We start from the raw sequence: 445000 nt of genomic DNA, 5'->3' as shown, positions 1-445000 counted from the left end.
TCGCGTCTCGTCCGTAATACTCCCATCTGTAAATTCTAGCAATAAGTCGTGTCCGCGTCCGTATCATCTGGTCGCGTTTCGTCCGTTATACGATACTATGTATTGATAGACTGAATCACGGGTCAACCCCTGAAAGGTGGCCCGAATAAACTATACTTTTACCAGAACAACCGCGTGTTATTGCAAATCTGAGTCTTCCCTCTTCCCGAATCCTGGCACCGACGAGCCAATCCGTGGCGTCGGGAAAGGTGCTTTGTTACAGAAATAAGGTGTTGCCGCATAGCGCGCGCACACACACACACACACATATTCAATGTTACTTTTTTTTTCCTATGTCTTTCGCTTTCGCTTTGAAAGATTGCAGGAGAATTTTTTATTTATATATAATTATATATACATTTATAATTATATATGATTATATATAATTATATATAATCATATACAGGGTGACCCATTTTAACTTAGGCAGCCAAATAACTCGAAAAATAAGCACACTACAAAAAAATGTTTACAATCAAAATTTCGTCATTTCGAGGGGGACGTACAATGACGTTAACATCAGCCCCCTCACCTCTTCTCCTGGGCGGTGAGGGGGGGCAAGTTTGAAATCTTAAATGGGAACCTCTATTTTTTATTGCATATTCAAAATCTTTGGCTAAAAACACATACAATTTGTCTGAAACATTTTTCTCGATTCATGATAGATGGCGCTGTAATCGACAAAATTCAATTTCTTCGATTTCTCTTACTGAGAACCCATGCTTACGATTCTGCAATACATTAACAATAAAAATACCACGTTTTTATTGTTAATACTCGAAATTAGTCTTAAAACAAACTTCTCATTATTTTATATTACTCATTAATTACTTCTCAAGAAACTGCTTTTAGCGTAACCTGCCCTTTAGGCAACTTGAATGGTCCAAAGTACCGCACAAGAAACGCCCAATTACCTGCGGCGAGTGCACACTCAGTGCGCACTCCATTTAGTGCCAAAGTCACAAGTGTTTATGTATTTTTTTAACATTTGTACTCTGATAAAATTCTGGTAAAATGGCAAATTATACGCCTACAGAAGTAGTCGATATTCTTATAACCTTTGGTGAATGTGGTAGAAATTACAGACTTACTGCCCGTACTTATGCGGAGCGATTCCCAAATCGCCGCCATCCTACTGATCAACAAATTATAAACATTGAAAGGAGATCTCGTAATAATCCACTTCATCGCGAAAGGCGAAGGAATAGACTTCATAATAATAATGACCCTAGATTGCTTGCAGTTTTGGCTATGGTTCATTAAAATCCCCATATTAGTACCCGTCAAATAGAACGAGAACTGGGAATCCCTCAAACTACGGCACATAGATTGTTACGATCAGTCAATTACCATCCGTATCATATTACTCTGGTATAGGAATTAAGTGAGGCCGACTACGTACTCAGAGTACAATTTTGTAGATGGGCTCTTGAGATGTTAGATCAGAATCCAGATTTTTTTAGTAATATTTGTTTCAGTGATGAAGCAACATTCATCAGCAATGGTAGTCTCAATAGGCATAATTGCCACTATTGGTCACCAGAAAATCCACATTGGTATCGTGAGGTGCTTAATCAACATCGTTGGAGTTTGTATGTATGGGTAGGCATTTGCAATGGCCAAGTCATTGGACCTCATTTTTTTGAACGTCCAATTAATAGTCCAATGTATTTAGACTTCCTCGAAAATGATTTGCCAGCATACCTAGAGAATGTTCCCCTTGCAGTTAGACTAAATTTATGGTATCAACAAGATGGTGCTCCTGCTCATTATACTCGTCTTGTACGGATATTTTTGAATCAAAGGTTCCCAAATCGGTGGATAGGGCGGGGTGGACCAGTTCTGTGGCCTCTGAGATCACCGGATTTGAACCCCTTTGATTTCTTTTTATGGGGATACGTTAAAGATGCAGTGTATAGTGAAGCTCCAACGACAAGATTGAATATGATGGAAAGAATAAGAAGAGCTTGTGAAGCTATAACTCCTTTAATGCTAGAAAATGTACAACGTAACTTTCGCTATCGATTACTGTTATCTTTAGAAAATAATGGTGCACACTTTGAGCATCTCCTTCATGCGGAGAGAGCTGATAACAATGCAATCTTGCCTTCACTGGCTGGGTCACTACTTGACCTTGCTTTAACTGGTTGTGTCACCACTCGGCCTTGCCTTTACTGGCTGGGTCACTACTTGACCTTGCCTTAACTGGTTGGGTTACCACTCGACCTTGTCTTCACTGGCTGGGTCACTACTCGACCTTGCCTTAACTGGTTGGGTCACCACTCGACCTTGCCTTCACTGGCTGGGTCACTACTTGACCTTGCCTTAACTGGTTGTGTCACCACTCGACCTTGCCTTTACTGGCTGGGTCACTACTTGACCTTGCCTTAACTGGTTGAGTTACCACTCGACCTTGCCTTCACTGGCTGGGTTACCACACGTTCAAGCACCCCGAATTGTGAGAGGCGAGGGGACTCATGTTAATCAAGCACCCCGAAGGGAATAGAAAACTGCTACGTCCACGTTGTTGTTCCTGGATTACGCTAAAAGCAGTTTCTTGAGAAGTAATTAATGAGTAATAAAAAATAATGAAAAGTTTGTTTTAAGACTAATTTCGAGTATTAACAATGAAAACGTGGTATTTTTATTGTTAATGTATTGCAGAATCGTAAGCATGGGTTCTCAGTAAGAGAAATCGAAGAAATTGAATTTTGTCGATTACAGCGCCATCTATCATGAATCGAAAAAAATGTTTTAGACAAATTGTATGTGTTTTTAGCCAAAGATTCCGAATATGCAATAAAAAATAGAGATTTCCATTTAAGATTTCAAACTTGCCCCCTCTCACCGCCCAGGGGAAGAGGTAAGGGGGGTGGTGTTAACGTCATTGTACGTCCCCCTCGAAATGACGAAATTTTGATTCTAAACATTTTTTTGTAGTGTGCTTATTTTTCGAGTTATTTGGCTGCCTAAGTTAAAATGGGTCACCCTGTATAATTATAAATGTATATAATAAAAAAAAACATGTCTGATATACTATACAAAAAAAAAGTTTTTCTCGGTTTTGAACCCTAGTTCGCACGGTGGTAATCCCACGCTCTAAATTGACGCCACGAGATTCATGTTATCAATATAGATTTTTATGAGTTATTTGAATTAAAAAGAAATAATTTTTAGAAAAAATATTATTCATCCACTTATTTCAAAAAGATAAGATACAAAATAAAACTACTTTTATCTTTTGGAAATAAGTGGATGGTTTATATATTTTTTTATGTAAAGAAACGTAAAACAATTTGTAGTATTATTGGTGCTATATACGATTTATAATATCAATATGGGGTTTTATGAGCTATTTGAATTAAAAAAAATTTTTTAGAAAAAATATTATTCATCCACTTATTTCAAAAAGATAAAAGTAGTATTATTTTGTATTCTTTTTGAAATAAATGAACGAATTTTTTCTAAAAAATATTTCTTTTTAATTCAAATATAAAAATCCATATTGATATCATAAAACGTATATAGCGCCAATAATACTATAAATTATTTTACGTTTCGTCACATAGAACAAATAAATAAACCATCCACTTATTTCAAAAAGATAAAAGTAGTTTTGTTTTTTATTTTATCTTTTTGAAATAAGTGGATGAATAATATTTTTACTAAAACATTTCTCTTTAATTCAAATATCTCATGAAAATCCATATTGATAGAGTCCTGTGGCGCCAATTTAGAGCGTGGGATTATCATCGTGCGAACTAGGGTTCAAGTCCGCGTAGGACATACTGCCTTTTTCGCATGATGCGATGGCCGTCGTTGCCAGCGGATATAATTTTATCTTCATATATATATATATAATTTTTTGCACAATTATAAATATAGATTTTCAAATGTGCCTACACTGCCCGTAGCATTAGAATGATATCCACGTACAAAAAAGCCCAAAATTTTATTTTTGCAATCTATTTTATGAATGAAATAATTATTTATCAAACTAATAAGAATAATTTTTTTAAATTGATCAATATATTGGTTCAATTTATCGCGTCATCAAAGGGGAAAGAAAAGAAAATCTCCGATTATGTTTATTTTTTATCAATCAGATATTCGATCAAATGATAAATTGTCGATACTATCTTCGATTGAATTTGCTCGATTCCGAAGTCAAAGTTCACAACTTGAATTTTTATCAACATTTATAATGTAAAATTGTAAAATATAACTAATTTTCTTATCGTGCAAAGTCAATCAAAGATTAGATTGACAATTACAAAACAAAAACATATGATTTTTCGAATATTTTTAATTATAATTGACAAATAAACGTAATCGGAGATTTTCCTTCTTTCCTCTTCGATGACGATAAATTAAACCAATACACAGATCAATTTAAAAATATTCTTATTACATATTCTTGTTATAATTTTATTAGTTTCATGAATAAATTATTTTATTCAAAAAAATTGCAAAATTATAAGTCCTGGGCCTTGTTCAGAGATTATCAACCTGGTGCTGTCTACAATGCTGAATATATATATATATATATATCCTAAAAAAATCATAAAAATGGAAAGGTTAGGCCATGTTCAAAAGAAGGTACTCAAAAATTTAAACCTTTAAAAATTTAAACGATCTAATAATAAATTATCACAAAAAGTAACTGATATGTTATTCAAGGTGCCAGTTCAAAGTGAACATACGTAAAGTGTATATTATCTAAATTTAGTAATAATATATTACCATGAAAAGTAACTGTGATATTTTATTCAAGGTGCCAGTTCAAAGTGTGAACATACGTAAAGTGTATATTATCTAAATTTAGTAATAATATATTACCATGAAAAGTAACTGTGATATTTTATTCAAGGTGCAAGTTCACATTGAACATACATACATATAAGTAAAACTGATTACAATTTGATTCTAGAAAATAAGTGCAATATGTTATTCTTAGTGCACAAAATATAATAGTCGTTTATATAGCAATGTTTCATTTGACTTACAATTTTCTTCAGAAACACAGAAGAAAAAGGTATTTGTATATAGTTTTGTATATTCACTTCGTTGTGTGTAGAGCTTTTAAAAATACGTTGAATCCTTATTCTAATCTAATCTTCTTCTAATGTAATACTTTTCGTACTTTAAATGTTGTAGTAATTTTTCTGTAAGAGCTTCGACATTATTTCTAAATGGACATCAAAAAACATCATAGTTTTTTGAGAGCAGGCCGCCATGTTATTTTTCTGAGTCATTAACAAATTGGTACTCTGGAATTACGAGCAATTATTTTTCATTGTACGGGCTAGTATGAATTTCAAATCAAATCTCTATAAACGACTATTATATTTTGTGCACTAAGAATAACATATCGCACTTATTTTCTAGAATCAAATTGTAATCAGTTTTACTTATATGTATGTATGTTCAATGTGAACTTGCACCTTGAATAAAATATCACAGTTACTTTTCATGGTAATATATTATTACTAAATTTAGATAATATACACTTTACGTATGTTCACACTTTGAACTGGCACCTTGAATAACATATCAGTTACTTTTCATGGTAATATATTATTACTAAATTTAGATAATATACACTTTACGTATGTTCACTTTGAACTGGCACCTTGAATAACATATCAGTTACTTTTTGTGATAATTTATTATTAGATCGTTTAAATTTTTAAAGGTTTAAATTTTTGAGTACCTTCTTTTGAACATGGCCTAACCTTTCCATTTTTATGATTTTTTTAGGATATCAGTTACTTTTTAAAGTACAAATATATAGAGCAGCTTTCTAGTAATTCAAGTATCACAAATATATGTATTTTCGATTCTTATCACATAACTTTGTATAAGTAACAATTTATGCAATACAGTTCAAAATAATTGAAATATATATGGTATATATGTACATATATAAAATATATAATTATATTATATATTTGTGTATGTTGAGTCGTGGTCACTACACGTGTATGTTGAGAGCTGACACAAAATCGGAATGGTATTACTCTAATGATATGGAAGTGTTCAAGAAAAAATGGCCCAAAGGAGCACAAGGGGCATACATATTGTTCTTAGAACAGATTAAATAATGGCGCTGTATAAAGGCTGCCGTAAACGCTACATTAAAACATCAACTGTTCTAGCGCTGTATAAAAGTTGCCGTAAGCGCCAAAATAAAATATCGGCTGCTTTGGCGCTTTATAAAAGCTGCTGTAAGCGCTGCATTAAAACGAGTGCAATAAGTTTCTAATTTGACCTAGGCTTCATGACATTTCAAAAAGTATCATCAAGAAAAAAATTATCAGACAGAAATATGTATGTCGTGTTAAAATCGGAGAGGCGAAGAAAAATATATGGTTGCGTTCTCACGAGACTGGGCGATGGAGGGGCCCATTCTTTATTTTCAATATTCATACAAGAATATAAATTCATTCTGTTGCAATTGAAATAAATGTGCAATGTATCGTTAAAAGTTATTACAATTATACAAACATTTACATATATGATTAAATAAAATATATATGTATACTATAATATAATTATATATTTTATATATGTACATATATACCATATATTTCAATTATTTTGGACTGTATTGCATAAATTGTTACTTATACAAAGTTATGTGATAAGAATCGAAAATACATATATTTGTGATACTTGAATTACTAGAAAGCTGCTCTATATATCTGTACTTTAAAAAGTAAGTGATATCCTAAAAAAATCATAAAAATGAAAAAGTCAGGCCATGTTCAAAAGAAGGTACTTAAAAATTTAAACGATCTAATAATAAATTATCACAAAAAGTAACTGATATGTTATTCAAGGTGCCAGTTCAAAGTGAACATACGTAAAGTGTATATTATCTAAATTTAGTAATAATATATTACCATGAAAAGTAACTGTGATATTTTATTCAAGGTGCAAGTTCACATTGAATATACATACATATAAGTAAAACTGATTACAATTTGATTCTAGAAAATAAGTGCAATATGTTATTCTTAGTGCACAAAATATAATAGTCGTTTATAGAGATTTGATTTGAAATTCATACTAGCCCGTACAATGAAAAATAATTGCTCGTAATTCCAGAGTACCAATTTGTTAATGACTCAGAAAAATAACATGGCGGCCTGCTCTCAAAAAACTTTCGATGGGTAGAATAAATAATTGAAATAAGAGTTGTGAAAATTGTATAAATTAAAAACCATGTATCCCCTATTCCCCCTAAAGAAATAAATGCGAGAGAAAAATATAGATCCGAAAGTCGCAGAATCGGGAATCGAACCCGAGACCTTTCGCTTGCCGGGCGACTGCTCTTCCAACTGAGCTATTCAGATCCTTTCGATTCTATATTTTTCTCTGTTATATATATTAATGTTGGTAAACAAACGCCTTTAAGCCAGCGTGTATAAATTAAGAGTTTAACTAGGCTCTGTAATTCTAACTGTGTTAATTCTAACGAAAAAATTTAGTTTCGTTTAGGATAACGCACTGTCATCCGCGATTAGGCTCTTATTGCCTGTCTTATATATGTTAAATTTATACTTTTTTTAAAATTGATTTTTCTAGACTGAAGAACATTGATGTCAGAATCCGTTACTAAACCTATTCGTATTCTAGAAAGTATATCACGATATGTATTGTCGCATCTTTGTTGCATATTAATCAAAAGTTCGTCGTACTCGAACAATCTCCACAAATCACATCCACCCATGGTCAATTTTACTAAAGGGGTTAAGTGAAACATTATTATTTCGTCAAACTACCAGGGTCAAACTACAGTTATTATGGACAAAAAAGATTATATTGACAAAATGAATGTTTCACTAAGTGATCAATGTACATATACTAAACTGAAAAAAGATCCGCTCAAGAAAGTTTCGGGTAGAATCAATTCTTTAATCAAATCATGGCGAGATAACAAATTGATTGATGAAATGACATATAAACGTCTTAATACCACAAATGGGAACCTTCCTCGATGTTACGGTCTACCGAAAATTCACAAAGTTAACGCGCCTTTACGTATAATTGTTTCGTCACTTGGGAGCCCGGTGTACAGTATAGCGCGTTTTTTACATGATATATTGGAACGATCAATTACGAAACCTATCTCACATATAAAAGACGGTTGGACGTTCGCGAATAAAATCAAGAATTTGAGTATTGAAGATAATGAAATGTTAATTTCTCTTGACGTCACTTCTTTATTCACAAACATTCCTAAGGAATTAGTTTTAAAAGCTATTGAAAAACGTTGGAAGGATATTTCATGTAACACAAATTTTAGTTTGACACAATTTTTATATGGAATAGACGCTGTATTAGAATCTACTAGTTTTCGTTTCAACGATCAATTTTATGAACAGATACATGGTACGCCAATGGGATCCCCCCTTTCACCTATTTTAGCAGACTTAGTTATGGCTGATCTTGAGATAGAATGTTTAAGCTCTTTACAATTTGACATTTCAGTTTATTATAGGTACGTTGATGATATTTTTGCAATAGTACCACGCAATAAAATTGATAACATTTTGACTACGTTTAATAAATACCATCACCGTTTGCAATTTACACATGAAACAGAGATAAATAACAAGATTAACTTTCTGGATACATTGGTTTTTAGAAACAATGGTAAACTATTGACTAGTTGGTACCAGAAACCCACCTTCTCTGGTAGATATTTAAACTACCATTCTAACCATCCGTTTAAATATAAAGTTAACACGATTAATAACTTAGTCGACCACGCTATTTTGTTATCGGATAAACGATTTCATAATGAGAACTTACAGATGGTTAAAAAAATCTTGTTGAATAATTGTTTCCCTAGGACGGTCATTGAGCGATATATGTATAAAAGAACATGTTTTTTAGAAAATTCTCATAACGTAGTTGACAAAAATAATGTATTTGATATTTCGTCTTGTATTTTAATGCCGTATGTTAAGAACCTAAGTGAGACTATTGAGAGATCTATTAAGAAAACAGGCTTAAGTGTTATTTATACGATTCCAAAAAAACTTGATACGTTTATTAAACCCCGAAAAGACAAATTACCTAAAGCCGATATGACCGAGATAGTTTATAAAGTTGACTGCAAGGATTGTGACGCCACATACATCGGACAAACTAAAAGACACCTTAATACTCGGATTAAAGAACATATGAATAATATAAAAATGCATGTCAGCAATCAAAATGTTATAAGCAAACATAGAAATGATTTTTCGCATGACTTTAAATGGACAAACTTAAATATTTTACATCGAGAAACAAACACTAGGAAAAGAGAGATTGCTGAAATGTTTTTTATAAAAAAATTTAATAACACGATCAACCTACAGAAAGACACAGAGAATTTGAATCCGATCTATGATAGAATAATCAAAGCTGTTTAATTTAGTTCGTCTTTACCATCCATACTGAACGTTTACGTGACACAGTATTTATATTGAAATATGTAAAATGAAAAAAATTAATTATATATTGCACTAAAGAATTTGTAAGGTACGTTTAGATTGTTATTATAATCTTGGTTTGCGCTTTACTTTCTTAAAAATCAAAATTCTTGTATGTACATCTATTGTATTTTTTATTGTTAATTTTAGACTTGATAAGGACCTAAACCTAAGGTCGAAACGTTGTCTTTTCTTGTACATGGCATCAAACTAATAATAATAAGAATTAATTTAAGCCAGTTGGGTCGTCTCACTTTTATTTTTAATTATTATTTATATTATTATTTATACTTATATATATATATTTATTTATATTTATATTGTTTATGATATGAGTACCAACGTACTTTATGAGTACTATTTTTATAATTATACGAAACGTGTATTATGAGAACTTAATTTTTTAATTTTATACAGGGTGTCCCCTAATTTGCGGATCATCTCGTGTGCATATAGAACGTGTTAAATTGAATAAAAAAGTCCTTTATCATTTTTGTGATTTTTGTAATAATTAATGAGAAATAAATTAAAAAACATCGGCCAATCTGTGCTAAAAAAAGCGCGCGGCGCGAAAAGGCCTCCCATTTGTTACTTGATACTAGACGCGCGACAAGACAGTAAAAGGAGCATTGTGCAAATGACATAGATTATAGATTAAAATCTCTTTTTTTGTTTTTAACTTATTTCTTATTTTTTCCTTATCTTCATTTTTTTACTTTATTAGTTTAACCACATAATTTTATTATAAGTATTATAGAAAATTAAAAACGTTGTAGTAAAAAATAATTGAAGAAATTACGATTTTTCTTAATTTTTTAATATAGTAAAAAATGTACAATATAGTAAAAAGATTTACAATATAGTAAAAAGATTAGAATTGATATATAAATGTTTTAAAAGATATTTACCACACATTTGGCAAGAATTATCCAGTATTTACATTAACATTTTATTTTTTAATAATATAAATTCATTTATAAATATGAAAAATAATTCCGGAGAAAGATGTGATAATTAAATATACAATTTATTTTATAATTAATATTGTTGCCATAAATATTATTCACAATTTCATAAATTTCTCAAGTTATGAAAAAGATTAAAATTTCAAGCTCTTAGGTGTAAATTAGATAATATATTATTTTAATATCGATCTATTGCTAAAAAGAAATGGCATGTACAATATTTTATACTAAAACAATGTTAAATAATGATTTGTATCTTTTGAATCATTAATTTCTCGAGTCAAAATAATACTATTCCATAAATCACTGTCAAGTTTAAATTATTTAAATTATTTCTGATGTATAAATGTATCAAAAATAATCATATTAATATCATTTTCTATGTAACATTTTTTACGTGCATTAAATTAGACGAAACGGACTATTATTTTATTATATGTCAATTATAGCAAATTAAATGGGATGGTGCTCGCAATATACAAAACATAAAAAGAAAGAAGTCCTCGTAATGCTCGTTTCCTATAATTATATGTATAAATGATACTCATAATATACAAAAATCGATAAAGAAATTGTTATGACCTGTCTACATAATATACGTTGAGTATAAAATATTATAAGGACCGTCCTCATAATGACGTTTCGTCTACATAATGTACAATTGTTCACTGAAAGCGTTCTTACAATATACGGTTCACATATATATATAATGAAAGGGTAAAATATGTGGTTTATGGTGCCATGAGTATTCGTCTACCTTCTCTCCGCAGCGCGGTATATCGCAGTGTACCTAACCTTTATGTAGAAAATAAGGTTATACAGTATATATGATATAAAAAGTAAGATCTCTTGTATAAAATGGTTAAAAAAAAGTTTGCTATTATTTTATTAGATAATGATCAATATAAAGTTTGCAAAAAAAGTGATCTTAAGAAGAAAAAGCAGAAAAAGCATGATAAATGTTCATTTATCAAAAAATCTAATAAGGAGACTGTGAAACTTATTGCTGTTCATTGTGAGTTAAACAACATTAGATTACCTTAAATAACATAATACGATTTTTATTTAAAGAATTTTATGTTATAATTCAGTGTGTTTATTTACATTTACAGCTAATTACCAAATTTTAAATGAATTACCGCATAACCTGATGACTAATCTTCCGCAAGTAAAAATCAAAAATCTTAAAAGAGACAAGTTTACTTCTATGAAAGGAATTGATAATTCTAATCTTAGTATGCAATCTTCTGTTTTAACTGATGCATCAGAAACGCAACTTGATTCATCAACTTGTATTACAAGTTTTATTGACGTGTCAGTTGCATCAGAAGGTAAGTGTACAATTAAAATTTTGAATTACCTTAAATAACATAAATCAGTGTTTATATTTATAGAATTTTATATTATAATACAGTGTGTTTTATTTACATGTGCAGGTGATAATCACATTTCAAATGAACTAGTACATAACCTGAAGACTAATCTTCCGCAAGTAAAAATCAAAAATCTTAAAAGAGACAAGTTTACTTCTATGAAAGGAATTGATAATTCTAATCTTAGTATGCAATCTTCTGTTTTAACTGACGTATCAGAAACGCAACTTGATTCATCAGCTTGTATTACAAGTTCTATTGACGTGTCAGTTGTATCAGAAAGTAAGTGTACAATTAAAATTTTGAATTACCTAAATAACATAAATCAATGTTTATTTAAAGAATTTTGTTATAATACAGTATGTATATTTACATTTGTAAGTGATTAGCAAATTTCAAATGCATTGAGACAAATCCTGGAACCTATTGTTTCGCAAGTAAAAATCAAAGATCTTAAAAAAGATACGTTTACTTCATTGAAAAAAATTGATAATTCTAATCTTAGTATGCAATCTTCTGTTTTAACTGACGTATCAGAAACGCAACTTGATTCATCAACTTGTATCACAAGGTCTATTAACGTGTCAATTGTATCAAAAAGTAAGTGTACAGTTAAAATTTTGAGTTATCTTAAATAACATAAATCAATGTTTATTTATGGTAAAGAATTTTATGTTAGAATATAGTATATTTATTTACATTTGCAAGTGATTATCAAATTTCAAATGAATTAACACAAAACACCTGGAACCTAATATTCCACAAATAAAAATCAAAGATTTTAAAAAAGACAAGTTTACTTCATTGAAAGAAATTGATAATTCTAATCTTAGTATGCAATCTTCTGTTTTAACTGATGTATCAGAAACGCAACTTATTTATCAACTAGTATTACAAGTTCTATTGACGTGTCAATTGCATCAGAAGGTAAGTGTACAGTTAAAATTTTGAATTACCTTAACTAGCATAAATCAATGTTTATTTAAAGAATCTTATGTTATAATACAGTATGTTTATGGTATTTACATTTGCAAGTGATTATCAAATTTTAAATAAATTGATACAAAACCTGGAATCTAATGTTCCGCAAGTAAAAATCAAAGATCTTAAAAAAGATACGTTTACTTTATTGAAAGAAATTAATAATTCTAATCTTAGTATGCAATCTTCTGTTTTAACTGACGTATCAGAAACGCAACTTGTTTCATGAGCTTGTATTACAAGTTCTATTAACGTACCAGTTGCATCAGAAAGTAAGTGTACAAGTAAAATTTTGAATTAACTCTATAAACTAAAAATTAATTTTACAATATTGATAATTATTAACAAGAAATATTTTTAAATGTTAAGCAAATTGTAATAACATTTCTATTCTGTACATGTTTATATTATACAATATATATATTAATTAGATCACAATTGTGGTAAAAATATTTATAAACAATAAATAATATTAAAAACTTATATCTTAAATAATAGCTATACACATTACTACAATTTAAATATGAACTTATTTATTATCATTTTCTAAAAAAGAATTCTTAAAAGAAATTAATTGAAATAGTTATATTATCGTAATATTATTATTATGTATATTTTAATTATTTTTTATATACAAATTTTAGTAGAAAAAGAAGACAAGATGATGAAAGATGTATTAAAAGATAAGGAAAAGTTAGATAAATCTCAGACATCTTTGGAAAGCTATAAAATTGTTAAGAGCTCGTCTACAAAATGCATATTAAGTGCACATAATAATGTTCGAACAGCATCGTACAAGAATAGCGACGAATCTTTGATAATAAATTTGAACACAAATTTACTAGATAAAGGTACATTATTAATCAAATAATATATTATAATTTTCTTTATACTATTTACAACTTAAAAACATTGAATTAATAATAATACGGTTTCAAGATCACTCTAGAAGGTTTATAATTCGTGACAAAATTCCAGATAGAATTTTATTGATAATTTTATGTGGCATATGTAACACAAAAAACATTAGAAATATCAGAATATATACATATACCAAATAATATCAGATATATATTTAATACGTGCGCTTTTCGATTTAAAAAGTTTTTCTGTTACATGAAATTATAAATAGATTTCTATCTTGAATTTTTATCTGTAATTACATATGTCAATTATTCTAACTTAAATGCCAAATGTATTTTTATTGTAGAAAATATATATGATGATACTATAGGTAATATTATAGATAGAAATCCTATTGCAGAAAATGTATTTGATATAGTTCCAAATAATGGACCTAAAATTATTAGTAATGTTCCTTTTTCTACATCTATATTAATATTACCAGCTAAGAAAAAAGAAGAAACTTCTTTGAATGAAGGGTAAATAAAGTTTTGTATCTTTTACACAACACACAAACACTTATAATAATCAAAGTATATTACACAATTTTTTCATAAAAGAGAAACGTAAAAATGCGAGATATCATTTCTTATAATTTTTTATGCTGAATACGACGTCGGCTTCAAAAATGTTCTATCATGCCCCCCCCCACACATACACACAATTTTAAAAAATTAAAATTGTAAACAGAACTATTAAGACGCACTTTATCATTAATTTTTTTATAACTATAATATATAGTGTTAGAAAAATTTTTTTAAGTTATTAAATTAATCTTAAAAATCCTATTATATATATATAACATAGTAATGTACGCAAAAATTTCTTTTGAAAGTTAGAAGTCTTAATAATAAACTATATTTAAAAAAGAAAACATTTTTTTATGTCAGTTTTAATATAATAAAGTACATCAAAAACCCCTTTTATATAATCTTGACTTTAAATTTTTTCAAAATTGTGATGACGATTTTTGAAACCGGCATAGTATTTAGCATAAAAAACTAGAAAAATAATATTTTGCATTTCTGTATTTAAAAAAGCTATTCCTTATAAAACTATTATTAATAATATATATTTTGTTTAAATAATAGTGAACTGTTAACGAAAAGTGAAATATCAGCTATAAATGAGTCATTGGAGTCACTAAATAATGAATTGAATTAGAGTTGGAATGAAAATGAATTAGTAGTACATCAATGCAAAGATATTGAGGATAAACAATTGGAAGAATCAACTTTTGGATTAGATCGGTAAGTCAGTCATTTATTGAGAACGCGCTAATATCTTATATGTGATTAATAATTTTCTTTAATAAACTTTTTAGGAACAACAATGAAGAGATGATGAATGATACATTACATAATTTAGTAGAAAAAACTAATTTCAATGACTCTAAACAACTACATGATGAAAATTTCATGGTTAATTCTCCAATAAAGCGTAAATAATTTTTTTATTTAAATTTAGTATTATTTAGACAAGTAAACTTCAATTAACATTAATAACGTTAGTTTAACTTTAATTGTTTTAGATTCTCAAGGTAACAGTGATTCTTCTAATTCAGACAGTGAATATGCTCCATCTAAACATTCATCTGAAGAAGATAATGAACAAATCTTAAATACATCTGCAAATAAAAATTTAAGAAAAAGTAATTCTTCCAATAATTCCGTTAATTCAAGATTTAATGTTTCATTAACAACCAATATTTACGGCAAATCATCGCGCAATGATGAAGAAATGTATATTGAATCAGCTCAACCAAAAGGATCTAAACGTATTTTTAGAAAACATTTCTGCTTATTTTGCAAAACATGGCAATCAAAAATTAGTCGGCACTTAGAAAGAAAACATAAAGACGAAAAGCGAGTGAAAGCTTTCAGCATCTTACCAAAACAATGTAACAAAAGAAAAAATTTGATTAACATGTTGCGAAAGGAAGGAGATTTTTATTATAACGTTAGCAATGACGTAAATAGTGGTGAATTGATAATTTGCAGAAGACCTGCTAAAAAATCTAAAAACAAGTGCACGAGATTACACTGCTTGCCCAAAATGTAAAGGATTCTTCAATAAACTGAATTTAAGGCACCATACAGCACATTGTATTGATCAAAAACGTAAAGGTACTAAAGTTTGTCACGTGCTTAGTCGGACAAATCATGGGTAGATACGCAAGCCAAGCTAACAATGTTTTACGCCAAATAGTAATGCCACGATGTCGTGACGATACAATAACGCGTCTTATTCGTTATGACCAATTAATAATGGAACATGGAAATAAACTTTGTCTAAAATATCCATCTCCACACCATCATGATATGATACGACAGCGATTGAGACAACTTGGTCGCTTCCTTTTAGAAATTAAACAGCATTGCCAAGATATAAATGATTTATCATCAGTCTATCATCCAAAATATTATAGAATATGTATCGACGTTATAAATGTTCTTGCTGGTTTTGATTCTTCCACAAAAACTTACAAAATTCCGTCATTAGCAACCTCATTGGGCACATTATTAAAAACTGCAGGAAAAATGTTAATTTCTTTAACAATATTCGAAGACAACGTTGTAAAACAAAAACAAGTAGAAAATTTTTTAACGTTGTTAAATAATGAATATGGTCCAGCAGTGAATAAGGTTGCTTTAGAAACACAACAGCAAATAAAAAGAAAAAAGAAAGTTATTCTTCCTTCTATTGACGACATTAAGAAATTGGATAATTTTTTGAAAATGCAACGTACTACAGCTTTCAATAATCTAAAACAAATGTTTTTATTCCAAGATTGTGTGTGTGTGTGTGTGTGGCTTAAGCTTTCTGAGAGTACATTAATATCAATACAGCTATTTAATAGACGAAGAGCAGGAGAAATGGAAAGGACCTTAATTGAAGATTATAAGAATTATCAAAAAATTGATCCAAAAATGAATATAGATGATTTTAATGCACTTTCATTAGAATGCCAAAAAATAGCGATGGAATATGTGCGGTTTACAATCCGTGGAAAGCTGAGCCGTACTGTATCTGTTTTATTGGATTCTGAATTACAAAAATGTGTAGAACTAATTCTTCAATATAGAAATAAAGCCGGTGTTAGTTCATCAAATCCTTATGTTTTTGGTATTCCTAATATGGATCGTCGTAAACATGCATACTTGAAAGCATGTGATCTAATGCGCAGATTTTCAATTGAATGTGAAGCTAATCAGCCTGAAACTTTACGAGGTACTACTCTGCGTAAACATGTAGCAACTTTAGGAGTCAACTTAAACTTAACAAATATTGAAATTACGGATCTTGCCAATTTTATGGGACATGAAGAAAAAATTCATCGTGAACATTATAGAATGCCAGTAGTTCATCGAGAAATTTTACGAATGTCCAAATTATTAGAATCTGCAAGTGGCAAAAATGAAAATGAAAATAATCTCAATGATAAGAAAGAAAATAATAAAGATATAAATATTTTCGAAAATGATATGATTCCAAGTACTTCAAATTGTGGTAAGTAGTTTATATATATGCGCTTATATATTATAATATAATATAAATAAAGCTATGCTTATTGTGAACTTGACGCGAGACACTACCGTGTCTCTTGATTTTTAATTCTTAAACAAATTAATTATAATCTAAAATATTACATAGTTATTTACAAATTTATGTTCAAAAAGGTTTAACTTGTAATAATTAAAATAATCGAACTATTAATAAATTTTATTTGTCAACAAATTATAAATATAAAATATTAAAATATGAGTTATCTTCATGAATTTTTATCTGTTTTACATTATAACATTTCTATACATTTCTATACATTATACATTTTTATAAAATGACCAAAATAAGAAATTTAGAAAAAAGTATAATAGTTTGCCTTTTAAAAATTATAATATGTACAAATATAATTTTAATAATAGAAAAATTTACATAATACAGACTTATATGTTATTATTTTTTAATGTTATTAATTTTAATTAATATATAATAAAATTTTAGATTTGAATAATTCCTATTCAAGCGACAGTAATACTGATACAGAAAAATGTATCTCTAAGAAAAAGAAGCGTTCTAGTAAGTTTTATAAAAAAATACAGTGTAAGATGTTGTGTGCCTCGGGAGAGACACCAGGGGGTCGCGCCAAATTGGGATGGGAATCCGGGGCGTCAGGACTTGTTCGGGTGTTTGAAGAAAATGCACTGCACTTTTCTTATTAAAAATCTTTATTCAAATTCAATTACTTGGCCTTTATTTATTTCACCAATACTACACTGAAGCTTTACCGGGTGTGCGGCACTGATTTTCTATCACTCCGCGTATCGCGCACAACTGCGAGTCGATGCTAAGTGTGCGCGCGGTTAGCGAGATCGTGTTTAGAGCGATTGTTTGTGTCTGCGACTGAGCGAGTTGGCGCGTCTCTACTCTCTTTTTATAATGTTGTTTTTTGGAGTTTTCCCGATCGGAAGGGGTGCCTGGCAACAGGTTTCCCCGGTCGAGAATCTAGGTGCAAGCGAAGCAGATTCAAAGTCCTTCTGCTTTGCTTGCACGTTGACCAATTTCTGTTCCGCGTATATCTCGCATTGTATGCGTTTTTAACGCGGTCATTATCTGTCGTAATTTTGATTCCGCGTATACCTCGCATCGTATGCGTTTTTTAACGCGGTCAGTGTCTGTCGTAATTGCGGATGTAATACGAGTACTCATTTCTTAATACTAGTTACCTTTTAATAGTTATATCTATTGTATATCTTTGGGGGATATAACAAAGAATTGATATTATAATATATACAAGGTGTCCCATTTTAACTTACACAGTCAAATATTTCCAATACGGTGCGTTAAATCGAAAAATGTATCCCGCATGAATTCAATGGCTTAAAAAAAGGTATAAGATGGTGGCAATAATTTGACCTTGAATTGTCATTTGTAAATCACGTAAAGATCACAATTTTTGAATTATTAACCTCCATTTTTTATTGCATATTCTTGTAGCTTGTCTCGAGAACTTTCCAAAACATTATAATAGAATATCTTTTTATGGAGTACTCTTTGAGCTATAAAGGTTTGAAGCTCACAATTTTTTGACATAAAATGTAAAATATCTTGTAAAATATTCAGTTTTCGGTAATCATACCTTAATACTTTTTTTGCACAGAATAATGAGAGCAATCAATTGGTGTAAAAAAAACACATAGTTGCTCATAAAAAAAGTATGCAGCTGCATGTTGAATATTATATATTTTTTTAAAACAATTATTTGTTTTCTTTATACCAATTGATTGATCTTATTATACTGTGCAAAAAAGTATTAAGGTATGATTACCGAAAACTGAATATTTTACAAGATATTTTACATTTTATGTCAAAAAATTGTAAGCTTCAAACCTTTATAACTCAAAGAGTACTCCATAAAAAGATATTTTATTATAGTGTTTTGGAAAGCTCTCGAGACAAGCTACAAGAATATGCTATAAAAAATGGGGGTTAATAATTCAAAAATTGACGGTGACCTTTACGTGATCTACAAATGACAATTCAAGGTCAAATTACTGCCACCCTCTTATAGCTTTTTTCAAGCCATTTAATTCATGTGTAACACATTTTTCGATTTAACGCATCGTATTGGAGATATTTGACTGTGTAAGTTAAAATGGAACACCCTGTATATTTTTTTCTGCTTTTTATTTCATTTATCATTTTCTATTTTCTACTTACAATTAGCATCACCATATGGGAAATGTAAAAGAGTACGTTGGAATGAAACCGAAAAGAAGATTGTATTGGATGCCTTCGGAAAGTCATATTTCGAAAAAGTTACCTACGTTACACGAAATTCAAGAATTAATTAAGAAGAATCCAATCGCTTTAAAACACAGAACTGCTGTTACAATAAAAGCGTGGCTAATGAATCAGAGGCAGAAGCAAAGAGCTTTAAAATCGTAATTGTTTTTCTTTATTTTTAACTATGTTTGATTTATTCGATGTTTGGCATATACTATGCACTAAAAGAATTAAACAAAATATTTAAAATATTCTTACATTATGAAATATATTTTGTAATATATATATTAATAATGTATGTGTTAAGAGTTTTAACAAGGCTCTGTAATATAAATATAAATTTAAAGATATAAGACAAGGCAGTAAGAGCCAACTCGCGGATGACAGTGCGTTATCCTAACAAAACTAAATTTTTCGTTAGGATTAAGTATCTGTGCACAAGGCACCAAATTTTACTTGGTCACGGCCAAGATTTAAAATATGAAATAATCTCATATTTGAGATTTAATTTCAATAACCCTTTCACCCCCCTACGGAAATAAGTAAATGCAAGAGAAAAATATAGATCCGAAAGTCGCTGAATCGGGAATCGAACCCGAGACCTTTCGCTTGCCGGGCGACTGCTCTTCCAACTGAGCTATTCAGATCCTTTAGATTCTATACTTTTCTCTGCTATATGTAATAATGTTGATAAACAAACGCGTTTAAGCCCGCGTGTATAAACTAAGAGTTTTAACAAGGCTCTGTAATATAAATATAAATTTATTTCATATTTTAAATCTTGGCCGTGACCAAGTAAAATTTGGTGCCTTGTGCACAGATACTTAATCCTAACGAAAAATTTAGTTTCGTTAGGATAACGCACTGTCATCCGCGAGTTGGCTCTTACTGCCTGTCTTATATCTTTAAATGTATGTGTTATTATAACGTAAGAACATTTAAAATATTTTGTTTTTAATTCTTAAAAATTTAATATATTTTATAACCTAACATTATATACATATATGTAAGAACAATTTTAATTATATTTCAATTATATCTTTCTAATTTTTATTTTAAAAAATTACATATTTGTTCTACAGTTAGTTTTATAATTTTTTTAAAATACTTAAAAAGTAACATGTATACAAATATTAATGTAGATTTGTATTGTATTTTACTAATTTTTTCCTTGTCAATTATAATTGATCAACATTATTAAATAGTAATCATAAATAACAATCACATATTTTGTTGTACTCCAATAAAAATTTAGTAAGTTTGTAAAATATAAACAAACAATCGCTTTATATTAATTTTATATCTATAAATATAAGCAAATACAAAGAAAATATGTTATATCTTAAGAATGTTATGTTATGTTTTATATAAAGAATATAATTATGTTACTACTTAGTACATTTTTCAAATTGATTGTCAAAACAAATATAATAAAATACGTTAAGTACATCGAAATCTATTATATATTATCCTCATTACGTGCACCTTATATTTCTTATGCCATTTTTATCTATTTCAAACGCCATATTGTATCTTGCGATATCAATAATATATTGCAAATTGCAAGTAATGACAAAAACATTTAATCATTTATCTAACACATATTTAAATATATTATACATATATATTTAAATATATCATATATATAATATAATATTTATTATAAAATTAAATTAAAAAATAATTTAAAACTATTGAAAAAAAAACAAATAAAAGATTAATTATAATATATATATTAAAAAATACCATAAATTATACACTTAAATATAAATATTTATTACTAAATAATTTTAATAATGGAATTTTTCTGTTTATACATATTAGCACTTTACAATTACAAGCAAGAAAAATTTAATTTTTTAATTTAAAGAGGCTTAAAAAATCGTTGCTATAATTGTTAGAAGAATAGTTAAGGAAAACATTATTACGAATATTATTATAAAAATGTTATGTAATTCATACTTAAAATATATTATCAATTGTATCAAATCGTTTATGCATTTATTTTATTTCAGATTTTGCATTAAATATGAAATTTTATATTACTGTAGAATAATCTGGTATTTATTAGCCTGAGGATTACATTATACATTCAAATATTGTATATACTTATATGTAAGATGTAAGATGCTAAAGTATTCATATAATTATTTCTAAATATTTTTTTCCTCGAGCAATCAGCAAAAATTAGTTTCTTGCAATAAATTTCAATAAATGTCAAAATTTCGATGCGTGATAGGGATTTTTTATTTATAAAAAATATCTCTTTAGACATTTTATAAAAGATTCGAGCATTTATAATATTTAAAAACAAGAAATGCACGAAACATTTTTTTTAAAAAGTATTTTTGATTTCTGATTTCAACTAAGTCACCATGCACATCACGCACTTGATATTACAATACTTTATAAATACGTCTGAAATAGTTACAAATTAATAAATAAACATTACATTGCATTTTTCTCAATTTTGTCGATTGTTTATATCGTCATTCTTGCATTTTATATTTTTCTCACATTTTTACTATTTTGAACACATTTATTTGTATCATTTGTAAATCCATACAATCCCTATCACGCATATCAATTATAAATATCAAATATAGAAATATTACATATTTACTACTTTAGAGATATTAACATGTCTGCTATTACACAATACACAAATCTGCTATTTTTTCTTATTACATATATAATTATATACATAATCTGTCACAAAAGTAATTAGACTAAATATATGGCGCATAATATGACAGCATTAAAACATTTTAACTACGTGAAATGTATACTATAATCCTTTCTCTACGACTACAAGTTTCGATTGGCTCGGTTGCATTCATGCATCATTATAATATTTTTTGTAAGCATATACGCTCGCTGCATGACGCCGCCTCTCGATCAAATAATGTTTTTGTTACTAAGCGACTTAAACAAATAAGTCATTCGACATGCCCACCAAGTCCGGCCTACTGCTTTCCACCCGCTCATTCGCTTAGATATTTTAATTAATAATTCAATAATTATTACGAATTTAGCAAAATGGTATAATACTTTTCTATTCAGTTTAACGTGCTCTACCTGCTCACGACGGTTGATGCGACTATTACCGGACACCCTGTATATTAATATTAGTACACTCCGTCATCGTATTTGTGATCGTTATGGAGTGATAAAATATTGAACAAAGATAAAAGACAGAAGTTAAAAAAGCGTTTGATAATCATGTTTTAATACGTGCTAAGGTTTTTCGTCGGCAACAAATGCTTTCGGAAGACTGCAAAACTTGAAACTGAACCGTGCTTTGATAAAACCTAAGCATGTAATAAATCATGATCACCAAATGTTTTTTTACTTTTTATAACAATTCACGGCGCTTTTATAATTTAACACAAAACTTAATTGCATAACTTTATTAAATATTTTATCGTTTTATAACGAAAACGGTGACGAGGTCTACTAATGTCTACACATTTATAAAAAATATGACACTTGAACCGAACGAATCAAATTTACTTAGTATGCTTTTAGAGGAAGAATTGTAATATACATTCTGCATAATTAAAATTTTTCAATGCTGCCACATTACGCGTTACATATTTAATCTTGTTATTTTTGCGACAGACTATGTGTATACATGTAAAACGTATATTGTGAGAACACTTTCATTGAACAATTGTACATTATGTAGACCAAACATCATTATAAAGACGGTCCTCATAATATTTTATACGCAACGTATATATAATATTATGTAGGCCGATTCTCACAATTTCTTTACCAACTTTTGTATATTATGAGTACCACGTATATAATAATTACGAAACGTACATTACGAGGACTTCTTACTTTTTATGTCTTGTATATTGCGAAAACCATCTAATTTAATTTACTATAATTTACATATGATAAAATGATAGTCCATTTTGTGTAATTTAATGCACATAGAAAAATATTACATAGAAAATAATTTTAACATGATTATTTATGATACATTTCTACATCAGAAATAATTTAAACTTGAAACAGCGATTTATGGGACAGTACCATTTTGACTCAAGAAATTATTGATTCAAAAGATAGAAATTATTTAACATCGTTTTAGTATAAAATACATGCCATTTCTTTTTAGTACAATAGGTTGATATTAAAATAATACATTACTTAATTTACACATAAGAACTTGAAATCTTAATTTGCAAAATAGTATCTTTTTCATAACTTGAGAAAAACTGATTTCCCTTTCCTCACTCTCTGCCAGAGTTGCATTCTGAACTTATTCTACGAGCTCAATAAAACATCCGCCTGTCGGCAAGCAGATAGGCAACTCGACATACTGCTGTGTATGTCGCAGAAACACCCTGTATAATGGATGAGTACCAACGTACTTTATGAGTACTATTTTTATAATTATACGAAACGTGTATTATGAGAACTTAATTTTTTAATTTTATACAGGGTGTCCCCTAATTTGCGGATCATCTCGTGTGCATATAGAACGTGTTAAATTGAATAAAAAAGTCCTTTATCATTTTGTGATTTTTGTAATAATTAATAAGAAATAAATTAAAAAACATCGGCCAATCTGTGCCAATATAAGCGCGCGGCGCGAAAAGGCCTCCCATTTCTTACTTGATACTAGACGCGCTACGAGACAGTAGAAGGAGCATTTTGCAAATGACATAGATTATAGATTAAAATCTCTTTTTTTCTTTGTTTTTAACTTATTTCTTATTTTTTCCTTATCTTAATTTTTTTAAGTCACTTCAGGGGGGTAAAGGGAACGTAGGAATTAAAATCTCAAACCAAGAGATTATTCCTAACAAGTCTTAGCATTGGCTAAGCAAATTTCGTGCCTTGTGCACATTTAAAAAGACTAAAAAATTAAATTTTCGCGGTTTTCACGTACGGACATCCGCGTTAGGCTCTCACAGCGAACATTATCTCTATGTTATTTTAATTTTTTTACTTTATTAGTTTAGCCACATCATTTTGTTATAAGTATTATAGAAAATTAAAAACATTGTAGTAAAAAATAATTGAAGAAATTACGATTTTTCTTAATTTTTTAATATAGTAAAAAGATTTACAATATAGTAAAAGATTAGAATTGATATATAAATGTTTTAAAAGATATTTACCACACATTTGGCAAGAATTATCCAGTATTTACATTAACATTTTATTTTTTAATAATATAAATTCATTTATAAATATGAAAAATAATTCTGGAGAAAAATTTGATAATTAAATATACAATTTATTTTATAATTAATATTGTTGCCATAAATATTATTCACTATTTCATAAATTTCTCAAGTGATGAAAAAGATACTATTCTACAAATTAAAATTTCAAGCTCTTAGGCGTAAATTATTATAGATAATATATTATTTTAATATCGATCTATTGCTAAAAAGAAATGGCATGTATTTTATACTAAAACAATGTTAAATAATGATTTGTATCTTTTGAATCATTAATTTCCCGAGTCAAAATGGTATTATTCCATAAATCACTGTTTCAAGTTTAAATTATTTAAATTATTTCTGATGTATAAATGTATCAAAAATAATCATATTAATATCATTTTCTATGTAATATTTTTTACGTGCATTAAATTACACGAAACGGACTATTATTTTATCGTATGTAACTTATAGCAAATTAAATTGGATGGTGCTCACAGTATTTTACATATATATTTAAAATCATAAAATACATTTAAATATCACATAATATATATGTATATTTATTATATAATTAAATTAAATAATAATTAAAACTATAAGAAACAAATAAAAGATTACGCAGGCCGACAAATTTTAAACCCATAGATCAGACTAAGTGACTTCGAAGGTTTTTCGTGTGCTGAACATTGTTCGTTTTTTCCTAGCACGTCAGGATTTTGCAAAAAGGCCATTTTGAGGCATATTTGACGTTATGTCACGTGTAGAAAAAAATTTTTTGCTCATTGTTTATGGTATCTTATAGATCAAATATTTCCCTTCAATTTCCGTTTTTGTGCGTCCCGAAACGATTTTTCTTAGCCAATATATCGCAAATTAAAGTTGAGATAAGTTGAATATTAATAAAAGCAGTAATATGTAGGATATTAATATAGAAACATAATAAAAAGAAAACTTGCAATATTATTGTAAGTTTACTAAATAAATGAATTTTACTGTGTCCCCTCGAGGTTTACAGGCTCATCTATTTTATTTTTCTCCACTTTCCTAATCCATTGGACCCACTGTGAAAGTAGAAACTTGTACCAGTGGAAAATTAAAGTTGCAAATCTATATGGAGTCGTATAATGAACCAGTAAAAAATAAAAAAATTTTAGTTAAAAAAACTGGGCGCGCTGCTAAATAATATTCTAACGATATTAAAATTAAATTGTTACTTTTAAACTCATTGCAGTTAAAATATGTTTTGTATTTAAATTAATTAATGTTACTTTAAGGTGCATTGTAATTTTGAAACTTAGCAGCGCGCCCAGTTTTTTTAACTAAAATTTTTTTATTTTTTACTGGTTTATTATACGACTCTATATAGATTTGCAACTTTAATTTTCCACTGGTACAAGTTTCTACTTTTACTTGGCGCAATTTTTTTTTTGATATCATTACTTTTATAGTACGATTCTACATAAGTACAATTCTACATGGGTTTGCAATGGTTAATTTTTCATAGGATTCTACATGGGTTTGCAATAAGTAATTTTTGTTACTGGCGTGCCCTTTACTGGACGCCTTTTTTTACCTTTTTTTAAAGGTGAGTTTTTATATATTATTACATTATGAAAAAACTACTTTTTTTCTTTGTTTTAAACTCATTATTTTATTTTTTACCTTATTTAACTTTATTATTTTATTAACAACATAATTTTATTATAAGTTTTACAGAAAATTGAAAACATTTGTAGTAAAAATAATTTAAGAAATGATTTTTCTTCTAAATAAAATAATTTTTCACAATATAGTAAAGAGATTATAATTGATATCTAGAAATTCTAAAAATGTTTATCACACATTTAACAAGAACTACGCAATATTTACATTAACATTTCATTCTTTAGTGATATAAATTTATTTATAAATATGAAAAAAATTCTATAAAAATATGATAATTAAATATACAATTTATTTTATAATTAATATTGTGTTACGTCCTGCGGTCTTCACGATTCTTTTCTTTCGAAGAACGCAAAGCGATATCTTGAACATCAAAGGCGGATAGAGAACGACCCGAAAAGCAAAGTAAACGTAATAAATCGTGAAATCTACGAATCTCTTTCCTTTCGGAGAGTGTAAAATGATATTCAAAATATCGCAGACCCGCAGATAAGGCACGATGTGACAGGCGAGGGAAAACAATTTTTGGTGCCTATTCCTTTCCTTTCAATAGAACCCTTGAGAATCAATAAAACTTTCCGAGAACCTAAACAATCCTCGCCTGACAGATCACCGGACGCGATATCTGCTTGAGTCACAACTAGAGGAGCAATAAAATATCAACCTCCCTCTATAAGAACAAATTCTCCATTGGTCGAAACCCTGGACTCTAAACAAAGCCCGAACCAATCATATTAATTTTCAAAATCAAAGGACGCCTCCAAAGCGTCATTGAAAATTTCCTTATTCGTCGGGAATATTAACAACTAATGGAGAAGGAGGAGCAAGGAGGTTTATATACGAGTAACACCGTGCGAGCGACACACAGGCTTTTTCTCTCGATTCTTATTCATTCTCATTCAGTCAGTCTCATCCCGTTCGCAAACTTCAACTAGTTTTATTTAAGTGTTCAACCGAAAGAATTGTTAATTCTGTTAGTATTAATTTCGCAAAACGAAATCCCAGCCGTCGTCAACCACCGAGCCACCTCCTGCTGACCAAGGTTCTTCTGGATAAGTAGTAAGTCTACCTAACACATTCACACCGATACTTCGTACAATTTCCGGGAGTTTAATCAAATCATAAAAACTAGAGTCTTTGGGTTCGCCGTTGGATTCGGTAACCCAATTATTTACCTCACACCCTTTGATCCTTCTCCTACCTTTCTCCCAGAAATCACTCCGGATTCTCCGCAACAGCGGACGACTTCGTGATTTCTATCCTGTTCTTCCGAAATCACTCCGGATTCTCCGCAACAGCGGACGACTTCGTGATTTCTATCCGCTTCTTCCGAAATCACTCCGGATTCTCCGCAACAGCGGACGACTTCGTGATTTCTACCCTCTATTCCAGAAATCACTCCGGATTCTCCGCAACAGCGGACGACTTCGTGATCTCTACCCTCTATTCCAGAAATCACTCCGGATTCTCCGCAACAGCGGACGACTTCGTGATTTCTATCCTTCCTGTTCTTCCGAAATCACTCAGGATTCTCCGCAACAGCGGACGACTTCGTGATTTCTCCCGCTAGTAAATTAGGAAATAAAAGGGAAACCGAATATAAAAATATACACATTGTATATGTATGTACGTACGTATATACATATATATATATATATATATATATATATATATATAGCTCCCGCGATTTGTAACAGAACCCTTTCTTTTTTTTAATACAATTTAAACCACCCGATCTCGTAGTGGACGGACCTCAAAACCGAATATCGCGGACCGCGTTCAGGTCGTCGAGGAATCGGCGGAATCGGCGGCTGAAACAAAGAGCGGGTCGGGGTGTAGAAGACCCTACTATTATTATCAATAATATTAATTCGTTCGACACCCACACACCTCACACGTCTCCCATTCCCACATCCTCGGAACTTCCCCAAATTCCTTCCCCTTCCTCCCCTAAGCTCCCCGATTTTCCTAGATCTCCATCCCCTGCTTGCTCCTTCGACAATCATCTTCGAGGAATCCCCTGTCTCTTCCCCGTCATCCTCCGAAGACTCGGAACCTACCGAAGAGATCGAAACGATCGATCTCACCGAGGAAGAGCCCAGGTTAACTTTAGACCAACTCCGAGCCTGGTTAATTGATCAGATCCCCAGGGTACGTGAGGTACCTGAGGATGGATTTACGATCGGTCCCGACCTCGTGGATCTAGAGGCTCTGGCGCAATTCTTAACAACTGCACATCCCGACGAATTCGTATATTGGTATCTTTTCGAGTCGGAATATCCTCTGCTCGTCCCCGTCCAACTCCTATTTAAAAAACTTTATCCCCCCTCTACTGTCCAACTCGAAGAAATCCAATGACCTTTCACACATACCTATACACGCCTACTCTTAATATTAACCTTATTGCTAAATTGTAATGTCCAATCGGGGTATTAATATTAAAATAAATATATATATATATATATTCTCACACACCCTGCCCTGTCCGTTATAATCCCGATTGATGACCTCCGCACTTATGTAACACCCGCGAGATATACACACACACTCACATCGAACATATAAGGTTTTCGTGTAGTTTAAGTATTAGACATGTAAATACCTTTTCTTCTTTTCTAATTTCATTAAAAATAATTATATTAAACTAGATTTTTGGGATGAATCTGGACTTAATTATTTAAACAAAAAAAAAGCAACCACTCTCATTCCTTTCCATCCTGGAAGTCGCACAGGGTCCCATCCCACGCAAAAGAGATTTAATTCTCTTGCTGAAAAGGGACCACCGAGCGAACTGCCCTTTAAATAGAGTAAGAGTCACCCTTGCGGTCGCTGACCTATTGCGGGGCCCTTCGTACGTTCGCTCGGGTCGAACAGACGCACCGTCTAGTGTCGTTCGACATCAGTATAGTCACGTTCTTCCTTCGACTCTTCCTTCTTATTGAGTCGGGACGTAACAATTGTTACCATAAATATTCAATTCAATTTTAGCCATTTCTCAAATAAGAAGATATTATTTCTTAAATTGAAATTTCGTATTCTTAGGCGTAAATTGAATAATATATTATTTTAATATCAGCCTATTGCATTAAAGAAATGGAATGTATTTTATACTAAAACGATATTAAATAATGATTTGTATCTTTTGAATCAATAAGTTCTCGAGTTAAAATGATACTATCCCATAAATCGCTGTTTCAAATTTACAATATTTTAATTATTTCTAATATAGAAATGTGTCAAATAATCGTGTTAAAATCATTTTCTATATAATACAATATTTTTCTACATGCACTAAACGAACTATCAAACTTTATCATATGCAAATTATAACAAATTAAATTGGATGATCCTCGCAATATACAAAATACAAAAATTAAGATGTCCTCGTAATGGACGTTTCGTATAATTATAAAAATAGTACTCATAATATACAATAGTCCGTAAAGAAATTATGAGAACCGGTCTACACTACATAATATACGTTGCATATAAAATATTATGAGGACCGTCCTTATAATGACGTTTGGTTTACATAATGTACAATTGTTCAATGAAGTGTTCTCACAATATACGTTTTATATATATATATATATATATATATATATATATATATGTATGTGTTTGAGATGCAAAATAATTCTTATCGCCAGTTAAATTATTTCGGCAGTAAAATGTAATTAGGATTTTCATATATTATACGTTTCAGTCGAGACAAGGTTCGATCTCGAAAATAGGTATGTTAAATTCTAGAATCTTCGATCGGCAATAATAAGTCACATTTGTTTGTAATGGAATAAAAAGAGTCGTGTGTCGGATCGGAACTTTTAAGATTCTCTTAAGTATCTTACAAGTAGTTTCGAATTTGTTTCGAAATTTCTATAATTATTTCGAAAAATGAACAGTATTTTCAAGTAAACTAGAATCCGTAAAGGATCATCTTCAGCGGATTGAACTATGAAATGTTTATGGTAATTAAAAATAAGGAATTTAAAAGAAATTAGCGCCTGACTATTATTAGTCCTTTTTATGAGTTGGTATTTGAAGCTTATTGATTAATTAAATGAATTATTAATACAGCATTAATAGCCAGATGCGAATAATACTACGTCAGATTTTAGGAAAAAGTATGTTTCCTTTAAACTAATTATTTGCGCACTAAACATAAATTTTTTTGATACAATACTAGAAAATGAAATAAAAACAAGATTTTTATTGAACTCTTTTCGTTACTCATAAATCGATGTTATATATAAATACTTTCTACGAAATTAATCCTATCTTGAAATTGACACACACTATCATCTACGTCAAATTCTTACTTGGCTATTAAAATTTATACATATGATTCACATTAAGAGTTTTATTAAAGACTCAGTTGTTAGTAATTTATAAAAAAAGTAAGTGGCAGTGATATGCCATTAATTACAATGTTAATAAATTGAGAATATTTTAATAAAATTAAATTTTTCTTATTAGATTGGTAAGTATATATAATGTATTATTTATCTTTAACTAATTACAAATAGAATATTACATACATTACAAATAGAATATTACACTCCTTTTACACATATATGCAACGCATGTTATTTCGTGTTTGTTTATTTCTGTATTAAAATCTATTTTTTTTGATATTTTAATGAGTTATAACTCATTAAAATATCAAAAAACGATATTTAAATGCAGAGAATAGTTAAAGAATTTAAAGATTAATTAACTGAATGTTGCTTCAAAATGTTATAATCAATTATAGTATACTATATTGTGAAGATAATCAATATTTACACAATTAATATTTTGTACGCTTTAGGTAATTTTTTTTAACAAAATTAATTATAACATCTTGAAGCAACATTCAGTAAAAATTAATTTTATATTAACTCAATTATTGTTTAATTATTAATATCACTTTTAAGAAACGCGTATGCACAGCGCACGCTACTCGATGCAAACGACTACGACAAACGTTTTACTTTTTAATAATGTAAAATATATTTGATTTAATATAAAAATTTTAATAATTAATTGTCTTATGAAATAAATTTTTGTTAATACCTAATAATAATTCCATGAATTAAAATTATATCGCGACATAATAATAATTCCAATATTTTATTTATGACAACTCATTGCAGCTCATGTTCAAATGTTGGCAATATAAAAATAAAAAAAACATTGCAGTATTAAGCATTATCAAAATGAGATGTGTTCGGATAACGAAATGACACAAAAGAATCAGAGTTTAAAGAAAAAAAAGCAACATTCAGTTAAAATTAATTTTTACTGAATGTTGCTTCACGATGTTATAAATGCACCGGCGTTATACTCGCATGGCACCGATGTGAGGATGGACATCTAATCTCCAGAGGCTTTTATGATTATAATTGTGTATTGCGGTTAAATCATAATGTATTGCATAGTTTGAATAGAGGACACATAAATTACGTGATTCTTGGCGAACATAATGAAATGTGTTACGTGCATATATATAATATAATATACTATATTGTGAAGATATTTAATTAATATTTTGTACGCTTCATGTAATTCTTTTTAACAAAATTTATTATAACATCTTGAAGCAACATTCAGTAAATTAAACTTTAAATTCTTTAACTATCCTCTTCATTTAAATATCGTTTTCTTACAGCAGCATCATCCGGAAACAATTAGCCAACATTTCATTTGGTTTGTAATGCGTGTTTTTAAATTTACAAAAATAGCGACCTATTTCATCATTAGCGATCCATCTCGGCTTGGTTAAAACTATGTAATCTGAAATAAAATACATTTAAAAATAAATATGAGATAATTAACAATATAATAAAATAATATAATTGTCATAAAATAAATATAATGATAACTAAAATAAATAAAAGCAATAAAAAATATAATATTATAAAATGTATAGAAAACAGATTATAAATTAAACAAAATTAAAAGAACTTACAATTTAAAAAAAATAATATTGTGTAAAAACAAGACCTGCAAATTAATAAATACAATTTTAAATAAGATCTATCTATTCATACCTTCTTGCACGTAACACATTTTATTATGTTCGCCAAGAACCACGTAAATTATAAGATTATCCATTGCAAACCCATGTAGAATCCTATCCTATTGCAAACCCATGTAGAATCCTATGAAAAATTAATCATTGCAAACCCATGTAGAATCCTAGGCAAAATTAACCATTGCAAACCCATGTAGAATCGTACCCATTGCAAACCTATGTAGAATCCTATGAAAAATTAACCATTGCAAACTCATGTAGAATCCTATGAAAAATTAACCATTGCAAACCCATGTAGAATTGTATTAAAAATTATCCATTGCAAACTTATGTAGAATCCTACATTGCAAACCCATGTACAATAGAATTGTATGAAAAATTATCGATTATAAACCCATGTACAATCGTAACAAAAGTAATGAAATAAAAAAAAAATTGCGCCAAGTGAAAGTAGAAACTTGTACCAGTGGAAAATTAAAGTTGCAGACATATATAGAGTCGTATAATGAATCAGTAAAAATTTAAATTTGCAAATGTAGAATCGTACCATAAAAAAACTTATCTTTTAAAAAAAAAGATAAACAAGATGCCAAGTCCATGCGCCATGTGAAAAAGAATTAAAAAAATTTTAGTTAAAAAAACTGGGCGCGCTGCTAAGTTTCAAAATTACAATGCACCTTAAAGTAACATTAATTAATTTAAACACAACACATATTTTAACTGTAATGAGATTAAAAGAAACAATTTAATTTTAATATTGTTAGAATATTATTTAGCAGCGCTCCCAGTTTTTTTAACTAAAATTTTTTTATTTCTTTTTCACATGGCGCATGGACTTGGCATCTTGTTTATCTTTTTTTTTAAAAGATAAGTTTTTTTATGGTACGATTCTACATTTGCAAATTTAAATTTTTACTGATTCATTATACGACTCTATATATGTCTGCAACTTTAATTTTCCACTGGTACAAGTTTCTACTTTCACTTGGCGCAATTTTTTTTTTATTTCATTACTTTTGTTACGATTGTACATGGGTTTATAATCGATCATTTTTCATACAATTCTATTGTACATGGGTTTGCAATGTAGGATTCTACATAAGTTTGCAATGGATAATTTTTAATACAATTCTACATGGGTTTGCAATGGTTAATTTTTCATAGGATTCTACATGAGTTTGCAATGATTAATTTTTCATAGGATTCTACATAGGTTTGCAATGGGTACGATTCTACATGGGTTTGCAATGGTTAATTTTGCCTAGGATTCTACATGGGTTTGCAATGATTAATTTTTCATAGGATTCTACATGGGTTTGCAATAGGATAGGATTCTACATGGGTTTGCAATGGATAATTTTTGTTAATGGCGTGCCCTTAACTGGTCGCCTTTTTTTACCTTTTTTTAAAGGTGAGTTTTTAGAGATTATATCATTCATTTTTGTATATTTTTATGACCGGAATAGAACAATTATTAAACATGTTTATCTAAACTTCTTTGCTTAAAATGATGTGTACAATCATATCCTAGAATCCTGATCATTCCTCCTAAAGCACCCTATTTATATAAATTTACCCATATGTGTGTGTGTGTGTGTGTGTGTACTAATGTCGAGCATTTTTTATACATTTTCTATTAAATTTAGATAAAAGTTGCAGGATTTCGAAAAAGAAAAAGTTGACACAGACTTTTTCCTAAACGGCGATTTTCAAGGTTATTTAAAGGTCACTTATATTTTCAAAATAGAATTACCTTAATTTTTCTCATATAAATCGATTCCTCGCAATATTTACTATAAAAAGTTGTAAAGGTATAATTTTTACATAATCTTACATAAACTTCGAAATATTACAAATATTTTATTTTATGAAATATTTCAGTTTATGTAAAATTATGTTAACTATCTTTTAAATTATTCACTTTTAGCCATCTTACCCTTACAACCTTTTATAGTGAATATTGCAACAAATTGGTTTATATATATAATATATATATAACATCAGTTATTATTAATTGATGTTTACATTTATTTTTAGACTTACTAGAGCTCAAATGCTCCACATTTTTTGCAAAAACTGTTTATTCTACAGATTTCAAATATGCTTTTAAATGATGATTGAATATTTCCTTTTTTTAATTATTTTTATTATTATTTTTCAATCTCAATCAACTTTTATAACTTTATGCCAGCACGATACAAATACATGTGTCTTTATTTTTTTTATTATTTTCATTATTATTTTTCAATCTCAATCAACTTCTATAACCTTATGCCAGCAGGATACAAATACATGTATGTCTTTATTATTGTATCAACTCTTGTCTTTTCCATGTAACCATGTCTTCATAGTTTGAATTATCCCTTCATCTTCTCAATCTTTCGCAGAGATTTAATTAATTAAATACACTTCACACGAAATAATGTTTGCTAGAAGATATACAGCAAACGATAACTGTAAAAACATGATTACGTGGAAAGAACAAGAGTTGGTACAGTAAAGGCAAGTAAGTAAGTACATGTAATGTATCGTATTGGCATAACGCTATATCCGCGGAGCAGATAATGTGGCTGTAGAGGTAGTCTGCAGTGCAGCTAATGTGGACGTAGATGTTGATTGAGATAATTGTCTAATATAAAATAGAATTTCAAAATTTAGTTTAAAAAGCTGTTGCATATATAAATAAAGTTTATTTTTTCTAAATTTGGAATATGTTTAATTAATTAATTTTTTAAGTCTATGTTTAATAAATTTTTTAAGTCTGTATTCAATAATTTTATTCATTTGATAAATACATGTATGTCTTTATTTTGATATGTTTAATATAATTAGAAATTCATTATTAATTAGATATGTAAACTATAAATTCATATATAATATTTGAAAATATATGTGAATATTTAAATTTTTATCTTCTCCTTCCTCTCCTTCAATCTCTTTAATATCAATATGTGTATGTGTGTACACGCGCGCACATTTGTACGTATTTATTTAATTATTGGATAGTTGAGAGTACTTAATTGATAAAAAATTATGACAATAATAATCCTTGTTTTTTTTTCTTATTATTTACTCAGATTTTTTTGTCTATCTTATAAGATAAACACTTTAGAGATTGAATATTTCAAGTAAACTAATTGTAAGTAAATTTCACATTAATGCATATAGATGTTTAATCATGAATGTACTAAATAAGTACACAAGACGAACAGTGAGTGAGTGAGTGAGAATGAGAGAGTGTGTGTGTGTGCGTGTGTGTGTGAGAAAGAGAGAGAGAGAGAGTTAGCCAACATAACCCCGCACGCTGCCGATCATGAATGTACTAAATAAGTACACAAGACGAACAGTGAGTGAGTGAGTGAGAATGAGAGAGTGTGTGTGTGTGTGCGTGTGTGTGTGAGAAAGAGAGAGAGAGAGAGAGAGAGAGAGAGAGAGAGAGAGTTAGCCAACATAACCCCGCACGCTGCCGATATGGCGGAGCGCCACTATCGCCATCTGTTGTAAAACGTGCGAGATGGACAAAATTACCACTACATGCATCTTGCATGTGTTGTGTACGTGTGATATATGTGTGCGCATGTGTTGTATACGTGTGAATACGTGTAGCACGATACTACTATGTATGCGTGGTCGATGATGATAATGATGATGATAATGATGATGATAATGATGATAATGATGACGGGGACGTTTCTTAATAGAAATTTTTCATATTTCGACTTTGCATTTATATATCTCTGCTTACAAATCACGTAGAGCAGAAATAAAGACACTTTTATTATATAATTCGAACTCAATCTATCGATTAAGTCTAGTATAAACTCGATTGCTTCAGCCATTATTGAGGATTCGAAATATTATAAAGACTCAAATGTCCGACTCGCGTTAAGATACACGGTGTCTCCGCTACGCCCTTAACTGGTCGCGAGACACTACCGTGTCTCTTGATTACTCAATAATAATTTGTAAAAAATAATAATAATATCACGAAGAAAGTATTAGCACTGTATATATTAATTATTTTATTGACTTACTAACTAATTCCCCAGTTTCTTGTTCCATTTTAAGCTATACTGTAGCAAAACTGTGGCGAACTTGCTTTGTCTGTTTGTGCTTCAATATCATATGTAGCCACAGCTTTTATATATTTATATTATGTCGCGCACGCGTCCTGAAAAGTCTAATCGTTTTTAGCTCTTTAGAATTATTACATATACACACGAATACAAATACATTCCTTTGTGGAAATAAAAACACATAATCGAAATATTAAAACATATCTTTCAATTCAATGTCAAAAATTTGTACTTTATTTATAATTTTATCAGTATTCGTTATCTCATACATCGTGGTACAATTATAAATATCCAAAGAAGTAAATATATATGGTGAATATCAAATAAGAAAGAAATCAAAATTTATTGGTTCTGAATAATGTTGTAGCTTAGAAAAAAAAAATATAGATCAATTTAATAAAACTGATGTAACATATTATCGAAAATATGAAGTATAATTCGAAAATCTACAGCAATATTATAATAAAATTAAAATAAATTGAGATAATCACATATTTAAAAATAGTGAAAATATTTGCAACATTTTCACGAATTTTACGATAACACATTTAATATTTATAAAAATGTTGTAAGTCACATATATAATATTTATTCTATAATATATTTAATGTTAAATTTTGACAGAGAATTATTTTTTGGCGTTCAAATGTTTTTTTCAAATAATTTAATAGAAATAATTCAATGATTAACGTTTATGATAACATTTGAAAAAAGTAATTCAATGATTTGCAATTTTGATAAAAGTTTTATACATAAATGTATACGCGTATATACGTACATGTTCACATAAATATGTGTATTATACACATATTAGTATTTATATACATATGTATACATATATTTCCAAAGTTCTAACATAAATTAATCATAGAATATATCAAGCACATATAATGCGAATTAACTGAAATCGACAAAAAATTTACTTTAAACTTTAAAAACTTTATACATAAATGTATACGCGTATATACGTATTATAAATACATATATCATATAAATATATGCATTAGTATTTACATACATATGTATACATATATTTGATTGTGTTATTTCATCGGTTTAACATAAATTAATCATAGAATATATCGAGCTGATATAATGCAAAGTACCTGAAATCGACAAATAAATTGACTTAAAAATTATAAACTAAAATAGTAAGTACATATTCCACTAACTACAAATCTGTTATCAATCGCCATTTCAAAAAATATATCCGATTTGTGTACTTCTAAATTTAAAAGAAGCTAAAAAGAGTATCATTTAACAATTTTTTTAGTAAAACAGCGTAGAAGATCATTGCAAAATTTTAAGCAATTATTAATTATTTACATATATATATATAAATGTTCTGCAATGTATGGTCTGTAAAAGGCGCTTTATAAAAATCAACTCGTATCTTAATCACCAGTTGTAAATTTGCGAGCATTTTCATATATCTAAATTGAATTTAAATTAAATATCAATTTTTTATTATTTAATATATTGTATTGTTGATTAACAAATAAAATAAGAAAAAAGTATAAGTTTTACAATATAAAGTCTACATTTTTAAATAAAAAAATGTTCTTACAAAAATTTAATAAGAAAAACCTAAATATTTCCAAATAATACGCTGTTAAGTTTTTCCAATAAAAAATTCTCGAACATCATATTTTTTAAATATTCAAAACTGGCAATTAAAAATGATGAATAAATTACAAATGTTGAAATTAATTAATGAATTATAACAATTAACATCGTTTGTAATTAAATAAATGTAAATGCAGAGTATAATGTCTTCAAATATTTTCGACACTTATTTTGCATGTCTATAAAAAAAGTTTTCACGATATCTAAGAAATTTAATTATAAACTCGAGATACGATAAAAATAAATATACGTATAACAAGAATCGAAAAAATAATAGTTTCGTAAATGTATTCTTACATATCTAATGTTTACTAACATATGTACACAGTCAAACTTTACTAAGTGTAACAAACTTCTGAAACAGTATGTTGATTATATTTTCAGCAATTAAAAAAACGAAAAATTCGAAATTGTAGTTGTTATTCGTGAAATTTAATAGAAATATTTAATATTTAACAACTTGGAAAAAATTATATTTTGCAATAATTTTAATATGTCTAAAATGATAGTATTTATTCAAATATACTTTCAGTCGTCAACAAAGTAAAAGTTATATCTTAATAATAATAAAAATATTTTTAAGTCAGCTCTTTAATTTTTAAACCACAATATTCCTCTCGACTAAAGAGCCAAACGCGATGTTATTGCGACAGATCGATTATATCAATAAGATTATATCTTAATGTTGAACTTATTTTTATCTATATTGCGTAACTATTTGCTAAAATACATTTTTCATACCGATAGACTTCGAAAATTATAATGTACGCAACTATATTTGAATCTAATTAATCGCGAAACTTGCTATATACAAGAATCACTATACATCAAAATATACTAAATTACCATAGAATAATATTTTTAAAATATATAATAATAACATGAAAAAAATATTACCATATTTGTGTATATCTTTATTACCTGTTCGTTAAATCGGATTAAATTATAATTAAACTCACCAATTTTCTTCCTTAGATTTTTCTGCTCCATTTTAGGCTATACAGTAACAAAACCTTGTCAAACTTGCTTCGGTTGCTTGTGTCTCGATATCATGTAAACGCTGCTTTTATATATTTATATTATTTGACGCACGCGTAAATTATCATTAAATTTATGCGCGAAAAATCAAATCGATTTTAACAAACCGAAATTATAACAAAATACACTCATTCTTAGATAGGTATACACACAAACGGACATTAAAACATATCATTTAATATTAATGCCAAATTTTGCAATTTATTTAAAATTATAGTATATAAACATTCGTTATCTCACACGTCGTGATACAAATATCCAAATAAATAAATAGCATCTATAGACATATATATATATATATATATACATATATGTATATATATGGTGTATGTCAAATAAGAAAGAAGTCGAAATTTATTGGTCCTGAATAATGTTGTAGCTTAGAAATAAGAAAAGAATATAGATCAATTTAATATAACAGATGTAACATATTATCGAAAATATGAAGTATAAATCCAACATCTACAACAATATTATAATAAAAGTAAGATAAATTAAAAATATCACATGTTTAAAATTGATAAAGCAAATTTCGTAAGCTACATATTTGATATACATATATTCTATAATATAATTAATTAAATTTTGACAGAGAATTATTTTTTGGCGTTCAAATGTTGCTTTCACGAAATTTAAAAAAAATAATTCAATAATTAACATTTATGGTAAAGGTAAAAAAAAGTAATTCAATGATTTGCATTTCTATTAAAATTTTATACATAAATGTATACGCGTATATACGTATATATTCACATAAATATATGTATTAATATTTATATACATACGTATACATATATTTGAATGTGTTATTTTATCGGTTTCCAAAATTTTAACATAAATTAATCTTAGAATATATCAGGTAGATATAATGCGAATTAACAAAAATTGACATAAAATTTATTTTAAACTTTAAAAACCTTATACTGAAATGTATAATGTTTATACATATATCATATAAATATATGCATTAGTATTTACATACATATGTATACATATATTTGATTGTGTTATTTTATCGGTTTAACATAAATTAATCATAAAATATATCGAGCTGATATAATGCAAAGTATCTGAAATCGACAAATAAATTCACTTAAAAATTATAAACAAAAATATGTACATTTTCCATCAACTACATATCTGTTACCAATCACCATTTCAAAAAATATATCCGATTTGTGTACTTCTAAATTTAAGAGAAGCTAAAAAAGATATTATTTGACAATTTTTTTAGTAAAACAGCATAACGGATCATTGCAAGATTTTAAGCAATTATTAATTATTTACATATATATATAAATGTTCTGCAATGAATGGTCTGTAAAGAGCGCTTTATAAAAATCAACTCGTATCTTAATCACCAGTTGTAAATTTGCGAGCATTTTCATATATATTAATTGGTTTTAAATTAAAATATCTATTTTTTTATTATTTATTATATTGTATTGCTGATTAACAAATAAAATAAAAAAAAAGTATAAATTTAACAATATAGTGCAAATTTAGACAAAATAATAATAAATTTTTAGTATTTAATTTCAGACAAATTTAGATGTATATGAAATTACTTGTCAATTTGCAATTTCCACGGCAAAAAGATTCCTCATAAGCGATCTTCACAGTCTACATTTTTAAATAAATAAAATGTATATACGAAAATTTAATAACAATTGCCTAAATATTTCCAAATAATACGCTGTAAAGTTTTTCCAATAGAAAATTCTCGAAAATCATATTTTTTAACGCTTCAAAACTGGCTTCCCTTAAATTTGTTATCATAATTATGAAGACTTTCCAATAAACTCCTAGAATGAGCAGTTCGTTTGATAAGATTTGTATCTGTCAACCCAATTCAAGAAACGGGCTTGTCAACTTTATTAAAGACGCCGATATAGAGAATATCTGCGTTCATTTTATCGTAAATTAACCAAAGAAATGGATAATTAATATTCACGTCGATTATAATGTCGTTCGAACAAGGTTCCTGTCCGCTGATCACGGTTACTGCAGCCGCCTTGACGTCCTCCTGCGTGACCTTGACACGAGCACGGTGCACGGCATTGCCGAAGTGCACGCTTTGATCGTCTTCCACGAAGATGTGGTCCAAAGGAATTGCGTCGGGCGTCAATAATTGCTCAACGCCTAATTCCCGCAACAGTGCACGCATATCCAGATACTTTTCAATTTCGAAGGTCGGCGGAATAACGATAGACAGTGGTTTATCTCTTTCTGCACAAGACAGTAATTTCTGAAGTATATCCATTCCCTCGCTTGTTGACAATCTTTCAATCAAGCTAGAAAGGCCAGTGCTCATATCTGTTTTAACCGTGTTGTTTGTGCTTGTTGAAGAAGGTATCAACATATACAGCGACGTATAATGTTCCTTGATGATTAACTCCTTTACGTCCACCTGCAATTCATCACTGGAAACTAAAAAGAACATCCATATATTATTTTACATTTTAAAGAATTAGAAATTATTTGCGTAAACATATATCATGCCTTAGTTATAAAGAAGTGTAAAAAAAATAAATGGCAATATAATGCGATAAATAAATTAATTTATTCTTAACATATTTAAACACTTATTAACAATATTTATACTTAAAATCAATGCATAATTTTTATTTGGGCCTTTTATAAAGAAATAAGTAATAAGATGATGAATTATACTTTGTTTAAGATTAATTTTCATAATTTACTAAATTTTCTAAAATTTACCGACATGTAAAAAGCTATGTAAGATATTGCAAAAAATATATATACTCACATGTTTTAAAATTTAAATAAGAAGAAGTCGATTGAGAGACGATTAGATTTCGACCATGGAAATAAAATGCGTTTGCCAAAAAAATATCCATACCTTCTGTTTTTACTTTCAAGTTCACCAATTTACGAAAGAAACTCTTTAGCAGCAATTGCAAAGATTCATTGAGCTCTCTATTTGTATCCTGAATATTATTATTGCTTTTAAATCCGAATCCAGCATTGTACAGTCGTCTCATTGTTTTAAAGTCTTTACAAAGTTTTTTGTTTAAAAATATACATTGATTTTGAATTACATAATGATAAGGCATATAAGAGGTAGCATCCTAGAACATTAAAGAAATTGTTTAGGAGACCCGTATTTATTCTTAAATATAAAATTTGTATCACTTTCTTAAAATGTTTGTTTCACATGTTTATTTAAATAAACTAAATCCTTATATCATATTTTAAAATTGCATCAATTCACTTCATTCAAATTAGTCTACATAGAAAAGAGTCACAATTTAATATTTCGACATTTTTATTATAATATTTTTGACTAATATTATTATTGAAATGGGCGTCAAAACTATTTACCTTATAGCGTGCAGGCCGGTTTGCGGGGTATTTATCAAAATTAATAATTTTTAGCAACTCAAACTTCGAAACATTCGGTAAATAAAGAATATCTCTTAAACGCTGTTCCATTTCACCACTTGAAATCATATAAGCAGAGTAAAGTCCGTGATATATCTTATATGGACTAAAAACAAAATTTTCCTTTGGCTTGATCGACGCATATTTATGCAGACTTGTCACCGCAAACTTGAACATCGCGTCTGATATTACAGAATCTGACGAATAAAAAAAAATATAAAGAAAGACCAAAAGAAATTTATAGATGGGATATGTTAGAATTAACAATGATGATCAAATTACAAATGTTGTAATTAATAAATAAGTTATAACAATTTACAAAATTTGTAATTAAATAAATGAAAATACAGAGTACGTAACGTCTTCAAATCTTTTCGTCACTTTTTTGCATGTCTATAAACAGAAATTTTTAACATCTAAAAAATTTAACATTAAATTCGTAATACGATAAAATAAAAAGTATGCGTACATAGAATGATAATCGAAAAAGAGTTAGTTTTGAGGGGTAAATGTATTCTTACATATTTTATGTTTACTAATATGTCCATAATTAAACTATACAAATTATATTAATTAACAAACTCGTTGAAAAGTTTGTTGATTATATTTCCAGAAATTAAAATATACACAAAATTCGAAATTGGTCAATAATTATAATTATTGACATTTATAAACATCAGACATTTATTCAAATATAAATTTAATCATCTGCGTAGTGAAAAAGTTGTACCTTAATATTGAATTTATTACGTGTATATTGTGTAATTTTGAAACCATTCGCTAAAATACGTTATTAATACCGAGGTATTTAGAAATTTGTAATGTTCGCGATTCTACTCAAATAAAAAAAATCGCGAGATTTGCTATATGTATATATGTTATCATTATCATATCAAGGGCACTTTGTGAAAATCAACTCGTATCGTAATCTCCGGAGTTATAAATTTGCGAGCATTCTCATATCTTTAAATCCCGTTTTAAATTCACAAACTAATTTTTTAATTACTTATGACATTGTATTGCCGATTATTTAAAAAATTTAAAAAAAGTATAAAATTGCCCATATGGTGCAGCTTAGAACAAAGTAATAATAAATTTTTATTATTTTAATTTCAGACAAAATTTGGATATACCATATATGAAATTACTCGTCAATTTGCAATTTTGACGGGAAAAAATTTCTCAAAAGCGATCTTCACAGTCCACATGTTTAAATAAAATAAATGTATTTACGAAAATTTAATAACAATCGCCTAAGAATTTCCATATAATATTCGCTGTAAAGTTTTTCCAACAAAAAATTCTCCAAAATCAATATACTCACCTATATCAAATTCAAGATCCAAAAAAGTCAGACTTGATGCATCAGTCAATCCACTTGTTGATTGAGAGACGATTTGATTTTGACCTTTGAAATTATGTATTTTTGAAAGCTTCGAAACTGGCTTCCCTTAAATTTGTTATCATAAATATAAAGACTTTTAAATAAACTCTTAGAACGAGCAAATCATTTGATGGATTTAATTTGTACCTGTCAATTTCGTTTGAGAAACGTGCTTGTCGAATTCATTAAAAACGCCGAAATAAAGAATATCTGCGTACATTTTGTCGTAAATAAACCAAAGAAATGGATACTTGATATGCATGTCGGTTATAATATCGTTCGAACTGGGTTCCTGTCCGCTGATCACGGTTACTGCAGCCGCCTCGACGTCCTCTTGCGTGACCTTGACACGAGCACGGTGCACGGCATTGCCGAAGTGCGCGCTTTGATCGTCTTCCACGAAGATGTGGTCTAAAGGAATCGCGTCGGGCGTCAATAATTGCTCGACGCCTAGTTCCCGCAACAGAACTTGCATATCTAAATTTTTTTCAATTTCAAAGGTCGGCCAAGTAGCGGAAGGTAGTGATCCACGTGTTTCTACACAAAACAGCAATTTCCGAAGTATACGCATTCCTTCGCTGGTTGACAATCTTGTAATCAAGCTGGAAAGGCTAGTGCTGCTCGTATCAGTTTTAACCCTCTCGTTTGTGGTTGATGAAAAAGGTGTCAATATATACAGCGAAGCGAAATGTTCTTTGATGATTAACTATTTTACGTTTATCTGTAATTCATCACTGGAAACTAAAAGAAACATCCATATATTATTTTACATTTTCAAGAATTAGAAATTAATTACGTAAACATATATTATGACTTAATTATGAAAAAATTAAAATAAAATAAATGGCAATAAAGCGCGATAAATTAATTAATTTTATAGTATATTCAAACACTTATGAACAATTTTTATTCGAGTACTTAATATTAATACATAATTATTAATTGCGCTTTTTCATTGATATTCGTATACCAACAATATATCTTATTTGATATATTACGCTGCAACAAATTCGTCATAATGGCTGCCGAGCACCCAACATTATAAATGTATATTCTCGTCATATTTTAAAAACTTATATAATCATTAGAAAAGCCCTTTCTAATGTTTAAAAAAACTTCTGTTTGTGATGGTGGAAAAATGGTGACTCTTTTTTAACATATAATATTGTTTTGTCATCATTTTATTGATGAAATAAATGAAGCAGTGTTTTTTACGTAATAAATTAAATAGACGAATTATGATTGGATTAAATTTAATTTAATTTAAAAAATTTAATTAAAATTTGTGTAAGATTGTGTGAAAAATATATATGCTTACACGTTTTAAAACTTAGATCAGAAGACGTATTCGATAGTAATCGGGCGAAATCGAGACTTATCTCATTACTTGTCGGTTGTGGGTTTAATCGATATTGACCGTGGAAATTATGTACGTTCATCAAAATAATGTCCACACTTTTTCTTTTTATTTTCAATTTCAACGGTTTATGATTGTAATCCTTTGTCAGTTTTTTTAAAATTATATTGATTTCTCTATTAATATCTTGGATATCATTGCTCTCATTAGATGTGAATCCACGATTGTACAGTTTTCTTATTTCTTCGATGTTTTTACGAAGTAATGTGTTTAAAAAAATACATTTATTGTCAATCGCGTACAGTTGAGACTGATTAGAGGCAGCATCCTAGAACATTAAGAGAAATTTTTAAAAAATTTCTATGCATTCTTTACAAAAAAATTTATATCATTTCTTTAAAATGTTTGTTTCGCACGTTCATTCACATAAGAATTAAATTTTCATATATTTTAAAATCGCATCAAGTTACTTTGTTTAAATTAATTTACATAAAAAATAGTGAAAATTAAAATTTCGATAAGCAAGGTCTTTATATTAAAAAATCGTCTATTTTAAGAATGCACAATGATATATGTGTTTTACCAAAGATTCAAAACCGTATTTCGTTTGGACGTTTTTCTATTATAGCTTTTACTGCTCAATATATTTTTTGGAGTTGCCAAGTTTATATTTAATTCCTATCATTACATGTTATGTAATACAACGCAGACTTAAAATTAATTTTTTTTATTAATATATCCATTATTTAATATTATTAAAAGAGCGTCAAAACTATTTACCTCATCTTGTGCGGGCTGTTTTGTAGAGTATTTATGATGTATTGCAGAGTATTTATCAAATTTAATGATTCTCATCAACTCATACTTCGAGACATTCGGTAAATAAAGAATGTTCTTTAAACGCTGTTCAATATCACCACTGGAGATAAGGTAAGCCGAGAAAAGTTCCTGATATATGCTGTACGGACTAAAAACAAAATCTTCCTGTGACTTGATTGTCGCATATTTATGCAGACTTGTCAGGGCGAACTGGAAAATCGCATCCGATATAGCAGAATCTGGCAAATAGATATGAAGAAAAACCAAGAGAAATTAACGAAAGGGATATGTTAAAAATAAAAATTCTGAATAATTTACAAATGTTAAAATTCATATATATGTTATAGAAATTTACGAAATGTGTAACTAAATAAATGAAAATACAGAGCATACAAGGTCTTCAAATTTTTTGACACTTACTTTTCATGTTTATAAGTAGAAATTTTTAACATTTAAATAATTTAATTCTTAATATGAAGGACGAGAAAATAAAAAGTATATGTACATATAATGATAATCGAAAAAAGAAATAGTTTGGTGGAGTAAATGTATTTTTACATATCTAATGTTTACTAACATGTCCATAGCCAAATTTTGCAAAATATATAACAATCTTTTTGAAGAGTATGTTGATTATATTTTCATTAATTAAAATATACACACAATTCAAAATAGGTTAGTAATTAATGATATATATATATATATATATATCTAAGTATTTAACATTTGATAAAAAATAAATTAGATTATTTGCGAAGTAAATATTGTATCTTAATAATTAACCTATTATACGTATATTGTGAAACTGCGAAACTATTTGCTAAAGTTTAATATTAATACCGACAGATTTCGAAATATATAATGTGCGCAATTCTACTTGTTTCAAAAAATCGCGAAATTTGCAATATAATAATAATCATTGCATCGAAATATAAATTTAAATTACTCAATAATAATTTTTTAAAAACAACTATATTATCACGAAATAAATGTATTAGCACTGTATATATTAATAATTTGTTTGTGAAAACGGAAATCAAAATTGTTTTATATTATAAAAGATATTTATTCTTACTAATAAGAGTTTTCTCAACTTTCTGCTCCATTTTAGGCTATACTGTGAGAAAATCCTGGCGAACTTGCTTTGACTTTTGTCTCAATATCATGTAGCCGCAGATTATATATATGGTATATATGGTATATGTATTTATATTATGTCGCGCACGCGTAAATTGTCTTTGGATGTATTTAAGAAATCTAATCGTTTTTGACTATTCAAAATCATTACATGTACATACGAATACAAATAACACACTCACCTGTGGAAATAAATACACATAACTAAAATATTAAACGCAAAAAAACGCACGTGCTTAGTTAGGTTTATTTTTATAACTTTTTATAATTTCTTTGTCGTCTGTATTTATATAAAATATTAAATCATATTACTTGATATAATGTCAAAAATGTAAATTATTTATAATTTTATTAGTATTTGATAGGTGTTTGATACACGCTGCAATTATATTAGACGTATCGAACATTAGATCTCGATATAACTATTATCGATTGTACTATCGATATGGATGTAACGTCCATTTTTGTTCTTCCTTCCTTTGTGTCTTTTCTATTATTACGCATAGCCGTAAGCATTCATTAAAGTACAACATATATGTATTAAGTCATTGCGTTATTCATATACACCTATCCTTTGAGTTATATAGATAAAGGTAAAAGGTGTATTTTCTGCTAACAAGGTTATGGGCCCAGGACGGGTAAATAAGTAAATAATCACATTAGTCGAGAGAAAAGTAAAAATAATCAAACTCTTAGTGGAAGGTTCTCGATCGAGGCAAATAAAACACACATTCAGAATGTCCTCGTTATCACAGATTGTTGATCGCATTGACAAATTAAATGGTGCAAATTATCGGTCATGGAAATTTAACATGAAGATGACCCTGGTACAAAGAGAGTTGTGGCAGCATGTAACCGGCGAAGCCGCCTTGCCGGACGGCCACACGCAAGAAGATGGAGAACGTTTCCGGAATAAAGAAAATAAAGCTTTGGCGACAATTGCTCTCGGTGTCGAACCTGAACATCAAATACATATCCTGGACTGTAACAAGGCATCTGATGCATGGGAGGCATTACAAAGAATTTTTGAACCGAAATCTCGTGCAAGGATTCTACAACTAAAGAAGCAGATGTTGTCTATAAAACTGGAATCGACCGAGACGATGAATTCATATTTGGCAAGACTGAAGACATGTAGTGACAGTCTCAAAGAGGTAGGATATGAATTTAGAGATGATGATTTAGCATACGCTATGTTATCAGGTCTTCCGGATACATATGATGGAATAGTAATGGCGCTTGCAAATTTGGATGACGAAAAATTTAAATCGACCGAAATCAAAGAAATACTTATGAACGAATATGAACGTCGAGCACTGAAGGAAGGAGGACAGCCTGAGGAACCATCAAAAGAGGCATACCATCAAACAACTAGCAAGGAAACTAGTAAAGAAGAAAAAAGAAGGTGCTTTAGATGTAATAAAATAGGGCATTTAGCAAATAGTTGTAATGCAAAATTGTTTAATGCGAAAGGAACTAAAAAGCGTTACGGATCAAATACACATAAAAATAGTAATGTGTTATTATTAGAGTTAAATAATACTCAGCTAGATGATGCATGGTTGATAGATAGTGGAGCAACCCACCACGTATGTAAACATAGAGAATGGTTCGATAAATATAAAACAATAGCTAACAAAATAATTTATTCAGCAGACAGTAAAAATAGTGATACTCTGAAAGCTGTAGGTGTAGGTAATATAAAAATACGAACCTTTGTTGGTAATAAAAAATTCGATTTAACGCTACTAAATGTATATCACGTTCCAAATGTAAGACGTAACTTATTGTCAGTTTCTCAAATAGAAAAAAGATACAAAAGACTATTGATAGATAACGGAAAACTTAAGATTCAAGATAAAGAAAATAATATGATAGTGGGGGAAGCTCTATGCGAAAATGGTTTATATATTGTCAAAGCAAAAGTCATGAATGATATAAATAATGTGACTAAAAGCGAAGCGCATGTTACGTATACTAATAAGTTAACAGATTCTGTTAAGTGGCATCAAAGATTTTGTCATGTGAACATGAAAACTATTCATGAGCTATCAAAAGGAAATTTGGTTAGAGGTCTAGACAACGTAAATATAAATATAAACGATGCGCATTGTAGTAGTTGTAGCATTGCAAAATCAACAAAAGCACCTTGTAAAGAAGTAAGTCATAGACAAACAAAAAATGTATTAGAGCTCATTCATTCAGACTTATGTGGCCCTATGCCAATAAAATCAATTGGTGGAGCAAAATATTTTTTAACATTCACTGATGATTATTCCAGAAAAGCGACAGTATATTGCTTACAAACTAAGGATGAAGTAGTTGAATATATTCGTAAATATGTAGCTAGGGTAGAAAGAGAAACGGATAGAAAAATAAAAAGATTTAGAAGTGATAATGGATTAGAATATTGTAATAAGATTCTTGAACAAATGTTTGATGAAATGGGTATAAAACATGAACGAACAAATGTATATACACCACAAATGAATGGTGTTGCTGAACGATTCAATAGAACGTTATTAGATTTAGTACGAGCGATGCTTATAAATGCTGCATTACCTGAAAGATTTTGGGCCGAGGCCGTGGTAACCGCGTGTTATATTAAAAACAGAGTCATACATTCATTTGTTAATGATATTCCCGAAAGGATTTGGACAGGGAATAAACCAAGCGTGAAACACTTAAAAGTATATGGTTGCTTAGCCTATGCACATATAAATAAACAAGGTAGAAACAAGCTTAGTTCTAGAGGAAAAGAATGTATACTAATTGGCTATTCTAATCAAACAAAAGGATATAGACTGTGGGATCCAATTAAATGTGACGTAATACAAACAAAACATATAGAGTTCATTGAAAACGTTTGTGGGTATGAGCATATTTATAGTAAAAAGACATTGGAAACTCCGTTTACTAACACCGATAATGTAAATACTGTAGATGAAGATAAAGAATCAGTAACTAGTGAAACACAGGAAGAAAACGCGAATAAAAATACAGAATTTGTTAATTCGCATGAAACAATATCCGAAACAAAACGTAAAGTAGGTAGACCGAAGAAGGTAATTAAAAATCCTTGGGGTCGTGCAGGGAAACCTAAAAACGTAGAATTCAATTTAACAGAAATAATTGAACCGATAACATATGAAGAGGCGGAAATGTCACCACAATCGGAAGAATGGAAGTTAGCAATGGATGAAGAGTTAACAAGTTTGAATAATAGAAATACTTGGGAAATATTAAATAAACCTGAAAATGTTAATTGTATTGGAAGCAAATGGGTTTATAAAGTTAAAACAGATTCAACAGGAAAAATAGCAAGATATAAAGCTAGAGTAGTTGCACAGGGTTTTTCGCAAAAGAAAGACATTGATTATTCAGAATCATATGCACCCGTCGCAAATATTTCATTAATTAAATTATTAATATCTATGTCAGTATTACATGATTGGAAAATACATCATTTAGATGTGAAATGTGCATATCTCTACGGAAATCTTAAGGAAGAAATTTATATGAAATTGCCACCAGGACATAAAGACTATGAAATGAAAGTAGCAAAACTTTTAAGACCAATATACGGTTTGAAACAAGTAGGGCATAACTGGAATAATGCAATTAATGAATTCTTAATAAAACACGGATTTAAAAGATTGCAAGCAAGCAATTGCGTTTACGTTTATGATAATAATCTTATTCTTACATTGTACGTAGATGATATTATATTATTTGCTCCATCAATTGACAAAGTAAATGAAATTAAATCATTACTTGCGTCTAAATACGAAATAAGAGACTTAGGTAGAGCATCATACTTATTAGGTATAACTATTGAATACGAAGAAAATAAAATAAGACTATCGCAAGCGTTATATATAAACAAATTGTTAAGCGATTATGGAATGAATGATAGTAAAACATGTAAAACACCGATTGAACCAGGGATAAAATTATCGAAATGTGACGGTCCACAGAGCGATATTGAAAGGAGCGAAATGAATAATATCCCATATAAACAATTAATTGGTTCATTAATGTATGTAGCGTTAACAACACGGCCAGATATATTATATGCAGTAACGAAATTATCACAATTTAGTTCTAACCCAGGAAGAACACATTGGTTACAAGCTAAAAGAGTATTAAGATACTTGGCTGCGACAAAAGACATTGGCCTAATGTATACTTCTGGTACAAATGAAATAGAAATTTTTAGTGACGCAGACTGGGCATCAGATATAGATGATAGACACTCTTATAGTGGTATGGTAGTATTTTTATACGGAAATCCAATAATATGGAAATCGAACAAACAAAAGTCAATTTCAACATCTACTATGGAAGCTGAATACGTTGCGTTAGAAATAGCTGTAAAAGAAGTTATATGGTTGGATATGATGTTCAATGAATTATCACAGACAATTGATTTAGACATACCATGTAAGCCATATGTCATTAGATGTGATAATAAATCGGCAATTGACTTTACAAGAAATAGAATAGAGAGATCACGCACGAAACATATCGATATTGCTTATCATATTACTAGAGAAATGCATGAAAACGGTTTAATTGAATTAAAATATATCTCATCTAATGATAACGTGGCAGACATCTTCACAAAGCCATTACCTCATACTGTAATAAATAAACATATTGAGAAGTTGGGATTACAACTAATTGCAGAGTGATCATAGTGGGGGATTTGATAGGTGTTTGATACACACTGCAATTATATTAGACGTATCGAACATTAGATCTCGATATAACTATTATCGATTGTACTATCGATATGGATGTAACGTCCATTTTTTGTTCTTCCTTCCTTTGTGTCTTTTCTATTATTACGCATAGCCGTAAGCATTCATTAAAGTACAACATATATGTATTAAGTCATTGCGTTATTCATATACACCTATCCTTTGAGTTATATAGATAAAGGTAAAAGGTGTATTTTCTGCTAACAGTATTTGTTATCTCTTACGTCCTAATACAATTATAAATATATAAAAAAATATATAGCACCTATATATACATATATAGTATATGTTAAATAAGAAAAAAGTCAAAAATTTATTGAATCTGAATAATGTTGAAGCCCAGAAAAAAAGGATATAGATACAATTTAATATAACAGTTGCAACATATTATCGATGATATAAAGTATAATTCTAACATTTACAGCAACGTTATATAATGAAATTAAAATAATAAGTTAAGAGTATCACATATTTAAAAATAATGAAAATACTATTAACATTTTCTCTTATTATATGATAGCACATTTAATATTTCTGCAATTTTGTATAACACATATTTAAGATATATTCTATAATGTATATTTAATTCCATTGTTGCTTTCACAAAATTTGAAAGAAATACATCAATGATTAACATTTATGATAAAATTTGAAAGAACTAATTCAATGATTTGTATTCCTGATAAAAATTTTATACATAAATGTATACGTGTATCTACGTATATATTCACATAAATATATGTATTAATATTTATATACAAATGTATACATATATTTGATTGTGTTATTATATCGGTTTCCAAAGTTCTAACATAAATTAATCATAGACTATATCAAGCAGATATAATGCGAATTAACTGAAATCGACAAAAAATTTACTTTAAACTTTTAAAACTTTATACATAAATGTATACGCGTATATACATAAATACATATATCATATAAATATATGCATTAGTATTTACATACATATGTATACATATATTTGATTGTGTTATTTCATCGATTTAACATAAATTAATCATAAAATATATCGAGCTGATATAATGCAAAGTACCTGAAATCGACAAATAAATTGTCTTAAAAATTATAAACTAAAATATGTACATTTTCCATCAACTATCTGTTACCAATCACCATTTCAAAAAATATATCCGATTTGTGTACTTCTAAATTTAAGAGAAGCTGAAAAAGATATTATTTGACAATTTTTTTAGTAAAACAGCATAGCGGATCATTGCAAAATTTTAAGCAATTATTAATTATTTACATATATATATAAATGTTCTGCAATGAATGGTCTGTAAAGGGCGCTTTATAAAAATCAACTCGAACCTAATCACCAGTTGTAAATTTGCGAGCATTTTCATATATCTTAATTGGTTTTAAATTAAAATATCTATTTTTTATTATTTATTATATTGTATTGCTGATTAACAAATAAAATAAGAAAAAAGTATAAATTTAACAATATGGTGCAGATTTAGACTGAAATAATAATAAATTTTTAGTATTTAATTTCAGACAAATTTAAATGTATATGAAATTACTTGTCAATTTGCAATTCCCACGGCAAAAAGATTCCTCATAAGCGATCTTCACAGTCTACATTTTTAAATAAATAAAATGTATATACAAAAATTTAATAACAATTGCCTAAATATTTCCAAATAATACGCTGTAAAGTTTTTCCAATAGAAAATTCTTGAAAATCATATTTTTTAAAGCTTCAAAACTGGCTTCCCTTAAATTTGTTATCATAATTATGAAGACTTTCCAATAAACTCCTAAAATGAGCAGTTCGTTTGATAGGATTTGTATCTGTCAACCCAATTCAAGAAACGGGCTTGCCAACTTCATTAAAGACGCCGATATAAAGAATATCTGCGTTCATTTTATCGTAAATTAACCAAAGAAATGGACAATTGGTATCCACGTCGATTATAATGTCGTTCGAACAAGGTTCCTGTCCGCTGATCACGGTTACTGCAGCCGCCTTGACGTCCTCCTGCGTGACCTTGACACGAGCACGGTGCACGGCATTGCCGAAGTGCGCGCTTTGATAGTCTGCCATGAAGATGTGGTCCAAAGGAATCGCGTCGGACGTCAATAATTGCTCGACGCCTAGTTCCCGCAACAGTGCACGCATATCCAGATACTTTTCAATTTCGAAGGTCGGCGGAATAACGATAGACAGTGGTTTATCTCTTTCTGCATAAGACAGTAATTTCCGAAGTATATCCATACCCTCGCTTGTTGACAATCTTTCAATCAAGCTAGAAAGGCCAGTGCTCATATCTGTTTTGACCGTGTTGTTTATGCTTGTTAAAGAAGGTATCAACATATACAGCGACGTATAATGTTCCTTGATGATTAACTCCTTTACGTCCACCTGCAATTCATCACTGGAAACTAAAAAGAACATCCATATGTTATTTTACATTTTAAAGAATTAGAAATTATTTGAGTAAACATATATCATGCCTTAGTTATAAAGAAGTGTAAATAAAATAAGTGGCAATATAATGCGATAAATAAATTAATTTATTCTTAACATATTTAAACACTTATTAACAATATTTATACTTAAAATTAATGCATAATTTTTAATTGGGCCTTTTATCAAAAAATAAGTATTAAAATAATGAATTATGCTTTGTTTATGATTAATTTTCATAATTTACTAAATTTTCTAAAATTTACCAACATGTAAAAAGCTATGTAAGATAGTGCAAAAAATATATATGCTTACATGTTTTAAAATTCAGATAAGAAGAAGTCGATTGAGAGACGGTTAGATTTCGACCATGGAAATGAAATACGTTTGCCAAAAAAATATCCATATCTTTTGTTTTTACTTTTAAGTTCACCAATTTACGAAAAAAACCCTTTAGCAGCAATTGCAGAGATTTATTGAGCTCTCCATTTGCATCCTGAATATTATTATTGCTTGTAAATCCGAATCCAGCATTGTACAGTCGTCTCATTGTTTCAAAGTCTTTACAAAGTTTTTTGTTTAAAAATATACATTGATTTTGAATTACATAATGATAAGGCATATAAGAGGTAGCATCCTAGAACATTAAAGAAATTGTTTAGGAGACCCGTATTTATTCTTAAATATAAAATTTGTATCACTTTCTTAAAATGTTTGTTTCACATGTTTATTTAAATAAACTAAATCCTTATATCATATTTTAAAATTGCATCAATTCACTTCATTCAAATTAGTCTACATAGAAAAGAGTCACAATTTAATATTTCGACATTTTTATTATAATATTTTTGACTAATATTATTATTGAAATGGGCGTCAAAACTATTTACCTTATAGCGAGCAGGCCGGTTTGCGGGGTATTTATCAAAATTAATAATTTTTAGCAACTCAAACTTCGAAACATTCGGTAAATAAAGAATATCTCTTAAACGCTGTTCCATTTCACCACTTGAAATCATATAAGCAGAGTAAAGTCCGTGATATATATTATATGGACTAAAAACAAAATCTTCCTTTGGCTTGATCGACGCATATTTATGCAGACTTGTCACCGCAAACTTGAACATCGCGTCTGATATTACAGAATCTGACAAATAAAAAAGAATATAAAGAAAGACCAAAAGAAATTGATAGATGGGATATGTTAGAATTAACAATGATGATTAAATTACAAATGTTGTAATTAATAAATAAGTTATAACAATTTACAAAATTTGTAATTAAATAAATGAAAATACAGAGTACGTAACGTCTTCAAATCTTTTCGTCACTTTTTTGCATGTCTATAAACAGAAATTTTTAACATTAAATTCGTAGTACGATAAAATAAAATGTATGCGTACATAGAATGATAATCGAAAAAGAGTTAGTTTCGAGGGGTAAATGTATTCTTACATATTTTATGTTTACTAATATGTCCATAATTAAACTATACAAATTATATTAATTAACAAACTCGTTGAAAAGTTTGTTGATTATATTTCCAGAAATTAAAATATACACAAAATTCGAAATTGGTCAATAATTATAATTATTGACATTTATAAACATCAGACATTTATTCAAATATAAATTTAATCATCTGCGTAGTGAAAAAGTTGTACCTTAATATTGAACTTATTACGTGTATATTGTGTAATTTTGAAACCATTCGCTAAAATACGTTATTAATACCGAGGTATTTAGAAATTTGTAATGTTCGCGATTCTACTCAAATAAAAAAAATCGCGAGATTTGCTATATGTATATATGTTATCATTATCATATCAAGGGCACTTTGTGAAAATCAACTCGTATCGTAATCTCCGGAGTTATAAATTTGCGAGCATTCTCATATCTTTAAATCCCGTTTTAAATTCACAAACTGATTTTCTAATTACTTATGACATTGTATTGCCGATTATCTAATAAAATAAAAAAAAAATATAAAATTGCCAATATGGTGCAACTTAGAACAAAATAATAATAAATTTTTATTATTTTAATTTCAGACAAAATTTGGATGTATATGAAATTATTCGTCAAATTGCAACTTCGACGGGAAAAAATTACTCAAAAGCGATCTTCACAGTCCACATTTTTAAATAAAAAAAAATGTATTTACAAAAATTTAATAACAATCGCTTAAGAATTTTCATATAATTCGCTGTAAAGTTTTCCAACAAAAAATTCTCCAAAATCAATATACTCACGTATATCAAATTTCAGATCAGAAGGAGTCAGACTTGGTGCATCAGTCAATGCACTTGTTGATTGAGAGACGATTCGATTTCGATCTTTGAAATTATGTATTTTCGAAAGCTTCGAAACTGACTTCCCTTAAAATTGTTATCATAAATATGAAAACTTTTAAATAAACTCTTAGAACGAGCAAATCATTTGATGGATTTAATTTGTACCTGTCAATTTCGTTTGAGAAACGTGCTTGTCGACTTCATTAAAAACGCCGATATAAAGAATATCTGCGTACATTTTGTCGTAAATAAACCAAAGAAATGGATACTTGATATCTATGTCGGTTATAATATCGTTCGAACATGGTTCCTGTCCGCTGATCACGGTTACTGCAAAAGCCTCGACGTCCTCTTGCGTGACCTTGACACGAGCACGGTGCACGGCATTGCCGAAGTGCGCGCTTCGATCGTTTTCCGCGACGGTGTTGTCCAAAGGAATCGCGTCGGGCGTCAATAATTGTTCGATGCCTAGTTCTCGCAACAGAACACGCATATCCAGATACTTTTCGATTTCGAAGGTTAGCCATGTACATAGAACTAGTGGTTTAACTTTTTTTACACGAGACAATGAGTTACGAAGTATATCCATTCCCTCCCTAGTTGACAATCTTTCAATCAACTTGAAAAGATTAGTGCTGCACATATCCGTTTCAACTTTCTTGTTTCTGCTTGAAGGTACCAACATATACAGCGACGTAAATTCTTCCTTAATGATTAACTCTTTTACAGTCACCTGTAATTGGGTACTATAAACTAAAAAAAATATTCTTATATTACTTTACATTCCCTGGAATTCAAAATATTTGCGTAAACAGATATTATGACTTAATTCTAAAGAAAAAAAAATAAATATATTGCAGTAAAATGCGATAAAAATCCTTATTTTGTTGTTAACACATTCAAACACTTATAAACAATGTTTATATTAATACTTAATATTAATACATAATTTCTAATTCCGTTTTTTATCAAGAAATAAGTACCAACAGTATGTCTCCTCTGATACATTATACACTGCAACAAATTCGTCATAATAGCTGTCGAGCATCGAACATTATATATCTATATCTCTCGTTATATTTAAATTCTTTATAAATACAAATTTTCTTTCGTTTCTGTCAGTGGAAAAATACCGACTTATTTTTAACATTTAATATAGCTTTAGTCATCCGTTCGTCGACAATAAGAGATAAAACGGTGTATTTTATCAAATATATTAAATCGACAAATTATATATTGTTTAAAATTTATTTTAATAATTTATTAAAGTTACTAAAATTTATCAATCTATAAAAAGGTATGTGAGATTGCGTGAAATATGTATATATATATATATATATGTATATATACTCACATGTTTTAATCTTCAGATAAGAAGAAGTCGATAAACTTGATGCATCAGTCGATCCACTTGTTGATTGAGAAACGATTTGCTTTCGACCTTTATAATTATGTGTGCTTGCCAAAAAAATATCCATTTCTTCTGTTTGTACTTTCAAGTTCACCGGTTTGCGAAAATGATCCTTTATCAGAGATTGCAGAATTTCATTGAGCTCTCTATTTGTATCCTGGATATTATTGCTAATTATAGATTTTAATCCAATATTGTACAGTTTTTCTTTTGTTTTGATGTCTCCACAAAGTTTTTTGTTTAAAAATATACATTGATTTTGAATTACGTAATGGTAAGGCATATAAAAGGTAGAATTCTAGAACATTAATGGAAATGTTTAAAAAATCTCTATTCATTCTTATATATAGAATTTATATCATTTTCTTAAAATGTTTGTTTCACATGTTTATTTACATAAACTGAATCTTCATATCATTATTTAAAATTGCATCAATTTACTTCATTCAAATTAGTCTACATAAAAAAGAGTCACAATTTAATATTTCGACATTTTTATTATAATATTTTTGACTAATATTATTATTGAAATGGGCGTCAAAACTATTTACCTTATAGCGAGCAGGCCGGTTTGCGGGGTATTTATCAAAATTAATAATTTTCAGCAACTCATACTTCGAAACATTCGGTAAATAAAGAATATCTCTTAAACGCTGTTCCATTTCACCACTTGAAATCATATAAGCAGAGTAAAGTCCGTGATATATATTATATGGACTAAAAACAAAATCTTCCTTTGGCTTGATCGACGCATATTTATGCAGACTTGTCACCGCGAACTTGAACATTGCGTCTGATATTACAGAATCTGGCAAATAAAAAAGAATATAAAGAAAGACCTAAAGAAATTGATAGATGGGATATGTTAGAATTAACAATGATGATTAAATTACAAATGTTGTAATTAATAAATAAGTTATAACAATTTACAAAATTTGTAATTAAATAAATGAAAATACAGAGTACGTAACGTCTTCAAATCTTTTCGTCACTTTTTTGCATGTCTATAAACAGAAATTTTTAACATTAAATTCGTAGTACGATAAAATAAAATGTATGCGTACATAGAATGATAATCGAAAAAAAGTTAGTTTCGAGGGGTAAATGTATTCTTACATATTTTATGTTTACTAATATGTCTATAATCAAACTATACAAATTATATTAATTAACAAATTTGTTGAAATGTATGTTGATTATATTTCCATAAATTAAAATGTACACAAAATTCGAAATTGGTCAATAATTATAATTATTGACATTTATACACATCCGACATTTTTTTAAATATAAATTTAATTATCTGCATAGTGAAATAGGTGTACCTTAATATTGAACTTATTACGTGTATAATGTTTAATTTTGTAACCATTCGCTAAAATACGTTATTAAAACTGACGTATTTAGAAATGTGTAATGTTCGCGATTATACCCAAATAAAAATAATCCCGAGATTTGCTATATGTATAATTGTTATCATTATCATATCAGGAGCATTATATGAAAATCAACTCGTATCGTAATCGCCGGAGTTATAAATTTGCGAGCATTCTCATATCTTTAAATCCCGTTTTAAATTCACAAACTGATTTTCTAATTACTTATGACATTGTATTGCCGATTATCTAATAAAATAAGAAAAAAGTATAAAATTGCCAATATGGTGCAACTTAGAACAAAATAATAATAAATTTTTATTATTTTAATTTCAGACAAAATTTGGATGTATATGAAATTATTCGTCAAATTGCAACTTCGACGAGAAAAAATTACTCAAATGCGATCTTCACAGTCCACATTTTTAAATAAAAAAAAATGTATTTACAAAAATTTAATAACAATCGCTTAAGAATTTCCATATAATTCGCTGTAAAGTTTTCCAACAAAAAATTCTCCAAAATCAATATACTCACGTATATCAAATTTCAGATCAGAAGGAGTCAGACTTGGTGCATCAGTCAATGCACTTGTTGATTGAGAGACGATTTGATTTCGATTTTTGAAATTATGTATTTTCGAAAGCTTCGAAACTGGTTTCCCTTAAAATTGTTATCATAAATATGAAAACTTTTAAATAAACTCTTAGAACGAGCAAATCATTTCATAGATTCAATTTGTACCTGTCAATTTTGTTTGAGAAACGTGCTTGTCGACTTTATTAAAAACGCCGATATAAAGAATATCTGCGTACATTTTGTCGTAAATAAACCAAAGAAATGGATACTTGATATCCATGTCGGTTATAATATCATTCGAACATGGTTCCTGTCCGCTAATCACGGTTACTGCAGCCGCCTCGACGTCCTCCTGCGTGACCTTGACACGAGCACGGTGCACGGCATTGCCGAAGTGCGCGCTTCGATCGTTTTCCGCGACGGTGTTGTCCAAAGGAATTGCATCGGGCGTCAATAATTGTTCGATGCCTAGTTCTCGCAACAGAACACGCATATCCAGATACTTTTCGATTTCGAAGGTTAGCCGTGTATAGAGAGCTAGTGGTTTAACTTTTTTTGCACGAGACAATATGTTACGAAGTATATCCATTCCCTCGCTAGTTGACAATCTGTCAATCAACCTGAAAAGATTAATGCTGCGCATATCCGTTTCAACTTTCTTGTTTTTGCTTGAAGGTATCAACATATACAGCGACGTGAAATGTTCCTTAATGATTAACTCTTTTACAGTCACCTGTAATTGGGTACTATAAACTAAAAAAAATATTCTTATATTACTTTTCATTTCTTGGAATTCAAAATATTCGCGTAAACAGATATTATGACTTATTTCTAAACAAGAAAAAATAAATATATGACAGTAAAATGCGATAAAAATATATCATTATTTTGTTGTTAACACATTCAGATACTTATGAACAATTTTTATACTAATACTTAATATTAATACATAATTTCTAATTCCGCCTTTTATCAAGAAATAAGCATCAACAGTATGTCTTATCTGATACATTATACACTGCAACAAATTCGTCATAATAGCTGCCGAGCATCGAGCATTATATATGTTACTATATGTATATCTCTCGTTATATTTTAAAAATTTTATAAATACAAAGGTTTTTTGTTTCTATCAGTGGAAAAATGCCGACTCATTTTTAACATTTAATATAGCTTTAGTCTTCCGTTCGTCGACAATAAAAGATAAAACGAATGTACTTTACCAAATAAATTAAGTCGACGGATTATGCTTTAAAATTTATTTTAATAATTTATTAAAGTTACTAAAATTTACCAATTTATAAAAAGGTATGTAAGATTGTGTGAAAAAGAAAATATATACATATATATATATATATATATATATATATATACTCACATATATCAAGTTTTAGATCAGAAGGAGTCAGACTTGGTGCATCAGTCAATCCACTTGTTGATTGAGAGACGATATGATTTCGACCTTTGAAATTATGTATGTTTGCTACAAAAGTATTCATTTTTTCTGTTTTTACTTTTAAGTTCATTGGTTTGCGAAAGTAATGTTTTATCAGAGATTGCAGAATTTCATTGAACTCTTTATTTGTATGCTGGATATTATTGCTGATTATAGATTCAAATCCATTTACTAGTGGAATCTAAAAAAGAAACATTTTTATTTTACATTACCAAGAATTCTAAATTTTCGCGTAAACATATATTATGATTTAATTCTAAGCAAGTAAAAGTAAATATATGGCAGTAAAATGCGATAAAAATCATCATTTTGTTTTTAACACATTCAAATACTTATGAACAGTTTTTATCCTAATACTTAATATTAATACATAATTTCTAATTCCGCCTTTTATCAAGAAATAAGTACCAACAGTATGTTTTATTTGATACATTATATATGCAACAAATTCGTCATAATAGCTACCGAGCATCGAGCACATTGTAAGAAAAAGGTAGGACTCTAGAACATTTAAGGAAATGTTTAAAGGATCCTTATTTATTCTTAAATGTAGAATTTATATGACTTTTTACAAATGTTTGTTTCACATGTTTAATCATATAAAATGTATTTTTATATCATATTTTAAAATTGCATCAATTTACTTCATTTAAATTACTCTAAATAAAAAAATCACAATTTTATATTTCGATAAGCAATGTTTTTGGATTGTATTAAAAAATTATTTATTAAAAGTTTGCTCAAAATATATATATGTATATATATATATAAGATTTACCAAATATTCGAAATCTCATTTTGTTTACACAAATATATTTTTCTGTATTATGGCTTTTACCGCTTAATATACATATTTTTCAGAGCTGCAAATTTATATTTATTGATACATATCTTTAGGTGTTATTTTCTTACAATACAGATTTGAAATTTGACATTTTTATTATTATATTAATGACTAATATTATTAAAAAGGGCGTCAAAACTATTTACCTCATAGCGTCCAGACTGATTCGCTGGGTTCTTAAAATTAATGATTTTGATCGTATCATATTTATTAAAATTAATGATATCCATTAACTCATACTTTGAGAGATCCGCCGGTAAATAAAGAATTTTTTTTAAACGTTGTTCTATTTCACCACTGGATATCAGATAAGTAGAGTAAAGTCCCTGGTATATGCTATATGGACTAAAAACAATATCTTCTTTCGGGTTGATCGTCGCATATTTATGCAGACTTGTCACCGCGAACTTGAACATCGCGTCTGATATTACAGAATCTGGCAAATAAAAAAGAATATAAAGAAAGACCAAGAGAAATTGATAGATGGGATATGTTAGAATTAACAATGATGATTAAATTACAAATGTTGAAATTAATAAATAAGTTATAACAATTTACAAAATTTGTAATTAAATAAATGAAAATACAGAGTACGTAACGTCTTCAAATCTTTTCGTCACTTTTTTGCATGTCTATAAACAGAAATTTTTAACATCTAAAAAATTTAACACTAAATTTGAAATACGATAAAATAAAAAGTATGCGTACATAGAATGATAATCGAAAAAGAAATAGTTTCTAGGAGTAAATGTATTCTTACATGTCTAATGTTTACTAACATATGTACACAGTCAAACTTTGCTAAATATGTAACAAACTTCTTGAACAGTATGTTGATTATATTTTCAGCTATTAGAATAAACGTAAAATTCGCAATCGGTCATTTATTCGTGAAATTTAATAGAAAAATTTAATATTTAACAATTTGGAAGAAATTATATTTTGCAATAATTTCATATGTCTAAAATAATAGCATTTATTCAAATATACTTTAGTCGTCTACGAAGTGAAAGTTGTAACGTAATGTTGAACTTATTTTGTTTAGATCTACATTGCGTAACTATTCGCTAAAATACATTTTTAATACCGATAGATTTCGAAAAATATAATGTACGCAATTATATTTGAATCTAAACAATCGCGAAACTTGCTATATATAATAATCACACTATACATCGAAATATACTAAATTACCAAAGAATAATATTTTTAAAAAATATAATAATAACATGAAAAAAATATTACCTCTGTATATCTTTATTACCTCTTTGTTAAATCGGATTAAATTATAATTAAACTCACCAATTTTCTTCTTTGCGTTTTTCTGCTCCATTTTAGGCTACACAGTAACAAAACCTTAGCAAACTTGCTTCGTCTTCTTGTGTCTCGATATCATGTAAACGCTGCTTTTATATATTTATATTATTTGGCGCACGCGTAAATTGTCATTAAATTTATGCGCGAAATCAAATCGATTTTGACTATCCAGAATTATAACATGTGCACACGAATACAAACACACTCACTCGCAGATAGATATACACATAAACGAACATTAATATATATTATTTAATATTAATGCCAAATTTGGTAATTTATTTAAAATTATAGTATATAAGTATTCGTTATCTCATATATTGTCATATAATTTTGAATATCTAAAGATATATATATAGTGTGTATCAAATAAAAATCAAAAATATATATTGATTCTGAATAATGTTGGAGCTTAGAAAAGAGAAGAATATATGTAGAAACAATATAATATGACAAATGTAACATATGTTATCGAAGATATAAAGTATAATTCTAGCATCTACAGTAATATTACAATAAAATTAAAATAAGTTGAGAATATCACCTATTTAACTTTCTTCTCCTACTATATCTAGATCTAAAGATATATATATATATATATATAGATGCCAGAATTATACTTTATATCTTCGATAACATGTTACATCTGTATTATATTGTTTTTATATTTTTCTTTTTTCTAAGCTCTAACATTGTTCAGATTGAAGAGATCATTTCAATTGTATTCCCGACATTATTGCTGCTTAATGATTCGATTCCTGTGTTGAAGACTTTGTTCATCGGTTCAAGGTTTACAGAAAAGTTACGGTTTACGATGGTACATTTATTTAGAGTCTCGTAATTTTCAGTAGAAAACATGGCATTTTTCAAAATTGTTTGGTTAATGTTTTTTTTTGTAATATATATTTTTATATCATATTTTAAAATTGCACCAAGTTACATCGTTTGAATTAATCTATGTAAAATAGTCAAAATTAGATATTTTGATAAACAAAGTTTTAAGATTTTATTAAAAAATCGTTTATTAAAAAAGAGTGCTCAATGATATTGAAGGTGTATCAAAGTTGTGAAAGAATATTTCGCTTATAAAAACATATATGGTTTTCTTATTGTTATCTCTACGACTACTTAATATATTATACTATTTTCACATTTGAAACGTTTATATTACATACGTACATTTACATATCATTTTATATAATATAGCATAAAAAAATATTTTTATGCTATAGAGTCTCCTTTCATTATTATTTCCACTGTTTAATATAAAAATGCAATAAAACTACTTACGTCATTTTCTTTTAAATCTATCTTTCTTGAGACATATTTATTAAAATTAATATTATATTTATTAAGTCATTCTTCGAAATGTTTGATAAATAAAGGTAAATTAGTAGATACTAATTATCATTTTGATTGTATTATTTTCATGACTTAAAATAAATTGTTAACACCAAACTAACTGGCTCGTTAAGTTGGTTTATTATTTTATAACTTATTTTAATTTTACACGAGCCGATTTTTAATTCTTATTATATATATTATGTATTGATCTTTGTCAATCTAATCGATGAGACAAATTGCTACGTATAACTTTGGAAAGCTATTTATATGAGATTTATGAATTTCATATGCTATCGTCCCGCAAATGTCGTCAGTTCTCGTCTGTCCTCTGAAGAGGTATCATCACAAATATACGATATACTTTTAGTTCGAGTGATTCGGCTCGTGATTCTACAAACAGGTAAATCAATGTAAGTTGAATAAAAAAATTCAGATATTTCTATTAGATAGAATTATGTAATAATAATTAAGATTTTTCGTTGTCTCAAATTTCGCAATATCTAAAAGATATTTTATTAAATGTTAAATTAAACATTTAAATAAATCCACTTATGTTTCTCAATTATTATCTTAATTTTTTTTATATTGCAGATAATTTAAAAAAATTTAGATGTAAATTATAATATAGTTTTAATTTTTTATGATATTATTATATAATAAATTAAAAATTAACGACAGATTCAGCCTTGTTTGATACATTTTTTCGCGAATTGATATTTATAATCAATATTTTCTGATTTGTTAAATTAAATATAACATATTCTAATATGACATACATTCTCGAAACAAATATATTAAAATAAATCTAAATATAAAACATTTAGATTTACGTTTTAAATATAATTGTATAAAAATTAATGAAAACCTTGCTATATTAGAGTTCTCAATTTGTAAAAAAATATTTTATTTAATATTTAAGTAAATATTAAAATATTTTTCTTTTTTCTTTTGATATTATATCTTTTTTGTTTATTGCATATAACATGAGAACATTTAAATGTAAATTGTAATATTTCTTGATTTTTTAAATTATAATACGGCATAAAAAGAGAAACGTAAATTAAAGACAGATTAAGCTTTGTTTAATACATTCTTTCTCGAATACATGCTTAAAAGCAATATTTTCTCATATGTTAAATTAAATATGTAATACAAATTAAAAAAATATAAATGCAATAAATATCAATTTACTTTCTTAGAAAAATGTTTTACAATGATAAGTACAAATGAAAAATTTGCATTACGTTTCGGTGTGCTGTTGAAACATATATCGACAAAATTTCAAATAAGCATGGTATAAACATGTTTATTATTCAGTTCCTTAAAGTATAAGTACATTACTTACAAATGACATAAATCTAGTGATAATAAAATATTAGTCACAAGCATGATAAATTCCAACGAACCAGTCATTAAAATATATAATTTTATACATATTTTATGCTTAATATTTCAGTATTTTAAAATTCAATATTTATAAAAACTTTATACGCTATATCTCTGAAGTAAACTTAATTTATAAATAATTGTTCCAAAGATGTGATCAATCGTTCGGGAAGCGATTGGATACCCATAAACAAAGGAAAAAATTGATATGTATGTTGTATTAGAATGTAAAGCAAATATTTTAATTTTATAAAAATGGAGTTATATCAAAATTAACGAATTTCCGGACCTACAGCTTTTTCTTGTTTTGTATTCCATTTATCAGTTACATTTGTCAACTTCTTTTATTTAATATAGTTTTAATGTATGTTTTTATTTTCAACATTACTCTTGTGTTTTTAAATTAAATATATGTAATATAATTGATTGTTGTTTTAAAATACAGACTAATATAATCAAGCATTCTATAAAATTGGAATAAAAGAAACATGATCAAAAACCGCTACAGTTTTAAATAATCAGTTTCATAAGAATACAGATGTTGCAATCATCACCATGTTAACCAAATAATGCTTAGCAAAATAGAATATATGTATTTCCTCTTTCTATTTTAATTTTTCAATGTATTAATCTAGAAGTAAATACCCCTGTTTGTAAATCAGGTTATTTTAAGACAAATCCTATATTAATTAGACAAATCCTATATATAATTAGGGTGATCACTTTCGGGGACCAAATTCGGATCAGCAGCGGAATGTCTTGACCTTCAGGTATTTGATAGACAAGGATCTACACAGAAAATGTGTAGCTGGATATTCACTGCATTATTTTCAAAATAAAAATATAGCAGCTGATTCGCATAAGCACGAGTCCAAATGCGGATCAAAATTTCAAATTTCTTTAAATTGATGACATTTTATTTGAAACTTTAAATAATAATTGACGACACTAATTAACAACACAAAGTAATTTAAAATTAGCATTCTGTAAGAATAGAATGCAACATATATTTAAGTAAAAATAAAAATAATTTTTATTAAATTTTTATAATAAACTATAAATGCATAGCTTTTAACAGAACAAGATAAAAATTGTGAAAATTTCAACATTAAATTATAACGTAATTATAACATCTTTCTTAAATAATACAGTGAACAAACGAAATATTCAGAAGCTCTTGCCATCAAATAGGTACAATTGTCACATTTGAAGTCAGCTTGGTATTCAGTCAATTTTTGACGATTACCATAAAATGATTTAAAAATATAAAAAACGAAAAAGTCGTTATTTATTTTGTTGTATATTTATTTATCGAATGATTTACAAATATAGAATGCAATTAAAAATATTTTTATCTCTAATGATAAAAAAATTAAAAATACACACTAAAATTAATTATATTGTTAACAATATAATTTATATTATTAAAATGTAGCATTTGCAATTAAAATAATTTTTAATTTGCAGAAAAACGATATTTATTATGGATAAAACATCGATTTTTAACTATTTGTAGTAAATAGTGAAAAGTAATGGCACTGGCAAATGCTAATTTTAATACCACCCGTATTCTTTTTTTTTATATATATATTAAATAGGATCAGACGATATGAAAATTTGAAAGTTCATCTTTTTGTAACTTTCTGCAAAATTTAAAAATATTTACAGTAAATTGAGAAAGCAAAAGTGAAATTACTAATATACCTTTAAAAGACTGAGTCTGAGTTACCATATTTACTATCATTATTAATGTTAGCTTTCTTTCCTAGCTGAGCAGAAACAAAACAACGTCGATAACTTTAATAATAATAACATTATAGAATAAGGTTGTTAAAGTACGAGAGAGCAACATTTAAACGAATAACTGTGAAATTCGCTAAATAGCGACCTGTCAAATTTGGTACCTGATCAGAAAGTGGTCACCCTACCCTAGCTCTTGATTACATCTATTTATTATTAATATATACAATTAAATCTGTTTGCACGTGTATCAAAAACTTTATTTAGAATATAATTGTAAGAAGCTGAATAAAAGTTATATTATTATCAAAAAGTTTCAATAATAATATCATGAGTAGCAAATATTAATTGAAAGACAATTGAGAAACGTAATTTATCTTTTTTAATTCATTAAAAAATAGACGCCGTGAGAAATATTCTTTTCTGGAAACTGTATGATTAGATAAACACAATTTTCATTTTACGTTTATTTTAAACATATATTGTGTGTAATAAAAAAATATACAATAGTTTATGTAAAAATATTTTCCATTTTTCACTAAAATTGCCAGTATTGCATTTATCACATTATATTTTAATATTTTACATTATATATTTATATATTACATTTTTACATTATATTTTTACATTACATATTATTATTTTACATTATATAATATAAATTGTCCTCTGATTCTGTTTTTTATTCCACTTATTCTTATCAAAAAAATGTTATTGCAGATATCTGAGATGAGACTAACAATAAGCATGATGTTCCTAAAATTGTCAATGTATATTTTATCATACATTGTAATGACAATAGCTTCTCCTAATGATAGCATTGCGATGACTGTGCGGCACAGCGACTTAAAAGATTATATGGACATTCCGACATCGTATCATTATGACTTGAAGATATCACTGATACCGGGTTATGTGTCTCATGGAGAATCCAATATTGTTATTTATCTTTATAGACCAATACGATTCATACGTTTATTTGTATTAGATTGTGTAGAAGTAACAAACGTATATTTAATATCGGACGCCAATAGAAAAATCTATGTACCATTTCTTTCAAATAGTGTTATAAAGGGTAGTGTCATTCTTGATTTTAGCAACTTCTTGCCTGAAGATAACTTGAAACCCGGATTTTATACTCTCTATGTTAAGTTTTCAAACGCTTGCAGTGGCAGACTTTGGCAAACTTGGTACACAGACGAGAAAGAAAATAAAAAGTAAGTACATAGTAAAGTATATTAAAAAATTAACTATTATATATGTATATACAGGATGTCTCATCCTAAACAATTAGCCGATTTGTTTCCAATTGATCGATCTAATTATACCGTGCATTAAAATAAAGATTATCGAAAACCAAATATTTTACAAGATATTTAACATTTTATGTAAAATAAGTTGTTAACTTCAAATTTTGTAACTCAAAAAGTACGTAAGAGAAAAATATTTTATTATAACGTTTTAGAAAGCACTTGAGATAAAATAGAAAAATATAAAACAAAAAATAGTAGGTTCTATTAAAAAATTGAAGATGACCTTCACGTGTCCTTCAAACGACTACTTGAGGTCAAATTATTTCTACTATATCTTACGTCCCCTTTGAAGCCATTTAACTCTTATTTCAACCATTTTTCAATAAAATCATTGGTTTGCGAAATATAACACTGTATAGTATATAGTATATTTATGTACCAATAATTGTTAACAATTTGTCATTAAAATGTTTCAGGTTTATCGCAACACTGTTCCAGTTCACAAGAAGACTACCAATATTCCCATATTTTTACATATCTGAATTGGTCACCCTTAACATCTCAGTAGAACATGAAAAACGATACCTAGTTTTATCGAATAGACCGATAAAAAGTCAATCTGTATCTAATGACACGATGCTTACGCTTTTCGACAAGTTTCCTTATACATATATTAACGAAGTAGCATTAATTCTGATGTCTGATATGACCCCTTCAAATCCCATCACATATGATCTCATTTCTTATTCGAAAATAACGATCAATATGTGGAGCAGGTCAGATTTGGTACCACACATGAAATTTCCGCAATATGTTTTCGAAAATGTAATCAAGTATTTAGATGACAATTGGAATATTATGAGGAGAGGCCCTAAAATAGATTGTATTGTTATTCCGAATTTCAATGGCAATATCAGGCAGACTTGGGGATTGTTACTTTACAAGTAATGCATACATTTAATATTCAATCATAATTACAACTTATCAAAATATATTTTATTTTCAATTTTTTTTAATTTAAAAAATTTAAGACATGCGTTTTATACGATTATTGTTAGAAATTACAAAGAAATTTAATGATATAGAAATTTAGTTTGTCACATCGAAGAAAAAATATGGCAAATCTAAAATATATGCTTATTACATTTTTGAGAAAGAGAGATAAATAAAAATGCACATAAGTGCATAAAGTTAAATAAAATAATTACGTATAATTAACGTATACATTTTTAAGAAATATTAAATTTTTTTTATATTTAGATGCTTTTGATTTAAAAATTCAAAATGGAAGATGCAAAATGTTTTAAGATGCCCATTTAAAATAGGAATGGAAAATAAGCATTTTTTTACATAAGTTTTTAAAATAAAAATTGTATTTTCAAATATTTACCTATATATAAATTCTTATTATATATTATTTATTTCGTACAGTAATTTATATTTAAATGCTTATTTATTTATTAAATTTTAATAAATTTTATAAACTTTCTTATATAAGCTTTCTTTATAAACTTCTTTCTATAAACTCTTCAAACTTTTATAAACTTTATTTAAACTTTCTATATATATTTTTAGTATAAACCAATAATAAAAATTACATAACGATACATGGAATTGCAAAAAATATTTATTGTTTCTTGATTATTGCAGGAACATATTATTATACAATTGAATAATTTGTGCTTTATTGCGAGAAGAATGCATTTAAAAGAAAAATGAGTAATAATCTCCATTTAAATATAAATGTATAATATTTTTGAAGATCTGCATTCTTATATTTCAAATACAAAATACGCATTTTACATTTTATATTGATTCATTTTAATTACATCTATTTCAAAAATTTAAATGCATATTCTTGGTTTTGATACAAGTTAGAAATCCTTATATATAACAAAGAGTATCAACCTGATCTTTTTATAAATATTTTTCAGTGAAACATATATTACCTACAATGAAAAATTATATCCTGCCTATAAAGCTACAGCAATGCGCTTAATAACTCATGAAATAATATATCAATGGTTCAATAATTTCTTCTATCCTTGGTGTAATTACTGGTTGTTAAATGAGGGCTTCATTAAGTTTATCGAAACATATATCATTGATAAGGTTATTATATTATTATTATAAATTTATTATAAATTAGTATTATTATATAGTTCTGTAAAACTAGTTACAAAATATTTTCTGTCGATATTTGTGATAACATGAAAAGATTTGAAGCTTTCTGTTCTCTATTCGTTAAGAATAGAAATTTAGAAATACTAAAAATATTAAATATTTAATTATTTAATTTCTTAAAATATTTTAATAATTTAAAGAAAGACATTATATAGATTAGATAACAGATATATTGAAATTTTATATTATAATTTACAAATACCTTGCAAGTTTGTTTTTTGAATAATTTGAATAACATTTTTATATATCAATAAGTATACTTATACATTACATGTAAATTCACAATTACTATAAAATTACATAATATTATATTATATTATAAAAAATATACAAACTTTCTTTACAAATAACAAATAATTAATTTATCAGTGCATATTGTAATATTGTTAATTCAAGTTTTTTTCTGTTTGTAGGTTTTTCCAAACTCTGGAATGATGAACTTGTTCATAATTCAAGATCAGCATGAATATCGTTATATGGATATATATTTTCCTACTGATATTTATGGAACACTTACAAATAACACATTTCAAATTAATTCACTTTCTCTTGATCAACGTATTATAAGTACGTATGTATGTGACTGAATTATATAATTTGATTATTTAAAAAAATATTACAATCAGTAATTAAATAATATGTATAACTTCCGATGTTCTTAATCTTGACATATGATATATTATTTATTGCATATGTATTTTTTAAAACATATATTTTTTTATTTAATACATTTGTTTAATACATTTTATGTATATATATTTAATTTTTAAGTATATATTTCATTATACATATTTATATATAATTATAAAATTTTAATTACTGTAATAGGACCCATTGTATGGCGCATGATAGAAAGTGTAATACCCAATAATGCGTTTTGGGAAATTATCAACACATATCTAAAGACGGTGTAAGTGACAAACACATTGTAATTTAAGTAAAATACATTATGATTTTAAAAATATTGGGCAAAATGTTGCGTTTCGTCGATTATTTAATTGATCTATTTTTTTTTTTAATTAAATCATTTAAGAAATTTATCCAAGATTCAAATTTTGTTTGTGTACTTATTGTTTATTCTTAATATATTATTCCGATTTGAATAATTCGGGAATATATACTTTTCGTCAAGAAGTTTTGTTGATTGGCTATATTTACTTACTTCAAGTTGAGTTCTACAACATTACAGGGCGATTTACCGTAATTCGAGAGTTCCCGATCATCTGTGCGATATTATGCAAATCATAGATGCATCAGCAATTAAGAATTACAAAATAAACATAAAACAAATGATAAATGTTTGGGCTAAACAGAAGTACTGTCCTGTGCTAAATGCGATACGAGATTACAATGGAGCTTATGTAAATATATCAATAGACAAAAAACAACCATTCAATCAAACAACCTTTTTTATACCCATCACCTATACTATGGAAATGAACATCGATTTCAATACAAAATCGTCAACTATTGATCATTATTTAACAGAATCAAATCCCGAGTTGAAAATACCCATTATAAATGAAACTCAATGGGTAATTATCGATAAACAACAAACTGGTAAATATCATATGTATTCTTATTAGTGTACACATATGTTTTTTAAATTATAATTAAATCCTTATATCCACATATTTCCTATCACTGTGTAAAAAATGTTTGTCGATAAACCAAACTAACAATAAGTTAACATCTCATTAATACACATATTTTTTATTATATATATATAACATCCATGTTATTAAATATTTGAATACTAAAATAATTTTATAAAGATTAAAATTATATTTTACGCATTACATATAATAATATTCTTTTAAATTATTCTTCATATATTACTCTCTCTAATAAATTTTTACAATTTCAAACACTACACGCACGTTGCTTAGTTTTCTAGAGCTTAATTTTTTATTTAAAATAATTACCTAAATATTTTTGTTATTAGTAATATTGATAAGATATTTACATTTTCTACTATAATATATATATATATATATATATATATATATACTTATATTTATTTTTAAAACAGCTTTACATATACTTAAAATGAAGAAAATAAAATATATCTAATATAAAATACTTTTTACTATATTTATTCAAAGAAATGAAACTGATAAAATTTACTTGTAAAATAATAGGATATTATCGCGTCAACTATGATCCGGAAAATTGGCGAAGAATTGCACGTTATTTAAATTCCGAAAACTATATTAATATACATGTTCTCAACCGAGCACAAATTATCGATGACGCGTTTCATTTTGCGGTGGAGAAAAAACTGAATTTTTCTATATTCTGGGATCTTGCGAGCTATTTATCGAGAAGAGAGAAAGATTATATAGCATGGTATCCTATGATCAAAGCTTTTGAATACTTGTCGAACTATTTTGCAATTACAAGTGCGTCTGACATGAATCTTTTTCCAGTATTCAAGGTATTTTACAAATTGTAGCGATAAAAATGTATTAGATATCAGAGATTAATATATACAAACAATTTTGTATTATAATTCTGATTCGTAAAAAAATTGGTATAGTTAAAAAAATGTAATTATATATGTGATAAAGTTTTAATAATATGCGAATCGTTTGATATCAATAATAACGTCTCTAATAAAATCAGTAACTTTTTTATATATTTTATATATTTTTTTAAATTGCTGCAAGCAAACTCAGTATTTCTTTTTACAGATTCTTTAAGAATCTACATGGCATATTTTTTATACTAACAAATACAAACATTGAATTTTTCTACCAGCTTTCAATCACAATAAAATTTTACAAATTTTATTTTAAATGAGTAAATTTTGTTTTTACTTATCTTTTGTTTCTCTTATATACTTTTGATTAAAAAACAAATTTTTACATAATTTAAATTATAATTTATCATATACTAAATTGCGTAAAGTTAAAAATGTAAAATTAAGCAATTTTTAATTTGCTAAAAAAAGAATTAAAGAAACTAATTGAAATATAATTTATTTGTTATAAGCATAAGTTAATTTATTAATAAACTTATTTTAACCATTTGTTGAAAGAAAATACACTTACAATTAGTGAAAAAAAGAATATGTATTTTTTCGGACATATACATACACATACATATATTATATTTGCCTTTTCATAGAATTTAATGATCAAATAAAATTTATTTTTTAAATTGTAGGGAGTATCAGTGAAAATAAAAGAAATGATGGAAGATAAAAAAGAGCACATATATACATCTCTATACGAAAATATATTTCATCAAATAAATGTTAAAGACAAATTTAATAATTATTTAAAACTGGAACTCGCAAAATGGGGATGTCTTATCAATTATGATTTGTGCGTAAAAATAGCCAAAAATAAATTGGAATTGTATGTACAAAAACCTACATTAAATAAGTAAGTTTTCTTTTAATCATAATTATTTCTGTGTATATATTTTCTTATCTCGTGCACATATTTTAGATATATTACGATAAAGAAAATAATGTAAAATCAGATATATAGATATCTTATTATTGCATTTTATATAAAATATGTCATATATGTTTTTCTCGTTTTATTAATATAATTTTTATTTGTATATGGAAAAAAAAAATATAAAAAATAAATAAAAAGCTAAGGAAAAATTTAAGAATAATCGCTAAATAGTTTTTTCAGCATAAAATAAATTTTTAAGAAATAAAAGAAAATTGTTCATAACAATTTATAGTGTCAAAAAGAAAACTTAGATAAAAAAAATAGCTCAAGACTTTTCGATTTAGTTTGTTGTTCTGCAACTAGGCTGTGCATCGTATTTATTTATTTAGTACACTCTGTATATTAGAATTTTTCTTAGATTTTTTAATATATTCAATTAAATAAAATCGACAGGTATGACAATTTTAAAAATTCATAAATAAAAAAATAAAATTTTTTTTTTCAAAAAAATGTAGGCCAAAAAATAATTCTTAGAATTATTATTCTTTTTATTATTTAAATACGTGCGAACAAAGATTATACAATGAAAGAAAACATTTGCGGATATACAATTATTATATCTATATCCCAAGTAGCAAAATGACGTCATTTTAAAGTCATGTTGAATGACGTTATTAGACGTCAGAATGATGTCATTTTCACGTTTAATGACGTCAGTTTGCTACTTGTGACATAATCATATATTTTTCTATTTTCTAATATATGGATCTTCTGGATATTTATTAATATAAAGATACAATAAATATCGATAATAGATATATATCAAAAACTAGAAAATTTCTTTTTCGTTTGTCATAGAATTTTGCCTGAATGGCAAGAATGGACATATTGTAATGGATTAAAGACAGCGAACCGTGATATGTGGACGATTATATACAATATGTCATCTAATATGTACAAGGAAAAATCCGATTATAAAAGATTGATATACCTGAGTTGTTCTGAAAATCCTGACCTTATCTTTAATTTACTTTGGAATATAATACCGGCATTTGAAACGGAAATGTTAAAAGATAATGATCATAAAATGCTTGCACATGAAAATGAGCGTAAAGTTTATACTTTAACTACATATATGTACCTTTCTACTCTTGCGAGACATGCTAAGAACACTCCAGTACTTGAAGCTATATTGAACAATTATGTATATATAAAACACAGGTAACAACTTACATTTTATACAAATATATTGCACATAATCGAAAAGACTTATTATATATACGTTTTAATTAAACAGGGTGTCTCAAAAAGATCGGACTCCTGCTTACAAATCTTGAAGAATATGTTTTATAACAAAAAAAGATTAGACAAAAGTTATAGGGTCTAAAAAAATATTTTTATTGATCTTATCAGTTTGACCTTGGGTGACGTTACCAAGATCAGAATAAGGTCACCTTGAATTTATTAAATGGGACCCTATATTTTTTATTACATATTTTTGTAGCTTACCTCGAGAACTTTTCAAAACACTATAATTAAATTATTTTTATAAGGTACTTTCCGAGTTACAAGTCTTGAAAGTTATATTATCTAACAGCCGACATCATGGTTGTAACATCCTTACATACGAACTCTTTCTTCCATTCGTCTTCATTTTTTAGATTTTTTAGAATTGTAATTATGGCAAGCCTTTTAGAACTATAACTTTCAAGCTTTGTAACTCGGAAAATACCTTACAAAAAATAATTTAATTATAATGTTTTGAAATGCTCTCGAGATAGCTATAAGAATATGTAATAAAAAGTATAGGGCTCTATTTAAAAAATTCAAGGTGTCCCTATTTTAACCTTGATAACGCCACCCAAGGACAAGCTGATAAGATCAATAAATAGATTTTTTTGAACCCTACAATTTTTGTCTGAACCTTTTCTGTAAAACGTATATTTTACAAGATTTTTAAGTAATCCGTTCTTTTTGGAACACCCTGTGTATATATATATATACATATATATATTTTATTTTTGAATAGTCAAATCAGTACAGAGGTGATATTAAATGTGCTTATTAATAATGCGTACTCTAAGGAACAATTATTCGACAAGGTAAATTTTGTACTTATTTTTTTTTATAAAATTATTGCTATAATACTTCATTTTTATTACAATGAGTTACATATCTATATTGTAAATAATACACGCATTTTTCTGTTTCTTTCTGAAATATTTTGTATATCGATATAAATTATGCTTACTACATTTGAAAAACTTATTTTTCATGATAATTAATTACAAAATTTTTGATTGATAGAACAATCAAAATTAAAATATCATTTATTTTAGATAATGAAATTTGTGAATACCAAGATGCCACTCTCAGATTATAAAGATGATATAGAACAGAAGACAATTATTAAACAAAAGATAATAACGCGGTCTGATAAAGTGTTCGTCCAGTCACGCTTTTTTCACAATTTGTTCAAATGAGAATTTAAATGAGAAGTTCAATACGTCTATTTAAACTGACATGGATAATAATAATTCAGCATAAATATTTAAAATAATTTTTTATATATTTATAGTGTTTATTTCTTATTTGTTTATAAAGTATTTGTTACTTACATGAGCATTTATTTTCTATTCCTTGATTATTTTTCATTTCTACGATTTTTTTTAATTATATTGTATTATATTGTATTATATTTTTAATTATATTGTAAATGTATTTAATGATTAAATTAGCTTTTTTATTATGTATATTATTTTGTTTTAATATTTATATAAACATCAATACTTATTATACGTGTTTATATGTGTGTACTATTTTATATTAATGTTTATAATAATTAGTATTTTATTATAAATATCTTTATAACATTTTCGTACATTGTTTTCAATTTTTTGTAAAATAATAAAAGATTTAATAATAATATTGCGGGTTTATATTCCAAAATGCCGAGTGCCAAAAATATACAATTTTATGTTTAATATTGAATTTCTATTTCATGTTATAATTGTTTAATGATTGGAGAAGATAAATAAAATAAAATCAAAATGAATAAAATATTTGCCTGTTAATAACGATTAGGTAATTCTATCTTTAAAAATAAAGGTAATATATAAGAGAATATGAAACACAGTTTTCTTTGAATATATTGTATTATTATTATTGTATATTGAATATATTATATTTTTAATTATTACTGAACATTTATTGTGTGAAAAGTTTGACTACAAATTTTCGCGTTCTTTTATTCTGACGATTCTACATATTTTTGCGGTCGTCCATAATTTAATTATTAAAGTTTCGTAATTTTCCAAAAATAATAATTAAATTATATAATTAAAACAAGATAATTAAAACAAAAAGAAAAAAATTTAGCTAAATGTTATTTTTAACTCTAAGTGTACCTGCTAATCCGTAAAGAAAAAAGAAATAAGGAAAAAATATGTAAAGAAATTGTAAACAAAGTCAAATATAAAAAATCCGAAAAAATGAATAAAATTATAATCCAATAAAGATAAAAGCAAATATGATTTCTACAAAACTTAGTAAATTATTGCTATAAATAGATTTTTTTAAATATCAGAAAAAAGTAAAAAATATATTTTTTCATAGAATTTCTAGAAATATACAATTTTGTGATTGAATTTTTAAGAAAAATTATTTTAAATATAAACACCTTAAAGAATTAATAAATAATTAAATCTCAAAAAATGAGTTGGCTATGACAGCCCGGACGCAGTTAATAAGGCGCATATATATTTGAATAAATAAATTTAATAATAAAATTAATTACATAGAAAGATATTAGTAATTACATATTGCAAACGTTTTAGTCTCTTCCGCTCGAAGGATTTAAATTTTGTTTATATAAAGACAATATTAATATTTCTTTACTTTATTGAATTTTTCACGCACATATTATGCATTCTATATCATCAGAACAGTATTTTTAATTCCACTAACCACACACATTAAAATCAAAATTTAATAAGAAAATAGAAAAGATATGATATGATGTACCTCTCTCTCCATTCATCATCCAATATGTGGCGACAAAGAAAGAAATAATTCTATATAAAAGCCAGATAAACGATATATTTCTGTTTGCATATAACTTCCTGATTAAATTTGTTTAAAATTGTTTTAAATGTAATAGATACAAAATCTCTGACGAAACTCTTTAATTATGTATTGATATTTGCAAATCTAGTCGATGAGACAAATTGTTACGTATAACCTTGGAAAGCAATTTATATGAGATTTATGAATTTCATATGTTATCTTCCCGCGAACGTCGTCAGTTCTCGTCTGTCCTTTGAAGAGGTAACATCACAAGTAAGCGATACACTTTCGGCTAAGGTGATTCAGCTCGTGATATTCTACAAACAGATAAAGTAAGGTAAGTCAAATGAAAAAATTCAGATATTTCTAATAAATATAATAATATAAAAATAAGTAAAGATTTCGCTATCTTAGAGTTCTCCATTTCTAAAAGGTATTTTATTTAATATTAAAGCAAACATTTAAATTTGTCTCTGTATGTTATTCAATTATTATTATCTTCAATTATTATCTTCATTTTTCTTTTGCATATTGCAGATAAGATAAATATATTTAGATGTATATATTATAGAAACATTTTCAATTTTTTTATTATGTTATCCCATAAATTAAAAATTGTAAAGATTTTTCTCGCTTATTTCTCCATATGTAAGTTTCGAAATTAATTTATATGTGGAACTTTGGGATCTCAAATTGAGATACAGTTCCGTTTAATTAATTTTTCGTTTCGTTTCCTTGGCTCTATTGCCCAGCTTAGAAGACAGCATACTTATATTAGTAAAGATTAAGCTTTGTTTGATTCATTTTTTTTTCAATTTGATTTCTATAATAAATATTTTCTAATTTGTTAAATTAAATATGTAATAAAACATACATTCTAGAAGCAGATAGACTAAAGTAAATCCAAATACATAACATTTAGATATATATTTTAAATATAATCATATAAAAATAAATGAAAAACTCACTATATAAGCGTTCTCAATTTGTTAATATTTTATTTAATGTTTAAATAAATGTTAAATGTTTTCCTTTTTTTATTTTATATATTGCATATAACATAAAAACATTTACATATAAATTTTAACATTGTTTGTTTTTTTAAATTTTAATACGTAATAAAAAAAAATAAAATTTAAAGACAGGTTAAGTTTTGTTTTATGTTTTTTTTTTCAAAAATATATATACAGGGTGTCCGGTAACTAACGGACCAATGATTAAGGGCGGATTCTCTGGCCAATTTGGAGACGATTTTTCCTTAGCAAAAATGTTGAGAAGTCAATAATTTTCGAGTTATAAGCGATTGAAAAAAAATGGGTTTTTTGAAAACTAAACGTTTTGGAGTTAAAAGTCTAACATAATTACATTCTTCAGTTAATTTCAGGTAGAGTTTACTATAATGAAATTTTAATTTGAGGCTTAGTTATAAAGATACATGACAAATATTGGAAAGTTGTAAAAAATGATGACCTTTTTCGACATTTTTGCTGAGGAAAAGTTGTTCCCAAATTGACCAAAGAATCCATTTGTAATCGTTGGTCCGTTAGTTACCGGACACCTTGTATATATGCAATATTTTCTCACATATATTAAATTAAATATTAGTTTACATTCTTAGAGAATTAGAAAATTATACAATGATTATTAAAAATGAAAAATTTGCATTACGTTTTGGTTTGCTGATAAGACATATATCGACAAAATTTCAAATAAGCATGATATAAACATGTTTATTATTCATTTCTTTAAAGTATAAGTACATGACTTACAAATGACATAAATCTGGTAATAATAACATATTAGTCGCAAGCATGATAAATTCCAACGAACGAAGCCCAGTCATGAAAATATATAATTGTATACATATTTTATGCTTAATATTTCAGTATTTCAGAATTCAATATTTATAAAAACTTTATATAATATAGCACTGAAGTTAACTTAATTTATAAATAATTGTTCCAAAGTTGTGATCAATCGTTCGGGAAGCGATTAGATATCCAAAAACAAAGGAAAAAGTTGATATGTATGTTATATTAGAATGTAAAGCAAATATTTTAATTTTATAAAAATGGAGTTCAAAAGATATCAAAATAAACGAATTTCCGGACCTATACCATCTTTTTCGTTTTGTATTCCATTTATCAGTTACATTTGTCAGCTACTTTTATTTATCATAGTTTTAATGTATGTTTTATATTTTTAACATTACTCTTGTGTTCTTAAATTAAATATATGTAATATAATTGATTGTTTTTTTTAAATACAGACTAAATCAATCAAGCATTCCATAAAATTGGAATAAAAGAAATTTTATCAAAAACCGCTATATAGTGAATATTTAAAACTTGGTATAGTCACAAGTTTTCAATATTCAGTTTTACAAGAACACGGGTGTTAAAATCATCACCAAGTTAATCAAATAATGTTCAGCAAAATAGAATATATGTATTTCCTCTTTCTATTTTAATTTTTCAATGTATTATTCCCGAAGTAAACACCCGCGTTTGTGAATCAGATTATTTTAAGACAAATATCCTATATTAATTAACACTTAATAACATCTAATTATTATTAATATACACAATTAAATCTGTTTGTACGTGTATCAAAAACTTTTTTTAGAATTAATTGTATTAAGCTGAAGAAAAGTTAATATTATCAAAAAGTTTTCAATAATATTGTGAGTAGCAAATATTAATTGAAAAACAATTAAGAAACGTAATTTATCTTTTTTAATTCATTAAAAAATAGACGTTGATAATATTGTGTAAATTTTGAGAAAGTTTTTTTCTCGAAACTGATGTATGATTAGACACACAGAATTTTTATTTTACGTTTATTTTAAACATATATTGTGCGTAATAAAAAAATATACAATAGTTTACGTAAAAATATTTTCCATTTTTCACTAAATCGCCAGTATTACATTTATTACATTATATTTCAATATTTTACATTATATATTTATACATTACATTTTTTCATTTTATTTTTACATTACATATTATTTTACATTATATAATATAAATTGTTCTCTGATTCTGTTATTCGTTCCACTTATTCTTATCAAGAAAATGTTATTGCAGATATCTGAAACTAAGCACGATGTTCCTAAAATTGTCAATAAATATTTTATTATACATCCTTGTAATTACATTAGCTTATTCTAATAAAAACGCGAGCGTTCTGACATCGTATCATTATGACTTGAAGATATCACTGATGCCAGATTATGTGTCTCATGGAGAAGCCAATATTACTGTTGATATTCATAGCCCAGGATTCATACGTTTACGTACATCAAATTATATAAATGTAACAGAAATATATTTAATATTGGACGACAATAAAATAATCAATGCACTTACTTTTATTACCTCGAAGACTATTCTCGTTTTAAATTTTGCCCGCGACAATTTGCTAAAAAATAACTTGAAACTGGGACTTTATACTCTATATGTTAATTTTTTATACTCAAAAACTGACAAAATTTGGCAAACATGGTATACAGACGAGGAAGAAGATAAAAAGTGAGTACATACTAAAGTATATTAAAAATTAGCTACTATATGCATGTATACAAAGTGTTCCATTTTATACAATTGTCTGTTTTGTTTACACCAATTGATTGGTCTAATTATATCGTGCATTAATATAAAAGATTACCAAAAATCGAATATTTTACAAGATATTTTACATTATATGTAAAAAATTGTTAGCTTCCAATTTTGTAACTCAAAATGTACTAAAGAGAAAAATATTTTATTATAATGTTTTGAAAAGCTGTTGGGTTGAGCTAGAAGAATATACAACAAAAATAGTAGGTTTCTTTTAAAAAATTAAAGATGATCTTCACGTGTCCTTCAAACGATTACCCAATGTCAAATCTTTACTATATCTTACATCCCTTTTGAAACCATTTAACTCTTATTTAAACCATTTTTAATTAAAATCATTGGTTTGCGAGAAATAACACTGTATACTTTAAATGCGATACTCACATTATATAGTATATTTGTGTATCAATAACTGTTAAAAATTTTTCATTCAAATATTTCAGGTTTATCGCAACATTGTTCCAGCCCAGAAAAGGACGACCATTATTCCCAAATTTTAACACATCTGATTTCGTCACCTTTACCATCTCAGTAGAACATGATAGACGATACCAAGTTTTATCGAATATGCCGATAAAAAATCAATTTGTATCTAATAACGTGACGCTTACGCATTTCCACATGTGGCCTTATACATATATTTACGAAGTAGCATTAATTCTGATGTCTAATATGACACCTTCGAATCCCATCACATATAAATCTCATCTCATTCCTTTTTCGAAAATAACGATCAATACGTGGAGCAGATCGCTTTTGGTACCACACATAAAATTTGCGCGACATGTTCTCGAAAATGTAACCATGTATTTAGATGACAATTGGAATATAATGAGAAAAGGCCCTAAAGTGGATTTTGTTGTTATTCCGAATTTCGAGGGCAATATCAGGCAGACTTGGGGATTGCTAATTTACAAGTAATACATACATTTAATATTTAATCATAATTACAACTTATCCAAATATATTTTATTTTCAATTTTTAAAACTAAAAAAAATTTAAGTCATGCGTTTTATATGATTCTTGTTAGAAATTACAAAGAAATTTAATGATATAGAGATTTAGTTTATATATATATATATATATATATATATATACAAGGCACCAAATTTTTACTTGGACACGGCCAAGATATAAAATTGGAATAATCTCTACAAGAGATTTTTAATTCCATGTATCCCCTATTCCCCCTAAAGAAATAAAGTGCGAGAGAAAAATATAGATCCGAAAGTCGCAGAATCGGGAATCGAACCCGAGACCTTTCGCTTGCCGGGCGACTGCTCTTCCAACTGAGCTATTCAGATCCTTTCGATTCTATACTTTTCTCTGTTATATATATTAATGTTGGTAAATAAACGCCTTTAAGCCAGCGTGTATAAATTAAGAGTTTAACTAGGCTCTGTAATATATAAATATAAATTTAACATATATAAGATAGGCAATAAGAGCCAAATCGCGGATGACAGTGCGTTATTCTAAACGAAACTAAATTTTTTCGTTAGAATTAAATACCTGTGCACAAGGCACCAAATTTTTACTTGGACACGGCCAAGATATAAAATTGGAATAATCTCTACAAGAGATTTTTAATTCCATGTATCCCCTATTCCCCCTATATATATAATTATTTGCTTGCTCGTAAGTTGGTCTTTTATTATTTTTATTTATTGCGTTGCATAATACGAGCCTCTTTGCTTTTTGATTATATATAATTAATTTTTTTATTATTATAATATTCTTATTTGCTTGATAGGATAAATTATCTTAAATCGTGAAAATAGTTAAAATTATTTTGCACTTTTATATGAATACATACATATATATATATATACCCATATATATATGTAACATATTTATGTTTAACCAGCAATGTGCAAAATAAATGTCTAAATCCATTTAAAATATAAAACGCAAAATATTTGGATGCTTTTGATTTAAAAATGCAAAATGCAAGATGCAAAATGTTTTAAAATACCTATCTAAAATAGGAAATGAAAAATAAGCATTTTTTTACATGAGTTTTTAAAATAAAAATTGTATTTTCAAATATTTATCTATATATATATATATATAAATCTATATTCTTATTATTTATTTATTTATTTATTTATTTAGTCATAATTTATATTTAAATTCTTATTTTTTTTATTAAATTTTAATAAATTTTATAAACTTCTTTATATAAGCTTTTTTTACAAACTTTCTTCTAAACTCTTCAAACTTTTATGAACTTTATTTAAACACTCTATATATTTTTTTAGTATAAACCAAAAATTATAATTACGTAAAAATACTTGAAATTGCAAAAAATGTTTATTGTTTACATTTACTCTTAATCGACTTCTTTAATAATATTTAATTGTTTCACATACATATTATATATATATCGAATAATTTTTAGTTTTTTGCGAGAAAAATGCATTTGAAGATAAAATGAGTAATAATCTCCATTTATATATATATATATATATATATATATATATATACATATATATAAATGTAAAATATTTTTGAAGACTTGTATTTTTGTATTTCAAATACAAAATACGTATTTTACATTTTATATTGATCCCTTTTTAATTGCATCTATTTCAAAAATTTAAATGCATATCTTTGGTTTTAATGCAAGTTAAAAATGCTTATATATAACAAAGAGTATCAACATAATCTTATAAATAATTTTCAGTGAAACATATATTACCTACAATGAAGAATTATATCCTGCCTATAAAGGTACAGCAATACGCTCAATAGCTCATGAAATAATATATCAATGGTTCAAAAGTTTGGTCCATGCTTGGTATACTCACCGGTTGTTATATGAGGGCTTCATTAAGTTCATCGAAGCATATATCATTGGGAAGGTTATTATATTATTATTATAAATTTATTATAAATTAGTAATTATTATATAGTTCTATAAGCTAGTTATAAAATATTTTCCGTCGATATTTGTGATAACATGAAAAAAATTTGAAGCTTTCTCTTCTCTATTCGTTAGAATAGAAGAATAGAAATTTAGAAATACTAAAAAAATTAAATATTTAATTATTTAATTTCTTACAATACTTTAATAATTTAAAGAGAGACATTATATAGAGCAGATAACAGTTGAAATTTTATATTATAATTTGCAAATACCTTGCAAGTTTCTTTTTTGAATAATTTGATAATACTAGAATTGTTAATGCAAGCTTTTTCTGTTTGTAGGTTTTTCCAAACTCTGGAATGATGAACTTGTTTATAATTCAAGATCAGCATGAATATCGTTATATGGATATATACTTTCCTACTGATATTAATGAAGTATTTACAAATAGCACGTTTCAAATTAATTCACTTTCTATTCGTCAACGTATTATAGGTACGTACGTATGTATGTGACTGAATTAGATAATTTGACTAGTTAAAAAATATCACAATCAGTGATTAAATAATATATACAATTAGTTCCGGTCCTCTTAAATTTAATAAATAATTAAATTTTACAATGAGTTGGCTATAAGAATCTGGGGTTTTCAACCCAGTGAGGAATAAATATCCATTCAATGTAAAATCGAATTGAACATATTTTATAATTTGGAGTGAAACTGAGAGTATTCCACGTCCTGAACGTCATTTTAATGAAATCCGTCTACATAATTGTCAAACCAATTTATGTGCTGATGAAGGCTCTAAGAAAGAATCGAAACGTTCGCGAAATATAAGTATTAACATCTTCTTATGTAAGTTATTTTTAGTAATATCAAACTTATTTACTCAACTCAAGTATAGCTGCGCTTTATTAAGCACGCCCAAGGCTCTACCAGTCAACTCATTATGAGATTTAATTATTTATATTTCAAAAATATTACTTTATATATATTTGTAATCAATGTAAATATAATATTGATAAAATTGATAATCATGAATATCTAAAAAGAGATTAATTTATTATAATTTTCCCGTTTATTTACTCTTACATTCAATTAAGCTGTTAAAAAAATTTAATTAAAGCAAGGTGAGAGACGCACTTTCAATGTTCTTGATCTTGACATATATTATTTATTACATATGTATTTTTTATAATAATACATATATTTTTTTATTTAATATATTTATATATACATTTAATTTTTAAGTATATATTTTATTATACATATTTATATATAATTACACAATTTATATTACTGTAATAGGACCCATTATATGGCGCATGTTAGAAAGTATAATACCCAATAATGCGTTTTGGGAGTGTATGAATTCATTTCTAAAGACGAGGTAAGTGACAAACACATTGTAATATATGTAATATACTTTATCACATTGAAGATATTGGACAGTGTTGCGTTTCGTCGATTATTTAATTGGTCCAGTTTTTTAATCAAATTATTTAAGAAATTTATCCGGGATTTAAATTTTGTTTGTACTTTTTCGTTATTTTTAAAATATTATTTCAAATAATTCGCAAATATATTTTTTTCGTCAAGAAGTTTTATTGATTGACTATATTTACTCACATCAAGTTGAGATGGAATTAATCTTTACAATTTAAGATTTTTATTTAGTTTTAAGAAAATGTCTACTCCCACTGTTTCATCGATAACGCAAAGCTGAATTCGGCCAAATGAATCTTTTTATTGGCTTGAATGTATATTGAAGTATTAAATATAAACATATGTGGGGAGCGCTATAATTTTAGGTAAAACACAAAAAAAGTTAAAAAATTACATTTTTTGTATTGGCATTTTTTTAACTATTTGTTTTTTTTGCATATAATTATATCATTTTTTACATAAATTATATCATTCATAATTTCTTACTATTAGTTCTTTAATTGTGAAAAAGAGTACTTTTTTTAAATTTGTGCAACCAATAAAACGTTTCATGGTCAAATCCAACTTCACATTTTATCGATAAAGCAAAAAAAGTCAGCATCTCCTTCAGATTATGAGGTTTAATAAAAAGAGTAATAAAAAGTGGTATTAATCATTAATTTAAGCTTGTTATATTTGAAAAGTAATTCTTTTTATGTAAACGTGTCGGTTTCATTTTTGGGGCATCTATTGGAAGATTAAAATTTTAAATTCAATTTTTTGTTTGCAATCAATTGTCACTTCACTATTGTCAGCAACAAATGATGTTATTATATCATACTTTTTGGCAGTGACAATAACTCAAAGTTCAAATAAATTTTTTTTATTTATATTAATCTAAAAAGAATATTATTTCAGAGAAGAAAATAATACCTTTAAAATATATTTGTAATTAAAATGATAATTATGATTTTAAATTTTCAGAATATAAATCAATCATATTGTATGTGGTATTTAATTCTACAATTAAATTTTTCAGGACGATTTACCGTAATTCGAAAATGCCTTCTAATCTATTATTATGGAATATTATGCGAACCATAGATGCATCAGCAATTAAAAATGACAAAATAAACGTAAAACAAATGATGGATGTTTGGGTTAATCAGAAGTACTGTCCTGTGTTAAATGCGATACGAGATTACAATGGTGCTTATGTAAATATATCGATAGACGAAAAACAACGTTCCGATCAAACAACCTTTCTTATACCCATCTCCTATACTATGCAAATAAACATCGATTTCAACAGAAAATCGTCAACTATTGATCATTATTTAACGGAATCAAATCCCGAGTTGAAAATACCCATTATAAATGAAACTCAATGGCTAATTATCGATAAACAACAAATTGGTAAATATCATATGTATGCTTATTAGTATACACATGTTTTTTAAATTATAATTAAGTTCTTTAATTAAATTAAATTCTTAAATTATAAATTAAATTCTTAAATTCTTAAATTCTTATAAATTATAATTAAATTCTTTATATCCATATTTTCCATTACATTATATAAAATATATTTGTCGATAAAACAAACTAAGAGTAAGTTAATATTTCATTAATACCCATATCTTTTATTATATACATATATATATATAACATCTATATTATTAAATATTTGAATACTAAAATAATGTTATAAAAATTGAAATTATATTTTACACATTACATATAATATTCTTTTAAAGTATTTTTCACATATTATTATAAAACTAGCTTTTCGGACCGCGCAAAGCGCGGTTCTCATATAACCTTTATAAAACTTAATTTAATATAAAAAATTAGTTCTTTTGTTTTAAATATTTTATTTCGCAAAAATAAGCACCGTCTGACTGTATGTCTGTCTGACCGCGAACTACTTACACATTTATTGACTTATTTTCGTAAAACAGGTACTAAAATTTTTTTTATCTTTTATTATTCCTTTTTTTTAATTTTTTTATTTTGACCTATTTTTGTGAAACTTTGTATTTATATATATAGATATATTGATATTTAATACCGTTTTACATGCTTAAAATTAAAAAAAAATGAAATATACATAATTTGAAATATTTTCTATTATATTTATTCAAATATATAATCAATACATTTTATTTGTTGAATAATAGGATACTATCGCGTCAATTATGATTTGGAGAATTGGCGAAGAATTGCACGTTATTTACATTCTGAAAACTATACTAATATACATGTTCTCAATCGAGCGCAACTTATCGATGACGCGTTTCATTTCATGATGGAGGAAAAACTGGATTTCTCTACATTCTGGTATCTTGCGAGCTATTTACCGAGAAGAGAGAAAGATTATATAGCATGGTACCCTATGATCAAAGCTTTTGAATATTTGTCGAACTTTTTTGCATTTATGAATGTAGATGAGAAGAATATTGAACCAATATTTCAGGTATTTCACAAGTTGTAATGTTTACACGACAAAATTGTAATAAATATCCGAGGTCAATACATATACAAACGGTTTTATATCATAATTCCGATATAAGTTCTTAAAAAGTAAGATAATAAGTAGTTAAAGAAAAATATGCTAATTATAAGAAAAATTTATGTTAATTATATATGACAAATTTTTAATCTTACCTTAATTTTCTTTTTTTTTTAATCGAATGAAACGCATCACTTGCAGTTTCATTATCTTTAGTAATAACAAATTTTTGTTTAATAACAGTAACGGCGTTTCTAATAAAAGCAATAACTTTTTGCACTGTTCTGTAATGTGTGATAACAAATTGAACATTTATTTTTATCGTTACTTTTCGAATCTATACGTGCATATTTTTTATATTAACAAACACAAAATAAACATTGAATTTTTCTACAAATATTTATAGAATTTTACGTATCCTTTTTAACTATATTTTTTGTTTGCATTAAAATATAACAATTTTTATTTTAAATAAGATGTTGGAATAAGATTTTTTTAATTACCAGCAATTTATAAAATGACCCAATTGTTTGAAAAATAATTCATTATGTTACAAATTTAAATGAACTTATTAATTCGGAGCTTATTTTAATCACTTATTGAAAGAAAAAAGTTTTAGTAAAAAGAATATGCAATGTATTTTCTTGGACATACATATTTTATGTTTGACTTTGTATATATTCTAATGATCGAATAGAAAAATATATTTTTTAAATTGTAGAAAGTAATGGTGAAATTAGAAAGGATGTTAGAATACATGATGGAGGATGCATATATATATTTATTTAAATACGAGGATATACACAATCAAATGAAACTCGTCGATGACAATTTTAATAAGTATTTAAAACAGGAGCTCAGAAAATGGGGATGTGTTATCAATAATGAGTTTTGCCTAAAAATGGCCAAAAAAAAATTGGAATTGTATGTAAAAAATTCTACATTAAATAAGTAAGTTTTCTTTTAATCATAATTATTTCTGTGTATATATTTTCTTATCTCGTGCACATATTTTAGATATATTACGATAAAGAAAATAATGTAAAATCAGATATATAGATATCTTATTATTGCATTTTATATAAAATATGTCATATATGTTTTTCTCGTTTTATTAATATAATTTTTATTTGTATATGGAGAAAAAAAATATAAAAAATAAATAAAAAGCTAAGGAAAAATTTAAGAATAATCGCTAAATAGTTTTTTCAGCATAAAATAAATTTTTAAGAAATAAAAGAAAATTGTTCATAACAATTTATAGTGTCAAAAAGAAAACTTAGATAAAAAAAATAGCTCAAGACTTTTCGATTTAGTTTGTTGTTCTGCAACTAGGCTGTGCATCGTATTTATTTATTTAGTACACTCTGTATATTAGAATTTTTCTTAGATTTTTTAATATATTCAATTAAATAAAATCGACAGAATTGACAATTTTAAAAATTCATAAATAAAAAAATGAAATTTTTTTTTCAAAAAAATGTAGGCCAAAAAATAATTCTTAGAATTATTATTCTTTTTATTATTTAAATACGTGCGAACAAAGATTATACAATGAAAGAAAACATTTGCGGATATACAATTATTATATCTACATCCCAAGTAGCAAAATGACGTCATTTTAAAGTCATGTTGAATGACGTTATTAGACGTCAGAATGATGTCATTTTCACGTTTAATGACGTCAATTTGCTACTTGTGACATAATCATATATTTTTCTATTTTCTAATATATGGATCTTCTGGATATTTATTAATATAAAGATACAATAAATATCGATAATAGATATGTCAAAAACTAGAAAATTTCTTTTTCGTTTGTCATAGAATTTTGCCTGAATGGCAAGAATGGACATATTGTAATGGATTAAAGACAGCGAACCGTGATATGTGGATGATTATATACAATATGTCATCTAGTATGTACAAAGAAAAATCCGATTATAAAAGATTGATATACCTGAGTTGTTCTGAAAATCCTGACCTTATCTTTAATTTACTTTGGGATATAATACCGGCATTTGAAACGGAAATGTTAAAAGATAATGACCATAAAATGCTTGCACATGAAAATGAGCGTAAAGTTTATACTTTAACTACATATATGTACCTTTCTACTCTTGCGAGACATGCTAAGAACACTCCAGTACTTGAAGCTATATTGAACAATTATGTATATATAAAACACAGGTAACAACTTACATTTTATACAAATATATTGCACATAATCGAAAAGACTTATTATATATACGTTTTAATTAAACAGGGTGTCTCAAAAAGATCGGACTCCTGCTTACAAATCTTGAAGAATATGTTTTATAACAAAAAAAAGATTAGACAAAAGTTATAGGGTCTAAAAAAATATTTTGATTGATCTTATCAGTTTGACCTTGGGTGACGTTACCAAGGTCAGAATAAGGTCACCTTGAATTTATTAAATGGAACCCTATATTTTTTATTACATATTTTTGTAGCTTACCTCGAGAACTTTTCAAAACACTATAATTAAATTATTTTTATAAGGTACTTTCCGAGTTACAAGTCTTGAAAGTTATACTATCTAACAGCCGACATCATGGTTGTAACATCCTTACATACGAACTCTTTCTTCCATTCGTCTTCATTTTTTAGATTTTTTAGAATTGTAATTATGGCAAGCCTTTTAGAACTATAACTTTCAAGCTTTGTAACTCGGAAAATACCTTACAAAAAATAATTTAATTATAATGTTTTGAAATGCTCTCGAGATAGCTATAAGAATATGTAATAAAAAGTATAGGGCTCTATTTAAAAAATTCAAGGTGTCCCTATTTTAACCTTGATAACGCCACCCAAGGACAAGCTGATAAGATCAATAAATAGATTTTTTTGAACCCTACAATTTTTGTCTGAACCTTTTCTGTAAAACGTATATTTTTCAAGATTTTTAAGTAATCCGTTCTTTTTGGAACACCCTGTGTATATATATATATACATATATATATTTTATTTTTGAATAGTCAAATCAGTACAGAGGTGATATTAAATGTGCTTATTAATAATGCGTACTCTAAGGAACAATTATTCGACAAGGTAAATTTTGTACTTATTTTTTTTTATAAAATTATTGCTATAATACTTCATTTTTATTACAATGAGTTACATATCATATATTGTAAATAATACACGCATTTTTCTGTTTCTTTCTGAAATATTTTGTATATCGATATAAATTATGCTTACTACATTTGAAAAACTTATTTTTCATGATAATTAATTACAAAATTTTTGATTGATAGAACAATCAAAATTAAAATAATATTTATTTTAGATAATGAAATTTGTGAATACCAAGATGCCACTCTCAGATTATAAAGATGATATAAAACAGAAGACAATTATTGAACAAAAGATAATAACGCGGTCTGATAAAGTGTTCGTCCAGTCACGCTTTTTTCACAATTTGTTCAAATGAGAATTTATAAATGAGAAGTTCAATACGTCTATTTAAACTGACATGGATAATAATAATATAGCATAAATATTTAAAATAATTTTTTATATATTTATAGTGTTTATTTCTTATTTATTCATAAAGTACTTGTTACTTACAAGAACATTTAATATCTACTTCTTCATTTTATTTTTCATTTCCTTGATTATTTTTAATTACATTGTATTATATTTTTAATTATATTGTAAATGTATTTAATGATTAAATTAGCTCTTGTATAATGTGTATTATTTTGTCTCAATATTTATGTAAACATTAATTATAAATATGTAATACTTATTATACGCGTATATACTATATATGTATACGAAATATGATATTATTAGTACTATTTTATATTATTGTTTTTAACAATTAATATTTTGTTATTAATATATTTATAATATTATGTATTAATTGATTTTAATTTTTTTTTAATTTTATAACTTATAAAAAATAATGATGGTGCAGAAATAAAAAAATCTAACTTAGGAAAAAATGTTTAATTGAAAAAAAATTTTGATTGTTAAAAAGATAAGATAATTATCTGAATAAAAACAGTTGAAATCGAGAAAAGCGACATACTCACATTTTTTTTACACTTTCGGCTATCAAAAACTGTCGATTTCCTTGATGCATTATATGGACTGATTCTTTTAAATATTGAAACGTAATACGGTCATAAAAATAATATCCATATTTTTTCTGATTAATTTTACCGGACTACGAATGCAATTTTCTGTCTGACTTTTTATTATTTTATTGACACGGTTTATGTTCGTGATAATATAGTCCAAGATGGTGATTTCACACTTGAAAACGATGCTCATCGGTGACGAAGGTTTTGCGGAAATCTTACAATGCTAATAAGCGGACTGAAGACAAAATTCGTCGGCTTGATCTTCCTTATATTTACGCAAACATTTGATCGAAAACTCGAAAACAGCCTCCGACATTTTCTCTGACAAATAAAAAAAGGATGAATTAGAAAAATTCAATGCAAAAGATATTATGGAAATATTATAGAAAAAATAAATGATTACAATTCAGTAATTAATTAAATTAATTATAATTAAAATTAATAAATTAATTACAGCAATACTAACAATATCATCTGTAATAAAAAAGATGTTAAATATAAAATATAGCGTGTTGAAATTTTTTTAACAATTATTTTGCATGTGTATAGATACATGTTTATATCTCTTTAATTTTAAAAACGAAATAAAATCAATATACATATAAAAATATACATATAATGATAATCGAAAAAGTAATAAAGAAATAGATTTGTAAATATATTCTTACATATGTTTACTAACATATCTACAATTTAACTTTCGTTTATACGTATTTTCTTCATATTTTTAACAAGTAAAATAAATGAAAAATGTGAGATCAGTAAATTATTATTGATGAAATTATTTATTTAATATTTAACAATAAAGACATTTATTTATTCTGAAATAATTCTATATATCGAAAATAAAATTCTCAAATTTTTTTAAATATACTATTTGCATAAAATTAAACTGTATATCTTAATTATATCTGATTGTGAAATCGAAAGCAAAATCATTTGATTTTGTAAAAAATCTTTCGACTTACTAAATCAGTCATCAATCTCCTCTAAATCCTCCTGCTCCATTTTTGGCTGTATAGCAAAGCTTTGACGAACTTCCTTGATCTATATTTGTGTCTCGATATTATGTAGTCGCTGCTTTTATTTATTTATATTATGTGACGCACGCGCACGTTATCATTTTTACGCGGAAAATTGAATCGAATATGATTTAATCTCACTATTTTTAAATAGAATTAATATTTATTTGTAATAATATTCTTTAATAAGATTATCGATAACTCTGGATTAATTTTATTTAATAAAACAGTAATATAACGAAATGATCTGTGTTGATAATTGCGAAACAATTCAATCCTAAGTTAAGTATTATTGCGTTGATTATACGTATAGTACAGTTCGTAAAAAACAATATTGATATAAAATAAATTAATAAGTGTGTTTGTATATGTTAAAGGAAAAAAATATACATATATAATAATTAAAACGTATATAATTTTTTTTTCTTCCTCTTATTACATAAATCTCCACAGTGTAATTGATATTTCTACATTTTCTTTGAGTGTTTAAAATACATTTAATGTAGTATATATAATTTCTTCGAGTTCGAGGGAAGGAACATTTGTAGAATAAATGTTTCAGTCAACAAGTGCGAGCTTCGATTTCATCGAAGTTCATTATCTGATCGGGAAATTATATTGATAACACCTTTTATACAGATTTTTGTTTGATTTTACACTCATTTTCACCTACAACATATAATCAAAAAATATCTGGACTAATTCTGCCATTAATAAACTTTATTGGTTATTAATACAAACTTTCTTTGTGTATGTGTGCCATGTAGAGATAATTTATTATTAATATTATATTACTACAAAAAACTGAGTCCCTATTACTTATGTTGATGGAGTTACAGAATCAGTCAGAGTATTCTTTGATCATACTTCGTAATTCTATAATTGTAGGATATTGTAAAATATAAAATCTAAATGCAAGAATAAATTAATGAGATTCACGCAACAGGACTCTTCTCACCTCGAAAATTCGCAGATTCTAAAACCAGCGATTTTTTCAAAATCTCCAAAGTGCGAACGATCTCCTCCGATCGTTAATAAAAATCACTTGGTCACACATGAAACAAAGTCCTCAGCCCATATTTGAGTCAGTCGACTATAAGAAAAAAGATTTGACACAACAATTCTCTGCCGAGTCATCTCTAACTTCGATCTTTCAAGAACCTCTCTATTTAACCCTCTACTATCAATGCATAATTTCTTCATTTTTCAATGTATGGATATCCAGGATATCAACTGCATGGGTTATTGTGCAGAAATAAGAAATCTTAATATATCACTTTTCATTTTTAAGTTGAAGAACACCTTCATATTTTGGTCAGGTTTTTGGTAATTTTAAAATAAAAATAGTATATATATATTACAATACTTTAAACTCGAATAATATTTTTTGACAGAAATCAGCTGATAACTGTCAAAAATATTAATCGAGTTTAAAGATACTATAACATATCACTATGGGACCACAATATGGTCAGGTTTTTGGTAATTTTTAAATAAAAATAGTATATATATTACAATACTTTAAACTGGAATAATATTTTTTGACAGAAATCAGCTGATAACTGTCAAAAATATTAATCGAGTTTAAAGATACTATAACATATCACTATGGGACCATTGTGCAACATTATTCAAAGTGTCCTTGATAATTACCCCCATTACATTTCAAATTAGGCGAGAACAGATTTTGACAGTTGTTTTTGACACCTTTTTGGGCACCCGTCATTCATCCTTAAAAGGATTAAACCGCGGCAGGGGTCAAGGCATGCGCGGGTGAACGAAAAACGCCCGTGAAGAGGACGGTTTGGTCGCGTTTGTCGTAGATCAGGTAAACGAAGGGATGATTGGCGTTAAAGATGGCGGGCTCGGTCGGCCTGCTGGAGCGGAAGGTGAAGATGGCGGTGGCCGCGGCCGCGGTGGTACCCTCCTCGGTAACCTCGACGCGGGCGCGATGGACGGCGTCACCGAGGTGGAGGCTTCCTTCGCCCTCGGCGACGAAGCCGCGCAGATCGGCCGCTCCGGGGGTCAACAGCTCTCCGGCGCCCAGGGCGTGCAGCAGCTGATTCAGCTGCAGCTCCCGCTCGACCTCGAAGCGGGGCAGACTGACCTCGACCTCGCGCGCCGGCATCCCGTCGTCCAGGAGCTGGCGCAACTCCCGGCCGCCCTTTGCGGTCGCCAGCCGCTCCACCAGCTGGCGGATGCCGTCCTGTGGTTCGCTCGAAGATGAATCCTGGAGGAGGGTGCGCGCAGTGGAGAACGGCGGCAGCAGCACGAACATGGACACTTCGTCGCCCTTGTAAGGAAGCTCCAAAACGTACGCGCCTAGCTCTTCCGAGACGACTGAAAGAAAAAAAATTTAGGAAATATTCGGAAAAGAATTTAGATTGAAATATATAGAATATAAAAGTGTCAATTTTGGGGTTGAAAAGTTAATGATTGAGCAATTTAGGGATGTCGCACTTTTTTTAATATAAAGATAAATTTTTATTTTGAACTCAAATTGTTTAAACTCTATCAGTCATCAGCTTATTAGATTTATTTATTTTTTGACAGCAATCAGCTGATAACTGTCAAAAAATATCGATCGAATTTAAAGTATTATAACATACTGTTTACTGCATTATTATATCAACTCTTATAATTTATTATTATTTTTGACAGAAATCAGCTGATAACTATCAAAAATATTATATATATATATATATATATATATATATATATATACAGGTATATATATATAATTGAAGAGTTAAAAAATTATTAATCTTAATAATACAGATAAATTTCTTTATATAAACGGAATTTATATAAATTATTTATTTTGATCGAGTTAATTAAATTCGAAATGTTTATTTATGATATTATACTTGAAGGAAAACAAAGATCTTATAGTCAACCTAATAAAAAATCTAAAAAAATTAATGTTTAAGATTCTCAAATTAAAAAATTAATTATTAATTATAAAGCATTTTCTTACCGTGATTAAAGCTTCCCTTCTGACGCATAAAAGTAGCGTAGGTGTTTTGCGTGCCGGAAGCGTAGAAGATGTCGCGTTTGGAATTCTTGGGATCGAAACGCTGGGCCCAGAGGCCCTTGAAGTAAACTGCGTTCGCCAGAACCAGGTCAGTGTCCTCGGTGATGCTATTGGGCGGCAAGAGATCACGGATGTGACCTTTGGTCATATTGCTGACCCAGTCATTGATGCGAGTCCGCACCTCGGCGGGATTCGCGCGGAAATCGGTCACTTGCAGCTGATCTTCGAAGAAATCGAACATGCACTCGCGCAGCTTCTTGACGTTCGTGATCCAAAATCTGTTGGCCACCCTATATTCGTAATCCGTGGACCCGTTTATCTGTAACAAGAAACGTTTGTTCTTGAGAAAAATTTTTTTTGCCTGAGAAAAATCAAGAACTCCAATTATAAATCACGGCACGCACACTTGAGGTATTTCATAATTAATTAGAAGATGTCTTTAGTTCTCAAGATAATAAGTTAAATCAAAGTCTATTTTAATTTTCGAGAGTTGATAAATTTGTAAAAATGCCTAAAAGTTACTTTCCCTAAAACTGTCAAGTTATTTTACACTTAAAATGTGTATTCATTTATTTAATTATTTATTTATTTTACATTTAAATATCCATCATTAATACTTCATATTAATTTTTCTGTCAATGAGAACCTGAATTATGTTTATTTTATATAAATTTAAAAAAATTAACAAATAAAACATTAAATTAAAAAATTTTAAAGTTATATTTTAATTTATTTAATATAAATAATATTTTTAAAAATTAACTTTTGATTTAACTTTAGTTAAGTTAATCTTAACGTGAGTTAGTTTTTTTGTTCATGCAACTTTTAACGTAACTAATTAATTTTACATACTATTAACTTTAACTTAACTTAGTTTAAAAAAAGTAATTAACTTGCCTAACCCTGATAATTAATACTTCATATTAATCCTTCTCAATCAACAGATACTCAAGGCAATTTTAAATATAAAAATAATATTTTAAAAAATATAATATTAAAAAATATCTCGTATTCAAAAATATAACAAAGAAAAAAATGTTTGATGCCCAGCAATTAAGTACCCATATATGGAGAAAAAAAATGATTAATGACACGATAACAGAAGAGTTGAGCAAAAATCTCATTCAATTGAAGCTCTAACATTTCGCGTGCAATCGAGGCGATCTTAAAATCGTCCAAGGCCTCCTGCGCATATTAAATATCATATTTAGAACCTTGGGAATCCGGAGATGTCGATGTAACGATAAATCTCGCGCGATTCACCTTGACATACCTTCGACGAAGTAAATCACGCGAGTTACGTAATCTGACAGATGACGATAGGAATCGCTCACCTGAGCACGCATCTGATTGAGCGACCTCTCGAAGGCGTAGTAACGCTGCACGTCGATCTTGGACAGCTGATCGGGAATTCGAAGGGCCCGTTTCAGGGCCTCTTCAGTAGTGCCGCGGGCACCGAAATAAGCGAGGCTGAGGGCCTGATGAATACTGTGCGGGCTAAAGAAGACGTTGTCCTTCGACTCGATCAGCGCGGCCCTCTTCAGGCTGTCGAGCGCGAAATCGAAGCGAGCACCTGTCAACGATACCTTGGACGTCGGGTCCATCTGCGCGGGAGCGTCATTCCCCGTTAGACATTGCGCTGAAATCATCCCGATCGCCAGCGACAGCGGCAGTATTGCCTGAAAAATGAGAGAAAAAATATTAAAAAATGACAATTAACAGAATACTGACCATGACTGTTTTACCGACTTTGAGTTCAAGAACTTTTCTTTTTATTGGCTATACAGATTGAAAAATCCTTCTCCACAATTAAAGTATTGATAATAACGGGGAGCGCTGAAATTTCGTATAAAAAAACTAAATAAAAATTTTAAATTTTAAAATTACAATTTTTTATCGGCCTCTTGCATCAGCTCATAACAATATTTATTTAATACAAAAGTTCTGCAGTTTATTTGTGCACAAAATATGGCGCTCCCAATAAAAATGACATGAAAGAATAATACAGAAGTAATAAAAATGAGATTAAAAGCATGTATCAAAAGATTCGTGCTTGAATTAATTATGTATGTATATTTGCGTGCGGAATCGATGTCAAGGCATAAAACAGCAAAAATTAGTTGCCGGACAGCGCTCCCCATTTATTATTATCAATACTTTCATTGTGTAGGATTTTATTTTAATTAGAATATTAAAATATTGTATAATAACAATTAATTATATATAATTGTTATTGTATATATTTATATAATTCTTAATATATTATATAATAAACATTAAATATTACAAAAAAATTTATATAATTTTATTACACATGTATATAAAAATGGCATGTCATTTTGCTACATTTAATACTCATCATAAAAATTCTATTAAATTAAATTAAAAGAAAAAATTATTATTAAACACACACATGTCTAGACATATTTATAATTCGTCGAATTATTATTATTAAACTATCATATAATTAAAAACGCAAAAGTAAGATTATGTTTAAATAAAATATTAATTTGTAATTTATTTTATGTCAAAACATACAAATTTTTTGATAATTAAAATTATATACATAATTGTAATTTAAGAATTAAACTTCAATCTTTATTATATGTACATAATAAAAATTAAAGAATTAAAATTGTGTATAAAAAAATTAAGGAATTAAAATTATGTACATAATAGAAATCTAGGATTAAAATGACAGTAGCATGTAATTATAATTTTTAATTTTCTGTTCATGTCATAGCATAATTTTTATTGACCACTCAATTAAGTTTTGACATAATTTTAACCCATTTTTATTATATTATGACATAATAAAAATATGGTTTCGAACAACTATCTATTTCAATTTGAATCTATTATTTGAATATTTATATATTAAATTAAAAAATTTTAATAATAAATAGCAAACGATACTTTAACAACTTGCAATATATATAACATTAAAAAATGTATTTTAAAATGAATGAAGAAAAATCAGAAATAAAAATATAAATTAAAAATATTGATTTTTCGATTTTTCGCAATTAATTTTTTATTTGACAGCTATGTATTGTCGAGTTTTTGTCTGTTGTTAAAACATTGAAGATGTCCCACGCGAATAAAGACGCTGACATCATTCTCTCGTTCGAGTATTCGCAAACGAGAGAAAAAAACTTTCTCGCTCGGCGGAGAAAGCGGATGAAGAATCACATGTTTCATGCAAAACACGAGACAGCCTGGGAAGAAATGTGGACCGTAGATACATATAATTTTGGTTTGTTTTGATATATTTCAACGCAATTTTTCACGTAGCAAAATAGCCTCTAATTTATGCGAGTTTCTAGATTATATGACCTATAATCATCTTATCGAAAAACTGATCGTGACTAGCTGCATAAAATTTTTTTATTTAAATACATATAATTTGCAAACTGGCAGCTATATATTTTTTTTTTAAACAACTGTGTGCTTTCTTCATTGATTCTTCTTATTATTTTGTGCACAAGAATATCAAAGTAAGATCATTAAAAAATTAATATTTTACCAGATATTTTATAAGAAATATATTCCTAATATATTAATATATTTATACCAGATATTTACTAGATATAATATAATTTAATATATATTTTTTTACTTATTTTATATTATATTATAATTTCATTTATAATTTTTTTATATTATATTTATATTATAATTTAATATAACTTATAATATATTATAATTATAATAAATGTTAGATTGTGTGTCACGCATTAAAGTACAAAATATCTTGTAAACTATTCATTCTTTAATCAACCTACCCTTATGACATTGTATGCCAAAAATATTGTGAGGGATCGATTTATATAAAAAAGAAACTAGGGTGACCTTCGAAAACAATCCTAATTAAAATTCAAGAAATTGTCAAGTTTTCTCCCCTTCAAAAATTTTTAATTTTTGTATGAAATATTTTCTCGTCAGCCAGTTTCAGCAATAATCGATTATATTAATTAAAATTCACATCCTGTACATCTCTATTTTTTTCTTCACACGATTGCGTATTCATTATTCATCTGGCGCACGATATGTATTTCAGGATCTCTATTATGCCACACTGAAAAAATTAATGAATTCGAATAAATATTTCAATATGCCTTATAAATTATTTATTTGAAACTAATATAATTAAAAACAACTAAAATATTTATTTAATATAAGAAATCCATTTCAAAACAGATAAATATTTATTTGTCTCAAATAAATGATTTAACAATAAGGCAGTATTAAAATAAAACATTTATTAATTTATTAATCAATATTTCTTTATTAATTTTTTAATTTATTAATTTATTAATAAATATTTCTTTATTAATTTTTTAATTGATTAATTTATTAATCATCTTTTTTCAGTGCGCAGAAGTGACGCAACCTGAACAGATCTCCTTCGCAACTTCCTTCCTCAGGGCGATCCTGTAATACAGAGAAATTACAGCCGGATCGGAAATCGAGGGCTAGGAACGAGAGAAAGTAGCCTGAGCACCGTATGACATCATAGGGCATCCGGCTTTCTTGATTGAAATTAACGCGTGACGAAGGTGAACGAGTAGGTACAGAATCATCCAGGCACGACACGTCGAAGTTTCCATCTTCGACGGAAAAAGACAATTAATGAGCACAACCGTATGTATGTAGCGTAATTTCTAATGATGTCTACCATCAACGAGGCCAGCGCAAAAAAAAATTTTTTTCTTCCTTAATAAAGAGAATGAAAAATTTAAGATTGAATATTGAGATAAAAATCTACATCACTCGAAATTAAAATTAGAATTGAAACGACATGATGAAATCGAAATTGAAATCAGACAAGATTGAAATTCCAATGACAATTCAAATTCAGATGAAATCTAAATTATGAAATTATAATAAAAGTTAATATAAATTATAAACTCTTTATAAGCTATTGAAATATTTCGCAATTAAATGACACTCATTTTTGTATATTTGTTTGTTTTATTTACAGTTCTTTATATGTGTTTCTCAGCTCATTGCTTATCATTGCAATAAATGATGCCAAGTCACTTTCAGATTTCATAATTTTTTTTTTTCAGAAGCTGTACAATCATATGTGATATTTTTATGAACATAATTATTATCAAAATTATTAAGATTTATAAGTTATTTTTATTATTATTATTATTATCATAATTTTTATAATTTTTATTATTATTATTATTATTATTATATTATTCTTATTATTTTATAATTATAAGTGATACTCTTGTAGACATGTAATAAATTATGATCAATTATCATAATGATTCATATGAATCATATATGTTTATTCAACTTGTAAAATATAACACTTATGTGTATATTTCTTAAATAGCGAGCATAAATTAAAATTAAAATTAAAAATAAGAATATAATAATTAAAATTAAGTTATTTATGTGAATTAAAACTAAAACCTAGTGCAAAAAAATCGAAATTAAAATGAAGAAATAAATATACATTATATATAATATTCTTAATAATATAAAATAAAATAAAAAATTGTGAACTGAATTTTAACAAAAGAACTGTTTGAAAATAAAATTCGAAATTTTGTTTACGATATCGAATGAAATTAATGCGGGAACCGCTAATAAATTCTTCGCACGTGTCCTACATCATCCTTATTTACATGTCGATCACGTGTCGTGTACACAATCCACGACAAGCTGATACTCTCGAAGAGTTAGTCTTTGCCCTGTGTTTTATTCTTGGAAGTGAATGAAGCGACTCTGTTTCCTCTCTTTTTCTCTTTTTTTTTATGAGCGATTAAACAGCACCGAGATAATAATCGTTCGTGACTAAGAACTTATGAATGGGGAATTCCGGGAAAAAATCGTGCGACAGTTGTCCTCTCTCTCTCTCGAACACAAACGTCTCGAAAATTTTGTAAAGTGACTCTGTAAATGTAATTCGTCTGATTAACTCGTTAAAAGCCGCGATAATGGGAGGAATTGCGGTTAACGAGCTGAAACTTGTATTATTAACTCAGGTTGACAGTGAAATTGACGTTTAGCGTTAAACACACATATACATTGACAACATATATTCGCGGACAGATGTGATGATGGATCCCGTCCTCTAATCATATCGTCACGTGTTGTTCATAATAAAATCCGTCGTGTCGCAATAAAAGCAATATGGCATTAATAATGCGTCGTGTGTCTCTCATATATATCGTCATTATTACATAAAAATTCCGATGACATCGCTCCAGATAAAGATAGAGATAGAAATGATCGGCGATGACGATTGTTTAGTTACGAGAATATTTTTTTTCTGTCGGATATATCCTACGATTATATATTGTCACGAAGCTTCATTTACCGGATCTATTTTACGCGAAATATTTGCGACACTTAACAGATTTAACATTTGTTTATATTAAATATAATAAAAAATAAATTAAAGAAAATTATAAATAAAAATGTATTAAAATATATTATAATAAAATAAATTCATTAAAAAATATAAATAATAATATTAATAATAATAATGTATTAATAATATTAATAATAATAAAAATAATATTAATACTATTAATAATAATAATAATAATATTATTAATATTAATAATAGTCATAATTATAACATTAATTTTAATAATTATAATAAAATTTACTTGAATAAATAATTAATATTAATTATTTCTATATACATATATATATATTGAAAAATTACAAGCTTTACAAATAAGTGACTAAAAGAAGTTTTAAGACAGATGAGAGAGATTTATTTATATATTTCTAAATATTTATATATTAATATATACATTTAAATACTTCTAAAAATTTAGAAATGATAAACAAGTATTTTAAAAATTAAAAATCTCTTTTTCAAACATGAGATAAATAAATTCCATAAGTACAGAAATTAATTCACAAAGAGACAAAAACATTCATTCTCCGTCTCTCGATAAGAATTATCGCGGTTGAACTTCTGACAGCAGCCAAGAGGTCATGTCTTGAAGGAAAGCAACCATGCATTGACGTCTTTATAATAAAAGGCAATTTCCACCGAAACGGGAAACGAGAAAAAATCCCGGTCGCAAAAATCGAGATACAAATTTATTGTTAACCGGGACCAATAGTGGAAAAGGCATAAATTAAACGGACGAACGAAAAGAAACGTGAATAAGAGAGACAATGGCACTCACCGTGAGGATCGACATAGTTGGGCACTTTCTCGGAATTCCAGGGAAATCGGGAGTTCGACGGCGACGTTCGATAATAGTCGATCGATTCGATCGCGGCGCGATCCGTTCGGCGATGAAGAAGAGGCAGGACTGAAGGCCGCGAGCGACCACGAAGAGAAGGGAATGCCTGGCCCCACTTCTTCTTTTCCCACTTCGTCACGTTTGGAGAACGTCACGACGTACACAACAAGCATCCAGGATCGGATCGAATCGAGAAGCCAGAAAAGTTCTTTCCAAGTTGAATCTGTTTTTTTTTTAATTTTCATTATTATATCAATCTTATTTTACACAATATCTTACATTTAGATTGAATTTTATCAAAATCAATGTATTTTTTTTAGGATTGTGCCTCCATTTAACAAATTTTTTAATCTTCTGAATTTCTATATATATATAAACTATATATTATATAACTATTATATAACTATATAACTATATGCTATTATACCATATAACTATATAACTATATACTATTATATAACTATATAACTATATATAACTAAATAATATTCTATATATAATAAACTAATCTTATTTTTCAGAATTATTTATTTAAAAAAGGAGCCATTCTAAAAGAGACTCGATTTCGATGGAATTCAATTGAAATGTGAGATATTGAGATAATCGAATTAGTATAGTAACAGAAAGAAATTTAGAGACTTTGAGAAATTTTTTGAAAAAGTATGATCTTCAAAAAAAAATTTAGAAGATTTCAGAAATTTAAAAAAAAAGCACGATCATAAAGAAATTTAGCAGATTTGAGAAATTTTTAGAGAAAGCATGATCCTAAAGGAGGATTAATTTCGAGAGAATTCAATCTAAGTGTAAAATATTGCGTGAAATAAAATTAATATAATAATAAAAAGAAATTTAGAAGATTTAAGAAGTTTTAAAAAATGACATCCTAAAAAAATTTAGAAGATTTAAGAAATTAAAAGAAAACACGACCCTAAAGAAATTCAGAAGATTAAAAAATTTGTTAAATTGAGGCACAATCCTAAAAAAAATACATTGATTTCGATAAAATTCAATCTAAATGTAAGATATTGTGTAAAATAAGATTGATATAATAATAAAAATTAAAAAAAAAATTTACTTGAATTAATTTCAAAAAATATTTTTTTGTTTCTTTCCTCAAGAAATAAAACAAAAGAATGCTTTTAGTATAATAATGAAAATTGTCGTTCTTAATTAAAAAAATTAGTATCAAAAAAGTTAAACTTTAACAAGAAGAAGAATAATTTTGCTCGAAAAGAATTAATTATAGATATCTACGTTAAAATTTCTCTCTAACTGAACTATCAAAATATCTTTTATAGAATTCATAGTTTCGCACGAAAATATTAGTACAATAATTATTATCACAATAATTATACTTTAAAAATAAAGTTTTATATTATAAGATATAATAAAAATTATTTTTTCTTAAAATTTTTCTCAATTTTCATCGTATTTTTAAGCAACGTCTATACAAAAAAAATCTTTGTTTTAGAAAAATATATATTTTTTTTAAATTCTATATAATTTTATATATTACATTTTTAAATTTTAATAAATATACATAATGTACTTTTGATAAATTCTTAAATAATATAAATTTATTATTAATTTATTATTTATATATTAATTAATCATTATTATTAATTTTTATTACATTATATGTATGTACTTAACAAAATATAATTGCTAAGATTTAAAAACCAATTTACATCTTTTGTAAAAATTCTCCTGATTTTTATTTCAGTCGAAACTTCCCTTTTCGATTCGACCCTGAACAAAATTTATGTACATAAACGTTTCTCACGGGGTCCACTCCATTATTTCCTCTCTGGAAATGCCCAGTCGTAATCGTCGACTTTTTATTACCAGAAAATCCCTGTCGTCTGTCAATAATCTTACAATATACGACCATTATATTATTCTTCTATTTTTAAAAGAAGACAATTTTGTCTTAAAAAAATGCATTATAGCCTTACTTTAAATATTCCATTCTAAGAGCATTCTATCTATAAAAATATTCGCGCGAAATCAATCTAATAAATCCCTTATCTCAATTCTAACATCAAGTACACTTCTCGCTCGCATATTTCTCCATCTATTTTAAAAGGATAAATCGAAATTGACAGATCAAGTAGCTCAAGTGTTTCGCGCAATTAATTGTTATGCTTGAGGCTCCTGACCTCTTCGTCGCAGTTACGTTATTAGATTATGATGTCAGAAGAATCGTAAAGTGCTTTTATTGCTGTTTATGCGTAGATAAAAATTACTGCAATAAGAATTCATTATGTAAATTAATATATGAATTAAATATTATATAAATTATTCATATAATTTTATATATTTATAATTATAATTTAAATATGGTTATAATTGTAATTTATATAATTATAATTATAAAAATTTGTAACAGCATATTTTGTCAATTTATATATAAAATTATAATTATTATAAATCAAAATCTTTTTCTATGTGATATGACATAATTAATTGTAATGTGACAATTATATATTTTATAATTATAGTCGTCTTTATTGTAATTAAATTACACGTCTCTCTCCCTCTTTTTCTCTGCAATAATAACGAAACTTTAAAATAATTATTCGAGATTTATAGCTATACCTATCAATCCATACAATGTTAAAAAAAAATAAAAAATCCACGTACGTGATGTTACATTCTAATTGCGTTGAGTAATTAAGCAAGAGCACGATCTCAAAAGTGATATTAATCGAACTTATAATTTATTTGTTCAATTCAGAATTAATAATCCTAATCCAGTCCTAACCCTATCAATCTGTAACTAATATTTCATTATCGCTACAACAAGATTTCCAACAAACTGTAAATGCTTTTTTTAAGAAAAAAATTTCTAACGCAATATAAATTATTTATGAAAAATTAATATTAATGGACAGGACATTGTATATTAATAGAGAAAAATTAGATTTGATTTAATTGAATTAGTTTTTTTTCTATAATAGAAAAAAAGAGAGAGAGAGATATTTGACAAAATATACAATAAACTTTGAAATTAGATTAAATTAAATTCTTACGCAATAATAATTTTTACAAAAATTAAATAAATTTAAAAAATAATTACAGCATCTATAAATACATTATGAATAATTTATTCTAGTAAAAAGAATTAATTTATATTATTAAAGATTGAATTCTTGATTTAACGGAGAGAAAAATGATCAAAAAAAAAAATTATTGGCACTTTATTCAAATTAAATAGTGGACTGCATTAAATTATAAAGAACGCAATTTTATTTATAAATCGAGCATAATGTTCTCTAATTCTATCTCAAGATAAATTTTAAGATAAAATTGCAATCATGCGTGCATCGATTTATCAGGAAATTTTTTTTATAATGTCTTGCGAATAACTTTTTATGATAGAATACTAACAATTCTTCTTCTTCTTTGCGCCTTTATTAATTGAATGCTATTCAATATGTAAAATCTGCATGAAATAATATTTTGACGCGATAATTAATTTTTTGATCACTTTTTCTCTTTACAACAAGAGATTTCTTCGCTTTAATGTGCATAATAATGCAAATTAGCATAATGTCGTATCTATATAAGTATCTTTGTAATCATACGTGTTTACACACACGTACATACACACGTACCTACACACTTTCAGCAGGAAAGCAAATACTGGAAAGTCCCAGTCGAATCATCTACTTGATGGACCGCAGTTTTCACGTTGGAAAAAAATACACTCTAAACAAAGACACGATTTTTTAATGAGAATTTGGTACAACAAAAGTTTACTTAATAAATTTAATACGATAACAATTTTATCAAATTTAATAATTTTATAATTTTATTAATTTAAACAAAATTTAGTAATTTTAAAGAATTAAATAATTTTATTAGTTATTGAACGATGTAAAAAAATTCGATTTTTCCTCTAAAATCTGTCAATTTAATTTAATCGATAAAAAACAATTCAATTAATAAATTTGATACGATAAAAATTAATATAAAATCACTGTAAAATCAAAAAGTATGTTTGTCAATTTATAAACACCTATTAATAGAATTAAATCACAGATTGTTGATATTAGCGAAATCTAAAGCTCGATGAAAATAAATTTTAATTAGAGAACACGCGCACGAATCTCTTTTGTTATCTGATCTGGAGATTACAAACTTGATAAAACGTACAAGTGTCCCGATATGAAACAATAGCTCGATTGTGCAAAAACTATTATCTTCATCGAGAAAATAAATAAAATCGTGAAAATAATCGCAAGTTGCAGGAACATTTTATTCAAGTCAGATTTTTATTCAACATTATATATATATACAAAACCGCAATCACTACTATCTATTCAGATGACAATTTTTTAAAAACAGAGATGCTTGCGATTATTATTTCTCCTTCTTTTATACGAGAAGCTCGTTTATATGCAATCAGATAAATCGCATAAATCACAGTCCATTCGTCTCTCGTTAGAAAGTAATAATACCACTAAATTGACACGTCAAGGCTCTCGTTGTTTTTTCTTCCTCGGATAAAATTGTAATTGAAACTAATTATTCTCCCTTTGAATCTCCCATTCAAAAATACCTATAAAACGACTTAATACTGCATGTATATATGTAAACAATGTGTGCAATAATAAAATATATCTATCTAAAATTCAACAGGAACAACGATGCATCGCGAGAAAAAAGAACCAGCGACTATATGGATGATGAAAATATTTTACAAAAAATCTACCATCGCAAACGCGACTAAAATCATTCAACAAATCAACAACTATCCCAGATAGCAAGCATACGTCAATTTTGACGTCGAGTGACGTCATTAGACAGGGTGTATACTCAAATCTTATAAATAAATTTTATGATTTTCCAGGTGTACTTTTGTTCAAAATTCCAAGTAAAATTAAAGTATTTAAAAAAATTGTTAAATACAATTTTAAAAAAGTATATTTTTGTTATACATAATTTTTTAACATAAATAAAATATTTTTTAATATAACATAATATTATATTTTATATAATAAAATATATTTTAATATTTATATAAACTTAATCAATTTTATATTCTTTAAAGGTATATTTGAAAATAAAATCAAAAGAGCAACTTTTTCAAAAATTTCCCGAGTTTAGAATAAATTCTATGAGTATTTCAGAATTTTTCAAGGTAGAAAAAAATTCCCTGAGAATTCCAGGTTTTTCCAGAGAGTATATACCCTGTTAGACGTCACAATGGCAGTTTTTTTTTTTCATTAAACGTCAAAATGACGTCAGATTGCTACTTGAGACTTGTATAAAAAATACTACATGACTTAAATTACCGATTATAATTGTCGGTGCTAAGGTGCGATTATTCTCAACTACCATTGTGCTCGGACTTGGATGACGTGCTCGCGTCGCTCGCGTTTTGCGTCGCCGATAGAGACTTATCGTCGTCGCCGGTCTGGAAGAGTCGGAAGGCCTCGCCGCTGCGATAATGTTGCACGAGATTTACGACGCCCATCAGCACGTATATCACAGCCAGGACGACAAAGTAGCTCCCATAGACGAAGAACTGGAAGAAACAAGAGGAAAAAATGTTTTTTGCAAAAATGCAGACTCGCATTATTCGAGGAAGCGCGTAACTCTTCTTCTTTCTCACCTGCTGCCGAATATCCAGCGTGAGCTTGTTGACAACTACGAACGTCAGGAGACTCTGCGCCAATAATGCAAAAAAGGTGTTCACTCCAAATATCAGGCCGTAACTGTCCTCGGATATGTCCTTGGCGACCTCGAAGCTGAAAGGAAGCAGCAAAATTCTCATACTTCCTTACTTCCTCGAAGATTTTATTCGGAATAAAAATTTTTCGAAGTGTAAATTTACTTTGCAACGGTAACCATGGTGTGATAGATGACGCCGAATATGATGTAGATGCTGTACAGCAGCCAGATGTTGTAGTTGTAAGAAGCGACTATCAATATGATGCCTTCCAGGAGCGAAAATATGGACAGTGTCATATCCCCTAACAGGCTCCAGTTTAACTTCGCCTTCCCTACGCAAAATACGGTCCCCGCACCTGTGAAAACGAACAAAAAAGTATGTAGAATAAAATTCAGAAAAGAAAAATTTATAAACTTTAATTTAATCGCACCTTCTCATCTTATTTTGATAAAGAGCAAATTCTTTATTTCGACAGAGCAAATTCATAGATAAAAAGTCACTTTACCGATTTATATTATATATACATATATATACATATATACATATATTTATATACATATATAGATAATTATTTTTTTAATTGAATTATTAATTATTGAAAACTGTTTAAAATGATAATTTAAAAATAAAACATCTTTCTCTAATGAAATATTTTATGCAAGTTATTAATGCACAAACATATCTATTTTTATTTAGAACTATATATATTCCTATCTAGCTAGATAAATGTTTATAATTCTGAATTCGTTCTTAATACTTAATTGAAGGAATCTGTCGAATATGTTGATTACTTTAATGCTGTCATTATCAATAGCCTCTATTATACTTATCTCGCGCAGATATCTAGATTGAAAAGACAAAATTAGTCATGTCACTCGAGATAACATTAACGACGATATAATAATAGTAGCGATAATATTCATATTACGCGAATCGCATGACATTTGCTCGCATATTCTACAATTTGCCTTACAATTTAATTCCCTTGTGCAATTTACGCTGGGCTCAATTAACGGGGGGCCAATTAATTGTTCCGAATTACAATTCCTAATTTCTTGATCCTATTTCGAATAATTTAAATAGAATAGACTCTCGGAGTCTGCTCTCTCCCTCACCTATGATCGCGTAGAAAAAATCCACCGCGCCGTTATAAATCATGTCACCCGGCTCCACCGCCGTTTGCCACAACAGTTGTATGTAACTAATGATTTGCAGGTAGCCACAGGTAGCCAGAGCCCACCAGATCGACCACTTGGTCACCCGATAATTCGTATAGGCCTGCAAGAAGTGTTTCCACAGCAAGACATAAGCATTCTTGATCTTACGAAGCAGACGCATTCCCCACACTCTGAAGCAACGACACTTCGTTGACTCGGTCAACTGATAATCGAATGGTCCCTTGCCTGGCTCGTCGTCGGAAATGCTGCTGCGATGGAAGTACATCGACTGCTTCACGGAAGGTAAGAAAAACGCCCATATCGTCGCGCAGACATTGGCTGAAAGTATTTACATCACCATAAGTAATAATAGATAATAATAAATAATAATACAAATTTTAATAACAATAGTAGACGTTATATTCATATAAATCAGACACTCTATATATAATTATCACTACATGTATAAATAGATACTTTATTCGGGGATTGAAGGCGCTTTTTAGAGCAGCGTACCCAAACCTCTCACATCTTTCATTCCACAAAAATACAAAAATAACAAAACTCTTTACAAAATATATACAATCACTACATGTATAAAAATTTATGAAAATTACATTAATTTAATTATTAAATTATCATGATTAAATGTGTTGCAATTGTAGAAACTCTGAATGCTTCTTTTACATGTGTACGTAAAACTTTTCTCTGCACAATTCCCTGCTTATGTTATATATGTACATATGTAGATACCTGAAACAGTGAGATAATTGAGCTGGTGATAGTTCAGTAGATCGAAGGAGGCCGTTAATTGTGCTATGACGCCTGACATGCTGCGACCAAACAGTGCGGCAGCTTTAGTGTGACTTGTCACTTCCTGATAGTGCGTCTTATCTACTTTGGCATATATGTAAGTGTAGTAAGCAACCTCTGTAGAGAAATATAGGCCGTAAAAAAACTCGAGAATCTGAAACACCAGCACAGTTCTGCCGAGGATTATCATAAGGAAGGTGACAGTGCCAGATAGACCGCAGAGTATGATGAAAGGCTTGTATCGAGCAAAGTCTGTGATCAGGAACACGAATATCAAAGTGGCTAAGTAACTGTACGTGGAAACAGGATAAATTTCTTGATTCACCTGAAAGATATATCATTAATATTATTTAATGAATTAAATCAAGTGAATGCTTAATATCGCACTCTGAATATTTCAGAAACTAACTTGTTCAGCTGTGAAATTTTTCCATGGACCAGTCAGATAATCCGTCACGAAGGATTCAGAGGGTCGAAATTCCTTGAAGCACCCGAACATGCAGAGAATACAAGAGATCTTGAGCCAATGCATGTTGCATCTGTAAAGTATTTGTCTTGCGTTGAATAAATCTCAGATTATATAAAATTCAAGGAAGCTCATACATCCCTGCAAAAAAAATAAATTGATCTATTCAATTTATAATCGATATAAAAAATAAATGACACGTTTCCTTTACTTATTAATATATTAATTAACAATAATAATTAATGATAATTAATAATTACATATTTATTCCAAGAAGAGCAAGAGCAAAAAATACATTTAATTGTGGAATACCGCTTAATTGTAAATTAGTTGCCTCTCAATTGTTCCCCGATCACCTAACAGATGCTCAGTTATTGATGACGAAACGTTATTTCTCGTAATCAGATGCTCCGCATATTTTCCGGCGTCCTGCAGAGTTCGGCAACACTCCCAACCTACATCTCCAAGCGCTCTCGTGCGCTTGACTGTTCGACGTCGCGAGTCGCGAGTCGCGCGCATACATCGCGGAGCGCGCGTGCGCCGATGACGTATGCGCGCGCGACCATGTGACGAGGCACGTGACTCACGTGACTGTTTCGACGGGTAGCGCGTCGATGGTCGACATGATTCGAACTTCGTGCTCCTCTGAAGAATAAAATTGCGCGTTGCTCTTAAGAAATATGGAAGAGTTGGAAAGTATGAAAGCTTAAATCTTCTAACGTAGTGGAAAAAAGAAAAACAGAAGCAAAGAAGATTTCTGGTTTGACATTTGGTAGCAACGCTGCAATACTGCGAGTATAAATTTTTCAGTAGTACAAGTCAACATTGATTGTAAGTAATATATACTTCTTTTATTCTTTAGTATATCTCTTTATCAAATGTATCTTTTTAATAATTATACTAATTTTAATAAAAATTATCACCATTTACTTTTAATCAAAATCAATTAAGTGATACGAGTGACGTACTAGAAACCACCAGAATTTCAGTAGCTGATTCTCTCAAAAAGTTTTTATGTGAAAATAAACACATTTCTTCTTCTGACAGACACATCTTACAAGGTTTTTCCCTTTGTAAAAAATTTCTACGGGATAATGAAGATATTTTTGTCACCAAAGCTGATAAGGGTCAGATCACCGTAGTAATGAGTAAAAATGATTATTTGGAGAAAATGGAATCGTTATTGAATGACGAATCCACTTACAAAAACTATTTGATTAACTATTTGATAACGATTTGATTCTACATATAAGTCATTAAATATCACTAATGGTAATTTACCACGTTGTTATGGTCTGCCAAAGGTTCACAAAAAAGAATTTCCTCTACGCATCATTGCATCTTTATCAGGTAGTCCAGTATATAATGTTGCTAAATGTATTCATAATATTTTACGTAGTTCTATTTTGTTACCGAAATCTTACGTTAAGGACGGCTGGACATTTTCCGCAAATTTAAAAGATACAATCATTGACGACAATAATACTTTGATTTCTTTAGATGTGACCCCCCTATACACTAACATTCCAAAAGAATTGGTTTTACGCGCTATTGAGAAACGTTGATAAGTCTCCTTTCATTTCACTACCTTTATGTTAATAGCTTAGGCGATATCGATAGAATTTTTAAAAATATCGGATTTAACGTTGTTCATAATGTTCCTAAAAAAACTCATTTAATTACACTCGGCAAGGATAGACTGCCTACAGATAAAAAAACTGAAGTAGTTTACAAAATTAATTGTAAGGATTGCAACGTGTCATACATCGGACAAACAAAGAGACATCTTTTTACACGTGTAAAGGAACATTTCAGCAACATCAAAATGCATTCGAGTAATTTATCAGTTATCAGTAAACATAAAATTGAATTCGATCACGATTTTGACTGGACTTCGCCTGTTATTTTGCATAGTGAAAAACACGTAAGAAAAAGAGAAATCGCTGAAATGTTTTTTATTAAGAGAAATAATAACGCTATTAATTTACAAAAGGATACTGACAATCTAAGTAATATCTACGACAAAATAATAAAGATCGTTTAGTCTCCAATAACTCGTCTAAGAGTCTTGACGTGTTGTCAAACCGACACTATGTTCGTTCTTGACATCTTAAAATTATAATTTTATTTTTATTTTTACAAATATGTTTCGCTTCTTTTTATCACTTTGTAATATTGTTAGTGAAGTAATTCTGTTTTTTATTGTATTAATCTCTGTCTGTGTATATTTAGATCACTTGATAAGGACTCAAAGAAGGGTCGAAACGTTGTGATTGAATAAATAATATTTGCCAGTACGGTCGAGAGAAGATTCTTAACTTTTTTAAGTGATACGAGTTTGTCATAAATGCGTACGGACATCTTTCAGTAGTACAACTCAATAATTGAATCGTACGAACTTTTCTTTTTTAGTAGTACAAGTCAAGGTTTGATTAGACGTACTTTTTTTTTTTTTTTCAGTGACATATCTCAATAACAGATCAAACAAATAAATCTTTCCTCTCATTATTATTTGCAACAAAATAATATAATATATAATAAATATACAAATAAACAATAAATAATAGGTAATATAATTATATTTTATTTAATTATATTTAATTTTATAATAATATATAATGTATAATTTTATATATATATAAATTATTATATATATTATTTGTTATTTTCGACAGAATAATATATATGTAAAGTATTACTTATTATTTCTGACGGAATAATATACATGAGAAATACATATAATCATAAAAATAGGTAATAATATATAAATCATTTAATTTCAATATAAATTTCCACGATATACTGTTAATCAAACTCAATTAAGTGATACAAGTCAACCATAAATACGTATGGACATCTTTCAGTAGTACGACTCAGGGATCAAATTACACAAACTTTTTTTCGAGTACGATTAATCAGAGGTAGTATCTTTTCTCTTTCTTCGCAGTGATATATCTCAATGACAAATCAAACGGCTCGCCTTTCCTCTTATTATTTTCGACAAAATAATATTGTGATAAATATGCAATAAATAATAATAGATAAATTATTTATATATAATAATATACAAAATTATTATATATATTATTTATTATTTTCGATATAATAATATATTTATTATTACTTATTATATTTTATTATTTCCGACAGAAGAATAAAAATATATAATAATATATAAATTATTTACTAATTTCAACATATAGTACCACCATATACTTTTAATTAAACTCAATTAAGTGATACAAGTCAACCATAAATGCGTACGGAGATATTTCAGTAGTACAACTCAACGATCAGCCCCACTTTCTTTTTTTAGTACAACTAAATATTTAATCAGACGTACTTTTTTTCTTTCTTCAGTAACATATCTCAATGACAGATCAAACGGATCACATCTTATTATTTCCGACAAAATAATATATATAATTAATATAAATAAGTATACATATATAATATATAATATGATTTTTTTTATATTTAATATTAATATATCTATATTACTATATCAATTATATTTTAATATACAAATTATTATATATGTTATTTATTATTTCCGGTAGAATAATATATATAATAAATATAAATCTATTGTATAATAATATATGAATTATTTAATATTAATATATATTAATATATAATTATATTATATTATATATTATTATATTATTATAAATTAAATTTTAATATACAAAAGATTATATATATTCTTTATATATTATTTCCGGCAGAATAATATATAAATTATTATTACTTATTTCCTCTATACTCAATAACATATAAAATAAATATATAAAATATAAAAAATATATAATAACATATAAATCCAAGGCGGGGGTAAAAAAAACGTCCAATTAATTGCACGCAGTGCACATATACATATCCTTCAATAATGATAGCATCGCTATTCTAAGGTGCCCGGCTACGCCCCTCCGCCGGAGGGAGATCGTCGGGAGATCCAACAAGCGGGAGAGGGATGACAGCCCGATGGGGGACGACTTGCGGGCTGAACTTCGCGGACACCTCGTAGATTCCGCTCGTCAAGAGAGGCGCGCGCGCGCGATTTTCGAGTTCCCGCGGACTCCTCGAACTCGATGACTCCGGGAAGTGACAGGAAGGAGCCGTTGTTCCCTTCGCCCTCGAGGATCGACGATTAAGGTAAGCCGCTCGTAATCGAGCTTCAAATCATATACATGCAACAGGGTTGCATCCCTGTGCTCTCTCATTGAAATTGCAACGAGATATATAGTCGCGTGAAACATTTCTATACTTATTTCTCTCTCTCTCTCTCTCTCTCTCTCTCTCTCTCTCTCTCTCTCTCTCTCTCTCTCTCTCTCTCTCTCTCTCTTTTTTTTTCGACTTATTTGGTGATTATTAAAAAAAAATTTATTACTAAGAATTTCGAAAATTATTATTAAAATTTCATAAATTAATATTTGCATATAATATTTTTATTTGTGAGAGACAAACGCGAGATTTTACGATTGTAACTCTTTAGTGAGAAATTTCGATAAATAAATGGCGTTTTTTTTTTTTTTTTTTTTATTGAACTTGTCTTTTTTGCACTGTGATTGAATATCTCGTTTACTTCATCCGAGAATCGCGCGTATCGTGTCGTGACGAAAATAACGAAAAGCGAAAGGAACGAGAAATCTCGATGGATTCGCGTGTCGTGAAAATATACGAGGCGCGGCCGTCGAGAAGAAAGAAAGATCCCATCGCAGAAATGGTGGATGGAGAACACATTATTGAGAGGATTAAAGGATGCTATACCGTGTAATTAATCCCTAATGACCTGGAAAATAATAAATCTATAAAGCTACTTCAAATAACATCACGAGTCTCTCCTCTCGACGAAAGATTGCATAATCTCATTTTCTCCATATATTATTTTTGATATTTATTATTTTATATACACAGTTTTATTGATTATTATTTCATGTATGTCACATTTTTGCTGATATTATCATTGTAATATATCACATAGTATGACGAAGCTAAGCATTTATTTTTCAATTGTATATTTCAATATATTTAATAGATTTCAATATTTTAAAATATATTTTAATATATTAAAATACATTTTAAAATATAATTTAATATATTAAATATTTTGAAATATTGATATATTTCCATATTAAAATATATTTTAATATTTTAATATATTAAAATACATTTTAAAATATATTTTAATATTTTAAATATATTTTAATATTAAAATATATGTTTTAATATATTAAAATATATTTTAACACACGTTTAATTTACTTTAAATATAAAATATAATTTTAATAGTTTATTTTAATATTAAATAAAAACTATATTTAATTACTAAAATATATTTAAAATTCGAAATTTAAATGTCAAATAAAATTTAACCCGTCAAGGTGTAAGAAACGAGTAATGCTTCTCTTTTGTCCTCTTACGATGTCGTTTCCTTTCCGCCAAACCTCGCGTATCGAGGAAGAAGTCGACAATATTGGAGCGATTAAAGGAACACGTAAAAGTGTTGGAGGAAAAAGGAAAACGCGTAGGCGTCCCCGTGGAGGCGTTTTCGTCACGACCCGATACGCCGAAGAGAAAGGAAAAAGACATGACACTTCCCAGACCAGACGCCTCTCTCGCATCTCGTCGATCGTGAAAAGCACGCGGATCTAGTAAAAGCCCGATCTCAAACGAATTTTGATACACGAAACGTATCCGATTTTCTCTCGGCACCTCTATTTCTCTCTCGGTCGCGTTTCTGTTTTTTTTTTTTTTTATTTATTTATTTATTTATTTTTCTTTATTTATTTCTCTCTCGAGAAACGACGTTTCGCTTCGAAAAACGTCGCAGTGGTGCGAGCAATCGTCGCTTCCTCGCAGTCAGTTTTTATTCAAGGTGTCTGTGAACAATGCCGGATGACACTAAGGCACTTGTTGCCTTACTGACGATCACAACGTGAGCGGTCAGTCGTGATCCGCGGATCATCGGGGAGATAATGATTACAGAACAGACCTGGAGCATGATGCTGGACAGCGATGTCACGAGCATCAACGAGTGAGTGATCCTTGGCTTTTTTCTTGTCCGTCCGTCAAGTGTGAAATTTGTTCCATCTGCAAAAAAAAAGAGAGATATTTTTAATTACACATCTCGTTTTTTTCTAGAAATTTATCTATAAAAATAAATCTTTATATCCGACAATTTTATTAGCGTAATTTGAATATAGAATTATTTTTAGCATTAATTTCTCTATAGTAATATTATTCCATTATTAACAAAATATTTTTTATAATTTGCATTATATATATTTATATATATATTAAAATATATATATATATATATATATATATATATATATTGTAAAAATATTTTAAAAGAATTTTTAAAATTATTTTAAATGAAGTTTTTAATATAGTATTATTAGAAATAATAAAATTAAAATAATATTTTAATATTATTCTATTAATACTATTGTATAACAAATTTTATTCAAAATAATTTTTAAAGTTCTTTTAAAATATTTTTAAAAAATTTCTTGATATTATATATTATAGAACATAATTTATTTTTGTTATTTATTAAGGTATATAAAATTATTTTAATTTTGTTTCTAATAATGTTATTATTTATATATAATTTATCAAGATATACAATTATAAATATTTTCTCTCGAAACATTCTATGAATTCCAATTTTTTAATTAAATAACCATAGAATACACTCTTTTCTGAAATAAAATCAGTGTATTATCTTCTGATAACTGATAGTGATAAATATAACTTTGCAAACATTGAAATGTCATTGAGAAGAATCAATTAGTAATTGAATTAGTTATTATCACTGATAAGATATATAAAATATATAATTATATAAGATATATAAAATATATGAATATTTAATAATATTATTAGAAATAAAATTAAAACAATTTTATATACCATAATAAATAACAAAAATAAATTATTTTCTATAATATATAATATGAAGAAATTTTTTGAAAATATTTTAAAAGAATTTTAAAAATTATTCTGAATAAAATTTGTTATAGCATTAATAGAATAATATTAAAATATTATTTTAATTTCATTATTTCTAATAATACTAATAAAAACTTCATTTAAAATAATTTTTTTAATTCTTTTAAAATATTTTTACAATATATATATATATATATATATATATATATATATATTTTTTTTGTTTTCTTTTTCACCAAAGATTAGTCCGCGATCTCTGATGGAATCATACTCTCGACAAATTTCACGCTTCGCGGCATTATATTAATTGTCTGTCTCGTTCGATAATTTAAAAATTCGTATCTTGATGAAAATTCAGGTCGAGCATTTCGCCGAGGAAACAATTATGGATCAAAGCGGTGAAGAAACTGACCTCCGAGAGGCTGGGCCGGGAAGGATTGGCGGCGTGGGAGGACCGGAAGTCCAACGCGGATCCCGAGATCGTCGCCGAGGACAAGAACGACGATGAAGAGCTCGACGAGGAAAACGACGAGGAAGCGGAAGCGGAAGCCGCCGATGGCGCGGAACAGCCTGTGCCCGATGAGGAGGCTCAGACCCAACGCGGTACGAAATTCCCTCGAGTTTCTTCTCGTTCGAAGAGAAGCCCTCATTAGAATTTAAGTTCGATACGTGCTTGAAAATTCGATAGTCGAAACTAATAACCAAGTTTTATTTTCTAATCATTATTTTTTAATAATATAAAATAATATGTAATAATATTTAATAATATATAATAATATATTATTATATTATATAATAATATAATAATATAATCAATATATTTAATATATATATATATATATATTTAATATAGTAATATATAATATAATAATATATTTAATAATATAATTCTATTTTATTTACGAAGTATTTTTTTATTTTATGTAATATATATATTTATTATTATGTGTATAGATTTATACATGTAAAATTATTTTAATTCATTATTTTTAATATTATTATAGTATATATTTTAAATTCTTTTAAAATTTTTGATTAACAAAATATTTTTTGTTTTATATCCTATAAAAATAATGTAAGATTACATATTTTTATATAAAGGGAAAAAATATAAAGAAGAAAAATATATATATAAGAAAAAAATAAAAATGTATGCACATGAGTAGATATACATATAAAATAATTTCAATTAATTATTTTTAATAGTATGTAAAATAGTATACAAAATAATTTTCAAAAAATTCTTTAAAAAGAATTTAAATCTATCTTGTTCCATTTAAAAGTACTGTTTTTTTCGAAATAATCATAAAGTTCTAAACCATACAAAAATAAATTCAAATCTAATATTTGTAAAATACTTAATCCCATCGTTAATTTTGATTTAGTTTGAAGTTAGACGTTAACGTTGCGTTTTAGATGTCTTCAAAAAGGGGATGCTGTACAAGGGAATATTCTTACCCTCGCTGACTAACAGCTTTCACAGCAAGCAGCTGGAGACATCCTATCTTCTCTACTCGAATCGACAGAGGCAGAAGTCCCTGATAACGCTGAACATCGTGGACCTCGGCCTGAAAGTGAGTAAAACAACAGAAAAAAATAATTTCGTACAGAAAAATTATATGAAAAGTAAATGATGCAATTAAATAAAATCGTACATAAATTTTTTAGAGAAAAGTATATTTTAAGATAAGTTATTATTTCTTTGTAAAATGATTTATCTCTAAAAATCTTTAATATTATTATCTCTAAAAATTGATTTGAGATCATTATTATTAAGATAAAAAAATGTTCTGCTTTTTATCGAATTTTCGAGTGAAAAATCAGCCAATTATTAATCGCAACTTTGCGAAATTATAAAATAGATTCGAATTTTATCTTAAATCTCTCTCTTGAAATTAAAAATCTATTTTCCGTGAAACTTTAAATTAAAAATTTATCATCAATAAATCTCAAATCGCTTCTATAGAAAGTATAATTGATAAAAAAATAAGACACGGCAAAAAAAGAAGTTAATAGAAGAGCCTATAAATTTTTATTTAACCTTTCTGTCAATGTATATTTTTTCCATTAATGTATGGAAATTGTCTTTTTAGCTGCTGAACATCCTTTTCTGTTGTATTTTTCGAGTACAAAAGATCTTTGTATTTTGTTTCGAAAACAAATAGTCCAGTAAAGTTAGACTTTGACTTCAAAAAAATTATAATCAAGCTAAATTTTTGTGGAGACCTTTATTTCGATGTTCTAATGAAATCCTGAAAAGTACCCTTAATTTTAGTTAAGGGTTTTTTAATGGGGAATAAAAGGGGGTAAATTTTAGTTTTTTGTCATTATCTCGAAAACTATCAATTTTTCGAGAAAAATAGTTATTAACAAAATTGTAGCTCATAAAATTCCCTACAAGAAAGGTCATTATACTTTTTTTCGTAGAATTAACCGTTTCAAAGAGTTATAGAGTGAATTAAGTCAATAATTATATAACGAACTATAGACATAGCAACTTTACTTAACCGCACGTTTTACTTAAAAACGATTAGTTGTGCGAAAAAAAGTATAATGATCTTTTTGTAGAGAATTTTATGAGCTATAATTTTCATAATAACCATTTTTCTCGAAAAATTGATAGTTTTCGAGATAATGGCAAAAAACTAAAATTTCCCTCTTTTACCCCATATAAAAGAACGCCCTGGCTGAAATTAAGGGTACTTTTCAGGCTGCAATTTAATCGAGACGATCTTTGGTCGCAGATCACGTTAACTGCGATCTGGCTCTGGCAACGGGACCCAAACAATGGCGGTCTCATCGAGGGCCTGTCCTGGGCCGTGTGTTGCATGGCGGCGAATCTGGTGGTGTGCGTGCTCGGCTGGTGGCAATGCTTCTCCAGCAATTATCTGTACTGGGCCTCGATATTCACCTGGTTATTAATAAACTCCCAAGGTGAGGCCCACGCGACTCGTTCCGACCTCCCGATCGATCCCCGTAATTATAAACTCGGCGCGCAATTATAATTACTCCATTTGGAAATATCCTCCCCTTTCGCTCGTCGCTTCTTCTGCGTCCACGAAAATTATCGCGTTTTAAAATCTCTCCCGGAGACGAGGGATTGAAAATATTTGATATTTATATGTAAAGCCAAAGTGAAGCTTCTCGTTTTCCCCGGTCGACGAAATTTGTTTTCGCACACTATTGTGATGGCTCCTCACATACTCGGGGTCGTCAATATTTCATTTCTATCGAGTCCGTCGTTGAATCGAGCGGCGTCTTGCTCTACTGGTCAGCTAAAATCGAGCTCGTTGAAGCGTGGAGCGAAGGCAGAGACCGAAACCGGTAATTTTACTGGGGTTCAGATTTTATATATGCGCGACAATAAGCTCCGAAATATTCCACACCTTTTATATCGACCGGGAGAAAACGAGGACGTCATGATTGACGTCCATGAGGAGGCAAGAGATCCGGCTTTAAGAGTCAGTAAAAATTAAGCATTAACTCTCTTTTTGAATAAATAACACTGAAATTTATTTGCATATTTAATATAAAAAATAAAAATAATAAAATGACAAAAAAATTTTTTAAAAACAAAAAAAATTTAATCATGCCTTCTCTTGGAAAAAAAATTTTTCCCTCTCTAAGAATCAATAAAAAAATTAAGCATTTGCTATCCTTTTGAATAAATAATACTGGAATTTTATTTGCATATTTAATATAAAAAATGAAAATATAAAATGACAAAAAAATTAAAAAGGAACAAAAAATAAGAAATAAAAAATATTTTAATCATGCCTCCCCTTGGAAAACTCTATGGAATAAGTAAAAAAAATTAAGCATTTACTTTTTTTTTAATAAATAGCACTGGAATTGATTTGCATATTTAAAATAAAAAAATGAAAATAATAAACAAAAATAAAAATTTTAATCGTGCCTTCCCTTGGAAAAAATTTTTTTTTTCGCAGGCTTCATAGGTGCCGGTCTGAACTTTACCACCCAGCAACGACTCATGTGGTACATACTCTTCGTGGTGTACGCGCCATACGCGATGCTACCCCTGCCTTTGAGATGGTGCGTCCTCGCCGGCTACGGAACGGCGCTAACACACATGGTGATGGCCGGCATAAGTCTCCTGCGGGACTCCACATATGTAAGGGATTTTTTTTTATCCCTTGGAATTTTTTCACCCCCAAAATCTGCTTCTTCGAAGACATTTTCTTAATCGAATTTTTTTTCAATTAAAAGACAAAATTTTTATTACGAGTAAGATAATGTTTTATATGTTAAATAAATAATGTAATGAAAAAAAATTTTTCTCGATTTTCTTTTCACATATTTATAATCTTCAAACATTAAATCTGTGACTCTCTTACGATTAATTGGAAAATTTTTTTAAAGTAAAAAAATTAAAGTGCAACAATAAAATTACAAATATAATATAAATATATAATATAATATAATATTTAATATATATATATATATATATATATATATATATATTATATATATTTAATATATATACATATTAATTTTATTTAATAACTTAAGCTACATTTTTTGCAATTTTTATATTTGATTTTAGTTCTTTAATTTTGTTTAATTTCGATTATTAATTTACGAAGCCTTTAAATTAGAGTGAACAAAATTTAAAAATTTTTCTCGCAGCTGCGTGACGTCTCGTGCATCGTCCGAATGCTGACGACGAACGTGCTGCTGTACCTGGCCGTGAACTTGGCCGGCATGTACACCAAGTACCTGACGGACCGAGGACAACGACAGGCCTTCCTCGAGACCCATCGTTCGACGGAGACGCGGCAGCGCACGCAGAATGAAAATAATCGGCAGGAGAAGCTGCTGCTTTCAGGTAAAAGAGCAAAAAAAATTTGCATAATTCTGCTTCTTCTCTCATGCTTTATAATATATTTACAATATGTCCTTTTAGATGATTTATTCTAAGGATAAATAATAAATGCTTCCAATCATACAATTAATTAATTAATCTTGTATTTTATGAAGATTTATTGTAGTAGAGATTTGATGAATAATATCTAACACGCTTATTCAGGTACATCAAATCAGTAGAAAAAATATCCATCAAATGAATCTAATAATTAATAGTGAGAAAAACTTTGAAAAAAATTAGAAGCTAGATCTAAACCATCTTCTGTCAATGAATGAGTACCCAGGTACCCGAAACAACTTTAAACGTTCAAAATGTATCGGAACTGTTCTCTGCTCGAAAAAAAATACAAAGAGCCTTTGTTTTCGGAGCCCTTCTAAAATTTAACGGAAAAAAATGTTCGATGCCCAGCAACTGTTATAAAAAAATTGTCACAGTGCAATGCGCCGAAAATACGCAGTTGATGCCTATAAATTGATAAAAGGGTATCCATTGATAAAAAGCTGACGAATTATGCATTGATAAAGAAAAATAAATGAACTTCTTGCTAAAGCAAGATCTTTGGACACGAATTAGTGTTCAAGCTGAACTTAATCTGTCACAAAGCTCATGTAAAACGAACGATTAGAGAGTCCACTATTCAAAGGTCTCTCTTTCTCGAAGAGATGAAGCCTTCAAGGAGGAGACTCGCTCTCGCGGGATCGTAACTAGACTGGAGGTGTATTTATGTACATATATGTATTGTAAAACGACACATAAAAAATCTTCGATGCCAGCAACTGTTCTAAAAAAAATGTTACAGTGCAATGTGTCGAAAATACCAAGTTGATACCCATAAATTGATAAAAGGGTATTCATACATTGATGAAAAGGTGACGAATTATGCATTGATAAAGAAAAATAAATGAACTTGCTAAAGCAAGATCTTTGGACACGAATTAGTGTTCAAGCTGAACTTAATCTATCATAAAGCTCATGTAAAACGAACAATTAGAGAGTCCACGATTCAAAGGTCCCTCTTTCTCGAAGAGATGAAGCCTTCAAGGAGGAGACTCGCTCTCGCGGGATCGTAACTAGACTGGAGGTGTATTTATGTACATATATGTATTGTAAAACGACACATAAAGAATGTTCGATGCCAGCAACTGTTCTAAAAAAAATGTCACAGTGCAATGTGTCGAAAATACCAAGTTGATACCCATAAATTGATAAAAGGGTATTCATACATTGATGAAAAGGTGACGAATTATGCATTGATAAAGAAAAATAAATGAACTTCTTGCTAAAGCAAGATCTTTGGACACGAATTAGTGTTCAAGCTGAACTTAATCTATCATAAAGCTCATGTAAAACGAACAATTAGAGAGTCCACGATTCAAAGGTCCCTCTTTCTCGAAGAGATGAAGCCTTAAGGAGGAGACTAGCTGTCGCGGGATCGTAACTAGACTGAAGGTGTATTTATGTACATATATGTACTGTAAAACGACACATAAAGAATGTTCGATGCCAGCAACTGTTCTAAAAAAAATGTCACAGTGCAATGTGTCGAAAATACCAAGTTGATACCCATAAATTGATAAAAGGGTATCCATACATTGATGGAAAGGTGACGAATTATGCATTGCTAAAGAAAAGCAAATAAATTTCTTGCTAAAGCAAGATCTTTGGACACGAATTAACGTTCAAGCTGGAGTTAATCAATCATGGAGCTCATGTGAAACACGCGATTAGAGAGTTCGCGACTCGAAGATCCCTCTCTCTCTCTCGAGATGAAGCCTTCGAGAAGGAGACTCGCTCTCATCGTGGGATCGTAACTAGGCTGGAGGTATATTTATATGTGTATATTTATTGTAAAACGACACACGCGCGGGACGGGTAACTCGCGTCGCCGCTCGTCCATGCATAATTTGCTCGGCCGAGTGTCAAAAAGGGTCACTAGACACTCTCTCGGCCGATTGCGCCGATTGGACGCACGTTTTTCCGATAGCCTTTTACGTTACGTCGGCGTTGTTCCTCCGCCAAGAGCGAGAGAGAGAGAGAGGAAGATCCCGATATATCGATCCGATGCTGCTCCTCGTAGCCTAGACAAAAATACACGTCGTCGTCGAGTACACATTACACCGGGATTACATAAATACACCAGCAACCTCTGACCCACTATCCCTCTCGCAACGTAACGCTCGCCGTACAATTTGTTTGTGTTTTCCCTGAATTGATATGTATAATGTCGCGAGGCGTTTCTTTTTGTTAGTTATATACAAAGTTATAAGCCCTGGAGATTGAAGAACCCTTTTCAGGAACTTGAAGATAAAGCTTGAGATATGTTAGAAACAGCCAGCTGAACAGCTTCTGTTTCTCACTTTTTTTATGACAGATGAAAATTAGATGAAGAAATATTTAACGAAGAGAGAGAATAAATTATGTGGCAATTTACAATAATAGTGACATTTTCATCGAGAAATCTCGTATATGTCAAAGAATAGGGAACACGTACAATGCACAATTTTTTTATATTTTTATAAAGTGATTATTACCATGTAAAAGTTACATAAAATAATAATATAAGAATGATAAATTATATGTATAAATATCTATTATAATAAAATAATTACTCTCTCTTTCTCTCTGTTAAGTGAAGTTGCATTCAAGGTCAAATTGATTTTTTTTTTTTAATAAAACGTATATTATATTTTTAAATAAAATCTTAATAAACTGCAAGTTTTAAGCAATTTTCTCTTACAACAATCATTTTCAAAACTTAAAATTTATGTGCTTTTTATAGCTTCATACTTTTTTCATTTTAACAATATATGCACATGCAATATAGTTTTATATACATATGTATATACATACATATATGGTATATAAAATTATATTATATATATATATATATATATATATATATATAATACTATAATAAAATAAATATAAAAAATATAACATATATGTACCTCTAATATAAAATATAAATAAATATAATATAATATACAAATAAAATTATATAAGAAATATAAAAAATAATATATAAAAAATACCAATTGTAATATATATAAAAAATTGAAATAATTAATTTTTTATCATTCTTACTCGATTGCAGTGTTACCCGATTTCGTCGCCAAGGAGATGATCCGTGACATCTCTCGCGAAACCGCACGTGGAGGAACGATATCCTTCACTCCGAATCAATTCCACCGGATATACATCCATCGCTATGAGAACGTCAGTATCCTGTTTGCCGATATCAAGGGATTCACAGGTATGATTCAAAGAGAAAAATCTCGCTCGCAGAAAGACTGTCACTTTTCTCATACATACATATATCTTCAATTTCACTAAAGGAAAAAACTAAATAAATGCGAAAAACTTTAGAAAATGATGTTTTGTTGAAAATTAAGAGGGATTTTTCATATAAAAACATATTATACATTTCCCCATATATTTCTTCTCTGAGGAGTTACTCCAAGGAGTTATAAAAATTAATTAGGTTTTTATATTCTTTTCTCAAATTTTGGGCCAGTTAAAAAAATAAAATTTGATGTTTTCCACTAATAAAAAGAATATTAATTCATATTTTTTTTAATTTTTTCGTATCGTTACAAGGGGATGAAACTAACAACCCCTATTCAATTTTTTATTAGAATTTTTCAACGGAATGTGATTATTTAAAAATATGCGCTAGAAAGCTTGATTTCTTTGGAAACTTTTTTATTTCTTTCATTTTTTTCGTAAACTCAATAGTTTTCAAGAAAAAAACACTTAACCTTAATTTTTAAATTTTCCTTTGAAGAAATGTAGCTTCTTACAAAAGAAGTATACATTTTTTTTTATATAAAAAATTTCCTTTAAATTTTGACGAAGAATCATCTTTTAAAATTCTTCGCACTTATTTAAAAACACCCCAAGTAGCGAACTGATTAAACGTCATTAAACGTCAAAATGACGTCATTAAACGAGAAAATGACGTCAAAATGACGTATGCTTGTTAAATGGGACCCTGTATATACGAGTCGAAGACATGAATAATAATTCATTCCGTCTTGATCTCACCCAAGCTCTCGCGAGTCAATGCAGCGCTCAGGAACTGGTCAAGGTGCTGAACGATCTCTTCGCTCGCTTCGACAAGCTGTCGGCGGAAAACCACTGTCTGCGCATAAAGCTCCTCGGTGACTGTTACTACTGCATCTCCGGCCTGCCGATCGCCAGGAGCGATCATGCCCATTGCTGCGTCGAGATGGGCCTGCACATGATAAAGGCCATACGGGACGTGAGATTCACCACCAAGGTACTGGGACATTTTATCTCGCGATTTGGTATACTCTTTTAAAAATGAAACGAAGAAGTCTTTGTACCAAATATTTTAAAGCCAACATTTTTTCGAGAATAAGATCTCTGTATCTACTTATTTAAAAAATATCTGAAATAAAAGAAAAAAATATTTTATATACACTCTTCAAAATAATTGAGGGAAAAAATTGTACAAAAAGGCAGACTTTAAATAGCTGTAACTTCGTTTCAAAAAATGTTCTTATTTTTTTTTTGTTGAAAAAATCACTTTATGTAACTTTTTCAACAAAAGAGAGAAAACGCGAATTTCTTCGTTATTTTCACCTATTTGTAAAAAAATTCATTCAGTTAAAAAAAAATTCAGTCTCCATATCATCTTATAGAGCAAAAATTCAGCTTTAAGAATCAATTCTTAAAATTGCTGTACGATGATTTTTAACGGAGTTATAAATGATCAAAATGAAAATAACATTTTCTCTTCAATTTTCGATAATTTGGTAAGGAAAGATCAAAATTTAAATTTAAAAAAAAGGTGATAAATATAAGGCCAACTTATCGAGCTGAATATTCGAGATGTTCAGTCAACTACCATTTATTACATGTATAAATTATAAAACTACAGTCATTATATTAAAACTAACGCAAATTACAATCATTCTATAAACGTTTCGACCGCACGCGGTCTTCTTCAGTATAATTATTGAAATATAAATTCTTACAATTCACATAATATCGAAATTTAATTATATATATTTCTCAATGATACAATTAACCCTTTGGAAAATACTAATAAAAAATGGTTTGTTAATCTTTCCAACACAGACATTCCGCCTAACGTTTCTAATCTGTTGCAAATGGGTGATAAATTCTGTCTTCCGAATATTAGTAAAAAAACAGCGATACATGAATTCATCAAGGACATAGAGAGTAATAGCAAACGAAATAATATTAATAATCTCACAACGATCAGAAATATCGCGGTTCCAAAATTTGCACAACTTCTGAACACGAAGGATAAAAATGACGTAAGTCAACAAAAATTACTTGGTGCACACAGAGATTTAATAAAATTTTGTAAAGACAATCCGAATGTTCTATTCACACGCGCGGACAAGGGTAATGCTACGGTGGCAATGGAAAGATCTCATTATATTAACAAAATGGAAAACGTTTTAAAAGATGTCAACACTTACACTATTGTTAAAAAAAATCCGTGCAAAAAAATAGAGAACGATTTGAATGATTTGTTGAAGAGATGGCTTAAGGAAGATTATATTTCAAAAAACGAATATTATAAATTACGTTGTAGTGATTCTCTCCTTCCAAAAGCGTATGGATTACCTAAAATCCATAAGGAAAACTATCCAGTTAGAATCATAGTTTCATCGGTTGATACAGCTCTATACTCGCTGGCTTCGTTTTTACAAAACACCTTACGAACTAGCCTACCCAAAGCGAAAAGTCATATTAATAATAGTTTTGATTTGTACAGCATATTGTCTGGTAAAAAGATTGATGAGAATGATAGGATGTTTTCCTTGGATGTGGTGTCTTTGTTTACGAACGTTCCTCTGGATCTTGCGATTGACGGTATTAACGATAGATGGGATTACATTGGAATAAATACTAAAATACCGAAAAACGAATTTTTGGGGGGTATAAAATTCATATTGACTTCTACATATTTTACATTTGATGACATAATTTATAAACAGACGTTTGGGACCCCTATGGGGTCACCGTTATCACCAATTATTGCAGACCTGGTTATGCAAGATCTTGAGGATACAGTTCTCAAAGCGTTGAATTTGGAATGTTTGTTTTATTTTCGTTATGTGGATGACATAATAGTGGCCACCTCTATGACTAATATGACTCAGATTGTGAATAATTTTAACAACTATCATGAAAGACTTAAATTCACGGTCGAACAAGAGGTTAACCATAGCTTGAATTTCTTAGATTTATCACTTAAAATTATTAATAACAAAATATATATAGACTGGTATCAAAAAGAAACCTTCTCAGGAAGGACGTTATCATTTTATTCAAACCACCCATTATGCCACAAAATTGGAATAATATATAACCTTGTAGACAGATGTCTATTGCTATCACATCCACTATTTTTTAATAAAAATTTGGAGTTAATTATTAATATACTCAGAAGCAATGGTTACCCTCTTGATCTGATTTTTAACAAAATTAATCATCGGATAGAACACATCATATCTAAGGGGAGCATTATAGAGAGACAGGCCAACATAGAAAGAACAAAAAGTATAGGAAATGACTCGGTCAATAAAAAATTCTTTGTCATTCCGTATATAGATGGGATCTCAGAAATGATTGTTTCCTCGGTAAAAAATAAAAATTGTATGGTAGGGTATAGATGTCTCAACAAACTGGATAATATTATTAAAGCGCAGAAAGATAAAACTAAACATCCATGCAATTCGAATGTGGTTTATAAGATCAGTTGCAATAATTGTAATGCATCTTATGTAGGCCAAACAAAGAGGCAATTGCAGACGCGAATGAAAGAACATAAAAATAATATTAGATTGGACTCAACGAAACATTCAGTAATTTCTGAACACATAATAAATGAACATCATACTTTTAATTGGGACAATGTTAAGATCATGGACAACGAAAATAATTATTATAAAAGACTCATTTCTGAGATGCTACATATCAAGGAACAAAAAAATGGACTAAATTTAAACAAAGATACTGAGTTACTTAGCGAGTCGTATTTTGATATTTTGGATATATTAGCGAACAAGAAATAATAATAGGACAAATAGGACATTAACGAGTAAAACATAGATATTAGATCATATATAAACACGCACGCTCTCCGATCAAGTAGAGTTTAAAATGAGCTGTCTTTCTGTATTGTTGGTTTGTTATGTGTCATCCTTAATAACTGTTAATAAGTAGCAAAATTGTCAAGAAGAACGATGATAGGTAAGCATACTACCAATTGTAGGGGATACATATTATAATTTGGACATACGTTGATCGGTAATTGTTTATTAATCGCAGCGCCTACGGAACGGGTTAATTTCTCGCATATTAACGATGAAACTATCCGAGATCTGAACAAAATCAGGGATCATATCGAGGCGAACATTGTTGGACAGGACGGATTGAAACACGCGTTAATTGCTCAAAAACTCTTGATTCTGAATAACTATAATTAAATTTCGATATTATGTGAATTGTAAGAATTTATATTTCAATAATTATACTGAAGAAGACCGCGTGCGGTCGAAACGTTTATAGAATGATTGTAATTTGCGTTAGTTTTAATATAATGACTGTAGTTTTATAATTTATACATGTAATAAATGGTAGTTGACTGAACATCTCGAATATTCAGCTCGATAAGTTGGCCTTATATTTATCACTTTGTTTTCAATATACGAGCGACAATTGTATTAATTTATTTTTAAAAAAAAGGATTTTGCAGGGAAAACATCAAACTTTAACATAAAAATATCACAAAAATTTTTCAAATCTTCTTCTATATGCGACACGTCTACAAAGTGAGAAGAAAATTTTCCATTTCGTAATGTTTGTCATTTCTGTATGTAAAAAAATATCAGAATTGAATAAAATGAAAAAAAGCTACGACCTTTTGAAAGTAGAGATTTCAAGCTTCAAAAATCTTTTTTAAAATTTAAATTCTCATTTTTCGAAACAAAGTTACACCTATTTAAAATTTGCCTATTTTTTTGAGAATTTTTTGATCTCTTAATTATTTTGAGGAGTGTATTATTTTACATCTCTAAAAATATTATTTTGAATTTTTTCATTTTTTCCTCGCGTATATTTTCTCTTCAGACGGATCTGAACATGAGGATAGGGATCCACAGCGGATCAGTACTATGTGGGGTCTTGGGTTTGCGAAAGTGGCAGTTCGATGTGTGGTCTTATGATGTCACACTCGCGAATCATCTTGAAAGCGGAGGAATACCGGGGTATGTAAAAAGATTTTTTCATCATATTAAAAAAAACAAAAGTGTAAATGTTCCTTTTTAAAAAATGCATGGAAAGTCGATTATATTGTCTACTACATAACAAAAATTTATAACAGAAATTAAAATGATGTACATAATAGAAATTAGGTGAATTAAAATTACGTACATAATAGAAATTCAGGAATTAAAAATATGTATGTACAAATATATATATAATTTTATCATATAAATAGTTTAATATCATAAAGTTAATTTTATTGAATAGCTAAAATAATTCTTATTTTTCCTCGACTTTAATTTTATTATATTATACCAGCAAGAAATGATGTATTTTTATATAAATTCTTAAATTTAAAATTTTTTATTTCTTTCGAAAGAAAGTGAAATTAAAATTTAACAAAATTCCCTGAAAATACATACACTTCTGCGTTTAAAGACTTCGAGATTAACAAATTCCGTAAATTTGGGATTTCTCGATTTCCAGGAGGGTGCACATTTCCGCCGACACGCTCAAGTGCCTAAACGACGTATACGAGGTGGAACCCGGCTATGGTAGCGAGCGGGACAATTATCTCAAAGACAGAGACGTCGTGACGTACCTCATCAAGCAGGTGGAGCCCCTCAAATCCAGACGAAGACATTCGTCGAGGCCGAAAGTCTTGACGGAGGAAGAGATAGCCGCGAATAAGAACAAGAAAAGCTTCAGGATGAATAATCCTCACGGGAACAGCAACCCGAATTCCATGGACGATGACACGATCGGGGTCGATTGGACGCCTGAAATCCCATTCGAAAATGTAAGTATTAATTTGAATTTTCTTACACTCTTCTGATAGATCCTGCGTTCAATTATATGACATCATCTAAAGAAATTAAATTTTAATTTGAAAAATCTTAATCAAAATAATTTCAATTTATTTTTACATTACTCATTACTTGAATTTATTAAATTGCATTACTGATATTTTTTCAATTTTCCATATATTTTATTAATATAAAAATAAAAATAATGTTTTAAATAATGTGTTATAATATATGTTATAATATATAAACTCGATTAATATTTTTGACAGTTATCAGCTGATTCCTGTCAAAAAATATTAATGAAGCGTTAAGTTGCTAATTAAATTTTTAAATAATAATATGTTATACATAATATATTATACAACTTTGATAGTTATCAAAAATCAGCTGATAACTATCAAAAATATTAATCGAATTTAAAGAACTTTTTGCAATCAGATGATTTCTGTCAAAAAAAAAGTATTGACTGCGAATAAGGTATTATAACATATAATTTACAACATATTACTTTTTAATTTTTTATTTTAACAAATTATTATTTCAAAATATAATTAGCAAATTTTTGTTTTATTAGTATATTTTGACAGAAATCAGCTGATTAAAAAATTCTTTAAACTTGATTAATATTTGTGACAGCTATCAGCTAATTTCTGTCAAAAATATTATTCGAGCTTAAAGTTTATAACATATTATTTACAACATTATTATTTTAATTTCTATAACATATTTTTATTTTAAAATTTAATTTAATTTAACACTTTTAATCAGCGCTGATTTCTGTCAAAAAATATTAATTGAGTTTAAATAAACTATTATTTTTTTAAAAATATCTTTCTTTTTAATATAAATCGCTTGTGTTGTTCTAATTAAAATAGCAAATTAATGAATTTATATATCATATAAAATAAATTCAAGAATTACAATAAATGAAATAAATAAATTTGTGCCTTATAAATCGTTTAATTAGGCTGCATTATAATCTAGTTGCAAACAAATATTGATCAATTTATTATATTAATTAGTAGAAATTGAAGAGAAATTTTGTCATCAATCAAGATTACTATTAATTTCTTTTATTTATTCTGTGCGATTACAGTTGAATACAGCTACATCGATGAGCAATTTGGAGTCCGAATATCTCGAAGAGGAAAACGGTCAACCGGCTAAACCGAGCAATAAGGCAGCTATAACGGCAGCAGAGGAAAAGAAGAATGCTATCGAAACTGCTAGTAATAAACGTATGAGGTTGGCCAACATAAACACGTGGACTTTGCGTTATAACGACGAGAGCATGGAATCCAAGGTAAAAAATCTCTAAATTGTATTAATTATGTTCTAAAAATGTATTTTAGTAAGAAATTTTTTAGCTTAATTTTTTTAAGTCAATCTTTTTTTATCTTAATAAAATATCGATAAAATTTTTTGTGTTTAAAAAGAAAAGAAAAGAATGTTTTAAATTCGATATATAGAAAATCTGCAGTTAATAAGATTGAAGCAAGTATAGGATATTTCATATATGTATATCTATTGTATAATAAAATTATTATAATTAATTTTTATTATTTCTTAATTATTTGTATATTCTCTGCTAATTATTATAATTAATTATGTCGCAGTTTGACCAATTACGAGAGGACATGTTCAAGTCCAACATGATATGCTGCTTCGTTATATGGCTCTTCATCGCTGTCTGCCAAGCTATAATCTTGTCCGAGTAAGTAAAAATTAAACCATAATTAATAATTAGTAATTATATACCTTTGAAGGACACAATAATATTAATGCGACTCTTCACTTCGCTCTCGTCTTTAAGGGAATCCTAAACGTCCTTGAAAAGTCTGTCGTTTTTTTCCTGTTTTATCGACAAAAGGTGATGTTAGAAATAAAATAAACTATAAATCTCTTTATTAGCTATACGGATTGTTTTTTACCTGAATTAGAGCGCTTCGGCCTTTGTTAATATTAATACTTTAATTTGTACAGGAAAAAGATTTATCAAAATCTGTATTTAGTCTCAGATTTATAGTTTATTTAACCTCACATTTTGTCGATAAAACAGGAAAGAAACAACAGACTTCTCAAGGACGTTTATAGGATCCCCTTAAATATTCGAATTTTAATCTTTCGCAAACTCAAGTTTCTCTTCAACGAAAAATAAACTGTTCTAATTAGCCAAAAAATGATTTTGATAAATATAAATCGAGTCAAAAATAATTTTTTCAGCTGTCTGATTCTCCTGATCTCCCTGCTGGTGACCACTGTGATCCTGGTGGCGTCGTCGATTCTGGTGATGGCGGAGGAGTTCAAGGGCATGCCGACGTATCTGCAGCACACCTCGTCCATGCTGGTGCACAACAAGAAGCACCGCACCATCTTCATTTGCGGAGTGATCAGCCTGATGGCGCTGACCTCCATCATCGGCGTTCTGACGTGTTCCATCACGGTGCGTCCGTATCAGGAAGTGATGGTGCTCGAGCGCCAGCAACAGCAGGAGTCACCTCTGACGACGACCTTGACGGTCCCGCTTCCGTCGCCGGAGAGGCTGACCGCGACCACGTCAAGGTCACCGAACCGGGACCACTTCATCCTGACGTTCCTGGAGGCCGCTTTGAGCGACGAGTCGACCGAAGAGAAGAAAATCGTCCCCTCGACGGAGAACAGCACCCTGGAAGGGGGCTCCAGCAATATCGAGCTGAAGCTTACGCGAGTGGTGAACGGCAGGGAGACCGGAAGAAGCAGGAAGGAGTTCTTCCGGTTCTACAGGTCGGTCTTTCAGCGACAATTTTAGCTTTTGGGTACTACAAAATTCTCTTTGTAACGTTGTAATATTTTTTTACAGATACGAGCAGCGCTACGAGAAACCGGAAGCCGGAAGTCGAGTCTACAGACGTGTCGCGCGTAAAATACAGAGGAAGATCCTCTCCGTCGCCGACGACGAGAATCAAACTCACCCCTTGAGGAATAACATCGATGACCTTAACGATCTTGAAGAGACCGCCTGTATCCGGCCAGAATATATGGTTTTTACATGGATTCTTTGCCTGATCGCTCTCGCTTCAGCCTTGAAACTGTATTACCTGGTGAAGACTGCACTAGCCGCGGCGATCGTCCTGGTGTACGCGGTCCTGATCCTTGTCGTCTGCAAGGACATGTTCACCGAAGGAGAAAGACACGTGTAATTCTCAATTCAATATCAATAATGACATAATATAATATGTGTGTTAATATAATATATAAAATATAATAATAATATAGCAATAATATAATAATAATATAATAACATATAATATAATAATATGATAATAATATGTTCAACAAAAAAAAAACATAATCGGAACGAGTCTTTTGTTTCTTAGTTTTTTGCAGGATTGGATAAGTTAATGATTTTTTGAAATTAAATTAAGTTAAAGTTAGTTGCTTATACAATGAATTTAATTAATTTAGTTCAAGTTAAATTAAGATTAAATTAATTGCAGTTAATTCAAAAGTTAATTTTTAAAAACATTTATATTAAATTAAAATTTTGTTTGTTAATTCTCTTGAAATTTATAATAACAATAAATAACAAAGAAATTTTGACTTTTATATAGAAATATTTCTCAAAATTGTGGCGTGATGGAGCAATTTGGAAACCGGATTCAGTATAAAAAAAATATAAAAAACGACTAATCTCGTTCTAATTAATTTTTTTTGTTGAACAGATAATAACAAAACTTGTTAACATATCCTTCATGCTTGGTCGATAATAAATAATCTAATCCCTCTCTTAGATCCGCGATATCTCTACCAGCGCAGATGCTGACCTTCCTGACAGTCTTCCTCGTGATGGTCACCTACCACGGTAGACTGGTGGAAGTGACGTCACGTCTGGACTTCCTTTGGAAGCAACAAGCCGAGAGAGAGCTGAGCGACATGATCGAGTCTCGACACAACAATATGCAACTTCTGAAGAACATCCTGCCGGATCACGTGGCGCATCACTTCCTCACGGCGGATCGTGCGCCGGAAGTAAGACCCGGATCTTGTCTTATTTGACATATATAGAGTGTCTTCTCCAAATATCCGCTTAATAATTGATTCTCTGATCAAAACCGTGTCCACCGTTTGATCAGGAAATCTGTTGAAGGGAGTTTTTGAGACACTCTGTACAGGCAAATAGACTCTGCCAATTAATAACTTTAATTCACATTAATCTAGGAACTCTATTCCCAATCGCGGGACAAAGTTGGCGTGATGTTCGCCAGCGTACCGAACTTTACAGAATTTTACTCGGAGGACGTGAACAAGGGAATGGAGTGCATTCGCCTGCTCAACGAAATCATCGGTGATTTTTTTAGTTTCAAATTTTTTAGTTTAAAATTGGGTCATTTTACAAACTTCAATTAATATATATATATATTTCCATTTTGACAATAATTAATGTATAATTTATTTGACATTTATTTGACAGCTGATTTCGACGAGCTGTTGGATGAGACGCCGTTTCACTGCATCGAGAAGATAAAGACGGTCGGCGCCACTTACATGGCCGCATCAGGATTAAACCCCAGCCAAACTGTAATAATAGCAAATATGAAATAATATAACAATTTAATAATATCAAATATCACAATTCGTTAATTGGAAATATTGTCTTCAATTCTAGAATGCACAAGAAAAATACCTTATTTCTTTGATCTTTCCAAATCAATTCTCTCTTATTGCCACTAGGTAATTTTTAAAATAAATCCTCTGCTTTGTATAAAAATTATTCGACTCAATTTGTATTCATCAAAATAATTTTTCTTTTTTTGCTCAATTTTATTAAAATAGGTGCATTCTAAGATTGGGCCTAATTTATTTTCTGCTGAAGAGAATCTTGACTTTGTGGAAGATTAAAATTCGAATAATTGGGCAGGATAACTGCGGCGACGACATGGAACACCTGTGCAGACTGGTGGACTACGCAGTCGCTATGCGTCACCGTCTCGAGGACGTGAACGTTCACTCGTTCAACAACTTTGACCTGCGAGTGGGCATCAGCTGCGGACCCCTGGTGGGTGGCGTGATCGGGGCCCGTAAACCAGTCTTTGACATATGGGGCAACACCGTCAACGAGGCTTCGAGGATGGACTCCACCGGCGTGATGGGAAAGATACAAGTCCCGCACGACATCGCCAGGGTAACACTTCATTAGGAAAAGGGACTATCCACTAAGCACTAAGTGACAGTAATATAACATCGATGTTATATGACTGTTACTTAGTGTTTGATGGGTAGAGATCAAGTTTAATGTCAAGTGGAGTCTATAATAAAGCTCTATTTTCTAATATCCGAATAATATAAGAAATAATACTACAGGGCAATGATTCTTCAATGATTAACCATCTAAAATAATGATTAGAAATTCGCTTAGATTATTATAGCAATTCTGTTACTTAGTGTTTAGTGAATAGAGATAGGATCCAGTGTAATGTCAAGTGGAGTCTATAATAAAGTTCCATTTTCTAATATCCGAATAATATAAGAAATAATACTACAGAGCAATGATTCTTTAACGATTAATTATCTAAAATGATGATTAGAAGTTAGCCTAGATTATTATAGCACTTCTATTAAATCACCGTATATAATTGTGTGTACACCAGTTTCTGGAGTCGAGGGGTTACCAGACGCAGAAGCGCGGGCTAATCGAGGTGAAGGGGAAAGGCACAATGGAGACGTACTTTGTTTTGGGCAAGGCAACCCTGCAGCAAGAAGGCACTCCCAGACACAGGAGCACCTGTCGCAGCCTCGCCGCCGTCGTCTACGGAGTGGTCCAGGCGCGTCGCAAGCAGATCAGAAAACAAGCGTTACGGAGAACCTAGACCGACGAGATAGACCCGAGAATAGTTCGTGTCGCCAACGTGATCATAGATCGATGCAAGAAATCTCGATCTCGATCCCTCACGATCACTCGCCAAAGGGATCGCAGCTTCGAACACGTGTAACTTCGAAGACGATGATCTCTGAAGATATGAGAGAAGAGACACGATGCACTTTATATATTCTCGAGTCTAGGAAGATATTACTTCCATTTTTAAAGAAGAAAGTTTTGCGCTCTCTTTTACGATTTTTTTATTTGAAGATATTTATTTAAAAGAAAATAATAATTTCTTCAACGAGATAAAATAATGTAAGAGAGAAGCGATTTTTCTTCTTTCGCAGCGATCTAACGATGAGATGAATGACGATGAGTACTTATCTGGATCTGAAGATCCAGCTTCGAGGGAGGGAGTTTTTTGTCCAATTTCATTTCCGTGTCATTTTGCCACAATGATGTTGTTGAATGTATATAGCACACTTACAATAAATAATCCATCTTATATAAACACGAGTTGCGCGCCTTTCTTTTTAATTACAGTTTCAAGTTTCTTGTTTCTTCTACAGTATGATAATATTCTAGCATCGCTATTTTTAAAAAATGAAGAAATAAAAACGAAGAAATAAATGAAGAAATAAAAACGAAGAAATAAAAAATGAAGAAATAAAAACGAAGAAATAAAAAAGAAGAAATAAAAAAGGAAGAAATAAAACGAAGAAATAAAAAGGAAGAAATAAAAACGAAGAAATAAAAAATGAAGAAATAAAAACGAAGAAATAAAAAATGAAGAAATCAATAATAATCACTAATATAATAATGAATAACTGATTCGATCACTAATTTTATGACAGAATTTTATTTTGTAAAGATAAAAGGAATTATTATTGGGATAGGGAGAAAAAAATGCAAAAACCTCGTAAGCTTTCCGTGTAACCTCGTATATTACATTATTACGGTAAACACAATATTTATAATCAATATTTATAATTGTAATAATAATCCATGATAATAATGGCAATAATGATAATTATAATAAGGCTAGCTACAGGGGGGGGGGGGAGAGGTGGCCACGGGACACCTCGCGCGATCACAAAGAGGGGGCCACCGCTCTCTTTCCTTCTCTTCTTTTCGAACGATCCGATCGATCGACTCGAAAACTGTACACGACTTTTACAACATACTCGCGAATAATTATAATCTAATTTTACATATTAATCATTACAATTACGAACCTAGTCAGAAGAACGTCACGACACGTAGGAAGGACCGCGCGCGCCCTCCTTCTTCCTCATATCATATATTATTATCGACAAAATTTCGCATCCTCTGGGGAAGAATTTCGATTCCGAGGAGCATTTCTCAGAACTTTTAATTACATCGTTAATTTTTACTTTTGCTGCGAGAAAAAAATACTTATTATATCTTTTTAACCCCCCATTCTTATTCGAATGATCAATCTCGTCTCTTCAAAGTGTAATATAAAAAATATAATATAAAATGTAATGTACAAAAATATTTTCAGCGATTTAACAATATAATTTAAAAAATTACATTAATTATTAATAATAAAATTATTAATTAACGATCCAATGATTTTCCGTCTAATCTACATATTGTACATTGTAAAATTTTTTAAGTTTCATTTAAAAATCCGCCAAAACTCGTAACAAATGAAAAAAATAATCTTGATCGAAATTTTGTGCATTAATTTAATTAATATAAGATGAGTTAATTTTTTCGTCGAAGGGGAGGATGCTCGGAAAATTTTGCCCTCACGAGATGCTCGATTGCTTATTCTTACGAGGGGGAGAAGGAGGGACTTGTCTCTTTTAAGATACAAAGGCACTGTACACGTAATTAAACATACAATTATTAGAAGAGCGTTAAAAAGGCGGTCCGGATGATGCTTCCTTTTTTTCATCTCTTCGCGCCTCTCTTTCTCTTTCTTTCTCAATCTTTTTTTATTTTTCTCGACAGTAAAACGTGCCCCGTTTGAAAAATATCGCTTCGATCTACAATATCTGTCTGTCTGTTTAAAATACGGCCATATTTAAATTACGGCCCTTAAAATAGGGGAGCGATTTTCTTTTCATTTCTAGCTGCATTGGTCGAGACTAAACTTCTTCTCTCTCTCTCTCTCTCTCTAATTCTCTCTCTCTCTTTCATTATCTAAATTATTATCTAGCTTCATCGTTTAAGGAAAAATAGATGACTATGATCGGATTGGATGCGCGGTAACTATTTATTATTATTATTATACGGGAGGTGAGAATTTTAGAGCTCGTGAGTGGTTGATTGTGAAGGGAGGGAAAATGGAAGAGGGATGGGAAATGATTGGTCAATGCGATCAGAAGTCAAGAAAACGCTCCTGGCTTAAAGGTGGGCTTTCTCTCACGCTTATCACAATTTGGCAGTGAACGTTTTCACTTTGTTGTTGTTGTTCTGTCGTTAAGAAATACACATAGCTTACATAGCGACGCAGTAGTAGTAGTAGTATAGTAGTAATAATTAATAGTAGTACTAATGTGTTTTTTTTCCAGCCATTCCTCTTCAAAATCTATACATTTACGCTTGCTAGTAATATTAATTTTTTAATGGCTCGCTATTTATATATTTATGTATATGTCTAATAAACGCTACGTTCTTTATACAGATTTATCCGTATATATACATGTGGGCGTATATGTGTCTGTGTATGTGTGTATATATACGGCTTGGATTGATGAGAAAAATATTACTTCGCTATATATTATTTTTCACGGATCAAAAATAAATTCTCGTTTGGTCTGCACGGTTTTTTTTTTATCTCGGTACTCTTCTTTTTTTTTTAAGGTGTACAACTTAAATAATTATCGATAGTAGTAATAGTAATAGCACAGTTTATAGTGAAAATATGTTTTTACGCGTTTCTTCTCCGGCCTCGCGAACGATTCAATTAATCCTCCATGGACGAAAATTATTTTCTCTTTCAGACTTTCATCGAATTCCATTAGAATCCACGAAGAATTAATCATCGTCTTTATCGAGAACGATCCAAAACTCGTTTGTACGCGTCCGACTGTCTCTTCTCGCAAATCGTTTGCCGATTTTTATCAGCAAAAGAATCAAACTCGATAAAGAGGCGATTATATTTTTATAAAGAACACGATCGAAGGGGCGCTCTTATTTTTTTCTACCGATCAGATAAGATCAAAGTCGCTTTCCCATTCCTGTCGCGATTCGATCCACCGTATTAATTTACGAAAATATCGAACAAACACACAAACGAGCGATCTCGTTTTTTTTCTTCATCTACGAAGAAGCTCGCAAAACTCTCTATACTCGTGTGAGAGAGAATTCGCCTAATATTCTTATCCTTTACATTAAATATATATATTTATTATTTATTTATATATTTTTATTTATATATTTATAATATGAATATATAATTCATAAATAAAAATATATAAATAAATATATACATATATATATACTTATTTATTCATTTATTTATTATTTATAATATGTATATGTATGTATATAATTTACGAATTAGCGATTAATCGAAGGATGTTGAGTCAGTTCGGAACTTGCGACTGCCGGCGGGATAATATAATAATATAATGCGTAATTATTAATATTAATATATATGGATCACTTTCCTCTCTCTTCCGCCGGCGTCGTGCAAAAGTTGAGATCATATAGCGTGCCTGATCTAAAAAACGTGAATGCGAAGAACAACAAAAAAAAATTATTATTTATCATCCCTCTTCCCTCCCTCGGTGTTTTATCGCGGAGACCCTGTCTTCGTCTCTCGTCGGCTCGTATATATTATATTTTATCTCTCCCCCTTTCTATAGACACACTTTCTTCTCGCGTGTCTTCGATCGTCCTTGGTGTACATTATGTAAATTACACATTACGTACAGATGCCGTAACATTCGCTAGAAGATCATAAAGAAACCTCTCGGACATCTCGAAAATTCCATCAATGATAAAGAGACGACTGTCTAATTTTTTTAAATAATAATAATAAAATAACAATGATAATAATAAAGGACGTTGATATATAAAACGAGGCAAAGTGATATGTCACTTTAGCGAATGTCCAGGCACACATACGGATCTGCCATGGAAAATAAGAAGAGAACGCGGCAGTTATTTTCTCTCGAAACTACTCGCTCGGTGGAACTAGGCGTTTCTAGATATTCAAAAATACATTTCGCTTCAATGAGAGAAGAATAGCTAACTATTTTTTCTTCTCTTTCTTTCTTTCTTCCTGCCATCCCCCCTCCCCGCGTAATTTTCCGGACCAGGGGGGTCGAGGAGGTTGAAGGTTAAAAGCGAATCTCCCTCGCGGTCCATTTGGTCCTCTTCACTACATCTTCTTTTTTTCTTCTTCTTTTCTTCTTCTTCTTCTCATCTATTAAATGCGAAGAAATTATTTTTTATTTTTAGTATATCTTCTTCGATATATCTTCTTCAATATACATCATCTTCTTCGATATAAAAATGTGCGATTACAGTGAAGAGGTCTCTTCACTACATCTTTTTTTCTTCTTTTTTTCTTCTCGCCTATTAAATGCGAAAAAATTATTTTTTATCTTCAGTATATCTTCAGTACATTATCTTCTTCGATATAAAAATGTGCGAGTGCAGTGAAGAGGACCCTGAAACCGTTCCGTGTCCGATTCGACCTTTAATTTCCTCGAATCAAACTCGATTAATATACAAGGTGGCGATCTGGCACGTAGCATCGGCTGCGAACGCCGTGAATCTGAATTGACGAGACTCTGTGAGTGAAAAGGTACGTGTGTTCTCTTAAAAGTTATAACCTGATGAACAGAAGCTCTCTCTCCTTCTTCTCCTCGCGAAAAACTCTCGCATATCATCGCCCTGCGCGCGTATATGTACATATATATTTTTGCCTCTTCTTTCTTTTGGTTTTTATTAAATCTCGATTTAAATCGAGAATTTTTGAGAGACGAAAGTTCTTTTTTTATACTTTGCGGCAAAAGCTAGCTAAAGTAATTTGCGCGAGAATAAATGTGGCAAAATTCAAAAATTTTACAATTTTACTCAACCCTTCTGTCATAATTTTCATCGATGCACAAAATATCCGAGCCGAGCAATTTTTTTACAACAACTGCTGGGCATCGAACAGTCTTTCCCGTTATATTTTAGAATAGTGTCCGAATACAAATGCCCATTCTGTATTTCGTTTCAGGCAAAAAAGGGTTCCGACACGTTTTTAACAATCAAAGTTGCTTCAGGCACCCGGATATTCGTTCATCGACAGAAGAGTCAATTCTAAATCACACACACGAAGCCTCAGACTTCCATTATTTTTCTCTGTCTTGTCAGATCCTATGTTTCTAATTTCTTCATTCATTAATTTCGATCAAACATTTGACAGTCGAGCCTTTTGAAGACTCATGCTTGCGCAAGTGGAGGCTCACACATAAATTTCACGCGACAAGAAATCCAAAACGTCTCTCATCTCGATCGAGAGATGACGTGTAGTTGGCAGTAGAGACATCCCCGCTAATTTTCTTTTTTCTTCTTTTTTCCTCTCGACAATTTTGCATACAAAAATGTACAAATAGTTTGAGCAGTTCCACGTACGGCAGTACTTCATACGCATATTTTCCTAACAACGATCAATTCATTCCTCTCACACACGTATAATACATATAATATATACGGCTAATCTCTCTTTTTTTTCTTTCACATCTCAGCGTCTTCGTAAGTGGCAGTGAATCACGTTACCGCGAAAGTCTTGTGTAAATCAACCGATTGCGAAGAGAACGAAGACTGAAAAGAGGACGATTTTCGCGAAATTAAATTCGTCCGCTGCTTCTTCGATCGCGACGATAATGATTAATTGTACGATGATAAGGAGGGTCTCGAATCCAGTGAAAGAATAACTATCCGAAAGAGAAACGATCGCATGACGTTCTTTTCTTCATTAAAGTTATCCTACAGTCTTCTCCAAGTCGATACCCGAGAGCTATATAAAGAAGGAAATTATTTTTCCCCTCATTCTTCTTCTTTAGAAAAGATAAGCCAACTAGATTTTGTACAAACTGCGCTAATAAGAACCCTTCTCTTTCTTCATGTTGTACACAAATCGCGAGAAAAATGTACATTCGACACGATGAGACGAAGCGTGATCTCAGATGTCAATTTGAGAAAAAACAAATGTTCCTTGGAAGAGACATTTCCAGTCTTCTCAACATTTTTTTCCATACTCGATGATTTTTACTTCGGTCAAACGCTTCGCCCGCCATGTTCGAAGAATTCGTGGACGAGCGTCCAAGAGGAACCTTCGACGAGCCGGTCCCGGTTCTTTTCGCGAAGCTCTCAGGTACACTGACGATGCTTATCGCACGAGAGCTTCTCCTCTCGTTATACAAGAGCGATAACGCCTAGCAACAGTGACCATCCGGGAAAAATTCGCGTTTCCCGGATGGTGGTGATCACTACTGTTGCAGCGTGCTGAGAAAGTCTAGGTATATGTGTTGCATGTAATCTCAGGAGGACTGGCCGATCTGGGTCTGCGACATCTGGGTCTGGGACATCGCCGCGGCGGCGGCGGCCGCCGCGACCGCGACCGCGGCCGCCGACGACGAAGAGGATGACGACGAGGAGGAGGTGGTGGTGACGGAGGCAGCGGTGGTGGCGACCTGCGGCGTGTGCAGAGCGAAGCCGTCGTAGACGTCCATCAGGTCGCGCATCCGATACTCCTCCAGGCAGACGAAGCCCTCCAGCGACGGGGATTGCTTGCGCGCGCAATCCATGCAGTGCACCACGTGACGTTTCTCCTGCTCGCGGATGAATAGGATGTTGAACACCTCGATCTGTAAAATCGAAATAATATATTGAATGAGAGAACGGAGGGCAGAGTTGAAAGGACTGAGTGGGATACTGGTTTTTGATGGAATTGGATCTTTTTTATATGTTGTAACTTGTGTTAGAGAAAATCAGTGAAAAAATCAGTTGATTTTATCAGGATTTTATATAGGTTCAAAAATCCCGTACATTAATCGTATAAAATTAAATCTTGGTACAGGGTGTCCCATAGGAAATTGCTGAAACTAATCAGCTAATATTTTTTAATGCATGCAATTATTGAGAAAATAAAAATTGTGTTGGAAAGAGGAAAGTCTATAGTTTTTCATGGATATAAATAAAATGTTTATATACCAGTTTATTTTCTTGAGAAAAAGTAAGGAAAAAAGTGCTAACAGACAGAATTTTGCACAAATTCAAATGGTGCGCACTTTGAAAATATTTATCATTAGTTTATGGATTATTAGCATTATTTTCATTACTTTTTTTCAATGCAGACTTTCCTGTGTTCAACACAATTTTTGTTTTCTCAATAACTGCATGCATTAAAATATGACAGTTGTCGTAGTTTCAGCAATTTTCTATAAGACACTCTGTATATATTAGATATTAAATCTTGATAAGATCAGGCTGATTTATGTTGTAGCTTATGATCTGCTGAACAAAAAATGTAATAAACTCATAGCTAAATAATACACAATTACTAATTTACAGTTAAACACGAAAAACTCAAGTTCTATATAAAATCCTTGAAATTGAATCCTGGCAAAATCAACCGATTTTCTCACATGCTGAACTTGCCGAACGACAAATGTAATAAACCCATAGGTAAATAAAAGACAGTTACTGATTTACAACTAGTCAAATACGAAAAACTCAGTAACTATCGAATATTTAGCTTTGAACTATTACATATTTTGTTCAGCAAGTCCTAAGTTACAACAATACATGAAAAAAATCAATTCCACTAAAAGCTAAATCCTATCCCAAGTAACACAGTCTGGCTATATTCGCTGCAACAGCAAAAATGTAGCTAGTAAAACGTTCTGCCAGCCTTAATTACATCTATTTGGCTGCAAATGCTATTTTGCTGGATTTTTAACTGTAAAAGCGCTGCGATAGTTAATAAAAGAATCAAAATACAGCCACAGCAATTTTAGCTATATTTATAGCTGTAAAATCATTGTGACAGCGATCTGAAAATCCAAAATGCAGCCACAGCAATTTTAGCTATATTTATAGCTGTAAAGTCGCTGTGACAACGATCCGAAAATCCAAAATGCAGCCACAGCGATTTTAGCTGTATTTATAGCTGTAAAGTCGTTGTGACAGCGATCTGAAAATCCAAAATGCAGCCACAGCAATTTTAGCTGTATTTATAGCTGTATTTATAGCTGTAAAGTCGCTGTGACAACGATCCGAAAATCCAAAATGCAGCCACAGTGATTTTAGCTGTATTTATAGCTGTAAAGTCGTTGTGACAGCGATCTGAAAATCCAAAATGCAGCCACAGCAATTTTAGCTGTATTTATAGCTGTAATCTGGCTATAATTTGTATGTTATAGCAAAGAGTAACATGACTTTCAATTTTATGTTAAATTTAGTATGTATCAGCGATGGTCAGCGGACCCATGCATTCACTTATTGCGAATCTAAACTTATTACTTAAGGATAGTATATAATTCTGTAATCACAGTATTTGTATGAATTTGTGTCCGCATTACTAGTATACTTATATGTAAGTTATAAATTGTAATTATTTGCAATAATTAATTTTTTTTAATCTAAGCTTTTGAAGCAAAGGTTTCGGGTTGTCATAAGTTCAATCCCAGTTAAAGCAAAAAAAAATTTTTTAATATTTTTTTAACCTTTTTACGGAATGTTAAAATTAAAATTTAACTTTTATTGAATATTAATTATCCATTATTTGTATTGCTTGAATATTAATTATCCGTTATTTGTATTGCTTACTCCGATTGCTGTAATGTAGCTATGACAACGTCTTTACATCAAAATAGCTGTGCAACCGTATGACTGTGACAATGTCTTTACAGCAAAATAGCTGTGCAACCATATGACTGTGATGACGTCTTTACAGCAAAATAGCTGTGCAACCATATAGCTGTGACATCATTTTCAAAGCTTAAAAATGTTGTCCCACTTTTGCTGTTACAACTTTCTCAAAACGTCATAATGATGTTGTCGCAGTAGCTGTGGTAGACAAAAATGCTGCAGTTTAAGCTACGACAACGTTATCGCAGACGTTTTAAAGCTTCATGTGTTACTTGGGATGTATCTAATGTATCATTTTCCTCCTATAAAAATGATTCCTGAAGAAGAAAGACACACCTCGCATTGGCCGCAATAGTGCGAGGCCTCGTTCTTGCCGCGTCCGTGGAAGCGCACCTCCACTCCCTTGCTCTTCACAAACTCTAGTATCAAGCAACACTGTCGCATCGTCCGCAGCAGGCAGTTCTTGATGAGCTCGAAGAGCCGCGGATCCGACACCTTGATGTTGCGCGCCAGGTTCCACGAGAGATGCACCATCGGCACAATCGACTTGAATGCTTGCAACTTGTTCCACTCGTAGCGCTCGATCGCGAGCTGGTACTGCCTAGCCGTGAGTGGCCCGACATTCCACGCGATGTTGTTGCACCAGCCAACCGCCTGAACCCAGTGCACACAACCGGCGTTCACCCACACGAGGTCGCCCGGTCGCTGATGGAACCTGTACACCGGGATGTTCTCCTCATACAGGTCGTCCAGGTTCGGCCACCAGCTGCCGTGCAAGTAACTGATGCCGTTGCGCTCGCAGAGCGAGCATATCATGCCCCAGTAAGCATCCGGCACCGCGAACCACTCGCAATCACCTGGTCCGATATTGATGTTGATCGAGCAGAAATTGTTGTTCTCCTGGTGGCCGGGTGTTCTGCTGCCTGGCACCTGGAAACAATTAATCATTCTTCAAGTCCTACTCAAAACAATGTTATAGCTACATTAATCTATATATAAAAAATTTAATATTTAATATTTAATTTAAATTTAATATTTAAGGGGATCCTAAACGTTCTTGAGTTTCAGTCCTGTTTTATCGACAAAATGTGAGGTTTCAACTATAAATATATTTATTGGCTATACGGATTGTTTTTGAAATTAGAGCACTTCGCAATTTGTTAATATTAATACTTTAATTTGTACAGGAAAAAGATTGATGAATCTGTATAGTCTCATATATCTTGGTTACAGAATTATGAATTCTAAGCCTTCATAATTCTGTAACCAAGATATATGAAATACAGATTGATACATATTTTCCTGTATAAATTAAAGTATTAATATTAACAAAGGGCGAAGCGTTCTAATTTCAGGTAATCTGTATAGCCAATAAATAGATTCATATTTTATTTAATCTCCCATATTGTCGATAAAACAGGACTGAAACTCAAGAACGTTTAGAATCCCCTTAATATATTAAAAATTAATCTATGTATATGAAATTTATATATGTATTAATATATGTATTTACATACGTATTAATATACCCCTATTAATTTTGTTTCTAAATAAATAATTCTACCTTCATGTATAACTGCACAGTGTTCATCCCCAAGATCACGTGACCGACATGACTGAGCATGTTGCCGGCTGAGACCACTCTAGCGAAGGCTGGCAGTTTCATGAGCTCGTGTAGCTGCGGCTTCCATTTCCTCTCATCCGACAGATCCACGTTGGTACCAAAGCGCAGCATCTTGGTTCCTGGTCGACCGGTCAGACCGAAGGTGTTCTTCTTCCGTCTGACAGTCTGACCAGTACTGTCCTTCGAGTCCGAGTCCGACAGATTAGACGCGTGTATGCCACCGCCCTGAACCTTCTCCTCCCTCAGGCTCTCCTGGAAACTCGAGGCCTGGTACTGCGCGTACTTGGCGATCGTCGTGTGGCTCCGATGGCTGATACAATTCCAGACCTTCTTGTTGAGCGTGTGGTCCCAATTCTCCTCGCTGGTCTGCTGCATTTGGGTGCGCACCTCGATACCGTGATCCGGGTTCGCCTCGACCAGGGTTTTGGTCGAGAACAGACCCAGGTCTAGCTTGAGCGCGGCCGCGAGGCCGCGTATCACCGCGATCGGGTGCTTCAGACAGAACTCTTGCAGCTGCGGACTGAACGCGTCCTTCTTGTTCTCCAGATAGACGCTGGGTGTCGGTGGCAGCAATTGTTCCTTCGTCAGTCGCTGACTGGGCGGATCCGGAGGCGCCGGCGGCGGCGAACGGTCGCTCAGTATCGAGCAATTCGGCACGCCGTTCAACCCCTGACCCTTGCACGCCTCTATCAGCGTTCTAGCGTCCATCTCAATGCTCAGCTCCTGCTCCGGCTGCGACTCGCATAAGGATTCGAGCTTCAGATTCATCATCGTCGGTTCTGCAGCCTTAGAAATGTTGATATTCGCAGCCTCACTGCTCCTGCTCGTCATCGGCGTCGTCGTCGTCGTCGTCGCGCTGGAGGACAATGACGACGAGGAGGAAGACGTCGTCGTCTCGCTCTTCACCGTCGTCGCCGCCGTCGACTCGCACTTCACCGCCGCTATCGTCGTCGTAGTCGTCGCCGTCGTCGCTGGTGTCGTCGACGCAGCCTCCGATTTCAAGTGGCAAGAAGCCTCCTCCGGCTTCTCCAGCTTGATCACCTCCTTCAGCTTTTCCACGGCGTTCTCCTCGAGATTCGACGGCGAGAACGGACCGGAGCTCAACGTGCCGCTGTCGTTGACGGCGCCACTCGACGGTTCCTCCTTCACGACGGTGTCTAAACCATCAGAGCCGAAGTGCTTGAGAAGATCCTCCGCTAGTGACGTCGCAATGTCTTTCTGCGACAGCAGCGCCTGCAACTCCTGATCCGTCATGTCCAGATTGTCCTTGTTCGCTGCAGCCGCCGTGGAATTCTCCGGGTAACCGCTGCCGGCCGACGAGACCTGCGTGTAACCCTGAGCAGCGTACTGATTCGGCTGCTGCGGATACTGGCCGCCGTACTGGGCGCCGCCAGCCGCGATCTGCTGCTTCTGAGGCGGGTAAGCGGGATCGGAGGCGGATTTGTAAGGCATGCCTGGTGACTGCGTGGTGTTCCCGGTCGCCGCCGTGTTGTAACCGACGTTACTGTCGGAGAAGCCTGTCTGCAGCGCCACCGTACCTCCTTGCTGCAGCTGAAAATGCCGAGCAAAATTAAGAAATGAGCTGACTTCAACGTGCATTTACATCAAAATTGGAAACAAAAATTATTCTCGACAAAAGCTTCTTCTAGGAGTCTAAGAAAATGACGTCATTTTGACGCTTAATGCTGCAGCTGAAAATGCCGATTAAAATTAAGGAATAAGCTGACTTCAACGTGCATTTACATCAAAATTGGAAACAAAAATTATTTTCAACAAAAGCTTCTTCTAGGAGTCTAAGAAAATGACGTCATTTTGACGCTTAATGCTGCAGCTGAAAATGCCGATTAAAATTAAGGAATAAGCTGACTTCAACGTGCATTTACATCAAAATTGGAAACAAAAATTATTCTCGACAAAAGCTTCTTCTAGAAGTCTAAAAAAATGACGTCAATTTAATGCTGCAGCTGAAAATGCCGATCAAAAATAAGGAGTAACCTGACTTCAACGTGCATTTACATCAAAATTGAGAACAAAAATTATTCTCAACAAAAACTTTGAGTCTAAGAAAATGATGTCATTTTGACGTTTAATGCTGCAACTGAAAATGCCGATTAAAATTCAGGAATAAACAGACTTCAACGTGCATTTACAAAATTGAGAACAAAAATTATTCTTGACAAAAAAGCTTTTTCTAGAAGTTTAAGAAAATGACTTCAATTTAATGCTACAGCTAAAAATGCCGATCAAAATTAAGAAATAAGCTGACATCAACATGCATTTACAAAATTGAGAACAAAAATTATTCTCGACGAAAGCTTCTAGGAGTCTAAGAAAATGACGTTATTTTCTTAGACGTTTAATGACGTCAGTTTGCTACCTGGGCGGATTAGCGGCTCGACTAAATGGGATATCCGATATTTACCGGTTGTTGGGGTATCCCGTAGTTCTTGATAACACCCGACGACTGTCCGAGGTTCTGAGGATGACCGCCGTAGGCCGTGGGATGACCGGGCTGCCCTGGCCTTAGGCCCCGCTGCGCCGCCGCTTGCTGCAGCCTTATGTGCTGCTGATGTTGCTGCATCGCGCGATACTGCTGCTGCAGCTGGACGAATAGGGCCTGCTGCTGCGGCGTCAGACTGCCGTGATTTTGCTGCAGAAAGTGCAACATTTGGAGCTGCTGCGACGACATGTAATACGGCGGCGGTCGCTGCTGCGGAGCGGCTGATATCGCCTCGTCCGTCTGTTGAAGAGAGAAGAAAGATTAGACTTTATCTTTTGATACCTGATACATTACCATTTAGCCGTTTATCTTCTGTTTAATATTTATATTATATTTTTATCTTCTTTATATAGGTTTATTCTTCTCTCTTTATATACCTTCATTCTTCATAATTCATACTTAAACTCCTCTTATAAATAATTTTAAGATTTTCTGCACTAAGTTAAAAATTTAGCAATTCAAAAGTTTTATTAATTATGTGTTAATAAGTTTAAAAATTAAAATATAAATTAATAAATTTATTATCGCTGAAGCAAGTAAAGACATCTCGCAGGGAATATTTATCTTCTGTTTTAGCTTCTTCGTTCCTCTCTAACCTTAAATATAAATTAATAAATTTATTAACGCTGAAGCAAGTAAAGACATCTCGCAGGGAATATTTATCTTCTGTTTTAGCTTCTTCGTTCCTCTCTAACCTTAAATCGCTTGGTGTTCTGTACTTGAGCTTGAGGATAAGGAGGCGGAGGACCGGTAGGTGTTGCGCCATATTTATATGAGGGTCCGCCGGGTTGTTGCTGTTGCTGTTGCTGCTGCTGCCGGCTGGTAATTTCTGCACTGATCGGCAGATTCCAAGCATCTTCGATCGACGGCAAATGCCGCTTTCTACAAATAAAGATAACATGATATTATACGATATTTAAAATGTTATTTTTATATTTTAATTATATTTACATTTTACTATAATATTTAACATAATTGGAGATATAAAATATATAGATATATAAATACACAATGTAATATAATATAATATAAAAATAATATAAATACAATATAATATAATGTAAATATATATTAAAATAAATATATAAATATAATTAAATGTAAAATATATAAATATTTTTTTTCGCGCAAAGATAAATTTTTGGAGAATTTCCCTGGTTTTTTCGACTCACTTGGCAGCGACAGAAGGCATTGGTGCTTGACTTAGGTGACTCTGCAGAAAGTTGATGCGCTGTTGGAGGGACGGGTTCATCGGGTTGTTGCCACCGGACTTGACGCCACCCAGGCCCAGAAATGGGCCCGTGCAATTCGCTGCGCTGCTGTTTCCCCTGTAAAACCAGAAGGACAGGTCTTATCTCTGAAGTGACCTAATAACCCAATGCGAATTTTTCGCAATTCGAGGGCGCAAAACGTAAACCTGGCCTTCAACTTGCGCCACGTGCCGTCCTCGATTCTCCAAAAAATGTACGATTATGAGCCATCTAAAAATGCACACATGGTAAAGTGATGCGACGAGTAAATAACGCGATTGAGACGCGATAAGTTTGCCTGAAGAGATAGTGCGTGGAAGAAGAAATAACAATTTGAGGCCACGGCGAAAAACATCCAACGCTTGCATAATTGCTTCAAGTTCTCGATTTTACTTCTATTTAATTTAATTTTTTTTTTTTATTGAAATTATATTTTTGAATTTTATTTTGATATCAATAATTTAAATAAACTGTATTTTTAAATATATTAAATTTTAATTGCATTATTAAATATATATAATACATATAATTAATTTATGATATAATATATTAGACATTTAATAACACAATTTATTTAAATACAATCCAACAATATAATTTCAATGAAGAATACAAAAGACTAAAATTTAAATTTAAAAGTGAAATTTCACATAAAATTAATTTGACTATTATATCTTGTTCTTCGAATTACTTAGTCACTTCTTATTGATTTTTATGAACACTTTATGAATAATCTAAGCAACTTCTCAGCGATGTTTCAACATCCAAAATAAAAATGGCATTAATAATTAAAGCCTTAATAAATGTGCCCTTATTAATTTTGCATCGATTAGCTCCCACACATGTTCATTTGCTGCAATAATGACGTGACTGAAACATTTTGATTTTTCAGGAAAAAAAATGCCCCGCACTAATAACTCAAAAAGAGCTGAATTTTTGAGTTATGCGTATAATCGTTGCAGCAAACGAGCAATATGAAGTACGAGTTTTACCTAGATGCGTTGACGTAACAGGCCAGAGCGTCTTTCGGTTGACTGACACTTTCGTACAATATTCCCAGATTAGTCCAAGCAGCCGAGTGCGTTTTGTCTAATTGCACGGCACATATGTAGGCTTGCAGCGCATCCATAGGCTGATTCTGCTGCTGATACAGAACGCCTATGCTGCACCATGTGTCCGCGTTACCTTCCGATTTTTCGACTGAATTTCTGCCAAAATAATTAATCGCTTTCATACTGCATAAAAGGATAAAATATTAAATTTTTAATATAAATCACAGATAATAAAGGCCTAAAGAGCCATACGCGGATGTTGCTCTATACGTTTCCAAATAAAATCTAAATTCTTAAATTTATGTCAAAGAAATCCTATAAGCAATTAAAAAAAAAATAATAAAAAAATACAATCATATTTAAATTATTTCTACCACAGTATAAAAATTATTATATAATAATAATTATAAATAATAAAATAATTATTATTAAATAAATAATAATTTATTATTTCTTTTCGAATTATTTGACAAAATACCAAATTCTAAAAATCTATCTAGAAAAATACGGGGAAAATTTTTTGAAACAAATATAATAATAATTTAATAATTTGATAATAAATGTAATAATAGTAATTTATAATAACTTAATAATTATTTAATTTATTAAAATTCAAAAAATGCAATTTTTTATACCTCCGAATTTTTTCCGAATAATTCATCGACGTTTCTAATTTATCACAATTGTGTCACCTCACCTGTACGCGATAAACGCATCGTGGACCTTTCCGGAAGCGGCTAGACAGCGACCCAGGAGATAGAGGCTCTGACCACTCTTAGGTTCGGCCTCGATGGACTTTTGAAGACAGTGAATAGCTGCAGTCTGCTTCTGCTGCCTTGTTATGCCCAGCACAGAGCAATCAACCACGTGGTACATCCATCCTGCAAACGAGACAAGAGTTTCATCGTAAACACGCGCGATTTCGCTCGCCTCCTGACACCGCAACGGAGATGTTGCCTCGACGCTGGCCAACGAGCCAATGAGTCTAAACCGAATAGATTTTCACAGGTATAGTCTAGGGACAGCAATCTGTCCCTTTTCTAGGAAGTCGTCTCGCATTACCCGTCTATAAACATAGGCGTAGAAAATATCGTAATTTTCTTCACTTCTTCTCAGTTGCATTATGTTTTGTTTTTTTCTTTTAAGTATCTTCACGTAGCGATATTTAATTATTTACAGACTACATTTGACACACGAGCTATAAATTAAAGTATCTTAGTTCATTTTATTAATTTTTAATTTAAGTGATTTCTTTAAAGAATACGAAGAAGTTTTTTTCACATTTTATTTTACACAAATAATTCATCTTCTATACTGAAAAAAATTTATTGAATTCGAATAAATATTTATTTCAGTACTGTCTTATAAATTATTTATTTAAAAGTAACATTGATTTAATGTGAAAAAATATTTATTAAATATTTATTTGTTCCGAATAAATAATTTATAAGGCAGTATTGAAATAAATATTTATTAATTTAATAATTTTTTTCAGAATAGTATGCCAATTATATGCAGGAAAGTCTCATATATAATATAAAAATATAGTTGTAAAAAAAATAAAATGTTCCTTTAAAGAAGATATTTGAAAATAATCAAAGAAATAAAAATTTCATAAATATAGAATTCAAAAAATTTCCTTATAATTTTTAATACTTTATAATAATTATATTGATATCACATGCATTGTAATATAATATTACAATATTATAACACATTGTGCTATTGTAGTCTTATATATAATTTATATTGTCATTTTTATTATATATATTATGTTATAATAAAGAATAATATTTTATCTTTATATTGCGCACGATATAATGACGTCGATTTATATAGTCATTTCTTTCGCAATGCATTTACTCCAAGGATTAATCGTCGTGGGAAACCGATGCATAGCGGAAAGTTGTTTTTCGCGGCAAATACATAAATATGCGAACACGTGGCGAAACATCACATGGTTAATTAATTCCCTCGATAAGCCAGTGTTAACTGTTGTGCTCCCATTCATTTATTTCATGATTTTTAAATTTATATATTTTATTAATTAAGAAAAGCGTGTTTCTTTCTTCATATCGATTCGATAACAATTATTATAGATTGTTATTCCTCTCTATCAAATTATATTTTAATTTAAATTTCTTTAAACTATTATTATTTATTTCTAAACTTTTTTTACATAATCAATTTTCCTTTTTTTAATGCGCTTGCATTTCAAGCTAGACGGATATTATTTCAGAAATTGTCTCTCGAAATTGTTTTCCGTTTTCCCCTTATTCGCGAAACTAATAATTGTCGATCGCTACTTCGCTCGTTCGTCCACCTTTTAATGTTATTTATTCACCTGGCCTATACCTGTCCCATTCGGGATAAATGCGGTCTTCTATATATGTACATACTCAATTCGCAAATCTATAATACCGGACCTGCTTTCGCATCAGGCTCACCTGGCCCCGAACCTGGACCCATCTCGGGATCTTTTGGATCCCTCTCGTTCGATTTAAAACCCATCTTTTCCGAGAAATTCACTACCAATTCTTCGAATTTCCGAAAATATTGTAATTCCTTTTATCTAAAAAAATTACACCCCGTCTGAATTTTAATCTCCCGCTTTTATAATCCCATATGTAACTCTAGAATGGTAGAAACACCATATATGAAAGTCCACATCAATCGCGATTAAAATTAATCGCGAAATTTATTATTCAACTAAGCTGAAACGCTTCTTCTCCTTCGTCGAAAGTTTCGGGAAAAAAGAGAAGAAAGAGCCATAAACAGATCGTAAAGTAGAAGTCCCAATAGTGTCCAAGAGACAAACATAGTCTCCTAAAAACACAACCCCAAGAAAGTATCGAGACGTGCAACTTTCGTCGAGAAGCAATCTGTTCCAGGGGAACAAAAAGGACGAAAAAAATGTCCAAGAGAGTCGTTATTGTTTGAAAAGGACACGTCAGGACAATTCGAAGAAAGTCCAGGACGCCCAAAGACATAAAAGACTCTCATTAGACTAAAGGATTTCACTTTTTCTTTGCAGGAGTGTGAAGAGGACATTTATTTTAGACGAATACAGGCAAAGGGTTTTTCCAGGTTTCCTGAAGATGGAATATCATCCCCGCGAGCAAAACGGAAGTTCCGAGAAGAAGGAACGACGATTTTCCCTATATCAGCCTCACTCGAATGCGGTCGGTTTAAGGTTCTGCCGGCTGCACTCTGCCAAGTAGTCTGCAGACATGTGTATTGATTTATTCCGGGTTAGGGTGGGCCGGGGATGAGACGGAGAGGCCGATCCAAGAGAAGGGAGGGTGAGTGAATGAACGAGGGACAGAGAGGGAGCGCCGTGAATGGGACGAAGCGAGAGGGAGCGAACTTCGGGGTTGTGGGAAAACTATCCTCGGTCTCCGTTTCTCTCGCACACCTGCCCTATGTCCCTCTGCTTCCCGTTTCTGTTTCAGACTCTGCGTAGACTAGAATCGGCGATCGAGTACGCCGAAGTGTCCCCCTAGAGCTAGTAAGTCGGAACCTTCCGGAGTAATACAAAGTTGCTTTACAGTGACGTCGACGTTCAATTCTATAATAACGCACGCTTTCACTTTTTTAAAAAATGATATTTAATATACAAATATATATATATATATATATATAGGTACATAACATTTTTTAAATATTATATCTGTCATTTATTATACAGGGTGTCCCAAAATTACTGAACACCCTGTACCACGATTTTTCCTCAGTAAAAATGTCGAGGCAGGTTATCAACTTTTTGCATGTTTCCAATTTTTGCCATCATGTATGCAAAATAAACAATAAAATTTTAAAAAATTTTTTAATTAAAATTAACTGAAAAATATGATTTTGTTAATATTTTATTTCCACGAAACATAATTTACAAAAAAAACCTTTTATTTTCGCTTATAACTTGTTATAAATTATTATTAATGCCTCGATATTTTTATTGAAGAAAAATCGTCTCCAAATAACCTTAAAAATCTCCCCATTAACAGGGAATTTTGGGACACCCTATAATAATATATTATATATATATATTCATTTATATTATATTATAATTAATTTAAAATAAAATGTCAAAGTTGTGAAATTTATTTTTATTAATCCCATTTTCATTTATCTAATATCCTAAATTATTTTATAAAAAAAATTACAATAAATTCAATTATGCATAAAATAATTTTCAACGCGTATGGAAAATTTTAAAATATTTTGCCGAATTTACATTCATTTTTAAATAAAATTTACTTGTCGCATCTTAAATATTTAATACACCCTCTTCTCTACCCTCTCTCCTAGCTGAAATACGTCAAATAGACTTTCATATAGAATTTTCCGAAAGTATAATATTCTTGTTTCACATTCCTCTTTCTTTCCATGAGACGTCTTAAATATTTATATATGAAATATTTGCACAATACCCTAGAGTTAGAATGTGTCGGAGCCTTTAAGTATTTCCGAACGCGATAACTCTCGTCTCTCCTTCCGAACACAATATTTCTTTCTCGTCTTTCCTTTTTCCAGCATCTTTTGAATATTTATATAGGGCTCCAACAATATTTCTTAGCGCGAATCAATCTTTTCTTTTCTTTTTGTTTAACAAAGATACCGATTAACCGATAATTTTGAAATTTTATGCAAATATAAAGAGATAAAATTTGAATGTCTTAACAAATGGAATCTCTTCTCGCTTTTTTTTGTGTAAACACTTTGCTTCCGCAAATTGATCGTTTATATCGTGTATCGCAAATTAAACCGAAGAGTTTATCTCCGAGTCATATCTTAAATACATATTTTTAAAAAAAGTCAAGTGATTTATAACAAAGTTAGCTTCATAACACCTGCTCCCTATTCTTCTACAAAAAAATGTATTTAAGATGCAAAAATAAAAGTCTTAATTTAATTTCCTATTTTTGTCAATTAGAATGCTTTTAATTAAAAATTTTATTTTATTAACAATTTTATTTTATTATTATTTTATTATTTATCTCCCTGTCTATCATGTGCATAGATAGAGCAGATTAAAACCAGAAGGAAAGTCCTCTACCGCTTTGCGATCTTTGCAATAATTAATAAGAAATTAATTTTAAAAAATCAACCAATCGCGCGAGTCGACGGTTGCTAGGCGCGCGAAGTTCCAGCATTGCCATTTGCTATTTGTAGAACGCTCCGCCCATCGCTGGCGCGCCTAGCAACTGCACGGAGATTGGCTAATCTATTTTAATTAATTTCTCATTAATTATTCCAAAGATCGCAAAATAGTAAAGGACTTTCCTGCTCGGTTTAACCCGCTCTACACCTGCATACGAGAGATGGACCGATTATTATTATTATAGAATCTAACCTAACCTGTACGTTTGGGGAATTTATATCTTAGAATAAATTCATTTTATATACCTCGTTATTTCTCTATTTGCGTAATAAAATAATCGTTCGGAATGATTAATTAATTAGATGACAGATGCAAACTTACCCAGCTGACGGCAGATGTCGGCCTTGAGATGCAACGGCAGTACTTTTTCCTTCAGCAGAGCCTCGTAGTGCTCCTTGGCCAGCCGGTACTTGCCTTGAACTTCGTACAAGTGAGCAATGTGGAATTTTACTGCAACACAAAGTTCCTCGATCAATTTCCTTCTAGCAATCGAGAAGATAATTTTTATTCGTCGAAAATGACTTTTATCAGATTTAAGGGGGAGAAAAAAAAGAAGAGGTCGAAAAAGAACAATTAGGATTGATTCCAATTAATTTGCTTGATAAGCGTCCAAACCCGATAAGCAAATTCGAAAGACTGGCACACAAACGAAGCGCGACTAGCTATTTAAAAAAGCGCTGCTTCCGGTGGGAATTTATAAATTCCCAGTATTCGAGAAGAGAGAGAGAGAAGAATGACTCCTAGGCCTAGGAATCATCAAATCATTACGCGGAGAGAACCTACAATTCGACGTCATGAATCAGCAGCAGTCATTCTGATTCATCTTCGCGAAAAACTTCCGTATGTTCAGGTTCTACATATGAATATGTGACGTATATACGAGAAAGAGAGGGGAAATCCTGACTTCGACTTCAATGATGACGTTCCAGAGTCAATTTTTCTCGGAACAAAGAAATCGTCATCTATGGCGAATTTTGCCAATCTTGAATTAATATTCGAGACTTGCTAATTATTAATATTCTTTTATTATAATTTATTAAAAGAAAGTTTACATCGCGCATTTAATACCTATTAATTAAACATATCACTCTACAAAATATAAAATTCATTAATTGCTCGTTATATCGCCATTAAAAAATAATCATATAATAACATTTTGATTAATTAACATTGCTTAATTCTTGATGATATTTGAAAGTTATTTTTAATTGAAGAAATAAAAAAATTATCGTATACTTTTACGCCTAAATTAGGCATCCTGTTATAGAAAAAAATCTATTATCAATTAAAATCTTTCTATATCAAAAATTTCATAAAATAATATATTTTTATAATAAATTTCTTCTATTGAACATTTTTTTCCATATATATTCAAGGCAAAAAAAATTTTATTTAAAGATGACTGACAATCTGATGCGATAAAAAACCAGAATAAAATTAAAGAACAAAAAATGATACGAAATTGTTATAAAAAAAAAATCTATTATCAACTAAAAAATAATTTATAAACTAAAATGTTTCTATATCAAAAATCTCATAAAATAATACAATATTTTTATAATAAATTTCTTTATATCAAAAATCTCATAAAATAATATATTTTTATAATAAATTTCTTCATATATAATAAATTTCTTCTATCGAACATTTTTTTCCACGTATATTAAAGCCAAAAAAGAATCTTATTTAAAGATAGCTGACAATCTGATGCGATAAAAAGCCAGATTAAAATGATAAAATTAAAAGACAAAAAGATGATACAAAATTGTCGAATAACTCTGCAATCCGGCTTCAACTATAGTTCGCGATTACGCGAGATCGAGTCATCTCGCTATTGGGAAAAGGCGGTCAAGTTCGCGGAGGAAGGAAAGTGAACGAGCGGTCGTGCGATCGTCGACGGATGTAAATGGAGACCGCGTTTTCCCGGGTGCGCGAGGAAAAGGAGGCCTTATATATACACTTACTCTCGAGCTTGGAGAAGGAGGCAGGTGTGGTGGCGTCGATCAGGGCGAGGGTCAGGTGCTTCAAGGCGGCGTCGAACTCAGCGTGGACCTTCAGCATCAAGCCGAGCCGTAGGTGAACCTCGCAGGCCCGCGGAAATCCCGGTTCCACCCATAGCACCTGCTGGAACGCTTTCACGGCCCTGGAACACGCAACGAAACGAAAGAGTTATTTTCGAGAAAAATATCAGCAAATTTAATTACGGGATATACGAGTGCGCACGTGTATCTCGATAAGCTTTCATTTAATTGCCACGCAGTCGCCTTCAATTAATGTCAGATGGACTGTGTGCACAGTCATTTTATATAAATAAAATTATCTAATACAATTTCTAAATAAAATTATATAATCATCTAAGAGATAAAATTATCTAGATAATTATCTAGATAATTTTATCTAGATAATTATCTAGATAATTTTATCTAGATAATTGTATCTATATAATTTTATCTCTTAGATAATTATATAATTTTATTTAGAAATTGTATTAGGTAACTTTATTTAAGATTTAAATAATTATCTAGATAATTATCTAGATAAAATTTTATATATAGATAATCATCTAAATAAAATTATATAAATCATCTAGATAAAATTTCAATAATAAAAAATTTAAAAAATGAAATTAATAAAATTAAAAACATAATATAATTTTAAAATAACTTAAAGAATATGATAAAATATATTTAATTATTTTCTGCAATGCGGATAATTGAATAATTTGTTTTCCTAGACAGGATACATTATATATTTATTTCCGGCGTTGTTTTGTCGCGATCATCGAGGCAAGATTGCTTCGCGTTAATCCTTGCCATTTCTTGTTTCTCGAAACCTTCCTGGCCGGTGCCGTAACGCACGCAATGTGGCAAAGGTGAACCTGCAGGAAGTGGTTGGTACATAACGTCTGTCACGCGACCACGGGGGCCCCGCGAGCGAAATAAAGAAAAGAGGGAGCCGAGCGATGCGCGCGCGCGCGCTTTGTAACAATTGTTACAAAGCAGTATCGCAAACCGTGCGATCGATACTCGCCGATCGATCGCGCGGATGCACACGGAAAGCCGGAAACGAATAATAACGCGTGCAAGCGAAACTGCGTATATTCCGCAAGCGGACAATGACCATAATAACTCGAAGCCCCTTCTTTGAAAAATCGCATACGATCTATCATTTGAGACTTTTTTTTTTTAATTCTAAAGGGATGCTCTCTCTTCTCAAAAAGACAATTATTAGAGTGCGTTCTGCAATTTTCGAAAGTATATGCTACGGGCTCTTTCTCCGAAAAACTCCCTATATAATATTTCAAACGTAGAAATTTAGAAAAATTCGTAGCTTCAAGCCTAATATGATGTAGAATATAATTTGCGGAATAAATCTAAAAAAATATCTAAACCTAATATCTGAAAATATATATATATATATATATATATATATATATATATATATATCAAAAAATACATGTTCTTGATATCCATATAATTTCTATTAAAAAAAGCAGATTTTTATTCTTATTTATTTTTCAAATTTTAATCCTCATATTTTTATTATTTTTAACATTTAATGAAAACAGATTTATGAGGAACTGAGGAATTTTTTTTCAATTGTATGCTTCATTTTTTTCTCAAAAATCACATGTGAAAATCATTGATTCAACATCGTAAAAATATTCCAAAAATTAAGATCATAATTTTTCTCATAGGGGTTCTTCACGTTCGCCAGTTTATTCAAATGTATTCCTCGTATTTATTTTTACAATTTTTATCACATTTAATAAAAACCAAAAATTATGAGAAATTTTTTTTTAATTACATGTATTTTTTTCTCAAAAATTATTGACTCAACATCGTAAAAATATTCCGAAAATCAGATCCAAAATCTTTCTCGAAGGGGTTGCTCTCGTTCGCCAGTTTATTCGGAGCAACGGGAGATGCTGGACGAGAGCCAATGTCAGTTCGCAGCCTGGCCGAAGGCGAGAGCGCGCAGAGTCGTCGAAGACGTCACTTTCGTTCCCGTTAAACGACGGCCGTGTGACGGTTACATATAGGTCACAGGTTATTACCGGATTTCTCTCCATCCCTTCCGGACACAGATTTCTCATCGCGTACTCTCCCTCCTGCCCCATCCCTTTCTCAAATCTTCGAGTTGCATCTCATTAAGATACTTTGTTCTTGTATCTCACGTCTTTTTATAATTTTATATAATCTTTACGATTTTATTTTTTTATAATTTCATACAATTTTATTTTTCTACAATTTTATACGATTTTATTTTTATAATTTTATACAATTTTATTTTTTTATAATTTTATACAATTTTATTTTTTTATAATTTTATACGCGCGATTTTATACGATATTTATCTTACATAATTTTAGGGAAGAAATCATTATTGTTTAGAAAAAAAATAAATATATTTATATAGTATTATATAAGAATTGAACTATTATTTAATAATATAATAAATTAAAAAATATAATACAATAACTATTTATTATATTTATATGTGTAACATAATATGATGAATAATAAATAATATATTATATACATCAATAAAAAAAACTATATATTATTTATTATATTTTAAATAAACAATTTAATTTTCTATATTATCAAAGGAAATTAAAATTCTCTAGTTCGCATAAAAACACCGGGCAAGTTTTCGTGTGTCGGCGCAAGGAGGAGGGGCGCTGCTAATCTTTTCCATATCGTTCCAATTTTAGTGTATGCGCTCTGTCGCGGCGCGAGTGTGTCGTTCCATATACGTGTGCACACGTATAAACAGCGATCCGCGTGTAAGCGACACACTTTTCGCGGCGCGGGGTTACGGCACACTTTTCCTATCCTAAGCGTGCGGTTATGAAACACGAGCGACGTAACCAGGCAGGCCGCTGCTTACGATTATCTCCGCGGCTCTCTAAGTAAACGCGCGCTTGATAAATGCCGGGAACAGCTGAGAGCCGCCGCCTTTCACCGAATGCAATTCCCTTCGCGTCGATTCCGCGAGAAGCGTAATTTATCCCGGGAACAAAAGAGTATAAACTGGAGAGAGAGAAATTGCTTCTTAAGCCGAAAAATATATCACGCTTGTAATTTATGTACGGATAGGTGATCAATTTCATGTGCATTTTCTTCAATAAAATTATAGAGTCAAAAAAGCCAATGATATTTTTAATATTTCATATAATTATTTTGTTATACATTCATTATTAAATTATAAATATAATTATAATTAAATATAATTGTTTTATTATATATTAATATATTAAATATAATTTTCTTAAATGTTTTATTAAAAATAAAATTAAAAAGGGTATCTTATTTTATAAAAATATAATAAATATATATAATAAAACTAAAAAAAATATATAAAAAATAATAAAATTCTACTTTAGAAAATAATGCGTCTTTAAAAATTTTGCCCAAGAAAAGACCGGTCAAGTCGATTTTCCTTCCCAATGACGTTATTTCTCTCGATCAACATGAAACAAAATGACTGACTTCGTGGAAGATAAATGCACGAGGAAAGGATCGACTTGTTTTTACCGCGAAACTCGTGACGTGTTCGAAGATAAGCGGCGATTTAATGAGAAGAAGTAGTAAAAACAGAGGTAAAAAAAAACGATCATGTTGTTGTCATCAAGAGAGAGAGAGAGAAGAGCGGTAGTAAATTCATTCATAAGAAGGTCCATTCATCGCTTCATTCACTCACTTCGTTTCCTTTCGGGGTTCGTTGTCTTCAACAATGAGTCACTCCCGACGCGTCGAGCAGAAAGAGAAATGTCAGTGACTCGCCCATTTCGCAAGAAACGATGCTATAATCGACTATGTTGTGAAGCATCGAAAGAGAGAATAATACAGTGCGACAAAAATCGCTATCGAATCGTTCACAAGATGATAGAATTTGTCTGACGCTCAAAAATAATTGTATTCTCGAATTATTTATTAAATTTTACATAAATAATAATAATTATTATTATTATTATATAATATTATAGTAATAATATAATTATATATTATAATAATATATTGTATTATTATATATTATTACTGTTATATACAATATTATTATATCATTATTATAGTATATACTATGATATATATATATATATATATATATATTTATTATATACTATAATTATATGGATTATATATTATAAATTCTTCACGAATATTCTTAAATTTTTAAAATAATTAATTATTAATTTCTGGAGCATCTTCTAAAATTAAAAATATATTCCCTATTAAAAATGATAATAAAAATAAATTCCAGTTTATTCACGTTTCTATAAATTAAAAATATCTCATATTAGAGAATCCTCTTCTTAAAATAAAAGTAACTTTTTGGTGCCTGTTTTATAGAACAGAATAAAAATAAGCAAGAAATGTTTAAAATAAAAATATAATTCAATAACTTTTTTCACTCAACAAAAAAAGTGACCGTCTTTTTGATAATTTTTTTTAACATTAAATGCAATTCCGACTTTCAAAATTCTCCATCACTTGCAAATAAAATTATTTAAATAGATTTTATCACACTACAATTTTGCAATTAGAGTTAAATTTGTTAAGATTTTTCTATAATCTTCTCAAAAAAGAATTTGTTGTATGGATTATAATTAATAAAATCAATTTAGGATTTTAAATATGAGGTTTTTATTAGCAAATTAAATCACTAAGGATTCAGCAGATACTTATTCAAGCATACAGATTTTTCAGGTCACTGAATATCAATACGATGTTAAAATTAATAAATTCAAAATGGCCGCATTAATACGGCAGATATAAAAATTTAAAAATGGATTCTAATATGCTTGCAAACGTTTGTTTTATGAATACACTTTAAATTTGTTATTTTTTACAAATTCGTATTTAATAATTCAAAAAAAATTTTTTTTAATTTTAATAAACACGAAATTAAAAGCTATATAATAATTAACATAGCTTAATTAAAATATTATTACGATCAATATTTCAATAATAAAAATAAAATTAAAATAAAAATAAGTTAAAATACAATAAAATTTAATAATAATAAAAATAATAAAAATAAATAAAATAAAATAAAATAATAAATAAAATAAAATGAAATAATAATAAATAAAATTAAATTAAAATTAAATAAAAAATAATAAATACCTACATATATATATTTCAATAAATTAGCCCTCTTCGTTTAGTGGCGCTTTGCTGTACAAACACATATAAAAAAAGTCTCAAGACTAACCCAGATTGCGGTTTCGCGTGGCAAAAGCGCGCCCTACAAATGCACGCGCGAGATTCCGCGGCCGGAACGGAAAGGGGTGTAAATGGAGTCATTAGGGTTGTGACGGGCGCGGATTATCGTTAAGGACAATCTCGGGGACCTTCTCATTATCGCCGCGCAACACTTCCAATTTCCTGCACACGAAGAGAGAACGACGACGCCGGGCGACGCGTCGCGTCTCTTGCGCCGCGTGACGTCAGTCGCGAAGGGTGCATTTTAATGCACCCTTCGCGAGCCGGCCGGCCGGCCGTTTAACACCTCATAAATTAATCGCACGCGAGTATGATCGCGCCGATTTAACGTCTTATCGGCGACTTCCTCCGCGGACGACTAACGAGGTTCATCCCCCTCGAACCCTCTCGAGAGAGAGTTTCCGGATAAGTCTCTCGTTTCGAATAAAATAATTTCTTATAATAATAATATATGTATTTAATCAAATAAAATATTTTTATAATATTTTATAACATTTAGTAATATATTTAATACAATAAAATATTTTTTATAATATTTCGTAATATTTAATAATATATATTTAATAAAAAAAATAAAATATTTTTTATAATATTTTATAATATTTAATAATATATTAAATAAAGTAAAATATTTGTTATAATATTTTGTTTTAGTAAATATATTATTAAAATATTTTTATAAAATCTTATATAAAATGCAATATGTCTTACTCCAATAATTTAATTAGAGGTCATTCTTCTTGTTTCTGTTACAAAATTTAAATTTAATTTATTTTGATTATTATTCATTTAAAGTATCAAAATATTATAGTGGCATGTACATATACATACATATATATTTAAATAAGATTTATTATTTCTGAATATAATTAATATGTAATATATATAATGCGTAATTAATTAACATATTGTGCCATGATATATAAAAATATATCCTTATTCTTTTATTAAACATTTTAATCTTATTAATTATTAAAATCGTTCATATAAAAGGATTACTAAATTGAATTTAATTTAATTTATATTCATCGCTATTTTAATTGAGCTATTATAATATTAGTGAAATATATGTAAGGATTATTGATATAATTATCCAATACAGATAATTTATTATTCCTGAATGTAATTAATATAATATACTACATGTAAAAAAATCTGTGTATTAATTGAAAAATTTTTACACACAGATTTCTTTTTATTCAAAAATATTAATTTGAAAAAATTACGAAATTTACTTAAATATGACAATATTCTTAAAGTAATTGTACGTAATTAAGATATTGTGCCATAATATATAAAAATATTATCATTAAAAATCTTTTTTATTAAAAACATTAATTAAAAAAATTAAATACATATGTATATGTAATTTTTCTATGACAAGAAGAGAAAGAACAAATCTTTTATATTTCCCATCTTTAGGTAAAGTTTCAATAATAATTTCGACATCCCAGAAAGAGGAGTGTCCTCCGAGAGAAATCTTATTAAGCAGATTTATGTAAGATTTTATAAAAATATTTTAATAATATATTTAGTAAAAGAAAATATAAAAAAATATTTTATTAAATATATTATTAAATGTTATAAAATATTATAAAAAATATATTTTATGAAATGCATATATAAAAATCTCAGATAAATTTCTCGCCACGGAGAAAACCCTCCCGAAAGATGTAACCGGTCTTAATGACTTCCTTATTATACCATTTCGCTATCTCGATCGCTAAGCGTGTGCACGCACTTCGGACACGCGTCACGCACGCTGCAACGCGCGTTGCATCGAGGACAAAGCGAGGATTTGGGTTCCTACTTAATATCAATTAATTATGAAGTCATTATGTGTATACAAAGTACCGACTCCACGCGAACGATTTTCAGATTCGCAATATGCGAGCGAAATTAAATATGCATATAATTGAAAGCTTTCAATAGCATTTTCCCCTAAATTACACAAAGCCACAATTTCGCATCGAATGGATTTTTAAAAATTAAAAGTTTTTTCATTAATCATATTAAATAAAAATAATAATCTTAATTACTGTATCGAACTGAAATTACATTCTTATTAAAAGAGAAAAAATTTGCAATATCTATCGTTATTTAAGGATGTTAAAAAAATTTTGTAATTGTAATTAAATATAACTGCGAGTATAATAAATTATTTAATGTAATTAATTTAATATAAAATTTTTATAGATATATAATGTTATTATATATTATATTTAATATTATAACAATATTAGATATAATATTATATATGTATAATATTATGAATTTAGAGGAAACTCGCACAAATTTAAAACTAAAAAACATAAAATTTCATTAACATTAATTTAAACAAAAATAAGAACCTTATTAGGTCGAAATAAAAATCTTCTAAATAAGAAAAAATGTGCAGCATTCGTTATTTAAGGATAAACTAAAGCAGCAATAATTATAAATCATAATTAATTATTAAATTAAATATTATATTATAATTATATAATATATTATGTTATATTATATTATATTATATAATATATCAAATTATATTATATATTATATTATGTTATATTATATATTATATTATATATTATATTATATTTATATTATTATTAAATATAATTCATATTATAAAAATAATATAATAAAAAATTTAATAGACGTTCTCTAGCTACTTCTGTAGCATGTATTACGAATCTAGGAGATACGCAAACACGCTAATACACACACATACACACAAGTGCAAGTCCCTTTCACATCGCGGAACTTTTCTTATGCAAATTCCAACTCGCGTTGCACGCGGCGCGATATACCGCACAATGCAACGGGCTGTCCGTCCGCGTATCCTTACGCAATGCAACTCTAGTACAAGTTTCGAGACGCCCACGCGACCGACCATTGTTATATATGCGGCTAGACGCGGAAGGTCCCTTTTGATTTCTTTCCCGCGGCTAAATTCGTCCCGGCTCCGACACGAATCGGAGTCTCCCGATATTCGCGACTGAATTTATGCCGTCTATTGCGTAATAATTTTCCAAGAAATACAATAATTGTATAAAATATATAGAAAGAATGAAAATTCAGAAATACGTCATTAGGGGAGGCTTCCTCTATTCTCTTGTATATATTTTAAATTTTTTATTATACAATTATTGATAATTAAATAAATAATATTTAATAGTTACGTAATAATAATAATTATATAAATGAATAATATTGAATATTTAAATAAGAAATAAATAATATTAATTATTAATAATTTATTAATTATAATATTCTAAATATTATTAATTATTATTAATAGTAATAATTATTTTTTGGAATATTATTGTTACTGGAATATTGGTAGAGAATATCATCCAGTTTTTCTTATTTCAAAGCTTGCGCTGCTAATAATTTCTTCAACTAGAATTAATTATATTTTTCTTATCAAACTCAGATTTTTAAATTATATTTAATTATAAAAATTTTTTTAATAATATTTAATTATAAAATAATATATAATATATATTTTATAAAAATTTTTTAAATAATATTTAATTATAAAAATTTACGTACTCGATCTGATCCCATATCCCATCTACCTTAAAATCTAACATTTGCCTTTATAATTATATATATAAATATTATATAATATTGCTGACGCCTGTTCTGAGAAAAATACGGATTAAAGAACAGGGAATAACGATGCGTAACATAAGGGTGTATAAATTAATGCTGCGGTGAACGATCCTGGAACATCCTTTTTCCCCGGGTCTTCCTGGACTAACAATAAGCCCCCTCGTCGTGGGATTACGACACCCACGCGGCACAGGAAGGCTGTCGGGAACGACTAACAGAACGACGACCAACAATTTCCTAGTGACCCACATCGCGCTCTCGATGTCGTCTCACTCCTACTCGCTCCCTCTCTCTTTCCTCGCAATTGCATCGTGAACGAGCGAGCGAACGCTAAGACAGTCGCAAAACTATGAATACTAATAATATCTCGAGTCAATCGAAAAATTTATTTATTCCTTTTTTTTTTATTTTCAAAAATGTAAGGATTCTGTGTAAAAAAATTTGTAGTTCTCTGAAATAATTATTAATAATTTAGTATTGTCATTAATAATTATTATTTATTAAATATTATTGTATATTAATTGTTAACAATTATTTCAATTATTAATAATATTAATAATTTCTATGGAATCACAAAAATGAAATATTATATTCTTTAATTATTTTAATTTATTAGAAAAATTATTTTCTTTTTTTTACATTAAATATTTTAACATTAAAATAAATTTAAAAAATTATTTTTTTTTGTAACAAGAGAAAAAGAATTTTTATAATTATTTCATTTTTACAAATTTTTAAATTTTTGGAATGGAACGATAAATTAGCCATTCTATGGGATCACAAAAATGAAATAATATTATATTCTTCAATTATATTTTAATTCATTACAAAAATTCTTTTTTTTAACTTTAAAAAATTTTTTTTTATAAAAAAAAACATTAAAATCAATTTCAAAAAATATTTCTTTTTTTTATAACAAGAAAAAGAATTTTTATAATTATAAAAAATTAGAATATTAAAAATTAAAAAATTAAATAATAAAGAATTTTTATAATTATAAAAAATTCTTTATTTATTAATTTTTTATAAAAAAAAAACCCGATTATATGCCCAGTACTTCCCTATTCCCGGACATTAGCCGTCTGCCTTTGAAGTGCAACGATGTTACCGAAATGCAAAATAAGCGAGCACGTGCATACGCGCACGTTGCCTTGCCTCGCGGATGCACCTGCACCTCGGAGGATCCAGCTGCATAATGAGAAGAGGGTCGCGTATGTCTCTCGGACACTCTCACCGCCGAGTGTTTTCAAGCCACAAGCCAACAGCACGGTTGCGACAATTCGACCTTCGAAGAAACAACGAGAGAGGCTCGCTCGCTCGCTCATTTTGCAATGAATCATCATCGCGCTTTGTTTAATCAACAGTCCACCGAAAGCCTTTGTTACCTTTGTTAACTTTCCAAGTGCTCGCGTCGAAAAAATCTATTCAGACCGATCTGTCAAAAATGGGAAGATGACGACACAAAAGTCTCAAAAATCCAACGCAAATCCCCCTAATAAATAAATAAATAAAATGTAGAATTATAACTAAAAATTATGAGAAGATAATGAAAAAAAAAATTATTATTTAATCTTAATTTTTCTTATAAACAAAATACATCGACAAAAAAATGACAAAAATCCTAAAAAAAAGTTCAACGCAAATTCCCCCCAAAAATAAATAAATTGTAGAATTATAATTGAAAATTATGGAGAGAAGATGACGAAAAGATGATGAAAAATGATAATAATAATAATCCTAATTTTTCCCATAAAAAATGCATCTTGAACCCGAATCTCTGCTGATGGAAGACACCTAAATGATGGATTGGAGCAACGGTATCTAAGGCTGCACGTTGTAAATTGCGACAGAGGACGAGTTTCGCAACAGCGTATTGTCCTCCTGTTGAAAATTACTCTTTCCCTCTCTCTCTCTCTCATTCTTGCGATGCAGCGGGTGCAACGGTACCTCCTACTATTGCACATCTAGAGAAAGAGAGAAGCGAGTCGACTTGAGTCAGTCAGTGTTGTGCTTAGATAATTTTAAAATTAGTTAGATAAAGATGAGATAAAGATACGTAAATTTATCTTAGATACAAGATAAAATAATTTTGTTTTAAATATTATTTTTAAGACCGTTTATGTAAACAGTTATAAAAAAATGTAAATTATTAAAGAAATATATAAAAATATATTCATATTTTTATTTGTAAGTTTCTATCGCTTAACTACTGCTTAAATTTTACTATTTAAATATTTTTATGCGTTACAACTCTAAACCAAATTATCCGAACATTATTTTAGATAATTTAGTAAAAATAACATTTTTTTCATCTAACAATAAGTAAGATGCAGATATAGAATCATATATATTTTTATTATCCATCTAAAGATAACATGATTCCAAAATTTTATCTAGATTACAATATTTTATTAGGATTAAATTGAGTCTTAGGGAGATGCTGCTGTTATTCTATTTTACCGATTTAAAGTTAGATTAGGTTCACTTTTTATTGAATATACAGATTGGAAAATCCTCCACAATGAAAATACTGATAATAATGAATAGGAAGCGCTGTTCAGCAACTAATTTTTACTGTTTTATGCCTCGACATCGATTCCGCACGCAAATATACATACATAATTAATTCAAGTGAACTTTTGAAACAGGCTTTTAATCTCATTTTTATTACGTCTGTATTATTCTTTCATGTCATCTCTATTGAGAGCGCCATATTTTATGCACAAATAAACTGCAGAACTTTTGTATTAAATAAGTATTGTTATGAGCTGATGCAAGAGACCGATAAAAAAACTGTAACTTTATTTTTTTTATACGAAATTACAACGCTCCCCGTTCATTATTACTAATACTTTAATTGTGGAAAAGGATTTTTCAATCTGTATAGTCAATAAAAAAAATCTCTTGAACTCAAAGTCGGTAAAACAGTCGTGGTCAGCATTCCCTTAAGGGAATGTTCTGTTTTACCGACTTTAAGTTAGGTTAGGTTCACTTTTTATTAAATATACAGATTGAAAAATCCTCCACAATGAAAGTACTGATAATAATGAATAGGAAGCGTTGTTCAGCAACTAATTTTTACTGTTTTATGCCTCGACATCGATTCCGCACGCAAATATACATACATAATTAATTCAAGTGAATCTTTTGAAACAGGCTTTTAATCTCATTTTTATTACGTCTGTATTATTCTTTCATGTCATCTCTATTGAGAGCGCCATATTTTATGCACAAATAAACTGCAGAACTTTTGTATTAAATAAGTATTGTTATGAGCTGATGCAAGAGACCGATAAAAAACTGTAACTTTATTTTTTTTATACAAAATTACAGCGCTCCCTGTTCATTATTACTAATACTTTAATTGTGGAAAAGGATTTTTCAATCTGTATAGTCAATAAAAAAAATCTCTTGAACTCAAAGTCGGTAAAACAGTCATGGTCAGCATTCCCTTAAGGGAATGTTCTGTTTTACCGACTTTAAGTTAGGTTAGGTTCACTTTTTATTGAATATACAGATTGAAAAATCCTCCACAATGAAAGTACTGATAATAATGAATAGGAAGCGTTGTTCAGCAACTAATTTTTACTGCTTTATGCCTCGACATCTATTCCGCACGCAAATATACATACATAATTAATTCAAGTAAATCTTTTGATACATGATTATCCATATAATTTTATCTAGATAATTATCTATATAATTTTATTTAGATAACAGCAAACATTGTGGACAAAATGGATGGATGCAAATAAGTTACATCACGAATCACGGTTCACGACCTGAAAAAACTCTATCTCTCTCCCTGCAACTTCAAATAGCGCTGGAAGTGTTGGGGAAAAAATTGGAAGCGCCATCATCGCTTGCGCGCGCGAATACGTAGATAAATGAGGTCCGTATGTACATAGCCTACTTAGACAAGGCTATACGAGAGAGAATTCGCGGCTAGAAGTTTATTATCTCCTTCGACGTGACGCGGAGAGTCGAAGGCCTCTCGCGCGAGCAGGCATTATATTTTATCGTAGATAGGTATATAGATTTATTTCTCAGAATTATTGCACGCCCATTTCCTTTAAAAATTGTAATGAAATGATGAAATAATGTTGGGAGTTTAAAAAAAATTTTTATCAATTCACACCGCGGATATAGATAGCAATTTTATTTCTCGATTTTCAATCCGATGGCAAAAATTTAATTAAATTAACAAAAAAAATTCGATATCTCTCTACATCAATAGAATTTCATAACTATCCACATATTTTACACATAGGTACATTCTTTTATTCAAATAGATACGATATCGATTTTTCTCTTATTTTCGATATTTAAAAAAATACATACAGTGTTAAAAAATTAGACTGACAAATTTTGAAGAGAAATGGAAGACCTCAAAATAAACATTTTTTGTTAATATTATTTTTCTGAAATAGGAGTTTGTGACTTAAACAATAAACACAAACATATAAGTGGAAAAATTAAATTGCATTTTAATCTTTAAAAATGTTTATTTAATTTAATGTTTTAAAAATATTTATTTCGAAGTTTGTCGATCTAAATTTTTGACCCTGTATATGTTCTGGAAATTAATTCTGAAATTTTTTCGGGGCGAAAAAAAGCAATCAAAACTCAAAAAATGATAGCTGCTATTTATACGCTTAAAAAAACATAAAAAAAAACGGCGAGGACGAATGCATCGAATGCAGTGACAGATGCATCTTGTAGCACGCGCGCAGCCTTGCAGGTGTTACCAACCACGTGGTACGACTAAATCTTGCTGGACAAGGTGTTCATCGACAAAGTGACCACTCCTTTCCCATAATCTCCTCTTAATCCGCCTCTTAAACTGACCGAAAAAGCATCATCTCGATCGCCCGATATGGCGCGTTGAAAGAATAAGAAAAAAAGGAAACAAACAGAACTCACGTGCCGCATGCACAATTAAGCAAATCTAATTATGCATCGGATACACTATAAATGCCTCGGTAATCACTACACGATGTTTCCGTTTATGTTTACATAATTTATCCGCTTTGCAACGACATTGCTATTGCGTTGTCGCGCATATATATTTTTATCTATCAATTTTCTAGTAATGTTTCAAACGTGAAAGAATACGTATATATAGTTTAAAAAATGCAGTAATATTAAAAAAAATAATTTTACAATTTTTTATTTGGATTAAATGTGAGTCTTAAACTGCATTAAGTTAAAATAATTTTTTAATATGTCCTTTTTAGGACACATATTAATATATAATATATGTATATATATTTTATTATAATATAGTATATATTACAAATAATAATACTGCGTATATATTTTTTAGTATAATATATTATTTTATTTTTATTATATTATTTTTATCATAACATAATATATTTTTATTATGTTGTCATATATTAATATATATTAAAATATATTATATTAAAATAATATATACTGTATATTAATTATAATATATTGTGTTGTATACTATATAGTATATACTATTGTATACTATAACTGTATATTCATTATAATATATTGTATTGAATACTATGTAGTATATACTATGCACTATACTATACCATATCATACTATATACTATACACTATAAGCTGTAAAATAGAAAGACTAAATTCGTATGCAACGATCCGATATTATACGATGATAAAATTCGCGATCACCCGATAAAAATCAGATTTCGTCGTGGAAGGAACCAAGCAGCGTCGGGGCGGAAAATCGCGCGCTCGCATTTGTATTACATTATACTACATGTGCATACATTATGCACCGTCAAGAAAGATCGGCAGAGACGATAGAATCGCTAAACTGCTTAAACGTCGCGATTCCCCTCAATGTTATCGCGATAGCGAATTTCGGGATGTTATTAAAGAAGTATCAAAGTGTGCGTTGTCTGTCAGATCAATATAAATAATTAAATAAATATTAAATCTCAATATAAACAATTAAACAATAATTTAATAAAAAAGGAAAGAAGAAAAAGAAGTTAAAAATATAATTATACAAAAAATAGTTATTATTAAATATTTTAGTTGTATAATTAATGTTTTAATTCATTGTCACATAATTATCATATTTATGTATAATTATTATTGTACCATTATTTTATCTTTTATTTTATTATCATTATTCTTACTATTATTATTTTGTATAATTATACCTGTATTTATTTTCCTCAAAACACAGAAAATAATTATTTCCCGCAATTTCTTTGATGCTAAATATAATTCCGATTTTCCAAACTGTTTTGCCAGAATTTTGAAAAATATATAATTAAAATTGAAAAAATAAGCTATTTTATTTTTTTATCGTGTATTTTATCATGATATTGTTTTTATCATAGTACAGTGACGTGTTGGAAAAATTGTGTTGCAAAGTATTCAGTTATTTAAAAAGTTATTTGTTTATTTATTCAACAGTGTTATCAAAGTTATGCACATGGAACATTAATTAAGCGAATGCTTCGATTCTTCGAAGAAAAACACTTTATAAACATGCATCAATACGACAGTTCCTCTTTCATACATATATCTGTTTGTTATTGCCTGTACTTGAAGAAATAAAAATACCTATTCCCTCACGTCATTTATTCTAACATGTCACTCAAATACTTTAATAATGTTTGTCAGAATAATCATAAATGTCGCGTCTCTTCACGATAAATAAATAGAAATCGTTAAGATAATTCTAAAACAATTCTGTTTCATAATATTTTATATTATATATTATATTTAATATTATATTAATATATATAATATATATATTCATTAATATATATTAATTATATATATATATATATATTTTAATATATATTAAAATTATATTATATTTTATTAATAATTTTAATTAATATATTATATATAGAATATATATTATAAAATTACATTATATTTATATCATATGTATATGATATACATACATACATACATACATATATATATATAATTAAAAAATACAATAAAATAATTGAACTAAATATAATAAGATATAATTTAAAAAAATTGAAATAATTTTGTTTTTAAAAGCCAAAAAATGTTTTTAACATAAAATCGATAGATCCCGGCTTTGTTTCTACATATACTTTAATCGTGAAAAAATATTTATTATTCTACTCAACCAATAAAAAAAAAGCGTGAAAAATAAAGTAAAACAGGACAGCTTCGAGATCTCCTTAAGAAGTTCTACGACCGATGATGCACCTTGGCAGCAGCCACGTGCATATATACTCTTCCTGTGCAACTGGTGGCGTCTTTCTTCGCCAAGGCTTAAATTGAAGGAAAAGGGCCGTGTAAACAGGTGATCGATACGCGTCTCTTTCGCGTGCGTGCATATATATATATATATATATATGTGTGTGTGTGTGTGTGTGTGTGTGTGTGTGTGCGTGTGTGTGTGCTTGCATGCGTGCGCGACGTCCATTAATGCGATATGTGGGTACATCGATATCTCGTATCGGACGGGGATGTAATGAAGAAAAAATATCGCAGGTATTTTCTTGGCCGATGCGCATAAATATATATGTGCACACCTGGATTAATTTCGCGCACGCCCAGAAATTTATTACTTATATTTATTTATCAAAAAACTATGTACAGAGTAATTCTAAATAAGTGCAAAAAATTTTTAATAATTCTTTGTCAAAAATTAAGAGGAATTTTTTATATATTTCTATATCTTTTCCTGAGAAAATGTCTTCCTTCAGAAAAGAAGTGAAAATTAGGTTTTTATTTTTTTTTCTCTTTAGACAAGTTAATAAATTAATTTGATGAATATTTTCTAATAATAAAAAGAATATTTATTAATTCTTTTATCCTCCCGCATCGTTATATGAGGATGAAACTAACCCTATTTCATTTTTTAAGAAATTGGAAAACAATCATAATCTAAAAATATGTTGGAAACCTTGATTATTTTAGAAACTTTTTTATTTCTCTTATTTTTTTCATAAAATCAATAATTTGCAGGGCAAAAATTAAAATACATTAAATTTTAGAATACAGAAAGCAAGCAAAATAAAATAATAATAAATGTTAGAAAAAAAAGAATAAAATAAAATAAAATAAAATAAAAACTTAATTTTTACCTCCCTCTTTGAAAGAATAAAATTCCTCGAGTATGTAGTTTTTATATGAAAAAAAAACTCCCCTTTAATATTCGACAAAGAATCATCTTCCGAAATTTCTTCCACTTATTTAGAATCGCTATAAATACATCGCCGGCAATTTTCTCTTCTTGCCCTATGTTAATTAACGAAATGAGCGTACAAATACGATCGATAATCGCGTAATGCGATTACAATGCAATATCCACAATCGGGTTTCATTACCGCGTAATGCAATCGCGTGAATCATCGATCATCATCATCATCATTGCGCTTGCGCATGCACGAGTGACGATGCGATAATGACAATTATATTTAAGCGCAAACCCTTCTATGTAATTTTATTCCCTCGCTGTATAAAGAGAAGCGCGAACGGAACTTGTTCCCACGAGAGACTCCGGTGTTATGTCGAGATATATGTATATTACATTTTTTTTAATTATTTCAATTTCTTTCACAATTACATTTTATCATAATTTTTACAATTATATTATTTGTTAAATTATATATGTGTGTGTATAATTATATATGTATGTATATATAATTTAAAAAATTTAATATATATAAGATAAGAACAGAGATAGAAGATAGAAGATAGAATAGATGAGGGGAGGAGACGAAGATAGGGAAGAGAGATGAGAGAGAGAGATAGAGATGAGATAGAGAGGATAGGATAGATAGAGAGAGAGATAGAGATATATATATAGAGATAGAGAGATATATAGAGAGATGAAATAATATATTATATATATATTAAATATTATATATATATGTATATATTATATGTATTATATTAATATAATATATATATTAAATAATATAATGATATATATATATATATATTAAATATAATATAATATATAAAATATATTATATACAATACATATATAAAAAATATATAAATATATGCAGAGCCCATCGTTTCCTTTTACACATACACGAGAACAATAAAGTATCTCGCAGCGTTCAAACTTACTTACAGGGGGAGAGGGGGGAAAGGGGGGAGGAAGAGCGCGTGCCACAAACGCGAGAATGCACCTGTCCACCATCTTGGTCCCACTCTCTCTCTTCTCTCTCTCTGAATATCCCGTATGGCATCTCGTCGTCGGTCTCGACGAGACACCGAGGAGGAGGAGAAAAAGACGCAGGAAGGAAGGAAGGAGGACAGAAGGCGAGAGAGAGAAAAGGAGGAAGAAAGGCAAAGGTGAGAGCGGGACGCAGGAAGCGGCCGAGACAGGATGTGGGCAGCTGTTTACCAGCTGGAGGATGATACACGTCGAAGTTGTTGCGAGGCTTACGAAACCTGTGTATGTGTACGTGTGTGTGTGTGTGTACCTTCGAGGGCCCCTATAAAGAAAGTATGTATCGATATTACATCGTATTGCGATATTCTCACACGTCATTTTGGTTTCCTTCCTTTTTTTTTTTTATCTTAATATTTTGTCAAGAATATCTCCTTTTAATACATTTTAGTCCCCTTTACGCGATAAGCATCAAAAAGAATTTTTATTGTAATTTGCATATATATATATCGCGTGCAGTGTAGCCTTAATTTATATTCCTTACTTCAATTTTTATCTTAAATTGGGCGACAATAATCTTGAAGACACGCTTTCGATGTATATTTAATCCCCTATCTTAAGTACAACAAACTTATAATCTTAATGTCCTTCTATTACAATATATGTTGATTTATTTTATAATATATATTAATATATTTTCATTTCTTTTTATTACTTTTTATTATTTTTTTATTAATATAATTAATATATTTTTATTTCTTCCGTTCAGCTGATAAATATCAAAGTATCAAGAAAGAGAAAAACAGAGAGACTTTTTTACGTCATTTAATTTCTGAAGGGATCTTGATCGCTCAATATTTATTTTTGTTTTCAACTTCAGAACCGATATAATTTTGCCAGGAGAATTTCCACGAAGACCTTTAATCCTCCCTGCATCTTTCCAAGAAAGAAAAAAATTGCATGGGGGAAGGGGGCGGGGGAGGGGGCGAAGAGACAGGTGCGATCGAAAATTCGGTAGTTTTCCACCCTCGACACGCATTTTTCATCTCGGGGTCTCCTTTTTTCCTTCCCCTCAACAATACGTCTGTTATACAAAGGGGGCCCCCCTTCTTTAAATTTAACAACCGTTCGCGATCTTTCCGTCAGGTTCCCTTGAACAGAATAGACCTGTCTAGTTAAGTTTTTGTTAGCTTCCACTTTTTTGCCCCCTCTTTTCTCCGGTCCCCCTGCCCCCCTCGTCGACCCCCCATTCGCGTAGGTGCGATCGGAAATTTGACAGTTTTCCACCCTCGATACGCATTTTCCATCTCGCGATCTCCTTTTTCCCTACCCTCAACAATACGTCTTTTACGCGAAGGGGGGCACGGGGCCCCCCTTCTTTAAAATTGACAGCCATTCACGATCATCCCGTGAGCTTCCCTTGTATAGAGTGGACCTGTCTAGTTAAGTTTTTGTGAGCTTCCACTTTTTTTGCCCCCTCCTTCCTCCGGCCCCCCTGCCCCCCTCGACCCCCCTTTCGCGTAGGTGCGATCGAAAATTTGGCAGTTTTCCACCCTCAATACGCATTTTCCATCTCGCGATCTCCTTTTTCCCTACCCTCAACAATACGTCTTTTACGCGAAGGGGGGCAGGGGGCCCCCCTTCTTTAAAATTGACAGCCATTCACGATCTTCCCGTGAGCTTCCCTTGTATAGAGTGGACCTGTCTAGTTAAGTTTTTGTGAGCTTCCACTTTTTTTGCCCCCTCCTTCCTCCGGCCCCCCTGCCCCCCTCGTCGACCCCCCTTCGTGTAAGTGCAATCAAAAATTTGGCAGTTTTCCACCCTCGATACGCATTTTCCATCTCGAGATCTCCTTTTTCCCTACCCTCAACAATACGTCTTTTACGCGAAGGGGGGCAGGGGGCCCCCCTTCTTTAAAATTAACAGCCATTCACGATCTTCCCGTGAGCTTCCCTTGTATAGAGTGGACCTGTCTAGTTAAGTTTTTGTTAGCTTCCACTTTTTTTGCCCCCTCCTTCCTCCGGCCCCCCTGCCCCCCTCTTCGACCCCCCTTTCGCGTAGGTGCGATCGAAAATTTGGCAATTTTCCACCCTCGACACGCATTTTCCATCTCGAGATCTCCTTTTTCCCTATCCTCAACAATACGTCTGTTATACGCGAAGGGGAGCAGGGGGCCCCCCTTCTTTAAATTGACAGCCATTCACGATCTTCCCGTGAGCTTCCCTTGTATAGAGTGGACCTGTCTAGTTAAGTTTTTGTAGCTTCCACTTTTTTTGCCCCCTCCTTCCTCCGGCCCCCCTGCCCCCCTCGCTGACCCCCCCTTTCGCGTAGGTGCAATCAAAAATTTGGCAGTTTTCCACCCTCGATACGCATTTTCCATCTCGAGATCTCCTTTTTCCCTACCCTCAACAATACGTCTTTTACGCGAAGGGGGGCAGGGGGCCCCCCTTCTTTAAAATTGACAGCCATTCACGATCTTCCCGTGAGCTTCCCTTGTATAGAGTGGACCCTGTCTAGTTAAGTTTTTGTTAGCTTCCACTTTTTTTGCCCCCTCCTTCCTCCGGCCCCCCTGCCCCCCTCGCCGACCCCCCTTTCGCGTAGGTGCGATCCAAAATTTGGCAGTTTTCCACCCTCGACTACGCATTTTCCATCTCGCGATCTCCTTTTTCCCTACCCTCAACAATACGTCTTTTACGCGAAGGGGGGCAGGGGGCCCCCCTTCTTTAAATTTAACAGCCGTTCGCGATCTTCCCGTGAGGTTCCCTTGCACAAAGTGAACCTCTCTAGTTGAGTTTTTGTTGGCTTCCACCTTTTTCGGTTCTTTCCTCCCTCCGGCCCCTCTGCCCCCCTCGTCGCCCCCTCTTCGCGCTCCTTTCTCTCCTCTAACCGATCTCGAAGGCGGATTCGCATGGTCGATCGGATCCCCTTTGTACGTTTGAAAAGATGCCCTGAAGCTGCACCTGGGGTGCAGAAGAAAGAAAGAAACAAAGGGGGGCTGGGTGGAGTCTAAACGTTGCCTGGGATCTTCGAGTCTATCTCGATCTAATATTTATCTTACCACGTAATTTTCTCGAAATCTATTTCTCCTACAATTTATATCAGTCGATTTTAACCAAGACATCCACGATTTTATTTAATCATTTTTTTTCTTAAAATGTGTGATAAATATATATATATATCGAAATATCGAGATCTCGATATATTGTTCTGAGGTGTGAATAAAGCGAAATTCAATTTTCTCAGCTTACTTCTTATATCTAATCTATTTCATTTAATCCTCTATTTGAGTTTCTATAATAAACAGATAAATATTGAAATTTCGATATTACTTTATTTCGAAAAGTTCAAAATTCCAATCATTCTCTAAATCCTCAACAAAGTATATATTTATTTTACTTTATTTTTCCTTTTAATTATTAATATAAAAAAAGTAATTTTAAATATAATCAATATTTCAAAAATATTGTTAAAAATATATAATTAGAATTCTTTAATTTTATATAAATTTCATTATCCTTTCTATTATCAAAGATATCAAATTATAACATCATAAGAAAAAACCTGTACTAGCAAAAATTGCATCAGCATATTATACTTAAAATTTATCTCGCTGCAGAGTTAATTGACATTTTATTTCGCGTTTCATCCTTATTTTTTTCTCTCGCATTATATTTTTTTTCGAGAAATCTCCTGTCTACACCTTTTTCCACCCAATTCTTTTAAACCGCGCAAAAGACATTAATTCACTCGCCAAGCTCTTTTGTCTCGCGCGTGTCTGGACGAAGGGGAGAAAACAGGGGGACGAGGAGGGAATGAAGAGTCTCTCGATTTAATTCGGAAGACGAATCCTGGTCCATTTCCCATCGTCCTTGTCGCGGCCGTTCCTCCCTTCTTCCACCACAAAATAAAATATTCTGGACGAAAAAGGGGGGCACGCACGAAACCTCGCCTATAAAACGCGTCCACGAACAACAAAAGATTTAAAGATGTAGGTGGCCTGTCTCTCCCTGTGTCTCCCTGTAGGGATCCTTATCCTGTTCTACAAGACTATCTCCAAGATCCTTCGTTATTCATAAGGTGAATTTTTTTGCCGTTTAATCTTTTGTCATAAAAGAAATTTTTTTAATATATATATATAATTATAATAAAATGTAAAAGAAACAAACATTATTTTAATTAATTTTTTGCTTGCAATTTAATTTGTCATGAAAGAAATATATAATTATAATAAAATATAAAATTATGATAATTTTTTTTCTTGCAATTTGTCAATGAAAGAAATTTTTTTAAGTATAATAAAATAATAATAATAAAATGTAAAAAAAAATTATTTTCTCTTTGTTAAAATTAATTATGTTGCTTGCAATCTAATTTTTGTCCTAAAAGTAATTTTTTTAAATATATATATATATAATTATAATAAAATATAAGAGAGAATTTGTTAATATTATTTTTTTCTTGCAATTCAGTTTTTTGTCATGAAATAATTTTTTTAACTAAAATTTAATCAGATACTTGACATGTTTATAATTTAAAGATTAATTCAGATAATAAATTTCATTCCAATTAAACATGAATGAAAAAGAATGAATAATAAAATTGGAAAGTGGAATAAAAGCAATCTTCCTGAAAATTCCAACTGCCTCCCCTTCTTCGTTTCAGCAAAATAGCAAACTACTACACCTAGACGTCATTGCGTCGCAGCATCCCTCGGCGAGGGGACGCGCAACCTAACCTAGCCCAACTCTCGCGCGGTAGAAGGGAGAAGTGAGAGTAACCCCCGTCGGTCGGGGTTGCAGAGGGAAGAGAGGGGATGCCCGGGGGATGCACAACTGGCACTGGCAGGGAATCATCGATTTTCGCGCGTCGCGCGCGGACGAATTCCGCGTGTGCAAGTTCGCATTCCTGCTGCATTTTCGCGAGAAACGCGGTCATTTCTCTCTCGTTTCGTGTTTATACTCATTTCGCGATATTTTAACAGAGAGGCCACAAAGAGGCCGCACAATTGTTTTATTTTAAAGCGACAGGCTTTTGACGGCGCGCAGGCGCATTTCGGAATTATCCGCAATTTAGGGAGGGAAGGTTTCGCGACATATATATCTCAATTTTGAAAACCCGTATTAAGGATTTAAGATCAAAAGGAGAAGTGGATTTGAAAAATAGTATATTGTGCATACTACTTTTTTGTCTTGCGACGGCACGGTGCGGGAATAGCCGTGTTTAAAGTGATTGTCCACGGCTGAAGACGTGGGCAAAGCATTGCCAACGGCTTCAGCCGTGGGCAATGACTTTGAACGCGGCTCAGCCGTAGGCAATGGCTTTGAACGCGGCTTATTCACTCACCGTATCGCCGCTAGATGGCGGCGTGGGAAATCGGCCGCTTTCCACACAGAAAACACGCACACAAAGTGCCACTTTGCCTGCACGTGTAATATAAAAATATTTTTTTTGATGATATATTTGACAAGTTGAAATTGACAAACCTGTCGATTTATATACCGAGAGATTGAAAACTCGACGCTCGAAAGATTGATTGAAATTAAAATATCGTCGGGGGATGACCGAGTTTGGAGGGTCGCAAAAACGACGTTTTCCGCGCGACGCGACGCGCCGAAAGACGACGGATATAAACGGGTCAATACTGAGAACGCCATATCGGCTTTAACGCCTGACGACACCGAGGGAGGCGAACAGCCTCCAAGAGGGCGAGGGAGGATGTTCACCCCTTCGTGGTCGCGAGCCGGAAAAAATCGCCACCCTCCCCCGTCAATCGGCGACGGGGAGAAAACTGCGATCGCTGCGAAAAGAACTTCGAACGTAATGGGAAAATTAATATTTAAAGAAAATATTCGATTTATATTTTATTTAGACTAAATATAAAAATTCTGTACTATATATTATATTTTATATATATATATTATATATTATATATATGCATTCTTTATATTTATAAATTAATTATCGAATATTTTCTACTTTTTAATATTCAATTTTCTAATATGTAATATATAATTCTTTTAAATATATCTTATAAATATTTATCTTATATGTTATTCTTAAAATAATTTCGTATATTCTTAAAATATTTCATATATCATTATTTATATAAAATATAATATATATTTATTAATTTCTATAATTTTTTTATTGAATTTATGTAATAATATCGTAATGAATTAAAAAATTGCTTTACATATACAAATTATTGAATTATAAATCAAATTACCATGGAAATATATTAAATGCAAATCAAATTCGAATTTAGAAGAAAAAGAATAAGAAAATTTTTAGATAGACTAGAAAATATAATTCCTATATTTTGAAAATTGAATTTATATAATATAATATTGCAATAAATTGAAAAAATGCTTTAAATACAAATTATTGAATTTAAAGTCAAATTATCGTGGAAATATATGAAATGCAAATCAAATCGAATTTGGATGAAAATTTCGGCCTCTCCCCGTCGAAATGTATTGTCTCGCAGCGGATCGATGCGTGTGTCGAGATTCTTTCAAGGTTGCGAGCCACGACGCGACGGTGCATTATCGTATATCGCATGCGGCGAGTACCGTTGCATCGGCCTGCAGCGGACAGATAGCGAGAAGAGGGGAAAGAGAGTGAGATGGGGCATTGAATGGAATCGCGAATTGACTCCGCGGAGGGAAATTAGACAGAGAGATGGGGAACGAGAGGGGCTTTTTCCGTGCCGCGCCTATCTCCGTCACGATTGTACGACTGTCGTCATCGTCGAAGATATCGACGAGAGAAAGGACACCCCGATAGATAACCGGCCGCCGCTCCTGATAATTGATATAAAACTACATCGTGTTTTCGTGATCGAAACCGAAGCCGTCTGGCGCACGAGACAGCACGCTTGAAAAACATCTCTGGCACAAACTGAAGCTAATTTATTTTTTTCATTATGTAAAAGTTTTACTTTTTTTATATATAATTATTTATTATAATTATATAATTGTATATTATGCTTATATATAATTATATATTATATTATATATTATTATATATAATTATATATATTAGATTATATTTTAATATATATAATTATATATTATATATCTAATATGTAATTATATTATAATTATATATATATATTTATATATAAAATTATATATAATAATATATAATATATAATTATAATTAAACATATAATATATAAATATATTAAATACCAAATATATAACAAATAATGTAAATATATAATATATAATGCAAATATATAATATATAATGCAAATATATTTTAAAATATAAATTTTGATAAATATTTCTATAAAAATTTAAATATAAAATTTAAATAAATATAAATATATATATTATATATAATGTATATATTAGAGTTATATTTTAATATATATAATTATGATATATAATATCTAATAGGTAATTATATATTATAATTATATATATATATATATATATATAAAATTATATATAATAATATAATATATAATTATAATTAAACATATAATATATAAATATATTAAATACAAATATATTTTAAAATATAAATTTTAATAAAATTTATAAAATTAAAATAAAAATTTAAATAAATATAAAATATAAGAGAAGTTGAAATATCTGAATAAACTTGCTTTCTCCAAGAAAAAATCGCTTTCTCGTGTTTAAAGAAATGAAAAAGAAGAAACTGATACTTTTCCTTGTGAATAAAATCGACGGAATATTTCACGTCCGCGTGATCACAGAAACCAAGACTGAATCTCGCAAAGGGGAAAAACACGACATTCAGCGACAAAGGGTGATTCGATAAACGACCTGTTCGTTTCGATCGGAGGGGAGAGTGCAGCGAGCACATTCACAACCCTTCGCACAAGGGAGGATTTCCGAGAATTATACTTCGCGTAAATACTGTGATCGCCTTCACGGAAGTATTATACCTCTTCCTCCTTCCTGTCGGCCTCACGAGAGATCGATTTCAACTGCGTGTACTTCTCGAACGATTATATGCAGCGCACACGTGTACTTATAACCGGTTAAATCAGAATGGTCGAATGCTCTTTGTTTAATAAATAACCCCTAATCGTAATAAAGAAGATCCTGTCGTCTCGAAAAATATGCTATATATATTTTTGTCCTATATCTTGTATATTTATTTCTTTAATATCGCCCAACGCTTAGTTTTTTTATTTTAATTTTTATTTATTTATCATATTTATTAGCATAAAAAGCATAAGTAAATTTTTTAATATATATGTAATATATTAAAATCATATTTTTACAAAAATTTATGCAATACGTAATCTATATATATATATATATATATATATATATATATTACATCAAATTTACTTCTCATATTATTTTATATTATTAAAATATATTGCATTATAAAATTTAAGTTTAATTTTCATAAATTTTTTACATATATATAACATAAAATAATATATAAAATAAATATATTGATATAAAATTAATAATATAAAATAGATATATATAGAAATGAATCATAATTTATGCACGTGCAGTCAATCTTTGTTGCGGTAAGTGAAAATTCATAAATCGGAGTGCATATCTTCCTTGTGTACATACTTCCTTTCAAACTACGCATTTCATTTTTTCTCAGCCCTTTCTCGAGATCGAAATGGTTAACTCACTGCATTCGCGCAAAGCCATTAAGCTCGCACAAACCATCAAACATTAATGGTATTTGCTAATCGTCGTGGTCACCATGGTCGGCACATTAGCCGCTTGCATTACCAATACTATGTCGTACTTGAATAATGACGACGACGACAACGATGCTTTCGACCTTCGAGACGCGCACCTCGTGCGCACAATTACCGAGAAGAACGTAAATATGCTTTTCTTTTCGCGGACGATCCATAGTTGCCGCAGTTGACAACCGAAATAGCCGTATATTGCACGACGCGATTTCAGTTGACATACTTCACTTAACTCTCGAACGACGGAATTAAGTATCTTACAAGTAGGCTCCAATTTGCTTCTAGCTTTCGAACTCTCTATAATTAGTTAAAAAAAAATAGGACACGATAGATTAAACAGTTTGAGTACTCTTTATGAGTACCCTCTTCGAAAAACAAGAATAATACTTCCAAATACAGTCAAATCAGATCAAGTATATCCGTGAATTATGAGTACAAGAGAAATTTTACGAGTACATTTATGAGTACTTGAGAAAAATTTTACGAGTGCATTTGTTGAGTACTCTTTATGAGTACCTCCTTCGAAAAATAAAAGTAATACTTCCCAATACATTTAAATCGGATCAAATATGTTCGTAAATTATGAGTATTTAAGACAAATTTTATGAGTACATTTATGAGTACTGTTATGAGTACTCTTTATGAGTACCCCCTTCGAAAAATAAAAGTAATACTTCCAAATACATTTAAATCGGATCAAGTATGTTTGTGAATTATGAGAACTTGAGAGAAATTTTACGAATACATTTATGAGTACTGTTATGAGTACTCTTTATAAGTATTCAACAGTACTATTTTATATTAATTCGTAAAATTTTTTATAAATAGTTATAAATACTTTCGTAGACTTGCATCTTTTACAAGTAATACTTGAATTTTAAAGAAGTACAAGTAGTACTTGAACTTAAAAGAATCTATTTATAGTACTTGCTAACTATCCACAGACACACATAAATATATATTTTGTATAAGTATTCATAAAAGTACTCGTAAAATTTTTATAAATACTTTCGTAAAGACTCGCATCTTTTACAATACAAGTAATACTCGAACTTTAAAATAAAAGAAAGTATAAATACTTGTAAGTACTTATAAATGTTATTTCGGATTTTATAGATGCTCAATATATTAAATTCGAATATAATAACAGTTTTAAATTCGATTACTTTGTAAATACATGAAATATTATTTCTCACAAGTATTATTTGAATCATAAAAAATAACATTTCATTAAATGATAAATAACAAGTTAATTAAGAGCCAGTGAATAATGCGCAAATTTATGAAATTGTACTTATTTAATTATCATAATTTTCATACAATTTACGCGTTATTTACCGCGTGTAGCTCTTAATTAGCTCGTATTTATCATTTAATTTTGTTATTTAAGAGAACCTTTTCATTTCTTACATTTAAAAAATTTGATTATTAGATTCGACTTGGATTTTTAAATACATACTTGACTTCTATCCTTATTTAACTTTTAAATACACGATTTCCGAAACAAAAAACCCGCAAAGTCTCTCACGAAAGTAACAAAAAATAATTTCGTTAAATTTTAATTAATGTTCGATTTCAATTAAAGAAAAAAATGTTTTCGTAGAAAAAGGCTTAATTAAAAATAATCATAAAGAAGAATGATAAACACCAAGGTGTCAGAAATTCCCCTGTATGACGCATTGCGAAAGACTGAAGAGAATAGATTTTTATAAGCAAAAAACCGTTCTGTAAAGAGCAGTTTGACGTCCATACACGCAATAATCCTTTATTCCTATCCGAACAGATTGTGTGGTCACGGTGGTGCAAGAGTTGTCTTCTCTCTAGCTCATTGTCAGCTGACACATACGAACGATAGTCAGTCAGTCAGTCAGTCAAATCGAGACCCGACAACGTTCATCCGTTATTGGAGCGGCCGCGACGAATGCATTCATGTTGTCATCGGGCTCCACGTGTGTGAATGCAAATACGGCGTTAGGCTAAAGACGAGCAACAAAGCGCACCGGTATGGTTTATCGAACAGGAGAGCGAGAATGCAAAGAACGAAACGGCTGGAACGAAGGCCGGTCTTCCGGCACGTGGAGAAACGATGCACTCTCTTTACCAAGGCTTACGGGCGTCTATTTAAATCTAGAAATTAATTGACACTCCGCTGACGTCGAGTTTAAATTTAGACCCTGAGAAAATAGTAACGCGCGCGAAAAAGAGAGAGAGAGAGAGATTTTTTTATAGGCAATGCAAATATAAATTGCATATATATATATATACATATATATAACGTTTCTCGATTATCGACCAAATCAGAGACGATCTTTCTTTAGCTAAATTATTGATTCTGAATTTATTATTTAATGATTATTAAAAGTAATAATAAGAATATTTAAATTAATATAATTATATTAGCTAAATTATTGATTCTGAATTTATTATTTAATGATTATTAAAAGTAATAATAAGAATATTTAAATTAATATAATTATTAATATTTAATATTTAATAATTAGTAAAAATCTCGAGTAAATTTCTACACTGAAAAAAAATTAAACAAATGTTTTGAAAAAGATTTTCTTATATCAAATAAATATTTTTCACATCAAATCAATGTTATTAGTTTCAAATAAATAATTTACTTAGGCAGTATTGAAATAAATATCAAATTCAATCAATCTTTTTGTCAGTGTATTAATCTAGTTTTCTATCAAAATTATTAATTATTTCTATACACATTAACATCTGTGACTGATATTTATATGAAAAATGTAATGAAAGATTAAAATTACCAAATGTTTCAAATAATAATAATAAATATAATAATTATTATTAATATTCAGATTAATAAAAGCTATAATTTTATCAAAAAATTTTAAAATAATATTACATTCTTTTCGTTTTATACTTTCTTTAACTAATTACTGATTTTCAACAAATAAATAGTGATTTAATTTTAATAATTATACAATTAATATAAACATTCAGATTAATTAGAGCTAAAATTCTGTATAAAAAAATTGAAAATTATTAAATATACAATAATATTAAATCCTATTCTGTATTCTACTTTATACAACAATTTTCTATATCAAAATAATAGAATATAAATTTTTAATTTACAAGAGGAGAAATCGACTCCGATCTGTCAAATTTTCCGAACACCCCGTATAGTTAAATAGCGGACGCTAGCTGGAAGATACACCGAGAACAATAAAGCGCGCGCACGCACGCACGCACGCACGCACGGCGCATACGAAGGTGACGTAAGCGCTGATTACGCGTCGTTGCGATGGCGGGCTCGGCGGCGCGGCGGCTCGTGTTGCATGCGACGTTCGTAGAATGCGGCAATGCACCGAGCACAACATACGCGTGTGTACGTGCGTCGAGTGCGCGCACAAGCGAAGGACGGGGCCTTCAAGAACGTATGTTGAACATATCGCGCTCGTATAAAGCGCGATCGATATATGTATGTATATGTATATACATATATATAATATGTATACAAATATGTGTGCGAGATCATCAGCTGACAAGAGGAACCAGGCGAAGCAGGAAGAGAGTCCACGGCCTTGTTGAAATGTCCTCGCGAGGCAGAGAGAGAGAGAGAGAGAGAAAAGGCTGCATTTGAGGCGAATTTATTTTGCAAGAGCGAAATTTGCACAAGTTGCAAAATCCGGAGAGCAAAAGTGTGTTAGCCGATTGCGCAAAGATTGCATTCTTTTTGTTTCAATCCTCAACAAAGGTTTTTGCATTTAAACGGGACGCTGTTTTAATTTTAATTTTTTTATGGAAAAGTATAATAAAGGAATTTAATAATAGTACTGAAATAAATTTAATATAATTAAAATTAATAATAAATAATTCAATAATAATTAAAATTAATAAAGATTAAATATATTTTTTTATTTTATATGATAGCTAATCGCTAAAGAATTTTTTTACATTATTTAAAGACTTCATGATATGTAGATAATTAAATTGACACGATATATAAAGGCTATTAATTGACATTTTGTAAAATTCAAAAAAACGATAATTATATTTATAAATATGCAACTTCTAGATGAACCCTTTTTTGCAAAATGGTCGTTGAAATGCGCTGCACTTGCACATGAAAAACAAGCAGGACGATGACGCAAAGTCGCGTGCACCGGTTAACAAACTTTTGCAATAGAGATCGAAATCTGTCTCCAACTTTGCTTATTTAGTTTCACGAATATTATCCCCGATAACGACTCAATCGACGGCAATTAATTAGCATCAAAGAAAAATCGAGTCTCCTTCTTTTTTTTCTATAAACACGTAATAAATTTTTCTAGACAGGTTCTTCATCGCCGTTTTATCCACGCCATCGAAAATTCCTCGCCAGTATTATAACGGTTTCGACCCCTGCTTCCGAGAGAGCAGGACGAATCTCTCATTCCGAATTTAGACGCGGCGCTCGTACACAGAAAGAGAGAGAGAGAGAGAGAGAAAGAGAAGACGCGGGGAATATCGATCAGGCGAGTATTATCGAACCAGCCGTCGAGGTTCTACCCGGTGTACCCGAAACGCGGACGCGTCACAGGGCTGAAACATCTGGTATCTCGAAATACTTCTAGGAATGCCGGTCGGCGAGTGAGAAATACTTCCAAGTACATTCAAACTTGGATCAAGTCATAAATACTTTTATAAGTACTTATGAAAAATTTTACGAGTACTTCCATTAGTATTTATAAGAAATTTTATGAGTACTTTATAAATACTTATGAAAAATTTTAGACAAATATTTGTTTAGTACTTATGAGTGCTTATGAGTACTTTTGAGTACTTATGAAAAATTATACGAATACTTTTATTAATATTTATAAGTAATTTTACGAGTACTTTTATAAGAACCTATGAAAAATTTTATATAAATATTTGTTTAGTACTTATGAGTGCTTATGAGTACTTTTGAGTACTTATAAAAAATTATACGAATACTTTTATTAATATTTATAAGTAATTTTACGAGTACTTTTATAAGAACCTATGAAAAATTTTATATAAATATTTGTTTAGTACTTATGAGTGCTTATGAGTACTTTTGAGTACTTATAAAAAATTATACGAATACTTTTATTAATATATATAAGAAATTTTACGAGTACTTTTATAAGAACTTATGAAAAATTTTATAAGAATACTTTTTGAATACTTATGAGTACTTGAAGTGCTTGTGAGAAATTTTATGTTGTATCCCTATGTGTGTGTGCGTGATGTGTGCAAATGTAAATAAATAATAATAGAGATAAAAATAAGTATATCAGAAATAGATTTTTCATACAAATAAATAGATTAGATATGAATAAATGGATAAATAGATAAATAGTATGTCATAATAGAGATAAAGAATAGGATAAAGTACATATATCATGAATAAATTTTTTTATCTTACAGTTCAAGTATTACTTGTTAAAAGAATTCGATTCTTCACGATATAAATTATTTATAAGTACTATTTTGAACACTGCAGGTACTTCATCTAAAATTCAAATATAACTGTTCCAGATTCAATTTTACTTTGCAAAATACAACATATGAAACGTTAAGAAAATGAAAATAAATAGTTGAATTCTATTCGAATTTTTAAGTAATCCTATCTTTATCAGCTTCACTTTAGAAAGAGATCTTTTTTTCAGATTTCTTCGACATAAATGCGATATCTTAATTAGGATTTGAGCTTCTGGTTCTAAACAGGTAAAGCAGTTGATTGTTTCGAATTTGCAAAATTTACGTTAACTTATGTCTTGTCTCGTCATATGGCAGAATTATTATCATATTTTGCAAGTAATGCTTAATTTGATAAAAAACAAATTTTTTTAGGAAATGTATTTTTTCAAATTACAATAAATTTTGTAAAAATATTTAAATTCTTGCTATAACATATTAAAAAATATAATGCTGCAAAAATAATTATAAATTCCAAATTTGGAAAATTGTATTTATAAAATTACAGAGAATCCAATATATCCATAAAATATACAACTATTATTATAACTTATTATTAACTTACTGTCAGAAATATTATATTAACTTATTATCAAAAATTCACATGTTTTCTCGCGTAAGAAAAGATACACTATATAATTTAAAATATAGAAAATTCATCATCTTTCAAATTGAATAAAATGTCAAAGTAAAATGCGAAATAAAATGTCGAAGCAATCGGCCATGTCGCTTTGACCGACCCCGCACTGTTTTCAACCTAATGAGCTACATATTCCCTTTACTCTTTAAAAACTTTACCCTATATAGTCGCCGGGTTAAACTTTAACTAAACAACAGCGAATGAGCCGCAACCGCTCGACTCCGGTCGACCGCATCGACGCGACGACGGACGACCTAAGCAAAGTTAGGTTTCAGTGGACGGCACACAAAGGGAAGAAGGGACAACATATAATGGCGAGAGGGTGGCGGAGAAGAAGAGAGAAGCTGGAGAATGGAGGAAAGAAGAGAGAGACAGGAGAATCCGAGAGTGAGTGCGGGAAGGGCGCCGTTCGAGGGAGGGCTGTTGAACTTTCAGGGTCACTCCCGTGGGCCCCGCAGAAGAGAGAAAGCGAGAGGAAGGAGGCAAAGGAGACGCGAGAGGCGGAGAAGAAAGGGCCCAAAGGGGGGCGGGAGCGCAGACTGGGACTCGACACGAAAATTCACTCCTGAATCTAAATCTAACAATAAGAACGCGAATGCGCGATTCTTTGGGACCTAGAAACGGGCCCCGATCAATCTATTCGTCCTCCGGAAGCCTTGAGGTTTCACTATAAAAATTCACTCCTATACCTAAATCTAAAATCGCGCGTGCGCGATTTAACAAGCCCCAATCGACAAATTCGTCTCTACGAGGCCTTAAGGCCCCGTCGCGAAAATCCACTCCCGAATCTAAGTCTAAAAACGCGCGTGTGCGATCCAATGGACTCTGATAGACCAATTCGTCTCTGCGGGGCCTTAAGGCCCCGTCGCGAAAATCCACTCCCGAATCTAAGTCTAAAAACGCGCGCGTGCGATCCAACGGACCCCGATCGACCAATTCGTCTCTGCGGGGCCTTAAGGCCCCGTCGCGAAAATCCACTCCCGAATCTAAGTCTAAAAACACGCGTGTGCGATCCAACGGACCCCGATAGACCAATTCGTCTCTGCGGGGCCTTAAGGCCCCGTCACGAAAATCCACTCCCAAATCTAAGTTTAAAAACGCGCGTGCGCGATCCAACGGGCCCCGATCAACCGATTCGTCTCTGCGGAGCTTTAAGGCCCCGTCGCAAAAATCCACTTCCGAATCTGTCTAAAAACGCGCGTGCGCGATTCAACGGGCCCCGATCGACCGATTTGTCTCTGCGGAGTCTTAGGGCCCCGCCACAAAAATTCACTCCTGAGTCTAAGCCTAAGAACGCGCGTGCGCGATTCTCCGGGACCTAGCAACGGGTCCCGATCGACCAATTCGTCTCTGTGGGGCCTTAGGGGCCTTAGACGAGAATAGTGTCGGCGTCGCTACGCGTCCTCCTTACCGATGCGTGCCCAGGGCCCTTCACGAAAGCAGTCCCGGCGCGGAGAACCAGTTTTCGGCGAAAAGGGAGAAGAAGGGGGCTAGCAAGGGCCTCGCCGATTCTCTCTTCCAACTCAGGGGCCCCGCGGGGGCTACAAGAGCACGATGAGCGACAGCGAAATAGACAGGGTCGCGTGCGAAAGCGCCGAAGAGATTCACTTTCGGCCGTTCCACTTCTAGATCTGCCACGAATCCTGGCGCTTATGAATACGAGGGGAATAAATTGTGTCCAAATATAAAGAAGAGAATACATGAAAATGTATCCAAGATATCAAAAAATATATATAAAATAAATTGATGAATGACAAATTATGTGGAAAATATTGAAATTCTTCACTGAGATGGTTCCTTAAGTATCATATTTTTATCTAGGATGGGATCAAGTTCAATATGTATTTAAAAATCCAATAATTAGGCTTTATTTTCTAGAATTCGAATGATACTCATGAGAAATATCTTATATATTGTACTTGTCAAGTAATCTTAAATCTAGAACGATTATATATTCAAATTTTTATAATACCTGAAAAATTCAGGTCTTAATTCTATCTCATTCAGAGTTAAGTCTACTTGAATTTTTTTTAATAATCGTACAAAGTTTGAAACTGTGAAAACAAATTCAAACTAATTTATAAGACACTTGATCCTATCGCTGCTTTTATTTCTGTTTTCTACGCTTCCTTTTCGTTTATCCTAATGTAATGTGTTTAAGGAATTACTTCAAGTTCTTGCGAATCTCCTCGAGAAAGACGAAGGTATTTTCACGGCGCTCATCCGAGGAGCAGCCTCACGCGATCAGACAGAATGGCGGGTGCGCAGGAAGTTAACTGTAAGTCGGTGACTAAGTGCGAGGAGGATTCAACGTTACGTGCCGGAAACCGTCGGCGAAAGCGCGTGTAAGTCAACGGGAAAAATCGATAAGATTCAGAGAGAGAATCGAGGTAATATATATCGGCTCCGGGACATCAAAGTAACGCACTTAAAGTAAGAATAAGATCGAACCGGACCTGGTTCTTTTTTATTCGTGTGAGAGTTTGAAAGATTATATGCCGCTTAGCGGTAAACTACGCAGCCTGCTAAGTTCACGGTAAATACAGGATGTCTTCGTATTTTTTAATTGTTTTTCTTTACATCCGGCACAACCCGGAGACGATCATCCTCTTTTTCTGGCAAAAATATTTATTGTTATATATTAATGTAATATTTATTATATATGAACGTATGAGAAAATATTGAAATTAAATCAATTGTAAACTCTATTTCTGCGGAAAAATATGTTCTCTGATTCACAAATGTATATATTACCTTATATAACATTGCAATATTTATTCATTCGATTGTGTATAATACAAATTTGCAGTAAATTAAATATAGATAAATTTAATTCTTTAATTCTTTTTCCAAATATATTACCTATATATATGTTTTCGATATTATGTAATTAATCAATTTAATCAACAGAGTATAAAAATTCGCACTTTTGACATTAAATCGCGCGACCAACTCGAATTCGATATATTAAATACTTTTGAAAGCTAAAGCGTGAATAATGGTGCATAATAATAAAATCTCGTTTTACTTTTTTCATTAAAGCATTTTTAAAAAATGTTCAATTATTGATTATCATTTTATCGTTAAAATCTATATCTTTCAAAGCCCTATTTTCCTATAATTAGTTCATATATTTTTTTTCCTCAGCAAATACTTTTAGAATTTACCTATAAAATAAATTCTATTATTTTCTAAGATATTGTATTTCTACACTGAAATAATTTATTTATTTCAATACTAATAAATCATTACTTGAAACTAATAATATTGATTTGATGTGGAAAATCAAGTCATTTAATATAAGAAAATCCTTTTCAAAGCAGATAAATATTTGTTTCGAATAAATTATTGTATTTATTAGGCGCAAAGTAGCGAAATAAATATTTATTAATTTAACCATTTTTTTCGGTGTAAAATCTATCATTTCTAAGATCCTAAGCTAAAAATGTATTCAAGAATGAAGAATAAAATTGCAATTCGGAGGAAAAATTCTTGAATTGTTTGGTAAATATTGCTCTTTCGGTTTTTTCGATATCTCTCGATTTCGATATTTTTCGATTATTTTTCTCTCTCTCTTTATCTGATATAATTATTATTAATTACATTATTTATTATTTATTAATAGTATGTCTGACACTCCTATAATGGTAAACCATAAAACTGCCACAAGAAACTTTGCGGTGTAACTAAATTGAGGTGCAAAAATTTCGTGACGAAGTAAATAAATAAACGACGAGCTCTCTGCCACAAAACTTTACACAATCACGAGGGAGAATCTTTATCTGTGTCTCGGAGCATGCGACATCGTCGTCGTCGGACGATAAGAAACTCGAACGAGCGAAAAAGACCCCGGACTTCGAAAGAGCGTACGAACTGCGTATACGTATATGTATATGTATACGCGAGAGAGGCCCGTTCGCCCGTGTGAGGGAGGTCAACGACCACGCGCTCCTCTCTAGTACCTGTATCATCCTCGATTTTCTTCCTCGGACGGAACGCATCCTCGCGTCTCTTCCTCCTTCCACTCTTTTTCCTTCCCCCTCCCCCTCTCCCACCCCCTCCCTTCCTTCTCCCTCGCGAAACTTGTCTTACGCGTGAATTACTCCCGCGGGATTCCGCTCGAGCACGCATTTCACTGACAATGAAATGTCTCTCGGAGCATCTTTTTTATTTCGCATTTTTTCTTATTTCTGCTCATTTTTTAAACTTTGCGTGAGAAAAAATTTGTAATCGCAAATTACGCAAATTTATTTTTATTATGGAATTTTTTTATAATAGTTTTTATATCCTCTGTAAAAATTTATGTGAGAATGAAGAATAAAGAAAAACTGCAGTTTAGCAAATTACGTAAAGTTATTTGTGTAATTTTTTTATAATAGTTTTCATATCCTAAGCTAAAAATTTATACGAAAATGAGGAATTAAATAAAGAATAAAACTGCAGTTTGAAGAAAAAATTGCAACTTCCTTCAAAATCGTAAGAGACGCAAAATAAATATTTATCGACGTTAACAACAGTTCAATAGGAAATATATATATTGTTTTAGACACAAGAAAGAGAGTCATTACTTCTAATAATTTTTCTTTTATGCTGAATAGTTTCAAAATTGCTGCACTTTGTCACAATTAAGAAATTTGCAATTAAAGTTCAATAAAATAGTCTATTTTAAAATAGTCTATTTTTGCTAAATATAATTCCGATTTTCAGATTATTTATCAATTTTGAAAAATTTGTGATATATTTTATAATTAAGCATTAAAAATGTGTATGATTAAAAATAATTATTCTCTGTCTTGTGTATTTTTTTGTTAAACTCTGTGTCATTAATATTAATTACTCTGTGTAACTCTCTACGTAATTAACATTATTAATTATATTTTATGCGATTCCGCTTTCATCCAATATTTTCTTATCGTATTAAATTAGACAAAATATGAATTAAATATAATTAATATATTAATATATTAAAAAATTATTTATCGAAATCTAATATATTCTTTACAGATTTTAAGTAGCTCAGCTCTTAAAAAGAATTGCACCAAGAGGTAAAAAAAGAGAAAAAAATGTAAAATATAGAATGTCCGGAGATATATATTAATTCGCGCGTGTCAGCTGATCGTATAATGTAACATGTCTAGCGCAATCCGGGATTTGATCGTGATTAATAACTTGTCATTATGGCCCGACGAGAAATGCAAATATTGTACGAAACGTGTTCGTTCGCCGCGCATTTTTATACCTTCGTGAATCGCGAAAGCGTGGAATAATCGTGAGTGAATTAACGACTTAGAAACGAGTATCTGACAGGAATATTATTTCTCTTTCACGCAATCACACTAAGAATAACGCATTCGAATAATCTCGAACGTATATAAATCTTTAAATGGAAATTTAACTCTCCCCGTTATGTTCCTTTTATTGTTTTTCTTCTTATCAATAAATATAAATATATTTAAAAATTAATTTTAAAAATCATTAAAATTATGTAAAAATTATAATAAGCATCATTTTCAAATTCAGTTGTATTGCCTATCTCTTTTGAAACGGATAACGGAGTAATTAAAAGTTAAATGTTTATATATTTGAAAATAGCCACTTGATGTGCGTAATAAAAGGGATATAAAATAAATTGGTCAAACAAAATTGACAGTAGCGAGAACGTTCGTATGGACGAAAAAAGCAATCGTTTCAAATAAAATTATCACACATTAAATTATCACATAAAGTGACAATAAAAAAATTCGGTTTTACCAAAAATTCAATTTATTCGCTTTATTTTAGGTAACGCATTTATATGCAGTTTTAATTGTATGATTAAAAAATTATATGTTTCATATATTACTTATTATTTCTATCTCCAATTACCTTTTAATAATTTTGTATACAAGATAAAAATTCGTAAAAAATGTAATCTGTAATACACTGAAAAAATTATTAAATTAATAAATATTTATTTCAATATTGCTTTATAAATCATTTATTTAATACAAATAAATATTTATCTGTTTTGAAAAGGGTTTTCTTACATCAAATCAATTATATTAGTTTCAAATAAATGATTTATAATAGGGTATTGAAATAAATATTTATTTGAATTCAAAAAATTTTTTTCAGTGTACTCTATAAAAAATACTAAAATACCAAATACTTTAATTTTAAAAAGTACTAAATTTGAGTATAATTTATGAAAAGACCGCGTTAAAAATCTAACTATGAAAAATACTAAATACTAAAAATTATTAAAAAATACTAAAATACCAAATACTCTAATTTTAAAAACTACTAAATCTGAGTCAAATTTTTGAATAGACCGCGTTGATGCTAACTATAAAAAATACTAAATACTAAAAATTATAAAAAAATACTAAAATACTAAATACAAAGTGTACTAAAATTGAGTACAATTTTTTAATAGACCGCGTTGTGATACTCCAACTATAAAAAATACTAAATACTAAAAATTATTAAAAAATACTAAATACAAAGTGTACTAAAATTGAGTACAATTTTTTAATAGACCGCGTTGATACTAACTATAAAAAATACTAAATACTAAAAATTATAAAAAAATACTAAAATACTAAATACAAAGTGTACTAAAATTGAGTACAATTTTTGAATAGACCGCGTTGATGCTAACTATAAAAAATACTAAATACTAAAAATTATAAAAAAATACTAAAATACTAAATACAAAGTGTACTAAAATTGAGTACAATTTTTTAATAGACCGCGTTGTGATACTCCAACTATAAAAAATACTAAATACTAAAAATTATAAAAAATATCAATTATAAAAAATACAAAAAATTATAAAAAATACTAAAATACCAAATACAAAGAGTACTAAAATTGAGTAAAATTTTGGAGAAATTAGAGAGCTAGGAATCGACATTTGGCAACCTTATTTGGTAAACGCGGCTCTCTGTCGCGGCTCTAAGGAAGTTTCGAGCTCCTGCTCTCCCATTGACAATTTTTACGTTTTTTTTTTCTCCTCTCCGTACGATTTCTCTCGCACGCGCGTGCATACGTCATCGATCTCGGTCGCTCTGCGCCATGCCGAGCTTTGACCGAGAAACAGCCGGGGGCCAGTGATCTTCAACTCGTTCAACAACACTCTGCGAGGTGGCATTGCCTGAATGCCATGGTCAGCGACCGTGAGAGATCGAGAATTTAAATTCTGCGCCGACTCCCACCGTCCTACCCCCTCTATCCTCCCCCGCGGATCCTGCAGTCGCAAACATAATCTTATGCTCGCATGTGGGAAAAAAAAGAAAGAAATTGAACCGCCGAGGTCGGAAGCCGCGCGAGACAAATTTCGAGCGAAGCTATATACTTGGATACGAAATTTGGATCCTTTATTTTTTATAAATAATTCTCCTAAATGATAAACTAAGTTATTTATATAATAAAAATTTAACAAGTTGGTTAGAGGTGATAAAAATACTTTCGATGAGAAGAGAGATATATGTTAATAAAATCTTGTTAAATATTTTACAATAGAGTTACATTACCAACGATATACAAATCCGATTGAATCTTGCCATCTGAATTATTTATATGATTTATTTACTTTCTTTTATCGTTAACTCTCCTACCAGCTCGCGGTATAAATTATAAAAATTGAAAGAACAATAAGTGAAAGATTCGACCTAGTTTCTCGTCATGCGTTAACCAACTCCGACAATTATTGGCATCAATAGTCTTCGACCTTTCGCGCATCGTTATTATAATTATTATTATTATCGATAGTTCACAGTACTTATATGTATATGCGACTTGTTGCATTTACTCGAACCGTGGATAATTAACGACTCTACTAAATATCACTTCAACACCTTCAATTTCCGCCTTTGAGTGGCCCCTTCGAAAAGGCCACTGCTAATAATTTAATTTATCAACCTAGAGACATTTCGAAAAGATCTTTCTCGCATCCAAGATATTTTTATCGTTCCATTCATTTTCTTTTTCAATTTTAGCTGTTGATACACTGAAAAAAAATATTAATAAATATTTATTTTAATATACTGCCTAATAAATCATTTATTTGAAACTAATAATATTAATTTAATATAAAAAATATTTATAAATGATTTTTTCAGGCAGTATTAAAATAAATATTTATTAATAATTTTTTCAGTGACATAAATCATGTTAAGAAAAAGATCCAATGAAGAACAGACTCTCTAACTTTTATCTCTCTTCGCTCGAATTATATACCAATAAACGGTGTCTAATATACAAATGCCAAGTCGCGTTTAGATTTAGCGGGCGCTTTTATTCGCTATTTAGAGCAAGGCCTCATCAAGGCCACGGGAGAGCATAATGGCCGGAAGTGCCGCTTCCACGCGAAAACGTCATGTGCATTGCAGTCACCTCCTCCGCGATCGCGATTACGAGGTTCGCATGATCCGAGGACACTCTTCTTGGTTCGCCACACACCCCTGCAATTTCTTACGCGACACGAAAGCGTAAATCGACTATCCTAGTGTTTTTAGTATTTTTTCTAGCATTTTTAGTAGTATTTTTCTACGCTGAAAAAAAATTTATCCAACTCGTATAAATATTTATTTTAACGCTGCCTTATAAATCATTCGAAACTAATAATATTAATTTAATGTGAAAAAAATATTTATTTGATATAAGAAAATCCTTTTCAAAGCAGATAAATATTTATTTGTTTCGAATAAGTGATTTATAAGGCAGTATTGAAATAAATATTAATTTAGTAATTTTTACAGTGTATCTGCGCGGTCTATTGAAAAATTTTACTCAAATTTAGTACTTTTTAAAATTATTGGAGTATTTGGCGTTTTAGTGTTTTTATTAATAGTTTTTGGCATTTAGTATTTCTATAGTTAAAATATACTTTAAAAATATTAGAAAAAAATACTAAATATATTATAATATTTTCAATATTTTTCTAATATTTTTATAGTATTTTTCCATTATTTTTCTAATATTACACGAATTTTCTAGTATTACACGATAACTCGCTATCGAAATATGTAATCATGAATTACTATGTAATAGATTAAAGTAAAGTTTATCCATAAAAAATTTAACTTAATTCAATAAATTTAATTCACCTAAAGTTTAACGATTTCAAATATTGGAATAACCGGAGCTCTGTGATAATATTTACGGTATCTGATAATAAAAAAAATTATAATCCGCGCAGGCGAACGATTCCGAAAAACAAAATATGCCCCTAAAAGAATGTATAATAAAATTCGATAACGCGCAAAGGTATTTAAACCTTTGAAAATTCGTCTCGTAATTTTTATATCACCAATTTATACAGGTCATTGAAATGTATATCACTGGAATAAAATATCTCGAATTTCTCGAATATCTCAGCGATGCGTCATTTAAAAATAGATGTGTCACTTTCATTTTCGAGTGATATCTCTGGTTTCGGCCGTAAAAATAAAAAAATAAATTCCAAAGAGAACGAGACAGGATGATAACCCGCGATCGTTTCGAGGTCCTCGACGCGTCGAGCGAGCCGAGCGAGCCCTTCCGAGGAGTTGCACCCTGCGCGCATGCCGCTTGCACAGCAAAAGGGTCAAAGGACGACGAGAGCGCGGTGCCGAGGGCGGTACGCGAAAGCGTCGTCCCCGAGGCATCGATCGGGGGACTGGCCAAAAATTCGCGCGCGCGACCCCGCTCCGAATCGGAAAGGGACTCGGGGATGGAGGAGGGAGAGGGTGAGATGGGGGAGACAAAAAGAAAAAGACAAAAGGAGAGAAAAAGAGAAAACGAGACGGTAATAAACAAGGGAGAGAGAGAGAGAGAGAGAGAAAGAGAAGCGCGGCCAACATCACGTCGGTCGTGCGAAGCGCAGCCAACATCACGTCGGTCGTGCGAAGCGCAGCCAACTTCACGTCGGTCGCGCGAAGCGCAGTCAACTTCACGTCGGTCGCGCGAAGACGCGACGCGCAGCCAACTTCACGCGCGAGCACTCGCACTCACCATTTAACGCAGCCAACTTCACGCGCAAGCACTCACCATTTAAATCTCCCAGCAGCGGCGGCGATGACGATTTAAATCTCAACTGGCGCGTCGTCGATAAAAATTGTATACACAAGTTCTCCCACTTCTCCTCCTCCTCGCTTCCGCTGCTGCACTCTTCTTCTTCCTTCTTCCCCCCCGACGCGAGTTCTTCGTTTTCAGCGACGTCCCATGGCACCGACGATATAAACTCTCGTCGGGCCGTTTGTTGGCTCGAGCGCGCGCTTCCGGCAGTGATTACGTAGAACACAATAGAGAGAACACGCGAGGGAGAGAAAGAGGGGCACCGCGAACGAGCACTCGCGCGCAAACGAGTGCGCACTCTCGTCGAACGTCCTGAAGTGCACTCCGGATCTTCTCTCTCTCTATTATCACGATATCGCGAGCGCGCGCGCGCGTTCGCACATATACACTCGGGCGGCAGTGTTGGTAGTTAATACATTAACTATTATGCTAGTGGCAGTGAGATGACGCGTGGTCGTCGTCGTCGTCCTCGCGGGTCGGGGGGAAAAATATGAGGGGAGGAAGAGAAAAAGAGAGAGAGAGAAAGAGAGAGCGAGCGGCGGCGGTTGAACGCACGCGGAGCGCGAGGAGACACCCTCACACGTCGGAGGCTCTCGTGCGACTGACTGGTTGGCTGGCGCGGCGCGTAGGGATTAGGAGACGGCGCGCGGCGGGGTGGGAGAACCGCGAGGCACGAGCACGCATGCGCGACGGCCCTGTTTCGGAGCAGCGCTCCGCGACACTCGTCGCCGAGCCACCGCCCGACGCGCGCGTTCACCCTCTTCGCGATGCGACGCGATGCGATGCGATGCATCGAGCTGCGGCCCGAGCTCGCACGATTTAGATTCCGATACGCAAATTTCGGAAATAAACAATTCATCTCCTAAGAATATTAAGAATAATTGGTAATATTGATAATAGAATATAATTGATAAAATATAGAATAATATATTAATTCAATTTTTTGTTTTTTGCATTGTCTCCTTAAAGAATTATATTACATATAATGTTTTAAAAAATTAAAATATGTAGGATTCTTCCTGATGGTGTAATCAAGAAAATTATTTTGCAGGAAAAAACAAGAAAATGTTAAAGATTTTTTTTTCCATACAAATTTTAAAAATTGTCTATTATTTTAATTATTTATACTTTTTTTGATAACCACACTAAAAATATGCAAAGCACACATGATGTGTCTTCATAAAGATACTTCGTGACATGTGACTTAAAAAAATTTCTTTTGTTCCATACAATCATGAAAGAGTTGAACTGTATAATTATGTAAACAATGGCAACTCTTCTTACGTTGTAAAATGTGAACGTAAACAGACCTCACATTCCACTCTCTGTATATACATAATATTAAAATTGTAATAATCTGATATTATATCTCAATATACATTCTTTTATTTATAATACAAATTTTAACATTATGATTTTCAAATTATCGCAAACCTAAAATCATGGTTAAGAATTTTAACTATTAAATTTTATTATAAGTAAAATTTATTAAAAATAAATTTTATTTATATAAATTATACAAATTTTATTTTATATTTATTAATTATTTTATTTTATTTATGAATATTTTATATAATTATTTTTATTTTTATATTATAAAATAAAATAATTATAATATAAAAATAATTATACAAAATATTCATAAATAAAATAAAATTCTTATTTATAATAAATTTTCTAAAATGTTCTGAAGTAATTTCTGCGTCCTCTCTTACGTAAAAGTCAAAGGCGCAGTTAAATGCCTTCGATTGTTCTTAAGACGATCGAAAAACAAAGAAAAGAAACAAAATCATCGGAACCGCAATTGGAGCTGTCGACGAAATTGCAGTTTCTTTTTTTTTTCTTTTTTGAAAAAATTTCCCATAGACCACGCGTATAGGAAGGTGATATCCATGAAATGGATTACTCGGAATTCGGGCCTATCATTACGAGAGCGTAATCGTCTGATTATACGTCTGACACGCACGAATCATGAATTCTTCTTTCTGCGCATATGTGCGTGTGTGTGTTTTTATGTGTGCAAAATTCCACCCCTGCAGCAAAAAAGCGAAAGCGTCGTCGTTCCGGAATTTTGCGTCGACTCGAGGGATTCGAGAGCGGCTCTTTCTTCGGTTCTCTTTTCGGTTGCCGGAACCTCCGTTACCGAAATACACGCGACGGCAGTTTCCGGTTTCGTTTCTCTTGTTGCGAGGAAAATCGGCGACGAAGAAACTAGTCCGTTCCGCGGTAAAAAAATTAATTTCAAAAAAAAGTTTTTTAATGATAAATCCAGTTGTTTGGGGGAAAAGAAAACATTGTTATTATTACAAAACACGCATGTAAGCAGATTTATGTAACATCGCGCGCTCTACAACCTCTTCAACAAAGCAATGACTTGTGTGCTCGAGGAAAAGGTAAGATACAAAATTTTCTGTACAGTGTATAAAATATTCAAATTATTTGAGTATGTCCTGTTTAGTATATTTTATATGCAATCGTATATAATTTAATTTTAATTCTAATTTTATTTTTAATATTGTATATTATAAATAAAAATTATATAAAAGTTATTGTTATGTATTTGAGATGTATATGGAGAGTTGCGCGCCGCGAGGTAAAGGAGCCTAATCGTGACACCTTTCGGCGTTATCGTTCTAGTTTACCCCCGAATATCGTCTAAAGCCCGGCTTTTAGCCGAGTCATCGTCTCCCGCTGTCGCAGAGACCAGGACAGGCGCGTAGCGAGCGGATGCTCCGTTTATAAGCTCCGGTTACTCCGATTGTGTTCTAACTAATAAATAGTTCTGTGGTTAAAAGTGTTCGAATCATTAACTCCGGTTCTCCTTCTCTCAAATATAATATTCGAATATATAAGAATATAACAGCTGGCGACGAGGATGGGATCCTAGTAGGCGTAGTGAAAATCAGCCACGTGGAATTCGTGGCGAGAGTTTTGCCAGAGCCGAATGGGCGACGGTGTTCGAGAAACTACGCAACAGAGGAAGTGATTTGCCGAGAAGGAGGAAATTAAGAGAAGATGCCGACGACGAGTTCAGGCTCAGGTACGCAAAGCCCGGTATCGGGACAAAATCCACCGGCAAAGGTAGCAATTGCAAACCCTTTGCAAGTCGATGTTTTCGACCCGCAGCGGCAGCCGTTAATTCGTTGGCTGCAGCGACTTGAAGGTGCCTTTCGAGTGTTTCAAATCTCGGAAGGCGCAGAACGTGTTGCTTACTTGCTACATTTCGTAGGCGTAGAACCGTTCGGGATTTTGTGCGACCGACTGGATCCTATCGATCCATATACTCAAACGTATGAGACGTTAATTGGAAAATTAAAAGAATTTTACGCGCCCGAGCCACTAGAGATAGCCGAGATATATATTTATCGGAAGCGTATGCAACGTACAGAGGAGACTGTCCAGGAATACATGGCGGCTCTCCAGAAATTATCGCTTCACTGCAAATTTGGAGAATATCTACCAATGGAACTACGGAATCAATTCGTATTCGGCTTAAGGAATCATCGGATTCAATCGAGGTTGTTGGAGACGGCGAATCTCACGAAGGACTCCGCATTAAAAATCGCATGCGGAATGGAAATGGCGGAGAAGGGCGTTAATAAACTAAAAGAAGAAAATCATCTATCGGAAACGACCGTTGACTACATTGGAGCTGGAGCAAAACAGAAGAAGACAAAGGGCCGTGATGATCGTACTGGAAACAGAGGAAATCAACAACAAGGGTCGAGGAAGGACGCAGCGACTTCGAAGCATTCCAATCTTGGCAAACATCATAAGTATACAAATAATAAGCGTTCGAACTCGAAAGTTAATGATATTGTTTGTTATAGGTGTGGTCAGGCTCATTTGGCGCCAAGCTGTACCCTTCCTCGGAACACTAAATGTAGAGAATGCGGAGGTTTTGGGCACCTCCAAACAGTATGTAAGAAGAAAGGGCAGGCCCACCTGTTAGAAGAGGTGTTCCGTGTGGATGACAGAGAGCATCTCGAGCACAGGGAAAAGTACACAGTTCCGCTTCAAATAGAAAGCAAGAGAGTGACATTCGACGTAGATTGCGGCTCAGCGGTCACATTGGTGAGCGATATATGGCGTAGAGAAACGTTTCCAAATTTAAAATTATATAATACGCGTTTGAAACTGCGCTCTTATTGTAAGAAAAATTTCGTGCCTCTCGGATTTATTAAAGTAAAAGTCAAAGATATAAATGAAAATAAAATATTAAATATGTACGTAGTTAAATACGATCGAGATCCATTGTTGGGCCGGGAGTGGATTAATCAGTTGAAAATGTTAAAGAAAATTAAAGATAGTCTCTTAGAAATAGAAGACGTGCATACTCTCGACGCGTCCGGGCAAGAACGGTTGGCTAATTTATTAGAAAAATATAGAAACGTACTAAGTGACGAATTTGCAAATATTAATAAATTTCAAGCTCATCTAAAATTAAAACCAAATGTAAAGCCTGTATTTATAAAAAATCGTGCGGTACCCTTTAAAATTTTAGAAAAAGTCGAAAAAGAATTAGAAAATATGGTAAAAGCAGGCATCTTGGAAAAAGTCGAGTCTTCGAATTGGGCAACGCCAATCGTACCGGTTTTAAAAAAAAACGGCGGAATTAGAATTTGCGGTGACTACAGTATAACAGTCAATCCGTCTTTAATTATAGATGAGCACCCCTTGCCCACAATGGAAGAATTGTTCGCATCTATGTCGGGAGGCACGATTTTTTCAAAAATAGATTTAAAACAAGCATATTTGCAGTTACCGGTCGCGGAATCTGATAGAGAGATTTTAACATTAAGTACACATAAAGGTCTATATAAATGCAACCGATTAATGTACGGAGTGGCATCTGCACCCGCGATATGGCAAAGGACAATGGAAAATATACTGTGCGGAATACCCGGGGTGGCTATATTTTTAGATGATATTAGAATTGCCGGTAAAGACATAAAACAACACTGCGAGAGATTAGAACTTGTTTTGAAAAGATTATCAGAATATAATATTCGCATTAATGTAGAGAAATGCGCTTTTCTTAAAGATAAAATATCCTATTGCGGATATATAATTAGCAAAAACGGAATTTCAAAAGAACCTAAAAAAATTGAAGCAGTCCAAAAGATGCCAAGGCCAACTAATACGACGCAACTTCGCGCTTTTATTGGATTAGTAAATTACTACGGACGCTTCATCGAACATTTAAGTGATAAAATGTACCCGTTAAATAACCTGCTAAAGAAAAATGTAAAATTTAATTGGTCGAAAGAATGTGAGACGGCTTTCAGAAAAATTAAAGTAGAATTCGGAAGTAAAAAAATTTTAGTGCCTTTTAACCCAAAGTTGCCATTGATACTCGCTGTGGATGCCAGTCCGTACGGAATAGGTGCAGTCCTTTCACACATGTACCCCGATGGTACAGAACGCGTAATTCAATACGCGTCAAACACATTAAATGAAACGCAAAAGAAATACGCGCAGATTGATAAGGAGGCTTTTGCAATTGTTTTCGGGATTAAAAAATTCCATCAATTTTTGTATGGAAATCATTTTACGCTTTTAACGGATAATAAGCCGTTGGCACAAATTTTAAACCCGCAAAAAGGCCTTCCGGCATACAGTGCACTGCGCATGCAGCACTATGCCGTGTTTTTGCAGGCTTTTAATTTTGATATAAAGTATCGTAAATCCATAGATCATTGTAATGCAGATGGGTTCTCACGATTGCCCATACAAGAGAAAAGCGTAGGAAAATTCGACGTAATTGATGTATTGCAAATGGAAAACGTAGAAACATTACCGGTAACTGCAAAAAGTATTAGAGATGAAATAAATAAAGATGCGTTATTATTAAAAATTCGTCAAACCTTGATAAAAGGCAAAAGTTTAGTTCCGCTGGGTTATAATGATGGCGAGTTTGCGTTGCAGGATGGTATCGTGTTTAGAAAAGAGAGAATAGCTATCCCGAAAAGCTTAAGAAGTAAAGTATTAAAAGAATTGCACGCAGGGCATTTTGGAACGGTAAAAATGAAAAAACTTAGTCGAAATTTTTGTTGGTGGCCAAAAATAGACAAAGAAATAGAAGAAATAACTAAAAATTGTAAAGCATGTGCCACGTTTTTAAATAATCCAAGAATCAAAGTTAAACACGCCTGGGAAGCGGCGTCAGAACCTTTTGAGCGCGTACATATAGATTTCGCGGGGCCGTTTATGAGCCACACTTTTCTAGTATTGGTCGACTCGTACACAAAATGGCCTGAAGTTCACATTGTAAAAAACATGTCCGTCCAAAACACGATAGAAAAATGTAGGGAAATATTCGCAAAATTCGGATTGCCACGAGTCCTAGTGTCGGACAACGGGCGAACATTTATTGCAGAAGAATTCGAAAATTTTCTTAGAATAAACGGAATATACCATAAGCGCACAGCACCCTACCATCCTGCTACAAATGGTTTAGCGGAACGTTTCGTACAAACGTTAAAAAAATCACTACGAAAATTAAATATTAGTAATGGCAACATTAAGACCAATCTACAGAAATTTCTATTTCAGTATAGAGTAACACCTCATGCAGAATTAGATAAATCTCCGGCGGAAGCCATGTATAACCGTAAATTAAGAAGCAGATTGGACTTAATGTTCCCGAAAACTAATAAAGAAATTGAAATGGAAAATATAATAGTTGTAAGAAATTTTAAAGAAGGCGAAAGAGTCGCCGTGCGAGAATATTTAAACAAAAACGTAAAATGGCGATTTGGGAGAGTGTTAGCTAAGCTAGGGAAATTACATTACTCAGTTAAATTAGACAACGGAAAAATTTGGAAACGTCACTCAGATCAAATAAGGAAAATAGGAGAAAAAATTAGTGCCCCGATTGATGAGGCGAATAACCTTGGTGAGGCTGACCATTATGGTCCAGTCGAGGTAGCACGGGATGTTCTAACTCCAAGCGATAACGAGCAAGCGAAAACTGTGCACAAAAACTCTGACCCTGCCAGCTCGAGTTGCTACTCCGAAAATCCCAATACAACGGAATCCGAGGAAGGGGAAGCTGCAAGAGCCGACGACACACGCACGCGTAAATCAAAAATAAGTTTGGAACAAAATGTAAACGAAAACAATGAGGGCCGACCTCAACGTTATAGAAAACCGCCTGATAGGTACGGTATATATATTTAACACAAATTTAAAGTGTATACAAGGAAAATTATATATTAGTTTTAAGTAAAATTGTAGCTGCGAAATTATGATAAAATTGTTAAGACACTCAGTTCAATTTCACAGGGGGAAGAGCTGTTATGTATTTGAGATGTATATGGAGAGTTGCGCGCCGCGAGGTAAAGGAGCCTAATCGTGACACCTTTCGGCGTTATCGTTCTAGTTTACCCCCGAATATCGTCTAAAGCCCGGCTTTTAGCCGAGTCATCGTCTCCCGCTGTCGCAGAGACCAGGACAGGCGCGTAGCGAGCGGATGCTCCGTTTATAAGCTCCGGTTACTCCGATTGTGTTCTAACTAATAAATAGTTCTGTGGTTAAAAGTGTTCGAATCATTAACTCCGGTTCTCCTTCTCTCAAATATAATATTCGAATATATAAGAATATAAAAGTTATATATATACATATAACTTTTATATAATTTTTATTTATAATTTTAATTCCAAAATATGTGGCACACTCAAAATGAGGATGACACTTAAACGATAAATCAATAAACGTTAAAATGGAAGTTGTGAAAATAAATTCGACGACGAATGATTTCCACATAAAGTTAATTATACGACATATATAAAAAAAATAAAAATATATACAAGTGTATCTAAATAAGTTCGAAAAATTTTAGGAGGTAATTCTTTGTCGAAAATTAAGGAGGGTTTCTTATATAAATATATACTCTTTTTTAAAAAAGGAAGTAAAAATTAAGTTTTAACTATAAAATTTTTAACTATAAAAAACGCCCTTTAATTTTTGACAAAGAATCATCTAAAATTTTTCGCATTTATTTATAGATACACCCTATATATAATGTATATAAAAAATTATTTCTGCATCACACTACCACGTATTTCGTGAAAAATTACAAATATAGAAAAATATATAGAGTTATAAGTCCTTAATTTTGATAATTTCTTGGTCCAACAATGGTATACATTCCGGATAGCTCTGTTTTATCGATCGAAAAGTAAGGTTAGATTCGACTATAAATCTATTTATTGGCTATTGGATTGTTTATTACCTGAAATTATAAGCTACCGCGGTCTGTTAATATTAATACTTTAATTGTGAAAAAAGGATTCATCAATCTGTATAGCCAATCAAAATATAAGTAAAAAAAAAAAAAGAAAAATATTTCGATCGATAAAACAGAACTACTCCGGCATCCTCTTGAGGGTGGAAATATATGACGCGACCGTCATCCCGCGAACTCGAACTTGCAGGAGAGATCGATTATCGGAGGGGTGCGACGCGATTCATAGCGAGAGCGAGATGAATTAATACGGCGGCTGCGTAAGGACCCGTTATCCGAACCGGTTATCGCGTGAGCGACGAGAATGCGATATACCGCGCGGCGAATAACACCGCGAAGGTTAATTATTTAAAAAAAAGAACGCAAACAATGTTACTTAACATCCTCGCACCAAACTGACGTTAATCCCATCAATCTATAAATAGTACGAATTTTACGCGCGAGCGTTTACGTTTACGCCGAGCGAAACAAAAAAATGCACCTGTCTCGCGTGAGGCGGCTTTGAACGAGCCGATCAACATAACAGAGGACGGCGTTACATGTTGCATCACAAATACACGGCGGGGAAAATTAATAGACGTCGTATATATAGGGTAATGCATTTGTTACGTGCGACCTGTCCTGCGGAAATTAATTCTATTCGCGAAATTTAACGAGGAAAATATTTTTTCATAAATATTTGAATTAATATTAATATTTAAAAATGTTTGCAAATATTTGTATAAATATTTGATATTTAAAGAGAAATATTTTTTATAGAAAGAATCCTGTATTTTTCTATAAAGAAAGTGCATATTATTTAACAAGAATTGTTCTTCTTTATGCAAGAAAAATATTTTAAAAATAATAAATATTCTGTTAATATTAATAATATTTAAAAATTATTACAAACGATTATAAATATTTTTACATACCATATATTCTACACATCATGAGAAATATTTTTTATAGAAAGAATCGTGTATTTTTCTATAAAGAAAAAGAGAGTGCATGTTATTCGACAAAAATTATTTTTCTATGCAAGAAAAATATTTATAATAACAATTATATAAATATTCTATTAATATTAATAATAATTAATAATATTGGAAAATTATAAATGTTTATAAATAAAAATATTTAAAAAGAAATATTTTATAATTAGAAAGAATCTTATATTATCCAAGAAAGAAAATGCATATTATATAACAAGAATTATTCTTCTATACAGCATTCTTTTTTTTTTTTTTATTAAACACGTGACGTTTCATAAAATGAGTACTTGCCTGAAGAATGTTTTAACTTTGGACTCATCCTGTTTAAGTATAAAAAATGTAAAAAATACCACGACAATGCGAGAATACTCTCATAGCGAAATGTCATTCGACGTATCTGACAGATAAACATGTTTTGCGCGTAAGTGCAAATCCTCTCGTATGAAAAAGATATTTTTCGCGCGCCGCGCCGAAAGGAATTAAATCTTTCGAGGATTTAAAAGCACATATATATATATATATCGCGTGCTTAAAAACACCAGACTCTTCGCGCTTTCAAGAAAGAAAAGATGGAAATTCCGTGGAAATTCCGAGGGCTTCGTTACCAAAATACACACAGTGCGCCGGTTGCAATCTCTCTCTCGTTTCCCCCGTTTCTCTTCTTTTTTCTTTCTCTAACCGTCGGCAGCTTCGCGACGGAATTAAATTATTTTTAACTAACACGCTGCCGTTTAATTACGTACGCCAAGAATCACACAGGATGTCTTCTTACCGAATTAATTTCGCCTAAGTGATAAAAAGTGTATCAAAACTTCCGAGAAAACTAAAGCAGCAAGCACGATTGAAAAACTCATTTCCATACAAATTGTGTGAAATATAATTGAAAAACAAAGCAAATTATATATCCTAAAGCCACGATAAGCTTTTTGCATCTTTCGTTACATATTTAATTATTATTTCTATTATATTATATATATATATATATATATATATATATATATAAAATATAATACAAATAATAATACATGTATATATATATATATATATATATATATATATATATATATATATATATATATATACGTACCTATTATAAAATTTTTAAATATAAAGTTCCACGTCTTATATAATAATCATATCATGTACACTCTCTAATTCTTCTCTCTTATTAAATTATTATTAAATAATTTTTCAATTATATTTTCAATTATTAATTTTAAAATTTACTACATTATTATTTATATATAATAATAAATATATAAATATTATATATTTAATTATAAATATATAATAAATATATATTGTATATATATTTTTAAATTAAGGTATAATAAATTATAAATAATTTTAAATATTGTAATATATGTATATATAAAAAATAATATAAAAATATGAAAAGCTATGAGTGAAAATATTCTCTGTCCACTTGAAAATTTTGCCTGAAAATAGTCAAGTTTTGAATCTTTCAATGTTTTGTAAGCCAGTGATATGTAATCGTTGACGGAAGTTAAAGTAACATTTAATGTGCGATAAATACTGAAGATGTCGACGAACGAACTCTTATCCTCGCACTGCCCTTGAAACGTCGCCAATACGAAAGTGCACTCGCTAACTCACTTTTACGCGAGGAAACGCTGTTACTTTCAACGAATCGATCGAAGTCGATCGCGTCACGTGAAAGCGAAAAGTTGTCCGACATTTTTAAGAGATTTTCGCCTTTAAATCTATTATTTATTACCTTAAAAAATTGCGCGTGTCAATTAAAACTTTAAACAGAAAGCTAAAAAAACGTATATAACTTAAACACATCTCGATCTTGGAAAATAAGTGTGTACACTTTAAAGCGAATAATAAACAGAGCGGATTTGAATTTTTAAAAACCCCAGCTTAAGCCAAGTAATTATATCAATGATAATCATGTTCGAGAAACTTGCTTGACCTTAGATAAGTATAGCTTATAGATAAGTATTTTTTGTTCGTTTTCTGGAATGAGTAAGTAATACTTAGACACTATATAGTTTTGCTTTTAAAGTGTTTTGTGCAATAATTTTATTTTTCTTGCACACACCGATTTTAAAATAAAAATTCTCTATATGCAACTAAGTCGCAATTTTTTATTAATTTATTTTTAATGTTTTCCCTAAATTTGCGAAAGTTCACTTCTCAATATCCAATATCTTATATAATATTTATTATGTATGTATATCAAAATATATATATTTAAAAAAATATATATATATATTATGTATAAATAACATAGCAAATTAAAAAATTAATAATTAAAAATATAATTAAAAAATTATTTAATAACGTCGTAAAAAATTTCGCATTCAAAAAAAAAATAGGTTATGTCAAGCCACCACGTGACTTGAAGAACCACTTAAAGAGCAAATCGGATTACGTTACTAATACAAGTTTATGTCGATAACCTAAAAAGAGTTGGGTGCCGTGAGCACACAAACTTGGCCTAGTGGGTTATTCCTACCGATCTTATCACGATGTCCGAGCCACGTGGTCGTGGCACGCACTTCTGCAAGGTGCAGTTGCAGTCTCGTGCCAACAGAGCATACAGGGTGTTTCTTAAACTATGTCAGAAATTTTAAGAGTATATTCCAGGGGTCAAAATAAGAAAAAAAGTTCCTATAAACATGAGTCCAAAAATGCTTTCCCTCTGAATTATAGCCCCTTTAAGGAGATCTTAAACGCCATCTTGTTTTATCCATAAAACATCATTTTTGCAAAAATAAAAAAATTTATTTTTTTTATTTCTAACATAAAATCGGTAGGTTCGCGCTTTGATTATACATGTACTTTATTCGTGGAAAGGCAATTATTATTCTATTCAACCAATAAAAAGAAAAGGGTGCGCAAAAATGATGATCGATAAAGTAAGATGGCGTTTAGGATTCGATTTTTCCCCAAATTTAGGGAACTAACTCGAAGAGAAAACATTTTTGGACCCATGTTTATGGGAACTTTTTCTCTTATTTTGAAATTTCTGACGTAGTTTTAGAAACACCCTGTATATGCACGTACTTTCACGTCATCCGTTAGAAATGATCGCGTGTAAGTCGCGCAGCGGGGCTTCGCGCTCCCGCGGGAAACAATAACACGGCTCTTACCATGTGTTTGTATCTCGATAATAAATTTCGAAATCATAATTAATTAAATACTAGATCCTCACTTCTCCCTCCTACCGTACTTCCTCGCTAATTGCAGTCATTAAATCACTATTAACGAAAACAAATGTCATTCTCGACACAAATGTAACCGGAGATTATTCCAACAATGCATTTGCGACAATTAATTTGATATCATGTAAATTCATTTTTTATCTTCTCCCTCTCTCTCTCTCTCTCTCTTTTTATATAATTATTTGCTACAACTTTTGAGATACATTAATTTCAAAACAATTTTACTTATGTATATATTTAATTATATTATTATTAAGAAAATGCCGGGTTAGTTCTGTTTTATCGATCGAAAAGTGAGGTTAGATCGAATATTTTTATTTTTTAAATTTATATTTTGATTGGCTATACGCAGATTGATCAATCTTTTCCACAATTAAAGTATTAATATTAACAAACCGCGGTAGCTTATAATTTCAGATAATAAACAATCTGTATAGCAAATAAATTTATCTCGAATCTAATCTCACTTTTCGATCGATAACACGAAACTACTCCGACATCCTTTTTTAAAATATTCACCAAAAAATGAATGTAACTAAAACAAGTGTATTAACAACAAATTATATATTTTATTTCATCTCAATGTTTTTTACGAGTTCAATATTTAATTATTTGGAGAATCGTTTGAGGTCTGTTTATTATATCCAGTTCCTCGTAAAACCTGCGTTTTTATTCGCGGACTAAATTTCTTTTTTTTTCTATTTATTTACGCGAATCGAAGAAAGACCAGTTCATCGTTAGAAGTCAGTGACTTCCACATACGTATAACGCTGGCGTTGCGTCGACTAATTTTAACTTCCTCAGCTAAATGCAGAAAAACAGACGAGGTGCACCGAAATAAAAGCAGATCGATCGAACGCCGTTCGGGAACTGCAAACTAAGTTATCACACGGCGAATATTGGAACGTGAGAATTTCTCGTGTGAGATTCTAGCGAGGTTTCCGATTTCTCGAACAAAACTCTCTGATGGTATCATAATAGCGTACGCAAAAAGATTAACGTATCATTAATTCATATCGCTACCACAAACCTGATTAAATTATATATTACAATTTAACAATTATTATTTTTATTTTAATTAATAATATACTCGATAATTGATATTCAATAATATATATAAGCATTTAGAATTGGTTGTATAATTTTGAATATTTTAATTGTGTTGTAAATTAATAAAAAATTATGAATACAAAGTTGTTCCAATAAAAGACGATGCAAGAATTTTTTGCTCATGATCGATATAAAATTCTCATGATTAATGAGAAATATATTATAATTTCATAATTATTATTGTTATTTTAATTAATAATATAAACTCGATAATTGATATTCAATAATATATAAGCATTTAGTTATACGTTGTAAATTAATAAAAATTTATCAAATTTAACACAAAGTTGTTTCAATAAAAAACGATGCAAGAATTTTTCGTTCAATAATCGATAAAAAAATTCTCATATTTAATGAGAGTTAATGTCGATAGATTTTTTTTTCAAAAATGCATCAGATTTTTAAAAGTTTTACAATGTTGTCTAAGCTATGATATTTTAATTAATGATAATTATCAAAAAAATGCATTAACCCCCCTAACATCCTAAATTAAAAAAAAAATTAAAGTATAAATTTGAGAATCTTTACGCGAGGAGAAACTTGATTATAAAATGATCTCACCTTGCAATTCGCGTAATGCAAAGAGGAAGAAGAGGGAGAGAGAACGCAAAGGGAGGAGGAGAGAGAACTCCTTCCTTCCACGGGAAGGAAGGCAGCAGCGAAACATTACAAACTGCGACGCGGAGAGGAAGAACTCGTCGTCGTCGTCGTGGACTCTCCGTATCTCTGTCCCTCTCTCTCTCTCTCCTCTTCGATGTATGGTCGTCGTGGTGTATTGAACTCTGTCCGCAGGGTCGTTCACCTTCGCGCGCGCGCCGCGTCGTCCCCTCCAGCCCCACTTCGGCTTGTGACGTCACGTGACTCGCCGCTGCGCGCGAGATACGAAGCGAGCTGGCGAGCGAACGCGAGGAGGCACGCGATGACGTGGCGCGCGATGATTCGCGCGCGCGGGCCATTGACGTCATCGCAATCATTCGCGGACGGGAGCAGTGAGATACCGCCGACGACGCCGTCGTCGGCGTTCGACGTCACGGGTTACAAATGTCGACAAACCCGCGTTTGTCGAGCTTAGTTGTAAGCGCCCTACGTCATTCGGCATCCCCCGTGAAGTTAGGCGTATTTTCTCGGGATCGAACGCGCGTCATAACTTGCTACGTTCGTGCGGTAAAAAAATTATTTTAATATTTATTTCAATACTCTTCTATGCATCATTTATTGGAAACTAATAATATAGATTTACCGTGAAAAAAATATTTATTTGTTTCAAACAATGTGTATGTAAGCGCTCTACGTCATTCGGCATCCCCCGTGAAGTTAGGCGCATTTCCTGGGATCGAACGCGCGTCATAACTTGCTACGTTCAGGCGGAAAAAAAATTATTTAAATATTTATTTCAATACTCTTCTATGCGTATCATTTATTTGAAACTAATAATATTGATTTTATGTGAAAAAATATTTATTTGTTTCAAGCAAATGTGTATATAAGCGCTCTACGTCATCCTTCGAGAAGTTAGGCGCATTTCCTGGGATCAAACGCCCGTCATAACTTGCTACGTTCAGGCGGAAAAAAAATTATTTAAATATTTATTTCAATACTCTCCTATGCGTCATTTATTTGAAGCTAATAATATTGATTTGCCGTGAAAAAATATTTATTTATTTTAAGCAAATGTAAGCGCTCTACGTCATTTGGCATCCTTGAGAAGTTAGGCGCATTCCCTGGGATCAAACACGTGTCATAACTTGCTATGTTCACGCGATAAAACAACTATTTAATTATTCAAATAAATATTTATTTCAATACTCTTCTATGCGTCATTTATTTGAAACTAATAATATTGATTTGCCGTGAAAAAATATTTATTTGATATAAAAAATCCTTTTTCAAAACAAATGTGTAAATAAAGCTATTTAAATAAATATTTATTTGAATTCAATAGTTTTTTTCAGTGTGCGCTGTTGCGCGTTTAGAAAGTTAAAGAAAATCTATTCTCCTCTTTGAATACAAAGAACTTCAATAAAGAATACAATACACAAATTGTAGTTAATTTAAATTTAAAAAAAAATGAAATTAACTTGAAGTTTTCTTTGTACTTTCAAATTTATTCGAAATTATTATTCTTTGTATTTGAAGAATACAAAGAAAATTTCAAGTTAATTTAAATTTTCTTGCAAGATTTTATTCATCTTTTAACGTCACGTCTATTTTTTTGAAGCGTCCACAGCTGTTAAAGATCACCTCCGAATCCTGATGCGCGAAAAATTCGAAAACTATTTTTATAGATGCGTCATTATATGACAATTAAATGTTGTGTATATTACAAAGTATTTTTTATCTAATATCTAGAAGTTGAAACTAATTTGAAGCTGAGAAAATGAGTAAACGTTCCCTTCCCTCTCTTCAATCTTAACCTCGTTTAAATCTTTATTGCGGCCTATTAAAAGCTGACTTTAAATACAAAAGATATGATTGCGCTTATGAAAAAAAATCGAGATATTAAATTTTGCACGAGAACATCTCTTTTTCTCCTCTCTATCCCTTTTTCTTTTTATTTGCAATGAATTTCATTCTCGACAAAAAATACGGGCGATTTACATAACTGGATCATATTTATGAGAAATATTATTATTATTATAATATTATTATGTATATATGAATCGCATTTTATATTAAATTTCTTCAGTATAATTTTGTGCAAAATCATAAAAAATATTACCAGCAGTAATAATAATATAAAATAAAATATAAAAAAGATCTCTTTACATATAAATAAAACATTAAATACAAAAATTAAATAAAAACTAAATACAAAAATTAAATAAAAAATAAATACAAAAATTAAATAAAAAATGAATATAAAATTAAATACAAAACTAAATACAAACAATTATAAAAATTAAAAATTAAAATACATATAACCGCTATCAATCGGCAGAGAATTATTGCAGAAAATTAAGAAGAAAGAGGGAGATCCTAGACTTTTCGGCAATCGATCGTGAACCTGTCGTGAAGGCGTCACGCAACGACACAGAGGCGGTACTATAAATAATGTTCGGGAATTATTTTTAGACAGTATAGACGTGTCCTAAGAAGAGAGAGGGAAAGAGAAAAGAGCGAAATCCGCTACAAACGCGAACCTAACCCGGGGCTCTCTCTCTCTCTCTCTCTCTCTCTGCGGTCGGGAGGTACGTTTGGCGGGTTTGGTTAACTGTGTCTGGTCGGATAGCTGGTCGCTCGCTTGTTCGTTCGTTCGTTCGCCAACCGAGCCGCCGTCAGAGTTTGTTGACTCTCGGTTTCAGCATGTTGCCTGACCATGACCTCGCCGAACGACGCGCGAAGTAACGAACTCGTCGTCGTCGTCGTCGTCGTCCACCGGGTCGACAATCAAGCCGAATCGTGGCCAAATCGAAGTCTGACTGCAGAGATACGTTTAAGGTGGATTCATTCTCGCGAAAGTGCCCAAAGAGTGTATTTTCGATCGTAGATTTCGAATTAATATATTCTCTTTGACTTATATGAATAAAATGTATTTTTTGTGTTTTTCTTTGAAACTCATTTTTATTTTAATCCTTCTGTCAAAGAAGGTATGCATTCTGAAATAAATATTAAAAAACCTTCCTTAAATATTATAAAACCCCTCTAAGATATAATAAAATATGTTTTATAATATATTTAATATATTTTATTTTATTTTAATTATATTATAGTAAAATTAATTTTAATATTATAATAAATATTAATATAATAAAAAATATAATAAAATATATAATAGAATATAATAAAAAATATAATAAAGTACAATAGAGAAAATATAATAAATAAAACTGTGCAACGCAGTACAAAATATTGATGAAAAAACCAATTATGCATCGACAGAAGGATCAATCTTACTAAAACCGATGTCTACTGGACAAGCAATTTATACTTGAGAAAATGTATGAATATTCCGAAAATATGGAAAACGTCGAGTTTGCACCCTCCATCAACATTGGGGCTAATGAATAAAGAAATCTTGGCGGAATTTCGTGCGTCCCTACGTCGATCAATCGTCGTCATCGTCGTCGTCGTTGGCGGGCTTGCGTGGAAAAAATATCAATCTCAGGAAGCGGATCTGGGCCAGGGAATATCGACCGCGCGATCTGGGTCAGAGCTCGCATGCACCTTGCACCTCGCGCTGCAGGGTGCATCGCACAACAACCCGTTCCCAGTCGTAACCCGACAATGGTGGTTGCGACAGCACGTGCGAAGATATTCGCGAAAAAAATAAATAAACACGGTACAAGGCGAAGACCCCAGATGCTCCGTAAACGAATTAAAATAAATAGTATAGTATAGTAATAAAATTTTATTGTATAGTATAATACAGTAATAAGTATAGTATAATATAGTACAGTATAGTATTGAAATAAATATAGTTCCCAGTCGTAACCCGACAATGGTGGTTGCGACAGCACGTGCGAAGATATTCGCAAAAAAAATAAATAAACACGGTACAAGGCGAAGACCCCAGATGCTCCGCAAACGAATTAAAATAAATAGTATAGTATAGTATTAAAATAAATATTGTATAGTATAATATAGTGATAACTATATCATAGAGTATAATATAGTGATAACTATAGTATAGTATAATATAGTATGGTAATATAGTATAATATAATATAATATAGTATAATATAGTATAGCATTGAAATAAATATAGTTATTCGAATTCAATAAATTTTTTTCAGTGTATGCATATAAACCCTTTACTATATTTTGTTATATTTTTATTATATATATTTTATATTTTGTTATATATTTTATTATATTTTAGGAAGTTTTATAATATTTGAGGAATGCATAATTTTCACTTTTCTATTTTCGATGTTTCTCGACTTGTGACGCGTAAAAGTTATAAGAACCTAAGTATATGACTATTCTTTTATCATTCAACCCTTCTTTCAATGCATAGATACTCGGATTTCGACTATTTTCAACATATTAAACTGCGCGACCATTTTTTTTTTTTATACAACTGCATCGAATATTCTTTCACGTTGTATTTTAGAAGGTTTTTTCGAATACAAAAACTATTTGTGTTTTGTTTCGGGCGGAAAAAAAATTTAAAGTTGCTTTGAACACCCGGATACCATTTATTGATAAAAAAAATTGATGACAAAAAATTCATGGAGGTTCGAAAATTTTTGTTTCCACGTTACAAACTGCTTTTTGTCCGCGATAGAGCCCTGTAAGAATTTCCAGACGTTCGATTTTAAGACTTTTACTCTATAGATATTCTTAAGATATTGAGTTTCAAAACCTTTATCAAACGCGATAAGATGCTTCGAAAGAAAAGATGAGATTTCTTTATCTACAAAGTATACATTGCGCATTGTTTCCCTTTCAATAGAAGAAACATTTTTACGAGAAGATATTTCGTTGAGATGACAAAACACTCGAATATAATAGAAACTAAATGAATACAATAACGTAAATAATAGAGGTCTGGAAAAAAGAACGAAGGTTTTTACTTTAAAAGTTTGACAAAACGTCAAAGATATAAGTCACGCATCTTCGCACAATTCGGCCTTTTTCACGGATTAAAAGACTTTAGCTAACTTTATTTATTGCATCATTTGACCTTCGAGAAGTAGCACAAATTATATTTAATAGTAAAAAAAATCTGCAGAAAAAGTTTCTATATTACGACTTTTTACAATGTTTAATATAATATAATAATTTAATAAAATATATTATTGTCAAAAATATCGAATTAAGTAAATTCAAAGCCTTAATAAAGTTTATAACGCGCCGTGTCAATCATAAATAATACTGCAATTTATAAAATAATACACTACAACGTAGAAAATTAAGATTTAATTGGTCGAAATAAATATTTTGAATCAAAATTTCGTGATAAAATTTACGTTCTACCGAGAATTAAAGCGAATTATTTCTTTATACATATAATTAATAAATATTTAAGATTTTAATATTTATTAATATTTAAATATTATAATTATTATTATCATTATTATTATTATTATAATTCATAGATATATATTTTAATAAATATTTATTTTAATACTGCAGCCTAATAAATCATTTATTTAAAACAAATAAATATTTATTTGTTTCGAAAAGGCTTTTCTTGTATGAAATAAATATTTTTCACGTCAAATCAATATTATTAGTTTGAAAGAAATGATTTGTTTGACAGTATTGAAATAAATACTTATTTAATAAATTTTTTTCAGTGTATAGTGATGGCGTAAAATATCTCTAACACGGGAAGGAAAAAAATTTCGAGACATCCGACGACACTTGCACTTTTTATAACAGCGTGTAAAATTTTTGGACGCTTCGGCAGCGTCGCCGATTAACCAGAAAGGGTCGGTCTCCCTCGGTAATGAATTTTGCTATTATGTGTCGTATACACTAGAGCACTTTTCCTCGGGTCTTTGTCCCCTCTTTCCATCCCGAAAGAGATGCGTATGTCGCGCACACGCGCGCATAAACAACGCGAGCGTAAATAAAATTGCGCTTTGTATTCGTCCGCCCCCTATCAGCCGGACGGAAGGGTTGAAAGAGAACTGAATGCACATTCGTAGGCGATTGGTCGGCCGGACTTCGTTTGAAATGGTAATTAGTCACTGTCCCCCCTCTTTTGTCGAATTATTCTCTCCTATTTTCAGCAACTATAGACGGGCGCGAAAAAGTAACAAGCCATTTCTGAATGATGATTAACATTTTCTATAGGGTGAAGAGTTAGTTAGGGAATATCGCAATTGATTATTCATTTTAATCGTAAGATGACAAGATTAAACAAAATTAATTATTTAAGGAATTTCGCGATGTTAATATACGTCTTGTTGGAATTTTTTAAATTTAATTTTTTTATGAGTTTACGTGTATATAAAATAATTTATTAAATATAATTGGTGTAAATTAATAATTATATAAATTTATAAATATAAAATTAATAATAAATAAATAAATAAAAATAAATCTATATAATTAATATATCTCATTAATATAATTTATGTGTAAATTAATTATTATAAATAAATAAAATTAAACAAATATAAATATAAATCAATCAATCAATGAAAATAAATCTATTAAGTATCAATATGTATATAAATCGATAGAAATAAATCAATCAATTAAATATAAATATAAATCATAGGGAAATATCTGTCTCACGCTGCGCACATGACGCAACCCTTTAGAGCCAGCATCGTTTTTGTTACCCCTTTCTTTGGCCTCCGGGGGCAAAATCGAGACGCAGCATCTCCCTAAAGGTGATTCACAGTATTCACACACTTTGTGCACGCATATGCGCACGTGTTTCTATTCATTCGATTCTGTTCCCGCATATATACGCAATAAAAATATATATATTGTAAATTAAAATATATAAAAAAATACAAATATATACAAACCCCCCGAAATGTACGTCCCTATTTGGCGAGCAAAATCAATGAAAAAAAAAAAAAAAAAAAACTTTCGACTTAAGATTTAAAGGGGATTCGAGCTCTTTTCTCGGTAAATAATTCTACTCCGAAATTTAAAGCGACGCGAGTCCCTGAAGTTTAACGCAGAATAGATTCCCGACGACGGCCAAGAGGTAACTTTACAGAAAGGGGAGAGATTCGCGTCGAGAGAGAGGCAGAAGGGCCGGGACGAGAAGACAGAAGATGAAGGGGAGGAGGGAGATTTTAGCCCCAGGCGTCTCCGTCGTACGGTTCTGGCTTTTGGGCTGCTGGAACGGAACGTCCGCCATCGCGAAACGACGCTGGGTCACGCGCGACTCGAATAGAGATGCGAACAAACGATCGAGTACACGTGTGTTCGACCCTGTGCAGCCGACGACCTAACCCGCTGCTGCTGCTCGATCGCAAAACGCGGTTCTTCTAGCCCTACTATAGCGCGGACGTATCCTAGGAATTTTCTCGCGAGCAAGCGGAACCAGAATTTCAAGGCTCCCTCTCGCCGAGTTTCTCGCCTCGTTTCTCTAATATCGATTTTTTCATATTATATATATATATATATAATTTATATAGTTTTCGAGGTATAAATAAATCATGGATTCAAATAAATTCTATTTTATATATACTATTATATATAGTATTATATATAGTAATCATATAGTAATTTTATGTAGTATCATATATAGTATTATATATAGTAATTATAAATAGTAATTGTATATAGTATCATATATAATATTATATGTAGTAATTATAAATAGTAATTTTATATAGTATCATATATAGTATTATATATAGTAATTTTATATAGTATCATATATAGTATGATATATAATAGTATATAGTAATTATATATAATATATAATTACTATATAATATACTAAACATAATACTATATAAAATTAGTATTTATAATTACTTTATCTAATACTATATAAACTTACTATATATAATATATATATATATATATATATATGATCTCATATACTATAAACGATACTATATATATATATATATATATATATATATATAATACTATACGTATATCATACTACATATAGTACTACCATATGACAGTTTATAAATTAGAAATCGATAAAAATAAGCTTTATTTTAATGTTGTAATTTTGCATAGAGAAGAAAAATCAATATTTTAATCAAATAAATTAATTACCCTCTCTATTATTTCTAAGTCAGGGAAAGAAAAGAACGACGCACACCTGCCTTAACGAAGGACGCCGCGCAAACCCTTGACCCCGAGTCGCGATTATAGCGGAAATGTATACGATGCGGAGTAATGTCCGATATATCATTTGCGCGGATCTTCCGGATAAATCGCGGGCTATTTTTAGCGCCGCGCCAACAATTAGGAGTAGTTTAACGAAGCCGACCCAATTTACAACTTCGCGCGCAGCGAACTGCGTGCGCGCGAGGAATGTGGCGGACAAAAAAAAAGGAGAAATCGCGTATCTTCAAGAACGTTGAATAAAATGAATAAATGTAAAATTACATCATATAAATGCAGAACATTAACGTGTCAAAATACTGTAAAAATTCTGTTACTGAATTTATACATTTATTGTATATATTATATATATTTTATATAAGATTATATATATTATTTATTATTTATTTATTATTTAAGGAAAGGATTTATATATTGTATATTATATTATATATTATTCATATATATATATATATATATATACATGTATATATGTATATATATGAATATATGAATATTTTAATGATGCAAATTGTTCTCAAAATATAAATTCTTATTATATATATATATATATATATATATATATAAAATATTATATATATATATATATATATAATAAAATATATTACAATTTAATATAAATATATTATATATTATATATATAAACATATAAAATATAAATATATATAATATTATTAAAAATTCGCTATATATTTTCCTAACAATCGACGTTATAAAATTTATAAGCAAAATTGATATGATTTATATTGTATTATAGATTATTTTCCCCAATTTTAGAAATTTAGAGCAATCTTCGATTTACCTTTGTAATCAAATATGCTGTGCCATCGAATCGTCGGGGCTTCGATCGTAAACAATCATGTAATATGCATACATATATGGAATGCACGAGATGGCCCTGTTTCCATGATGTATTCCGTCGTGAATCGCAAATATTCGATAAGATCGAATCTCTATTCGGCGAGAATTCGTAAATGAATTTCATCACCGAGATTTGTTTACATGAAGAATCTGCATCCGACGAGAGAGAGAGAGAGAGAGAGAGAGAGAGAGAGAGAGAGAGAGAGAGAGAGAGAAGAGAGAGAGAGCGAGCATTGTTACATATACATATGACAGTTCCTCAAATTCTATTTCTGGTTCCACGAGAGAGAAAGACGTGCATATTTGGCCTATTATCGTCCTCCATGCTTCCTCCCCTCCCTCATAGCGTCATCGCCATAATAGCACTGCCGCTCGGCACGTAGACACTTTGCTTGCGCGAGCGCGACGCGAGCGACATCTAGCGGCGGAAATTAGTAATACCTGCAGCTCCCAGTCGGTAAAGTCGCATACTTGCGTATCGACATCTCGATCGATAAACATGATGGATTTGTTTTATATATTTTTATTTTATAGAGAAAAGATTTATATATAGTATATTTCATAATTAATGATAGATCCATAATTAAAATCCTTGAGAATTTTAAAAATAAAAATTAATTTATGAGCTTATCACACTTCTCTCTTACATATATTATTTATATATGTATATGTATATGAAAATATTGATATTAGGAAATCTAGTATATATTCATTATAATAAATTGATATTAAAATATTGTTTTTATATAATAATATATGTATATAATGTATATAATAATATATATAATATATATGATATAATATATATTATATGATAATATATAATATTATATTATATATTATATATTATATTATAGATCATATATCATATTATATTATATAATATATATATTATAATATATAATATAATATATATTATATGATAATATATATAATAATATAATATATATAATAAGATGTATAAAATATATAATAAATGTAAGATTTTTCTTTGCATAATTACATCATATAATCATGCGATAATAATAAATCATTCAAAAATTATATAGAGATATACAGCAAATATTTATTTAAATTACACGCCTAAGAGAAAATAAATTTCTCTTTTATAAAATAATTTTCTTTATATTTCTTTGTGCAATAAAAAAAAGTGTTATTAACCGATAATAAAAATAATTTGAGCAAATCAAAATTGTCGTGGAATGTCGAATCGCTAATCTCAGATTTTTGCATCTTATCGATGTCGCGTGCGATGCGAAATTAAAAATAAATACAAGATGCACCGAGAGAAACGGCGAACTCCACGTGTGTGTATGCGTGTACATACATATACATATCGCGCAAGGGCCGACGGCCCCTTCTCAAGGCGAGCAACTCTCTCGCGAGAGAGATTACAGCATTTTTCCGTCGACGCCATATTTGCCGTTCATCGGTCGGGCCCTTTAGCCCTTGCTGTCCTAGGACCCAGACTGCAGATGCAACCGCATCTCTATTGCGCTTAGAATTACGCGCGAAAAATAAAACCGAATGTCGCTTTTTTTTTATCGTTTTATTCTCCTCATATTTTCTGTTCTTAATAACAAAACGAGTATACAGAGTTGTTCTGCAATCTTAATTTTAAAAAAATGTCCAAATATAAATACAAAGTCAATTTGTTATCATTGTAAACGTGTCTAAAGGACATAAATGGTTTCTGATATACAATTAAAAAAGGAAAATTTTCTCGCACAAAATAAATGACGAGAACATATTTCCTTCGTTGATTTTGAACCAATTTTATTTGATTAATATTCTATATCTCTAACTTAAAATATTTCTAAATAATAGACTTTAGTACTTTGTATAATATAATTTTAATATTTGGCTATTAATAGAAAGTATTTAATAAGAAAAATATTTAATAAAAATAAATATTAATTTTATCAAAATTAAAATATTAATAAATATTTTTCCATCAAATTAATTTATTAATAATTTAATTTTGTTAAATATCTCTCTCATCAAAATTGAAATTATGAGATTTCTTCATATTCTGTATACTCGTGTACTGATTATTGCTAAACTCCATAACATAATTGTAATCAGAACTAGAATCAAACTTGATTTAACGAGCGACGTTCGTTTTACAACGTTCGCATGCAATTAGCAGAGAAATTTTATTTGCACTCACCACTGGAAGGCATTGAAGTGGAAGTAGACGAGACCCAACCCGTACAAAACAGAAGCGTCCTTCCAGTAGTCGCCTTTTAACGAGTAGAATTTCTGATACGCTGACATTGCTATAACATAAAAATCAAATTTAAATTAAATTTAAATTATACATTTTTTGCTTAATATTAAGATCAATATATAAAAGAGAAATTTTTAACTGAAGGTTCAAAAAGAAACAAATAACATTTTTATTAATAGGAGTTTGATTTCCGAATCAAGAAACTTTCCTGTCTTACTGGATTTTCGTGATTAAATCAAGCTAATGATTTTACATAAACGATTTACGCAACTTAATGTTTTACAATGCCTACATAGAAATACTTTAATGCTTAAAAAGAATGAAAAGATAGTCTCGTACATTCAACAATAATGTCGTTACTTTTCTAACTTTCTAAAACAAATCAAATAATTAACTTAAAAATTAATCTGAATTTTTAACAGATACAGGGTACAATTGACAAAATATCACAAAGCTCCTGTACCCTTGGTGTAATCTTCTAAGAGCAGATGAAAGTGTCCCAGCTTGCAGTATGTTTTAGGATCGATGCTAATCCCTTTATCCTCGTCCTCATTTTCCTTGGAATCATCTGGACTAGCTTTTGTGCTATCCGCTTTCCTGCGTTGCTTCTCCGCCTGAGCCTGAACCAGCATACGTTCCAAGTATTTTATTGCACGAACAACCACAGCCTTCTTTTTTGCCTGCTCCGGAGAGTTCAGTTTCAGGAAACCGAACTGTCGACTGTGCATATGGAAAGGAAGAATTGCGTTATCACATTTTTCAATTGATGTTTCATTACATGTCATATATGAAATTTGTGAAATATAGATTCTGTTCAATGAACTAAGTTAGTCATATATTTAATATCTGTTTAATATAATATAATATAATGTTTAATACAATATAATGATTTAAATTATGTTTTCCAATGATTCTAATGATCTTGCAAAAATCATGTATAGAAATATAAAATTTTTTTTTTTTTTTAAGATTTCGCAAGCAAATCGAGGTGCAAAAAATCTCGTCCTCTTCGCGAAAATTTCGCGGGGAAATGTGGTACAGTCGGAAGCGCGAAAAAGGGTGTCAGTAGGTTGCGCACGCGAGCGCGCTGTCAAACGGCGCGCATTTCTAGGTTATGCCGATGTGTATCGCGACGCGTGTACGTGTGTGCACGTTGAAAACGCGACGAAACGCAAAAAATCCGCCGCGGAAAATTCCCGGCCGGACGAGAATCTCGCAAAGTACGCGAAAAATAGAGAGGAAAAAACAAAAAAGTTATATATATATATACATATATATATGTGTATACGTGTGTATATATATATATATGTATGTATGTATGTATATATATATATATATATACATATATATATATATATATATATGTATACCTGTCCAGCTCCGACAGCGTCTGCAACTCCTGCGGCGTGAGGTTGATGTCGTCGGTGACGTCCTGGGCCATTTTCCGCGCTCGCGTGAAGGGCGACGACGATTCACAGCATTATTTTCGCGGAAAGCCCGGAGAAAATATTCGACACCTCCGTCGCGCGGAGCGATAAATTTTGCGCGCGGCGCCGTCACCTCGTCATCGTCGCGGGGGTGTCAGAGTATCGGCGGAGCCAGCGGGGCAGCAGGCGGCGGCGACGGCGACGACGTCGACGACGACGATGGTAAGAGCGCGAACTGACGCGCAGGCCGCGAACGCACGCACGAATTCTACCGCACACACGACGCACGACGCGAGTCGACCGTCACCGCGAACGTTCAGCGTCCGAATGCGCCCGAGCGCGGCCGAACGCGAAGCGCGAGCGCTCGGGACGCGCATGCGCGCGGGAAAGGGACGACGCGCATGCGCTCTACAACGCCGGCCGTAGTCTTTCAAGGACTTGACCACTGTTAGTTTTATTGTTTTATTTTTAATATATTACATTAATATATTATATATAATATATTATATATTAATATATTATATTAATATATAATATATTACATTATAATATATTAATATATATTAATTATTATATTATATATATATATATCACGAATCAAAATTGTAAACGAATAATTTTTAAGATTATTCATATCGATATATATATATATATACGCTTTTTTCTCCACAAAAAATAATATATTTAAAAAATTAGATTTGCATATAATAATTAAAATTTTTCCTTGAATCCGAATTTTCAATTTTTTAATTAGTATATATATTCACGCTAATTAATGTTCTTTCGCGAACCGGTGAGAAGCGCGTGAACGTTGAACGTGAACAATACAAAAATGCAATAGATGGCAGATGTGTTCTAGATTGTGTTCAAAAATTATTCATCTAAGGTGAAGCAATCGACCAATCAGGACGAAGAGATCCTCGGGTTCCGATTGGTAGATCGAATTTTGCACTTTAACAGATGGAATTTTGAACGCAACCTAAGGTTCTTTTGATTTAACAATGTGGCGCCATTTATGAATCGCTCTTGTGTTATTATTATTGTATATTATTTTATTCTTTTACATTATTTTATATTATTTTCATTTTAATTTTCTGTCGAAAAACTAAAACGTATTTTAACGTTGTTATTATATTAATAATATAATATTAATATATTATATATATAAATATTATATTAATATGTATAATATATTAATATAACATTATAATATATAAATAATATAATATAATAAATACCTAATATTAAATAAATAATATATAATATTTATATAATAAAATATATATAATATATATAATATTATAGTATTTATAATATATTATAATAATATAATATATATTCAGGCTTTCCACAGCAAATAATAATTAAAATAATATTAAGATATAATTAATAATTAAATATATATGTCTTATTAATAATTAAATTATTTATTACTTAATAATTAAATAAAGAACCTTGAGTCAGAATGTTCAAAACAAAAATATTTTTTATATTATATTATTCTTATTTCATCAAAAAAAATTAAAAAATAAAATCAAACATACATATACTAATTACAGTTTACAAGGACAATTTATATTTATACATTTTAGATTAAAATCACGTGAAGGAGGGAGCGAGAAAAGCCAAAAAGTGCAGAAGGTGCAGAAGGCGCACGGAAACGAGCAGCCGTTCTGCTCTCGAAATTATCACAAAAGACTTTACATTCGATCTGACAGCCGCGTCTAGCTGGCTCCGAGAATTTTTTGGTCAAAAAGGTGAGTCTCGTCGAGTCTCGTCTTAACCAGGACATTCATTAAAAATCATATCTAATATCTATAATATCCTTGTTCACACATACATATAAAGGGTGCTCGATAAAAAAAACATGCCGATCAAGAACGTCTTTCGTTCGGGAATGAAAAAACTGAAACGGTACCGATCGTCCTTTGTTTCTTCTCCTTTTCGGTTAACTTTTTCGTCGTAATTTTCTCATCTGTCAAAATTTTCAACATCGACGGTTTTTTCTCTCCTCGCGGAAAATTATAAAAAATTTTTGAAAAATTATTACCAAAAAAGTATTACTGTCGCGAAATGTCGTCATCAATATATTTGCGTTTGCGGCGCAGATTCGTGTTTCGAATAATAACACAATAACGGAACTGTTGTATTTTCATCCCTTTGTATGACAGTTATTGGTGGAATAATTTTTTGCCTCGGGGAATTTTTTCATTTTTTTACTCTATTCACGGATTTGTGGAATTTTGTTTATTAATATCGTATTTAATATTAATTTTTTTTTTATTATAAATGCATTTTATTAAAATCCATTTTTTCGCTGGTTTATGTGTCAAACTTCTTTCAAAATGCATACTACAAATTATTTTTCTGCGCAACATATCATAAAATTATGGAGTAACAAATCGTGTCTTCATACACATCCAGTTTCTCTATTGTAATTATAATTATTTTTCTTTAGCACCAAAATGACTACTCCTGCGGCCAAAAAAAGTAAAGAAGATGCGAACAAGGAAGTCTACAGTATAGATGCTTCAAAGGAAGCAAAATCCATCTTAGAGAAGATTTTGGGGGATGTTAGCAAGTCATCTGCTACTAAACAGATCATCATCGGTAGCACATATGGCTGGTGATGCATATTTTACATAATTATTATACAATTATTTATTCTCGATTGTTCAAAAGTGTTTATTTAAAGGTGCAAGATAATTTTTTAATATTAATAAATATAATTTCTTTTCAATATTTAATTTTAAATATTAATGTTGAATACTAATAAATATTTGATTAATTAGGGTAACTGGATTTATAACGATGAAGGTGGGAAAGGTAGCAGCCTGTGCAGTCGGTGGTGGAATTATTATGCTGCAAATTGCTGCGCATCAGGGTTACATTAAGGTTAATTGGGATAAAATTACAAGAAAGGCTGAAAAAATAACGGATAAAGTGGAAGAAAAGATAACTGGCGAGGGACCAAAATTCATGGATAAGGTAAATCAATTTTCCTGTTGGAGTCTCTTTTTAGAAAAAAAAAATTTATAACTCTTAGGAAAATTGTGTAAAAAACAGCATGATTATTTCAATTGATAGCAATTACCTTAAATGTAATTTTGTTTTTAAACATTGATAAGATTTCTTGCATCAATTTACAAGTTCCAAGAAACACTTTGAATATGTTTTTACAAGTAATGATTTTGCTGTTTTGTAGGTAGGAAAACTGTGGAGGAACAACTCGTTCATTGCAACAAGTTTTCTTGGTGGTTTCATTATTGGTCTGTCTTGGTGAAGTAACAGTAACTTTGAAGTTTTGTGCAAAAATGTAAACAGACATTTAGTATGTTTGCCATTATCTACATTTAATGTGCTTTACAGTATAATGCTATTTACTGTAACAATAATACAAACAATGTCAAGATACCATTAAAACTTGTGAATATTTATATATCATTGCCAATGAAAATCGATAGTAATATCAATTTTGTCAACGAGACAATTATATAATAATATCGATAATATTATTATAATTTTTGTATAGTTGTCAAATAAAAAAAATGTACAAAATAAAATTATGAACTTACATAAGAGTACGCAGATATGTTTAGACTACGTTCCAGAGCTTTTATCCCTTGACTGATGTAGATTATCGCGTTCCAGGTCGAGAGATACGTCGACAAAAAGCTGGACAAGGCCGAGCAGCTGTTGAAGAAGGGAGAGACCCGCACGCGACGCTGGTACCACGCTCTAATCGGCGAAGACGACGTCTTCCAACCAAAGGAGATCCACTTCTTTCTAATTTCCTTCGTGGCGGGGGTCGCGCTTGGTATCGGAACTGCTAACTAGGTAGTAAATTGCTGCACTCTGAATGTAACCAAGAGGAAGATTGATCTTTATGTTGCGCAAAAGGACAGTCGCCACGCCGTCGACGACGACGACGTCGTCGACAAGTACAATAGCACAATCATGAGCGAGGTAAAGAATAAAATTAATGAGCTGAAGAAGTGGGTGGCTCGAACTACGCTTAATAATCCTAGATAGGTAGATTTTAATTTTTTTAGTTTCTTATGTAACGCTAACGATAGGTAAAACTCACTCGTGTAGAATCGCTTTGCAAAAGTTTAATAGAAAATACAATCTCTTCATTGGTGAACAAAATTGAAGTGAATTTTACTTATCGCTACCAATAATTTCTCTTTAAGAGTGGACACATCAAACGAATGGAAGTCACTAATTTTTTTTTCGCGTCTTAGATTGTGAGAAGAACTAATTTATTTAGAATAATACGATGTTGATGTTATTGAAATTTGATAGACACCGCGAATTATTCGTATATTTTATTTCACGAGTTTGTAAAAAAATTGGAATATTTTTTACGAAACGCGAAATTTTACTGTTGCCATTTGCACACAAGACATGCGAATACAAAAGTATAGATTGTGTGCACGTAAATAAAGAATAAAGAGATTTCTTGTTCGTTCAGAATGCAGCAAGAAATTAGTCATCTTAGGAGATATAAACCTATTGCTAGTATAATATTAATATACTACTTGTCATAATATTGTGAAGAGGCTCGCGAGTTACTCTTTTCCTGTTATTTGTACACTTAATTCGTTAATTAATCTATATTTCCATCGCATGATTTATACATATATATACATTATATATACCTTTTCTTATACAAAAATCTTAGTACTTATGTACCATCTCAAATAAAAATTATTTAATGATGTTTGCTGCAAAAACAATATTCAGTCATTCGTTTTACTAGTCATGTTTGTTATAGTAGATGATTTAGAAATAACAGTAACTTAATTCTTCTATATATAAGAATTACTAAATTATTTGTTAATGTGTATTAATAATTTCTGCAAAAAGTATTGTGCTTGATATACTTAAAAGTTTTGCTTTAGCATTATTTAACAGAATTTAGATGAACTTAGAAAGCTTTTTCTACTATTGATCTAATCGATTTAAAAATTAATTTGATATAAAAATTATTTGATATATACATATAGATTAATATATGATAGGATAAAAAGTGTAAATGGAGGAATAAATACATACATATTTTAAAACAATAAATTATATATAATATATATACGTAGCAGTATAAAACATTGTCTCACAAGATGTCGAAATACTGTAAACGTGTATCATACCTCAAAATCTTTTCAGACACTGCATTATTATAGTTCTGAGACGTTTACGGATCTTTTGATCGCCATTGCAGAAAATATGCGTAGAATTGTCTCCAATCTGAATAAGAGTGTCCTCATCTTGCTGCAAACAACACAAATACATAATTTTAATATTTTAGAATTCTCCTTGTTTGAATTTTATTTGTATATCTATAAAATTTTATTTATATATAATCATCTTCATTTATTTTAATTTATATATATATATATATATATAATTTTATTTCTATATTATTAAAATTATTTAAAACTATTAGAATTACATTATTAAAAAGGTTGTCATTTATTGAAAAGTATAAGCCGTACCAGATGAATACTTGTGGAGGTGGGACTGTGTTGCAACTTGGCACCTTGGATGCCCTCCTGATTGAGCTTTTGCAGCAACTCCTGTGGATCCAGATTCCCATACTCGTGTTTCCGTTCCTTCAGCACTTCCTCCTTGACGGGCGCAGGCGTACCTGACGGTATCTTTCTTTTTCCACTCGGTCTATCTTCTATACTCTGGAATTTAACATATTTTCAAAAACTTTGCTAGCCATCCCCATGAAGAATTGCAAATATAACATCACCTATCGTGTTTCTCTTCTCAACATAATTTTGAAAAAATTGATACATATTTTTTTATTTTATGCATATACTGACAAGCACCTTTATGGTGTACACGTTATCCTTGACTTCTAGCTCTCCGGTGACAGAAGCGAGACTCAAGCCCGGTCGCACTTCGCTCGGTACGATGTTGCCAGCTAATTCTGGCTCAATAAATACACGGCCTTTCTTTCGCTTTAACGGCAATTTTATCACCTCTCCGCGTTTAAACGTAATCAAGGGTTTTTCCTTAAATAGATATAGTGCGTATTAGTTTATACATTCCTACACTTTACATACACATAATAAATTATAATATATTTATATTATAATACATTTATAATTTATGTAAATTATAATATAATTTTATAAATTAATATATTTTATAAATTATAATATATTATATATTAATATTTTATAAATTATAATATAATATAAATATATTATAATTTATAAAATATATTAATTTATAAAATATAATTTTATAATTTACATAAATAATAAATGATAAAATATGATTTAAATAACTCTTGTTATCAAGTGGAAAATAATACCAACTCCAACAGACTCGATGACAAGATCCGTTCGATGGGGCGCAGTTAAAGGAGGCTGTGTATAAACTTCTGGAATAACCAAATGCTCCGGTTTCAAGTCTCGTATGAGTTTATTAGCCTGAGTGAAATTGAGGGAGGTGTCGATGGGGCAGTGCACTGCCTTCATAGCCAATGGTTGGAACGGAGCGAGGGCGTCCAAATACGGGAAATCTGGCTCTGAGAAAATTCAATATAAAAAGGATTAATATATATTATAAATATGATACATATTACAATAAATATAAATTAATATATAAATATATTATAATTATTTTAATATTATGATTATAATATAATTATATCATGTGTAAATTATAATATATAATAAATTATATATAAAATAATATAAATATAATAATAATATATATTATAAATAAAATAGCAATATACTATTGAAATAAATATACAAGAGAAATATTTCGAAAGTAACGTAACTCAAATCATAAATTGGAATAAATAGAAAGACATATTTAGAATTGATAATCTACATTATATGCATATCCTGCACATTTTTATTCAGATATAAAATAAGAAAAAAATAGCTACGTTACTTTCTAAACAGCAACATGCACAACTATATCTCTATCAGCATATATATACCAGTGAAAATGACGGTATGTAGGGGATTGTTGCCCCACAATTGCACGAAATGCACGGCATCGCCGAATCGTAGACTGGGATGACCGCAAAAAACAACACAGGGTTGTCGATAGTCATTGCTAAATCCCTCGGCATACGTGGACGTATAATGCTTCAATCGCGCATTCTTCACGAGGAAAGCGTGTGGGAACGGTTCCTCTGGAAGATAAACTTTGTTTTGCTTATTTGTCGACAGCCTAGAAGTAGAGGATAATAGTAAACCGGGTAAAGACTTCATCTAAAGCGTATCAGGAATTTTTTCAACATATTATAAGGAACGTCCTTCATCCGTACCATTCGGCCAGAATGTTCGAATAAGCCAAGGACGTCTCCGCCACCGGAGAAATGAAGAAGAGAGGAACCTGCGTAAAGCCAGACTTGTCCAAATGGGTGCTCAGGCATTCGAATAAATCGTACACGACGCCAGAAGGGTAACAAGGTATAAGAACGCATCCTCCGCCCCTGAGAGTCACAGCTACGAGGAATAAAAAGTCATTTTACATCTGCATCCAGTCCAGAATAATTAAATCGTATCGCTCTTATTTAATTCAACTTACCCACAGTCATACACAATTCTCCAAGCATCGTGTCCGGGTTAGCAGTAGGTGTTTGTGTTAAGCCTGTCAATATTAACATATTGGCATGCTTCAGGGTGGCTTGTTCCATGGGTCTGGGATGAGTGGTCAACGTGGACGAACCGCTGACGAAGGCAACCTTCTCGTGATCGCAGGATATTAACCAGTTGCTGCTGCCTAAGCAGTAGCCTGAGCTGATTGGTGTAACTGTTAGAGCACCATATATATCCTGCAAGTAGATGAAATGTAATTAGAAGATAGTAAGTAAGTCACCTTGTGAACCTTAAAAAGTTCTAATTTTGATGAAATTATATATACATACATAAATTACCATGTAAAATATCAAAAAATGTTTTATACAAAAATTTCATCATAAAAATATAGCTTTATTTAATTGTATATATTAGTAAAATTTTGAAAAATAATCCTCTCCTAAAATTTAAAAACTTTTAAAATTTTATTAGTTTATTATTTATTAATTTTATTTTATTAATTTAAAAATTACTTTTTTAAATTTTATGCTTCTCATATTTTCATATTGCGAGAAGTTATCTTACACAAAGAAATTTCATAAGACAGCAACTCATTGACAATAAGAAACTATTTTATACAAAAGTTTCGCGGTAAAAATATCTCTATTCAATTAATAAAATTTAAATTTAAAAAATTTTTTAATACAGTATATTTTATTATAATTAAATTTTTTTAAATAACTTCTCGCATTGAAAAATATGAGAAGCATATTATTGTACATTTTATAAATCAGATATTTTCTTATTTTTCTAGGAATACACCTGAGAACCATTTATATAAAAAAAATGCATGCATCTCCTATACATCTTAATTTATTATCGCATTTTTTGCAGAACGTACCAGCTTTTGATCGTATCCGACCATCTGGATATTCGATAATGCCGAATTCACAGCCGATGTGGAATAGATGTGCCTCCAAGATTTTGGTTTAATAACATCCGCTAATGGAGGTGGCAACATATGCAACATTTCCTTCCAGTGTTTAGCCATTGTCGCCTTCGGGGTCTGCTCGATAAATTCCACCAGCTCTTCCATGAAAAATCGTCCGATTTGCAACGTCGGCTCGGTGGCATATATTATACCTTTGAATCATTAATCATTCTCATAGATTACATTACAATTTTGTACATATTTTTTTTCACGGCTTAAAATATGTACCTTTGAAACCTGTACCCTCTGTTATGAAGGGCAGCGCAAGCATGCAGGTGTAATTAGATATTAAAATAGCATCAATCTCGGAGAAATCGATAATTTTTTCCAGAGGAGGAGAGAATTCTGGCACTGAGTCCACAAAAATTCTACCGCAACATTCTTTTAGCTCCTTGAAATAGATTAAAATTATATATATTATATATACATCATATAATTATATATAATAGAGAATTTAATTAATATATAATAAATTAATAAATAATAGAATTATATATAATAAATTAAAATGGTTTCCTTTAATCAAATACTAACTCCTTCGACTTGCCAATCTTGCTGATTGTCACGTGGGAACCAGGTCGGCAAGGAATTAAACTTGCTGCTAGGAACCATCGGCAAAGGCATAAAATGCAGAATGGATTGCATATTTAAACCACAATCCAACATCAATGTGATTCCTTTGAAGCTTAGGACCAGACATGGCTTTGTTGGTTCGCTCGATAGGCAATACTAAAAATTAATGTTAAAAATTACATATTAAAATAGATTACTGCGAATAATATCAGATTACTATAATTAAGTATTTGACAGCTATTTCTCCCAATTTTTTCTGCACAATATTTTTTCAGAAAAAATTTTTTTCACATATAAGATTATATTTCAAAATAAATGTAATTATATGATAATTATATGCATTTATGAAACAATTATAAATAAATAATTAATGTTATTTTTAATTGTGTGCTTATTTAAATTTTATTCATTGATTTATGTTCGAATTTTGAGGTTATGATTACAAATTTTGAGGTTATATCCAGAAATTGTCACGAATTTTGAAAATATGCTTAGTATTCTTTCATTCTTCCTTTTTTTAATGAAAATTTAGGTACAAAGTATCGTATTTTATTGCGCAATTAAGTAAAAATTGAGCATATTTACCAGCTTCATCACGAATTATTTTATTTACGGTTCACAAAAAATAACCAACACGTCGATTCTGCAATAAAAAATAAACTAAAACTAATCTTCTTTTAACAACTCTGCCTCTTCAAATTCGTTGATTTTTATACCATTTCTGTGTAACCGGCAACAAACTTTATTCTTCTCTTTCAGATTCTGAATATCAGAAACGAGGAACGAGGAAGAAAAATCAGGAATAGCGATAAGAACCAACCAATCAGAATTCAGAATTTTCGAACAGCTGATCCAAGCAAACATAACCTAAAACTGTCAAAAAATATTTAAAAATTACATATTATTATTGAACAGAGTAAGTAAAAAAAAAAAAAATATATATATATATAATGTATATTATAAATTTTATAATATAAATATATAAAATATAAAAATATGCAATATACAAAAAATAACATAAATAATATATTATAAAAATATATATAATAAATATAATTTAAAAATCCAGTCTGTTGAAATTTAAATTTGTATATATAAATTCTATATCTATTCACAGTTTATTTATGTTAAATAAATATTGAATTAATTATTATATTTATTATTGTATTTATTTTTTATTATTTTATATTATTATTATATTATTTTATATATATTTATTTATTTTTGTTATTATTATTATTATTATTCTATTGAATTATTAAATTAATATTGAATTCCTCGTTTCTACTTTTTATTTCTATAGCCTGAAATAGTGCGTCAATCAATCCAAGGAAGAAGAAGTCTGATATTGCCCAAGAAACTTTGCACTTCTAAATATTATTTAATAAAAAATGCTAGAAGTTATTGTTCTGTTCGATGGATATTCTGAGGAGTTGCCCAACGGAAGGATGGATGCAAATTGCACTTGTACACTAATAAAAAGCACCAAATTAATTATCGTTGATACCATGACAGCTTGGGATCGCGAGAAAATTATAGCAGGTGATAGAACTACAGAATGCATTGAAGTTACCTTTTTATTTAATACTATTTTGTTATCCACTTATATTGTAATTAACTTTTTGTGTAATTTTCATATAAATTCTCAACACCTAAATCAATCTTTTGTGTAATCTTCAGGTATTATATTTTTACAATTTTTTTCTTGTATTACGAATACGCATGATATATGTATAAAATATGTTACATGTATATAGATACATTTCATTTTCAGCTCTTGCAAAGCACGACATCACCCCACAGAATATTGATTATGTTGTATGCACTCACAGCCACCCAGATCATATAGGGAACAACAATTTATTCACAAATGCAACACACATTGTGGGCTTGCTTGTTCAACAGGGCACTATGTTCTATGAGGATCCTCGAATTCCGCGTGGTTGGTTTATTTAAATCTTTTATATAGCGTTATTGAATATTTTATTATTATCACTGAACAAAAGCTTTTTTCTCAAATGATTTTTTTTTAGAAGGCTACGAGCTCTGTCCAGGAGTTAATGTTATAGCTACTCCGGGACATACAGCTGAGGATGTCAGTGTTGTGGTGAATACAATGAAGAATGGTAAAAAGACAGTTATTGCTATTACAGGTATTTATTTTCTGTTTTAGATTAGAATTTCAAAGATTACATGTCAATGTATTCTTTAACGAAACAGATTAATGTATTAATTTTGCCAAAATTGAAAACTTTAAAATTTTATTTTTTTACATATTTATATTATAGTTTTTATTTTTTATAATTATGTATATTTAAATATATTTGTATTATTTTAATTGTGTATAATTTATATAATTTTATTTTATATAAATATTCTTAATTTTACAGGAGACTTGTTTGAGAACATGAATGATATTTTCGTTCCGTCGATCTGGAAATCACTAGGCACGCCGGAACTTGTAAAAACCCAATCTCTTATGCGTTCTCGCATAATAACTCTCGCAGATTCTATAATACCCGGACACGGTCCGATGTTCAATGTTACGAGCACTATGAGGGAGCTCGTCACGGACCAGATATTAAAATGAGATTACATAAATCATAATTGATATCTTGTAAATATTTGGGTACGTCATAATTTGTATGTACAGAGTGTCCCATAGGAAATTGCTGAAACTAATCAGCTGTCATTTTTTAATGCATGCAGTTATTGAGAAAACAAAAATTGTGTTGGAAAGAGGAAAATCTGCAGTTTCTTAATGGATATAAATAGAATATTTGTATACCAGTTTGTTTTATTGATAAAACGTAATGAAAAAAGTGAAGAAATTACATAAAATCACTTAAACACATATCACAAAATCACATAAAGAAAAAATATTTTCAATACTGCTAAATAGCAGCTATTAAAAGGACCATCAGTAACATCAAAAATAACATATTAGAAAAAGTTTTTGTATGAGTTTTCATAGAACAGAATTTTGTACAAATTCAAATGATGCGCTCTTCGAAAATATTTATCATTAGTTTATACATGAGAACTACTTAATTTTTTAGATATTTATTAGCACTTTTTTCAATAAAATAAACTGATATACAAACATTTTATTTATATCCATTAAAAACTGCAGACTTTCCTCTTTTCAACACAATTTTTGTTTTCTCAATAACTGCATGCATTAAAAAATATATAAATATTGCATATATATAGATGTAATATATTTTTACAAATACTTTATTAAACATTGCAAAGTGTCGTACATGGTATCACAACGTTATTATACTCATTGTATGTATACATTGCGATTATTACACGTTACACCGGATTCACAAACATATAGGTTTATACATAGGAGCGATTTACCATCTTACATTGCGATTTTTTTGTTGCCACACATCGATACGCCGAATCAATATATATATGTATAACTTGTCTTGAAACAATCTTTTCCATCGATATTACATTTCGTTTATCTCGAAGAATTTAATCCGCGAATTCGAATACATGCTCTTACTTTAGCAAATACATAGTAAACGTTATTCTCAGACATTCTTCCATTCTAAGGATTCGTTTTCCTAATATATCTACATATATTCTACGTTCGCAAAACAACTCTATCAAATCTTCACAGCCAGCGACTATAAATTAAGAAGTCCTCTCAATCGCATCATCTTCCGCATCCTTATTTAAGAATTATCTTATAACTGGTAGAGAAGAGTTTTCCTTTTGTGGGAGAAGAAATATAACATTTATAGTTTTATCATTCTTTTCTTTTTACCACGATCGAAATTCAAAATATGTCCTCTACGAACGATAAAAATATTTTAAAAGCGAAGAGATATTGTTGCAAATCCTTTTTTCTCGGGTTGTGTAGGTTGAAGTAGATCGGTGACTTGTTTTTTTTTCATCGTACAGACATAGCAAAGAAGGAAGAAATGATTTTTCACTCCGTTACATATCGACATATGACACTGCTCAGCTAAAATTAATTATGTAAACGTTGTAAACAATATAAAGAGCAAGAGAGTGCCCCGCACTCTAATATAGAATAGTAAGCTAAGAATACTTTGTACGAAACGGCAAAGTCAATTCGCCACATGCTCTAAATATATCTAAAAAATTAAGTAGTTCTCTACGAGAAAAATCGTTCATCTTCTTCTTACTCGTCGTATAAATTATAGCAACAGAAACGTAATCTGTAAACAAATCTACATAATCGTTCTTTTCAAGTTTATACACAATTCTTATATATTACCCTCCCTCTCTCTCTAATTCAACTTTCATCGATTCTACCGTTTTCCTTAGATTGTAATATTCGATGCGTATCGACTTTCGCTACATCTTTATCTCATTGCTGTATTAACAATTTTTTCCATATATATGTATATATATAACATTATTATATATTATAATTTATATGTATATATATAAATGTTATTTATATATATATTGTTATAAATAATAATATTAATATGTATAAATATTATATATGATATATATAATGTTATATACATTTCATAATATATATATGTATATAATACATTTTAAAATATATATATAATAATCTTCATCAGTGTGAGAATATTTGAAAAATCACGAAGAAATAATCAACAGGTGTGTGTTATCAAAATTAATCTATCTACAAACTTGATGCGAAAGCAATAAACCCAAAATGAAAATCTTTCCTGATGAAGAATATATTTTTTTTTCATTTCGGCAAATCATATTAAAAATCGCAGGAAGCACGACTAGCTCCAAAAAGTCCCTCAAATCTTAAATATGAGCTGCTTCGACATATACATACATACGTACACTTTCTTTGATCGATACATTCATCAATTGCGATCACTTAAAGAAAGGCTCAAAATCAGCAGCACGTTGTGACATTAGAATATCGATCGATCTTAATATTTTACAATCAATAATGCATCAACGCACTCTTTGTAACAGTTTGGCTCGATGGATATTTTTTCGAAACAACTACAGTTTATTAATTCTAATCTGCGATTTATATATAAATTTATATAATTTATATTTATATATTAATTACCTAGATAGCCACAAATGATGCATTTTGATATCAAAATGATGTCATAATAATTACTGTGGCTATCTGGGTATATATATATATATATATAAAACGCACTCCTTGATACATTTTTTTTTTGGCTAGATGAAGAATTTTTTTGGAAACAACTTTATTAGTTCTAATCTATGATTTTATATATAAATTATATATATATAAATCATATAGCTATATAAATTATATATATAATAAATTACATATAAATGTATATAATTCTTAAATTTATATATAGATATATAATATGAATGATAATTTTATTTAAGAAAAGAATTAAACTGGCTCATAATAATATAATACACAATTCTAAAATCGTCGTGCGGCTGATTTTCGATCGTCGCGGATGCGAGCTAATGAGGTAAAAGCGAAACGAGGCTTGGCTAAGGGGAGATTTTACAAGTGTCTGCCGACCAGACCTGGCAGGGCGACTCGTGTGTGCAGCGGTAGTGGTCCCGGACTAACTTCCCTCGTCATCATCATCACAGTCCCCAACTGTCCCACAAAGCAATTAAACAACACAATCAAGAATCGACTCCAAGAATCATCGCCTCCTCGCGTCATTGTTCGACATCGATTCATCATCATCATCGTCATCATCATCATCATCATCATATCATCATCATCATATCATCATCATCATCATCATCATCATCATCATCATCATCATCATCATCATCATCATTATCATCATCATCATCATCATTATCATTATCATCATATGTGTAACTTTTGTCTATACGTTTTTACATATTCAGAGGAGCCGAGATTATTTATTTACAGAGGAGAAAAAGTCAGGTTGGGCAATTGTTGTCATCAGGTTGTAGAAGCTACTTGACTTCTTGAGGAATTTAATTCGAGACCAACAAAGATGAAACCTCTATCTTCATCTTCCAACTTTCTTTTCTTCTCAATCCGTAGTTTTGATACAAATAAAGTAGATAAATGACGACAATCGACCAACCGAGGAGTCTTCGTTGCCTAAATTATTGTATCACGCCTAAAAGCTAGAAACACATTGCATGTTTGTGTGGCATCGACTCTTCTCTGTCTAAAAAATATAAGTAATGTATTGTATAACAATTATGTATCAGTACGAACATAATAAGTGTGTGTAATATCACCACCAGATACATGTACAGGGTGTCTCATAGGAAATCGCTGAAACTAATCAGCTGTCATTTTTTAATGCATGCAATTATTGAGAAAACAAAAATTGTGTTGGAAAGAAGAAAAACTGCAATTTTTAATGAATATAAATAAAATGTTTGTATACCAGTTTATTTTATTGATAAAAAATAATGAAAAAAGTGCTAATAATCACAAATTAATGATATAAATATTTTCAACAGCGCCAGATTTAATAGCAGCTATTAAAAGAATCGTCAATAATATTAAAAATGACACGTTAGAAAAAGTTTTTACGAGTTTTTGTAAAAAAATAGAATTTTGTATAAATTCAAATGGTGCGCACTTTGAAAATATTTATCATTAGTTTACATATGTGATTACTCTCTAGCACTTTTTTCATTACTTTTTCTCAATAAAATAAACTGATATGCAAACATTTTATTTATATCCATTAAAAACTCCAGAGTTCCCTTCATTCAACACAATTTTTGTTTTCTCAAATAACTACATGTATTAAAAAATGACAGCTGATTAGTTTCAGCAATTTCCTATGGGACACCCTGTATATCTTACTAAAAACGTATACGTAAAGAAAAATTAAGTGTCTAAATAGATCTAAGAGACCTCGGTAGAGGTTGAAACTAACATAACGACTCAGGAAATATCTCTTACGAACTAATACGCTTAATAATTTAATACTTAACATATATATGTAGATTGTGTAGATCGAGCACCGAGAAAAAACAAATACATATATATATGTATATATAATAACGGGGAGGATCGGTATAAAATAATAAATCTTAAAAAGAGAAAACCTCTCTCTCACAACTGCGACCTACGTGCAGAGCCCCTTATACTCGTCTGTGAAAATAAATAATATAAAAGAATGCAACACTAAGGAACAAAATAACGAAACATAAAATTATGTAACATGTATAAAGTAATATACATATATTGTGTTTCATGCAGATATTAGATAAGATATTTAGCCGCGTTATTGCGAGATAAATTATAATGCCACAGATTTTTCTGTCAAGATTGCATGCAAAAAGAAAAGAGAAGCGCTCGAAAGACACAGTGGATAAAGAAAATATCTGAATACATTTTCTTTGTACAAAGAAAACAAAGGTTTAATAAGTATATTTTTCTAAAATCCTAAAAAATTATTATTGGATTTTTAAATGCATATTAAACTTTTATTAATCTATTTTTATTCTATTTCAAACAAATTTGGATATATTCTAAATAAATTTAAGATTTTCTCTTTTTAAGATATTTAATACTATCATTTTACGTGCAAAGGATCTACTCTGTTAAAAATAACTTTTTTTTAATTATTATTTTGTCTAATGCATTTGTCAAACTGCTCACAAAAAATACGAGACTTGTCTCATCCACTGTATCTTCTTACAAATAATTAATAATTAATACATTCGTTATATCCAGAACGTGTGTGAGGAAGGAAAATTAAAATCTAAAATTAAAATTTAAAAATCACAGCAGCAACAGCGCTCCTATAATCCCTCTCACAACGCTTCCCTTTTATTCGATTAATTAATGAACACTCGGAAAATTATGTTTAATGCCCGACCGATTCGTCGAAGCGTCTTCGCGGAAAGTTTGACAAATTTATTTACTGGTATTTGAGAAAAAAAAGAAAAAAAAGATCACATAGGAAAATAAATTCTACGCTCCCAGTTCATTAAAATCGCTCCTAATTAAATATCGGTAATATAATTACCCTGGGGAGGAAATCGCTTGCAATTTTTTTTATACCTAAATCCGCAATTATATCTGGGGAAGAGAATTTGTCTCTATTTTCCGCACAGGAGCGTTTTTTCCCGATTTTTTCCTACAACGTTCGCAACGGGATGAATCCCTCCATTCCGATGATTCTGAGGTCTTCTTCATCGGAATCGAAATCATCATCATCATCATCATCGCCACCACCGTCGTACCTCTCTCTCTAGAAAAACCACGTTAAAAAAAATGTGCGGCTCCGTGTCTGACTGAATTATAAATATTTCGCGCTGAAGAGAAAAAATATCATGAATGCGTGAATAAACATTAAACATAATTTTCGAACCGACTTTACAAGCAAAGAATTATTACCCGTATATGTATTATATATATTACATAATTATTGTAAATTATACAAATCGTCATATATATGTATATACTACATTTTACTTTGTATCGCTATGCGTTTATTATATCCATCGATTAATTTTCTCTCTGCCGTATATATGTAGGCAATTTTTCACTGACTAGAATAATTGAATCTGCTGCACAATCACTAAAATCATCACAACACGTAGGAGAGGATACGCAGTTTCCAGTATTTATATTTCGCGCGCAAGTTTGCTTCGTTATAACTTCACTGTTTGTTAATTTAACTTAGTAACTAAATTGTATGTATGTATGTATATATATATATATATATATATATATATATATATATATATATTTATATTTATAGAGCACAGCAGGGAGAAGTCAGTTTGCATTAACTCTCCGACAGAGGACGGCGTTCATACATAATTTTACATTTTTGTGATGAATTTCATTTTATTCTTATTAAAATAAAAAATATTCCTCTCTTTAAAAAAAAAATAGTTATTAATGGTCAGAAGAAAAAGAAAGATATCTTCAAAATATAAATTATTTGTTTGTATGAAACATTCGTCCCCTGGCGAAGAGTTAAAAAAACAGCGAGGCATCATATACATTCCTCTTATTCATAGGCAAGCGAGTTAAAAATCCATAGTGTATTTACAATTATTATCGAGTTTCCTTTTTTCGAAAAATTGAGGTGTCGAATGCGATAATAGCGTAAAACTTAAAATTTTAATATCAATTCATGACATAATTATATTACCTTTTATATTGTATATTTATATTTAAATATATTTTATATATTTTAAATATATATAAAATATATTTTTGTAAAAATATATGTGCGTAATTATACGTATACAAAAATATATAAATTTTATACATGTATTATATTCAGAAAAATTTATGGATACACACATTATATATCAAGTTATTATTTTTATTTTGTTCTCTGTTGTGTGGGGAATCGTTTATCTTTTAAATTCATTTTTTTAAATATTCTTTCTCAATTTACGCTATTATTGCACCCAAGACTTCGATTGCTTTTCACAGAGAGATTAATTCGGAAAAAATTGGAAACAAGAAAAATTACATTGCCCAATCTCACATGCAAAAGAGACATTCAAGCTGATGTTTTATATATATAAAACATGAATATATATAAAACATGAAAGAACGAAAGAAAGAGAAATACCGATTAATGTCAAATAACGTTTGATAGTGATTACATTTTTTCCTACATATCTATATTGCTTATATTTATATGTAAAAAAAAATTAATCTTCTACATCAGGAACGTAACTCAAGTCTTTATCTCCCTCTCTTTCTATGATTTACAAATGTCAGGAAGAAAATAATCGCCAGATACTTGAATTCGGAATCAGATGGAAAAATTTTCGAATGTAAAGTTAATTTTAATTTATCAAACATTAGAACGTTAGATATATTATTATTTATAATTTTTGTAACATTATATTTTCGTATCTTCAAATTCTAGAAATATTAAGTCTCGTTCCCGACAAGATTTATATACTGTACAGAGAGTATATGTGTGTGATAAATATCATTTATATAATACATAACAAGTAGGCTCTCGTTTACACTTTAACTCTCACATTAACTCAAAAATAGAAATAAAATATATGAATAAATATCGTATATCTATTCACTTTTATAATAAAACAAAAGGCGTATCATACTTAACAAAAACTCTGAATATAACAAATACAAATACATGAGGTATTTAAGTTGACAAATAAGTATTTTCATAATAGCAATTAAGTAGATTGCAATTTTGCGAGTTCGATCAAGCGATCAATACATATGCAAAATATATGTATTATACGAATCTCTCTCTCTCTCTCACGCGCGCTTAAAAAGAATCTAGATACACAGTAGGTGGTGGTGTTAGAGAGGCTTGCTGTTAATTCTACCTTCTGTGTAAATTGAGAATTACATAGGGCTCGTCCGGATTAGTGCTGACGTCTGTGGTGCTGTTGTTAGGCTGATAGCACGGATTTACAGTATAATTCAGACTAGGCTGATGGAAACTCACCGGCTGAACACTGGTCCTGCGTCGCTCCATTTCGCGATCTTCCAGGCAAAAGTCAGAATCCGAATCCGCTTTTCTCGCAACGTCATCCTGCATCATGGAATAATGTTGTATATCTTTCCTCGTTCGGTATTTAAGACTTCTGACGCCTCGTCGATTATGATGAAATTGTGACGTCAGAAGTGACATGCTAAAAATTCCTAGATGTCATTTCGAAATAGCTTTTCATTTAAAAATGGCATTTAAGAATTTTCAGCCTGTGACGTCATAATCTAACATATCAGCGGCGAGGACTCAACAGCCTTGAGATTATTAATAACAATCAGGCAATAATTAGAATCTATTATCGTTCTAGAATTCTATTATTCTGATTTTAGAAGAATTTATATAATTTGATACAAAGTTCTTTTTCTATGTATAACTTGATGTGTCTAAAATAAGAATATCTAGCATATAATTAGTGATGAGATTAAATATCTTAATTATCTTACAAAGTTCGAATTTGTTTGCACAATTTCGAGCTCTGATTATTAAAAAAAATTAATATATAAATAAAAAACTTAGGAGAAATTGTGAAAATAAATAAAGAAATGTGTAAATGAATAGCGAGTCATCATAAATAGATTTTTTAATCTTACAATTAGAGTTCTCCTTATCAATTTTCTATGAAAGAAGTACTGTTTTGACTCTTGCAGATACTCAATCTAAAATTCGGATACAAAATATTTACTTAAACCTTATTGAAAAATTCTCTGATCTTTCAGGTATTTTAATTTTAATTCAGGTGTAAAATAAAAAAATATAAAATATAACTTTCTAAAATAAGTTTCTTTATTATACGCGCTATTCCTAAATTAAAAAAGAAAGAAAAAAATTCCACATGATTGTTAACTTGACCAATTAGCTGATTATTGACCACTTGCAATATAATAAAAAGAAAATTATCAAAAGTACAATTTAAAAACAATTTTTCAGAGAAATTGCCGGATTTTTCAAAATAAAAAAAATTCCTGACAATCCTCGATTTTTTTCAGAACAGTACACACTCTGATAACTGTTTCTCCAGATTCGATTCCTTCGCTAATGCAATATTATTTTTCCCGAATATTTATTCAAGAATCTTGCAAAATGAAGCACTGATTATTGGATTCCATTTGAATTTTTAAGTGCACATTGAATAGGAAATTGCAGAAACTAAATAATCAGCTGTCATTTTTTAATGTATGCAGTTATTGAGAAAACAAAAATTGTGTTGAAAAGAGAAGAGTTTACAGTTTTTAATGGATATAAATAAAATGTTTGTATATCAGTTTATTTTATTGATTAAAAGTAATAAAAAAAACGCTAATAATTACATACGTAATAATATTTTCAAAGTCATCATTGAATTTGTACAAAATTCTGTTCTTTTATGAAAACTCGTAAAAACTTTTCTAACATGTCATTTTTAATGTTACTGACGGTCCTTTTAATAGCTGCTATTAAATCTAGCACTGTTGAAAATATTTATCACTAGTTTATGTGATTTTATGTGATTATTGGCACTTTTTTCATTACTTTTAATCAATAAAATAAACTGATATACAAACATTTTATTTATATCCATTAAGAAACTGCAGATTTTCCTTTCCAACACAATTTTGGTTTTCTCAATAACTGCATGCATTAAAAAATGACAGCTGATTAGTTTCAGCAATTTCCTATGGGGCACCCTGTACAGCACAAATTCTCACGGTTCAAGGACGTTGTATGCACCTGCGTCATCTGCTGCGTGGTCGTGAGGATTCTCGCCAACGGACTACAACAGACCGGCAACGTTTCCAGCAACGTAGGCCTGGAGTGCGTCAGCAGAGGCTTCATATACCTGGTGTCGAAGTCTCCCCAGATCCTAGCGAGCAGCGCTTTCTCGTTAGGCTTCGCGGCGCCGCCGCTGCTGCCTGGTAACGCTCCATCCTGCATAGAATTATACTGTGAAATGTGAACAACGCATCAGTTATCCATCCTGTATGCGACTTGTCAGCCTTAAATGGATACGCGATCTGTACAACCTGGGATTGTATTAGCAAACAGCGAATATATTCGCAAATGTTGAGAGAAAATATTGAATTCGTTCCTCGTTTTTTGAGCGGGATCCTATAGCGATAAGTGTAAACAATATTGATAACAGTAATAATAATATATATTAAGGCTCCTGGATTCTCACAACCATGTTAGATTATAACGTCAGAAACGAAAGCAGCACGTTGAAATTTCTTGGATTTAAAAACATGACATATAAGAATTCTTAGCGTGTTCTCTCGTCTCTGACGTCACAATTCCATTTTCCATCATCAGAGTGTATACTCAAATCTTAAAAATAAATTCCCTGAGGGTTCCATGATTTTTCAGGTACTTTTGTTCCTGGTAAAATTCCAAGTAAAATTAAAGCATTTTAAATAATATTTAAAGACAATTTTGAAATAATTATTTGTCATACATAATTTTTTAACATAAGTAAAGAATTTTTTTAATATAATAATGTAATATAGTATTATATTATAATAAAATATATTTTATAATATATACTTTATATAAAACTAATAAATTTTATATTCTTTAAAACTATATTTTAAAATCAAAGGGGCACCTTTTTTAATTCCCTGTGTTTAAATCAAATTCCATAATAATTCCTGGATTTCTCAAGGTAATAAAATAAAATTCCCTCAGAATTCCAGGTTTTTCCAGGGAATATACACCCTGATTATGGTCTGTGAGGAGCCAGTAGCCTTAATAACATCCTTCTCGACTTATATTTATGTGTGTATGTTGTGTTCCAAGTTGTTACCTTATTCGCATACTTATTTTATGTTTAGTTTATGAAAAACATGCTTCATTTATTTCTCTCATGATTCTGCTGATTCCCACATACTGTGTGAGCATGTCTGTGAGGATACTTGTTAATGAAATGTAAATATCTCCGTGTTCTCCAGCTACTCTTCGACATACAGAATGGATAACAAAAACCATACTGAAAAAAAAACCAGAGGCACGTGCGATCGACGAGCTCAATTAATAAATCAAGCGGCAATATTTTCATATACATTGGAAAGAATTTATCAAATCAATAAGATAAAAAAAATAACTACATTCGCATGCTATGGCAATAAAATACATTTAATTCGATTTAAAAAAAAAATGTTCCTTCTAGCAGCACATGCAATTTGATTTCGTGCTATATAAATTATATACAGTGTCTCATTTTAAAAAATATGCTCTAACATAAAGAAATATCACGTTTTAGAAAACAATGTTTCGAACAAAAATTATTCGGTTTTAAGAGAGAAAGAAGTTGATAGTCTTGAATTTTAAGTAAGATCATTTTTTAAGATTATTTAAAAATCAATATAATTTTTTTACCAAGATTATTCAGAAAATAACGTGTTCCATATTTTTTCTCAGAAACTATTCAACAAGTTGATCGCAATCTTGAAAAATTCAAGACCTTAGTTAAAATTCAAATTTGTGCAAAATATTTTCTCATTGCACAAATATTCGGCTATATTAATTAAAATGAGACATCTTATGCTCATACATTATATATTATATCAATATGTCTCATATGCTTGCATAAATAATGTATCAATCTGTGAGGTGTGAGTGCGTTGTAGGAAATTCGAAATGCAAAAAAATGTGTCAATTTGTCTACACTCTGAATTCGTTGAACAGACGGTTTATATATGTGTGTGTCAATCAATCTTGAATTATATAACGTACCGGCGGACTTCTTTCCCTACGCACGTCCAGCTCACCGTAGCCGACCTCGCCGCCAGACTATCAACATTGATAAATTAAATTGTCTTGTAAAATGCAACGTTCGCTATTAGATAGTGAAGTATATATATATATATATATATATATAAATATATATTCACAAGTCCAGGGTTAATAGAGTGACATAATATGATCATGCTTGGCAATAGTGCACAGGGGACTAGAAGTGATGCAATTTTAGTCACAACAAATTTCCTGATTTTTTTCAATCTGCAGAATTGCAATCTTATTATAAAATTGAACAATTATTTTGCAAAACTCACAAATACTTTAATTTGTCAGAACAGAGATGCTTTCTCTCTTCATATAAAACCATATATATATATATATATATATATATATATATATATAAAATTATAATAAATTATATATGTATATACACATAATATAATTATTATACATATTATAAAAATGAAACTCGCTGAATGATAAATTTTTTTTTGTATCATCAGGAAATCAACTTCACTAATAATTTTGATAATCAATTTTACATTAATAAAATTGTCAAATCTATTCCATATCTTCAATATGATTTTTGTAAAAGAAAAGCAAACCAAGTGTCCAGTGATTTGTATATTTAGATGAAAGCGATGATTGTGAAGGGAAGGGGCCTGTACAATTAACGAAACAATTAAGCTTGCATGCATAAGTGCACCCAAAGCAGACCTTATACTCGTTTAAGCATCATTTATTCATTACACATGCATTTTATTCTCTCGTATTTTTTTCTATATATTATGTTCTTTTTCTATATATTATGTTCACAAATATATTGTCAAAAATATAAAAAAGTATATTATATATATTAATTGATTTATTAATGAATAATTACTTTTATATAAATATATAAATAATTATATTAATTAAATACTTCGAGTATAAGAGTCTCGCTTCATTCATGCATAATCTCACTGCATCAAGATATCTGTTGCAATTCTCGTTGCAGATGATATTCAGAGTCGTGTATATAGTGTCGAGATTATATACAAACATATGAACATATTAATATATTTGTTATTCCATGTCGCGACGTTGAATATATATATATATATATATATATATATGTGTGTGTGTGTGCAGCCTGTATATTGATATATATTGTCTATATGTGAAGATAGTATAATAGCTATCTACTTCTGCATTTTATCTAATACTATTTTATGTAATACTAGTCTTAAGTAGTACATTTATTGCGAATGAAAATCATATCATACTTACACTACGCGTTCCATTGTGAGAGAGTCCTTCTATTTCTTCATCTACTCCAACTCTACAAATGTAAACAGAATTTCAGCTACAGTAGAGATATCATATAATAAATTTTTATCGTTTATGAGTAATTTAAGTATAAATTAAAAAAAAAACAAATAAATTAGATGATAAAATTAAAGAAACAAACAAATTTTTGTTGAACATTCTAATATTTGCAAATTAAATAGCAAATAAAAAATGATAAAATGATTTTTACACTCACGAAAAGTATTATTTACTGAATCTAATAAATTTAAAATTATTGCATCTAATTCTGTTCTACTATATTACTCTATTTTTATATTATTTTAATTTGTAGTGTTACTTTTAGTTTTAATGTTAGTTGCAGTTTCAATTTCAATTTATTTAAGTCTTTTATATAATGTTATATAGTTTTGTATGTGTTTATAAATATATATTACAGAAAATTGTGATTATTTGTAACCGGAAGTTCGTCCTAAACCGAAAGACATTTTAAGGATTATTAATAATAAATAAATAAATATAATATAGTATAAATATAATAATATATAAAAATACATTAATATAAATATAATGCAAATATGTAATAAAAAATAATAAATAGTTAAAATTAATAAAAAATAAAAATAATAAAATATAATATAATATAAAAAATATAAATAAATAAATAATACTCACGGAATATTGAACCAGCTTAAAAATTGTGTGGTTGCACCGCCCTGCAGGATAACAGTCAGGATAACGATCAGACTCGTCGTAGTTAGCATAGCCTGTCTAGCGTCTGACACGGTGTTCCTGATGGCGAGGGCAAAACTCATTGCGCCGCGTAATCCCGCGAAGAACAACATGTGCTGATAATTCAACGATATCTTCGGCTTTCGCGCCAGATTCAGGATAAAGGATAATGGGTACACGTTAGCCGCGCGACCCAGCAACGCGCATAACTGAAGACGAGTTAGGTCAAGGATGTGCTATTTCAAATTTTCTTCAATATTTATATATTTCCTAATATTTATCTTCCAATAACTGAATGATAAATATCAATAAAATTCCAAATTTAACTGAAATGGCCAGAAATGCTGATAGAGCCTGCACGTGAGAAAGGATACAAATCCCGCGAAGATAAAGCCGGGATCAAAGTGGTGCTTCGGGAAGGTGAACATCGAGACGCCGATGTAACTGAATATAAAGTTCTCGGCTAAAAAGTTCAACAGCTCGAACAGTTGTTTTGTGCGCTGACGCGAATCCGCACTCAAGTTGTTGTACGTATAATGAGCCTGGCAGATTCCGCAGAACAGGACAGCGACTACGCCTGAAAATTTCAAAATAACCACATATGTTAAACTGATACAAAAAAATCAGTTCTTATATAATATTTAATATTATATTATTATAATATTATATAACATATAATAAAAATAATTACAAATAATATATAATATAATAAAAAATAATTATATATATATATATATATATAAAATATTAGAACATTAATTAATATATAAAAATTACCTGTAAGATCGGCAGCTTCAGCAATTAAAAACGTACTATAAGACATTAAAACGAATAACGCCGATTCTAGGAGAGGGAAGTCTCGCACCCTGGTGAATTTTGTTAATAAAGCAGTGATGCAGCCCATGGTAGCACCGATAAACAGAGACAGACTGAATATTCCTACAAAGTCTCCAAACGCCTGGAAAAATGCCACCGTCTCGAAGCCGCCTGATCCTGACTGATACCGCTCGGCATAGTTCTGTATCGAGCTGAAACCAAAATTTACATTTTTTTATTACATGTTTGCAATATGTCATACGTTAGCAAATAATCTTATTCAAATCTATTTTTTAAAATAATTATAGAGAATTCTACTTGTAAGATACTTAAGATTCCTGGTTTCTTATGTTAGATTATGACGTCAGAGGCGAGCAAACACGCTAAGAATTCTTAGATGCTATTTCGAAATAGCTTTTCATTTAAAAATGGCATCTAAGAATTTTCGTTGTTCTGACGTCATAATCTAACTTAATCTCGCGTTTGCTCACCCGCTAAGTACAATGGCGACCGCGTCGTTCAACACACTTTCACCGAAGACCAGAGCGTAGAGATTTACGTCCACGTGCAGGTCATTGAAGATGGATATTATCGTGAGGGGATCCGTGGGCGATATCAAAGCACCGAAATACAGGGTGTCGAGAAATGTGAACGACGTGGATAGATGAGGTATCAGTTGCACGAAGGCGTACATCAGAGCTCTGCAAAGAGATAATATTATTTAAGACTTGTAATCGAGAAAAATGACTAATTTATTATGAGCGAATGGTTAAAAGAAGAAAAACACGTAGTTTCTTTTACTCCTAAGTCACGAATGAAAGAAACAGATAAGCTCGATCAAAAGTACGACCTGTACGTATTTTATGATACACAACAGTTTCTATAAATGTGATATCTTTCCCTTGTTGCTAAGCGTCCGCTAACGGCTAAGCTTTTTTCCTAAATGTAAAATAAATATAATGATGGAGAAAAATATAAGATAAAACGCAGAAACGACGCGCTCTCCTCTGAATATTCCACAAATGTGAATTGATACAGTAACGAGAGGCAAAACAACATCAAGGGAAAAGCTTACCCAATAACGAAAGCTGATATAGAGGTCCCTATCAGAGCATACATAAGAATTGCACCCAGATTTCTGAAGAAGTATCTCTGTAAGAATTCATTATAAACAAGAATTATACGGATAAGAAACCAGACGTTGCGTCTCATTGTGGGATGATGACTCATTCCTCTGATAATAAGTACGGAAATATTTTTACCCGCTTCAGACTGTATCCCGCGTGGAAGATGATAGGAGGCAATATGATGTTAAAAAAGATTTCAGGATCAAAAGTTGCCTGCAACAATAAAAAAAATGTTATATAATGTCCAATTAAAAATTACAAATGACCTATACAAATTTATTTCGATAACTTGAAAGCCAATACAGATAAGAAGCTATTTTTAGATAAATAATTTGTTGCCTTTGTTGGGAATGACTCATTTACCTTCAGATCAATTTCGTTATCTTCTTTGTAAATTTCACCGCGAAAGGAGTATGCGAACGTTTTGTTCTTCACGATACCACCGCCCTTGTCTTCAGGGAAACGTAGCCACAGCGAGTCTGGTGGTACTGACTGATTATACCTGCTTGTATTATCCGGGACCACTGGCATGTGCAGAATAGTACTGCTCGTTGTAAAACCATAGCGTATTATGGCTCCTATGATCAAGCCTGTAATCAACAGATTTAAAGATAAAAATAAATAAATTACAAAGCAAAATTAACAAAAATAAAAGTCGTTTAAATTAATCGTCATCAATAATCTAGTATCAATTCTTAAATATTCACATATCTCAAAAATGAAAAATAAAATCTTACGATTTCATAAGTTATGTAATGTTCTTCAATCATTGAATCCAAGTATCCGAGTACCCGTTTTAACCCTTCTGTCAATGAAGAAGTACTCAAGTATGCATTCTTTTGTTTATAATTGTTCTATCAATGAATGGGTATCCAGGTACTTGTTCAATGACAAAAGGGATAAAATAGGTATTCGAATACTTATTTTAACTCTTCTGTCAATGAAGGGTACTCAAATACTCAAGTATCCATTCTTTTATCGATAATTATATAATTGTTCAATGAGTGGACGGACATTCAGATATCCGTTCAATGACAGAAGGGATAAAATAGGTATCTGAATACCTATTTTTTAGTTCTGTCAAAGGTACTCAAAACTCAAGTATCCATTCTTTTGTCTATAATTATATAATTATTCTGTCAATGAGTGGACATTCAGATATCCGTTCAATGACAGAAGGGATAAAATAGGTATCTGAATACCTATTTTTTAGCTCTGTCAAAGGTACTCAAACACTCAAGTATCTATTCTTTTATCTATAATTATATAATTGTTCTATCCATGAGTGGATATTCAGGTATCTGTTAAATGACAAAATATGTATGCAAGTACCCACTCATTGACAGAATAATTACAAACATAAAGACGAATACTTGAGTTTATTGACAAAAGAATTAAAGAAATGTATGACACTTCACGACGTTCGCCTACGTCATTTGCTGGTATCTCTGGCTGTCACTTGGAAGAAACGCAGCAAAAAAGAATCATCGATAGCAGACGACTCACCATAGATGACAGCCAGACCAGTTTCATGGAGGAACCTCAGGCGGCGGTGCTTGAACATCCATATCGTTAATACGGTTAAAATCAATAGGAACGTGTAGAGGAGGAGGTTGAGACTGTCGAGCCGGTGCAACAGCTGCGCCTTGGCGTCGAGCTCGATGTCCGTCGTCGCCCCGTTGCATAGCTTCGTAAGAAAAATACAGAAAACTCCGAGGAGCAGCAGGCGTACACCGCCACTCGCCGCCATCTTCGCTCTTCTGACGTTCCCCCGATGTTGATCGCGCACTTTTACACTAAGTCAGGCTGACCCATCGCGCCTTGGGTAAAAATAAAAACCCCATGCGTTATCTAGGAAAAGATAAATTCCCCTATTAGTGCATTTTTCAATTTTTGCTTTCTTTTTATTTACAGAAAGAAACATCTCTGTTATTTATTTTATTTATAATAATATAAATTAATAATAACATTATAAAATTATATTAATAATATCAATATATAATTATATATATTATTATAATTATATTATTTATAACTGTATTTGCATGTTTTAAATATATATATTTTTTTTAATTATATATAAAACATATTTCAAAAATTAATAAAGATAATTAAAAATATATATATATATATTTTAAATATATTGTAGATAATTATTTAAAAAATGAATTTAAAAAGGGCTTACATGATATCTTTTTTCCTCTATGTATTTCATTGATGAATTTTTATATATTTTACATAAAATATATATAATTTATTGTATATTATTATTTTTATTTCAAAACTACACCTAAAACTACTACACATAAATCTATATAATGTATATAAATTAGATTATTGTGATTTGTACTATCCATTTTAACGATAAATATTCTAAAAACAACAAGAGAACTAGAGAAAGCTAATTTAATAAATTAGTATATCAATGACGTGAGATGTATATATTTGTAAAAGCAAAAATAACTTTGTATTGATAATTGCATATAAAATCAGTTAATATCTATAAATAAAACAAATATATTTTATTTGTTACTTGTGAGATTTGTTTTATTTATTTGTGCAATCTTTTTTGCAAAATTATTTGTGATATAGAAAAATATTAATTATAAAATTATAATAATAAATTAAAAATGTTGCAATACTTTTTTGGAAGACATGCTGTTCATAAAACAGCATTATAAAATAAGTAACTGAAAACTTCAAAATATGAAGTGGTAATACTTTTTTCATCAATGCCACTTAAAATAGAGAAAGAGAGAGAAAGAAATTTATAAAATAATATATTTTATAACCTTCTATAATTATCACGTTGCTGAGAGGAAGATCCTGACGTCATTGTCGAATAAATAAATGGCAAAACGGATGCTAGTGCTAAGCAGAGACCAATTATCGGTCGATACCACACCCAAGCAAAGCCGATCACAAGCAAACTGATGGACATGGAAACTGACATAGTTAGGGACTCGACTGCTATTATACCACAAAGGAAGGTCGAATTTAATATAATGGTCTTTAATATATTTGCTAAGCATGTGGCTGCCACAAATAGGACCAACCAACCAAGTCCTCTGTAAAAGAAAAAAATGTAATTTGATTTATTATTTATAATACACCAGAAAAAAAATATATATATATATAATGCTTTAAAATATGTAATTAAATCGAATCAAATTTTTTATAATAAAAAAAATCATTAATTATAATTAATTTTAAATATTATATCGTAAAAGTTGGTGATACTTTTATTTACTTTTATCAAACCAAAGGCTCACCTAATAGTCCACGTTCGCCAGTAATTGTTCACGTGCTCCAAATGGAACATCTGATCTATTGACATTTTGTGCTTTCGTTGAAGCAAGATCTCTTCACCGTGAGACGTATAATATGGCTTAATAGTGTCTTTCTCTAGCACACCGACGACCGAGTATACATCACCATTCTTTCCTGCATAAGAAAATTGTATTCTGATATCTCCCACCTAAAAACAATAGTTTATTATAATATTACTATATATAATATATATATATTACATATTATACATATTATAATATATATTATAATATATATATGTGTGTGTGTATTACTATAATTTAAATATAAAAAATTTGATGCGAGTTTTTACAATAATATAAATTAAAATCTAGATGTTCGAAAAATGTGGAGAAATATTTTATGAAACGACAATATCTAATTTTGAAAAAGTTGATAAAAATCTTGAATTTTCGTTATTTAATTACATATAGCTTAGTTTCCATGCACTTCTAAAAAAATTTCTAATTAACTACATACTTGTGGATTCCACAAATCTGCACTATGATAATACAATCCGGAGTGCATCTTAATATCCTTCCGCTCTGGCCTCTCATCACTGGTAATCTCCACAAAATCACTAAATTTCTTCTTCAATTCCGTGCTGAGCGCATACGCGCCAATTCTCACTTCGTCCGCGATCTGCACTTGGCTCTTGATCGGAATTTCCTTTGGATTATGATGACCTGTACGAATATAGAAATGATCCGAGTCCACAAGCTTGTCCTTCCACTCTGTTGTGTAGTAGTAATGCTTATTATCCTCCGTTATTCCACCAAAACTAAGTGTCAAAAGATATCCACATTAATATTTAATATTTAATTATTTCAGCATTATATAATATTTGCTACATATGTAATAATCTACTAACAAAACTTTCATTCTTAGACGACATGCTGATCGCTATCCTGCTATTATTCACGCTACCTTTGTTCCTCTTCAATTTCAACCCACTGGTACATCTGAACCCTCCTTTTCAACTTTACGCTGGACATAACAATTCCATAATCTGGCTCAGTTAGTGGTTCAAAGACCGTCAAAGGTCCTGACAGATGTATTAAGCGGCCCTCGTACTCGGGTGACACCACCATTGAATTCGGAAGCACAGCTACATTGCGCAGAGCCTCGTCCAGAGAATGTGCTACCTTTACGGCTCTTCCCTAAGAAAAAAATAACAGTAAATGTTCCATCAAAATGTTTCAAACAAAAGGGTTCAGAGAGGGTCACTGAGCTTGACCTTGATTTGAAAGTTGAAGGTTATTTTAAAGTCAATATATAATGCCTTGTAGTTCAAAAAATACTGAATAAAGAAATACTTTATTATAGTGTTGGAAAGCTCTCAAGATGAGCTACAAGAATATGTAACGAGACAAAAGTTGTAGGATTCAGAAGGGATCATCTGACGATGACCTTGAGCTTGATCTTGGGATCAAATTTGAAGGTCGTTTCAAGGTCAAAATATAATGCCTTGCCAACTTGAAAAATATTGAATGAGAAAATACTTTATTACAGCGTTTTGGAAAGCTCTCGAGATGATCTTGAAGAATGTGTAATGAGAAATAGGAATTTTAATTAAAAAAAAAAAAATTTAATTTAATTCAAAAGTTTCGCAAACCTCGTTCCAGAATAGAAGGCACATCCCGGTGGCGAACATGATGGATCCGATGATGGCCGTCAGCCAGGACTGTCTGAACTGCTCGGAGATCGTCATCGGCATTTGATTCATCCTTTCTTGATCGAGACAGGAATTCCGCTCCGCGTTAACCCTCTGCGGTTGGCCATTTTGCTAGAAATCGGACGCTCCACGAGTCTATCTTGTTCCATTAGTCTCGATTATCGGTAACGGAGGATTTATTATCGTTCTTTGAGAAGAAATGTGTACTTACATTCGCGCGATACATCCTGACACCGGTCCGCGATCCTTGAATTTTATGCCTTCAAGTTTAGGTTAGGTGACCTCAGGTTAGGTTAGGTCGCCTCGGGTTAGGTTAGGTTGCCTAACCTAACTTAAGAAAATACTACTGTTGCCAGAGAGTCATTCTTTAATTCGAATCTTTATAGATTTATTTTAAATATTATCGTGCAATAAAACATAAAATGTCGACGCGATGGTAAGTCATTTAACGTGACAATTAAATGATGAAATAATTATTGATGAGATACGTTTAAGGAGACAAGAATGTTCGATGATTAATCTAACCTAACTTTAAAATTTTTTTTATACTATGTTATAATTCTGTCAATATTACACATCTATTAATTTTATTGTTTAATATAATAGAATATAATTATTTTTAATATAAATTTTATATAAATTATAATAAATTTTACAGAATATAATATATAAATAATAATAAAAATAATAAGATTCACAGAATTATAATTAATAAATATATAATAATAGATATAAGAAGAATAAATAAATATATATAGTATAATAGATTTCTTATATATGATTTCATAGATATGTATAAATTTTTTATGATGATTATTATGTGCTTTAAATTTGGTTCAGGTATCCGCTATACCAAAAAGGCGGTCCGCAATTAAGAGTATTTTTACCAAACTTCTGGATGAAGCTGATTAAGCCTACACACATACAGCCTGCGAATGTAGTGCAATTTCATTGCTCGATGGAAATGACTAAGTATGATGTAAAGAATTACCTGGAGAAAATTTATGGTGTTGACATCATGGAAGTGAGAACGAGAATAGCATTGGGCAGGACAAAGAAGGATCGGCTGCATGGCGCTGTTATTAAAGAAGATGACAGAAAAATAGCCTATATAGTATTGGTTAGTATGCTTTTATACTGTATTAAGTTTTGCGATCATCTGTTTGCATTACTGGAGAGGAATTCTGGTGGCGATCACAATTTGATTTGTTTCTTCCAGCCGAAAGACCAATCCTTTGTGTTTCCCGATCTGTTCAAAGATACAAAGAGTCAAGTTGATGAGAAAACTGTAAACGAATCTAAAAAGGATTTCCAAGATTATATAAAAGATAATAAAGCACCTGGATTGCCTGGTTGGTTTAGAATTTAGTAGATATAATAGATTTAAGGATTTATAATCATAATAAAGTGTATTTATTCATATTCCTGAAACTCTTAATTGTTAAAATCTTTAAGTTAGTGATGAACACAATTTTTCCATTACTTCTTGCTTGTTAATGTTAAAGATTCTTAATTATTTTTAATGTATTATTATTGATATGTTAGGTAATCAAAAGAACAAAGAGACTAAAGCATGCATCAGACGCATTAAAAATTGAGAATTAAAGATTAGAATTTTATTAATTTAATAATGTTGCAACTAATATTTATGGACATAAAATATAAAATTAGAAATTAAAATTTGACTAATCAGAACAAAACAAGCTACAATTATTTTTTTTTCTGATTGATCAAATTTCAGTTTTAATTTCAATTATCGTCTGATACGGGCTTTATTCAAATTAAATTTTAATTTTAAATTTCGCGGGCTTCGATTTAATATTGGATCGACGAATAATCAAATAATTTCAAATTATAAATAATATCGATTTTTAATCCATATTGTTTTTTCAATATTTGATATTTTAGTAATTTTGTCGATTTTTTTAATATATTTATAATATGCCTAAGTTGAGATTTATTGAAATCTGAATTGATTAGCGACCATATCGATCAAACAATGCTTGCAATAATTGAGAATGGCGTTAAACATAACTGCGGAAAGCAAACGGGCTGCAAACTCGAATGCTTGCACCGTTTATAGCAGGTAAAAACTATTATTAATAATTAAATTTAGCTGTGTGTCATTTATAACAAATAAAATAACAGAGTTGGCGGTAAAATTTACCTACGCGCCATTTATGACAGATATATAAAAATGACAGTTTGTAATAAAATTTATTAATAAAATTAGTGTCTTTTATAGCAGGTTAATGACAGTTGATAATTGTAAATGACAATTGATTGTAAAATTTAACTATTCGCCATTTATGACAGGTAAGTGACAGTTTGCAATTTTAGTTTTTGCACCTTTTATAACAATAAGTAAATGACAGCTGGTAATTATGTACAGTTTATAGCAAGTAAATGACACATAGCTGATGATAAAATTTAATAAATTAATCCAATTAATTTAATTATGCTGCTTGAAATGATTATAAAATCGAAAATTTCTCTCACTATATATTTTCTAAGTTCGTTTTCATATACTTACCTTATTCGAACAAATAATATAAAGATTATAAAATGAGAGGAAGTCCGTTATTCTATAATTATAAATTTTTATAATTTTTTCAAGCATAATTAATTTCACTTTTTTTATATTTCTTTTCCTTTTCAACTTTTTTACACTTTTAATCGTCTCAAGCAGCGGTGAAAAAATTTATAACGTTTGTAATTAGAGAAAAAACATTGTCTAGGGTGCCGTTTGCCGGGATGGATCGGACGAAGATCATGTTTTGCACGGACGTGGACAAGTCCGTGATCGTCCACAACTTCGAGAAACGCGGCTGGACGCAAGTCGGCCCGGAGGACGATTGGAATTTTTATTGGTAATTATAATAATAATAACAATCGCGACAACGATTCTACAATAACATTGATTTTTATGCGTTATTTATTTTATTTATTTATTTATTTATTTATTTATTTATTTATTTATTTATTTATTTATTTATTTATTTATTTATTTATTTATTTATTTATTTATTTATTTATTTATTTATTTATTTTATTTATTTATTTATTTTATTTATTAAACGTGATTTCGTTGCAGGGCCGTGACGCAATCCTGCAGGAATATCTTCAGTGTTGAAACTGGATACAGGATGGATGACAACCAGTATATATAAATTTTTTTAATCACACATTTTTTATCCATTACATATAATTCTCTATTATTAGCAATAACATTTAAAAAATTATATAAATTATGTATTAGAAAAAAATCTCAGGAGTTTCTTTTGTCCAATATCTAGTTTTTAAAAATATATGTATATATGTATATTTACTAAAAATATACAGACAATATATGTATATATATATATATATATATATATATTTTTTTTTATATATAGTAAAAATATTTATATTATATTTTAATTATAAAAATAAATAATGTATATATATTTTTATATAAATTAAATATGTATGATAATAATATGTATATTAAAAATTAGGGAAATTATAAATAATGAAGCTACGAAGAACTTTACAATAATCTTCTATAAAATGAATTTAAGGCACTTTGCAAAAGCTCTTGTTGATTATTATTATTGTTCTAGAATGATTAATCACTTCCCGAATCATTACGAGCTGACACGCAAGGATCTCCTGGTGAAGAATATCAAGCGGTACCGAAAGGATTTGGAGCGAGAAGGGAATCCTTTGGCGGAACGCGCAGATGGTCCAGGCAAATATTTGTACCTCGACTTTATACCAGTGACCTTCGTTTTACCTGCAGGTGAAACGACATTCTTCAAAAATTTTTGAAATATTATATTAAATTAAAATATATTTGAAAATTAGATTGTGTCGAAAAAAATTGCAATAGAATTTGATTAAAAAAGAACTCGATAAATCCTTTTATCTTTTTTATTTTTTGTCTTTTTTTAAGTTTGACAATTTAATTTCTAATAATTTAACAAATTATTTGATTCGTCTCTTCACGTTCTAAAAATATTATGTTCATAAAAAAATATTATAATATTTATATTACACAATATTATATTAAAAAATATTATATTTATATGTATTATATTATATATATTATTTATATATATTAAAAAGTATTAAAAATTATATTTATAATATATTAAATATAAAGAATATATTAAAATATTTATATTACAATACTATATTAAAAAATATTATATTTATAATATATTAAAAAGTATATTAAAAAAATATATTTTTGTAGATTATAATATGTTCGTGGAAGAGTATCGCAAATCCCCGCAGAGCACCTGGATCATGAAACCGTGCGGCAAATCGCAAGGCGCCGGAATCTTCCTCATCAACAAGCTGAGCAAACTGAAGAAATGGTCTCGCGAAGCGAAGACCCCGTTCAATCCCAACTTGACGAAGGAGTCGTACGTCATATCTAGGTGATCAGAGTTGCGAGTTGCTTCAATTGTAGAAACCTCGACAAGAGATGAGATTATCCCTTCCCAGGCGATGAGGATGACCAACCAATTTCTGTATCGCGACAGATACATCGACAATCCGTTGCTGATCGGCAGCAAGAAATTCGACCTTCGACTGTACGTCCTCATCACGTCGTTTCGGCCGCTCAAGGCCTACCTCTTCAAGTTGGGGTTCTGCCGCTTCTGCACCGTCAAGTACGACACCAGCGTTCAAGAGCTCGACAACATGTACGTGCATCTGACGAATGTGTCTGTGCAAAAGCACGGTGTATGTCATTTTGAAACTTCTAACATCTCTTAATTATAATACAGGGCAGTGTCCCGTAGGAAATTGCTTAAACTAATCAGCTGTCATTTTTTAATGCCTGCAGTTATTGAGAAAACCAAAATTGTGTTGGAAAGAGGAAAGTCTGCAGTTTTTAATGGATATAAATAAAATGTTTGTATACCAGTTTATTTTACTGAAAAAAGTAATGAAAGAAGTGCTAATAATCACATAAAATCACATAAACTAATGATAAATATTTTCAACATTGCCAGATTTAATAGCAGCTATTAAAAGGACCATCAGTAACATTAAAAATGACATGTTAGAAAAGTTTTTACGAGTTTTCATAAAAGAACAGAATTTTGTACAAATTTAAATGGTACGCACTTTGAAAATATTTATCATTATTTTACATGTATGTGATTATTAGGATTTAAAAAATTTTTTTCAACAAAATAAACTGGTATACAAACATTTTATTTATATCCATTAAAACCGTAGACTTTCCTCTTTTCAACACAATTTTTGTTTTCTCAATAACTGCATGCATTAAAAAAATGACATGTGATTAGTTCCAGCAATTTCCTATGGGACACCCTGTAATTTGCGGAAGTGTATTTTATATGAGTTGATTATCGAATGAAAACATTTCAGGATGAATATAACAGCAAACACGGCGGGAAGCTGAGCGTCCAGAATCTGCGTTTGTACCTGGAGAGCACACGAGGTAAAGCTGTTACGGAGAAGCTGTTCGCCAACATCTCCTGGTGCATCGTGCATTCGCTGAAAGCAGTCGCTCCGGTGATGGCGAACGATCGTCATTGCTTCGAGTGCTACGGATATGACATCATCATCGACAATAAATTGAAACCGTGGTTGATCGAAGTATCTTCATCATTTATATTAAAGAGCCGATCTAATATCCTTATTATTGTTCATCATTTGTATTTTATCAACAAAATCATTTTATTATCATTCATTGATTTTGTAATTTAAACACATTATTTTCTTTAATTATTAATTATTCATTAATTTATAAATTATTTTTAATTGTTTTTTTTATTTTATTTCAATTTTCTTTTTAAAGTTTTATTATTTTTTAAAATTAATTTTAATTATAAAATGATCAGTAATTTACAAATTAATTTTTTTTAAATGATTAATTATTTAATTATAAATTAAAATGATTTATTTGATTTTATTCGATTAATGAATGAATAATGAATAGTGAAATTAATGAATAATTGAGAAAAAATAATATACAATTATAAATTATTTTTGTTTTTTTTATTTTAATTTTATTTTATATTAAAAATTTTATTATGTTTTAAAATTAATCTTAATTATTAAATGATCAGTAATTTACAAATTAATTTTTTTTAAATTATTAATTATTTAATTATAAATTAAAATGATTTATTTCATTTTATCCGATTAACGAATGAATAAATGAATAATGAAATTAAATAGTGAATAATTGAGAAAAAATAATATACAAATTGCTAAATTAATGAATATAATTATACCAAACAAATACTTTTAAGTTTATAATTAATAATTTTGATTTATACCAAGCTTAGATATCATTTATCTTAAATTTTTAAATTGCATTTCCAGCAGAAAATGATTTCGTCACAAACTTAAAAAATTTTAAATATATCTAAATATTTAAATTTGTACTTTCAGGTGAATGCCTCGCCTTCTCTAACATCCACGACAGTGAACGACAGGATCTTGAAATACAAACTCATTGACAATATCGTGTCGGTGGTTCTGCCTCCGGACGGAATGCCTGAGTAAGTTTGTACGACTTCATCCTAACGAAAGAATTCATCGAATAATTAATTGGAAGATTATTAAATGCGATTATTGGATCGATCAGCGTGAAATGGAACAAATCACCTTCCCTGGAGGCTCTGGGAAACTTCGAGCTACTCCTGGACGAAGAATTGGCAGCTCAAGACGAGAGGGAGGGTTCATCAAACAAGTATCGCGGCTCCTCCCTCAGCAAATGGAAATAAATATCATATTATTAATTATTAAATAATTAATGAATATTAAATGAGAGAGAGAATAGATATCCAGGTATACGTTTATTAAAATATTCGAGTACCCAGATTTCCAAAGGATAACTAGAAAAAAATTAATTTTTTAAATTAAGCAACTAAAAATTAAAATTAATTTTAAAAAATAATAAAATTTAAAAAAATAGAATAAAATTGATATAAAATTTTAAAAATAATTAATAATTAGAAAAAATAATTTGTTTACGTTACAAAATCAATGAATAATAATACAATAATTTTGTTGATTAAATCCATACATTGACATATGAAAAGGTGAAAAATCATGCATCGACGAAAGATGAATTTTCGAAGATTGAAAAAAATTCCGGAAATGTTTACATTAACAAACAATTTTATTTGAGCTATGTACAAATATGGTACACAGACGACGCGTTTTTATCAGTTGCGTGAAGATGTAAAAATATTTTAGACAGAGTAAGATTTCTTCAGTCTTTCGCGCGCGTGATAAAACGAGAGATTAAGAATAATCATTTATCAGGACGCTTCCTTTTGTTCTTCCCTTCAAGGCAGTGCGAGGTAAAGGTCCTTGCAGATTTTTTTTGTACAACTACGATTATGTATATCGTACAGGACTTATCGTACGGGTTTATGGCACAGTTTCTCGAAAACGACGATTACGCGCTGATATATACGCTGAAGAAACAAACGATTGCAAAAAGTTTGCTTCAAAATTGAACAACTTTGAAAGTCTTTGAAATTCGAAAGATATCAAATTTTTCATCCTTTATAATTGTCAAGATAAAGAAAAAAAAATATTTATTTAAAAACTGAAAAGCTAAGTTGTGACTTTTCTTCACTAAAATTTGCCCATTTTCCTTTCAAGGAGGAAAAACAATATAAAGGGATGATAAACTTCGGAGCTCTCTTTAGTAATTACAATGATTTTTTTTGCATTCGTTGTTCGTTCATTTGACGTATATCGCATCTTTACGCCAGGAACAGATGTATGTTCGTTTTTTTTTTTTTAACATATACATCATAAATATTGTACATATAAAATGCGTCGGTTATTGCTAAGTTTTCGACTAACATAATAATCTCTCTCTGTTTATGATGTAATTTATAATCTATAAATTTGTATGTGCGTGTACGATTGTCACAGACTCTTTGCAAATTCATTCTCTTTACAAAAAAGAAGCTTGAAGCTTTTTTTACAAAATTCTGCAAAATTTGTGTTTCCAAAAAAGAGCTAAAGCTTTTTTGCGAAATGACTGATTTTACAAAAAGTCTGCAACTTTATACTTATATTAACATCTCGTCCGGTTTCGACAGTAAATATCTTTCACAATATTAACAATGAAGAACGACCAAACAAACGAATGAAATATTCATGTGAAAAATTAACAATATAGTAAAAAAGAATACTGTAAAAAGGCAAGTTTTCTTATCGCAGTTGTATTCTCGAAAGACCTAGAAATATTATATACATATATATTAACTGTAGATTTATGTGTATATATATATATATATATATATAAATTTAGTAATAATAAAAAAAAAAATATATATATATATAAATATTTAGTAATAATAAAATATATATATTATTATTAAATTTATATGTATAAATTCATATATATATATATAAATTTAGTAATAATAAATGTTATTATTATTAAGTTTATATGTATATAAATTTATATATATAAATTTAATAATAATTATTTATATATATATATAATATATGGAGACGCAGCCTTTCGTTAACTTTTGTCGATTAAATTACAAATTATATGCTATTAATGCGATAATAATATAATAAAAATGCAAGATAATTTGATACTACAAAATAATAATTTGATAATACACATGACGTATCTTGATATCACAATTAAAAAACTGAATTACATATAAATGCAGTCAATTCGTAATTAAAAAAAAAAAAAAAAAAAAAAAAAAAAAAAAAAAAAAAAAAAAGGGAGTATTCTCTCTTTGAGTCGATATTTTTCTGATTCACTGCCTTAGATTCATACCTATCTTACGATGATGTACAATTTTTTTTATACAGATGTGAGGCTGTGTAATAAAAATTACGCTTAAAGTATGTATTTACAACGTATCGCGCGAGAAGATCAGTTTTTCCCTCTATACATTGAAAACTATGAAAATGTAAATAGTAGGCACAGATGGTATTATTATTATATAGGTAACTTATATGAATAATATTTCCTCTATATCAGTCTAAAAATCTTGCCTCGTTGCTTTCGAGTTATTGAAACATTATAGACCATTATAATAAATCATGTAATATAAAAATTCTATATTACATGTTTATATAATTTAACATTATATATATATATATATATATATATATATCCTAATTAAGCCATGATTATTTTCCACATCTCAAGTTAACATTCAATCTGCACTGCGACATGTGATTTTATCTCTCTGGAAAACTTTAATATATGCATATATAAATTTTCAGTTAAAAATGACTGAAAAGTTGGAAGGAAGATTCATTGCTAAAATTTTCGGTCTTTCTATAATAAAATACATATTTTTAAAAAATAATAAAATAATAAAAATTTTATCCTACAATAAAAACGGTAAAAAAAAGTCCTGGCAGATGGAAAGAGTTTTTTTCCCTCTCTCCTTCTCTCGCATATTATTGCTATAAGTTTTATTGCATCGAATTCTCGATCCCTGCTTAGGCAATCGCGATTTAATAATAATATCGATCGACGAATACTGAGACGCGAAATAAAAAGAGGGAAATACTAGAAAAATATAAAAGATGAAGACTCCTAGCTCCCCATCAATCACCTTGGTATTGTGATCAAACTATACTTTTCCCTTTATAATCAATAATCAGCTATAAAATGACTGTGATATGAGTATTTTATTGTGATTGACTGTCGAGGAAAAAGAATAGTTTTCGATATACAGAGTGTATACTCAAATCTTAGAAAAAAATTCCCTGAGGATATTCCATGATTTTCCCACAATTTTTTAACATAAAGTATTTTTTTAATATATTATATTATAATAAAATTATATTATAATAAAATATATTTTAATATATACTTTATATAAAACTATATTTAAAAATCAATTTTTAAAAAATTTCGAATTCAAATCAAATTCCATGGTAATTCCAGGATTTTTCAAGGTAGAACAAAATTCCCTGAGAATTCCAGGGAGTATACACCCTGGAGCTACTTTAAACGTGTTAATAAAATCATGGAAATAATCCAAGAATTGTCTCGCCTCTGACGTCACAATCTAACTAATTCATCTGGTCGCGGCGAGGAGCCAGGAGCCTTGCAAAACGCGCTTTCTATTTCCGTCTCTTCTACGTCGAGACCACCTCCTCGTCTCAAGGCACTGGCGACGGCGGCGGCGGCAGCGGGCTAAAATACGTGGACGACCTTGAACTAGGGGACGGCGGACAGCTCATCGCCGCGTCGCTGTGGTAGACGGAGCGCGGAGTAGGCGGCGGCGGAAAGGGCTCGCTCTCGTAGCGGTAGCGCGCCGGGTAGTTGCTGTCCGACTCGTCGCAGACGTCGGTGCTGCACGGAGTCGGCGGCGGCGGCTGATTGATGCTCCTGTAGTGGCGGTAAGGCTTGTAGCGGGACGCGTTGCTGCTCGAACACCGGGTCGAGCTGGCGATCGTCGCCGGACTCGGCGGCGGGTTCAGCGTCTCCTGGGGGTACCCACCCGCGGAGCTGCCCCTGGTGGAGCTCGACGCGCCTGGAACGAGAGTCGTCTTGTTATAGGAAAGAGCTCTCCCGAAGACGCCGGAAGAGGAAGCTGAAGATGCGTTTACCTGTGATGTGGCTGCGGTCGTAACTGGAGCCGAGGCTGCTCCCGTTCAGCATGGACATCCTCACGGCTTCCATCTCTGCTTTCAGGACTCCTACTCCTCCGTCCTTCCTGTTTTTCTGCGAAGCGAAAATCGGCTTCGCCGCTCGGTTGTTGTTCGGCTTCGGCGACAGCGGATCTCCCGCAGAATCGTGCAATATGTCAGGCAAACCTTCATTTCCGATGAACCTGATCATGAAAATAATCATGTATACAATAATTATAAATTTAATTTATAATGCATACTAAATATAAATATACAAGGTATATATACAATATATATACATATATATATAATTAAATTTTTTTGTAATATATAATTTTCTTTATATATATAATCCGAATATTATATATTATATTAAAATATATTTATAGATAATTATAGAATATTTATAGATAATATATATATTATAATATATAATATTATATAATATATAATATTATATAATATATAATATTAATAGGTAATATATATATTATATTAATATATAATATTATAATATATAATATTTATAATATTTATAGATAATACATATACATTATCTATAAAAATATATATATATATATTATATTAATATATAATATTATAATATATAATATTTAAAATATTTATAGATAATATATATATTATATTAAAATATATTTATAGAGAGATTTTCAGATGCAGTCCTAAATCACCTTCTGCGACAGTAGTAGTAGCTGAGGACAATCGCGGCGGCCACGACGACTACCACTAGAATGATAATGACGTAAGTCATCTTGCCGGACTCGCCGAAGATTCTAGACCCGTCCTGACGGTGGGCGCAAGCCGGCGCCAGCTCGTCACTGCCGTCGGCGCAGTCCTCCCAGCCGTCGCATACGGTCGTCCCGGAAATGCAGACCCTGTTTCCGATGCATTGAAACTGTCCGGGCTGACAGCAGTGCGCCTCGTCTGAGCCATCCGAGCATTGCGGCGTCCCGTCGCACACCAAAGATAACTCTGTAGAACACGAAATTTATAAATTTATTTTATTTATTCATTCATTGTTTATTCATTTTCTTTATTTTTTATCTACTTCATTCGTCCATTTATTTCTTATAAATTTATTTTATTTTATTTTCACAAGTTTATATAAATGTATATAAATTATTATTTATTTTATTTATATAAATTTATTTATTTAAAAATATAATTTATATAAATTCATAATTTATATTTTATGAATAATAATTTATATATACATTTTTTATAAAATTTTATTTTATTTCATTTTTTTTTATAAATTATATAAATGTATATAAATTATTATTTATTTTATTTATAAATTTTTTTTTTAATTATTTTATTTGTATAAATTTATAAATAAAATTATTTATATAAATTTTATAATAAATAAAATAAATAATTTATATAAATTATATATATATATATATATATATATATATATATATATATATATGTATATATGTATATTTACCGATGCAGCGATTTTGACATCTGAACTGTTCGGGGGTGCATATAGGACAGCCCAGCTCGTCGCTGCCGTCGAGACAGTCGGTCTGGCCGTCGCACTTCCAGAGCACCGGGATGCAGTCCTTGCCAATGGCCGAGCTGGGCGCGGCGCACGTGAAGTGTCCGTGTCCGCAGGCGGGGGCCGCGCGACATGTACGCCCGTCGTCGGACAAGACCAGGGACTTCGGGCAGGAGCAACGCGACGACACCGAGGCGCCGTCGTCGCCGCCCCCGCCGGTGATGATCGTGGTAGTGGTGCCGATGCAGAAATGCGAGCAGCCGCCGTAGTCGTTGAACGGGCTGCACACGTGCGTCTCCATCAGCGAGTCCTCGGGCCTGCTGACCACGATGATGTCCGTGAGCGCGCGACTCGTCGACATCAGCGCGCTCTGCTTGCCACTCGAGCCAGATGTCTTGTCGGCCCGCTGGACAGTCTGTCATCGTTCATTAGTTAGAAATTGATGGGAACATTGTCTTACAAGCGGATTCAAATTGGTTTGCATGGTCAAAAAATTAATAGTTTAGAAGATATTTTATATATACTTGATTCAATTTAAATATCAATGACCTTCAAATAACCTTCAAACCAAAAAATAAATAATTTAGAAGATATTTTGTCACTTTTATATAATTTACTTAATGAAATTTGCGATGCGTGTTTTTTTACATTTAATTTCAATTTCAATTTTGTATGTATTATCTCTACACGGATGGTTTATTAGATATTTTGTATTTGATTCAATTTAAACAATATAAATGACCTTAAAAAGCGTCCCTTAGAAAAGTCGAGAGCGCCCTCTTCTGTCCCTCTTCAAATCAGACAATTTTCGTAGTACAATGAAAAATGAGTTTTTGGGAGTGATCGATTAAACCGGGACACCTTGTAGATTAAACTTTCATACTAAAAATAATCAAATACGATCGCTCACCTGCAATTCGCGATCATACCAGTAGAGGTAGTCGAAGAGCACAGCCAGATACACCGGCGGATTCTGTTGCGTGGCCACCAGGACTCTGTGATTGGCGCCGTTGAAGTCGGCGCACTCGATCTGATTGACGTGAGCCCAGTAGACGACGTTAGTCGCGGCGTCGACGGTCAGGGCGGTCGGCTGTTCCGTCAGCTCGCTGAAGATCGTGTGGCGCTCCTTGCCGTCCATCTTGCTGCGCATTATCCGCATCTTCTTGCCCACGTCCGTCCAAAAGAGCAGTCGCCGCCGAGAGTGAAGCGCGATGTGCCGCGGTTTCTCACCCTCGCCCTTCACCACGACCCCCAAGGCCGAGCCGTTGTCCAGTCGGGTCACATTGATCGCGTCGTACTGGCTGCACGTCCAGAAGAGCAGCCTGCCGAGCGGATCCAGGGCGAGATCATACGGCAAGCCGCCCCCGGCGATGACGATCCTGCTGTTGTGCTGCGGCTGCGTGCGGTTCTCCAGGGCGCGCCGGATCGACATGGTGCGACCGTCGATCCAGTAGACGTGCTGGGTCACCGGGTCGAACTCGATCGCCCGGGTGTTCTTCAGACCCGGCACCCGCAGCATCACGTCCGCGCAGTCGTCCTGATCGGGCAGGTAACGCGCGATCGCGTTCCGCAGACTGTAGATCATGTACTGTCGAGGCGCCACGCACGTCCGATTGTCCGGAGAGAGCGCGTAATGCGTGGGACAAACGCATTTGTGCGCGACGGAGGCGCCGCCGTTCGGTCCAGGTAGAGCGATGCAAAGATGACTGCAATTGCCGTTCGCAACCGCGCATGGATTCCAGCCGGTCTGCCTGGACTCGTGGAAGACCTTCAGATCCGTCACGGACTCCAGTTTGTCGTGGATTCTGGTTCGATTCGCCCCGGTAAGCTTATCCGCTCGCTCGATCACGTCGGTATTCCAATCTGTCCAGTAGATGTAATCCTGATATTGCGTGATACTGAAGGGATAGCCCATGTTGCTCGAGATAATCACTTCTCTTTTACGTGTCGAGAGATCGTAACAGTCGATCGCAGGCGTCGAGACTTCGGCCCAATACAGTTTGCGCGCGACATGGTCCAGGGTCAGACCATTCGCTCGTCCGATGTTTGAGATAGTCATCTGTCGTTGCGTGCCGTCCAATAAAGCTCTCTCTATGCTGCCGAGATTGCCCCACTCGGCCCAGTACATGTGACTGCAGATTAAAAAAATAATAAATAAGTGTCAAGCTACTAGAACATCTATAGAGATCTATGGAGATCCATAGAGACTTGTAAGTGTCTATAGATCTCTATGTAGAAGAGTTTAGAAACCTATTGGACCTGTAAATCTCTATATATCTCTACAACTCTCCTAGGAAGAAACTATAGAGAGATATAAAGAACTATAAAGAGCTACAGAGATCTTATAAAGATTCATAGAGACTTGTAGATCTCTATAAGTCCCTATGTAGAAGAGTTATAAAGACCTATAGAGACCTATTGGACCTGTAAATCTCTATATATCTCTACAACTCTCCTAGAAGAAAACTATAGAGAGATATAAAGAGTCGTATATTCAGCCGAAAAGTCGATAAAAAATAACACACTATAATGGAGATCGAGGCGAAAAATAAAAATATAATTGAACATTAATTATTTCCGAGCACCGAAATTAATACGAAGAACATGGACATATTAGTATATTTTACATTGCTAACAAGACAACTATAGCTTTAAGATGAAATTTATAGACTGTTATTATATGTAATTGTATTGAATTTAGCGATTGAGAAGTCACAAGTAAGTGACGAAACGTCTTGCACAAATTTTTGTAAATTTTATATTTAAATACAGTATTTTTACATAGTCATCCATATTTGCTCGTGTAAAAGCCTTTTCCTATTGTATTAATAGATATAAAAAACTATAGAGACCCATAAAGATTCATAGAGACTTGTAGATCTCTATATATCTCTACATAGAAGAATTTATAGAGACCTATTAAACCTGTAGGCCTCTATGTATTTCAACTCTCTTAGGAGAAAGCTATAGAGAGCTATAAAGCTCTATCAAGTCGTGTAAAAACATCCAAGAAACAATAGGGATAATATAGACGCAAAACTCACCCTTTCTGAGGATCCAGAGCCAGAGACTTGGGCTCGAAAAGGTTTTGCCACACAAGTACCTTTCTGCTGCCACCTTCCAGTCTGACCATCTCTATCCTACGCATGTTGGTGTCGCTCCAGTAAAGATTGTGCGCGATCCAATCCAACGCGAGACCCTCCGGCGATTCTAAGCCGAGATCGACCACTCTTTCCATACCCGATCCGTTCATAAAGGCACGTGTGATGGCTTTTATTTTCACATCCGTCCAATAAATGCGATTCTCGAGTAAATCGAAGTCCAAGGCGCTACAAAAACAAGTGATTTAACATGCTTTATTTATCATTTTTATTCAAAGTATTCAATTTATGTTTCAGCTGCACCAACCTGGCGTCTTTGACCCCAGTGACGGGTATGACATTATCATTATTGGTATTCTCGATGCTGATACGGCCGAGGTTTTCCCTCCTGGCGAACAGCAGAAAAGCATCCGGAACGACGCACGTACGTTTGTCTTTGGTCAACTCGTAACCGATCTGGCAGGCGCAGACGTACCTGCAAATTTGCAATTTCATATTAAGACTTTCAGAAGATTTAATCATTACACACCTAACATCATTTACATCTTCCGTTTTTTTTTTTTTTGCGTTATTAAATCTTTTTCTCTCGACCAGACGATGATGAAGGATGATCTCGTCAAGATCTTTTTCATACGACCCTATTTCTAACACCTACGTACTTATTGAAAGGTTTGTTGAGACAGAGGTGGCTGCAACCCCCGTTGTCACGAGCGCACGGCGATTTGCTGGTGCTCATTTGACCGAGATGAATAGCCTTGAGCCCCATGACGTTAGGTACCTGGTCAATGATGACCTCTCGGTCGCCGCCGGTGAGCTTATGCGCCCGATCGATGCTGCGTCGCTGCCAATCGGTCCAGTACAGATAATCACCCAGGAGACTCAGACCGAACAGGTGCGGGAGATTCTCGGTGATGATCTCGCGGCGATCGGTACCGTCCATGTTGGACACCTCGATCTTGTCGGTCTTGGCGTCGCACCAGTAGATCTTACGGCGCTCCAGGTCCAGGGCGATGCCGTTCGGCCAGACGATGTCCTTGGTGATAATCGCTACGCGCTCGGTGCCATCCAAGTTACTGCGCTCGATCTTGGGTCGCTTCTCGTTCCAGTCGGTCCAGAACATCAGGCCTTGCTCGGGCGCAACCGCGATCGCCCGCGGCTCAATCAGATCCTCGTTCACCAGGACGCGCCGATTGATGCCGTTCAGGCGCGCCACTTCGATCCGATCTGTCCCGGTATCGGTCCAGTACAGATTCCGGGCGATCCAGTCTATCGCGACGCCATCTGGATTCACCACCTGAGAAATTGGAAGAAGTAATCGTGGAGACGAGAATGTAAGAATGAAAAAAGCTATTTCTAAAAAAAAAAAAAAAGTTTAACGCCACAAATAGCAAACTGACGTCATTTTGACGTCTAATGACATCATCACTCTCAAAATAACGTCATTTTGATGTTTAACGACGTCATTCAACATAAAAATAACGTTAATCGCCGTCTAATGACGTCATTTTGACGTCAAAATGACGTGCATTTGCTATTTGGAGTAGAAGTTGCTATTTTTACTACACACCTCCGCAACAATCACGTCTTCCTGACCAGTCCCGTCCAGATAGGCGCGTCTGATGGCGCAAGCCTGCTCGTCGGTCCAGTACAGCATCTTGTCGACCGGGTCGAAGTCGATCGCGATCGCGTGCTTGATGCCGATGAGCGGCAGGACGAAGTACGTGTAATCGGGTGAATCCAGGGATATTCGGCAGATCTCGTTTCGCTGAACGATCAGCAGCAGCTCGTGCGGTCCTTTGGCGCACGTGAAACGGTCCAGCAACCTGACGCCAGTGGGACAAGCGCAAGTGTAACCCTGCGCTCCCTGGCTCAACAAGCATAGGTGGGAACAATTTCCGTTGTTCACCTTGCAAGGATTTACACTGGGGGGCTGCCTTTTCGGGTCCCAGACTTCAATATCGCCTAAAAGAGAATTAAATAATTATTGAATGTTGTACGAGAGATATATTTATTGTATAAAATCTAATGATTTGTTTTCTCAATATACATTCTGTTCTTAGTAGAATCTTTTCTATTACACTGTTCAACAAAAAAAATTAACCAGAACGAGAATATGAAGAATGAACACAAATCTAGTTTCCAAATTACTTCATTGGATCACAATTTTGAGAAATTTTTAATTAACGTTGCAAGCTATAATATATGACATGCTAGAGAAGTTTTATTGCAATCAAAATTAGGTATATTGTTAGGACTTTCAACCCTCAAAAGAAATTTTTGTAATCAATAAAACATCCATAGTTAAATGGGATGTATTACGAAAGATAGCTGTGATTTCAATTAAATAAATTTCAATTTTGTTTATTTAATCTTATTTTTTTTTAAATCACTAAAACAAATCCAGTGTCAAAATTGTCAACTTCAAAATGATGGACTCAATATGGCAGATTTATATTTAAAAAAAGAGCATTTTTTACTTTTGACATCCCTCATATCGAATACCATTTTAAATTTGACAATTTTAACATTAAATTTGTATTGAATAATCTATAAAAATCCTTAAAAATTATTTAATAAATGGTCAATGACTTAATTGTAAGTCACAGCTAACTTCTACAGCATAGCTCATATTTAACCATCAATCCTTTATATATAATATGTATTATACATTAAATATATATTATAATAATCAAATTCCTTTTGAGGATTAAAAATCCTAACTACTTTATTTTGATTGCAATAAAACTTCTCCATCACGTCACATATAGTTATAATATGAAAAAGTTCATGAAACTAGACCTTTTTTGCATTTTATTTAAAAATTTCTCACAATTGTGACGTAATGGAGCAATCAAATTGATCGCTTTTCCTATCATATCACCTAACATTGTCCAAAAGGAATCTTTTAACATTCTTAAAAAAATCCTTGCTCGGTACTAGGGTGTATACTCGAATCTTAAAAATAAATTCCCTGAGAATTCCATGATTTTCCAGGTACTTTTGTTCAAAATTCCAGGTAAAATTAAAGTATTAAAAATAATATACAGAATACAATTTTGAAATAAGTTTACTGAAATATAAAAGAAAAATATTTCTATATAAAACTTATATATTGTAAAAAAAATCAATAAAATCATGTAAGATTTAATAATATCGCATAAAATATATTTCTTATAAAATAATGTTGTCTTGTGTTTTTAAACTACTAAAAATATCAAAGGGGCAATTTTTTAAAAATTCCCCGAGCTTACACCTAATTTCATGATTAATTCCAGATTTTTCCAGAGAGTATACACCCTGTATATTACAGATAAAAGTACCAGGTATATATTCGCCGTGAAACAACTCGCGCGGATGCGCCTGCGACTGGCGCATGTCGATGGTGTGGATGCACCAGGTCTTCCAGTCAGTCCAATAGAGCCGATCCTCATAAAACGTGATGGCGAACGGATACTCCAGACCCTTGCCAACTATCGTGCGCCTATTCCGCCCGTTGTAATCCATCACGGCGATAAAGCACAGTTTGCCGTCCACCCAGTAGATGAGCTCGCGCTCGTAATCCACCGTCAGACCGTTCGGCCAGTATATGTTCTCGTGGACGATGACCTCGCGCGTGTTAGGATCCCCGTCCATGCTGGCGCGCTCGATTTTCGGCACGTCACCCCAATCGGTCCAGAAGAGGAGACCCCGCATTGGGGCCAAGGCGATCGCCCGCGGCTGATAGATGTCCGTCCAGAAGAGGACCTTCCTGTGGTGATCGTCCAGGCTGATCACCTCCACCAGATTCTTCTCCCGGTCTGTCCAGTACAGCTTGCCTGTGATCCAGTCGCAAGCCAGGCCGTCCGGTGAGATCAAATTGGAGTTCACTATTGTCATCTTCTCGCCTGTGTGCGTGCCGTTGGAGCGGGCGCATTGTATCATCTCCAGACCACTGTCGGACCAGCAGACCAGTTCGCGCTCGTAGTAAAAATCGAGCGCCGCGACGTCCGACAGCTCCTTGATGACGATATTGACCTTGTTGTTGCGGGACACATTGGCCATTCTGAGATCCTTCTGCGTGGCAAACAGAAGAATGGACGAACCTAGAAAAAACAACAATTAGTCCAAGGTGTTTTGAAATATTGTTATAAAGAGAGATACAAGTCGAATAATAAATTGACAGCGCACTAATAATTATAATACAATGGTATGTAACAAGTTTTATTATAAAAGAAACAGGGTTGGGAAAGTTACTTTGTAAAAATAACTAGTTACAGTTACAGTTATTTCATTGAAAAAGTAATTAGTTACAGTTACAAGTTACCGATTTTAAAAAATAACTCGTTACAGTTACAGTTACTCAAAAAGTAACGAGTTGTTACCTTTTAACAATAATTATACATTATTTTAAATATAAGGAGCTTACATTTTATGCACAATTACAGTCAAGTATTTAAAAAAATTCTTTAATGTAATAATTGATTGCTTGCGACTTTGCGATTACTATCAATGTATGAACCCAAGGAGAACAGAAAAGTCAAAATGATGTTAATTTGATGTTAAATTGACATAATTTTGACTTCTCCTTGGGGAATGACCTTTATATACAACAGTAACATGAGTTAGTAAGTTACTAAATAGTAATCGCAAAGTCACAAGCAAATCGACCAATTATTACATTTAAAAATTCTTTTAAATACTTGACTGTGATTGATCGATATTAATTATGTGTTATATTATTTTATGTACAATAAATGTATATGAGAATTGTAGGTAAAAGATTAAATCATATAAAGATCCATATGTAACCGTTATCAGAATTTAATAACAATATAACGGCTACCATACTTGAACAATAAGTAACTCATAAAGTAACTGTTAAAATAGTTACTAGTTATTAAAAAATGTAACTAAGTTACAGTTACAGTTACAGATGAAGAAAAGTAACGAAGTTAAGTTATAGTTACCGAAAAAAAGTAACTGTAACTGTAACTTCGTTACAAATAACTCATTACTTCCCAACCCTGAAAAGAAATATATATAATATGTAGTATTGCATATTATATGTCTGTATAGTATTGTAAAAGCCTGTTATATATATATATAATATATATATAACAAAAAAAATATATATGTAACAAAAAAAGAGAAAACCAAAAATATAAAAAAATGTTTTAAATGCTAAATTTAAAAAAAATTAAATGGTATAAATAATATATTAAATACGTATTAAATATTAAATAGTATAAGAAATATTGTAATTATAATTAGTTGAAATACTGGAATATTAGTATATAAATATTATAACATTAATATATAAAATACTATAAACAGTACATAAAATACTTTAATATTAGTATCTAAAATATCATATATTAATATAAAAAATGCTATAACTACATTAATAATATTATATACTGTAATAATTGTATAAAATACTAGTATGTAAAACAAAAAAAGAAGAAAACTAAAAATATTTAAAAAATGCTGATTTCTAAAAAAAAGTAGGAAAAAAAAAGAGAAAGTGAAGTCTGACGTGCGCAATAAATGATACGTACCATGGCTATTAGAAGATATTATGCCGCAGCACAGAATGTAAACTACAACAAACAAATCGCTCCACCCGACAATGGCACGGCGAGCCATCCTAGACGAGTAATCAGTGTTCACGTAGGTGAATCCGCACGAAGTATTTCGCGATCTCAGGACGTAGCGCGGTCCTCGCCACGTATCATCTCGTCGTCGCGTCAACGAGGACGAAGAATGCAGACGCGTCTCGAGATAACGCTACGTCCACCCTCGACGCGTCCTTTCCAGCCATTCACGTACAACAACGATAAACCAAACAATCGCACGCCATACCGTGTGACGCGCTCCTCCGACCATACAATGTTGCAGTAACATAGAGAGTGAAGCCGATGATCCATATAACAAAGTTCCTAGAAAGTCTCTAATTTATTTTATACTAGAATATAATATATAAATATAATATATATAATATAATTATATATTTATTTTTAGTTTAATATATATTATACTTTATATATTATACATTATATTAAACATTATTAAGAGTTTAACAAATTAAGAATTATACATTATATTATATATTATATATTATATTATATTATATATATTATATTATATATTATATTATATATTATATTATATATTATAGTATGTCACGTCCGGCCATATAAATTTTTTCGATTTCTTAAAGAATAAAATTCTAAATTCATCAAGGGCCGTTCGAAAAGCGCGCCAATGCCGGCCATGACTTCTAACTCCGCCTAAAAACTAAGCGCGGCGCTTCGTAGCGTCTAGGGACCTCCCACCACGGCGAGAATCCCTATCCTAGAGAGTTTCCCCACTCTCGGCCGCCGAAACGAAGGACCTCAGCCTCAGAGCAGTCCCGAATTTCGGCAGTTCATCTCGCGACTCTAAGTAGTACACTTCTTAGTCCTAATTCTAAAATTTATTCTAACTCTAGAAAAGTCTAAATACTACTTTTTATCAATATAAGAATAAACCAGTGTGTTCTGTGTAACAAGTGTTCAATAAATTTCTGATAAATTCCACGAAATCTATTTGTGACAAAAACGCGTTAGTTAGCAACAAGTTCTCAAAGCATTGAATTCGAATCCGGAACAAATTCGAACTGTGCTTAGAGCGGACCACCGCTTATCACAGCTAGAATTCTCTTTACGCGCCGAAATAAGGAATCGATAGTGAGATCCGCCGCACATCGATCTTCCCTATTAACGCAATTGTTCCGAGAATGTCTCCGATTCTAATTCATTATGCCTAAAACGCGACGCGCGAAAAGAAAAACCAACTTCGTAATAAATTAAATCGAATTTATCGTGAATCGGTAACCGAACAATACATTCAATTACTCGGTGTAGAGTACCAGGCCGGCCCTGAGAATACGAAAAACTTTTTAACACCAAAAATAACACAAACATTAATAACAACAACAAGCTCCTGCCGTGGAAATCAGTACCGATAACTTTCCTGCCACGACGCATGCCGTTACTGAACATCCCGGAGGACGATCCTTGCTTTACTCGCTACTTACAAAAACGAGCTGACGCAATCAAGAAAATATTATTAAAGGTAAGTGAAATCCGTGTTAATTTAAGAAATTACGCATCTTAAATAAATTTAGAGGCGCAACCGCCACGTGGAAAGGAACATTCGAGAAAATCTCCTACGCATTTTTTCTTCTTTTTCTTCTTTTAGCGTCCACTACGGAAGTCATAAAAAAGGGTCGGCCATAAAAATGAAAAGGTCGGTCATAAAAATAAACAAGGTCGGTCAAAAGGAAAAGAGGTCGGCTGTAAAAATTAGGATCGACCAGCACGTGCGCTGCAGCCCAGAAACTTCTAATACGAAAACGCAAAAGAATAAAATATTCTAATTTTCTAAAATCTAAAGAAGTAACGGCGCGATTCTTTTTCTTTTACGACATAATAATTATTTAAATAAATAATAACTAACTTAAGGGTTTTCACGTGTCGATGTGCCCACTTCCGCCTAGAGGTATATATTATATATTATATTATATTATAAATTATATATTATATATATTATATTAAATAATTCTATATTATATATTATATTATATTATATATGGTTATATTATTATAATTTTCTTATATATTATATATATATTAATGATATTATATTATACATCATATTAATATATAATATAATATATAATTATAACAATATAATGTATAATATGTAATATATAATATAATATATAATACATAATATATAATATAATTATATTTTATTTCATAAAAATCTGCATTTGCGCTGCGCATGCGCGAAGATTCGCTCGACGTCCTGATTGGCTGTCGCCCAGGGAATTCCTGGGGTCCGAAGCTCGGCGACTTCAGTGCGCTCGCGCGGAGATCCCATTCACGATGACCAGCTGCTAGCTGTCTGCTGTTATCGCGTCTTGCCTATCGACAAGGATGTGTAGTTGCGAGCTTACGTGAGATCGATTCTTCCAGGACGACGTCGAAGGCGAGAGCGAGGGTGCCGCGAGGGCACGCGCGGAACAGCTGATCGGGGAGACTCGGATCCCTTACGTCGCCGTCTTTTCGTGAGTCTCGAGTCTTTGACAGGTCCGTCTTGTCGTCATGGCGGGTTTCGTCCTCCGGGTGAAGACCAAATCGGGTCAGAAGATCGTCAACGGCCTCGCGCCCCAGGACAAAGTGTCCCAGCTGAAGGCGAAGCTGGCCGAGCTCACCGGGATTCCTGTCGCCGCTCTCCACGTTCTCGTTGGATTCCCGCCGAAACCCGTCGACCTGGACGCGCCCGACGTCACCATCGAGCGCGTCGGCATCATCTCCGGGGACACCCTCATCGTCGAGGAGAAACAGGTTTGTGCAACGATTTCGAATCTTCTCGGAGAGAAAAGTAAAACCAGGTGTTATGTAATTCATAATTGCGTTAGATTAATTTTTTTGGTGATCTGTGAAGTTGAATTCATATTTTTTTTGCAAATAAATATTCTTTCAAGTAAAATATGTGTAAAAAAATTTGGCTTGTTATCTGTTTTTTAAAATTGAAAATAGGAAGTTAAACTTGTAAGACTCGCAACCTGGGAATTGTTTATTTTAATTATTTATTTGCAATTATTAATTTTATTTATATTTATATTTTATTAAATTTATATTATATCATATTTATATTATATTTATATTTTAATTTTATTCATAATTATTTTAATCCTATTTTTTACTTAAGCTTTAATGCGTAACAAATTAATTTTGTCATTCTGAGAGATTTTACACATTAATTATTTTACTCGATGTCAAAAGTTAAAAGGATTGTCTTATATAAACATTATGCATTACAGATCGTGTTCAATAGACCCAACGATTATGGCCGTTCACACATTGTTGACCAGGAGAGCTTTGCCAATATTCCTGGTGTTCTTATGAGGAAGGTTGTGCCTGCAGACAACTCTTGTCTTTTCACCAGTGTCGGTTATGTTCTAAATGGTGAGAAAGGTAAAAGATATATTTAGAATGTAAAGCGAGTCATCCGTAAGAAAATATTTGAGTATCTTTTTTCCAGTATGAAGAAATAAATATAATTTGTGTATAATTTTATAAGAAGCAAGTATTAAGTTATTAAGAACTGCATGAATTAAACATACAAATAGCTAAAAATAGTCTAGGAAAAATTATACAAAAATAATTTTGAGATTATGACAGATTTGTGAGAGAAAATATATATTTGCTAATTCATAAAGTTACCAGAAATCATAATAACAGCTGTTTAATGCTTCTTCAGGGAAAGTCGATACCAGTTGCGCCAGTTTCATGAGGGAGATCATAGCAAACGCGGTGGCTGCGGACTCGGATGAATATTCGGAAGCGTTTCTGGGGAGACCCAATGCCGAATATTGCAAGTGGATCCTTAAAACCGATTCTTGGGGCGGCGCCATCGAATTATCGATTCTATCCAAGTTTTACGGCTTGGAGATAGCGGTGATCGACAGCATTAACGCAATCATCAATAGATTCGGCGAGGATCAGCATTATGCTCAGCGGGTTTTCCTCATATTCGACGGCATCCATTACGATCCGCTCTACCTGGAGCCTCTCGACGTAATTATTATCAATAATTGATAAATCTTCTCTTAGATTTTATGAAAATCTAGGATTGAATGATTTTTCTTTCAATAACAATTTATTATTTTCATTTCAATACAATTATTATTGAAATTTATCAGATATTTTTATTTCAATATAATTATTATATATATATATATATATATATATATATATATAAAATTAATATTTTTTTTTTAAATATCATGCAAAAAATCTTTCAATCTCTAAAAAAATGAGTGATTTTAATATATTTTTTTTATTTCAATATAATACTTTTTTCCATATCTTGTAATAAGATCTTTCAATCTTCAGATGAGTGATTTTTCTTTCAATATATTATTTTTTTTATTCCAATATAATACTTTTTTTAATATCTTGTAATAAGATCTTTAAACCTTCAGATGAGCGATTTTTCTTTCAATATATTTATGTTTCAATATAATTATTAAAATTATTATTTAAATTAAATATTCTTCTCAATATATTTTTTTTAATATCTTGTAATAAGATTTTTCAAAATCTTTAGCGATTTTTCTTTCAATATATTAATTTTTTATTTCAATATAATTATTAAAATTAATTAATATTGTTTTTATTTTAATATAATTATATTTCTTTTTTTTCCAAATATTATGTAGAAAACTTTAGAATTAATTCTGAATTGATAGAAATGTTTATACTTTTTTCTCTTCACTAGGGTGGCAGCATCCAAACGATCTTTCCTACCGAAGATGAGAGGATATTACGGGAAGCCGCCCAGCTCGCGAGAGAGGCGAGATCAAGTCGTCAGTTCACGGACGTGCAAAAGTTTCGGCTGATGTGCATCGATTGCAAGATCACCTTGAACGGGCAAGCGGCTGCGCAGCAACACGCCAAGGACACCGGTCACACGAATTTTGGCGAAGTGATGGCGTAGCCTCGCATCGACAGCCCACAACACTATTTTAGGTCACTCTTCGGTGACTATCCTTGACCCTAAACAGTATACAACAATAGTCTCTTCTTCGATTCGGAGATGCCCTCCGGATGTGTTCTGGGTTCATTCATTTATTCACATTATGCATATTTACGCTACTGCAACACCTTATATAATATAAGTACTTATTACTACAGATTCTTTCTACTGCAAAAATCGAATATTTCGTGCGTATCTGGAAAGGATAGGAGGGAGGGAGAGAAAAGGAAAGAGAAGCATGAGTGATATTTTTATAAATTAAAGTGATATGTAAATTATCCAATTATATATGCTAGGAAATAATTCGTTAATTTCTAGTAATTATATATTTTTTAAGTAATTGTATTTACATTTTTTATTGATATATACATATATATTTATATGTATATATCAATATATATATATATATATATATATATATACATATATACATATATACATATATATATACATATATATATATATATATATATATATTTTAAGACTGTTTGTGCTCATAATATATTGTTTGGCTGTAGTGCAATTTTGTATAAATATCTGGGATATTTTATACTGTTTAGGATTAATGAAATGTCGTTTTATAGCTAGATGCGATGGCAGCATGTTTTCTACTTCGAGCAAAGCGCAATTTACGAAATATAGCAACATTATCATTAGAATAAAAATCTTTTGCGGTGCACTCTCTATTGAGGATTGTTAATGTGCATAATATACAAGTTATTGATTTTGACTAAATATCGTTTTAACAATTTTTTAATTCCCAGATCGTTTGTAAGATGCATACATACGAAGATATTGTTTTAAATCTTAATGTCATGTAAATTTCTTCGATTTCTATATTCTTGCAAACGTTCAACCAGTTAACTACATTTACATTTATATATATTGTATATATATTGTAATATCCAGGGTTGGATAAGTTAATGATTTTTTTAAACTAAATTAAGTTAAAATTAGTTGCTTATAAAATTAATTTAGTTACGTAAAGTTTGCATGAACAAAAAATTAACTCAATGAAAGTCAAGATTAAATTAAGTGAAGTTAAATCAAAAGTTAATTTTTAAAAAAATTTTATATTAAATTAGAATTTTGTTAGTCGATTCTTTTAAAATTTATAATAACATATAACGAAGATATTTTGATTTTTATATAGAAATATATTTTTTGGTAATTACACTTATGACGAATGAACATAAAAATTAATAATACTTTAATTTAAAAATAATACGTTTATAACTTATAAAAAAAAACAATAATGGTATTCAGAGATAAAAAAAATTTAATTTAGAAAAAAGTTTATAAGGTCCAAAATAACTAGTTGAAGTTAAAAATTTAAGCTAAGTAAAAAGTTGTTAACTTTATAACTTACTTTTTAAATTTTAACTAATTAACTAGTTATTAACTTTGGTAATATCCAATTCTGTACAAATCCATTATGATACTTGTCTGAATTTTTATATTGATTTATTTATTACTTAATTGTATTTATTTTTATTATTTATTATCTTTTATTATTAGTTTTATTTATTAATTTTATTATTATTTATTTTCATTCGTTCATTTTTATTTTAACAATCAATCAGTTAATTTTTTCATACTCGAATTTGTGAATAATTTTGAATTCAAATTTTCAAAACTCGTACATTTACTAAAAAAATCCCTAACATTTTTCCTAGTGAAAGAAAAATTCTCGCCATAAAAAAAAGCCTCTTACATAGAGTGGCGAACTTTCACGGCGACACCAGCGCCGCCTGGCGGGAGAAATAGGAAACCTGTCAATTCAGACGAGATAACAGTCACTAAAAATCAGTACGTTCGCGACCGTGGTGGCAGCTGGTTGGTCCGTTGATGAATTGAGGCATCCATGCCTACCGCCGCGTAAACACACACACACACACACGTACACGCACTTGGCATCGCGTCGCGGAGAGACGGACACGTCACACGACACGGGCGAGCGAGAGCGTGAATACACACCCTCGGCGTGACGTTTCCACGGCGGGCCGATGTTGTCGCGGAGCCGTGCGAGATGGTAAAATGTTGTCGCTGCCACTGGCCGCCTACCGAGACAGACATCCGTTGACAAACAGGTGAAGATGGAAGATGACGCTGACCTCAGGGAACAGTTGTTTCACAACACCGTGCGGGAGAATATAGTGAGTAATAAACCACGTTCACGAATATACATATATATATATATTTTTTTATGTGTATAATATATATGTCTACCTCGCTCTATTTCATTCTTCCCGTGCTCGTAAAATATTCGCGGAATTTTTTTGCGGTCGCGAACTTCCCTTCAGAAAAATGTCATGTGTTGCAGACGCTTATTTTACGCTCTCGGAGAAATCTTTTTTTCACAGCAAATTTTCCGAAATATATGTGTATAAAAAAATATACATTATTATAAAATAATATTAAAATTATTATTACAAAATATATATATATATATATATATAAATATTGTAAATTATAAAATAATATTTAAAAAATATATTTGAAAACTATATCGTATAAAATATTTTTATTATTATAAAATATATTATTATATATTTATTATTCAAATTATATACAATTCGTTGTGCAAATTACGAATTCGAGGATCAATGTCCGAAGAAATATCAATTAAGTAAAGAGAGAAAGAGGGAGGAAGAAATTTTTTTTTTACGACTCGAACTTTTCGGAGTTCGACTTTTATTCTCGCGATAATAATTATAAATTGTTCAATTACGAAATAATGTATCTTATCGCGTTCCACGAGGAGTTGATAAACGAGTTCATTTTAAGTTTTATTTCGGGAAGTCCGTTATTTGCGACGTGGATTATTGAGGCTGTCTTCTTTGTTTATTTATGCTTCACGACGTTTCGTTTCTGATTTATACGAGAAGTTGAAGCGAGAGAGAGATAATGCGCAAAATTTTTACGCGCGTGTATTTTGAATAAATTTCTCAAATGAATCGAATTGAAAAAAATGTCTCTTGAGAAAAATTTTATTTAAATATAAAAGTATTGTAATAATTTTTAATTTAATATTAAAGATAAAAATGGAGTAAGATAATATGTTTTTTTAAAACGAGAGAGATAAAATTTGTCTTTCTCTCTGTTTCCTCTGCCCTTTTATATCTCTGCGAGATACAAGAGCAAGTTTTGTAAATAATAGGCTGCCAATTTTCGTCTTTAATTAAATTTTACGTCGATCTCGCGAGCAAAGAGTTTTCTAAATTGAGAATTATCTTGCAATTTGCAAATTCTTGTAGAATTTCTAATATTGCTATTATATAGATAATTATATTTATTAAATATTAAAATAACATAGTAAATATAAATATATATCTATTTTATATACATATATTGTACATATATTATTATATATTATTATATTATATATATTATAATATATATCTATATATTATATATACATATAATATATTTGATATCTAATATAGTGCATAATAATAATTTATAATACTATTGTAATAATAATTCATATATCTATAATATATATATATAGTAATATATAATAATATATAGTAATTATATAAGTATATAATATATAAAATATAGTATATATAATATTTACTAGGTATATACTATATTTACTGTAATATTTATTTTATACTATATACTATAAATTTACTATAATACCTATTTTTATTATATAACTATATATTTACTATAAAAATTAAATATACTATATTATATATATATATATATATATATATATATATATTTGCGGCGAAAAAATGCTCTTCCGCAACGATTCGCCACGAATGAATGACGATCCGGGACACTTTGCAAATCATCGAGCAAAATATCCGGCTTTAATTCTTGGACCTTGTTTCGTTCCGGCTCGTGTCGTGTGTAAGATAATGAAATCTAATCAGAAATGCTGCTCCGGGAAGAATTTCAAACATCGCGGACGAACTTGCCTCGCGCAAGTGCATTCACCCAAAGTGAATGTTGCACATGCGTTTCGCAGACGTGGTCGTGAAAACACGTGTGCACGAATCTCAGGTCATTTTTTTCTCCTCGTCGCCGTCTTCGACGTCTTCGTTTTGCGAATTTCTCGCGACGAGGAACCGGTCGAGAGATAGAATATATGAAAGAGAAGAAAAAAGTCTTCTCCGAAGACCGCAAGCTTTAAGTTGATTAACTTTACCTGATGACAAAATTTCAAAAATTTCTATTTTATATATAGATAATTATATATATATATATATATATATATATATATATATATATATATATATATATAATCATATACATACAGTAAATATAAAAAATAATATAAATATAAATAACATTACTATATACATATATTAATTATTTTTTATCATATAATGATTTCTTTATATAATTATTCATATTATACTTATTTATATATTTACTATATATTATATTGTGATTGTATATTATCATTATTATTATCTAATTATTGTTGTTGTTGTTGTTATTATTGTTATTATATAATAATATTAGTATTTTATTATATATTATATTAATATTATATATTACAATAATATTTATATAATAATAATAATATATTCTTTATATAATATATTACATAATAATATATATATATATAGTAAATATAAAAATTATATAGACAAGTTTGTTTACTATATACATTATATGTAGTAGTAAAACTACTATATACATATGTACAATATTATTCTTATTATATATAGTATTAAGATATTATAATCGAGTAAGTGACTTAAAGACCGGTCACTCGAATAATTCCTACAGATAATTTGGAGATAGGAAAAAATATTTGAAGTAAAAGTTTTATGATATCGGAAGGTGACGTTTTCCTTATTGATATCACATAATTTATCCTTCACGAATTTTTATATCTATATCTAAAATTGTTGGAATTATTCGGATGGCTCCTTAAATGATTCATTCTATATTATAATAAATATAGAGATTAAAATATTCTATGAATAATTATGTAGATAATTATATCGATTGGTTTTGCGATGTTCACATCCTGTTTCACAACCTTAACCGATGATCGATTAAGGTGATCCAAAGGCTACCGGAAACCACACCTTGGGGGCGAAGCTACCGTTCTCGATTTAATTTGAATGGAAGAAACATGATATCGAGAAAAAACGACGAATTAAATTGTTGCGATTTTACCAGTTATCTTTTTTTTTATAACGAGTTCAGATGTGCAGTTACGATCGAAATTATAAATGAGAATTTAATACCGACTAATATACTTTTTCTTACCTCGTTTTTCGCGAAACTCTTTGGAAAGTCTCGTGAAAGCTTTGTCCCGCTTTATTTTTCGCGCCTCGATCTGTGTGCCAAATGATATAATCGCTTTGTTTTCGCATTTAATTACTTATTTTAACTACGAGCGAGGAATAATTAATTCTTCGAAGCGAGAAAAGGAGAAAAGGACAATTTAATTATTATATTAAAAATTCAGGGCTGGATATAATAACTATAAGTTAAAAAAGTTAATAACTTTTAACGTAGGTTAGTTAACTTTAAATGTATTTATTTTTAACTTAAACTGATTATTTTTGACCTTAAACTTATTAACTTTTTTCCTCAGTTAAATTTTTTTGTTAAGTTATATAAACGTATTATTTTTAAATTAAAGTATTATTAATTTTTATATTTATTTATTATCAATTGTAATTACCAAAAAATATATTTCTATATAAAAATATTTTTTTGTTATTTGTTATTATAAATTTAAAAAAAAATTAACAAACAAAATTCTAATTTAATATAAATAATGTTTTTAAAAATTAACTTTTGATTGAATTTTTTGTTCATGCAAACTTTTAACTTAATTAAATTAATTTTATAAGCAACTATATAATTTTAACTTAACTTGGTTTTAAAAAAATCATTAACTTACCCAATCCTGTAAAAATTATATACAGAACAGGAAAGACGCGATGAAAAAACACCGTGACGTTCTTGAATAAAATAAAATAAAAAATGTTTATTGCGGGTTAACTGGAAAACCGCAATCTTCAAGAAGAAAATGCAGGCGCACGCGAAAAGATCCCGTTTGATCGGCAATAATGCGAGAAGTGCGAATAGAGAAAAATTCTCGCGGAATCGCAAAACGTAACGCTCGGTAGACTTTTCGATCGGGGTCAATGATCAAAAATGACACGAGCGATAACGGTAATCAACTATATATAAATGTATCTTTTCTTTCATCTTTTCTACCATGCACTTGAAATATCCAATATTTACGAATCAAAAATATCCTTATTTTGCAAATTTAAAAAGATACACATTTTTTCCTATAATATAAAATATAATAGTTTGTTCATTATTTTTAGTTTTTTTATATTGTTATTTTTTAATTACTTTTTTATCTGTGAGAAATCATGAATGAAAAAAATCAGAAATGGAAAATTAATTTCTAATATAATATAAAAAACTATTTAAATCGATTTTTATATAATATAATATAATATTTACATGATTTACTATATTAATAATATATAAAAGTAAGCTAGGTGATAATTATTTCGATCTGCTTTTTGATTGATAATTACAAAAATTAATTTTTTTAATATATATATATAATTTTTATCGAGCTTTTATAGAGCTTTTTTACTATAATATTTTCATTCGCAAATTTAAATATTATAGCAGGAAAGCTCGATAAAAATTATATATATATATCATTTTTATCGAGCTTTTATGGAGCTTTCTTGCTATAATATTTTTATTCGCAAATTTCAGGACTATATTTTTTATTTTTTTATATATTTTATATATATATATGTATATATTATATATTATATATATATATATATATATATATATATATTGTTTATTAGAAATTAAAAATAGATTATATAGACTTCTTTGTAGGTGCATTGTTCTGGCGAAAGCTCACATCTTCATCCCGCTTTCATCCATCCTATTCTCAGCTCTCGGAAAGGAAGCTTCTGCCAAACGCGACGCCGAAAATGTCACGCAGAACTCGTGTTCTATTTGTTCTATTTGTAATTATACGCGCTCCGTTTTATTACATCCGTCCCCGGGCGGATTAATACGTCAATTACAACGTATACATTGTGTTAATATAGCTGACAAAACGCGATATGCACGCTTGCAAAGTGAGAGTAAACCGGATGGATTAGTCGATGAATAAATAAAGGAACGCCAAGTGACTTCGATCCCAGAAAAAAGGGGAGAAAGGCATAAGCACATTAATAAATTACAACAATTGCAATACCACCAAGTTAATAGATCGTAGACAATAGTCATTGTTGAATAATTCGATCCACGTGTTTGCGTGGGAATCGTTTATCGCCTCATTCATCTCTCGTGCCCAAGTACGACCTCGTGTGACAACTTTGCAGATTTTTTTATTTTATCGATTAAATAATTAATATGATAATGAATGTACTATATGTTGGATAAAAAGAACAAAATTTTTAAGTGTAATAATTAATAAGAAATTAATGATATATAATTTTATATATTATATAATAATATATATAAATATATTATACATATATTATATATTTTTAATATAATATATTAATATAAATATATTAATAAAAAATATAATTTATTTATTATTTTTTGATATGTAATATATTAATAAAAAATTATTATGAAAAATATATATTATAGTATATACCTATATATATATATATTTTTTTTTTAAATACATATATAATAATATATATTATTATAATTTATTTTTTACTAATATATTATATTAATTGAGATGTATAATATAATATCTATTTTTATTATATATTAATATAATAATAACAATTAATATTATGTTATTATATTAATATATAAAACAACATATTACATTTTTCGATGTAAAATATGTATAGAGACGAAATCCAGAACAGCAAAAAATATTAGAAAATGTAACAACGTGCAAAAATTAATATAGTTTTTGAATAATAAAGTTTTTTAATGTTTTGGAAAAAAAGAAAAAGTAGATATACCAAAAAGATGAAGATATTAAAATTGAAAGCACTGGCGTTTCTTCTCTTCCTTCTCTTTCGGGGAAAAAAACAATGGACAATTGAGAAATCGATGTTTGTTTGTTCCACTTATTATTGTTATTAATTGTTGCGCTGATTAATCATGTCACGGATTTTATTACCGAACGATATTTAAGGAAATATCAATGACGAAGGAAAAAAAGACACAGACAAAGTTCGCACATATAAGGCTTTATTTATAGATGTGCTTTTGCATTTTTTTCTGCGTTGTAAGCATTCCTCTAATCGGCGTTAATGGTATTCAGTATTATTTACGTAACGTCATTGCAATGGTGTCTCTCAAGAATTTTATCAAGCGCGAGGTATCAATAGCGAACCAAGGATAAAAATTTTTCCGCTTTAATTTATCTTTCCATGTCGTAAAATAATTATTACTGAAAACACTGGATTACAAAATACGTGCATCTGTATAATTTGCAATCAGAAATATATCTTAACATTGAATTGCGCTTAAATAAATTATTTGTTAAAATATAAATTATATATATACGCACATATAAATTATTTTGATGTAATTTGTTTAAATATCATATAATTAAAAATATTTTTGTTATCAAGATATTTAAATAAATTATATTATTAATATTTAAATAATTAAAATATCAATATATATATTTTTTAAATATACGTATATATATATATATATATATATATATTTAAAATTATATATGTATTTTTAAAATATCATATTTTAAATATAATTTTTTATGAAAAAATTTATACTCGCGTTTTTATGTATGTAATTGATATTAAAATTGTATGCATATACATATATTATTTTGCTAATTTATTTATATATAAATATATATATAATTAAAAATATTTTCATGATCAAGATATTTAAATAAATTAATTCATAAATTATAATATAATATTAATATTTAAATAATTTATTAAATTATCAATATATTTTTTTTTAATATATGTGATATTATAGATACAAAATATATTTTTTGAAAACATGATGTTTAAAAAAAAATACATACAGATATTATTTATAAAAATATATATTTAAAAAAATATATATATTTTAAAATATATATTTCAAATATATGTAAATTATTTATGAAAAAGTTTAATCGCATTTTATGTGTGTGACTGATATTAAAATTATCCGGGCACGCATATAGCAATATTAATTAACAATTAATTTCAATGAAGTCTTGCAATTTTAATATTATACACACCAATATATTACATAGTATATATAATAATTGAAATATTGTTAATTTTGCAGATATTTTTACTCCTTTTCCTGCTGCTTTACATCTCGAGTTACGCGCTGATCGCGCGCTTTAGACGCCGGGATCGCGAGGATTATCTGTCGGTGGACGAGGATGAAGCCACCGTGTACAGGATCAGCCTCTGGCTGTGCACGGTCGCCCTGGCGGTCTCCGTCGGCGCGACCCTCCTACTTCCGGTGTCTATCGCCAGCAACGAAGTACTCATTCTCTATCCGAACAGCTACTACGTCAAGTGGCTTAACAGCTCTCTCGTTCAAGGTGAGATAATCCATAAGAGAATCCCTACTGGAAAAGAAAATAAATGGAGTAATTTATATTATATTTGCATAAAATCCAGATCATAGATAACGTTTAAGATAAAAAGTGTAATCAGTCAGAGGAATATCCCATTTTAATGTTTTAATTGTATGGTTTCGAAGAGGATATAAGATGGTACCATTCGACCTTGAATAGTTGCTTGAAGGTCACTTTTAATTTCTTAATGGAACCACCTATTTTTCATTGCATATTCTTGTATCTTATCTCAAGAGTTTTTTAAAACTTAAGATGATGCCAAGTGCTTTTTAAGTTAAAAGGTTCGAAATTAACAATTTTTCGACATAAAATGTGGAATATCTAAAATAAAAAACTTATTTGGGGTGGGACATTAAAATGGGACATCCCGTATAAGAAATGCATATATGTAAGTGTCGTAATAATAAAAAGAACAAGTAACTTTTGTTGTAACAAGATGCATTTATCGTGTCGACAGGTCTATGGAACCACGTGTTTCTGTTCTCGAACCTGTCGCTTTTCGTGTTTCTGCCCTTCGCCTACCTCTTTACGGAGTCGGAGGGTTTCGAGGGCCATAAGAAGGTGAGATAGAATCTCGAAAAATTTGTAATAAGGAGCGCATGTCCTTTTTGAAATAACTTATCCTGATCCATAGGGCGTGATGGCGAGAGTATACGAGACAGTGACGGTCCTCGGTCTTCTGGGCACTCTTGTACTAGGAATGACTTACGTTCTGTCGTCTCTGTTGGATTATCAAAACTCGAGTTTACACACGTTGCTCAGTAAGTGTACACATAATCAATCTGGAATTTAAAAAAAAGATAAGGTTTAAATTAAGGGTATCTCTACGAGGATGTATTCGATTTCTATTAATTATTAGTAGATTTCTATTAATAGAATACTATCTTTACAGATTTATGGAGTTATTATCTACCTTTCCTGTATTCCTGCGTCTCGTTCGTCGGCGTGGTGATGTTATTGTGTAAGTATATTACAAGTTTTCGAAAAACGTCACTGTATCCATTATACGAACAAGTTATCCACCTTTATTTATTCTGCGATTTATTTTGTAAATACAATATATTAATATTAATATTTTGTGACAATTATATATATTAATATATCAAAATATATTATTAATTATATATTAATACATTTTATATATATATATATATATATATATATATATATATATATATATATCCATATATATATATATACATACATAATATGTATGTACATATAATGAAATATATATATATAATGTATGTATTATAAATATATATAATAATAGATATTATAAAATAATATGTATTAAATATATTAATAATTTATAAAATATATATTAATATTTTGTGACAATTCACTTAATTACGTTCTATTTTCAGTATGCACTCCCGTGGGATTTGTACGACTGTTTGGCGTGGTGGGGTCGTTTCTCGTTAAACCCCAGTTTCTGAAGAACTTGGACGAAGAGTTTTTTGCGTACAGATTAGAAGAGGACTGTATTCGCAGAAGGTGAGAGCGCCTACTTTCATAGATTTGCGCGTTACAATGTTCAATAGCAGCGTGCGTAACAGAATGCGTCCGTTCAGATTGCAGCATGTGAAAGCGACGGGGAAGTCGTACGTATCACCGGTGCCCATGTCGTCGTCAGCAAGTTGCAGCTCGTCGATGGAGGAGGAAGACGAGCCGTTACTGAGCATGAGTCCGGGCTTGCTGTGCCTAAGGAATGGTGCTTTGCAGAAAGGTCTTTCTCAACGGCTGGACGACATCCGGAGTCGGAGACAACTGTTGGATCAACAACGGAGGACCTGGTGGGTTCGACGAACGTTGCTTTATCCAGTGGCGATGCTGGCGCTACTCGTTTTATCTACTGCTACGGCTTTACTGGCGGTGCAAAACACATTGGAATTACTGATAGGAATCAAAGCGCTGCCGTTGAGCACAAGGGTTTGTACACGCAGTTTTTTGTCCCTGTGACTCTGTCAATTTTGAGTCTGACTCAAATTTTAAGAGAATCGAGAAATTTATTTTCTGGATCTTCGTAGCGGCTATGTCAGATTGTGACGTCAGAGGCGAGAACTCGAGAGTCTCGAAGCTTCTCATTCTTTTCTATCAATTAATATATAAATAATTAATTCAGATAACGTACATATAATTAATGCATTTCCATTAATTTTTATTATACAATTTCGAAGATTAAACTAATTTCAAGTCTAATTAATTGATTTGTTTTTATTTCGAACAGCAATTTACGCTTGGTATCAGCTCCCTGTCTAAGCTCGGACCCGTCGGCGCGACAATTGAAGTGGCGGTGATCCTTTACCTGGCCGTGACCAGCGCGATCGGCCTATACGCTCTTCCGGGCGTAAGAAGAGTCCAGCCCAGACTCCGTTCCACGCCGCTCACCCACCTCATCGCGAACTGCGCCCTCCTGCTGGTGCTCAGTTCGGCCCTGCCGCTGTTATCGCGAATTCTAGGTAACGGATTCTAGCTTGCAGACGTTCCAATCTACCTTCTACAGGGTGACTTATAGGAAATTGCTGAAACTAATCAGCTGTCATTTTTTTAATGCATGCAGTTATTGAGAAAACAAAAATTGTATTGAAAAGAGGAAAGTCTACAGTTTTTAATGGATATAAATAAAATGTTTGTATACTAGTTTATTTTATTGAGAAAAAGTAATGAAAAAAGTGCTAGTAATCACATATGTAAACTAATGATAAATATTTTCACTATATATATATATATATATATATATATATATTTATAAAAATGACAGCTGATCAGTTTCAGCAATTTCCTACAGGACACCCTGTATCTATCTTCTAATATAGAGCTCGCTTCTTTTATTCGTTTGTCCTCTCCTCAGGAATGACCAACTTCGATCTTCTGGGTGACTTCGGGCGCATTGAGTGGCTGGGAAATTTTAAGCTCGTGCTTCTCTACAACCTGATCTTCGCCACGGCGGCGATCGGCTGCCTGGCTACCAAGTTCACCGCAACTGTGCGCAAAGAAATCTATACTCGTCTGAGGAGTAGCTTGCTAGGTATCTTCAGGAGTAGTGTTTCTACCGACGCGAAGAAAAACTCACCGTCGTCAGGGATGTTTTCTACAAAGGAAGATTAGACTGATTTATTATATTATTATAAATATAATTAATAAGCCACAGTGTGAAAGAAAGAGAGAAAGTGTGTGTGTATGTGTGCATGTGTATGTGTGAGAGAAGAAGGAAAAAGTATATCAGGATCTTGCGAAAGTTCTTGAAAATTAAGCTCATTTGAGCTTTCGAATCACGAGAGAGAGGCTTTTACTTCTCAAATTTGGTTGTACTAATCCTACGATACTCTTGAATTCTTCTTTGACTGTTAGAGACTTCTTAGATACTTGCTAGAATCTAGATTACACCGAGGTTTTCTATATTTCTCGTTATTTCAAGAAAGAAAGTGAGAGAGAGATTCTGAAACTTCTTGTTTCTTTTTAAATTCTTAAAAATTATTTTAATATCATTTATAATTAGTGTCCGATACTTGTGTGAGTGTCTGAAATTGGCTTTGTCGAGGAGCATCTGAGATTACGTTGTACTGAAATCATTCACCGATGAGCTCTACAGTTCTTCTCTTTTAATCCCAGATATCCTCACATTATAGAAAATAACGATGCACCAAAGAGAGCCAACGTAAGCTTATGCGAAAGCCTAAAGAGTTTGTCATTTAGAGCCGAGATTGAGCGAAGGTTCTTGGTTTTGCCTAGTGTGATATTTTGTAATTAAAACGCGCGAGGCCAGTTAAGGACAATGGAGGGTGATCATATCCATAAAGTAGCACTAAATATTTATTTATTAACATTAACATTACGTTTAAGAATATATGTATCTGAATCTCTCCCTCCGTAACAAGAGAGGATTCAGCGTTAAGCACTGCGTGTATATATATATGTATATATACATAATCGAATGAAATTAGTTCATGGTTCAAGGATTGCGAGAAGAGTATACACGATCTAAGATATATATGCATATATATGTTCGTATATGTGTGTGTAATTTATGTGTGTATGTGCGTATGCGTAGAATGAATTCGATGGAATTTATATACCGACAAGAATCTGTCCTGTACAGGAAGAATCTTTACTGATGAACGTTTATTTTTGCCTTTAAACGTCCTCATTTTACAATCACCGGTAGAGCGTCGTAGATAGAAAGAGAATAAATTTTCTATTTAAATAATAAATAATTATATATTTTAATGACTACTCTTTAAAAATAAAAAAGAACCTAAGAAATTATTATTATTAGGTAAATTGAAATATAGAAACTTAGAATTATTTCCAGATATTTTACCTGAGAGAGAAGCACAAAGTAGTTTCTCAGACTGAAAATAATAAATTGCGATAAAAGAAATTTAAGAAACAACTTTTCGTCGATATTTATTTATCAGGGTTAAGAAAGTTATTTTATAAAAGTAACAGTTAACAGTTATCGACTCTGAAAAATAACATATTACAATAACTTAAAAAGTAACGAATCGTTACTTTTTTTTGCAATAACTATTATATTTTAAATATAATAATCTTAGGGGTATTTCAAGCTTTACTAAACTATATATTACATACTTGATTATGCGCTATATTATTCTATAAGCAATAAATTACAACTGTTTTAAATTTAAAAATATATAAAAATATATTTAATATATATCAAATATATTGCTGAATATATTAAATATATTAAATTAATAATTTGTAATAAATTAACTTCTTGTAATACAATAATTAATATTATTTACTTAGAATAAAAATTATGGGATTTAGATTTTTCAGTTAAAAAATTTCATAAAATATTAGAGAGTCGCATAACTTTCCGAAAAATTGTTAATCCTAATTTTTAAACAAACTAACTATTAAATTAGTTTATAGATGCAGAAAAAGTAACGAAATTAAGTTATAGTTGCCAAGTTACAAATACCGAGTTATTTCTCAACCCTGTTATTTACACATTCTATTATAAATATTATTTATATATTACATTATATTATAGATATTTATGATTGAAACTGAATCACAGATGGATTTACATCTAAAAAATCTTAATGTGCGCTAGATAAAATGACTTTATTTTTCTATTATAAACATTGTTGCGACTAAACATGTCTATCATCACAGATTCATAGAAAATCACGCGTCGTTCCCCATCGTATTCTTCAGTCCGAACTTCCTCAATGTGCCGATGATGATATGAGCCGCTATCCCATGTCGCACAATGGTATAATAACCTGGCCTGGAGAGATCCACGACGGTGGAGCCGACTCGACGGCGATCCTGCTGCTTCCTGGAGTCCGGTTGGCTGTGGAAGACGCCGTCGAGGTCAGCCCAGAGCTCGCAGAACTCGTCCGGGTGCAGGCTGCTCGGCTCACTGCTTATATTCGCGCTGGTGAGCGCGAGCGGACCCACGATCTGCGCGACGCTGCGTACGAACTTGTTGTCTGGGACGCGGATCCCGACGGTCTCGAGGCCGGGATTGAAGGTCCCCGGCAGGGCGGACGTGCGCCGCAGGCATATCGTGTAGGGCCCGGGCAGCAGCTGCTCCAGCATGCGAGGCGGCACGTCGTCCAGAACGCCCCAACTGCCTATTTCTTTGACGCTGCTCAGGCAGATGGCCAGGGGCTTCGCCCCATCCCGCCGTTTGATCTCGTACAAGCGCTGCACGGCCTGGGAATCGGCCATTAGGCCGGCCAGACCGTATATAGTGTCCGTAGGCACTGCTATGACCTTCCCCTGCTGCAGCAGCTGCGCTGCCCTCGCGACGCTGCGGTCGCCACCGCAGAACCAGTGCTTCTCCTGGTGTCCTAGCAGCTTCAACTCATTCTTCGCGTGGTTCATGTTTACTTTCGTGGGGCCCATCGAGCTGGGACTCATGATACACCGGATGCCTCCCTCCTGGGATGTTTGCTTCTGCAGAGAAATTTAATTAGTTATTTATTAAAGAATTATTGAAAAATTGTAGGAAGAGCTTGGGTGACATGAAGGAAGTGGAGTTATTTGGGAATTTGGGAAAAGGAGAGAACATTTATATTTTTTTCTCTTTGGTTAAAGAGCTAAATATTGATTGTTATTAGTGATGGGATTAAGTGACCTGCGAATAGATTTGTTTGATTTTTACTACTTCAAGCAAAGATTTTTATTACTTCAAAAAAATTCGAATAACTGCTTTAAATTCGATTTGGCACCTATATAAAATATTATTTCTTATGAATCTTAGAAAGAGTAAAATTTGATTATTGACTTTGTCTGAAATCTTCAAGCACATATTAAACTCAATCCAATCCCTAATTCTTACTACGCTCTTCAGATTAGAATGTTAAAAAAGATTACGGATCTGAAATCAATTCATAATAAATTAAAGGAATAAATCAATATATCTTTAATCTAAAGATAAGATCCGAGATCTTTTTTAACCTTTGTTTTAATTACTATTCCTTCAAAAATTGTGGAAAGGGAAAACATCCACACCAAAAAGCTGATCTTACCAAGATTTAATTTTATATGATTAGTACGAGGTTTTGAATCTATATAAAATCCTAAATAAAATTGAGTGTTGGTAAAATCAATTGATTCTCTCACACATAACTTATGACTTGTCGAACAAACCAAGTAATAGTTATATCGAGGCTAAATAATAGATGGTTACTGATTTACAGTCAGTCGAACATGAAAAATCTAACTAAAAAGCTGATCTTACTAAGATTTAATTTTATATAATTAGTAGGTTTTGAGTCTATATAAAATCTTAAAATTGAATCTTGATAAAATCAACTGATTTTCTCATATGTTGAAACTCATGACTTGTCGAACAAAACACGTAATAGTCATGTCGAGACTAAATAATAGATGGTTACTGATTTACAGTCAGTCGAACATGAAAAATCAGAACTTTGCAATTTATTTAACTAGTTGTAACTCAGTAACTATCCAATATTTAGCTTCAAAGTTATTACATCTATAATTTATATCTAAAAATATTAAAAATTATCATGAAATTATCTACAATAAACCATATTTCTAAAAATTACTTGGTACTCATAAAATTAACGTAGATAATAGATTTTTTACGAACGATTATACATACTTTCCTTCCTTCTTCCTTCGAGATTATTAACACTGGCAAGCTCAAAGCCTGTTTATATTGACCAAAACAGTGGTGTGGTAGCAGATTCCTATGCAGTCTTAGCCTCCCAAAGAGGAAATCAGAACAAAACGGGACAGAAACACATTCAGACTTGCTCACTGAACAATATACGTACGGCTCTTGATTCTTGATGCACACGCGACACGCGATGGGCGCGATGGCTGGACAGAATGCGCGCGAGACTGAGTCGCACATGCGCAACAGTAAAAACAATTAACTAGCAATATATGTGCGCAGAAAATTTGGTGGGCAGAAATAATATCATTTAACTATTTCAACTGATTGATATCCATTCAACTTATTTTGAAAAGTTAAAAGTGAAGTAAAAAAGATATATTAATAATTAATAATTATTCTCATAAAGCATAAAAACTTTAAAGAAAATTTCTTAAATATTGAAAAACTTTCAGAAAATTTTTACGAATGACCAATGACATTTTTTCGCCTGTATAGATATATTATATTTGCCTGTGTATAGATACTCCATTGAAACAATTATATTTACTTCTAAATATTTTTATATATTAATGTTGATTTCTATATACAGCATATATACAGCACAGAATTATCTGTGAATGTGCTATAAACATTGAATAAGTATCCTAATATTCCATGGGTCATTCAGAATATTCTATAGAAGTTCTATGAATATTTCATGGAATTTTGTCAATTCGGAATGTGTATATAATATTCCCGAAATATTCTAATAAATGTAGTACATTTGGAAAATGCGTGGAATGTTTTATAAATATTCTGATAAATGTGGAATATTTAGAATATTCGTAGAACATTCTGCAAATATTTGTAAAATATTTATAGTATGTGCTATAAACATTTTGAAAAATTTTCTAAAATTTACTATGAATATTTTGATAGTATTCTACAAACATTCCGATGAACATGAATATTCAGAATATAAATAGAATATATTTTTAGATATTAATGAAATATTGCTGGAACATTCTATACACATTTTAGAAAAATATAGAAAACCTTCTGATTGTTCTATAAATATTCTTCAAATATTTATAGAACATTCAGAAGGTTTTCTATATTTTTCTAAAATGTGTCTAGAATGTTCCAGCAATATTCCATTAATATCTAAAAAATATTCCATTTATATTCTGAATATTTATGTTCATCGGAATGTTAGTAGAATATTATCAAAATATTCATAGCAAGTTCTAAAAAATTTTTCCAAATATTCATAGCACATACTATAAATATTTTAAAAATATTTGCAGAATGTTCTATGAATATTCTAAATATTCTATATTTATCAGAATATTTATAAAACATTCCACGCATTTTCTAAATATACTACATTTGTTAGAATATTTCAGGAATATTATATACACATTCCGAATTGACAAAATTCCATGAAATATTCATAGAACTTCTATAGAATATTTTGAATGACCCATGGAATATTAGGATATTCATATAATGTTTATAGCACATTCATAGAAAATTCTTTGCTGTATGGGATATAAATTTATATAATTGTTCTTTATATTTTTATATATAATTGTTCTTTTGGAAATTCGAAAGAGATATTTTAATATAAACATATATGCACAGTACATCAATAATAAAATATTTCAATCACGGACCGAGCTAACAATAAGTATTTTAAAAGATTAACTCCTAAAGAAATCGGACTGCCTCACTTTTCGCTTACTAATCACACATTTGAGTTGACAACTTTTTCTTTCTTTGGAACATATGGTTCTAATAATTAATTATATTTGTAACATTGCGAAACATTTTAGACAATATAGACTACAGATTATAACACACGAATTTCCATAAAACATAGCCATAATATATATTATATACATATAAGCTAAAAAACCAATCAGATAGTCGTTTCACAATTAGATTTAATATGCTAAGGAAACGGAGCCACACCATTCCAACACATCTACAGATTCCGTGTACGTAAAAATTTCAACCGATTGAAATTCTTCTTATGCTTAGGTTTTTAGTAATTTTCCGTTTCCTACGCTTATTAAATCCAGAACTATTTGATTGGTTCTTATGTTATGTTTTATGTTTTAAGTTATGTTTCGTTCGCGATCGCAAATTTCTTGCCCGGAATAAAGTCAAGATAATTTATAAGGAGCTTGTTGATTGATTTGTGAATTTTATCGCACGTACTTGGCGCCTTTTTTTACTTTTTAATAAAATACATTTTTTAGATATATATATTTCATATTTTATTTATGTCGTCTTATGCAAATAAATAAATCTAACTGATGTTTGCACAACGATATACATAAAATTACACTAGATTTGTTTAATTACTTAAATACATAAAGCACAATATATGTAATAAGAACCAAAAAATGTTATATATTTTAAATATAGTAGTCGACTTATTATCACAATGTGTCCAAACTGTTATCGAATCACTATGTTTTTCATGGCCTGGAATTCTTGAAGTACACCGAATTTCATATCCTGTACAAGGTTTTAAATTTTCGAAGTGTCCTATTAACTGTGTTGTATTTTGAAATATTTCTTTTTTTGATTGTCCAATGGAATGAGTTTCTGGTCCCTATAAAAAATGTATTCTTTAAAGCTATATATAATGAAAAATATATCCTCTAAAATTACATATAACCACGTATATTTATATATCTTTTTTTTGTCTTTTTAAATGTTTGTAAATATTTATATTTTATATATTTGCATGATAAATTGTAAATTGTATTGAATTAAATTACTATTCTGATAGAAAGTTCATCAAAAATAAAAGCAATGTTATATACCTTAATTTCGAAAGAATAAGAAATTGCTGTCTCTTCATAATAACTGGTGTAATTCAATGTTGTAGGAAGAACTACAATAACTATACTTGTCGTGTTCACAAAAATAATCTCAGGTACGTTTGGTTTTTCTAGGCCTGGAAAATTAATAAATTATGCATTCGTATCTAATAATAATAGATATATAGTATATTTTTGATACACTAAACTATATAAACTACTGTGCTAATATATGCATTTCGCGTAAAAGATTATAATATAGCATCAAAATTAATACATTCTGTCCAAACTTTTATTGAATCACTATGCTTTTCATGGCCTAAAATTCTTGAAGTACAATAAATTTCATAGTCTGTACAAGGTTCTAAATTTTCGAAGTGTCCTATTAACTGTGTTGTATTTTGAAATATTTCTTTTTTTGATTGTCCAACGGAATGAGTTTCTGGTCCCTATAAAAAATGTATTCTTTAAAGCTATATGTAATGAAAAATATATCCTTTAAAATTATATATATTCACGTATATTTATATATCTCCTTTTTTGTCTTTTTAAATGTTTGTAAATATTTATATTTTATATATTTGCATGATAAATTGTAAATTTTATTGAATTAATTTACTATTCTGATAGAAAGTTAATTAAAAATAATAGCAATGTTATTTACCCTAATTTCAAAAGAATAAGAAATTGCTGTCTTCTCATAATAACTGGTGTAATTCAATGTTGTAGGAAGAACTACAATAACTATACTTGTCGTGTTCACAAAAATAATCTCAGGTACGTTTGGTTTTTCTAGGCCTAGAAAATTAATAAATTATACATTTGTATCTAATAATAATAAATATATAGAATATTTCTGATACACTAAATTATATAAACTACTGTGCTAATGTGCATCTTGCGTAAAAAATTATAATATAGCATCAAAATTAATACATTCTGTCCAAACTTTTATTGAATCACTATGCTTTTCATGGCCTAAAATTCTTGAAGTACAATAAATTTCATAGTCTGTACAAGGTTCTAAATTTTCGAAGTGTCCTATTAACTGTGTTGTATTTTGAAATATTTCTTTTTTTGATTGTCCAATGGAATGAGTTTCTGGTCCCTATAAAAAATGTATTCTTTAAAGCTATATGTAATGAAAAATATATCCTTTAAAATTATATATATTCACGTATATTTATATATCTCCTTTTTTGTCTTTTTAAATGTTTGTAAATATTTATATTTTATATATTTGCATGATAAATGGTAAATTTTATTGAATTAAATTACTATTCTGATAGAAAGTTAATTAAAAATAATAGCAATGTTATTTACCCTAATTTCAAAAGAATAAGAAATTGCTGTCTTCTCATAATAACCAGTGTAAATCAATGATGAAAAAAAAATTACAATAACTATACTTGTCGTGTTCACAAACAAAACCTCAGGTACGTTTGGTACTTCTAGGCCTGGAAAATTAATAAATTATACATTCGTATCTAATAATAATAGATATATAGAATATTTCTGATACACTAAACTATATAAACTATACTGTGCTAATGTGCATCGTAAAAGATTATAATATATAGCATCAAAATTAATACAATGTGTCCAAACTGTTATCGAATCACTATGTTTTTCATGGCCTGGGATTTTTGAAGTACACCGAATTTCATATCCTGTACAAGGTTTTAAATTTTCGAAGTGTCCTATTAACTGTGCTGTATTTTGAAATATTTCTTTTTTTGATTGTCCAATGAAATGAGTTTCTGGTTCATCTAGTTCCTATAAAAAATGTATTCTTTAAAGCTATATATAATGAAAAATATATCCTTTAAAATTATATATATCCACGTATATTTATATATCTCCTTTTTTGTCTTTTTAAATGTTTGTAAATATTTATATTTTATATATTTGCATGATAAATTGCAAATTTTATTGAATTAAATTACTATTCTGATAGAAAGTTAATTAAAAATAATAGCAATGTTATTTACTCTAATTTCGAAAGAATAAGAAATTGTTGTCTCCTCATAATAACTAGTGTAATTCCATGTTGTAGGAAGAAATACAATTATACTTGTCGTGTCCACAAAAATTACCTTAGGTACGTTTGGTTTTTCTAGGCCTGAAAAAATTAATAAATTATACATTCGTATCTAATAATAATAGATATATAGAATATTTCTGATACACTAAACTATATAAACTACTGTGCTAATGTGCATCTCGCGTACAAAATTATATAATATAGCATCAAAATTAATACATAACAGTTTATCTCTACTTTTATCTTAAGTAGAACAGAAGATCAAAATAATATCATTTTGACGTCATACTAATCAAATTTGAAATTCAAATTTGGTCAATATATGATGTCAAATTAACATTATTTTGACGTTTCTGTTCTACTTGGGATCTTTAATTAAATTACATTATTACATAAACTTTGTATACATTGATTTTTATCGAAGTATTAATCATATATGTATACATATAATGTTTAATAATGTTATATAAAAATGTCATAAAAATAATTTATATGTGCATGAGCATTTGCTTAAATGAGTTCACAAAGAATTTAATAGCATATTATAATTCACTTACGTCTACGACAAGATACGTCCCAATAACCTAACGGACATGTGCAACCATTATTGTTACAAAATGTAATATTTTCGCAATCAGCATTGATTTGCAAATCATGTTCGCAAGAAATCAAGCATTGCGGTCCAATTTTTCCTCGAGGACAATCTTCAGGTTCTATAAAAAGATAGAAGAATAAAAAGACAGATAATTTTTTTAACAGTTTTTTGGGTGCAAACTTCTAAAAACGACCCACGTCACGCCCGATTTCATGAATTTTTGTACAAATACTCTAAATGATGTCAAATAAATTTATCCTTAAACAGATTTTTACCGATTGACCATTTGAGATCATTTAGAGTATTTCTACAAAAATTCATGACAATCGGACGTAGGTCATTTTCGAAAGTTTATCCGGTTTTTTTTGTAAATACTCAAAAAATAATGTTAAAAATTCTACTTATACGTATAAAATATAAATCATATAATCCCATACGGCACAGAAATATTGCTGCAATGTTGCTGCAATATTTATTTGCAAAATTGCAACATTGCAGCAATGTTGCAAAATGTTGCTGCAACATTGCAGCAATATTGCAGCAACGGTAAAATGTCCGCTTGTAGCAATATTACAATACAATACTGCAGCAATATTACAATGCAATAGTGCAACAATATTGCAATATAATATATGTATATATATATGTATTATAATGCTTTGTATTGACGTAAGATCGCGTTGACTAAACTTGCTGCACTAGTTCAGAAGTTATCTTTTTCCTTCCAACAATGTCGAGCAAAAAAGACAACTTCTGAACTAATGCAGCGAGTTCAGTCAACGCGAACAGACCTATAAGTAGTATTTTTACATTCTAATTAAATCTGAGATATATATATCTCATAGATTGTTAGAATGTGCGTGTTTGTAAATATATATTACATGCAGTATAAAAGAGAATATTTCAGAATTTAATATTTATGTATATATATGAGTTACATAAAATAAAATATACGCAACATTTAAATATTCTTATTATATATTGCAATAAAAAAACCAAATTATATAAAAATTTTATATACGAAATATGTTAATATATAACACGTTATATTTTCATATATAATAATCTGCGTATATAATATACACATATATGTACACGTGCACAACATATGATATATAATAATTTTTTATAAACCTAATAAAAACTAAAAATTTACTTAAATTGCATTAAAGTATCTTAATCATGTAAGAACAAAAAATACATATTATTTTTACTATTTATAAAATTATAACAGTATATTTTCAATATTGCTGCAACATTATTACCACATTATTATAGCAATGTTCTATATTCATATTTCAGCAATGTTGCTGAAATATTGCATTGCAATATTTCAGATTGCAATATTGCTGCAATATTACATTGCAATATGCAAGATTGCAATATTGCTGCAATATTGCTGCAAGGTCCTGTGCCGTATGGGATATTATCCAAAATAATGTCAAATTTCACTTATAAAATATAGTTGAATGATATTCTTTAATAGTTTCATACTTATTGTTAGATTTGACCAAGAAGATAGATAAATTTGTTCATCGTAAAATAATTTTTGACATTCTATAGGCGAATCTTGTACGTTCTTTTTGATGTACGAAAAATCCATTTTTTGATGTAATACAACTGCTTTTAAAGTTCCTAAAAAGTATAATTAAATTACATGTAAAAAAATTAATGTGTTTAAAAATTTTTAGAATTATTTTGTCTACATGCACACACATTAAATTGACTTTATCGATATTTTGGCAATTATAGATATAACAATTTTGTAGATGTAACAAAATTAAAAATTTTTTAATATATACCATTTTGCGGACACTGACGAACATTCGCTATTGCCCATAATGGATTAGAAGTAAATGTACTGAGCTTAGGAATTAATTGCATTGACACATTAACATAATATGCCGTTGTAAGATTTTCCTTTATTTGAACAGATTGCCACATAGGCAAGCCATGTTTCGCAGTTAAACCTTTTATTGTTACATTTTTCAATATTATATCATTTGCAGAATCAAGTAATATTATATTTGCGTCGCATTCTGCGCAAAGGCCAATTAACATTTCTAGACATATTGTTTGATTATATATTGTAAAAATTGGACTCGTTAAAATTGCATCCTTAAGTGTCGTATGCAGAAAGTCATCTATAATATGTTTGTAAATAAAACTTTTGTTTAAAATTGTTCAGTTGTTGCTATATATATATATATATATATATTTAAAATAATTTTATTAATAGAATTATATTTAGAAGTTGTACTTACATATATGAAATCGTATCTTTCCTAGTGATGTACTTTGGGATTTAGCCGAAAAAAATATAGATCCAAAATATATACGATAGTAAAAAGTAGTAGAAAATAAAAAATTCATTGTTTCATTTTGTTTATTAATGTTTTCATATGTCATATCGACGTCATCAGTGTTATAAAAGAATATACTTTGAGTCATAGGATTCCTTATAATTGTAATCGTATGCCAATTAGAATTGTGATTGCTCTATATTAATTGTCAATTCATATTTTGTGTTTAGTTTTGCATCTATTTAGATTTTCTTAAAATAAAATTAGAATAAAAATCAAATGAGAAATATTTTTATCGGCTCTCAATTTTAAGAATAATATATGATATTAATGCGTGTAATTTCAAAATTAATAATAATTTTATTTTAAAAAAATGGTAATAATTTAATCAACCAATTCTGGCAAAAAAAAATTTTATTAAATTTTACAACGTTTTTATTATAAATAAATAAAATTTTATTTTAAATAAAAGTATATTACTCTATAGCCAGTTGCGTGCTTGCATTTAGGATATAAAGTTTGTAATAAGTCCTCGTTCTCGTAAGATTTTCCCTCGCAAGTTTCTATCTTGTAAATTATGTCACGACCAAATTCAGTTATTATAAGCCGATGGCAATAATGCATGGAATCTTCTCCTCTATTACAAAATAATATCTGCATAAATTTATATCTTAAAAACGAGAATACTATTGTAGAAGTATTTAAATCTATAGAATCATATTCATTTCTTTTAATTTCATATTCCTTAAAATCTGAAATTTAAATATATTATTTAAATATGAATATTATTATATGTGATAAATATCGTAATGTATTTTAAATATTGCAATTCTTTTTTAACTTGCGAAGCATCTACCTTCCCATCGTTCATCAAATACCGGACCCATAGGCGTTTCAAGAGAACTTGTGAAACTCCATTTCGGTTTACTCCATGACTTTAAGCACTCTTCATCTTTCCTATTCATTTTGCAATCTATTTCGTTATTAATGTATTTATTCGAATTGTAAATCTCTGAAATAATTGGATAATTAAATTGTCGTAAAATAATTGATTGATAATTTAATTGTACATATAATATTGTTGCTCACGACTCAATTTTGATATTAATCAAAGCAACGTCTCACGCATACTCACACTCGCAACAGAAAGTGATAATATATACATATATTCATATATTTAATTTTCTGCAATAAGCCTGATAAAAATAGTCAATAGAAAACATTGATTAACGAAAAAATAAGCAAATTTTAAAAGGTTGTAAAGTTATGAAAAATGATAATGCGAATTTTAAAAAAAGATTTTAAAGCTTAAAATCTCTACATTACAAAGGTCATAGCTTTTTTCATTTTCTCCCATTCTGATACTTTTTACATATAGAAGCGACAAACATTACGAAATAAAAAATTTCTACTTACTTTGTGGACGTGTCGCATGCAGAAGAAAATTTGAAAAATATATTCGCGTTAAAGCCTAAAGTATTCCTTGTAAAATCGCATTTTTAAATTTAAATTTTAAACTTTTTTATCAAGTTATTCTAAGTTGAAGAGAAAATGTCATTCTCACTTTTGATAGTTCATAATTCCGTAAAAAAACAGCAATTTTAAAAATGGATTCTTAAAGCTGAATCTTTGCTCTTTAGTATGATATATCTATGATCTTTCAAAGTAGATCTTTCGAAAGTATCTATGATCTTTCAAAAGTAGGGATTTCAAGCTTGAAAATCTTTTTTTAAAATTTAAGTTATCATTCTTCGAAACAAAATTACAACTATTTAAAATTTATTTATTTTTGGAACAATTTTTTTATTCTCTAATTATTTAGAAGAGTGTATGTCTGTAAAAATTGTTCTAGCTCAAGTATTTTTTAGAAAATTCTTTCATACATAAAACAATGTTTAAAAATAGATATACACATACAAAATCAAAATTTAAAAATATATTTTAATATATCAAGTTTAAAAATATATACGCAGACTGATTTTGACATTAATAATTGAAGCGTGCAACGTCTCACCAAAACTTTTACTTGCGACGAGAAATGACAACATATATTTTTAATAAAAGAAAATATGTAACCGATATAAGATAGAACAAGAAATATATCGATTGAATCAATCGTAAAGATGCTAGTTGTCTCACTGTTTTGTATTTTCTCGCGTGTTTCTCTGATCACGTGATGCACATACAGTCCAAGACAGTTAATAACACGTATATGTATATAGAAAAAACGAAAACAATATCTTTCGTCTCGAAAGACACATCACAATAGCTACATGACGTGTGTCAACTAAATACATGTCGATTATTATTTGTCCTTTATTAACGATCTTCCGCGAAGAGAAGGTTTAGGAGGTGAAATCCGAGAAAACGTAACAATATAATAAAGTGAAGACTTTATGAATAAATGTTCAATATAAAATTTAATAAGAATGTTCAATATAAAATTTAATAAGAGTTTTATTATATATCCCAGTAAGGAAGAATTGGTCGAATCGACGTCGATTTGACTACCATTTCTCGCTATGGGATATATTTTTATAATAATAAATGAAATCTTGTTAAAACTTCTATATTTTGCTTTATTGTGGAACTGTAAAAATGTTTATTTATATTTTTATAACTTACGTTTGCTGCTTTCTGTAATGGTATTGTAATTTAATGTGTTGATCCACACAAGGGCGCTGCCATCATCCTTCGAGACACATATTAATTTTCTATAATCAGTCGAATTTACCGGTCCACTCAATATGCTTATATTTCCAAAAACATACATAATTTGGTTCACAAACATGAGAAATATTATGTCCAGTATCACTGTTTTCATAATTAATAAATGTGAAATTCGTTTATAATTCCAATGATTATTAGAAATAAAACAAAATAATATAGTAAAATAAATATTCTAATTTGTTATTTATTTCTATCTTATTTTATCTAATTTGTTGTTTATTTTACGCTATTGTATTTGCCTTCCGCCAATAGATATCACAAGAAACATACAGTCCCACGTATTGAATATAAACTGAACAGAAGAACACGAACGAGTAGAATCTGTTCTTTGAAAGAGCGACAGTTGCGCCGTATCACAATGCGCAACTCTCTGTCGACATTTTTAAGGGGATGCCGGAGAAATGTTTTTACAGACCGAATGCGAATATTAATTATTTTGGGATATCTTTTTATTAATTATACAGATCAATAAATCCTTTTCCACGATTAAAGTACTTATAAAGACGGACCGCGCTGGCCATAATTCGAATCCATATATAAATCATATAAAAATGAAAAATTATACAGTTTTGTTATCGGCTTCTTTTGTGTCAGTTCGTAACAATAGTTATTTAATAAAAAAGTTCTGCAGTTTGTCCGTGCACATAAAATATACCTTGCGCAATATGAATAAAATGAAAAAATATTAATGAGCAATTAAAAATGAGATTACAAATTTAATAAAAAAGTTATATTAATAAATTAATAAAAGTTATTTTAATAAATTTTTCAATTTTTCAATTTTCTTATTTAGGTTTTGACCCTCTGTGCCATGTGGGTTGTGTATATATGTACGTGCGCGCGCGTACATGATTTTGAATTTCTAATCGCAAAAGAATCTGTACATATTGATTATGAGCTCAATTATTGAATTATCTAGTTGTTTTATAACAATTTATATATATATATATTTCTCTAAAGAAACCAACTTTTACTAAAGCATTTAATACTGAAATATTAATACTTATTCGTAAAACAATCGCATATTTTCTGCGAACACAAATACGAATAATAAGAATCTTTTATATCAAAACTAAAACTTTTAATTTACATTTTATCGAGTTGAAAATAATTTTAATGGATTGATGAGACTCTTGCAACTGTAATGACACCACATAAAGCATAAATCGGATAATTTTTAATAAAATTGTAATAAAAAATCTGATGACGTATCTAATTAAAAATTATCCGATTTATGCCGTGTTTGGTGTCATTTCAATCGCAAAAGTCTCATTAATACATTTAAATGATTTCCAACTCAAATAACAAAAAAATTTTAATTTTTATATAAAAATATATTTTTTGATAATTACAATAATTGATGACAAATGAACATAAAAATTATAATAATACTTATTTAATTCAAAAATATAATATACCTTTATAATTTATTATAAAATATAACAATAAAAAATTGTGGAGAAAAGAATTAATTTGAACTGAAATATATATATATATATATATATATATATATATATATATATATTATTATTAAAAATGTAGATTTTCCTTTTTCCGACACAATTTTTGTTTTTTCCAATACTTGCATGCATTAAAAAATGACAGCTGATTAGTTTCAGTAATTTTCTACGGAATGCCTTGTATATGTTACAAAACAATATTTTTTTTAATAAAAAAATCAAAATACACACTTTTTAACTTTTTTTAAATATTTTTTAATATTAAATTAATAAGTTATTGCTATATAATAAATTAGTATTAACTGACTACCGGCTTTTTTGACAATCGCAGTTCCGCACTGCGCTCTCTATAATAAATGAGCTAGTGAAATTAACGCGCGTGTAATTATTAATCGACCACCTTGTAAAAATTCAGCACGTGCGACGTATATTAATTTTTACGTGTGTAAACGTTGCTTTAAAAGAATGAAATTAACGTCAGAGGTATCGCGCCGTTATCAAGTAACTTATCCGGAATATTTTGTTAAATGAATTTTTTCACAAGATATTTCCAAAACTAAAGCCTTAATCAAAAATCTGACTTTCTTCTACAGAAACTCTTGATTTATTTATTTGTCCCTTTCTTCCTTCTCCTTCTTGCTTCTTCTTCCCTTTTTCCTCCTTTATTTTAGATTTTACCTTTTTACCAGGGTTGCTTGTATGTACGCGACTGTTTATATACAGGGTGTCCGGAAAGTAATGCGTCGCATTTTTTTAAAAAAGAATTTATTGATCGCATAGGTAAAACAACTTAAAATTGTTCGAAGTATGACCCTTCTGCGTCAATACATTTTTGCCAACGCGATTTCCATGCGTCATAAGATTTCTGGAACTCCTTGACTGGGATGCTGTTCAGGGAGGCCGTCGAAGTAGCTTGTACGTTGTCAACCGACTCGAGCTGTTGTCCTTTGAGCTCCCTTTTCAGCCGAGGAAATAAAAAAAGGCAATCGTCCCCGAAAACTTTCTTAAGCATTTCAAAAGTTTCCAGCGGCGTCTTGTCCAGCTTCACGCAAAACTTTATCGCATAGCGTTGCTCTATCGTTCTCTCCATCACAAGTTCGACGCGACCACTAAGCAGAGGTTCACAGAATAAGCCGTCCTAACCCTCCAAGCGCATGGAAACAATTGAGCGACCTACCGTTGGAAAGCTAAGGGTACCCCCCTTCCTCACCAACCGGGCCCATCGCTCAGCGATGTATAGTCGCGTCACAAAAAAATGCGACGCATTACTTTCCGGAAAAACCCTGTACTCTGTATATTTTTCCGTAATTTGTTTAATTTACATGAGCCGTTGTCATTATTTTAATGTATATCAAAAGAGTTGACCTACATATCAATAACATAACAAAGACTAAGAATGGTTTAAATATAACAATAAATCTGAAAGAAAATTCGACACCTATATAAATTTATATAATTGTTCTTTATATTTTTATATATAATTGTTCTTTTGGAAATTCGAAAGAGATATTTTAATATAAACATATATGCACAGTACATCAATAATAAAATATTTCAATCACGGACCGAGCTAACAATAAGTATTTTAAAAGATTAACTCCTAAAGAAATCGGACTGCCTCACTTTTCGCTTACTAATCACACATTTGAGTTGACAACTTTTTCTTTCTTTGGAACATATGGTTCTAATAATTAATTATATTTGTAACATTGCGAAACATTTTAGACAATATAGACTACAAGTTATAACACACGAATTTTCATAAAACATAGCCATAATATATATTATATACATATAAGCTAAAAAACCAATCAGATAGTCGTTTCACAATTAGATTTAATATGCTAAGGAAACGGAGCCACACCATTCCAACACATCTACAGATTCCGTGTACGTAAAAATTTCAACCGATTGAAATTCTTCTTATGCTTAGGCTTTTAGTAATTTTCCGTTTCTTTCGCTTATTAAATCCAAAACTATTTGATTGGTTCTTATGTTATGTTTTATGTTTTAAGTTATGTTTCGTTCGCGATCGCAAATTTCATGCCCGGAATAAAGTCAAGATAATTTATAAGGAGCTTGTTGATTGATTTGTGAATTTTATCGCACGTACTTGGCGCCTTTTTTTACTTTTTAATAAAATACATTTTTTAGATATATATATTTCATATTTTATTTATGTCGTCTTATGCAAATAAATAAATCTAACTGATGTTTGCACAACGATATACATAAAATTACACTAGATTTGTTTAATTACTTAAATACATAAAGCACAATATATGTAATAAGAACCAAAAAATGTTATATATTTTAAATATAGTAGTCGACTTATTATCACAATGTGTCCAAACTGTTATCGAATCACTATGTTTTTCATGGCCTGGAATTCTTGAAGTACACCGAATTTCATATCCTGTACAAGGTTTTAAATTTTCGAAGTGTCCTATTAACTGTGTTGTATTTTGAAATATTTCTTTTTTTGATTGTCCAATGGAATGAGTTTCTGGTCCCTATAAAAAATGTATTCTTTAAAGCTATATATAATGAAAAATATATCCTCTAAAATTACATATATCCACGTATATTTATATATCTCCTTTTTTGTCTTTTTAAATGTTTGTAAATATTTATATTTTATATATTTGCATGATAAATTGCAAATTTTATTGAATTAAATTACTATTTTGATAGAAAGTTAATTAAAAATAATAGCAATGTTATTTACCCTAATTTCAAAAGAATAAGAAATTGCTGTCTTCTCATAATAACTGGTGTAATTCAATGTTGTAGGAAGAACTACAATAACTATACTTGTCGTGTTCACAAAAATAATCTCAGGTACGTTTGGTTTTTCTAGGCCTGGAAAATTAATAAATTATGCATTCGTATCTAATAATAATAGATATATAGTATATTTTTAATACAATAAACTATATAAACTACTGTGCTAATATATGCATTTCGCGTAAAAGATTATAATATAGCATCAAAATTAATACATTCTGTCCAAACTTTTATTGAATCACTATGCTTTTCATGGCCTAAAATTCTTGAAGTACAATAAATTTCATAGTCTGTACAAGGTTTTAAATTTTCGAACTGTCCTATTAACTGTGTTGTATTTTGAAATATTTCTTTTTTTGATTGTCCAATGGAATGAGTTTCTGGTCCCTATAAAAAATGTATTCTTTAAAGCTATATGTAATGAAAAATATATCCTTTAAAATTATATATATCCACGTATATTTATATATCTCCTTTTTTGTCTTTTTAAATGTTTGTAAATATTTATATTTTATATATTTGCATGATAAATTGTAATATTTATTGAATTAAATTACTATTCTGATAGAAAGTTAATGAAAAATAATAGCAATGTTATTTACCCTAATTTCGAAAGAATAAGAAATTGCTGTCTCCTCATAATAACTGGTGTAATTCAATGTTGTAGGAAGAACTACAATAACTATACTTGTCGTGTTCACAAAAATAATCTCAGGTACGTTTGGTTTTTCTAGGCCTGGAAAATTAATAAATTATACATTCGTATCTAATAATAATAGATATATAGTATATTTTTGATACACTAAACTATATAGACTACTGTGCATCTCGCGTAAAAGATTATAATATTATAGCATCAAAATTAATACATTTTGTCCAAACTGTTATTGAATCACTACGTTTTTCATAGCCTAAAATTCTTGAAGTACACCGAATTTCATATTCTGTACAAGGTTTTAAATTTTCGTAGTGTTCTATTAACTGTGTTGTATTTTGAAATATTTCTTTTTTTGGTTCTCCAAAGAAATGAGTTTCTGGTCCCTATAAAAAATGTATTCTTTAAAGCTATATATAATGAAAAATATATCCTCTCTAAAATTACATATATCCACGTATATTTATATATCTCCTTTTTTGTCTTTTTAAATGTTTGTAAATATTTATATTTTATATATTTGCATGATAAATTGTAAATTTTATTGAATTAATTTACTATTCTGTGATAGAAAGTTAATTAAAAATAAAAGTAATGTTATTTACCCTAAATTCGAATAAATAAGAAATTGCTGTCATCTCATAATAACTAGTGTAATGCCATGTTGTAAGAAGAAATACAACTATACTTGTCATGTTCACAAACAAAACCTCAGGTACGTTTGGTTCTTCCATGCCTAGAAAATTAATAAATTATACATTCGTATCTAATAATAATAGATATATAGAATATTTCTGATACACTAAACTATATAAACTATACTGTGCTAATGTGCATCGTAAAAGATTATAATATATAGCATCAAAATTAATACAATGTGTCCAAACTGTTATCGAATCACTATGTTTTTCATGGCCTGGAATTCTTAAAGTACACCAAATTCCATATCCTGTACAAGGTTTTAAATTTTCGAAGTGTCCTATTAACTGTGTTGTATTTTGAAATATTTCTTTTTTTGATTGTCCAATGGAATGAGTTTCTGGTCCCTATAAAAAATGTATTCTTTAAGCTATATATAATGAAAAATATATTCTCTAAAATTACATATATCCACGTATATTTATATATCTCCTTTTTTGTCTTTTTAAATGTTTGTAAATATTTATATTTTATATATTTGCATGATAAATTGTAAATTTTATTGAATTAATTTACTATTCTGATAGAAAGTTAATTAAAAATAATAGCAATGTTATTTACTCTAATTTCAAAAGAATAAGAAATTGCTGTCTTCTCAAAATAACTGGTGTAATTCAATGTTGTAGGAAGAACTACAATAACTATACTTGTCGTGTTCACAAAAATAATCTCAGGTACGTTTGGTTTTTCGAGGCCTAAAAAATTAATAAATTATACATTCGTATCTAATAATAATAGATATATAAAATATTTCTGATACATTAACAATAAACTATAAAGACTACTGTGCATCTTGCGTAAAAGATTATAATATAGCATCAAAATTAATACATTCTGTCCAAACTGTTTTTGAATCACTACGTTTTTCATAGCCTGAAATTCTTGAAGTACACTGAATTTCATATTGTGTACAAGGTTCTAAATTTTCGAAGCATCCTATTAACTCTGATGTATTTTGAAATATTTCTTTTTTTGATTGTCCAATGAAATGAGTTTCTGGTTCCTATAAAAAATGTATTTTTTAAAGCTATATACAGGGTGTCCCATAATCCGCTAACCACCGCGAATGGGCAGATAGAACGTGTTAAACTGAATAGAAAAGTCCTGTATCATTTTGCGATATTCGCAATAATTATTGAGTTATTAACTAAATAAAATATCTAAACGAATGAGCGGGTAGAAAGCGGTAGGCCGGACTCGGTGTGCATGTCGGATGACTTATTTGTTATATGCCGCTTAGTATCAAAAGTATCATCTTACTTTTCGGCGCCACTACATTGGTCACCGCTCGCTGCATGACACCGCCTCTCGATCAAATAATGCTTTCTACCTGCTTATCCGTTTAGATATTTTAATAAATAACTCTTAATTACGTAATAATTATTGCGAATATCGCAAAATGATACAGAACTTTTCTATTCGGTTTAACACGCTCTATCTGCCCATTCGCGGTGGTTCGCGAATTATGGGACACCCTGTATAATGAAAAATATATCCCTTAAAATTATATTATATATATTTACGTATATTTATATATCTCCTTTTTTGTCTTTTTAAATGTTTGTAAATATTTATATTTTATATATTTGCATGATAAATTGTAAATTTTATTGAATTAAATTACTATTCTGATAGAAAGTTAATTAAAAATAAAAGTAATGTTATTTACCCTAATTTCGAAAGAATAAGAAATTGCTGTCTCATAATAACTAGTGTAAATCCATGATGAAGAAAAAATTACAATAACTATACTTGTCGTGTTCACAAACAAAACCTTAGGTACGATTGGTTCTTCTAGGCCTGGAAAATTAATAAATTATACATTCGTATCTAATAATAATAGATATATAAAATATTTCTGATACACTAAACTATATAAACTATACTGTGCTAATGTGCATCGTAAAAGATTATAATATATAGCATCAAAATTAATACAACGTGTCCAAACTGTTATCGAATCACTATGTTTTTCATGGCCTGGAATTCTTGAAGTACACCAAATTCCATATCCTGTACAAGGTTTTAAATTTTCGAAGTATCCTATTAACTGTATTCTATTTTGAAATATTTCTTTTTTTGATTGTCCAATGGAATGAGTTTCTGGTTCATCTAGTTCCTATAAAAAATGTATTCTTTAAAGCTGTATATAATAAAAAATATATCCTTTAAAATTATATATATCCACGTATATTTATATATCTTCTTTTTTGTCTTTTTAAATGTTTGTAAATATTTATATTTTATATATTTGCATGATAAATTGCAAATTTTATTGAATTAAATTACTATTCTGATAGAAAGTTAATTAAAAATAATAGCAATGTTATTTACTCTAATTTCGAAAGAATAAGAAATTGTTGTCTCCTCATAATAACTAGTGTAATTCCATGTTGTAGGAAGAACTACAATTATACTTGTCCTGCCCACAAAAAAAACGTTAGGTACGTTTGGTTTTTCTAGGCCTGAAAAATTAATAAATTATACATTCGTATCTAATAATAATAGATATATAGAATATTTCTGATACACTAAACTATATAAACTACTGTGCTAATGTGCATCTCGCGTAAAAAATTATATAATATAGCATCAAAATTAATACATAACAGTTTATCTCTACTTTTATCCCAAGTAGAACGGAAGATCAAAATAATATCATTTTTACTCATACTGATCAAATTTGGAATTCAAATTTGGTCAATATGACGTCAAATTGACATTATTTTGACGTTTCTGTTCTACTTGGGATCTTTAATAAAATTACATTATTACATAAACTTTGTATACATTGATTTTCATCGATGTATGAATCATATATGTATACATATAATGTTTAATAATGTTATATAAAAATGTCATAAAAATAATTTATTTAATGTGCATGAGCATTTGCTTAAATGAGTTCACAAAGAATTTAATAGCATATTATAATTCACTTACGTCTACGACAAGATACGTCCCAATAACCTAACGGACATGTGCAACCATTATTGTTACAAAATGTAATATCCTCGCAATCAGCATTGATTTGCAAATCATGTTCGCAAGAAATCAAGCATTGCGGTCCAATTTTTCCTCGAGGACAATCTTCAGGTTCTATAAAAAGATAGAAGAATAAAAAGACAGATAATTTTTCTAACACATTTTTCTAACAGTTTTTTGGGTGCAAACTTCTAAAAACGACCCACGTCACGCCCGATTTTATGAATTTTTGTACAAATACTTTAAATGATGTCAAATAAATTTATCCTTAAACAGATTTTTACCGATTGACCATTTGAGATCATTTAGAGTATTTCTACAAAAATTCATGACAATCGGACGTAGGTCATTTTCGGAAGTTTATCCGGTTTTTTTTGTAAATACTCAAAAAATAATGTTAAAAATTCTACTTATACGTATATATAAAATATAAATCATATAATATTATCCAAAATAATGTCAAATTTCACTTATAAAATATAGTTGAATGATATTCTTTAATAGTTTCATACTTATTGTTAGATTTGACCAAGAAGATAGATAAATTTGTTCATCGTAAAATAATTTTTGACATTCTATAGGCGAATCTTGTACGTTCTTTTTGATGTACGAAAAATCCATTTTTTGATGTAATACAACTGCTTTTAAAGTTCCTAAAAAGTATAATTAAATTACATGTAAAAAAATTAATGTGTTTAAAAATTTTTAGAATTTTTTTGTCTACATGCACACACATTAAATTGACTTTATCGATATTTTGGCAATTATAGATATAACAATTTTGTAGATGTAACAAAATTAAAAATTTTTTAATATATACCATTTTGCGGACACTGACGAACATTCGCTATTGCCCATAATGGATTAGAAGTAAATGTACTGAGCTTAGGAATTAATTGCATTGACACATTAACATAATATGCCGTTGTAAGATTTTCCTTTATTTGAACAGATTGCCACATAGGCAAGCCATGTTTCGCAGCTAAACCTTTTATTGTTACATTTTTCAATATTATATCATTTGCAGAATCAAGTAATATTATATTTGCGTCGCATTCTGCGCAAAGGCCAATTAACATTTCTACACATATTGTTTGATTATATATTGTAAAAGTTGGACTCGTTAAAATTGCATCCTTAAATGTCGTATGCAGAAAGTCATCTAAAATATGTTTGTAAATAAAACTTTTGTTTAAAATTGTTCAGTTGTTGCTCTATTTAAAATAGTTTCATTAATAGAATTATATTTAGAAGTTGTACTTACATATATGAAATCGTATCTTTCCTAGTGATGTACTTCGGGATTTAGTCGTATTAAATATAGATCCAATGAATATACGATAGTAAAAAGTAGTAGAAAATAAAAAATTCATTGTTTCATTTTGTTTATTAATGTTTACATATTTCATATTGATGTCATCAGTGTTATAAAAGGATATACTTTGAGTTATAGGATTCCTTATAATTGTAATCGTATGCCAATTAGAATTGCGTTTGCCCTATATTAATTGTCAATTCATATTTTGTGTTTATTTTTGCATCTATTTAGATTTTCTTAAAATAAAATTAGAATTAAAATCAAATGAGAAATATTTTTATCGGCTCTCAATTTTAAGAATAAAATATGATATTAATGCGTGTAATTTCAAAATTAATAATAATTTTATTTTAAAAAAATGGTAATGATTTAATCGACCAATTCTGGCAAAAAAAATTTTATTAAATTTTACAACGTTTTTATTATAAATAAATAAAATTTTATTTTAAATAAAAGTATATTACTCTATAGCCAGTTGCGTGCTTGCATTTAGGAGATAAAGTTTGTAATAAGTCCTCGTTCTCGTAAGATTCTCCCTCGCAAGTTTCTATGATGTAAATATTGTCAACAAGATATTTATTTATTGTAAGCCGATGACAATAATGCATGGAATCTTCTCCTCTATTACAAAATAATATCTGCATAAATTTATATCTTAAAAACGATAATACTATTGTAGAAGTATTTAAATCTATAGAATCATATTCATTTCTTTTAATTTCATATTCCTTAAAATCTGAAATTTAAATATATTATTTAAATATGAATATTATTATATGTGATAAATATCGTAATGTATTTTAAATATTGCAATTCTTTTTTAACTTGCGAAGCATCTACCTTCCCATCGTTCATCAAATACCGGACCCATAGGCGTTTCAAGAGAACTTGTGAAACTCCATTTCGGTTTACTCCATGACTTTAAGCACTCTTCATTTTTCCTATTCATTTTGCAATCTATTTCGTTATTAATGTATTTATTCGAATTGTAAATCTCTGAAATAATTGGATAATTAAATTGTCGTAAAATAATTGATTAATAATTTAATTGTACATATAATATTGTTGCTCACGACTCAATTTTGATATTAATCAAAGCAACGTCTCACGCATACTCACACTCGCAACAGAAAGTGATAATATATACATATATTCATATATTTAATTTTCTGCAATAAGCCTGATAAAAATAGTCAATAGAAAACATTGATTAACGAAAAAATAAAAATAAATTTTAAAAGGTTGTAAAGTTATGAAAAATGATAATGCGAATTTTAAAAAAAGATTTTAAAGCTTAAAATCTCTACATTACAAAGGTCATAGCTTTTTTCATTTTCTCCCATTCTGATACTTTTTACATATAGAAGCGACAAACATTACGAAATAAAAAATTTTCTACTTACTTTGTGGACGTGTCGCATGTAGAAGAAAATTTGAAAAATATATTCGCGTTAAAGCCTAAAGTTTTCCTTGTAAAATCGCATTTTTAAATTTAAATTTAGATCTTTTTTATCAAGTTATTCTAAGTTGAAGAGAAAATGTCATTCTCACTTTTGATAGTTCATAATTCCGTAAAAAAACAGCAATTTTAAGAATGGATTCTTAAAGCTGAATCTTTTCTCTTTAGTATGATATATCTATGATCTTTTAAAGTAGATCTTTCGAAAGTATCTATGATCTTTCAAAAGTAGGGATTTCAAGCTTGAAAATCTTTTTTTAAAATTTAAGTTATTCTTCGAAAACAAAATTACAACTATTTAAAATTTATTTTTTTTTGGAACAATTTTTTTATTCTCTAATTATTTAGAAGAGTGTATGTCTGTAAAAATTGTTCTAGCTCAAGTATTTTTTAGAAAAATTTTTTATACATAAAATAATGTTTAAAAATAGATATACACATACAAAATCAAAATTTAAAAATATATTTTAATATATAAAAACATATACGCAGACTGATTTTGACATTAATAATTGAAGCGTACAACGTCCCACCAAAACTTTTACTTGCGACGAGAAATGACAACATATATTTTTAATAAAAGAAAATATGTAACCGATATTAGACAGAACAAGAAATATGTCGATTGAATCAATCGTAAAGATGCTACCCAAGTAGAACAGAAAATCAAAATAATATTATTTTGACGTCATATTGATCAAATTTGGAATTCAAATTTGGTCAAGATGACATTATTTTGACTTTTCTGTTCTACTTGGGTAGTTGTCTCGCTATTTTGTATTTTCTCGCGTGTTTCTCTGATCACGTGATGCACATACAGTCCAAAACAGTTTATATAACACGCGTATATGTATATAGAAAAAACAAAAACAATATTTTTTGTCTCGAAAGACACATCACAACAGCTACATGACGTGTGTCAACTAAATACATGTCGATTATTATTTGTCCTTTATTAACGATCTTCCGCGAAGAGAAGGTTTAGGAGGTGAAATCCGAGAAAACGTAACAATATAATAAAGTGAAGACTTTATGAATAAATGTTCAATATAAAATTTAATAAGAATGTTCAATATAAAATTTAATAAGAGTTTTATTATATATCCCAGTAAGGAAGAATTGGTCGAATCGACGTCGATTTGACTACCATTTCTCGCTATGGGATATATTTTTATAATAATAAATGAAATCTTGTTAAAACTTCTATATTTTGCTTTATTGTGGAACTGTAAAAATGTTTATTTATATTTTTATAACTTACGTTTGCTGCTTTCTGTAATGGTATTGTAATTTAATGTGTTGATCCACACAAGGGCGCTGCCATCATCCTTCGAGACACATATTAATTTTCTATAATCAGTCGAATTTACCGGTCCACTCAATATGCTTATATTTCCAAAAACATACATAATTTGGTTCACAAACATGAGAAATATTATGTCCAGTATTACTGTTTTCATAATTAATAAATGTGAAATTCGTTTATAATTCCAATGATTATTAGAAATAAAACAAAATAATATAGTAAAATAAATATTCTAATTTGTTATTTATTTCTATCTTATTTTATCTAATTTGTTGTTTATTTTACGATATTGTATTGCCTTCCGCCAATAGATATCACAAGAACCATACAGTCCCACGTTTTGAATATAAACTGAACAGAAGAACACGAACGAGTAGAATCTGTTCTTTGAAAGAGCGACAGTTGCGCCGTACCACAATGCGCAACTCTCTGCCGACATCTTTAAGGGGATGCCGGAGAAATGTTTTTACTGACCGAATGCGAATATTGATTATTTTGGGATATCTTTTTATTAATTATACAGATCAATAAATCCTTTTCCACGATTAAAGTACTTATAAAGACGGACCGCGCTAGCCATAATTCCATATATAAACCATATAAAAATGAAAAATTACAGTTTTGTTATCGGCTTCTTTTGTGTCAGTTCGTAACAATACTTATTTAATTATAAAAAGTTCTGCAGTTTGTCCGTGCACATAAGATATACCTTGCGCAATATGAATAAAATGAAAAAATATTAATGAGCAATTAAAAAAGAGATTACAAATTTAATAAAAAAGTTATATTAATAAATTAATAAAAGTTATTTTAATAAATTTTTTAATTTAATTTCGAAAATTTTTCAAAGTTTTCGAGTTATAAGCGATTGAAAAAAATGGGTTTTTTGAAAACTAAACGTTTTGGAGTTAAAAGTCTAACGTAATTACATTCTTCAGTTAATTTCAGGTAGAGTTTACTATAATAAAATTTTAATTTGAGGCTTAGTTATAAAGATACATAATGACAAATATTGGAAAGTTGTTAAAAATGATGACTTTTTTCGACATTTTCGCTGAGGAAGAATCGTTCCCAAATTGACCAAAGAATCCATTTGTAATCGTTGGTCCATTAGTTACCGGACACCCTGTATATACTCATATGTCATATGAGGACGCATTTTTCAATGTTTATGCAGCATTTTCAATTTTAAAATTTTGTCATTATGCAGGTAATCTGCTGAAATATATCTATCTGGGTGTCAAAATAAAATTAAAAAATATTTGAATGTATATTATATAGTGTATATTTTTTAATTAATTTATATGCGCGAATATATTTTTCATTCAAAATTTATATGGATAAAATGTGTAAACACACATACCTATGCATCAAATAATGATTTTAAACTTGACTAACAAAAAGGGGATATAAGCATGGACTTGAACCAAATTTGGCTTATTTACCGACATCAAAAGTGGATTGGGCCATGTAGTTCCTGGTGGCGCCTCTCATTCTTCTCTCTGATTTAATTATCTAGTTTAACCGATAGTTCATGGTTGTTTCATGTCATTTGGCGGTATTTTGTGAGATGATAAAGATGTTATTGGACTTTTGTGTACTTCGCTGTAAATTTCATACATTTTTATTTCTTTTTATCTTACAGCTGTCACGTCAGATTCGACGTCTGGAAGCTCCGCCAGAATGTCGAACAAAATGTCGCGAATATCGGAGAAAATCTCCAATGTTTTGAAGCTGGCCAACAGTTCGAGGTTGAGCGACAAAAAGGTATCACTGTGCATTAATAATTTTTGATAGTTAATAATTATTATAATTATTACTTTTTATAATAAACCGATATTTTATTAATTGCATTATTTTTTCCTCGTTTTATCGTAAAAATTTATTTTTCTCAAGATAAAAATAATTATAACCAACAATATGCCGGTTCCAATCTTTTTAAGTCTTCCAAACAGTAATAATTTATATTCATTTAAAATTTTTAAAATGCGAAGGAAATTATTATTTAAGACTTAATTTTTTAACTTTTTGTTATTTTGTGTTCCTACTCGGTTTGTCTTTGTTTGAAAAAGAAAATTACAATAAATTTTATAAAAGAGAATTATAAGAAACAATTTTGTATATTGAGATGCTTGTTTTCTTTCTTTTTTTTTTAAATTTAGTTTTTTCAATTTTTAGAGATGTGTCACCGAATTATTGGATTTGTATCAGAATGATGAAGCTCGCAATGAAATACATGAAAATACAGAGAGGAAAGCTTCAGGGATTGTCAATTGGCCTTATATTTTACTCACAGCTCACAAACTAATTCTTGATGTAAGATGATTTGCACGATAGAAATTTTTGAAACATTTTTCTCTTATTATATATTATTTTATTAATCTTTTAAATGTTTGAATAACAAAAAGGAAGCGGAGAAGCCCAGTAAGGAAACAGCTTCCAAAAGCAAGGAGAGAGAGGCACTCAGTGGTTTAATGATCGATACATTTCGTCGATCTAATGAAAGATCCAATGAGCTTCTACATGGCAACGACATCGTCTCTATGATACTGCAGATATTAGATTCTAAGATTTATGCACACTATCAGGATAAATATCTAGCACTACTGGTCACATATGTATTGCCTAAGAGTGCCAATTATAATAACATTACTGCGGAACAATGGAGAGAATTGTTGATTGTCTGCAGCAAGCTGTACAAAAAGGCGCATCTCAAGAAGCACATTGTGTTGGATGCGCTACAAATGATTGTGGATCGTTCCTTTTTGCACACAAATCTAGTTTTTCACGTGAAGAATTTATTACCTTTCTTGGGTGTGTATTAAAATTTTGTTAAACTAAATTTGAGCAGGTTTTGAAAAAAAACGAGTTATCAGATTTTTTTACTTTGAAAGGACTCATGAAATATTATGGAGATTTTGAAATTGTTTTCCAAAATGTCTTGATAATTTTACTCTTATATTACAAGCAGTTCAATTCCCAGTAAATTAAATTTGATTAGGATTTTTAAATACATATTGAACTTGATTCCATCCCTAATTTTCCGTTTTTCTCTAGAGGATATCTTCCAAAATGTAAAGGCGAGCAACGACGAGCAGTTGACGGAGTCCTTCTACAGACTAAGCAGCAGTGTATGCAACCAGATCGCGACGGAATCGAGAATCGCTCTCTGCAAATTCAGCGAAAGTATATTGATGGACATCCTACGTCTGAACGGCTCCGAGGGAAAGTACAAGCTCTTGTTTACCTTCCTGCAGATGCATCATCCAGATGGTACCGGGTACGAAGAAGGCACATATACCTACAACAGGAGCAAGTGGAGGGATTTGTTGCGCAGTATGTGCCAGCTTGTTCAGGAGAACTGCAAGTTAGATGTGCAGTGGCGCAGTTTTATCGAGTTTGCCAGTGAAGGTGCTTCTTTTTTTTTGAAATCGTTAATCTAGAAATTATAGTTAAAATTTTATAGAATTTTTTAAAAACAGTATCTTGTGTTTAGAAACGTGTTATGTATTTCTTGCAGTCGTGCAGCAGGTAATGAACAATTCGGTTAGTCTCGCTTGCTCTGTTGACGCAAATTCTTCGGACGACATCCACCCTCAACCGGCCAAACGTAGGCGAACGATGAGCAGGATGGAGAACGTCGTTGATATGGTAACAGAGAGCAGTCCCGAGGAGGTGTGGCCCTTGCTGAGAATTCTTGAGGAAACGCTGAGGAAGTATCCACAGTGCTTGAAACCGCAGGATTTCGCGCCCTTGCTGCAACGTTTAACGGAACTCGCTCAGTCTCGAGACGAGCTCATCATGGACTATTTGTACAATCTCGCTCTCGTTCTCATGGAGAACGAAACGTCTAGCGGAAGAGAGGTGCAGGACACTGCGATTCACTGGAGCAAGATCTGGGACATGCTACTCAGGTCTATATAAATCGAAGTACTCAAGTACATAGGATTTTGGCTTTCGCTGGAATTGGCTGCTTTTTTCATATTTTATGTTGTCCCATAGAAAATTACTGAAACTAATCAGCAATTTTTGTTTTTTTAATAATTGCATACATTAAAAAATGACAGCTGATTAGTTTCAGCAATTTCATATGGGATGTCCTGCTTACCGTGACTTCCCAAAAAAGAATAGCCAATTCCACCAAAAGAATTTTCAATTATTTAAATTATTTTTTGCAAAAGACTACCTTCTAAGATTCATTTCACCTGTAAAATTACATTAAAATTAACATTGCAGGTCTCTGGGAGCAAATCAGAATGAAAAGTCGGGTCACTCGTTGATCTGCTGTTTTATAACGCACAATAGGATGCCGAATGCAAACGCCCTCCTCAGGTTGTACCTGACGAAGGCGATTCGCTGGTCGCCGAACAGCGTGCACACCCTGCGACGATTATGCGAACGCGTCTCCCTACCTGAAGATGCTTTCACGTCAGTGTTGGATCCGTCTCCATCGGCAACAACCGCGCCGATCTGCGACCGGACGCGACTCCTGGAGTGGTTGCTGAACGCGTCGTGGGAGAAGCTGGTGACACGATTGTACGACGAGACTATGGAGAACGTCTGCACCCTATCGGTGGATCTCGTGCTGAGTTCTCGTTGCAGGCGGAAGCGCGAGGAATCGAGTGAGACCATCCTTCATCATTATCAGAATATCTGTTCGACGGATCTTTCGCGACTCTGTCGCGCGTCCTTGACCTTCCAGCTAGAGTTTTTGGCCAGGTCGAAGGATGACGAACGGGATCTCAGGCTGGTGGTCACGGACGGGAATCCCGTCTCCTATGTACAGGAGGCGCTGAACTTTCTGAAGCAACGCTTACGCGTCCTTCTTCAGGGTGAAGACTCCAACGATGAAGCGAAAAGAATTATCGACGTGCATGTCGTACTGATGAAGGTAGCGCTCCTAGCGAGATCGCTGTCCAATTTCAAGCAACTGGGGATTATTGCGAAGGAGGATACCGGTGACCCGTTGATCGACGTGATGGAGAAGAACCTGAAGAATAGCTTCGAAGTTCTAGCGAAGACCGACTGGAGCAGGTGCGAAAAACTTGATGGTTTCTTATACTTTTTAATTTTATTTATTTTTATTTTTATATATTTTTTAAAATTTATATTTATTATTTATTTTATTTTTATTTTAATTTTTAATTTTTTATTTTGTTTTTATATTTATATGTTATTTAAAAAAATTTTACTTTTTAAATATTTTAATGTTTTTTATATTTTATTTTTATATTTGATTACATTGTAATTAATCGTGCAAAAAGAATTAATAAGCTATTAACCTTGTTTTTATTGAAATTCTTATTGATGTTTTATGTAAATATTAATTACGTTTAAATCTTTATAGGTGCAATTATTTGTACTTGTCGAGCGTGACCAGGGCGTTGAACGTGCTCTACAGGACGACCTACGACGTGGACATTGCGAGGATAATCGTCTCCGCGTCTACCGTGAATATGTTGAAGAATATATTCGATCTCTTGAATCTCGATGGCAATCGTAACAGCGATCATCACCAGGAACACGACACTTTTCAGGTATATAAAGTTTTGTAGCGAAGAAATCAATCTGTATCTGTTTCTTGAAACACCATCAACTTCATCAGATTTTAATCTCTGACTCTTCTTTTTAAGAGGCGCAACCGATTCAGTTTGGAGGCGTCGAACTCTTCGTCTTCGACGAGTCTCCGGCGCGAGGACAAGATTCGTCTCGAGGTCGTCCAGGCCTTGGCGTCCTTCTGCGCGCTTTCCATCGACGCGAATCGAGGAAAATCGCCGCTACAGACAAAGATGATGCGTAACTTGCTCAACATGCAGCAGGACTTTACGAACTGTGTGGATTTTTGGATATCGCTGACGATCCTGGAATCGCTGGCCGCGCGGGATCGGGACGAGATTCATCAGGAATACACGCAGGCACCGTTGGACTTGCTCCTGGAGATGTGTCAGAAGTAGGGATAGAATCAAGTTTGATGTAATAATACCCAAGTAGCAAAGGGTAGTAAGAATACGTCATTTTGACGTCTAATGACGTCAGTTTGACATTTAATGATGTCAGTTTGCTACTTGGGAAAGATTTAGGTCTAGAAAAAGTCCAAGTAGCAAACTGACGTCATTAAACATCAAAATAACATTATTTTAACATTTAATTATGTCAGTTTGCTACTTGAATACTTAAAATTTGAAGCGAATTTTCTGGGAATTGAATAATATTCGTGAATATATACGTAAATAGAAAAAAAACAAAATTATTTTTTTTAATGAAAAATCTTTGAAAATTTTTTCTTTTTTATTTTGGATATTTATATATTTGTATTTTTATTACTGCAAATTGATTTTTTTTAACTCTGTAGATAGATTTTAATGAGAGATTATTCAGTCAAATGCATAACAAAATTGTTTATTGTGCATCTAATTAAAAATTACCTGAATCTAATTAGAAATTACCTGAATCATGTCGAATTTGATGCAATTTGCAAAAGTCTCATTAATCTATTAAAATTAAAATATATAAATAAATTAAATTACAAATTAATGAGAAAATTAAATGATATCAAATTAGAAAATTTAATTTTATTTTCTAATTTTATTTCCTAATTTGACGTATTAAAATTACTTTTGAAAAAAATTAAAAATTAAAAGCTAGTTTTTTAAATATTATGTTAACAAAAAATATAAAGAAAAATATATTTTAAAAAATAATAAAAAAAATTTTGTCTTCAACTATTTTTAAGTAGTTATTTAAAATATCTATTAAAAAATTGTTTTTTTTACCTCTCTACTCATAAGATTATATTTTATATATTACATTTGCCAAAGTAATCAAACTTGGAACAGATATATTTCAATTTTTTAAATTAAATTAGCAAGAAAATAGAATATTTATAAGTATTGTTTATCATATAAGACACACATATACAAGGTAAAATTTCTCACAAGTACTCATAAAAGATTCGAACCTATCTCGTTCAGGTCTACTTGAAAATACTGATTTTTTTTCAAGTAATCAACCGAATCCACTTGTAAGATATTTAATTCCATCCGTTCCATCAGCCAGACGAATCACAAGAACGAGGAGTCGTCGCGCCGACTGTTGAACCTGCTGCCGTCGTTCTTCGAGTACGCGACCGAATACAAACATTCCCCGAGGACGATCATCGACACCCTGGTGCAGTTCCACAGACTTATGCGCAAGCGGAACTACAGCGTGCACGTGCACGTGGACTACACGAGATGCGTCTGCAACTGCGTGCGGATCGATCCAAGCTTCTCGTGGAACCACGACGGAGCCGACGACGACGTCGCGACATTGCTGGACAGCGTCCTCGACTACATCGGCGACGCGCTCTTCATGCTGCGTTCCCAGGCCGTGCGATGCCTGCAGCAACTCCTGGCCCTCAAGAACGTCGCTCACAAGTGGAAGGAGCGAATATACTTCAAGGTGGAGAAGACTGCCTTCAAGCTTCTCGATGAGACTCAACAGTCCAGTTCCAATCCGCAAAAGTATGGACATCTTCGTATTAACACAATTTAATATAATTTTATATTAATTTTTATGTAATTTTAATTATATAATACAATTTTAATTTAATTATATAGTATAATTTTAATTACACAATATAATTTTTTTTAATGTATATAATATAATTTTAATTATGCAATATAATTTATATAATTTTAATTTAATTATATAATTTTAATTAATTAATTACTGAGCCTTAATCTGATATTTATGCGGAATAGCAACGATCTGGGGGAGAGTCAACGACAGGACGAGAAAGAAACCAGAACGGCCAGCGCGTTAACCGCGCTGGCCTCTGTTGCTTGCGCCAGCGGTGTTCTTCAGGGTCGCGCCTTGTACGCTATGCTGCGACTGACGATAGATAAGGAGGTGGACATGCAGACAGTGCGAAAGGTTCTCTCATCAGCGACGAAATACACGACGACACACGTCTCTCTCGTCGAGGATAACTTGAACTACCTACTGACATCTTGGATCGAAGACGCGCAGTATCCGTTACAGAGGTTTCCATGGATGCTTGCTGGTAAGGACATCGTCCTGCTAAGACTTTTTTCCTCTCTCTCTCAAATATGCTTGATAATAAGTTTGTATTATAATGGCATTGTGATCATTTCTTTGTTCATTACTTATTGATTTTATTATGAAATTGTAGTTGCATTCCTGATTGTACTATAGAAATTTTCAATATCTGTCACATTTGATAATGATACAATTAATCCAAGTAGCGAATTCACGTCATTAAATGTCATAATGACATCAGTTTGACATTTAATGACGTCAGTTTGCTATTTGAGAAAGATTTAGGTCTAGAAAAAGTCCAAGTAACAAACTGATGTCATTAAATGTCAAAATGACATAATTTTGACGTTTAATGGCGTCAGTTTACTTGGACTTGTTACTTGGACTTTTTCTAGACCTAAATTTTTCTCAAGTATACTTGAGAAGACACAATTGTATCATTATTGACGTCATTAAACGTCAAAATGACATAATTTTGATGTTTAATGACGTCAAAATAACGTAAAAATTGATTTCCTAAGTAGAATGTACGTCATTTTGACGTCATTAAGGGCCGATTTTTTCAACTTCTTGATAACTTTTCTCAAGGAGAACAGAAGGTCAAAATGATGTCAATATGACGTCATTTTGACACTATCGTGATTTTTTGTTCTCCTTGGGCCCTAAACGCCCCAAGCAGAGTGTACGTCATTTCGACGTCATTAAACGTGAAAATGTCGTATACTCTGGGAGATGAATTTTATTCAAACTCGATGAGATTGAAGACTTAAATCTATCATCATATTAACAGGCTGCGAGGCCATGGACGAATTCTTCAGAAAAAACGTCAGTCGCATAGTTCCGATCGTCCTGCGCACTTCGGGCCTCGCCGAAGCCATATCCTTCTGCACCGACTGCGCCGGTACAACCTTCGAGGAAGTCTTCGAGGATGTTTTTCCATCTTGCTTCGCGTGGCTGATATCCCGCGTGACGTCTAACGACGCTGACAGAGAGATGATGCGGAAGATGACGAAGAACACGGACAAGTTTGCGCGTACGCGCAATTTCAGCCAGCTGTTTCACTCACGACTTCAGGACGTCCTGATGGAGCTGATACAGAGGCTGCACGACGAGGACGACTTCGAGCGCGTCCTCTCGATCAAGGACGCGCGCTTCCCGGCGACGGATCCGCCGCACTTTTCACGAGCCACCCTGGACCTGTGCTTCGATCAGCTGGAGGCGTCCGGGTTTCTCGCGGCCTCGGGGAAGACGCTGACGCACACGTTGGTCGAATACCAACCGGCGACCCTGCAAAGGACCCTCTTGCGTCTCGCCGGTGCCGTACACTCGTCGCGTTTCCGCGAGGATAAGCTCAAGCGGCTCCATCAGTACGCCTACTTTTTGCTTCCGGCTGACGCGCGACCTGGCGAAGCCAGTCTTCGACGAGATGGCCGCGTTCCTGATCCGAGACCTGTGCTACAGCCTGCTTGCACATGACCAGAGGAAACGACGAGTCGCTCGCCATGGCGTGCTGCAAGTTCCTGGATTTATTCCTGAGAAGAGCTCTGCCCGCAAGGGCTGCAGAGGTGCGAGACAGTCCTCAGGTTCGTCGTGGCGGATCTGATAGGTCTGGCGCGGTCGAACACCAGCAGCGGAGTCGCCAAGGTTGCCGCGGGTACTGCTCGACTTCCTAGTGGTGGAGCAAAGAGAAGTGCTGCGGGCAGCCATCGCGAAGCTCGGCTCGTTCCCGAGCCACGAGGTCTTCCGGGACGCGAGGGAGGCTCGCAATGCCGTCAGGTCGGAGAAGAACAAGATCGCGATATGCCTCGAGGACGAGCTGGAGCTCTTTCTGGACGCCACGAGCGAGGAGAACGCAGAGTGTACTCTGGAGGATCTGGCGAATCTTACGCGGCAGCTGTCGACGAGAAAACGAGAGCTGAGGGAGCTGCACCGGAAATTGGAGAGGCCATATCCCGAAGATGGCGTCAAAATCTTGCCCCGACTGATATTTAAGTAAGACGGTTCGCTCTTCGACTCTATTCTTCCTTCAACTCTAACATCCTCATTTTTCAGACTCGTCAAGCTAACAGAATCGTCCAATCCGCGCGTGTCGATGGAGGCCACCAGGTGTCTCGGAGAACTCGGCCCGACGGATTCCACCGTGATCCTGCGACCGGCGGAGAGTATCGTCCAAGAAGCTAATTGCACGATAGACATCCTGACTTATCGATCGGTAGCGATGTTGACGAATTTCCTGGTGGAGAACGCCGTGGAACTTCGCAAGGTATCTATGTAGCTTTTATATTGGAGTTCCAGAGTTTAGCCTAGGTTGTCATTGTAATTAGATTTGTATAAAACTGTGACGAAAATCAGATGCAAATGTTTTGTCAGTTTTTAATTTTAATTTCAATTTTTTTAAATTTTATTTTGATTTATATTATAATTATTTATAATACATTTAATATTATATATATAATATTTATTACATATTATTTATGTATTATATATTTATTTTATTATTACTTTTATTAATATTTATTTTTAAATATATATAAAAATCTCAGGCAGCAAACATAGTTTGACATCTAATGACGTCATTTGACATTTAATGACATCACTTTGACGTCTAATGACGTCAGTTTGCTACTTGGGAAAGATTTAGGTTTAGAAAAGGCCCAAGTAGCAAACTAACGTCATTAAATGTTAAACTGACGTTATTAAATGTCAAACTGACGTCATTTTAAACGTCAAAATGACGTCAGTTTGCTACTTGAGATAGTATATAATAAATCATATGATATAAAATTAAATAATTATTGTATAATATAATGTAAAATATTTAATATATAGGATATAATAATAATAATGAAGTAATAATATAGAATGTAATATATAATTTTTAATAGCTGAAGCTAACAAATAAACTTTAATTCAAGGTTAGCGCTGACGCCCTTTACGCGGTGCTGTCGACTTCCTTCGGTCGTAAGCTGTCGGACGGCGACTACACTAGAGACTTGTCGAACATTCTGAAGGAGTCCGCGCCTCTGAAGATCGACTACATTCGGCCGTTCGCTCGCGAACGTAACGTGACACAGACGTCCTTTTCCGTGGATGCCGCAAGGTTTCGCACCGTTATGTGTCCGGAGAATCCTCTGTGGACCGTTCAGGAGAACGAGAATTACGCCGAGTGGGTCGTCAAGTTGACCTGCAGCATCGCCGAGTGCTTCGCGGACTCCTACCTGAAGAGCTTCCTGCCTGTTTGCCGGCTCAGCGTCAAATTCTGCGAGCTGATCCTGCCGAGGATCGTCTGCCTCGTCTGCCTCGTCAACCATCGAAGCAGCAACTCCATCGACGCCATGTGCGACTGCGTCGACCAGTTCTTCAGGTACTAGTAGATGTAAGCTGACCTCTATATAACCTTGAAATTGCTCAATCCAATTAATTTGCTCAACAGGACACCACTTCGCGATCAATCACGAGGCGGAAACGACGCCGAGAGGTGGCGGCTGCGACCAGAAGATCGTCCGCTGCATGCTGGACATAGTGAACCACGTCCGGGCGCAGCTGCCAGACGGCGTGACCTTGAGACTCGACTACGTCAACCTGGCCTAGAGCCGCGCACAGATGTTCCGCCTATTACACGGCTCTGCTGTTCGCGCAGCTCGCCTGCCAGACCATCTCCTTGGACTATCCGGACTTTCAGCAGCGACCCCAGGATCGATTACATCTACGAGTGCCAGCCGGCGGTCGGCCGGGTCCTGCAGGACATCATGCTGGACACCTATCAGAATATCAGCGACCCGGACGCCACGAGTGGCGCCGGATCGTCGCATTTGCTCGACCACGACTCCCGGGTGCAATACTACGCCCGTACCAACTGCTGGGACAAGGTCATGCTCGCGCAGGACATCGAGCTGTCGCATAGTAGCAATCCGTCCCTGGTGAACGCCAAGCAGGAGATGGCGAACGCGTTACATCGCTCGGGTCTTCAGTTTCTTCAGTCGCGGTTCCTCAACGACTGTCTGGATGAGAAGTTCAGGTGAAATTGCTCCTAAAAAGTGTATAAAAAATTACTAGAGATTTATCTTGCAAATTTGTAACGAAAAGTATATGTATATGTAATAGTTATGAGAGCGCCTGGAGACTCGGCAACTGGGACTTGCTGGTGAACAACTCGGTCGCCGCTTCTGGCCAAGGGCGACATTCAACCGCAGCAGTCGCGACTGGAGGCCCTGGAAAACGCGTTTCACGCGCACCATTACGACGCGTTGAAGTGCCTCCACGAGAACGATCGACGAGGCACGGATCGGGCGATCGAACGCGCTCGTCTAAGCGTGATCGGCGGGCTGCGAGTGATCAGTCTGGAGAGCAGCCGGACCGTCAACGAGAAACTGTCGCAGCTGCGACTGCTGTGCGAGATCGAGCAGCTGAATTCAGCGGAGGAGAGACACCCAGGAGGTGTTGCGACGCTGGAACGAGCACGAGATCAGCCTGACGGGTCAGTTCGACTACGTGGAGCCGATCCTGTGGCAGCGCATCACCATGTTTCGCATCAGGGAGTCTCTGTGGACGGACACGAGCATGCAAGAGGCCTTCTTCGCCACCTGCTTGGACCTGGCGGAGGTTGCCGTGAGTCAGGGTAACTTCCAAGTGTCCGCCCGAGCACTGGGCACCCTGGCGACGCAGCGAAATCTGTCTACGGACCTGGAGAACCAACGTCTCTATCAGGAGTCGCTCCTGCAGTGGATGATGCACGACCAGGTCATTGCGCGTCGTTTGATGCGCAACCTGATCGAGAAGAGGAATCCAAAGCCGAGCCTGAAGGCCAAAGCTCTGCGAGTCTACGGCGACTGGATGGCCGAGACCAAATCGGAGAATCCGCAGGCGGTGATACAGAAATACTATCTGGAATCCATCGCGACCAGCGAGACTATCGACGAGCAGACGCCCGATGTCATTAGAGATCTGTACGACACACAGGTAAAAAAAATAAGTGTATACAAAATTATTGGTATTACCAATGAAAGAATTGCAATTGGCGGTCAAGGTTATTTGAAGGTCAACTTAAGTTTTTTTTAATAGAGCCACCTTAATTTATTTTACATATATTTATATATTTAAGTGATATATCTTTTGTATGATTTTTGTTAGGTCGCGCTGGCGCGTTTCGCCGATGCTCAATATGAACAGATCAGCATGTACATAAACTCTCCGATCTACGAGTCGCTGAAGGAATACGCTCGCAGCAGCGACCAAATAGACCAGGCGCAGGTGAGGAATCAGGATATCAAGCGTGCGGTGATAATCAGTCAGAAGCAATCGACGAACGATGCGGCCGAGCTGAAGAACATCGAGCAGGAGAGACGGAACTATCTCGCGCAGGCTCTCAAGTATTACCTGAAGACTTTGTGCGGCAGCGAGGAACATAATCTGCTCATCTTCCGCCTGGTGGCGCTCTGGCTGGACAATATGCTAGACAACGAGGTGAACGGAGAGTTGCTGGACGAGCTGGACAACGTGCCGTCCTTTAAGTTCGTACCGCTGGTGCCGCAGCTGGCCGCTCACGTGAGCAACGATCTGAAACAGCGGAGCTTCTCCGCGCGGATCTTCAGGATTCTCGAGCGCTGCGCCCTGGAACATCCGTATCACACTCTGCCCGTGGTGCTGGCGCTGAAGAATCTACACAGCGACGACGAGTACGACGCGGGCTCCACGGTTGCGAAGAAGGAGGAACGTCGCGTGCTGGGCGCCAAGAAGCTTCTCAAGCGATTGGCCGAGTCATCCGTGCGCGATGTCGTCCAGGAGATGGAGAATCTGTCGCGGGCCCTGTTGAGTCTCGCTTATTGGCAACCCAAGGGCAAGTGCTACCATGGAAAATGCTATTCCATACCGCGAGATCAGTTGATATCCAAGGTATATTTCTTTGAGAAAAACCCAAGTAGCAAAATGACGTCATTTTTACATTTAATGACGTCATTTTGACGTTTAATGACGCCAGTTTGCTGTTTCATCGAGTAAGAATTAAAAAATGTATCTTCCAAGACTGTAGTATAGATAAGCAAGCATACGTCATTTTGACGTCATTAGACGTCATAATGATATTATTTTGGCATTTAATGATGTTATTTTGATGTTTAATGACGTCAATTTGCTATTTCATTGAATAAGAATAAAAAATTCATCTCTCAAGACTGTAGTATAGATAAGCAAGCATACGTCATTTTGACGTCATTAGACGTCATAATGATATCATTTTGGCATTTAATGACATCTAATGACGTCATTTTGACGTTTAATGACGTCAGTTTGCTATTTCATCGAATAAAAAATTCATCTCCCACGATTGTAGTATAGAACCTACCCAAGTAGAACAGAAAATCAAAATGATATTATTTTGATTTTCTGTTCTACTTGGGCAAGTAGCAAGTATCACGTCTAATGATATCAAAATGATGTTACTTTGGCATTCAATGACGTTATTTTGACGTTTAATGACGTCAGTTTGCTATTTTATCGATTAAGAATTAAAAAATGTATCTTCCAAGACTGTAGTATAGATAAGCAAGCATACGTCATTTTGACGTCATTAGACGTCATAATGATATTATTTTGGCATTTAATGACATCTAATGACGTCATTTTGACATTTAATGACATCAGTTTGCTACTAGAGAAATTTTCAGCGTCTGTCGATAATGATACAATTAAAGATTTAGAAAAAGCCCAATTATCAAACTATTAATAACGTCATTAAACGTCAAAATGACGTATGCTTGCTACCTGGGAACTCCTCATTCGCCAGAATGACCGATTTTTTAAAGTTCACTCGATCGAAATGATTGTCGTCCCCAGATCAAGAACTTGGACAACGTTCTTCTGCCGACCTTGAACTTGCCTGTGAAACCATCGGGCAATTATAACGACGTGGTTGGGGTGAAGGCGTACCAGGACACTTGCGAGTTCGTCGGCGGCATGACCGCGCCTAAGAAGATCATCTGCGTTGGCACCGATGGCGTCCAGCGCCGGCAGCTGGTCAAGGGTAAGGACGACCTGAGGCAGGACGCGGTGATGCAACAGGTGTTCACGGTGATGAACACCTTGTTGCGTACCTGCAAGGAGACGCAACGGCGGAATCTGCGGATCAGGACCTACAAGGTGGTGCCGCTGACGCAGAGGTCGGGCGTCCTGGAGTGGTGCGACAACACGGTACCCATCACGGCGACCCTGGTAGGCGGTCAGGGAGGCGCGACCGGGATACACAAGAGGTATTACCCGCGAGATCTGACCGCCGAATCGGCCAGGAACAAGATGAAGAACGTCGCGCAAGAGTCGAACGAGGTGAGGAACCTTAATTCAGGATTAAAATTATTTATATATTAATATTTAAAATATTTTAATAAAATATTTCAAAATTATTAATAACTTAAATAATAATAATATATATGACATAATAATTTTACTACTATTATTTATAAATTAATTTTAAATATCATTAATTAATTTTTAATATTTTATTTAAATAAAAAATATTTAAAAATTATTATTAATTCACATAATAATAATATACATATAACTATGATATAATCATTTTCTTATTATTATTATTGTTAATATCTTTAGCTAAATTTTGTGTTTAATTATGAATAAAAATTCTTGAAATTTCTTAAATTTTAATTTTTTTTCGGTGCTGATTTATCCAGACGAAGCTGAAGGTCTTCCTGGAGTGTTGCAAACGCATGCGGCCGGCGTTCCACCACTTCTTCGAGGAGAAGTACCGGTCCCCCGAGGCCTGGGTCGAAAGGACACTCACGTATACGCGCAGCGTCGCCACCACTTCCATGGCGGGCTATATCCTGGGCCTCGGAGACAGACATCTCAGTAATATCCTGATCGACGAGCGAACCGCCGAGGTGGTGCACATCGATTTCGGCGTGGCCTTCGAGCAGGGCAAGGTTCTACCTCTTCCGGAGACCATTCCCTTCAGGTACGGAGGGATCATCTTATATCTTTTATTGGTACCCTGTATAAGTAAAGAAGCAACGATAATGGTTGTTAAAAATATTCATAAGAGATGTTTTGAATTTAGCTAAAAATATTAACAATAATAATAATAATTGTTGTTGTTATTTAAATGATTAATAATTTAAATATTTTATTTCAATATTTAATTAACTCGCGTGAGTGATCTTTTTTTTTTAATTATTCCTCGCTCTGTCGTAGACTGACCAGGGACCTCGAGGTCGCCATGGGCGCTTCCGGCATCGAGGGGACCATGAGACGCAGCTGCGAGGTGACCATGACGATGCTGCGAGATCAAAGGCAAATCATCATCACTCTTCTGCAAGTCCTGTTGTACGATCCGCTCTTCACGTGGGCCATCACGCCGGAGAAGGCGTGCAAAATGCAAAGTGATGTCGTAAGAAGCTACTCGGAGAACAGCGGGCGAGGTAAAGAAAGTTGGACCAAGGAGGAAACAATCATACTGATCATCAAAAATAATCACCGAACTCTGAACCCCTCAACTGAGAGATTTTTTTGCAATTTTTTGCATGTCTTTTATTAATAATAATAATAATATTGTTATTAATTTAAATATTTAAATGATTAATAATTTAGATAATAATAATTATTATTAATAACAAAATTATAATTATTTATAATTATTATTATAATAATTATATTATAAATTATAATTCTTATTATAATAATTATTATTATTATTATTGTTAATATTTTTAGCTAAATTCAAAACCTCTCGCTTATTAATATTTTTAACAACTATTATCGCGTTGCTTTTTAACTTATGCAGAGTGTCTCAGTTTAATTAGTATAATCGAATATAGTTTCCAATTAGCTAATTATTTTTTCCTAAAAATAATTGTTTTCTTTTTACATTCCTCGTGATTTTGTATATAAAAATATTCAAGTACGACTATCTAAAAATGAATACTATATGTAAAATTATGTCACAAGTAAGAAATATCTATTAAATTAATTTTTTGATCATCTACTCTCTTACGATATTTTATATCAAATATTTATATAGAAAAGATATAAAGTTTTTATTTAAAAAAAAAATAAATAAAATGACTTCAAAAAATTATCTTAATTAAAATTCAAGATTATCAATTTCTTTTTCTCGAAATCTTTTAACTTTTGACTTTGTATAAAATATTTACAGTCATAGTATTAATAATATTCGATTATATTAATTAAGATAGGACATCCTGTATAATAAATTTAGATAATCACATAAATTGTTTACTAAACAAAAGGTGTTTTGATTGTTCTAAGAACTAATTACGTATATAATTAATAGCAGAATACATTGCAATGTGTCTTCATTCATTATTAATTTTTATTCGCTTTTCAGCATCTGTGGAAACCAATAAGATCGCCAAGAGAGCTCTGTTGAGAATCGAACAAAAGTTACGAGGAACGGAGGACGGTTTAGTGTCCAGTGTTTCAGGACAGGTCGAGAGACTCCTACAGGAGGCGCGAGACCCTGCAAATTTGTGTCGAGTCTATTGTGGCTGGCAGCCATATTTGTAAATATTAATAAACCTAAGTCTTTCATAAAAGTTTTCTAAGATAAAGATAAGGTTTTTTTATACTTTGTACAACTTAATAATGTAACAAGTTCAAGTTATATTTTTACCCTATTAATATTTATTAAAATATTAAAAGTTAATTGAAGTTTTATTAAGGTTTTTAAACATGTTAATAAGTTTTAATAAGCATTTTTAATTTTCGAACCGAAGATTTCACAATTTGTGTCCTTAAAAAAAAAATAAATAATTCTTATTTTATACTCTGAGAACAAAGTACAAAAGGTGTAACTAACAATTCTGATAATTTCTAATATTTCTAACAATTTGTTTTCTTTATTGATATTTTAATTAAAAAGTTCTTGATATTTTGCTCTCTTTGTATATGTTTTACATTAAATTAATTTTTAAAAAATGTATCTTTGGCAAAAAGATGTATCTTTTATTTTCTGGAAGACTTTTGTAGACTTTTATCATTAGTTATAATTAAAAACATATATTTAAAATATATTTGTTTTTATGAAATTGAAACTCTAGAATTGTATTAAAATAGTTAATAATAATACTTATCATATAAATAATTGTGATAAAATTCCACAAAAATCTCAGTTAATTAAAAAATATTTTTTTCTCGAATTTAGATATTTTTTGTGGAATTTTAAGTAATTGATTTAAAAACATCTTTTTTCTGTAATTGAAATTTATCTGTGGAATTTTATCAATAAGTGGTTATGATTTAAAAAAGATATTTAAAATATCTTTCTAGAATTGTGAAACTTTTTATAGAATTTTATCAATAATTAAACATATAAATTATTGTGAAAAATTCCATCAAAAAATCTCATTAAAAAAATTTTTTTTCGAATTTAGATATTTTTTATGGAATTTTACTAATAGTTATGGTTTAAAAAAATATATCTAAAATGTTCTTCTGGAATTGAAACTCTATAAAATTTTATTAATATACTTAATCATATAAATATATATTATTGTGATAAAGTTCCACAAAAAACCTCACTAAAAAATTCTATTTTTCGAATTTAGATATTTTTTGTGGAATTTTAAAATAGTTGATTTAAAAATAACATAAGGATCTTGAAAATTCATTCCGATATTTTCCACACTATATTAATATTTTCTCAACAAAATTCCAAGCGACGTTATTTTTTAATTACACACAGCGCATCTATTTTTACAAAACATTTTTCAAACAAAATAGAATCATAAATATTTCTCTGAAGTTCCTTAAAACATCTCTGTTCAACAAGAAGCGCATTAATTTCGCAGAGTGACATGTAAAAAAAAAAAAACGGAAGGGGCTGCACGCGAGTGTCGGGACTCGACCCGGATGAGACGGCAAAGTCCATTCGTTTCGCTTCCGAGGAAGAGAACCTCCGTCGCGTTCTATATACCGCGCGCGCGCTGACGTCACCGCGCGCGCATGCGCGCGCGCCCACACGCGTCCGTCATCGATTGCGCATGCGCGCACTCCGAGAGTCCCTCCGTCCCAGGTAGGCCGCGTCGCGATCGCCGCCGCGATTCTCTCGTTCCGCATCTCGCTTCCTCGGCCCGCGCCTCGAGAACGAGTCCGGGTGACGTCACCGGCCGCTCGACGTCGAGCTGTCAAAGAAAAATACAAAACGAGGTAAGCAGGCGGGCGGGTCCTGCCGCATCCTAAATCGAGGGAAAACTGTGCGGATCGAGTGCGCCAGCCACTTATCGGTCGCCATCTTGCTGCCAGCGAGAAAGAGAGAGAGAAAGAAAGAGTGAGAGAGAGAGGGGATCTCTTCATGCGACCGTCCCGTCGTCGCCTGGGCTTCGCTCCAAGAAGGATCCTAACCGGAAACAGCCTCCAGGGGCGGAGGAGGGGGTGAAGGGAAGGGGCTACTAGACTTTGGAGTGTTAAACACACACACACACACACATATACATATATATATATACAAGGTTCTACCTTTCCTCTCCCGCGATGGCGATGGAAACCCCCAGGGAGCGAGAGATCGCCGCCGAGGACAGCATCAAGGTCGTCTGCAGGTTCCGGCCGCTGAACGACTCCGAGGAGAAGGCCGGCTCCAAGTTCATCGTCAAGTTCCCCTCCGGAAGCGACGAGAACTGCATCTCCATCGGGGTACGCGCGTGCATGTGTGCGTGCGTGCGTGCGTGCGAGAGTGACAGCTCTCTGACGTGGACGTCAGCTGTCATTCGGCGAGTGACAGCTGACGTCCCACAGGATTCTCCTCCCACCTCCCGTTCCTCCCTGTTTATTGAATCAAGTACACGGATAGACGTAGTTTTCGTGTATGTATATGGGTGGATGGGTGGATTGTGTATAGGTGAGAATGATGAAATTTTGTGATTCATGGTTCACTCTTAAGGATGTTGCAAATTTAGTCTCTGCGATTTGTATTGGTTTTTCTTTATAACAGAGTTGTTGGGAATTTTTATCTGTTGCGATAGCTGTTCTGATATCAATTTTGTGTAGCGATGCAATTATTTGCGATAACTATAATTTTTTTGTAATAGCTAGAATTATTGAAAATTATTACTTGCAATAACTACAGCTCCGATATCAATTTTGTATAGCAATTTCATTATTTGGAAATTATTTGCGATAATTATAATTGATATAATTTTTTTATAACAAAGCTGGATTATTGAAAATTATTGTTTGCGGTAACAGTTGATGTTATTTGTTTATAATTTATAATAATTCAAATTATTAGAAATTTTTATTTGTAATAACTGCAACAAACGCAGTTTAATGTATATTTGTATATTAAAATACATTGAAGAATATTTCTTCAACGTTGAACGGTAATTTTATTTGGAATTGCATCAATTGTATTTGTCAATGTTTTACTTATTAGAAAATGTTGCATGCAAAAATAGTATTAATGAATCCAAAATATTCGAAATATTATATTAATCCACCACAAACGATATTTCACAATAATTTGAGAGACATTTATAAATGTCATTTAGTACAGAATATCTCTGCAGAATAAATTTGCCAGGAACTTGTGTTACTCTTTTGTCAAATGATAAATATTTTAAAGAAATATCATAAAATATTTAGATGAATAGATCAATGAAGTTTTAGTCTCTTGAATCCAGAACATTATTTTAAAAATTTTGTGAATATTGTTTAAATAATGTATATAATTATACACATAATCTTTCCTTCAAAATGTTTTACGATGTGTTTCTCATTATTGTAATAAATATGGGAAACACTAGCTAATAAATATGAGTAGTTTCGTTACACATTTAATATGAATAACATTTTGATGACAAGAGAGTCTTAAATATCTGATGTTCTCGAAAGGAAGAAATTTCTCAATCCTATTTTATATTTCAGGGCAAAGTATACCTCTTCGATAAAGTATTCAAACCGAATGCTACGCAAGATAAAGTCTACAATGAGGCAGCAAAGTCCATTGTCACGGATGTTTTGGCAGGATATAATGGAACCATTTTCGCATATGGTCAAACATCGTCAGGTGATTAATCCTTCTCAACTATTTGAAACAGTTATTGAGAGAACTACAGGGTGCCCCATAGGAAATTGCTGAAATTAATCAGCTGTTATTTTTTAATGCATACAGTTACTGGGAAAACAAATTGTGTTGGAAAGAGGAAAATTGCAGTTTTTAATAGATATAAATAAAATGTTTGTATACCAGTTTTTTTTATTGAAAAAACAGTAATGAAAAAAGTGCTAATAATCACATGTGTAAACTAATGGTAAATATTTTCAAAGTGCGCACCATTTGAATTTTGTAAAAAATTCTGTTCTTTTACGAAAACTCGTAAAAACTTTTTCTAACGTGTCATTTTTAATGTTATTGATGAGTCTTTTAATAGTTGCTATTAAATCTGGCACTGTTGAAAATATTTATCATTAATTTATGTGATTTTATGTAATTATTAGTACTTTTTTCATTAATTTTTATCAATAAAATAAAACAGTATACAAACATTTTATTTATACCCACTAAAAACTGCAGACTTTTCTCTCCCACACAATTTTTGTTTTCTCAATAACTGCATGTATTAAAAAATGACAGCTGATTAGTTTCAGTAATTTCCTATGGGACACCCTGTAGATAATAAAATATATAATAAAATGTAAATATAAAATAGACAATAAAACACGCGTATATTTTTCACAGGTAAAACGCACACGATGGAAGGAGTCATCGGCGACCCCAATAAGCAGGGTATCATCCCCAGGATCGTCAATGACATCTTCAATCATATTTATGGCATGGAGGAAAACTTGGAATTTCACATTAAAGTATCGTATTTTGAGATCTACATGGACAAGATCAGGGATCTTCTCGATGGTAAGATTTCTATTCATTGATATTTTGGAATATTGTCATAGAATGACATCATTTCGACGTTCGATGACGTCAGTTTGCTACTCGGGCTTTTTATCATCGACCAATCGCAATATTTGCAATTAACACCTCTTCTCTCTGTTTCCAATGCGCAGTATCCAAGGTGAACTTGAGCGTACACGAAGACAAGAACCGGGTGCCGTTCGTGAAAGGTGCGACCGAACGGTTTGTTTCTAGTCCCGAGGAGGTGTTCGAGGTGATAGAAGAGGGCAAATCGAATCGACACATCGCCGTGACCAACATGAACGAGCACAGTTCGCGCTCCCATTCCGTTTTCCTCATCAACGTCAAACAGGAGAATCTGGAGAATCAAAAGAAGCTCTCTGGCAAGTTATATCTGGTCGATCTGGCCGGTTCGGAAAAGGTGAGGGTCGCGATTGATCCATTTCCACGCGTCTGCATTTCCGCCCGTTATTATATCATTGATTTATTGTATTATTTATTGTATTATTAGGTTTCCAAAACCGGTGCCGAAGGAACGGTGCTTGACGAGGCGAAGAACATCAACAAATCCCTATCTGCGCTGGGCAACGTAATCTCCGCCTTGGCTGACGGCAATAAGACTCACATTCCTTACCGCGACTCCAAGCTTACGAGAATCCTGCAGGAATCGTTGGGTGGTAACGCTAGGACCACGATAATCATCTGTTGTTCACCCGCTAGCTTCAACGAATCGGAAACAAAGTCAACCTTAGATTTCGGTAGACTTCTAGTTCTCTTTTCCTATCGTCCCACACCCTGTTCAACCGACCTTGAACCTTATTTCACATTCTTGCAATAGGTAAACGCGCCAAGACAATCAAGAACGTTGTATGCGTGAACGAGGAGTTGACGGCCGAGGAGTGGAAGCGTCGCTACGAGCGCGAGAAAGAGAAGGTGGCCAGATGGAAGGGCAAAGTGGACAAACTGGAGGCGGAACTGTCCCGTTGGCGACAGGGTGAGACCGTCAAACCCGAGGAACAGGTCAGCCTGGTCGAGGCACCAGATGTTACCACCCCAATCAACGTCACCGTCGAAGGTAAACAACGATCAATCGTGCGGTTAATCGTTATAAGAGATTGGACGATTAGTCCATTTTTCATTTTATCTGTACTCATTTTTTATCAATTTTCTCCAGTCAAACTGGACGATAGTCCGATGCCGGCCACTCCTGGCGGCGGCCTCATGATTGGTTCCCTCTCGAACGAGGAGAGGCAGAAGCTCGAGGAGGAACGCGAGAGGCTGTACCAGCAACTGGACGACAAGGACGAAGAGATCAATCAACAGTCGCAGTATGTCGAGAAGCTGAAGGAGCAGATGGATGAACAGGAGGAACTTATCGCCAGCGCGAGGCGAGATTACGAGCAGCTGCAGCAGGAGATGAACCGAATACAGCAGGAGAACGAGAGCGCCAAGGAGGAGGTGAAGGAGGTGCTGCAAGCACTGGAAGAGCTCGCCGTCAATTACGATCAAAAATCGCAAGAGGTATTTTGTGAAGAAGAAGAAGAGAGAGAGAGTGCTTTACTCCGAAGAAGCTCCTGGAATTTTTGTTCGATCGCTATTCAATTCTTCTAGGTCGAGCTGAAGAACAAGGAACAGGAATCCATGACGGAGGAGCTGCTGGCTAAACAAGTAGCTCTAAACAACACCGCATCTGAACTGCAACAATTGCGCGATATGTCGGCCCATCAACGGAAACGCATCGCGGAAATGTTGGCGAACTTCTTGAAAGATTTGGGCGAAATCGGAGTCGCAATCGGCGGCGAATCCAATGAGAACCTAAAAGTAAGGACGTATTGAATCTCTAGATAAAATAGGATCGTTTTATGATACTGGAGACAAGGAGAATTAACCAGAAGAACGAGCCTAGTTTCTTATAGTTTTTTTGGATGCTGAATGTGAATCTAGTTTTCATCACGTCACAATTTTGAGAAATTTTTAATTAAATAAATAACAAAATTAACGACCCAACTGGCATAAAATATCTTTATTGTTACTAAGACATATTATTAAATCAAGACGACGTTTAATTATTGTTTTACCATCTGGTTGAAAGGTTGAGTTGACACATGGTATTATACTTATGTTTGTTATCTGTATTTCTAAATAGTTAAATTTAATTTTTATATCAGACTTGATAAGGACCCAAAACAAGGGTCGAAACGTCGCCTTGATTTAATAATATGTCTTAGTAACAATAAAGATATTTTTATGCCAGTTGGGTCGTTAAGTTTGTTTATTTATTTTATCATTCACTGGCGAGACAAAGATTTACTGATTATTTTTTAATTAAAGTTGCAAAAAGAGCTTTTTCCACGAACTTTGTTATATTATAGCTACAATATGTGACGTGCTAGAGAAGTTTATTGCAATCAAAATAAGATATATTGTTAGGATTTTCAATCCTCGAAAGGAACTTTTGATATCCTGCGTCAATTTTAAAATTTTGATGAAGAAAGTTAGCGGTGATTTAAGTCATTGAAGATTTATCAAATAAATTTTAATTGTTTATTAATTTTCAAAATTTTTTAGGTCACTGAATATGAATCCAGGGTCAAAATTGATAAATTTTAAAATGATGGACTCAAAATATGGCGGATTTATATGAAAAAAAGCATCTTTAAAATTTTGACATCCGCCATATTGAGTACCATTTTGAATTTGACAATTTTTACATTGAATTCGTATAATTGTAAGTTACAGCTAAATGTCTGCAACATAACTCATATTTATTAACCATAAACGACATCAAAAATTCTTTTTGAAGATTAAAAGTCCTGCCAACATACTTTATTTTGGTTGCAATAAAACTTCTTTAGCCCTCTTTTGCAATTTTAATTAAAAATTTCAAAATTATGACGCGACGGAGCAATTTGGAAACTGGATTTGTCTTCAGCATCCTAAAGACTATAAGAAATGATTAATCGGTGTTCGAAAAAAGTCATTCTTTGTTGAACAGTGTAACAGACTCAGAGAGTGAAATTAATACAAATATGATTTCGAATTCAAGATCGCTCCACCGGAGAGCAACGGCAAGCTCGAGGAGGAGTTCACGGTGGCGCGGCTGTTCATCAGCAAGATGAAGTCCGAGGTGAAGAACTTGGTGCAGCGATGTCAGGGACTGGAAAGCTTCCAAGTGGACTGCAACAAGAAGGTAAACTACCTCGCTTCGCATTACCGATCTTCTCTGCGTCGACTGGCTTCAAATATGATCTCACATTAAATATGTTTCCAAACAGGTGTCCGAGTACGAGAAGGACCTGGCCGAGAGCCGGCTGTTGATCTCGCAGCACGAGGCGCGTATGCAGACGTTGACGGAGTCGATGAAGGAGGCCGAGACGCGCAAACGGGCTCTGGAGGAGGACGTGGACGCCTTGCGCGAGGAATGCGCCAAGCTGAAGGCCGCCGAGCAGGTACAGGCGGTAACCAACAAGGAGAAGGCCGAGGAGAAGGAGGCGGCGACGAAGATGCGAGTTGCCCTGGAGGAACAGATGGATCAGCTGAGGGACGCGCATCAGAAACAGGTGGATGTCGACCTGCCACTTGTTTCGAAATTCAATTGTAATCTCTTCAGCTTGTCCAAACCCGCGTATTCACGATTCCGCTCTTATTCAAGGTTGCCGCGCTTCGGGACGAGTTGTCGGAGAAGCAGGAGCTGATCAGCGAGCTCAAGGACCTGAATCAGAAATTCACTCTGGCGCACCAGCAGATGCAGGCTGACTACGAGCGACTGAAGCAGGAAGAGGCTAACAAGTCCGTGAAGCTGCAGGAACTTGTGCTGTTGAACGAGCGCCGGGAGCAGGTACGTAGTTGAAGAAAAGAAAAAAAAATTTATGTCCTGCAGAAATGAACGAATTAATTTTTACGAATCTCCATCCGCAGGCGAGAAAAGATCTCAAGGGTTTGGAGGACACGGTAGCCAAAGAACTGCAGACCTTGCACAATCTGCGCAAGCTGTTCGTCCAAGATCTGCAGACTAGAATAAAGAAGACCATCTCCGCCGAGGACAACGAGGACGACGGCGGTTCCCTCGCGCAGAAACAGAAGATATCCTTCTTGGAGAACAACCTGGACCAACTTACGAAGGTACCGCCGCCGAACTGTTCATTCGCGGTGCTTTCTTTCTTTATCTCATCCCTTCGCGCTTTCGCAGGTGCACAAACAACTGGTCAGGGACAACGCCGACCTTCGCTGCGAGCTGCCTAAGCTGGAGAAGCGACTGCGAGCGACGATGGAGCGGATCAAGGCTCTGGAGACGGCGCTGCGCGACGCTAAAGAGGGCGCGATGCGGGATCGCAAGCGGTACCAGTACGAGGTCGACCGGATCAAAGAGGCGGTCAGGCAAAAGAATCTGGCGCGTCGCGGACCGAGCGCACAGATCGCGAAGCCGATTCGCGCCGGTCAGCACCACCTGAGCAATGTCAACGCCATCAGAACCGGCAATCGCGGTAAGGGCTGATCATTTTGCTCCTCTTCTCGCTAAGAGACTCGCGCTAGTTTAGAAAAGAAATCGTCTGCAATTTTTATTTCTCTCTGTCTTTCGCGCAACTTTTCGCGTTTATGCGGGGTGTCCCAAAAGGTCATTTCGGAATATGTAATTTCCACACAACTAATAGTTATATAAATATATAAAAAAGGTCATTTCTCAAGGTCATTTCGTCCCAAAAGGTCACTTTTCAAGGTCATTTCGGAATATGTAATTTCCAACTAATAGTTAAATAAATACATAAAAAAGGTCATTTTCTCAAGGTCATTTCGTTCCAAAAGGTCATTTTTCAAGGTCATTTCGGAATATGTAATTTGCAACTAATAGTTATATAAATATGTAAAAATAATACATTTTCTACTTTACTCCTTTTTATCAAGTATGTAAAAACGTCACGTTTTAGAAAAAAATATTTTAAAGGTTTTTTTTGAAGAAAGAGTTGGCAATCTTGGATTTAAACTGTCATTTTCAAAAATCAAAAATATTTTAAAAGTTTTTTGAAGAGGAAGAAAGTTGGTAATCTTGAATTTAAACTAAGTTATTTTCAAAATATATAACTTGCAATTAGTTATGTATATATTTTTTCTAAAAAACAATTATATATTTTCCTTACCCTTACATTAATTGATTCCTCTCATATTATTTGATGCATAAAAATATTAATATAAAATTATCGAGAAATGTGAACATTTTACGAAATATTTTATAATTTATCTAAAATTATGTTAAATTTTAAAAAATCTTGCAAATTTTTTGGTCTTCCTACCCTTATAACTTTTTATAACAAATATTACCAGGAATCGATTTAAAAATAGAAATCTAATATAAATAATATAAAATAATAATACAATTAAAATAATGGTCTAAATAATATATATATAAATATTAAAAATTATTAAAATATTATAAAAAATTAAGGTTTGAAAAAAAATTAAGTTGACTTATAAATGATCTTGAAAAATCTTAATTAAAATTTAAGATTATCAACTATTTTTTCTTTAAAACCAACAACCTTTGTTTAAAATATTATTTTCTAAGACACGGTGTTTTTTTATATTATAATATTGAAACATATTTTTAAATATGGGACACCTTGTATATACAATCATCTTGTTTGTTTTTTCTTTTGGATTTGTTTAATTAAAATTTATTTTATCGCGCGAATTTATTCGGTTTTGCGTTGTAGACGTAATTTTATCCAAGAAACGGATAAAAATATAGCGATTTCGGTTCTTTTTTTAACTCACGTTATCGATCGTTTTTTTTCCTCTTGCATGCCTCGCGTATTACGATATTATTTGGAAACGTTCTCTCCGAATCGCGCGATATATTACATATATCATTTTCGTCTAATCGCGATTCTTAATTTTTCGCGAGATATGAAATTCCGAACTGTTGTTACTTTGGTGATATTTATTTGTGTTTTCCTCTGTTTTTTTTCCATGTTCCTGATCACATACACACACACAGATATGGGTAACAGCGTACAGTGATGATGATGATCGTGATCGCATAATGCCAAAATACCCTTCTTCACTTTTACAGAAAACGAATGCAAGAACGCTTTCATCGACGAAAACAAAAGAATTCCAGCGGCTCTTATGTATAATGGATATGCATAAATGTTATAATAATTATTACTATTACTATATTTAACAAATAAGGGCAATAGTACTATATATTATCCGCAAGGAGAGCACCGCCAGTTCTTTTAATTTTCTTTCTTTTTTTTCCTTTTTTTCGAAGCAAGCATGTGCTTAGGTACATATGTATAAGATAAGAGTGCATTAAATTGTATGTATGAATGTGTGAGTGAGTACATGTGTATGTGTGTGTTTAATGCGAGCGCTGCATGTCCCGTCGATGTGTAAATAGGTAATTTTTATAAATTATTTAATTTAAAATGTCACATGCGCATGATGATGATGATGAAGATGATGATGTCGAATAAAGCAAGTGTCTCAATCGAATGAGCACGCGAGGAAGTCTCTCGTCACTCTCTGGGAATACTTTTTACTTCGATCGGTGTGCGTTTTCTATTTTGAATCGCTTGGAACTCACAATCAACCCGATGTCTCTCTCCCCCTCTCGAAAAAAATGAGAAAAAAAGAAAGGAACAAATTGAGAATCTTTAAGGAGGCAAAGGATACTTAAGACGCCTTTAATTCAGAATTAAGAAGACGATCGGACATGCGGCTTCGAGAGCGAGTGCAAAAGTGATTATAAGTCTGCTCTTTTCAGCTGAACTCCAGCTACTTCAGAGTTTAAACTACTTTATCCGTTTTACTTTACATTGGAACGAAAAAAATATATCCAAGTAGCAAACTTATGTTATTTTGACATCTAATGACGTTATTTCGACGTTTAATGACGTCATTTGACATCTAATGACGTCATTTGACCTCTAATGACGTCATTTTGATCTCTAATAACATTATTTGACCTCTAATGACGTCATTTTGACATCTAATGACATCATTTGACCTCTAATGACGTCATTTGACCTCTAATGACGTCATTTTGGCATCTAATGACATCATTTGACGTCTAATGGCGTAAGTTTGCTACCTGGATAAATTCTTGAACTAGTGCAGCAAGTTCAGTTAAAAAGAACAGACCTTATGGCTTACACACGAGTATTTTCGTAATTATAAGGAGTCTTTCTCCCTCTCCTTCTCTCTCTCTTTGCGCAAATAACCGATAAGAATGATAAGAGGCTCTTTTGCCGGAGAGCACGCTTGACCTTGAATATGTCAAGCGTAGACTTGCTTCTCCTGAGCATCCCCCTTTCAGAGCCTGTATGCGTGTGTTATCAGGTCTGTTCTTTTCAGCTGAACTGGCTGAACTAGTTCAGAGTTTGTCTCTTCTTTCCTTCCAACGTGGAGTAAAAAGGCCTGTTCAGCTGAACTAGTTCAGAGTTCAGCCTTTTCCTTCCGATGTGGAGTATAAAATAAATTCTTATCTAGTGCAACCAGTTCAGCTGAAAAGAACAGCCCTAGTGATGGGATCGGATTAAGTGTCTTACAGATTCTTGATTTCTAGATTCTAGATTCGAACCTGTTTGTTTAACATGAAATTATGATTACTTAATCAATTTTTTTAAGTACATTTGAACCTGGATCAAGTATATTCTAATCTTTTACGAATTTTTTAGAAAAATTGTGGGGGTTGATGAATAGGTGGATGCGTATCAAGTATAAATAGATTTTTGTTAGCTTATAAAATCCGAATACTGCTTGTAAAAAATTCGATTCCTTACCTAAATAACAAACTGCCGTCATTAAACGTCAAAATGACGTATGTTTGCTACCTAGGAAGATGCTTATAAGTACTATAATTCGAATGTAATTGTTCTAGGTTCGATTACAAGTATAAGATTATATAAAATCAAAGTAAGAAGGTTGAATGCCAGTAAAATTAAACCAATGGATAAATATTTAAACGACCAACTGGTTATTAGTGTTGATGTTAATTTACTTATTACTATAATTCGAATGTAATTGTTCTAGGTTCGATTACAAGTATAAGATTATATAAAATCAAAATAAGAAGGTTGAATGCCAGTAAAATTAAACCAATGGATAAATATTTAAACGACCAACTGGTTATTAGTGTTGATGTTAATTTACTTGTACAACTACGTTTCGACCCTAAATGGGGTCCTCTTCAGTCTAACCCAAACAAAAAATAATACAAAAATGTAGAGTGCAACATAAAATAAATGTAGTATGACAAAATTATACGGAAAATCATTAACAATAAAATTTTTGGTTCTAACATTTATGATCACTATCAGTTAATGTGAAGTCTTGTTGGGGTGTACATGTGAAGTGACGATCGAAATTTTATTTGTTGTTTGGTCGCTTCATGGTGGACATTGTCAACATTATGTTAACGAACAACTACCAGTTATCGCTTGGTGTACATTTACTAATCAATATCGACGTTTAACATCAGGTTACTTTTATTTATTAATTTTAAAATTTTATTGTTAATGATTTTCCGTATAATTTTGTCATACTACATTTATTTTATGTTGCACTCTACATTTTTGTATTATTTTTTGTTTGGATTAGCCTGAACAGGACCCAATTTAGAGTCGAAACGTAACTGTACAAATAAATTAACATTAACACTAAACGCCAGTCGCGCGCGGTTATTTAAATATTTATTCATTGATTATATAAAATATTTCTTAATTTATAAAAAATATTAAAACTTAATAAATATACAAAATTAAATATTGAAACAGATCCCTTCAAATTAAACAATTGTATCAATGGCATAGGGATCTAAAACGCAGTTAGAATAGCGTGATCAAAAAATATTAATATTTAATAAAAGGAATTACTAGGCCAACTAAACGAGCTAAAATATAGGTGTTAAATAAAAAAATTTTTTTTCCTCTTTTTTTATTATTAATATCATTTGCATGTATAATTAAAAATATATATATAACATTAATATTCATATAATATTAATATTATATATATATATATATATATATATATATATATATATATATATATATATATATATATATATATTGTTACGTCCCTGGTTTACATCTCCTGAGCACCTTCATGTCCTCAATAATTTTATCTACTTTCTTCCTTAAATGATGTAAACCAGGGACGTAACAATATATATAATTATTATATTAATATTAAATATTAATAAAAATCCAGGCAATTGCTAGTTTGGTCGACTTTTACCATTGAGGAAAGATTTTTATTAATTATTACTGGTAAACCTTAAGGATTATTGTCTGTTAAATATTAATATTTTAAAATATTTCTTTATTTTAATTCTAGAAAATGAAAACTTGATTGTCGGATTTTTGAGTACATAACTGAACTTGATCCCATTCCTAGTATGTGTATACTTTTATTAGAGCGAGAGAAATTTATGAGGTGCTTTTCGGAGGGTCAGGAAGAAGCTAAATCCAATCATTCGATTCATACCTTCGCAAATTTTGCAAAAAAAAAGAAGCGAATCTTTGCGAAACGCACAGAGCGGCGAGAAGGTCTTCCGAAGATTTTTCTGAAGGTTTTCTCGCTCTTCCTCATTTCCCGAACGTCCTAAACTAAGATTGATCTCCTTCTGTTGATCTTATATCCTTGGCTTGCGAGAGATGTTATTTTATTATTATTATTATTGCGTTTCCGAAGAACTGACGGTCGAATGACGTCATTAGACGTTAAATGACGTCAATTCAAAATTTCACGCTCACGCATCTCTTTTGTAATATAATTTGTATTTTTTAAACCTAATTTAATTCTATATCCTTCGCATATTACATGTAAAAAAATCTGATGACGTCACTCTGTAAATCTGTTTTACGAGATATTTCTAGATATTTCTCACACACGCGCTCGACAGTCGGTTATCATTGTCAATTTAATCGAGATAAGATATACATGGCCTCTTTTTCTCGCATACTTGTGCATTTTGCAATCTTCTTCAATTTTGCATTTATTATCATCCTTAAAAAGATCCTCCTTCATATATTCTCCGTATCGAGCGGGAACAATTTATTGTAAATGAAAATATGTAATTTTTTTAATTTTACACAAATGTTTTATATATAGGGTGTCCTATATTTTAATTAATATAATCGAATATCTCTGAATATCTATGGTTGTATAATGAAAAAACATTTTATACAAAAATTGAAAGGTTTGAAGGGAAAGAAAGGAGGGGAGTTGATAATGATCTTGAATTTCAAGGTCATGTGAAGGTCAACCTAGTCAAAAGTTACAAGGAGAGTCAAAAAGTGAATAATTTACGAGATGCTTTAATTTTACAAAATATCTTGTAAGATATCCATTTTTCAATACTTTAACCCCTTTTATGCACAAAATAATGAGAGATAAAATTGTTTAAAAATATGTATAAAATCTTTTAATTTTTGCATGAAACATTTTCTCATTACAGTCCTAATTTCAGCAATATCTGACTGTATTAATTAAAATGGGACACTCTGAATATTATATCGAATCGCATGCACGGGATATCCTTATTTATAATCATGATGAAAGTTATATATTTGTATGTGGGAAAATTTTATGGGGGATTTTATAAAATAAATAAATAAAATAGATAAATATATAAAAACTTAATGTAAGGAGGAAAAATTTATATATTTATTTTATAAATAACATATTATTTTAAATATTATTAAATTTAATAAAATTTAAAATAATATATTATTTATAAAACAAATATATACACACACATTTTTTCTCTTTACATTAAAACTTTTCATATTTATCTATTTTATTTATTTATTTTATAAAATCTGTCAAGATTTTTGATTACATATATATATAAAAAATATACTTCCTGCCCCTTTTTCCTCCTGCCTTCCCCCTTTTATCTCTCCTTATAACTTTTGTGATATATAACTGTACCGAGAGCGAGGAGGAATTGCGTTTTTCTTTTTTGCTGTAATACGTAAGTAAGAGCGAGGAAAAATAAACGACAAAGTGTGCGATGACATTATTGCTGTGAGTGCAATTTATCCGTGAACTAAATATTTTTCTGTCGGATATGTATATGTAAATATTATACCATATATTATATATATAAATGTATATGTAAAACACACTTTTAGTTTCTCGCAATGGAACGAATATAATAAAAAAGAAGGGTAAGAGAGAATTTTCTCTTTTTCTCTCTCTCTCTCTCTCTTCTTTCTTTGGTGAAAAAGTGCATTTCTTCTTCGTGCACGATTGTATTTATCGCAGATATATAATAATACACTAATAATTAATTAATGTTAATCTCTCTCTCTCTCTCTCTCTCTCTGTCTCTTCTCTAATTGATTAATGTATTTTTCTCGATTTTTGTATTCAACCCTCGCCGATAAAATTAATACTAATCGCCGATTCTTCTATAATTGTGCTCGATTTTTTATGTATTCGTCTGAGAATTGAATGTGTGATTGATTTTTAATTATTATAGGTAACGTGAATGTATGATGATGATGATGATGATGATGACGACTTGATGACGAGCGCGGGAGAGAGACACGATGACACAAAAAGCTCTGTCATTAGCTATATATATATATATTATTTTCCTAATTATCTTTGTAGGCGCTGAGTGTCTCGAAAAACACCGCACTTATTTATGCAGAAAATAAGTCATAAGCGAGCTGTAAAACGATATTTTATGTGCACGCATAATTCAGTCAGTCTCGTTGTTGAAGAGGAGGTCGATCTAACAACCTAGCTGTCTCGACGAATTTAAGAAACCAAAATATACAGGGCGTTCTCCATTTTAATTAATACAATTAAATATTGTTAATTAAACTATGATTGTAGGAGAGAAAATATTTGATGCAAAAGTTGAAAGGTTTCGAGAGGGAGAAAAAAATTGTATAATCTTGAATTTATAACTAAGATCATTTTTCAAGGTCATTCGAAGGTCAAGCCAGTTTTATTAAAAATAAAATCAACTGTTTTCCTTCTCCAAACTTTTAACTTTTGTATGAAATATTTTCTCGTTACAGTCACAGTTTCTTTAGTAATATTCGACTGTATTAAATAAAATGGTAGATATTCTGTATAAAAATAAATCCGTATCATCGAGTTCAGATCTACCTCATCTGAAACAGAACGAGTAGGTAGCTAACGAGATTTAAAAAAAAATAAACGCATAGATGCAATTCTAAACATTTTTTCCTAGACTTTAGGTGGTAGTAGATTTGTATGCAGGGTGTAGATGAAGAGAGGCTGTAGCTACAAGGTACTATATATATATATAAATTGTAATACAATATTCTCCTCGAATTTAAAGATGTAATTTTAAGATATCATTATAATATTATTATTATTCGATTATCGAAAAACGAGAAAGCTTATATTGGAAAAAAGAACGAAGAAAAAGATCACATCAATAAACAATTGTATTCACCTTTATTTATTTATTGTCGCACAGTCGTACTCTGTCTCGGCGAATTTAATCTCCGAAAGAAATATATTTATAAGGTAACACACACAATAAAATATATTATACATACAAGTCTCATAATACGTGATGAGATCCTAAATTAATCATCCTACACGAATAAAATATTGAAAGTTAAACTTTTTCGAATAATTTTTTATACGAATATTATTTCGAATTTGTGCAAATACTTCTAATCTAAAAAATTCAAATAACTGTTCCAAATTCGATTATTTGTGCAATATATGAAATATTATTTTTTACAAGCAAATATGTAAAAATGTATTTATAATAGAAAAATTTTTTTTTTTCAAAAAAGAATTTAATTATTTTTCCTGTTATTTTTGGTTAATATAATAAAAAATATATTATTATATTTTTAATTAATTTTACATATCTACTAAAAAATGCTGATGGATATTTTCTCCGCACAAATGAGGTTTTCCGACAACTACTTGTAAAAGAGTTACTGCTTTATTCTCGTCTCGATACAATTGTACAATATAGTACGTATCAAAACGTACAATAATCGGAATACAATAATAAGTAACATTATTACAACAAGTTTTTCCTAGTCCGTTGCCTAAGAACAGACAACCCAGGTAGCAAGCATTCGTCATTTGCGTTTAATGACGTCAGTTTGACGTTTAAGGGGATCCTAAACCTTGAAAAGTTTTTTCCTGTTTTATCGACAAAATGTGAGGAAAACGAAAAGAACTCATCGTGCACACATGAAAATGTAGGATAAGTTATGCTCGTTTACTAGGCTTCCAAATTGATATCTAAACATTTACTTATATTCTTTTATCCAATGCCAAATCCGGCCTGGTCTAATTTCAGGTAAAAAAACAATCCGTATAGTCAATAAATAGATGTATGGTTTATCTAGCCTCACATTTTGTCGATAAAACAGGAAAAAAACAACAGACTTCTCAAGGGCGTTTAGGATCACCTTAATGATGTCAGTTTGACGTTTAATGACGTCAGAGTGACATTTTAATTTAATGATGTCAGTTTAACGTTTAATGACGTAAGTTTGACGTTTAATGACGTCAGATTGACATTTTAATTTAATGATGTCAGTTTAACGTTTAATGACGTCAGTTTGACATTTAATCACGTCAGTTTGCTACTTGGGAAATGTCTCACATATGTCTGTCGATAGAACATATTCATTTTTTTACATACTTAATTTTTCTTTTCGGCAGTGCGTACACGATCAATTTCATCGGATAAATAACAAGTACGTATATAAAAAAACAAAAAATCTTCAACGCGTAAATAAACATTATTTTTCCTTATATCTCTAAAGATCTAAATATACGTACTCCGAAAACGTAAAAATATACTCTCACTGAAGTCTGAATGGTCTGAATGTATTAATTACAACGCGCGAGAAAATTACTTGCACATCGCATCTCTTTTCTCAATTAATTTTTCATCATATCTTATTTATGACGAGAATATCGCGCCATATAAAATATATTTAAATTTACACACGTAATATATTCTTAATATATTACTATAATAAGTATAATATATTGCTATCTAATATATACATTTGATGCAAATTAAAAAACAATTAATTCTTTTCCGAGGGAAGAAAGAATAAAATTGTATCTCGAAGAGGACGAGAAGATGAGCAAATATCTTTCCCGCGATATTTTTCTCAACTTTACTCGGATACTGTGTTTACACATTTGCAAGTGATCGAGTGAAGACTGAAGGCGGATATGTTCCAGCAGTATTCTACCTGTAGCGAGTACATCGGCAGTGTATGACGTTGTCAATGTAACAATAGACACGCAGAAAAAATTGCGTTCGTCCTCTAATTGGCAGTAGTAGTAATAATGGTATAATTATTTCACCTCGAGTACTCGCGCGATGGAGAAATAGACTTTATGTCATCTACCAGATTTAAGGCTCTTCGCCGATCGTGTTGGAATTATGACGTCAGAGGCGAGAAAACACGAGCTAAAAATTCTTAGGTGCCATTTCGAAATCAAAATCATCGAAATATCTTTTCATTGAAAAATTGTATCTAAGATATTCAACCTGTGTTTTCTCTGACGTCACTATCTAACACAGCCGCGGCGAGGACCCAGGAGTTTTGAGAGACTGAATCTTTAGAATTACGAGGTGTCCCAAGTAGAACAGAAAATCAAAATAATATCATTTTGATTTTCCGTTCTACTTGAGGTGTAAATAAAGTACCCAAGTAGAACAGAAAATCAAAATAATATCATTTTGACGTCATTGATCAAATTTGGAGTTCAAATCATTTAATATTATTTTGATTTTCTGTTCTACTTGGATAATGAGATTTTTTCGAGATGAACTTTTATTTATAATTTAACTACAATTTAACTCTGTCTCCTTCAAAATGGTTCCCTTGGGAAGCCACACTGCGCCTGAGACATTGTTTCGATTACGGAGTTTTGGGCACGGAAAAACATTCCTGTCGTTCCCCAGCCCCTGCATTCGCCTGACCCGAGACCCTGTGACTTATTTCTCTTCCCGAGATTGAAAACTCATCTCAAAGGACATCCTTTGCCACGACCGAAAACCTAAAAGCGGCTGTAACCGACTAGCTGAAGGCCATTCGGGTTTCTGAGTTCCAGCACTGTTATGAAGACTGGAAACAATGTCTCAGGCGCAGTGTGGCTTCCCAAGGGAACCATTTTGAAGGAGACAGAGTTAAATTGTAGTTAAATTATAAATAAAAGTTCATCTCAAAAAAGTCTCATTACTTTATTTACACGCCTCGTATTTATAGAATCTTCTTTTTACCTTTCATCTTCTCTGCCTTCTTTTTTTACCCCAGATAGCAAGCGTACGTCATTGAACGTCAAAATGATGTCATTTGATGATATTCATGGCGTCAATTTACTCCTTTCCACGGAGAACAGAAGGTCAAAATGATGTCAATTTTACGTTATATTGACTAAATAATATTGACCAAATTTAGTCAATATGACGTCAAAATGACATCATTTTGACACTATCGTGACTTTTTGTTCTCCTTGGGTTCCCAAGTAGAACAGAAAATCAAAATGATATTATTTTGACGTCATTGATCAAATTTGGAGTTCAATTTTAAATAACTAATTATATTTATAAATAAAAAAATTTTGAAAGATTTTTTCATATATATATATATATACATATATATATATATATATATATATATATATATATATATATACTATATATATATATATAGTAATATAATTAATTATTTAATTAGTTCATATATATATAGTAATATAATTTGAACTCCAAATTATATTACTATATATTAGAGTTCAAATTTGATCAATGATGTCAAAATGATATTATTTTGATTTTCTGTTCTACTTGGGAAACCGCGAAAAGAAGAAGGCTCGAAACGAAGAGGCATGAAAAACGTCTCTCAAATCAGATTGAGTAAAATGACGTCAGTTTGCTACTTGGGACGGTGCAAATCGTAAGAGAAGGCTGGAAACAAGAAAAAATGAAAAAGAAGACGTCAGCGAGTATTCGAGGATCAATCAGTTTAGCGATCACATTAATAGCTACAGCAATCGTAAAATTACGGTGAACACACAACAACCCGGCCGATCGTCCCCTGCGACTCATTAACGCAATAAGGTAGCGCATAGCACTATCATGTTCAAAATGAGGGAGCCGCAGAGGAGCGCGGAGAGCCAGCCGGAGCTCGCGACGATGGTCGTCGTGGTGTGATGACCTTGAAAGGTCGGCGTCAACTCGCTCCGACTGCCGGGGTTCATCTCCTGCTCCTCTCCTGTCATTCGCGATGGCGACGACGCGTGATTCCCACGTGGCGCGTGATAGGACCACCGCGTGGCGTCCGACACGACCGAGCAGCGGTCGAGCTCGTGCACCGATGGCTCACGGGAAGGTGCGAAGTTCGAGGAGCCGGCCGAGCCGAAGCCGGAGCTCTGGCTGGACGATCGCGAGAGAGTCGGCGGAGTCGAGGTCATCGCGTGACCCTCCTGCCAGTAGCCACCGGCCACCCACGAGGTCTGCGTCACCGACCTGAGCTTCGGCGGCGACAGCACGTACCTCCTGGTGGAGCTGGACCTTCTGAACAAGTTCTCGGAGTTCGTCGCGCTGTATACTTTCCGCTCGAAGATCGCCGGCGCCACTCTCGCGGTGCTTTTGCCGTATCTTGGCGAATCCTCGTTTAGGAAGAGGGTGCTCAGACTGTGGTTCAACCCACAGCCGTCCGGTGAGTTGTTCTGAGAGACGAAGTTGAGATGATTGTCATTATCTCTGGTGATCGTAGATAATTTCTGTCTCAACCTGAAGATGAATAAAAAATACATTAATGATAATACAAATTTGGTATGAAATAATTAATTTGAAGATTGCGCAGGGTAATAAATACAATGATATGTAAAATAAAAGGAATGGAAAATACTTGCATTGCTGAATGTGATTTGACTTCGGTGAAAGGTACTTCGCCTGTTGCAAAAATTGATGACGGTTCAACGTTGAGGATCCCATTGGAAATGTTATTTTTGCTTTCACTGTCATTCCGTAACAGAGGTGTCGCAACAGGCTGCGAACGCGGCTTGATCTTCTTAAACGCAACAGAGTTGATTGTATTTTTATACGAAGTAGGTTTCATGCTGAGGAAACCCATAATAACCGCGCACATCGTTATCTGAAAAAGAGAATAGGCAATAAATATAAAAATTATATTTAAAAAATATTAAATTATATTTTTTAAATAAGTTTCAATAGGTATTCTACAGTATTTTAGCTCACCATGCGGTATTGTACGATGTGCTCTGCAGTAAACCAGACATTTTGCAAAGTAAAATCCTTGACAGACACCAAAATGATCGTAAAGAGCCATAGAAGCATCAACAATACGTCGGTTCTCTTCCTCTTCCTCAAACTCGTCCAGCAAGCGCACAGGTGAAAGAACAATCCGGCGATTGGCAACCATACCAAGTCCTGGTTGCATCCGATAGCCAGAATCAGGAGCTTCGAGATGACTCGAAAAACTGCTTCGGATCTTCTGGCATTCTGCAAAAGAGCCGACTAACGGTTATTCATTGCAACGATTGAATATTATATTTAAATCTTTAACAATCTTGTTACATTCGATACATATTCTTCAAACATGTACACTTACGCTAATGAGCAGCCTGATCGGTCTCTGCCTGAAGAATGACATCTTGTAGCGAGTGAGCCACAGTGCCTGCTTGCTCAATACGTTCTGCACCGTCAGTTTGCAATTTTCGCACAGCGAATATCTCTTCTCCAAGTAGTCCTTGAAGTTTTTCAGCTCAGCGTTGTAACGTCTCTCGCTCTTCGGCTCGAAGTTGGATAGTTCCAACAATTTCAGACTTTCTCGCTTGTTGCAATCCGCACAAAGATGACCCTTGGAGATGGCATTGCGCGAATCCCTCTGCTCCAATCTGCAGTATCTCGGAGACACTTTAGAGGCTGCATACTGTTCCGGGATGTCATATGTGTAATCACCATTCTGAAAAGTCAGTATTTTGCATATTGATGTTCTATGGAATAACAAAATTCCCCATTATACAATTATATGAAAGCAGAACAAATTTCTCTTCAACTTTTTACCTTGGAGAAGCCATTGTATTGCTCGCACCAAGGACACAACCACCAGTTTAAATGCTGCCGCCAGACCTTTGAGCTCTCGTTGCAGAACCAACAGTTCACCATCACAGGCCATCTTACTCTACAAGATACGATCAAAATATCAGTGTCATACATACATATATATATATATATATATGTATGTATAAATAAAAAAATAATTATATATACAAAGTGTGTCATAAATGTGCACCGTTCAATCATATAAATAAACAAAATAAAATAAATAAAAAAAAATAAATTCATATAAATATATTATATATACAGGGTGTGTCATAAATGTGCATTCATTCATATAAACAAAATAAAATAAATTCATATAAATATATTATATATACAGGGTGTGTCATAAATGTGCATGATTCATTCATATAAATAAACCAAATAAAATAAATAAAAAAAAAAAATAAATTCATATAAATAAAATAGTACACACACAGACAAAGTATGTATGAGAAGAGACTCACTTTAGCCTGTGGAAGATTGTGAGACACATAACGAGAATTAAAAGCGCCGGGGCGAACGCGGACACGCGGTCGAACGACAGATTCGGATCAGCTGATGCCATCGCGTAGAATAATAAAGAATGCGTTAAAACGTCAACGAGTGCGCGCGACGACGTTGCTCCAAAATAAGTCCAGAGGGTGTATCGCCGCATTAACTATACGCCGCGTCTCCCGCCAAGAGTACCGTGGAGGGCGAGGACGGCATAACCTGGAAGAGACCAAGAGGATTTCTCCTCAGCATCGCAAGCGTAAAAGGAACTCGAATCGCAAGCGTCCTCGTCGACGCAAATCTCACCGATTGCGGAGCCTTCTGTCGACGACGAATTTATAACATCTCCAGGGAGATCCTATTCCTCGTCACGCTGCCTTCGAGCAGCACGTGCCGACTAGGGATGGGCGATGTTCTTCGATTAATCGGAGATGTCGATTTTTTAATCCAAATAATCGATTATATTTTATCGATTTTTTTGTCGGTCGATTAATCGATTTTCGATTTTTATGAGGCAATATCGAAATAATTATACCTATCTTTCCTACATGAGTGCGTTCGAAAATTGATTTTGTTGGTGTTGGGAAAAAAGATAAAGTTGGTAGTATTGAAAATTAATTGGGAGAAACAAAACGCAGCACTGGTAATTTTCAATACTGCCAACTTTATCTTTTTTCCCAACACCAACATTCCAACATAACATAACATTTCTTAACATCTTAATCTTGCTGCACGAAGGAAACAAAAAAATGCGTCATGTGTCGTGTGTGACGGGAGATATATTTCGATTTTGTCTCAAAAATTGAAAATTGCTGAACTTTTTCGTATTTAATGCGAGTCAGCGATGGATGTCATAAACGGTAAGTACTAACTATTAAATTTATATTTTTTCGATTAAGTATATCACATAACCTCCAACATCTATAATCTATAATTTTGTTTGATTTCCGATGATGATAACGTGATGATAATTTCTTTAATTGTATACATATTTCGTATTTATTTAAGGAAAGACATATCTCCGGGAGGGGATCAATGTGTATTAGATTATTATTTTATTCTTATCATATACCCTATATGTATTCTTTTAATTTTAGATAACGATAAGGCATTCGAAGAAGCATTTCACAATCTGTATGGAAGTGAAATCGAAATCAGTAATGACGACGAAGAAATCGATACACAAACACTGTTTCAATCTATTGATGATCTGGATTGGTGAGTGTAAAAATTGTTGACGATTTATGGCCTTGTTCAATTTATTTAATTTAATATCTGCTTTTTTATAGTACATTGATCGAGAATACAGAAGATGATTCTCGAGATTCTCAAGTAGTACTAGTGATAGCCCAAGAGCTCCAAGAGGAGATCACGCCAACTGAAGCCTCATCAAAAGGTTCAGGCGTAACAAAGATTATCACGCCAACTGAAGCTTCACCAAAAAGTTTAGGCGTAACAAAGATTAAATCTGAGTAAGTTGTTTTTAGTATTCTTTGCAAATTTTTACCTTTTTTAGGGGTCATTCTGAAAGATTGTCTTAATCTTAACTATTATTTAATATTTAATAGGTCAAAACAACCAAGTGCAGCGTGGCAATATTTTGAAAAAGAAACTAATGTTACAGCCCGTTGTAACATTTGCAATAAGGTGTATAAACATGGCGGGAACACAACAAACTTGTTTCAGCACCTTAGTGCAAGCCATGCATTGTTTTGCCCCCAAGCTAATAGACTGAAGCGAAAAGTTCATGTGACTTCTGGATCTAGTGACGATTCTACTGATGATCCTCCACAGTCGAAACGAGGAAAATTCAAATCACAGGTAAAAAAAATATGTAAATAACAAGTAAAACATAAAATAAATATAAATATATAAATGACAAGTATATAAAGTAATAAAAAGTATATAAATAACAAGTAAAAAATAAAAAAGTATAATAACAAGTAAATAAACAATTATAGTAAATAGAAAAATGACTGATTCATAAATTTAATAAAACAACAAATACTTTTGATTACAGGGAAAGTTAATTAGAATCGACGAAGCATTTGAGCGTACGAAATCATTTTTAGGTATGTATGCCATAAAAAAATCTTTATTTAATTTTTGATTATTTGACAAAGGACTTGTGATTTTATTTTAACAGAAGGAGGCAAGACGTCTGACAAAATTACAAATGCCATTTTGTATATGATCGCGGTCGATAAAATGCCATTATCTACAGTGCACAACGAAGGCTTTAAATTACTCATGAAAACAGTAGCACCTCTCTACACTGTGCCGAGCAGAAAAACCATGACAAGATTGATAGACGTCCGATATGATGTATTGAAAGAGCGCTTTATAGCCACTCTCAAAAAACTTGATTCTTATTGCATAACATGTGACAATTGGACAGATGTCGGCAACCAAAGTTATCTAGGCGTCACTATCCACTATGTAACTCCACAAATCGAAATGAAGAGTGGATGCGTTGGAGTTTTTCCGATGAGTGAAAACCACACATCACAGTACCTCGGAGAGTGTTTAACTTCAGTTATAAAGGACTTCAATTTGGAGCAATCGAGAATTACGACAGTCGTTACGGATAGTGCGGCCAACATCAAAAAAGCTGTACGCGACTTCGTGGGACAGGACAAACATTTGGCCTGCTTTGCGCATACTCTATCTCATCTCGTACCAGACGTACTAGTCGCTATGCCCACTGTGCGGGAAACGATTGCAAAAGTGAGGGCTATCGTAACAATTACAAGAAGAAGCGTCGTGGCTTGCGATGAATTAAAGAAGCTGCAAATACGAGACGGAAAAACGGAAGGAACCACGTTAAAATTTATTCAAGATGTTCCTACACGTTGGAACTCGACGCTCTACATGCTAGAAAGATTTCTTACTCTCGAGGAATATGTTTATCCGGTTATGTCGAAGTGTCCGACTGCACCAGATATGTTAAAACGAGAAGAAATGCAAATGTTGAAAGATGTTATATCCCTCATGAAACCAGTCGAACGTGTCATCACTGAAGTCAGTGGAGACTCCTATCCAACATGTAGCGTTATTATCCCGTTAGTTCGCTGCCTGAAAGTGGCTGTTCGAGAATATAAGCCTTCAACAAAATATGGACACGAGTTTAAAGAAAAACTTGAAGCAACGATTAATAGACGATTTAAAGATTTTGAGTTGCATAAAATACTAGCCATTTCAAATATACTGGATCCGAGATTCAAAAAACTCCACTTTGAAAGCGCTCTGGCTGCTTCTTCTGCAATATCGCGAATTAATGATTACATTAAAAGGGATACTGTACAAAAAATGTATGAAAAAGTACCCATTGAAACGACAGCAAATAACGATCTCTGGAGTTTTCATGACCACTTGGTTGCGACTAAAGCTGACTACGGTGCTCACAGCGAAGACGTTAGTTTTGAAATAAGACAATATTTCAGCCAACCAGTCATCCCGCGCTATGAAAATCCTCTCAAGTATTGGTCATCAATGAAACTCGCATTTCCGTCATTGTACAAATTGGCAATAAAATACGTCAGTATTATTGGCACGTCGGTGCCATCCGAACGGCTGTTTTCTCAAGCTGGCGACATCAAAACCGACAATCGAAACAGACTATCCGGTGAGCACTTAAACAAACTGTTGTTTCTCGGTTCGCTTGCACGAAAGGATTGGGGTTTAGAGTGACAACAAAACTGTTATACTCCTGCAACTGTATTACTGTATTCCTCTTTTGTGACTGTTTTGTTTTTTTACTAGATAAGGCATGATATTTTTTTAAAGTAAACGGTGACAGTTCCTATTTTCTATCTAACATTTCCTATTTCTGTCATTTAATTTTCAGTTTTTTATTCGAAAGTTTATTCCAATGTAAAATAACTGTTAAGTATATAATGTGTTGTAACTTAATGCAATTGAGTGTTTTGCTATTCTTGTGACCTTTTATTCATTTATTTAAAACAAATGAGTTAAATGAATTATATGTATATATATATATAAATTTTTAGGTAGAAGAACTTTGGGCACAAGGCACAACTGGAATGTATTAATAAAAAACAAAAAATAACAAGATATTATAAAATTCAATAAAAAAATAATAACCCTAATTATCAATAATTTTTTATTCGATTAATCGATTTGTCGATTTTTTCAAATAGAAAATCGATTTTCAAAATCGATTCTTTTTTCAAAAATCGATGTTATTAAAATCGATTTTATTTTGAATATCGCCCATCCCTAGTGCCGACCGTTGCCCGCCGTCGTCGTCGCGTTCCGAAAATGAGCGATTGGAGCCTCCTATAGGAATAAATGAGGTATAGATAAGCCTCTAGTTTCTCCACCAATAAAAACGCGGAACGAAAATATGTCCACCAATAAGAACAGAAGATCCATTGTATAATTTTTTAAGTAAAAACGTGAAAAGTGAAAAATTTCCGCTAATCACGCATTGATTTTAAAATGTAATCGAGGTGCAATTGAAAGAAATTTTTCACTTTTCACATTTTCACTTTAAAAAAAGTTACACAATCGACCCTCAGGGAATGGAAATATATCCATCAATAGAAAGAAAATAGAATTATATAAGAAAAATATATATATATATATAATATAAATATATATTATATATAAAAATATATAAGAATATATAATAACAAAATTAATATAATAATATATAGAAATATATCTAATAAAAATGTAAAATAGTATAGTAGAATTATATAAGAAAAAAAAATATATATATATAATATAAATATATATTATATATAAAAATATATAAGATAATATAATAACAAAATTAATAAGATATAGAAATATATCTAATAGAAATGTAAAATAGTATTTATTAATAATGTTACTATTTTTAATAGTATTTCTAGGTCTAGGTAATAGTACATATAGTTGTTTATAATTGACCAATCAGGAAGTCGATTATGTATCACACAACTAAATAAAAATAACAAAAATTAGTAAATTTACTAAAACTTTATAATTTTTCGCTCCAAATCTAGTGAAAAATATAGAGAGGCACAAATTTATTAGAAAAATTATAATTTTATTTGCACCAAATCTAGTGAAAAATTAAAAACTTGAAAAATTTATTAGAAAATTTATAATTTTATTAATCAAAATCTAGTAAAAAGTTGAAAAATGAGTACATTTACAGGAAAATTTATAATTTCATTGATCCAAATCTAGTAAAAACTAAAAAACGAACAAATTTACTAGAAAATTTACAATTTTATCTATCCAAATCTATTGAAAAATAAAAAACAAACAAATTTACTAAAAATTTTATTATTTTATAGATCCAAATCTATTGAAAAATAAAAAATGAACAAATTTATTACAAAATTCAAAATTTTATATATCCAAATTTATTAAAAATATAATAAAAAATGAACAAATTTACTAGAAAAATTATATTTATCCAAATCTATTAAAAAGTATAATAAAAAATTAACAAATTTACTAGAAAAATTATAATTTTATAGATCTAAATTTAGTAAAAACTAAAAAAACAAACAAGTTTACTAAAAATTTTATTATTTTATAGATCCAAATCTATTGAAAACTAAAAAACGAACAAATTTACTAGAAAAATTATAATTTTATAGCCCTAAATCTAGTGAGAACTGAAAAAAACGAACAAATTTACTAAATTTGATCAAAAAATGCCTAGAACCCTTCTAGGGAATATCTAGTAATTTAACCGACCAATCAGAACCGTTCATCCCGATTGTCCAATTTCGCTCTATTTAATCTTTTCGAACACACCCGTCATCTCATCGCCGACTTGAGGGGCTAAAGGGGGAAGCGCGCGATTGCTTGCCGAGAGCGGCCGGCTTCCTCGGTTGCAGTTTTTGCGCGCGGAACGATCACTTCGTCTCTGTCGGCGCGGTGCGTAGAGCGACCGGAGCGTGTTCGAGGATCTGTCTGTGGCGCAGACCAACGAGATCGCTCCCTGCATCCTCTTTCTAGGATCGCCGCCGATCGCGGAGGCAAATGCGTTCCTTCGAGTAGGTTTGCGACGTAGGTGAACACATATACGAATTCGATCGAAGGGGACGCCGGACATCATCGGTGAGGCTCTCTCTCTCGCCCGCGACTTTTCTACTCCGACTTCCGTCGACAACGCGAAATTGCGTCATCGCTCGGCCAGACGTTCCCGCCGTAACCTTTTTTTGTCGCCATTCCGATAATCCTGTATATATATATATATATATACATATATATATATATATGTATATATTTTTTAATTTGTATATATATATATATTTTTTTTTGTAAGCTCCTTTTTTGCTCCTAAATAATTACACGTGCTCTTAATCGCAAACTTGAATTAAAATTTTTTTATCCAAGAAAAAACTATGATTTAATGCATGTACACGTGTTATTGTATTTTTTTAATTGCCATTTTTGACAATTTTCGTTGCATTTTTAAATTAATTTTTCTGTTTTTTTTTTCTAAATTTTTAAAAATCAAACAAACGTTACGAATGATATTAGCGATTAGGTAAAGGTTGGGGGGTGGGGGGTGAAGGAGCATTAATTATGAATTTTTTCAATTTTTCTTATAAAATATTTTTTTGATTTTTATATATAATGTAACAATTTTTATAATAGTTTTTTATAATTACAAGAATTTGATAATGATGATTTTTATGATTGCATGATTATTTTTATAATTAAATGAGATAAGTCAATATTTAAATAATGCTTCTACAACGTTTGTTGATATTTGCTTGCGATGATTTGTATTTGTTGGCTTGATCTCCAACTTTATAAATATGCCTTATCTTTATATACACAAATAATATTTGATAATATAACTGTAATGTATATATATCGATATCAAAGTTATAAATATTAGAAGATATTAAGAGTGTAGGAAAAATATAATAATATAATAAAATAGAAACAGTATAATGTAATAAAAATGTAATCAGTATAATAATACCTAAATTTTATTTTTAGAATGTGCATCACAATCTATCGATAATGTCAAACTCAGAGGAACCAGATACTTGCGTGCTTGACACGCAAGAGATCAACAAAGGGATCGATGAGGATTCCAAGAAGAGAGGTACCAACGAAAGCCAAAACGCAAGCTGGAACGAAAGCCAAGACTTTCGTCTTGTTGTCGAAGGAGATGAGAGCATGACCGATAATGTGAAGCTGGTGGAAGATAAAGACATCAATCTCCAAAAGTCTGATTCACAACAGATCGCAAACACATCGCAGACAGATGATAAAACAATGGCTGCGCAGCCATTAAATGAAGAGATCAGACATATCGGAGATGAAAAGGCAGAGGAAGCAGGAGATGTCACCAGTGAAATAAAGGATTCGGACAAGAAAGATGAGCTTTCCGACGAGGACGAGATCATCCAAGCTACACCACCGCAGAATCACTCGCCCTCTAGGAAAGGAATTGACATTGCGACAAGTTTGAAGCGCAAAGCTGGCTCCTTCGACGAACCACCAGCTAAAATTGCCAGAACAATATCCGTAGATAATGTAGAAAATCCTGAAAAGCAACCAGAGGAGGAAGAAAGTCATCAGTCTGGCGGTTCTGACGACTCGTATCAAGATTTGTTCAAGAACATGGACAAACATGAGATAATAGAAGAGACTCAGGATCCTAGCAACCAGGAGTTTGCTCAAAACTCTTTGGCCAGTTCTCAGGAACGCGCGACGATCGATAATGACAAGACAGAGAAACCTCGTCACTCGGAACAGGCAGCGGATCAGTCAGAAGAAGTTTTCTCCGAGAAATGTTGTAATGCGGGGAAGGACGAGAATCTAAACGTTTCCAGCAAACTAACCGATGTCAGCGCAAACGACAGCATTCTCGTCAACGCGAATTCCATCAACGAGAGCGACTTGCAGGTGAAAGACCACGACTTGTCGACGGAAGCGAAGAGGGACGCTGATTCGACCTTGGTTACCCTAGACGAGAAATCCGCGACTGAAACTTTAGAGGAGAGATCTGGGAAAGTAGAGGATATGGAAGCATCTTTTGATGAGAGCAACAAGATTGAGCAGACGAATTGCACGGGGAAAACCGTTGAGAAGGATGAGAATAAGGAGATCTCGTCTTCCCAGACCAAATTGCGAAGCAGTGTGGAACTGATATACGAAGGCGCAAGTCAGGCTAGTGCAGGGGATGACAAGAAGCTGGAGGTGGTGCAGATCGACGAGGACGAGAAGACCGTCGACACGTCGGCCGAGGTGATCTACGACGGCAAGAGCAGCAAACAGGAGCCGGAAGTCGTTGAGATCGTCGACGAGTCGCGCGAGGAGAACGACAAGACTCGTCCGGGGTTCTTCCAGGATTCAGGGGAGGGCTCCGAGGTGCAGACCCTGGGAAAGAGCAGCTTCGAGAATAAGAGTGACAGCGATTTCAGCTACAAGGAGAGTATGAAGGAGTCGTCCTTGGATTCGAGACCACTAACGGATAGCAGAATGGTGAACGGTAGCCTGGAATCCAAGAAGAACGACAACCCTGACCAAACCCTGAGCGTGGAATCGGACACCTTCTCCTGCGACGCAATTTTTACGAAAGCTGACAGTAAAGTAGATAGTGTGAAGAAACTGGACAACATCAAGAGCGGTGCCTTCGTATTCAGGGATCCGGATAACATCGAGATCATCAATCTAAGCGATAATGACACGTCTAATGCGGAGGAGAAGAGCAAGTCTGAACCGGTACACAACAGTGCTCCGGTTAAGACTATCCAGGTAGATGGTGCAATAGGTTGATGAAACTGTTTGACAAAAAGAATTATGAGACTAGTCGTTTTTTGGATGCTGAAGACGAATCTGGTTTCCAAATTATTCTATTACATCACTATTTTGAGAAATATTTAATTAAAGTTGCAAAAAAGGACTTTTTTCACTAACTTTGTCATATATTATAGCTACAATATATGACGTGCTAGAGAAGTTTTATTGAAACCAAAATGAAGTATATTATTGTTAGGACTTTCAACCCTCAAAAGGAATTTTTGATGTCCTGCGAATTTTGAAATTTTGATGAAGGAAGTTAGTTGTGACTTGGATCATTGAAGATTTACCAAATAAATTTTAAATATGTTGAGTTAATCTTAAAGGTTTTTCAGGTCAGTGAATACAAATTCAGTGTCAAAATTGTCAAATTCAAAATGGTGGACTTGATATTGCGGATTTATATAAAAAAAAAAAACATTTTAAAAATTTCGACATCCACCATTTTGAATTTGACAATTTTGACATTGAATTTATATTCAATGGCCTAAAAAATCCTTCAAAGCTATTTAGTAAACCGTTAATGACCTAATTGTAAATTACAGTTAACGTCTGCAACACAACTCATATTAACCATAAGCGTTACTAAAAATTATAGTTATAAGTCACATATTATAGTTATAATATGACAAAGTTTATGAAAATAGCTCTTTTTTGCAACTTTAATTAAATATTTCTCAAAATTGTGACGTGATGGAGCAATTTGGAAACCGGATTCGTCTTCAGCATTCAAAAAACTATAAGAAACGACTAGTCTCGTTCTGATTAATTTTTTTGTTGAAATAATAGTGATAATAATAATAATAATAATTATTATTATTATTATTACTATTATTATTATTATCGTATAAAAATATATAAATTGATTATAGACCTAGAAGAGCTGTAGAGAGTTTATCATATTTAAAAAAAAATTTTGCATAAATTATACAAATTTATAAAAAAAATTATTCCAGATGGAGCGGGAAATCGGTCTCTATGTCAGACTGAAGTGCACGATTCACGTGGACGAGAGCACGAAGGAGTGCGTGAGCAAGGAGCTGACGGCGGTGCATTGCGAGCCCGCGGTAATCGACCCCAGCCTGGGTAGGCAGAAGAACGAAGACAGTCAATCTACTCTGTTGGCGGACATCTCCGACAACAAGGACTCGCCGCCCGGTTCCGTCAACAGCAACCCTCAGCTGTACCAGCTGAACCCCCGACTGTCCATCATGTCTTCCATCAGCTCGTCGAGCTCCGCCTTGTCCAGCGCCGCCGCCCTGAACGCGAAGATCCAGAAGAGCCAGGTTTGGTCGCTGGCGAGGCGAGACGTCAAGAAGTCCTTCCAGGACTCGCTGCCGACGCACGAGACGCCGATGACCTACGACCGCGTGACCCGCGAGTGGAAGAATCACCAACTGCTGACCTCGACGGTGCTGAGTGTCGCCAACACGGAGCTCTTTACCGCGAACATCAGCGGCAACGTCGATCTGATGGATCCTCGGAACCATCTTCAGCATCTTAGGAGCAACTTCGTCCGTTCGTCGACGCCGGAGGAGGCTGCGGAGGCCAAAATCGAGCTCACCACAACCCCGAAGAGCACGAAGAAAGGGAAAGCTGTGAAGAGACCCAGGAGCAAAATGGCCAGGTCGAACCAGACCGGCAACAACGTGGCAATCGCGAACGCCGAGCAGACTCCGCAAGCCTCCGCTTCCGTCGCGGAGGCCGGAGACACCCCGTCCAACAGGAAGAAGAGCAGACTGGAAAGTACGGAGAGCAAGGACGTCCTGGCGAATTCGTCGTCGTCACCGTCGAATGATCCGGCTGACGAACTGATCGGCAAGAGCGTCTTCGCCAAGTGGTCGGACAACAATTACTATCCCGGTAGGGTGAGCGATCGGCTCAAGACCAAGTACAAGGTGAACTTCTACGACGGCAAGAGCAAGACCCTGATACCGGATTTCGTGATACCGATACCAAAGATTCTTAGGAACGGTCTGTCCGTGTACGCGACCACGAACGATTACGGCTGCTGCGGCATCATCGTCGACTCCACGAAGTCATCGTCGACGATGAGCAACGGAGACCAGGACGATATCAGTAGCGACACCTACTACACGGTGGAGACCGACGACGGTGAGCGATTGCGCGTGCAAATGCAGGACATCTTCCTCTTGCCCGGCCAGGCTCAGGTGCTCAAGGAGGAGGTGGACTCCAAGAGCTCGTTGCCGAGCACCCCGAAGGTGCTCGGCCAGGTGACCCTGGACAACATGGTGGACGGTAAGCGACGCTCCAAGCGAATCGGTACCCCGGGTTTCTCTACGCCAAAGTCCAAGGGCAGCGGGACCAGCGGCTCGACCAGCAAAACGACCAGCGTCTCGGAGCCTTCGGTGTCCGGCGTGTCTGTCCGGTCCAAGGACAAGGCGATCTCGGAGAACGAGGGCCTGTCGAGCGGCGAGTCGAACGTCGAGTCGGCTGACGACGAACTCGCTCTGAGAGGGGTGCAGAGGGAGATCACCGGGACGTATCAGAAGGGCCCGCAGAGTAGGATCAAGGGCAGGAAGAATAGGAAGAACGCGGAGGATCCGGAGACCGTCGCCAAACTCGGCCCGATCCCGCCCGCCAACTCCAACATCTTCAAGGGCATGTCGTTCATCCTCACCTGCCTGGCCTTGAAAGACTTAGACAGGTAAGGACCCTTGGATAGGGTGTTTTTTTCCCCGCTTCTGCTCTCGTTCATTTGGCAACTTGGCGATTTTAAAAATCCTAGGAAGTGTCTCAGAAAATATTGGTTTAATAAACAAATGTTTCAGACAAAAAGAATAGAGCTTAATGATGGATGATATCTGTTTGACCTTGAGATGATCTTGACAAGCCCGGTCAAGGTCAACATGAAAATATTGATTTAATAAAAAAATGTTTCAGACAAAAAGAATAGAGCTTAATGATGGATGATGTCTGTTTGACCTTGGGATGACCTTGACAAGCCCGGTCAAGGTCAACATAAAAATCTTAATAGAAACCTCTATTTTTTTAATATATTTTTGGAGTTGATGTCGAGAGCTTAAAAAAAATATATATTTTTTGATATCTGTTCGCTCTTGAAAATCCCGGTCAAGATCAACATGAAAATTTTAAATAGAAACCCCTATTTTTTTTCTTATATATTCTTGGATCTGAAATTTATAGTATTGTTGGTGGTAAAAAAACACGTTTATTGTTTTATTTATTTTCTTCTGCACGGTATTTTATTAAATTATCCTACGCTCTTTTAGGAATCAAGATGTAGTGCAGGCTACATCTGGCGTGGAGACAGAAGCCACCGACACGGATACCGAGAACGAGGAGGATTGGAACGTGACATTCGACCGCGATAGATTGCATAAGCAGATCCTGGCTGGTGGCGGCAAGATCTACGAAGAATTCGAGCAGATACCACCGGAGGAGTACAAAAGTACAAAGCTCATCACGAATGTGCCGAACAGGACGACGAAAAGCATACTGTGCTTGTCGGTCAATATCCCCGCGTGCAATCATAAATGGATCATCAGATGCTGTTCAGAGGTAAGTATTTTGAATTTATGCATTTTATATCTCTGTTACATACGTATCTTTCGCATTTTTTGTGTTTCGTCATTATTTTTCTTACTATGAATGTTTTCCAGCAACTTAGCTTTGAGGTTTCTGGGTCCTCACCGCAATGTCAGATTGTGATGTCAGAGGCGAGAAAGCTGTTGATTGATTATAAAGCAAAAAGGATAGTTCTCGAGGCATTTTAAAAATGTGCTAAAGCCATCTGAAGATCTTTTTTATTTTGACATAACATTTAGGAATTTTTAGCTTGTGTTTTCTCGCTTCTGACGTCACAATTCCAATCTGGCGAGGAGCCAGGAGCTCAAAAAAAATTTTTTTAATTTTGAAATGAATGTTTTCCAGCAACTTAACTTTGAGGTTTTTGGGTCCTCACCGCAATGTCAGATTGTGACGTCAGAGGCGAGAAAGCTGTTAATTGATTATAAAGCAAAAAGGATAGTTCTCGAGGCATTTTAAGAGTGTGCAAAAGCCATCTGAAGTGCTTTTTATTTCGACATGACATTTAGGAATTTTTAGCTTGTGTTTTCTCGCTTCTGACGTCACAATTCCAATGTGTCGAGGAGCCAGGAGTTCGAAAAAAATTTTTTTTAATTTTGAAATGAATGTTTTTGAACAACTTCACTTTGAGATTTCTGAGACCTCACCGCAATGTCAGATTGTGACGTCAGAGGCGAGAATTTTTAGCTTGTGTTTTCTCGCTTCTGACGTCACAATCTGGAGCCAGGCGAGGAGCCAGGAGCTCGAAAAAAATTTTTTTAATTTTGAAAAAATTGTAGAATGATAAAAAGTGAAAAAACTAAGAAGCCAACTACAAGTTGATACAATATATGATTATGCATCTTACAATTTTGTTACATTTATCATAATTATATTTTTATTATCATGTTCGCATTATTATCTACTACGATGACAATAATTGGTATTTTTAGGGAAAAATCGTAAGCGCAGCGGAGAACGCGCTTCCGACCGGTTGGAGTTTTCAGAAGAACGCCTATGTGGAAACGTTCCAAACAAGTAAGAGTAAGCCGCTGTCGGAGATGATCGTGATAATTCCCAATTTGATATACGACAGGCTGTTTGTCATACTTTGGGAGAAAGTTTGCGAGAACGCGGGCGCGGTGGTCTTAATCGCCGAGAATTTAGGTATTTATTTCTTTTTTTTACAATATCGCATTCTCTCCTCACTGCAGACGCTAGCTTCTTTCGCAAATCAGATTCATACTTGAACAAATATTAATATATATGTACAGGGTGTCCCAAAATTGAGAAATTGCTGAAAACAATCAGCTGTTATTTTTTTAATGCATGCAATTACTGAGAAAACAAAAATTGTGTTAGAAAGAGGAAAGTCTGCAGTTTCTAATGAACATAAATAAAATGTTTGTATACTAGTTTATTTTATTGGAAAAAGGTTGAAGTATTCATCATTTAAATTTGTACAAAATTCTGTTCTTTTACGAACACTCAAACTTTTTCTAACATGTCATTTGTAATGTTATTGACGATCCTTTTAATAGCTGCTATTAAATCTGGCACGGTTGAAAATATTTATCATTAGTTTATGTGATTTTATGTGATTATTAGCACTTTTTCCATTACTTTTTATCAATAAAATAAACTGGTATACAAACATTTTATTTATATCCATTAAAAACTGCATACTTTCCTCTTTCCAACACAATTTTTGTTTTAATAAATACATGCATTAAAAAATGACAAATGATTAGTTTCATCAATGTCCTATGGGATACCCTGTGTATAAAATTTTTAGAAAAATTAACATACAATTATAAAAATTAACGAAGTAAAGTAAAGAGTAAATAACAGCCAGCCACAGAAAGTGTAAACAATTATGTTCAGAAAAAGAAATTCAATAATTCATATTTGGATCCTTTTTTAGACTGTTGCGCAACAGTCAAATTAATAAAAGAAATTCTATCGTACAAGAAGTAAAACGTCAAGTTATATAGTTACATATGAAAGAATACATATACAATATGTAAATTAAAAGAATATATGTTCCAATATCCAGGGAAACTCTCAACAATTTCAACATTAAATGTAACATGTCTCTTCTATCAAGTCCAGTCATTAGAAAAGATAAAAAAGCAATTATTCGTCAATGCTCAAACATTGCGACAAAATATAATTTTATCATTTGCTTTTTCATATAATTTCTTTCGTTAATTTGACAGTTGATAAAAATTATCTGAAAAAGGACCAAGATATACCTATAGATCATTATTGTTTGTGCCTTGTTCTGGCTCTTATTTTTTACTACTTTATTCAATTTTTGTATTATTTTATTACATAAATCATTATATAAATCATTATATAAATAATGAATATATATATATATATATATATATATATATATATATATATAAATTATTATTGATATATATTATAAATATTATTTATATATATATTATATATACATTTATATATATATATATATATATATATATATATTATATATATATATTTCTTTTTCTAAAATTATTTTAACCGATAACAATACTTGTGCAAGAACTTATGAGATTGCATTAATTTTTAGGAAGCATGGAAGCTATGGATTTCGACAATAATGATGTAGTAGTCGTGTCCAATCGAAAATGCCCATCGTGGGCTGTGGACAGAGCAAATCACTTGAGAATTCCGATACTGTCCACGATGTGGGTGACTCAGTGCTTAATCGAGGGTAAACGTTGTCCACACGATCAGCATCCGCGTTACAGATACAATTACATGCCAAATTAAGAGAGCCGATTATTATTAGTTTATTATTTGTACCCTATGTTGTCTAGGATCAATGTCATTTTGTATAGAATTGTATGTATTTTATTTCCTCTTTCGCAATTTTTAATTTTTTTTCTTCATTATCTCGTACGAAACTGCAAAACGACTCTATCCTGTTGCGAATTACGAGATTTTTCAATTTTATTTTTTTTTACGTGCATCTCTATTATTGTTTTTAATTCAATAATATAATATATATTACACGAAATTATTGTTATTTTTATTATACTTTTCTGGAGAAATCACTGACACAACGATCTATATTCTTTCTGTTTTTACCACTATGTACATTTATGATGTAATATTGATAATGGCCCACATTTGATATGACGATTTAGACTTTTGTAAAATGTATAAAAGTGAATGCGCAAAGTCGTAATTTAGTTTTATATATGATAAGATATAACTTTTACATAAGTATAACAAAAAAATCGTATCTTTTTACGACGACTATCAATGATCGTGCTATCAAATGGCAAAAAATCATTAATTTTTTTTACATTTATATATAAATTGTATATATACATATTTATGTTTATTAATTATATATATATACATGTTTATGTTATAATGTGTATATATATCAATTTATGTGTCAATATATATATGTATATTTGCATATATATAAAATATAGAAAAAATGTACACAACATAGTCCATCGTTTTGGAAGTATGCAAAATCGCTGTGTGATTGTGCTTATACTTTGTAAGAATAGGAAGATGCGAGATTTGATTTTTTTCGTCAGAGAACGTGACAGTTTCATATCAGTAAAACACAACAATTATTCCCCTTTCTATTGATTTATTTTTACAAATATAGACGTCTATTTTGTACGAGATAAATTGTCTGTCGTCGAATCTAATCAATTTAATTATTTTTTACGAATAATGTACCTTGGGAGACGTACATACACACTAATCGCCGACAATTGTCAGGAACGACTCTTCCATATGTTTCCTAGCAATTGTCATAATCAACAAATGCAAAAAAAAAGTGTTGACTGACCAAGCAATGCGGAATGTGTATGTATGTCTCTGTGCGTGCATATATGATAAAATAAGATAAGTAAATTACGCGCATGTACATAAGTAAATATATATAAATATATATACTACACAAATTTTATTACCCATAAGTTAACTATAGCTTATGTACAATGATGTCTGAGATAAAATATAGCAACACATATTTTGGGAGACTATTTTCTTTTTTTTCCTTCCACACAATACACTTGTTTGTCCTTTTTTTACACTTATAAAAAATATAAGTACTGCAAATTGGTACTTTATATAAGCAATCCTTTCTGCTCATTTCTTATGGATTATACCAGTCGAGGAATAACAGAAAGAACGACGTCACCAGAAGAAAGAAGAGGATCCACACTCTGAAACCAGCGTTGCGTTGAATCGCTTGTCGAATCTGTTCATTGGCTTCCTTCACATTCTCCATGGATCCCACCACAGTGGTCATCAGCCTGTCCAGGTCCTTATCCTGATCCAGTACTTTCTCTGTAAAGATCTACTGAAGCTCAGCGATATGCACCACCTTGCTCTCAATCTGCTTGATCTCCTCCGTCAAGTTATTCAGCTCGTTGTACAACAAATTGGTACAATGCATAAAATTTAATATAATCCACCGAATAAAAATAATAATTATCAGTAAATCAGATTATTTCCATTGCACAGATTATTTCAAGTGTTTTTTATATAAACAATGGTCCTTTCTGCTCATTTCTTATGGATTATACCAGTCGAGGAATAACAGAGAGAACGACATCACCAGAAGAAAGAAGAGGATCCACACTCTGAGACCAGCGTTGCGTTGAATCGCTTGTCGAATCTGTTCATTGGCCTCCTTCACATTCTCCGTGGATCCCACCACAGTGGTCATCAGTCTGTCCAGGTCCTTATCCTGATCCAGCACCTTCTCCGTAAAGATCTCCTGAAGCTCAGCGATGTGCACCACCTTGCTCTCAATCTGCTTGACCTCCTCCGTCAAGTTATTCAATTCGTTGTACAACTGCTCGTTCTCGGACTCGAACATCTGCACGTCCTCGGCCGAGGGTTCCTCCTCGTAGGTCAACGTGGAGGACGTGACGTCCTCGTTGATCTCTTGTATCCTCATCGGACTGGACTCGTTGGAGTGATTCTTGGTCTCGCGTTCGTCCAGCGCTCTCCTGGTCTCCAGTCGACGACGATCCGGCCTGGGCTCGGCCTGCAGTCTGGAGATCCTCTGCATCTCCAGAGTCCTCTTCACCCGCATCGCCTTCTGCTCCGAGTAGATGTGACAGACGTTTTTCAGATAATCCTCGATCAGCAGCAGCATGATCTCGCGGTGCTCGACGTTCTGCCGGGTCAGGTCGTCCCCCGTGGACGAGGCGACCTCCCGCCTGAGGTCCTTCACCAGCTGCGAGCAGGTGCTCATGATCCGCTGCCCGCCCACGTCGATCTCGTCGCGCTCCGCGTCCGTCATCCGCTGCGAGGATGACAGGTAGCTGGAGAAGTTCAGGTAGGCCTTGCGATTCTCCAACAGAAACTCGCGCAGCTTCGAGATTTGCGCGACCACCGTCTGGGCCTTCGTGCAGAAGGCGCTCCTCGAGGAGGCGGTCCTCCTCGACGACGACGTCGACGTCGCCGTGCCCAGCTCCCGGTTGCGGGAGTCCACCAGCTTCACGCTGGCCTTGAACAACGCGCTCACGTCCATGATGATGATGATGTTCCCACGTGACCTTGGATCTCTGAAGGAGCTACTGATCGTCTCTTCAGTATCGTTAATTCATTCTGCGAATATTGAAATATGTAAATACACTGGTTTATCTGACATGTGGAAGCCCAAGTAGCAAGCATACGTCATTTTGACGTTCAATGACGTCAGTTTGCCGCTTGGAAGATAGATAAAAGAAGATGTATTTATTTTTATATATATATTTTTTTGAGATTAAAAATTCAAATGCAAAAAAAAAAAAAAAAAACACTTGCTTCTTAGCGTCCTATTTATTTATATTTTCATAAAAATTTTCAAATTATCAAATAATTGTAATTATTCATTATAAAGTAAATTCCATAATAAGGTAAATTAATAAAAACGCAAGCTGCTAAAATTCTCAATATTTGTGTAAACATCAGTTGCTACATGTTTTAGAGGTTACATTAGGTTAGATTGTCACATTATTTGACGTGTCACAGTTTAATACTTGCCTTGCATTTGTTATTAAATTTCTTCAATTTTGTTTGGGTATACCAGAACAGAACATTCTTTCTTTTATAATTAATTTTCGCATAATGTGTTTCTTCAATAATATCAATCGCTTATCAGTATATACATACATACATATATATATATATATATATATATATCGAGTGTCCCACGTGACGTGACACGTGACGTCACAATATATTTACCTGAAGGAGGGAAGGTAAAAATATTTTGAAAAAAAATTAAATACGCGCACGAGTGTATCGATACTATCGATAATCGTCGACTATCGATTGTATCGATACTATCGATAATCGTCGACTATCGATTGTATCGATACTATCGATAATCGTCGACTATCGATTGTATCGATACTATCGATAGTCGTCGCGCGCGACTGTGCTATCGATAGTGACGTCATCGTGCGCGCTTGCAATGGCGAAATTTCTTCTGCGGAGCGCGTCGCACGTCTTCGAGAAAGAGAGAGAGAGAGAGTGTATGTCTTCGAGTTTAATCGAAAATGTACATTAAATGCGTGATTGTAATGTTGTAAATAAGTGTTGTACGGTGACAATATAGTGTATAATTATCGTCATGTAAAAATCTGTGTTTGGAACTCTATATATATATATATATATATGGTATAAAAAAAATCGCCGGATGTGCAAGAAAAGAATCATCCTTACTAAATCGGATAGGATCTCATGGTAAGTTATTTCTCAATATATTGCTATAAAATTACACGTTAATTGATTTCATCATATATATTTTTTCGGCTACTGATGATTTTCGTGACATATGTATATCAATAATTTTTTTCTGGAAAATATTTTTTTTTCCTTAATGACGGAATATAATGTGTGTAAATATATACATGTATACGATATATACTGGGTGTTCATAAAGTCAGTCCTTGTATTTTGGAAACGATTGAAAATTATAAAAAATTCAATAAGGTGCGAAAGTGTTTGTCGCTTTTCTAAATTCTTTTTATATATAAAATATTTAGATTTAATCTTAAAAGTTTTTTTTATTCGAAAAAATCCAAGCAAGACGAATTTAATAAGTTGCTTGCATTTCTTTTTGAAATTGAAAAAAAAACGTTAATGTCAAATTTGAATTTTTTATGGAAAGGATTTAAATGGTCTAATTAAAAAATAAGGGTATGAAACATCCTTATCACATATATATTTCTTAAACCATGAATCAATATTCAGGATTTAAAAAATATATATAATGATAAATATATATCAGAATCATTAAATATTTAAAGTTTGAAGTGTATAATTAATAAGGTAATTATATATACATTTTATTTCTATATAATAAATCTGTTGCACATTTAATATTAAATCTTTTTCTATTATTATACTCTTGACATTTTTATATGTATATTACAATTTCACATACATTATATTAAATGCTAAAAATTTCACTTATCTATAACACAATATAACAGCGATATAATTATTTATTCTTATCAGTTAGATAAAGTAGTTTTTAGAAAATATAAACAACTATTATTTTATGGAAACGCGACATATTATATAAAATATTTTACATACAAATATATTAAGAAATTAGAAACTTAAAATTAATATAGGAATATCGTAGTATTTTTATATTGTGTCTTTCAATATTATATCTTAGTAAGCAAAAAATCATTGCTACACAACGTTATTATAATGATTTTCACTAACATAATAATGTTGTCAAGTATGTAGTTTTTAACATTGTATGCAATATGCAACATCATTATGAACAAACTTTGACATCGATTTAGAGGTTTTGGTAATATTAAAATAACGTTTTTAAAATATTTTATTAATTTTGAAAGCAATATGTTATTAAATAATATTTTTAAAACATTTATAAAACATAAGTTAAAATATGTTTTAAGTATTATTTATGAGTACGTTTATTAAAATATTTTAAACATCTATATATAGGTATAAGTACCGTCTGTCTGTCTGTATGTATGTATGTATGTACGCGAACAACTTCCGCATTTGTGGACCGATTTTTGTGAAACTGGTACCAAAATGTTGCAAACTTTTCGGGGGTGGCTGCTGTGGGTTTTTTTTAATTTTTTAATTTTAATTTTTTTTTCTCAGAGGAGGGTATGTTTAATCTTTTTTTGCAATATTTCTGAACACATGGTATCAAAATGTTGCAAATTTTTTTGGAGATAACGACGATGCGGTTTTTTTAAGTGTTACACCCCCACCCACGCACCCACTCACGCATCCACCCACGCGCATGCGCATTTATGGACCAATTTTCACGAAATTAGTACCAAAATGTTGCAAATTTTTTTGAGAAAACTACTGGTTTATTTTTTTAAGTTTACCCCTCCACCCACGCACCCACCCACGCAATCGTATATTTATGAACCGATTTTTTTTAAATTGGTACCTATTCCGGCTTTTGCCCATCGAGCTTTCTGTTTTACTGCAAAAAATGATTATATTACATAATATTTATTTATAATATTATATTATTATATATAATATTGAGGAGGGAGAGGGAGAGAGAGAGAGAGAGAGAGAGAGAGAGAGAGAAAGAGAGAGAGGGATTAATTTAATCTATATATATAAGCACCGTCCGTCTGTCTGTCTGTCTGTCTGTGCCCGAACTACTTCCGCATTTGTGGACCGATTGTCTCGAAATTGGTACCAAAATGTTGCAAATTTTTCGGGGGTGGCTGCTGTGGGTTTTTTTTTTTAATTTTTTTATTTTTATTTTTTTTCTTCAGAGGAGGGTATGTTTTTGCGAAAAAAATTTTTTTTTGCAATATTTCTGAACACATGGTATCAAAATGTTGCAAAATTTTTGGAGATAGCGACGATGCGGTTTTTTTAAGTGTAACACCTCCACCCACGCATCCACCCACGCATCCACCCACACGCATGCGCATTTATGGACCAATTTTCACGAAATTAGTACCAAAATGTTGCAAATTTTTCTGAGGAAACTGGTGTTTTATTTTTTTAAGTTTACGCCTCCACCCACGCAATCATCCACGCGCGTGCGCATTTATGGACCAATATTTTTACGAAATTGGTACAAAAATGTTGCAAATTTTTTTGAGAAAGCTGCTGTGTGGTTTTTTAAAGTTTTATCCCACCCACGCATTCACCCACGCATTCACACATTTATTCACAGACTTTTTCGAAATTTGTACTCAAATTTTGTTGGGGATGGCTACTATGATTTTAACAAATTTTTATCATCCTATTCATCCACCCACGCACCCATGCACTCATGTGCATACGCATTTATTGACTTGGTCACACCAATAAGTAATTTTAAATAAATTTGTGTACATGTTTGTGATTGCAAAAATTTGCAACATTTTGGTACTAATTTCGTGAAAATTGCATACAAATTAAAGGTTTATTTACACGAATTGCACACATAATCACAAATACGTACACAAATTTTTTAAAAATTACTTCTTGGTGTGACCAAGTCAATAAATACGTATGCAAATGGGTGCATGGGTGCGTGGGTGATAATAGGATGATAAAAATTTGTTAAAATCATAGTAGCCATCTCCAACAAAATTTAACTACAAATTTCAAAAAAGTATGTGAATAAATGTGTGAATGCGTGGATGCATGCGTGGGTGGGATAAAACTTAAAAAAACCACACAGCAGCTTTCTCAGAAAAATTTGCAACATTTTGGTACTAATTTCGTGAAAATTGGTCCATAAATGCGCATGCGTGTGGGTGGAGGTGTAACACTTGAAAAAACCACATCGTCGCCAAAAATTTGCAACATTTTGGTACCAATTTTTTAAAAAATCCGTTCATAAATATGCGATTGTGTGGGTGGATGCGTAGGTGAAAGCGTAAACTTAAAAAACCCCACACACATACACAGAGAGAGAGAGAGAGAGAGAGCGTGTGTCTTAAAGAAAGAGGGAGGGAGAGAGAAAAGGAGAGAGAGAGCATGTGTCTTAAAGAGAGAGAGAGGGAGCGCGTGTGTTTTAGAGTGAGAGAGAGAGAAAGCGTGTCTTAAAAAAAGAAAATAAAATATCTGGGAGAAAGAAATAGATAACATAGTAGTCATCCACAAAAAAATTTAAACATTTATTTTGGTATAAATTTCGTGAAAGTCGAACAACAAATGTGGAAGTAGTTCGCGGTAATACCAAAAAAGAATTAATTTTTTGTGTTTAAACGGATTTAATATAGACTATATGAGGACCGCGCAAAGCGCGGTCCGAATAGAAAGGCTGGCTTTGAGGACCGCGCGAAGCGCGGTCCGAAAAGCTAGTATAGGTATAAGTACCGTCTGTCTGTCTGTATGTATGTATGTATGTACGCGAACAACTTCCGCATTTGTGGACCGATTTTTGTGAAACTGGTACCAAAATGTTGCAAACTTTTCGGGGGTGGCTGCTGTGGGTTTTTTTTAATTTTTTAATTTTAATTTTTTTTTCTCAGAGGAGGGTCATTAGAGTATAATAAAAGGGAAGCATGTAGCAATTTAATAAAAATAGCTTTAATTTATATATTAAATGATCAGGCTATGTAATTTTCCTAATCTGATAATTATTTATTTGTTTGGAAATGACGAAGGAAATTCGAACAAATACAAAGAAATAGCATGTTTAGGGGGTAGCTAGAGAAAATGTCGGAAATAGGATTCTTTGGTGAGCAATAGCAAGTGCTGATAGAACGGACAGCGTAATCAGTCTTCCATTATGCTCATGTGAACGAACCTTTATTATCTAAGATTTTGCTATAAAAGGTGCAAAATTCTTCGATTGCTACTACTTCCAATATTTCCATGCCGATCCCGAAAGAAAAGTGATCTCGAAGACCATCCTTACAAATCAACCGCTTTGTTCGATGGACGACTTATCAGTGACAATGGACACGGTAACAAAAAACTATTTTTTTCCCTTCGATCTCTCTCGAAGGCCCGAAACAAAAAGCGCTCTGTAACAAATTACATCATTTGTCCCTACGCGATTCATCAAAGAGAAAAAGCGAAAAATTATTCAATCTCTTATATCATAACGTTTAGAAAATTTATATAAAATCAACATTTTTAAATATTGATTAAGTATTTCTTGCTTACTGGAATGTTATGAGCAAAACTTATTTTTATAAACGACTATAATATGATGCATGAACCACCATATCTCGGGTAACATCTTTTAGAGATGCGCATCCTGAAAAAAACATTGGCAAAAGAATTTTACTAAATTAAAAAATAAAACAAAAAATCACCAGGGTTGGGTAAGTTAATGATTTTTAATTATTTTTTTAAATCAAGTTAAGTTAAAGTTATATAATTGCTTATAAAATTAATTTAGTTAAGTTAAAAGTTGCACGAACAAAATTAACTCAGTTAAAGTTAAGTTAAGATTAAATTAATTGAAGTTAAATCAAAAGTTAATTTTTAAAAACATTATTTATATTAAATTAGAATTTTGTTCGTTAATTCTTTTAAAATTTATAATATTTTTATATTTTTGGTAATTATAAATTATGACAAATAAACTTAAAAATTAATATTACTTTAATTTAAAAATAATATGTTTATAACTTATTATAAAAAAACAATAATGGTATTCAGAGATAGAACAAAATTTACTTAGGAAAAAAGTTAATTTTAAGGTCGAAAATAATTAGTTTAAGTTCAAAATTAATACATTTTAAATTAATTAAGCTAAGTTAAAAGTTATTAATTTCTTTTAACTTTTAACTATAATTAACTAGTTATTACCCAACCCTGAAAATCACAAATTGAGAAATGTTAAATAACAATTATTCGCTTTGACTTACCAGTTAATGCAAATGCAATGTCGATTTCTCTCTGCATAAGTTCAAGAATCTGTCTAGCACCTTTTTCGCCATCGTATGTCAAACCCCACAACATGGGTCGACCAAAGAATACCTGAGAAAATAAAAAAAAAGCATAAAAAATTAATAAATATGAAAGCCAGGTAGAAGAAATTCTTCAAATAAAATAATTTTAAAAAATCACATTTAAGTAAATACAACATAATATTGATTCATAAATTGAACAAGACTGTTCAAATGCTCTTTCACTCAAATTATTGTAATCTGCCATATTCGATAAATTCGTCATTTACCATTTTTGCGCCCAAAGCCAAAGCTTTTAATACGTCGATTCCTTGAATTATTCCACCGTCCATGTAGACTTCGATTTCATCTCCCACAGCTTTGCTTATTTCAGGCAAAGCTTCGATCTGCAAACGTAATTCTTTTAATAACTTCACAGAGATTCGAAAGTTTTCTTCTTAGACTTTACCCTGAAAAAATCATGGCAATCATGGGCCAATATAATATATGGGAAGAATTTTATTAGTTTATTAAATTAAATATATATATATTTACATTACAATAAAAAATATTAATATCTACCGCAATAAGATTTAAAAAATGTTCGAATAATTTTACTATGTATGTATAGTAAAGTTCAAAGTTAAATAATAACTATAGTTAATTAGTTAAAAGTTAAAAAAAGTTAAAGTTAATAACTTTTAACTAAATTTAATTAATTTTTAATGTATTAATTTTTAACTTCAACTATTTATTTTTGATCTTAAACTTATTAACTTTTTTCTTAAGTTAAATTTTTTAATCTCTGAACACCATTATTATTTTCTTATAAGTTATAAACGTATTAATTTTAAATTAAAGTACTATTAATTTTTTTATGTTCATTTGTCATCAGATGTAGTTACCAAAAAATATATTTCTATATAAAAATAAAAAAATTTTCTTTGTTTTTTATTATAAATTTTAAAAAAATTAACAAACAAAAATCTAATTTAATATAAATAATATTTTTAAAAATTAAATTTTGATTTAACTTCAATTATTTAATCTTAACTTAACTTTAATTGAGTTAATTTTTTGTTCATGCAAAAACTTTTAACTTAGCTAGATTAATTTTATAAGCAATTAACTTTAATTTAGCTTTAAAAAATCATTAATGTAACTTAATTACTCAACCCTGATAAAATTTATTATGTACATACATTATTAATATTTTTTATTGTGATAAACATTTTTTAATTAGATAAACTCTTATAAAATTCTTCCAATACCATATATTATCCCAGAATTGCTATAATTTTTATCAGGGTAAATTCTAAGAGAAAATTCTCTCCGCATTGCTTTGTATACTGTACTGTTTTTAATTGTATAATAAATTTCGCTCACAAATATAATTTTTTCAACAAGAATTATGAACCAACCGTTGCTGGAACACCGTCTATTTGACGTGCACCATGATTCGAAACAATAATGCCATCTACTCCACTTTCTACGGCCAAACGTGCATCTTCTACTGTTAGAATTCCTTTAAGAATTATTGGTAGCGATGTAATTCTACAACAAGTCGATTAGAATAATATTTACATCTGCTCGACGCATTAAATATGAAAATGTGTGAAGAGATTTAATATATTAAGATATGATAAAAAATTTTAATTACTAGCTATATAGTGATACCTTTTAAGCCATTTTACATCATCCCAGGACAGGGATGGATCAAATAATGCAGTAACGTATTCATTGAGACCGGAACCGGTTTTTGCGTTGTTTATTCGTTGTGATAAATCACCTTCGAAATTTGCAAATCTAAAAAATATATAAATATTATACTTTTGTATATTTATAATAAATTTTATTTAAAACTAAAATAATAAAGTAACTATAGTAAAAAAGTAAAGTGAAATATATAATATAGAGAATAACAATTTCTACTTTAAATATGCAAAGTTATAAATTGATCTTGTTTGGTCTTTCTGGGTAAAAAATATAATTCAACAGTTTCGATGAATAAAAGATTTATATATATATATATATATATATATATATATATATTAATTACTTTATTTGTATTCTTTAGAGTTAATAGTGAAGTTTCTATATAATTTTTATCATTTATACATATCCAGATAGCAAGCGATATCATTTTGACGTTGAATGACGTTATAGACGTCAGAATGACGTCATTTTGACGTTTAATATGACATTTAATAAATAGTTACGTATTTTTGCATTTTTTATGTACTCATTTACATTCAATTATCTCTCTATCTGTAACATTTGGAAATACCTTAAGTGACTCGGTAACGCGAATTTATTTTTTATATCGGCTCGTCTATCACCGAAAAAAGGCGCATCGATAGTAAGAACCAGTGCTTTAAAGTCAGCATGTTCGGCGCGTCTTATTAAATTCAGGGTAACATTTCTATCGTTATAAATGTAGAGCTGGAACCATTTTATACCATCCGGAGCGGCTTCCGCCACTTCCTCTATGCTACTCGTCGATATCGTTGAAAGAATAAAAATCGTTCCTGCTTCCTGTGCGGCTGCAAATTGATAAAATATCTCGCAAGACTTTAATTAATTATTCTAGATAATTATTTAATTTTATTTATTAAATTAATAAATTAAAAATAAACAAAATAAAATAAGGGAAAATCAAAATTGGTATAAAAAAAATATATATTTAAAAAAATGTTTATATAATTTGCAATTAGCAGCTACACATTTTTTTCTGATATTCAACAAGTATATTTAACAAAATATCTATTTAATTACCTCTTGCATTAGCGCATTCTCCATTGGGATGCGCCATACGTTGCATTGCGGTAGGTGCAACTCCCAAGGGCATTGAAACTTTGTGTCCCAATACTGTTGTGCTTATATCCCTTCTGGAGACGTCTCGTAAAAATCTAGGACGTATTCTGTAACTGTAATGATAAAAAGAGTGAATTGAGATTGATTAAAAATTGAATAATCGATTAATAATTAAATTCAATCTTAATATAAGTTGCACTCGGTATATAAAAAATTTTATATTTTCATATATAACAATATAAAATTATATATAATTTATATAAATCTTGTACATATAATATAAAATTATATATAATATATATAAAATCCTGTATATATATTTTATGTATAATTATATATATTATATTATATATAGTTTTATACGTATATATATATATATATATATAAAATTTTATACGTATATATATATATATATATATAAAGAGAGAGAGAGAGAGAGAGAGAGAGAGAGAGAGAGAAGTAAGTAAACATTAATATCAAATTATATATAATTATATAAGTAACATGAAATTATTTATAATATATATACATAGGTTATACAGAATTTTATATATTTTTATATAATTTTATATATTGTTAATATCTGAAAATACATATATAAAACAATATATATATATATATATATATATTGTCATATATTCTCTTAATATAAAAGTGTATTTGAAAAATTGTATATATATATATATATGCAATATAAAATATATCTAGATAGATTATATATAATTATTAAATAAATTATATAAATATTATATAAATATATCTAGAAAGAGAGAGATTACATGTATAATTTTTTAAATATATAATTATTTTTTATTTCTCTTGTAAAAAAGTTTTTTTATTCTGTTTTAACTTTATACTTTTTGAAAGCCTCTCTGTTCAATTTGACGCTAAACTCTTCTCCGGCACCGCTTTTGTAATAATCTCTCACAGGAGGAGGCAAATGTTCCAGAGCATATTTCTCGTAATCCTCGACGCATACATAAGCTGCCATTTTATTGAAATAAGATGATATTAATTCAATCAGTTGCAATCTGTAACAAAAGTACAGTTATGATATTAAAATATTACGATATTTTGTCTAGGAAAAAAATGAAACGTTAGAAAAATTTATGAATATGTTTTCGTTTCATAATTTGTATCAGAATAATAATTTTAAAAATATTCTTGAAGAAACACAAATTATATAAAAATTATAAAATAAAAATTTATAATTATAAAAAATATAATTATAATTAAATAAATTCAATCATATTTTATCTTTTTATGAATTTTATTTCTGCAAATTCACACACGACCTTAATGAATGATTTATTACCTCATGTACAACGCATAATCTTCTTCATATTATAATTCTTATCATCGTAGTTTAATATTACAAAGTGTTACAGAAACAAAATTCTAAAATTTTGACAATATTGCAATAACATTGAGAAATATTCAGAAACATAAAAATATAATTGGTTCACATACACAAAGAAAATATTATAGTATTATATTATAATATAAATATTATGTTATATAGTATTCTGTGCACTCATATAAATCGACTCTATCTTCCTATTTTAAGGATAAATATTCAGTTAAATTTCAAATGTTTGATTTTTTATGAAGAAGCTTTTACGGTAATATTCTGATAAGTAAATTGATAAAATTTTGGATAGTAATTTTTGTATTCATAGAACATGAAAATATGAAGAAAAATAATATTTTTATTCAATAATATATACGTATTATATGTATATTTTATAAAAAAGTACTGCAATTATTCAAATATTTTGACATACAAACAAATATAATTTACAATTTTTATATTCTAATTATGTCATATTGTATCTTTATGATAAATGTTGTAAAAGAAAATTTCCATGTAATTTTTACTATAAAATTTTCTCCGTGTATTAATATACATATTTCTGAGATAAAGTATAAAGAAACTTCTAATGTAGTAAATTCAAAATATGTACGCATATATTATACTATATAGATTAGTATATATTCTCTTAGATTTTATAATTCTATTATAATATATTTATATTCTATTATATATTTATAATTATTCGTATATTATATAAATTATATAATATATAATACATATAATATATAATATATTATATAAATTAATTTAATTGTTATGTGTACATTCTCTTATAATTTGTATAAGCGTTTTCAAAATCTGACACAAGAAAAATTATAATTATCAACAGATTGATAATTTATAGCACAACAGTAAATACATAGAATGTTGTGTTGCACGATCAAGATATTTAATTTTGCATATTTATTAATATCATCATTACGTTTAATATCATTTTTGTTAGACTTCACTTCCAGTTTGATTCATAACGCAATATATAGCGATACTAATTATAACTAATATATAAATTATAATATATAATATACACTAATATAACTAATATATATAATTTTGATCGACAGCATCGAATATTCGCAAATAAAAGAATCTCTTTTTTGAATTAATCGTTTAAGTATAAGATAATTCTCGTTGATTTTAAAAATCGAAGAAACTTACTGTTCGGATAATTCGCTGTCTTCATCTGCTCATCACAATCTTTAACAGACGACTGACTGTTTTCGAGTAAACTTTTCCTAGAGATAACACAGTGGCAGCTCAGTCTCAGCCAAGATAAAACTGCACTTACGTAATATCGGTTATTTCTCCATCTGCAAATTTTATGCGCTGTAACATAAATACATCGACTGTCTTCTTTTTTTTGTAAAGGATAAATTGATAATATTTAAACCCTTAATATATTTTGGATAAAAATAATATTCGAAATTAAATAATTTTTCGACAAATCGATAACATTTTTTTCCATCATCATTTTTCATATATTTTATTATCCAAATCTCATTGTTTTTAAAATACAAGAATTGCGATCGAAAATCCGAGAAGTACGTGAAGATAAAATCGCGAGAAAAAGACGTTTTCTTAGTAGCTTTTCATCTGATAACTCGTTATTTTTTTTTCGTAAACACAAAACAGTGGATGATTTGTAACAAAATAAAGAACTTAACAAAAATATTTACAAGGACAAACATATTTAATTATTTTGTGTAATTGACGCGCTTGTACGTAAAGCAAATATACCGAAATTATTAAAATTAAACTGAATATATTTATAACGTTAATCATTTTTAAGACAATGTTATTTCGTAATAAAATTAAATTGGTTTTATCTTATATTTCTCGATTGGCGAAGCATAGTGAATATAAATCTCTTTGATTGCAAAAAGCATAGCGAATTAAAATGATTAATATACATGATTTAATAAGTTTTATTTTATATGAAAAAATTGTACTATATTAATTTATTATGCATTCACGTTTGATTTACTTGAAAAGGGCTGCAATGACAGCCGAAACGTTGTATTTTAACTAATTATTTATAATAAATGATTGCCAGTTTAGTCGAATTTTACCATTGAAAAAAGATTTTTATTAATTATTAATGGCGAACCTTAAGAATTATTATCTGAAAAAATGGTCTTTTATTTACATATAATAAATTGCACAGATTTTATTGTCCAAAGTTTTTTATTACTGTCAAATATTTAATTGTTACATAATCAAACTAATTAAACGTATATTTATCGTATTTCATAAAATCAAATAAGAAATATTTTTATATTTAAGAAAAAACAAAAAATAATAAAACATATATTAAATGATTATTAATAGATGTTATATTTTGATATTATATTTGATGTTATATTGAATAAAGTTTTCGCCAAGTTTGTGTAGTCAAGCACAATGTATAACAAAAATCGCATAGTAACAAAAATATTAATTAACATTAATTCAATTATCGATATGCTATAACTTTGTATTTGCTGATATAAGTAAAATAATTTAAAAATTAATTTACTTATATGCAGACCCAATAATTAATCTGTGTTAATAATGAAGTTATTATAAAAGACTTGTTAAAAAAGGTTAAAATTAGAATATTACAAGCATAAAACTATCAAAAATATCACATCTCATAAATGACACTTTACCTTTTATATATGTATAAAACTTAATATGCTTAAATTTATACTTTATTGCAATTCTAAATAAATTCGTCGGTTAAATTATATACATGCAAAAAGAAACTAATATGAATGTATAACAGTTTATAAAAAATATTATTTAAAAAATTAAATCAAATAGATCCTCGTCAAATAAGCATAAAACATTATCATATTATAATCATTTATAATTGTATAGACATAAGAATTTATAGTGTAAAAGCCATTAATAAACAAATACATATTATATATATATATATTTATTTATATTAATATATATATATATATATATATACATATATATATATATATATATATATATATATATATACATATATATATTATCGGTTAAATTTAAATATGTTCACTAAAGATTAAAAATTATTTTTCATTCCAAACATATTTCTAAACTCATATATACTTTAAATTCCAATGTCTGATACCTTCTGAGACTTTCTGTCATTTAATTACCCAGATAGCCACAGTAATTATCAATGACATCAAAATGCATCATTTTGATGGCAAATAATGCATTTTGACATCAAAATGATGTCATAATAATTACTGTGGTTATCTGGGTAATTATACAAATTTAAACCAGTTATATATTTAATCACTGCAAAATCTGAAAACTACTTAGCAATCCAGATCCATCTCTTCCCAACAACATGGTTTATACTCGATATAAATTTCATCGCTGTCTTATTTAAAATACAATTAACTATTAATATCCGTTCGATTGTGTTTAATCCAGCATGGAGAACATGGTATTGTTCTAATTTCAGCAAATTCGAAAGCAAGTGTCAATAGTTTCTCCAAGGCGCGAATTTGGCAAGTATACATTTCATCCAAAATCGACTATAAATTTTCGATTGGATTCAAATCTGTAGATTATGGAGATCAATGAAGCAGTTTTATATGATGGCAAGTTAAAAACTCTTCGTTTCTTGACGGTATGCTTATAGGATTATTGTCTTATTGTAGAATAAAATGCACATTTTGTTAGAATAATGTTATAAGTTTTTGTTACAACAAATAATCTCTCAATTCTTTTCACAAATTTTTAGTATAATAGTAACCCTTTAAAGAAAACTCGGTAATAGGATGTTCTTGCATTTAAAATATTAGATTTCAGATATTTTTATATATACGCTTAAGGTAGTCTTTCTTTTGTCAATTTCTGTATATATTACCTGCTAAATTTAAATATGTTTATTATTAAAGAGTAAGAATTATTTTCGATTCCAAAGATATTTTTAAACTCATATATTTAAAGTTCAATATCTGTTATATTCTGAAACTTTTTATGGCCGTTTAATTGATGATACAAATTTAAAACAAAACAATATTTGTTCGCTGCAAAATTTAAGAAATATTTAACAATCTAATCCTCTTCTTTCAAACAATAAAAAGGCTCGAACTCGTCGTAAATGTCATTGCTATGTCTCATTTCGAATTTAATCAACCAATTAACATCCGCCCGATTATATTTACTCCATTTTAAAGGACATCGTATTTTTTTACGTCGAGCAAATTCGTAAGCAAGCGTCGATAGTTTCTCCAAGGCGCAAATTTGGCAATGACAAATTATCTGTAAGTCTTCCAGTTTTTCAACTCATCCCAAAGCGATTTCTCTTGCAAATATGTAAAAATTACATTACAAGAATTCACCACTCTGTCATATGTGGACCTTTTTAGCTTTTGTGCATTGCTTTTTCTTATTTCTGTGTAAAGCGTACGGAGTGAAATTTTATATTTTCTCGCAATACTTGCTATTGAGTCTCCCGTTTCTGCGAAGTATTCTTTCACTGCAGACTCGATTAGGGGTTTGTTTTTATAAAATTCTGCTTTACGTTTCTTAATGTTTACTTTTTTAAATAAAATAGAAAATTCGATGTCATAATATTTTGCTACACATGAAGTGACAGTTATATCATCTTTTATAATTTCGTCTGCAACTTCCTCGAGCTTTCTACTTAAATCGAGGTGTGCAGCAATTTTTTTTCTCATTTTATTTCTGTGATGATCCGTTTTTATAGTTTGCAACATTTTCGTAATTAGACTGACCTACGAAAAAAAGCCAAAAAGGCAGAGAAGTTAATACGTGTTGCACTATTGTGTATTTAAAAATTGTATTATCGTAAGATTGCAAAATTATATTCGCAATATTCTTAATACTGTGTTTTAATTTATGGTTTGATTATACGTATTAATAAATAAATATTCAAAAATGGTGTGACATTTTTCTCATAAATATAATAGATAAGATGCAAAGTATTTTGCATTATTAAAATGCTCTAATCAGAAATTTATTACAAAATAATAAAAAAGAAATTAAAATGAGAATGTACTTACTAGATAAATCGAAAATAAACTCAAATATGCTTAAATAAACTTTTTCTGACGGCGAGAGAAATTGAGAATTGTAACTATGTTTCACTCTGGTTATTAATAACGACGACTAAAGCACAATGTGAGATATTGACTAATTTCGAGTTCCAATATTACACTCTATTCGGAATACAAATAAATTTATCTCGAAAAGTATATGTTGCTGTGTGGTAAACAATTTTTTCTTTATTTTTAAAAAATGTATGTCGTATTTATTCGTATATTTAGCTTTGAATCGGTGCTCAATTTCTATACAACAATATTGTAATTATAATTTAAATTAGATACAGTAAAAGGTTTTACATCTTTGCTGAAAATGTAGTACCATTAATTATTCGATTTATAATATTTTATAAAAAATGCGTTTATATGGAATATAATATATTTAAATTTGAATAAAATACATATATATATATATATATATATATATATATATATATATGTGTGTGTGTGTGTGTGTATTACATATATCTAAAGATGCCGCTTTTCGTCTTTAATGCAATAATGTTAATTACACAAATCACTTTTGTTTAAAAAGTTTTCAAACCAACCTGGTTGAGAAAATGTGATTACAACCTTTATAAAGCGTACCGTAAACGTATCATAAAACCTTATAAAACATATTATATATATTATATATTTTTTTCGTAAATATTTACTTGAAATAAAAATAATTGTTTTATTCAGTGGATTGTTTCAACTTTTATATATATGCTGCAATGTTCTAAAGTTTATAAACATTATAAAATATTTGTTTGTTGTAAGTATGAGAAATTATACTTGCGATTAGTTTCATTGATTTAGTACAATTGACAGAAAATATAATACATTAGGAACACAGAATTTAATGTTACATGCCTCGATTCTTCCAAGAACATTTGATAAATTATATAAATTAAAAAAAAAAAAAAAATATATATATATATAGTTTTGCAATGCTTTATTAATAATCTTATGAATTCAACTACATAGTTACATACAAATTTGAAAAACAAAGAGATGTAAAGTTTAATATAATATGAATAAAGAGAGTGAAATAATGATTTTATTTGAAGAATTTCAACACAGTTAAAATATATCATTATTTATTATACATAATTTTTACTCAAGACAAATTTTTTGCTTATAAGAAATAGATACATATGCTCCATTTTTTAATTAGGATATGAAGAAAAAGAAGCACATGTATTTTTCAAATTATCTCTGCATATCCGCTAAAACTTTGTATAGATTACGTTAACAGTTTAATTAATATGAATTATTTATTACACAGTCAATTTAATAAAGCATATCATAATTTATAAAATATAAAACATATTTTTATGTCTTAACATTAAAATGGAAAATATTAATCAAAATATATATCGAACGGTCATCTTTTTCAGTTTATGTTATTGAAGAATAAAGTTTCGCCTGCGTATTCGAGCACAATATATCGTATAATATAGAAAAATTTTCTTTAACACGAATTTAATACTCAATATGTTATTAATATGTGTTTGACTATAATAATAAATTATTGTGAACATTAATTTACTTATATATGCAGATAGAACAATTAATCTGTGTTAATAATAAAATTACTCTATAGAAAAGTATTGTTAAAGGAAATTAACTTTAGAAATATTACATAACAAAAATGACACATCTTCTAAAAATGTACAAATATTATTATATTTGATTATTACTATTTTCTGTATTCTTATTATTAAAAAATTATTTAATATAATTCTCTACGTTTTTTTAGTGATATGTTTCAGACATATATTTACTTTGACAGTTATTTGATTTGTGACGCTTTAAGAATTTCAATTTTACATGTTAACAAACAATTTTAATAATAATATACAAATATCAATCACTGTTAAAGAATGTATATTTTTACGCTTAAAATTTACTACGCTTATCTTTATTCTTATTATTGCAATTTTAATAAATCTGTCGTTAAAATTATATACATATAGAATAATAATAAAGAACTAATAATTTTATTTATTTTATAGTTTGGAGAAGATAATAATTAAAAAATTAAATTAAATAAGTTTTCATCAAAATTAGCCTCAAAACTTTTATTATATATTATAATCAATTATGATATTATTTAGATATAAGAATTTATAGCGTAGGAACCATTAATTGACAAATACTTGTATACATACACATATATAGACTAATATATAAAATAAGTATATACATATATATATATATATCTCACTATATATGTATATATTGTAACTATATATATGTATATATATATATATATATATATATATATATATTATATGTATGTATATATTATCGGCTAAATTTAAATATGTTTATTAAAGATTTAGAATTATTTTCCATTCCAAACATATTTCTAAACTCATATACTTAAATTCCAATGTCTGATACCTTCTGAGACTATCTGTTATTTAATTTATGATATAAATTTAAAACAGTTAAATATTTAATCGCTGCAAAGTTTGAAAACTACTTAGCAATCTAGACCCGTCTCTTTCCAACAACACGGTTCAAACTCGATATAAATTTTATCGCTATGTCTCATTATAATTCAATTAAACAATTAATATTCGTTTGATTGTGTTTAATCCAGTATGAAGGACATGGTATTTTTCTAAATTGAGCAAATTTGAAAGCAAGTGTCGATAGTTTTTTCAAGGCGCAAATTTGGCAAGTACAAATTTTTTCTAATTCCTTTCTGTTCCAGTTTTTTAATTGATCTTAAAGTGATTTCTCTTGCAAATATATAACCATTTTATGACTAAAATTTACTAATCTGTCATAATGTAATTTTTTAACCCATTTGCATCGGTTTTTTGTATTTCATTAGAAAGCATTTGTCGTCCAATTCCATATTTTCTCGCAATAGCGCGTTTTGAGAACTTTTCTTTCAAACATTCTTTCACTGCTGAACCGTATTTAAATTTTTTTTTATAAATCTCTCCTTTACGTCATTTAAATTTTATTTTTTCAGATAAAATAGAAAATTTTATGTATATAACGTTTTGCTACAATTGGAGTGACAAATATATCACGTTCTAAAATTTCGTCTGCAACTTCGTCGAGTCTACTACCAAAGAAAACCATATTAAATACTAACTTTGCTGTTTATAAATATAAAATTAATTTTTCTCTAAAATTTATAAAGTGGTCAGTTATTTTTGTCCTACCTCAAAATGCACATTTGGTTAAAATAATGTTATAAGTTTTTGTTACAACAAATAATCTCTCAAGTCTTTTCACAAATCTTTAGTATGATAATAACCCTTTAAAGAAAACTCGGTAATAGGATGTTCTTGCATTAAAAATATTAGATTTCAGATATTTTTATATATACGCATAAGGTAGTCTTTCTTTTGTCAATTTCTGTATATATTACCTGCTAAATTTAAATATGTTTACTATTAAAGAGTAAGAATTATTTTCGATTCCAAAGATATTTTTAAACTCATATATTTAAATTTCAATATCTGTCATATTCTGAGACTTTTTATGGCCGTTTAATTGATGATACAAATTTAAAACAAAACAATATTTGTTCGCTGCAAAATTTAATAAATATTTAACAATCTAATCCTCTTCTTTCAAACAATAAAAAGGCTCAAACTCGTCATAAATTTCATTGTGATGTCTCATTTCGAATTCAATCAACCAATTAACATCCGCCCGATTAAGTTGAGTCCAGTATGAAGGAACTGGTATGTTTTTACGTTGAGCAAATTCGTAAGCAAGTGTCGATAGTTTTTCCAAGGCGCAAATTTGGCAATGACAAATTATCTGTAAGTCTTCTCTGTTCCAGTTTTTCAACTCATCCCAAAGTGATTCCTCTTGCAAATATGTAAAAATTACTTTTTGAGCATTCTCTGCTCTGTCATATGCATATGACTTTTCGGGCTTTTGTGCAATGCTTTTCTTTAACTTTATTTCTTTGTAAAGCGTGCGGCATCCAATTCTATATTTATTCGCAATACCCATTACTGTGTCTTCTGCTTTTTTGAAACATTTTTCTACTGCAGACTCGAATAAGGGTTTGTTTTTATAAAATTCTGCTTTACGTTTCTTAATGTTTACTTTTTTAAATAAAGTAGAAAATTCGATGTCATAATATTCTGCTACACATGAAGTGATAGTTATATCATATTTTATAATTTCGTCTGCAACTTCCTCGAGCTTTCTACTTAAATCGAGGTGCGCCGCAATTATTTTTCTCATTTCATTTCTATAATGATCCGTTTTTATAGTTTGCAACATTTTCGTAATTAGACTGACCTACGAAAAAAAGCCAAAAAGGCAGAGAAGTTAATACCTATTGTGTATTTAAAAATTGTGTTATCGTAAGATTGCAAAATTATATTCGGAATATTCTTAATACTGTGTTTAAATTTATGGTTTGATTATACGTATTAATAAATAAATATTCAAAAATGGTGTGACATTTTTCTCATAAATATAATAGATAAGATGCAAAGTATTTTGCATTATTAAAATGCTCTAATCAGAAATTTATTATAAAATAATAAAAAAGAAATTAAAATGAGAATGTACTTACTAGATAAATCGAAAATAAACTCAAATATGCTTAAATAAACTTTTTCTGACGGCGAGAGAAATTGAGAATTGTAACTATGTTTCACTCTGGTTATTAATAACGACGACTAAAGCACAATGTGAGATATTGACTAATTTCGAGTTCCAATATTACACTCTATTCGGAATACAAATAAATTTATCTCGAAAAGTATATGTTGCTGTGTGGTAAACAATTTTTTCTTTATTTTTAAAAAATGTATGTCGTATTTATTCGTATATTTAGCTTTGAATCGGTGCTCAATTTCTATACAATAATATTGTAATTATAATTTAAATTAGATACAGTAAAAGGTTTTACATCTTTGCTGAAAATGTAGTAACATTAATTATTCGATTTATAATATTTTATAAGATACGTTTATATGGAATATAATATATTTAAATTTGAATAAAATACATATATATATATATATATATATATATGTGTGTGTGTGTGTGTATATTACATATATCTAAAGATGCCGCTTTTCGTCTTTAATGCAATAATGTTAATTACACAAATCACTTTTGTTTAAAAAGTTTTCAAACCAACCTGGTTGAGAAAATGTGATTACAACCTTTATAAAGCGTACCGTAAACGTATCATAAAACCTTATAAAACATATTATATATATTATATATTTTTTTCGTAAATATTTACTTGAAATAAAAATAATTGTTTTATTCAGTGGATTGTTTCAACTTTTATATATATGCTGCAATGTTCTAAAGTTTATAAACATTATAAAATATTTGTTTGTTGTAAGTATGAGAAATTATACTTGCGATTAGTTTCATTGATTTAGTACAATTGACAGAAAATATAATACATTAGGAACACAGAATTTAATGTTACATGCCTCGATTCTTCCAAGAACATTTGATAAATTATATAAATTAAAAAAAAAAAAAAATATATATATATATATATAGTTTTGCAATGCTTTATTAATAATCTTATGAATTCAACTACATAGTTACATACAAATTTGAAAAACAAAGAGATGTAAAGTTTAATATAATATGAATAAAGAGAGTGAAATAATGATTTTATTTGAAGAATTTCAATACAGTTAAAATATATCATTATTTATTATACATAATTTTTACTCCCGACAAATTTTTTGTTTATAAGAAATAGATACATATGCTCCATTCTTTAATTAAGATTTGATGACAAAGAAGCACATGTATTTTTTCAAATTATCTCTGCATAACCATTAAAACTTTGTATAAATCATATGTTAACAATTTAATATAAATTATTTATTATACAGTCAATTTAATGAAGCATATCACAATTCGTCAAATATGAGACACTTTTTTATGCCTTAACATTAAAATAGAAAATATTAATCAAAATATATATCGAACGGTCTTCTTTTTCAATTTACGTTATTGAAGCATAAAGTTTCGCCTGCATATTCGAGCACAATATGTCGTATAATATAGAAAAAATTTTTTTAACACGAATTCAATACTTATATAATATGTTATTAATATGTGTTTGACTATAATAATAAATTAATTGTGAACATTAATTTACTTATATGCAGACAGAACAATTAATCTATGTTAATAATAAAATTACTATATAAAAAAGTATTGTTAAAGGAAATTAATATTAGAAATATTACATAACAAAAATGAAACATCTTCTAAAAATATATACAAATCAATATTATTATATTTGATTATTATTATTATTATTGTTATTATTTTAAAAAAATTTTAAATATTGGTCTTTATAATTTTTTCATGATATGTTTGAAACATATAATTATTTTGACAGTTCGTTTGGTGACGCTTTAAGAATTTCAATTTTATAATTGTTAATAATCAATTTTTAACAATATACATACAAATATCAATCATTGTTAAAAAATGTTATTTAAAAGTATTCTTTTGCTGCAGGATATAATGTGCTACAGTATTGAGAGATAAAATTGCATTGATGGTTTAATTATAATACACATTTTAATCTATAAATAATAGAAATCTAGCAGTATAATGTATATGTAATATCAATATTCTCTATTTTTATATCGCTGAAATATGGGTGTGTGTGTGTGTGTTTGCTGAGATATTTTAAAAAATATGTTACTTTATCTTCTGTGCATAGAATTTAGGACAATTAACTTTATTTATTATTTAAGTTTTAATAAATCCATCGTTAAACTTGTAAACATATAGAATAATAAAGAACTAATAATTTTATTTATTTTGTAGCTTACAATATAAGAAGATATTATTTAAAATATTAACTCAAGTAAGTTTTCGACTCTTAAATGACTATTTCTTTGATGTTATATTGAATAAACATTTTGTCAAGTTTGTGTATTCAAGCACAATGTGTAACAAGAATCGCATAGTAACAAAAATATTAATTAACATCAATTCAATTATCGATATGCTATAATTTTATATTTGCTGATATAAGTAAAATAATTTAAAAATTAATTTACTTATATGCGTTAACCTAATCTGTGTTAATTAATCTGTGTTAATAATAAAATTATTACAAAAGACATGTTAAAAAAAGTTAACATTAGAATATTACAAGTATAAAACTATCAAAAATATCACATGTCATAAATGACACTTTATCTTTTATATATAAAATTTAATATGCTTAAATTTATACTTTGTTGCAATTTTTAATAAATTCGTCGGTTAAATTATATACATGCAAAAAGAAACTAATATAAATATATAACAGTTTATAGAAGATATTATTTAAAAAATTAAATCAAATAGATTCTCGTCAAATAAGCATAAAGCATTATCATATTATAATCATTTATAATTGTATAGACATAAGAATTTATAGTGTAAAAGCCATTAATAAACAAATACATATTATATATATATATATATATATATTTATTTATATTAATATATATATATATATATATACATATATATATTATCGGTTAAATTTAAATATGTTCACTAAAGATTAAAAATTATTTTCCATTCCAAACATATTTCTAAACTCATATATACTTTAAATTCCAATGTCTGATACCTTCTGAGACTTTCTGTCATTTAATTACCCAGATAGCCACAGTAATTATCAATGACATCAAAATGCATCATTTTGATGGCAAATAATGCATTTTGACATCAAAATGATGTCATAATAATTACTGTGGTTATCTGGGTAATTATACAAATTTAAACCAGTTATATATTTAATCACTGCAAAATCTGAAAACTACTAAGCAATCCAGATCCATCTCTTTCCAACAGCATTGTTCATACTCGATATAAATTTCATCGCTATGTCTTATTTAAAATACAATTAACCAATTAATATCCGTTCGATTGTGTTTAATCCAGCATGGAGGACATGGTATTGTTCTAATTTTAGCAAATTCGAAAGCAAGTGTCAATAGTTTCTTCAAGGCGCGAATTTGGCAAGTATACATTTCATCCAAAATCGACTATAAATTTTCGATTGGATTCAAATCTGTAGATTATGGAGATCAATAAAGCAGTTTTATATGATGGCAAGTTAAAAACTCTTCGTTTCTTGACGGTATGCTTATAGGATTATTGTCTTATTGTAGAATAAAATGCACATTTTGTTAGAATAATGTTATAAGTTTTTCTTACAACAAATAATCTCTCAATTTTTTTCACAAATCTTTAGGATGATAGTAACCCTTTAAAGAAAACTCGGTAATAGGATGTTCTTGCATTAAAAATATTAGATTTCAGATATTTTTATATATACGCATAAGGTAGTCTTTCTTTTGTCAATTTCTGTATATATTACCTGCTAAATTTAAATATGTTTATTATTAAAGAGTAAGAATTATTTTCGATTCCAAAGATATTTTTAAACTCATATATTTAAATTTCAATATCTGTTATATTCTGAGACTTTTTATGGCCGTTTAATTGATGATACAAATTTAAAACAAAACAATATTTGTTCGCTGCAAAATTTAAGAAATATTTAACAATCTAATCCTCTTCTTTCAAACAATAAAAAGACTCAAACTCGTCATAAATTTCATTGTAATGTCTCATTTCGAATTCAATCAACCAATTAACATCCGCCCGATTAAGTTGAGTCCAGTATGAAGGAACTGGTATGTTTTTACGTTGAGCAAATTCGTAAGCAAGTGTCGATAGTTTTTCCAAGGCGCAAATTTGGCAATGACAAATTATCTGTAAGTCTTCTCTGTTCCAGTTTTTCAACTCATCCCAAAGTGATTCCTCTTGCAAATATGTAAAAATTACTTTCTTAGCATTCTCTGCTCTGTCATATGCATATGACTTTTCGGGCTTTTGTGCAATGTTTTTCTTTAACCTTATTTCTTTCTGAAGCGTGCGGTATCCAATTCCATATTTATTCGCAATACCCATTACTGTGTCTCCTGCTTTTTTGAAACATTTTTCCACTGCAGACTCGAATAGGGATTTCTTTTTATAAAATTCTGCTTTACGTTTCTTAATGTTTACTTTTTTAAATAAAGTAGAAAATTCGATGTCATAATATTCTGCTACACATGAAGTGACAGTTATATCATGTTTTATAATTTCGTCTGCAACTTCCTCGAGCTTTCTACTTAAATCGAGGTGCGCCGCAATTATTTCTCTCATTTCATTTTTATAATAATCTCTTATTATTTCCGACATTTTCGTAATTAGACTGACCTACGAAAAAAAGCCAAAAAGGCAGAGAAAATAATACCTATTGTGTATTTAAAAATTGTATTATCGTAAGATTGCAAAATTATATTCGCAATATTCTTAATACTGTGTTTTAATTTATGGTTTGATTAAACGTATTAATAAATAAATATTCAAAAATGGTGTGACATTTTTCTCATAAATATAATAGATAAGATGCAAAGTATTTTGCATTATTAAAATGCTCTAATCAGAAATTTATTACAAAATAATAAAAAAGAAATTAAAATGAGAATGTACTTACTAGATAAATCGAAAATAAACTCAAATATGCTTAAATAAACTTTTTCTGACGGCGAGAGAAATTGAGAATTGTAACTATGTTTCACTCTGGTTATTAATAACGACGACTAAAGCACAATGTGAGATATTGACTAATTTCGAGTTCCAATATTACACTCTATTCGGAATACAAATAAATTTATCTCGAAAAGTATATGTTGCTGTGTGGTAAACAATTTTTTCTTTATTTTTAAAAAATGTATGTCGTATTTATTCGTATATTTAGCTTTGAATCGGTGCTCAATTTCTATACAATAATATTGTAATTATAATTTAAATTAGATACAGTAAAAGGTTTTACATCTTTGCTGAAAATGTAGTAACATTAATTATTCGATTTATAATATTTTATAAGATACGTTTATATGGAATATAATATATTTAAATTTGAATAAAATACATATATATATATATATATATATGTGTGTGTGTGTGTGTATATTACATATATCTAAAGATGCCGCTTTTCGTCTTTAATGCAATAATGTTAATTACACAAATCACTTTTGTTTAAAAAGTTTTCAAACCAACCTGGTTGAGAAAATGTGATTACAACCTTTATAAAGCGTACCGTAAACGTATCATAAAACCTTATAAAACATATTATATATATTATATATTTTTTTCGTAAATATTTACTTGAAATAAAAATAATTGTTTTATTCAGTGGATTGTTTCAACTTTTATATATATGCTGCAATTTTCTAAAGTTTATAAACATTATAAAATATTTGTTTGTTGTAAGTATGAGAAATTATACTTGCGATTAGTTTCATTGATTTAGTACAATTGACAGAAAATATAATACATTAGGAACACAGAATTTAATGTTACATGCCTCGATTCTTCCAAGAACATTTGATAAATTATATAAATTAAAAAAAAAAAATATATATATATATATATATATAGTTTTGCAATGCTTTATTAATAATCTTATGAATTCAACTACATAGTTACATACAAATTTGAAAAACAAAGAGATGTAAGGTTTAATATAATATGAATAAAGAGAGTGAAATAATGATTTTATTTGAAGAATTTCAATACAGTTAAAATATATCATTATTTATTATACATAATTTTTACTCCCGACAAATTTTTTGTTTATAAGAAATAGATACATATGCTCCATTCTTTAATTAAGATTTGATGACAAAGAAGCACATGTATTTTTTCAAATTATCTCTGCATAACCATTAAAACTTTGTATAAATCATATGTTAACAATTTAATATAAATTATTTATTATACAGTCAATTTAATGAAGCATATCACAATTCGTCAAATATGAGACACTTTTTTATGCCTTAACATTAAAATAGAAAATATTAATCAAAATATATATCGAACGGTCTTCTTTTTCAATTTACGTTATTGAAGCATAAAGTTTCGCCTGCATATTCGAGCACAATATGTCGTATAATATAGAAAAAATTTTTTTAACACGAATTCAATACTTATATAATATGTTATTAATATGTGTTTGACTATAATAATAAATTAATTGTGAACATTAATTTACTTATATGCAGACAGAACAATTAATCTGTGTTAATAATAAAATTACTATATAAAAAAGTATTGTTAAAGGAAATTAATATTAGAAATATTACATAACAAAAATGAAACATCTTCTAAAAATATATACAAATCAATATTATTATATTTGATTATTATTATTATTATTGTTATTATTATTAAAAAAATATTAAATATTGGTCTTTATAATTTTTTCATGATATGTTTGAAACATATAATTATTTTGACAGTTGGTTTGGTGACGCTTTAAGAATTTCAATTTTATAATTGTTAATAATCAATTTTTAACAATATACATACAAATATCAATCATTGTTAAAAAATGTTATTTAAAAGTATTCTTTTGCTGCAGGATATAATGTGCTACAGTATTGAGAGATAAAATTGCATTGATGGTTTAATTATAATACACATTTTGATCTATAAATAATAGAAATCTAGCAGTATAATGTATATGTAATATCAATATTCTCTATTTTTATATCGCTGAAATATGGGTGTGTGTGTGTGTGTTTGCTGAGATATTTTAAAAAATATGTTACTTTATCTTCTGTGCATAGAATTTAGGACAATTAACTTTATTTATTATTTAAGTTTTAATAAATCCATCGTTAAACTTGTAAACATATAGAATAATAAAGAACTAATAATTTTATTTATTTTGTAGCTTACAATATAAGAAGATATTATTTAAAATATTAACTCAAGTAAGTTTTCGTCAAATTAATTAAAAAAAACTTTCATTATATTATAATCATTTATGATCGAATTAACATAACAATTTATAAAAACCATTTATAGACAAATATATAAATTATTATAAAGGTTCATATATAATCATGTCAAATTATACATATATAAAACGCATACATTTATATGTATATATGAAGAAATACTTATTTATTATATACATATATATAAAATATAACCATATATAAAAAGCATTTTTATCTAATTATGTATAGACATATATTTCATATATGTATAATTTTGCGATTATACGTGTTATTTTATATATTTTTGTATAATTTTATATTGTAATGTATAAAAATATTTCCTGAAATATATACCCAGTGACTGACATAGAATAGAACAGTTTTATATGATGAGAACTTAATAACTTCTTCGCTTTTTGGCGGTATGCTTATAGAATTATGGTTTTATTGTAATATAAAATGAACATTTTGTTAAAATAATGTTATAAGTTTTTGTTACACCAAATAATCTCTCAATTCTTTTTACAAATCTTTAGTATAATAGCAAATCTTTAAAGAAAACCCGGCAATTAAATGACTATTTCTTTGATGTTATATTGAATAAAGATTTTGTCAAGTTTGTGTATTCAAGCACAATGTGTAACAAGAATCGCATAGTAACAAAAATATTAATTAACATCAATTCAATTATCGATATGCTATAATTTTGTATTTGCTGATATAAGTAAAATAATTTAAAAATTAATTTACTTATATGCGTTAACCTAATCTGTGTTAATAAATCTGTGTTAATAATAAAATTATTACAAAAGACATGTTAAAAAAAATTAACATTAGAATATTACAAGTATAAAACTATCAAAAATATCACATGTCATAAATGACACTTTATCTTTTATATATAAAATTTAATATGCTTAAATTTATACTTTATTGCAATTTTTAATAAATTCGTCGGTTAAATTATATACATGCAAAAAGAAACTAATATAAATATATAACAGTTTATAGAAGATATTATTTAAAAAATTAAATCAAATAGATTCTCGTCAAATAAGCATAAAACATTATCATATTATAATCATTTATAATTGTATAGACATAAGAATTTATAGTGTAAAAGCCATTAATAAACAAATACATATTATATATATATATATTTATTTATATTAATATATATATATATATATATATATATACATATATATATTATCGGTTAAATTTAAATATGTTCACTAAAGATTAAAAATTATTTTCCATTCCAAACATATTTCTAAACTCATATATACTTTAAATTCCAATGTCTGATACCTTCTGAGACTTTCTGTCATTTAATTACCCAGATAGCCACAGTAATTATCAATGACATCAAAATGCATCATTTTGATGGCAAATAATGCATTTTGACATCAAAATGATGTCATAATAATTACTGTGGTTATCTGGGTAATTATACAAATTTAAACCAGTTATATATTTAATCACTGCAAAATCTGAAAACTACTTAGCAATCCAGATTCATCTTTTTCCAACAACATGGTTTATACTCGATATAAATTTCATCGCTATGTCTTATTTAAAATACAATTAACCAATTAATATCCGTTCGATTGTGTTTAATCCAGCATGGAGAACATGGTATTGTTCTAATTTCAGCAAATTCGAAAGCAAGTGTCAATAGTTTCTTCAAGGCGCGAATTTGGCAAGTATACATTTCATCCAAAATCGACTATAAATTTTCGATTGGATTCAAATCTGTAGATTATGGAGATCAATAAAGCAGTTTTATATGATGGCAAGTTAAAAACTCTTCGTTTCTTGACGGTATGCTTATAGGATTATTGTCTTATTGTAGAATAAAATGCACATTTTGTTAGAATAATGTTATAAGTTTTTGTTACAACAAATAATCTCTCAATTTTTTTCACAAATCTTTAGGATGATAGTAACCCTTTAAAGAAAACTCGGTAATAGGATGTTCTTGCATTAAAAATATTAGATTTCAGATATTTTTATATATACGCATAAGGTAGTCTTTCTTTTGTCAATTTCTGTATATATTACCTGCTAAATTTAAATATGTTTATTATTAAAGAGTAAGAATTATTTTCGATTCCAAAGATATTTTTAAACTCATATATTTAAATTTCAATATCTGTTATATTCTGAGACTTTTTATGGCCGTTTAATTGATGATACAAATTTAAAACAAAACAATATTTGTTCGCTGCAAAATTTAATAAATATGTAACAATCTAATCCTCTTCTTTCAAACAATAAAAAGGCTCAAACTCGTCATAAATTTCATTGTAATGTCTCATTTCGAATTCAATCAACCAATTAACATCCGCCCGATTAAGTTGAGTCCAGTATGAAGGAACTGGTATGTTTTTACGTTAAGCAAATTCGTAAGCAAGTGTCGATAGTTTTTCCAAGGCGCAAATTTGGCAATGACAAATTATCTGTAAGTCTTCTCTGTTCCAGTTTTTCAACTCATCCCAAAGCGATTTCTCTTGCAAATATGTAAAAATTACATTACGAGAATTCACCATTCTGTCATATGTGGACCTTTTTAGCTTTTGTGCAATGCTTTTTTTTATTTCTGCGTAAAGCGTACGGAGTGAAATTCCATATTTTCTCGCAATACTTGTTATTGAGTCTCCCGCTCCTGCGAAGTATTTTTTCACTGCAGAATCGAATAGGGATTTCTTTTTATAAAATTCTGCTTTACGTTTCTTAATTTTTACTTTTTGTAATAAAATAGAAAATGCTATGTCATAATATTTTGCTACACATGAAGTGACAGTTATATCATGTTTTATAATTTCGTCTGCAATTTCCTCAAACTTTCTACTTAAATCGAGGTGCGCCGCAATTATTTTTCTCATTTCATTTCTATAATGATCCGTTTTTATAGTTTGCAACATTTTCGTAATTAGACTGACCTACGAAAAAAAGCCAAAAAGGCAGAGATGTTAATACGTGTTGCACTATTGTTTATTTAAAAATTGTATTATCGTAAGATTGCAAAATTATATTCGGAATTTTCTTAATACTGTGTTTTAATTTATGGTTTGATTATACGTATTAATAAATAAATATTCAAAAATGGTGTGACATTTTTCTCATAAATATAATAGATAAGGTGCAAAGTATTTTGCATTATTAAAATGCTCTAATCAGAAGTTCGGTACAAAATAATAAAAAAGAAATTAAAATGAGAATGTACTTACTAAATAAATCGAAAATAAACTCAAATATGCTTAAATAAACTTTTTCTGGCGGCGAGAGAAATTGAGAATTGTAACGTATGTTTCACTCTGGTTATTAATAACGACGACTAAAGCACAATGTCAGATATTGACTAATTTCGAGTTCCAATATTACACTATTCGGAATACAAATAAATTTATCTCGAAAAGTATATGTTGCTGTGTGGTAAACAATTTTTTCTTTATTTTTAAAAAATGTATGTCGTATTTATTCGTATATTTAGCTTTGAATCGGGGCTCAATTTCTATACAATAATATTGTAATTATAATTTAAATTAGATACAGTAAAAGGTTTTACATCTTTGCTGAAAATGTAGTAACATTAATTATTCGATTTATAATATTTTATAAGATGCGTTTATATGGAAAATAATATATTTAAATTTGAATAGAATACATATATATATATAAAATATATAATATATATAATATGTTTTATAAGGTTTTATGATACGTTTACGGTACGCTTAATAAAGTTTGTAATCACATTTTTACAACCAGGTTGGTTTGAAAACTTTTTAAACAAAAGTGGTGATTTGTGTAATTAACATTATTGCATTAAAAACGAAAAGCGGCATCTTTAGATATATGTAATACACACACACACACACACACACACACACATATATATATATATATATATATATATATTTTACTGTATCTAATTTAAATTATAATTACAATATTATTGTATAGAAATTGAGCCCCGATTCAAAGCTAAATATACGAATAAATACGACATACATTTTTTAAAAATAAAGAAAAAATTGTTTACCACACAGCAACATATACTTTTCGAGTGTGTGTGTGTGTGTGTGTGTGTGTATTACATATATCTAAAGATGACGCTTTTCGTTTTTAATGCAATAATGTTAATTACACAAATCACCACTTTTGTTTAAAAAGTTTTCAAACCAACCTGGTTGTAAAAATGTGATTACAAACTTTATTAAGCGTACCGTAAACGTATCATAAAACCTTATAAAACATATTATATATATTATATATTTTTTTCGTAAATATTTACTTGAAATAAAAATAATTGTTTTATTCAGTGGATTGTTTCAACTTTTATATATACGCTGCGATTATCTAAAGTTTATAAACATTATAAAATATTTGTTTGTTGTAAGTATGAGAAATTATACTTGCGATTAGTTTCATTAATTGAGTAAAATTGACAGAAAATACATTATAGGAACACTGAATTTAATGTTACATGCCCCGATTCTTCCAAGAACATTCGATAAATTATATAAATTTAAGAAATATATATACAGTTATGAAATCCTTTATTAATATTTTTATAAATTTAACTACATAGTTACACACACATTTGAAAAGCGAAGAGATATAAAGTTTAATATAATATGAATAAGAAGAGTGAAATAATGATTTTATTTGAAGAATTTCAACACAGTTAAAATATATCATTATTTATTATACATAATTTTTACTCAAGACAAATTTTTTGCTTATAAGAAATAGATACATATGCTCCATTTTTTAATTAGGATATGAAGAAAAAGAAGCACATGTATTTTTCAAATTATCTCTGCATATCCGCTAAAACTTTGTATAGATTACGTTAACAGTTTAATTAATATGAATTATTTATTACACAGTCAATTTAATAAAGCATATCATAATTTATAAAATATAAAACATATTTTTATGTCTTAACATTAAAATGGAAAATATTAATCAAAATATATATCGAACGGTCATCTTTTTCAGTTTATGTTATTGAAGAATAAAGTTTCGCCTGCGTATTCGAGCACAATATATCGTATAATATAGAAAAATTTTCTTTAACACGAATTTAATACTCAATATGTTATTAATATGTGTTTGACTATAATAATAAATTATTGTGAACATTAATTTACTTATATATGCAGATAGAACAATTAATCTGTGTTAATAATAAAATTACTCTATAGAAAAGTATTGTTAAAGGAAATTAACTTTAGAAATATTACATAACAAAAATGACACATCTTCTAAAAATGTACAAATATTATTATATTTGATTATTACTATTTTCTGTATTCTTATTATTAAAAAATTATTTAATATAATTCTCTACGTTTTTTTAGTGATATGTTTCAGACATATATTTACTTTGACAGTTATTTGATTTGTGACGCTTTAAGAATTTCAATTTTACATGTTAACAAACAATTTTAATAATAATATACAAATATCAATCACTGTTAAAGAAATGTATACTTTTACGCTTAAAATTTACTACGCTTATCTTTATTCTCATTATTGCAATTTTAATAAATCTGTCGTTAAAATTATATACATATAGAATAATAATAAAAAACTAATAATTTTATTTATTTTATAGTTTGGAGAAGATAATAATTAAAAAATTAAATTAAATAAGTTTTCATCAAAATTAGCCTCAAAACTTTTATTATATATTATAATCAATTATGATATTATTTAGATATAAGAATTTATAGCGTAGGAACCATTAATTGACAAATACTTGTATACATACACATATATAGACTAATATATAAAATAAGTATATACATATATATATATATATATATATATATCTCACTATATATGTATATATTGTAACTATATATATGTATATATATATATATATATATATATATATATATATTATATGTATGTATATATTACCGGCTAAATTTAAATATGTTTATTAAAGATTTAGAATTATTTTCCATTCCAAACATATTTCTAAACTCATATACTTAAATTCCAATGTCTGATACCTTCTGAGACTATCTGTTATTTAATTTATGATATAAATTTAAAACAGTTAAATATTTAATCGCTGCAAAGTTTGAAAACTACTTAGCAATCTAGACCCGTCTCTTTCCAACAACACGGTTCAAACTCGATATAAATTTTATCGCTATGTCTCATTATAATTCAATTAAACAATTAATATTCGTTTGATTGTGTTTAATTCAGTATGAAGGACATGGTATTTTTCTAAATTGAGCAAATTTGAAAGCAAGTGTCGATAGTTTTTTCAAGGCGCAAATTTGGCAAGTACAAATTTTTTCTAATTCCTTTCTGTTCCAGTTTTTTAATTGATCCTAAAGTGATTTCTTTTGCAAATATATAAACATTTTATGACTAAAATTTACTAATCTGTCATAATGTAATTTTTTAACCCATTTGCATCGGTTTTTTGTATTTCATTAGAAAGCATTTGTCGTCCAATTCCATATTTTCTCGCAATAGCGCGTTTTGAGAACTTTTCTTTCAAACATTCTTTCACTGCTGAACCGTATTTGAATTTTTCTTTATAAAACTCTCCTTTACGTCATTTAAATTTTATTTTTTCAGATAAAATAGAAAATTTTATGTATATAACGTTTTGCTACAATTGGAGTGACAAATTTATCACGTTCTAAAATTTCGTCTGCAACTTCGTCGAGTCTACTACCAAAGAAAACCATATTAAATACTAACTTTGCTGTTTATAAATATAAAGTTAATTTTTCTCTAAAATTTATAAAGTGGTCAGTTATTTTTGTCCTACCTCAAAATGCACATTTGGTTAAAATAATGTTATAAGTTTTTGTTACAATAAATAATCTCTCAAGTCTTTTCACAAATCTTTAGTATGATAGTAACCCTTTAAAGAAAACTCGGTAATAGGATGTTCTTGCATTAAAAATATTAGATTTCAGATATTTTTATATATACGCATAAGTCTTTCTTTTGTCAATTTCTGTATATATTACCTGCTAAATTTAAATATGTTTATTATTAAAGAGTAAGAATTATTTTCGATTCCAAAGATATTTTTAAACTCATATATTTAAATTTCAATATCTGTTATATTCTGAGACTTTTTATGGCCGTTTAATTGATGATACATATTTAAAACAAAACAATATTTGTTCGCTGCAAAATGTAATAAATATTTAACAATCTAATCCTCTTCTTTCAAACAATAAAAAGGCTCAAACTCGTCATAAATTTCATTGTAATGTCTCATTTCGAATTCAATCAACCAATTAACATCCGCCCGATTAAGTTGAGTCCAGTATGAAGGAACTGGTATGTTTTTACGTTGAGCAAATTCGTAAGCAAGTGTGGATAGTTTTTCCAAGGCGCAAATTTGGCAATGACAAATTATCTGTAAGTCTTCTCTGTTCCAGTTTTTCAACTCATCCCAAAGTGATTCCTCTTGCAAATATGTAAAAATTATTTTATGAGCATTCTCTGCTCTGTCATATGCATATGACTTTTCGGGCTTTTGTGCAATGCTTTTCTTTAACTTTATTTCTTTGTAAAGCGTGTGGTATCCAATTCCATATTTATTCGCAATACCTATTACTGTGTCTCCTGCTTTTTTGAAACATTTTTCCACTGCAGACTCGAATAGGGGTTTGTTTTTATAAAATTCTGCTTTACGTTTCTTATTGTTTACTTTTTTAAATAAAGTAGAAAATTTGATGTCATAATATTTTGCTACACATGAAGTGACAGTTATATCATATTTTATAATTTCGTCTGCAACTTCCTCGAGCTTTCTACTTAAATCGAAGTGCGCCGCAATTATTTTTCTCATTTTATTTTTATAATGATCCGTTTTTATAGTTTGCAACATTTTCGTAATTAGACTGACCTACGAAAAAAAGCCAAAAAGGCAGAGAAGTTAATACATGTTGCACTATTGTGTATTTAAAAATTGTATTATCGTAAGATTGCAAAATTATATTCGCAATATTCTTAATACTGTGTTTAAAGTTATGGTTTGATTATACGTATTAATAAATAAATATTCAAAAATGGTGTGACATTTTTCTCATAAATATAATAGATAAGATGCAAAGTATTTTGCATTATTAAAATGCTCTAATCAGAAATTTATTACAAAATAATAAAAAAGAAATTAAAATGAGAATGTACTTACTAGATAAATCGAAAATAAACTCAAATATGTTTAAATAAATTTTTTCTGACGGCGAGAAAAATTGAGAATTGTAACTATGTTTCACTCTGGTTATTAGTAACGACGACTAAAGCACAATGTCAGATATTGACTAATTTCGAGTTCCAATATTACACTATTCGGAATACAAATAAATTTATCTCGAAAAGTATATGTTGCTGTGTGGTAAACAATTTTTTCTTTATTTTTAAAAAATGTATGTCGTATTTATTCGTATATTTAGCTTCGAATCGGTGCTCAATTTCTATACAATAATATTGTAATTATAATTTAAATTAGATACAGTAAAAGGTTTTACATCTTTGCTGAAAATGTAGTAACATTAATTATTCGATTTATAATATTTTATAAGATACGTTTATATGGAATATAATATATTTAAATTTGAATAGAATACATATATATATATATATATAGATATATATGTGTGTGTGTGTGTGTGTATATTACATATATCTAAAGATGCCGCTTTTCGTCTTTAATGCAATAATGTTAATTACACAAATCACTTTTGTTTAAAAAGTTTTCAAACCAACCTGATTGAGAAAATGTGATTACAAACTTTATAAAGCGTACTGTAAACGTATCATAAAATCTTATAAAACATATTATATATATTATATATTTTTTTCGTAATTATTTACTTGAAATAAAAATAATTGTTTTATTCAGTGGATTGTTTCAACTTTTATATATATGCTGCAATTTTCTAAAGTTTATAAACATTATAAAATATTTGTTTGTTGTAAGTATGAGAAATTATACTTGCGATTAATTTCATTGATTTAATACAATTGACAGAAAATACATTAGGAACACAGAATTTAATGTTACATGCCTCGATTCTTTCAAGAACATTCGACAAATTATATAAATTTAAGAAATAGATATACAGTTATGTAATCCTTTATTAATAATCTTATAAATTTAACTACATAGTTACACACAAATTTGAAAAGCGAAGAGATATAAAGTTTAATATAATATGAATAAGAAGAGTGAAATAATGATTTTATTTGAAGAATTTCAACACAGTTAAAATATATCATTATTTATTATACATAATTTTTACTCAAGACGAATTTATTGCTTATAAGAAATAGATACATATGCTCCATTTTTTAATTAGGATATGAAGAAAAAGAAGCACATGTATTTTTCAAATTATCTCTGCATATCCGCTAAAACTTTGTATAAATCACGTTAACAGTTTAATTAATATGAATTATTTATTACACAGTCAATTTAATAAAGCATATCATAATTTATAAAATATAAGACATTTTTATGCCTTAACATTAAAATGGAAAATATTAATCAAAATATATATCGAACGGTCTTCTTTTTCAATTTACGTTATTGAAGAATAAAGTTTCGCCTGCGTATTCGAGCAATATGTCGTCTAATATAGAAAAACTTTCTTTAACACGAATCAAATACTCAATATGTTATTAATATATGTGTTTGACTATAATAATAAATTAATTGTAAACATTAATTTACATATAAGCAGATACAACAATTAATCTATGTTAATAATAAAATTACTATAAAAAATAGTATTGTTAAAAGAAATTAATATTAGAAATATTACGTAACAAAAAAATTAAAGTGAAAATGTACTTACTAAATAAATCGAAATTAAGTAAACACAAATATGTTTAAATAAACTTTTTTTGACGGCGAGAAAAATTGGGAATTGTAACGTATGTTTCACTATGGTTATTTATAACGACGACTAAAGCACAATGTCAGATATCGACTAAATTCGGGACCCAATATTACACTATTTGGAATACAATAAATTTATCTCGAAAAGTAAATGTTGTTGAGTGGTAAACAATTTTTCCTCTATTTCTAAAAAGTCTATGTCTTTTTCTTTTGCATAATTCGGCTTTGAATCGGCGCTCAATTTCTATACAATAATATTATAATAATGATTCCAATTAGACGAAGTAAAAATTTGTTACCTTTTACTGAAAAAGCAGTAACATTAATTATTCGATTTAAAATATTTTATGAAATGTGTTTATATGGAATATAATATAATAAATTTGAATAGAATATATATATATATATATATATATATACAATATATATAAATGGTATATATGTCAATGACAGCCGAAATGTTGTATTTTAACTAATTATTTATAATAAATGATTGCAAGTTTGGTCGAATTTTACCATTGAGAAAAGATTTTTATTCATTATTACTGGCGAACCTTAATAATTATTATCTGAAAAAATTGTCTTTTATTTACATATAATAAATTGCACGGATTTTATTGTCCAAAGTTTTTTATTAATGTCAAATATTTAATTGTTACATAATCAAACTAATTAAACATATATTTATCGTATTTCATAAAATCAAATAAGAAATATTTTTATATTTAAGAAAAAACAAAAAATAATATACCATATATTAAATGACTATTTCTTTGATGTTATATTGAATAAAGTTTTCGCCAAGTTTGTGTATTTAAGCACAATGTGTAACAAAAATCGCATAGTAACAAGGATATTAATTAACATTAATTCAATTATCGATATGCTATAACTTTGTATTTGCTGATATAAGTAAAATAATTTAATAATTAATTTACTTATATGCAGACTCAATAATTAATTTGTGTTAATAATAAAAGTATTATAAAAGATTTGTTAAAAAAGGTTAAAATTAGAATATTATAAGCATAAAACTATCAAAAATATCACATCTCATAAATGACACTTTATCTTTTATATATAAAACTTAATATGTGCTTAACTTTATACTTTATTGCAATTCTGAATAAATTCGTCGGTTAAATTATATACATGCAAAAAGGAACTAATATGAATATATAACAGTTTATAGAAGATATTATTTAAAAAATTAAATCAAATAGATCCTCGTCAAATAAGCATAAAACATTATCATATTATAATCATTTATGATTGTATAAACATAAGAATTTATAGTGTAAAAGCCATTAATAAACAAATACATATATATATATATATATATTTATTTGTTTATTATATATATATATATATATATATATATATATTACCGGTTAAATTTAAATATGTTTATATATTTTAAAGATTAAGAATTATTTACCATACCAAACATATTTCTAAACTCATATATACTTTAAATTCCAATGTCTGATACCTTCTGAGACTTTTTGTCATTTAATTACCCAGATAGCCACAGTAATTATCAATGACATCAAAATGCATCATTTTGATGGCAAATGATGCATTTTGACATCAAAATGATGTCATAATAATTACTGTGGCTATCTGAGTAATTATACAAATTTAAATCAGTTAAATATTTAGTCACTGCAAAATCTGAAAACTACTTAGTAATCCAGATCCATCTCTTCCCAACAACACGGTTCAAACTCGATATAAATTTCATCGCTATGTTTTATTTAAAATACAATTAACCAATTAATATCCGTTCGATTGTATTTAATCCAGCATGGAGGACATGGCATTGTTCTAATTTCAGCAAATTCGATAGCAAGTGTCAATAGTTTTTTTAAGGCGCAAATTTGGCAAGTACATTTCATCCAAAATCGATTATAAATTTTTGATTGGATTCAAATCTGTAGATTATGGAGATCAATGAAGCAGTTTTATATGATGGCAAGTTAAAAACTCTTCGTTTCTTGACGGTATGCTTATAGGATTATTGTCTTATTGTAGAATAAAATGCACACTTCGTTCAAATAATGTTATAAGTTTTTGTTACAACAAATAATCTCTCAATTCTTTTCACAAATTTTTAGTATGATAGTAAACCTTTAAAGAAAACTCAGTAATAGGATGTTCTTGCATTTAAAATATTAGATTTCAGAAATTTTAATATACATATACGTATGAGGTTTTCTCTTTTTTGTCAATTTCTGTATATGGCTACATTTAAATATGTTTATTATTAAAGAATAAGAATTATATTTGATTTCAAAGATATTTTTAAACTCATATACTTAAATTCCCATATCTGTTAAATTCTGAGAGTTTTAACAGTCGTTTAATTGATGATACAAATTTAAAACAAAACAATATTTGTTCGCTGCAAAATTTAAGAAATATTTAACAATCTAATCCTCTTCTTTCAAACAATAAAAAGGCTCGAACTCGTCGTAAATGTCATTGCTATGTCTCATTTCGAATTTAATCAACCAATTAACATCCGCCCGATTATATTTAGTCCATTTTGAAGGAAATCGTATTTTTTTACGTCGAGCAAATTCGTAAGCAAGCGTCGATAGTTTCTCCAAGGCGCAAATTTGGCAATGACAAATTATCTGTAAGTCTTCTCTGTTCCAGTTTTTCAACTCATCCCAAAGCGATTTCTCCTGCAAATATGTAAAAATTACATTACGAGTATTCACCATTCTGTCATATGTGGACCTTTTTAGCTTTTGTGCATTGCTTTTTCTTATTTCTACGTAAAGCGTACGGAGTGAAATTCCATATTTTCTCGCAATACTTGCTATTGAGTCTTCCGCTTCTGCAAAGTATTCTGTCACTGCAGAATCGAATAGGGGTTTGTTTTTATAAAATTCTGCTTTACGTTTCTTAATTTTTACTTTTTTTAATAAAATAGAAAATTTGATGTCATAATATTTTGCTACACATGAAGTGACAGTTATATCATGTTTTATAATTTCGTCTGCAACTTCCTCGAGCTTTCTACTTAAATCGAGGTGCGCCGCAATTTTTTTTCTCATTTTATTTCTATGATGATCCGTTTTTATAGTTTGCAACATTTTCGTAATTAGACTGACCTACGAAAAAAAGCCAAAAAGGCAGAGAAGTTAATACGTGTTGCACTATTGTGTATTTAAAAATTGTATTATCGTAAGATTGCAAAATTATATTCGCAATATTCTTGATACTGTGTTTAAATTTATGGTTTGATTATACGTATTAATAAATAGATATTCAAAAATGGTGTGACATTTTTCTCATAAATATAATAGATAAGGTGCAAAGTATTTTGCATTATTAAAATGCTCTAATCAGAAGTTCGGTACAAAATAATAAAAAAGAAATTAAAATGAGAATGTACTTACTAAATAAATCGAAAATAAACTCAAATATGCTTAAATAAACTTTTTCTGGCGGCGAGAGAAATTGAGAATTGTAACGTATGTTTCACTCTGGTTATTAATAACGACGACTAAAGCACAATGTCAGATATTGACTAATTTCGAGTTCCAATATTACACTCTATTCGGAATACAAATAAATTTATCTCGAAAAGTATATGTTGCTGTGTGGTAAACAATTTTTTCTTTATTTTTAAAAAATGTATGTCGTATTTATTCGTATATTTAGCTTTGAATCGGTGCTCAATTTCTATACAATAATATTGTAATTATAATTTAAATTAGATACAGTAAAAGGTTTTACATCTTTGCTGAAAATGTAGTAACATTAATTATTCGATTTATAATATTTTATAAGATGCGTTTATATGGAATATAATATATTTAAATTTGAATAGAATACATATATATATATATATATATATATATATGTGTGTGTGTGTGTATTACATATATCTAAAGATGCCGCTTTTCGTCTTTAATGCAATAATGTTAATTACACAAATCACCACTTTTGTTTAAAAAATTTTCAAACCAACCTGGTTGAGAAAATGTGATTACAACCTTTATAAAGCGTACCGTAAACGTATCATAAAACCTTATAAAACATATTATATATATTATATATTTTTTTCGTAAATATTTACTTGAAATAAAAATAATTGTTTTATTCAGTGGATTGTTTCAACTTTTATATATATGCTGCAATTTTCTAAAGTTTATAAACATTATAAAATATTTGTTTGTTGTAAGTGTGAGAAATTATACTTGCGATTAGTTTCATTGATTTAGTAAAATTGACAGAAAATACATTAGGAACACAGAATTTAATGTTACATGCCTCGATTCTTTCAAGAACATTCGATACATTATATAAATTTAAGAAATATATATACAGTTATGTAATCCTTTATTAATAATTTTATAAATTTAACTACATAGTTACACACAAATTTGAAAAGCGAAGAGATATAAAGTTTAATATAATATGAATAAGAAGAGTGAAGTAATGATTTTATTTGAAGAATTTCAACACAGTTAAAATATATCATTATTTATTATACATAATTTTTAATCAAGACGAATTTTTTGCTTATAAGAAATAGATACATATGCTCCATTTTTTAATTAGGATATGAAGAAAAAGAAGCACATGTATTTTTCAAATTATCTCTGCATATCCGCTAAAACTTTGTATAAATCACGTTAACAGTTTAATTAATATGAATTATTTATTACACAGTCAATTTAATAAAGCATATCATAATTTATAAAATATAAGACATTTTTATGCCTTAACATTAAAATGGAAAATATTAATCAAAATATATATCGAACTGTCTTCTTTTTCAATTTACGTTATTGAAGAATAAAGTTTCGCCTGCGTATTCGAGCAATATGTCGTCTAATATAGAAAAACTTTCTTTAACACGAATCAAATACTTAATATGTTATTAATATATGTGTTTGACTATAATAATAAATGAATTGTAAACATTAATTTACACATATAAGCAGATACAACAATTAATCTATGTTAATAATAAAATTACTATAAAATAGTATTGTTAAAAGAAATTAATATTAGAAATATTACGTAACAAAAATGACACATCTTCTAAAAATATACAAATCAATATTTTTATATTTGATTATTATTACAATTATTATTATTATTAAAAAATTATTTAATATTAGTTTTTATGATTTTTCCATGATATGTTTGAGACATATAATTACTTTATGTTACAGTTCAATTTGTGACGCTTTAAAAATTCCAATTTTATAATTGTTAACAATTAATTTTAATAACAATATACATACAAATATCATTTATTGTTAAAAAAATGTTATTTAAAAATATTCTTTTGCTGCAGGTTGTAATGTGCTACAGTATTGAAAGATATAATTGCAATGATGGTTCGATTAAAGTACATATTTTGATCTATAAATAAAAGAAATCTAGCAGTATAATGTATAAGTAATATCAATTTTCTCCATTTTTATATTGCTAAAGTGTGTGTGTGTATGTGTGTATGTGTGTGTGTATCTGCAGAAATATTTTTAAAAATTTGTTACATTTGTTTTGTAAATAAATATTATAAATATTAAGATTCCAGGAACATTCAATAAATTACATAAATTCAAAGAATATAAATTTAGTTTTACAATATATGCTTTATTAATAATTTTTCGGAATTTAACTACATATAATTACATACAAATTTAAAAAACAAAGAGATGTTAATTATAATATAATATAAATAGGAAAATTAAAATAATGATTTTAATTAAAGAATTGCAACGCATAGTTTAAATTTGTCACTTTTTAGTTTATATAATTAATATAATTTTATATCATTTTTTACTTAAATCGCATTTTTGTTCCAAATATAAGAAATAGATATACATGTTCGATTTTTTAATTAGGATAAGAAAGAATTAAAGTATATGTTTTCTTCAAATATTTCAAATTATCTCTGCATATTCTTTAATACTCTGTGTAGATATCCTTAACAGTATTATTTATTATTGTAAAGTGTTTGCTTGTTATATATACATAATCAAACTAGTGAAGCATCTCACACACAAATTTGAAGACTAAAGAGACTTAATTTTTAATATAATATAAATAAAAAAATGAAATAATGAATTGTAATTGAAAAATTGCAACTCGTAGTGAAAAACTGACATTATCGATATTACATAATTTTTAACTAAGACACACTTTTCTGATGTGAGGTAGAAATATAAGGAACAGATATGCTCGATTCTTTAATTAAAATAAATTATTTTTTCATAAAGATAAATACAATATCATACTTACAATTAGAATTATACAAATATTGATAATTTGTCGCAAATAATACAACTAGTCAGTTTATGGAAATGATTTATTGTTATCTCTGAAAACGAAATCATCAGCTTGTATAATCTGTGTATGAAAAAATCAATCAAAAGAAAATACGCGTTTTTTTCAAATAGTTGAATTTATCTCTGCACAACTATTAAAGCTCTGTATTAATCACGTTAACAATATTTTCTTATATATTATTGTGAAAGTATTTGATTGTTACATAATCATATCACATTTTATACAATATAAGATGAATTTTTATTTATAAAATTTATTAAAATATTAATCAAAATATATATTAAACGGCCATCTTTTTCGATTAATATTATTAAAGAATTAAGTTTTGCCAAGTTTACGTATTTAAGTACGTTACTTCGCATAATGGCAAATTATTTTCTAACATCAATTCAATTCTCGATATGCTATAATTTTGTGTTTGTCTATATTAATAAATTAATTATGAACATTATAAATTTATTATGCAGATTCAATGATCTGTGTAATAATTAAATTATTTTCAAAGTATCTTTTTAAAGATAATTATCATTAGAACGTTAATGAGCATCTAACTATCAAAAATATCACATTGTATATATTGTATGTCATAAATAAAATTTTTTTTTTAAATATACAAATCAATATCATGATATTTGGTTATTATTATATTATTATTATTGAAAAATTATATTTTTAATATAATTTGTATGATTTTTCTACAATATTTTTTAGTCACGTAATTATTTTAACAGTTTGATTTTAACGCTTTAAAATTTCTAATTATTTCAAAAATTACAATTATTAACAATCAAGTTTAATAGCATTACACATACAAAATTTAATCAATACTGAAAAATAATATAAATATAAATATCTATAAATATTTATAAATGAAACAAATCTGGCAGTGATGTATATAAGTAATGTATAAATAATACCACATTCTTCTCTTTTTTATATCGTTACAGTTTATGTGTATGTGTGTCCAGAGATAGTTTTAAAAATATATTACCTTATGTTAGATGCATAAAACTTACTATGATTAACTTTATTCTTGATTGCAATTTTAAATAAATTTGTTGTTAAAATTATATACATATTAAGAATTAATTTTTTTAATTATAATAATTAAAAGAAAATATTACTTAACAAATTAACCACTGGTTTTCATCTATATATTAATACTTTAAAACTTTTAATATATCATAATCATTATGATCGTATAGAAATAAGAATTTATATAGTATAGGAACCATTAATAAACAAATATATATATATATATATGTATAATTATAGTCTAATGTTTTCCATATTTTTTGAAATATTTGACTAAAGAAATTAAAATGGGTTACTCTGTGTATATAAGTCTAATATATATATTATAATATTAAGTTATAATTGTAGCTAAAAATTTGGATATGTATTGTCATTATATATATATATATATATATATATATATATATATATATATATTACTTGTTAAATTTAAATATGTTTACTAAAAATTAAACATTATTTTCCATTCCAAACATATTTTTAAACTCATATACTTAAATTTCAATATCTGTTATATTCTGAGACCTTTTATGATCATTTAATTAATAATACAAATTCGTAACAGAACAATATTTGTGCACTGCAAAATTTCAGAAGCACTTAGCAATCTAAATTTTTTCTGTCAAACAATGATTAGGCTCGAACTCGTCATATATTTCATTGCTATGTCTCATTTCGAATTCAATCAACAACTTAATATTCGCCCGATTAGGTTTAGTCCAGTCTAAAGAACATTGTAAATATTTACGTTGAGCAAATTCGTAAGCAAGTGTCGACAGTTTTTCCAAGGCGCAAATTTGGCAATGACAAATTATCTGTAAGTTTTCTCTGTTCCAGTTTTTCAACTCATCCCAAAGCGATTTCTCTTGCAAATATGTAAAAATTACATTACGAGAATTCGCCACTCTGTCATATGTGGACCTTTTTAGCTTTTGTGCAATGCTTTTTCTTATTTCTGCGTAAAGCGTACGGAGTGAAATTCCATATTTTCTCGCAATATTTGCTATTGAGTCTTCCGCTCCTGCGAAGTATTTTTTTACTGCAGACTCGAATAGGGATTTGATTTTATAAAATTCTGCTTTACGCCTTTTATAATGTCTACTTTTTGTAATAAAATAGAAAATGCTATGTTATAATGTTTTGCTACACATAAAGTGACAGTTATATCATGTTTTATAATTTTGTCTGCAACTTCCTCGAGTTTTCTACTTAAATCGAGGTGCGCCGCAATTATTTCTCTCATTTCATTTTTATAATAATCTCTTATTATTTCCGACATTTTCGTAATTAGACAGACCTACGAAGAAAAGCAAAAAAGGCAGAGAAGTGAATACGTGTTGCACTATTGCATATTTAAAAATTGCATTATCGCAAGATTGCAAAATTATATTCGTGATATTCTTAATACTGTGTTTTAATTTATGGTTTGATTATATGTATTAATTAATAAATATTCGAAAATAGTGTGACAATTTTCTCATAAATATAATAGATAAGTTGCAAAGTATTTTGCATGATTAAAATGCTCTAATCAGAAATTTATTACAAAATAATAAATAAAAAATTAAAGTGAAAATGTACTTACTAAATAAATCGAAATTAAGTAAACACAAATATGTTTAAATAAACTTTTTTTGACGGCGAGAAAAATTGAGAATTGTAACGTATGTTTCACTATGGTTATTTATAACGACGACTAAAGCACAATGTCAGATATCGACTAAATTCGGGACCCAATATTACACTATTTGAAATACAATAAATTTATCTCGAAAAGTATATGTTGTTGAGTGGTAAACAATTTTTCTTTTATTTCTAAAAAGTCTATATGCCTTTTTCTTTCGCATAATTCGGCTTTGAATCGGCGCTCAATTTCTATACAATAATATTATAATAATGATTCCAATTAGACGAAGTAAAAATTTGTTACCTTTTACTGAAAAAGCAGTAACATTAATTATTCGATTTAAAATATTTTATGAAATGTGTTTATATGGAATATAATATAATAAATTTAAATAGAATATATATATATATATATATATATATATATATATACAATATATATAAATGGTATATATGTCAATGACAGCCGAAATGTTGTATTTTAACTAATTATTTATAATAAATGATTGCCAGTTTGGTCGAATTTTACCATTGAGAAAAGATTTTTATTCATTATTACTGGCGAACCTTAATAATTATTATCTGAAAAAATTGTCTTTTATTTACATATAATAAATTGCACGGATTTTATTGTCCAAAGTTTTTTATTAATGTCAAATATTTAATTGTTACATAATCAAACTAATTAAACATATATTTATCGTATTTCATAAAATCAAATAAGAAATATTTTTATATTTAAGAAAAAACAAAAAATAATATACCATATATTAAATGACTATTTCTTTGATGTTATATTGAATAAAGTTTTCGCCAAGTTTGTGTATTTAAGCACAATGTGTAACAAAAATCGCATAGTAACACGGATATTAATTAACATTAATTCAATTATCGATATGCTATAACTTTGTATTTGCTGATATAAGTAAAATAATTTAATAATTAATTTACTTATATGCAGACTCAATAATTAATTTGTGTTAATAATAAAAGTATTATAAAAGATTTGTTAAAAAAGGTTAAAATTAGAATATTATAAGCATAAAACTATCAAAAATATCACATCTCATAAATGACACTTTATCTTTTATATATAAAACTTAATATGTGCTTAACTTTATACTTTATTGCAATTCTGAATAAATTCGTCGGTTAAATTATATACATGCAAAAAGAAACTAATATGAATATATAACAGTTTATAGAAGATATTATTTAAAAAATTAAATCAAATAGATCCTCGTCAAATAAGCATAAAACATTATCATATTATAATCATTTATGATTGTATAAACATAAGAATTTATAGTGTAAAAGCCATTAATAAACAAATACATATATATATATATATATTTATTTGTTTATTATATATATATATATATATTACCGGTTAAATTTAAATATGTTTATATATGTTAAAGATTAAAAATTATTTTCCATTCCAAACATATTTCTAAACTCATATATACTTTAAATTCCAATGTCTGATACCTTCTGAGACTTTTTGTCATTTAATTACCCAGATAGCCACAGTAATTATCAATGACATCAAAATGCATCATTTTGATGGCAAATGATGCATTTTGACATCAAAATGATGTCATAATAATTACTGTGGCTATCTGAGTAATTATACAAATTTAAATCAGTTAAATATTTAGTCACTGCAAAATCTGAAAACTACTTAGTAATCCAGATCCATCTCTTCCCAACAACACGGTTCAAACTCGATATAAATTTCATCGCTATGTCTTATTTAAAATACAATTAACCAATTAATATCCGTTCGATTGTATTTAATCCAGCATGGAGGACATGGCATTGTTCTAATTTCAGCAAATTCGATAGCAAGTGTCAATAGTTTTTTAAGGCGCAAATTTGGCAAGTACATTTCATCCAAAATCGATTATAAATTTTTGATTGGATTCAAATCTGTAGATTATGGAGATCAATGAAGCAGTTTTATATGATGGCAAGTTAAAAACTCTACGTTTCTTGACGGTATGCTTATAGGATTATTGTCTTATTGTAGAATAAAATGCACACTTCGTTCAAATAATGTTATAAGTTTTTGTTACAACAAATAATCTCTCAATTCTTTTCACAAATTTTTAGTATGATAGTAAATCTTTAAAGAAAACTCGGTAATAGGATGTTCTTGCATTTAAAATATTAGATTTCAGAAATTTTAATATACATATACGTATGAGGTTTTCTCTTTTTTGTCAACTTCTGTATATATTAACGGCTACATTTAAATATGTTTAAATATGTTTATTATTAAAGAATAAGAATTATATTTGATTCCAAAGATATTTTTACACTCATATACTTAAATTCCCATATCTGTTAAATTCTGAGAGTTTTTATAGTCGTTTAATTGATGATACAAATTTGAAAAAACAATATTTGTTCACTGCAAAATTTAAGAAGTATTTAGCAATCTAAATCTCTTCTTTCAAACAATGATTAGGCTCAAATGCGTCATAAATTTCATTGCTATGTCTCATTTCAAATTCAATCAGCCAATAACTATCCGCCCGATTATATGAATTCCAGTATAAAGGAACTGGTATGTTTTTACGTTGAGCAAATTCGTAAGCAAGTGTCGATAGTTTTTCCAAGGCGCAAATTTGGCAATGACAAATTATCTGTAAGTCTTCTCTGTTCCAGTTTTTCAACTCATCCCAAAGTGATTCCTCTTGCAAATATGTAAAAATTACATTACGAGAATTCACCATTCTGTCATATGTGGACCTTTTTAGCTTTTGTGCAATGCTTTTTCTTATTTCTGCGTAAAGCGTATGGAGTGAAATTCCATATTTTCTCGCAATACTTGCTATTGTGTCTCTCGCTCCTGCGAAGTATTCTTTCACTGCAGAATCGAATAGGGGTTTGTTTTTATAAAATTCTGCTTTACGTTTCTTAATTTCTACTTTTTTTAATAAAATAAAAAATTTGATGTCATAATATTTTGCTACACATGAAGTGACAATTATATCATGTTTTATAATTTCGTCTGCAACTTCCTCGAGCTTTCTACTTAAATCGAGGTGTGCCGCAATGTTTTTTCTTATTATATTTTTATAATCATCCGTACTTATAACCGACATTTTCGTAATTAGACTGACCTACAAAGAAAAGCAAAATGGCAGAGAAGGGAATACGTGTTGCACTATTGTGTATATAAAATTAAATTATCGTAAGATTGTAAAATTATATTCGCGATATTCTTAATACTGTGTTTTAATTTATGGTTTGATTATTATACGTATTAATAAATAGATATTCAAAAATGATGTGATAATTTTCTCATGAATATAATAGATAAGATGCAAAGTATTTTGCATTATTAAAATACTCTAATCAGAAGTTCGTTACAAAATCATAAATAAAAAATTAAAATGATAATAAAATCTCGACGGCAATCGGAGCCTATGCGGATGACATGCACAAAATTAATAAATTAAAATGAGATCTCAAGTCAAACTCATTTATTAAATTCTAAACGTTTCGACCCACTTCGGGTCTTCTTCAGTAGCTGCAAAATACAAAGAAACAAAAATAGAAGATAATCGGTACAATCAGAAAATTATAAAACTCGTATACATACAATCCGCAAATAAATTAAATATCATTCTCCTCCCTATTCAAACCGTCCGGCCGTCGGAGTGTCTCTCCTAACGGTGACCATCGGTCACGTAGGGAGAGACACTCCGACGGCCGGACGGTTTGAATAGGGAGGAGAATGATATTTAATTTATTTGCGGATTGTATGTATACGAGTTTTATAATTTTCTGATTGTACCGATTATCTTCTATTTTTGTTTCTTTGTATTTTGCAGCTACTGAAGAAGACCCGAAGTGGGTCGAAACGTTTAGAATTTAATAAATGAGTTTGACTTGAGATCTCATTTTAATTTATTAATTTTGTGCATGTCATCCGCATAGGCTCCGATTGCCGTCGAGATTTTATTTTTATTGTAACACAATAATTCGAGCCGAGATTAATAGTTTTTTTATATTAAAATGAGAATGTACTTACTAAATAAATCGAAAATAAACACAAATATGCTTAAATAAACTTTTTTTGACGGCGAGAGAAATTGAGAATTGTAACGTATGTTTCACTCTGGTTATTTATAACGACGACTAAAGCACAATGTCAGATATCGACTAAATTCGGGACCCAATATTACACTATTCGGAATACAAATAAATTTATCTCCAAAAGTATATGTTGTTAAGTGGTAAACAATTTTCGCTCTATTTTTAAAAAATCTATGTCCTCTTCTTTCGCACAATTTGGCTTTGAATTGGTGCTCAATTTTTATACAATAATATTGTACTAATGATTAAAATTAGGCAAAGTAAAAATTTTTAACTTTTTTACTGAAAAAGCAGTGACATTAATTATTTGATTTAAAATATTTTATAACATGCGTTTATATGGAATAAAATAAATTTAAATTTGAATAGAATATATATATATATATATATATATATATATATATTACATATATCTAAAGATGCCGTTTTTCGCCTTTTATGCAATAACGGTAATTACACAAATCACCGCACTTTTGTTTAAAAAGTTTCTAAGCCAACCTGGATGAGAAAGTGTGATTACAAACTTTCTAGAGCGTACCATAAACGTATTATAAAACCTTATAAAATATATTATATATATTATATATTTTTTTCGTAACTATTTGCTTGAAATGAAAATAATTGTTATATTCAATGGATTGTTTCAACTTTTATATATACCCTGCGATTTTTTCTAAAGTTTATAAACATTATAAAATATTTGTTTGTTGTAAGTATGAGAAATTATACTTGCGATTAGTTACATTAATTGAGTAAAATTGACAGAAAATACATTATAGGAATACTGAATTTAATGTTACATGCCTCGATTCTTCCAAGAACATTTGATAAATTATATAAAATCAACAAAAAAAAAATATATATATATATAGTTTTGCAATGCTTCATTAATAATTTTATGAATTTAACTACATAGTTACATACAAATTTGAAAAAGAAAGAGATGTAAAGTTTAATATAATATGAATAAAAAGAGTGTAATAATGATTTTATTTGAAGAATTTCAACACAGTTAAAATATATCATTATTTATTATACATAATTTTTACTCACGACGAATTTTTTGCTTATAAGAAATAGATACATATGCTCCATTCTTTAATTAAAATTTGATGACAAAGAAACACATGTTTTTTTTCAAATTATCTCTGCATATACTTTAAATCTTTGTATAAATCATGTTAACAGTTTAATATAAATTATTTATTATACAGTCAATTTAATGAAGCATATCACAATTCGTCAAATATAAGACATATTTTTATGCCTTAACATTAAAATGGAAAATATTAATCAAAATATATATCGAACGGTCATCTTTTTCAATTTACGTTATTGAAGAATAAAGTTTCGCCTGCGTATTCGAGCACAATATGTCGTCTAATATAGAAAAATTTTCTTTAACACGAATCCAATACTCAATTTGTTATCAATATATGTTTGACTATAATAATAAATTAATTGTAAACATTAATTTACATATAAGCAGATACAACAATTAATCTATGTTAATAATAAAATTACTATAAAATAGTATTGTTAAAAGAAATTAATATTAGAAATATTACGTAACAAAAATGACACATCTTCTAAAAATATACAAATCAATATTTTTATATTTGATTATTATTACAATTATTATTATTATTAAAAAATTATTTAAAATTAGTCTTTATGATTTTTCCATTATATGTTTAAGACATATAATTACTTCGTGTTACAGTTCAATTTGTGACGCTTTAAAAATTTCAATTTTATAATTGTTAACAATTAATTTTAATAACAATATACATACAAATATCAATCATTGTTAAAAAAATGTTATTTAAAAATTTTTTTTGCTGCAGGATGTAATGTGCTACAGTATTGAAAGATATAATTGCAATGATGGTTCGATTAAAGTACATATTTTGATCTATAAATAAAAAAAATCTAGCAGTATAATGTATAAGTAATATCAATTTTCTTCAATTTTATATCGTTAAAGTGTGTGTGTGTGTGTGTATGTGTGTGTATCTGCAGACTCATTTTAAATATGTTTTGTAAATAAATATTATAAATATTTAGATTCCAGAAACATTCAATAAATTACATAAATTAAAAAAATATAAATTTAGTTTTACAATATATGTTTTATTAATAATTTTCGGAATTTAACTACATATAATTACATAAACATTTAAAAAACAAAGAGATGTTAATTATAATATAGTATAAATAGGAAAATTAAAATAATGATTTTAATTAAAGAATTGCAACGCATAGTTTAAATTTGTCACTTTTTAGTTTATATAATTAATATAATTTTATATCATTTTTTACTTAAATCGCATTTTTGTTCCAAATATAAGAAATAGATATACATGTTCTATTTTTTAATTAAGATAAGAAAAAATTAAAGTATATGTTTTCTTCAAATATTTCAAGTTATCTCTGCATATCCTTTAATACTCTGTGTAGATATCCTTAACAGTATTATTTATTATTATAAAGTGTTTGCTTGTTATATATACATAATCAAACTAATGAAGCATCTCACACACACATTTGAAGACTAAAGAGACTTAATTTTTAATATAATATAAATAAGGAAGTGAAATAATGAATTGTAATTGAAGAATTGCAACTTGTAATAAAAATTTGACATTATCGATATTACATAATTTTTAACTAAAACACACTTTTCTGATATGAGGTAGAAATATAAGGAACAGATATGCTCGATTCTTTAATTAAAATAAATTATTTTTTCATAAAGATAAATACAATATCATACTTACAATTAGAATTATACAAATATTGATAATTTGTCGCAAATAATACTAGTCAGTTTATGGAAATGATTTATTGTTATCTCTGAAAACGAAATCATCAACTTGTATAATATGTGTATGAAAAAATCAATCGAAAAAAAATACGCGTTTTTTTTCAAATAGTTGAATTTATCTTTGCACAACTATTAAAGCTTTGTATTAATCACGTTAACAATATTTTCTTATATATTATTGTGAAAGTATTTGATTGTTACATAATCATATCACTTTTTATACAATATAAGATGAATTTTTATTTATAAAATTTATTAAAATATTAATCAAAATATATATTAAACGGCCATCTTTTTCGATTAACATTATTAAAGAATTAAGTTTTGCCAAGTTTACGTATTTAAGTACGTTACTTCGCTTAATGACAAAAATATTTTCTAACATCAATTCAATTCTCGATATGCTATAATTTTGTGTTTGTCTATATTAATAAATTAATTATGAACATTAATAATTTACTATACAGATTCAATGATCTGTGTAATAATTAAATTATTTTCAAAGTATCTTATTAAAGAAAATTATCATTAGAACGTTAATGAGCATCTAACTATCAAAAATATCACATTGTACATATTGTATGTCATAAATAAAACTTTTTTTAAAAATATACAAATCAATATCATGATATTTGGTTATTATTATTATTGACATATTATATTTTTAATATAATTTGTATGATTTTTCCACAATATAATTTAGTCATGTAATTATTTTGACAGTTTGATTTTGACGCTCTAAAATTTCTAATTATTTTAAAAATTACAATCATTAACAATCAAGTTTAATAACATTACACATACAAAATTTAATCAATACTAAAACATAATATAAATATAAATATCTATAAATATCTATAAATAAAACAAATCTGGCAGTAATGTATATAAGTAATGTATAAATAATACCACATTCTTTTCTTTTTTATATCGTTACAGTTTATGTGTATGTGTGTTCAGAGATTGTTTTAAAAATATATTATCTTATGTTAGATGCATAAAACTTACTGTGATTAACTTTATTCTTGATTGCAATTTTAAATAACTTTGTTGTTTAAATTATATACATATTAAGAATTAATTTTATTTGTTTTAATAATTAAAAGAAAATATTACTTAACAAATTAACCACTGGTTTTCATCTATATATTATTACCTTAAAACTTTCAATATATCATAATTATTATGATCGTATAGAAATAAGAATTTATATAGTATAGAAATTATTAATAAACAAATATATATATATATATATATATATATATATATATAATTATAGTCTAATGTTTTCCATATTTTTGGAAATATTTGTTTAAGGAAATTAAAATGGGTCACTCTGTATGTATAAATTTAATATTTATATTATAATATTAAGCTATAATTATAGTTTATAATTTGGATATGTATTGTCATTATATATATATATATATTACTTGTTAAATTTAAATATGTTTACTAAAAACTAAACATTATTTTCCATTCCAAACATATTTTTAAACTCATGTACATAAATTCCAATATCTGTTATATTCTGAGAGTTTTTATAATCGTTTAATTGATGATACAAATTTGAAACGACAATATTTGTTTACTGCAAAATTTAAGAAATATTTAACAATCTAATCCTCTTCTTTCAAACAATAAAAAGGCTCAAACTCGTCATAAATTTCATTGCTATGTCTCATTTCAAAATCAATCAGCCAATAAATATCCGTCTGATTATGTTCAGTCCAGTCTGAAGGAATTGGTATGTTTTTACGTTGAGCAAATTCGTAAGCAAGTGTCGATAATTTTTCCAAGGCGCAAATTTGGCAATGACAAATTATTCGTAAGTCTTTTCTGTTCCAGTTTTTCAACTCATCCCAAAGTGATTCCTCTTGTAAATATGTAAAAATCTTTTTCGAAATAGTTTCTGCTCTGTCATATGCATATGACTTTTCGGGCTCTTGTGCAATGCTTTTCTTTATACTTGTTATTTCGGTCTGAAGCGAACCGTATGGAATTCCATATTTTTTCGCAACTTTTTTCACACTGTTCTTTCCTTTTAAGTATTCTTTCACTGCAGAATCGAATAGGGATTTCTTTTTATAAAATTTTGCTTTACTCGTTTTAATGTCTACTTTTTTTAATAAAATAGGAAATGCTATGTTGTAATGTTTTGCTACATTTGGAGTGACAGATCTATCAAGTTTTATAATTTCGTCTGCAACTTCCTCGAGCTTTCTACTTAAATCGAGGTGCGCCGCAATTATTTTTCTTATTCTATTTTTATAATAATCTGTTCTTATAATTTCCGACATTTTCGTAATTAGACTGACCTACAAAGAAAAGCAAAATGGCAGAGAAGTGAATACGTGTTGCACTATTGTGTATATAAAATTGCATTATCGCAAGATTGCAAAATTATATTCGCGATATTCTTAATACTGTGTTTTAATTTATGGTTTGATTATTATACGTATTAATAAATAGATATTCAAAAATGGTGTGACAATTTTCTCATAAATATAATAGATAAGATGCAAAGTATTTTGCATTATTAAAATGCTATAATCAGAAGTTCGTTACAAAATCATAAATAAAAAATTAAAATGAGAATGTACTTACTAAATAAATCGAAAATAAACACAAATATGCTTAAATAAACTTTTTTTGACGGCGAGAGAAATTGAGAATTGTAACGTATGTTTCACTCTGGTTATTTATAACGACGACTAAAGCACAATGTCAGATATCGACTAAATTCGGGACCCAATATTACACTATTCGGAATACAAATAAATTTATCTCGAAAAGTATATGTTGCTGTGTGGTAAACAATTTTTTCTCTATTTAAAAAAAATGTATGTCGTATTCTTTCGTATATTTAGCTCTGAATCGGTGCTCACTTTCTATACAATAATATTGTAATTATAATTAAAATTAGATACAGTAAAAAGTTTTACATTTTTGCTGAAAATGTAGTAACATTAATTATTTGATTTAAAATATTTTATAAGATGCGTTTATATGGAATATAATATATTTAAATTTGAATAGAATACATATATATATATATATATATATATGTGTGTGTGTATTACATATATTTAAAGATGCCGCTTTTCGTCTTTAATGCAATAATGTTAATGACACAAATCACCACTTTTGTTTAAAAAGTTTCCAAGCCAACCTGGTTGAGAAAATGTGATTACAAACTTTATAAAGCGTACCCTAAACGTATCATAAAACCTTATAAAACACATTATATATATTATTGAAATGAAAATAATTGTTATATTCAGTGGATTGTTTTAACTTTTATATATATGCTGCGATTTTTTCTAAAGTTTATAAACATTATAAAATATTTGTTTGTTTAAAGTATTAGAAACATTAACAAAAATTATCCATTGCAAACCCATGTAGAATCCTATCCTATTGCAAACCCATGTAGAATCCTATGAAAAATTAATCATTGCAAACCCATGTAGAATCCTAGGCAAAATTAACCATTGCAAACCCATGTAGAATCGTACCCATTGCAAACCTATGTAGAATCCTATGAAAAATTAACCATTGCAAACTCATGTAGAATCCTATGAAAAATTAACCATTGCAAACCCATGTAGAATTGTATTAAAAATTATCCATTGCAAACTTATGTAGAATCCTACATTGCAAACCCATGTACAATAGAATTGTATGAAAAATTATCGATTATAAACCCATGTACAATCGTAACAAAAGTAATGAAATAAAAAAAAAATTGCGCCAAGTGAA

At 30.3% G+C, this 445000-nt stretch overlaps 28 protein-coding genes and 2 long non-coding RNA genes across 61 annotated transcripts; 15 read left to right on the top strand and 15 right to left on the bottom strand.

The window, feature by feature from the left end:
• Positions 1 to 53493: 53493 nt before the first annotated feature.
• On the bottom strand, positions 53494 to 55075 carry LOC114937247 (serpin B5-like). Its single transcript, XM_029310666.2, has 2 exons — positions 54764 to 55075; positions 53494 to 54423 (listed from the first exon to the last, which is right to left on the bottom strand). The coding sequence occupies exons 1-2, from the start codon at positions 55068 to 55070 to the stop codon at positions 53846 to 53848; spliced, it is 885 nt and encodes a 294-aa protein (XP_029166499.2). The 5' UTR covers positions 55071 to 55075; the 3' UTR covers positions 53494 to 53845.
• A 1821-nt stretch (positions 55076 to 56896) lies between these two features.
• On the bottom strand, positions 56897 to 63741 carry LOC114937250 (serine protease inhibitor 88Ea-like). The gene is made up of 4 exons (XM_029310669.2): positions 63711 to 63741; positions 62704 to 62844; positions 60274 to 60861; positions 56897 to 57495 (listed from the first exon to the last, which is right to left on the bottom strand). The coding sequence occupies exons 1-4, from the start codon at positions 63739 to 63741 to the stop codon at positions 56897 to 56899; spliced, it is 1359 nt and encodes a 452-aa protein (XP_029166502.2).
• Positions 63742 to 65396: 1655 nt separating this feature from the next.
• Positions 65397 to 77579, top strand: LOC114937249 (aminopeptidase N-like). Its single transcript, XM_085489997.1, has 12 exons — positions 65397 to 65479; positions 68916 to 69412; positions 69925 to 70392; positions 71383 to 71560; positions 72046 to 72199; positions 72461 to 72542; positions 72822 to 73192; positions 73774 to 74069; positions 74801 to 75021; positions 75901 to 76263; positions 77072 to 77144; positions 77382 to 77579. The coding sequence occupies exons 2-12, from the start codon at positions 68925 to 68927 to the stop codon at positions 77523 to 77525; spliced, it is 2838 nt and encodes a 945-aa protein (XP_085346123.1). The 5' UTR covers positions 65397 to 65479; positions 68916 to 68924; the 3' UTR covers positions 77526 to 77579.
• Positions 77580 to 79354: 1775 nt separating this feature from the next.
• Positions 79355 to 93049, top strand: LOC114937246 (aminopeptidase N-like). 2 transcript variants are annotated; one of them, XM_029310665.2, is made up of 12 exons: positions 79355 to 79444; positions 82324 to 82640; positions 83171 to 83644; positions 85415 to 85592; positions 85939 to 86092; positions 86907 to 86988; positions 88063 to 88439; positions 89204 to 89499; positions 90257 to 90486; positions 91363 to 91725; positions 92535 to 92607; positions 92846 to 93049. In XM_029310665.2, exons 2-12 carry the CDS (start codon positions 82333 to 82335, stop codon positions 92987 to 92989), a joined length of 2679 nt encoding a protein of 892 aa, XP_029166498.1. In that variant the 5' UTR covers positions 79355 to 79444; positions 82324 to 82332; the 3' UTR covers positions 92990 to 93049. The 2 variants fall into 2 exon arrangements, with proteins under 2 accessions (XP_029166498.1, XP_029166497.1); XM_029310664.2 differs by having other exon boundaries at positions 82197 to 82640.
• Positions 93050 to 95064: 2015 nt separating this feature from the next.
• LOC114937242 (serine protease inhibitor 88Ea) lies at positions 95065 to 105015 on the bottom strand. Its single transcript, XM_029310659.2, has 4 exons — positions 104873 to 105015; positions 99038 to 99382; positions 97647 to 98022; positions 95065 to 97009 (listed from the first exon to the last, which is right to left on the bottom strand). Exons 1-4 carry the CDS (start codon positions 104885 to 104887, stop codon positions 96411 to 96413), a joined length of 1335 nt encoding a protein of 444 aa, XP_029166492.2. The 5' UTR covers positions 104888 to 105015; the 3' UTR covers positions 95065 to 96410.
• Positions 105016 to 109169: 4154 nt separating this feature from the next.
• LOC114937244 (thiamine transporter 1) lies at positions 109170 to 113549 on the bottom strand. 4 transcript variants are annotated; one of them, XM_029310661.2, is made up of 7 exons: positions 113309 to 113549; positions 112992 to 113189; positions 112523 to 112907; positions 111728 to 112108; positions 110775 to 110967; positions 110553 to 110688; positions 109170 to 110465 (listed from the first exon to the last, which is right to left on the bottom strand). In XM_029310661.2, exons 2-7 carry the CDS (start codon positions 113112 to 113114, stop codon positions 110268 to 110270), a joined length of 1416 nt encoding a protein of 471 aa, XP_029166494.2. In that variant the 5' UTR covers positions 113115 to 113189; positions 113309 to 113549; the 3' UTR covers positions 109170 to 110267. The 4 variants fall into 4 exon arrangements, with proteins under 4 accessions (XP_029166494.2, XP_029166496.2, XP_029166495.2 ...); XM_029310663.2 differs by having other exon boundaries at positions 113344 to 113549; XM_029310662.2 differs by having other exon boundaries at positions 113361 to 113549.
• On the top strand, positions 111356 to 113184 carry LOC114937245 (uncharacterized). The gene is made up of 3 exons (XR_003820854.2): positions 111356 to 112072; positions 112519 to 112874; positions 112984 to 113184. It is a non-coding gene; the product is annotated as an uncharacterized LOC114937245 (long non-coding RNA).
• Positions 113550 to 117030: 3481 nt separating the features above from the next.
• Adcy8 (adenylyl cyclase 78C) lies at positions 117031 to 140314 on the top strand. Of its 3 annotated transcripts, none has more exons than XM_085490012.1 (20): positions 117031 to 117203; positions 119037 to 119085; positions 120364 to 120608; positions 121422 to 121579; positions 122750 to 122939; positions 123953 to 124137; positions 124653 to 124851; positions 127985 to 128143; positions 128940 to 129169; positions 133024 to 133160; positions 133645 to 133957; positions 135061 to 135267; positions 135581 to 135678; positions 136188 to 136727; positions 136804 to 137139; positions 137735 to 137972; positions 138162 to 138288; positions 138415 to 138521; positions 138862 to 139125; positions 139592 to 140314. In XM_085490012.1, the coding sequence occupies exons 2-20, from the start codon at positions 119051 to 119053 to the stop codon at positions 139808 to 139810; spliced, it is 3987 nt and encodes a 1328-aa protein (XP_085346138.1). In that variant the 5' UTR covers positions 117031 to 117203; positions 119037 to 119050; the 3' UTR covers positions 139811 to 140314. The 3 variants fall into 3 exon arrangements, with proteins under 3 accessions (XP_085346138.1, XP_085346136.1, XP_085346137.1); XM_085490010.1 differs by having other exon boundaries at positions 118927 to 119085; XM_085490011.1 differs by having other exon boundaries at positions 118911 to 119085.
• A 414-nt stretch (positions 140315 to 140728) lies between these two features.
• Utx (Utx histone demethylase) lies at positions 140729 to 232144 on the bottom strand. Of its 2 annotated transcripts, XM_085490009.1 has the most exons (13): positions 231752 to 232144; positions 230845 to 231101; positions 230322 to 230430; positions 162202 to 162380; positions 160559 to 160687; positions 155774 to 155957; positions 155017 to 155232; positions 153947 to 154102; positions 153470 to 153656; positions 152697 to 153014; positions 150215 to 151825; positions 148987 to 149580; positions 140729 to 146645 (listed from the first exon to the last, which is right to left on the bottom strand). In XM_085490009.1, the coding sequence occupies exons 1-13, from the start codon at positions 231820 to 231822 to the stop codon at positions 146319 to 146321; spliced, it is 4338 nt and encodes a 1445-aa protein (XP_085346135.1). In that variant the 5' UTR covers positions 231823 to 232144; the 3' UTR covers positions 140729 to 146318. The 2 variants fall into 2 exon arrangements, with proteins under 2 accessions (XP_085346135.1, XP_029166493.1); XM_029310660.2 differs by lacking the exons at positions 230322 to 230430; positions 230845 to 231101; positions 231752 to 232144 and adding an exon at positions 205014 to 205658.
• A 1303-nt stretch (positions 232145 to 233447) lies between these two features.
• On the top strand, positions 233448 to 236530 carry LOC114934066 (FUN14 domain-containing protein 1). 3 transcript variants are annotated; one of them, XM_029306684.2, is made up of 5 exons: positions 233580 to 233722; positions 234267 to 234434; positions 234601 to 234796; positions 235014 to 235124; positions 235460 to 235524. In XM_029306684.2, the coding sequence occupies exons 1-4, from the start codon at positions 233676 to 233678 to the stop codon at positions 235089 to 235091; spliced, it is 489 nt and encodes a 162-aa protein (XP_029162517.2). In that variant the 5' UTR covers positions 233580 to 233675; the 3' UTR covers positions 235092 to 235124; positions 235460 to 235524. The 3 variants fall into 3 exon arrangements, with proteins under 3 accessions (XP_029162516.2, XP_029162517.2, XP_029162515.2); XM_029306683.2 differs by lacking the exons at positions 233580 to 233722; positions 235014 to 235124 and adding an exon at positions 233448 to 233565 and having other exon boundaries at positions 235460 to 236530; XM_029306682.2 differs by lacking the exon at positions 235014 to 235124 and having other exon boundaries at positions 233582 to 233722; positions 235460 to 236530.
• Positions 236531 to 236869: 339 nt separating this feature from the next.
• On the bottom strand, positions 236870 to 241726 carry IntS9 (integrator complex subunit 9). 3 transcript variants are annotated; one of them, XM_085490016.1, is made up of 12 exons: positions 241645 to 241726; positions 241514 to 241571; positions 240890 to 241084; positions 240584 to 240746; positions 240266 to 240507; positions 239375 to 239621; positions 239112 to 239292; positions 238779 to 239014; positions 238144 to 238355; positions 237643 to 237834; positions 237307 to 237501; positions 236870 to 237082 (listed from the first exon to the last, which is right to left on the bottom strand). In XM_085490016.1, the coding sequence occupies exons 2-12, from the start codon at positions 241520 to 241522 to the stop codon at positions 236963 to 236965; spliced, it is 1992 nt and encodes a 663-aa protein (XP_085346142.1). In that variant the 5' UTR covers positions 241523 to 241571; positions 241645 to 241726; the 3' UTR covers positions 236870 to 236962. The 3 variants fall into 3 exon arrangements, with proteins under 3 accessions (XP_085346142.1, XP_085346141.1, XP_029162511.2); XM_085490015.1 differs by having other exon boundaries at positions 241514 to 241715; XM_029306678.2 differs by having other exon boundaries at positions 237649 to 237834; positions 241514 to 241714.
• Positions 241727 to 241762: 36 nt separating this feature from the next.
• On the top strand, positions 241763 to 245060 carry LOC114934065 (metallo-beta-lactamase domain-containing protein 1). 2 transcript variants are annotated; one of them, XM_029306681.2, is made up of 5 exons: positions 241763 to 241844; positions 242232 to 242470; positions 242703 to 242870; positions 242965 to 243081; positions 243319 to 245060. In XM_029306681.2, the coding sequence occupies exons 2-5, from the start codon at positions 242320 to 242322 to the stop codon at positions 243516 to 243518; spliced, it is 636 nt and encodes a 211-aa protein (XP_029162514.1). In that variant the 5' UTR covers positions 241763 to 241844; positions 242232 to 242319; the 3' UTR covers positions 243519 to 245060. The 2 variants fall into 2 exon arrangements, with proteins under 2 accessions (XP_029162514.1, XP_029162513.1); XM_029306680.2 differs by having other exon boundaries at positions 242962 to 243081.
• Nhe3 (Na[+]/H[+] hydrogen exchanger 3) lies at positions 244150 to 260862 on the bottom strand. 7 transcript variants are annotated; one of them, XM_029306668.2, is made up of 13 exons: positions 260541 to 260861; positions 259398 to 259624; positions 259170 to 259247; positions 258983 to 259059; positions 258399 to 258608; positions 257869 to 258119; positions 257466 to 257668; positions 257035 to 257300; positions 256342 to 256393; positions 255067 to 255123; positions 253069 to 253281; positions 251317 to 251403; positions 244150 to 246506 (listed from the first exon to the last, which is right to left on the bottom strand). In XM_029306668.2, the coding sequence occupies exons 1-13, from the start codon at positions 260782 to 260784 to the stop codon at positions 246408 to 246410; spliced, it is 2064 nt and encodes a 687-aa protein (XP_029162501.1). In that variant the 5' UTR covers positions 260785 to 260861; the 3' UTR covers positions 244150 to 246407. The 7 variants fall into 7 exon arrangements, with proteins under 7 accessions (XP_029162501.1, XP_029162499.1, XP_029162505.1 ...); XM_029306666.2 differs by lacking the exon at positions 244150 to 246506 and adding an exon at positions 247064 to 249111 and having other exon boundaries at positions 260541 to 260862; XM_029306672.2 differs by lacking the exon at positions 244150 to 246506 and adding an exon at positions 247064 to 248006 and having other exon boundaries at positions 260541 to 260862.
• Positions 260863 to 261451: 589 nt separating this feature from the next.
• Tmem43 (Transmembrane protein 43) lies at positions 261452 to 264325 on the bottom strand. The gene is made up of 6 exons (XM_029306692.2): positions 264230 to 264325; positions 263959 to 264153; positions 263271 to 263503; positions 262824 to 263124; positions 262307 to 262512; positions 261452 to 262102 (listed from the first exon to the last, which is right to left on the bottom strand). The coding sequence occupies exons 2-6, from the start codon at positions 264067 to 264069 to the stop codon at positions 261820 to 261822; spliced, it is 1134 nt and encodes a 377-aa protein (XP_029162525.1). The 5' UTR covers positions 264070 to 264153; positions 264230 to 264325; the 3' UTR covers positions 261452 to 261819.
• mRpL23 (mitochondrial ribosomal protein L23) lies at positions 264304 to 265440 on the top strand. Its single transcript, XM_029306693.2, has 3 exons — positions 264304 to 264454; positions 264859 to 265138; positions 265238 to 265440. The coding sequence occupies exons 1-3, from the start codon at positions 264441 to 264443 to the stop codon at positions 265385 to 265387; spliced, it is 444 nt and encodes a 147-aa protein (XP_029162526.1). The 5' UTR covers positions 264304 to 264440; the 3' UTR covers positions 265388 to 265440.
• Positions 265305 to 272006, top strand: TTLL1B (Tubulin tyrosine ligase-like 1B). The gene is made up of 10 exons (XM_029306690.2): positions 265305 to 265370; positions 265999 to 266104; positions 266757 to 266888; positions 267113 to 267178; positions 267621 to 267799; positions 268256 to 268442; positions 268548 to 268749; positions 269404 to 269634; positions 270436 to 270545; positions 270632 to 272006. Exons 2-10 carry the CDS (start codon positions 266037 to 266039, stop codon positions 270768 to 270770), a joined length of 1314 nt encoding a protein of 437 aa, XP_029162523.1. The 5' UTR covers positions 265305 to 265370; positions 265999 to 266036; the 3' UTR covers positions 270771 to 272006.
• On the bottom strand, positions 271150 to 285101 carry arr (low-density lipoprotein receptor-related protein 6). Its single transcript, XM_029306689.2, has 11 exons — positions 284790 to 285101; positions 282573 to 283334; positions 280820 to 281214; positions 279912 to 280546; positions 279560 to 279727; positions 279196 to 279480; positions 277062 to 278283; positions 276098 to 276566; positions 275319 to 275619; positions 274606 to 274829; positions 271150 to 274529 (listed from the first exon to the last, which is right to left on the bottom strand). The coding sequence occupies exons 1-11, from the start codon at positions 284875 to 284877 to the stop codon at positions 274156 to 274158; spliced, it is 4923 nt and encodes a 1640-aa protein (XP_029162522.2). The 5' UTR covers positions 284878 to 285101; the 3' UTR covers positions 271150 to 274155.
• Positions 274254 to 276744, top strand: LOC146719570 (uncharacterized). The gene is made up of 4 exons (XR_014926476.1): positions 274254 to 274395; positions 274556 to 274904; positions 275290 to 275621; positions 276143 to 276744. It is a non-coding gene; the product is annotated as an uncharacterized LOC146719570 (long non-coding RNA).
• A 549-nt stretch (positions 285102 to 285650) lies between the features above and the next one.
• Positions 285651 to 290556, top strand: Yod1 (Yod1 deubiquitinase). Of its 2 annotated transcripts, none has more exons than XM_085490008.1 (6): positions 285651 to 286347; positions 286474 to 286773; positions 287069 to 287624; positions 288104 to 288248; positions 288544 to 288860; positions 289564 to 290556. In XM_085490008.1, the coding sequence occupies exons 3-6, from the start codon at positions 287382 to 287384 to the stop codon at positions 289780 to 289782; spliced, it is 924 nt and encodes a 307-aa protein (XP_085346134.1). In that variant the 5' UTR covers positions 285651 to 286347; positions 286474 to 286773; positions 287069 to 287381; the 3' UTR covers positions 289783 to 290556. The 2 variants fall into 2 exon arrangements, with proteins under 2 accessions (XP_085346134.1, XP_085346133.1); XM_085490007.1 differs by having other exon boundaries at positions 288104 to 288257.
• A 1081-nt stretch (positions 290557 to 291637) lies between these two features.
• Positions 291638 to 303610, top strand: lili (LMBR1-like protein lilipod). Its single transcript, XM_029306695.2, has 9 exons — positions 291638 to 291977; positions 299080 to 299344; positions 299838 to 299941; positions 300015 to 300141; positions 300273 to 300341; positions 300748 to 300877; positions 300955 to 301312; positions 301611 to 301842; positions 302235 to 303610. The coding sequence occupies exons 1-9, from the start codon at positions 291918 to 291920 to the stop codon at positions 302489 to 302491; spliced, it is 1602 nt and encodes a 533-aa protein (XP_029162528.1). The 5' UTR covers positions 291638 to 291917; the 3' UTR covers positions 302492 to 303610.
• An 845-nt stretch (positions 303611 to 304455) lies between these two features.
• Positions 304456 to 305779, bottom strand: Tcs1 (Threonyl-carbamoyl synthesis 1). The gene has a single exon (XM_085490023.1). It carries the CDS (start codon positions 305276 to 305278, stop codon positions 304538 to 304540), a length of 741 nt encoding a protein of 246 aa, XP_085346149.1. The 5' UTR covers positions 305279 to 305779; the 3' UTR covers positions 304456 to 304537.
• Positions 305780 to 308741: 2962 nt separating this feature from the next.
• Positions 308742 to 317316, bottom strand: LOC114934077 (uncharacterized). 5 transcript variants are annotated; one of them, XM_029306702.2, is made up of 16 exons: positions 317231 to 317316; positions 316887 to 316975; positions 315118 to 315273; positions 314742 to 315013; positions 314223 to 314457; positions 313761 to 314102; positions 313453 to 313593; positions 311921 to 312076; positions 311311 to 311441; positions 310915 to 311095; positions 310643 to 310776; positions 310256 to 310427; positions 309984 to 310117; positions 309597 to 309768; positions 309323 to 309456; positions 308742 to 309108 (listed from the first exon to the last, which is right to left on the bottom strand). In XM_029306702.2, the coding sequence occupies exons 1-16, from the start codon at positions 317257 to 317259 to the stop codon at positions 308848 to 308850; spliced, it is 2739 nt and encodes a 912-aa protein (XP_029162535.2). In that variant the 5' UTR covers positions 317260 to 317316; the 3' UTR covers positions 308742 to 308847. The 5 variants fall into 5 exon arrangements, with proteins under 5 accessions (XP_029162535.2, XP_029162534.2, XP_029162533.2 ...); XM_029306701.2 differs by having other exon boundaries at positions 316887 to 317075; positions 317217 to 317302; XM_029306700.2 differs by having other exon boundaries at positions 316887 to 317304.
• Positions 317317 to 320597: 3281 nt separating this feature from the next.
• Positions 320598 to 330026, bottom strand: LOC114934078 (uncharacterized). Of its 5 annotated transcripts, none has more exons than XM_085489999.1 (19): positions 329616 to 330023; positions 327736 to 327891; positions 327360 to 327631; positions 326842 to 327076; positions 326398 to 326739; positions 326090 to 326230; positions 325536 to 325691; positions 324927 to 325057; positions 324534 to 324711; positions 324262 to 324392; positions 323424 to 323595; positions 323154 to 323287; positions 322768 to 322939; positions 322499 to 322629; positions 322108 to 322279; positions 321841 to 321974; positions 321454 to 321625; positions 321180 to 321313; positions 320598 to 320964 (listed from the first exon to the last, which is right to left on the bottom strand). In XM_085489999.1, exons 1-19 carry the CDS (start codon positions 329812 to 329814, stop codon positions 320704 to 320706), a joined length of 3423 nt encoding a protein of 1140 aa, XP_085346125.1. In that variant the 5' UTR covers positions 329815 to 330023; the 3' UTR covers positions 320598 to 320703. The 5 variants fall into 5 exon arrangements, with proteins under 5 accessions (XP_085346125.1, XP_085346124.1, XP_085346127.1 ...); XM_085489998.1 differs by having other exon boundaries at positions 324531 to 324711; positions 329616 to 330022; XM_085490000.1 differs by lacking the exons at positions 320598 to 320964; positions 321454 to 321625 and having other exon boundaries at positions 321250 to 321313; positions 324531 to 324711; positions 329616 to 330022.
• A 1165-nt stretch (positions 330027 to 331191) lies between these two features.
• tefu (Serine/threonine-protein kinase tefu) lies at positions 331192 to 347370 on the top strand. Its single transcript, XM_085490019.1, is given in 29 exon segments — positions 331192 to 331225; positions 331306 to 331427; positions 331839 to 331976; positions 332069 to 332474; positions 332718 to 333071; positions 333181 to 333574; positions 333897 to 334694; positions 335008 to 335197; positions 335294 to 335610; positions 336713 to 337162; positions 337403 to 337704; positions 338491 to 339077; positions 339079 to 339165; positions 339167 to 339274; positions 339276 to 339356; positions 339358 to 339692; positions 339753 to 339963; positions 340616 to 341063; positions 341134 to 341288; positions 341290 to 341376; positions 341378 to 341718; positions 341805 to 341861; positions 341863 to 342133; positions 342135 to 342659; positions 342831 to 343592; positions 344532 to 345017; positions 345380 to 345663; positions 345900 to 346126; positions 347053 to 347370. Coding segments are annotated over 29 exon segments (8733 nt in total). The 5' UTR covers positions 331192 to 331194; the 3' UTR covers positions 347232 to 347370.
• A 1337-nt stretch (positions 347371 to 348707) lies between these two features.
• Positions 348708 to 364123, top strand: Khc (kinesin heavy chain). 2 transcript variants are annotated; one of them, XM_029306699.2, is made up of 14 exons: positions 348708 to 349355; positions 350586 to 350727; positions 351400 to 351573; positions 351726 to 351994; positions 352085 to 352331; positions 352412 to 352648; positions 352748 to 353094; positions 353185 to 353394; positions 354620 to 354763; positions 354849 to 355133; positions 355226 to 355411; positions 355492 to 355695; positions 355763 to 356057; positions 357641 to 364123. In XM_029306699.2, the coding sequence occupies exons 1-14, from the start codon at positions 349197 to 349199 to the stop codon at positions 357715 to 357717; spliced, it is 2976 nt and encodes a 991-aa protein (XP_029162532.2). In that variant the 5' UTR covers positions 348708 to 349196; the 3' UTR covers positions 357718 to 364123. The 2 variants fall into 2 exon arrangements, with proteins under 2 accessions (XP_029162532.2, XP_085346143.1); XM_085490017.1 differs by having other exon boundaries at positions 357566 to 357708.
• Positions 364124 to 367287: 3164 nt separating this feature from the next.
• LOC114934061 (uncharacterized) lies at positions 367288 to 370612 on the bottom strand. Its single transcript, XM_029306675.2, has 7 exons — positions 370487 to 370612; positions 370153 to 370399; positions 369650 to 369767; positions 369195 to 369548; positions 368822 to 369085; positions 368476 to 368717; positions 367288 to 368353 (listed from the first exon to the last, which is right to left on the bottom strand). Exons 2-7 carry the CDS (start codon positions 370341 to 370343, stop codon positions 367666 to 367668), a joined length of 1857 nt encoding a protein of 618 aa, XP_029162508.2. The 5' UTR covers positions 370344 to 370399; positions 370487 to 370612; the 3' UTR covers positions 367288 to 367665.
• A 9-nt stretch (positions 370613 to 370621) lies between these two features.
• LOC114935718 (E3 SUMO-protein ligase ZBED1-like) lies at positions 370622 to 374289 on the top strand. Of its 2 annotated transcripts, XM_085490004.1 has the most exons (7): positions 370625 to 371040; positions 371278 to 371398; positions 371470 to 371652; positions 371749 to 372001; positions 372201 to 372252; positions 372327 to 373805; positions 374191 to 374289. In XM_085490004.1, the coding sequence occupies exons 1-7, from the start codon at positions 371025 to 371027 to the stop codon at positions 374247 to 374249; spliced, it is 2163 nt and encodes a 720-aa protein (XP_085346130.1). In that variant the 5' UTR covers positions 370625 to 371024; the 3' UTR covers positions 374250 to 374289. The 2 variants fall into 2 exon arrangements, with proteins under 2 accessions (XP_085346129.1, XP_085346130.1); XM_085490003.1 differs by having other exon boundaries at positions 370622 to 371040; positions 372327 to 374289.
• Positions 374290 to 375992: 1703 nt separating this feature from the next.
• On the top strand, positions 375993 to 386539 carry LOC114934067 (uncharacterized). 3 transcript variants are annotated; one of them, XM_029306686.2, is made up of 6 exons: positions 375993 to 376200; positions 377159 to 378925; positions 379927 to 381638; positions 382225 to 382513; positions 383473 to 383686; positions 385101 to 386539. In XM_029306686.2, the coding sequence occupies exons 2-6, from the start codon at positions 377183 to 377185 to the stop codon at positions 385301 to 385303; spliced, it is 4161 nt and encodes a 1386-aa protein (XP_029162519.1). In that variant the 5' UTR covers positions 375993 to 376200; positions 377159 to 377182; the 3' UTR covers positions 385304 to 386539. The 3 variants fall into 3 exon arrangements, with proteins under 3 accessions (XP_029162519.1, XP_029162518.1, XP_029162520.1); XM_029306685.2 differs by having other exon boundaries at positions 375993 to 376264; XM_029306687.2 differs by lacking the exon at positions 375993 to 376200 and adding an exon at positions 376305 to 376354.
• Syx18 (syntaxin 18) lies at positions 386092 to 388720 on the bottom strand. The gene is made up of 2 exons (XM_029306663.2): positions 388541 to 388720; positions 386092 to 388123 (listed from the first exon to the last, which is right to left on the bottom strand). Exon 2 carries the CDS (start codon positions 388044 to 388046, stop codon positions 387078 to 387080), a length of 969 nt encoding a protein of 322 aa, XP_029162496.2. The 5' UTR covers positions 388047 to 388123; positions 388541 to 388720; the 3' UTR covers positions 386092 to 387077.
• A 2507-nt stretch (positions 388721 to 391227) lies between these two features.
• LOC114934062 (uncharacterized) lies at positions 391228 to 399791 on the bottom strand. The gene is made up of 9 exons (XM_029306676.2): positions 399707 to 399791; positions 398034 to 398207; positions 397138 to 397289; positions 396650 to 396905; positions 396040 to 396168; positions 395784 to 395916; positions 394653 to 394769; positions 394342 to 394453; positions 391228 to 393725 (listed from the first exon to the last, which is right to left on the bottom strand). Exons 2-9 carry the CDS (start codon positions 398165 to 398167, stop codon positions 393658 to 393660), a joined length of 1101 nt encoding a protein of 366 aa, XP_029162509.2. The 5' UTR covers positions 398168 to 398207; positions 399707 to 399791; the 3' UTR covers positions 391228 to 393657.
• Between the last annotated feature and the right edge of the window lie 45209 nt (positions 399792 to 445000).

Source organism: Nylanderia fulva, unplaced genomic scaffold (assembly GCF_048542155.1).
Source record: "Nylanderia fulva isolate GAGA-0341 unplaced genomic scaffold, ASM4854215v1 Scaffold94, whole genome shotgun sequence".
Lineage (NCBI taxonomy): Eukaryota > Metazoa > Arthropoda > Insecta > Hymenoptera > Formicidae > Nylanderia > Nylanderia fulva.
Note: the sequence above shows the minus strand (reverse complement) of the source record. Positions and strands in the feature narration are given on the sequence as shown.

Bases quoted from the DNA above. Each gene is read 5' to 3' on its own strand.
- LOC114937247 (XM_029310666.2), bottom strand. From the start codon at position 55,070: ATGCCTTATCATTATGTAATTCAAAATCAATGTATATTTTTAAACAAA. The intron at 54,424-54,763 runs GTAAGCATATAT...TGTTCTTTTTAG, and splicing joins TTATCTGAATTTTAAAACAT to TTTCCAGTGATGAATTGCAG.
- Khc (XM_029306699.2), top strand. From the start codon at position 349,197: ATGGCGATGGAAACCCCCAGGGAGCGAGAGATCGCCGCCGAGGACAGC. The intron at 351,574-351,725 runs GTAAGATTTCTA...TCCAATGCGCAG, and splicing joins GATCAGGGATCTTCTCGATG to TATCCAAGGTGAACTTGAGC. The intron at 355,134-355,225 runs GTGGATGTCGAC...CTCTTATTCAAG, and splicing joins GGGACGCGCATCAGAAACAG to GTTGCCGCGCTTCGGGACGA.
- Yod1 (XM_085490007.1), top strand. From the start codon at position 287,382: ATGGCGGGTTTCGTCCTCCGGGTGAAGACCAAATCGGGTCAGAAGATC. The intron at 287,625-288,103 runs GTTTGTGCAACG...TATGCATTACAG, and splicing joins TCATCGTCGAGGAGAAACAG to ATCGTGTTCAATAGACCCAA. The intron at 288,861-289,563 runs GTAATTATTATC...TCTCTTCACTAG, and splicing joins TCTACCTGGAGCCTCTCGAC to GGTGGCAGCATCCAAACGAT.
- Syx18 (XM_029306663.2), bottom strand. From the start codon at position 388,046: ATGGACGTGAGCGCGTTGTTCAAGGCCAGCGTGAAGCTGGTGGACTCC.
- LOC114935718 (XM_085490003.1), top strand. The intron at 371,399-371,469 runs GTGAGTGTAAAA...GCTTTTTTATAG, and splicing joins TCTATTGATGATCTGGATTG to TACATTGATCGAGAATACAG. The intron at 371,653-371,748 runs GTAAGTTGTTTT...AATATTTAATAG, and splicing joins GTAACAAAGATTAAATCTGA to GTCAAAACAACCAAGTGCAG.
- TTLL1B (XM_029306690.2), top strand. From the start codon at position 266,037: ATGGCGTTAAACATAACTGCGGAAAGCAAACGGGCTGCAAACTCGAAT. The intron at 267,800-268,255 runs GTGAAACGACAT...ATATTTTTGTAG, and splicing joins GACCTTCGTTTTACCTGCAG to ATTATAATATGTTCGTGGAA. The intron at 270,546-270,631 runs GTAAGTTTGTAC...TGGATCGATCAG, and splicing joins CCTCCGGACGGAATGCCTGA to CGTGAAATGGAACAAATCAC.
- LOC114934065 (XM_029306680.2), top strand. From the start codon at position 242,320: ATGCTAGAAGTTATTGTTCTGTTCGATGGATATTCTGAGGAGTTGCCC. The intron at 242,871-242,961 runs GTTGGTTTATTT...ATTTTTTTTTAG, and splicing joins GGATCCTCGAATTCCGCGTG to AAGGCTACGAGCTCTGTCCA. The intron at 243,082-243,318 runs GTATTTATTTTC...TTAATTTTACAG, and splicing joins GACAGTTATTGCTATTACAG to GAGACTTGTTTGAGAACATG.
- LOC114934077 (XM_029306700.2), bottom strand. From the start codon at position 317,085: ATGAAAACAGTGATACTGGACATAATATTTCTCATGTTTGTGAACCAA. The intron at 315,274-316,886 runs GTAAGTTATAAA...CAATTATTTCAG, and splicing joins CATTACAGAAAGCAGCAAAC to AGATTTACAATTCGAATAAA. The intron at 313,594-313,760 runs GTATATATTAAA...TATACTTTTTAG, and splicing joins TCGTCAGTGTCCGCAAAATG to GAACTTTAAAAGCAGTTGTA.
- mRpL23 (XM_029306693.2), top strand. The intron at 265,139-265,237 runs GTTAGTATGCTT...TGTTTCTTCCAG, and splicing joins AAATAGCCTATATAGTATTG to CCGAAAGACCAATCCTTTGT.
- IntS9 (XM_085490016.1), bottom strand. The intron at 240,747-240,889 runs GTTAGTATTTGA...ATCTATTTCAAG, and splicing joins AAGATTGGCAAGTCGAAGGA to GAGCTAAAAGAATGTTGCGG. The intron at 240,508-240,583 runs GTACATATTTTA...AATGATTCAAAG, and splicing joins AGAGGGTACAGGTTTCAAAG to GTATAATATATGCCACCGAG.
- LOC114934062 (XM_029306676.2), bottom strand. From the start codon at position 398,167: ATGGCAGCTTATGTATGCGTCGAGGATTACGAGAAATATGCTCTGGAA. The intron at 396,906-397,137 runs GTAATTAAATAG...ATCAATTTGCAG, and splicing joins AGAATGCGCTAATGCAAGAG to CCGCACAGGAAGCAGGAACG. The intron at 395,917-396,039 runs GTATCACTATAT...GACTTGTTGTAG, and splicing joins GATGTAAAATGGCTTAAAAG to AATTACATCGCTACCAATAA.
- LOC114934061 (XM_029306675.2), bottom strand. From the start codon at position 370,343: ATGCGGCGATACACCCTCTGGACTTATTTTGGAGCAACGTCGTCGCGC. The intron at 369,549-369,649 runs GTAAAAAGTTGA...CTGACTTTTCAG, and splicing joins AATACAATGGCTTCTCCAAG to AATGGTGATTACACATATGA. The intron at 369,086-369,194 runs GTAAGTGTACAT...GCTCTTTTGCAG, and splicing joins CGATCAGGCTGCTCATTAGC to AATGCCAGAAGATCCGAAGC.
- Tmem43 (XM_029306692.2), bottom strand. From the start codon at position 264,069: ATGAATCAAATGCCGATGACGATCTCCGAGCAGTTCAGACAGTCCTGG. The intron at 263,504-263,958 runs GTTTGCGAAACT...TTTTTTTCTTAG, and splicing joins GCCTTCTATTCTGGAACGAG to GGAAGAGCCGTAAAGGTAGC. The intron at 263,125-263,270 runs GTAGCGTGAATA...TTTGACACTTAG, and splicing joins GAAATTGAAGAGGAACAAAG to TTTTGGTGGAATAACGGAGG.
- LOC114934078 (XM_085489998.1), bottom strand. From the start codon at position 329,814: ATGAAAACAGTAATACTGGACATAATATTTCTCATGTTTGTGAACCAA. The intron at 327,632-327,735 runs GTAGATGCTTCG...TTTAAATTTCAG, and splicing joins ATTTGATGAACGATGGGAAG to ATTTTAAGGAATATGAAATT. The intron at 323,596-324,261 runs GTAAATAACATT...CATTTTTTATAG, and splicing joins CTTATTCTTTCGAAATTAGG to GAACCAGAAACTCATTTCAT.
- LOC114934066 (XM_029306682.2), top strand. From the start codon at position 233,676: ATGCCGATCAAGAACGTCTTTCGTTCGGGAATGAAAAAACTGAAACG. The intron at 233,723-234,266 runs GTACCGATCGTC...ATTTTTCTTTAG, and splicing joins GGAATGAAAAAACTGAAACG to CACCAAAATGACTACTCCTG. The intron at 234,435-234,600 runs GTGATGCATATT...TTGATTAATTAG, and splicing joins ATCGGTAGCACATATGGCTG to GGTAACTGGATTTATAACGA.
- Tcs1 (XM_085490023.1), bottom strand. From the start codon at position 305,278: ATGAGTCCCAGCTCGATGGGCCCCACGAAAGTAAACATGAACCACGCG.
- Adcy8 (XM_085490010.1), top strand. From the start codon at position 119,027: ATGATTACAGAACAGACCTGGAGCATGATGCTGGACAGCGATGTCACG. The intron at 135,268-135,580 runs GTAAAAAATCTC...ATTATGTCGCAG, and splicing joins ACGAGAGCATGGAATCCAAG to TTTGACCAATTACGAGAGGA. The intron at 135,679-136,187 runs GTAAGTAAAAAT...TAATTTTTTCAG, and splicing joins CAAGCTATAATCTTGTCCGA to CTGTCTGATTCTCCTGATCT.
- Nhe3 (XM_029306665.2), bottom strand. From the start codon at position 260,784: ATGGCGGCGAGTGGCGGTGTACGCCTGCTGCTCCTCGGAGTTTTCTGT. The intron at 259,248-259,397 runs GTAAATGAGTCA...TTATTGTTGCAG, and splicing joins ATAACGAAATTGATCTGAAG to GCAACTTTTGATCCTGAAAT. The intron at 257,301-257,465 runs GTATCCTTTCTC...ACTCGTCTTCAG, and splicing joins GCTTTATCTTCGCGGGATTT to TTATGCGCGTTGCTGGGTCG.
- LOC114937249 (XM_085489997.1), top strand. From the start codon at position 68,925: ATGAGACTAACAATAAGCATGATGTTCCTAAAATTGTCAATGTATATT. The intron at 75,022-75,900 runs GTAAGTTTTCTT...CGTTTGTCATAG, and splicing joins CAAAAACCTACATTAAATAA to AATTTTGCCTGAATGGCAAG. The intron at 76,264-77,071 runs GTAACAACTTAC...ATTTTTGAATAG, and splicing joins TATGTATATATAAAACACAG to TCAAATCAGTACAGAGGTGA.
- Utx (XM_085490009.1), bottom strand. From the start codon at position 231,822: ATGGCCCAGGACGTCACCGACGACATCAACCTCACGCCGCAGGAGTTG. The intron at 162,381-230,321 runs GTGAGTGCAAAT...TGCGTGTTCCAG, and splicing joins CACTTCAATGCCTTCCAGTG to GGCCGTGAAAGCGTTCCAGC. The intron at 155,958-160,558 runs GTAAGTTTGCAT...TCTCGTTTGCAG, and splicing joins CGACATCTGCCGTCAGCTGG to GATGGATGTACCACGTGGTT.
- lili (XM_029306695.2), top strand. From the start codon at position 291,918: ATGGAAGATGACGCTGACCTCAGGGAACAGTTGTTTCACAACACCGTG. The intron at 300,342-300,747 runs GTAAGTATATTA...TTCTATTTTCAG, and splicing joins CGGCGTGGTGATGTTATTGT to TATGCACTCCCGTGGGATTT. The intron at 301,313-301,610 runs GTTTGTACACGC...TATTTCGAACAG, and splicing joins CGCTGCCGTTGAGCACAAGG to CAATTTACGCTTGGTATCAG.
- LOC114934067 (XM_029306686.2), top strand. From the start codon at position 377,183: ATGTCAAACTCAGAGGAACCAGATACTTGCGTGCTTGACACGCAAGAG. The intron at 381,639-382,224 runs GTAAGGACCCTT...ACGCTCTTTTAG, and splicing joins GCCTTGAAAGACTTAGACAG to GAATCAAGATGTAGTGCAGG. The intron at 383,687-385,100 runs GTATTTATTTCT...ATTAATTTTTAG, and splicing joins CTTAATCGCCGAGAATTTAG to GAAGCATGGAAGCTATGGAT.
- arr (XM_029306689.2), bottom strand. From the start codon at position 284,877: ATGGCTCGCCGTGCCATTGTCGGGTGGAGCGATTTGTTTGTTGTAGTT. The intron at 279,728-279,911 runs GTACGTAGGTGT...GCAAATTTGCAG, and splicing joins CTCAACAAACCTTTCAATAA to GTACGTCTGCGCCTGCCAGA. The intron at 278,284-279,195 runs GTGAGTTTTGCG...TTTAATCTGCAG, and splicing joins GCTCTGGATCCTCAGAAAGG to TCACATGTACTGGGCCGAGT.
- LOC114937244 (XM_029310661.2), bottom strand. From the start codon at position 113,114: ATGCATTGGCTCAAGATCTCTTGTATTCTCTGCATGTTCGGGTGCTTC. The intron at 110,968-111,727 runs GTGAGGGAGAGA...TCGTTTTCACAG, and splicing joins TTTTTTCTACGCGATCATAG to GTGCGGGGACCGTATTTTGC. The intron at 110,689-110,774 runs GTAAATTTACAC...GCTTCCTTTCAG, and splicing joins ACCATGGTTACCGTTGCAAA to CTTCGAGGTCGCCAAGGACA.
- LOC114937246 (XM_029310664.2), top strand. From the start codon at position 82,216: ATGTTCCTAAAATTGTCAATAAATATTTTATTATACATCCTTGTAATT. The intron at 91,726-92,534 runs GTAACAACTTAC...ATTTTTGAATAG, and splicing joins TATGTATATATAAAACACAG to TCAAATCAGTACAGAGGTGA. The intron at 92,608-92,845 runs GTAAATTTTGTA...TATTTATTTTAG, and splicing joins AGGAACAATTATTCGACAAG to ATAATGAAATTTGTGAATAC.
- LOC114937242 (XM_029310659.2), bottom strand. The intron at 98,023-99,037 runs GTGAGCGATTCC...TTCTTGTTACAG, and splicing joins TCAATCAGATGCGTGCTCAG to ATAAACGGGTCCACGGATTA. The intron at 97,010-97,646 runs GTAAGAAAATGC...TTTTTCTTTCAG, and splicing joins GAAGGGAAGCTTTAATCACG to TCGTCTCGGAAGAGCTAGGC.
- LOC114937250 (XM_029310669.2), bottom strand. From the start codon at position 63,741: ATGGAGCAGAAAAACGCAAAGAAGAAAATTG. The intron at 62,845-63,710 runs GTGAGTTTAATT...TTTATTTGCCAG, and splicing joins AAACGCAAAGAAGAAAATTG to ATTCTGTAATATCAGACGCG. The intron at 57,496-60,273 runs GTACAAATTGAA...TATTTTTTTTAG, and splicing joins TTCTCAAACAAAATTGACAG to TTTATAGTACCCAATTACAG.